Genomic DNA, 521,986 nt, shown 5'->3' with positions numbered 1-521,986 from the left:
CCTATGCAATCCTTCACTTTGCCTTCATCATCCCATGAGCGCCCATTATGCTGCACTGTGCACCTTTCCACGCCTCCCCTGCCCAGCATAAACTCCTTCAGTAGAAGGCTACAAAGGGCAACATGTTGCTAACTCCTTCCATGACCAGCACAAGCATGCTGCACATTTTTGTCTTCACAGTACCTATGCAGATCACCTTAACGTGTGGGTATAGGGAGATTCCATGCCACCAATATCAGCTAATCAGTGCATGCTTCTGCTTTAATGGGAGAAGATTGTGAAGGTTACACTAAAAGAGAGGGAAGTTATGGACAGGATAGAGATAATAGATAGAATAATAGATAGAGAAGATGTACAAAAAGATTAGCATTACTGAAAGTTGGTAGGTCATCTGATCCAGAATGCATCCTAGGTTGCTGAAAGAAGCAAAGGTAGAAATAGCGGAGGTATTGGTCACAATCCTCATAACAATCCATTGTCATCAGACAAGGAGAGGATGAATACTGGTGCAAATATGTCTGCCATGCAACTGGCATTGCAGCCGTAAGCCTGAGTGGTATCAGTCTGAGCATAATGGCCTTTGCAGTAAGAGGCTGCACTGTGGAGTTCACCTTGCATCCTTTGAGGAGCAGGTTTGCCAAATTCAGTGATGGTATTTTGATAAAGAAGCAGGAGATGGACAAGCAGGAGGCATGGCCCCAGCTCAGGGTTTGTACAACAGTTATCTTTTCTTCTTTCTTCTGGTACACAATCACAAACAAATTTGCGTAGGCCAGTCGCTCCATGCCAACTCTTTGACAAAGGCTAGATGACAACGAATTGTTATGAGGATGTGTTGCTAACACTTGTCAATTTCTGTGTCTGCACGTATGGCAGAAACGAGCAATATCAGATCAGCCATTCATTATACACCCTGCACGATTTTCCTTTCCTTAAAAAAGAATTATCCCGATTGGTCTCCCTATTATGGTGTCTTCAAATTTGATCAGTTTACAACTGTTTTTTATATCCAGGTAATTTATATATGTTAGGGGCCTAAGCACTGACCCTTGTGGCACTCCACTTAACAGTCAACATTATACCTTTAATGAATGCACTATTTCTTTTTTTTGAAAGAGTTTCCTTTCTTTCTGTTGTTATAGCTGGTCACTGGCAAGAGTCCCATCTCCTGTCATCAACATTCTTCTATTATGCTACTCAGGTTATATTGACCATGCACATTTGGAACTCCAGCTTGTTTTGAAATTCAGAGCACAACCAGGCAAATGCAGACTGTATCATCTGTCACAATGCTACTCAAAATTTCATATACATGCCTGTACATGCTTGTTGCTTTTGGAGGAAGATGGAAGTACATAGTGTGCGTGACCTAGCTGATATATAGTTTGTACCTGATGGTGCATTGTCAGTTGACCTAAGCAGTTCGACTCCTATAAGTAAGTATGAAGCTTGTTTACCCAAAACAATAACTCATCCTTTCTCTTTTCAGATGCTGATGGGCATGGCAAATATTTCCAACATTTTAATTTTGTTTTCTTTTTATCTGTAGGCAAGAATAAACTGCACTGATGCATGATCAATGGGCAGGAGACTCCACCAGATTACTGCCCAGGCGGTAAAGACAAAAATTTACCCCAATGAACTCAGGATTATTTTTGTTAGCTCCTCAAGTTACACTGGAGCCAACACAGTGACACTCCACCACCAGACCATCACTGTGGGTGGTTCTTGATGTAAGGCACACAATTAGGCATGGTAAGGGATCAGTAACTCCACACAAGATATTTTGTGCCACATTTGCAACCGAATTGGCTTGAATGCGATATGGAAAACCTACTATAACCAGCATGAGAGGAGCTAAGATAAATGTGGAAAGCCTTAAGCTTTTGCATTTAACTTACAAAATGTGTTCACTTGTATATATAGGGCAGGGGATACAGACAGGAAGGTTGTCTGTTGTACACACACACAGACACAGAACATCATTCTTAATAGGGCAGGAGAAGCCATTTCAAAATTAAATTACCCAAATGGTATAGAAACCTTTGCTTTTATTCTACTTTGCCCAATCATTGTTTTGGTCTGTTTTTGGGCCCATACTCTGTTCTACACGGACAACACATGCCCAACCAAGAGGCCAGAGACTGGCCCGAAATTGAACCTCAGGCCTCATCCCAGCTGCTCACACCTGTCTCAGGCAGCTCACCCTTCAGGTGGATTGTGTTTTGGGGAGCTTGCCTCATCGTCAGCAGCCACAGGTAAGTTCCGGAAGAGCTGGGATTGTGGGGGGTGGGGGGCTGCTGGGGGTGGGTTGCGATCTCGGCCATCAGATGTGCTGTGGAACCGGATGAACGGTCCTGCTCCTCCTGGTTCCACATTAAAAGTAAAACCTTTTTCTACATAGCTTTTTGGTGGCAACCGCTTGCTGGGGTGCAGCCATGCCAGAAAAACCTGAGTGGAGCAGACCCGGTGCCTGCTTCGCTCAGAGCAACTCAGTTACTCTGAGGGGTCCTAAAACTGGCACTAGGCCCCTCATTAGCATCGGCAGGGGGCCTAATGCCTGTTTTAGGCAGACGAACCGGATGCCTGAAAATGACGGCCAACTGTCCTGCGAAACTGGTTATTTCTGCCACCACTTTCCTCCCGGAAAATGAGCGCAATGATGACCAATCTCTACCCCTTTGAGTATCGTCCAATTTAGAAAATTCTTGAGTGCTCATCCGCAGCGAACCATTCATTACAAGAGTTACAAAGTGCATTTATCACATTTTCGTAGAGATTTGGCACTTATAAACAAAATACTGTTGTACCTTTGCGTTGCACGTTCTAAAACTGCTGACAGTTGACACAAATATCAACTGGTTTGTACTAGTTAGAAGCAGCTTCATTACTAATGGGTACCTTTAAGTAAAAAGAGTGGAAAATTATTAGTAATTAATATAGATAAATGTATGAGATACTGGATAATTTCTAGTGATTGTTATTGTTTCCATAAATAAAACTTCTTGCATGTTACTGTGAAAATAATCAATGAATAAATATCTTCCGTTTAATTCAACTCAGTAGTTTTGCAATCGATCTCACTGTTTCACTCAAATCACACTGAGGATGAAAGTTTGCAGGCAAATTTGAGCACAGGCATAGATTAAGTGATGGGCCTAGAGAGGCCCCAGAATGCAGGGGGGAGTAGGTAAACAATCTTGGATTACCTTGCAGGAGTGGTCGGATAGCTCCTTGAGAGCTCCAAAATTGGGGTTGCTATGTTCCTGAGGGGTGTTTACTGGGCATGGAGCCAGTCTGACATTCCAGCCTCAGTTGGGACGAGTGCACTTGATGCATCCTTACAGGCGTGATGCGGTCACCCTGACCAAGCTAATGACCTCATACCCACATGTTGGGATGGGGTTGGCAGCCTTCAGTTTGACAGTCATGTGCATGTGCACTGGTGGAATGAGCCCATCAGAATTTCAGTCCCACTGCCTTTATATGACAGAAAATTAAATTTATAAAACAAATAATTGCATACAACATTAAACAATTCTCATAGAAGTCAAGGCGTCATTGACGTATGAGGAGAGATTGTGTCGATTGGGCTTATACTCACTGGAGTTTAGAAGATTGAGAGGGGATCTCATCAAAACCTACAAAATTCTGTCAGGCCTGGACAGACTAGATGCAGGAAGGATGTTTCTGATGGCCGGGGAGTTCAGAACCAGGGGTCATAGTCTAAGGATAAGGGGTAAGCCATTTAGGACTGAAATGAGGAGGAATTTCTTCACCCAGAGAGTGGTGAACCTGTGGAATTCTCTTCCACAGAGGGCGGTGGAGGCCAGTTCATTAAATATATTCAAGAAAGAGTTGGATATATTTCTTAAGGCTAAAGGGATCAAGGGATATGGGGAGAAGGCAGGGACAGGGTACTGAATTTGGATGATCAGCCATGATCTCATTGAATGGCGGAGCAGGCTCGAAGGGCCGAATGGCCTACTCCTGCTCCTATCTTCTATGTTTCTATGTTTTTAAACCTAGCCATAAATTTGCCTCTTATTTTAACAACTTTGTAACTGCTTTCCTTTGCACAGGCTGACCTCTCTGTATGGTGCCTGGGGCTGGAGATGCACTCGGTTCCCTGAGGTTGCATTCTTTAGTTGTGCTTTCCTACCAATATGTCTCAGGCTGTGAGCATGCTTGATCTCAGTTTACAGCCTCTGTTTCTGGTGTGTGTTTACAGCCTGTGACAGTTTACACGTTGTAATGTCATAAAATCATCTCTTTGTCTTGTACTGAAAGAAAGAAAATTGAGAGGGTGCCCAGTTCAAATTTATTTATTTATTTCAGCAGCGGTGCTTTCAGAAATAAAAGCAGGAGTGTGCATTCTAACTTTATTACATTTCTGAAATCTCTGTTGACCAACTTTATTTTTTTAAATTTCAGTAAAGTTCCCTCTTAGCCAGCACTGCATTTAAAGAGGGGAGAGGGAGGATAGACCACAGGGCCCTCCAGTGTTGCTAGACCCCAACCCAATCCAAGTGCTGCCAGGCCCTGGCACCCTTCCCAGTGCTGACAAATTCCACACTCACTCTGCAGTTCTGTTAGGCCCCAGCCCCACATTCTCAAGTGCTGCCAGATCCCAGGGCTCCATCCGAGTGCTCCAGACTCTAGTCCCAGTGTTGTAACAGCACAAGTGCTGTCTTTTGGGCAGCTGTACTACTATGAGCTGATCTTGTGCTATAATGTGAGTTCAACTGCTTTGCATTATATTGCCACGCTTCTGATGCAGTGTATGAGCAAATGGGTACATTATTCTGGCACATAAGTGTAATGTATGTACCTTTAAGGGGGAGAACTACTTTTTACAGCTCCTGTATCCTGTAGTACCGGCAGTGACCACACCTGTATATAAACCCTGAGTGGTGCTCTGTACAGTCAGTTGCAGTTTGAACCCTCATTCAGTAAACACCTGTTTATCGTTCCCTGCAGTCTTTGTCTGATTATTGAAGGACACCACATTAAGATACCCGGATCTAACATTGGCGACGAGAAGATTCGAACCTACCTGCAACTCTACATAAGGAGGTCGAGTCCAGAAGCACGGGCATCGCAGGGGAGGCTGTCGAGAGCCAGGCTTGGCCTTCCAGCCACGGTGGTCCAGCAAAACGGGCTGGCAACAGGTACTGCGCAGACCCTTCCCGGACAGCGGCGGCTAGAGCCGACCGAGCGGCACAGGAAGGGCCGAGCAGCGTCGACGGGGGAGAGAGAGAGGGCAGAGTGCACGGGGTACAGCCGGTGTTCAAGGGCTGAGCAGCGTCAACGAGAGAGAGCAGAGCGCAGCTGGTGTTCGGGACCGAGCGGCGTCAACGGGGGAGAGAGGCGAGAGAGAGCAGAGCGCAGCCGGTGTTCAGGGGCCGAGCAGCGTCAATGGGGGACAGAGGCGCGCAGGAAAACGCGAGGCGCTGCCATTGCCACGAGGAGCGCAGAGAACGGCATTGGCAGCAGCGCAGGAGCAGCGCGCGAGGCCCACAGGGCGTCGCCATTTGCCAGGAGGACCGCTGAGAGCGGCGTTGGCAGCAGCACGGGAGACGCCATTTTAAGCCGCTGCGGGGAAGAAAGGAAAGCGCAGGAGACGCCATTTTAAGCCGCAGCGGGGAAGAAAGGAAAGCGCGGGAGACGCCATTTTAAGCCAGTCTAACCACACCCAAAAATGCCGAAGAGTGGCAGTATCACAGCGTTCGACAATGAAGTCGAAGATTGGACGACATATGTCGAACACATAGAAGTATACTGCAAGGTGAATGAAGTGCCAGATGACAAGAAAGCGCTGGTATTGTTGAATTCAATGGGTGCAAAAACGTATGGCTTACTACGAAACCTAGTAACCCCAGAGAAGCCAGTAGAAAAGGGTTTTGAAAACATAGTGTCAATCCTACAGGACCACTTAAACCCCACACCGCTGCTGATAGCAGAAAGATTTAAGTTTCACAAAAGGAACCAGCATAAAGATGAAAGTAATGCTGAGTATTTAACGGAACTGCGCAAGCTATGGAAACACTGCCAGTTTGGAACGGGACTAGCAGATACTTTAAGGGACAAGTTTGTGTGTGGGCTTCAAAGTGAAGGAACCCAGAAACGGCTTCTATCAGAAAAGGATCTTACGCTGGACAAAGCTTTCAGCATGGCAGTATCACACGAAGCAGCTGCACGGGGCGCGGCAGAGATACAATGGAGACCGCAAGAATATGGCACAAATGAAATGTCATACGGAACAGTGAAGTGCTATCGCTGCGGCAGAACAACACACGATCATAATGATTGCTGGTTCAAGGACAAAGTGTGCAGACAGTGTGGAAAAGTAGGACACATAGCAAGAGTCTGCAGGTCGGGAAACAAAACCAGCAGTAAGAAATCTCCACAGGAGAAGTACAAGAAGGTACATAAGGTGACGGAGAGTAGTTCAGACGAACAGAAGAGTGATACAGACTCCGGAAGCAAGGAGCTGGGTTGTCTGAAACTACATAATGTGATCAAAACGGAGGATCACCAAACTATCTGAGTCACGCTCAAGATAGCAGGAGTCCAAGTGAAAATGGAATTGGACACAGGACCAGCCCTAACAGTCATAAACCGAAGGGACTACAAGCGGCTATTCTCACATATACCCTTGAGAGATACAAAGATTGTCTTGAAGACGTACACGGGGCAAAAAGTCTACCCCAAAGGAAAAATAAGGGTGAATGTTATATATAACGGCAAGGAAACACCAAAAATTGACCTATATGTATTGCCAGATGGAGGACCACCGCTACTAGGACGTGAATGGATCCGGAAGATACAGCTAGATTGGCATGCCATATAAGCACTGACTGTAGATGCCAAAAAGGATGACGATGTCACACCTGGACGACTGTCAAAAATGCTAACTGACGCACAAGAAGTGTTCCAGCAGGGACTTGGAACACTAAAAGGCATAACAGCGACGATCAAAATAGAGGAAAATGCAAGCCCAAAGTTTTTTAAGGCCAGACCGGTACCTTATGCGATCCGCCCAGCCGTCGAAGCAGAGCTGGAAGGTTTGGAACGTTCAGGAGTACTGTCCAAAGTGGACTGGAGCGAGTGGGCTACACCCATCGTTCCTGTAATGAAGAGGTCGTTGAGTAATACACCTGGGGAACCAAAGAAGGTTCGCATCTGTGGGGACTTTAAGGTAACAGTGAACCCAGTCCTTCACACTGTACAATATCCGCTTCCGCGGATTGAAGATATTTTCGCCTCGCTATCTGGAAGGAAACGCTTCACTAAGATTGATCTGGCCCAGGCGTACCTGCAAATGGAGGTAGAAGAAGCCTCAAAACAGTACCTCACAATCAACACTCATAAAGGTCTCTACCAATACAACCGGCTGGTGTTCGGGGTAGCATCAGCTCCGGCTATTTGGCAAAGGGCAATGGAACAAGTCCTGCAAGGGATTCCAGGGACCCAGTGTTATTTGGACGACATCCTGGTCACGGGCGAAAATGACAGTGATCACCTTGCCAACCTGGAGCAGGTGCTCACTAGATTGAAGGAATATGGGCTCTGAGCTAATCGCCACAAATGCGAGTTTTTCCAGGAGCAGATCTCGTATTGTGGCCACGTTATTGATAAAGAGGGGTTACATAAGTCCCCTGAAAAGATTGAGGCAGTAGTCAAGGCTCCAGCACCGGAAAATGTGGCACAACTGAGGTCGTTCCTCGGGCTGGTGAACTACTACCATAAGTTCTTGCCAATTTGTCTACTGTACTACACCCACTGAACACCCTACTGCAAACGGGGGTACCATGGAAGTGGAGTGACGAATGTAAACGAGCTTTCCAGAAGAGCAAAGCATTGATCACATCGAAAGAGGTGTTGGCTCATTTCAACCCAGCACTACCAATTCGGTTGGCGTGTGATGCATCACCCTATGGCATTGGAGCGGTGCTGTCGCACAAATTCCCGGACGGCTCGGAGAGGCTAGTAGCCTTTGCGTCTCGGTCACTAACCTCAGCCGAGCGTAACTACGCCCAGATTGACAGGGAGGCCCTCAGCCTAGTGTGGGGAGTGAAAAAGTTCAATCACTATCTGCACGGGCAGAAGTTCACCTTGCTGACTGACCACCAACCACTTGTCTCCAACTTTAATCCAAAGAAGGGCGTTCCGGTGATGACTGCGCAACGGCTACAAAGATGGTCCCTTTTTCTAGGGGCGCACCAATATGATATCGAGTATAAGGGCACGAAACAGCATGGAAACGCTGATGGGCTATCACACCTGCCACTGCCTACTGCGGAGGAAGCACCAGCAGTAAATTCTGTCGAAATATTTCATTCGACTATAATTGAATGCTTGCCAGTAACTAACGCTGGTATAGAGAAGGAGACCCGAAATGACCCGACACTGTCTCGGGTATATGATTTGACGGTGAAGGGATGGCCAGCACATGGCGACTCATTGTTGCCAGCATTCTCATCCAGAAGAGAACAGCTGTCAGTATGCCAGGGGACCTTGATGTGTGGATTCCGAGTGGTAATTCCACCCAAGTTAAGGGAGAGCGTGCTCAATGAGCTTCACGAAGGTCATCTGGGAGGGGTGAAAATGAAAAGCCTTGCTAGGGCTTATGTGTGGTGGCCGGGGATCGATCAGCAAATCGAGGACCTGACAAAGAGCTGCTCAGGATGCCAGAAGGTCCAAAATGCACAACCGCATGCCCCTCTACACCCATGGGAGTGGCCCTCATCTCCATGGCAATGGGTGCACATTGATTTTGCTGGTCCATTCATGGACTCAATGTTTTTAATAGCCGTGGATGCGCACTCGAAATGGCCTGAGGTGATCAAAATGTCCTCCACCACCATGGAGAAAACTATTGCAGTCCTACGGACCATTTTTGCCAGGAACGGCTTGCCAGAGCAGATTTGCTCTGCTAACGGACCACAGTTTGTGTCTGAAGAGTTTCGAAGATTTATGAAAAGGAATGGGGTAAGGCATTACACATCCGCCCCGTATCATCCAGCCACAAATGGATTGGCTGAGAGGTTCGTACAAACCTTTAAAAAAGCAGTAAAGGCCATGTGCGATGACGACATTCCACTGCAGCATAAGGTGGACAATTTCCTGTTAGCCTACAGAAATGCGACATATGCAGTCACCAACCAGGCCCCGGCCATGATGTTCTTTAACCGAAGGTTGAGATCTCGTCTGGATTTGCTCAGACCAAATGTACGAAGAGATGTTGAGAATAAGCAATTCCAGCACATCAATGAGAAGCCGACAAGGAGCTTCAATGTAGGGCAACCAGTCTTGGCCCGCGACTACCGAACAGAGAAATGGCAACCAGGAATGATATGCACACGGCAGGGGCCACTAATGTACACAGTGGATGTTGGGGAGAACATTGTGAGATGCCATGCTGACCAGATCCTAGAGTCACAGGAACGAGTCAACCCCATGTCTCAGCCATACGTACCTGGTGAGGAACCAGACGTACAGGTTGCATCTACCTCAGAAACAATAGCATTGGAAGCTGATGAATCAACTGACGACAGGGTGTTAGAATCGCCTCCGCACCAAGAGTGAGACACTCGGGAAAGGCGTTATCCAGAAAGAATCAGGAAGCCTCCCCAAAGACTGAATTTGTAAATAGACTATTTCCAGTTAATGTTGCATGTTAAAAGTGTTAATTGTAATTAGTTTGATATTCAATTGTTAAATGAGTGTTATGGTGCTGTTAATCTAAAAGGGGAGGAATTGTAATGTATGTACCTTTAAGGGGGAGAACTACTTTTTACAGCTCCTGTATCCTGTAGTACCGGCAGTGACCACACCTGTATATAAACCCTGAGTGGTGCTCTGTACAGTCAGTTGCAGTTTGAACCCTCATTCAGTAAACACCTGTTGATCGTTCCCTGCAATCTTTGTCCGATTATTGAAGGACACCACATTAAGATACCCGGATCTAACAATAAGAACATAAGAATTAGTAGCAGGAATAGGCCATACAGCCCTTCGAGCTTGTTCATTCTTCTAAACCCCAGAGAGTATAGGCCCAATCTACTCAATCTCTCCTCAAAGGACAACCCTCTCATCCCGGCATCAATCTTGTGAAACTTTGTTGCACTGCCTCCAAGGCAAGTATGTCCTTCCTCAGATGAGGAGACCAAAACTATGCACAGTACTCCAGGTGCAGTCTCAGCAAAGCCCTGTACAATTGTAGTAAGACTTCCTTACTCTTGTACTCCAACCCCCTTGCAATAAAGGCCAACATGTCATTTGCCTTCCTAATTGCTTGCTGCACCTGGATGCTTACTTTCTGTGTTTCCTGTACGAGGACACGCAAATCTCTCTGAACACCAACATTTAATAGTTTCTCACCATTTAAAAAATATTCTGTTTTTCTATTCTTCCTACCAAAGTGAATAACCTCACATTTCCCCACATTATACTCCATCTGCCACTTTATTGCCCACTCACTTAACCTGTCTATATCCCTTTGCAGGCCCTTTGTGTCCTCGTCACAGCTTACTATCCCACCTAGCTTTGTATTGTCAGCAAACTTGGATAAATTGCACTCGGACCCTTCATCCAAGTCATTAATATAGATTGTAAATAGCTGAGGCCCAAGCACTGATCCTTGCAGCACACCACTAGTTAGAGCCAGCCAATCGGAAAATGACCCGTTTATCACTACTCTCTGTTTTCTGTCTGTTTACCAATGCTCTATCCTAATGCTAATATATTACCCCCAACCCCATGAGCCCTAATCTTACTTAGCAACCTTTTATGTGGCACCTTATCGAATGCCTTTTGGAAATAATTACAAAATGTACCATTTCAGAATCTTCTGGTCACCTTAAAGCTGGACTGCTACTGAGGGGCAGCAAGCCTAGGATGCAGCTTTGGAGGTCTTGCTGCTGAAGGTGTTGATGGAAAAACCTGGTCTTGTTTTGAAGCAGATTGAATCCAGTCTCAACTGTAACCAGATCCTGGTAGCTGGTGAGGAAGAAACTTGTTGCTTTCTAAAAGATTGCTAAGGTAAGTGTGCTCATACTTTGCCTAATTGTACAATGTATCTTAACAGCACTTCAGTGTAAGCTTAGTGGAGCATCACAGAGGGAGAATGCACAGTGCTCCAGCAACTGTTCACCTACTTTCCACATACATAGTTCTGCTATATTTTAGAACTACGGTATGGATTACTGCCATGCCAATGTGTTTGCCCTGTGGACCATGTACTATGGTAAGGAACAAACATCAATCATGCAGTTAGCTGAAATTTGCATGCTCACAGACTTACATAAGGTGGGTGAAGGCCAGAGTTCTCTTCTGCCATTGGTTGAGGCAGGTTCTCTTTTTCTCCACCTGTTCTATGGCAATGGCCCATTGCAGGGCAAAGTTGTGTAAGGCACATCAGGTTGCATTATCTTGGATACCTCGGTTGATCTATACTGCATGTCTCCTCTAACCCTAACCTTCCTCCTCCAGAACTAACAGATGGAGAGGGATGGCCAGCAGAATACCCATAGGTCCTTGTCACATTTCATGACTTTTACCTATTTGGGGTTAATGGCCCAGAAATTCGGGTCGGGGGCTTCCCGCGGGTGTAAGCCCCCAATCTGCACTTACCTTGCGCGCCAGCCGTTGAGCTGTAGGGCCCCATGGAATTCCGATCCGGGGCCTGCTCTAGCTGCCGGCGCGCAGTTAGTTCGATGCGTTCCCTGGGATCACGTGGGCCATGGGCAGCCAATCGGAGCAGGGAATGCTCCATTCATAAGATTGACAGGAAGAGCTGTCAAGACTTATAAATACTACGGCCCCAAAATAGCACTAAACATGCAAATAATTTTTTTTTTAAATCACATTTTTTACATTAAACTATAAATTACATGAAATAACTATTTTAAACAATAATTAAAATTTTTGAAAAAAATAATTTTATATTCTAACGGGGCTAAAAATAAACTTACCTTGCTTTAAAGTATTTAAAAATAATAAACCTGTGGAAAAAATATTTTAATTTTAATTAATTCGCCACTTACCTTGTAAAAAGCAGGCCTTACGCCTGCTTTTTACATTTCTAAATCCTGCAGGTTTACCCTCCCGGGAAAACCTGTAAAAAAAACGTAAGTTCGATGCGCACGCGCAGCCTCTCCCGCGCACGCGCTCGACCTCTGAACCCCTTCGTTCAGAGGAACGGAAGTGCCGGTTTCCCCCGCATGCGCAGTGCATGCAGGAAACCGGCACTTCCATCGGGCCTACGGGTGAGTACCCCGTGCGTACTCACCCGTGGAGACCCGAATTTCTGGGCCAATATACCAAGATATTGCCAACAATTTAAATTCAGTGCACAAGAGCTTAAAACCACATAACACTAAAACTATGTGGTAATGTGGATATAATCCAGTAATGGGGATGACACAAAGTAGATAACAGAATTCTGTTTCTCACATATCGTATCAGTTTGAGACAATGGAGGTAGTTAGCATATTGCAGAAAGGAAATGGGATGTAATTTTAAATTGGTATCTCGTTCAGCACACTGTGAAGTCTTAGCAGAACAGTCCATATGGATGCCATGAGGAGCTAGATTTCTGATTCAAGGTAGCAGGTTTATTGGCAGCTCAATAGCCAATCCACAACAGAAAGCTGCCTCCTTACGAGCAGCAACCCCAACTGCCCTACCCTACTCTCTTGCCAAACTTCCTGCCCAGCACACCCGATGGGGGCTAATCTGTTCAGCCTCCTTCCCGTCCCACTCACCCCACCCAGTGCTGACCCTGTGGACTCTGTCAGCGGATCGGCTATCACTGCCCCTCTCCACATCTCCCTCCAGAATGTCCGTTCACTTGTGAATAAGGCCTTTGCCATCCATAAGCTTATTGTGGATGATTGCATCAACACCTGGCTGATAGGTGATGACACCTTCCCCCTTAATGAAGCCTTCCCTCCTGGCTATACCTTCCACCACTTGCCCTGCCCAAACTGTCGCGGTGGCAGTGTGGCTCATATTACCAAATCACAGCTTGGCCTGTCCCCCTACTCCTCTGGCACCATCTTCTCCTTTGAGCATCTCACCTTGTTCCACCCCTCTCGCCTCTCAATTAAAATCCTCGTTCTCTACCGTCCTCCCAAGTACCATGACATATGAAAATAAGAAATAGGAGCAGGATTAGGCCATTTGGCCCCTCAAGCCTGCTCCGCCATTCAATAAGATCATGGCTGATCTTGTACCTCAACTCCACTTTCCTGCACTATCCTCATACCCCGTGATTCCCTTAATATCCAAAAATCTATTGATCTCTGTCTTGAATATACTCAATGACTGAGCCTCCACAGCCCTCTGGGGTAGAGAATTCCAAAGATTCACTACCCCATGAGTGAAGAAATTTCTGTTCTCAGTCCTAAATGGCCGACCCCTTATTCTGAGACTGTGACCCCTGGTTCTAGACTCCCCAGCCAGGGGAAACATCCTCCCTGCATCTACCCTGTCAAGCCCTGTAAGAATTTTGTATGTTTCAATGAGATCACCTCTCATTCTTCTAAACTCTAGAGAATATAGACCTAGTCTACTTAATCTCTCCTCATAGGACAATCCCTCCATCCCAGGAACCAGTCTGGTGAACCTTTGTTGCACTCCCTCTATGGCAAGTATATCCTTTCTTAGGTAAGAAGACCAAAACTGTACACAATACTCCAGGTGTGGTCTCGCCAGAGCCCTATATAATTGCAGTAAAGTCTTTACTCTTATACTCAAACCCTCTTGTAATAAAGGCCAACATACCATTTGCTTTCCTAATTGCTCAGCACCGAGTGACTTCTCATCCTCGGTGGTTTCAACCTCCATCTCAACTCATCATGCTATCTCTCCTCTGAGTTCACTGCCCTCCTATCCTCCTTTAATTCCTCCCGGCATATGAACCCCCCTACCCACATTTACAGCCATTCATTCGACTTTGACATCTCACATGGCCTCTCTACTCCCATCGTGTCAATCACAGATAAGGTCATCTCTGATGATTTCATTGTATCGGTCAGTCCAGATCCAAGGTCATCCCATCCTCTGTCACTGAATTACAGTACTCAGACGACGCTTGCGTCTGCGCACACTCGGAGGTCGAATTCCAAACCATCGTCAACACCTTCACCGAAGAATACGAGAGCATGGGCCTTACACTAAACATCTGTAAGACAAAGGTCCTCTATCAACCTGCCCCTGCCACACAGTACTGCCCCTCGATTATCAAAATCTGCGACAAGGCCTTGGACAACGTGGACCACTTTCCATACCTCGGGAACCTACTGTCAACAAGGGCAGACGTCGATGATGAAGTCCAACACCGCCTTCAGTGTGCCAGTGCAGCCTTCGGTCGCCTGAAGAAGAGAGTGTTTGAAGACCAGGACCTCAAACCCAGCACCAAGCTCATGGTCTACAGAGCAGTAGTGATACCTGCCCTGCTGTATGCCTCAGAGACATGGACCATGTACAGCAGGCACCTCAAAGCACTGGAGAGGTACCACCAATGCTGCCTCTGCAAGATCCTGCAAATCCATTGGCAGGATAGGCACACCAACGTCAGTGTTCTCGCTCAGGCCAACATCCCCAGCATCGAAGCTTTTACCATGCTCGATCAGCTCCGATGGACAGGTCACATCATCTGCATGCCCGATACGAGACTTCCAAAACAAGCCCTCTACTCGGAGCTCCGACAAGGCAAGAGAGCCCCAGGTGGGCAGAGGAAACGCTTCAAGGACACCCTCAAAGCCTCCTTGAAAAAATGCAACGTCCCCACCGACACCTGGGAATCCCTGGCCCAAGACTGCACAAAGTGGAGGAGAAGCATCCGGGAAGACGCTGAACTCCTGGAGTCTCTTCGCTGGGAGCAAGCGGAAGCCAAGTGCAAGGAGCGCACGTCAACCCAAGCACCCCACCCACCTGCCCCTTCAACCACCATCTGCCCCACCTGTGACAGAGACTGTAGGTCCCTCATTGGACTCATCAGCCACTTGAGAACTCATTTTTAATGAGGAAGCAAGTCATCCTCGACTGCCTAAGAAGAAGAAGAAGATTGGTTTCCACCCAGATCCCCCTTCCTCCTCCCAACTCCGCTCCCTTCTGTGTCCATCCCTGGAAAAAACATTCCCCCAAGTCACTTACAGTTACACTTTCTATAGATATGTGAAGGGAAAAAGATTGGTGAAGTCAAGCGTAGGTCCCTTGCAGTCAGAATCAGGGGAATTTATAAAGGGCAACAAAGAAATGGCAGACCAATTAAATACATACTTTGGTTCTGTCTTCACAAAGGAGGACACAAATAACCTTCCAGCGATGTCAGGCAACATAGAGTCTAATGAGAGGGAGGAATTGAATGAAATCAGTATTTGTAGGGAAATGGTGTTAGGGAAATTGACGGGATTGAAGGCCGATTAATCCCCAGGGCCTGATAATCTACATCCTAGGGTACTTAAGGAAGTGGCCCGAGAAATAGTAGATGCATTGCTGGTCATCTTCCAAAATTCTGTCGACTCTGGAACAGTTCCCATGGATTGGAGGATAGCTAATGTAACCCCACTATTTAAAAAAGGTGGTAGAGAGAAAACAGGGAATTATAGACCTGACATCAGTAGTGGGGAAAATGCTAGAGTCCATTATAAAAGTTGTAATAGCAGAGCACTTGGAAAACAGTGATAGGATCGGACAAAGTCAACATGGATTTACAAAAGGTAAATCATGCTTGACTAATCTGGAATTTTTTGAGGCTGTAACTGGTAGAATAGATAAGGGAGAACCAGTCGATGTGGTGTATTTGAACTTTCAGAAGGCTTTCGATAAGGTCCCGCATAAGAGATTAGCGTGCAAAGTTAAAGCAAATGGGATTGGGGGTAAGGTACTGTCTTGGATAGGGAACTGGTTGGCAGATAGGAAGCATTGAGTTGGAATAAACTGGTCTTTTTCCGAGAGGCAGGCAGTGACTAGTGGGGTACCGCAGGGATCGGTGCTAGGACCCCAGCTATTCACAATATATATCAATGATCTAGACGAGGGAACTAGACGTAATATTTCCAAGTTTGCAGACGACACAAAGCTGGGTGGGCATGTGTGCTGTGAGGAGGATGCAGAGAAACTCCAGTATGATTTGGACAGGTTGGGTGATTGAGCAGATGCATGGCAAATGCAGTATAATGTGGATAAATGCGAGGTTATCCACTTCGGTGGCAAAAACAGGAAGACAGATTATTATCTGAACGGCAATAGATTGGGAAAAGGGGAAGTGCAACGAGACCTGGGTGTCCTGGTGCACCAGTCGCTGAAGGTAAGCATTCAGGTGCAGCAGGCAGTTAAGAAGGCAAATGGTATGTTGGCCTTCATAGCGAGAGGTTTCGAGTACAGGAGCAAAGATGTCTTGCTGCAGTTGTACAGGGCCTTGGTGAGACCACACCTTGAGTATTGTGTGCAGTTTTGGTCGCCTTATCTGAGGAAGGATGTTCTTGCCATGGAGGGAGTGCAGCAAAGATTTACCAGACTGATACCTGGGATGGCAGGAATGACGTATGAGGAGAGATTGGGTCGATTAGGCTTACATTCACTAGAGTTTAGAAGAATGAGAGGGGATCTCATTGAAACTTATAAAATTCTAACAGGACTAGACAGACAAGATGCAGGAAGGATGTTCCTGATGGCGGGGAGTCCAGAACCAGGGGTCACAGTCTAAGGATAAGAGGTAAGCCATTTAGGACTGAGATGAGGAGGAATTTCTTCACCCAGAGAGTGGTGAACCTGTGGAATTCTCTACCACACAAGGCTCACGGTGGGCATCAGTGCTATCAACACTAAGCATTGTCAGCCCCTGTAGCTGCAGAAAATTCAGAAGAGGGCAGGAGAGAAACTGGTAGAAAAAGATAAGGGGGAAGAAATAAATAAACGAAGCCCTTGATTAAATTATTTACCCATAATAACAACCAAGATGTTAAATGCCATGACTAAAGGACTAAGGAATAATTGGAAAACCATTATGAGGTAAATGCAGAGGAATGTGGCTACGGTAAGAAAATCAATAGTTCTGCCACTGTGATTTAGCTCCTCATTAAAATATGAATATCAAAACTCATACTCATACCGCTAAGCTGTGTACAAGTCAACCAAAAGTCATTCAGTAGACTCCTCAAACTTTCAAAGGTGAAAGAGCCAGTGACAGGCTCTAGAAAATGTTATCAGAGAAAAGTGTTATCTTATTTGTCCTTTTTTATCAGATAATGTAAGAAAAGCAAATGTTATTGTTAGATCATGGCTTCATGACTTCATTCATTTTTTAACAATCATAGTTTTGATTTTTAATGGGCTTTATAGTGAGGTGGCTACATAACATTTCAAAATGGAAATTTTGTCTATAGAAGAGGTTGATGCATATCATTGCACTAATAACATTATTCCCAATTATCGCAAAAAATTAGTGTGGTAAACAGCGTTACAGAGGTGATTGTGAGCAAGAAAGTCATATAACCAAAAGGATAAACATTTTAATAAACTGAGATTTGACAAGCTGAACATGAATCGCCAATTTAAAAAGCAGGTAAATTGTCTCTAGTTACTAGACACAGTCTAAGGACTGCTCCTGTTCTCCTAAAATGTTAGCAAGGAAATTAATGACATAATGAACATGGTTGTGCACCAACTCAGGTGATAGGGAAAAATTGCACATATGGGGAGCAGCCCAGGCAGTTACAATACTGACATCACCAGACTACATTAACTATGCTGAGAATCACAAGACCCACATTTAAGTATTTCTACCACATTACACATAACTTCACCTCTCACGTACTGGTACCTTAGATCCTGGTATGATTTGACCCGTTAGTTTTTTATTACATGAAACAGACTCTCACCCTAAACTAAAGCAAAGATAGTGCTGGGGCGATTTGGAATTTTAACCTTTATTACACTGCACAGATCTCAGTTCTTAATAGTCAGTGTCTCCACTAGCTTATCAGTTTAAGAAAAGGAGTTTATATGACACAGAACAGATACTCATGCAGTCTTTGTAACTTGGTAAGCCATCATTCTGGTACAATTTGGAGAACAGTTTTTATTCTGTATAAAATTGTTTCTTAACAGTTCAGATCTCTATTTACACTATTACCAACATGTCATTTTCAGTATCAGTAATAGAGCTGATGACTGTTAAAAATTGTGACTGTATAAGCATTATTAAAAACTAAAACTGCATCACCTCCCCCCACAAATTCTACATTTGTCTGAGTCGTGATAACAATGTAAATTTTAACCTGATGATCCTTTCTTGCTATATATACAAGAGAGAGAAGATTACATTAGCTGGACAGAAGCTGTATAGGGCACAAGCCTTTTAAAATCTGAGTTTTAGCCTTGTAAAAAGAAACCCATGATACTAGAGGCAGTATAAAGATATAGTTCGTGAAAAATGGTGCAAAGCAGCAGAACAGAATCTCCTTGTGTAGCAGGTGAACCAAGGCTAATACTTGACGCAGAGAAACTAAGAACTGTCCCAAAGCAAAGGCATGGCACTGGGATGTTATGCAGACCCCCTATTCTTTATCAGGAGAATCATTCTCAGACGTTCTGACTCCTTGTTGGTTTTTGAAAACTTTTTATCTCTGTATATCACTAATTTCAGTTGTACGAGAGAGGCATTAGTAACAAGGAAGAATAGAGGGAAATATTTCTAAGTTGCCTAAGAAGGGAAGTATAGAATCCTTGCTGACCCTGGAGCTTGGAATCTGCTTTGGATAAACTTAATGTAACTATGTTGTTAGGAAATAATAAACCCAAAGCATTGAAAATGATCATGTACAGATCTACAAGGAAAGCAACATGGTCGTTGCAGTTCAGAAAGAATTTGGACATTTCTTCTTAGAACTATATCTAGCTCTATTGATGTATATGTCTAAAATATTGCAATGTATTGGGAAACTTTTTTGTAATTTACTTGTCGATCTCAAGTGATATTGCACACAGTGAGTTAAGTGCAAGTAGAGTCTTCAAGTCAAACAAGTTTAGAGGATGGGAAGATAATTTGTAATTTAACCACAGCTCACAGACATAACTCAATCCCCATTTTAAAGTCATACATCCTGCTCTTATTTTTATTATTCTATTATGTGTTCCGATGTCCACATTTATAATGGAAACTGCTTATGTAAATTTATCACAGTGTAATTGCACCCTCCTGCCATTGGTGGTGCTGCAGTGCCTCTACTGTCAGGACAGTGTAATTACAGCATGACAAATTTACATAGGTATTGCCATTATAAATGCGAACATAGGAATTTGTAATGGAAAAGTTGGCAGGAAGTACATGTGGACTTAAGTGGGGAAGAATTCATGGCCACCGGCAAATCGGGTTAACGGCCGCTGAAAATGGACGCAGCGCTACCCGAGAAAAATTTGCGCTGGGGCTAAAGGTTTTTAGCCCAGCACTAGCTTGCTGTGTAACGCCCTCCTGGTGGTGTTACTGCAGGCCTGCAAGTCGAAGTTCCCATCCTGAAGAGGCATTCCAGCTTCTAACAGCCTCTGGGAGCAAGGCTGTGGAATTCATAAGGAATTGTGGGCAATTAAAAGGGCTATGAATTAAAGGGGCAATGCCTTCAGAACTAAGAAAAATTAAAATGAATTGACAAAATGCAGTTTTCAGACCTTACTGCCTTTAAAAAATAAATTAACATTAAAAAGAAGTCCCAAATTGGAGTCTTCAGCACTTCAAGCTGAATTCTCTTCCGAAACCAGAACTAGGAGTCACAGTCTCAGGATAAGGGGTAAGCCATTTAGAACTGAGATGAGGAGGAATTTCTTCACCCAGAGAGTGGTGAACCTGTGGAATTCTCTACCACACAAGGCAGTTGAGGCCAATTCATTAAATATATTCAAGAAGGAGTTAGATATATTTCTTAAGGCTAAAGGGATCAAGGGATATGGGGAGAAAGCAGGGACAGGGTACTGAATTTGGATGATCAGCCATGATCTCATTAAATGGTGGAACAGGCTTGAGGGGCCGAATGGCCTACTCCTGCTCCTATCTTCTATGTTTCTATGTTTCTATGAAACTCAAAAAATGGGTAAGTGCTTCAGCACTAACATAAATAGCTCCAGCTTTGTGCAGGGTGTCAATACTGCAAGAGAGGTCCTCTACTCACAGGGACCAAGAGGCCCTCTGGAAAAGATGATGTGGGACTATATCACTGAGGCCACCACAGCCAGCAGTGTTACCCCCACCACCTCATGACCTCAGGCCACTGGTCAAGGTCAGTGAATGCATCTTCAAAAGCCGTCTCCTACCAACTGAATCACTAGCCTCACACACTGCTCAATGCATGATTTACCTCTCTCCTCCGCCCCCGCAATCACTCACCTACCAACAATCTGCACCAATCACGAGGCACATCTCCCATTCCTAGCTTCACCCTTGGAGGAGACGGTGCTGGCCATTATTGGCAGGGGCATGGCTGAGCCCTTGGCCAACAGTGGGGCAGAAAGGATACTAGATGCTGGTATCCTTATACGTTATCCTCCTTCTCGCATGCATCTCTTGGTTTCCCACCCTCCCCTCACTACAACTCCACCCTGTGCCTTCCTCATTGCACACATCCAAGAAATGCAGCCTGCCCAGCCAGTGGTTGGCTAAGAAGAGGGAGAAGAGAGTGAAGAAGAAACTCGATTTCACACTCCCAGTCACCAGCTCCTCAAGGTCAACCAGCAAGGTCATTTGCAGTGTCCCCCACTGAAAGTCAGCAGCCTTTCACCAGCCATGCTGCAGCCACTGGGGTAGCACTGCGTAATATCAGTAGGATAGGCAAAGGCATACACAAGACAGTCACTAAGGGAATTCATAAGCGTGAAGAGTTGATTTCCTGATGTCATATTGGATTGATAAATGTATAAAGTTGGATTGGAAAGTTTGCTTTGTGGTGGCTTTTATTTCAGCATCATGGCCAAGAGGACGCTGTGATATTCAGTAACAGAGGGAAGGTAAGGTGTGGGACAAATGTTGAAAGAGGAATTGGGGTTGTGGTCACTGGAACCGCAGGCGGATGATTCCATCCCGGATATCCCAGCCAGAAAGGGGCTGTCTGGGTTGCATCCTTCCTTCTGCTTCTTCCACTTTTGCTTCTTCCTCTTCTGTTGTTTCCTCTTCTGTGTCTTCCTCTTCCCTCTGCGAGTGGATGCTGTAAATCTGAAATGATAGCATAAAATGCTGGATCTACTCAGCAGGTCAGGCAGAATTTTGACCTGAGATGTTAACTCTGTTTCTCTCTCCACGGATGTTGCCTGACCTGCTGAATATTTGCAGCATTTATGTCTTCTCAGAGGCCTTCCTTTACCGTCCAATGCCTTGTAAGCATCCAGCAGCACTCCCTAAACACTTAATAAAACTTTTAACATCTATTGCAGCAAGCCACTAATTCAGTAAAATGAAAAAATCCCAGTCCAAAAGTTTAAATGCAAACTTACCTGAAAGATGCGTGTGTCCCTTTAAGAGGTGCTGACAGTGGCTCTGTGAATCTGCTTGCATGCTGTCTTTACCTGGTATGCTTAGGACCGAGTGCTGAACTCAGCATTAGGGTTTAAGTTTATCGTGGTGATGTTAAGTCGGCGTTGAGCGCTGACTGACATCACCACTCCGCCATTTTTCTTTGCAGGCAGTACTTCTTAACAGCAGCGCTGCTGGGCCTATGAAAATGGAGGATGCAGCGGGATCTGCCACCAGCTGGCAAAAGAGGGGTGGCCGCCCTCTTTTCGCCATTTTTTGTCGGTAATGGGTGGCGTTTGGCCCCTGAGTTTTTAGCCCAAGATTTTTAATATAGTATAAATTCGATTTTTTTTGTGCTGATCTAGGTGCTTAGGAATGGAATTTTTTTTTCCATTTTTCTCATCCAATGCTTGCACCAAACAATGCCAGGTATAACATGGGCCAGATACTCAGCAAATCTCCTACTGTGTACTCCAAACTATATTCTTTAGTCTTAGTATTAGAACAGCCTCCTTCTATTTTGCCACTGAGAATTTTTTGTTTCCCACACCAGCCACCCTAATGGCCTTTGGGACTGAAATTTTAGATTCAGTGCCAGTTTGTATTATTTGCCCACGAGATACCAGTTTGACAGTGAACAAATTAATTTCACAAAGGACCCTTACAACCAGCAAAAGGAGACGATGTCTATATTCTAGGCCAGATTCAAAGCCAAAGATAAGAAGTGAACAGACTGCCAGAGCTGGAGTTATGGGGAAGGGCAAAAACTGGGTCGTGGATCCAACACTATAGTAGAGTTTTGCCTCCTTTTGCCTTGCACCATCTCTTAATCTCTCTTAATGTCTCTTAATCTCTCCTGCCTTCCATCCTATCACAGACCTTCCCTTTTGTTCTTTCCTCCCCTCCCCCTTTCCCTGCCCCTGCACTTGTTTAAAAACCTGCTCCATCTCCAGCTTTTTCCAGTTCTGACGAAGGGTCATCGACCTGAAACGTTAACTCTGTTTCTCTCTCCACAGATGCTACCTGACCTGCTGAGTATTTCCAGCATTTTCTGTTTTTATTACTATAGTAGAGTTCATCAGCAGCCATTTATGAATTATACTACTTTGCATTATGACAAAATATGATTTACATATGCTACAGTTCAGGACTGCCAAGTGAACATGCAGATGTAATCAAGAGTGATCATTTGCAAGGCTGGTGAAAGGCTGCTGACTTTCAGTGGGGGACACTGCAAATGACCTTGCTGGTTCCGAGAATTCAGAACAGGGAGCATTGTATGGCTGAACAAGGAAAGGCTGAAGTAAGCATGCATGCAACAAAGCAAGCAAATAAAATCATCCAGGACTGGCAGTAACTTTAGCAAGCCCAAATGAGGACCATGGGAAGCTGTTCCAGACTAAGAGAATTAGTATGATACTGGACCTCCGTGCAGGCTCTGATGTCAGTCTCCAAGGATGTGTGGAAACTGACAGTTGTGACTCTTGAGTCTACACCCTCATGTAAGGTAACATCAGGGAAGCTTTTTGTTCATTAAGGCATCAATGGAGCATGTGATAGCTTCATTGGAATTTGCAACAGCTCCCCACCAAAGAAGTGGCCAAGGATGTTGGTGCCTCCTCCTCCATGGAAGCACAGACTGTGGTGGCAGTAAAAGCAGCATCCTGTATACTGGCTTTCAGACCATGGTGGCCAGGATGTAGGCTGCTCTATCTCTGAACTTTCACAAATCTGCTAGCTGCCATTAGGCCAGTATCCTGTTGATCAGTGGCAACCCAGATCCAGTGCCCAGTTGACTGATGGCAACCTGCCTGAGGCTGCCATTTTCCAGGACAGCAGCACATACCACGCATCCAACCTTTCCCCTCTGAGCACAACACCAGTGGCCCATAGGAGGTGACACCAGGCTTCCTGGGCATAAGCTACAGAGGTGCATCCAGCAGTGGCTCCCTCCAGGAGCAAGCTGTCATGAGAGGAGGGCCACCTCGGTTCCATAAGCTTTTGAATGGTTGGTGAGTATTTCTCTCTTTCTCCTTTTATACAAGCTTAAATGTTGTGTTTTATAGTTTCTAGGGTCTCTGTGGTGTAGCGGGGACAGTTGTTAAACAAGGGCCATTGAGTATCTCATTTAATTGGTGGTATTGATTTGAATTAATTTAAATTGAATTAATTTAAGGGTAAGTCATGTCAGGAGAACCCGGCCCCGTGGTATGCACCTCCTGTGCTATGTGGGAACTTAGGGACACTTCTTGTGTCGCTGACAACTATGTGCACGGGAAATGTATCCAGCTGCAGCTACTGGCAGACCGCATTGCGGCGCTGGAGCTGTGGATGGATGCATACTGGACCATTTGCGAGGCTGAGGACGTCGTGGATAGCATGTTTAACCAGTTGGTCACACCGCAGGTAAAGGTTGCAAAGGCAGAAAGGGAATGGGTGACCGCCAGGCAGAGTAATAGGTACAGGCAGGTAGTGCAGGAGTCCCCTGGGGTCATCCCCCTCTCAAACAGATATACCGCTTTGGATACTGTTGGGGGGGATGGCTTATCAGAGGAAGGCAGCAGCAGCCAACTTCCTGGCACCAGGGGTGGTTCTGCTGCACAGGACGGGAGGAAAAAGAGGGGTAGAGCTATAGTAATAGGGGAATCTATTGTAAGGGGAATAGATAGGCGTTTCTGCGGCCGCAAACGAGACTCCAGGATGGTGTGTTGCCTCCCTGGTGCAAGGGTCAAGGATGTCTCAGAGCAGCTGTAGAACATTTTGGAAGGGGAGGGTGAACAGCCAGTTGTCGTGGTGCATATAGGTACCAACGATATAGGTAAAAAAAACGTGATGAGGTCCTAAAAGCTGAATATAGGGAGTTAGGAGGTAAATTAAAAAATAGGACCTCAAAGGTAGTAATCTCAGGATTGCTACCAGTGCCACGTGCTAGTCAGAGTAGAAATAGAAGGATATTTCAGATGAATACGTGGCTAGAGGAATGGTGCGAGGGGGAGGGATTCAAACTCCTGGGACATTGGAACCGGTTCTGGGGGAGGTGGGACCAGTTCAAACCGGACGGTTTGCACCTGGGCAGAGCCGGGACCGATGTCCTAGGGGGAGTGTTTGCTAGTGCTCTGGGGGAGGGTTTAAACTAAAATGGCAGGGGGTTGGGAACCTGAGCAGGGAGACAGAGGAAAGGGAGACAAGGATAAAAGCAAAAGATAGGAAGGAGAAAAACAAAAGTGGCAGTCAGAGAAATCAACGGTTTAAATCAAACATGGCCACAATAAATAATAATTCTAATAGGTCTAAGAGCGTTAAAAAAACAAGCCTGAAGGCCTTGTGTCTTAATGCGAGGAGCATTCGTAATAAGGTGGATGAATTAGCTGCGCAAATAGAGGTAAACGAATATGATTTGATTGGGATTACGGAAACATGGCTCCAGGGTGGCCAAGGCTGGGAACTCAACATCCAGGGGTATTCAATATTCAGGAAAGATAGGCAAAAAGGAAAGGGAGGTGGGGTAGCATTGCTGGTTAAAGAAGGGATTAACACAATTGTAAGGAAGGATATTAGCTCTGATGATGTGGAATCTGTATGGGTAGAACTGAGAAATACCAAGGGGCAGAAAACGTTAGTGGGAGTGGTATATAGACCTCCAAACAGTAATGCGGTTGGGGATGGCATTAAAAGGGAAATTAGAGAAGCGTGCAATAAGGGCACAGCAGTCATCATGGGTGACTTTAATCTACATATAGATTGGGCTAACCAAATTAGTAACAATACTGTGGAGGAGGAATTCCTGGAGTGTTTACGGGATGGTTTCCTGGACCAATATGTCGAGGAACCAACCAGAGATCAGGCCATCTTAGACTGGGTATTATGTAACGAGAAAGGATTAAATAGCAATCTTGTTGTACAAGGCCCCTTGGGTCGGAACGATCATAATATGATCGAATTCTTCATTAAGATGGAGAATGAAGTAGTTGACTCAGAGACTAGGGTCCTGAATTTAAATAAAGGAAACTACGATGGTCTGAGGCGCGAGTTGGGTAGGATTGATTGGGGAATGTCACTCAAAGGGTTGATGGTGGATAGGCAATGGCAAACATTCAAAGACCGCATGGATGAACTACAGAATTTGTTCATCCCAGTTTGGCATAAAAATAAAACAAAAAAGGTGACTCAAACGTGGCTAACAAGGGAAATTAGGGATAGCATAAGGTCCAAGGAGAGGACATATAAATTGGCCAGAAAAAGCAGTAAACCTGAGGATTGGGAGCAGTTTAGGATTCAACAAAGGACAACAAAGGGATTAATTAAGAAGGGGAAAATTGAATATGAGAGTAAGCTAGCAGGGATCATAAAAACTGACTGTAAAAGCTTTTATAGATATGTGAAGAGAAAAAGTTTGTTAAGTCAAGCGTGGGTCCCTTGCAGTCAGAATCAGGGGAATTTATAATGGGGAACAAAGAAATGGCAGACCAATTAAATACATATTTTGGTTCTGTCTTCACAAAGGAGGACACAAATAACCTCCCAGAGATGTTGCGGAACATAGGGTTTGATGAAAGGGAGGAACTGAAAGAAATCAGTATTTGTAGGGAAATTGTGTTAGGGAAATTGATGGGATTGAAGGCCGATAAATCCCCAGGGCCTGATAATCTACATCCTAGGGTACTTAAGGAAGTGGCCCTAGAAATAGTAGATGCATTGCTGATCATCTTCAAACATTCGATGGAATCTGGAACAGTACCCATGGATTGGAGGATAGCTAATGTTTCCCCACTATTCAAAAAAGGCGGTATGGAGAAAACGGGGAATTACAGACTGGTAAGCCTGACATCGGTGGTGGGGAAAATGCTAGAGTCCATTATAAAAGATGTAATAGCAGAGCACTTGGAAAACAGTGACGGGATCGGAGAAAGTCAACATGGATTTACAAAAGGTAAATCATGCTTGACTAATCTACTGGAATTTTTTGAGGATGTAACTGGTAAAATAGATAAGGGAGAACCAGTGGATGTGGTGTATTTGGACTTCCAGAAGGCTTTTGATAAGGTCCCGCATAAGAGATTAGCGTGTAAAGTTAACGCACATGGGATTGGGGGCAAGGTATTGACTTGGATAGAGAACTGGTTGGCAGACAGAAAGCAAAGAGTTGGAATAAACTGGTCTTTTCCGAGTGGCAGGCAGTGTGACTGGTGGGGTACCGCAGGGATTGGTCCTTGGACCCCAGCTATTCACAATATATATTAATGATCTAGACAAGGGAACTAGATGTAATATCTCCAAATTTGCAGACGACACAAAGCTGGGTGGGCGTGTATGCTGTGAGGAGGATGCCGAGAAACTCCACGATGATTTGGACAGGTTGGGTGATTGGGCAAAAGCATGGCAGATGCAATATAACGTGGATAAATGTGAGGTTATCCACTTTGGTGGCAAAAACAGGAAAGCAGATTATTATCTGAATGGCAATAGATTGGGAGAAGGAGAAGTGCAATGAGACCTGGGTGTCCTTGTGCACCAGTCGCTGAAGGTAAGCATGCAGGTGCAGCAGGTGGTTAAGAAGGCAAATGGTATGTTGGCCTTCGTAGCGAGAGGGTTTGAGTACAGGAACAAGGATGTCTTGCTGCAGTTGTACAGGGCCTTGGTGAGACCACATCTTAAGTATTGTGTGCAGTTTTGGTCGCCTTATCTGAGGAAGGATGTTCTTGCCATGGAAGGAGTTCAGCGAAGATTCACCAGGCTGATACCTGGGATGGCAGGAATGACGTATGAGGAGAAATTAGGTCGATTGGGCTTGTACTCGCTGGAGTTTAGAAGAATGAGAGGGGATCTCATTGAAACTTATAAAATTCTGACAGGACTGGACAGACTAGATGCAGGAATGATGTTCCCGATGGTCGGGAAGTCCAGAACCAGGGGTCACAGTCTAAGGATAAGGGGTAGGCCATTTAGGACAGAAATGAGGAGGAATTTCTTCACCCAGAGAGTGGCGAACCTGTGGAATTCTCTGCCACAGAGGGCGGCGGAGGCTAGTTCATTAAATATATTCAAGAAAGAGTTGGATATATTTCTTAAAGCTAAAGGAATCCAGGGGTATGGGGAGAAAGCAGGGACCGGGTACTGAAATTGGATGATCAGCCATGATCGCATTGAATGGCGAAGCAGGCTCGAAGGGCCGAATGGCCTACTCCTGCTCCTATCTTCTGTTTTTATGTTTCTATCAGCCATCTCTCACAATATTGGCCTTCAGGTTGCAACTAGGAGAAGCAGTAGAATAGGAGAAAGTAAGACATGTTTGGACACCCAGGGAAGCACAATATCAGGAAAGGATAGATTGGCTTCTGTCCATTTTTGAGTTTGTTGTATTAGAGAATGTGCACTTATGTTGTGCTTTGTTATTCATGGATATTAGAATCATATTGTTGTGATGTCAAACTGAATTCCCCAATTTTGCAGAAAAGTGCATCAGTTATCTGATGAATGCATACTCAAACAGCACCCTGACTAATATTATACCGCTCCCCCTCCCCCCCATTTGACTGTCTGAAATGACCCAGTGTCATAAAAGTTGAGTGCGGTCATGATTTTAATAGCCATAGACAGAACTGTCCAGGTAGATGACTGTAGGTGCAGGTACTCATGCAGTAGCTGGCAATGCTCCTCTATTCCCTCTTTGGTGTGGCAAACTCATCTAATACACATTTCCTCACTAAAGTTTTCATAGATCTTTTGTTGCCTATCTGTTCATTAGGCAGGGTGGGGGGGGGGGCGGGGAGCGGCGGTAAGATATTGTTTGGTGCATTCCCCTTAAGTGCTACCTCATTCTCCTCTCCTCCATGCTCTCCAGCTCCTCCATGATAATGGCATACAAACGTATCCCCATAAAAATCCCATACCAGTCGTGAGAAGCTCTCACTGTAGGGGGTCCAAAATATCCTGATGATCTAAACATTCCCACAAGTAGTCACAAGCAAGCCCAATGTTGCCTGAGCTCAAAGCAACAAAATAAAATCACGCCAAAAAATTGTTCCCAGCTGTAGTAATTGTTACTAAAACTTTTAGCAGTCTTCAGGCTCAAAAGCTCACTTTTGCCAGTCTCAGCTGATGCTGACAACAGCAGCACCTTGTAATTATCATCTAATTTAGTCCTCGTGCATTGCGAGTATAAATACAGGAAATTCGAGGCTGCAGCGCCACTGCTCCTCATTTTAAAATATGTTAATTAGGTGTATGGGGACACAGTGGAAGGAGGGGCTAAATCGTAATTGGAAATTTGGGCGCTTCATTTTTGTAGTGGAAAATCGGTGAAAACAGCTTCTGCCACAATTTGTTGGCCAGTCTAGTGAGTTGCCTTGATTTTAGGCTTTAGAAATGCTGAAAAAGGCATGGAATATCAAGACCCTTGTGTCTACTACCTTGCCTGACAGATTATTTCAAATATTTATAGACTTATGAGCAAAATAATTCTTTCTAATATCTGTTTTAAATTTACTTTTCACTAAATTGGTGTCCTCTGTTCCTACTAGACTGACTTACTCTGAAGTAATATTCTACATGTACCTTATCTATATCATTTTATATATCTCGATGAGGTGCCCCTAACTTTTCTTTCTAGACTGTAGATTCATTCATTCTTGGGATGTGGACATCGTTGGCAGGGCTGGTATTTATTGCCTGATATTGGGTCTTCTTCTTGAACTGCAACACCCTCCTTCAATGTGTCCACAACTTCACCCCATATAAAGAGTTTGTTTTAAACTATGTTGGATTTGAATTCACCAGTACAGCTCCTGCTGTTATGTTGTATTTACCCACTGAGCCATCATGGAATGATAATCTGAGCTAAGGGCCCTCTAGCTTTATGTGGGTGTTTGAAATGAGTCACTAACCTTGCCTTAAGAAAGTATTCTTGGTCACCGAGAAGACATTCATTCAATTTTCCTCTCCCTTTAAATAATGATGGTGGATTGCCATAAAATGAAGGATTTATGACTGCCACCAGGTTAGTGGGCATTCACGTGCATCGTCACAGATGAGCCACACAATGATAGAATGGAATCTCCTGCTGTTCATGAAGACTTTGTAATTGGGCATAGGGATCCCCATGGCCATATGCATGCCACCTTAAATGCCCTGCATTTTGAGGATACCTGTTACACAGAAAAAGTACAGTACTTTTTTTATGCTGCTGACTTTTTCAAAAGAGTTGAACCTGACAAACAAGGCATCTGTCACCTGTCATGTATGGGTGCACTGCAGATTGACTAATTTGGTATATATACCTTGAGGTAGCTTGAAATGATCCAAAGCTGCTTATAAGTGCAAGGTTGTGATCACCACACCCACTGGTAGAGTGTTGTAATTGATCTTGTCTGAAAGTCCCAGGAGACAACATAACTCTATGACTGCTCCCTTCAGTTGATGAGTGTCTTGATCTATGAACACAGCTGGTTGGGTGAGAGTGGGTTAGGCTGTGCAAATGGATGTGTCTCTGATCCCGCCTCACAACCTCCCCTTTCTCCGCCAAAACAAGTAGAAAGAGAGGATTACCAAGAGCACCTTCTGAATTTCGCAACTGAAACAGTGGCTCCAAGAAATCTGGAGATTACAGGCTGGATTTTCCTCCACTATACCATATAGTGATGGAAAATAAAGGAAAGTGGGGCAGAGACCCCTAACCACATCCCTGCCTCTGCCAACACCATGGAGAATTTTCCTGTTCCTCCCTCCCCCACCAATAGAGACCTCGACTGCTGCCCCTTGACTGCCCCATTGCATTTAAATTGTGATGCAAGGCCCAAGGAACAAGTTGATTTCCCTGCCTTCCACCTCAACTACCACTGACACAAGGATCACCAGGTGAGGGCTAGTGATACACCCAAGGGCAGTGGTGGCTAGCTTAGTATTACCAATGTTGGAGGGAGAAGCCCTAATAATGACAACCACTTCCTCTAAAAATCTTTGGAGCTCTTCTTCAAATAGGGCTAAGGAATCATTTATAGCCACTTGAACAGTTAGATGGGACAGTGATTTAATGTCCCATCTGAAAAGTGGCACCTTTGATTATGCAGCACTCTACCAAGATTAAATACTGAAGTTCTAGAGTGGCTTTCACCCCATATCCTTCCAATTTAGATATGAGGGTGCTGCCCTGAGCCAAGCTGGGATGAGACTGGGGAAAGATAATAAGGATTGAAAATATGAGCTAAATAGTATTATTGCATAGAACACAACCTGAGAGAGGGACCTGGGGGAACTATTAGAACTATCAGCACATAAAACAAACAAGAACTTAGTGTACGATAGCAAAATACTGCAGATGCTGGAAATCCAAACAGAAAATGCTGGAAAAACTCAGCAGGCCAGGCAACATCCGTGGAGAGAAATTAGAGTCGACGTTTCGGGTCAAAACCCTTTATCAAAACTAAAGAGACACAGGGAATGAGCAGAACTTCTTCAAGGTAGGCATTCCTAGAAGAGGTGTGGCAGTGAACCACAAAATACCGCAGATGCTGGAAATCCGAACAGAAAATGCTGGCAAAACTCAGCAGGCCAGGCAACATCCACACCTTTGTTACATTTTTACTTATTTGTTTTATCCACACCTTTGTTTTGGTTTTTCCCTCCCCCCCCCTTTCCTTTTTTTCTCTCTCCCACATGGCAGCTGTCTCCCATTCTGCCAGCGCATTTGACACCTAATCTAGAGCCGTCTTTTGTCTACACTAGTCCAATCACCATCTCGTCTCGTTTTGAATACCTCTTAATGTCTCTTCTCTTTTGTTCTCTCCCAGCCCGGCCTCTTAATCTATTTCATTCCCTGTGCCTCTTTAGTTTTGATAAAGGGTTTTGACCCGAAACGTCGACTCTAATTTCTCTCCACGGATGTTGCCTGGCCTGCTGAGTTTTTCCAGCATTTTCTGTTGTTATTAAGAACTTAGTGTATATCGTCTGAGAGATAAATCACAAATCCCAGGAGGTGATATATGCTCATACAAAGCACTGGTCTGACCCCATCTGGAGTACTATGCACAGTTTTGATAATCATACTACAACAACAAAAACATGGATTTATATAGCACCTTTAACATAGCAAAATGGCCCAAGGCGCCTCACAGGAGCGTTATCAAACAAAATTTGACTCCAAACCACATAAGGAGATATCAGGGCAGATGACCAAAAGCTTGGTCAAAGAGGTAGATTTTAAGGAGTGTCTTAAAGGAGGAGAGAGAAGTAGAGAGGCGGAGAGGTTTAGGCAGGGAATTCCAGAGCTTAGGGCCTAGGCAGCTGAAGGCACAGCCACCAATGGGACATCCTGGCATTGGTGAGGATATACGGGATAATTTTGCAATCTTGCGTACTCAGTTTGCAGCTACACTCAAAGGAAATTCAGATCAGAAAATTGGGGCTATAATGTTGTACCCCCCATGCCCATCTCTGAAACATGCTCCTTTCAAGCATGGATTCTGTTCTGGGAGCCCAGGATTCATGGAATTGCCCCTGTAGAGAATGAGTTGAATGTCAGCTGTGGCTCAGTTGATGGCACACTTACCTCTGAGTCAGAAGGTTGTGGGTTCAAGTCCCACTCCAGAGACTTGAGCACAAAAAACTAGGCTGACACCCCAGTGTAGTACTGAGGGAGTGCTGCACTGTCGGAGGTGCATTGTTTTGGATGAGACTTTAAACCAAGGGCCCATCTGCCCTCTCAGGTGGACGTAAAAGATCCCATGGCACTTTTTTGAAGAAGAGTGGGGGAGTTATCCCTGGTATCCTGGCCAATATCTGTCCCTCAATCAACATCACTAAAAATACTGATTACCTGGTCATTATCACATGGCTGTTTGTGGGAACTTGTTGTGCACAATTTTGGCTGCTGTGTTTCCTACATTACAACAGTGTCTACACTTCAAAAGTACTTAATCGCCTGTAAATTGCTTTGGGATGTCCTGAGGTCATTAAAGGTGCTGTATAAATGCAAGTCTTTCTTTCTAACTGAAGTTATATTGATAATTAAACATTAGCTATGAGGAGAGGCTATGCAACTGGGTAAAACAAGGCTCGGGGGTATTTGAGGTACTCAAAATTCCAAGCACTGTAAATAAATGATGTTTGATATGGCCACAGACTCTAACTCAGAAGAGGGAAAGGAAACAGACATATTGTCAGTAAATGTACAGAGGCTGGTGAGTATATGGAACAATCCACCCGGGGTGGCATTGGAGGAAGATGTTGGAACTTGGATAGATATTTGAGAGAGAAAGTATCAAAGAGAGATAGAATGGTGTGTGGTATTTTTAAACTTTGGGACTGGTCAGATAGATTGAAATGGTCTCTACATTCTATGTTCCTATGTGAGACCATTTATTTCAGCTATCTCAAATGATTGCTTTAATATATGGAACAGGGCAGCACGGTGGCATAGTGGTTAGCACTATTGCCTCACAGCGCCAGGGACCCGGGTTCGAATCCGGCCTCGGGTGACTGTCTGTGTGGAGTTTGCACATTCTCCCCGTGTTTGCGTGGGTTTCCTCCGGGTGCTCCGGTTTCCTCCCACAGTCCAAAGATGTGCGGGTTAGGTTGATTGGCTATGATAAATTGACCCTTAGTGTTAGGGGGATTATATACGTGGGGTTACGGGGATAGGGTGGGATATGTGTCGGTGCAGGCTTGACGGGCCGAAATGGCCTCTATCTGCACTGTGGGGTTTCTGTGATTTCTGTGATCTCAATTTACCCAAGGAGGAATTTCTTTCTTGCAAGATAACAGCCCCAGAGAACTCAAGCCCTTTAATTTCGTACTTCCCTGATAAGATAACTGGATTTTTTTCTTGAACAAAATGAATGGGTCTTTTTTAGATTTGACCTCATGTATTGTGTCAGTTTACATGTGCACAGGCGAACTGTCACAGTCCAAATATGAGGCTAACTGTGATAGGGATGTAGCGAGTTTAGACAGCAATTGGCCAAATGAGTACATTAGGAATTGCACCTTTCGGACCGAAAGCTATAAAAACGAGTGCTGAACACAGAATAAAGTCATTTCTTACCAAGATCGTTTTAACAGGAAACCGTTGAAAATCGATTTTTCTAACGTCTTAATGAAATCAACAATTTAACTCTTTCATTGCGCCCTGCAGAAGCGGTTCTTCAAAGAAATAATTCTGAAAGATGTATCAGTCGGATTTTTGTGTAGGGTGTGCAACAAAGACCTTTAATGAGAAGTAGAAGTCAGCTACTTTAGAAACATTTGGACAGCTGTCTTTCAGCGTTGCCTTTTCTATCTTATTAACTAAGTTATTTAAGTCATTTTGCTACCTGCTGTGCCAGGACACGTTTCAGGTTTAAAAAGCTCATTCACTGTCCTGCAGTGCTGTGAACAATGCAGAATGCGCTGAATTTGCCGTGTAGGGAGAGTGGTTATTTGAAGTTGGAACGGAAGATACCGAGCCCCGGAGCAGGCTCTGTTAAACTAAACTCAGACCGCATTAATATCAGCCTCTGTACACCAGCGCCTAGTCAGAAAACATTACACAAACTTTCACTGAACAATTAATTCAAATGAGTTATTCTATTCAGGGGCAGTGACCCTTCAAAATTCATTTAAAAAACCACTCTTGTGCTGTCGCGTCATACCAAAATAGAGAAACAGAAGGGACCATGTGTTGACATATCTTACTTCACAAATCCTAATCGAACAGCCGGCCAAACAAGCACGATGTTTACTATCAAATTCAAAGCGTGAGAATACAGGAGTAAAAGGAGGGTGGGATGGGCTTAGTGTAGATTTAGCGCGTTTAAAGTCGCCAATAAAATTAGCAACAAAATAAAATCTCATGAAATGTAGAAGAACCAGATTCATTTTCACTTTCATCTACCATCCTTTATAAACAATTCAGCGAGCAGGTCACAAATTCAAACACTCGGGGGTTCGGGTTGGGGTTATTGATTCTGTACTAAGAATCAATAGAACGATGATTAAACTATGCGTGTGTACATTGCAAGTGAATGACAACAGTTTTGTCCCTTCCCCCTTTTTTAACAAACTTGATTTGCATTTTTCCAAATAAGAACTCGATGGAAAAAACCGCAAAATGATAATAGCTCGGGTTTGGTTGGTAGTTGGACTAGGCGAGAAATAAAAAGCAGATCTTTCCCTTTTCAGAACTCGGCACATTTGAGGGATTTTAAACGTGGCCTGTTGAATGTGTATTCCGATCCTTACTATTACCTCTAAACAAGTGAATGTCATTTTAACCAACCCCAAATTGGGAGACAGATTTCACTGAGTCAGCAGAAAATATAACGGCTACTTTATTATATAATAGAATGTTTCTATCTAGGTTTACATGTGGCAGAAAATTCTAACATTGGAATGTCCTTAGATCAGACTTGCCATTAAGTGGATTGACTGTATTGACTACCATTGAGTTTTATCTCAAAATAGAATCCAAACTTTTGATGCTAATAATGTGTTTTCTCGTGAGTAAAATGCAAGCTAAAGCATATTCTAATGACATTGATGGTTGCTGACCAGGCTTGTTCAGTCTTCTAATTGACTTCAGGGATAACTTTGTTTTCCCCTAAATTAATAATTTACTGCTTTCATAAGTCTGGTAATGTGGACTTTGTCAGAAGACTATCAAAAATTAACTTTGCTCTATCACACCTTTATTGTCTTAGTTTCATGTAATCTCTGCAATTACATGCGGATAGTAGTAAAGTGGATACGCATGCCAGGAAATAACTGGAGAAAGTGTCATTTGATTTACAAATCAAGATAAATTGTTAACAGAGATAATACTGCTATAATTTACCGTTTGAATTGAACGGGTATTGATAAATATATTTGCCTGACTTTCTAACACTAAATGAGCGCGTGGTCTGCAGTATTTCATGTGGGTCACCATCCATCTTACTACATTCTTTTAAAGCACATCATTTACTTCAAAGGGGCATTTTGCATAATGTACATCGTTACAAAACAGAAAGAGTTATCTTAAATTAGGAGGCATACAATGGAGTAAAAGGCTTTTATGGACCATCCAAAGTGCTTTTGCTAACTAGATCGTCAGGCTGATGAGAATGCAACCGTCGTCCCAACGCGAGTTCGCCAAAACGTTTGATGATAATTTGGGGATAATGTCGGCTACACAATTCCTGGTATCCAGATATAAATACCTCCCATGTATTTGCAACAATTTAGTTTGAAATAGAAGTACATTTTTTTTGTATCTTGATTCACATTAAACATTTTCCTATTTGAATCACTAAAACGAGTGCATTGACTTGCCCGGGTGTAACATTAATTGGCTGATTTTGAATGAACAAGTTGTTGGAAATAGGGCAGTACGAGCCCGACAACAGCGGGGTTAGTCAGACAGTAAAATATGTGGGGAATACATCGTTTAAACCGCTCCGTGTCTGGCAATTGGTCAGTGTAGTTCAACGTATCTTTTTTATGCAAGTCTTGAGCAGAATTTCAAAGACACGTTGCACCTATATGGCAAATAATTTACTTATTTTTTTTATTACTATTTGAAATCCCATTTGGCGCTATCCTTTGGTTCCCTCTTCCCGGGGCAGCAGTGGGATTAGCTGCTTTATCACCAGCCTCATAAAGAAACGCAGCTGGTTACATTTGGTCAGCCTGACACTTGCTGTGAAACCACGACAAGAATTTCATCAAGTTGGCAACAATAAAACAAAAGAGCAACAAAAGAAAGCAAAGTTTAATGGAAGTTTGAGAACTTTTTTTTTAAGTTTTAGGGTCCAGTCTGATAAGTTAAGTGATGGCTATCGGTTCTGTTGGGGGGGAGGTGGCTGGGGCATTGCTGATGATGGAGGGAGTGGGGAGGTTTGTTCTTTGTGATGGGGATGTGTCAGGAAGCTCATTGAATATGCTGATCTGCCCCTCGTGCTGTACTGCAGCGCCAAGGCTTGACCCCGGTGCTGTGCCGTACCAACACCGAGCCGCCCTGAACATGGATAACAGGCACAGCCCCCTGCAGCACCACACCGGGAAATAACAGTAAACCAATGCTACAGGTCTTGAGATAACTAGCAAATAGGTATTACAAATGACAGATTAGTAAAATAGGCACATACAGTACCAATAAACAATGCATATTACTGGCACGTATCTAACTGATCAAAACAATGTAAAATATAAACATATACTTCCCCAATTTAAATTAATTCCAGATAAAATATCGATTATCTATTTGGGGAAATAATGTAAATCAATGCCACAGCAAATGTGCAGGGAAGTGAGAGGGGAAAGAGAAAAAAGTTTGTATAAAACCTTTCCAACGTATTTCATAACCTACGTAATGTTGTAGAATTAGTCATTTTAATTCAACATTCGAAGGAAATTGAGCCAAACTTTCTCAGTTAGTAAATTGGAATGAAGTGCTCGAGATTTCTATACGTGGCCGTGCCAGTATTTTTTGTACTGACCTATTGTTTACAAGTACTGTGCTGATAACGGTTTGGGAGGGTTTGCAGACTGCTCCCTGTTGGAGCAGACGGCTCTGCGTTATGCTGCTTCCAGGGCCTCGCTGCGCAGAGCTTTAGCGCTGAGCGGTTCTAGTGCAAACGCAATGTCCCGACTTTCGAACACGCCTTTTCCCAGCTAGCATCAGGAGGAAAAAAAAGACAGATCGAGCTCTACATCAACCAGGTTCCACAACCTTTTCTTACAAAGCCAGCTTCAGCAGGAGCTGGGGAAGACTCCAGCACAGGGCTGCAGCATGGCCGGCCAGACATTCTTACTCCTTCTCCTGGTAACTTTGCTTATAGTTCAGTGCAGCTTAGAAGGTAAGAAGGTGCATAAGTTTGGCAAGTTTCTATTTTCTGTAGAAACGTTTACACCTATACTATCCTATCTATTCTAATGAACTCAATAATGTGTGTAATTTTCCGTAACACGTTATTTAGAAGAAATATATATTTGCACTGTTTTTGGAAACTCGTAACATTACTTTCTAGTATAGTTGTAGTGTTGTTTCTGGTATTTAGGAAATAATATTTCCTACTGATTTTAGAATATTCTGAAAGAAGTTATTAACCAGTAAGTGATGTTTTAAAATAAGACACTCTGTTTTTAACGGGCAATAAATCAGCCATGTCCTGCAATTTAATCAGCACTTAACTCTAACAGCTCTTTCGAATTTACATCCACTTACACTGCAAACCTATAAAATAGGATCTGAAAAACAAATGAATAAAGGAACCAGCGGAAAGTACCAGGTAAAAGTGATGCGTGTAAATGGGAATCGTATGGTTAAATTCAGCTATTCACAATAAACTGCAATCTGTTCAACAGAAGTTCACGATTTCCCTGTATCTAAAGTAGTTTTGAAAGTTTTAAAAAAAACACAAGATGTAGTACAAGATGAACCATGCATCAGGTGAAAGGTTTTACTGTATTTCCCCACAATATGACTCAGTAAACCGATATTTTCTCCATTGCACAAAGCCCCACTCAGCTACAGATTTGAAATTCTTCTTGGCGAACTTTTAGTGAGTTGTCTTGTTGCTAGGTAACATGGGTGGGCATGTGACTAGCAGACATAGAGAATCTGTTAATTGGTCTTGTGTTATTAATCTGGCTCCCAGATGCCTTTCTTTACTGTACAGTGTTGTCGGATTCATCTTTTACTTTCCTTCAACCACCGTGTGGTACAATGAGACTTCTCGTCCCTTTGTTGTCCAGGGGAGGTGTTGGAAATATTCTGAGCGCATTTTAAGTCTTGGGGACTGCTAGTACATTGCTGTGCGGTGCTCAAAGTGCTCCAACTGTAATCTCTTTCCGTGCCCAGTGTAATCTCCTTAGAGTAAATCAAGTAACTAATTATAATGCAGCTGCTCGAAAAGCAGAAATTCGGTTTCAGAATGCGCTTCTATGAAACGCTGCGTTAATATTCTTTCCTATAAGTATGCAGAATCTGTGACTAAAAGGTTAACCTGTGTGGAGCAGTAACTGTTTTAACTTTTACCTTTTAGTTTAAGGAAGAGCATTTACTGTACTTGAAAAGTACCTGCTCAAGCTTTTTGTTCCTAGGAGGGGGCATTTAATCTTTAATTGGAGTGATTATTTGTTGTCTTAAGGATTTTAAATGAATGGGTTTTAAAGCACATGCTATGAAAAAATAAGCTTTGATTCCTAACAACTGCAGTGTGTGAATTGGCCCTATTATTTACTTGGGCATCTTTAGGTAACACAGAATTAATTGCGTGGAAAACTGTCCCAGGTACGTCCTGTCCACATAAAGCAGGATTAAAAAATCCAATCTGGCCAATTACCGCCCCATCAGTCTACACTCAATCACCAGCAAAGTGATGGAAGGGGTCGTCGCCAGTGCTATCGAGTGGCACTTACTCACCAATAGCCTGCTTACTGATGCCCAGTTTGGGTTCCGCCAGGATCACTCGGCTCCAGACCTCATTACAGCCTTGGTCCAAACATGGACCAAAGAGCTGAATTCCAGCGGTGAGGTGAGAGTGACTGCCCTTGACATCAAGGCAGCATTTGACCGAGTGTGGCATCAAAGAGCCCTAGTAAAATTGAAGTAAATGGGAATCAGGGAAAACTCTCCACTGGCTGGAGTCATACCTAGCACAAAGAAAGATAGTTGTGGTTGTTGGAGGTCAGTCATCTCCGCCCTAGGACGTCGCTGCAGGAGTTCCTCAGAGCAGTGTCCTCGGCCCACCCATCTTCAGCTGCTTCATCAATGACCTTCCCTCCATCACAAGGTCATAAGTGGGGATGTTCGCTGATTATTGCACAGTGTTCAGTTCCATTTGCAACTCCTCAGATAATGAAGCAGTCCATGCCTGCATACAGCAAGACCTGGATAACATTCAGGTTTAGGCTGATAAGTGGCAAGTAACATTACATAGGATTACATAGGATATACGACACAGAAACAGGCCATTCGGCCCAACCAGTCTATGTTGGCGTTTATGCTCTACACGAGCCTCCTCCTGTCTTTCCTCATCTAAATCTATCAGCATAACCCTCTCTTCCCTTTTCACTCATATGCTTGTCTAGCCTCCCCTTAAATGCATCTATACTATTCACTTCAACCACTCCCTGTGGTAGCGAGTTCCACATTCTCACCACTCTTTGGGTAAAGAAGTTTCTTCTGAATTCCCTATTGGATTTCTTGGTTACTATCTTATATTGATGGCCTCTAGTTATGCTCTTCCCCACAAATGGAAACATTCTCTCTCTATCCACTCTATCAAAATTTGTCATAATTTTAAAGACCTCTATTAGGTCACCCCTCAGCCTTTTTTCAAGAGAAAAGGGACTCCGCCTGTTCATCTTTTCCTGATACGTATACCCTTGCATTTGTGGTATCATCTTTGTAAATCTTCCCTGCACCCTCTCCAGTGCCTCTATATCCTTTTTATAATATGGCAACCAGAACTGTACACAGTACTCTCTAAGTCTGGTCTAACCAAGGTTCGATACAGGGTTAGCATAACTTTCCTACTTTTCAATTCTATGTCTCTAGAAATAAACCCTAGTGCTTGTTTTGCTATTTTTATGACCTTGCTAACCTGTGTCGCAACTTTTAGTGATTTGTGTATTTGTACTTCGAGATCCCTTTGTTCCTCTACCCCACCTAGACTCGCACTCTCCAAGTGATAAGTGACCTCCTTATTCTTCCTACCAAAATGTAATACCTCACATTTATCTGTGTTGAACTTCATTTGCCAATTATATGCCCATTCTGCATGGTTATTAATGTCCTCCTGTAATTTGTTGCAGTCCTCCTCAGTATTGACTATTTCCTCCCCCCCCCCCCCCCCCAATTCCATGTCATCTGCAAATTTAGAAATTGTGCTTTTGATTTCAAAATCTAAATCGTTAATGTAAATTGTGAACAGCAGTGGTCCCAGCACTGATTCTTGTGGAACACCACTACCCACCTTCTGCCACTGATTAGCTACCCTTTACTCTTACTCTCTGCTTTCTGTCCTGGAAACCAGCAAACAATCCATTCTGCTACTTGTCCCCTGACTCTGCATTCTCTGACCTTGTTCATCAGTCTATTATGGGGTACCTTATCGAAAGCCTTTTGAAAATCCAGATAAATTACGTCTACTGCATTACCATTGTCTACTCTCTGTTACCTCTTCAAAAAATTCAATAAGGCTGGTCAAGCAAGACTTTCCCTTTTGAAATCCATGCTGACTTTTCATTATTATATTTTTGGTTTCTTAGATGTTCTTCTATTTTCTCCTTTAGTAGGGATTCCATTATTTTTTCCTACCACCGGCATTACGTTCGCTATCCGCCAGTCCGCTGGCACTACACCTTTTTCTAATGCATTATTAAATATGCATAGTAATGCCTCTGCTATCTCTTCCCTAATTTCTTTAAAAATGCATGAATGCTATCCATCTGGACCAGGGGTTTTATCCTCTTTGAGTTTGGTTAGTTTATTTAATATGTCCCCTTTTTTTTATTTTAAATGCACTTATCTCATTACCAATCATCTCATCCAATGTCATGTTCTATCTCCCTGGTAAATACTGAAGCAAAATAATTATTTAATATTTCTGCCATCTCTCTATCGTTACCTGTGGTATTATCCTGTCTATCCCTTAATGGCCCTATTCCCAACCCAACCTTCCTTTTTTTATTGATGTGCCTATACAATATTTTACTATTTTGTTTTATGTTCTTTGATCATTAATTTCATTGTTCCTCTTTGTCTCCCTAATTGTTTTTTTGACTTCTCTCCTAATCTTTTCGTATTCTCCCTTATTGTGCACTCCCCTGCTGTCTATGTCTATGGTTCATTCCCCATTACTATATCCAACAGCGAATCCTCCCTTGTTGGGTTCTTTGCATATTGGGTTAGAAAGGAGTCCTGTACACATTGTAGGAACTCCATTCCCTTATCCCTTTTACCTACCTTTTCTGTCCAATTAATATTGGGGTAGTTGAAATCCCGCATGATGATGATTCTATGTTTTTTACTCATTTCCCTAATTTGTCTGCATATTTCTTCCTCCATCTCCCTTCCACTATTAGGTGGTCTGTAGACTACACCTATTAGTGTGATTGATCCTTTATTATCTTTTATTTCTATCCATATGGATTCTGTTTTTGTCTTGATACCTGCGTCACTTTTTTCTACTGCCATTGTTATCCCTAATAAGTACAGTTACTCTATCTCCCCTTTTTCCCTCCCCATCTTTTCTAAATATGTTCCCTGCAATGTTTAATTCCCAGTCATGATTTTTCTGTCGCCTTTTCCTGTTTTGTTTATATTTAGGCTGGTTATGTTTCTTGTTGATCCCTCCCCCCATCTTACTAGTTTAAAGCCTTTGCCACCTCCCTATTTACCCTTTCTGCTAGGACACGGGTCCCATGCCGGTTCAGGTGGAGCCCGTCCCATCGGTACATCTCCTTCCTGTGCCAGAACTGGTGCCAGTGTCCCATGAAAAGGAACCCCTCTTTCCCACACCAGCCCTTTAGCCACGTGTTAATTCTCCTGATCTGTCTACTTCTATGCCAATTTGCACATGGCTCGGGCAATAATCCAGAGATTATTACCCTCGAGGTCCTGCTTTTTAATTTAGATCCTAACTGCTGATACTCTTTCAGCAGGACCTCCTCCCTGTTCCTACCTATGTCGTTTGTTCCAACATGGACCACGGCCACTGGATTTACCCCCCTCCCTTTCCAAGTTCCTCTCCAGCTGCCACACAAGTTCCAGGTGATGCGCCATCAATTACTCAAAAGACTGAGGTTGAGCGAGTAACAATCAGGCTTTTATTAACTAAAGAATGAAGGCCTTGTCTCGAGTGGTCGACCCGTCCAGAATACTAAGGGACTGGGAGGTAGTCACTTATATACCTGGAATAGTGGGAGGAGTCAGCCGAGGCATGTCCAGACCTGTACCTAGTGGAATACACATACACATACACATACAGACAGGTATAACAGTGGTTTACCACATTCACCCCTTGTTTAAAAATGAGTCCGGCGGGGTGAAGTGTATTTAAAAGTTCGTGTATTGGAGTCTCTCCGGAGGTCTTGTCTGCCGCTGTGATCGACGTGGCGACGGCAGGGGTGGTGGAGCTTCCGGCGTCGCGTCCCGTGTAGGCTGGGGCCCTGGAGTGTAGTCCTCGTGGGTGACAGTCCAAGGCGAGCCGGCTGCTGGGGTTGGATGTCGGGTCGTGGGGGGGGGGGGGAGGGGGAGGGTGGTAGTGGGTTACAGCGGTCCCCGAGGGTGCGAGGTCTCGTATGGAGACTGTGTCCTCCCGCCCGTCCGGGTACGCAATGTAAGCATACTGGGGGTTGGCGTGGAGGAGGTCGACCCTCTCGACCAGGGGGTCCGTTTTATTGGCCCTCGTGTGTCTTCTCAGTAGTACCGGCCCTGGGGACGTCAGCCATGGCGGTAACGATGTCCCCGATGTGGACTTCCTTGGGAAGACAAACATTTTCTCGTGAGGGGTGGCATTGGTGGCAGTGCAGAGCAGTGACCAAATCGAGTGGAGCGCATCGGGGAGCACCTCCTGCCAGCGGGAGGTCGGAAGGCCCCTAGACTTTAAGGCTAGTAGGGCGGCCTTCCAAACTGTTGCATTCTCTCTTTCCACCTGTCCGTTCCCCCGGGGGTTGTAACTGGTGGTCCTGCTTGTGGCTATACCCCTAGCGAGCAGGTACTGGCGGAGTTCGTCGCTCATAAACGATGAGCCCCGGTCGCTATGGATATAGCTGGGGAAACCGAACAGGGTGAAGAGGCTGTTCAGAGATTTAATGACCGTGGCACTGGTCATGTCCGGGCAGGGGATAGCGAACGGGAATCGGGAGTACTCGTCAATGATGTTGAGGAAGTACACATTGCGGTCGGAGGAGGGGAGAGGCCCTTTGAAATCGACGCTCAGGCGTTCGAAAGGGCGAGTGGCTTTTATCAGGTGGGCTCTGTCTGGTCTATAAAAGTGCGGTTTGCACTCAGCGCAGACTTGGCAGTTCTTGGTCATGGTCCTGACCTCCTCGATGGAGTAAGGCAGGTTGCGGGCCTTGATGAAGTGGAAGAACCTGGTGACCCCCGGGTGGCAGAGGTCATTGTGGAGGGCCCTCAGCCTATCGATCTGCGCGCTGGTGCAGGTGCCACGCGATAGGGCATCTGGGGGTTCATTGAGCTTCCCAGGCCGGTACAAGATCTCGTAATTGTAGGTGGAAAGTTCGATTCTCCACCTCAAGATCTTGTCATTTTTGATTTTGCCCCTCTGCTTGTTGTTGAACATAAAAGCAACTGAACACTGGTCAGTGAGCAAGGTAAATCGTTTTCCGGCCAGGTAGTGCCTCCAATGACGCACAGCCTCCACGATAGCCTGGGCCTCCTTCTCGACCGCGGAGTGTCTGGTTTCCGGGCCCTGGAGGGTTCGTGAGAAGAATGCCACAGGTCTCCCCGCCGGATTAAGGGTGGCGGCCAGAGCGAAGTCGGACGCATCGCTTTCCACCTGGAAGGGGATGGATTCGTCCACTGCGTGCATGGTGGCTTTGGCAATGTTTTCCTTGATACGGTGGAAGGCTAAGCGGGCCTCTGCCGTCACGGGAAAAGAGGTGGACTTGATCAGCGGACGGGCTTTGTCTGCATAGTAGGGGACCCACTGAGCGTAGTAGGAAAAAAACCCTAGGCACCTCTTCAGAGCTTTTAGGCAGTGGGAGTTCCATAAGGGGACGCGTCCGGGTCGGGACCGATGACCCCGTGTTCCACAACACCGCCAAGGATGGCGAGGCAGTCTGTGTGGAATATGCACTTCTCCTTGTTATATGTCAGGTTCAGGAGTTGGGCGGTGCGGAGGAATTTCTCGAGGTTTGCGTCATGGTCCTGCAAGTCATGGCCGCAGATGGGCACATTATCTAGGTAAGGGAAAGTGGCCTGCAGCTCGTTTTGATCGACCATCCGGTCCATCTCCCTTTGGAAGACGGAGACCCCGTTGGTAACGCCGAAGGGAACCCTAAGGAAGTGATAGAGGCGGCCGTTTGCCTCAAAAGCAGTATACTGGCGGTCTTCAGGGCTGATGGGGAGCTGGTGGTACGCTGATTTCAGGTCAATGGTCGAAAAGACGCGGTACTGCGCGATCTGGTTGACCATGTCAGCTATGCGGGGGAGTGGGTAGGCGTCCAGCAGGGTGTAGCGGTTTATTGTTTGGCTGTAGTCGATGACCAGGCGTTGTTTCTCGCCAGTCTTAACGACCACAACCTGGGCTCGCCAGGGGCTGGAGCTGCCCTCAATAATCCCCTCCTTCAGGAGCCGCTCCACTTCGGTTTTGATGAAAACCCTGTCCCCGGCACTGTATCGCCTGCTCTTTGTGGCGATGGGCTTACAGTCGGGGGTGAGGTTAGCAAACAGTGGGGGGGGAGGGGTGACTCTGAGTGTGGAGAGGTTGCATCTGGTGCGCGGCAGGCAATTTGGAGGCTGCTGGCTGCGGACTGTGAGTGGGGGGAGGGGGCCACCGTACGCCATCGTAACGCTTTTGAGGTGGCACTGGAAATCCAACCCCAGTAGAATGGCAGCGCAGAGGTCGGGCAGGACCAGGAGTTTAAAATTATTGAACACAGTCCCGTCTACTACTAGTGTCACCACGCAGTAGCCGCCAATGTCTGCTGACTGGGACTCGGAGGCCATAGAAATCCGCTGGTGCGCAGGCAGGACTGGGAGAGCGCAACGCCGCACCGTGTCGGGGTGGATGAAGCTCTCTGTGCTCCCGGAGTCAAAAAGGCAGTTTATTGCATGGCCGTTTACCTTAACGTCCATTTTGGACCGAGCTAGCTGGTGCGGTCTCGTTTGGTCCAGCGTCAGAGGCCAGCGTAGGGGTCGGTGTGTCGCTGCGGGTATCAGATGGGGGGGGGGTTGGCGGTCTGCTGCGTCCCGGCTGGTGTCCAAGATGGCGGCGTCCATGATTCCCATGTGGCTGGAGTCGTCCAAGATGGCTGCTGCTGCGGTGGTTCGCACATGGCTGGGGAGGCCCAAGATGGCGGCCCACACGCGGCGCTGTTGGGGGCCCAAGATGGCGGCTCGCACGGCCCACACGCGGCGCTGCTGGCGTTCGGGGTGGCTTTGGCCTTGCAGACGCTGGCGTAGTGTCCCTTTTTCCTGCAGCCCGAGCAGGTCGCATTCTTCGCCGGGCAGCGCGCTCTGGGGTGTTTGGCCTGGCCACAGAAGTAGCATTTCTGGCCTTGGGATACTGCTGTCTGGCTTTGGGACACTGCTGCGGTGGTTGGGCTGTGGCTGGGGTGGCACGGTGCTATGGGGCTGTCCTACCGTGTCCCAGGTTGTCGTTCCCCGCGGCGTCCACGGTGCAGAGGAGTAGGCATCCATGCCCCGGAAGGCTGCGTCCAGCGTTAGTGCGATGTCGGAGGCTTTGTCGAGGGTGAGGTCACTCTGCTCCAGCAGTCGCTGTCGGGTGTAGTTGGACCTGTGGCCCGCTACGAAGGCATCCCGGATCAGTTCCTCTGTGTACTTAGTGGGCGTTACCGCCTTACACCCACAGGCCCGGCCAAGCATGGACAGTGCTTGGAGGTATTCCTCAGTCGATTCCCCAGGTTGCTTGCGACTCCCCAGAAGGTGCCTAGCGTATACTTCGTTCACAGGGCGCGTGTACTGGGTCTTGAGGAGCTGGAGGGCGGCTGTGTACGAGGTCGCGTCCCGGATGACTGAGTACACTCGGTGGTTCACCTTGGAGATCAGGACAGACAGTTTGTCCGCATCCGTTTCGACCGCAGTGGAGGCAGTCAGGAATGTCTCGAAGCACGTGAGCAAACTTGGTGGAAGCGTCCGCTTCCCGACTGTCCAGGTCCAGGCATGCTGGTGTGAGGATCTTCTCCATTATAAAAAATTTAGTTAATAAAATTGATGCGCCATCAATTACTCAAAAGACTGAGGTTGAGTGAGTAACAATCAGGCTTTTATTAACTAAAGAATGAAGGTCTTGTCTCGAGTGGTCGACCCGTCCAGAATACTAAGGGACTGGGAGGTAGTCACTTATATACCTGGAATAGTGGGAGGAGTCAGCCGAGGCATGTCCCGACCTGTACCTAGTGGAATACACATACACATACAGACAGGTATAACAGTGGTTTACCACACCAGGCAATGACTATCTCCAACAAGCGAGAGTCTAACCACCGCCCCTTGACATTTACCAGTATTACCATTGCCGAATCCCCCACCATCAACATCCTGGGGGGTCATCATTGACCAGAAACTTAACTGGACCAGCCACATAAATAGTGTGGTAACAAGAACAGGTCAGAGGCTGGGTATTCTGTGGCGAGAGTCTCATCTCCTGACTCCCCAAAACCTTTCTACCATCTACAAAGCACAAGTCAGGAGTGGAGAATATTCTCCACTTGCCTGGATGAGTGCAGCTCCAACAACACTCAAGAAGCTCGACACCATCAGGACAAAGCAGCCCACTTGATTGTTATCCCATCCACCACCTTAAACATTCACTCCCTCCACCACCGGCGCACCATGGCTGCAGTGTGTACCATCTATAAGATGCACTGCAGCAACTCACCAAGGCTTCTTTGGCAGCACCTCCCAAACCCTTGACCTCTACCACCTAGAAGGAAAAAGGCAGCAGGCACATGGGAACACCATCACCTGCAAGTTCCCCTCGAAGTCACACACCATCCTGACTTGGAAATATATCGCAGTTCCTTCATCGTCGCTGGGTCAAAATCCTGGACCTCCCTCCGTAACAGCACTGTGGGAGTACCATCACCACATGGACTGCAGTGGTTCAAGGCGGTGGCTCACCACCACCTTCTCAAGGGCAATTAGGGATGGGCAATAAATACTGGCCTTGCCAGCGACGCTCACATCCATGAACAAATAAAAAAAAAAAGTAGAAATGTATCCCACACACAGAATAATAGATATGTTGGAGTGATTGCAAAGCAATCATAGTCATTCAGATGATATAAAAAGGGCTTTATAACTATCTCCTGGGCCCTGCAATGAGATTAAAACCTGAACATCCTCCTAGATTTCTATATTTAAAAGTTTATTGAACATACCAATTGATTTTCCTATGGTATTGCTTATGGTAAGTGAGATGATATGCTGTTTTATAATGACAGGAGTGATATATTATGTAACAACAGATATATTCTGTTGCTAATTTGGAGCTGTGCTGGCCTATCATTTTAAGACAACAAATTCTAATTGTTGTAAGTAAACACAGCTTGAGGGCAGAATTTCATTGTTGACTGGTAACAGAAGTTTGCAGACAGGAAGGCACTTTTAAATTTCTGGCTTTAGCCCAGAAAAAAACAGCATGATATTTTTTATTATACTTTTGACACATTGAAATGCAACAAGTAAATCTTTTGTGGCTTCGCTCACAGTGAGTCAGAGGAAATGTTATTTATAACAGTAGGGGCGTTATGTCATATAAGGCACAATTATTAGATCCAGTGATGTACAGTAACTGAATAAGTAAAAATTCATGCTTATTACAAGGCTTTCTGGGATTTTTGATCCATATTTCACGATTTGTCCATTTTTCTGTGAAATTCAATGGCCTTTATTATTATGTTCCTTTACCGATGTACTCAATTTTTATCTCTTACCTTTTTCAAAGCCCAGAATGCACAACAAGATGGTAGGCAAGTACTTCCAAGTTGGAGGTAGATACCTTGTGTTTAGACCACTGGGAGCGGAGAAAGTGGTGGAGTTTGGCAGCACTGCAGCGGATCTTTAGGTATTGCAACACTTCAGGTTGGTCTGGGGTTTAGAAACGTTGCAGGGTAGGTCCTGTTTTTTGGCAGGACAAGGGATACCATAGATTTGTTAGCACTTTGGGAGTGGTTCCTGGGTTTGACTGCTCTGGGCTGTGAATTTTGAGATTTGGCAGAACTAGAGTCTTGGGACTGGAGTTTGGCAACACAGGGGTCCAGGGCTTTGCAGCACTGTCCAGATGATCCAGGGAATTGGCAGCACTCCAGTGGGGGTCCTGAGGTTTTGCAGCAGTGGGTGAGGGTCTGGAATTTTAGCAGCATGGGGGATGGTACTGAGATTTGACAATACTGATGGAGTAGTCCTGGTGTTTGCTAGTACTGTAGTGGGGGTCTTGGAGTTATAGCAGCACTAGGGAAAAACTGGTTTGACAGTACTGTGAAGGGGAAAGCTGGAATTTGGCATTACTGGGGTGTGGAATGAGGGTCTGGCACACTGGGAAGAGGTTTCTTGTGTTTAGCAGCGCTGAATGTGGGTTGGAGAAAGTTGGAAAGAAGTTTGTAGGACAAGACTCCAGGGACAGTGAAGTAAACATTTTGTGATTAGTTTTCAGAAAATAGTTTGAGCTTTCAGACACTAAAAGTAAATAAACACAAGACTATTTTATTAAACATTGCTTTTGTGTCAAAAATTATTGTTTTATGATGTTTTTCTCAGGATGTCAATTTCCATAATTTTATATATAGATGATTATACCATGAACTGCAAACAGGTGGTTTTATTTCATAACTTTTTTTGCAATAGTAATTTTTATGGACTACAGCAGTTGACACCCCACATTTTGCTGACACATGACAACATCTGCACTGAAGGATTAACAATTATGATATAATTGCTGTAAATTGATGAAGTGATGATGAACAGTGGATCAACAAGAAATAGAATAGGCCACTTTTCTCTCTGATAGGATGTTTTTGGATAGCTGCTTTGGGTAGATTTTAAAAAATGGCATTTCAGGACATGCCCCACCCATTGCTTTTGTCTAAACCTGACATCCTCCGCAATATCTATTTTCAGTCTCAGCTCCTGACCATATCTTATCTATGATCATTAAGGATTCCACAAAGTAAGAAGAGCTTAATATTTCAGAGTTTCATTGACCCGGAATTTGCGGTCAGTGGTGAAGCGATGGCGATCAACGCTGACCTTGAAGAAAGCTGCCCACAAAGATCTCGTGATCTCTGGTGAAAATTTTAGGTTTCTTGACATTAAATTGATTGTAGCACTGTTAAAAGGGGAGTCCTCGCATAAAGCAGCAGTGATGTCATCAAGCTGTCTAAACAGCCAATCACATTGAAGAATGCTCACAGACAGCAAACCAGGAAATAAAAAGTACTGATTCAATTGACTTTTTAAAATGTTAGAGACTGAAATAAAGATTAGGACATACACATGGGGTTAAGGTAGAAGCTGAAATATCAGAAACAAACTTTAAAAATAACTAAATTTAAAAAAATTATTTTTAAAAACTAGTAATTTTCTGTCATAAGGAGAAATTTGTTCAGTTGCTTTGTAATATATTTGAAGAAAATATTGTTGAGGTGTCCGGACAAACTCTGCAAATTCTAAGGCTGGGATTTTGCTCCCCTCAAGGGGTCTGTGGCGGGCGACGTCCGTGGTGGGTCCCGACCCCGATGCTGGCTCCATCCCGCTCTGTGAAATGAATTTCCGTAAATAGGGCTCGTTGAGCCGACCCAGCTTGTTTCCCGGCCAATTAGAGGAAGCGGGTCTGGTGATTTCATTTGATGATGCGTCATCAGCCGGTTTCCTTAAAGGGACCATGGCCAACTTTATTTTGACATTTGTGCTGTCAGTATTCTACAGCATTGAGGTGTTGCAAACACTGACAATGACTGCACAAAGCTGCACCCAGGCTCTTCCATGACTCCCTCCATATGCTTATGGAGGGAGTCGCAGCACGTAGGGAGATTCTCTTCCCTTCTCATGGGCAGAAGATACCTCCCCAGGAGATCAACACAGCCTGGTTGCACATTGCAGAAGTTGGCACAAGCAGGGATGTGGTCAGAAGAATCTGGGTGCAGTGGCGCAAATGTTTCAATGATCTCAGTAGATCACGAGACGTTAGTACAAAGTCACACTCAACCTCATCCTGCTGTGTCTCTCATCACATCCCCATCACTCTGCCTTCCCTACCCTACACCTGCACATCCTTACTCACACCAACGTACCTTGCACCTCCACCCATCCCCCTCTCTCTATTGACATTATCACATCCCCATCTCACTAGCCACCCCTCACACTCGCCGCCCTCCTCGTGCAATCATACCAACTAACAACACACAAGGGTAGGCACTTGGGTGTTTTACGCTATTTTCACGTAAAGTTTCTGTTCATGTGGTGTCAAACATTGAAACCTTTATTTTCAACACTTCGCATTCTTGGACAGATTTGCGTGCACCTTTGCAAGTGGCTTAGTGAGTTGTAGTGAATAGTGAGACATAATGGTGCCCTCCGCAATGGTGATGTGTGTGAAAGGAATGGCTTGGGCATTGTAGGGATGCTTTATGGTGTTGGTGTGGGGTGGTGTCAACCTGGCGCATCCTGGGATGGCCAGGGTGTACAGCATCAAGTGAAGTAAATCTGGCTTTGGTGAGGCCATCCCTGGCCTCCCGGGCAGCAATGTGGTTGGGTGCTGGTGTCCTGTGCAGCATCAGGTGATTGCGGGGAAGGTTGGTGGTGTTATTGGTGCTGTTGGTATTGGGGCTGATTGTGGTCTGATTCTGAGGACTAAGGTGAGAGAGTATAAAGGGCACCCATGCTGATGGAATAGATGGCAAATGAAGTAGAGATGACAGAAGCGATCTGTTAATGGTGAGAGAGGTAGTGAGGCCATACTGCACGGAGACTTGTATAAAGAATTGCAGCATGCTGAATCTGTTGTGGAAATGCAGTGAGGAACAGCTTGTTACTGAGGGAAGATATCTCTGTAAGGTGGGAGCTTTTACTTTACATTTGAAACTGTCGGCTCAACAGCTGATTCAATGGCCGCTGAACTCCCGCCTCCGCTTGACAGACGTGGGCCCCGACCAGCGTGGACCCCATGAGTGAGCTGTCAGCTGCAAAAGGTAAGCTGAAAATTATTCTTAAGTGGCTGTAAACTACCCACTAATTACCTGAATTGGGTCGCCCACCAGTGTCGGGTCTGCTCAGCACTGACGGACTCTACATCGGGAAAGTCGCATGGGAGTGAGTTCCCGACCCACTGTCAAAAATATCAAATTTCTCACATCCCGCCTGCTGACCCCCTGGAAAATTCCGGCCTAAATCTTTCTCAAGTTTTAGCTTGGCTTAGTGGTAGCACTCTCTCCTGAATTATACGATTGTGTTCAAATCCTAATCCAGGGCCTAAGCATATAGGGGTCGGGTTTCCGCTAGTTATATCCGCGCAATCTGGGTGGAATTGGTCAAACCAGCGCAAAAGATCGGGGAATTTTAAACATAAGTAAGCCTAAAAGCACGCACGCTCATGTTTTCTGTGATATTTTATGCTGGTTCAAGATTCAATTCACCTGAATCAACCCCGCCCACAAAACTGGCCCCACCCCCAGGTCAAAATTGTGAAACTCCACTGATTGCGCTGGTTAGGGAAGACTGTTCAAATTGCGTTCATTTTCTCGGGCGCACAGGCACTCGTAGGCATGTTTTCAAAGTTTTTTCATATCAAAAAATATTTAATTTACTAAGCAATTGACTAGTGTACACCAATGAAACTAGTACTGTAAATGGTCCAGTATAGTTTTTTTTAAGTCAGGTTACTCACAGATGGCGGACTGGATACCCTTATTAAAAATGCTTATTTTTGGTGATAATCCCATTTTCAGCTGTCTTAATAAAACTGCACCAGGTTGCCACTTTTAAATACATCAAGGAATACCTTTTAATGGAAAGAAAATAAAGTAACAATTATGTTCTATTATGCTGGACGATTGCGCTGGTTCATGGAAGATTTTACATTTGTGATTATACAAATGAATTTTAGTGGAAACGTGACATGTAATCTAACCAGCGCAATTTCAAGTGCGTATTGGGCACAATTTTAGGATTGTGACCAAAACGGGTGCTCTAGCTTATAATCTAGGTTTACACTGGAGTGCTCTACTGAAGGAGTCAGAAGTGCCATCTTTCAGATGATATGTTTAACAGAGGCCTTATCTGCTTATTCAGATGAAAATAAAAGATCCCAAAAAGATCTCTTTGAAGAACAGGAAGATGTTCTGGAAAACATTCATCTCTCAACCAACATCACCAAAAATAAATTATTGGGCCATTTATTTCATTTGCTGTTGTGGCTGCCTCATTTGCCTTCAACATAACAATGACTATATCTGAAAAGTAAATCACTAGCTGTGAAGCCCTTTGTGAAATCTTGAGAACTTGAAAGGTGCTATATAAATGTAAAGTGTTTCTTTAACATTTACAGTACTGCTTGTTTATTCATATAGACCTTGAAGAATTCAAATACAGTTAACAGGCACATTAAGGCTGGACTTTTCTGTCCTTGAGGGTGTCTGGTGTGGGCGGTCGCTGCGGCAGGTCGCGACCCCGCTCCTCATTCCATTCTGCTCCTGAGATCGACTTTCCATTAATGGTGCCTATTAAGGCAGCCCTGCACGTTACCCGGCCCTATTAAATGGTGTGGGTCTAATGACATCATCGATAATGCGTTTTCAGCCGGGATATTTAAATGGGCCATGGCCACATTGCATTTGAAAGTTCATCTAGCATTGTGCAGGCACTGCACTGCACCATTGGAGTGTTGGAAAGACTAGCAAACGTGACTGCACAGAGACAGAGGGCTGCACCCAGGTTCTCAGATGGCTTCCTCCATATGCTTGTGGAGGATGTGAGAGCATGCAGGGAGGTCCTCTTCCTTTCCGATGGACTCCCCAGCAGAGGTGGTCAACAGCAGGGATTTTGTTAGGAGGACCTGTGTGCAGTGCCACAAACATTTCAATGATCTCATTAGATCAGGATAGGTAAGTGCAAAGCCATGCTCAACTTCATCCTGCTGTGCCTCTCATCACATCCCCATCACTCTGCCTTCCCAACCCTACTCAGTTGGGAGTTGGATAAGTATCGGAAGGAAAGAAATTTGCAGGGCTACAGGGAAAGGGCAGGGGAATGGGACTAGCTGAAGTGCTCTTGCAGAGAGCCGGCATGGGCTCAACGGGCTGAATGGCCTTTTTCTGTGCTGTAACCATTCTATGATTCTATGGTATCTGTTCCCATTCTTGATATGACCTATCTAACTCATCTCTTTACTGTCCCAAAGGTCCATCAAGAGCCCCACCCACTGTCCAGGAGGAAGAGGAAGACGACTCCTCAGAGGAGCCTCCAGCCTCTGAGGGTGCACCGTCACCAGACATGAGCGCACCCAGCACCAGCGCAGATATGCACACCTCGATGGGTGCCACGTGAGATAGAGTAGTGTTGTCACCTAGTGTCTCAAGACACAAGTGAGCAAGAGCAGATGGTGGAGACAGGGACAGCGGTGGAGACAGGGACAGCAGTGGAGACTCCTCGGCAGAGCATGCAGGACACTCCCAGCTCTGCTCAGTTGCATGCAGATGCTGAGCCTCTGGGGCCATCCAGAACAAGGGTAATCCTGGAGATGCAGCAAGAAGTGCAGGAAGCTCTGACAAGTTTTGCGACCGCGATGTCTGCAAATGTGCAGAGAATGGAGCAGACCATGTCCAAAATGGGTACCACCATGGCGATGGCGACTGCAGGCTCTTCCATGGAAAGGATAACCACCTGCATGGAGCAACTAATGCGCCACTCACTGGAGCACATGGTCTCTATGGTGAATAGATGGCTCTCTATGGAGAATAGATGGCAAACGCTGATAGACCTCCTGTCTAGTAGGGATGTTCACGTAGATGTGGGTCCTCATGACCCCACTGCTGTGATGCAAGGTGCTCTCCAGCTCCTTGCTAGCAGGTGGCCCATGAGAGGGATGATGGTGAGAGCGGGCGCTCCTCTCAAAGCACTCATACTTCTCCCCTGTTGCCCCACCCCCCCCAGTCAGAGCCCCAGATGACTCCTTGGATCACGATGGCCGAGTCTGCCCCTGCACAGTTGCAGGAGGAGCAGACTTTGTCGGGGCCATCACAGGCTCCAAAACCCAGAGGACATCCGCCAAATGTGTCTATGTAGTTGCAGCACGCTGCCTCTACCTCTGCTGAAGCCACAGGGGTAGCACCTCATAGAAGGATGCATAAGAGAAAGATGAAGCACAAGTAGATGCACAAGGGTAGCCACTTGGGTGTTTTAATAAATATTTGTGTAAAGTTTCCGTTACTGTGATGTGACAGATAAAATTAATTATTTCCACCACTGGACAAATTTGTGTGCAACTTTGGAAGTGGCCTAGTGAGTTGGAGTGAATGGTGAGACATAAGCTAGGGACTAAATTAAAAAGCAGAACCACAAAGGTCATAATCTCTGGATTATTACCGGAGCCACAAACAAATTGGCATAGGGTCAATAGGATCAGGGAGATGAATGCATGGCTCAAAGATTGGTGTGGGAGAAGTGAGCTTAGATTCGTGGGGCACTGGTACCAGTACTGGGGCAAAAGAGAGGTGTTCCGTTGGGATGGACTACACCTGAACCATGCTGGGACTAGAGTTCTAGCAAATCGAATAACTAGGGAGGTAGACAGGGCTTTAAACTAAATAAGGGAGGGAGGGGGGGTGGTGGAGAAACCCGGTGGAGAGAAATCTAGAATGCTAAAGAGAAAAGACAAGGAAGCAGTGCAGGAAAGTGATTGGGGTAAGGATAACCAGATTGTGTCAGGAAGGGACAGGGCGTACAAACAAAAGAGTGTACTACCAAATAGGGTCCGGGTAAGAAAAAATGGTAAGACAAATAGGGCCATAGTACAAAAAAAAATTAAGATGTTAAAAAGACAAATCTAAAGGCACTGTATCTGAATGCACGAAGCATTTGTAATAAGATAGAAGAATTAACAGCGCAAATAGATGTAAATGGATACAATATAATTGCGATTACGGAGACATGGCTGCAGGGTGACCAAGGCTGGGAGCTGAATATCCAAGGATATTCGATATTTAGGAAGGACAGGCAAAAAGGAAAAGGAGGTGGGGTGGCATTGTTAGTAAAGGATGAAATCAGCAATAGTGAGAAAGGATATTGGCTCAGAAAATCAAGATGTAGAATCAGTCTGGGTGGAGCTAAGAAGCACCAAGGGCAGAAAACATTGGTGGGAGTTGTCTATAGGCCTCCAAACAGTAGTGGTAATGTAGGGGATGGCATCAAACAGGAAATTAGAGATGCATGTAACAAGGGTACTACAGTAATCATGGGTGACTTTAATCTACATCTAGACTGGCCAAACCAAATTAGCAATAATACTGTGGAGGATGAATTCCTGGAGTGTTAACGAGATGGTTTTTTAGACCAGTACACTGAGGAGCCAACTAGGGAACAGGCTATTCCTAGATTGGGTATTGTGTAATGAGAAGGGGTTAATTAATAATCTTGTTGTGCGGGGTCCTTTAGGGAAGAGTGACCATAACCTGATAGAATTCTTCATTTAAGATGGAAAGTGAAAGAAGTCCAATCGGAAACTAGGGTCCTAAATCTAAACAAAGGAAACTATGCAGGTATGAGGAGTGAGTTGGCTATGATAGATTGGGGAGTTTCATTAAAAGGCATGATAGTGGATAATGGCTAACATTTAAGGAACAAATGCATGAATTGTAACAGTTATACATTACTTTCTGGCGCAAAAACACAAAAGGAAAAGCGGCCCAATCATGGCTAACAAAAGAAATTAAGGATAGTGTTAGATCCAAAGAGGAGTCATATAAAGTTGCCAGAAAAAGTAACAAGCCTGAGGATTGGGAGCAGCTTAGAATTCAGCAAAAAAGGACCAAGAGATTGATTAAGAGGGGAAAACTAGAGTATGAGAGTAAACTTGCAAGGAACATAAAAGCGGATTGTAAAAGCTTCTAAAAGTATGTAAAAAGAGTAGTGAAGACAAATGTAGGTCCCTTAGTCAGAAACGGGAGAATTTATAATGGGGAACAAGGAAATGGCAGAGCAATTAAACAAATACTTTGGTTCTGTCTTCACGGAAGAGGACACAAATGACTTCCCAGAAATGTTAAGGAACCAAGGGTCTAGTGAGAAGGAGGAATTAAAGGAAATTAGTATTAGTAAAAAAAATAGTGCTGGAGAAATTAATGGGACTGAAAACCGATAAATTCCCAGGGCCTCCTGATCTGCATCCCAGCGTACTAATAGGTAGCCATGGAAATAGTGGATGCATTGGTTGTCATCTTCCAAAATTCTATAGATTATGGAACAGTTCCCGCAGATTGGAGGGTGGCAAATGTAACCCCACTATTTAAAAAAGGAGGGAGAGAAAACGGGGAACTACAGACCGGTTAGCCTAACATCAGTAGTAGGGAAAATGCTAGAGTATTATAAAGGATGTGATAACAGGACACTTAGAAAATATCAATGGGATTAGACAAAGTCAACATGGATATATCAAGGGGAAATCGTGTTTGACAAACCTACTGGAGTTTTTTGAGGATGTAACTGGTAGAATAGATAAGGACGAACCAGTGGATGTGGTGTATTTGGATTTTCAGAAGGCCTTTGATAAAGTCCCACATAAGAGGTTAGTGTGCAAAATCAAAAGTACATGGGATTGGGGGTAATATACTGGCATGGATTGAAAATTGGTTAAAAGACAGGAAACAGAGAGTAGGAATAAATAGGTCTTTTTCGGGATGGCAGGCGGTGACTAGTGGGGTACCGTAGGGATCAGTGCTTGGGCCCCAGCTATTCACTATATATATCAATGATTTGGATGAGGGAACCAAATGTAATTTTTACAAGTTTGCTGACGACATGAAACTAGATGGGGTTGTGAGGAGGATGCAAAGAGGCTTCAAGGTGATTTAGACAAGTTGAGTGAGTGGGCAAATACATGGCAGATGCAGTATAACGTGGATAAATGTGAAGTTATCCACGTCAGTAGGAAAAACAGAAAGGCAGAGTATTTAAATAGTGATAGATTGGGAATTGTTGCTGTACAAAGGGACCTGGGTGTCCTTGTACACCAGTTACTGAAAGCAAACATGCAGGTGCAGCAGGCAGTTAGAAAAGCAAATGGTATGTTGGCCTTCATTGCAAGAGGATTTGAGTACAGGAGCAGGGATGTCTTGCTACAGTTATATAGGGCCTTGGTGAGACCACACCTGGAGTACTGTGTGCAGTTTTGGTCTCCTTACCCAAGAAAGGACATACTTGCCATAGAGGGAGTGCAGCAAAGGTTCACCAGACTGATTCCTGGGATGGTAGGACTGTCGTATGAGGAGAGATTGGGTCAACTAGGCCTGTATTCACTAGAGTTTAGAAGAATGAGAGGGGATCTCATTGAAACGTATAAAATTCTGACAGAGCTAGACAGACTGGATGCAGGGAGGATGTTTCCCCTGGCTGGGGGTCTAGAACGAGGGGTCACAGTCTCAGGATACAGGGTAGGATATTTAGGACTGAGATGAGGAGAAATTTCTTCACTCAGAGGGTGGTGAACCTGTGGAATTCTCTACCACAGAAGGCTGCGGAGGCCAAGTCACTGAATATATTTAAGAAGGAGTTCGATAGATTTCTAGACACAAAAGGCATCAAGGGATATGGGGAGAGAGCGGGAACATGGTACTGTATTGAGATAGAGGATCAGCCATGATCATATTGAATGGCGGAGCAGGCTCGAAGGGCTGAATGGCCTACTCCTGATCCTATTTCTCTATGTTCTATGTATAATGTTACCTGCAGCAATGGCGGTCAGTGTGAAAGGAATGGCTTGCTCATTGTAGGGATGCTTTATGGTGTTGCTGTGGGGTGGTGCAAACCTGGCGCAGCATGTGGCAGCCATATGGGTGTAATGTCTGAAGTAAATCTGGACATGATGTGGTCATCTGTAGCCTCTCTGGCAGCAATGTGCTCGGGTGCTGATGGGATCTGGACTGCAAATTCCTCCTGCTCCTCCTCCTCTGAAGAGGCTGTGTGCTCAGAACCTTGCTCCTCATGCAGCGCTAATCCTTGCTTCTGCGCTATGTTGTGCAGGGCGCAGCAGACCACGATGATTCTGGAGACCCTGGCTGGTGCGTACTGAAGGGCTCCTCCAGACCTGTCCAGGCATCTGAAATGCATTTTCAGCATGCCTATTGTCTGCTCTATGACACATCTGGTGGAAATGTGGCTTTCATTATATCTCTACTTGACCTCCTCAAGGGTGTCATGAGCCACTTTTGACACTGCTGCTCCGTCATGTTGAGGAAGCTCATCCTCTACCTGTATACCCTATGTTGAGGGTATCGCCTCCGGCGCGGTGCAGCCCTGCGCTGATGCCATCAGTCCTGTGCAGCATCAGATGGTTGAGGCGAAGGTTGGTGGTGTGCATGGTACTGCTGGTGGTGTGGGCTCATCATTCTGAGGACCAAGGTGAGACAATATAAACGGTACCCATGCTGATGTAATAGATGGCAGGTCAAGTAGAGATGACAGAAGCAATCTGTCAATGGTGTGATAGGTTCTGCCAATGAGGTGACAGTGGATCCTAACTTTGCTGAAAAGACTTGGAACCTCTAGAAAGGTAAACCTGTGCTGACAATGCACTCAACAACAGCATCTGCCTTAGGAAAGTGACCAGGTGTCAGGTGGGAGTTTTTACTGTACTTTTCATGCTGTGCACTAATGAGCTGAATCAATGGCCATTGAACTTCCGCCTCAGGTTTACAGATGTGATTCCCGAGCTGTGTGATTCCTGTGGTCATCCAGGGAAATTTGAAAGCTATTGTTCAAAAGATGATTCTGACAAGTACCTAATGATGATCTAAATTACGTCTGCCGTTTGGGTCGCTGGCAAACGCGCCCGAGGGAAAGGCATGTGGGGGCGGGATGACAGCAGGTTCCCAACTCGCTCCAAGGTATTTCAAATTTCCCTCCCGACCCACCTCCAATCGCGCCCGCATGGACCCCAGAAAATTCCGGCCTAAGATTTTGTAACAGCTTAAGTACACTTTGGTGCTAAACCTGTGATTTACTTTCTCAAAGTGGAGAACAATACAATGTAGTGCTTTGCCACGTTTTCTATGTATTTTCTACTAACTGATCCAAACAATAACGTGGCCAAAATTTTCCACCCCTTCTAGCTCACTCTCTCATTGCAACTCTGGCAGCAGTGTGGTAGAAGGGCCTGGAAATAGAGTGGGACCCAGATACTTGGTTTTGTAAGAGTTGTGGGGCTAGAAATTGGGCACCTTAGCGCCTCCGGGGGAAATATCTACTCCTGCTATATTCAGCGGGAGGTTTGCGGCGGCGCTATGGCGTTGTGTCCCGATCTCCTTTGCCCAGAGATCGTGACGTCATCGCCATGCGCATTCCCCCGGTGGTGCCCTGGACCCAAACTTTGGTTCCACCCCCTGCAGCATCACTGGGCGAAAACACCAGTAGCTGCAGGAGGCGTTCATCGGGAGGCCGGGCGCTTCGGGGGCGATACTTAAAGGCAAGGTGGTCAAGGTAAGTGAAAAGAATTCGGAAATGCTGTTTCTCAATTTTTTTCCTTGTCTTCGCCAGCGATTGATCAGCCTGGCACTCTGCTTCAGTGCATTAGGCTGATCGGGCCGGACCGCGACTGCCTTCGGGGACCAGGTAAGTTTTCCCCTTGCAGAGCCTGCAGTGAAGGAGCCTTCCAATGCGGCAGCACTACCTGGCCCCTTGTGCAGCGTTGCTCATCTACCACCCCGCCTGTTGCGCTCCAGGAAGGAAGTGGAATACTTAATTTAGTGCTCCACTTCCTAGAGCACAAAACCAAATTTTTTAAAAGTTGTAAAACATTAGCGCCTGGTGCTAATTTTTTCAACTTTTAAAAGTTAGTACTTCTGTTTGGAGACAGAATCCTATATATATTATGCATTAGATAAGATGCAAAATGTAATTTCTTACCATTTTAGAAAAGTCAAACCATGCAACCTATATTGCAGAAATGGAGCCTTTATTTAATTGAATATAACTGAGCAATAGCATACAATAAAATATAGTGGGCTCCACTTAGGATGTTTAATTATTACATAAAATGTATATTGTAGCGGTTCGTGTGCATCGCCACTAAATAATCGAGTTCGACTTCGAACTATAAATAAGTTGTTGTATTTAACCTGTTCCTGTAAATAAACAGGTAAGGTAGCAGGTAAGATGGCTGACTGTAGGAGCACCGTGGTGTAGGTCTTTCCCCAGCGGGGACGCCACGAGGACTGAGTTCGCAGTCCTGTGGAGAGCGCGATGACGTCATCGCGTTTGTGTTGTGACATCATCACGTTGTTCGCGTTTCCCGCGCTTAGGGCGTCATGTGATGCGCGTCGTTGCGTCGCTGGCCGTTGAGGCTGAAGTCGCGAGCGCGGGAGTGGGAGCTGGAGGCCAGGCTGAGCCGGTGCTTGCCGCGGGAGCGGAAGATCGCGTCGCTCCCGTCGGCCGGCCGAAGTCGCGAGGCCGGGCTGTGCCGGCGGCCGTCCTGGAAGGCCGAGTCGGGCCGGCGGCTGCCGCACGTACGTTACGTGACGTGATGTCAGCGCGTTGGGGCCCGTCTTAAAGGGGCAACGGCCCAAACAGGTAGGTTGAAGGGGCAACGGCCCAAACAGGTAAGTTATACATACAGTAAGGTAAGTTAAAGGGAATTATGTATCTCAATGTAAGGGACAACCGGTGGTACTGCCACAATATTATATTAAACTCTTAAAAATGGACAGCATGTGACGAGATCAAAATATGTGGAAAAAATGCTACAAAAACATTCCAAGCACTTTTAATTGAAATTAATTTTATAATAAACATTGAACATGTTTAGCACAATTTCAACACCTTAAAATGGATCCAGTTATAGTCCGACTGCAAAACCAACAAATGTTTGTTACCCTTGGTCTGCCTTCCGATTCTGTTGGACGGTTGGTTGATGTGATGGTCCAATGCATGGAATGTTCAAAGATCCCCAGTGTAGTCAGTGTTCACAAATTGGTGAAATTCGTCAAGGCAGCTGATAACCATTTTTTCTCTCCTCCATGCCAGGCACCGTGTACCTGTGGTGTACTGCGCCTTTGATGGGCTAGGATCGCCCAAATTTACTTCTCTGATATATTGGCATGTCATGCGCACTTCCCCCCCCCAGTGGCATATCCTCATGCTGGGTGGGAACAAGAGACGGAAACTGGCCCATCTGCAGGCTTGAGAGGCTCCTGGTTGCTGTTAGAGTTATCAGCCAGAAGGCCCCAAAGCTCATATTGAGGAGGGAAGAGGAGGACCATATATGCTGTCCCCTGCCGCCGCCACCCCCCCCTGCCTCATAACATGGGAATGCAAGCTCAAAACTAGTAATGCCTAGTGCAGGAAATCCTGGAGCAGCACAGTGGGAGAAGTGACCTGACATAAAGGGTCTCTGCTGCCTTTTCCACTTTGCACCTGGGACTGAACAGTTTTCAGGTGCAGCAAAAAGAAAAATCAGCTCTGTAAACTCTTCCAAACACTGGTGGCGGTGGCAGACAATTTTTATTCTCATTATTTTCTATCACTTCAGTAATTGTTGACTGACCTCATTAATGGCAGTCAGAGGTTCAGGGCAATCTGCTGTGTTGTTAATGTCAACCAGTTGGCTAAGTTCTTCCAATGGTGGCATCACTTTTTCCACGATGAGAGTACATTCTTCATCAGGTGAAGGCAGCTCTGACAAAATAGGTATTTATTTTGCCTTTGTACTAGTTATTTATTCTTGTAGGTTTCATCATGCCATGGCAGCCAACAGCAGGTGAATTGCACCAAAAAGATTAAAACTGTGTGGCTATTTGTTATCTTGTGCTCCCAATTCCATCAGCAGCATGTAAAATTCTAATCCTGTAGTACTGTTTCAAGTTTTTAATTGCACTTTGATCCATCAATAATGTTGTGTTTGGAGGCAGAAAAAAAATAGTTTGAAATTTGTAAAAGTAAGATGTGGAAACACTATGCAGCTGTCCAAATGGATTGCATATTCTTGATGCCTGGATCTGCCCTGATCATAGATCCTCTTTAGCCACTTGAAAATATAGCTGAATTTATTCAGGCATTGGAATTTGTTTATGTATAATTTGGATTAGATTAAGGCTGACTCAATAGAAGCAACTTGCCTCTCACTGATTGGTAAGGGGACTGCATCAGATATAAGTATATATGATAAGGTACTTGACAGGAGGCTTCTTACAAAGAATCAGGTGTATGGTCTCGGAGGAAGTGTTCTAGTACGCAGGTATAGACAGGAAATAAATTCTGGGAATTTCTTTGTGGGGTTTTCCTGATCGGCTGCTGTATCTTCGGCGGAAAATCGGCAGAAACCCCAGGTAGGCATGTAAACAGGGTTTCCACCAAACTTCTGCTGAAGTTACGATAATCAATCTGGAGAACCTCTCCACCCCCCAGGAAATTACCAATGAGAAGTTAAGCTTAATGCATGTTGCACAGATTGGAGAAAGGTTGGAAGTGTAGATCTCCAGGGGGTCATAGAATCATATGCCTAGAAATTGGGCATTGACAGAAACCTGCCGATGTCACCATGGCCTTGGGTTTATGGCCACTGAAAATGGCTGCAGCATTACCGGGCAAAAATTCGCGCTGGAGGCTGGAGATTTGTAGCACATTGCTAACTTACCGTGCAATGCCCTCCTGGTGGTGGTCGTGGAGAGAAGGCATCTGACCCGAAGTTCCCGTCTAGGAGCGGCGTTGCAGCTTCTTACAGCTCTGGGAGCGAGGCTGTGGAGTTCGCAAGGAATTGTGGGCAATTAAAAGGGCTATGAATTAAAGGGGCAATGTATTTAGAACTAAGAAATTAAAATGCGGTGAAAAAATAGTTTTCAGCCCTTATTGCCTTTCAAAAAAAAATTACCATTAAAAAGAAGTCCCGAATGAGAGTCTTAAGCACTTAAAGCTGAATTCCCTTCCAAACCTGAAAAAATGGGAAAAGTGCTTCAGCACTTACACAAATGGCTCAGCAAGCCAGGGAAGGGGCACCCAGGGTCTCGCACGCAGAACTCCAGCTTTGTGCAGGGGGTCAACACTGCAAGAGAGGTCCTCCATGTCCTCCATCCACAGGGGTCAGGAGGCCCGCCAGAAAGAAAGATGTGGGACGACATCACTGAGACTGCCACTGTCGCCCCTGCCATCTGGCTCCAGTACCCAAAGAAGCTTCATGACCTCAGACCACTGGTCAAGGTCAGTGAATGCATCTTTGAAAGCCTTCTCTTACCAACTGAATCACATACACTGCTCAATGCACGACTCCACCCGCACCCCCCCCCCCCCAGCAATCACTCATCTATCAACAATCTGCACCAATCATGAGGCGCATCTCCCATTCCTAGCCTCACCTCACTCCCTTGGAGGAGATAGTGCAGGCCATTCTTGGCAGGGGCATGGCTGGGCCCTTGGCCAGCGGTAGGGCTAAAAGGATACAAGTTGCTGGTATCCTCTTATGTTATCCTCCTTCTGGCATGCAAGTCTTGCTTTCCTGCCCTCCCCTTACCACAACTCCGCCTTTGTGCCTTCCTTATTTCACACCCAAGAAATGCAGCCTGCCCAGCCAGTGGTTGGCTAAGAAGAGGGAGAGGAGAGTAAAGAAGAAGATTGATTTGACACTCCTAGCTTCTCAAGGTTGACCTGCAAGGCCATTTGCAGTGTCCCCCACAAAGTCAGCAACCTTCCACCAGCCATGTTGCAGCCATTGGGTTAGCTCTGTGTGACATCAGTAGTTTAGGCAAAGGCACGCACAAGACAGTCACTTAAGAGAATGCATAAGGGTGATGAGTTGATTTCTTGATGTCATATTGGATGGATAGATGTATAAAGTTGGATTAGAAAGTATGCTTTGTGGTGGCTTTTATTTCAGCATCATGGCAAAGAGGACGTTGAGATGGTCAGTAACAGAGGGAAGGTAAGATGTGGGACAAATGTTGAAAGGGGAATTGGGGCTGTGGTCACTGGGACCCATCCCGGATATTCCGGCCAGAAAGGAGTTGTCTGGGTTGCATCTTTCTCTTCGGCTTCCCTCTCTTCTATTTCTTCCTCTACTGTGTCTTCCTCTTCCCTCTGCAAGCAGATGCTGTAAGTCTGAAATTACAGCATAAAATGCTGGAAATACTCAGCCGGTCAGGCAGCATCTCAACCTGAGACGTGAACTCTTGTTTCTCTCTCCATGGATGTTGCCTGACCGGCTGAATAACTGCAGCATTTTTGTCTTCGGAGAGGCCTTCCTTTACCATACGAGGCCTTGGAAGCATCCAGCAGCACTCCCTACATACTTAAAAGTTTTTTTTTTTTAAACATCTATTGCAGCAAGCGACTACTTCAATAAAATCAAAAAACCCAGTCAAAAAATGTAAATGCAAACTTAACTGAAAGAGGTCTGTGTCCCTTTAAGAGGTGCTGACAGCACCTCTGTCTGTCTGCTTGCACGCTAGGTTTACCTGGCGTGCTTAGGACCCAGCGTTGAACTCAGCGCTAGGGTCGAAGTTCGCCGTGGTGACGTTAAGTTGGCGTTTTCCCTATTTACTCTTATTAGCACTCTTGTGTCTACTTTTGTTATCGAGTATGCTTACTGTGGATATGCAGTTTTATAATAATATGGATGTTATGTCATGTAATGGACAATTTATTATCAGGACTGTGAAATCCCATTTTTATTGTATGGTATTTGGGATTTACAGAAGCATTTTGGCAGATCAAATTTGGAAACTCAGCATTTTTTCATAAAGCCATAGGCATTCAAGGTGGCAATAGTAAATAGATTGTATTACAGGGTGGGAATGGGGGAAAGTTTGGGTGCTTGGGGTGCAGGAGGTGGAAGGAGTGGTGAGTGACAGGAGGGAATGGGTATGGGCAGGGACTGTCAGGATGTGGGAGTGATGTGTGAATGTGAGGTAGTGGGAGAAAGTTGATACCAAAATGTAGAAGTGCAGTGGGTTTATGGGATGTGAGAGTAGTAGAGGTGGTTTGGGGATGTGAGTGTATTGGAAGGGAGGGAGTTGTGCTCCAATCTCTCTCTGATCCAGAACACACTGTTTCTCCTTAACCTCTCCCTTCGTTTCTCTTGCCTGATTTTTCTCTTTCCTCATCTCTCTTCTACCTGACCTTTACCTCTGCCCCAATCTTTATTTCATTTCAGTCTCTCTCTCTCTATGCCAGATCTCCTCCTTGATCACTCACTCTCACTCTCACTCTCACACTCACACTCACACTCTCACACTCACACTCACACTCTCACTCTCACTCTCACTCTCACTCTCACTCACTCTCACTCTCACTCTCACTCTCACTCTCACTCTTACTCTCACTCTCTCAATCTCTTTCTACCTTGATCCTTCTTCCTTTCTCTGCCTTGATCTCCCCTTTCTCCCAATCCCTCTGCCTATTTCCCCATCTCTCCATTATCTCTTGCTCGCTCCCTTTCTATCAACTGATCTTTATTCCTTTACACACTCTCCTCCAATTTGTTCCCTGATTGCTATTTCCCTGTTATTACTTTCTCTTTATCTCCCCAATATCTGTCCCTCTGATGATCTTTCCCTCATCCCTCCCTACCTCCCTCCTTCATCTCTCTCGCTTCTATGATCTCTTCTCCCATCTCCACACACTCCCTCCCCTGATGTATTTTTCTCTTCTGCCTTGATCTATTCTATCTCTCTCTCTCTTATATCTATATGGTTCTGAAGAGGTTAGAAAAAGTTTTATTTGTTGTGAGACAAGATGAAATAATGAGAAAATTGGCTAATTGCTTACCCCATGGGACCCCTTGCTCCCATCAAAAAGTAAATGTTTCCTCTAAATAGCTTTTTTTGGCTGACTGGGCATTGATTAAAGCAAAGGTTAAGGAAAATGTAATGTATTACAAAGCCCATGTAAGCACATTTTAAACTGAGTAAGTCAAGCCAAACATTTGCTGACTCGTAAATTGCCTGTGGCAATGCCCAAGGTAGTTTTCAGGAAGATACATATTTTTTAACAAGGTGGAATTGGGAGAAACCTCAAATATTCTCTAGTGCCACCTACTGGCCAGAGCCTGCAACTATATTATTACAGGCAATCACAGAAACCCCACAGTGCAGATAGAGGCCATTTCGGCCCATCGAGCCTGCACCGACACATATCCCACCCGATTCCCCGTAACCCCTACACCAACACACATCCCACCCTATCCCTGTAACCCCACGTATTTAATCCCCCTAACACTAAGGGTCAATTTATCATAGCCAATCAACCTAACCCGCACATCTTTGGACTGTGGGAGGAAACCGGAGCACCCGGAGAAAACCCACGCAAACACGGGGAGAATGTGCAAACTCCACACACAGTCACCCGAGGCCGGATTTGAACCCGGGTCCCTGGCGCTGTGAGGCAACAGTGCTAACCACTATGCCACCGTGCTGCCCTCAATCATTTATAAATGTTTGTTAAATGCTGACACAAAAGTGTGACAAAAAATCATTACAACAGAAAGTGCACACATACGCAAGATTTTTAATAATGTGTATAGATATTACCAGATGTATCAATCTCTGTTAAGCAATAACGACAACTTATTTTTCTACATTAAAGGCACTATATAAATGTGTTACAAGGTGCTTTGCAGTGCTGCAATCAGACCAAAATGTATACTGTGCCAAAGAAGGAGATATTAGGAGGGGTGTCCAAAAGGTTGGTGAAAGAGGTGGGTTTTAATGAGGGTCTTAAGGAGGAAAGGGAAGTGGCGAGGCAGAGAGGTTTAGGGAGGGAATTCCAGAGTGTCAGGTCAAGGTCGCTGAAGGCATGGCTGCAAATGGTGGGGGAATGGGAGGGAGGAATGCACATGAGGCCAGCGGCGGAGGAACATAGAATTTTGGGGGATTTGTAGGGATTGAGGGACGATGCTATGAAAGGATTTAAACATGAAGAAAGGTGTGAGGAACAAATAATAATGGGGAGACGCAATAGGGGCTTGAGGTAAAGGTGGAGGTCATAGTAAAGCCCAGAAGCAAGTGGAGAAATGGACTTCAGCCGAGAAGAAAGCGGATAAATAGTCACAAAAGTACATTTAGGATAATTGATGATTATTAGTGAGTTACAAGATCATGGGGATAATTTTACCTAACCCACCTGGCAGGAAATGGCTCAGCTGCCCATTTCACACCCTGCCCAATTTTATTCTCCATTCACTTCAATGCAAAGTAAAATCAATCGGGGTGTAAAATGGGTGACCGATCTGATCCCATCAGTTTCCAACCTAGTGAACCTTTGTTGTACCGCCTCTAAGGCATGTATGTCCTTTCTCAGATAAGGAGACCAAAACTGTGCACAGTACTCCAGGTGTGGTCTCACCAAAGCCCTGTACAATTGTAGTAAGACTCCAACCCCCATGCAATAAAGGCCAACATGCCATTTGCCTTCCCAATTGCCTGCTGTACCTGCATGTTAACTTTCTCTGTTTCCTGTACGAGGACACGTAAATCTCAATGAACACCAACATTTAATAGTTTCTCACCATTTAAAAAATATTCTGTTTTTCTATTCCTCCTACCAAAGTGAATAACCTCACATTTCCCCACATTATACTCCATCTGCTACCTTATTGCCCACTCACTTAACTGGTCTATATCCCTTTGCAGGCTCGTTGTCTCCTCCTCACAGCTTACACTCCCACCTAGCTTTGTGTTGTCAGCAAACTTGGATAAATTGCACTCGGTCCCTTCATTTAAGTCATTAATATAGATTGTAAATAGCTGATCTTTGCAACACCCCACTTGTTACAACCTACCAACCGGAAAATGACCCGCTTATCCCTGCTCTCTGTTTTCTGCCCATTAACCAATTCTCTGTCCATGCTAATATATTACCCCCAACCCCATGAGCCCTTCTCTTGTGTAGCAACCTTTTATGTGGCACCTTATTGAATGCTTTTTGGAAATCCAAATATACTGCATCCATTTGTGTTAATACTGTAACATCAGTGCTTGAAGTAATTATCTGCAGTGTGCAGTGGAACACTACCTACATTTGAGTAGCTTTCTTATTGAAATATTTTTTGTTTGTGTCAAAATGTATGAACTGATAACTTATGGCCTAGTACAATGCACCAGGTCAAACAAAAGTGAAATAAGTTGTGACTTTGTGAAGATTTGCTTCTATTGGATTGCCAGTGCAGCTGCCCTTGCCACCTCACTTGTGCTCCATTTTCTTTTATGTCTTGATTTAACGTACTTTGCATACAGCTCCTACAATGGATGAAATGACCTGTACAGAATTTACGAGTGATGCTTATTTTTGTTATCAATAAATATTTTCAATTTCTAAGCAGTCCTAGTATGAAGTCATCCATGGACATCTTGAACTATTTCTAATTCTTGGCACTGGTATGACTTCTAGCTGTCTTTTTTTTCAATTTGGGGGAGGAATTCTGTCTAGCATTGCAAACCTCAGTGTGGCCCAAAATAGTACAATTCTGCTTTCTCAAATCATCTCAGTTTTCCTAATAGAAGTATCAGAATAGTAACTTCACATTTTCCACAATGATACAGGAATTAAAAGATTTATCTTTGCCAAATCATAAATGTAGCAATGCTGAAACCATTTTGAAGTAATCTCCGTGTGTTAGGAAATGGTTGGCAGTGGGTCAGCCGCCTGTTTTATCACCACCACGCCTGATTTCCCTTTCCATTGAAAGGACTGGCCTGCTGCCGCCCGTTTCCTGCCCAGCAGGAACAGTTAAAACTGACCCCTTCAACTCATCCAAACCTCTGCTGCCAGTATCCTATCCCGCATTAAGTTCCTCTCCCGATCACTGCTGTCCTTGTCGATCTATATTAGCTCCTTGTCTTCCTTTGGGAAGCTGATAGTCTTTTGGAAATTAGGAAAGGTGGTCCCAAGGAATGTCATTTATTTACCTATTTTTGATTAGACCAATAACAGAACAACAACTCTACAAGTGCTCCTTCATCTGAGGAGGCACCACTAGTGTGATGATATGAACATGGGGTTCAGTCAAACTAAGAACTTGTATTGATGCTAAATCATAATATTATTAACCATATCAGTTAAACACTTTGCTGTGGCTCAGTGGGTAGCACTCTCGCCTCTGAGTCAGAAGGTTGTGGGTTCAAGTCCCACTCCAGGGACTTGAGCACATAAAGCTAGGCTGACACTCCAGTGCAGTGCTGAGGGAGTGCTGCACTGTCGGAGGTGCTGTCTTTTGAGTGAGACGTTAAACCGAGGCCCCATCTGCTCTCTCAGGTGGACGTAAGAGATCCCATGGCACTATTTTGAAGAAGAAAAGGGGAGTTATCCCCGGTGTCCTGGCCAATATTTATTCCTCAACCAACATAACAAAAACAGATTATCTGGTCATTATCACATTGCTGTTTGTGGGACCTTGCTCTGCGCAAATTGGCTGCCGCATTTCCCACATTACAACAGTGACTCCACTTCAAAAGTACTTCATTGGCTGTAAAGCGCTTTGAGACGTCTGGTGGTCGTGAAAGGCGCTATAAAAAAATACAAGTCTTTCTTCCTTTCTGTATACACTGTAGTGGCCACCGGTTGCGAAAGGTGCGTCAGTATTTACAGAAGGTTACACACACATTTAAAAAAACAGTGGTCTATACTAGTGATGACTGAAGTGTAGTTTGTTCAAATGTAAATACAAAACTAGCTACCTTCTATGGTATTTTCCACAGGGAGTGGAGATCGTGAGATACCCCTGGGATTGGTGGTCTGGAACAGTGGGAGTGAGGGTCGGCATGCACAGAGATCAGAGAGGCCCAAAAGACAGGGAGGGAAAAATCATGCCGGCAGGGCAGAGTTAGCGCAGTAGTAAAGGAGCTCCTGGAACAGAACAAGAAAGATTAAGGAACTTGCATTTATAAAGCGCCTTTCACATCCTCCGCATGTCCCAAAGCCCTTTACAGCCAAATAATTACTTTTGAAATACAATTGCTGTTGTATGTAGATTAAAGGCAATGCCAAACTGCTGAGGCTTGTGGAGATGAAAGTTAGTGAATGTGTGGTAAGATGTAATGCGTAACTATTGGTATGTTTTCTTCCATAATTCTTGAATCTTTTGTGCTTTATTATATTAGTGTTATTTGTAGGGTATGTGGTTGGATGTTACAGAAGTAACATGGTCTCCTGTAGCTTTTCCTACTGTCTTATATTTGAGTGAAACTCACTCAGAAATGCGTAACTTTTTTGTGCTAAGATATATTTAAATATGATGTGCTATATGCAAGATTTTAATTATATAGATTTATACATGTGGAATTGATAAAGATTTGTTTTCACCGTGCTCTTATGCAGAATTAGCAGCCTGACCTCAGACACTTAATGCCATTTTAAACCTTTTTGAAATTGACCTTCATAATATTGGCTTGTCAAATTAATGATAAAGTCACAGAGGTTGTGTTTTTAAGATGGGATCAATGAGAAAATAAATAACTAGGTTGTTCTATCAGCCAGTTAATGGTTACATTGAGCAGATTATGGTTATGCAAACTTCTGTTTTGCATGCTTGTGTAATAAATTGGCATATTTATAGGAGGAATTGTGTTTAAAAACTGGTCTTTCTCATCTGAGACTTTGATTCAAACAGCCCAGTATAATGAGGTAAATGTTTCCTCTTTCACTGGACTGTAAGGTGAAATGAGTTTGGATAGCCTCAAATCAGTTTTTACAGAGATGCACAAAATTGCCCTGTAATAGACATTGGACCTGATTTTTGGCTTGTGTGGGAAATGGTCGGGTTTCCCCGAATGTGGGGTTTCTGACACACAAAAAAATGTCAGCTGGCTCCACGCAATTTTCCCTCAAGTAGCCAATTAATTCCCAGCATGTGGGCAGCCTTGCTAATTGTCCAATTCGTGTCAGAAAGCCCCACAGTATGATGTCATCATTCGTGGTGCTTTCAAAGTGTCCAGCAAGCTTCTCCACCTCTGCAGGCTTCTCAACCACTCTTGCACAATGGCAGAGGAGCCTGCACCAGCTGCTGCCAGCGGCAGAGGCCGAGCTGCGGCCAAATTCAACGAGACGTCATTGCAGACCTTGGTGGATGGGGTAAGGGCCCACAGGGAGGTCCTCTACTCTCGCTCAGGGAGGAAAAGGCCTCCCAAAGAGTCCACGGCTGCCTGGATGGAGGTGGCAGCAGAGGTAAACTCTCTGGGCGTCACCTGTCGCACCTGGCTGCAGTGCAGGAAGCGCTTCCATGACCTTCACCACACAGGGAAAGCAAGTATGAAGTTTCCATCACCCTCAACCTCATCCCCATTGCCTTTCCCCAACAGCACTCTGCTTCAGCAATCTCTTCCACATCCCACTTCACAGTCACATCCATGCACCCTTACCCATTCCGTCTCTCTCTATGCTCACATTCACATAACTATTCCACCATCCAGTCTTGTAAATAGTTTTAATGCCATCATTTTCCTGTACATAAAAAATCTGGTGCCAGCTGCTGCAGTTATGGCGTCTGTCATTTGGCGAATGGGGATGTCACATAGAGGCCTTAGGGTAACTTGCAGATGACTGCAAGCTGGTCAAAGTTGTTGGAAAGTGCAGGCATGGGCCACTGTCCATGGTCAGTTAAGAAGCAGTGAGGCTGCAGTGTTTGATGTACCAGGCTACGCAAATCTGCCCAGGATGAGTGCATTCCTTGCATTCCGCCCAGCAATGTTCTCGCGCACTGGTGCCGCTGGTTGGCGGGCCTCTGCAGGATGCTCGTTTCTGTCCTCCTCCTCCTCCTCCTCCACATCATCCTCATCCGAGGCGGCTCTGTGAAGAGCCTCTTGGTCCTGCGGAATCGGCAAGCCATGACGCTGTGCCATGTTGTGAAGCACACAGCATACCACAACGATTTTGGAGACCCTGGCTGATAAGTGCTGTAGGGCTCCACCTGATCTATCGAGGCATCTGAAGCGCATCTTCAGCAATCCGATGGTTTGCTCGATAATGCATCTGGTGGTAATGTGGCTGGAGTTGTAGCGCTCCTCAGCTTCGCTGGCTGGTCTCCTCAACGGCGTCATTAGCCAAGAGTGCAGGGGATATCCCTTGTCTCCAAGTAGCCATCATTGAAGTTCATTTGGCGGACTGAATAGCGGAGGCACTGTAGACTGGCGCAGTATGAAGGAGTCATGGCAGCTGCCAGGGAACCTGGCACAAACATGCAAAATCACCACCTTGTGGTCACACACCAGCTGAACGTTAAGGGAGTGGAAGCCCTCGCGGTTGACAAAAACTCCTGGATTGCGGTGGGGTGCCCTAAGGGCCACGTGTGCAGTCAATGACGCCCTGCACCCTTGGAAAGCCTGCCAGCTGAGCGAATCCACGCGCTCGCGCCCTCACACTTGCGTGATCCCTGGTGAAATGGATGTGATTGTGCGCGATGGCAAAGAGGGCATCGGTTACCTGCGTGATGCATGTGTGTGCGGCAGCCTGAGAGATGCTGCTGATGTCTGCTGCTGATCCCTGGAAGGAGCCTGAGGCATAAAAGTTGAGTGCGGTGGTGACTTTGATGGCCACTGGCAAGTAGTGTGGACCTGTTGCTCTGGGCTCCAGGTTTTGCCGCAGCATTGCGTAGATGTCAGTCACAACCTCTCGCGAAAGTCGGAGCCGCCTCTGGCACTGCTGCTCAGTCATGTTGAGGTAGCTGACCCTGTGTCTGTACACCCTGTTTGGGGGGTATCTTCTGTGCTGACGGCCTTCCATGCGCTGACCCCTTCTGGCCTGTGCTGCCTCAGGTGGGTGAGCCGCAGCCTGCCGCTCCTGCTGGTGATGCTGTTGCTGGAGTTGCTCCAGCCTCCTCTGCTGTTGGAGATCCTCTAATGCCAGGAAGGGAAGGTACCAAAGGCCTCCCATGCTTCTGGCAGATGCCTCCGTTGAGAAGGCGCTGAGTTAGGAGGTGAGAGGGGCTTCCCAGGAGCTCTCACTGGAGAAGTGTGTGAGGCTCCAACTTTCTACAGCTGTGCCTAAGCCTTCAAAAAGTTTCCCCAAGCCTTCATCAACAAGGTCCTGCAGCCTGCAAATGCTGCCTGTTTCATTGACCTGCAGCTGCAAGCAAGCAAGCCAACTGTTTTCACGCCAGGTCTCATCAGCGGGGTTCCCCGCAGGCGTGTTTCACGTGGGGAAAGCCCCAAAATCGCAACGGCCCCTCAAAATCTAATTAAACAATGTAATAATTGGTGATTTGTGTTCCGATGGCCAGTCCCGCCAGTGGCGGGCGGGACTGAAGTGGGTCGCGGAGAAACGGCGGTCCGAAAGTCAGGCGGGGGGGGGGGGGTCGCGACCTGCTTTTTCGGCGATTTTTGGCCCCCGGCCACCTGGAAAGCCACCCGACGGCTGGCAGAAAATCGGGGCCATTAAATTGGCAATATCACTGAGGGGCCAAAAGGTGATTGGTATGGGAAATGGAAAAATGTCACACTGGTGCAGTAGGGGGTGCTCTTCCAAGACATGGGTTGACACCTATTTTTGGGACAGAGTGGAGGAAACATTTCTCTGCATTTAACAGCTATACTTAACCTGACAATAGCACAATCACAATAAATCACACGCAACAGATGTTCAAAGTAAATGGTTTCAGCAAACTTTACCATTATACTGCCTACATACTTTGTAGTTTTCCTGTTACATGTAATTAATAAATGTTATTTCAGGTGCCACCTTCCCACATTAAAATGACACTTGCACTGCAGTAATTCAAAATTGGCTCGAGCATTACTTTGTGAGAATTGTCTGTACTTTGACAACCTGTTGGACTGTGCTATTGGAGGAGGATCTGATTTGTTCTTTGAAACATGCCTAGTAGAACCTCAGAGTTACAGACCAAATGGTGTGTAACTCTAAAATGCCTGTAAGTCTGTAGCAAGAATTTAGGGAGCTAGGTAGCAGATTAAAGAGCAGGACCTCAAAGGTTGTAAACTCTGGATTACTCCCGGTGCCACGTGCTAGTGAGTATAGGAATAGGAGGATAGAGCAGATGAATGCGTGGCTAAAGAGTTGGTGCAGGAGGAAGGGCTTTAGTTTCCTGGATCACTGGGCCAGCTTCTGGGAAAGGTGGGACATGTACAAGTCGGACGGGTTGCACCTGAACCAGAGCAGGACAAATATCCTTGCGGGGAGGTTTGCTAGCACTGTTCGGGGGGGTTTAAACTAAAATGGCAGGGGGTTGGGAACCTGAGCAGGGAGACAGAGGAAAGGAAAACAGGGATAAAAGCAAAAGATAGGAAGGAGAAAAACAAAAGTGGCAGTCAGAGAAATCAACGGTTTAAATCAAACGTGGCCACAGTAAATAATAATTCTAATAGGTCTAAGAGCGTTAAAAAAACAAGCCTGAAGGCTTTGTGTCTTAATGCGAGGAGCATTCGTAATAAGGTGGATGAATTGGCTGCGCAAATAGAGGTAAACGAATATGATTTGGTTGGGATTACAGAAACATGGCTCAAGGATGGCCAAGACTGGGAACTCAACATCCAGGGGTATTCGATATTCAGGAAAGATAGGCAAAAAGGAAAGGGAGGTGGGGTAGCATTACTGGTTAAAGAAGGGATTAATACAATTGTAATGAAGGATATTAGCTCTGATGATGTGGAATCTGTATGGGTAGAATTGAGAAATACTAAGGGGAAAAAAACATTAGTGGGAGTGGTATATAGACCTCCAAACAGTAAGGTGGAGGTTGGGGATGGCATTAAAAGGGAAATTAAAGAAGCGTGCAATAAGGGCACAGCAGTCATTATGGGTGACTTTAATCTACATATAGATTGGGCTAACCAAATTAGTAACAATACTGTGGAGGAGGAATTCCTGGAGTGTTTACGGGATGGTTTCCTGGACCAATATGTCGAGGAACCAACCAGAGATCAGGCCATCTTAGACTGGGTATTATGTAACGAGAAAGGATTAATTAGCAATCTTGTTGTACGAGGCCCCTTTGGTCGGAGCGATCATAATATGATCGAATTCTTCATTAAGATGGAGAATGAAGTAGTTCACTCAGACAAGGGTCCTCAATTTAAATAAAGGAAACTACGATGGTCTGAGGAGCGAGTTGGGTAGGATTGAGTGCGGAATGGCGCTCAAAGGGTTGACTGTGGATAAGCAATGGCAAACATTCAAAGACCGAATGGATGAGCTACAGAATTTGTTCATCCCAGTTTGGCATAAAAATAAAACAAAAAAGGTGACTCAACCGTGGCTAACAAGGGAAATTAGGGATATCATAAGATCCAAGGAGAGGACATATAAATTGGCTAGAAAAAGCAATAATCCTGAGGATTGGGAGCAGTTTAGGAGTCGACAAAGGGATTAATTAAGAAAGGGAAAATAGAATATGAGAGTAAGCTCACAGGGAACATAAAAACTGACTGACTGTAAAAGCTTTTATAGATATGTGAAGAGAAAAAGATTAGTGAAGTCAAGCGTAGGTCCCTTAGTCAGAATCAGGGGAATTTATAATGGGAAACAAGGAAATGGCAGACCAACTAAATACATACTTTGGTTCTGTCTTCACAAAGGAGGACACAAATAACCTCCCAGAGATGCCGGGGAACATAGGGTCTGATGAAAGAGAGGAACTGAAAGAAATCAGTATTTGTAGGAAAATGGTGTTAGGAAAATTGATGGGACTGAAGGCCGATAAATCCCCAGGGCCTGATGGTCTACATCCCAGGGTACTTAAGGAAGTGGCCCTAGAGATAGTAGATGCATTACTGGTCATCTTCCAGAACTCGATAGACTCTGGAACGGTACCCATAGATTGGAGGGTAGCTAATGTTACCCCACTATTCAAAAAAGGTGGTAGAGAAAAAGCGGGGAATTATAGTCCGGTAAGCCTGACATCGGTAGTGGGGAAAATGCTAGAGTCTATTATAAAAGATGTTATAGCAGAGCACTTGGAAAGCAGTGACAGGATCGGACAAAGTCAACATGGATTTACAAAAGGTAAATCATGCTTGACTAATCTACTGGAATTTTTTGAGGATGTAACTGGTAAAGTAGAGAAGGGAGAACCAGTGGATGTGGTGTATTTGGACTTTCAGAAGGCTTTTCGATAAGGTCCCACATAAGAGATTAGCGTGCAAAATTAAGGCACATGGGATTGGGGGCAAGGTATTGACTTGGATAGAGAACTGGTTGGCAGACAGAAGGCAAAGAGTTGGAATAAACGGGTCATTTTCCAAGTGGCAGGCAGTGACTAGTGGGGTACCGCAAGGATCGGTCCTAGGACCCCAGCTGTTCACAATATATATTAATGATCTGGACGAGGGAATTGGATGTAATATCTCCAAATTTGCAGATGACACAAAGCTGGGCGGGAGGGTAAGCTGCGAGGAGGATGTCGGGAAACTCCAGTACGATTTGGACAGGTTGGGTGATTGGGCAGAAACATGGCTAATGCACTATAATGTGGATAAATGTGAGGTTATCCACTTTGGTGGCAAAAACAGGAAGGCAGATTATTATTTGAATGGCAATAGATTGGGAGAAGGGGAAGTGCAAAGAGACCTGGGTGTCCTTGTGCACCAGTCGCTGAAGGTAAGCATGCAGGTGCAGCAGGCGGCTAAGAAGGCAAGTGGTATGTTGGCCTTCGTAGCAAGAGGGTTCGAGTACAGGAACAAGGATGTCTTGCTGCAGTTGTACAGGGCCTTGGTGAGACCGCACCTTGAGTATTGTGTGCAGTTTTGGTCACCTTACCTGAGGAAGGACGTTCTTGCCATGGAGGGAGTGCAGCGAAGATTCACCAGGCTGATACCTGGGATGGCAGGAATGGCGTATGAGGAGAGATTGTGTCAATTGGGCTTATACTCACTGGAGTTTAGAAGATTGAGAGGGGATCTCATCGAAACCTATAAAATTCTGTCAGGTCTGGACAGACTAGATGCAGGAAGGATGTTTCTGATGGCCGGGGAGTCCAGAACCAGGGGTCATAGTCTAAGGATAAGGGGTAAGCCATTTTGGACTGAAATGAGGAGGAATTTCTTCACCCAGAGAGTGGCGAACCTGTGGAATTCTCTGCCACAGAGGGCGGTGGAGGCTAGTTCATTAAATATATTCAAGAAAGAGTTGGATATATTTCTTGAGGCTAAAGGGATCAAGGGATATGGGGAAAAGGCAGGGACAGGGTACTGAATTTGGATGATCAGCCATGATCACATTGAATGGCGGAGCAGGCTCGAAGGGCCAAATGGCCTACTCCTGCTCCTATCTTCGATGTTTCTATGTCAATATGCATTATGAAACACCATTTATTTTTTATTTTGTCTTCCCAGTTTTCTCCTTTCTCTTCTGAATGTACTAAAATTTCAAGAGTTCCATGGGTACTTGCAACCCTCTAGTGCCTCTCCCAAATGACCATTCTTTGAATGGGTATCAGCAGACCATTTTATCATGGAGGGCATCACCGCCAAAGCCTTTCCTGTTCTCCCTTGATATCCAACCATGCTCATTTTCCAGTAGGGTCACTTGATAGCAGTCAGGAATAGGAATACATGGCTGATTTTTCCCTTCCCAAAACTAAAGGTGCTGAGGCCATTTGTAACACCCTTGTTGCTACCCTGACTGAAATGAGCTAACTCAGCACAGACTAGGGATTAAACCTAGGGCCCTTTTGGTTTGTGTGGCTCAGTAAACACCACAGAGTCTCATTATCCATGAAGCTGATGACAAACAATTTAAAAGTATTTCGGTAAAACATGCTTTCAGTACTGCACATTGGCCCGCATTTTGTGGTCAGTGGCGAATGAATGGTGCTCGCCATGCATTACGCTTACCCTTGCCCACAGAATTTCTGTGGGCTTTTATACTGCGACTTGCAGTTATCAGACAGTTAAAACAGCGCAGCGGATCTGAGACCTGTGTCAACAGGGAAAGCAACTGTTTCTCCTCAACCAGTCAGATTGAAGAATCCTACTGAGACACGCAGGGCTGGATTTTCATTCAGGGGACGTGATGGAGGCGGGACTATAACTTTCGGGGTTGTTGTCCTGCCTCCATCGAGATGTGGCCAATCCACGCGATTTTAACTTGATTGACCTTGTTGAGCCCACCCAGTGGGCTCAGCAGGCCAATTAAGGGCCACCCGGCAACAGGTGACGTCACAAACTGAAATTTCATCTGTCGACGTTTTGACAGATGCAATATCAGTGTTTGAAAGCTCTTTGAAGCTGTCAAACATTGACAATCTTACTTCAACATGAATCCTTCTCCACAGACTCAGTTAGAAATCTCTCCTGCATAGAAAACTGAAGGCTGTCACTTTTGACAGTTCACAGCCATTCTGCTTTCAGTGCCGATGAGATGAGGGACTCCCGAGACCTAAAGGAAGGAAGGCTGTAAAGGTAAGAAATGGTCATTTAAACTTCTTTAATCACTTTAGACACACCAAACACACTTACCTTTGCACTCATGCACACATCACTCACCTGAACCCCTCCAAGTCCTTCAACCCGATGGCCCGTCTCCTCTAACTTGGCGTGGTTTGGAGCCGTCTGGAATCCCACACTTCAACTTTAAAAATAGGGATTAGGCTAAAAACTGCCTGTTAACTACCCGTTAACAGGCAGTTAACTGGCACTAATCCCCTTCCCGCCTCGGGTAGGCGAGTCCCAGTGCGGGGCGGGTACCCACCTCCTTTGAAACTGGCATGGAGGCGGGTTGGGGGCGGGATGGTGTCGGGACCCCGGATTTCAGGATTTTAACCACCCCCCCCCCCCCACGGCTGCAATCCCGCCTCCACAGCTCAATGAAAATCCTGCCTGCAGAGTCTAAACCAGAAAATGTAAGTTGGAATATTTAATTCCATGTAAATTCATGTACAGAAAGCAAAATAAAGAGAGGGAAAGAAAGATAGGATAAAGAGATAGAAAGAAGTAAAAAAAAAAAAAAAAAGTTTCTTTAACTTTTTAAAATCTCCAACAATAATTAAAACCTGAAGGAATGAGGCTCCATACCTGTAAAAGTAAATTTTCAGTACCAGAGAGGTTGTTTGGCAGTAATTAAGATTTATCACACCATTAAAATTCACTTACTCTTGGATGGACAAGCCCTAACTTTTTCTGGTGTGTTTAGTGGGCATCTAGTGGGTAAGTATCCTAACTTCACACCCTTCATGTATTTGAATGCCAAATCTATCGGCGAGGTACCGGTGTAACGAAGCTTCTGGAGGAGCAGGACAAATCGGACAGCAACTTCCTGATTTCCACATTTAACTGTGCCACGAGCGGACACTGGAAGTTGCTCTCCGATTTACTCTTTAATAATGGTGAGCGCTGATAGCCCCATTGTTACTCTTACTGCAAAATCCAGGCCACTATTATAAAAGCTTATGAGGAGTTGTAAAATATTCAAACATAAACCTATGCAAATTGATTTTATTGAGCACAATTAATCTGCACTCTGTAGAAGCTCTCAGTCTCTCGGGGGAAATTTGAATACGTAGTTGAAGTATGAAATTTTTTTATTGCCAAATTTTTTGCCTGTTGTAATTTTGCGCAGGATTTATAAATTAGGGATCATTTTGGGTGAAAGTTGAATTTCTAAGCCAATGGGGATAAAATTCTACCTCGGTGGAGGTGCAAAACAGCCGGTAGCGAACCAGCCACCTGTTCCGATTTTCCAAAAATTGGGCAGCATGCATAATGGGCGTCTGGTCCACTATCACTCATTTTGTGCCCCTGCTGAAGTTGAAATTTACCCTGACTTTATTATTAGTGAACTTCTGCTAAGTAGTATGATACTAATACAGATGGCAGCCTCCAGCTTCACTACTTATGTAATGCTCATTTGCGCCTGCTGCCTGGATAAATTACTATTACTGTTAATGCTAAGAATCAGTGCTACTAATAAAGTAAATACTTAAATGCAAACGAGACTCCAGGATGGTATGTTGCCTCCCTGGTGCAAGGGTCAAGGATGTCTTGGAGGGGCTGCAAGGCATTCTGGAGGGGAAGGGTGAACAGCCAGTTGTCATGGTGCATATAGGTACCAATGATCTAGGTAAAAAATGGGATGAGGTCCTAAAAGCTGAATATAGGGAGTTAGGAAGTAAATTAAAAAATAGGACCTCAAAGGTAGTAATCTCAGGCTTGCTACCAGTGCCACGTGCTAGTCAGAGTAGAAATAGAAGGATATTTCAGATGAATACGTGGCTAGAGGAATGGTGCAAGGGGGAGGGATTCAAATTCCTAGGACATTGGAACCGGTTCTGGGGGAGGTGGGACCAGTACAAACTGGACGGTTCGCACCTGGGCAGGACCGGGACCGATGTCCTAGGGGGAGTGTTTGCTGGTGCTCTGGGGGAGGGTTTAAACTAAAATGGGGTTGGGAACCTGTGCAGGGAGACAGAGGAAAGGGAAGTAAGGATAGAAGCAATAGTGGAAAGCAGAGAAATCAAGGGTGTAAATCAAAAGGGGGCCACAGTAAATAATAATTCTAAAAGGACTGTTTTTATAAAAAAACAAAAAAAAAAACAAGCTTGAAGGCTTTGTCTTAACGCGAGGAGCATTCGTAATAAGGTGGATGAATTAGCTGCGCAAATAGATGTAAACGGATATGATATAATTGGGATTACAGAGACATGGCTCCAGGGTGACCAAAGCTGGGAATTCAACATCCAGGGGTATTCAATATTTAGGAAAGATAGGCAAAAAGGAAAAGGAGGTGGGGTAGCATTGCTGGTTAAAGAGGAGATTAACACAATAGGATATTAGCTCTGATGATGTGGAATCTGTATGGGTAGAGCTGAGAAATACCAAGGGGCAGAAAACGCTAGTGGGAGTTGTATACAGACCCCTAAACAGTAATGTTGGGGATGGCATTAAGCAAGAAATTAGAGATGTGTGCAATAAGGGCACAGCAGTTATCATGGGTGACTTTACATATAGATTGGGCTAACCAAATTAGTAACAATACTGTGGAGGAGGAATTCCTAGAGTGTATACGGGATGGTTTCCTGGACCAATATGTCGAGGAACCGACCAGAGGTCAGGCCATCTTAGACTGGGTATTATGTAATGAGAGAGGATTAATTAGCAATCTTGTTGTGCGAGGCCCTTTGGGGAGGAGCGATCATAATATGATAGAATTCTTAATTAAGATGGAGAGTGAAGTAGTTGACTCTGAGACTAGGGTCCTGAATTTAAATAAAGGAAACTACGATGATATGAGGTGCGAGTTGGATAGGATGGATTGGGGAATGTTACTTAAAGAGTTGACGGTGGATATGCAATGGCAAACATTTAAAGATCGCATGGATGAACTACAGAATTTGTTCATCCCTGTCTGGCATAAAAATAAAACAAAAAAGGTGGCTCAACCATGGCTAACCAGGGAAATTAGGGATTGCATAAGATCCAAGGAGAGGACATATAAATTGGCCAGAAAAAGCAGCAAACCTGAGGATTGGGAGCAGTTTAGGATTCAGCAAAGGAGGACAAAGGGATTAATTAAGAGGGGGAAAATAGAGAATGAGAGTAAGCTTGAAGGGAACATAAAAACTGACTGTAAAAGCTTCTATAGATATGTGAAGAGAAAAAGATTGCCACCAAAGTGGATAACCTCACATTTATCCACATTATACTACATCTGCCATGCATCTGCCCAATCACCCAACCTGTCCAAATCATACTGGAGTTTCTCTGCATCCTCCTTACAGCACACACGCCCACCCAGCTATGTGTCATCTGCAAACTTGGAGATATTCCATCTAGTTCCCTCGCCTAGATCATTAATATGTATTACGATGAATAACTGGGGTCCTAGCACCGATCCCTGCGGTACCCCACTAGTTACTGCCTGCCACTCAGAAAAAGACCAGTTTATTCCAACTCGATGCTTCCTGTCTGCCAACCAGTTCTCTATCCAAGTTAGTACCTTGCCCCCAATTCCATGTGCTTTAACTTTGCACACTAATCTCTTATGCGGGACCTTATCGAAAGCCTTCTGAAAGTCCAAATACATCACATCCACTGGTTCTCCCTTATTTATTCTACCAGTTACATTTTCGAAAAATTCCAGTAGATTAGTCGAGCATGATTTACCTTTTATAAATCCATGTTGACTTTGTCCAATCCTGTCACTGCTTTCCAAGTGCTCTGCTATTACATCTTTTATAATGGACTCTAGCATCTTCCCCACTACCGATGTCAGGCTTACCGGTCTATAATTCCCCGTTTTCTCTCTACCACCTTTTTAAATAGTGGGGTTACATTAGCTACCCTCCAATCCATGGGGACTGTTCCAGAGTATAGAATTTTGGAAGATGACCAGCAATGCATCTACTGTTTCTAGGGCCACTTCCTTAAGTACCCTAGGATGTAGATTATCAGGCCCTGGGGATTTCTCGGCCTTCAATCCCGTCAATTTCCCTAACACCATTTCCCTACAAATACTGACTTAATTCAATTCCTCCCCCTCATTAGAACATAAGAACATAAGAAATAGGAGCAGGAGTAGGCCAATCGGCCCCTCGAGCCTGCTCCGCCATTCAATAAGATCATGGCTGATCGGATCCTAACCGCCAATCTCTATCACAGAACTATCTCCTGAAACTAACAGAATTAGACACACGAAATAGGAGCAGGATCAGGCTACACGGCCCCTGGGCCCGCTCCGCTACCCACAGGGCCATGACCGATCCGAACCTAGACTCATGTCCAAATTCCTGCCCGCCCCCCCCGTAACCCTTAATTCCCTTTACTTCTAGGAAACTGTCTATTTCTGTTTTAAATTTATGTAATGATGTAGCTTCTACAGCTTTTTGGGGCAGCATATTCCATGGACCTACCACCCTCTGAGTGAAGTAGTTCCTCCTCATCTCAGTTTTGAAAGAGCAGCCCCTTATTCTAAGACTATGCCCCCTAGTTCTAGTTTCACCCATCATCGGGAACATCCTCCCCGCATCCACCCGATCCAACCCCTTCACAATCTTATATGTTTCAATAAGATCGCCTCTCATTCTTCTGAACTCCAATGAGTAGAGTCCCAATCTACTCAACCTCTCCTCATATGTCCATCCCCTCATCCCCGGGATTAACCGAGTGAACCTTCTTTGTACTGACTCGAGAGCAAGTATGTCTTGTCTTAAGTATGGACACCAGAACTGTATGCAGTATTCCAGGTGCAGTCTCACCAATACCTTGTACAACTGAAGCAATACCTCCCTATTTTCATATTCTATCCCCCTAGCAATGAAAGCCAACATTCCATTGGCCTTCTTAATCACTTGCTGCACCTGCATACTAACCTTTTGAGTTTCGTGCACCAGGACCCCCAGATCCCTTTGTACTTCAGTACTTTCCAGTTTCTTGCCATTAAGATAATAACTTGCTCTATGATTTTTCCTGCCAAAGTGCATAACCTCACACTTTCCAGTATTGTATTCCATCTGCCAAATCTCTGCCCACTTACTTAGCCTGTCTATGTCCCCTTTGTGGTGTATGTGCCTTTAAGAGCCCCAGGTGTGCGTAATGCCGGTAATTGCCACTTGGCTATATAAGCCTGTGTATTGTGTATATCCTTTAGAAACCACCCCCCCCCCCCCCCCCCAGACTTGCTTAGTAAATACCTATGAACCAACTCCTGCCTTCAGTGTCTTTATCTACACACGGACACTACAGTGGTGACGAAGTGGAAACGGACTTACCTGCAATTCGGCAGCACCTCAAGGACATCGATTCTTCCAGCGTCCAGAAGACTCAAGGAAGTAAGAGAAACTGTGGTTTCACCAGCTGGCCAAGCTGGTGACAGGTACTGCGCTAATCCTTCCTGGGCGTCAGGCTGCAGCTCCAGCGGCGGGCTCTACAGCTGAGACAGGCAGCGAAATCGGAGGCAAGCAATAACGGACTGGGAGGGTGCACTCGAGAGACGGCCGGCGCGGCAAGCAGGTCAGCGTTTAGACCTCCGTCGGGAACGAGTCTCCAACAGTGAATAAACAGCGTTGTTATCGGTAGCAGCGGCGGGGAAGTGCCATATCTTTTCTGAAATGCCTAAATCTGGTAATATTGAGGCTTTTGATGGCGAAATAGAAGATTGAACCACATACGTGGAAAGAGTAGAGGTTTATTGCACTGCAAATGGAATAACAGATGGAAAAAAAAGCTTCAGTACTTCTGAACTTAATGGGCGCGAAGACATACGGGCTGTTACGAAATTTAATCACTCCAGCCAAACCAAAGGACAAGACTTTTAAAGAAATTGTTGATACCCTGCAGGAGCATTTAAACCCAACACCGCTGCTGATAGCGGAACGATTCAAGTTCTTCAAGAGAAATCAACACAAGAATGAAAGTAACGCTGATTACCTAACCGAATTAAGAAAGCTATCAAAGTACTGCCAATTCGGAGCAGGACTATCGGATTATCTTTGAGACAAATTTGTTTGCGGTCTCTTAAGTGAAGGAACACAAAAAAGACTGCTTTCTGAAAAAGATTTAACATTGGACAAAGCTTTCAGTATGGCTGTATCATACGAAGCAGCAGCAAAAGGAGCTGCAGAGATACGACAAGAGACACAGGATTTCGGCACCCATAAAATGACACAGGAGTTCGGAAGATGTTATCGCTGCGGCAGATCCACCCATAACCAGAGGGACTGCTGGTTCAAGGGCAAAGCATGCAGGCAATGTGGTAAGATTGGACACATTGCACGGGTATGCCAATCTGGACAAAATAAATCCACTGACAGAAAACAAAGAATCAATAAAGAAAAGTACAGGAAGGTACAAATGATGGCGGACAGTAGCTCCGAAGACCAGAATAGCGATAGCGACTCCGGAAACAAGAGACTAAGCTGTCTCAAATTACATAATGTACTTGCCAAAGAGGATTACCAAACCATTTGGGTTACCCTCACAATAGCAGGGTCCCCAGTTAAAATGGAGCTAGATACAGGATCAGCTCTAACCGTAATAAATCGACGAGATTACGAGAGGCTATTTTTGCATATACCTCTAAAAGACACATCCATTATCTTAAAAACATATACGGGGCAGAAAGTCTACCCCAAAGGAAAAATAAGGGTGCCTGTGGTATACAACGGCAAAGAAATACAAAAGTTGTATTTATACATTCTACAAGATGGTGGTCCACCGTTGTTGGGACGTGAATGGATAAGGAAGATACGTTTAGACTGGCACTCCATTCAGGCACTGACGGTGACCAGTAAGGAAAAAAACAATGATGACATCATACCTGAACGATTAAAAGACATCTTGGCCAACGCCAAAGAAGTGTTTCAAGAGAAACTAGGAACCTTGAAAGGCATCACCGCCTCAGTAAAAGTGGAAGATACAGCAATTCCAAAATTTTTTAAGGCAAGACCGGTGCCATACGCAATACGTCCGGCAGTCGAGGCAGAGCTGAAGAATTTGGAAAAGGCAGGCGTATTATCCAAAATAGATTGGAGCGAATGGGCAACACCCATCGTTCCAGTCATGAAAAAAACATTGCAAAATAACTCTGAGGAACAGAAAAAAATTCGCATCTGTGGGGACTTTAAGGTGACTGTAAACCCGGTCCTTCACACGGTACAGTATCCTCTTCCGAGGATAGAAGATATTTTCGCCTCACTATCCGGAGGGAAACGTTTCACAAAAATTGACTTGGCACAGGCATATCTACAGATGGAGGTTGAGGAGACCTCTAAAAAGTATCTCACAATAAACACACACAAAGGCCTGTACCAGTACAATCGACTGGTTTTTGGAATAGCATCAGCTCCAGCTATCTGGCAAAGAGCTATGGAGCAAGTCCTGCAAGGGATTCCGGGGACTCAATGCTACCTAGACGACATCCTTATAACAGGAGAAAACGACAACGAGCACCTTGCCAATTTGGAGCAGGTGCTCACTAGGCTGAAAGAACGGGGCCTACGAGCAAATCGCCCCAAGTGCGAATTTTTCCAAAGTCAGATATCATATTGTGGCCACATAATTAATAAGGAAGGGTTGCATAAGTCAGCTGAAAAAATTGAAGCAGTTATAAAAGCCCCAGCACCTGAAAATGTTTCACAATTAAAGTCATTCCTGGGATTAATAAATTACTATCATAAATTTTTACCGAACTTATCAACTATTCTACACCCTCTTAATGATCTTCTACAGACAGGAGTGATTTGGAAATGGAACGAAGACTGTAAGCGTGCCTTCCATAAATGTAAAGACTTAATCACATCCGAGAAAATTTTGGCTCATTACAACCCATCACTACCAATCAGACTGGCGTGCGATGCATCCCCTTACGGCATAGGAGCGGTATTGTCCCATAGATTCCCTGATGGCTCGGAACGGCCGATAGCTTTTGCGTCACGCTCATTGAACTCAGCTGAGCGTAACTATGCCCAGATAGACAGGGAAGCACTCAGCCTGGTATGGGGAGTGAAGAAATTCAACCATTACCTACACGGACAAAAATTTACCTTGCTGACTGACCATCAACCCCTCATCTCCATATTCAACCCTAAAAAAGGTGTCCCCATTATGACGGCACAAAGACTACAGAGGTGGTCCCTTTTTCTAGGGGCACACCAATACAACATTGAATACAAAGGGTCAAAACAGCATGGGAATGCTGACGGTTTATCACGCCTACCGTTGCCAACGATAGAAGAGGCACCTACAGTAGACCCAGTAGAGATATTCCACTCTGCCATAGTGGAATGTCTACCGGTGACAAATTCTGCCATTGAAAGGGAGACAAGAAATGACCCTACTCTCTCTCGGGTCTACGATTTAACAGTGAAGGGATGGCCAGCACATGGCGAACCACTGTTGCCAGCATTCTCGCAAAGAAGAGAATAGCTGTCAGTGTGCCGAGGAACCTTGATGTGTGGATCCAGAGTGGTGATTCCACCCAAACTCCAGGATAAAGTGCTAAAGGAGCTTCACGAGGGGCATCTGGGTGGAGTGAAAATGAAGAACCTAGCTAGGGCGTTTGTATGGTGGCCAGGTATCGATGGAGACATCGAAGACATGACCAAGAGCTGCCTAGGATGCCAGAAGGTCCAAAATGCTCCGCCACAGGCCCCTCTACATCCATGGCAGTGGCCCTCATCTCCCTGGCAAAGGGTGCACATCGACTTTGCTGGTCCATTTATGGACTCAATGTTCTTAATCGCAGTTGATGCACACTCCAAGTGGCCGGAGGTAATAAAGATGTCCACCACCACCACGGAAAAAACCATCACAGTATTAAGGACCATATTTGCCAGGAATGGGCTGCCGGAGCAGGTATGTTCTGATAATGGACCGCAATTTATGTCCGAAGAATTCAGAAAGTTCTTAAGGAACAATGGGGTAAAGCACTACACGTCCGCCCCATACCATCCCGCCACCAATGGATTGGCTGAAAGGTTTGTCCAGACCTTCAAGAAGGCCATCAAGGCCATGGGTAATGAAGACATAAAACTTCAGCACAAGGTGGATAACTTTTTATTTGCATATAGGAATGCAACGCATATGGTTACTAACCAAACTCCCGCCATGATGTTCTACAATAGAAACCTAAGATGCCGGCTGGATTTGGTCAAGCCCAACATCCGAAGGGACGTGGAGAACCGGCAGTTTCAGGGCATGAATGAAAGGCCAACTAGGGCCTTCCAGATAGGCCAACCGGTTTTGGCCCGGGACTACCGTACCGAGAAATGGCAGCCTGGAACTATCTGCACACGATTAGGACCACTGATGTATACCGTGGACATCGGAGACAGCATAATAAGGCGCCATGCTGACCAAATCATCAAGTCATCCGAAAAGGGACAACCTACACCACCACTCTATACATCTAACGATGAAGTAGAGATACCCATATCTACCTCCGATCCGGTGATACTGGAGCCCGATGAACCCGACACTGGCCTTCAAGCCGAATCAGCCTTGCCAGAAGAACCTACTACACCACCAGAAACTACTACACCCCCGAGGCGTTATCCGGACCGAGTCAGGAAGCCTCCTGAGAGACTAACTTATAATTAATTAATACAGGAATGTATATTATTTTGCATATAACATGTAATTAATAATTACTTAAAATATGATGTACTAGTTAGCTAGAAGGGGAGGAATTATGGTGTATGTGCCTTTAAGAGCCCCAGGTGTGCGTAATGCCGGTAATTGCCACTTGGGCTATATAAGCCTGTGTATTGTGTATATCCTTTAGAAACCCCCCCCCCCCCCCCCAGACTTGTTTAGTAAACACCTGTGAACCAACTCCTGTCTTCAGTGTCTTTATCTACACACGGACACTACACCCTTGCAGGTTTTTTATGTCCTCCTCACTCACTACTTTCCCTCCCATCTTAGTATCATCTGCAAACTTTGATATGTTACACTCGGTCCCCTCCTCCAAACCCTATGTTCCCCAACATCTCTGGGAGGTTATTTATGTCCTCCTTTCTGAAGACAGAACCAAAGCATGTATTTAATTGGTCAGCCATTTATTTGTTCCCCATTATAAATTCTCCTGATTCTGACTGCAAGGGACCTACGCTTGACTTCACCAATCTTTTTCTCTTCACATATCTATAGAAGCTTTTACAAGTCAGTTTTTATGTTTCCTGCAAGCTTACTCTCATACTCTATTTTCCCCCTCTTAATTAATCCCTTTGTCCTCCTCTGCTGAATCCTAAACTGCTCCCAATCCTCAAGTTTTCTGCTTTTTCTGGCCAATTTATTTGTCCTCTCCTTGGATCTTATGCAGTTCCTAATTTCCCTTGTAAGCCATGGTTGAGTCACTTTGTTTTATTTTTATGCCAAACAGGGATGAACAAATTCTGTAGTTCATCCATGCGATCTTTAAATGTTTGCCTTTGCCAATCCTATCTTCTATGTTTCTATGTAACCCTCTTGTGTTCTTCTAAGGGTGCTGCTTTCATTTTGCATTATTGCGTTCTTTCTGACATACAGAAAGAACTAATCCAAAAATATCTTGCGTAGCTCCTACGTTAATACCTGTGGGTGTTAAATTAGTGTAAATTCATCCCTGCTTTTGTGTGGCCCTCTCATTCACTGGAATGAATCCACAGTGAATTTACTGTAACTCTTGAAAGTTAAAATTCCCAAACTGATATTTTACAAACTATATAAAACATCAGAAAACTTCTGTGGAAAAAAAAATGGTGTAATTCTCTCATGATTCTAATGATTTTGTTCTGTTTTGTGCATGCCACAATTAGTTATTAGTCAGGCAGTTTTACATTGTTATAAGGCACCCTGGGAGAACAGTGATCAAACAGAGACCCACAAACTAATTGGGCTGAATTTCTACCTTTCCGTTGGGTTGGGGGTGGGGTGTGGAGTGGGTTGGTAGCCCTGGACCTATCGGCGTGTTCTGCGGTGGCTTTTTAATGAAGCCACTACAATTGAATCAGTTTTGTGGCTTTCCCGGCCATTTAATTGGAGCCGGTCCGATGACGTTACGGATGACTCGACTTCAGCTCAGCTATTTAAAGGAGCAATGCACAGATGACAGTTGAAGGTTGATAGAGGTGCAGAAGAGGTTAGTGGGGAGACAATGGATTGTTGTCAGACTTGGTTCATTGTTGGAATACAAAGTTATAAAGATTTGCCAAAAAGCTGCCCCCAGATTTAGTGAAGCCACCAGATTTAGTGAAGTCAGAGCCCACAAGGAGGTCCTCTTCCCTGGTGTTGGGAGGAAGAGGCCAGCAGCCGAGACAAAGAGGGCATGGCTGGAGATTGTGGAAGAAGGGAGCAGCAGGAGTGTGGTTACCAAGTCGTGGATCCAGTGCAGGAAGCGCTTTAATGGCCTCATGAAGTCAGGAATGGTGAGTACAATGCCACATTCAACTACATCCTGATGTGTGTGTCACTCCAATCCCCTCACTCTGCCTTCCCAAGCCTACCCCTGCACATCACTTCCTCACACCAACCTACCTTGCAGGTGCACCCATTCCTCACTGTCTATACACCGACTCACATCCCCAACTGACTATCCACCACTGACACTCACCCTCATCCTAAAGCAATCATAGAGTCATAGCAATTAACACCACAGAAGGAGGCCATTTGGCAATGTCACACCATTCCCTCATAGTCACCCTCTACAGATGTAGCCCATTTATCCCTTGCACTCATTCCATGACTCTCACTCAAAGTTCTCTTGTTTCCCTCCTTGCAGGAGAAGAGAGCACAGAACACCCAGGAGAGGCAGAGAACCGAAGGTGGCCCTCCAGTTACCACACCATTGACGTCCAGCACCACCACCTCTGCTGCAATCAGTGGAGTTGCAGAGCTGCTGCCGATAGGAGATGGAGAGAGGGTGATTTCCCAGTTACCTGGTAACAGAATTAAATATCATACAGCCACATGGCACACAACAGTCACTCATGGTGACTTGATGTCAGCAGCCAGTTAAATATGATCATGTGCATAATGGTAACTTAAAACATTATCATAACAGTTCTAATTAATGTCTTTACTCTCCCACAGGTCCATCAAGTGCCCCCCCCCCCTACTGTCCAGCCAGAGGAGGAAGATGACCCCTCAGAGGAAGCTGCCGTCTCTGAGGGTGCACCGTCACCAGAGCCATGCGCAGCCAGCACCAGCACAGATACGCACACATAGAATCATAGAAAGTTACAGCATGAAAGGAGGCCATTTCGGCCCATCGTGTCCGCGCCTGCCAACAAAGAGCTATCCAGCCTAATCCCACTTCCCAGCTCTTGGTCCGTAGCCCTGCAGGTTACAGCATCCCAAGTGCACATCCAAGTACTTTTTAAATGTGGTTAGGGTTTCTGTCTCTACCACCCTTTCAGGCAGTGAGTTCCAGACCCCGCCAACCCTCTGGGTGAAGAAATTTCCCCTCAAATTCCCGCTAAACCTTCCACCAGTTACTTTAAATCTGTGCCCCCTGGTCTTTTACCCCTCTGCTAAGGGAAATAGGTCCTTTCTATCCACTTTATCTAGGCCCCTCATAATTTTATACACCTCAATAAGGTCTCCCCTCAGCCTCCTCTGTTTCAAGGAAAACAGACCCAGCCTATCCAGTCTTTCCTCATAGCTAAGATTCTCTACTCCCGGCAACATCCTTGTAAATCTCCTTTGTACCCTGTCTAGTGCAATCACATCTTTCCTGTAATGTGGTGACCAGAACTGCACGCAGTACTCTAGCTGAGGCCTAACTAGTGTTTTATACAGTTGAAGCATAACCCCCCTGCTGTTGTATTCTATGCCACGGCTAATAAAGGCAAGCATTCCGTATGCCTTCTTAACCACCTTCTCTACCTGGCCTGCTACTTTCAGAGATCTGTGGACATGCACTCCAAGGTCCCTTTGTTCCTCTACACTACTCCGTGTCCTACCATTTAATGTGTATTCCCTTTCCTTGTTAGCCCTCCCCAAATGCATTACCTCACACTTCTCTGGATTGAATTCCATTTGCCACTGTTCTGCCCACCTGACCAATTTATTGATATCTTCCTGCAGTCTACAGCTTCCTTCTTCAGTATCAACCACACAGCCGATTTTAGTATCATCTGCAAACTTCTTAATCATGCCCACTATATTCAAGTCAAGATCATTGATATATACCACAAAAAGCAAGGGACCTTGTACTGAACCCTGCGGAACCTCACTGGAAACAGCCTTCCAGTCACAAAAGCACCCATCAACCATTACCCTCTGCTTCCTGTCTCTGAGCCAGTTTTGAATCCAACTTGACACTTTGCCCTGGATCCCATGGGCTTTTAACTTCGTGACCAGTCTGCCATGTGGAACCTTATCAAAAGCCTCGCTAAAGTCCATATACACTACATCAAATGCACTACCCTCATCTACCTCCTCAAAAAATTCAATCAAGTTTGTCAAACATGACCTTCCCTTAACAAATCCATGCTGACTATCCTTGATTAATCCGTGTCTTTCTAAATGAAGATTTATGCTGTCCTTCAGAATTATTTCCAATAACCTCGGTGGGTTCAGTGAAAGAGAGTAGTGTTGTCACTTGGTGTCTCACAGATCACAAGAGCAGATGGTGGAGACTGGAATGGCAGGTGAGAGTCCTCCATCGGAGGGCGCAGGATGCAGTGCTCAGCTGGATGCAGATGCTGAACCTCGGGGGGCCATCGACAAAGAGGATGATTCTTGAGCAGCAAAAGTGCAGGAGGCTCTGGCAGCTTTTCCAGCCGTGATGTGCGCGATTGTAGGAAGAATGGAGGAGTCCATCTCCAACATGAGCAGCACCATGTCGCAGGCGATGGCTACGATGTGCTCTTCCATGTAAAGGGTGGCCACCTGCATGGAGCATTAAATGCGCCAGTCAAATGAGTGCATGATTGCAGCCACATCTAGGGGGGATACAAACCCAGCATCTGGTGCCATATGGGTGCATAAATTGTGCCATTGAGGCTTTCCCGGGCAGCAATGTGCACCATTGCTGGTGCTATATCCACCTCCAGTTCCTCCTCTTCCTCCTCGTGTTCCACCTGCTCCTCCTTCTCCTCCTCTGAAGAGGCCGTTCGCTCTGCGCCTTGCTCCCGCTGCAGCTCCAATCCTCGCTGCTGCGCTATGTTGTGCAGTGCACAGCAAACGACGATCATTCTGGAGACCCTGGCTGGTGCATATTGAAGGTCTACTCCAGATCTTTCCAGGTATCTGAAGCGCTTGCTCTATTACACATCGGTCATCATGTGGTTTTGATTATAGCGCTCTTCAGGCTCATTGCTTGGCCTCCTCAAGGGTGTTATCAGCCACGTCTTCAGTGGATAGCCCTTGTCTCCAAGCAGCCAGCCGGTAAGTCTGTTTGGAGGTGTGAAGAGCTGAGGGAGGGTCGACTGGCGCAGGACGAAAGAGTCATGACAGCTCCCTGGGAATCTGGCACACACATGCATCATGATCTTTTTGTGGTTGCAGACGAGCTGCACATTGAGGGAGTGGAAGCCCTTCCGGTTCACGAACACTCCTGGGTGATCTGGGGGTGCACTGATGACCACGTGTGCAGTCGATGACGCCCTGCACCTGTGGGAAGCCAGCCAGAGTGGCAAAGCCGAGCGCCCACTCAGTCAGACTGGCTTCATCAGTAGCAAAGTGTACATAAGTGCCTGACTTGTGGCATAGGTCACCTGGCTGATACATTTGTGTGCGGGTGACTGTTAGATCCTGCAAATGTCTGCTGCAGATCCCTGGAAGGAGCCTGAGGGGAAGAAGTTGAGGGCGGTGGTGTGGTAAACCACCGGTCCTACTGAGAAGACACGTGAGGACCCATAAAACGGACCCCCTGGTCGAGAGGGTCGACCTCCTCCACGCCAACCCCCAGTATGCTTACATTGCATACCCGGACGGGCGGGAGGACACAGTCTCCATAAGAGACCTTGCACCCTCGGGGGCCGCAGTAACCCACTACTCACTACCACCCCCCCCACGATCCGATATCCAGCCCCAGCAGACGGCAGGCCTGGGCCCCGCGACCCGCTCGACATCTACGAGGATGACACGCCTGTGCCACAGCCTACGCAGGACTCGACGCCGGAAGCTCCACTACCCCTGCCGTCGCCACGCCGATCACAGCGGCAGACAAGACCTCCGGAGAGACTCCAATACACTAACTTTTAATACACTTCACCCCGCCGGACTCAATTTTAAACAAGGGGTGAATGTGGTAAACCACTGTTTGTATTCCACTGTGTACATGCCTGGACATGCCTCAGCTGACTCCTCCCACAAGTCCTAGTATAAAGGTGACTGCTCCCCAGCCCTTTGTATTTCTGGACCGGTCGACCACTCGAGGCAGACCTTCATTCTTTTGTTAATAAAAGCCTTTAGTTACTCTCTTAACTCTCAGTCTTTTATGAGTAATTGATAGCGCATCAGGTGGTGACTTTGACGGGCACTGGTAAGGCGTGTCCACCAGGTCCACTCGGCAGCAGAAGTTCTTCCAGCAAGCTACAAACAAGTCTGCTGCAACCTGATACAACAGCCTGAGCCTCCTGAAGCACTGCTGTTCAGTCATGTCCAGGAAGCTCATCCTCTGCCTGTATACCCTGTGTTGGGGATATTGCCTCTGGCGAAGTGCACCCCTGTGCTCATCCCCTCTTTCCTGTGGAATGGCAGGTCAGTGAGGAGAAGGCTGCTGGTGTTGCTGCTGGGGCTCATCTTGGTCCAAGGTGATACAGCATAGGCTGAACTGATGGATGCCAAGTAAAATGGAGATCAGAGACACAATCCTCCAATGTAATGAGAGTGACTTCCAATGTAGCGAGCGTGGCTTCCAAAGTTGTAGAAATCACCTGCATGCTCCTGAAAGCAAATTCTCAGCACTAATGGTATCAGCAAGAGCCTTTCCCTTAGGCAAGGAAGCGCAATGGCTGCTCAGCTCTCGCCTTGCTTTTGCAGGCGACGTTCAGGAAGCCTGTGAATTATGTGCACAACCAGTAAAAGCTCCAACATCAGGTTAAGAAGGCTGTTAATAGCCTGTTAACGAGCTCTCAAATACTTTAATTAGGTCTCCTGAGTGAGTCTGTGGCGTGCTGACTAATGTGCCGGAGTTAAAGGTGGAAGTCGGTGGGTTGAAGACGGCATCCCGACGCGCTGTCAGTTTCAGCACTTTTAACTGCCCACCCGCTCGCAAACCCGCACGTTCTTCAATGTAAAAATTCCAGCCATTATCTATCTTCCTTCCATGCTCCAATCAAGGCCCATTGGAAGCTGGAGACCTGGGATTCCCTCACTAAAAAGGGAGGGATCTGCTTCACATATTTAGTTGCAAGTGGATGTCTGACAACAGCTTGTGAAGTCCACAAAAATCTGGGTCTTCAGAAATCAGATCTTTTATATTAACGAGCACAATCAATAGTAGTACAGACCAGTGACACACATTCAATGTAAAAGTGCCTTTTGTGAACATGATTGCGGCACTGCGTACACCTGCTAATATTCTCTTCCCAGCAGCATAATTTATTTTTAAACAGCTCATGAGTGTGAGATTTCCGTGAAAGTAAGTGGGCCATTTTCCCATTGCTTGCATCATTCCCTCCCTCCCACCTGGTCAGATTTGGCATGGGTTACATACAAAATGAAAGCTCCTCCATTTGGTTTACTAATGTTACCTAACTCCCAGCTTAAGAGTTCAGCCTGCATCCGAGTCACATTACAACTTTCCACATTTCTATCCTTGTAGTCATTTTGTCTCATCAACCTGCACCCCCTTTCCTCTCCCCTTTATATCACTTTTTGACTTCTTTGCTATCCATTTCCCCTGTTAGTGCCATGCATTTACCATCTTTTATTGTCTGCTGCTCATTCAGATCAGTTAGCTAAAATAATATAGAACTGCAAAGAGAAAACAGAAATGCTGGAAATGATTACGAGTCTTCATACAAAAAAAAGGAAAACTCCGGAGACATTTTCAATGTAATAGTACATTTAATATTAGCAAATGCTTCAGATGATTTAAAGGGTTATGTCTGGTATATTAGGGACATTTAATGCAATGTATTTTTTAATTCTAGCAAATTTTCTTCTCTCTTTCCCTCATCCCACTGTCTCCGAACTAGCTTACTGTAGGTGAATCAGTTGACTTGCCCCCACAGGTGCTGCTCATGTCACTCCTAGTTTGCTTGCCAGCGACAGTTTTGATAGGCCCTTATCTCCTTCCTTTTGCCTTTCTTCCCTGTTGTGATATGGAAAATTCCTGGACAAGATAATTTAGTAACTCAAGGTAAATTAGTAACTCACTCCCCATGGAAAGCATGTGTGAATGCCAGCAGTGGCCAGGATTGAAACTTTTTCTTGGTTCTTGAGGTCTGCTGCTGGAACAATGGTATCCTCCAGTGGCCTGCTAAATGCATTGAGTGAGATCAGTGTGTTAACATGCTAGTGTTATGAGTAAGCATACTGATGTACAGATTAGCTCAGCATCAAATTCCCAAGCCTGCTCATTATATCTATTTTTACATATTGTGCATGTGCAGAATATTAAGTCTCTTATGTAGATGGTGTATAAATGCTGAAGAGCTGTTTACATAGATTGGTTTAGGATTGTTCTCCAGAGACCTGGACTTAAGGGAGAGGTACCTTTGGCTGCTGTCGGCACAGTTTGTTTCAGTGTCTCTGGGTTAGTGAGGAGAAATACTAATCAGGAATCACACTATCCAGTAACCCCTGCTAAAAAGTGCATGTATGTGGAAGTCAGATGGGGACTGGCTCAATTGTGAGGCCCTGTTGAGATTAGGCCAATTAGTATCTTATCTCTAGTCTTTCGAATAATCGGGATCGACTGCAAACCAATATGGTGGGTATATTGTGTTTAATCAGAGTTTAAGACGGAATATAACATGCTAGTTATACAGCAAAAAACATACGACGGTGACAAGCAGCTGGTACTGGTCCCGATCGGACAGACGGCTGGCGTGCGTGAACAGTTCTCTGGCTTACGGCCTCTCTTCATCTCGTCTAGAACCTCAGAGTTGGTGAGAATGGGATCACTCTCGAAAGAGCGTTCGACCAGCCCAACTTCTGCTTGGCTCTCCCCTCCACCGTCTGTGTGGACAAGCACTCGGGGTGTTACTTTTATTCTCTTTTTAGGGGTGGGCCCGAGGCCAAATTATTGACAAGACCATCTAACCTATAGAGGTTCCTCTAAAACCTCATTACCCAATGGGACATCAAGTTCTTTGTCTCAATTCTTGGATGAAAGTCCTCCCCTAAAGGAGTCTTCACAATCATTATTTATTGTTTATACGTTTTGAAGGCCTACCCATTGGAATTTCTCATCTCCCTTGTCCTTATCCTCCCTAGTTTGGAGTCAGACATGCCATTCTTGGCCATCAAATGTTCGTAACTGCTTGTTATCAGTTATTTATGTTCATGCTGTTCATGCAGCTTTAGCTATGCAAAACGAACTATTTCATTATCAGTCTATTGTACCATGAAATTAATCATTAAATTCCCAAAGATATCTTCTATTCTATTCTCATACACTGGTTAACTTACGCATTTTAAAGCAGTTTTGTTAAACAAAGTCAAAATCCTAACTTAGCATTATAATATGGTTTTAGCATTATAATATGGTTATTAGCAGTAATGGAAGAAATATAGGTGTTGGGCCTTGGTTGGTCAAATTAAAGATACATAAAACAACCTTCTTAGCACACACACAGCAGACAGCTAGCCTGGAAACAAGGTCATATGTAACTGCCACAGTGCAAAATGCTATAACATCTGCAGAGAACCAAAACATAAGCAAATTCCAAGCATCTATCTAATAATTCTAATACTAGTCTGAAGAGACTTTTTGTCTCCAGTTCTAATACAATCATGTAAACACAGCATTATTCGCGTCACAATTTTATTCGCATAACTATATACATTTTAGACACCCCTGATTTCTAACAGCCCCCATGGTAAAACAATCTGGTGACACCCATTGTCTAGGTTCACTGGACTGAGGTCCTGGAGGATTGCAACACCCATGAAATTGTATCCTAGCATGAGTCATTGCTTTCAGGAAGAGACAGAAAGAATGGGGAGAAAATTGGAAGGAAAACAGTGTAGAGGGAGCTGCGATATGGTGCTGTCCATTTGTCTGTTTGTGAACACTCACTTATCTTCATGCTGTAACATTTTATTTTCCACTGTTCCATCTGGGAATGTGACTTCTATGTGTCACTCGCCCTTTTAATTTTTTTTTAGCTTTTTACCAGTCCTGCTGAGCTTGTATGTGTAATACAGAGATTTAATTGCTATATACAGTGGGATCTGGTCTCTGCGTTTACGTCACTTAAATTGGTTCCCTTCGTTCAACAGCACAGCCGTAGGTGCACATTTTATGATGCCATTGGTTCCCCAAACATAAGGACATTTATACCATAAGAATGCAGCCAACAAAGGGATACTGTCCATCTGCCAATGGCTACACCCCTGTTATATAAATATGCCTTTTAAATAGTTCAGATTTTAACCCTGCTTTTATAAGTGTCCCTTATCAAAGGAATGTACTTTTAAAAATCAATATGGTCAAAATTGTTAACCTATTCTGTTCACACACAACTTAAAAGTAAAACATTTCTTCCTCCTTAATAACTTTTTGGATTTTTAACATTCCTTCCAAAAGCAGACATTTTTCAAAGTAACACGAGTGTGATGCTTCCAACAGGAGACAAATACTGCCAGCTCATTTTGTAGATATTCCAAATGTAAAATGCAAACAGAAAATGCTGAAAAAACACAGCAGGCCTGCCAGGATTTGAAAAGAGAAAAGGTAGGTTGACATTTGGAGTGTAGATCCTTTGTCAGAATCCTAGACCTAAAACTTTAAACTACCGTTTCTCTTTTTCAATGCTAATGAACTTGCAGCATTTTCTTCCTTTCAGATTTCCAGCATTTGCAATTTCTCACTTACTGGCATAAATTCAAGTACAATTTATGGAGAGCAGACTTTTGAAACATTTCAAAAATCCATTTGTAAAGACCATGGCATCCTCATGTGTCTGATGCTGGGAAATGTGAACTTTGTTTATAAACAGGAATTTCTGCTTTAAAAAACCCCCCAGAAAACCTCAATGAGGTAAAACTTTTAAAATCTCTGAATCTGACATTGTCTAGCCAAAAGCCTGATCTTGCCCAGTTTGCCAAAATCTATTTTGGTTGGTTTGGACCTGGGACCTGAATTTTCTAGTTAGTAGCTGTTGCCATCTGTCCAGACATTGACCTTAGTCTAAGAGTTAGACTTTCATTGGCAGCTCCAAGGAATTTATTAATCTGTTGGTGCATCATTAATGACTTTATTCACTGCTTTTCCTCAGTGGTTAACTTTTTGACATATCCTAATTGATACATAGCAAAAATTTCAGAAGTTACTTTTAATGAATTACTATTGGTTAAACAATAGCACACAAGAGAGATTTTCTACCGGTTAAAATGCAAAGATAATTACAAGCTTGTTGAACTACTTCATGGGCCAAAGCAACTTGTTTGGCAATCAACAGTGATTCTGTTTCTTTTATTTACATATGAAATGAAAAACAGCAGTTTGCACTGACAGCATAGCCAGTCTAAAGGCAGCATGCTGTCAGCAATGCTACTTGCTAATGACTAACTCAGCTTGAAGTCACCCTATGCTGCAGGGGGAAAAAAACGAATTTCTCAGCCTCTTAAACAGAAGATGGGTACTCTTTGCTGAACAAGCGCTGACGTTTGGTGGACTGCTGCTGCCGCCTCATCCATCCCAAATGCTGACATTGGCAGCTTTTTGGGCACTTTCATGCTGAATTCCTTACTGCCACATTGTTATTCCAAAGTAGCCACTGGTACTTGGATCCAATTTGGAAGCACCATTCTTATGAAAATGCCTGAGTGGTTGCTTTTGTTAGTTCATGTTAAGGGTATCATCACTTTCTCAGAGTAGGTTCTGACAGTCTGTAGCTCCCAAACATTAGTTAATTAGTGCAGATAAATGTGTATTAATGTGAATCATCACTGTGGGATGCCTCCTTTTAAAAGCACTACAGCTTATCAGCATCACACTGCATTTTTTGCTTATCATTTCTTTAGAGGTTGTCTAGCTACAGTAATGCAAGTCACAGGTGATGCAAACCTGTAGTTTAGACCAGTACATTTCAAGAATTTAGTTTTTGAAAGGCCTGCCTTTATTTATACCCCAAACAAATTGCTGTATAACCTAGCAGTGGAAAGTTGAGTGCAGAAAGTTAAAAGCTGTGTTATTGCTAGGATGCCACAAAAGTTTGTATATGTCAGCTTGGCTCATTGGTAACACATTCACTTCTGAGTCAGAAGATTGTGGGTTCAAATTCCACTCAAAGATTTGAGCACATAATCTAAGCTGATACTTCAGTGCAGTACTAAGAGAATGTTGCATGGTTGGAGGTGATGTTAAACTGAGGCCCTGTCTGTTCTGGAGCAGGGAATTCTTCCAGTGTCCTGGCCAACATTCATCCCTCAACCAATACCACCAAAAATAGATTAGCTAGTTATTTATCCCATTGTTGTTTGTGGCACCTTGCTGTGCTCAAATCATCTACTGTGTTTGCCTACAAAACAACAGTGATGATGCTTCAAAAGTAATTCATTGGCTGTAAAACACTTCAGGACATTCTGAGGATGTGAAAGACACTATATAAATACAAGTCGTTCTAAATGGTAATGCAAAGATGAAGCATTTGACACTGTAATGATGTATGGAATATGATTTTGACCTCTTTGAAACTTTATAAATGGATTGTTTATGTGAAAGTTATAGCAAACTTGCAGAGCTGCTAACATTTCTGACCCCTCCCATCATGAGTTAATCTGCCATTGTTCTACGATTACTCTGGGAATTTTTTGGTTGTGCTCAATTCCTGAAATGGTCTATGTTGAAACGCTGGGGAAACTGAACATTACAGGAGTTGCTGAATTTAAATGTTTGTGATGGTGACTTCTAAATGTAGTCCAAGTTTACCTGGGTGCATACATTTATCTGAGTATAGAAATAATATTACTTCCCACTTGCAGAGACCATTAGCTCACCAGCATCGCTCCTGCAATTTTGCAGTAAAAATGGGCTTGCTTTCTTTTTCAAACAGAGGACTGTCTGCCTCCTTGTGTTCAACTGATGTGTATATATCCCTTTTAGTGCTGACTGTTCGTAAGAGGAGATGTCTCAGCAGAATTCTTCCAGTGTAATTATGAACATAGGTTGACCTCTGACTTTTATTGCAGTGGGAAATGAGTCTGAAACTGGCTATTAGCTGAGTCGGCTTTTAGGAAGAATTGACTAACTGGAGCTTGCACAGCACGTTAACCTTTGTTTCTAAGGATCATTCCTAGATGTTGCAGCATGATAATTTACTGCAGTTGATGATTATGTCTGCCCCCCCCCCCCCCCCCCCCCAAACACTTGAATGGCTAAGTGTACATCAGAAATCCTAGATGCTTTTATTTATTTTTTTCTGGGTCAAATCTAAAGTTTCCTATCTGATTTGTAATTTTCACTGACCAGTTTTTAATATATTAAGATGTACATTGTTTATCATCTGAAGCTGTTCAGTGGATTTTAAAAATTTAGGTTTATTTTGCTGTCCAAGGAGCTTTCTCATTGTGTACACATATCTGCCTGTGGATCAAAAGTGTGCAAAGAATGCTTCAGGCTTTAGTTTTGTGTTCTCTCACTCAATCTTGGTTTTTCTTTTCTCTCTTGCTCCTCTCACATTCTCTCATTGCTCTTTAATCCTGCTTAGTCTCTAGCGAGCTTTCCAGTTAGTTCCTAGCTGGGAACTACATGGCAGAAAGCCACTATGCTCTTCATGTATGTGCAAGCTTTCACAACAGCTTCAGAACTCCTCTGGGGAAAAAAAATTAGTTGTCTATGAATTTCTGGTGACTATTTTAATGCTTGTACAAGCGCATACATAAATACGCATGTGCAGGCACATTTTTTCACTGTATTTCACTGAACTATTTTGCCTGGAAAACCTCAGGAATAGGGAGAAAAGAAGATCTAGACATTGAAGAGACATCAAGAGAAGGAATGAACATAAATTTTGATTCTTTCAGGTCCCATATCAAAATGAACAGATACTGATAAAATACCATTTGCTAGCTTTGCTAATTTAAAGAATTTATACAATGTGTAGTTGAACCATACAGACCAAGAGGTCCATGGTCCATGCTGAGTTATCTGATGTCAGCTGGGGCAACAGTAGAGGTGCTGCAGGCAACCGCCCCCCCCCCCCCCCTCACTCGGGTTTGGGAAAGAAAATTCACAGTGTTCCCGTTCCTATATAACAAACCATGTTGGAAGTCCACATGTATGGAAGTTGGTTGGGGATGGAATTGGGATTGGTTGCAATGTCTTCACGGCTGGATACCTTCCTGACAGTCATACCAAGAGTTATATGTGAATCTGGCCATGTGAACGGGCTACTGGAAGATGACGAATGCCTGTGAAACCATTTCCCACCAAGGAGTTGGTGCTTTGAAGAGAGGTAGGGGAAAATTTGGGGGAAAAAAAATCTGTTTCTATATTATGTCAGAAGATGTAATTAAAGCTGAAATTTATGAAGGTTTTTATTGTGGAAGATTTAAAAGACTGGTTAGTTCTGTAGTTTCCTGGATGCTTTCTTCGGTTTTTTTTAAAGTTTACTGGTTGATCTCGCATGGCGGTGCACACGAAGGTTCAAGACTGTATAGGAGTGGGAACATTGGCTGATTTTCCTTTCAAACTTTTTGTATTTATCTTTATGTATCTATATATTTTGATTTAATATCATTATTGATCATGATTAAATAACAAAACTTACAGCAATTTGGGAAGCAGAGAAGTCGAGTTGGTTGCTCTCCAGGTTGCTACAGCACCACCACAAGCAGGAGGGTGTAAAGTTTCCATTATAAATGCGGACATACGAATTTATAATGGGAAAAGTTGACAAAGTGGGTGCAGATGCAAGATTTTTAATGTATTAGTTATATATTCATTTCCTGGATTCTACTAAAGAAATTTGCTGACAAGCATACCATCAATTAAATGTAGTAATTTGTTTCCTGTTTCAAAGTAGCATGATTGTTCTGTGCATAGCATAGAATTAAGGGTTTGACTGTTTCTCATTATTATAATTTAACTAACTATTTTTAGTTTTTCTCAGTTTTAAAATATATTATTTTCTTTGCTCCCCCCTCTCTTTAGGCCTCTACAGGCTACATATCTTTCCCTTTCTGAGGAGATCATTGAATCATATGTGAAATCCAGTTTGGCTAAAATTGTGACTTCATAGAATAATATTATAGTACAGCATCGAAGGAGGCCATTCGTCCTATTGAGTCTGCACCAGCTCTTTCGAAGACCAATCTAGTTAGCCCCACACCCCTGCTCTTTTCCCATATCCATGTCATTTTTTCTCCAATTCCCTTTTGAAGGCTGTTGTGTATGTACCTTTAAGGGAATAACTGGTCTCAGACTGCAGTACCGGCAGTGACCACCCCTGTATAAAAGGCCCTAGCAGGCTTCTGTAGTTTCAGTTTCCAGGTTGTCTCCATTCAGTAAAGACTTGTTATAATCAACTCCTGCAGTCCATGTCTCAATTATACACGAACATAATACTGGTGACAAGTAAGAAACGAACTTACCTGCAACTCGGCAGCACCTCAGACGACATTATTGAAGGTCGAAGCCAGAAGAAAGAAAAAAAAAAATAATCCAAAGAAACTCGAAACGGGCGTCGACTGTGGGCAACCGCCCTCCAGATCATCGAATTGAAAAGTGCAGGAGAGACTGTCGAGAGCCAGGCTTGGTCCTCCAGTCTGTGGTTTCCCAGCTAATCGGGCTGGTGGCAGGTATTGCACTGATCCTTCCTGGGCTGCGGCGGGCTAGAGCTCGATCGGGTGGCTCTGCAACGGGGCCGGGCAGCGAGTCGGGAAGCAAAGGGAGAGAGAGAAGGTGGAGCACACAGGGTGCGGCCGGTGCTTCGAAGCCGGGCAGCGTTCACACCTAAGAGGGAGGGAAGTGTCCCAGAGGGTCCGCTCCACGACGGGACCGGTTCTTCAATTAACGGAGCAAATATTGAAGCGCGATAGAAAAATAAAAATACCGCGGAGAGCGGCGTTGGCAGCAGCGATCGGGGAGGCGCGAAGACCATAGGGCGTCGCCATTACAGGATAGTAAAATAAATATCAGCGGCGGGAAAGCGCGCGAGGCGCCATCTTAACTCGGCGGGGAAGAAGGAAAAGCGCGGGAGGCGCCATTTTGATCCATCGGGGACGAAGGCAAAGCGCGGGAGGCGCCATCTTAGATTTTCAAGATGCCAAAGACTGGCGATATCACTGCCTTCGATAATGCAATAGAAGACTGGACCACGTATGTGGAAAGAGTCGATGTATATTGCGAGGCAAACGAAATAGCCGATGAGAAAAAGGCATCGGTATTGCTAAATTTAATGGGTGCAAGAACGTACGGCCTATTGCGGGACCTGATTACTCCAGCCAAACCGAAGGCGAAGAGTTTTAACGAAATTGTTGCTATCCTACAGGAACACCTAAATCCTACACCGCTGCTGATAGCAGAAAGATTTAAATTCCACAGGAGAAATCGGCATAAAAATGAGAGCAATGCTGATTACCTTACGGAACTACGCAAGCTATCAAAGCACTGCCAGTTCGGAGCAGGACTGGTAGATACCTTACGGGACAAATTTGTCTGTGGACTCCTGAGTGAAGGAACCCAGAAGAGGTTACTCTCAGAGAAAGAGCTGACGCTAGATAAGGCTTTCAGCGTGGCAGTATCGTACGAAGCAGCAGCAAGGGGAGCTGCAGAAATACAACAAAAGCCACAGGAATACGGCACCCACGAAATGACACTGGGATTTGCAAAATGTTATCGCTGCGGCAGAACAAACCATGACCAGAAGGACTGCTGGTCCAAGGACAAAATATGCAGGCAATGTGGAAAGATGGGACACATTGCACGAGTTTGCAGGTCTGGGAAGAAGACCAATGACAACAAAAAGGCTACTAAGGAACCGTACAGGAAAGTACAAAAGATGACGGACAGTAGTTCCGAAGACCAGATGAGCGATAGTGAATCCGGGAACAAGAGACTAAGCTGTCTCAAACTTCACAACGTAATCACAAGAGGATCACCGAACCATTTGGGTCACCCTCACGATAGCAGGGTCCCAAGTCAAAATGGAATTGGATACAGGATCAGCTCTAACCATCATGAATCGACGAGACTACGAGCGGCTATTCTCACACATACCCTTGAGAGAGACATCCATTGTCTTGAGGACGTATACGGGGCAAAAAGTATACCCCAGAGGAAAAATAAGGGTGCCTGTCGAATACAACGGCAAGAAAATACGGAAATTGTATCTCTACATTCTGCAAGATGGTGGACCACCGTTATTGGGACGTGAATGGATCAGAAAGATAAGTTTCGACTGGCACTCCATTCAGGCACTGATGGTGGCTGGTAAAAAGGATGACGACGTCACTCCTGGACGATTGTCAACAACCTTAGCTGACGCCAAAGAGGTATTTCAACAAGAACTGGGCACTCTTAAAGGCGTAACCACCTCGATAAAAATAGAGAATGCAATTCCCAAGTTTTTCAAAGCAAGACCGGTACCATATGCAATTCGCCCAGCCGTCGAGGCAGAGCCGGAGAATCTGGAGAAGGCAGGCGTGTTATCTAAGGTAGACTGGAGCGAGTGGGTGACACCCATTGTTCCTGTCATGAAGAAAACGTTAAACAATAAGTCTGAGGAGCCAAGGAAGGTTCGCATCTGTGGGGACTTCAAGGTGACGGTGAACCCAGTCCTTCACACAGTACAATATCCTCGCCTCACTATCTGGAGGGAAGCGTTTTACAAAAATTGACCTAGTACAAGCATATTTGCAGATGGAGGTTGAAGAATCCTCTAGGAATTATCTCACGATAAACACTCACAAAGGTCTTTACCAGTATAATCGACTGGTATTCGGAGTAGCATCAGCTCCGGCGATATGGCAAAGAGCAATGGAACAAATCCTGCAAGGGATTCCGGGGACTCTGTTACTTGGACGACATCCTAGTGACAGGTGAAGATGACAGTGAACACCTTGCCAACCTAGAGCAGGTGCTCACTAGACTAAGAGAACATGGGCTACGAGCCAATCGCCCCAAGTGCGAGTTTTTTAAGAAACAGATATCGTATTGTGGCCACGTGATTGATGAAGAGGGGTTGCATAAGTCCCCTGACAAAATTGAAGCGGTAGTTAAGGCTCCAGCGCCCGAAAATGTGTCGCAACTGAGGTCATTCCTCGGATTGGTGAATTACTACCATAAGTTTTTGCCGAATTTGTCCACAATTCTGCATCCACTGAATGCCCTACTACGAACGGGAGTAGCATGGAAATGGAGCGATGAATGTAAGCGGGCCTATCAGAAGAGTAAGGACCTAATCACTTCAAGAGAAGTATTGGCTCACTACAACCCATCACTACCAATAAGACTGGCGTGTGATGCGTCTCCCTACGGCACTGGGGCGGTACTGTCACATAAATTCCTTGATGGTTCAGAGAGGCCGATAGCTTTTGCGTCACGCTCGTTAACTTCAGCCGAGCGTAACTACGCCCAGATTGACAGAGAGGCCCTCAGCCTGGTGTGGGGGGTGAAGAAGTTCAATCACTACCTGCACGGTCAGAAATTTACTCTACTAACTGATCATCAACCCCTCGTCTCCATTTTCAACCCTCAAAGGCGTACCGATAATGACGGCACAACGGCTACAGAGGTGGTCCCTTTTCCTAGGGGCTCACCAATATGACATCGAGTACAAAGGAACTAAACAGCATAGGAATGCTGATGGATTGTCACGCCTACCGTTGCCGACGGTGGAAGAAGAACTGGCAGTGGATCCAGTGGAGTTATTCCACTCGACTATAGTCGAATGTCTCCCTGTGACGAATGCAAACATAGAAAAGGAAACACGAAATGACCCGACACACTCCTGGGTCTATGATTTAACGGTGAAGAGATGGCCAGCACATGGCAAACCACTGCTGCCAGCATTCTTGCCGAGAAGAGAACGGCTGTCAGTGTGCAGAGGAACCTTGATGTGTGGATCCAGAGTAGTAATTCCACCCAAAGTGAAGGATAGAGTGCTCAATGAGCTTCATGAGGGTCATCTGGGAGGGGTAAAAATGAAGAACTTAGCCAGAGCATTTGTGTGGTGACCGGGAATCGATAGAGAAATCGAAGAGATGACCAAGAGCTGTACAGGATGCCAGAAGGTCCAAAACGCCCCACCACACGCCCCTCTACATCCATGGGAGTGGCCCTCATCTCCATGGCAAAGGGTGCACATTGATTTTGCTGGTCCCTTTATGGACTCGATGTTTTTAATTGCGGTGGATGCACATTCAAAGTGGCCAGAGGTAATAAAAATGTCCTCAACCACCACAGAAAAAACTATCACAGTCTTACGAACCATATTCACCAGGAATGGGCTGCCTGAACAGATTTGCTCCGACAATGGACCGCAGTTTGTGTCTGAAGAGTTCCGGAGGTTCTTAAAGAACAATGGTGTTAAGCATTACACATCCGCCCCATATCATCCAGCCACTAATGGATTGGCCGAGAGGTTTGTTCAAACATTCAAGAAGGCTATCAAGGCAATGTGTAATGAAGATATACCCCTACAACACAAGGTGGATAACTTTTTGTTTGCCTACCGGAATGCGACACATGCGGTTACCAACCAAACTCCAGCCATGATGTTTGTCAATCGAAGACTACGATGCCACTTGGATTTGGTTAAGCCAAACGTCAGAAGAGATGTGGAGAATAGGCAGTTTCAGAATATGAATGAAAGGTCAACCAGTTTTGGCCTCGGACTACCGCACAGAGAAATGGCAGCCAGGAACGATCTGTACATGGCAAGGACCTCTAATGTATACCGTGGACGTTGGAGAGAGCATTGTAAGAAGCCATGCTGACCAGATTCTAGAGTCACTGGAAAACGTCAATTCCACACCACGATCCGATACACCTGGCGATGAAACCGAAGTACCAATTGCATCTACCGCAGAATCGGTGATATTGGAAGCAGACGAACCAAACAACGACATTGATCCCGACTCAACCTTGCCAGAAGAACCTGGTATCCCAAAGAGGCGTTATCCAGACAGAATCAGGAAGCCTCCTCAAAGACTGAACTTATAATTGCTTAACTTCAACCAATGTATCTAGCAACCGTAATTGTAATTAGTTATTATTTAGTTGTTAAATGAATGTTATGTACTGTTTATCTAAAAGGGGAGGAATTGTTGTGTATGTACCTTTAAGGGAATAACTGGTCTCAGACTGCAGTACCGGCAGTGACCACCCCTGTATAAAAGGCCCTAGCAGGCTTCTGTAGTTTCAGTTTCCAGGTTGTCTCCATTCAGTAAAGACTTGTTATAATCAACTCCTGCAGTCCGTGTCTCAATTATACACGGACATAATAAAGGCTACTATTGAATTTGCATCCACCACACTCAAGCAGTGCATTCCAAATCCTAACCCCTTGTTGTGTAAAAAAACATTTTTCCTCATGTTGCCTCAGCTATTGGAAACAGTTTATTGTTATTTACTCTATCTAAACCCTTCATGATTTTAAACACCTCCATCAAATCTCCTCTTCTCCTTCTCTGCTCTAAGGAGAACAACCCCGCTTCTCCAGTCCATCCCTCATCCCTGGAACCATGGAACCATTCTAGTAAATCTCTTCTGTACCCTCTCCAAAGCCTTCATGTCCTTCCTAAAGTCTGGTGCCCAGAATTGGACACAATACTCCAGCTGGGGCCGAAATAGTGTTTTATAAAGGTTTAGCATAACTTCCTAGCTTTTGTACTCTAGGGCCTTGATTTTCAGTGTGCCGTGAGGCGGGCTTTTAGGCGTGCGGGGGGCTAAAATCACGAATTTGGGGGTCCCGACACCATCCCGCCCAAAACCCGCCTCCACGTAAGTTTCAAAGGAGGCGGGGACCCGCCCCGCACTGGGACCCGCCGACCCGAGGCGGGAAAGCATTAGTGCCAATTAACTGCCTGTTAACAGGCAGTTTTTAGCCTAATCCCTATTTTGAGGGATGTCGTGTGGGCTTCCCGACGGCTCCAAACCACGCCAGGTTAGAGCAGGTGGGTCATCGGGTTGAAGGACTTGGAGGGGTCGCGATGTCTGTGTTCAGGTAAGTGATGGGTGCATGAGTGCAAAGGTAAGTGTGTTTGGTGTGTCTAAAGTGTAAAGAAGTTTAAATTACCTGTGCTTACCTTAACAGCCTTTCTTCCTCTAGGTTTTGGGAGTCCATCGCTCAGCCGGCACTGAAAGCAAAATGGCTGCGAGCTGTCAAAAGTGACAGCCTTCAGCTTTCATTGCCGGTGAGAGTTCTAACTGAGTCTGCGTAGAAGGACTCAGGTTAGAAGTCAGACTGTCAGTGTTTGACAGCTTCAAACAGTTGTAAAACACTGATATTTCATCTGTCAAGATGTCTTGACAGATGAAATTTCAGTCTGTGACGTCACCTGTTGCCGGGTGGCCCTTAATTGGCCTGCTGAGCCCGCTGGGTGGGCTCAACAAGGTCAATCAAGGGAAAATCGCGTGGATTGGCCGGACGTCGATGTAGGCGGGACTAAAACCCGAAAGTTGTAGTCCTGCCTCCTTCCCGACTGCTGAATGAAAATCCAGCCCTATGCCTCTATTTATAAAGCCCAGGATCCCATATGCTTTATTAACTGCTTTGTTAACCTGCCCTGCCACCTTCAAAGATTCTTCCTACCAAAATGTATCACCTCCCACTTTTCTGCATTGAATTTCATCTGCCATGTATCTGCCCATTCCACCAGCCTGCCTATGTCCTCTAGAAGTCTATTACTATTTTCTTCACTGTTTACTACACTTCCAAGTTTCAGAGAAGGTTTACTAGACTAATACCTGGAATGGGCGGGTTGTCTTATGAGGACAGGTTGGACAGGCTAGGTTTGTATCCGCTGGAGTTTAAAAGAGTAAGAGGTGACTTGATTGAAACATATAAGATCCTGAGGGGTCTGGACAGGGTGGATGTGGAGAGGATGTTTCCTCTTGTGGGAGAATCTAGAACTAGGGGTCACTGTTTAAAAATAAGGGGCACCCATTTAAGACAGATAAGGAGAAATTTTTTCTCACAGGGTCGTGAGTCTTTGGAACTCTCTTTCTCAGAGGGTGGTGGAAGCAGGGTCTTTGAATATTTTTAAGGCAGAGGTAGATAGATTCTTGGTAAGCAAGGGGGTGAAAAGTTATCGGGGGTAGGCGGGAATGTGGAGTAATCGGATCAGCCATGATCTTATTGAATGGTGGAACAGGCTTGAAGGGCTGAGTGGCCTACTCCTGCTCCTAATTCGTATGTAAGTTTCGTGTCATCTGCAAATTTTGAAATTGTGCTCTGTACCTCCAAGTCCATGTTATTAATGTATATCAAAAACAGCAGTGGTCCTAGTATTGAACCTTGGGGAGCTCCACTGTATACCTCCCTCCAGCTTGAAAAAAAGCTATTCACCACAGCTCTGTTTTCTACCCCTTAGCCAATTTTGTATCCATGCTGCTCCTGCCCTTTTTATCCCATGGGCTTTAACTTTGCTAATGAGCCCAATATGTGGTGCTTTATCAATCGCACATATACACATCAACTGCACAGTCCTCATCCACCCTCTCTTACCTCATCAAAAACTCAATCAAGTTAGTCAAACACGATTTTCCCGTAACAAATTTTTAAAAATTCATTCATGGGATGTGGGTGTTGCTGGCAAGGCCAGCATTTATTGCCCATCCCTAATTGCCCTTGAGAAGGTGGTGGTGAGCCGCCTTCTTGAACCGCTGCAATCCGTGTGGTGTGGGTACTCCTACAATGCTGATAGTGAGTGAGTTCCAGGACTTTGACCCAGTGACGATGAAGGATCAGCGATATATTTCCAAGTCAGGATGGTGTGTGACTTGGAGGGGAACTTGCAGGTGATGGTGTTCCCCTGTGCCTGCTGCCCCTGTCCTTCTAGGTGGTAGAGGTCACGGGTTTGGGAGGTGCTGCCGAAGAAACCTTGGCAAGTTGCTGCAGTGCATCTTGTAGATGGTACACACTGTAGCCACAGTGCATCAGTGGTGGAGGGAGTGAATGTTTAAGGTGGTTGATGGGGTTCCAAATCGAGCGGGCTGCTTTGTCCTGGATGGTGTCGAGCTTCAAGTGTTGTTGGAGCTGTACTCATCCAGACAAGTGGAGAGTATTCCATCACACTCCTTACTTGTGCCTTGTAGATGGTGGAGAGGCTTTGGGGAGTCAGGAGATAAGACACTCGCCACAGAATACCCAACCTCTGACCTGCTCTTGTTGCCACAGTATTTATCCATGCTGGCACTCCTTTTTTTAGTCTGTGCTTGTCCAAGCGGCTGTTAATTTTCTCCCGGATTATTGTTTCTAAAAGCTGCCCCGCCTCCCACATTAAACTGACTGGCCTGTAAATGCCAGGTTTATCCTTCTCTCCTTTTTTGAACAAAGGTGTAACATTTGCAATCCTCCAGTCCTCTGGCACCAACCCTGTATCTAAGGAGGATTGGCAGGTTGTGGCCAGCACCTTTGCAATTTCTACCCTTACTTCTCTCAGCAACCTAGGATGCATCCCATCCAAACTGGGTGACTTATCTACTTAAGTACTGCCAGCCTTCCTAGTATCTCCTTGTTATCTATTTTTATCTCATCCAGTATCCCGTCAACCTCCTTGTTTACCATAGCTTTGGCATATCCTTGGTAAACACCGATGCAAAGTACTCATTTAGTACCTCGCAACCATGCCTTGTGCCTCAACCAATAATCTCCATTTTGGTCACTAATCGGCCCCACCGCTCCTCTAATAATCCTTTTACTGTTAATATGCCTCGAAGACTTTTGGGTTTCCTTTTATGTTAACCGCCAGTCTATTCTCATACTACAGTATCTCTTTGCCCCTCTTTTTCCCTTTTTACTTATCCTCTGTACTTTTTATATTCAGCCTGATTCTCCCTTGTATTATCAAACTGACATCTGTCGTATGACCCCTTTTTCTGCTTCATCCTACTCTCTAACTCCTTTGTGATCCAGGGAGCTCTGGCTTTGGTTGCCCTCCCTTTTCCCCCATGTGGGAATGTACTGAATTCTCAGCTTCCACTTTGTTTGTGATCCACTCTGATTGCAATTCACCCAGCTCTGTCTCCCAAGGAGATGGGTAGATGATCTGCTTTCAGATTTCTACAAATGACCTGTTGTACTGGCCAAATGTTGGCACATGGTAGCGGCTGGGCTTTTTCAAAACAAACAGTTGGATTTTTTTATGGTACAGGCCAGAACTTTCCATGTGTGCAAACTGGGTCGTAAAACATAGTACATGCAGCGTGTAATGGGGGAATGGCATAACAAAACAATTCTATTACTTTAATCCTGACCAAAAACATTGGGCCCTAATTTGCAGCCCCTATGGGCACGTACGGGTGTGTAAGGGCCACAAAAGTTCTGGGTTTTCGTGTGCAAAGGCATCCCCAGGAAAAGGGCATCCACGGGTGGAGTGTTGGGCTATTTGCCCAGTGAATGCCCCTGAAATTCTTACGTCTGGTAAAAGCAGGCATAAGGCTTGTTTTTACCAATGTAAGAGTTTGATAAAAATGTATTTTTCTTTCTTTAATCATACATTAAAAGACCTGTACAATAAGGTAAGCTTATTTTTAGTCCCTTTAAAACATTTAAATTTATTTTTCAAAAAAGAAATTTTTGTTTTTAAACATTTAATTAAATGGCATTTTAATTAATTTTAAATATGCAATGGTTTGTTTTTTTAAATTTGATGTGTAGATTTTTTTTGGGGGGTATTCCCATTCATGCTTTGGTGTCAAAAACAGGAAGGCAGATTATTATCTGAATGGCAATAGATTGGGAGAAGGGGAAGTGCAACGAGACCTGGGCGTCCTTGTGCACCAGTCGCTGAAAGTAAGCATGCAGGTACAGCAGGTGGTTAAGAAGGCAAATGGTATGTTGGCCTTCGTAGCGAGAGGGTTTGAGTACAGGAACAAGGATGTCTTGCTGCAGTTGTACAGGGCCTTGGTGAAACCACATCTTGAATATTGTGTGCAGTTTTGGTCACCTTATCTGAGGAAGGATGTTCTTGCCATGGGAGTTCAGCAAAGATTCACCAGGCTGATACCTGGGATGGCAGGAATGGCGTATGAGGAGAGATTGGGTCGATTGGGCTTGTACTCGCTGGAGTTTAGAAGAATGAGATGGGATCTCATCGAAACTTATAAAATTCTAACAGGACTAGACAGACTAGATGTTGGAAGGATGTTCCCGATGGTCGGAGAGTCCAGAACCAGGGGTCACAGTCTAAGGATAAGGGGTAAGCCATTTAGGACAGAGATGAGGAGGAATTTCTTCACCCAGAGAGTGGTGAACCTGTGGAATTCTCTGCCAAAGAAGGCAGTAGAGGCGAATTAATTAAATATATTCAAGAAGGAGTTGGATATATTTCTTAAGGCTAAAGGAATCAAGGGATATGGAGAGAAGGCAGGAACACGGTACTGAATTTGGATGATCAGCCATGATCTCATTGAATGGTGGAGCAGGCTCAAGGGGCCGAATGGCCTACTCCTGCTCCTATCTTCTATATTTCTATGCTGCGGAAGACAACATATGAAAAAGTCAAGATCGCACCACAGGTGGAAAAGCATAGAGCAAAAGACTGGGTGGCAAATTTTTGGCCAGCTGCAGACATGAATTTTTGGCCAGCTGCAATTGCCTATCAAACAAGAAGACTCTCCATTGCCAAGCCAGAGATACTTACCAGCACAATCCTTAAATAAGGGAACTTCTCAACCCTCTGATGACTATCCCATTATTCATGGTGGGGGGAAAGGTGGGAGCAGGCACCTCGTTTTGGTGGGGCTTTGGGAATGATGGCCTTTGACTTTAACCATTTGAAACTTTTTTAAGCATGTGGTTTATTTGAAGTATTGTTATTGTACAGATAGAATGGAGGGTTGATGAACTGCTGAATCCTGTACCAGGTAGCTCTTTGTTGCTTAGTTATTATGGTAATTGCCTCACCAAAAGAATTCTATTTGTGGATTCAAATTTTTCTTTTAGCACCTGTGTATCAAAGTGATCCACACTAGTCTATATCCCACCTTACCAAAAGCCCACTTGCCATTCATTTCTGACTCCTCCCAGCCTGCCCATTTCTCCAATGCTTGTTTCTGGTAGCCTTGGAGTTGCCCTCTCTTCAGAGAATAATGCATTCTTTTAAAGGACGTACAGTACAATATACCTTTCCAGGCTGTAAATTAATGGGGAAATGTTTGTTGATTTTCAGAAAATAATTAGAACATTTTGTTTTTCTGTATATTGGTTAGCTTATTGCTGGTTGTTGAATAACTTGCACATTTTCATGATCTACATTAAATTCTCCTCTTTGCCTTTGATTAAGTAGTTTAGGCAGCTACAGATAAGGTGGAGGATTATGAATATCTGTAAAGTTGCTAGGCTGCCTTTACACAATGTCTTTCCTTTGAACTTGCAATCCTGTAGTGTATTAAGTTTTTTTAAAAAAAAGCTCTTTGATATGGCAACAGTTATTCCAGCTACTTTATATTGGATTAAAACTCCCAAGTTGATTTCCTTTCCTTGAACTGCTTTGAAAACGTGTGAAGGACTAGAATTAATGTGAATGAGCATGAAACTATTTCTATGACATGGAGCACTGTGATTACAGTAGTTATATAGACTTACTAGCTGATGTCCTGGGCCGTTGCGTATGGTGTTGGAGATTTTATAAGAGTGTTATTCCAAACTGTATTCTCATGGGATACTGATTTATCATTATTGGGGTGTATTTGGGTCTGGTGGTACTGGGATGGTGGTTTCACTGTCTCCTAGAACATTAAGGGTGCTCTCCAGAGACTGGGAGCACTATGGGAAGGAGTTTTGAAGCAGGCCCCAAGATCTGGAGTCATTGAGCAAAGATTCCTTGGATCTGAGAGCATTGGAGAGGGAGGTCCGGGGGTTCTGTGGATGTCTCTGTCGCAACGATGTCAGATCAAATGCACTGCTACTGAGAACATTCTAAGTCGAATGTGTTATTTTTCTGTTGAATTGATCTGTATGACTTTAGCTGTTAGTTAAGGGTCTTTAATTCCCAAGTGCCATTACTGAAAGTCATTATATTCAAATATTTGAAGGAAATGCATACATGCCAACCTAGGGAATTGGCCAAAGTTGATCATTACCTTTTTAAAAAAAAAATAATAAAAAAAATTGGCAAGGTACTAAAATCGCTGACGACTTTAAACAGCCTGGAATATACCCTGTTAAATCATATTGTTAGATTATGGCACAGACTTCTCGTACCTTAAGTTGTAGGTATACCTATCTTTCCATCACTTGTATTGCAGGAAAAAAATGCTGAAATGGAAGTATGTTTTGCAGTAGTACTGGATTTTTAAAATATAAATATACCTTTTTTGGTGTATTTTCTAGCGGTTTGGAATCTACTTTAATTCTATCATTCAAGAAAAAATATATCCTGTAAGGGTTACAGCTCTTTAAATATAAAAATAAAGTAATTATACTGATCGTATTCAGACGTTCCGCAATAGGGTAACAAAACAAGATCATTTTCTAAGATTAAATCTACTTGGAATATTCTATTTTAAGCAATGTTTAAAAAAAATATTGATTTTTTTTTGAACACATAGCTGGTACACAGTGAGCAGAACATTCTGTAGCAATAAAGCAAGTTAAAGAAACAAGTCTGTCACTATCAACACTTCATGTGTAGAAATCTTACATCTCCATAATGTATTGTGTGTTTTAGGTTGCTACCTAATCAAAACATAAAAGACTAAATATCCTGAGTCCATACTGGCCGTGAGGTACATGGCCTGCTGCCAGAGTGTATTGGAAAACTGGGTGCAAAGAGATTCCACTGAAATTCTCAAAACAGAAGCACAAGCACAGTGATGATCAGTCTGTTAGCTTAACTGAGTCAAACCTACATGTATGTACTCTCGTGTGTACACCGCAATGGGATCAATATATGTTATAGCAGCACGTGCACATTACAATTTAAACAGAGCTGTGGCAACTGGTGATGCAGCAGCATGGAGTGCTGTACAGGAAGTTTGAATCAATCCACCTGGAGGTGTGGACAAGCGGATACAGGGGTTTGCATGTCATTTGAGCCCTTGCCTCACTGTGCCGAGCCCCTGAAAGCAGAGCAAGGAGTGACATTTTTATAATAAGCAATTGTAAAAATGTGATCATATGAAATGGTATTTACTTTTCAAACTAAGAAACTGAACCATAAATGACTGAGACTCAAGTCTGCATAAATACAAAATTAATATTCAATTTATTTTTAAATATTATGGAGATCAATTACAATAATTTAAGAACAAACAAGGTTGGTCAATTCAGATTTAAATCTTGGGAAGAACCAGGAATTTTGAGAATCTTGTGATCCATTTAACAGCTGCTCCAAGTTTTAATGCTATTGCGTGGGTGACATTGTAAGTACTCTTTTCAACATTTAAAATATATAAACAGTACCTTTTATACCAACACTTTGGTGAAAATATGCAATTTGTTTTCTTTCTAACAACATAGAGATGCTGTGCTATTTCTAGCTTGCACAGTGTGATGCAGAGAAAGATCTACTGTCTAACAGCCTTTTGGACTTGCAACACTGTCTGAGGCTGTGCATGTGAAGTCTGTGCCTGAGTGCAGGAGCCGTGCAGTCTAACATCATGTGCAGAAGAGCACAGGAAATTGAAATCTCAGTTATTTTTACCTGTAAATGCAGACGAATGAGCACTGTCTGAAACTCTGACTGTCCATGTAAACTGCGAATGGTTAATTGGTATGTTCGCTTTGTCATAAGAACATAAGAAATAGGAGCAGGGGTAGGCCATTTGGCTCTTCGAGCCTGCTCTGCCATTCAGTAAGATAATGGCTGATCTTCTACCTCATCTCCACTTTCCTGCATTATCCCCATATCCCTTGATCCCCTTAATATTCAAAAATCTATCGATCTCTGTCTTGAATATACTCAACGACTGAGCCTCCACAGCCCTCTGGGGTAGAGAATTCCAAAGATTCACCACCCTCTGAGTGAAGAAATTTCTCTTCATCTCAGTCCTAAATGGCCGACCCCTGGTTCTGGACTCCCCAGCCAGGGGAAACATGCTCCCTGCATCTACCCTGTCAAGCCCTGTAAGAATTTTGTATTTTTCAATGAATATATTTATATATATTTATATATACTCAATCTCTTCTCATAGGACAATCTTTCCCCCCCCCCCCGCCCCCCCCCCCCCCCCCAATCCAAGGAACCAGTCTGGTGAACCTTTGTTGCGCTCCCTCTATGGCAAATATATCCTTCCTTAGGTAAGGAGACCAAAACTGTACACAATGCTCCAGGTGTGGTCTTACCAGGGCCCTATATAATTGCAGTAAGATGTCTTTACTCTTATACTCAAATCCTCTTGCAATAAAGGCCAACATACCATTTGCTTTCCTAATTGCTTGCTGTACCTGCATGTTAACTTTCAGTGATTTGTGTACAAGGACACCCAGGTCCCTCTGAACACCAACATTTCCCAATCTCTCTCCATTTAAAAAATACTCTTTTTTTCTATTTTTCCTACCAAAGTGGATAACTTCACGTTTCTCCATATTATATTCCATTTGTCATAGCCTGTCTATATCCCCTTGAAGCCTCCTTGCATCTTCCTCCCAACTTACATTCCCACCCTGCTTTGTATCATCAGCAAACTTGGATATATTACATTTGGTTCCCTCATCCAAATCATTGATGTAGATTGTGAATAGCTGAGGCCCAAGCACTGATCCTTGCGGTACCCCACTGTTACAGCCTGCCAACCTGAAAATGTCCTGGTTATTCCTACTCTTTGTTTTCTGTCCATTAACCAATCCTCAATCCATGCTAGTATATTACTCCCAATCCCATGAGCCCTAATTTTGTTTAATAACCTCTTGTGTGGCACCTTATCGAATGCCTTCTGGAAATTCAAACACACCACATCCACTGGTTCCCCCTTAACTACTCTGCAAGTTACAACCTCAAAAAATTCTAACAGATTCGTCAAACACGATTTCCCTTTCATAAATCGGTGTTGACTCTGCCCAATCCTATTATTATTTTCTAAGTGCCCTGTTACCATGTCCTTAATAATAGATTATAGCATTTTCCCTACTACTGATGTCAGGTGAACTGGTCTGTAGTTCCCCGTTTTCTCTCTCCCTCCTTTCCTAAATAGTGGGGTTACATTTGCTACCTTTCAATCTGCGGGAACTGTTCTAGATTCTATGGAATTTTGGAAAATTACAACCAAATGCATCCACTATCTCTAGCTACCTCTTTCAAAACCCTAGAATGTCTTGCACTACCTTCTCTGTGCTATTATGGCATATGCAATGCAATTAAGTGACTCCCTATGTGGTGATGGAATCCTTTAATGAATTTCAGCAGACCTCTTATCAGGCAGGGACAGGCCTATTTGCTGCCTAGTCGTGATACTAAGAGGAACATTGGTGCCTACTGTACTTGTCTTTAATGGTTTGTGTTACCTGCTCACCTTTCTTGCTTTATTAAAGATAATGATCCTAAATTATAATAGGCAATTATAACAAAGCAGATTTTTTTTATACTCAAGTACAGGGTCTGCAGTAAATTCTGCTGTATTTGGCTGTCGTAATTCAGTGGCTGCTGAAGGAGAGGTTATATTCTCTACCTCAACCACTCTGTGTCAAAGCATTCCATGCTGCAACAACACCCTGCATAAAGAAATTTCTCCTATTCTCTTTCCTCACTTCATGACAGTTTTAAATTGGTGACTTCTCATCACCCTCTCCCCAACCAGAGGAAATGTTTTTTTCAATTAACACCTTTCATAGTTTTAGAAACCTCCATTACATCACCTTTTTTGCTTTCTCTATTCTAGTCAGTGGAAATAGTCCCAGTATCTCAAGTCTCCTCATAACTATAGTTTCCCATCACTGATATCATCCTGGTGATCCTATGCTGTATGTTCTCTATGGCTTTAATGCCCTTTATCTAATAGGGGGGAAAAATTCAGTTGGTAGCGCCACCCGTTAGCGCCTTAAGAGGGTGCTAAGTGGGGCGCAAAGCAACTAGCGCCCGGGCGCGGCGATATCTGCACCTCGTGAAATTGACCGGACATTTTGCGGCGGCGCTAAGCAATACCGCCACGATCTCCTGCGCCGGCAGATCGTGACGTCAGTCGAGTGCTTAGCGCCCCGGACCGGAAATTGAGTGGCGCCCCCCTGCCTTACCGCCTGCCACTAGCAACAACCGGTTGAGGAGAGCGTTATGCTGTCAGAAAGGGACAAGGGGAGTGCTATTTAAAGGCGACCACTTCCTGCCTTTTTTTGTCGGTGACATTTTTGCTCCACACATTCTGAGAAAGAGAGAGACTTCTGGAGAGATTCAACGCTGTGTGAAGGAGTTTTGGGTACTGAGCAGCACTTTGCAGGTTGGTTTTGATTTGCCCTTGTATCGATTTAGAAGAGACTATGGGGTCTGCACTCTGAGCTCTTCCCCTGGTTCTCTCCATTGTTCTTTCCAGCAGATTTGATGTACAGGTCTCTCCAGGCCGAGATTCAAGGCTGCAATGAGCAGGATGTGGATGGAGAGCAAGATCAACCTTCCCCTTTAAGATAAAAACAGAAAATGCTGGAGAAACTCAGCAGGTCAAGCAGCATCTGTGAAGAGAGAAACAGATTTAACATTTCAGTTCGATGACCATTCGTCAGAACTCCCCTTTAAGAATTGGATGGTGCCAGTGTGTCTGTGTTTCATTGCTGACTGAAATCACATGAGCTTCGCCAGCGCTCTGAGGTAGCGCCTCAGTCCCCGGCCTTAGCGCCTTAAGAGAGGTGTGTAGCGCCTGATTTAGTGCTCCAATCACCTCCAGGGGCGATAAAAGCCAAGTTTGCTGTCGGAGGCGATAATTAGCGCCAGGCGCTAAACTTTGCGCACCGCCAATAATAGCGCCCCAAACGGGGCAATACTGAATTTCTCCCCCTAGGTGTCCAAAACTGACACAGTACTTAACTGTGACCTAATAATTTGTCTTGTACAGTACAAACTTTTAAACTCTTTGCTGTGTCCTACCTTTTTGAGAAATGCCTTGCTATTTCACATTGACATATGTACTCCATGAACAGCGTTGAAATCACTGAAGATGAAATTGAAAGAGACCTAGGGGTAACAATTGGACGCTACCTTCGCGGGGGCGCTAATTTTAGCAGCCCGAAAAAGTTAGCGCCCCCCGCGGCTGATTTTCCCTGGTAGCGCCCCGAGTGGGAGAAGAGGCGCTACTGGAAGCGTCCCTCTTGGTGCGCTGCGAGGCAATATCGCAGCGCAGGGCCATGCGCTGCGGCACGTCGAGGGGAGGGGCCTGGTGCAACGCATCCCAGCGGCCAGCTGGGCCACCAGGGATCTGGAGTGCCGGCAAATGAGCCCGGCACTCGGAGTGCCGGTCTCATGGAGAGCAGCCGGCACCTCGCAGTGGGGGGGGGCTTCACGGGGGCCGGGGACAGGGGCAGGTGCTGGCAGGCAGCCAACAACAAAAATGGCCGCCCGCCACCTCCCCTTTAACTAGCGCTGTCCCAACTGCAGGTAGGCCCCCCTGACCCCAGCGGACATAGCGTCTGTTACAGCCTGGACGCGAGCGGGGCGTTGCGCATGGCGATGATGTCATTGGCGGTGGCGCAGCGCCGCTCGGTGCTAATGGTTAGCGCCGCCGCTAAACTCCCGCTGAATTTTGCGGGAGGCGTTAGTTGATTTGCGCTCGGTTAGCGGCGCTAATGGGAGGCACAAATCAACCGAATTTAGCGCGCCCCCCCCCCCCCCCCAGGAGTCTTGGTAAACTCGACGCTAAACGTGCTCAGCAAATGCAGAGCAGCAATCAACAAAGCCAATGGAATGTTGAACTATATTTTAAAAAAACAGTAGAATACAAATCAGAAGAAGTCAAGATTAAACTGTACTCTGGTCAGACTGTACCTTGAGTACTGTGCCCAATTCTAGGTATCGAGGCACAAGGGAGAATTTTAGCATTAGAGACAATGCAGAGAAGAGACACAAGACTGATCTCTAGTCAAAGATCTGAGTTGAAGCTAGATTGCAGAAGCTTGGGCTTCTCAACTTTGAAAAGAGGCATCTAAGTGGTGACTTTATAGAGGTATGTTAATGGCATGTTAAAGGTAAATCTGAAAAATTACTTTAAATTAAATTGAGATTAAGACAAGGGACTACAGGTTCAAACCAATTAAAGGTAAATTTAGGACTGATGTTAGGAAGTTCTTCACACAAAATGATTGATGCATGTAATGGATCTCTGGATGGAGTAGTAAAGGTGAAAACCCTGGAGTTATTTAAGATCCAATTAGATACTGCATCATGGAGACTTTAGGGTCTTTTTGGACGAATGAACTAAGATGGTCCAAATAACCTTCCTCCGCCAAAAATGTCTTGTCATCTTGTGATCAGAGTCCTTACTTAATTTTTTGTTTAGTTTTTATCTCTATCCATTGAACTCTATTGTTTGCTATACCTTTTCACCTTCGAGAAAAATATCGGCTTTGTACTCTATCCATCTACACAAAACAAGTTTCTTTACTTTTATTTTGCAAATAATAAATAACAATGTTGAGTTTCTGCATTTTGAGTCACTTTTGTGTAATAATGGTGAGGTGGTTTTATAACTGTATAGTTCAGAAGCCTCTAGGTCCTCATTTTATAGCAGTATCTTTAAGTAAAGATGTCAGTAATTTAGAACTTTCTATTTACCAGAGTCTTAGCACAAACCCTTTCTGTATGTGAGTTAAATCTTAAAGTGAAGCACCTCAAAGTTTCATGTGGTAAAGATAGAATTTCACTATAATCTCCACTGGAAGCTTTAATAGAACTTGTAAGATTATGAAGTTGCCCCTACCTGAAATGCTCTCGAGTATTAAATAACTTCATTAAAGCTGTTGCCCGAGTCCCTGTAAATGATTTTGGTGCAGTAGGTTACCCTGTACAGCTCAGGCATGTACGTGACTTTGTTTGGTAAAATTTCACTTTGCACAGTTTGGGTCTAAATTAAGGAAGACTGAAAGTCATGTCCAAGAAGATTAAGGCTTTAATTGAATGAAACCAAATAGTTTTGATGAAAATGGCATTCACATGATATGAAGGCTGGATGACTTGCAAAAATGTCATTGTTAAGTCAGTAGAAATGGGAGTTTTACTGGAGGCCAGCAGTATGAATTTTATCTTCTAGATATTATCTTGATCTAAATATTATTTTTACTATTTTTAATTTAAACACACAACCAAAATATATGCATCACCATGTGAGTGAAACTTTATTAATAAAAATGTTGAGCCATCATTATGATACTAATGAGTAAAATGACAATGGGAATTGGCAAATACATTCAAGAAGCAAAGGCAAATCCACTGTTTCCTTAAAATAGTAACTCCAGTTTCTTTGCCTAAATATGATGGTGACCATACTATATATTTATGTCAGAATAATTGTTCAAACCAAGATGGTGTTAGTTTTAATGAAGCTTATAATATTGATGACATTAAATACAGGATTGGTGAATTTCATTGAAAACTGAACAGACTGCAGCGGACTTATTTTTCCTTTATACTTGCAAATCGGTGGACATGTCACCAGTATTGAGCAGTGCTCTGTTAGGAATATAGCTCATTACATCTATAACTTTATACTTTCAAACAAGGGGTTCAATGGCGCTCCTCTAGTAGATCATAGCAAGGCACAGAAAAGTAGTACAGTGCATTGTAAACACTGGCCCAAAATTTCCTGGAAAGGTGCCATTTGTGACTTATGCCATACATTACCCTGTTTAATGCCCTGATCTCCTGTTGTGAACTTACTCCAGAATTTCTTGAAAAAGTAATTTGAATACACTGCAGAGAGCATAATGCCATAGCAGGGACCTCGGAAGCAGGGCTGCCAATGGTTTACTCCATCTGCATCAATTAAGCCGATCAATGTTGGCAGGGCTTGAGTCATAGAATTATGAATTTCAAATCCTTTCACTAGCTTGAACTTGATCACTTGCAGAATATTGTTTGATTTATGCACACACTCAGCTGTAGTATTCAGTTTTCAGGAATATTCTAAGCGATATTCAGGCATCCCAGGTGGATATGCTAATGTGGGGCCTAATGTCTGTTTAAGGGCCCCGCTCTGAAATTGGTCAGAAACTGAGGATACTGCCGGCTAACTAGCGGTTCTTAAAGGGAATGCTGGAGGCTGCCAACATAAAGTTAAGGTTTTTCATTTTAACTTGCCTTCGTGTGGAGCCAGAGTGGCGAAGGAGTGCTCCTTCTGGCTCCCCAGCACGACTGCGGGCCGCTGCCTACCCGTGCTCGTCCCCCTCCTGTTCGCCTCTCCGGACTCCCACCTCCTATCTGAGGGGCGCTGCTGGTGTCACAGCCAGCCCAAATTGGTTCAGTGGAAACCGGCGAGCTGCTTCAGGAGCCCCGACAGACGCCTGCAGCTCAGCGGAATTATTCAGATGAGGCCTGAGGCGCAATTTTGAATGAGTATGTCGACTATTTTGAGCCCGAAAACAAGCCTAAACTAATTTCTCCCCCACTCCTAATTTCATCAATGGCATGTGAAGACACTTCAGTGCCCTACACCGTGCAGACAATAATCACAAAACCTAACACACAATGACAATGAAGAAGTGTTTTGATGGTTATTAGCTAATATTTAAAAATATCTAAAGAGCCAAGATTTTATTTTACTTTAAAATCAATTATTTTAAACTCATCAATTTAAATATATTCACCTGCGCCATTATTTTTCAGTCTAAGTGGCTGCGTTGATAAACTGTCATAAATCCCGGAAATTTGCAATTGTCATTGACTTAACTGGGAGGCGGGAGGAGCTATGATGATCAATTTTGCATGGTTTTGGCGAGGGGACTGGAGCAGCGGTGTAAAAGTCCCAGAAATTTATGGTGCAGTGTAAATAATGGCATAATTCACATGCCATAATTTCCATGGAACTTTAATGGTATAAAACAAACCCAACACCGTAGATGAGCCATTCCAATGGCGCAAGTCTCCAGGAAATTCACTCTTTTCTCCACACAGATGTGAATTCAAATCCAGCCCAGGCAATGGAAGAAAAGTATCATCTGATTGGTGCTAAGGATCATAATTCCAATTTAGTCTGAAATATTTCTGAACAAATTTCCAATGTCTATGCTAGTCATTGTTCAAATATACTTTCAAATGTGGCACAGTTAACATTATATTTACCAGTCTCAGTCACAGACCATGCATGTAGAAGTTTGCAAATTTAAAATATACCAGTACAGGGGTGGCCTTCTGAGACTGAATTCTAGGCATATTGTTCAACTAATAATTAGGCGAACTGTGCATTCCATGTATTCCATAGCATACCTAACCTACTGCAAAGGGAGGAAACTGCTTCATTCCCTAACAATGTGCCTTGTATTGATAGCTGCACATAACTACCATGCATGAAAAATAAGAATAAAAAGTCACATTTTGAAGAATTTCTATAATTTGACTGATTGGAAATAGTTTGATAGATATTTTTTCAGAGATGAACTTCTTTCCCACTTAGCCAAGTAACTTTACAATCAAACCTTCAAAATGTTATGTATTATAGCCCAGGTATTATAGACACAAGGACCTAGACTTCCTGCTTGTGGTGAATACCCAAATGGAAAGTTGGTGGAGTGAGATTCCTGCCTGCCGAATGAGAATTTTTCAGAAAGTGTGTGAGCTTCTGACATCAGGAATGGCACTTATTGGGAGCTTACCATTGCGGGGACAAAAACTTGCTAGCTGCACAGGATTTAAAAGCCTGCAGAAGCTTAAAAGATTCAGCACAGCAAGATCAGGAATTTCCAGCAGCTCTTGAAAGGAAAAAAAGTTCAAGAGAACGGCTGAATGGGTTCATAGATGAGGTCGTGGAACTGCTTTTAACAAAAGTTAAGCAGAGGAAGGAGTGCTCATTTGGAACCCCTCGATGATCCGTAAAGAAAGCAGCACAACAACAATGGCAGGAAGTGCCCATTGCCAACTCCATTACCTTGCACAGCAGTGCAGTGCAGAAAAAGTTTAATGACCTCACCAAAACTGCCAAAGTAGGAGGAGCCAGCTGCACCTGCCAACATGCACTGAGCTAAATATTCTTGGAAGGTATGGCTGGCTTCTCTTAGATTCAGCTCCCTCTATATGTTGAAGTGCTTTACTAGCACACATCAATATCCGAGGTACTTCAGGGCACTTTACACCTCCAGCCTTTCTCTGCAAGTATGCTGTCATTTTTATGTTTCTATTTTCTATGTTTTTTACATGATTTACCTTACTGAGGAGTGATGAGATGTGTTTAATCCATGCACGTCTTACCATCCCCATTACAGTCTGCATGCTGACAGTTGGATTGGACTGTATCTCATGTCAACTGGTAGCCATTTTCACTTTTGTGCATTATTTTTAATAGAAGACAATCTATAGCACCAAAGAGAGATTGGCCACAGGTGGACTCACAAACCTATGCCTTTTCACAGTTGCTAGACCTCTGAATCTGCACCCTGTGAGGAGGAAACTTTGGAACTTTTTGAAATGGAGGCACCAAAGGAAATTAGAGTTGGGAAATCAGAGGGCAGATGCTTGCTGCAGGTTATTCACAACATTGTATGCTCCCCTTCCATCTCATGCTATTGGACTGCACTTTACCTGGCAGTAAACTAGATCATAAAGCTTCCTGTCACTCCTCCTCCTGAAAGTGACGAGTGTCTCTTTTCCTCTTCTATGCGTGCCTCATGAACTGCTAGTTCCAAAGGCGGAACAAAAAGCAAACCCATCTACATCCAGAATATGCACTATTATTCACTCTCGAGCACTAGCCCAGAGACATACATTCGGGAATTAGAGAGTAAGGCAGACGGGAATGCACAAGGTGATGCACAGAGTACAAGGGGGTAGGAAGAGCTGGGATTGGAAAATGAGGAGAAAGACATTGCTAACTGGAGGGCATAGAGATGTTGGCCCTTGGCTAAAGAATCCAAGACCCATATCATGTGGTTCTTGCTTTAAAAGTAGGATGCTTTCAGAGCATCAAGTTTATGTGCAAGTAATGTTGAAAGTCTTTGAGATTGTGCAACAGGCAGCAAGGCGATTGGAGGAGTCCACTACCTGTAACTGCGGCACAATGATGCATAGCTTCACAGCACTGCAGTCCGCACCAATTAGCAGAGGTACCTATGACAGAGGCCCTAAGGACAGCCTTAGCTTTTGCCACAGATGCTCGGACAGCTGCCATAGAGACTCTGGGTGCCAGAGTGGAGAAGGTTGTCTCTTATGGCTTCAACAGGCTTGGTGACCAGTTACAGATAACCATTTCTTAGGCCTTCACTAGATAAATTTGCTTTCCTGCTGATCAGTGGCTATGTAGAGCCAGTGTTCAGTACTAGAAGCATTGCAGGAATTTGCTCAAAATGTGGGTGTCTTGCAGGATGCCAATATCTGCAAGTCCTCATACAGCAGCACAAGTGGTCCAGCCAGCAATAGGTACATCTCAACACTCAGATACCTTAAGACAAGGACCACCTCAGTCACAAGAGGCTCACCTCCACACACTCCTGCCAGAGACTTCTCAATTTACACACTGGCATTAACCAAATCAAAAGCATAAACTCATGTTATGCTACTCCCTGGTGCAATATACTGGCGCTCTATTGTACGGTGCCACAACACTCCCATGTAATCCCCACTAAACAATAAAAGATTATATTCATTAGTATAATACCATTTAAAATAAATACCTGCTGTACATACTGTAGGTGCGTGCCACCTCAGTCAGTTGTAAAGAAATGTCCGGTTTAATTAACTAATCTCTCATCCTTGCATTACAGATTGTACAGCAGACCAGTTTCGCTGTCACAATGGCCAGTGTCTTCCTGCTGACTGGAGATGTGATGGTGTTGTTGACTGTAATGATGATTCTGATGAATTGGGCTGCCGTAAGTAAACTGGGATCTGACAAAACCTAGGGATTATTCTGCAAAACTGACTAGTATTTATTGATTGTTAAAATACTAATCAAACATTCATTATGGCTATGATGTCCAGTCCGTATTCACTTAGCATCCTAAATCTTAAAAAAGAGGGAACTACTGTATAGAATTACCCTGTAGAAAGTGTTACTTATATTCAGTATTTTGTGCTCATTGATCTAATTTAATAACTTTCAAAATATTCCAATGATGGAAATGCTTTTTATATAATTCACAAAGTCTTTTTCTTTAAGATGTTCAAATGCTTTTAAATTGTGCAGTTATTTCTGGAAATTAATTTGATGCTAGACTTTTTTCTAACAACAGTACATAATGGGCCAGAAATTCGGGTCCAAATGCGTGAGTACGGTCTGGGTACTCACGCATCTGGCCGGTGGAAATGCCGGCATTCAGCATGCACAGCGCATGCGGGGAACGCCGGCATTTCCAGTCCTCTGAACGAAGGGGTTCCGAGGCACAGCGCGTGCGACTGCACAGGCAGCGCTTGCGCAGTGAACTTCGGCGATTTCATTCATGGATTCAGTGAGGGTAAGTCCTTACAAGTTACACTTGAAAAAAGCATGTGTAAAGTTGTTCCAAGGCTGCGGAGGAAGATATATTTTATCGTGGAGCTTCTGAAAGGCAATATTTTTGTTTGGGAAAGGGAGGGAAGTTATTTTAAGAAATTTTAAGTAAGTTTTAAAGTTTAAATTTTTTTTTTTTAAACGGGTTTTCAGAATGGTAGGTAAAAGGAGCAATTGTGGCTGTGTGAATTGAATGTGAAAATGAGTGTTCTAAAATGAGTAATGTAACATTTCCAGCACTTTTAAGAAAGAAACTTTTCATCAGTAATAAGTAATTATGTATGTATGTCCGCATATATTCCTTTACGTATATGTATGTATGTTTTATATTCCTTTACTTATGTGTATGAATGTATGTTTTTAATTATGATTTTCCAATAAGTTACTTTCTCTGAAAGTCATAATTAAATAATACATTCATACACATAAGTAAAGGAATATATACATAACACGCAAAGGAATATATACAGACATACATACTTTCAGAAGCTCCACGATAAGAAATATCTTCCTCCGCAGCCTCTGGAGCAACTGCACCCATGCTTTTTTCATGTGTAAGTTGTAAGGACTTGACCTCACTGAAAGCATGAATGAAAGCGGCGAATTTTACTGCGCATGCGCTGCCTGTGCAGTCGCACGCGTTCTGCCTCTGAACCCCTTCGTTCAGAGGACAGGAAATGCCGGTTTTCCCCGCATGCGCTGTGCATGCTGAAAACCGGCATTTCCTCCGGCCAGACGCGTAAGTACCCCGACCGTACTCGCGCATTTGGAAGGGAATTACTGGGCCAACATTTTACATGTCAATAAAATGAAAAATTTAACAATTGCACGATTTGCCCCCTCGCATCTGCGACTGAGGGTCCAAGGAGGTGCATTGCGCAAGAGGTCATCGTCGTACGTATCCTCACACTGTTCCCTTTCGGGAACTGTATGAAGTGGTGGAAGGATTTATGGCCGTGATTAACGCTCATTCCGTGACCGTAACCATCTTTGAACCAGCCATTAGGGTGGTTAGTCCTATGGCGTGAGGGTTTTACGGGCACCCACAACCCATCTGAGGGGGGGGGCCACCCTCACCCACGGACGCAAGTATCCCGCTGGATGTCCACCCAGAATTTATAGTTGGAGCTCCGACTCCACTTGCCGGGACTGTCTGGAGTGGGGTTCGAAACCCTACTCCTTCTGGCCCAGCGGCGGGGATGCTTACTGCTATGCAAAAGGCCCACTCCGCACAAAAGGTGACACCCATACGTTTCCTGCGCCTTTTCCCTCCCCGTGACTGGAGCCCTATGCTGCCACTTGAAAGACCAAGCTATCATCTGCCCTTTTTGCGGCGCCTTTGACTTCTCATTACCAATGATGAGCAGGCGCTGCGCCTCCACCTCCTTGAGGAGATTGCTGAGGTCATCATCAGTTCAATTGTGAGTTCTTTTAATGCCGTGAATTGTGCTCATTCCAGCCATTTCACATTGCTAATCGGATTGGGCCTTTGGCATAGTGTTAGGATCCCCGCCGCTGGGCCAGATCAGGGTAGGGTTTCGAACCCCGCTCCAGACAGTCCCGGCAAGTGGAGTCGGAGCTCCGGCTCTAAATTCTGGGTTGACATCCAGTGGGATATTTGCGTCCGTGGGTGTGGGTGGCCCCCCCTCCTTGTATAGCTTGTGGGAGCCCGTAAAACCCTCCCGCCATAGGACTAACCGCCCTAATGGCTGGTTCAAAGATGGTTACGGTCACGGAATGAGCGTTAATCATGGCCATAAATCCTTCCACCACTTCATACAGTTCCCCAAAGGGAACAGTGTGAAGACACGTATGACGACGACATTGCTAAATAAATAAATGGAATTTAAAAAATTCTTTTAGGGCTTTTAAAAGTCTTTAAATTGCTTTAATTCTGTTTAAAACTACTTCAGATTCTTCAAAATAATGTAAACGTTTTTAAAAGTTTATAAAAGTTACCAAAATCTTCAAAAAACTACCAAAAACCTATTTAAACTGCTGCTTTGCATGTAAAAATGCTTAGCAGCTTGGCAGAAACATTGGGGGCATGTCCTGTTAAACTGAGACCTCAAGGGGCGTGTCTCAGTTGCACAGCGCGCTACAGGCTTCGCGCTGGCTGCACTCCTGGGCGGCGTGACGTCATACGCTGCCCGGGATTCTTCTTTTTCAAAATCGAATTCCAGGCGTCCTTGGAGGTCAACGGCCAGCGCGTCGGGTAAGTGCATATCGGGGCCTTGCACGCGCGGCAAGCCCCCGATCTGAATTTCTGGCCCAATAAAGCTGTTGCAAGTAATTGGTTCTAACTTGGATGTTACGGATAATGCAGCTGAAAATCTGCAGCCCTTTTAGTGCCCTCCCACCGCAAATCTGCAGCCCTTTTAGTGCCCTCCCACCGCATCTATGACGGGTCTTTTGGAAGAGCCACAAATTTGGCTAAGACTCGGTGTACCTGGGTCCTTGCCTTCCGTGGCAGTTTCTGCAGGACCTTGTTGGGGAAAGAGTTTCCATCTTCCCCAAGCAAGGTCAGCAGTGTAGGATGGGACATAGTTGGGGTAGGGAAACGCAGGCCAAAGGTTCCTGGGGCCCCACCCTGATGGGATGTAGATGGGCTCGTACACCAAGAAAGCAGGTGTAATGTCCTGAAGATCGGCGGAAGTGGGTCTCGGCCTGGATCATGCCCTGGAACTCCAAAGGTAAAAGAGTATTTTGTAGGATATTTTGGCTCCCTTACAAATGAGGCTAGGGGGCATTTTGGTCTTTTTACTGGGAGTGGACCTGGCACCACTCCCCCTGAAGTTACACACTTGGGGTTTCTTAGCCTCTGTGCCATAGTCGGTGCTTGGGACCTGCATGGATTGTGTTAATGAGATGACCCCTCAAACTTTGGTGAGGTCAAATTGGAGGTTAACAGTGGGTAGATCACGACATTTATGCTGGGTCCAAAGGCCTATGGGTTTTCAGGCCCTTGAAGATCAGGGGCCTGTATTTTCTTGCCACACTGGCCCACTGATGTGCCACAGACTGGGAATGTGGGAATTCCCAGTCCATGATTCTCTGCCCTGACCACTTAGGCTGCAAGCCTTGTTTGGGGTGGGTGGAGGTTCTGTCTTTAACAAGGCCCATGAAAATTGTTAGGGAAGACTGAAAGTTTTTGGCTTCCAGTCATTTAATCAGGAATCTGATATTTTCCTTTTTGAATGGTTATTGTTTCACTACCAACTGTCTCTCCTGTTCTCTGTTGGGGTGAAGTACAATGATCAACAACCTCCCTTTGGTACCTCGCCAAAGTTAACAAAATTTATGTGCGATTCTTTATGGCGATTGTTGTCAAGCTATTTGAATGCGGGAAGCACCACAGCCAAGCCCAGTCCTATCCTCATTTGATGTGCGTACAATGCCATTTTGGTTGCTGGATTGCAATCAGCAGGGGGACCTTGTCTGATTTCTTTTTTCTCCAGGGACATTGAGGTCAATTGCAGTGCCTCTACTGGCACCTGACTGAGATCAACTAACTTAGCATAGATTATGTTGGATCCGTGGTTCAGTGGATAAATAATTACACGGATGCAGTACATAAACAAATAACAGGTCTTTACTGGAGGAGGGCAATCTCTAGACTGGAGTACAGAGGCATGCGCACAGCTTATATACCGGTGTGGCTACTGCCGGCACTACAGTATACAGGAGCTGTAAAAAAAGTAGTTCTGACTTAAAGCACATACACTACAATTCCTCCCTTTTTAGATTAATAATACCCCCTTAATATTCAAATAACAATTACATTTTTACATGTACATTCAATAACAAAAGTCCATTTATAGATTCAGTCTTTGGGGTGGCTTCCTGACCCTTTCGGGATAGCGCCTTTCCGGAGGTTCTTGTTCTTGGTGCAGAGGCGATTCTGACCCCCTTTCATCGGGTAGTTCATCGGGTTCCATTGCTACTGGGTCTGAAGTAGATACTACCGGTATGTTGGGTTCATCCCCAGGTACTCGAGACATGGGGTTGACGCATTCCTGTGATGCTAAGATCTGATCGACGTGGCGTCTCACAATGTTCTCCCCGACATCCACTGTGTACATTAATGGCCCCTGCCTTGTACATATTGTTCCGGGTTGCCACTTCTCTGTTCGATAGTCCCGGGCCAAGACTGGTTGCCCTACATTGAAGCTCCTTGTCGGCTTCTCGTTGATGTGCTGGAATTGTTTGTCCTCCACATTTCTTTGCACATTTGGTCTGAGCAAGTCCAGATGAGATCTCAACCTTCGGTTAAAGAACATCATGGCCGGGGTCTGGTTGGTAACTGCATGTGTCGCGTTTCGGTAGGCTAATAAGAAATTGTCCATCTTATGCTGTAGTGGAATTTCCTCGTCGCACATGGCCTTTATCGCCTTCCTAAAGGTTTGTACGAACCTCTCAGCCAATCCATTGGTGGCTGGATGATACGGGGCGGATGTGTAATGCCTTACCCCATTCCTTTTCATAAATTTTTGGAACTCATCGGACACAAACTGTGGTCCATTATCAGAGCAGATCTGCTCTGGCAACCCATTTCTGACCAATATGGTCCGTAGGACTGCAATCGTTTTCTCTGTACTGGTTGAAGACATCTTTATCACCTCGGGCCACTTTGAATGAGCATCCACTGCTATTAAGAACATTGAGTCCATGAATGGCCCAGCGAAATCAATGTGCACCCATTGCCATGGAGAGGAGGGCCACTCCCATGGGTGTAGAGGGGCATGTGGTGGTGCATTTTGGACCTTCTGGCATCCTAAGCAGCTCTTAGTTAGGTCTTCGATTTGTTGATCGATTCCCGGCCACCACACATAAACCCTAGCAAGGCTTTTCATTTTCACTCCCCCCAGATGACCTTCATGTAGCTCATTTAGCACTCTCTCCCTTAACTTGGGTGGAATCACCACTCTGGATCCACACATCACTGTCCCCTGGCATACTGACAGCTGTTCTCTTCTGGATGAGAATGCTGGCAACAGTGAGTCGGCATGTGTTGGCCATCCCCTCACCGTCAATTCATATACCCGTGACAGCGTCGGATCATTGCGGGTCTCCTTCTCTATATCCGCGTTTGTTACTGGCAATCGTTCAATTATCGACGAATAAAATATCTCGATAGGGTCCACTGCTGGTGCTTCCTCCACAGTAGGCAGTGGCAGGCGCGACAGCCCATCAGCGTTCCCATGCTGTCTCGTGCCTTTATATTCTATTTCATATTGATTCGCCCCTAGAAACAGGGACCATCTTTGTAACCGCTGTGCAGTCATTACTGGCACGCCCTTCTTAGGATTAAAGATGGAGACAAGTGGTTGGTGGTCAGTCAGCAAGGTGAACTTCTGTCCATGCAGATAGTGGTTGTGGTAAACCACTGTTATTGTATCCTACTGTTATCGTTATTGCATATTGTTACCTCTGGTTGGCGCTGTGTACCAATGCATGCCTCAGCTGGCTCCGCCCACATGACCAGGTATAAAGGTGGGTGTTTCGGCAACCCACTTCCTTCTTGGAACCAGTTGGCCACGAGAGGCATGCTCTGTTCTTTAGTTAATAAAAACCTCTTCATTACTTTCCTAATTCATCGCCTTTTATGGAGTAATTGATAAGCGTATCAATTTTATTAACTAAAAGTAAAATGTCGACACCTGAACAGCAACAACAGCAGGCGTTGCTGCGAGCCCTCAGACCAGCATGCCTGGACCTCGACCCTCAAGCAGCGGGTTCATCGACCAATTTTGAACACTGGCTGAGCTGCTTTGCATCCTTCCTAGAAGCCTCCGCCGTGACATCGGAGGAGAACAAACTAAAAGTTTTGACCGCCCAGGTGAGCCCTCAAGTATATACACTCATCCGGGACGCTACTACGTACACGGCGGCCCTCGAACTACTAAAAGGGCAATACACGCGCCCAGTGAACACGATTTACGCCAGACACCTCTTGGGATCCCGCAGGCAGCAACCGGGGGAATCGGTAGAGGCATTTTTACGGGCGTTACAGACACTCTGCAGGGACTGCGACTGTAAGGAGGTAACGGCTGCGGGGCACGCGGAGGGACTTACCTGTGATGCCTTCGTTAGGGGCCTCCAGTCCGACTACTCCCGGCAGAGACTGCTCGAAAGCAAGGAGCTCGACCTGAAGTCGGCCGTAGCCCTTGCGCTCTCGTTAGATGCGGCCCACCGAAACCTCGAAGCATACTCACGTAACGGCGCCGCGCCATGGCCATCGCGACCTTGGGACATGGGACCGCCGCCCCCGGTACCAACTGCTGCAGCGACGTCCCGAAACCAACTGGGACTGCCGCCCCCGGTACCAACTGCAGCGATGCCCCGTAACCAGGCCCAAAAATGCTATTTCTGTGGCCAGTTAAAACACCCTAGAGCGCGCTGCCCGGCTAAGACCGCTACCTGCTCGGGCTGCGGGAAGAAAGGCCATTACGCCAATGCCTGCAGGGGGGAACCCGCGAACGCCAACAGCGCCGCGTGCGAACCGTGGGGGCAGCCATCTTATCCGCCATTTTGTGCACCTCCGGCCGCGTGGGGACCTGAATCATGGCCGCCGCCATTTTGTCCGCCGCACTCAACCGCCATTTCGTCTCCGGACTCGACCACCGTCTCGTCGGACGACCATATCGACTCACTAAGCCATACACTGGCCTCCGTTACGCTGGATCAAGCCCTGCCTCATCATCTGTCCAGGTCCATGATGGACATCACGGTAAACGGCCGCGACACCACTTGCCTATTTGACAGCGGGAGCACAGAGAGTTTTATTCACCCCGACACGGTACGTAGCCACTCCCTCACGGTCCTGCCAACGCGCCATCGGATTTCTATGGCGTCTAAGTCCCATTCAATGGACGTCGGCGGCTACTGTGTGGTGACCCTTTCGGTTAGGGGCACAGAATATAAAAATTTTAAACTTCTTGTCCTGCCCCGTCTTTGCGCTGCCGTGCTGCTAGGGTTGGATTTTCAGTGCCACCTTAAAAGTGTCACATTAGCATACGGTGGACCCCTCCCCCCACTCACAGTCTGCAACCAACACCTTTTAAATCGCCCGCCACACACCACTTGCAGCCTTTCCACACTCAAAGTCCCCCCCCCTCCCTTGTTCGCTAACCTCACCCGCGACTGTAAACCCATCGCTACCAAGAGCAGGCGGTACAGCGCCGGGGACAGAGCTTTTATTAGCTCTGAGGTGGAGCGGCTCCTGAAGGAGGGCATTATCGAAGGGAGCACCAGCCCCTGGCGAGCCCAGGTTGTAGTCGTTCAAACCACCGATACAGGCCGCCTGGTCATTGACTACAGCCAAACCATAAACCGGTACACTCAGCTGGACGCATACCCCCTTCCTCGCATATCTGATATGGTCAATCAGATTGCGCAATACAGAGTATTCTCCACCATCGACCTTAAGTCAGCATACCACCAGCTCCCCATCCGCCATGAGGACCGCCAGTATACTGCCTTCGAGGCGAACGGCCGCCTCTACCACTTCCTTAGGGTTCCCTTCGGCGTCACCAACGGGGTTTCGGTCTTCCAAAGGGAGATGGACCGGATGGTTGACCAGAACGCGCTGCAGGCCACCTTTCCCTACCTGGATAACGTCACCATCTGTGGCCACGACCAGCAGGACCATGACGTTAATCTAGAAAAATTCCTCCGTACGGCCCAGCGGCTGAACCTAACGTACAATAAGGAGAAATGTATGTTTCGCACCAAACGCCTTGCCATTCTCGGCTGCGTAGTGGAGAACGGAGTCATCGGGCCCGACCCCGACAGAATGCGCCCCCTTATGGAGCTCCCCCTCCCCCACTGCCAAAAAGCACTGAAGAGATGCCTGGGGTTTTTCTCTTACTATGCTCAGTGGGTGCCCCACTATGCGGACAAAGCCCGACCCCTCATCAAATCCACCTCCTTCCCCCTGACACCAGAGGCGTGTGCAGCCTTCACTCTTATCAAGAGCGATATTGCGAAGGCCACAATGCACGCAGTGGATGAGTCCATCCCCTTCCAAGTGGAGAGCGATGCATCCGACTTCGCCCTAGCTGCGACCCTTAACCAGGCGGGGAGACCCGTGGCCTTTTTCTCAAGGACCCTCCAGGGCCCCGAGATTTGACACTCCTCTGTCGAAAAGGAGGCCCAGGCTATTGTGGAAGCGGTGCGTCACTGGAGGCATTACCTGGCCGGAAAACGGTTTACCCTTCTCACTGACCAGCGTTCAGTTGCTTTTATGTTCAATAATAAGCAGAGTGGCACAATCAAGAACGACAAGATCTTGAGGTGGAGAATTGAACTCTCCACCTACAATTACGATATCTTGTACCGGCCCGGGAAACTCAATGAGCCCCCAGATGCCCTATCACGTGGTACATGCGCCAACGCGCAGGTTAATAGACTGCAGTCCCTCCACAATGACCTCTGCCACCCGGGGGTCACCAGGTTCTTCCATTTCATCAAATCCCGTAACCTGCCCTACTCCATCGAGGAGGTCAGGACCATGACCAGGAACTGCCAAATCTGTGCCGAGTGCAAACCGCATTTTTATAGGCCAGACAGAGCAAGCCTGATCAAGGCCACTCGCCCCTTCGAGCGCCTGAGCGTCAATTTTAAAGGGCCCCTCCCCTCCTCTAACCGCAACGTGTACTTCCTCAACATAATTGATGAGTACTCCCGTTTCCCGTTCGCCATCCCTTGCCCAGACATGACCAGTACCACGGTCATCAAATGTCTGAATGACCTCTTCGCCCTGTTCGGGTTCCCCAGCTATATACATAGCGACAGGGGCTCATCTTTCATGAGCTTCGAACTTCGTCAGTACCTGCTCGCGAGAGGTATTGCTATGAGCAGGACCACCAGCTACAACCCCCGGGGGAACGGCCAGGTGGAAAGAGAGAACGCGACGGTTTGGAAGGCCGTCCTCTTAGCCTTAAAATCTAAGGGCCTTCCGACCTCTCGCTGGCAGGAGGTCCTCCCTGCGGCGCTCCACTCCATCCGGTCACTGCTTTGTACTGCCACTAATGCCACCCCTCATGAGCAAATGTTCGTTTTCCCCAGGAAGTCCACATCGGGAACCTCGCTACCGACATGGCTGACTTCTCCTGGGCCCGTCCTACTGCGGAGGCACGTGAGGACCCATAAAATGGACCCCCTGGTCGAGAGGGTGAACCTCCTACACGCCAACCCCCAGTATGCCTACGTGGCGTACCCAGACAGGTGGGAGGACACGGTCTCCATACGAGACCTCGCACCCTCGGATGCCCCTGAATTACCACCGTTATCCCCCACCACTTCTCCCAACCCAACCCCTGTAGACAGCATGCCGGAGCCCCAGGACCCTTCGTTGACCACCCAGACACCAGATTCGACGTTGGATACTGCACCACCGCCGCCGCCACCACGACGATCAGGACGTCATACAAGGCCTCCTGATAGACTTACCTACACGAACTTGTAGTACACTTCACCCCGCCGGACTAAATTTTAAACAAGGGGTGAATGTGGTAAACCACTGTTATTGTATCCTACTGTTATCGTTATTGCATATTGTTACCTCTGGTTGGCGCTGTGTACCAATGCATGCCTCAGCTGGCTCCGCCCACATGACCAGGTATAAAGGTGGGTGTTTCGGCAACCCACTTCCTTCTTGGAACCAGTTGGCCACGAGAGGCATGCTCTGTTCTTTAGTTAATAAAAACCTCTTCATTACTTTCCTAATTCATCGCCTTTTATGGAGTAATTGATAAGCGTATCAATGGTTGAATTTTTTTACTCCCCATACTAGGCTGAGGGCCTCCCTGTCAATCTGGGCGTAGTTGCGCTCGGCTGAGGTTAGTGACCGAGATGCAAAGGCTACTGGCCTCTCCAAACCGTCCGGGAATTTGTGCGACAGCACCGCTCCAATGCCGTAGGGTGATGCATCACATGCCAAACGAATTGGTAGTGCTGGGTTGAAATGGGCCAACACCTCTTTTGATGTGATCAATTCTTTACACTTCTGGAAAGCTCGTCTACGTTCGTCATCCCACTTCCATGGTACCCCTGTTTGCAGTAGGGTGTTCAGCGGGTGTAATACCGTAGACAAATTTGGTAAGAACTTGTGGTAATAGTTTACCAGCCCGAGGAACGACCTCAGTTGTGACACATTTTCCGGTGCTGGAGCCTTGACTACTGCCTCTATCTTGTCAGGGGACTTATGTAACCCCTCTTCATCGATGACGTGGCCGCAATACGAGATCTGTTTCCGGAAAAACTCGCACTTGTGGCGATTAGCTCGTAGCCCATATTCCTTTAATCTGGCGAGCACCTTCTCCAAGCTAGCGAGGTGATCACCGTCATTTTCGCCCGTGACCAAGATGTCGTCCAAATAACACTGGGTCCTTGGAATCCCTTGCAGGACCCGATCCATCGCCCTTTGCCAGATAGCCGGAGCCGAGGCTACTCCAAACACCAGCCGGTTGTGTTGATAGAGACCTTTATGGGTGTTGATCGTAAGGTAATGTTTCGAAGCTTCTTCTACCTCCATTTGCAAGTACGCCTGGGCTAGATCAATTTTTGTGAAGCGTTTACCACCAGATAGCGAGGCGAAACTATCCTCAATTCGTGGAAGCGGATATTGCACCGTGCGAAGGACTGGGTTCACTGTCACCTTAAAATCCCCACAGATGCGGACCTTCTTTGGTTCCCCAGGCGTATTACTCAATGACCTCTTCATTACAGGAACGATAGGTGTAGCCCACTCGCTCCAGTCCACTTTGGACAGTACTCCTGAACGTTCCAACCCTTCCAGCTCTGCTTCAACTGCTGGTCTGATCACATAAGGCACTGGTCTGGCCTTCAGAAACTTTGGGCTTGCATTATCCTCTATTTTAATTGTTGCTGTTATTCCTTTTAGTGTTCCTAGTCCTTCCTGGAACACTTCTTTTGCGTCAGTTAGCATTTTTGACAGTCGTCCAGGTGTGATGTCATCCTTTTTGGCCTCCACCTTCAGTGCCTGTATGGCATGCCAATCTAAATGTATCTTCCGGATCCATTCACGTCCTAGCAGTGGTGGTCCTCCATTTGGCAATACATATATATCCATTTTAGGTATTTCCTGGCCTTTATGTCACTTTCACCCTTATTTTTCCTTTGGGGTAGACTTTTTGCCCCGTATACGTCTTCAAGACAATCTCTAGCTTTCAAGGGTATGCGTGAAAATAGCCGCTTGTAGTCTCTTTGATTTATGACTGTTAGAGCTGACCCTGTGTCCAATTCCATTTCCACTTGGACTCCGTCTATCTTGAGTGTAACCCAGATAGTCTGGTGATCCTCCATTTCGGTTACATTATGTAGTTTCAGACAACCCAGCTCCTTGCTTCCGGAGTCTGTGTCACTTTTCTGTTCGCCTGAACCACTGTCGATCACCTGGTGCACCTATTTGTGGAGATTTCTTACTGTTGGTTTTCTTCCCAGACCTGCAGACTCTTGCTATGTGTCCTGCTTTCCCACACTGTCTGCACACTTGGTCCTTGAACCAACAATCTTTCTGGTCATGTGTTGTTCTGCCGCAGCGATAGCACTTCCCTGTTCCATAGGTCATTTCGTTGGTGCCATATTCTTGCGGTCTCCGTTGTATCTCCGCAGCGCCCCTTGCGGCTGCTTCGTGTGATACTGCCATACTGAAAGCTTTGTCCAGCGTAAGGTCCTTTTCTGATAGAAGCCATTTCTGGGTTCCTTCACTTTGTAGCCCACACACAAACTTGTTCCTTAACGTGTCTGCTAGTCCCGCTCCAAACTGGCAGTATTTTGATAGCTTGCGCAGTTCCGTTAGGTACTCAGCATTGCTTTCGTCTTTGTGTTGGTTCCTTTTATGGAACTTAAACCGTTCTGCTATCAGCAGTGGTGTGGGGTTTAAGTGGTCCTGTAGGATTTCTACTATGCTTTCAAAATTCTTGTTTACCGGCTTCTCTGGGGTTATTAGATTTCGCAGTAACCCATAAGTTTTTGCACCCATGGAAATTAACAGAATCAGTGCTTTATTAGCATCTGGCACTTCATTCGCCCTGCAGTACACCTCAATACGTTCCACATATGTCGCCCAATCTTCGACTTCATTGCCGAACGTAGAGATACTGCCACTCTTCGGCATCCTTGGTTGTGCGTTAACTATCACCAATGGCGCCTCCCGCGCTTCTCCTTCTTCTCCGCTGGCACAAAATGGTGTCTCCCGCGCTTTCCTTCCTTCCCGCGCTCGCCCGTCTTCTCCGTTGCGGCTTCGCAAAATGGCATCTCCCGCGCTCTTCCTTCTTCTCCACGGCTCAATGGCGCCTCCCGCGCACTCCCTGCTTCTCTGCGGTTCAATGGCATCTCCCGCGCTCTCCCTGCTTCTCCGCGGCTCAATGGCGTCTCCCCTTGCTTCGCCCCGCGGACCCTGATCAGCCCGTGATCTCTGGCTGTGCTCTGCGCGTTCTTCTCTTGATATTTGTCGACGCCGCTCAGTCTAGAACCCGGCTGTTTCTTACCCTCTCTCTCTCCGGTTTGCAGTATTTTTCCTCGACGCCGCTCGGTGATCAACCCCCGGCTGCGCCCTGCTCTCTTCACCCTTCTTACCCCATCGACGCTGCCCGGCTCTCTCTCTCTGCCGTTGGTCGGCTCCAGCCGCTGCTGCTCGGGAAGGGTCTGCTCTGGACCTGTCGTCGGTCTCTTACTGCTCGTTGTGGCTGGGGAACCAAGCCCGGCTCTCCACAGCCTCCCCAGTGAAGTTGGATCTCTGCCTGACTGCTGGGCGGTTGCTCGCTGTCGTCGCCCGTGTTCCTGGACTCGACTTTTTTTTTTGTTTAATGTTGCAGGTAGATTTGCATCAACACTCGTCGCCACTGTTGGATCCGTGGTTCAGTGGATAAATAATTACACGGATGCGGTACATAAACAAATAACAGGTCTTTACTGGAGGAGGGCAATCTCTAGACTGGAGTACAGAGGCATGCGCACAGCTTATATACCGGTGTGGTTACTGCCGGTACTACAGTATACAGGAGCTGTAAAAAAGTAGTTCTGACTTAAAGCACATACACTACAGATTGCAGATCTATTACTGATCTGTATGTCTTAATTATTCACTGGATAAACTTGCTGAACCCCATTTTGAGTTTTTCAAATCACTATTTGGTGTGCTGCATGGCAGTATGGAATGTAACAACAGTTCATGGTGTAACAAGTTGCACCTTAAATTATGTGTTGCTGATTACTTTCTGTACCCCTGTTCTCAAAACATACCACTCTATTGCTGCTTTTATATTGGTATTGTTTTAATTTGGATGTTGGGAAAATGGCTAGTATAAGAATACTGCCACTGATAACTGTTTTCAGGTTATAAAGTAAGTCATTACTCTCCAGGTTATAGAACTGTACAAAATGTATGCCTCTAGATCCAGGGCTTTCTAGCAATTACTCCATAGATCTTTGAGACGGTTGTTCACTACTGTATCCCTCAACTGCAGTGGGGCTGGATTTTCTGTCCATTCATAGTCCTTGGGCAGAGAATCTAGTTCAGTACGTTAGAGATTTTGAAATATTAAAACTCTGGGTGTTGTATTTTGTAGTACTAATTTAGAAATTCCCCTTGATCTTCACTTCACCGATACTATATTTATTTGATTTCAGCTCCACCTACCTGTACAGCAGACCAGTTTCAGTGTGAGGGAAATGGGGAATGTATTTCTCAAAGTTGGGTGTGTGATGATGAAGAAGACTGTGATGATGGATCTGATGAGCATCAGCAATGTTGTAAGTCTGGGGTTTAATTTTGCCATGTTTCATGTACAGGAAATGTAGGTGTAAATTAGAAATTCATGTAAGCTTTTTAGTTAATTTAGAAGGATCTGCTTTGACCCACTTTCACCCAAGTTGTCTGACTGAAACACTCTTTCAGATCGAAGTAGATTTGAATGGTGTATCGTGTACTTTATAACTGGTCTGGGATGCCACAAAGGCCATGATTAGCTGAGTGATCCTTGCAATTTGGAGGACAGAGTATCCCCTGCAACGAGGACAGACTAGCGCAACTTTTGCTGCTAGTGCCAAGATGATCCATCCTCTGCTTTGGAGAATCCTCACTTCTTACCACGGGCATGTGCATATGGCACTCACGCACAAACACCCCCAGGTCTCTCTGTTGTTGCACTCCTTTAAAACTCCCTTTATTAACTGCTTTGTTAACCTGTCCTGCCACCTTCAAAGATTTGTGCACAAGCACTCCAAGGTCTCTCTCTTCTTGCCCCCCCTTTAAAATTGTACCATTTAGTATGTATTGTCTCTCCTTATTCCTCCTACCAAAATGTATCACCTCTCACTTTTCTGCGTTGAATTTCATCTACCATGTATCCACCCACCCTACCAGCTTGTTTATGTCCTCTTAATGTCTATTACTATCTTCATCACTGTTTATTACACTTCCAAGTTTCGTGTCATCTGCAAACTTCAAAATTGTGCCCTGTACCCCAAGTCCAAGTCATTAATGTATATCAAAAACAGCAGTGGTCCTAGTACTGAACCCTGGAGAACGCCACTGTATACAGTACCCTCCTCCAGTCATAAGAGTAAACATTATTTTAAAAAGTTTCATTTGTAATACATAAAGTGTTGTGTCGGTACCTTTCTACCTAGACACAATTTAGGACTCAGAACTCAGAGATTCAAACATGAAGTGCTTTATTCAGGAAGGAAAGGAAGTTCTGGAAAGTTCCGAACAAAGCGAGCTAAACTTAACCAAGAGAACACCCAACCATTTATCTGCTGTGACAGCGCCACCACAGGTGGGAGGAAAACACACAATACATAACATAAAGTACCCAGTTTTATGTATCTAGTATTCTGTACATCATGAATGAAGTTGTCTTGAAAAGAGAGATTAAGAACTTCATGCAGCTTTTAGGCAATTTCAATTCCTCACACAATTTTGATAGTGGATTATTGTTCATGATTGAATTCTCAGTAAGGTTACATATTACATCGAAAGTGTCTTTGAGCAAATTTTAATAGATTTCAATGAGAATGTTTACTACTTATTGTTAATTATATTGGCAATAAAATTACAGTAATATGGTTCACTGCATATTAGCACAAATACAAATGCTACAAACATGGGGCAGTTTAGGCTTAAGGTAAAAAATGTCTTTTGTTTGGAGAACAAAATTAAAATGAGACCCTTGAATTTATAAACTCAAAGAAGCTACAGAGAAAAGAAAGTTCTAACTTTCAGGGCTGAAGGACTGTTGAAATTGCTGTTCATAATGGATTATCTGTGCTCATCATGATAGCTCCAGAATGAACTCTGATCTGTCTGTTAAACACATGCCAAATATTTCCAAATACTTCCACATTGCCTTCTTTCTTCAGTGCTTGGCATTACAGACCATGATGCTGAGGTTCGGGAAGTGTGTCCAACATTGGCAATATTTTCTGTAAGAAGCGAGGAATATTAAGCAACAGGTTGCAGTTACAGCAAGAATCTGAACACATAGACAGATCAATTTAAAATATTTCAACTGTAGCTTTCCTGTTGCATTGCATTTACAGTTATCAATTAATGTCCGAAGAAAGTGATTGTTTTAACAATCTGCTTTGAAATGACTGGAGTGGCCATTTATTGCTGTAGTTTGAATTTCTGGTGCTTTCAAAGGAGGATTCATTGATATTGTAGGAAAACATTGCAAATATTTGTGGTGTGGCAGATATAGTGATTCCCAGTGCAGCACAAACTTACCTCCGTAATAATGCAGTATGACAGTAGCATTTTCAGGAATGGAACCTACCTAATATGTTCCCTTTTTAGATGAGTGTTCCTGTTAACTATAACTTAGAATTGATCTAGGAATGTAATTTTTCCAGTGACCTGCTGGCCATTTCAGATGTTTTATAAGTTATAACGATTCCCTCTGGACAGAACAAGATGGAGATGATATAGATAGGTTAAGTGAGTGGGCAAAAATTTGGCAGAGGGAGTATAATCTGAGAGAAAATGTGAGGTTATCCACTTTGGGAGGAAGAATAGAAAAGCAAAATATTATTTTAAATGGAGAGAGACTACAGAATGCTGCGGTACAGAGGGATCTGGGTGTCCTCATACATGAAACACAAAAAGTTAGCATGCAGGTACAGCAAGTAATTGGGAAGGCAAATGGAATGTTGGCCTTTATTGCAATGGGGATGGAGTATAAAAGTAGGGAAGTCTTGCTACAACTGTTGGGGAGACCACACCTAGAGTACTGCATACAGTTTTGGTCTTTTTTAAGGAGGGATATACTTGCATAGGAGGCAGTTCAGAGAAGGTTCACTAGAGAAGGTTCACTAGGTTGATTCCTGGGATGAAGGGGGTTGTCTTTTGAAGAAAAGTTGGGCCTATACTCATTGGAGTTTAGAAGGTGATCTTATTGAAACATATAGGGGGAGAAATTCGGTGGGCTGCGCCACCAGTTAGCGCCTAAAGAGGGCACTCAGTGGCTTTAGCGCCACTGGCCACGCCTCCTGCGATATTTAGCTGGGGCGCTAATGGCGGCGTTAGCCTGTTGCGCTGCGCCGCCACCAGTGACATCATCGGTGTGCGCAGCGCCCCGCTACCGCCCCGATCGCGATATTTGGCAGCAACCGCCTCTAGCGCTGCTCGCTAATCGCGCCCGGTTCACGGGGCCTACCTGTGGCGGCAGTGGCGCAAATTAAGGTGGAGGTGCGGGGCGGCTGTTTTTTTCGGCGGCCGCCTGCCAGCACCTCCGTCACTGGCCTCCTGTTCTCCCCCCGCGGCATTGTCGGCTGTTTTCCGAGAGCCCGGTACTTCTCCTGGGTGCCGGGCTCTTTTGCCGGCACTCGCGATCGCTCATCGCGCTGGTGCAGGCCCCTCCTCCTTAAGAATGGGAGGAAGGCCTGCAGTACCTTGCCGCAGCGTGTGGCGCTGTGGCACGTTGCGCTGCGATATTCAGTTTCAGCGCCCTAAGAGGGACGCGGAGCGCCTCGAGCCTCGCCCTGTGTCCCTCTTGGGGCGCTCAAGCTGAATTTCTGGCGTTCGCTGCTGCTCCGATCGCAGCGCAAAATCTGGCGCCCAGGCGAGCTTGGCGCCCCGTTTGCAGCTCAACCTGATTTCTCCCCCATAAGATTCTGAGGGGGCTTGACAGAGTAGATGCTGAGAGAATGTTTCCCCTCATGGGGGAATCTAGAACTAGGGTGGCATAGTTTCAGAATAAGGGGTCGCCCATTTAAGACGGAGATGAGGAGGAATTTCTTTTCTGAGGTCGTGATTCTTAGGAATTCTCTACCCCAGAGAGCTGTGGAGGCTGCGTCATTGAATATATTCAAGGCTGAGACAGACAGATTTTTGAACTACAGGGGAGTCGAGGGTTATGGGGAACAGGCAGAAAAGTGGACTTGAGGCCAAGATCAGATCAGCCATGATCTTATTGAATGGCGGCGCAGGCTCGAGGGGCTGAATGGCCTACTCCTGCTCCTATTTCTTATGTAACTTACTGACAATTAAGTTACTGTAATCAAACATTAAAGCAGTTATGGAAGAGAAATGATTAAATAGTTATTTGAAGTGAACTGTCCATAGCAAGATTATTCCTGAACATCCTGTTTGGCTCATGCAGACTACTTTAGATTTTAACATGCTTGCTTTTTAAATACAGACAAAAATGTGCATGGAACAGGCTCGAGGTGCTAAATGGCCTACTCCTGTTCCTATCTTCCTCTGTTCCTATGACCTCTTACCGAGGGGCTAAATGGCCTACTCCTGTTCCTATCTTCCTCTGTTCCTATGACCTCCTTCCGAGGAGCTAAATGGCCTACTCCTGTTCCTATCTTCCTCTGTTCCTATGACCTCCTACCGATGGGCTAAATGGCCTACTCCTGTTCCTATCTTCCTCTGTTCCTATGACCTCCTACCGAGGGGCTAAATGGCCTACTCCTGTTCCTATCTTCCTCTGTTCCTATGACCTCCTACCGAGGGGCTAAATGGCCTACTCCTGTTCCTATCTTCCTCTGTTCCTATGACCTCCTTCCGAGGAGCTAAATGGCCTACTCCTGTTCCTATCTTCCTCTGTTCCTATGACCTCCTTCCGAGGAGCTAAATGGCCTACTCCTGTTCCTATCTTCCTCTGTTCCTATGACCTCCTACCGATGGGCTAAATGGCCTACTCCTGTTCCTATCTTCCTCTGTTCCTATGACCTCCTACCGAGGGGCTAAATGGCCTACTCCTGTTCCTATCTTCATCTGTTCCTATGGCCTCCTACCGATGGGCTAAATGGCCTACTCCTGTTCCTATCTTCATCTGTTCCTATGGCCTCCTACCGATGGGCTAAATGGCCTACTCTTGTTCCTATCTTCCTCTGTTCCTATGACCTCCTTCCGAGGAGCTAAATGGCCTACTCCTGTTCCTATCTTCCTCTGTTTCTATGACCTCATTAAAAAAAAAATTGCATCAACAACAGCAAGAGTCACTTTCAGAATGATGGCCCGGATTTATGGTCTCCTTCTGAAAGGCCTTGCACGTTCCGAGTTTCTGCATGTGCTGCGCATGCGCAAATACCCGGAACTTGCGATCTGTCTAGATACGCCATCACAGATCATCCGAAGCGACTAGAAATTCACTTTCGCTGGCGCAGAGTTGGGCTTGCCGAACTACTGCACAGTAATTGCTCACGAAACTCTTAGCCTGGTAAAAGCCTATTTTCACTAGCATAAGGATTATTATAAATCTTAAATAAAAAATGATGCACAAACACTGGTCCAGATTAAAATGTTTAAAATTATTTTTCAAAAAATTTAATTTTTATTGTATTTGCTATAATGAAGGGACTTTTAATTAAATTTGAAAATCAGAACATTTATTTTAATTACAGTCGTCTAAATTATTTAATTATTTGGGGATTCCAGTAGGGTTTATGGGGATTCCATTCATAAATGGAATCCTCCTTTCTCATTGGAGGACCTGGCCCATGTGATCCCAGGGATGCTTCTGAACCGCCTGGGATCCATGGGCCTTTATTCCAGTCTTATTACGCTTTGGTTGAACAGTTCCATTTAATTTCCTTTCTTGCATCATACATCCAAATTCCTGATTCTAAGTGTGTCCCTGGTATTTAAAGCCTTCACCATATTGAACAAATTATTTGGATCACTTTCATCAATTCTCTCATAATCTTGAATTTCAATTAGGGCACCTCAAAGTTTCATCTTCTCCAAAAGAAAACAAGTACAGCCTCAAACAGTTTTTCCCTAAGTTAAATTCCTGATACCTGGAATCATATTTGTATGCTCCTTTTATATATTGCAATAATACCTTTCCCATAATTGGTTTACCTGAACTACACACTACACCAGATGAGGTCTGACCAGTGCCTTACATGGAATCAATACAAATGATTTTTATTTAAGTGTTGCTCCATCTATTTCCTCGGTCTTGTTACTGCAAAAGATGATGGGATAGATTTTCTCTCCATATGGTTTTTGGACGGTTGGCCGTCTGATAGTGCCGGCAGGAGGCTCAGTGTATTTTGAGGGCCGGGCCTTTTTTTAAAATTCATTGATGGGATGTGGGTGTCACTGGCTAGGCCTGCATTTAGTGCCCATCCCTAATTGCCCTTGAGAAGATGGTGGTGAGCCGCCTTCTTGAACCGCTGCAGTCCATATGGTGTAGGTACACCCACAATGCTGTTAGGAAGGGAGTTCCAGGATTTTGGCCCAGCGACAGTGAAGGAACGGCAATACAGGTCCAAGTCAGGATGGTGTGTGGCTTGGAGGGGAACTTGTAGGTGGTGATGTTCCTGTGCGTCTGCTGCCCTTGTCCTTCTAAGTGGTAGAGGTCGCGGGTTTGGAAGGTGCTGTTGAAGGAGCTTTGGCGAGTTGCTGCAGTGCATCTTGTAGATGGTACACACTGCAGCCACAGTGCGCCGGTGGTGGAGGGAGTGAATGTTGAAGGTGGTGGATGGAGTGCCAATCAAGCGGGCTGCTTTATCTTGAATGGTGTCAAGCTTCTTGAGTGTTGTTGGAGCTGCACTCATCCAGGCAAGTGGAGAGTATTCCATCACACTCCTGACTTGTGCCTTGTAGATGGTGGAAAGGCTTTGGGGAGTCAGGAGGTGAGACACTCGCTGCAGAATTCCCAGCCTCTGGCCTGCTCTTGTAGCCACAGTATTTATATGGCTGGTCCAGTTCAGTTTCTGATCAATGGTAACCCCCAGGATGTTGATAGTGGGGGATTCAGTGATGGTAATGCCATTGAATGTCCAGGGGAGATGGTTAGAGTCTCGCTTGTTGGAGATGGTCATTGCCTGGCACTTGTGTGGTGCGAATGTTACTTGCCACTTGTCAGCCCAAGTCTGAATGTTGTCCAGGTCTTGCTGCATATGGACACGAACTGCATCAGTATCTGACGAGTCTCGAATGGTGCTGAACAGTGTGCAATCATCAGCGAACATCCCCACTTCTGACTTTATGATGGAGGGAAGGTCATTGATGAAACAGCTGAAGATGGTTGGGCCTAGGACACTGTCCTGAGGAACTCCTGCAGTGATGTCATGTGATTGAGATGAATGACCTCCAACAACCACAGCCAACTTCCTTTGTGCTAGGTATGATTCCAACCAATGGAAAGTTTTCCCCTTGATTCCCATTGACTTCAGTTTTGCTAGGGCTCCTTGATGCCACACTCGATCAAATGCTGCCTTGATGTCAAGGGCAGTCACTCTCACCTCACCTCTTGAGTTCAACTCTTTTGTCCATGTTTGGACCAAGGCTGTAATGAGGTCAGGAGCTGAGTGGCCCTGGCGGAACCCAAACTGGGCGTCAGTTAGCAGGTTATTGTTGAGTAAGTGCCGCTTGATAGCACTGTCGACGACACCTTCCATCACTTTGCTGATGATTGAGCGTAGACTGATGGGACGGTAATTGGCCGGGTCGGATTTGTCCTGCTTTTTGTAGACAGGACATACTTGGGCAACTTTCCACATTGCCGGGTAGATGCCAGTGTTATAGCTGTACTGGAACAGCTTGGCTAGGGGCGCAGCTAGTTCTGGAGCACAAGTCTTCAGTACTATTTCCGGAATGTTGTCAGGGCCCATAGCCTTTGCAGTATCCAGTGTCTTCACCCGTTTCTTGACATCACGTGGAGTGAATTGAATGGGCTGAAGACTGGCATCTGTGATTCTGGGGACCTCAGGAGGAGGCCGAGATGGATCATCCACTCGGCGCTTCTGGCTGAAGATAGTTGCAAATGCTTCAGCCTTGTCTTTTGCACTCACGTGCTGGGCTCCACCATCATTGAGGATGGGGATATTTTTGGAGCCTCCTCCTCCTGTTAACTGTTTAATTGTCCAGCACCACTCACGACTGGATGTGGCAGGACTGCAGAGCTTTGATTTGATCCGATGGTTGTGAGATCGCTTAGCTCTGTCTATCGCATGTTGCTTCCGTTGTTTGGCATGCAAATAGCCCTGTGTTGTAGCCTCACCAGGTTGACACCTCATTTTTCGGTATGCCTGGTGCTGTTCCCGGCATGCTCTCCTGCACTCTTCGTTAAACCAGGGTTGATCTTCTGGCTTGATGGTAATGGTAGAGTGAGGGATATGCCGGGCCATGAGGTTACAGATTGTGGTTGAATACAATTCTGCTGCTGCTGATGGCCCACAGCGCCTCATGGATGCCCAGTTTTGAGTTGCCAGATCTGTTCAAAATCTGTCCCATTTAGCACGGTGGTAGTGCCACACAACACAGTGGAGGGTATCCTCAACATGAAGACGGGACTTTGTCTCCACAAGGACTGTGCAGTGGTCACTTCCACCAATGCTGTCATGGACAGATGCATCTGCAACAGGTAGATTGGTGAGGATGAGATCAAGTAGGTTTTTGTAGTGTATGTAACCTGTACCACCTTAAGAGGATACCTTAAGGTGATGGGCTACTTTTTGATGGCTCCTGTACATTGTAGTACCGGTGGTGACCACACCGGTATATAAACCCTGTGGAGCAAAGTGTATTCCAGTTCAGCCCTGACCCTCAATTACTAAAGACCTGTTTAATTATTTCTGTAGTCTGTGTCCAGTTATTCAGCATAACTACATTTGGAAACACAGACTCAACAGTGGCGACGAGTCTGATCTTACCTAGCGGCAGTTGCATCAAAGGAAGCTTCGCCTCTGAAACGGGCGTCGATCAAGGACAGCCACCCTCAACATCCTGCTGGGCACTGCATAGCACAGGAGGCAATCGGGAACCCGGGTTGGTTTCTGGCCACGAAGTCAAACATCAGTGAACATCCCTTCGACGACAGCGGCGGGTAAGCCCGATCGAGCGGCACGGGGGGGGAAGTCGGCCGAGTTGTCAGTAAGAGAAGGGGAGGGAAATGACGAAAAGGGCGGAGAACACGACCGCAGCCGGTGTCAGAGGCCGGACTGCAATCGGGGCAGAGACGCGCAGCAGCCAGAAAAGTGTTTATGACCACAAGGACCGCGGGAGCGGCGGGGAACAAGAGCAGCAGCGTAGGGGAAAATAAAGGACCGCTGGGAGGCGAGAACGGCAACAGCGCAGTAATCGCCATTTTGAGTCGGCGGAGGAAGAAGACAAGCGCGGGAAAAGCCGCCATTTTGAAAAAAATAAAATAAAATAATAATCATATCCGAAGGAAAGGAAACTCAACAAGGATGCCAAAAACGGGTAACATCACTGCTTTTGATAGCGATGTGGAAGATTGGGCCACTTATGTGGAACGCGTCGAAGTTTACTGTACAACGAATGAGGTACCGGAGGATAAGAAAGCACTAACCCTATTAAACTCGATGGGTGCGAAGACGTACGGGTTATTAAGGAACCTTGTAACACCAGATAAACCGGTAGGAAAGAGTTTCGCGGATATTGTTACTATCCTGCAAGAGCATTTAAACCCCACGCCGCTGCTGATAGCGGAACGATTTAAATTCTACAAAAGAATTCAACTTAAAGAGGAAAGCAACGCTGAATTCTTAATCGAACTGCGCAAGTTATCAAAGTACTGTCAGTTCGGTACAGGACTAGCAGACGCACTGAGAGATAAGTTTGTGTGTGGGCTCCTAAGGGAAGGAACCCAGAAGCGACTGCTAGAGGAAAAGGATCTTACGCTGGACAAAGCTTTCAGCATTGCAGCATCGCACGAGGCACTGCAGAGATACAGCAAAGGCCATTGGAATTCAGCACCAATGAAATGGCATTGGGCGCAGTAAAGTGCTATCATTGCGGAAGGACAACGCATGACCAGAACCAGTGCTGGTTCAAAGATAAAGAATGCAGGCAATGTGGCAAACTTGGTCACATAGCGAGAGTATGCCGGTCAGGAAAGAAGACCAGCAAAAAGTCGCCACAGGAGAAGTACAAAAAAGTACACAAGGTGACAGAGAACAGTTCGGATGAACAGAAGATGGATTCAGACTCCAGCAGTAAGGAACTGGGTTGTCTAAAAATACATAATGTGGGTAACACAGCAGACCACCAAAATATCTGGGTCATGCTTCGGATAGCAGGAGTCCAAGTGAAGATGGAATTGGACACTGGATCAGCATTGACGGTCATGAATAAGCAAGATTACAAAAGGTTATTCTCGCACATTCCCCTGAGGGATACGGAGATTGTATTGAAAACATACACTGGGTATAGTATACCCCATCGGAAAGATAAAAGTAAATGTGGTCTACAATGGTAAAGAAAGTCAGGAAATGGACTTGTATGTGTTACCTGATGGAGGTCCGCCACTACTGGGACGGGAATGGATCCGGAGAATAAATGTGGACTGGCATTCCATACAAGCACTGACTGTAGATTCCTGTAAAGAGGACAACGTCAAACCTAAACGACTGTCCAAAATATTGGACGATGCTAAGGAGGTGTTCCAACAGAGACTGGGAACACTGAAAGGAATTACGGCAAACATCAAGGTTGAAGAACATGCAAACCCAAAATTTTTCAAAGCCAGACCGGTACCTTATGCGATACGACCTGCTGTGGAAGCAGAGCTGGAAGGGCTAGAACGTTCAGGAGTACTGTCCAAGGTGGACTGGAGCGAATGGGCCACACCCATTGTTCCTGTCATGAAGCGTTCGTTGAGCAACAAGCCGGGGGAACCTGGGAAGGTTCGCATCTGTGGCGATTTCAAGATCACTGTTAATCCGGTTCTTCACACGGTGCAATATCCGCTTCCGCAGATTGAAGATATCTTCGCTTCGCTGTCTGGCGGGAAACACTTCACCAAGATAGACCTGGCGCAGGTGTACTTACAGATGGAAGTTGATGAAGCGTCACGCCAGTATCTCAGGATCAACACACATAAGGGCTTATATCGGTATAATAGACTGGTTTTTGGAGTGGCATCGGCTCCAGCGATTTGGCAAAGGGCCATGGAGCAGGTATTGCAGGGAATTCCAGGCACACAATGCTACCTGGACGACATTCTGATTACAGGAGATGATAAGGATCACCTCGCGAATTTGGAGCAGGTGCTCACCAGATTGAAAGAATATGGGCTCAGAGTTAATCGCCAGAAATGTGAGTTCTTTCAAAAGCGAATCTCGTACTGCAGCCACGTCATTGACCAGGAGGGGCTCCATAAGTCACCTGACAAGATCGAAGCTGTTGTGAAAGCTCCCGCTCCGGAAAATGTATCCCAGTTGAGGTCGTTCCTTGGGTTGGTTAACTATTACCACAAGTTTCTTCCAAATTTATCCACGGTGTTACACCCGCTGAACACACTTTTGCAAATGGGAATACCATGGAAGTGGAGCGATGATTGTAAGCGGGCTTTTCAAAAAAGCAAGGCACTGATCACCTCTAAGGAAGTGTTGGCTCACTTTAACCCAACGCTGCCTATTCGCTTAGCTTGTGATGCTTCTCCATATGGTATCGGGGCAGTGCTCTCACATAAGTTTCCAAATGGCTTGGAAAGGCCAGTCGCGTTCGCATCCAGATCATTGACCTCCGCAGAGCGCAACTATGCTCAGATAGATAGGGAGGCTCTCAGCCTCGTGTGGGGAGTTAAGAAATTTAACCATTACCTGCAAGGCCAAAAGTTTACGCTGCTGACAGATCACCAGCCGTTGGTTTCCATTTTTAACCCTAAGAAGGGTGTTCCGGTTATGACGGCGCAGAGGCTTCAGAGATGGTCCCTTTTCCTAGGGGCACATCAATATGATATCGAATTCAAAGGTACAAAGCAACATGGTAATGCTGATGGGCTGTCGCGCCTGCCACTACCTACAGCGGAAGAGGCACCGGCAGTTGACCCTGTCGAGATATTTCACTCGACCATCATCGAATGCTTACCAGTCACCAATGCGGGTATTGAGAGAGAGACCCGAAACGACCCGACACTGTCTCGGGTCTACGATTTGACAGTGAAGGGATGGCCAGCACATGGCGACCCACTGTTACCAGCATTCTCAGCCAGACGAGAACAGCTGTCCGTATGTCAAGGAACATTGATGTATGGAACAAGGGTGATTATTCCTCCTAAATTAAGGGAGAGAGTTCTGAAAGAATTGCATGAAGGTCATCTGGGGGGAGTCGAGATGAAAAGCCTTGCTAGGGCTTATGTGTGGTGGCCAGGTATCGACAAACAAATAGAGGATCTGACTAAAAGCTGCTCAGGGTGCCAAAAAGTTCAAAACGCACCTCCAATTGCACCGCTGCATCCGTGGGAATGGCCTTCAACCCCATGGCAACGTGTGCATATCGACTTTGCAGGTCCATTCATGGATTCCATGTTTTTGATAGCAGTAGACGCACATTCTAAATGGCCAGAAGTGATTAAGATGTCGACCACTACCTCGGAGAAGACGATCGCAGTTCTAAGAACCATATTTGCAAGGAATGGGTTGCCGGAACAAATATGTTCAGACAACGGACCACAGTTCATGTCAGAAGAATTCCAGAAATTCATGAAAAAGAATGGGGTGAAACACTATACATCTGCCCCATATCATCCGGCTACAAATGGGTTGGCCGAGAGATTTGTACAAACGTTCAAAAAGGCGATAAAGGCCATGAGCGAAGACCATATTCCACTACAACACAAGTTGGACAATTTCCTGATGGCATATCGAAACGCCACGCATGCAGTGACAAATCAAAGCCCTGCCATAATGTTCTATAACAGGAGGTTGCGGTCCCGGTTGGATTTGTTAAAACCCAATGTGCGTAGGGAAGTCGAAAACAAGCAATTCCAGCACGTAAATAACAAGGCCGCTCAGAGTTTCGAAATAGGACAACCAGTGTTGGCCAGGGACTATAGGAATGATAAATGGCAATCCGGAACAATTCGTGCCCGACAAGGACCCTTGATGTACACGGTAGACGTTGGAGAGAACGTAATACGACGTCATGCTGACCAACTTGTGGAATCGAGAACAAGGGTCGACCCCATGTCTACGGCAGAGACACCAGTTGAAGAAGTTATTGAGCCTGTAGCATCTACCTCAGACTCGAACGTACATGATGATGTTCAATCCATAGGAGGTCAAATGGATGAGTCACCCCAGCAACGAGAACCAGAGACCCCTGAAAGGTGTTATCCGGCCCGGATCAGGAGGCCTGCTCAGAGACTGAATCTTTGAACAGTTTTGTGTGAAAGTTGTATATATGTTATCCATGTAATGTTTAAATTGGGGTGTACACTGTTAAGCTAAAAGGGGAGGAATTGTAGTGTATGTAACCTGTACCACCTTAAGAGGATACCTTAAGGTGATGGACTACTTTTTGATGGCTCCTGTACATTGTAGTACCGGTGGTGACCACACCGGTATATAAACCCTGTGGAGCAAAGTGTATTCCAGTTCAGCCCTGACCCTCAATTACTAAAGACCTGTTTAATTATTTCTGTAGTCTGTGTCCAGTTATTCAGCATAACTACATTTGGAAACACAGACTCAACAGTTTTTCCCTCACCACCTGTCGCAGACCCAGTCTGGCAGCTATATCCTTTAGGACTCGGCCAGCTCGGTCAGTTGTGGTGCTACGAGCCACTCTTGGTGATGGACATTGAAGTCCCTCACCCAGAGGACATTTTGTGCCCTTGCTACTCTCAGTGCTTCTTCCAATTGGTGTTCAACATGGAGGAGTACTGATTCATCAGCTGAGGGAGGGCGGTAGGTGGTAATTAGCAGGAGGTTTCCTTGCCCATGTTTGACTTGATGCCATGAGACCTCATGGGGTCCTGAGTCAATGTTGAGGATTCCCATGGCTACTCCCTCCCGACTGTATACCACGGTGCCACCACCTCTGGTGGGTCTGTCCTGCCGGTGGGACAGGACATACCCAGGGATGGTGATGGTGGTGTCTGGGACATTGGTTGTAAGGTATGATTCGGTAATTATGACTATGTCAGGCTGTTGCTTGACTAGTCTGTGGGACAGCTCTCCCAATTTTGGCACAAGCCCCCAGATGTTGGTAAGGAGGACTTTGCAGGGTCGACAGGGCTGGGTTTGCTGTTGTCGTCGTTGTTTCCGGTGCCGAGGTCGATGCCGGGTGGTCCGTCCGGTTTTATTCTTATTGTTTTTCGTAGCGGTTGTTTACAACTGAGTGGCTTGCTAGGCCATTTCAGAGGGCATGAAGAGTCAACCACATTGCTGTGGGTCTGGAGTCACATGTAGGCCAGACCAGGTAAGGACACCAGATTTCCTTCCCTAAAGGACATTAGTGAACCAGATGTTTTTTTTGCAACAATCGACAATGGTATCATGGTCGCCATTACTAAGACTAACATTTAATTCCAGAATTAAATTGAATTGAATTTAAATTCCACCAGCTGCCGTGGTGGGATTTGAACCCATATCCTCAGAGCATTTGACTGAGCCTCTGGCTTACTAGTCTAGTGACATAACCACTACGCCACCGCCTCCCCTTATTAACATAGAGCCGCCCAGTTGAACACTAAAATGGTATCAGGGTCCTATTGATGTCGTAGAATCCCAAGTTAAATACCTAAATTAGCTGTGCGCTTGTCTCAGGGGGCCACCCAGGCCATCTATTCTGAAGACCCTGGAAAAATGGTGAAGGTCACAGCGCTAGTGGGAACAGGGAGGTAAGTCATTCCTCATCATTTCTGGAGTGCGACTACCCTGTTTCCATCCAGTGGGTAGCTTTTAAACCTCTCCCCATGACTGCAAGTCCAATTCTTCCTGTGCAAAGCCAAATTTTACCTAAAAGCAAAATAAAGATTTTAATTATTTATACTCCTGCCTAAATTAAGACAGAAATTAAGCCCTGGCAGAAAATAATTTGCTTGTTTTTTTATAAAGGACACATTCTGTATCCAATGCACCACTGTACACATGCTAGAAGGTAGTGATTCAAATACAGGCTACGTATTCATGTCCATGTATCGGCAGGAAATGATTTTAATTGTTTAATGTTGTGGTGCAAGCTGCTATAAATTACTCTATATAACTGACATGAACAGTATAAAGGGGAAATGATGCCTGTTGTTTACATTCCATATTCTACAGGCTTAATTTGTTTATAGATTCCAACATTCAGCCAATGATGAATGGTGTTTAAGCTCTTTGAGGATGTAAAGTTCAATTCTCGTTTTTAATCATACAATCTTTTCTTTTTTCTCTCTGTGCAGCTGCGAAGACGTGCTCTAGTCAGCAGTATACTTGCACAAATGGAGAATGCATCCCAAAAGAGTACATGTGCGACCATGTCGATGACTGCACTGACAAAATCGATGAAAGAGACTGTCGTAAGTCCTTGATTCCTTATACTGCATTTCCTTCAGCCTGTGCTCCTGTGGCATTTTAGTCAGCTTGTAAGATTAAGGGGCTCACTGATGGAAGGAATTGGCCACAATATGCTTCTTGTTATCTGAAATTTGCAGCAGATTCTTCAATGGATTAGAGCAGATATTTAAATACAGTTAAGTGATTGCAGTGACTTGCTTGGTCCTGTTAGTGCTACTAATGGCTGTCATTAAGTTGGTCAGTTGACTTGAGAGTGCTAATGGAAGAAAACCAGCTGTGGTTCTGTATTTTGAATTTATGTATTTCATTGTTGATGGCACTATTTGGTGTGATTTGACTGGGTGAATATTCCACATTTAGGTCAGTGTAAAATGCTAGATTACATCCACTTGAGTCTATGAGAAGGAGTATGATGGGCCTCTGTGTTTGGAGTCTTCAATTTTAATTTCATGCATAGCTAAATTTTAAGGTTTCCAAAGTCAAAATAAACAAAAAGCGATCATGTATAATGAACTGTAGCAGCCTGGGGTGGGAACATATCCCCCTTCTGCAATTATTCCCATTAAGCACCATGGTACCATGTACTGTACCTGGCAAAACATTCCTCTAATACAATTATGACTAGAGGTTTGATTGTCATGCCATTGTAAAGGTTAACCACATTCATTCATGTCATATGGGTATGAAATCATTTAGCTTAAATTATTGTTCTGACTTTGTAACACTGAGCTTATAGCATTGATTTTACATTAGTCACTTGGCCAAGTTCCTGTATTGTAATTGTTAACGATTACATACTGCAAAAAAATGTATTCTGGCTATTGTGCTGAAATACATTTTTATAAACAAAGTAATATCATCAGTAAGCAATCCCTGAGGCTAATATATTTATTTCTTCCCAACGAGTTGCTGTTCAACATTAAATGATGTTAGTTGAAAAATTTGAGGGTTTCAGATATTCGAGGTTTTGAAGGAAGAAAAAAAAATCCTCCAAGAAGGATTGGTTAACATAGTTATTATAAAACCATTCTTGGGAAGTCTAATATGAAGAGACAGTACACTATAAATGGCCCGATTTTGAAAAGTGTAGATGAGCAGTCCATGTGCTGTCCATGTACACAAATCCTTAAAGGTGGCACGGCAAATTAATAAGGTGGTTAAATAAGCATATGAGTTACTTGGGTTTATAAAGAAATTAATAGAATATAAAAGCAAAGCGATCAAGCTAGAACTTTATAAATCACTGGTTAGGCCTTAACTGCAGTACTGTGGACAATTCTGGGCACCACACTTAAGGAAAGATGTAAAGGCCTTAGAAACGGTACTGAGGAGGTTCACCAGGATGTCACTTCAGTTATGAGGGGAGGTTGGAAAAGTTAGGACTGTTCTCCTTAGAACAGAGAAGGTTAAGAGGTGGCCTATTAGAGGTTTTCAAGATAATGAGAGATTTTGATAGCATAGATAGAGAAAAAATATTTCCTCTGGTGAGTGGGTCAATAACCAGAGGTCATAAATTCAAAATCATTGGTAAAAGATCTAGAGGGGAGATGAGGAGAAATGTTTTCGCTGAGTTGTTGGGATCTGGAACACTCTACCTGAAAAAGTGGTGGAAGCTGATTCCATATATAATTTTAAAACAGAGTTGGGCAGGCACTTGAGACTGAGGAATTTACAGGATTACTGACATAAAGCAGGGAAGTGGGACTAAGCAGGACTGCACTTTCTAAGAGCCAGCACAGGCACGGCAGGCCGAATGGCCTCCTTCTGTGCTGTATGTTTCTATGATTCTTGCAGGTTCTATTTTGGATCCTACCTAATTATTTTGATGTTCCTACCCAAAATCTACAATCCTCCATTTCTTCCTGAATCAGGAATTAACCTGATTCTTTTTTTCAATCTTTGATTCAGTATTTACTGCTGTAACTGGCAGCCTGGACTATAAGTTGATAATTATGAGCATGAAGAAGATATTGCGTCAGTTATATTTAGGTTGTAAATATGGCCTCTTCGCTTATAATCATGTCTTCTGGTTTTCTTGTGTTAGTTTCACACCAAATACCTCTTTGTATTCACCTTATTGATTATCCTCAAGACTCAATTATTTAAACAAAACATTTGCATCCTGTCTCCCTCTGTTAATAGTTTAATAGCAGAAACTCTTGATTTACCGGCACCTAAATAACCGGAAATCTCTGTTAACTGGCAAAATGCAGGAGTAGGTTCAGGTAAGTTTTACTTCATATTAGTGGCCGTTCCTGGATCTGTGGCTGTGTAACCAGGGTTCCTGCACCTGTTGCTAAGCAACAGGGATGCTTGGTCTGTGGCTGGGGTTCCTGCACCTGTTGCTAAGTAGCAGGGAAGCCTGGATTTGTTGCTGTGCACAGAGCTCTCGTACCTTTTATTATACCTCTCTGTAATCCGGACTTTTTGATAAACCGGCACCATGCCGGTCCTGTCGGTGCCGGATAAAAAAGAGTTTCCTGTATTCTAAAACCCAGAATCCTTTTTGAAGCACTGCTTAGAATTATATCCAGTGTCTTTGTCTTTTTGTGAGTATGGTGACCAAACCAGATGCAATGCATTATTTTTAAATTGCTTGTGATTGGCATCATCTTATCCTCCTTTGAAGATATTAATAACACTTGCACAGGGGCAAGGCATGATTTGGGGAATTACATATAAAAGAAAGAGGTTGGATATGACCAAAAGGTGGGAAAAAAATCATACTTCTCCATTTCAAACATGCCATTTAAAAAACCACTGCTTTAAAAAAAAAATGCACTTAGCATAAATCATGAATCCACAACTTAATTGCTTTTAAAGAAATAACATTTTGGGAATCCAGTGGGCCCTGAATTTGTATATCAATACATTGTCTGACAGATGGGACATACTGTACATCCATGACCTTTCAACAGTTACATTTCTGATTTTGCCCAGCCTGTCAACAGGAAGTACTGAATAAATACTAGGAGCTCTCCAATATGAGAAAAAAATATTTGCAAGGTAAACCCTTCAGGTCATTTTTATACATCTCTTAACCACTTACATATACCTACCTAGAAGTAAATAATTGCGTTCTCAGCAGGAAAATAACATAAGAAATAAGACAAACAATTAGTTATTTTTAATATATTTTCACAAATATTTTAGACTGATGTCCCAAAAATGGTGCTGATACATTAGGTAAGAAAAAATGCTTAAGAAATAGAGCAGATTACAATCTGGAAAGAACATGCTTGTGAAGGGAGGAAAGTCTGGTTGAAAGTCTCTGAAATTAGCATATATTTCTTGGATTTCCCTATATGGGTAGGTAATCTTACCTATTGTATTTGGAAGGAAAAATGAAAGAAGAAATGTAGAAATTATAGCCAATTTCAGGGCACTGTGCCAGATATTCCTATCTTGATCATTATCTTGTAGGACTTTGTTGAAGATTTGTCACTGACAGATTAATATACTACAGTAGTTGCAAAATTCCTTCTACATTTTGATGTGTCTAATAGATCATTGTGAATATTATCTGAGCATGAAGTTTCTAGATTTAACAAGTTATTAAATTTGACAGTCAGACATGTTACAGAAAGTATGAAATGCAAGACAGTACAGTAGAATAAAATATTCTCCAATTAATTAAAACTACAAGACCTGGCTTTAGAATTCAGATTTTTTTTTCTTTAAATTATCTAAGAATGTATACAGTTGTACAAAATGACAAGGATCAAAGTAGTCAAACTTACTGAAGCTTGAAGAATCAGTTTTAGATTTCCAAAAGCATAAAATGATTTATTGTATTACTGTAGAAACATGACTGGAAAATGCATAAATAAGGACACTTGATCACACAAAGCAAAGCCAGTGATGAAAGTGTGGCAAACCTCAAGTGAGAAGCATGTTGCCTTAACTCTCAGTGCCTTGGATATGCCCACCACCCACTAGTTCAGCAGCCCTCTTCCTAGGTTAACCATATCCGTCATGAGCCTTTGATTGCATCAAAAAGTTGCTTTTCAATCTTCTTTCAAATGTTTCCACCTCCAAAATGGATGATAGGAACATAAGAATTGCGAGATGATAAAAGACCAAGGTTGATCTAATTTGCCATCTACCATCCTGGTAGTCGCATGAAAAAACGATAAGGGAGTTGTTGATTAATCATAGCAATTAATCTCTCTCAATTAGTCTACAACAAACCCAGACGTGTGGCAAGGAAAATCACCAATGATGAAAAGCTTTGGGAACCATAGGCCCAAAGTCACCTGTTCCTCCCAAGCATGCTGCACTTACCATATGTCATGATGGAAGCCAGGGGAAAGAATAAGTAGTTAAGTAAAAAATAGATTTAAAACTTAAATTTTAGGGGCAAAGGGTTAAGAAAAGATTGGATAGATAGAGAATGAGGACAGTGGGTAGACAAGTGAGATTTCATTTTGTATGCTATGTGTAACAAAATTGTAAATCCATGTTTTCTATTTTGTTACACATTACACACAGAGGAATCTTTCCCCAGGGGTAGATTTAAAATATATATGGGGGTGATTTTCCCCAGATAGTATAGACACTAAAGAGTTTCCAAGATGGCCAAGATGGGGTCTTGAGCTGTAACGCCTGGTTAGCCCACCTCTAGCGCAAAATGCCATCTTGGTAAAGGAGTTGAAGTGCGCGCTAGGAATGGCCTCCCCGAGGATCATTAAAGCTTGGATGACCAGTGGCTTCAAACGCTCATTTAACAGGTTGCAGGCCATTTTGCTGACTAGCACTGCAATTAATGACCTCTCCTAACAGCAACCAGCTGAACAGGAGTAAAGAAGTCGTTGGTGAGGATTTCAAGCACTACTTAAAGCCATGCTCAACTTTCAATGTTCAGAGGGAGGAGATAGCGGAAGGGCTTGCCATAATTTTCCAATCTTCCTTAGAAGCGGGGGAGGTGCCTGAGGACTGGAAAGTGGCAAATGTGACACCATTGTTCAAGAAAGGGTGTAAGGACAACCCTAGTAACTACAGGCCGGTCAGTTTAACATCAGTGGTGGGTAAAGTTTTAGAAACAATAATCAAGGAAAAAATTAATGGGCACTTGGAGAGGTTTAAGCTAATTAAGGAGAGCTAACATGGATTTGGAAAAAGGCAGATCGTGTTTGACTAATCTAATTTAATTTTTTGATGAAGGGAATGCAGTGGATGTTGTCTGCATGGATTTTAGGAAGTCGTTTGACAAAGTACCAAATATAAGGCTGGTTAACAAAATTGAGGCTCATGGAATAGGTGGGTCAGTGGCAGCTTGGATAAGGAATTGGCTTAAGGACAGAAAACAGCGAGTTGTGGTAAATGGCTGTTTTTCAGGCTGGAGGATGGTAGACAGTGGTGTTCCCCAGGGGTCAGTGCTGGGGCCACTGCTTTTTTGATATATATATAAATTACCTGGATATTGGAATACAGAGTAGAATTTCTAAATTTGCCGATGACACCAAACTTGGGGGTGTGGCAAACAGGATGATACCAATCGACTGCAACATGACATAGAAAGGCTAGCAGAATGGGCAGATAAGTGGCAGATGGAATTTAATAGAGAAGTGTGAGCAGAAGGAACAGAGAGTGGCAATATACACTTAATGGCACAGTTTTAAATAGTGTGCAGGGACAGAGGGACCTAGGATTAATGTGCATAGGTCCGTGAAGGTGGCGGGACCTATTGAGAGAGTGGTTAGCAAAGCATATGGGATCTTGGGCTTCATAAATAGAGGTATTGAGTACAAAAGTAGAGAAGTTATGCTGAACCTTTATAACGTGCTGGTTAGGCCACAGCTGGAGTATTGCGTTCAATTCTGGTCACCACACTTTAGGAAGGCTGTGAAGGCCCTTGAGCGGGTGTAGAGGAGATTTACCAGAATAGTTCTGGGGATGGGGGATCTTAGCTACAAGGACTTGTTGGAGAAGCTGGATTTGTTTTCATTAGAGCAAAGGAGGTTGAGGGGTGATTTGATAGAGGTGTACAAGATTATGACGGGTTTGGATAGGCTAGACGGGGAAAGGCTATTCCCACTAGTTGATGGTACAAGGACGAGGGGACACAGATTTAAGGTTTTGGGCAAGAGATTCAGGGGGATGTGAGGAAAATTTTTATTACGCAGCAAGTGGTTATGACCTGGAGTTCGCTGCTGATGGAAGTGGTGGAAGCGGAGACACTCGATGTTTTCAAGGGGAGACTGGATAGGCACTTGCAGGGCTACGGGAATAGAGCGGGGGAATGAGACTAACTGGATTGCTCTACAGAGAGCTGGCACGGACTCGATGGGCCAAATGGCGGCCTCCTGTGCCGTATGACTCTATGACTTGCTGCTGGAGATTGACAGACTACACTGCGTTCGATAAGGACTTTCGATATACACCGGGAGACTTTCTGGGGTACTTCGTCAAGACTTCAACACTCTATCAACATTTATTTTGCAAATTCTGTTCGAGTACTTCATCTAAGAGAGTGAATGTTGTGCTATTATACCTTATTGGAGATCTTCTAGGAGTCACCAGGAGAAAGGGAGTGTTTGGTCATGGGGATTTTGCTAGGGATCCCCCTTGGTCTGGAGAAAGAATAGGAGGAGGAGACGAGGCCATGCAGAGCAGCATCAGCTGCTGGGCGAGGAGGGTTCCAGATTCGTGGTGACTTGCTGCATGCTCCACAATCTGGTAATCATGAGAGACCAGCTGTTACCACCAGCAATTGTGTCAGAGGGGCAAGCTCAGGAGCCACAGGAGGAGGAGAATGAAGAGGGGGCGAAGGAGGTTAAGGAGGAGGAAGAGTCAGAGGAGTAAGACGAGGTGGACCGGGGGGAGCACCAAAGGGTTCCAGATAGACGGTCCACACCTGGGAGGGACGCTCACCGCCATCCAATTGAAGACCGCTTTTGAAATACGTCCTCCACCAGCAGACTTCGGAGCACTGTTGCTCCATGCCTTGCCTTCCACGGAAGTGTGTTTGTAAGATGGGATGTTACCCTGTCAAACTGTTAAATTTCTTGTGGCATTGGAGCCCTGTCCTGAGGGCAGGGCTCCTGGCTGTGACCTCCTTGCCGATCACGTGCCACATCTGCTGCATTATTTGCCTCTGGACCTCCTCCACCAGGACCTCCAGTGCCGTGTCTGAGAATCTTTGAATCCTCTCCCTTGATCCCTGAGCTGTCCTGATGTATGCCATTGTCTGTCACTCAGCGCACTCCACACCTTCAATGGGAGTGTGTGCGTGGAGGCTACGTGAAATTTGCTCCTAATCACGCTTGAAACTAAGCATGCCGGTCTCTGGTTTAGTATCTCCAGGTACGTTTAAATCATGGTAATCACCAAATAGCCCCAAAATTGCAGGCTAAAACCAGACTTCTAAACAAGTGTGTTTTATTAGCACAGCACCCACTTAGTGCCTGTTTTCATCCTTTCCCCAAAATAACCCCATAGGTTTTTTGATTATAGTTAAAGTTGTGTTTTAATTGTATGTTTTATATCAGTTCACGTTAATATCATGTAAAACTGCTACTGCTTGGTTGGACCAGAAGACAAGAATTTCCCAGGACTTGTTTGGCAGCCTAAGAGTTAAAAACACTGAGAAAACAGCAGACAACTGGTGAATCAATCTATAGGCTTATCTATTTATCCTACTTATTTGAAAAATGACTCCATGAGAGAAAAATCTTTTAAACTCATGACAAAAATGTTATACCCAAGTTTTTATTTTTCATAATCATCACTGACGAGATTTCAGAATTAATCTCTAGGCACAGTTTTGAAAGTGGTCTTCAGGTAGTATGTGGCAGCAGTGATATTTTAAAGTGGGATACATTTTTAGCATTCTTATTTACTGCTGGCACAGTGGGAACTTTTCTAAGTGCACTTTATTTGTGATATTGTGGGAGACTACAGTCTCCCGCGTAAAGAAATAGGCAACACAGCGAGCTACAAGAAATAGGTCTTTACTCCAACTCTCACAATACAGTACTGAATTCGTACAGCCCGCGAACCTGTGATGACTCACGGATTGGTCACCTGCTGGAACCTGATTGGTTTTCCTTCTCTCAGCAGCAGGCAAGTCTGAACATGCCTTATTCCTCTCAGCTTGCAACTGTCTTGCGGGGGGAGGGGAATACAGCAGTTAAAAGGGGATTATACAGGTTTATCTACATACACACAGTGTTTCCCCAATGTGGCAACGCCACAATATTTTAAATATTGTAGGATTCTCAAAAAGGACACTTTCCCCTCTTGTCATGCAGACATGAGGTACCTCAAATTGATGAAAAAAATCAAGTATAGCCATAATTCACGCACTCTAATAGCGAGTGAAAAGTAAAGCTATGTGGCATTAGTTCACACATCTGTTATTTAAAAAAAAAAAAAATTCTCGGGATGTGGGCATCGCTGACAAGGCCAGCATTTGTTAGCCTTGAAAGACCCACATAAAAGATTAGCATGGAAAATTGAGGCTCATGGGATAAAGGGGAAAGTATTGGCGTGGATAGGGAACTGGCTGTCAGATAGAAAACAGAGAGTTGGAATAAACGGCTCATTTTCTGAATGGCAGGCAGTAACAAGTGGGGTACCACAGGGATCTGTCCTGGGCCCCCAGCTGTTCACAATTTACATTAATGACCTGGATCAGGGAGTCGGATGCAGCATTTCCAAATTTGCAGACGACACTAAACTAGGAGGGGGGGTGGGCTCAGAGGAAGAGACCAGGAAGCTCCAGAGCGATTTGGACAGACTGGGCGATTGGGCGGATAAATGGCAGATGCACTATAATGTGGACAAGTGCGAAGTTATCCACCTTGGGTGCAGGAACGGGAGGGCAAATTATTATTTAAATGGCAATAGATTGGGAGAGGGGGAAGTACAGAGAGACCTGGGTGTTCTTGTACACCAGTCACTGAAGGCGAGCATGCAGGTGCAACAGGCGGTCAAGAAGGCAAACGGTATGCTGGCCTTCATAGCAAAAGGGTTAGAATACAGGAACAGGGATACCTTGCTGCAGCTGTACAGGGCACTGGTGAGACCACACCTCGAGTACTGTGTACAGTTTTGGTCGCCTCATCTGAGGAAGGATGTTCTTGCCATGGAGGGGGTGCAGCGGCGATTCACCAGGCTGATACCAGGAATGGCGGGAATGACCTATGAGGAGAGACTATGTAGTTTAGGGATGTACACACTGGAGTTTAGAAGATTGAGAGGGGACCTCATAGAAGTGTATAAAATTCTGACAGGTCTAGACAGACTGGATGCAGAAGGAATGTTTCCCTTGGCGGGTGAGAACAGAACTAGAGGACATAATTTAAGGATAAGGGCTAAACCATTTAGGACAGAGATGAGGGGGAATTTCTTCACTCAGAGAGTGGTGAACCTGTGGAACTCATTGCCACAGAGGGCAGTGTACGCCAGCTCATTAAATATATTTAAGAGGGAATTAGATATATTTCTACGGGCAAAAGGGGTTAAGGGTTACGGAGAGAAGGCGGGGACGGGATACTGAATTAAAGGATCAGCCATGATCTCATTGAATGGCGGAGCAGGCACGAAGGGCCGAATGGCCTACTCCTGCTCCTATCTTCTATGTATCTATGTATCTAAAAGATGGTGGTGATGTTAAGGTGGTGCGTGGGCTGTCAATCAAAATGGACTGCTTTATCCTGGATGGTGTCAAGCTTCTTGAGTGTTGCAGCTGCACCCATCCAGGCAAGTGGAGAGTCTTTGAGGGGTCAGGAGGTGAGCCAGTCGCTGCTGAATATCCAGAAAGATGCCATGAAGATAAAAATGTGTTGCCAGGAGCCCTTTAAGAGTTTAGAATGTTGTACAGCCACTCACTATATGCACTTTAACATAGTATAAGCAGCAAAAAACACACAATGTAATACAAGCAAAATATCTCCCAAAACTTTGCAGCATTTTACCCGAGAGCAGGCGAGTATCCCTTTAAGTACCACTGGAAATGGCTGCCTCCGACTTGTATTGCCTGTGGTTTGTGGGTAGGTTGACTTACTGGTGGTAGCAACATGGGTAAAGATGAAAATGGTGTCAAACACACTTGCACTCCGTTAAATACATGTTGATTAAATGTTTGCTCAAATTCACTTTAATTGCTGAGGATAAATGAGGTAAAAATCAGGTTATAGCAGTTATTTCCTGCCATTGGTTGAACCCATGCCCTTTCAGAAATTGCAGTACATGTGATGTGTAAATCTTTAAAAGGCTTAGAAGAGCAGACTGAGGGGGTGAGATGCACAAATAAGAGTAGGAGGATAAGTTGATAAAGCTGTAAGAAAAACATAAATGGGGCATAGAGTACAAAAGAAAGAGGTTGAGCTACACAAATATTGGTTAAGCTGCAATGCGACTATTAGATTAGAAATTGGTCTTTGTCAGTTTATCAGGTACAGAGTGGGGGCATAGGTGCTATGCACTGAATGGCCTCCATCTGTGTTGTATGATTTTATGATTTTATGTGGATGGAAAAATTCAACGGGTGAAGGCAACTGTTACATGTCAGGAAAACCTCAAGACTAAAAGAAAAATTGTATTTTGCAGAGGTCTTTAGATGTTTAGATCATTTTGAGTCTTCACCTTAGCACTAAAAAGTACATTCTTTACACAATACATGTAGATAGCATATGTATGACCTGTTACTTCAAAGCACGAGAAGTAAATTAGTAATCATTTTTTTCCCCCTTTCTTGTCTTTAGATTACCCTATTTGCACCCAAATGGAGTGTTCAAATGGAGCCTGTTACAACTCTAGCCAGCATTGTGATGGAGTGCTGAACTGCAGGGATGGAACAGATGAAAGCAATTGCAGTACGTTCTGTTTTTCTGATGTTTAGATCCTAACTGCCTGACTGTAACAAATCACCTTTTAAAGACACTGATATACAGACATACTGAAACACAGACCATGTCTGAAACAATTTAATATGTCCTCTGTAGTTCTGTTCAGCGGCAGCAAACCTAATCGGAAGAATTTCTTATCTACTCATGGAGACTAGTAAAGTAGTGATTATCACGGGGTGGATCAATGGAAATGAAAATTGGGTGGTTTCTATAATGAGTAGCTGATCCATTAGGTTAGTTTTATGCCCGGGTGTTTGGTACTCAATTTATGGAATGCAGAAGAGCTATATATCACTTCTATCATAATGGAAATCGCACGTAAATGATATACCAATGTGTTCTACATGAATTATGCTATTGTGTCATGGATTTGCAAACAAACAAATATTTGGCTTAAACAGTCTGTATTGCTGTTTATCCGCCACATGAGCAGTAGCCCTTATCTCGTGCACATTCTGTTCCCATATCCCTTTTATTATCTCTTTTAAACACCTCTCTAACCCATTTCTCAATATTGACATGGTCTCTGCTTCAACACTAACTTTGGTAGTGCATTCCACAGCCTCACAAGAAAAAAATGTAAAGATGGTTACCTAATCCAACAAAAAATGTGTTGTTGACCCCTCCTTTCAAAACATTTTTGTGAAACAATTGTGATTTTATTACTCTTCATTTACCTGACCTCCAGAGGGGGTTTGAGCTATTTTATTTGGGTGAACATTTGAATTATCCCATCTAAGAAGGTGACGGGGGGAGGGAGGGAGGGAGGTGTGTTGTTCACTGGCTTCATTACCTGAAGCTTGATAGTCACACCATAATTTGTTGGCAGTCTCCCAATGTTGTGCAGCAATGCTAAACAAAAATCTGATTTGTGTGCAAATACAAATAGCACTTGAGTTGCTAAAGATGGCAAAAAGTCAAGCCTGGAAGTAAGAATACAGTATTACAAACCATTTAGCATTTACCCCTCATAAGTACTGATGAAGTAAATTCTTGACGTGAAGATTTTCTTTTTCAGTTTTCTCTCCTCCTCTCCTAAAACTAGTGCCTCAGCGAAATGGTCATTCTTCACTTGTGATAGTGACGTTAGACAGTGTGTGTTAGTGAGTTCTTCTACTATGGATCCTGTCCTCACCTGCCAGCCTCACAAGCACACTTTCCAGCAGGGCTACTGGACAGTGTTCAAGAGTGGGAACCCAGCTGATTATTCCCATTGACAGTGCTGGATGCATAAGCCAACTGTGTCTCCCCAGTTGTTGCCCTGACTTAGACCAGCTAACTCAGCATAGACTGGGGTCCTGCCTGATCAAATGGCTCAAGACCACACTGGGTGGTGCACTTATCCATCAAGCCATAGATCATAGAACTGTATAATTTACCAACTGAAATTTTCAAAAAAGGATGTGAATGCTGTGTTTTATTTTACCCATTTCTTCTCCCCCTTTCCCTCATCTCTTTCCCAACCCTTTGCAGCTCAGAGATGTAGCAGTGCTCAGTTTCAATGTGCCAGTACAGAATGCATCCCACAGATATTTGTATGTGATCACGATGATGACTGTGGAGATGGAAGCGATGAGCAAAAATGTGGTAATGTATTCCTTTTAACTTTCTGGAACAGTAATTTAATTCTCTCATACTATTTGAAGTAAATTAGAAGTCTTCAGCACAAACCTGCTGGGTATTTGGTAAAAAGTTACTATAGGCTAATTGGATGCTCTACAATTACAGCACTCGTAAAATCTATAATTTAATTTAGTGGTGTCTCATTTTGAGAATGCAGCTTCAAATCCACCAACTAAAATATTGCGAGACTTTGGCAAACAATATTGATGGTATTGAAGCCTGATCTATGTCATGTTTTATAACTTTGTTTTAAATATAGTGATATTTGAAGAGACCCATTTGCAGGCCAGAAACATTGACCATTTTAAATATTTTTATTGTGGATTTTGTGCTTATCAAAATGAACTATCTTAGTATTGGGAAATGGAACGCTTGGAGCATTGAGCATTCCTAGGTCAAGTATAGAAAAGTTAGAATGCAAACTAATGCTTCCTTTCTCTGCCCCAGTGTTGAGTCTTAGAATAGCACCCTCTACTGCACCAGTCTGATTTTTAAAAATTTCTCTCTTGTATGGGCTTTCTGCATGAGATTGCCAATTAGTGGGCCCATGCATACGAGGAACTGGTTTAACATTTTTTTTGCTGAAAAGTTTGAACCTTTTAAAATCTCTCTATAATTAACAGGTAAGTCCCTATAAGAATGGAATTAATTAAGACTGCTGCTGTTTGTGGGATTGGGTTTGCAGCACTAACGATCCCTGGCTAAAAAAGGACATATGACCGACTTCTGGTGCTACATAACCAATCATGAGGAAATATGTGGGAGCAGGCTGGGTTGACGGTCTCTTCCCTGTCTCTCTGTCCTTGTGGGGAGGTGCCTGTCTCCACTTGGTGAGTCAGTACCTTGCAACAATACAGACTGAGAGATACAATAAATTACACTTGCAATGTATTTCAGCATATTTTTAGCCCTTAGCGCTTGCGAGTCATAATGGAGTCCAAAACTAGGGGTCACAAATATAAGATAGTCACTAATAAATCCAAGAAGGAATTCAGGAGAAATTTGTATACCAAAACAATGGTTAGAATGTGGAACTTGCTAGCCCATGGAATAGTTGAGATGAATAGCATAGATGCATTTAAGGGGAAGCTAGATAAGTACATGAGGGAGAAAGGAATATCAGGATATGATAGGGTGAGATGAAGTAAGGTGGGAGGAGGCTTGTGTGGAGCATAAACACCAGCATAAAACCTGTTGGGCCAAATGGCCTGTTTCTGTGCTGTAAATTCTATGTAGTTTTATGTATGCAAGGAATGGAAATATATAAATCAGTCAATGTAAATGTAAATTTGTAGGTCAGTTGAGTTGGGGACCTTGAATTGGGGCATATGTTTATGGTTAGGTTATTTTTAGTTGAAACACAGATGAGCAAAAAGTTATGAGAATAACATTCATAAAATTCTGTTTTGATTTCAAAATAAATTCTAAAACTCTGAAAGGACAATATTTTAACATTTGAGATATGATAACTTCTAATAGTGTGGTGATAATCTCTTGTGTTTCGCAGTTTATCCAACCTGCAAAGGAGATTATTTTACCTGCCCCAGTGGCCATTGCATTCATCAGAATTGGCTCTGCGATGGAGATGATGACTGTGGAGATAATGCTGATGAAAGAGGATGTGGTAAGAATGTGGGCAGTCAGTGAGTATATTAAAGTTTAAATGAGTGAGATTAGTAAACTGTTGAATGAGGATTACAGAATTTAACAATCGTGTACTCAACCGTGAATCACAGATGGAGCAATGTTCGTAGTACTAGCACAATGAATTATCTTTCAGTTGTTGCTTTTATTGAACCCATAGAAAATAACACACAATCAGGAGGAATCTTTGCTGTCAATGATATAGTTTTCAGGGTTGTAGTTTTGAAAATTCTAACACGTGAAAGAGAAATTAAAACACGCAATGCTGGAACTGGAAACACTCAGCAGGTCAGGCAGCATCTGTGGAGAGAGAAACAGAGTTAAAGTTTCAGGTTGATGACCTTTCATCAGAACTGCGCACTCCCTTTCGCTGTTACCCTCAACCAGTTTCCGCCATCCCTACCCTACCTATTTGCTTCCTTCAAATATGTTTTATTTACTTCTGAAATTCAATTAAAATAATAATTAGAATGAGGAAAGACTTATCACAGTGTCATGTGCAGGGGTGACAGGTACTGTAGATATTTATAATGGCCCATAATTTGCAGTCAGCGGCGAAGCAAAGGCGTTTGTCGCTGGCCCCAAAGAAAGCTGCCCACAAAGATCTCGCGATCTCTGTGGTAAGAAGTTTGCCTTTTTCGATGCACAATTGAGATCAGTGTAGTGTAGTGGGAATTCCATAGTGTGAGCTGCTGTAATGTCAACAAGCTATCTGAAGCAGCCAATCACAATGCAGAATTCTCACACAGGGAATCAGGAAGTGAAGAAGCTCCTTTTATTCTGACTTTTTAAAAATGTTAGAGAGCAAAACAAAGATTGGAGCTCTCACATGGGGAAAAGATAAACCTGAAATAAATATGAAAAAACTTTAAAAAAATATATGTTTTTGTAAGTTTCTTAAAAATTGTAATTTTTATTATAATGGAAAAATTTGACACTCCACAAAATTAAAATTAGTTTTTCAGGGCCATAATGTTTGTTTAGCAGTCAATACGCTGTTAAAACCCCAGTTACACCTAATCCAACAAGGTCTAACTTTTAATGGGGTATTTAACAGCGACATTTACTGATTTCCATGATTACACTGATTGCCAGATATGGGGGTGGTGGGGGGGGGGTGGGGAGAGGATGGAGCGCTACAGCGCAGCCACTGTTGGAGCAGTGAATGACTGACCGCAACTTCAGGATTTCCACATTAGGGTGCGCTGAATCCTGAAGTTGCGGTCAGTTTCAAAGGGGTAATAACAGCAAATGCTGTTTGTTCACTGTTATAACCCACCACAAATTCCAGGCGATTGAGTTTTCAATGAAACACATGCCCCACATACTCGAGACAATACCAAGTGCAGTTTTTAAGTCAAGTGAGTTTAGATGGGATAATTGGAGGAGAGAGGGAGTGGGGAGCAAGAGGGAAGAGGAAGCAATGAATAGGGGGAGAGTATAAATTAGGTGGGGAGGAGGGTGAGGGGAGGGAGGGGTGGAAGGGGCGGTAGAGGGGGATGGGGGAGTTGGCAGGACAAAGAGGGAGGAGGATAAGGAGCAGGGTGGAGTGAGTGGGCAGAAGGAGGAGAAAGGAATGGAGGGAGGAAGGGTTAGAAAGAGAAGAGTAGGAGGTAGAGGGGGGTAGGACATGGTTGAGTATAATGTGGTGGGAGATTAAAGGAGTAGCTGAAATATGATGATAAACCTTAAAATTAGGATGAAAACTGACCAAGAGAAATTCCAAGACGGTGTACTAAGGTGAATTAAACCTCCAGAGGGACTCATTGAGCATGTTTATAGTCTGGGCACGAAGTCACACAGGGACCAATTTGCGTAATAACATGATGACAGGTTTAAATCAGCAAAACCCATTATGAATGTGGACATAGGAATTTATAATGGGAAAAAGTTGATACAAAATGTGTGACAAAAATCTGACAACAGGAAGCCAAATGATACAGACAGGAAATGCAAACAGATATACGATTTCTAATAAAATATAGATAAATTGGCCTGGAAAATTTGAGCATGATGGTGGCAGCTATGCCAGGATCACCTTGCTGTGGAACTGTACCACTGATCCTGCTGAAATTCGTAGGTTCAGGATGTGAGGACTGCAGAAGCGGGCCTTCAGCAATATAGGGACATGTGCGATGCTTCCTCCACCAAAGATCCTGGAATGCTGATGATAGCTGGACAGCTGGGAGTAGGGGCTGGGCTCCCTCTCCAGGGAGCATCTGGGTTCCTGAGTGGACCCCTCACAAAGGGGCCACTTCAACCCGCCCCCCCCGCAGTGCTTTTTGGGCTCCTCTCAAGCCCCAACCCCAACCCTTCCCTGGACCCCAGTTAAGCCCCATTTCCACCAGGCCCAGGAGTCAAGCACACCTGCTGAGACCAAGCGAACCTGTGCCAAATTGTATGCCGGGTTCCAACTGGGACGTGAGAACTCCTGACTTTGAGGATTCCTTGACCTCAACCCTGACCTCCATATATCAATGACCTTGTGAGGTGAGCAGAGTGCCATCAGGGAAAGTCGTAATTCAGGAAATCTGCAGGAACAGCTGCATTTTTTCAGTGCCATTATGTATAGATAGAACAGAAACATTTAAAATGAATGAAACTGCAATTTCAGCAGATTGTACTGACAATTGATAAAGCAAATTAATTGAATGTTGTATGCATATTGGCCAAATAAATGTATCCACATATCCCTGTATTTCCCATGTGGGGATATACTATGGTAATATCATTATTTTCACTGCATTTGAGTTTGTTTTTCAGGCTTTGCCTAACGTGCGCAATGATATTTTCAGGTAGTTCACAGGTTTGATTAAAGCAATGCATGTTTCATGCTGTGCTCCTACAAACTTTAAAAATACGTTTCTGTTTTCATTTTCTGACCAGAAAGGAGGGAACAGGAGGACTGCTCACCAGGAGAATGGACTTGTCCGAGCTCTCGGCGCTGTATCCCTGTCCACAAACTATGTGATCAGATCCCGGACTGTTCCTTTGGTGAAGATGAAACAAACACCACAGCAAGCAACAACTGCAGTGAGTAGTCTGAAGATGTGGGGGAGGAAATTTTTGTCCTTACTCTCTGGGCAGTAGTCTGGCAGACCAGACTGCCCGCCCGTTGTAGAGCCCATCTGACTTTCTTTCCATAGAGATCAATGGAATGAAAATCAGGCAAGTTCTACAATGGGCGGGTGATCCATTCCGTCAGATTACTGCCCAGGTGGTTATCTGACAAAGACAAAGAGCTTTTGCCCTTGCTACTCTACTGACTACAGATACTACTACAGATTGCTACTCTGATTATTACTACTGATCCAGTGAGGGGCCTAGAACCCTCTATTTTTATATCTTAATTTCAAAGGGAGGTCTCCACACAATCAACCAGAGTGACACGTGCTAGAAGGTCTTGCCCCCCCCCCCCCCCCCCCCCCATCGGTCAATCAAACCTGATAAATGTGGAGTCCTGTGCCTATCATTAAGTCACTGAGGCATGGCTTTACCTCTAGCATGGCAGACTCTGTCTACAATTTTATGGCATTTCCCCATCAATCTTGCTTTAGTTTTTTCACAAAAATGGGGAGATATAACATCTTTATATTCCATTAGGTGTTACCTAAGCAGTTTGAGTCAGGGATGATGGCTTCTCATACTAGTAGGGGATGTCCATAGTATCAACAGCCTTTTCTGAGGTCATCACTTAGGACCTTTTATGGTTTTAATTGCTTTATGGCCTTTAGTTTAGAAGATTTTTATGGCCAAATTATCTGGAAATTTCCATGGCCAAAAGCCTGGGTGATGATTTAATTTAGCTCCACTTTACAGCCATTTCTCAGCATTCAGTTCCACTACAGACATCTATTTTGTATGGACACATTTTAAGCTAAACTCTAATTTAAAGAAAAGAAAGACTTGCTTTTATATAGCGCCTTTCATGACCACCGGATGTCCCAAAGCATTTTATAGCCAATGAAGTACTTTTTGAAGTGTAATCACTGTTGTAATTAGACAAATTTAAGGCAATTCCTCTATGAATCTCATAGGCACCCTTTGGGCAATTTACAGGGTATTGATCCTATAACTCAAAGGTAAAATCTCTGTCCATGAGCAATTAACCAAGGTTCCAGTTTGTGTTGAGATAGATGATCACTGCTGGAACAGTGGCGGAGAGCTACAATTGGCTGCAGTTCTGGGTTAGGGAGGGATAGATCAGTGGAGCTTCTGCTCCTAACTGTTGTAGAGTGAACTCTCCTGAAATGCCAGTGAAGACATCATTGATTTTGGTTGTGTTGTCCTCCACAATTGGATAGCCTGCCAATACTCACTCATCTGGGTGAGCTACCAAAGGGTGACTGCTGCTTGTGGAGCTATACTCCAGTAAGTAATGCCTTGAAGAGAAGAGGGGCAGGGAGGAAATTGGAGAGACAATGAGAAAAAATGATTTTAATACTGATTGCCTAATGTCTGATAAAATTTTCTGGCCAAAAATATTCTGCTCATTATTACTTTAATACTAAAATGGCGAGGTATAGAATAAATCCATTGTTCAAAGTTGGCTCTCACATTGGCACATTTTGTGTGGTATTTTCTTCTAGATATTAATCCTTAGTCCATGAGAAATCTAGCAGGTACTGATGCAAAGGAGTATTCAATTCTCTGTCAGTACAAAGAAGTAGTCACCAGTGTTAAGAGAATTTCAGTTTTCAAAATAAAAACAAGACGACACAAGGTTACAACTAGTTTTATTTCAATTCCTAAAATGTTGCAGGAAGACATAAGGAAATCAAACCAGCTGATGTATATTGTTACCAAAGTGCTTTTATTGTATTGTTGAAAGTATCCCCTAAATCCTATTATGTATTTATTTTCTTTTAGGTGTAATTAACTGTGCTGCTTTAAGCTGTGAATATCGCTGTCATGCTTCCCCAACTGGTGGGGTCTGCTATTGCCCATTAGGATTTGTAGTGAGCACTGATGGTCGTTCCTGTGTTGGTGAGTGCTGCAAGTATTTCAGGAAATCTATTTTTTTTGTTGCTACAATAGAAGTGAGGATGCAGGGAAAATTTTTTTTTTTTTAAATTATACAGGGTTTGAAACCTGTGAGCCGACCATCTGATGTAAATGGTAGTGACCTCCGATGCATATCTTGCAGGATCAGGAGGTAGTCACTTTATTAACGTGAACTGGGCGGGTGCCCACACCACATGGAGCATATTTTGGGGTCCATGAGTGGGTGAAGTCTGCAAAATGCGGCTGAAGGAGCTAAATACAGGGTGGGGGGAGTGTGAAAGAAGTGCTACATGGCCCATCAGTCCCTTTTATAGTTGGCTAAAAAAACAGGCAAAGTTTTTACATTTTTGGGAGGTTCATGTGGCTCCCATATTAGCCAGATGGCGGTCTGATATGCTGGCTCTTACTCGGCATTCAGCCCTCTGCTCTTCTCCCAGGACAGGGCCAAGGAAACTCCCAGCCTGGAAATCCCCTCCCTGGCACGCTCTCTGTTACATCACTGTCCTTGTTTGGAGTGGCACGGCCTCGCGGAACCTGCCGGGAGGACTAGGACTCGGTAATCCAGGTCCTGGCCTAATTCGTGATCCTCCCACTGTACTCCCACCACACTTGCGATGGAAGTGCCCCAGAAGAGCCACAAATATTCGGTACCACAGCATTTGTAAAAGTTCAATCATTCTCTGTTTTCTCTTGATTTAGACTTTAATGAATGTAATGTTTGGGGAGCCTGTGACCAGCTGTGTGAAGATCGAGTTGGAAGCCATGCATGTTCCTGTGTGCAGGGCTATGTCCTAGAGCACCACAAGCACTGTCGAGCAAATGCCTCCTGTAAGTTTTGAGCGCCCAGCTTCTTATTTATTCTCTTATTCAGGACTTGTTCCTTTAGGTGTCAATCAGAACGTCATCTTTCACAGCCAATGAAGTACTTTTGTAGTGTAGGGAAATGCAGTAATTTGCACACAGCAAGGTCCCACAAATAACATTGATATAAAAGCCTAGGTAATCTGTTTTAGTGGTGTTGGTTGAGGGATAAATGATGGCCAGGACTCCGGGAGAATTCCCCTGTTCTTCTTCGAATAGTGCCATGAGATCTTTTTAGTCCGAGACTGGGTCAGATGTATTGTCCGAAAGATGGCATCTCTGAAAGTGCAGCACTCCCTCAGTACTGCACTGTAGTGTCAGCATAGATTAAGTGCTCAAGTCTTTGGAATGAACGGACATAATGCTCCATAAGTCTCACCTTATGGGGGTGTCCTTATATGATGTCTTGTTGCATGGCATCAGCACTCTGCAGTCTACCGTGGAGCGTGTAATCAAATCCAGGAATGCTGTAGCCGAGCTCTCAAAAAAGGTACGAATGTTACCAGCCTTTGCAGTTTTGATGGAAGCTCAAACGGTTGCCATCCAGATTCTGGAATCTGACATTTGCTCTACCTTGGAGAGATATGTGGACCATGTAGATAGGGGCTTCCTAGGTGTCATTCATCTCCTACAGTCTGCTATCCGATCAGTGTCAAAACTGGCACAGACTGGCATAATCCTTTAGCAGTGATCACAGACCAGCTGAACATTATAGAGTGAGCGCCCGTTCTATTACCGAAGGCTGCTGGCTCATCCTCTGGTGCCTTGATGGCTACACGAGTGCAGTCAATAACCTCATGCACATAAGAGAAGCCAGCCATCTTTATTCTGTACCTGACTTGATGGAAACACTGGATACCAAAGGGGAAAATATAAATTTTTATAAAGTATGTAAGCCATAAGAGCAATGCTCCAGTGCTTTAAAATAACCATGTGAAACTGGTGATAAAGTGAAAGGCCCGGAATTTGTGGTGGGTAATAACAGCAAACTAATAGCCTTCACTGTCATTACCCCTCTGAAACTGACCGCACTTCAGGATGGAGCGCATGTGCATCTAGACGCGGAAATCCTGACATTGCGGCCAGTCATTCACTGCCCCGACATTGGCTGCGCTGTGGGCCCACCCCATAGCTGGCAATCAATGTAATCAGTGAAACTGAAGAAAACTTGGGCTTTTCCGCGGTAACGTCGCTGTTAAATACCCCATTAAAAGTTAGACCTTGTTGGATTAGGTGTAACTGGGGTTTTAACAGCGTATTGACTGCTAAACAAACGTTATAGCCCTGAAAAACGCATTTAAATTTTGTGCAGTGTCAAATTTTTCCATTATGATAAAAAATTACAATTTTTAAGAAACTTTCAAAAAAAATTTTTTTAATGTTTTTTCATATTTATTTCAGGTATACCTTATCCCCATGTGAGAGACCCAATCTTTGTTTTGCTCTTTGTAGCATTTTTAAAAAGTCCTAATAAAAGCAACTTTGTCACTTCTTGGTTCCCTGTCTGAGAATCCTGCGTGGTGATTGGCTACTTAAGACAGCTTGTTAACGTCACACTAGGGATTCTACACTGATCTCACTTACGCGTCAAAAAAGGCAAACTTCTCACCACAGAGATCGGGAGATCTTTGTGGGTAGCTTTTTTCAGAGCCAGTGACAAATGTGCCTTTGTTTCGCCGCTGACCGCAAATTCCGGGCCATAACCTAGAAATCACATCCTAGAATATGTTGTGCATTTTTTCATATTCATATAGCTTTGGTTGTTAGCATGGGTTTTATTTTGTTTTTGTGTTGGCAGCAAATCATACTATTCCTGACTATCAGTTTGCTCAATGTTGTTGTTTTATATGATGGGAAAAGCTTATAACGGGATGTCTAGTTTGGTTATCCAGTCGATGGCCTCCTGAGATGCCGAGTGAAGAGATGAACTGCCTCCCGCAACAGATCTTAGTGGGCGGGTTGATGTGATGTGTTCCATGGTCTGAGACTCATGGCCACAATCGCAATTCGGGTCGTTCCTCATCTCCCACTTGTGGAACAGATGGTCGCATTGTCCATGCCCTGTGCGGATTGGCTTTAGCACTGTCTTCGAGGGAGGTCAAAGCCAGGGACCTCTGCTGTTGGGTCAGTGATGAGGTGTTAGTTCTTTATGTTGCATGCGTCCCACAATTCTGTCCAGTGGGTCGATATAAACTGCATGTATACTGGCCACTGTTTCCCAGAATGGCCGGCGTGATTTTAAGCGCTTTCGTGGTGGGTTTTTCAAGTGTTTGTGAATGGGAAGGTCGATGTTGCTCATGACTTTTTCCAACTCACAGAGCATCATGGTGTTGCGGCGAATGGCAGGTGGAGCAATGTGGGACAGCACTGGGTGGGAGCCACTCAGTTGGAGTGGACTTGACCTTCCCTGACACCGTCCTCATGCTGGTGTTTAGCTGCACGTCCACAATCTTTGTGTGGCGGCTGCAGGATCATGAGGCAGAACAGTATTCTGCAGCAGAGTAGATGAGGATCACTGTTGCAGTGCGAAGTGTTCTGGATGTGCTCGCCCATGACGTTCCAGCGAGTTTCCGGACCAGGTTCACCCTGGTTTTTACTTTTTAGCCGGTGTTGGTGAGATGAGGCTGATGGGTGAGAGTTCTGTCCAGGGTGATGCCCAGGTGGGGTTCATGGGTAAGTTGTCTTCCACAGAATGAACGTCCCAGTTCTTTCCCGGTGACGTTGTTGTTCAGATGGAACACTGACACAACAGTTTTCCCTGGACTGGGGCAGAGGCACCAGGTCTGGAGGTAGCATTCCAGTAGGTCCAGCTCACTTGTTTAACAAAATCTGCAGATGATTATATGGAAATGCCAAGTTTAAATATGAAGAGCTGCCATACAAAAATGTAAAATCCATATTTACGAAAATGCAGTTCTTGGAGCCTTCCAATATGGAATACTCTGAGGTTATTCGATTAGCTGTAAAAACACAATCAAAAATGGAAAAATAGGAAAAGAAAATGAATTATAAAATGCTTGGAAGCCCTCTGTATTGAACTTAAGCCAACTGCTTCAAATGAATCAAAACAACAGTATTTTCTGGAATAACATCATTTTTGTAGTGTTTTTCCCATTGAACTAAAATAAAACAATACAGCCTGTGTACAGTTAAGTAGGTTCTTCTTAAAAGTTGACATATTGCAGTATGTGTGTTATGACTAAAAAAGATAAGCATGCATTTCTAAAACTTTGATTATCATAGGTGAAAAATATTTGAGGCACTGCAAATGCAGTGTACATTACTTAATGTAAAATTATTGCCTGCCTTTCAGCTGGAATTCCATCCATTATCTTCTCAAATGGTCGTGATTTACTGATTGGTGATGTTCATGGAAGGAATGTACGGATTCTTGTGCAGTCTCGCAATCGTGGCATTGCTGTTGGTGTGGATTTCCATTGCTATCTGGGCATGATCTTTTGGACAGATACCATTCAGAATAAGGTAGGCAACATTCCCAAAACTAGGCACTGAATCAATAAACTGGGAAAGATGAACTTGTGTTGAAAGCTCTTTAACACCATGCGTATTGTGTTTCTAAGTTCTGATTTCCCACAGGTATTTTACTGCTGATAACCTGTTGCTAATCTGGTAACGCTTGCATTATTAAACTTTCTATATTCCAAATATACTGTATTGTTTTACATACAAGTTAGTCAGGTGATGGTGAGTTCTTCTGGACAATTGCAAAGCACTAAAAAATTTAAACCTACATAAGGGCAACTGTCCTTACCATCCTTACTCCCCAACGCAACCCCTTACTCACCTTCCTGCCAATAAGGTAGTGAACCCCCCACCCCTCATCCCCCCTCCCACCCTGCCCCATCCACAGCATGCAGATTTGTTCAATTCTCAGCCATAGAGCAAGAAGATGAAGGCCCCGATTTTCGGGCAGCTGTCGGGTGGCTTTTCATGCGGCCGTGGTCCGAAAATCGCGGAAAAAGCGGGTCGGGACCACCCCCCCACCGCCTGATTCCCCGCCCCGTCCGACTTTCGGACCGCCGTTTCCACGCGCCCCGCTTCAGTCCCGCCCGCCGCTGGCGGGACTGCTCGTCGGAGCACTAATCACCAATGATCACCTTGTTAAGGACGATTTTCCCGTGCCGTTGTGACTTTGGGGCTTTCCCCACCTGAAACCCGCCTGCGGGGAACCCCGCCGATGAGAGCTGGCGTGAAAACAGCTGGCTTGCTTGCAGCAGCAGGTCGCTGAGGGCTGAAGAGATTTAAAGAGGCAGCATTTGCAGGCTGCAGGACCTTGTTGATCAAGGCTTGGGGGAACTATTTGAAGCCTTAGGAGCAGCTGCAGAAAGTTGGAGCCTCTCACACTTCTTCAGTGTGAGCTCCTGAGAAGCCCTTCTCACCACCCTAACTCAGGACCTCCTTGTGATGAAATATGTCATTCATCAGACTCTGTAGTTAACTACATATATTGCATTGCCTGCTCCGGTGCTTTACCTTGTATTGTGTATAGTGCACCGCCCCCTTTGTGTGTCGGCTCCGCCCATACCTGGCCCTACTTAAGACAAGCCCAGGCTTGTCTTGCAGCAGAACAGCAGCAAGCTAGATGAAGACACAGGCATCTTTTCTTTGCTAATAAAAGCCTTGTTTTATTCAGTTAACTTTGAGTCTTGAAGTCATTGAGGCGCATCAATTTTATTAGCAAACTTTTAACGATGGATCAACTTTTGAAACCGGAACGCTTGGATTTGGACCCGCATGCTTCGGATGCATCGGCACGGTTTGGACACTGGTTCCAGTGCTTGGAATTCTTTATGGCCAACTCCGAAGCCATCACAGCCTCTAAAGCCACTGGAGATGTGAAACTCGGGATCCTGCAGAATCGGGTAAGCCACCGGGTTTTTCCACTCATCCAAGACGCCGCCACCTACCTGGATGCCTGCAACATTCTAAAGGCCCACTATCAGCGGCCTACCAATGAGGTGTACGCCAGGCACCTGCTTGCTACCTGCACACAGCGACCCGGAGAGTCGCTAGAGGACTTTCTAGTCACCCTAAAAGTGCTTGGCAAAGACTGCAAATGCAAAGACGTGAAAGCCACGGTATACACAGATGAGCTTATTTGGGATGCCTTTATCGCAGGCCTTAGCTCTAATTACATCCGGCAGAGACTGCTAGAGAAAACGGGCCTAGATCTGAAACAGGCTGTGGACACAGCGCGATCGCTGGATGTGGCTCAGAAGAACTCTGACTCCTACTCGTCAGGCCGCGCGGCCCACGCCGCCTCTGCTTCCCCGCCCGGTAGCCCAACACCGTCGGGGCCCTGCTCTCCCCCTAGAAGCCCTATGACCGCCGCGACGCATCGGGGCCCCAAATGCTACTTCTGCGGGCAGCCGAAGCACACCAGGAACCTGTGCCCGGCGAAAGGCACCACCTGCTGTAAGTGCGGTAAGAAGGGGCACGTTGGGAAGGTGTGCAGAGGGAACCCCGCAGGCAAAACCGCCACCGCCGTGTGCGCGCCGTGGGAGCGGCCATCTTGGACGCCATCTTGTCCGACCTCGTGGGGTCCGCCATCTCGCGAGCAGACATCGTGGACGCCATCTTACCCGGCCTCGTGTGGCCCACCATCCTGTCCCGATCAGGGCCCTACAGTGGCGTCGATCACAGTGGACCAGTCCAGACCGCACCCACTATCCAAATCGATGGTGGACATCGAGGTAAACGGGTGCAAGGTTAAATGTTTAATTGACAGCGGGAGCATGGAGAGCTTCATTCACCCTGATCTGGTACAACGACTCTCTCTAACTATAGTCCCTACTCAGGGTAGGATCTCTATGGCCGACAAAACCCAGATATCGACTATTGCGGGTTACTGCGCGGTACGATTGTCCGTTAAAGGCACAGTATATAATAATTTTAAACTGTTAATTATGAAGGATTTATGTGTGAGCGTGCTCTTGGGCCTGGATTTTCAGTGCCACCACCAAAGCATCACGCTCAATTTCGGTGGGACCCAGCCGCCCCTCAGTGTGCGGTCTGGCTACCCTGAAGGTAAAGCCGCCTTCGCTATTCGTGAACCTTACCCCTAACTGCCGGCCAATAGTGACCAAAAGCAGGAGGTACAGCTGGGAGGACAGGCGGTTTATCGTGACCGAGGTAGACAGGCTCCTGAGGGAGCGCATTATTGAACGCAGCAACAGCCCGTGGCGCGCCCAAGTGGTGGTGGTGAGGGGTAGCGAGAAGAAGCGGATGGTGATTGACTATAGTCAAACAGTCAACATCTATACCCAACTAGACGCCTACCCGCTACCCCGCATATCCGAGATGGTGAACCAAATCACCCAATACTGGGTGTTCTCCACCATCGACCTCAAGTCAGCGTATCACCAGCTCCCTATCAGACCAGAGGACCGTTCGTACACCGCCTTCGAGGCAAACGGACGCCTCTACCATTTCCTCAGAGTCCCCTTTGGGGTGACGAATGGGGTCTCGGTCTTTCAGAGGGAGATGGACCGCATGGTCGATGACCACCACTTGCAGGCAACCTTCCCCTATCTCGACAACGTCACCATCTGCGGCCACAACCAACAGGACCACGACTCAAACCTCGCGAGGTTTCTGAAAACCGCACAAAAACTCAACCTCACCTACAACGAGGACAAGTGCGTTTTCAACACCACGCGCCTCTGCATACTAGGCAGCGTGGTGGAGAATGGGGAAATCGGACCAGACCCCAACCGATTGCGCCCCCTACGGAGCTGCCCCTGCCCAACACTCCCAAAGCCCTGAAAAGGTGCCTGGGGTTATTCTCGTATTATGCCCAATGGGTCCCCAACTACTCCGATAAAGCCCGCCCCCTCTTGAAAGCATCCTCTTTCCCGCTCTCTGCTGAGGCCCATGCTGCCTTCAAAAGCATTAAGCAGGATATTGAGCGGGCCACGCTACAGGCAGTGGACGAGAACATTCCCTTTCAAGTGGAAAGTGATGCGTCTGACTTTGCCCTGGCGGCCACCCTCAACCAGGCGGGGCGGCCCGTAGCTTTCTTCTCGAGGGCCCTCCAGGGGCCCGAGATCAGACACTCCTCCGTGGAAAAGGAGGCCCAAGCCATCGTGGAGGCAGTGCGCTACTGGCGGCACTACCTAGCCGGCAAACGCTTCACCCTACTTACCGACCAGCGGTCGGTAGCGTTTATGTTCAATAATAAACAGAGGGGGAAGATTAAAAATGATAAGATTCTTAGGTGGCGGATCGAGCTCTCCACCTTCGATTATGACATCATATACCGGCCGGGGGCACTTAACGAATCCCCCGACGCCCTCTCACGAGGGATGTGTGCCAACGCCACCGGGGTTCGGCTACAGACCCTCCATAACGACCTCTGCCACCCAGGGGTCACACGGCTGTTCCACTTCATAAAGTCCCGCAACTTACCCTACTCGATTGAGGAAGTTCGGTCCCTGACCAGGAACTGCCGCACTTGCGCTGAGTGCAAGCCTCAGTTCTACCGCCCTGATAGAGCCCACCTAATCAAAGCCACACGGCCCTTCGAGCGGCTTAGCTTAGATTTCAAGGGCCCCCTCCCGTCCGTCGACCGCAATGTTTACTTCCTGAACATTGTGGACGAATACTCCCGTTTCCCATTCGCCTTCCCCTGCCCAGACATGACCAGCGCCACGGTCATTAAATGCCTCAACTGCCTGTTCGGTATGCCAAGCTATATCCACACGGATAGGGGGGCGTCCTTCATGAGTGAAGAGCTACGCCAGTACATGCTGTCCAAGGGGATTGCCACGAGCCGTACCACCAGCTACAACCCCCGGGGTAACGGTCAGGTGGAGCGAGAGAACGGGACAGTATGGAGGGCAGTCACCCTAACTCTAAGAACCAAGGGCCTCCCTATCTCCCACTGGCAGGAAGTCCTCCCAGATGTGCTCCACTCAATACGGTCACTATTGTGTACCGCCACTAATGCCACGCCTCATGAGCTAATGTTTGTGTTTCCCCGGAAATCCACCTCAGGCGTATCCATACCGTCATGGCTCTCCACCCCAGGTCCGGTACTTTTGCGGAAGCATGTGAGGGGCCACAAGACGGACCCTCTCGTGGAGCCAGTGCACCTGCTCCACGCCAACCCACAATATGCGTATGTCCGGCACGCCGACGGACGGGAGGACACTGTGTCCATAAAAGACCTCGCCCCAGCCGGTAACAACGACGACAACGACTACAACAACAACAACAACCACAGCAACTATTACCCACCCACTCCACCCACTATTCTTTCATCACCCCCGGAAGAACACCAGCCAACGGTACCCCCACCACCTACTCCTTCAACAACCCCGGTGGCGCCCCCGGCAGAGACCCAGGAGACCACACGGGACACCCAGCCGGCACCCGCGGAACCGCAACCGTTACGTCGGTCACAGAGGACTATCACACCCCCAGACAGACTAAATCTGTAGAAGGGGTGAATGTGATGAAATATGTCATTCATCAGACTCTAGTTAACTACATATATTGTATTGCCTGCTCAGGTGCTTTACCTTGTATTGTGTATAGTGCACCGCCCCCTTTGTGTGTCGGCTCTGCCCGTGCCTGGCCCTACTTAAGACAAGCCCAGGCTTGTCTTGCAGCAGAACAGCAGCATGCTAGGTGAAGACACAGGCATCTTTTCTTTGCTAATAAAAGCCTTGTTTTATTCAGTTAACTTTGAGTCTTGAAGTCATTGAGGTGCATCACTCCTCAACCGAGGCACCTGCTAGAAGCATGGGCGGCCTTTGGCACCTTCCCTTCCTGGCATTAGAGGATCTCCAACAGCAGAGGTGGCAGCAGCAGAACCAGTAACAGCAGGATGATCACCAGGAGCACCAGGCTGCTGCTCACTCACCTGAAGCTGCACAGGGCAGAAGGGGCCAGCGCTTGGAAGAGGCTTGAGAGCACCTTGCTGCGCTTTAGGGGGCCAGTGGGACCCGTTTCTGCACTGGCAGTCCTACTCAGAAGGACTTCCATGAAGATCTGGTTTCTCTGTTCAACAGATGGCCAACGCTCCTCAAGAGATGTCATTCTCTTATGAGCACTCACCATGTTTTCCGTATGCTGGCGAGTTATCTCCTCCATGCAGGTTGCCAACCTTTCCATGGTGCTGCGTTCATGCACCAATGACTCCACAAAGGCTCTGCTCATGGTCGCTATGGACTCCTCCATTCGCTCCACACTCGCAGCGACCCTGGAGACAAAACCTGCCAGAGACTCCTGCATCTGTGCACGGAGATCCATCACCTCTTCTCTTGCGGATGGACCCAGAGGCAGAGGGCCGAGATGCAGCGCAGCTGAGCTGAGCTGGCAGAGCCCTGCGCCCTCCGACGAGGACTCTCCACTGCTGTCCCTGTCTCCAGAATCTGCTGAGGCTCACTTGTCAGCTGTGAAACACCAGGTGACAACACTACTCTATGTCCTGAAGGTCCCCCCGAGGTGTGAGTGTCTGCGCTGGTGCTGGGTGCGCTTACTTCTGCTGACGCTGCACCCTCAGAGGTTGGAGCTTTCTCTGAGGAGTCTGGCTGCACAGCCTCTTCCTCCTCCACAGTGAGGACGGGGGCTCTGGATGGTACTGTGGGGGAGTAAAGGAAGGAGTTACAGATGTATTGCCAAGGTTCCTCTGGTGACTCCCAGCGAGTTGGCATCTGCTGACACCTGCATCCATGCAGCATTGGTCTCAGTGGGAGGCCTCTTCCTCCCTGACCTAGGGAAGAGGACCTCCCTGTGGGCCCTAACCCCATCCAATAATGCCTGCAGTGAAGCCTCGTCGAATTTGAAGGCAGCTCGGGGTCTAGCACTGTCCACAGCTGCTGCAGGCTCCTCTGCCATCCTGTATGGTTCATTTGGAAGCCTTCAGAGGATGCAGTGCTTGCCATGGACCTTGAAAGCACCACGAATGATGACATCATACTGTGGGGATTTCTGACTCGATTTAGACAATTAGCAAGGCTTCCCACATGCTGGGAATTAATTGGCCAATTGAGGGAAAATTGCGTGGGGCTGGCTGACACTTTTTTATGTGTGTCAGAAACCCCACATTCGGGGAAATCTGACCATTCCCCACACAAGCTGAAAATCGGGGCCGAATTCTTTACACAACACCCCCTTTGACGAACAAGTGGCCAAAGCAACTGTGGGACATTTAGCAATCAGGGGAAGAGATCCACTGGCTGTAGTAGGAGTGTGAAAGCACCAAGAGACACGACCCTCTTCCTGTGGGCACACAGTTCACATATCCCTCAATCCAAGTCCCCGGTAGCCAAAGGAGCATGGGACCAACTGATGAAAGGCACCTCAGTACATTTATAACCCCCCATTACCCAAACCCAGTACCCAACGAGCCTCTCCAATCTGACTGCTCAGTCTAAACTCCTACCAAGGAATGACTGAGTAGTAGCACCCAAACATACAGAACTGTATAAGACTCCTCAATATATGCATCTATAAGTATTATGTAATCTGTAATGTAACTTATGTTCTGTATTGTCCCCTGATATTAAACAGCGTGCAAAGTTTGTACAACTTAATCAAAACAATTCTAGACTATTGAAAATGTTCTCGGAACCATTTTACTTACCTTTCTTGTTTTATCAGCTATTCTCTGTAGATCTCAGTGGCTCTAGAATCCAACAGGTTTTAAATGTTTCCATTGACACTCCTGAAAACCTAGCTGTGGACTGGGTGAACAATAAGTTGTATGTGGTGGAGACCAGTATTAACCGAATTGAAGTTGTTGACCTGGATGGAAGTAACCGTATAACACTCATTGCAGAAAACCTGGGGAGCCCTCGAGGCATTGCTGTTGACCCCACTGTAGGGTAAGAGCTGAAATAATTATTAGGCTGGATTCTGGCTTTGAGTTCTGAACCAATTTGTTGTTTACAAAGTGGTCTGTTGAAACTGAATTGTACTGAATGTTAAAATCCCTATTCCAAATGAAAGCGGTGCTCATATAAATCTACAGCCTACAAGGTTGAAGGGGTTAATTTTAACCTAACTCGACTGGTAGAAAATTGATGGGATTGATTGGCTGTCCATTTTACACCCCATTTAATTTTACTTTCTATTGAAGTCAATGGAAAGTAAAATCGGGCGGAGTGTAAAATGAGCGGCCGATCTGATTCCATCAGTTTCCCACCGGGTGGGTTAGGTTAGAAATATCCCCAAAATGTCAAAGTTGTTACCCAAAGAAGACTGCATAACGTAGAAATTTACAGATATTTAAGTCATAAACGTAAGCATCCTAATTAGTGCACAAGACATTGCATTTTCTTGTGCACCAAATAAACCCGCTGACTAGCACCTATGGTGTCAGTTGTCAACCTTGGCTCAGTGGCAGCTCTCTTGCCTCTGAGTCGCAATGTTGTGGGTTCAATCCCCCACTCCAGGGATTTGAGCACATGATATAGGTTGATACTTCAGTGCAATACTGAGGAAGAGCTGCACTGTCAGAGGTGCCATCTTTCCGATGCCACGTTGTTATAAGCTCGCATTTCCAGCAAGTTTCGGCGCAAAAACTTTAAGCTGATGGGTGCAGGAAAAAGCTGATGTCTACACATGTATTTCCAGGAGGAGTTTACAGAATGTGATCAGGAGCAGAAACCCTGACTGACTTTACCCCAGCACTGCCCCATCACAGGGCACAGGTGATGTCATGCTATAGCAGGTCTACTCCCCTCTTCTAGCAGGACTCCTTCCAAAATGATTCAAATGACCACAGCCCTGGAAAACCAGACAGAGTTAGGAGCACATCCATGTATGAGTGGCTGGTGAACTCTGCAGGCAGATTTCCACTAGCATAATGACTGAATGGAAAATCTAGATCTCACTTTTCAAAGAAGACCTTGGGAATTATTGGTCACATCAATATAGGAAAAATTCAGATATTTATTGTAAAAAAAAACTAATGTGTTTGTGGAAGTAAAGCTGATAAATTCCAAGGCAACATGGATCTTAAAGAAAGGTGGTGCCATAACAAATTTACTGGATTCAGTCATTCAGTAGATTTGATGGATTAAGTTCTGTGTTGACTTTCAGAAAGCATTTAATAGGGTTATTTTGGGACATTTGTGATCAGAGTAAGTTAATGGGATCAAGGATGAAGTTACAAATTGGGCAATTGATATACCTATCAATTCCTCCAATAAAAGGCGAAGAGTTACGAAGGTGACTAAAGGTTTTTATTGACTAAATAACAGCCCACTCTCGTGGGTGATCCGATCCAAGCAGGAGGAATACCAGCCAGTCGCTCACCTTTATACCTGGCCTGGTGGGTGGAGCCAAGGCGGAGTCGGCAGTGGTCATCCCAGGTATAGCAGTGTGGCAAGAGGCGACCTCGTACCGTGATACAATAGTGGTCAGTGATACAGTTATAACGAACAGTGGTGAACAGTGCTAACGATAGTGAACGTGGTTTACCACATTCACCCCTTGTTTAGAATTAAGTCCGGCGGGGTGAAGTGTACTACCAATTCTGGTAGGTCAGTCTGTCCGGAGGCTTCGTAAGCCTCTCCGATCGCCGCAGCGGTGGTGTTGCCTTATCCGGTGCTGGTGCCTTATCCGGTGTTGATGCTGGTGTTTGCGTGGTCGGCGAGGGCTCGTGGGGTTCCGGCATGCCGTCTACCTGGACTGAGGTTGGGGGGGGTGGTGGCGGTGTTTCCGGATCGGCTGAGGGTGCGAGGTCTCGTAGGGAGACAGTGTCCTCCCGCCCGTCTGGGTACGCCACGTAGGCGTACTGGGGGTTGGCGTGCAGGAGGTTCACCCTCTCGACCAGGGGGTCCGTTTTATGGGTCCTCACGTGTTTCCGCAGCCAGACCGGCCCCGGGGCGGTCAGCCAGGTTGGTAGAGTGGTTCCCGTAGTCGACTTCCTGGGGAAAACGAACATTCGTTCATGGGGGGTGGTGTTAGTGGCCGTGCAAAGTAATGACCGGATGGAGTGCAGCGCTGTCGGGAGGACTTCTTGCCAGCGGGAGGTTGGGAGGCCCTTAGACTTTAAGGCTAAGAGGACGGCCTTCCATACCGTCGCGTTCTCTCTTTCCACCTGACCGTTACCTCTGGGGTTGTAGCTGGTGGTCCTGCTTGCTGCAATACCTCTCTCTAGGAGGAATTGCCGGAGTTCCTCGCTCATGAAGGAGGAGCCCCGGTCGCTGTGTATATAGTTCGGGAACCCGAACAAGGCGAAGAGGGCATTCAGGCACTTAATGACCGTGCTACTGGTCATGTCGGGGCAGGGGAAGGCAAAGGGGAAACGGGAGTACTCATCAACGATGTTGAGGAAGTACACATTACGGTCAGAGGACGGGAGGGGCCCCTTAAAGTCGATGCTCAGGCGCTCGAAGGGGCGGGTGGCCTTGATCAGGCTTGCTCGGTCCGGCCTATAGAAGTGCGGTTTGCACTCCGCACAGGTCTGGCAGTTCCTGGTCATGGTCCTGACCTCCTCGATGGAGTAGGTCAGGTTGCGGGCCTTAATGAAATGGTAGAGTCTGGTGACTCCGGGGTGGCAGAGCTGGTCGTGGAGGGTCTGAAGCCTATCGATATGCGCGCTGGCGCATGTCATTCGTGAAAGGGCATCAGGGGATTCGTTCAGCTTGCCTGGCCGGTACAAGATCTCATAATCGTAGGTGGAGAGCTCGATTCTCCATCTCAAAATCTTGTCATTCTTGATTTTGCCCTTCAGCTTGTTATTAAACATGAAAGCCACCGAACGCTGGTCGGTGAGGAGGGTAAATCGTTTGCCTGCCAGGTAGTGCCTCCAGCGCCGTACTGCCTCCACGATCGCCTGGGCCTCTTTCTCGACCGACGAATGTCGGATCTCGGGGCCCTGTAGGGTCCTTGAGAAGAAGGCCACTGGCCTCCCCTCCTGGTTTAGGGTGGCGGCTAAGGCGAAGTCGGAGGCGTCGCTCTCCACCTGAAAGGGGATGGACTCGTCCACTGCGTGCATCGTGGCCTTGGCTATGTCTCCCTTAATGAGGGAGAAGGCCGCGCACGCCTCCTCCGTGAGGGGGAAGGAAGTGGCTTTCAGGAGGGGTCTGGCTTTGTCCGCGTAATTGGGTACCCATTGGGCATAGTAGGCGAAAAGCCCCAGGGTTCTCCTAAGTGCTTTAGGGCAGTGGGGGAGGGGTAGCTCCATGAGGGGGCGCATTCTTTCTGGGTCGGGGCCGATGATTCCGTTCTCCACTACGCAGCCGAGGATGGCAAGGCGCGTGGTGTTAAACACGCATTTCTCCTTATTGTAGGTGAGGTTCAGCCGTTGGGCCGTACGGAGGAATTTCTCCAGATTCGCGTCATGTTCCTGCTGGTCGCGGCCGCAGATAGTGACGTTATCTAGGTAGGGGAATGTAGCCTGCAGTTCGTTCTGGTCAACCATCTGGTCCATCTCCCTTTGGAAGACCGAGACCCCATTAGTGACACCGAAGGGGACCCTAAGGAAGTGGTATAGGCGCCCATTCGCCTCGAAGGCGGTATACTGGCGGTCCTCAGGGTGGATAGGGAGTTGGTGGTAGGCCGACTTCAGGTCGATGGTCGAGAATACTTTATACTGTGCAATCTGATTGACCATGTCAGATATGCGGGGGAGGGGGTATGCGTCCAGCTGGGTATATCTGTTTATGGTCTGGCTGTAGTCGATGACCAGGCGGTTTTTATCGCCGGTCTTTACGACTACGACCTGGGCACGCCAGGGGCTGCTGCTCCCCTCGATAATGCCCTCTTTCAGGAGGCGCCGCACCTCAGAGCTAATGAAGGCTCTGTCCCCGGCGCTATACCGCCTGCTTTTGGTAGCGACGGGTTTGCAGTCAGGGGTAAGGTTAGCAAACAGAGAGGGTGGCGGGACCTTGAGGGTGGAGAGGCTGCAGGTGTTACGCGGTGGGCGGTTTAACGTTTGCTGGTTGTTGACTGTGAGTGGGGGGAGGGGTCCACCGTATGCTAGGGTTACGCTTTGGAGGTGGGATTGGAAGTCCAGCCCTAGTAGGACGGCAGCGCAGAGATGGGGGAGGACGAGGAGTTTAAAGTTTTTATACTCCGTGCCCTTAACCGACAGGGTCACGACACAGTAGCCGCTGATGTCCGTGGCGTGGGACCTCGATGCCATCGAGATTCGGCTGCGCGTTGGTAGGACAGAGAGGGAGTAGTGGCTCACCGTGTCTGGGTGGATGAAGCTCTCCGTGCTTCCGCTGTCGAACAGGCAGGTCGTGGCGTGGCCGTTCACTTTGATGTCCATCATTGACTTGGACAGATGGTGCGGGCGGGCTTGGTCCAGGGTGACGGAAGCTAGTGTGTAGCTGAGCGAGTCGTTGTCATCTGCGGGCGAGGCGGTCGGGCGTGGTGAGTAAAATGGCGTCTCCCACGAGGTAGGGCCCCATGAGGCACTATTGGGGTCGGTTGCCTTAATCAAAGATGGCCGCCCCCATGACTCATGTGTGGGGATGCTGGCCTCAGTTGCCCTAAACAAAGATGGCCGCCCCCATGACTCATGTGTGGGGATGCTGGCCTCAGTTGCCCTAAACGAAGATGGCCGCCCCCATAGTTCGCATGCGGCACTGCTGGCCTCTGAGGATCCGCTCCTGCAGGCCTTGGAGAAGTGGCCTTTCTTCAGGCAGGTTCTACATATGGAGTTCTTGGCTGGGCAGCGCGACCTCGGGTGCTTCTCCTGGCCACAAAAAAAACAGCCGGCGGCCCGATCGCGGATGCCCGATGTCGGGGCCGGTGCCGGGGGTGGCGGGGCCGGTCGGGTCCGGGACGCCGACGCAGAGGTAGGTCCCGGGGGCGGCGCTGGGAAGGGTGCTGTGGTAGGGGTCGGGCCCGAGTCCCAGGGTCGCGAGCAGTACCTGGTGAATGCTTCCTGATCTTGGTGGGCCACTTCCAGGGAGATAGCGAGGGCTTCAGCTTTTTCCATGCTGAGGTCTTTAGCTTCCAGCAGTCTTTGCCGTGAGTACTCGGACCGTAGGCCTTTCAGGAATGCGTCGCGGATATTATCTTCAGTATTTTCGGCTGCCGACACCGATTTAAAGTCACAGTTCCTGGCGAGTGCATATAGCGCCTGTGAGAATTCGGCTACTGATTCTCCTGGCTGTTGCGGCCGTGATCTTAGGAGGTGCCTAGCGTACATGTAGTTTACCGGGGTCCGGTACTTCTGTTTCAGCAGGTTGATGGCGGTCTCGTAGGTAGTCATGTCCTCGATGAGAGTGTATACTCTCGGGCTCAGTTGTGCCTGCAGGACACTTAGTTTGGATGCCTGAGGGACGCTGGATTCTCTCAGGTATGATTCGAAGCAGACCAGCCAGTGTTTAAAGTCTGCGGCTGAGTTTGCTGCTCGTGGGTTCAGGTCCAGGTACGGCGGTCTGAGGGCTCGCAGCCAAGCTGGCTGGTGTGGCTGTGCTCCTGGGAGCTGCGCTGGTGGCTCCTCCGCCGGTTGTGACTCGTTGTCGGACATCATTAAATTTAGTCAATAAAATTGATATACCTATCAATTCCTCCAATAAAAGGCGAAGAGTTACGAAGGTGACTAAAGGTTTTTATTGACTAAATAACAGCCCACTCTCGTGGGTGATCCGATCCAAGCAGGAGGAATACCAGCCAGTCGCTCACCTTTATACCTGGCCTGGTGGGTGGAGCCAAGGCGGAGTCGGCAGTGGTCATCCCAGGTATAGCAGTGTGGCAAGAGGCGACCTCGTACCGTGATACAATAGTGGTCAGTGATACAGTTATAACGAACAGTGGTGAACAGTGCTAACGATAGTGAACGTGGTTTACCACAGCAATAAATTGGGAATAGGAAACTGAAGGGTATTTATTGATAGTGACATTGGTCACAGCTTTTCAATATGACCCACAAAGTCCACTCAGCGATTGGTCTGAGGATCTCTGCTATTCATAATAATTATTACTGATTTTGGTGAGCGTACCGGCACCTCTGTGTAGCATTGTGAGTACAGAATACCTAGTTTTGTTACTGTTCAGTCATACCACTATCTGGGGGTCGGGGGAAGAAAAGGTGGTTAAGCACCATGCACACACTTTCAAATGCATAAAGTGTGATCATTGGGAAGCCAAAATGTTTTGCACATGCACTAAAGGAGCACATACATGACGGTGAGCTGGAGGGGTTGGATATCTTTTCTTTTCTCCTACTCTAGGTTCTTAGAAGTTTTTGAAAAATAGATTTCCATTGCTTGAAATAATCCCCTCTCAAACCTGGCTTTCTAAGATTAGAGTGATCCATTCCCCTAAAAAGGTAGTAGAGTCACATCCCAACAGTATGGCAACATAATCCTCTTGGCTAATAGCAGGAGAGTTGAGGCAAAACTTCTATATGGGAGATGTCTACATTTAGTTTATCCTCCATCTAATTAAAAGCCTGAAATAGAGCATCTCCCAGTGTATGAACTGCCACAACTTATAGATACAAGTACCCAAATTCTTGTTAATTATATCAGGTTATCATGTCATATATTTACATAGATTTATATAGAAAGCACAGCACAGAAACAGGCCATTCGGCCCAACTGGTCCATGCTTCACACGAGCCTCCTCCCACCCTACTTCATCTAACCCAATCAGCATACCCATTTATTCTTTTCTTCCTCATGTACTTATCTAGCTTCCCCTTAAATGCATCTATGCCTCAACTACTCCTTGTGGTAGCGAGTTCCACATTCTCACCACTCTTAGTAAAGAAGTTTCTTCTGAATTCCCTATTGGATTTATTAGTGACTGTCTTATATTTATGACCCCTAGTTTTAGACTCCCCCACGGTGGAAACATCTTCTCTGTGCCTACCCTATCAAACCCATTCATAATCTTAATGACCTTTATTAGATCACTATTCTATTGAAAAGAAAGTCAAGTTTGCACAGTTCTTTGAGCCTCCCTCACCACTCACTGCAATGGACTCTTTCTAAGTTCCTCACTGCTTGTTCAGATGTCCGGCCTCACTGCTGGTTGCTCACAGTTTCTTGCTGCTTATCTGGATCTTCTCCACTCACTCAGGCACACACCTTTGCTATTGCAGCAGAAGCATGGATCTAGGGAAAGTGAGGAAAGGTATGGCTTGTTCAGCCCCATGCCATAATCCACAGGTTCCTTGGTCCAATTCTCAGTGATAAAAATACCAGCAGTTAAACCGGCTCACATGTGATTTGAGAAGTCAGAAGTCCCGATCAAGGAGCTGGATCTGTCCATTTACAATTTGGAAGGAAGCACCATTTGGGAAAAAAAATTATTCTTGGGATGTGGGCATCACTGTCTTAATTATGTAGCTTTGTGAAGTGTGTAAAATTTATACAGATAATACTCGTGAGGATTGCCAGCAGTTTATAATAATTCTGTTTTGCATTGCTTTTTACTGTATGGTCTTTAACAACAGAAAATGCAATATTTATTTAATATTTTCTTTTATTAGTCCTTGCGATGTGGGTGACATTTTTTGCCCATCCTTAGTTGGCCTGAGAAGATCGTGGTAGGCCTAATTGAGAGGTCTAACAGGCAATAATTATAAATTCTAAATAGAAATATTGCATTACATTAGACCAATGGGCATGTAAATCCTCATTCATTGTGCGGAGTGTAGAAGACTTTGAATTGTTGTGCCTGATGGCTCTCCATTATAACTAATGGATCAAACTATCAATTTCTGCCCAGCTATTTATTCTTCTCTGACTGGAATGATATTTCTGGGGTACCTAAACTGGAACGTGCCTTTATGGATGGAACCCGTCGTTTGGAACTAGTCAGGACAAAGCTAGGTTGGCCTGCTGGAATAACACTGGACATCATTACAAAAAGACTTTATTGGGTGGACAGTCGCTACGACTACATTGAAACTGTAACATATGATGGACTTGAAAGGTAAATGCATGAAAAACAATCTGTTGACTGATTTTAAAAAAAAAAATCCAACTATTCAGAAATATCTTGAAGAGCTGTTGTTTATCCTAAGGATCAGCTTTTTATAGGGAAAAATTATTTTATATACAATAAAGTGGGGATGATTGCGAGAATATACAGAGTATTTTGCATTATTGATGTATGTTTGGGGTTTATCGTGTTCCAAGCCTCCTACTATCACTGTTGTATGTTCTGTACTACTGGAACTGAAGTGATTAAATAAATTAAAAATACTCTGCTACACCACAATCGCTGCTATTTTTACATAACTCAAACAACAACTGTTTCAGACTTTCTCTTATCATGAAAATAGTTGGTGAAGAGTCTTCAAGGTTATGAAATTTGGCAGTTACCATCCACAAAAATTAATTAAAAATAGCACCACGCTTAAAATATAGGAACTTCAAAGGTTGCAAATTTTGAGAGAAACTGCTGGGTTTCACTTTTGATGTATCCAGTAGTGATGAGTTGAGTAAATTGCCTCTATTTCACTTATTTAAAAAAAAGATATAGAAGGATGAGCAAACAGTTCTGATTTGACCAGCCTTTTTAGGCATAAGTTTTTTGATGTCCTTTGTAGACTATAGCCAATAACATTTTTAAAGTGTGGTACTACTTTGTAATAATTGAACCAGATTTTCTGATACTGGAAAAATTTCTATGATAGACTAAAACTCAACAACAACTTGCATTTATATGTAGCTCTCATGTAAATGAGCATCTAAGAGATCTTTAAAAGGGAAAGGAGAAATTTGGGAAGAGGGAGGTAGTGATTGAATGCATGATCAGAGAGATTGCATGATCAGGAAGTAGCAATTCAAAATGGTTTTGGGCAAGAATTCTAAAAGGCAGGACATTGTGACTAAATAATTGGCCTTCAGTGGTGGAGCGGAATTAGTAGGAAGCAAGTGACCATTAGGAGACAGGAGTGGAGCATGCAGGGGCAGGTGTGTATGGCTGGAGAAGATCACTCATATAGGATGGAGAGAGGTCATGAATGGATTTGAAATCGAGGACAATTATTTTGAAATCTATTTTCTGGGTGCGGGAAGAAAGTGGAATTTCGGTAATACAGGGAGTAATGGTGTGTGGACCTTTGTGCAGGAGAGAACACGGGTTACTGAGTTCTGGATTGCCTAGGAAGCAGAGCATTTGAGAAAGCAAGGTGATAAAGGTTAGAAAGGTGATAAAGGTAAGCAGCAGTAAGGAATAGGTGTAGGAGTAAGCAGGTAATAGCCGAGAGATATAATAAGGCAGACTTAGTGATGGATCAGACAAGGAATAAAAACCTTATCCAGGACTTGATATCATCCAGACAGAACAACAACTTGCATTTATATAGCGCCTTTAACGTCCCAAGGTGCTTCACAGGAGCGTTGTCAAGCAAAATTTGATACTGAGTCATATAAGGAGGTATTAATACAAGTGACCAAAAGCTTGGTCAAAGGGATAAGTTTTAAGGTAGAGCGGCGGAGAAGTTTATGGAGGGAATTCCAGAGTTTAGGGCCTAGGCAGCTGAAGGCACAGCCGCCAATGGTCAGGCAAAGGGAGTTGGGGATGCACAAGAGACCAGAATTGGAGGAGCACAGATCTCGGAGGGTTGGAGGAGGTTACAGAGATAGGGAAGGGTGCGGCCATGGAAGGATTTGAAAATGAGGATGAGAATTTTAAAATTGAGAAGTATAAGAACAGTAGCTGAGTTGATTGTAGCAGTATAGAGGTAGGATTGAGTGTTGTCGATGTACACATGAAACATAACCCTAGGATTGGGGATGATGTTGCCAATGTACAGCATGTAAATGATGACTAGGAGGGGACCAAGGCTGGAGCCCTGGAACACACCAGAGGTGACTGTGCAAGCATATGAGAAGATGTGGTGAATATTTTGGAACAGATAAGAATGGAACCACAAGACAGCAATGCTGTAGCAGTAAACGGAAAAGAAGAGTTAGTGGAGGAGAATAGTGCTAAAGACTATTGCGAAGACAAGGAGGGACAACAAGTCACAGCTATAGTCACATTAGGATGTTATTTATCATAGAATCATAGATTATTTATATCTTGTACCAAGGCAATCTTGCTATGGGTTGGTTGGAAATCCGTTTGGAACAGGTCAAACAGGGACTGGCAACAACGTGTTCAAGGATCTTGAACAGAGAGAGGTGGTTATAAATAATGTATTACAGTAGTTGGAGAAAATAGTTGGAACAAGGATGGGCTTCATAAGGAAGGGATGATGACAACAGTTTTGGAAAGAGTGGGGTTAGTGCCAGAGGAAAGAGAGAGCTTCACAAGTTAGCAAGCATGGGACCAAGAAGAGAAGCTTGGGTATTCAGGAGCTGAATTGGGAGGGGATTGATAGCAAATAGTGGGCATCATGGAGTAGATGAGTTTGAAGAGGGCTGGAAGGGAGTTGGGAGAAGTGAGGGGCATGGGAGAGGAGGGGATGGAGGAAGCAGTGGCAACTGGGTTGATGATCTTGAGTTTGGAAGTAAAAAAATATATGAAGTCCTCATAATTAGTATCATGCTGTTAAACCCATCTGAGAAGCTTTAATGTGCCACTGATGATAAACTTTGTTTAACATTAGTGGCAAACTTAATCTGTGCTTTATCAGCTATGCATCATTTTTTGCTTGACTGTTTTGAGGGGTAATAGAAAATTTACATTGATAGCTAAGAGCAAAGTGAAGGAGGCCCATTCTATGCACTACAATCTGCTTTAAAGTGAACACTAATCTAGTGGGGAAAATTCCAATGTTCCAATTTACTTTTCAAATGTGAAGTGGAACAACACTGTTATTTACTCACTCATAATGAAAATAGTGTTCATATTACCTTTCCTGATCCATCAAGAGCAGTGGAGTCCATCACACATATTAATACATATCCAGTCCCAAGGTTTTTTTGGTTGGGCAGGAGGAGGGATGTTAGTGTGCTGGGGAATGGAAAACTCTTCCATTTTTGGCACTTCAAACTCTCCTTGCAGACTGATTCTTTTAATTGCACGCTTTAATAGTTTTCACTTCCTGTACTGGACCCAGTCTTGGAATCGCAAAGTTGGTTTCAAGACCCATCCTGCATTTAAAGATGTAAGAAGTCACACAACACCAGGTTATAGTCCAACAGTTTTATTTGAAATCACAAGCTTTCGGAGCGCTGCTCCTTCGTCAGGTGAAGTGGAGAGATGCATAAAGACACAGCTTATATAGTCAGAGAATAATCTTTCTAACTGCCATTTGTCGCACCATTTAAAGATGAAAGAGTACAGCATCTCTTTGGGCAGATAGGCTCTGAACAACTGTCATGAGCACAGCAATTGCAAACTCTGCTGATTGCTTAATGTTATTGAACATGAATTTGTTGTCTTCACCATTTCTGAAACTGCTGGCCAGTATTACTCAGTCCACTGACTCCTGATACAGTGAATTTGTTTTTCCACAGTGAAAGGCTTCCACTGTGTGTGGTTAACAAATTCACTGCTGAGACTTGCATTCTTTAACCAATGCAGTGTAGACTGAACCTTTTTACCACTGTATGCCAAAACTACATCTGACTTATTTACCTGCTATTTCCTGCCCGAAATTAGAATAAAAAACAACTTCATACTTATCCATCATTGATACAATTGTATTTAAGTCAATACCTTTCAAAGCAATTTGTTAGTAAGTCCCAAGTTTTGGTGCTTGTATAGCTGCTCTGTTGCATGTAGCCAAACAAACACAGAACCTTTCCCTTGGTGGGTGGGGGATGGAAGAGAGGAGGGTATCTGTGCACTTGGAATGAAATCCTTTTCCATGTTTTGCACCAAGAGTTGGCAACATTAAACTCTTCCTAGATATAGAGAAAACTCTTTCAAATTTTCTCTCCACCCCCTTAACAGCAAAAGCAGTGTCAATTTTTCATTTACTCTCCTCATAGTCTCGCCTAGTGAGGTTGGCAATTTGGTTCCCATTTGTGCTGAATTTTGGGCAATTTGGTGCTATGGATCTGTGCACATTCAAATTGCGTTGAGACTGGCCAGATTAATTTCACATAAGATGTTTGGACTTGTCAAAGAGAAGGCTTCATTCCTATCCGTTGGGATTTGAACCCAGTTCCAAGAGGTGTCGGGCAATATGCCACCCAACTCCTTTATTTGTATTGATCCCATTTAGCCTGATTCCACTACAGTCACATCCTTACGAGCTTGAATTTAGTTCCAATGTAACAATTGTATGTTTGACAGGAGACATTGTTTTCAAATGCAGATGTCTAGCAGAGTTTTTCCATGTTGTATAACATCTTTGCCCGGATCTTACACAGAAAAACTGTTGTTAGTGGAGGTGCTGCGGTTCCCCATCCTTATGGAATAACTAGTTTTGAAGATAAATTGTTCTATACTGACTGGACCAAGATGGCGGTTATGAGATCCAATAAGTCTACAGAAAACAACCCACAGATTGTCTATCAATCTTCACTGAGACCATATGGAGTGACAGTTTATCATGCATTCAGGCAGCCATTTGGTAAGTTTGGTTAAATTACTAGTTGATTTTCGTACTTCACTGCATGAATGAAAGTGACATAATAATTTGTGATGCAAAAACTTAAATACAACTTTAAGTACTGATAGCAAAGAATGAGTTTCAGATTAATTTCACTTTTGGAGCTTCAGTATGGTATATATACCAAATTACCACACAAAATGTAACTGTTATGTACTTTGTATGGATAATTTTGGGGGTTATTTTTGTCTTTGGCATCTCGTACCTTCTACAGAATAACCTGCTGCTGATAATTGTGCTACGAAGAACTCAATCTATTTCTAATGAAATTAAAACATACTTAATTTCCAAATAAGAAGGCACTCTTTCTTTTCCTTTGCTACAAAAAGCATTGTATTATGAGTAGCTCCACCTCTTCTTCCTCGTTTAAGACGCTCCTTAAAATCTACTTCTTTGACCAAGCTTTTCATCACCTGTTCTAATGTCTCCTTCTTTGGCTCGGTGCCAGTTTTTGTCTCATTATGCTCCTGTGAAGCACCTTGGGATCTTTTGCCACATTAAAGGTGCTGTAGAAAGGCACGTCGTTGTTGTAGCTAGATCAGTTTAGGTGGGACTTGTGAGCACCAGTTAGTTTTAAAGATCTCTTGTTTTCCCACCTATGCAGAGAATCATAGAACCTTACAGCACAGAAGGAGGACATTCGGCCCATCATGCCTGTGCTGGTACTAATTTAGCCCCACACCCCAGCTTTTTCCCCATAATCCTGCAAATGAGTCCTCTTCAAGTACATGTTCAATTGCCTTTTGAAAGTTCCAATCTAATCTGATTCCACCACGCTTTCAAGTAGTGCATTCCAGAACCGTCTGTGTGAAGAAATGTCTCCTCATTTCCCCTCTAGTGCTTGTGCCAATTATTTTAAATCTATGTCCTCTGGTTACCAACCCACTTGCCAGAGGAAAGAGTTTCCTCCCTTCTTGCAAAATTATGAGGGGATTTGATAGAGCATGTCTCTATTATGTCTACCCTTAACCTTCTTTGCTCTATGGAGAACAGTCTCAGCTTCTCCAATCTCTCCACATAACTGAACTCCCTCAGCTCAGGTATCATCCTGGTAAACCTCCTCTGTACCCTCTCCAGGGCCTTGACATCCTTCATTATAGTGTGTTGTACACAATACTCCAGCTGAGGCTTAACCAGAGATTTGTAAAGGTTTAGCATGATTTCCTTGTTTTTGTATTCATGCCCCTATTTACAAAGCCAGGTATCCCATACGCTTCCTTAACGGCCTTATCAGCTTGCCCTGCCACCTCCAAAGATGAGCACTCCCAGGTCCCTTTGCTCATGCACCCCCTCAAAATAGTACCATTTAGATTATACTGCCCCATGTTGTTTCTCCCAAAGTGCATTTCTTCACACGTATCCACATTAAATTGTATCTGCCATGTGACTGCCCATACACCAGTCTGTTTATGTCCTCCTGAAGTCTGCTACTATTATGCTCATTATTTACTACGTTGCTAAGTTTTGTATCATCCGCCAACTTCAAAATTGTACTTCCTAAAACCAAGCCCAGGTCATTTATAAGAAAAGCATGCATGTTTTCCCAGCCTGTGTGGAAAAAGTAGAAATCATTCTCAACTACAGCTTGCATTCATAACTAACTGAAAAACATAAGCTAAATCTTTTAAACAAACTACACATATTTGATTGTTATATTTGTGGACTGTCATTTGGAACGTGATAGCTTTAGAATGCTGCCGTTTTCAAATCAAATATGATTGGTGCTTACGATAGGTTTAATAAAGATCAAAAGTTACCCAACTGTCAACCACGTTTTTGGTAATTCATCAGTCTTGCTAATCCATGGTTTTTAGGAAGCATTTGTATATTTTCATTATATTTTTGACTTCACTTACTACTTTTAAGCTGGCAATAATTGCTTTTATAAATGTCAGGACTTTCTGTCAGGTGATAATAGTTCTATGTTACATACAAACATATGAAAAAGTGATAGTAAAAGACCAGCTGTCCCATTCAGCCATGTTACAACTAGGCAACATGACTCCCAATATTGATAAAGTACTAGTTAACTCCATACTGTATATTACAGTTTCCACAATGTAATGTGTCCAGCACAACATTTCTTTAAAAGAAAATTCCTGTGTTTAAATCTGACATTTCTTTTGTTTTGTATGTGCTGATTTTAGTGAGGAATCCATGTGGCAGTAATAATGGTGGATGTGAGCAAATATGCATCCTCAGCCATGGAACAGACAATAACGGCCTGGGCTTCCGATGCAGGTGCAGGCTGGGTTTTGATCTTTACCATGATGGGAAACATTGCTATGGTATGAGAATGGTCTTAAAAAATTCTTTAACTTTTTTAAGATGTGTAAGGATTATCTCCAGAAATTTCCATTGAGATACTCTACAACCTCCTTTCATTGTTTATCTACATGTACCTTCATTAACCTCCCAGTACCTTAGTAGTTTAGTATGACCTCAACAATGAATTAAGTGGTAGGGAATATCATGGCCTGAATAAAGCACAACACAAAGCAACTCTGTGAGCTAGACAGTGTATCACATAGAAAACTGCTATGAACAAAGAACAGTAGGGAAAGAAAGAATAAACTTTCACAACCTCCGGTATTGACATGTGGTCATTGTTGCAATGCAGGGAAACGGGGCAGCCAACTTGCGCACACCAAGGAGTTAAATGACCAATCAAACTGTTTCAGTGATGCTGGTTTAGGGATAAATGTTGGCTAGGACACCAGGAGAACTTTCCTGCTCTTCTTTGAATATTGCCATGGGATCTTTTATGTCCACCTGAGAGGACAGACGGGGCCTCTATTTAACGTCTATCTCCAAGACTCGCTCAGTACTGCACTGAAATGTCAGCCTAGATTATGCGCTCAAGTCTCTGGAGTGGGACTTGAACCTTCAACCTTCTAACTCAGAGGTGAGAGTGCTACCACTGAGCCAAGGCTGGACAGGTGAAGAGGTGTATATTTTTTCAGATCTGTCAGACAGTTTTAAAAAAATTGGCTAGTGTACTTAATCTTACTATTCCTATATATTATCTGTTTTTTTCATGGGGGGAAAAAACCTATTTGTGTTGAAAGCAGTATAATTAGAAAATATCAAATGATATTTTTTATTCTATTCACTTCTTTTTCATGTTAATGATATATAATGCAGAATTTGTACTGTTTGTATACTTGTAGAACAATAGGTTACTGGCAATACAGTGACATTTCTGATTAGCTTGACCTAGATATTCAAGGCTGGCTTTTAAGGAGGAAGGCGGGTTGGGGGCAGTGGGGGGGGGGGTCTCCAAGGCGGTCGGGAAACATGGGAGGCCAGTTTTCCTGCAGGTCCTGTTGAATTTAACGGCAGGGCCTGATTTGCATGTGAGGCCTTGGTTTCCCACCCGCAGGCAGCCAGATTGAGAGGCTGTCTGCGGGCGGGTAGGCCTGCGGTACTAGGCCTCATGGAGGAGGGAGGGAGGGAGAATTCGGGCCGGGCCATTAAAAGGATCGGGTGGGGGGTGGTGTTGAGCAGAGGATTGGGGGCAGGGGGAGAGAGGATCGGGGCTGGATGATCTGAGGGGATGAAGGGAAGATCGTGGCCGGCCACTGGAGGATTATCTCCCCCGCTGTGTAATTAAATGATTTCCATCTTGATGTTTCTAAAAATGTAAAGAATGGGATATAAAAAAAGAAAGACTTGCACTTATATAGCCTTTCACAACCTTAGGATGTACCAAAATGCTTTACAGTCAATGAAGTACTTTTGAAGTGCAGTCACTGTTGTAATGTAGGAAACACAGCATCCAATTTGCGCACAGCAAGCTTCCACAAACAGCAATGCGATAACGACCAGATAAGTTTTTTTTAGTGATGTTGAGTGAGTGATAAATATTGGCCAGGACATCGGGGATAACTCCCCTGCTCTTCTTTGATCTAGTGCCATGGGATCTTTTACGCCCACCTGAGAGAGTAGACGGGGCCTTGGTTTAACGTCTCATCTGAAAGACAGCACCTTCAACAGTGCAGCACTCCCTCAGTACTGCACTGTACTGTCAGCCTAGATTTTTGTGCTCAAGCCTCTGGAGTGGGGCTTGAACCCACAACCTTCTGACTCCGAGGCGAGAGTACTATCTCCTGAGCCATGGCTCATGAGGGTAAATCTAATGCTCCCACATTCCCAGCGAGAAAGCTATACTTGACAAGAGCATAGATTGGAGATAGGGCTAGAACACTGTAGCCCCAATTATCCGACCCACCTCTCCCTTTGAAGGCGTCTTGCCACGGATCAACGAATTTACCCACTGGTTTATAAGTTAAACTTTACTCCTCATCCCCCTCTCCTCCCCATTACCCCTCTCCTCCACCTTTTTCTTCTTTCCTTTTCCCCTTGCTCTTAACCCACCCCCTCTCTTTCTTCCCAATCGTTTTCCATGTGCCCTTCCTCTCCTCTCTTCTCTCTTGCTCTTCCCCTCTCCACCCTACTCCCTTCCCTTCACCCTTTCCCCTCCCATTTGTCTCCTCCATTCCTCCACCTTGGTCTAGTTAACCCTCTGCTCTGTAACCCTGCTTGATCTGAATATAGCACTTGGTCTTGTCTCCCTGTGTCAAATTGAAGAATGTTTTGAACATTTTATGTTCTGTCTTCTGCAGCTGTGACCCAGTTCCTACTATTTTCATCCCAGCTGGCTGTGCGTGGAATCCCTTTCAATATCTCCACTCAGGAAGATATCATCCTGCCTGTGACAGCGAGCCCCTCTTACTTTGTAGGGCTTGATTTTGATGCCACACAGCAGACGATCTTTTTCTCTGATACAAGGACGGACATGATTTATAAACAGAAAATTGATGGAACAGGTAATGATCAAATCAATGTAAATAATCAACTTTTCACATCTTTTTCATTTTTTTAATGGAAAGAATGTGGGTTCTGCTTCTTAAAACACGATGTGGAAGCCTCACTACCTTTTAACATTTTATAAGATAGGCACCATATAAATATTGTACGTATCTTTATAAATGCTGTAAGATTTCTCCTCAAAATTACATACAATGCATATATAAAATGAATATAATAAGCATATCAGTGTTAATTTTATAATGTACTGTAAATATGAAAAATATTACAAGATTAGATTATCCATGATTTTGTTTTACATGTGTTTAACTTCCACTTGCGTCATATCTGCCTCGTTAGATCCTTTTTTATTCTGCCATACCTATAAATAATCTCATTGGTTCCTTACTATCCTTTTAAAGTTGTAATTAAGGATACTCTCACAGCTTGAAGTGAAATTCCCACAATTTTAAAGGAGCTAAATCTGCCCAATTTTGCCAGCAAAGGAGTAAACATTTGTTTTGGCGTCTTTGCTTCAACAAATCGCTGTGGTGTACTTGCCAGCTGTGATGTACTTGCCTATGTACTATAGCTGGGGACTGAGTTTAGAGTGATTAATTTGAGAATTTGACCTGCGGACTTGCACTTTGATGAGCAGATATTTTTTCCCTTCCCCCACTCCAGCATGTGTATTAGGGGGAAGTAATTGTTAAGAATAGGCATAGGGAATGGAGACTGGGCGGTGCACTCTCTGTTCACCTCTGGGACCTGGATTTGAATTTGTTTGTCTCACTCTTTCTCTCTCAATGTCTCTTGCTCCCACTCTCATTCTTTCTCTCACTATATCCCAGCTAAGAGCATGCAAACAGAATTCTGTATCTACGAGTGAGAAAATTTGAGTATTAAAATCAATAATGCTTAGTTTTCTGACTGATGTGTAGGCCGGGAAGTCCTAGTTGCCAATAGAGTGGATGGAGTAGAAGATCTGGCTTTTGATTGGATTTCAAGGAATCTCTATTGGACTGATGCACGCTATAGCAGCATTTCTGTCCTGCGACTGGCTGATAAATCCAGGAGAGCAATTGTTGAGAACTTGAACAATCCTAGATCTATTGTTGTGCATCCATTGATGGGGTAAATAAAAAATTCAGTATTCATCGTTTTCTTCCTGTTAAATACCTTGGATGGAATTTTGAGTAACTTTCATAGATTTAATAGGAGCTTCACCTGGCTATAATCGTTAAGTGTTCAACTTACCACTGTTGCATCTACCTACAGATATATCTTCTGGACAGACTGGTACAGACCTGCAAAAATCATGAGAGCCTGGGGTGATGGGTCGCATGCAATGCCAATAGTCAATACAACACTAGGCTGGCCAAATGGCCTTGCCATTGACTGGAGGTAAGCCAAGCTGATAATTCAAAAGGCTATTTTTATAGCTGTCCGAGTCATAAGGGTATGTTTTCCTCCATTTGCTAATGGTGCACAAATAGTTAGTTTGAACTTGGGCTTTATTTTTGTGATGACTTTTTGCTGGCGTTAGCAAATTAACATGAACATGAACATTGACATGAAAATAAATGATCATCGTTTCTTTGATAAGACATTATTAAGCCCAATAGAGTAGCAGGATATAAGTTTCTACATCATGATTTCTGATTTCAACCAAGACATTTAGGGGATAATCAGTGGAGGTGAAGCACTTCTTCATAGGTGGGAAGGAGAAAATGTATCATTAGTCACTTTCTACCCTCTTGCTCATCTGATCATGGCTGGTCCAACAGCACTATAAAAAGGGATCTTGGGAGGTTGTCTGCCCGTCATTTTAACTAGGGATGGTATTTCTAACATGACCAGGAGACCCAGGATAAAATTTCTATTTTGGAAAAGAAATCGGAGAAGGCTTCATTTTTCTGTAATAATGAAATAAAATTGAGTTTGAAATGACTCTGAATTGTTTGAATTTTAAAAAGTGCTTTCTTTGGCTGGTGGTTGAATAAAAACAAGCGTTCTCGTGGATTTTGTTAAAACAGGAATTCAATCCCGACTGCTCGAAAGAGAAGTCAAAAACAAAAAGTGATTGTTTATCACCTTTTAGTGAATGTATAAGTAAAAGTTGTTTTGGTTACTCTGCAATACATATTCAATTCTGGTTAAATTATAGCTACAGAATGCTGAATAAATTTGCACGTAACCTGTTCGCAGCCATCCTATTACCCACAGCGTCAGGTCCCATATGCAGCTAGTTATTTTCTGGACTTTGGTATTATTGTCTGTAGTCCCAGTTCTTGTGCAGGTCTCATGTCTATTTGAGACAGTCAGCAGTGAAGCAGATTATTTTAACACTGAATTTATTTTTTAAATCTCTGTTGGGCATGTTTTGAATTCAGTGCATCATTTTACAGTTATTTAGTCTCCATTTGAACTGAATCAAAGATTTCTGCTTTTCTAGTTCTCTACGTCTCTATTGGGTGGATGCCTTTTTTGATAAAATTGAGCACAGTTCCTTTAGTGGCTTAGACAGACAGACTCTCAATCGAATTAGCCAAATGTCACACCCTTTTGGTCTTACAGTGTTTGGTGGTAAGTTACTATCCTGTAAAATATTAAAGTCATTAGACTTTCTGTAAAAAAAAGAAAAAAATATATATTTATTTTTGTGAAAATATGTTTTAAGATTTTCTCTATATGGTTGTGTTCAGAACAAAACTAGTTTGGTCTTAATCCTTTCCTTGATTGGCTTTTCTCTGTAGATTATGCATACTTTACTGACTGGAGGCTGAATGGAATTGTCCGTGTGCGGAAAACAGATGGCGGTGGGATGTCTATTATCAGAAGAGGCATCAATAACATTATGCATGTAAAATCATTTGATGCTTCTGTCCAGACTGGTATGTACAAATATGCAAATTATACACTTTTTAAAAATATCTGAGGAAATCTATTTAACTAACAATTCAAATTTGGAATTATGGACAAGGTAATACTAAACAAAGGAATCTTCCCCAGAACATACAGGGCCTAACACATTGTGGATCCTACTCCACCAGCGTAAGTGTGGTGGAGCAGAAGCCCCATTTGCCCAAGCATGAAGGTGTAGACCCCATCCCAAATTGTGCCCCACCCTGGTCTTTCCCGGACTGAAACAAAATGAGCAGTAATAGTCTTCAGCTGCATAAGGAGCCATTCTGCTTCCAGAAGGAAAGTAATTGATGCCCGCTGGGATTGATTACCTTGCTCTGGGTATGGTCTGCAACCTTTCAAAAGACCTTAACAGGAACACCGCCACACCTCAGCTGGTTAAAGTTCCCATCAGCCTTTATAATGGCCTTTTGGGTGGAATTCTCGGTGTAGTCTGGAAACACCCAAGACATGCACCCTTGACATAGATGGTGTGAATTCTGCCCACACTTCTGGTACTGGAAAATGGAAGACAGAAGAAATGGGGTAGAATCCTGGTAAAACTGGGTTCTGCCCAAAAGTTTGGCCATAGCTGGGCAATCAGCTGGCCCTCCGTCCTTGGGCCCAACTGGAATTTTGGGTCTGTAGATTGGATAGAGAGGAAAGTACTCCTGTTAAGTTTAGTGAAAAGTTTGTTATAAATGCCAAACCTTTTTTTTGGAGGAATTTTGCTCCCAATATTATTTAGTAACTTCCATTTGACTTAATATTGGGAAACTTTTATTTTAATGAATGCTCATATTAATGAAGCAATTTCTCGGGCCTTGTGTTGAAGTCCTAGTATCTTCCACATCTATCTAATAGACATTTTGTTTTTTTACAATATAGGATCCAACTACTGTAACAAGCCAACAAACCCTAATGGGGACTGTAGTCATTTTTGCTTCCCAATAACCAATTTTCAGAGAGTCTGTGGCTGCCCCTATGGAATGAAACTTGACTCCAACAATGTTAACTGCATTGAAGATCCATCAAGTGAACCACCTACACAACAGTGTGCCTTCTTTTCTTTCACCTGTGCCAATGGAAAATGTGTGCCAAATTATAATCGCTGTGATGGAGTTAATAACTGCCATGATAATAGTGATGAAGTGAACTGTGGAACTTTAAGTACGTACTGTTGAAATTTACATATATTGCAGCCAATGTGTCAGTACAATTGAGGAGTTGAGTGCACTCATTTAATTTGTTTAAAAGGTCTTAATTTCTCTAGTTGCATAAGATCAAATTTACCTTTCAGCACATCTAATTAATGCATTCTTGGGCTAAGAAATAAAAGATTATGAAATTTTACAGAATGAGATTAATTGTCCTCAGTTTTCAGAATACTTCTCTTTGTCACATTAATTAAATTTCTATTTTACGTACTGATTTCAATTCTTTATGACCCATTACATTTAATTAATACATCCTGAATGATACTTGCAGTGTTCTGATTGGGACACTAGCAGACTTTGAACCCTAGTGATACCTTGTAACAGTAAAGCCCATCATAAAATTAGTAGATATGTTAGTGTTTTAACTTACTTTTTCCCTATGTGGAATAGAACTGGAAAAAAAGTTTGCCTTCCAGAAAGTAAACCAATTCTTGTGTTTAGATTCCTCATCAAAACCCTGCATGACGTTTTAACTGGCATTCCCGGTGTTTTATGAACAGGCTATTGAATATAGCCAAATCACAAATATATAAATCATTTTGATAGCTTTTTAAGACAAAACTTCCATAATGTAAATTTTGGGACTATAGAAGAGAGAAACTCGCATTTATATAGCGCCTTTCACAGCCTCATGACGTCCCAAAGCACTTTACAGACAATTTAGTAATTTTGAAGTGTAGTTGCTGTTGTAATGTAGGAAATATGGCAGCCAACTTGCACAAAGCAAGGTTCCAAAAACAGCAATGTGATAATGACCTGATAATTTGTTTTTAGTAATGTTGGTTGAGTGATAAATATAATGCTTTTTACGTCCACTTGAGAGGGCCTTAGTTTAATGTCTCATCTGAAAAACGGCACCTTCGGCAGCACTCTGTACTCCCTCAGTACTGCACTGGAGTGTCAGCTCAAGTCTCTGTGGTGGGACTTCAACCCACAACCTTTTGACTCAGAGGCAAGAGTGCTACCAACTGAGCTACGACTGACACCGATTTATACACAAGAGAATGAGTAAGGCTAATATGGAGGCATTGGGTGAAGTCTTATGCGGGAACGTAATTGATTTAATAGCCATTTGGCAGCATTTTTTAAAATAATAAACTGCTATATTTTCAATGTACAGCACTGAAAGTGATCTTGACAACAGTGCAATTTAAAATGATTTCTGATTTTATCTTGTATGCAATTACATTATCTCACCGCTTACAGATTTCGATACATGTACGTTAGTTTCAGGTCTGAAATATTTCCATATCAGTCCAATTTCACTATTGAAAAGTATAGTTTAATGTCCATAAAATACAAGATTAAATATTCTGACATAAGTCATGCAACATGGGTCTTGTTGACATGTGTATACTTAGTGAAATATTTCCATGTACTGTACAGCGTCCATTAGAAATCAATATGCCTGGTGTTTCAATGGGTAAGACATGGAAGTCTTTCATATGTATTTAATATGTACTATTAATTTGATCTAAGCTGTTACAATTTGCTGAATTTTTACCTTTTGAGACAAGCCAGCTTAGCATCTGATGTGTGTTACCTGTGAATAGGAACTATTAATAATTTACCCACTTAAGCAAAGTAAGGCATTGATACATTTCTATGCACCTTTCATAAAAACTTATATTCTTGTCTTATGTCTATACACCTAGATACCACATGCTCTTCAACTGCCTTTACATGTTCTAACCACCAATGCATTCCAAATTACTGGAGGTGTGACGGACAAGATGACTGCTCAGATGCGAGTGATGAACGGGGATGCCCAACCCGTGGCCCCAGAACCTGTGCTGCAAACTATTTTACCTGCACCAATTACCAGTGTATCCCGAAGAGATGGGTATGTGACACAGACAATGATTGTGGAGATGGCTCAGATGAGCTTAACTGCAGTAAGTATTACATTTTTTTCTGTGAGGTGTACTTTGTAAGTTTAAATGGTATAGGATGGACTATTTGGAATGAAGTAACCTATTGATCTGTTGTGATCTGGTATGATTTTACGACTATTTATTTTAATAGTTGATGGAATTATAGGTTTCTGCCAGACGCTTGTGACATTGTTGTGGTGCAGTGGTAGAAGAAATTCAGGGCCAACATTTGTATCAACACTTTCGCCAAATGGACAATTTAAAAAATGCAAATATTTTTGTTTAAAATTAAATAACGTAACTTTTTCTTAATTTGTGTAGTTTTTACTAAGAAATGAGAATAAATTATGTTCTTATTTCATAAATCGGTGCACTGTAAGATATAATTCCATATGAACTATTAGTGTAAAGTACTTAATATCAGTGGGTAGGCTGCATACTATTAGCTATTATGCCAATTCATTCTAATGTTTTGACCGGTGGGGGCATATTAATCTCTCCAAAATGTGTTTATTTTCTGCACTTGAAAAATGTATAGGCTCTTCATATGATCAAGGCTAGGGAAAGTAAAACACACCTAGTTAATATTATATGCGTATTTTTAAAATATATAAATGTAACTTTTTTGAAACACCAGTCATACCGAGGATGAAATTTCATGTCAGAAATGTTTCCAATAGTGGAATGACATCTAGAAATGACTGCCGCATGTGTTGATATGTTTGTTCATTGCAGAAGAAAGTTATAAATTTGCAGTGCTTGGTGAAGCACTATTGAAAAAACATTAATTAAGCTCATTAACATGGGGGGCTAATTTAAGCAGGCTATTTTGCAGTATCCACATATTTATAGGGCCTGCAGATCTATTGGTTTTAAGTCCAGTGCAGAGCTGACACCAAGGAAGTAAACCCAGCAGCACAGTCTATTGGTTGCTTTCATGATTCTTTTTAGATGAGGAGATGGATGAATCAAATATTTAGTAAGATTTGGAGGTGGATTTTAATCTTATCCTCCCAGAAGCCGGTTGGTGGGTAGGTATAAAAGAGCAGGTTACTTACCTGCTCAGATCGCGACCATTTCCAACTGTTTGCAGGGTTTGCAGGTGGATGAGGTGGCTGCCTAAACCAGGCGGGAACCTCCTAAATGTTTGGAAATTGGGGTCCTATTATCCTGGGAAAGCATAACATAAGGATGCTTGCCCCAGTCAACAACAGATGCATCCATTTTGGCTTCTTTTTCCTGATCCAGATTTTCCAACCCAACAATTCCATTGCAGCTTCTTCTCACAGTGTCAACATTTTAATCTCCTGTGGCTAAACAGCCACAGTCATGTGAGCCAATTTATAAATGCTCTTTTTTGACAGCATGGAACCTTTCACTCCTATGGGTGGTGGCCATGGTGTTGAACTGACTCAGGATATTTCCTCGGGTCTGCTTTCTTGTATGTGGATTGGGGGATGTTCACCAGAGGCAAATACCGCTGCTGTTCTAACCAGTAGATTTCACACAATAAAATTCACTGCTAAATCAGTAAAATGCACGTTTCTGGTTGATGTTTCCACCCTGATGGTTCTTCTCACCACAACTGCATTTTACTAGGGTCAAGAAATTTATTACCTGCTTGTCAAGGTGGTAAGCTGTGATAATCACTGCTCTATTATGACTGGTTCAAAACTATATGGCAAATAGTGGCAGTACAGGGATGTGGATAACAACAACAACTTGTATTTTATATAGCACCTTTAATGTAGTAAAGCATCTCAAGGCACTGCACAGGAGTATTATAAGACAAAAAAATTGACATCGAGCTACTTAAGGAAAAATTAGGGCAGGTGACCAAAAGCTTGATCAAAGAGGTAGGTTTTAAGGAGCGTCTTAAAGGAGGAAAGAGAGGTAGCGAGGTGGAGAGGTTTAGGCAGAGAATTCCAGAGCTTAGGGCCTAGGCAACAGAAGGCACGCCCACCAATGGTTGAGCGATTAGGATAGGAAACTTCAACACTCCCATCTGTTGGTACGTTCCAAATGCTAGCTGACTAATAAGCCCATCAGAGGTCCAAATTTCCTACATGTGAAATTTCACTCCCATTAAGATTTGCGTGATGTGAAAATGTTTCCCACTTCAGTGGGACAAAATATGCACATGAATAGAAAAGGTGAAGTTCCAGCAGATAATGGCTCTTCACAGAGTTCTCATCCTTGTACTTTGCTGAACTCTGTAACGTTGTAGTTGCCACCAAGTTTAGGAAAAGCAACTTCTGAGGTAAAATTGGACTATGCCAGTACGGGCTCATAGTGAATTGTCAGTCCATTTTACACTGTGCCCAATTTTTTTTTCATTGAAATAAACGATAAAGAAAATCAGTTTTGTGCTACTGCTGTAGACCAATTTCACCCTCCACAATTTTAATAATTGTAGTTATCTTTTTCCCATTATATTTTTATTTGGGCAAGTTATAGGAGTGCTATCACCCAAGCATGGATCACTGCTTTCAGAAGAATAGTGAGGGGGAAACTAATCTGATTTGGTGCACATACCAAAATAGATATAATCGTTATAATTCTATGACCAAGGATTGGGATTGTTAGCTGTAATTAAAATGAATCCATATCTAACTGCAATTCATTAGCCTAGAAATTCGGCCATGTAGCACCCATTTTTGGGGCACTAGACGGCCTCCTAAGCCTCCAATATGGCAGGCAGGAAGCTGGCGTACATTTCTGACCGGAAATGCGCCACCAGCAATATTGGATAAGGTAGATGCATTTGCGGCAGGAGAGCACGTCGGGAACATTTTAGGTATAGAATTATTTTATTTTAATTGGGGTCCTGCACATCTTACAGGACCTGTTTCCAATTTTCGAATGCCCCAACGCTTCACTCTCCACATGCTGAACTCGCACAGCTAAGCACAGGAAGGCCTCCATACATACCTGAATGTGGACCCAGGAGGAGCAGGAGTGCTGCTCCCAACCCCCTATTAAAGGAACTCGGTCCGCTGCCGGTACCCCTCCCCTGCAGATCCGCTGCCACTACTGCAACCCCACCCCACTACGATCGCCGCCGCTAACCCCCCGGGCTACTGATCTCCCCAATCACCAATTATTCCTTCTCCCTTCCCCCCCCCCCCCCCGAGGCCCACAATCTCTGTCCCAAGGCACAATCTTAAGCATGGTGATGGGTTTCCATGCATGTCAGACACTAAACTGACCAAAATGGCTTTGCATGGTGTATTTTAAACAGAAGGATTTATTGTTCATTGTGCCTTGCACTTTAAGTAATGTAGAGATAGTACTTTGTACATTATTACTGCTTTGGTATTACTGGTGATCTTTCACATGGAAAAGAAACATAATCCAGATAATGCAGATTTTGTGATTTGTTCTTTCAAACTCATGAAAGAACAACTCGGACTCTCCTCCATTAACCAGTGTGATATATGAATTCTAGCGATCTCAGTCAGTAATTTCCTTGTATTTGGGAGTTAAATAGGTGTGTAAAGTAGGATTGAACATCTACAAGTCTCAACAGCAGCTACATAAAATGCTACTGTAAGTATAAATTTAAGTTTTTTTTTCTGATTTCTCTTTTTTTCTTAAAAATAAAGATTTCACAAGTACCTGCCAACCTGAACAATTCTTGTGCCCAGAACATCGGTGCATTGACCCAGCTTACGTTTGTGATGGTGATGAAGACTGCCTGGATGGATTGGATGAACAGGGCTGTGGTGAGTGTAGAAAAATGGTAACGGCCACAATCAGAGGCAGTTTATCGCAAACATTTTGAATAATACGCTATGGTTCAGATTCCTAAACTAGAATTAATTTCTTTACAGTGTATAACTGCACTTCCTATGAGTTTAAATGTGCAAGAGGAGGGCAGTGCATCAGCAATTTCTACCACTGTGATGGCGTTTTTGATTGCAGTGATCAATCTGATGAGGCGGGATGCCGTATGTATATCAATATAGAGCTGATCGAAGGTTGATTTTCTCTGTAACTCTGTTCCCTTGCTGCTTTGTTTTGGTTTGAAATTGTTCTTGGTGTTCCTGAAGTTTAGGGAGACAAAGGCCAGGAACACCCCCCTCCCCACCACATTTACATTGCAACGCAGGGCCTGCATCAGTTGCATGCACCAACTTATGATCCAGTGCATGTCCAGTTTCTTTCTCTAACCTCTGAATTTGGTCTTGGGGGCCAGTGTCAATAATTTATTGCTATCTTATCTTTCCTGGATTTTACCCTAGCCATTTTATATGATAAACATCACTTTAGTGACCTTGCCCAATAAACAGTAATTGGTTTGTCAAAGTATTAATTGACACAAAGGATTGCTTTATATAACCCCTGACAAAACTTGGATTGCAATATTGTAAGCTTTTGTTTTTCTTTTTGTAGCCACTCGACCACCAGGTATGTGCCACCAAAATGAATTCCAGTGTCAAGATGATGGCGCTTGTATACCATCAAATTGGGAATGTGATGGCCATGCAGACTGTACTGATGGATCAGATGAACATCTTGGCTGTTCACCAAAGAACTGTTCTGCCAGCTATTTCCGGTGTGATAATGGAAACTGTGTCTTCAGAGGCTGGCTGTGTGATGGTGATAATGACTGTAGGGACATGAGTGATGAAAGAGACTGCCCAACACAGCCATTTCAATGTCCCAGTAACCAGTGGCAGTGCCCAGGTCTTAGCATCTGTCTGAATTTGGATAAGGTTTGCGACCGTACTACAGACTGCCCAAATGGTGCAGATGAATCTCCACTCTGCAGTAAGTAAATTACTTTTAATATTTCCCATATTCTTTATAATGAACATAAAGTGTATATGTGGGACAAAATTAAAATGTCTGTAGTGAAGGGTGGAAGAAAGGAGCAGATACTATGACCTGCAATTGATACTACTATTATTGTACTACAACAATTTACATTTATATAGAGCCTTTAATGTAGCAAACTGCCCCAAGGTGCTTCACAGAAACATATTCAGAAAAAAAATGGCCACTGAGCCAAAGGAGAGTGTAGCATTGGTGACCAAAAGCATGGTCAAAGAGGTGGGTTTTAAGGAGGGTCTTAAAGGAGGAGAGCAAGTTGGAGAGGTTTAGGGTGGGAATTCCAGACTGTGGGACTTAAGAGCTCAAGGCGCAGTTGCCGATGGTGTGGCGAAGGAAAGGTGGAGATGCCCACGAAGCCAGAGTTGGAAGAACAAAGAGTTTGGAGGAAACAGATTTTAACTTGGTGCAGCGGGGTGGGTGGAGGAAAGAACAAAAGGGACGGTCTGTGATAGGGTGGAAGGCAGAAGTGGTTAAATGCTACAAATGGGAATGGCAGAATCATCAACAGCTGGAAAAAATAGGGGCAGAGGTTATGGCCTGAAATTGTTTAACTCGATGTTGAGTCCAGAAGGCCCAACCAGTCCCCATCCACCATCACCTGGCTGAACTTGTTCTCACATTGAACAACTTCTCCTTTGACTCCACTCACTTCCTCCAAATTAAAGGTGTTGCTATGGGAACCCACATGGGCCCTAGCTATGCCTGCCTTTTCGTGAGATATGTGGAACATTCTTTGTTCCTGTCCTACTCGGGTCCCTTCCCTCACCTCTTTTTTCGGTACATTGATGACTGTATTGGTGCCATTTCCTGCTCTCGCCCTGAACTAGAAAATTTGATTCACTTTGCTTCCAATTTCCACCCTTCCCTCACCTTCACATGGTCCATCTCTGACTCTTCCCTTCCCTTCCTCGACTTCTCTGTCTCTATTTCTGGGGATAGGCTATCGACAAACATCCAATGACTCCCACAGCTACCTGGACTACACTTCCTCCCACCCCGCTTCCTGTAAGGACTCTATTCCATTCTTCCAGTTTCTCCGTCTCCGCTGCATCTGTTCTGACGATGCCACCTTCCATACTAGTGCTTCCGATAAGTCTTCCTTTTCCTCAACCGAGGATTCCCCTCTACTGTGGTTGACATGGCCCTTGACTGTGTCCATTCCCCACACTTCTGCTCTCTCCCCTTCCCCTCTCTCCCAGAACCACAATAAGGTTCCCCTTGTCCTCACCTTCACCCCACCAGCATCCACATTCAATGGATCATCCTCCGTCATTTCCGCCGCCTCCAGCGTGATCCCACCACCAAACACATCTTCCCCTCCCCTCCCCTTTCAGCATCCCGAAGGGGCCGCTCCCTCTGCGACACCCTGGTCCACTCCTCTTACCACCCCCAACACCCCTTCCCCTTCCAATGGCACCTTCCCATGCAAGCCCAGGAGATGCAACACCTGCCCTTTTTCCTCCTCCCTTACCACTGTCCAGGGCCTCAAACACTTCTTCCAGGTGAAACAGCGATTTACTTGTTGTACTTGTAATTTAGTATACTGTATTCACTGCTAACGTTGCGGTCTCCTCTACATTGGGGAGACCAAATGCAGATTGGGTAACCGCTTTGCGGAACACCTCCGTTCAGTCCGTAAGGGTGACCCCGAGCTTCCGGTCGTCTGTCACTTTAATTCTCCGCTCCACTCCCACTCTGACCTCTCTCTCCTCGGCCTCTTACACTATTCCAATGAAGCTCAACGTAAGCTCGAGGAACAACACCTCATCTTTCGATTAGGACTTTACAGCCTTCTGGACTCAACATTGAGTTCAACAATTTCAGACCATAATCTCTGCCCTTATTTTTTCAGACGGCAGCTGTTGATGATTCTGCCATTCCCATTTGCAGCATTTAACCACTCCTGCCTTCTACCCTATCACAGACTGTCCCTTTTGTTCTTTCCTCGCCTCTGCACCTGGATAAAATCTTTTACTCTCTAACTTTTTCCAGTTCTGATGAAAGGCCACAGACCTGAAACGTTAACTCTGTTTCTCTCTCCACAGATACTGCCTGACCTGCTGAGTATTTCCAGCATTTTCTGTTTTTATTTCAGATTCCAGTATCCATAGTATTTTGCTGTTGTAAAAGAGTTTGGAGGGGTGGGGGGGGGGGCCGCTGGTTGTAGGTCTGGGGAGGTTACAGCGTTATGGAGGGGTAAGGCTAGGAGAGGATTTAAACATGAGGATGACTTTTTTAAATTTGTGGCATTGCAGGACTGGGAGTCAATGTAGGTCAGCAGTACTAGCACTATGCTAACATAATACATCCTGTAGATTGTATTTCATTTTCGGCACCACTTCCAATTTTGTAACCGGGATAGAAAAATATTTAAACATGAGATCCTTGAATTACTCATGAAACTTTTGTCAGTAAATATATATTTTATGTATAATGCAAAGTAAACCTTAGTTGATTATACGAGAGAATGCGACTGTGTAATTATTGCTCTACATGTTTTAAAAAGATGACACACCGAGAAGAGCGAAGAAGTCTGCCATTTTTTAATTAAAAAAGTTCAGAAGATGTTCAAGTTTCTTGAGCAGAGGTCTATTTTTGTAGTGAGCAATCTACCTGTTGCACTGATCGCCACAGTTTGCTTTGAAATTCTGGCTCTTTGATTTGGCAGGAAGCCAGCAGAGTAGAATGAGGGTCGGCATTGTACCCAAGCTTAAACATTCCTGAAATTGACCTTTGCTATAAAACTTGAATGCATTCATAGTGAATGGCATTAGGAGAACTGCTTTTTAAAAAATAAACATCTGAACCTAGAATTTACTGTTCTCAACATCAGCAGATGAGCGCTTAATGTGTTTGTACCTCATTCCCATTCACTATTTTAAAGGTAGTATTAATCCCTTTTATTTTGAATGGGGTCACCTGATGGCTGTGAGTAAATGCATGGTTTGACACAGCTATGCAGATCAGAAGCTCCAAATTTCAGTCACTAATCTGTGTTGTAAGCTAACACATCATGGAGGGCACTATAATTTGCTTCAAAATCTGGGCTATGAGAAAAAAATGTCACCCTGTCTGTGTCTCCTGATTATCTTGCAACCTCCTGCAGATACCCATGGATGAGCTATTAGTGGACTGCCACAAGTGGAAAGATGCACTTTATCTTCTGGATAGGGACACAGTCCAATTGATCTTTCCTAATGACTGAATCCTAAATTACAATATTGACCACATGGACACGTGCAGATTGGCTTTAATTACTGCTTTTATAGCCTCCCCCCTCACTTCAACCGACTTTGAGCTCATTATATACCTGAGCTTTTACTGCTCTTGACGAGTATAAATTGTAATTTAAGAACTTAAGAAATAGGAGCAGGAGTAGGCCAATCAGCCCCTCGAGCCTGCTCCGCCATTCAATAAGATCATGGCTGATCTGATCCTAACCGTCAATCCACTATCACAGAACCATCTCCTGAATCTAACAGAATTAGACACACGAAATAGGAGCAGGATCAGGCTACATGGCCCCTGGGCCCGCTCCGCTACCCACAGGGCCATGACCGATCCGAACCTAGACTCATGTCCAAATTCCTGCCCGCTCCCCATAACCCTTTATTCCCTTTACTTCTAGGAAACTGTCTATAAATTTATGTAATGATGTAGCTTCTACAGCTTTTTGGGGCAGCATATTCCATGGACCTACCACCCTCTGAGTGAAGTAGTTCCTCCTCATCTCAGTTTTGAAAGAGCAGCCCCTTATTCTAAGACTATGCCCCCTAGTTCTAGTTTCACCCATCATCGGGAACATCCTCCCCGCATCCACCCGATCCAACCCCTTCACAATCTTATATGTTTCAATAAGATCGCCTCTCATTCTTCTGAACTCCAATGAGTAGAGTCCCAATCTACTCAACCTCTCCTCATATGTCCATCCCCTCATCCCCGGGATTAACCGAGTGAACCTTCTTTGTACTGACTCGAGAGCAAGTATGTCTTGTCTTAAGTATGGACACCAGAACTGTATGCAGTATTCCAGGTGCGGTCTCACCAATACCTTGTACAACTGAAGCAATACCTCCCTATTTTTATATTCTATCCCCCTAGCAATGAAAGCCAACATTCCATTGGCCTTCTTAATCACTTGCTGCACCTGCATCCTAACCTTTTGAGTTTCGTGCACCAGGACCCCCAGACCCCTTTGTACCTCAGTACTTTCCAGCTTCTTGCCATTAAGATAATAACTTGCTCTACGATTTTTCCTGCCAAAGTGCATAACCTCACACTTTCCAGCATTGTATTCCATCTGCCAAATCTCTGCCCACTTACTTAGCCTGTCTATGTCCCCTTGCAGGTTTTTTATGTCCTCACTCACTACTTTCCCTCCCATCTTAGTATCATCTGCAAACTTTGATATGTTACACTCGGTCCCCTCCTCCAAATCGTTAATATAGATTGTAAAGAGTTGGGGACCCAGCACTGACCCCTGTGGAACACCACTAGTTACTGATTGCCAGTCCGAGAATGAACCATTTATCCCAACTCTCTGCTTTCTGTTAGATAGCCAATCCTCTATCCATGCTAGAATATTATCCCCAATCCCGTGATTTTTTATCTTAAGCAATAATCTTTTGTGTGGCACCTTGTCAAATGCCTTTTGGAAGTCTAAATACACTACGTCCACTGGTTCCCCTTTATCCACCCTATATGTTACTTCCTCAAAGAACTCCAGCAAATTTGTCAAACATGACTTCCCCTTCATAAAACCATGCTGACTTTGTCCTATTAAATTATGATTATCCAAATGTCCTGTTACTGTCTCCTTAATAATGGACTCCAAAATTTTACCTACCACAGATGTTAGGCTATAGTTTCCAGCCTTCTGTCTACTGCCCTTTTTAAATAAGGGCGTTACATTAGCAGTTTTCCAGTCTGCCGGGACCTTTGCTGATTCCAGGGAGTTTTGGAAAATTATTACCAATGCATCCACAATCCCTACCGCCACTTCCCTCAAGACCCTAGGATGTAAGCCATCAGGTCCAGGTGATTTATCTGCCTTGAGTCCCATTATTTTACCGAGTACCACTTCCTTAGTGATTTTGATCGTGTTTAGCTCCTCCCCCCCCCCCCCCCCCCATAGCCCCCTGTTTGTCCAGTGTTGGGATATTCTTAGTGTCTTCTACTGTAAAGACTGTAAATATTTAAGACTGATATATCCCCAATTTTCTCTGATTAAGATGGCAACAGCAGTTCTTAATTATAGTAATCATACTTTTGGGTTCAATATTACAAGTCATGATGGTTTCTCAGTGTTGTACAGGTAATTTGTAAATGAGTACTCTGGGAATAAATTACATATTTACATTTCATAATATATGTTCTTGAAGACAGCTTAATTTTAAAATCAGTTGCTTACTTTGATTTTATTGCCTCAGTTGACAGACATCGACATCTCTCTTAATGTTCAGAGACCAGTTATTCAAACTTGCCCATTTTTCGTACCTACATATTACAGTTATAAATTCCATTAATCACACTGAATTTTAGAGTGTTAACTGAAACTAATTAGGGAATGGAAATTGCTCTGACCTCTGAGCTGCACTGTCTTGATTGCATTTTTAGACCAAAGGCACAGCTAAATATGGAAGATACAAACAGCCTGTGTGCAGATGATAGTTATTTGAATGTACTAGTTAACGGCCTGTATTGTCTCATGAGGCAGAAGCTCCATTCTGTCGTTCTATGAGTATCCAGTGTGACAGTCATCAACTGTCAAAAGAAAATTATAAAATTTCTGCTGATACTATATGAACATAAGAACATAAGAAATAGGAGCAGGAGTAGGCCAATCGGCCCCTTGAGCCTGCTCCACCATTCAATAAGATCATGGCTGATCTGATCCTAACCTCAAATCTACTATCACTCTCCATCTCACCCAAACCCATGTGATCTCCCGGGAGAGGCGAAAAACCAGATTAAAAACCCAATGGCCAATTTGGGAGAAAAAATCTGGGAAATTCCTCTCCGACCCATCTAGGCGATCGAAACTCGTCCAGGAGATCACTCTGTCCCTATATTTTCTACAGTACTTACCTTCTGTAAAGGCGATCTCCACCCCAGCCAGGAACAGGAATAAAACCATCTCCTGAAATCTAACACAGAATTAGAACACAAGAAGTAGGAGCAGAACCAGGCTACATGGCCCCTGGGCCCGCTCCACTACCCACAGGGCCATGACCATTCCGAACCTAGACTCATGTCCAATTTCCTGCCCGCTCCCCGTAACCCTTAATTCCCTTTACTTCACATTACCTCTCCTCAAATTGGTTTTGTGGAGTTTAAGTCTTGCAAGATGTATTTGGAAGATCATCCTGTCCCTTTTAATGAGCTAAAAAAGGAAAAATTAACTTTGAGGGGCTATTTGTTTTACATGCAGGTCATACTAAACATTTGATTGAAATATGATGTAGAAATGTGGAGACTTTTTCTAAAATAAAGATTTAAAAATATTGTCCTAAAATTATTTATGCTTTTGTTTTACGACAAAAACTAGATACAGAGAGCTGCAATGAAAATAATGCAGGTTGCACACATGAATGCATCCAGGGGCCCTTTGGTGCACAGTGCACTTGCCCAAGTGGCCATCAGCTTACAAATGATTCCAAGACCTGTGAAGATATTGATGAATGTAATCCACCGGGCATTTGTAGCCAGATATGTTACAATGAAAGAGGCTCTTTCAGGTGCACCTGTGATGAAGGTTATACTTTAGAAGTTGATGAGAGGACCTGCAAAGCTTCAGGTAAAGCTTGTCATATTTTCCTGTGTTCGACTGAAATGCATTTTATCAGACCAATTGCAGTATTGTAACACAAATATACTATGGGCTGGATTTTCATTTAGGAGGCGGGACTACAACTTTAGGGGTTGTAGTTCCGCCTCCATCGAGTTGTGGCCAACCCACGCGATTTTCACTTGATTGACCTTGTTGAGCCCGCCCAGCGGGCTCAGCAGGCCAATTAAGTGTCACCCGGCAACAGGTGATGTCACAGATTGACATTTCATCTGTCGAGCTTTTGACAGATGAAATATCAGCGTTCGACAGCTGTTTGAAGCTGTCAAACACTGACAATCTGTACTCCAAGTTAATTCCTTACTCTCAGGATGATTTAGAGATCTCTCCGGAACAGAAAGCTGAATGCTGCCATTTTTGACAGATCGCGGCCATTCTGCTTTCTGTGCTGGTGAGATGAGGGACTCTCGAGACCTGAAGGAAGGAAGGCTGTAAAGGTAAGTAAATGTAAGTAAAACTTCTTTAAACACTTTACACACACCAAACACACTTACCTCTGCACTCATGCACCCATCACTCACCTGAACACCGGACATCTCGACCCCTCCAAGCCCTTCATCCCGACGGCCCTCCTCGCTAACTTGGCATGGTTTGGAGCCGTCGGGAATCCTACACTTCACCAATAAAAATAGGGATTAGGCTAAAAACTGCCTGTTAACTACCTGTTAACAGGCAGTTAATTGGCACTAATCCCCTTCCCGCCTCGGGGAGGCGGGTCCCAGCGCGGGTCGGGTACCCGCCTCCTTTGAAACTGGCATGGAGGCAGATTGGGGGTGGGATGGGTTCGTGCCCCCCGATTTCAAGATTTTAACCCCCCACACGCCTCCACGGCTCAATGAAAATCCTGCCCTATGTGTCTGCAGTATTTACAGTGTAATCTAAACAATTGAATAGTGTGGTTGCTGGAACTGATAGCAATCCAGGAGCATCAGATGTGTGGAAACTAGTATATCTGGTGGCAGGGTGTGGACATCATTTCTATAGAAAGTAAGGATGTCGTTTTTGCCCATAGAATGTAGATTGTTCACCATTATAATATTGCTATAGGCCGTGAATTCAAAGGTTCTGTGTTGGAATAGAGGACAGTCATTAAGCACATAATGATGGACAAGTACTTTAATGAACTTAAAACTTCAGAACGAACCTATGCATTTCTACACAGTAGCCATTACTAGTGAATTCCTGTGGTAATGCTTCTGCAATTTAAATTAAGTTGTTAGAATGCAAGACTGTGTCCAGGATTAGTGCCCATTTGCCAGCCAAGCAGTATCTACTAATCTGTTAAGGGGTATATGATTCTCTCCTACTTTTTATTGATGCCACTACTGACCAGACAAAAAAATGCCTTTAGTAGGGACCTAATATTGAACACTTTGCAAATTATCTTTTCTGCTTTATCTCTTTCTAGCCAGTCAATCCTCTAAGCTAAATGTAGACAGGAATCCACAATCAATTTCATAAAATTTATATTTGCTTTATTTTTGGTCTCCAATTTCAAACTTTTTTTTTTTCTTTTCAATTTACTCCAGTAGAGGGAATAGCACCTTGCCCTAGTCTGCTATGTGGCCAGTCTTTCTCCCTGCTTGTATGCATGAGCATCTATAGTAGGAAGTATAATTAACTAGGGGATGGAAGAGTGAGCACTTGATCTAGTTTCATCAAGGTTGTAAACTGGCTTAACAAGACTTGGGCCCAGAAAATCTGTGGGTGGAGCATTTTTGGATAAGTATTGAGATGTACCTGCCCCAGACCTCTGCCACTGACCCTGCCATAGTTCATAAGGTAAGGGAAAAGTCCCTTCATTTAGATGGCATTGGTGGGCAGCAGTGCCACTTGGGGCACATCTAGAGCACTCGCTATTTTTTCAATACTGGAATTGACGGTAGTGGGCAGGCAGGGGCAGGTATGGTGGGTGTCTGCCAGAACAGTTGCAGATTTTCAGCCCCTTAATTTTTATTTCTTTGAATGTGAGGCTTAGCCCATGAGTGCTGGTGTAAACCAGACCCACCTTAGGTGGGTCTTGCTGGTACTGATGGAAACATACACAAAGTATACCCAGTTTAACTGGAGCAATGCCACTAATCCATCATCAGCATTTTCATGTACTGAGCCTGGATTATAGCTGCGGGTCTTGGTATAATTGAGACATTATATTCTGATTGGATATTTTTGGACGGCTCAAGTCTAGGCTCAGTTATGATGGGCTAGAACCAGTTCAGATCAACATAATGTTGTAATATGGTGATAGCCACTTAGCATCTTGATAGCCAGATGCAACTCTTCTGTTGCTTGGGGGTGGCTCTTAGTACATTTAAAAACAAGTTATTCATTTTTATGGGATGTGGGCATTGCTGGCAAGGCCAGCATTTATTGCCCATCCCTAATTGCTCTTGAGAAGGTGATGGTGAGCCGCTTTCTTGAACCGCTGCAGTCTGTGTGGTGAAGGTACTCCCACAGTGCTGCTAGGGAGGAGGGAGTTCCAGGATTTTGACCCAGCGACGATGAAGGATCGGCGATATACTTCTAAGTTAGGATGATGTGTGACTTGAAGGGGAGCTTGGAGGTGGTGGTGTTCCCATGAGTCTGCTGCCCTTGTCCTTCTAGGTGGAAGAGGTCGTGGGTTTGACAGGTGCTGTTGAAGAAACCTTGGCGAGTTGCTGCAGTGCATCTTATAGATGGTACATTACGCCGGTGGTGGAGTGAGTGAATGTTTAAGGTGGTAGAGGGGGTGACAATCAAGCGGGCTGCTTTGTCCTGGATGGTGTTGAGCTTCTGGAGTGCTGTGGGAGCTGCACTCATCCAGGCAAGTATTCCATCACACTCCTTACTTGTGCTTTGTAGATGGTAGAAAGGCTTTGGGGAGTCAGGAGGTGAGACACTCGCTGCAGAATACCTAGCCTCTGACCTGCTCTTGATGCCACAGTATTTGTGTGGCTGGTCCAGTTAAGTTTCTGGTCAATGGTGACCACCCAGGATGTTGATGGTGGGGGATTTGGCGATAGTAATACCATTGAATGTCAAGGGGCGGTGTTTAGACACTTGCTTGTTGGAGATAGTCATTGCCTGGCACTTCTGTGGCGCGAATGTTACCTGCCACTTATCAGCCCAAGCCTGAACGTCATCCAGATTCTGCATGCTACAGATTCAGTCATGATGTGAGAGATATGGGATGCCATTGGAATCTACATAATTCCTTCCATTCTAGGTTGCCTGAATAGTGCATGTTTATATTGCCATTAATACAACTAGTTGATTTTTGGCCCTGGGTGTCAAGCAAGTGGTTTTGCTGTACACTCTACTCCTGAGGTGGATCAGCCCAGAGCCAATGGATGGGTAGAAGTTACATTAATGGCATGGGCAAACACCTCTGGCATGTTGTTGGGGTCTGTAGCAAAGAAGAGGATGTTGTTGGCTGGAGTGGGAATCATCCTTCAGTGTTTGTGGAGCTGGGAATTGGAACCAATGGTTGTGAGGGAGGTGGGGAAGAGTGCAGTTCAGATTTCAGACAGGTGATTGACAAAAAAAGGTCACGGGTTACAGTGGTGAGTTTGGTTTTAGGATTCTTAAATGGTATGCTTGAGCTGATTGTGGTTGCAGTGGAGTGTTACAGTGTACTATGTTTTTTGCAGTTTTTTGTTTGTATACAATTTCTTTTTCAGGCTCCTGAGCTTAAACCAGTTGACCAAACCTGTTTTAATATTCATGTGCAATGTATTTTAACATCCTTGTTTGCCATTTTGTTTTCTTTCCCAAACCATGGTTTGGAGAGCGATTCTGTGAAATAAAACTGCTTGGCTAGTAGCCTGTGTGTACAGTTCAATTTGCTATTCCTCTAGCAGTGATGTTATTAGTGTAACTCCTAGTTTTCAGTGAGCTCTTTTTGCTTTGTGAAGTCAATACAGTTGACATTATATTGATTTTCTATCTAGATTCAACGAATGTTCAGTTAATGGTGGCAAGTCGAGGTCAGGTAGTTTCTGACAACATTAGTGCTTGGCCAAATGTCATTCAGAGTGTGATCCGAGATGGGAGAAATATTGTTGCAATTGATTTTGATTCTGAAACTGGTCGGATTTATTGGTCGGATGTAACTCAGGACAAAGTTTGGAGTGCTTTTCAAAATGGAACAGACCGAAAAATTGTACGTATGTTTCTTTGTTTTCTAGTAGATAAAAGCAATTGCATGAAATAGAGTTTATTGCTGTAATGGTAATATAGTTCCTAGGCCAATGCAGTACAATGGAGCTAAGACTGGGAAGAAGATATATTCATTGTTAGCTGTTTACAAAGATTTGGACAGATGATCAAGTTCGAAAATGCCATTTCAGGAACTAAAATTATATGAGAGATTTCTTTTCTAGCTATGGAATTTTAAAACTTTTCTGGGAAGTATGTCTTCAGCACTAAAAACATAAAGGGGGAAAAATTTGGTTGCGCCCTCTTCGGGGCGGTAACTTCACCTGGGTGAAGTGGTAGCGCACCAAGCAGGAGGCGGGGTGCTACTGGAAGCACTCCCCCCCCCCCCCCCCCCCTCCTTTCTGGGGCACCACCATTCAATATCATGGCGCTACGTGCAACAGCGCCACACGTGTCGGCACGCAGTGCCGCAGTATTACAGGCCTCCCTCCCCTGATTAAAGGGGAGGGGCCTAGTCCAGCGCACGGGGGGGGGGGTGCCCTGTTGGACCAGGGAGTGGGGTGCCAAGAAAACAGCCTGGCACTCGAGATCCGGGCTAACCGATTGCAGCCGGCACTCCGCATGAAGAAGTGGAAGGGGCAAGTGCTGGCAGGCAGCCCCAAAAAATTGTCCGCCTGCCCTTTCATTTGCGCCACCGCGGCCGCAAAAACACCCCCTGCCCCTGTTGGACATGATGTCTGGCGGTAGGTCAGGGGGCGCGGCCGGAGTGCGAGCAGGATGCTGCGCACGGCGATGATGTCATTGGCAGAGGCGCAGTGCCACGGGGCGCTACCGGCTACCGCTGCCGCTAACCTCCCACTGAATTACATTGGAGGCATTAACAGCATGCGCCCAGGCGCTAGGGACTTTGCGGGAGGCGCAAAGCAACCCAATTTTTCCCCAAAAATGTCGATTACTTTTTTCTATAGGATATACCATTCTGCATTATCACTGATGCTTCAACCTCTTTGCCAACAGATATTTGATAGTGGAGTGACTGTCACAGAAAATATAGCTGTGGACTGGATAGGCCGCAATCTGTACTGGGCAGACTACATTCTTCAAACAATTGAGGTTTCAAAACTGGATGGCAGCCACAGAACTGTGCTACTTAGTGATAATATAACTAACCCCAGAGGATTGGTGTTGGATCCCAGAAATGAGTAAGACAAAAAAAGAAGAGCAATGCATTTATTTATGTGCATGTATGTTAGGGATGAAGGGCTGTATGTGGAAAAGAGCTTTAATAGACACTATACTGTATATGGGTATTTTGTAATGAAAACTTTCAAGTTCAGGAGAGCATTCAGGCACCAAATCACTCCCCATACATTCTACAATGTTTAGTTAACAGGAAGAATAAAGGAATTGTTTGGAGGTATTCTAATAAAGGCTGCAGTTATACTACACCACTGTTTGGAGGTCAGTAGCTTCAGTATGAAGAGTAGCTGGTAAAAACTGCAGTTATACTTTGGGATGTGACTTGCACTATACCCATCTTTTCTTCAAGCATGTGCAGAGTGTCAGTCACCTGGCAGCTATTTTTTAATGTGAGGTGTAGGTGGCAATGTCTGCTTTCTAATAGTATAAATAGATTCATGTATTAAAGTGGTCAGGATATCCAGCAGTCTGCCCAAGCACTTTTCAAACCTGGCTTCATACTGGACTGTGGTTATACTGCACCCAGTGTGAAGCCCAACTAGTGTGAGACAGTCTTCTGGAAAGGAATCTTGCACCACTTGGCTTTGATGTGTTTAGGAGTCTTGACCTGACCACTGAATGTGGCAGTGGCATCTGAAACTAGTTCTCATTAATGTGACTGTGAAAGACTGGATACATCAGTGGTTGCATTTCATTACAATTACAATTCAGATGGGCAAAATTAGGATTGTTTTATGTATGGAAACTGATTTTAGTGCACTTTTGAAATGTACATTGACTCATTTGGAAATTGAAGTGACTGTAAAACAGAAAGTTGTTGCCACAGTTTAATTTCCTCTGTACATCAACTTAATTATTTTGTGAGTGTCAATGTGGCAGTCGTTTTGAATTTAAACAGATAAGATAAAAATGTATTTTCTTTAAACAGTCTTTAAAATCAATGAAAAATGAATGGGATTTAGGACATGATAGTTATTACCATGATGTGTACTTTGGGAGGTTTTATTGTTCTGCTTTACCGTAAACCAAAATAATCACCAATATGATGAGCCCCTCCCCCATCATATTCACATCTTTCCAATGTGCCCCCTAAGCTTCACTGCCTCCTGAAATGCACGGCCCATTCAAATTTTTGCGCGTGCGCGGTATCTAATGTAAAAGCCGGTGAACGGCCTGCATGGGACCTCTCAGACCACTGTGGCTGCGCACACACCTTAGCGGGAACTCTGCTTGTACCTCTTGTTCAGAGTTGTCTAAATGGAAAGTTGCTGTAACTAGTAGAAAAGCACTATGAGGCACTAAGGTAACTGTATAGATAATGGACTGGGATGCTGTGTGGCGGTAAGCTATCCTGTCTCATATGATAGGAAGGAAAAGCAGATATAGGTCCAATTGTCTTTATTTGAATAATGCTACCACTCAGTCACAAAGGCCTTAATATTAGATGTTTAAACTCTGTAATCCAGATTGTCTCACCCTACTGTCTAGAAGAGGTTGTGTGACAATGAGAAGCTATCAAGATAAAAATCAGGTTTAATAACTGCTGATGGTCCTGGGGAAGGTGAGGGGCGAATAAATCCATCTTTTGATTTTACTTTGTAGTACTCATCTAATGTTCTGGACAGACTGGGGAAGGAACCCACGAATTGAAAAAGCCAGTATGGATGGCACGTTGCGAACTGTCCTAATAAGTAACAAGATCTTCTGGCCCAATGGTTTAAGTATTGATTATCCAACTAAACTACTTTACTTTGCTGATGCGTATTTGGATTATATTGAATACTGTGACTACAATGGAAACAACAGGAGACAAGTTTTGGCAAGTGACTTGGTAAGTAAATCAAGTACTATTTGTCTGTTACTTAGCAAAAGTTTGTCTATAGAATGTATATGTTTAACATAAAGCACTCAGTAACTACACGTTATGTTGTAGGTCCTGCAACACCCACATGCCATAACCATTTTTGAGGATTTTGTGTATTGGACTGATCGGCAATCTAACCGTGTTATTAGAGTGAATAAGTGGCATGGAAAGAATCAGACTGTGATGATCAATAATATCATTCAGCCACTAGGAATTGCTGCTGTTCATTCTGTAAGGCAACCACCTGGTAGGTCAAAAATCATATTAATACTTTATCTAATAAAGGACCTCTCAAATTCTGAATGGCATGATCATGTCACGTCATGGAAATTAGTGGCATTTTAGGACAATGCAGCTTGTGTTTTACACTTAACATGTAGATGTCCAGGTAAACAGACTCAAAGTACAGCAGCCCCCATATAAACCATATCTGCTTACAATTTCTACCAATACAAAACAACACGTAAATACCTTCTCTCTGGCAACTTCCAACTCCACTGTAACCTGCTGTGTGTGACTCCTAAGGTGAGCCTTCTAGAGATGATTTAGTAGAGTTTCAAAAATTAAAGGAAATTCCAGATCACCTCATCATATGATGATGCTAATATTCTCTCCATTTCTGCCTTTTGTACCAGATTACTGTCATAAAATGCATATATTTTTCTCAGTGCTATTTTTGCCCTAATCTTAATACAGACAGTAAGTGATGTAAGAAAACTCACTAAGCACTTGGTTGAGTATAAAACAAGGCTTTAATCAACTGTTTCACAACCATGAGATTCTAGTTACATCACTAGTTCCTGGTTACAAAAACGTCCTGGGCAAGCTGGGCCCACGCCCGAGTATTTATACTCCCTGGACGGCGCCACCAGCTGGCCGCCCAGTGTTATTTCATGAGTCATTTCTTCATGAATGATAAGATTCATGACATTAAGTATATTAAACAGAGACAGTCAAATTCCAGTTGTAAATCTTACTGACATCTGGATATTTATATGTTTTGTCTCCTAGCTTGGAATCCATGTTTGTCTAATCCCTGCAGCCACTTGTGCCTGCTTTCTGCATCGGCACCCAGATTCTACTCCTGTGTCTGCCCCTCGGGCTGGAAACTGATGGCGGATTTGGAACACTGTGAAAAAGGTAGGATGCAATTACTATCTACCTCTTTCCAGAAAATACAATAATACAGTAATGACTGTCATATCTAGTTATGTGATATAGAGGCAACAACAAAAACTTCTGAACCATATGATAAAGAATCATTCCAAGGCATGCACGGTCAGGAAGAAAAAGGCAAAGACTTTCACGTGGAGAGATTTTTGTATCTGAAGTTATCAAGGAATGGGAAAGACCATGGTAGATAATCCAGCAGTCTTCCCCATTAATTGAATCTCCACATACAAATGAATACAGCAAGGTAGTATAGAAATTCCTACAGTATTGGCTTTCTATTTTGGAGGCTATTTAGGAGGCACAGCAGATTTGTTCCATCTGCTTCCTGTCGTACAGCTTCAGGTTTCTTTGAGCCTGCACTAACCCTGGCAGGGGCTATTGTTCTGGTCCTTATGAATACAACAAATTGGATGTGCCTAAATAGTCCCTATTGATAAAATTGGATATTGAAATGGCTTCAGAGCTTATCTCTGTGCCTTTTGCAATAAGCCTCTAACTTTAAGTGCTCAGTAGTTCAATTGCCTGTTGGACCGAATGGTTCCTACATAAAATTGTGTGTTCTCAGATCATTTCAACTCTGCTAGAGTTTATGAAAAGCTCAAATTTCACTTTGACTTGCACTGTTGCTCTCACATTATATCGACACACTGCTAGAATGCAAGAAGTCATACAGTACATTGAAATAATTATAATTTCTAAGTCTGTTCACTTTTACAGTTGTATTATGCAGTATTTTTCTTCTTCTGGGAATTATTTCCAATCCCTTATGACCCATTCATTAGGAAAAGGTTATGTGAAGAGATGATAAAAGATCTTTTTATTCCTTTAATTATCTGCAGTTTCATTGCTACTCCAATTATATCTTTGGGGAGTACTGCACAAAACAGCAAATATCGAAGATTTATTTGCTGCTGAAAGATTTGGAATGACTGCTTAATTGATATGTTTGCTCCTCGGTAGCAGTTTAGTGATAACTTAATCCCTGTTGAAAATGTAAACGACTTGCTGCCAGCAATGATTTTCAGCAGGAAGTTTTTTCTTGGCTTACCTAAAGCTTTAGTACAGCTGTGTCAGATACAAATTCCATTCGCAACTCCTCAGATAATGAAGCTGTTCATGCCCACATGCAACAAGACCTGGACAGCATTCAGGCTTGGGCTGATGAGTGGCAAGTAATATTTGTGCCCCACAGGTGACAGGCAATGACTATCTCCAACAAGCGAGAGTCTAAACACCGCCCCTTGACATTCAATGGCGTTACCATCGCCGGATCCCCCACCATCAACATCCTGGGGGACACCATTCACCACAAACTTAATTGGACCAGCCACATAAGTACTGTGGCTACAAGAGTAGGTCAGAGTGAAGGGATAATTACTAGTCCTAGCTCCTTTAGGGCTACCCCGGATCAGGCGTATTCCTCAGACGTTCACTTTCAACTAAAATTTGAGGTAGCCGAATCCTAAAGACGCTTAATTGGGTCTAAAGGTCCGGACCATCTCTTCCTAAAGGAAAGGAACAACCTGAAAATGTTACCGTCCTCCAGATAGCACTTTTAATAAGTTTAACTAGACTGTAACATTCCGGATATTATGAGGGTCCGGAAAACTCCCCCAAAATTCTACAACTCCTCACCAAAGAGTGTACAGAGATTGAGTTCGCAAGTTTTTGATACAGAAGTCTTATGTGAGACAATTCTAAAAATATATAGATTTATTAAAGAACCGACATGTAATTTACAGTTGCTGAGTCAATCGCAACATTAACAGTTCCAAAAAGAGAGAGCTTACAATCCTATTATCAGAGAACCTTCTTAACTTTCCTACAGTCTTAAAGTTCTATTCAGGATATCTACCAAAATCAAATACCTTTGATCCCCGAGGTACAAAGAGTTGGAGACTTACAGAGCTGCCTCTGAAGCCGAGAATCACTTTGCCCCTTTAAAGCGAGTCTACTATCCCATTTGAGAGTTCAATATTTATACCCCTATCCAGTGGTATTTCCTTTAAAGTTTTCTGCTGATGTAAGCTAATTATCTCTAGTCATTTTTCTGCTGACCCCTGCAATTCTTAGTCACCTCAGCTGGTAGCATTACAGAATTATGGCCTAGAAATTCAGTGGGCTGCGCCACCCGATAGCGCCTTAAGAGGGCACTTAGTGGGTTGGCCACCACTGCCCACGCCTCCCGCTAAATTTAGCGGTATGCTAATGGCAGCGCTAGCCGTTAGCACTGCGCCGCTACCGATGACCTCATCGGTGTGCGCAGCGCCCCGCTACCGCCCCGATCGCGAAATTTAGTAGCGCCCCCTGCTTTAACGCCGGTCGCAATTTGCGACCGGTTCAGGGGGGCCTACCTGTGGCGGTAGAGGCGCTGAGGTGCGGGGTGGCCATATTTTTTGCTGGCCGCCTGCCAGCACCTCTCCGCGCCACCATCCCCGGCCTCCTGAGCCGCCACCACCCCCCCCCCCCCCGCGGAGAGCCGGCTGTTTCCCAAGAGCCCGGCACTTCTCCTCGGTGCCGGGCTCTTTTGCCGGCACTCGCGATCATTGCCCGCGCTGCAGCAGGCCCCTCCCCTTTAAGAAGGGGAGGAAGGCCTGCAGTACCACAGCGCGCCGTGCCGCAGCGTGTGGTGTTGCGGCACGTTGCGCTGCGATCTTCAGCTGCAGCGCCCCAAGAGGGATGCGGGGCACCTCGAATAGTGCCGCGCTTCCCTCTGGAGCGCTCAAAGTGAATTTGTGGTGGGCGGCCGCGACTACTTCCGGGGCGGTACTTCCGGCGCCCTGGCGAGGCTGGCGCCCCAAACGGGGCGTCACTGAATTTCTAGGCCTATGTCTCTCTAGGTGTTCTAAGTTTACCATAAAACAATGTTACGGCAGGTGTGTTTTTTACTTGATATTTTTACGAAGGCAGATGTTTCTTACTTTTATGTGCTTCTTTACGAAGTGTAAATTAGAACACCTTGTCCAGGGTGAACCATTGTTTCATTCCGAAAGGTTCAGCTTGCTAGAGCCTTTAACCTTCTGTTTCAATAGCGTTATTGATTCAGTGTCAACAACTATCTTATCTCTATAGCCAGAATGCTTTCACAGCTTTTTCATCGTCAGGTTTCTAGATTTCCAAACCCAGTTTGTCATGTTTTAATAAGGCCAGAATTCTTTCATAGAATGGTGTATTTTTCCGAATAGGTTATATGGCTTATTCCTTCACAAGAGGCTGGGTATTCTGTGGTGAGTGTCTCACCTCCTGACTCCCTAAAGCCTTTCCACCATCTACAAGGCACAAGTAAGGAGTGTGATGGAATACTCTCCACTTGCCTGGGTGAGTGCAGCTCCAACAACACTCAAGAAGCACAACGCCATCCAGGACAAAGCAGCCCGCTTGATTGGCACCCCATCCACCACCTTAAACATTCACTCCCTCCACCGCCGGCACACTGTGGCTACAAAATGCACTGCAGCAACTCACCAAGGCTTCGTCGACAGCACCTCTCAAACCCGCAACCTCTACCACCTAGAAGGACAAGGCAGCAGATGCATGGGAACACCATCACCTCCGGATTCCCTCCCAGCCACACACCATTCTGACTTGGAAATATATCGCCATTCTGCATTTAGGGATGGGCAATAAATGCTGAATTTGCCACCGACGCCCACATTCCATGAATTAATTTTTAAAAAGTATACAAACACACAAAATCTTAAGTACTGTTAAGGATATGTTTCACATACTGTGTCTGTTATCTGATATCTGATTAAAACTCAGGTTGGTAAACATTTCGTAAAGGCCGAGGTAGCCTGTAGTATGGGAGGCAATATACAATGAAAGTGTTTTCTGACTGAAGGTTTCATTCTCATTAGGTTGCCACTTGTCTGGTTGTGGACCAGGAAGCCCAGTTTTTGAGTGAACTATCCACAAATTTCTAAAAGGTCATGGTCACATTTCCTGTGATGACCCTATACTACCATTTGAATTTGAAAAAGATGATATTTGCACTTTTCATGATTCAAGAAACTCAGCATTCAGGAATATTTGACATTACAAAAAAGTGTGCAGCTAAGTGGGGTTAGGTGCTTTGTCATAATTTTAATGGTGGTAGGAGGATGCATTTTGGAGTCGTCTGGAGGAGGCACGAAAGTGAAGGACGGTATTTTTAAAGAAGCCAGTTCAGAACAGATTTGTCCGTATGCGTTCAAAAATGTTAGTAACAATATCAGGATATGATCATCCTCTTTCCTTTTCCTGCCCTCCCCCTGGCCAAGTTTATGGTGATGGATGATTTAATGTTTTTGCAGCTTTTGTCCCAAACACATTCTTTTTTTTGACTGAATTAGTCATTATAGACCTGTGATTTCAGCAATTTGTGGATTTCATTGAAGCTGACTTTGTCTAACTGTGAGCAAGGCTTTATTTTTCTAACTCCATTATGACCAATAAATAATATGAATGTAGCAGTGCAGGGCTGGAAAACACTATTGCATCCATCAGGCGGGTCCCAGTTTGTTTTAGCACAGGTGGATTGCATCAGGAAAGCCCCTCTGCTGTAGCATCTCTTCTGGTAGAAGCTCAGGTTTTTGTAAGATTTTGAAATTTACCCAAAAATTTAAACCTATCTTCTTTCATCATTCCCAGTTGAACAACCTTTCCTAATTGTAGTGAGAAACAACGTCATCTTTGGCATTTCCCTAAACCCCGATGACCAAACTAGTGATGCCATGGTTCCTGTAGTTGGAGTCCAGAATGGCTATGATGTTGACTTTGATGAAGAAGAGGTGCTATATTGGGTAGAACATCCAGTAAGTACAAATAGTTCTCTTGAGATTGTATTCTTGACTGAGGTAGAAGTAAACTGTACAATTGGAAAGTGATGACAAATGAGTGCTATTTAACACGTTGCTTGCACTACTGGCCTGAATTTGTTTCATATGTGCTATGCACTTTGTGTCTGAGTGAGCTGAGGCTAAATCAACAACCATTAACCTAGGATGCTTCAGTAAAATTGCCATTATCACTTCATTTACCTCCTTAAGTTGACAGAAACAGTAGCTCATCAAAGCTGGTTCTCCCAATGTCCTTATCATTCACTATTAAATTATATATCCATATAAAAATATGAATTATCAAGGAAAAATCCAAGGTAATGGTGAGAGTGCTTTTTAAAAAAAAATCATGTTTGAACAGATTTAATGCTTGCACAAACATAAATTGTGGCAATCCATAATTTAAATTGTGTCCAGAAGGCTTCCTGTAGTAATTTGACTGCCCCTCTACTTTCTTGAATTCTTTTTGTTCTCAAAGCAGTGTTTAGTGCAGTATATAAGTAAAAATGTGTTGCAAGCAAGGCACTGTCATACTTTGTAAATAAATAACAGAATACTGTGTTGATACTGTACTACTTGCTGTTTTTTATAATTTAGATTGTAAAATTGTTATTTTACAGTGGCATAGGGAATTAATTTGCACTTTTGTGTGGGTGTTTTACGGTGCTGTTTAGTATTAGTTTCTTGGCCTTGTGCAGCTTTTGTGTGCATCAGTTGTTACAAATTCATTCTGACCTGGGTATATGTTCCCTTTTGTGGCTGTGGTTACGGTAAACTATTCTACTGCTTACTTGTAGGATTAGCTTATCAATATGTCTATTTAGATTTTTGTTCTTTTCTACTGGCCCTGTGTCTTTTCTGTTTGGTTGATCTGCTCTGCAGTACTGCGGTGACGTTTACTGTTTTCTGTAGTCTATGCTGGTCCATTTACATCTTCATCTCTGCCATAATGTGAGCAGAACCATATTGATGATAACTGAGTGGGATTCAGGTGAAGGGAATAAGTTGCTCTGCTTGAGTTGATTTTTTTCCAGAGGATCTACTTTGATATGCAGCTATCGTGCCCTGATTTTGAGTGGTGGTAGATACTGCCCAGTAATCGTACTTGCAGTTGGGTAATAATAGGCCCTCACCTCCCTCGGTTCTGTGCGGAAGTTATCATTTTTCCAGTTAGATCCTGGTTTTTGTGCCACTTCAAAGAAATCTGATTATGCTTATTTAAGCTTCTCTGAATGTGGATTGAGGAATGATTACTGTAGGTAGCTGGAAGAGGCATAGCAACTCTGAACATGCGTCGTTTGGAGGATGTTGACTGTATCTAGCAATCCTGCTTAGAAATCCTTCTTTATGTTGTGGGAATCGGTTTCAACAAAGGTTAGCCTTGATATAACGATTCTGTGAGCCTAAGAAGTGAGGACTGATGTATGCATGAAGGGCTGATCAACCTATTTCCCAGCTTTGCACAATGTTGAATTTATATCGGTGTTTCTGTTCGAAAAATTGCTGGTTGTGGAATAGATATAGAAGGGCTCTTCCTCCTTCTGTAATACTTAGGATTAGAATAGTCTTCTCCTGGCAACAACAAATAATACAAGTGAAGGAAAAAAACTCTATCTGAAAACAGTCCCAAACTATTGCCAGGTAGACGGGTTGAATTCTTGGAGAACCAGACACATCAGCTGTTAAGTGCATGAGGGAAGGAGTTTGCTAATACTGGCTTATTTGTTGGACCTAGTGAACTGTTTCTAAGTACTTAGGAGGATTTAAGGATTTCCTTCTTTCCGAGTATGCCTGGTATCACACTAGTAAGTAACGGATTTGAAAGTGTGGAAGAAACAATCATTATTTTCCCCCCCCTGCTTCTAAGACTGTGAGGATTTTCCTTACTGTGCTCTGTTTTTAGGGTGAAATTCACCGCGTGAATTCAGACGGAACCAATAGGACTATGTTTGCTCCGGCTTCCATCATCGGCTCCCCTATGGGTTTGGCTTTTGATTGGATCTCTATGAACCTTTACTATACCAACTTTGGCCAACAGTCCATTGAGGTCAGTGTACTTACGGGAATTTCAATTCAATCAGTGCTCACATAGAAAAAACATTTGGCATAGTGAAGCAGTAAAATATGAAGTATTTACAGAAGCAGAAAACTCTGGATTTCTATCATATTTATGATAAAAACAAATTTTTTGTTCATGAAATGTAACTTTGTTCTGATCTACATATTATGATGCAAGTTGGCTTACTATATTACTTTATGTAGATAAAAAACATTTTACCAATTAGTGGGCCCTGATGCGCCTATTGGACTCCTGCCGGAATTAGAGCTTCCTTTTCTCTGTGACATTTATAACCATTTATTTAAAAATTGACCTTTTTTCACCAATGTGACACTGGGAGATTTAATACTTCTATTTAGTATTTTAAAATGATTGCCCTGATTTTGTGCTCACAACAACATCTGTGAAAGATGACTGGCTGCCTAGACAAATCTAGCTCACAGCACACTAAGCTGACTGGAAGCAATTTGGTAAGGTTGGGTAAATTAAATAATTAACAGAAGCACCCATCAGAGCCTTGGCCTTCTACCAATAGCTAGTCTAATGGGGGATGTGGAAAGTCTGGCTAGCAGGTCAAATTTAAAGGAAATTAGCCACTTAAAGCTTAGTGGCTGCATAAGGGGGCAAATATTGTAAAGGATCCAAATAGATTTTAATTTTTTGTCAGCCTTTTCCAAGGCTGGGGGGAAGGGGTGGAACAGAAATATGTGTCAAGCAAAAATGAAATGAAACACAATATGGAGACACAAAACTAAGTCTTTAAGCAAGTAATGGAGTAGCACAGCACTTGATCCCTAGTTTGATGGCATGAGGTGGGTGTGAAGAGAGTTGGCCTGTTTGGCATTCCAGGGAAGTCTTTCTGTAGGATAGCAGTGAAGAGGTGGCGCCAAGCTGTACAGTCTACTGTGCCATAGTAGGGCACCATCCTTGATGCTCTGCACTTTTGAGAACCCTGGCACCTGGGAAAAGCTCTGTGCCCTGTTGATCTGATGGTTCCTTTCCACAGGGAAAGTGATGAATACATTGCCTGTGACAAACAATCTAGGAGTCCCATTTGAACCATCAAAGGAATTCTCATTTTGTCCACTTTGGTTGCTGCAAGGGAAATAGCAGCTGGTTGTAAGAAGCGTAAGTGGCAATGCAAAATATTCAGGCCTGAACAGCTGCAAAACTGCAGGCACCAATAAATATTGCAGATAAAGCAAGATAATAAGTTTTTAAAAAAATGAATATTTTAATCAGTTTAAAAATTATACTTTCAAGAAGCCAAGGTGGTGATTTTGCCAATGGGGGTGCGTTTGAGGCGGGACTGCTGCTTGTCGGGTTTTAGTCCCACCTGCATCGACTTGTGGCCAACCCATGCTATTTTCCCTTGATTAACCTTGTTAAGCCCGCCCAGCGGGCTTAGCAGGCCAATTAAGGGGAAGCCGGTTACAGAGAACGTCAATGTATGACGTTTCATCTTTCAATTTTTGACAGATGAATTGTCATCGTTTGACAGCTTTGAGAAGCTGTCAAACGCTGACATTCTCTGCTGTTTGGTGAGTTCTTGTACTCAAGGCTCACCAAACCTGTTTTGTGAGCAGAAAACAGATGGCTGTTGCATCGGAGAATGCAGCAGCCATCTGTCATTTCTGCCATTGAAATGCCGGAGCCTCCGCATCCCCAACAATTGAAGCCTGCAGGAAGAAACAAAGGTAAGGAAACTTTTTCTATCACTTTTCACTCACCTCACATACTTACCTCTCCACACTTGCACCCATCACTCACCTTCACAAAGCACTTTTGGACCCCTCCGACCCCCGCAGACCCACTCCTCGCCTCGCTGACCCTGGCGGGGTTTCCCGACGTCGGGAAGCCCGCACCTATGATGGAAAAATGGGGATAATCCCCTTCCTGCCTCCAGGAGACGGGACCTGGCACGGGTTGGGTACCCGCCTCTTGGGAAGATGCCACGGAGGCGGGTTGGGGGTGGGATGGGTACCCGCCCCCAGATTCTGCCATTTTCCCGACATACTCGCCTCCCCAGGGTTGGCAAAATCTCCCCCCAACACTCTCAGGCTAGGCCATCGACATACTGCTGTCCGCATTTCACGTGCAAACAGTGCTGCTAGTGAAAAGCTGCAAGATCAAGACTGGGACCTACAGGAAACTTTGTGTTATCCAGGGGCTAAATGTCCGGCAAGCTCGAGCCACCGGCAAAAATCAGGAGCCGTTTTGTTAGGTTTTTTTTTCTTCTCGTGGCTTTTTTTTCCCAACAGTCAGGCTCTGCAAAGTCTCTGTAGCTTAGCAACAGCTTCAGAGAGACGCTTCCAAGGTACGGGCCGACTGTTTAGAAGCTGTTGCTAAGCAACAGTGTTTGTTGTCAGATACGGAGATGAAAAGCTCCGTATGCTTCAACATTAACGCTGGTGTGTCCGGCAGATTTGAGGGAACGGCAACAGCTCGGTCCCGTCGGTGCCGGATAGCACAAAGTTTCCTGTATATAACTAAAATCTGAATATTTAATGAGGCTTGCACTGGTGACTACTGCAGCCTCTCTTTTTGCTGCAAAAGAAGATTCTGTGCTGCACATTATATGTAATAATGAGTTGTGGGCAGCTAACTGACTGATTTGGCAAGTTACTGTTGATAGCTTGGAAAGAGCTTCCTTTCTCCCTCATTATCTAGCTTTCTCTTAAATGCATCTAGTGAGTTCCACATTCTAACCATTCTCTGGGTAAAGAAGTTTCTCCTGAATCTCCTATTGAATTTATTAGCGACTATCTTGTATTTATAGCCCCTAGTTTTAGTCTCCCCCACAAGTGGAAACACCACCTTTATGTCTACCCTATAAAACCCTTTCATAATCTTAAAGACCCCTGTTGTGCGATTTCTTTCTGTCCCAAAGCAGATGGAGACGAGCGCGTACTGGTTCCAAGTGATCTTTATTCAAGCATGTGCAGGGAGAGGCCCTCTCAGTCTGAGCTGAGACATAGAAACATAGAAGATAGGTGCAGGAGTAGGCCATTCGGCCCCTCTAACCTGCTCCACCATTCAATGCAATCACAGAATCACAGAAACCCCACAGTGCAGATAGAGGCCATTTCGGCCCATCGAGCCTGCACCGACACATATCCCACCCGATCCCCGTAACCCCTACACCAACACATATCCCACCCTATCTCCGTAACCCCACACATTTTAATCCCCCTAACACTAAGGGTCAATTTATCATAGCCAATCAACCTAACCTGCACATCTTTGGACTGTGGGAGGAAACCGGAGCACCCGGAGGAAACCCACGCAAACACGGGGAGAATGTGCAAACTCCACACAGACAGTCACCCGAGGCCGGATTCGAACCCGGGTCCCTGGCGCTGTGAGGCAACAGTGCTAACCACTATGCCACCGTGCTGTCATGGCTGATCATCCAAATTCAGCACCCTGTCCCTGCTTTCTCCCAATATCCCTTGATCCCCTTAGCCTTAAGAAATATATCTAACTCCTTCTTGAATATATTTAATGAATTGGCTTCAACTGTCTTCTGTGGTAGAGAATTCCACAGGTTCACCACTCTGGGTGAAAAAATTCCTCCTCATCTCAGTCCTAAATGGCTTACCCCTTATCCTTAGACTGTGACCCCTGGTTCTGGACTCCCCCGCCATCAGGAACAGCCTTCCTGCATCTAGTCTGTCTAGTCCTGTTAGAATTTTATAAGTTTCAATGAGATCCCCTCTCATCCTTCTAAACTCTAGCGAATATAAGCCTAATCGACCCAATCTCTCTTCATGCGTCATTCCTGCCATCCCAGGTATCAGCCTGGTGAATCTTCGCTGCATTCCTTCCATGGCAAGAACATCCTTCCTCAGATAAGGCGACCAAAACTGCACACAATACTCAAGGTGTGGTCTCACCAAGGCCCTGTACAACTGCAGCAAGACATCCTTGTTCCTGTACTCGAACCCTCTTGCTACGAAGGCCAACATACCATTTGCCTTCTTAACCGCCTGCTGCACCTGCATGCTTACCTTCAGCGACTGGTGCACAAGAACACCCAGGTCTCTTTGCACTTCCCCTTCTCCCAATCTATTGCCATTCAAATAATAATCTGCCTTCCTGTTTTTGCCACCAAAGTGGATAACCTCACATTTATCCACATTATAGTGCATTTGCCATGTTTCTGCCCGGGAGTCTAATTTTTACATTTGAGCAGTTGGCTTATATACAATCTTACATCTTGTTTCCTTCACATCTTCGGGACTTGGCCAATTAATTGTCCAAGTCACGTACGCTTAATCACATCGCCACAAAACACATCGGCCCCGATTTTCTGCCAGCCGTCGGGCGGCTTTTCAGGCGGGCGGGGGCCGAAAATCACCGAAATAATAGGGGGTTGCGACCCCCCCCCCCGCCTGATTCCCCGCCCCCGTCCAACTTTCAGATCGCCGTTTCTCCGTGGGACTGGCCGTCGGGACATTAATCAGCAATTATTGGCATGTTTAATGCCATTTTAGGGTGCCCTTGCGATTTTCAGGGGTTCCTCACGCTAAACACGCCTGCGGGGAACCCCGCTGATGAAACCTGGCGTGAAGCTTGCCGGCTTGCTTGCTCTCAGCTGCAGGTCATTCAGGAAAGCTGCGATTTAAAGGGACAGCATTTGTATGTTGAAGGACCTTGTTGTTGCAGGCTTGGGGCTACTTCTTCAAGGCTTAGGCACAGCTGTGGAAGGTTGGAGCCTCACACACTTCTCCAATGCGATCTCCTGGGAAGCCCCCCTCGCCACCTTCACTCAGCGCTTCCTCAGTGGAGGCATCTACCAGAAGCATGGGACGCCTTTTCTTCCTTCCCTTCTTGCCATTAGAGGATCTCCAGCAGCAGAGGTGGCAGCAGCAGAACCAGGAACAGCAGGATGAGCACCAGGAGCACCAGGCTGCTGCTCACTCACCTGAAGCTGCACAGACCAGAAGGAGCCAGCGCTTGGACATGGCTTGAGAGCACCTTGCTGCGCTTTAGGGGGCCATGGGGACCCGTATCTGCACTGGCAGTCCTACTCAGAAGGACTTCCATGAAGGTCTGGTTTCTCTGTTCAATAGATGGCCAACGCTCCTCAAGAGATGTCATTCTCTTATGAGCACTCACCATGTTTTCCGTACCCTGGCGAGTTATCTCCTCCATGGAGGTTGCCAACCTTTCCATGGTGATGCGTTCCTGCACCAATGACTCCACAAAGACTCTGCTCATGGTCGCTATGGACTCCTCCATTCGCTCCGCACTCGCAGCGACCCTGGAGACAAAACCTGCCCGAGACTCCTGCATCTGTGCATGGAGTTCCATCACCTCTTCTCTTGCGGATGGACCCAGAGGCAGAGGGTCGACATGCAGCACAGCTGAGCTGAGCTGGCAGAGTCCTGTGCCCTCTGACGAGGACTCTCCACTGCTGTCCCTGTCTCCAGAATCTGCTGAGGCTCACTTGTGAGCTGTGAAACACCAGGTGACAACACTACTCTATGTCCCGAAGGTACCCCCAAAGTGCGAGTGTCTGCGCTGGTGCTGGGTGCTCTTACTTCTGCTGACGCTGCGCCCTCAGAGGTTGGAGCTTCCTCTGAGGAGTCTGGCTGCACAGCCTCTTCCTCCTCCACAGTGAGGACGGGGGCTCTGGATGGTCCTGTGGGGGAGTAGAGGAAGGAGTTAGAGATGTGATGCCAAGGTTACATGCACATTCGAGTTGACATCTGCTGACACCTTCATCCATGCAGCCTTGGTCTCAGTGGGAGGCCTCTTCCTCCCTGACCTAGGGAAGAGGACCTCCCTGTGGGCCCTAACCCCATCCAGTAATGCCTGCAGTGAAGTTTCGTCGAATTTGGAGGCAGCTCGGGGTCTGGCACTGGCCACAGCTGCTGCAGGCTCCTCTGCCATCCTGTATGGTTCGTTTGGAAGCCAACAGAGGAAGCAATGCTTGCTGTGGACCTTGAAAGCACCACAAATGATGACATCATACTGTGGGGCTTCCTGACTGGAAATGGACAATTAGCAAGGCTGCCCACACACTGGAAATTAATTGGCCACTTGAGGGAAAATTGCGTGCAGCTGGCTGACCCATTTTTTTGTGTCAGAACCCCACATTCGGGGAATCCGACCATTTCCCACACAATCCACAAAATCGGGCCCATCTTGTTTATCTCATTTGCTTTGTTTCCACATCTGCCATTGTTCTACTCTTTATCTCTTATCCAATTTTGTACACTTAACCACATCTTCGCAAATCACATTGGCAGCCCATTGTTCAATGCATGGCCTCTTCGCCTTCTTTCACTCCCCCAATCATCGTGTATTATGCTTTTTCCAACTGTCCGCAACTGTCTTTGTTCTGCCAGACTTCTCCTTTATTACATCAGCCAGCTAGTCAGTTAAGCCGCTAATCTAACTGTTAACCCCTTCACCTCTATTAGATCATCCCTCAGCCTTACCTTTTATAGAGACTATCACTGAGGCTCTGAGCCACCAGCAGAGTCTCGCAAATCAGTGCTTATGCTAAATATTTTTGTCCAAGCGCAACACCATGGAAGATCAACTTGTGTTTTAATAAAAACATTTAAAAGATTTTTTAGCAAATGCTGGTATGGCAAACTCCAAGTTGGCAGCATGCTATTTTTTTTTAATTTGAGACAAATCCATGTTCACTCCTTCCCCTCCTCCCCCCTTCTCAACGTCGCAGTTGACTACCTGATATTGCTCCCATTCACCAAAACTCAAGTGATGCTACTAAAGGGGATGCCTATGCATTTATTGCACTATACTGCATTAGCTCTACAGAATCTGGAACAAACACTGTTGTAATAATGCCACAAAATCTAAACGTACATTGATTTAAATTGCATTTTATTCAAATATCCTGTGTTTTGCAGCCCTTTCATTGATATTCATATGTGGTATTGAAGTGTAGTCCATGTTGAATTAAAATTGTTATGAATGAGAAACTTTGTTCAGTAAGACCATTGTGAACTCTTCTAGCAGGATCTCTTGCATGTTTTATGATGAGGTTTTAAAAATATGAACACAGCTATGTTTAATAGTTATTATTTGAGTTGTCATGGGACCTGTTGTGTGTAAGAATGTTATTCAATATTTTTCACACATTAGCCTTGTGACACAAAAGCTGTTTCCTCTGTTGATTTCTTGTATGCATTTGCATCCTTTTAGGTAGTAAAAGTGCACGGTGATGTTAAGTACAGAAAAACATTACTAACTAACAATGGACAAAGGACTGGTGTTGGGACACCCATAGGCATCGCGGTAGATCCAGCAAGAGGGTGAGTGGAACATTAAAGTAGATTTATTTATTTTATAAATTAAAACACGCCCATTGTAAAATTGAAGAAAGAAAAAAAAAATGGTTTCTCATTTGTGTGGAGCTAAATATTGTGCATGTTAAAATGTGACATTATCCTACTTGATTCTAAAAAAGCTTAAGAGCTTAAAAGTCTGAAATGAGAAATGATCATCTAGCCTGTTAACGAGCATCCATGTAGTGGCCTAACTCTCCCATTACAACATAGTCCAGTCTGTTGTATGTAATAGTGTACTGGACTGATAACTGGATATATTCACTTCTCTCACATCATATAAATGTACTTAACTCTATGTAAATACGTACTTGTTCCAAATATAGAATCCCATTGTGTCAAATCATTTGCCAATCACTCCCATTGGATAGAATTTCAATGTGCCAAACTACTTACCTATTAGGCCACTTATTAAAAAGCGCCTGATGCAGATGGAACAATAAAATGCATACTTTTTATCTCTGTAATCCCCTTCAGCCCCACAACCCCCCGAGATATCTGCGCTCCTCTAATTCTGCCCTCTTCAGCATCCCTGCTTTTAATTGCTCAACCTTTGGTGGTCGCGCTTCTGTTGCCTAGGCCCTAAGCTCTGGAATTCCCTGCCTAAACCTCTCTACCCCTCTACCTCTCTTTCCTCCAAGATGCTCCTTAAAACCTACCTCTTTGACCAAGCTTTTGGTCACCTGCCCTAATTTATCCTTATGTAGATCGGTGTCAAATTTGTTGTCTTAAAATACCCCTGTGCAGCGCCTTGGGACGTTTTACTACGTTAAAGGCGCTACATAAATACAAATTGTTGTTGTTAAAATGTCTCTGATTATTCACCTTTTCATTGCTCAGCACACAGAATATTCTCAGTTCAGCACCCATCTTTACATACTTACAACTTATAAATCATACTTCATACAATCAGTAGCTTTCATTTGGATTCAGTTACAAAGTGAATGATTAAAAGGGTTTTGTTAAAATATAACAAATCTTTTATTTTGAAAGTAGCCAATATAGATCCTGATCCAAACAAGACAAGGAAGATTTTAGTCTCCGTTTCAGGGAGGAAGAGGGTGATAGCAGACTTAAAATCATGGCACCGCAAATACCAAGCCATTCCCACTGAAGTCCAGACTGCCGTGATTCTGGAGTGGGTTGGGAAACAGGCGAAAGCCTACTTAAATATGCTGTATGTCCCTCCTGGCCCTACAATAATCTTCCCGCTTGCTGCTGATCCCTCCACGCCTCACCCCAGGATTATCCCTACACCCACCACCGCGCACGCCCCCCCCACCCCACGCCTTTAAGGTCCGACTTCCGGCTTGGGTCTGTAAAGTAGAGCAGAAATTAAATTGATTACAATTTGTGAGAGACTGTTGTCACCACTGCAGAATTGTGTCGCATAATTCACAGGAAGGTGAATTATTGTGACTATTTTATGGTTCTAAAGCAAATTTAGAAGGAATTACAAGCCTATTGTGTTAAAGTTTTCACAATCACTACTACTTTTGCAAAAGTAAAATATAAATCCACATGGCTGCATATCAGTACAATACATTGAAGCACCAATGTTTGTCGCCACTTAGTGATACTGGTTCAGTTCCCTCATTCTGCAAGATCTGATTGCAGGTACTAAGTCAAGGCCCGTTGCCTGTGGCTGGGGTGAGAGAGAGATAGAGTCATCACATATGGGTTGCTTGGCCTCTTGAGCACAGATGGTATGCAGACTGGCGATACATAGTGTTAGGACATTCAGTTCCATGTGACCTTCATAATCTTGAAATATACTGTGATCACTAAAACAAAGGAATATCAATAGCAGAACAAATGCTAATGCTTTAGTATGCTAGTGCACAGCATGCATGAGCATGCGCACACAAATTACCTTTGAAATTATAAATTTATATTGAATTATTTCCAACCAAAAATAAGACATTTATAGTAACAGCTAGATTATAGCACATTGCCAGATTTATCTCCCTCCTAAAAAATGACCTCCAGCCATACCTATGGCACTGGTGAGTTGACACAATGAAGATGTTCCATTATTATATTTTTGCCGTCATACACTGATTACTTTATGCTTTTAGAGTATCTGAATTTCTATTTCAGGAAGTTGTACTGGACTGACCAAGGTACAGACAGTGGGATCCCGGCAAAGATTGCTAGTGCCAATATGGATGGCTCTAATGCTAGAGTCCTCTTCACTGATAACCTGGATCATGTAGAGTTTATTACTATTGATATCAAGGAACGAAAGCTGTACTGGGCTGTGTCTAGTACTGGTGTGGTATGTATTTTTTTTGTTACGAAAGGCACATATTCAAAATAATGAACATTTTGCGTCTGAAATTCCACGGGGATCTCCCAGTTTCCCACCGTACCTTCATTAGGAGATCAGTGGAAACCCAGAGAAATGGCATAAACAGCCATTTTTAGCTCTTTATGCTGTTTCTCTGGTGGTTTCACCAGAGAATGCCACTGTATTTCCAGGCATTTACTGTATCTTGATTTCATCAATTTTGGGAGGGGAAAGAAATTTAGAAGTTTTAAGGAGATGAACGAATTTAACTATGTTTGTTTGTAGCTGAAATGTGTACATTTTATTTCATCATATACAATGACTCATCAAAGATTTAATTTAATTTCTGCATCAGTGTTCACTGGACAAAGACATTCTATAATGATTAGAAGGTGTGCATTATCACTCACATTAATGGATGACTTAAGCAGCCAACTGTCCTAATTTCTTATGTGACTTGGTGTCAAATTTTGTTTGATGATGCTCCTGCGAAGTGCCATGGGACATTTTACTACATTAAAGAATTAGATTAAAGAGTAGTTCAATTAAAATAAAGAATAGCTCAGAAATAGGAGGGATCCGACAAAGGGGAAATGCAAGGCAGACTAGGATGGGTTTGGAGTGCATGTGCATAAATGAATGGAGTATAGTAAATAAGGTTGGTGAGCTGCAGGCAAAAATTGCCACATGGGATTATGATATAGTGGTAATAATGGAGAACTGGCTCAAACAAGTGGAGAATTGGGAACATAATATTCCTGGCTACAAGGTATTCAGGAAAGATTTGGAAGGAAAAAAAGGAGGGTGGCATTTTTGATCTATTACAGCACTGAAAAGGGATGATGTACTTAATGGTTCAAAGACAGAATCTATGAGGTTAGAATTGAGGAATAATAGAGGAGCTATTACGCTGACTATTGGCCACCAAATACAGGAAACTTTCTGGTATCCGACACTGATGGGACCGAGTTGGTGCCGTCCCATCAAAACTGCCGTATAAACCAGCGCTAATGTTAAAACATACGGAGCTTTTCAGCTCCGTGTGAATCAACAAACCCTGTTGCTTAGCAACAGCTTCAAAACAGTCGGCCACAGCTTAAAAGCGTCTCTGTAGCTAAGCAACAGCTTCAGCTAGACCTTGCAGAGCCTGACTGGGGGGAAAAAAAGCAACGAGAAGTAAAAAAACTTACAGGAAACGGCTCCTGAATTTTGCCGGTAGATAGAGCTTTCCGGACATTTAACCTCCGGTTAAACAAAAGTTTCCTGTAGTGGGAAGGAGAGAGAGAAGCAAATTTGAGAAAGGAGGCAAGAACTGTAGAGTAATGATAATGGGGTACTTCAATTATCCTTATATAGACTGAGAAAATAACAGTGTTAAGGGCAAAGAGGGGAGGAATTCATAAAATGTGTACAAGAGAACTTTCTTGATCAACAACAACAACTTGCATTTATAGTGTAGTAAAACATCCCAAGGCACTTCACAGGAGCGTTATCAAACAAAATTTGACACCGAGCCAGGTAAAGAGATATTAGGACAGATGCTTGGTCAAAGAGATTAGTTTTAAGGTGCATCTTAAAGGAGGACAGAGAGGTGGAGAGGTTTTAGGAGAGAATTCCAGAGCTTGGGGCCTAGGCAGTTGAAGGCATGGCCACCAATGGAGTGGTTAGAATCAGGAATGTGCAAGAGGCCTGATTTGGAGGAGCACAGAGATCTCGGAGGGTTGTAGGCAATATTCTCTTTAAGCTGTGCGGCTGCACAGCTATCTGAATCTCCCGTGCAGGCTGCTTGCCTGCTTTACAATAGAAAAAACTGCGCATGCGCGGGAATTTGAATGGGCCGTGCAGCCTGTTAAAGGGGCCGCGCACCGGAAAAAAAAGTTAAAGGGAACATTGGTTGTAGGGCTCGAGGAGGTTACAGAGATGGGGAGGGGCGAGGCCATGGAGAGGTTTGAGAAATGGCGAATGGAGGGATCAGTATGTTTCCAGCCCAACGAGGAAGGAAGCCGTGCTGGATCTGGTTCTGAGGAATGAAATGGGGCATGTAGAACATGTTTCAGTGGGGGAGCATTGGGAAACAGTAATCGCAATATCATTAGGCTTAGAGTAACTGTGGAAAAGGACAAAGAACAATCAAATGTGAAAATACTCAATTGGAGGAGAGATAATTTCATGAGTTGAAAGGGGATCTGGCCCAGGTGGAATGGAATCAAAGATTGTCAGGTAAAACAGTAAATGAACAATGAGAGGCCTTCAAAGATGAGAGTGTTCTACAGACTAGGTACAGTCTAAACACATTCCCATGAGGGCAAAAGGAAAGGCATCCAAAGCTAGAACTCCCTGGATGACTAAAGATATAGGGCCGGAATTTGCCAATATTATCCCTTTGAAACTGACTGCAACTTCAGGATGTAGCGCATGCGCATCTAAACATAAGAACATAAGAAGTAGGAGTAGGCCATACGGCCCCTCGGGCCTGCTCCGCCATTCAATAGGATCATGGCTCATCCGAACCTAGACTCATGTCCACTTCCCTGCCCGCTCCCCGTAACCCCTAATTCCCTTATTAGCTAGGAAACTGTCTATCTCCATTTTAAATTTATTTAATGTCGCAGCTTCCACAGCTCTCTGAGGTAGCAAATTCCATAGATTTACTACCCTCTGAGTGAAGAAGTTTCCCCTCAACTCAGTTTTGAAACGGCAGCCCCTTATTCTAAGATTATGCCCCCTAGTTATAGTCTCACCCATCAGTGGAAACATCCTCACTGCATCCACCCGATCAAGCCCCCTCACAATCTTATATGTTTCGGTAAGATCGCCTCTCATTCTTCTGAATTCCAATGAGTAGAGGCCCAACCTACTCAACCTTTCCTCATAAGTCAACCCCCCTCATCTCCGGAATTAACCGACTGAACCTTCTCTGAACTGCCTCGAGTGCAAGTATATCTTTTCTTAAATATGGAAACCAAAACTGCATGCAATATTCCAGGTGTGGCCTCACCAGTACCCTGTATAACTGAAGCAAGACTTCCCTGCTTTTATACTCCATCCCCCTTGCAATAAAAGCCAAGATTCCATTGGCCTTCCTGATCACCTGCTGTACCTGCATACTAACCTTCTGTGTTTCATGTACCAGGACCCCCAGATCCCTTTGTACTGTAGCACTTTGCAATTTCTCTCCATTTAGATAATAACTTGCTCTTTGATTTTTTCTGCCAAAGTGCATAACCTCACACTTTCCAACATTATATTCCATCTGCCAAATTTCTGCCCCCTCATCTAGCCTGTCTATGTCCTTTTGCAGGTTTTTTATGTCCTCCTCGCTCACTGCTTTCCCTCCCATCTTTGTATCGTCCGCAAACTTGGATATGTTGCACTTGGTCCCCTCCTCCAAATCGTTAATATAGATTGTAAAGAGTTGGGGTCCCAGCACTGACCCCTGCGGAACACCACTAGCTACTGATTGCCAACCCGAGAATGAACCAGTTATCCCAACTCTCTGTTTTCTGTTAGATAGCCAATCTTCCACCCATGCCAGTATATTACCCCCAATCCCGTGATTTTTTATCTTGTGCAGTAATCTTTTGTGTGGCACCTTGTCAAATGCCTTTTGGAAGTCCAAATACACCACATCCACTGGTTCCCCTTTATCCACCCTGTTTGTTACATCCTCAAAGAATTCGAGCAAATTTGTCAAACAGGACTTCCCCTTCATAAAACCATGTTGACTCTGTCCGATTAAATTATGCTTATCCAAATGTCCTGTTACTGCTTCCTTAATAATGGACTCCAACATTTTACCAACCACAGATGTTAAGCTAACTGGTCTATAGTTTCCAGCCTTTTGTCTACTTCCCTTTTTAAATAAGGGCGTTACATTAGCAGTTTTCCAATCTGCTGGGACCTTCCCTGAATCCAGGGAGTTTTGGAAAATTACCACCAAAGCATCCGCAATCCCTACCGCTACTTCTCTCAAGACCCTAGGATGTAAGCCATCAGGTCCAGGGGATTTATCCGCCTTAAGTCCCTTTATCTTATCGAGTACCATCTCCTTAGTGATTTTAATCGTGTTTAGCTCCTCCCCCCCTATAGCCCCCTGTTTGTCCAGTGTTGGGATATTTTTAGTGTCCTCTACTGTAAAGACTGATACAAAATATTTGTTCAGCGTTTTTGCCATCTCCATGTTCCCCACTATTAATTTCCTGGTCTCGTCCTCTAAGGGACCAACATTCACTTTAGCCACTCTTTTTCTTTTTATATAACTGTAGAAACTCTTGCTATCTGTTTTTATATTTTTTGCTAGTTTACTTTCATAATCTATCTTCCCTTTCTTAATTAATCTTTTAGTTATTCTTTGCTGGCTTTTAAATGCTTCCCAATCTTCTATCCTCCCACTAGATTTGGCTACTTTATATGCCCTTGTTTTCAGTCGGATACTATCCTTTATTACTTTACTTAGCCACGGATGGCTGTCTTTTCTTTTACGCCCCTTTTTCCTCAGTGGAATATATTTTTCTTGAAAGTTGTGAAATATCTCCTTGAATGTACACCACTGCTCATGTACCGTCTTACACCTTAATCTATTTTCCCAGTCCATTTTAGTCAACTCTGCTCTCATACCTTCATAGTCTCCTTTTTTTAAGCATAGTACACTGGTTTGATATCCAACTCTCTCACCTTCCAACTGAATTTGGAATTCAACCATGTTATGGTCACTCATTCCAAGGGGATCCTTTACTATGACATTTTTTATTAATCCTGTCTCATTATACAGGACCAGATCTAAGATTGCCTGCCCCCTGGTTGGTTGAGTAACATATTGCTCAAGGAGCCCGTCCCTAATGCACTCTATGAACTCTTCCTCAAGGCTGCCCTGCCCAATTTGATTTGTCCAGTCAATATGAAAGTTAAAATCCCCCATGATTATAGCTGTTCCCTTATTACAATCCCCAACTATTTCCTGATTTATACTCCGACCAATAGAGTTGCAACTGATAGGAGGCCTATAGACTACGCCCACTAGTGACTTTTTCCCCTTATTATTCCTTATCTCCACCCAAACCGTTTCATTATCCTGATCCTTTGACCCAATATCATTTCTCACTATTGCAGTGATTCCATCCTTTATTAACATGGCCACCCCACCTCCCTTTCCTTCCTGTCTGTCCTTCCTAATAGTCAAATACCCCTGGATGTTTAGTTCCCAGTCATGGTCACCCTGCAGCCATGTCTCCATAATGGCCACCCGATCATACCCATGTGTAGTTATTTGTACCGTCAACTCATCTATTTTGTTACGAATGCTGCGTGCATTCAGATAAAGAACTTTTAAATATGCTTTGTGACAATTTATTCTTGCTTTTACCCCCTTTACTATACTTTTATCTTTATATATACTGTCCCTTCCTGACACGCTCTGGTTTATAATGCCCCCCACTGCTACCTTGCTCTATTGCCTTCTCCGCTGACATTTTTATTTTTCGCTCTCTTGAAACCTCCCCCCCACTAATTAGTTTAAGCCCTCTCTACAGCCCTAGTTATTCGATTCGCCAGGATTCTAGTCCCAGCACTGGCCAAGTGAAGTCCATCCCAACGGAACAGCTCTCTCCTGTCCCAGTACTGGTGCCAGTGTCCCAAGAAACAAAACCCATTTCTCCCACACCAGTCTTTGAACCACGCATTTAACTCTCTGATTTTATTTACCCTAGCCAAATTTGCTCGTGGCTCAGGCAGTAATCCAGAGATTATTACCCTTGTGGTTCTGCTTTTTAATTTGGCCCCTAGCTGCTCATACTCCCTCAGCAGAACCTCTTTCCTTGTCCTATCTATGTCGTTGGTACCAACATGGACCACGACAACATGGAAATCCTGAAGTTACAGTCAGTCATTCACTACGTCGACACTGGCTGCGCTGTGGATGCCCCCCGCCACCCCCCCCCCCCCCGGCAAGATCTCTGTTGGCAGCTTTCTTCAGGGCATGCGGACTGCAAATTCTGAAACAGAAAAAGAAGTCTTATGATAAATGTCAGGCTCATAATACAATAGAAAACCAAGCTGAATAGAGAAAGTACAGAGGAGAACTGAAAATAAAAAAGGAAATAAGAGGGACAAAGAGAATGTATGAGAAAAGGTTAGCGGGTAACATAAAAGGGAACCCAAAAGTCTTTTATAAACATAGCAACGCCCACATCCCAGGAAAGAATAAAATAAAATTGCAAAAGGTAGTCAAAGGAAGGGTAAGGCCGATTAGGGACCAAAAAGAAAATCTTCTTGTGGAGGCACAGGGCATGGCTGAGGTATTAAATGAGTACTTTGCATCTATCTTCACTAAAGAAGAGGATGCTGCCACTGTCGAGGAGGAGGCAGTAGAGAAATTGGATAGGATAAAAATAGATAAAGAGGCTTTACCTAAAAGGTTGGCAGCGCCCAAAATAGAAAGTCACCCAATCCAGATGGGATGCTTCCAAGGTTACTGGGGGAAATAAGGGTGGAGATAGCGGTGGCTCTGCCCACAATATTCCAAGCTTCCTTAGATATTGATGCTGTACCAGAGGACTGGAGGGTTGCAAATGTTATATCCCTGTTCAATAAAGGGGAGAGGTATATACCCAGCAACAACAGGCCAGTCAGCCTACCATCAGTGGTGGGGAAACTTTGAGACAATAATTCGAGACAAAATAAATTGTCACTTGGAAACAACCGTGCTGGTTGTTAATGAATGACAACCAGGACGGATTTGTTAAACGAAAATTGTGTTCTACTAACCTGATTGAGTTCTTTGAGGAAGTAACGGAAAGGGTTGGCGAAGGTGGTGTGGTTGATGTTGTGTATATGGACTTTCAAAAGGTGTTTCAAAAAGTACCACATAATAGACTTGTTAGCAAAATTGAAGCCCATGGGTTTAAAGGGGCAGTGGCTGTGTGGATACGAAATTGACTGAGACAGAAAGCAAAGAGTGAATGGTTTTTCAGACTGGAGTGAAGTATACAGTGGTGTCCTTCGGGCGGTATTAGGACCACTGCCCTTACCTGGACTTGGATACACGGGATAATTTCTAAGCAGCGAGTTGTTAGCATAGTTGTTCTATGCAGCTACTGACAGACCGCATTGCAGCGCTGGAGCTGTGAATGGATACATACTGGAGCATTCGCGATGCTGAGCAGATCGTGGATAGCACGTTTAGGGAGTTGGTCACACCGCAGGTAAAGGCTGCACAGGCAGGAAGGGAATGGGTGACCACCAGGCAGAGCAGATATATTTCTTAAGGCTAAAGGGATCAAGGGATATGGGGAGAAAGCAGGGACAGTGTAGTGTATGTACTTTGCAGAAGGAACTATATTCTGCAGCCCCTGTATACTGCAATACCAGTAGTGACCACCCCTGTATATAAGCCTGTGTAGTAACTTTTGCATAGTAGTTCCAGGTTGTCTCCACTCAGTAAAGACCTGTTATAACCAACTCCTGCAGTCCGTGTCTCAATTACACACGGACATAATACTGGCGACGAGCAGCTCCGAACTTACCTACAGTCTGCACCACCTCATGGGGATCCATCCCTGAAGCGAAGTTATCAGAGGTCGAGGCCAGAAGGAAGAAAAAAAAAAATCAAATGAACAGAAGAAACGGGCGTCGACTGTGGGCATCCGCCTCTGATTCATCGGAGTTGAAGATTTGCAGGAGAGGCTGTCGAGAGCGGGGCTTGGTTATCCTGTCGATGGTGTTTCAGCTAATCGGGCTGGTGGCAGGTAGTACACTGATCCTTCCTGGGCTGCGGCGGTCTAGAGCTCGATCGGGTGGCTTTTCAATGGGGCCGAGCAGCGTTGTCGGGAAGAGGAGAGAGAGAGAGAGAGGGTGGAGCACACAGGGCGCGGCCGGTGCTACGAAGCCGGGCAACGTACAGACCCGAGAAGAGGGAGGCAAGTGTCCCACAGGGTTGATCCGACGACGGGGAAATAATAAAAAAATTAGAAGCGCAGAAAGCCGCGAGGAGCTGCAGTTTGCTACGGGAACCGCGGAGAGCGGCGTTAGCAGCAGCGCAGGGGGAAGTGCGCGAAGACCATAGGGCGTCGCCATCAAGGCAGAAAACGCCAGCAACAGCGCTAGCAGCAGCGGAGAAGACAAAGCGCGGGAGGCGCCATCTTAATCCAGCGGGGAAGAAGGCAAAGCACGGGAGGCGCCATTTTGTTAAATCGGGGAAGAAGGCAAAGCGCGGGAGGCGCCATCTTAGATTCCAAGATGCCGAAGACTGGCAATATCACTGCCTTCGATAATGCAATAGAAGACTGGACCACGTATGTGGAAAGAGTCGAGGTATATTGCGAGGCAAACGAAGTAGCCGATGAGAAAAAGGCATCGGTACTACTACACTTAATGGGCGCAAGAACGTACAGCCTATTGCGGAACCTGATTACTCTAGCCAAACCGAAGGCGAAGAGTTTTAACGAAATTGTTGATATCCTACAGGAACACCTAAATCCTACACCGCTGCTGATAGCAGAAAGATTTAAATTCCACAGGAGAAATCAGCATAAAAATGAGAGCAATGCTGATTACCTTATGGAACTACACAAGCTATCAAAGCACTGCCAGTTCAGAGCAGGACTGGCAGATACCCTACGGGACAAATTTGTCTGTGGACTCCTGAGTGAAGGAACCCAGAAGAGGTTACTCTCAGAGAAAGAGCTGACGCTAGATAAGGCTTTCAGCGTGGCAGTATCGTACGAAGCAGCAGCAAGGGGAGCTGCGGAAATACAGCAAAAGCCATAGGAATACAGCACCCACGAAATGACACGGGGATTTGAAAAATGTTATCGCTGCGGCAGAACAACCCATGACCAGAAGGACTGCTGGTCCAAGGACAAAATATGCAGGCAATGCGGAAAGATGGGACACATTGCATGAGTTTGCAGGTCTGGGAAGAAGACTAACGACAACAAAAAGGCTACTAAGGAACAGTACAGTAAAGTACAAAAGATGACGGACAGTAGTTCCGAAGACCAGATGAGCGATAGTGAATCCGGGAACAAGAGACTAAGCTGTCTCAAACTTCACAACGTAATCACAAAAGAGGATCACCGAACCATTTGGGTCACCCTCACGATAGCAGGGTCCCAAGTCAAAATGGAATTGGATGCAGGATCAGCTCTGACCGTCATGAATCGACGAGACTACGAGCGGCTATTCTCACACATACCCTTGAAAGAGACATCCATTGTCTTGAAGACGTATACGGGGCAAAAAGTAGACCCCAGAGGAAAAATAAGGGTGCCTGTCGAATACAACGGCAAGGAAATACAGAAATTGTATCTGTACATACTGCAAGATGGTGGACCACCGTTATTGGGATGTGAATGGATCAGAAAGATAAGTTTAGACTGGCACTCCATTCAGGCACTGACGGTGGCTGGTAAAAAGGATGACGACGTCACTCCTGGACGATTGTTAACAATCTTAGCTAACGCCAAAGAGGTATTTCAACAAGAACTGGGAACTCTTAAAGGCGTAACCGCCTCGATAAAAATAGAAGAGAATGCAATTCCCAAGTTTTTCAAAGCAAGACCAGTACCATATGCAATTCGCCCAGCCGTCGAGGAGAATGCAGGCGTGTTATCTAAGGTAGACTGGAGCGAGTGGGCGACACCCATCGTTCCTGTCATGAAGAAAACGTTAAACAATAAGTCTGAGGAGCCAAGGAAGGTTCGCATCTGTGGGAACTTCAAGGTGACGGTGAACCCAGTCCTTCACACAGTACAATATCCTCTCCCGAGGATAGAAGATATTTTCGCCTCACTATCTGGAGGGAAGCGTTTTACAAAAATTGACCGAGCACAAGCATATTTGCAGATGGAGGTTGAAGAATCCTCTAGGAAGTATCTCACGATAAACACTCACAAAGGTCTTTACCAGTATCATCGACTGGTATTCGGAGTAGCATCAGCTCCGGCGATGTGGCAAAGAGCGATGGAACAAGTCCTGCAAGGGATTCCGGGGACTCAGTGTTACTTGGACGACATCCTAGTGACAGGTAAAGATAACAGTGAACACCTTGCCAACCTAGAGCAGGTGCTCACTAGACTAAGAGAACAGGGGCTACGAGCCAATCGCCCCAACTGCGAGTTTTTTAAGAAACAGATATCGTATTGTGGCCACGTGATTGATGGAGGGGTTACATAAGTCCCCTGACAAAATTGAAGCGGTAGTTAAGGCTCCAGCGCCTGAAAATGTGTCGCAACTGAGGTCATTCCTCGGATTGGTGAATTACTACCATAAGTTTTTGCCGAATTTGTCCACAATCCTGCACCCACTGAACGCCCTACTACAAACTGGAGTAACATGGAAATGGAGCGATGAATGTAAGCGGGCCTTTCAGAAGAGTAAGGACCTAATCACTTCAAGAGAAGTATTGGCTCACTACAACCCATCACTACCGATAAGACTGGCGTGTGATGCGTCTCCCTACAGCATTGGAGCGGTACTGTCACATAAATTCCATGATGGTTCAGAGAGGCCGATAGCTTTTGTGTCACGCTCGTTAACTTCAGCCGAGCGTAACTACGCCCAGATTGACAGAGAGGCCCTCAGCCTGGTGTGGGGGGTGAAGAAGTTCAATCACTACCTGCACGGTCAGAAATCTACTCTACAAACTGATCATCAACCTCTTGTCTCCATTTTCAACCCTCAGAAGGGCGTACCGATAATGACAGCACAACGGCTACAGAGGTGGTCCCTTTTCCTCGGGGCACACCAATATGACATCGAGTACAAAGGAACTAAACAGCATGGGAATGCTGATGGATTGTCGTGCCTACCGTTGCCGACGTTGGAAGAAGCACCTGCAGTGGATCCAGTGGAGATATTCCACTCGACCATAGTCGAATGTCTCCCTGTGACGAATGCAAACATAGAAAAGGAAACACGAAATGACCCGACACTCTCCTGGGTCTATGATTTAACGGTGAAGGGATGGCCAGCACATGGCGAACCACTGCTGCCAGCATTCTCGCCGAGAAGAGAACAGCTGTCCGTGTGCAGAGGAACCTTGATGTGTGGATCCAGAGTAGCAATTCCACCCAAATTGAAGGATAGAGTGCTCAATGAGCTTCATGAGGGTCATCTGGGAGGGTTAAAAATTAAGAACTTAGCCAGAGCGTTTGTGTGGTGGCCGGGAATCGATAGAGAAATCGAAGAGATGACCAAGAGCTGTACAGGATGCCAGAAGGTCCAAAACGCCCCACCACAAGCCCCTCTACATCCATGGGAGTGGCCCTCATCTCCATGGCAAAGGGTGCACATTGATTTTGCTGGTCCCTTTATGGACTCTGTTTTTAATTGCGGTGGATGCACATTCAAAGTGGCCAGAGGTAATAAAAATGTCCTCAACCACCACAGAAAAAACTATCACAGTCTTACGAACCATATTTGCCAGAAATGGGCTGCCTGAACAGATTTGCTCCGACAATGGACCACAGTTTGTGTCTGAAGAGTTCCGGAGGTTCTTAAAGAACAATGGTGTTAAGCATTACACATCCGCCCCATATCATCCAGCCACCAATGGATTGGCTGAGAGGTTCGTTCAAACATTCAAGAAGGCTATCAAGGCAATGTGTAATGAAGACATACCCTACAACACAAGGTGGACAACTTCTTGTTTGCCTACCGGAATGCGACACATGCGGTTACCAACCAAACTCCAGCCATGATGGTCTTCAATCGAAGACTACGATGCCGCTTGGATTTGGTTAAGCCAAACATCAGAAGAGATGTGGAGAACAGGCAGTTTCAGAATATGAATGAAAGGCCGACCAGGAGTTTTAAGATAGGTCAACCAGTTTTGGCCCGGGACTACCGCACAGAGAAATGGCAGCCAGGAACGATCTGTACACGGCAAGGACCTCTAATGTATACCGTGGACGTTGGAGAGAGCATTGTAAGACGCCATGCTGACCAGATTCTAGAGTCACTGGAAAACGTCAATTCCACACCACGATCCGATACACCTGGTGATGAAACCGAAGTACCAATTGCATCTACCTCAGAATCGGTGACATTGGAAGCAGACGAACCAAATAACGACGTTGATCCCGAATCAACTTTGCCAGAAGAACCTGATACCCCAAAGAGGCGTTATCCAGACAGAATCAGGAAGCCTCCTCAAAGACTGAACTTAAAATTGCTTAACTTCAACTAATGTATCTAGCAACTGTAATTGTAAATATGTTATTTAATTATTAATCGAATGTTATGTACTGTTTAGCTAAAAGGGGAGGAATTGTAGTGTATGTACTTTGCAGAAAGAACTATATTCTGCAGCCCCTGTATACTGCAATACCAGTAGTGACCACCCCTGTATATAAGCCTGTGTAGTAACTTTTGCATAGTAGTTCCAGGTTGTCTCCACTCAGTGAAGACCTGTTATACCCAACTCCTGCAGTCCGTGTCTCAATTACACACGGACATAATAGACAGGGTACTGAATTTGGATGATCAGCCATGATCTCATTAAATGGCAGAGCAGGCTCGAGGGGCCAAATGGCCTACTCCTGCTCCTATCTTCATGTTTCTATAGTAGTAGGCGCAGGCAGGTAGTGCAGGGGTCCCCTGTGGCCATCCCCCTTTCAAACAGATATACCACTTTGGATATTGTTGAGGGGGATGGCTTATCGGGGAAAGGCAGCAGCAGCCAACTTCCTGGCACCATGGGTGGTCCTGCTGCACAGGATGGGAGGGAAAAAAGCGGGAGAGCTATAGTGATAGGGGATTCTATTGCAAGGGGAATAGATAGGCGTTTCTGCGGCCACAAACGAGACTCCCGGATGGTATGTTGCCTCCATGGTGCAAGGGTCAAGGATATCTCGGACCGGCTGCAGGGCATTCTGGAGGGGGAGGGTGAATGGCCAGTTGTTGTGGTGCGTATAGGTACCAACGATATAGGTAAAAAAACGGGATGAGGTCCTAAAAGCTGAATATAGGGAGTTAGGAGATAAATTAAAAAATAAGTCCTCAAAGGTAGTAATCTCAGGATTGCTACCAGTGCCACGTGCTAGTCAGTAGAAATAGAAGGATATTTCAAAGGAATGGTGCAAGGGGGAGGGATTCAAATTCCTGGGACATTGGAACTGGTTCTGGGGGAGGTGGGACCAGTACAAACTGGGCGGGACCGGAACTGATGTCCTAGGGGGAGTGTTTGCTAGTGCTGTTGGGGAGGGTTTAAACTAAAATGGCAGGGGGTTGGGAACCTGTGCAGGGAGACAGAGGAAAGGGAAGCAAGCATAGAAACAAAAGACAGGAAGGAGAAAAGCAAAAGTGGAAGGCAGAGAAATCAAGGGTGTAAATCAAACAGGGCAACAGTAAATAAAAATCTAAAAGGACCAAGAGTGTTAAAAAATCAAGCCTGAAGGCTTTGTGTCTTAATGCAAGGAGCATTCATAATAAGGTGGATGAATTAGCTGCGCAAATAGATGTAATCGGATATGATATAATTGGGATTACGGAGATATGGCTCCAGGATGACCAAGTCTAGGAATTCAGCATCCAGGGGTATTCAATATTCAGGAAGGACAGGAAAAAAGGAAAGGGAGGTGGGGTAGCATTGCTGGTTAAAGAGGAGATTAACACAATAGTAAGGAAGGATATTAGATCTGATGATGTGGAATCTGTATGGGCAGAGCTGAGAAATACATTAGTGGGAGTTGTATACAGACCCCCAAACAGTAATGCTGAGGTTGGGGATGGCATTAAACGGGAAATTAGAGACGCGTGCAATAAGGGCACAGCAGTTATCATGGGTGACTTTAATCTACATAGAGATTGGGCTAACCAAATTAGTAACAATACTGTGGAGGAGGAATTCCTAGAGTGTATACTGGATGGTTTCCTGGACCAATATGTCGAGGGACCAGCTAGAGATCAGGCCATCTTAGACTGGGTATTATGTAATGAGAAAGGATTAATTAGCAATCTTGTTGTGTGAGGCCCCTTGGGGAGGAGCGATCATAATATAATAGAATTCTTCATTAAGATGGAGAGTGAAGGAGTTGACTCAGAGACTAGGGTCTTGAATTTAAATAAAGGAAACTACGAAGGTATGAGGCACGAGTTGGCTAGGATGGATTGGGGAATGTTACTTAAAGGGTTGACGATGGATAGGCAATGGCAAACATTTAAAGATCGCATGGATGAACTACAGAATTTGTTCATCCCTGTTTGGCATAAAAATAAAACAAAAAAGGTGACTCAACCGTGGCTAACAAGGGAAATTAGGGATAGCATAAGATCCAAGGAGAGGACATATAATTTGGCCAGAAAAAGCAGCAAACCTGAGGATTGGGAGCAGTTTAGGATTCAGCAAAGGAGGACAAAGGGATTAATTAAGAGGGGGGAAATAGATTGAGAGTAAGCTTGCAGGGAACATAAAAACTGATTGTAAAAGCTTCTATAGATATGTGAAGATAAATAGATTGGTGAAGTCAAGCATAGGTCCCTTGCAGTCAGAATCAGGGGAATTTATAATGGGGAACAAAGAAATGGCTGACCAATTAAATACATACTTTGGTTCTGTCTTCACAAAGGAGGACACAAATAACCTCCCAGAGATGTCGGGGAACATAGAGTCTAATGCGAGGGAGGAATTGAATGAAATCAGCATTTGTAGGGAAATGGTGTTAGGGAAATTGACGGGATTGAAGGCCGATAAATCCCCAGGGCCTGATAACCTTCATCCTAGGGTACTTCAGGAAGTGGCCCTAGAAATAGTAGATTCATTGCTGGTCATCTTCTACAATTCTATAGACTCTGGAACAGTTCCCATGGATTGGAGGATAGCTAATGTAACCCCACTATTTAAAAAAGGTGGTAGAGAGAAAACGGGGAATTATAGACCGATAAGTCTGACATCAGTAGTGGGGAAAATGCTAGAGTCCATTATAAAAGATGTAATAGCAGAGCACTTGGAAAACAGTGACAGGATCGGACAAAGTCAAAATGGATTTACAAAAGGTAAATCATGCTCGACTAATCTACTGGAATTTTTTGAGGATGTAACTGGTAGAATAGATAAGGGAGAACCAGTGGATGTGGTGTATTTGGACTTTCAGAAGGCTTTCGATAAGGTCCCGCATAAGAGATTACCATGCAAAGTTAAAGCTCACGGGATTCGGGGTAAGGTACTGTCTTGGATAGAGAACTGGTTGGCAGACAGGAAGCAAATAATTGGAATAAACGGGTCTTTTTCTGAGTGGCAGGCAGTGATTAGTGGGGTACCGCAGGGATCGGTGCTCGGACCCCAGCTAGTCACAATATATATAAATGATCTAGACGAGAGAACTAGATGTAATATCTCCAAGTTTGCAGAGAACAGAAAGCTGGATGGGCGTGTGTGCTGTGAAGAGGATGCAGAGAAACTCCAGTATGATTTGGACAGGTTGGGTGATTGGGTAGGTGCATAGCAAATGCAGTATAATGTGGATAAATGCGAGGTTATCCACTTTGGTGGCAAAAACAGGAAGACAGATTATTATCTGAACGGCAATAGATTGGGAGAAGGGGAAGTGCAACGAGACCTGGGTGTCCTTGTGCACCAGTCGCTGAAGGTAAGCATGCAGGTGCAGCAGGCGGTTAAGAAGGCAAATGATATGTTGGCCTTCATAGTGAGAGGTTTTGAGTACAGGAGCAAGGATGTCTTGCTGCAGTTGTACAGGGCCTTGGTGAGACCACACCTTGAGTGCAGTTTTGGTCACTTTATCTGAGGAAGGATGTTCTTGCCATGGAGAGAGTGCAGCGAAGATTCACCAGACTGATACCTGGGATGGCAGGAATGACATATGAGGAGAGATTGGGTCGATTAGGCTTATATTCGCTAGAGTTTAGAAGAATGAGAGGGGATCTCATTGAAACTTATAAAATTCTAACAGGACTAGACAGACTAGATGCAGGAAGGATGTTCCCGATTGCGGGGGAGTCCAGAACCAGGGGTCACAGTCTAATGATAAGGGGTAAGCCATTTAGGACTGAGATGAGGAGGAATTTCTTCACCCAGAGAGTGGTGAACCTGTGGAATTCTCTACCACAAAAGGCAGTTGAGACCAATTCATTAATATATTCAAGAAGGAGTTAGATATATTTCTTAAGGCTAATGGGATCAAGGGATATGGGGAGAAAGCAGGGACCGGGTACTGAATTTGGATGATTAGCCATGAGATTAAATGGCAGAACAGGCTCAAGGAGCCGAATGGCCTACTCCTATCTTCTATGTTTCTATGATCTGGAATGCACTGCCTGAAAGCATGATGGAAGCAGATTCAATAGTAACTTTCAAAAGGGAATTGGATAAATATTTCAAGGGGAGAAATTTGCAGGGGAATGGGACTAATTGGGTAGCTCTTTCAAAGAGCCAGCACAGGCACAATGGGCCAAATGGCCTCCTTCTGTGCTGTATCATTTTATGAAAGCTATATAAATGCAAGTTGTTGTTGATTCAGGTTAAATCTTTGTGCTCTTTTTCAGTTACAGCTGGCCTCATGGTTACTTTGATTTTCCCCTCCGTGTATATCAGGGAAACCTTGAAACATTGCTAATACTGTAGCAATTTCTAGAAACTCTTTTGCCTTATATAGAAAACATGGGTCCATTGGTAAAACAGGAAAAGCAAAGCTACTGTTATTTTTCAAAATACATTTAAAAAAAAAATAATGGGATGTGGGCGTCGCTGGCAAGGCCAGCATTTATTGCTCATCCCTACTTGCCCTTGAGAAGGTGTTGGTGAGCTGCATTCTTAAACCGCTGCAGTCCGTGTGGTGAAGGTACTCCCACAGTGCTGTTAGGTAGGGAGTTCCAGGATTTTGACCCAGCGACGATGAAGGATCGGCGATATACTTCTAAGTCAGGATGGTGTGTGACTTGGAGGTGGTGTGTTCCCCATGCCCCTACTGCCCTTGTCCTTCTAGGTGGAAGAGGTCGCGGGTTTGGGAGGTGCTGCTGAAGAAACCTTGGCGAGTTGCTGCAGTGCATCTTGTAGATGGTACACACTGCAGCCACGGTACGCCGGTGGTGGAGGGAGTGAATGTTTAAGGTGGCGAATGGGGTGCCAATCAAGCGGGCTGCTTTGTCCTGGATGGGTTTGATCTTTAGCTGTCTATTGGCCTATAAATAATTTATCTATGATTTATGAAAGCAAAAAGAAATGTCTGTCAATCTCATGTTTTGCAGTGTTGGTTCAAAGCTTGTGTTCAAAGGAGAGGGCTATTATCTATAATATATTAAGTGTTATTTAAGCACATACTTCCTGTCAAGTAACACTTAATTGCTTCTTCGTGACATGTTATTCCTGTCGCACCTTTGTCATCTTCTGTCACATTTTATCACTTTTGCTTACCTCTGAGATCTCCCAGCTGCATCTCCAACATAGGTGGCATTATGATGCCATTCTCCACAGTGCCACCCATCTCTTGGAGCTCCTAGAATTGAGCTTCTGGTCCAATGCTCCATGCCCTTCATATGCTGCTACTTCTCACCTATCTGCTTCCCCTTCCTCTTGCTGACTTGTTGGATGAGCAGAAATTTCCTCCAACTAAATATTGGGAAGACCAAAGCCATTGTCTTCGGTCCCCGCCACAAACTCCGTTCCCTAGCATCTATCTGAGGCTGAACCAGACTGTTCGCAACCTTGGTGTCATATTTGACCCTGAAATGAGCTTCTGACCACATATCCACACCATACCCAAGACCGCCTATTTCCACCTCTGTAACATCGCCCGTCTCCACCCCTGCCTCAGCTCATCTACCACTGAAACCCTCATCCATACTTTTGTTACTTCTAGACTTGACTATTCTAATGCACTCCTGGCTGGCCTCCCACGTTCTACCCGATGTAAACTTGAGGTCATCCAATACTCAGCTGCCCATGTCCTAATTCACACCAAGTCCCATTCACCCATCATTCTGTGCTCGCTGACCTACATTGGCTCCTGGTTAAGCAATGCCTCGATTTTAAAATTCTCCTCCTTGTCATTAAGTCCCTCCATGGCCTCGCCTCTCCCTACCTCTAAACTCCTCCAGCCCCACAGCAACCCCCCCCCCCCCCCCGAGATATCTGCACTCCTCTAATTCTGGTCTCTTGAGCATCCCTGATTTTAATCGCTCAACCATTGGTGGCCGTGCCTTCAGCTACCTAGGCCCTAAGTTCTGGAATTCCCTCCCTAAACCTCTCCGCCTCTCTACCTCTCTTTCCTCCTTTAAGACGCTCCATAAAACCTACTTCTTTGACCAAGCTTTTGGTCACCTGCCCTAATTTCTCCTTATGTAACTCGGTGTCAAATTTTGTTTTATAAAACTCCTGTGAAGCGCCTTGGGATGTTTTACTATGTTAAAGGTGCTATATAAATAAAAGTTGTTGTTGACTGTATCACAACCCCTCTGTGCTGCATTACCTGTCCTGACCCCACAACTGACTCGAACTCTGAGATCTTGCCCTTGGCAGTGGCAAAAACTACATTCCCAACTTTTATTGGGGAATTGGCTTAAAGTTCTTCAAGTGCTTTTGGTGCTTTTAAAATTAATAAATAGACTTTAAAGGTGCTGAAAACAAATGAAAATAGTTTAAGACAATGTCCATCAGTGGCTGGGATTGTGGCTTTTGCACCGTGGTTGAGTGCACTGCGACTTGCAGCTTGAGGCTGGGTTGGGCATGTATGTGGTGATATCTTAAAAGGGTCTACCCTGCAGTGACCTGTAAAAATCTATTATTTAAATTTAATACATAATTTGAAATAATGCAGGTTTCTACAGGTTTCCCTACCACTGCTTTTCCTGCTACTTTTCTGCTGCAACCAGGCCCCACTGCCCTGAGCACCTATACCTTTCTCCTTCCTCTTCTCCCACTTGCCATCTCCTGCTGCCTCTTGCCTATTTTATCCTCCCCATGCTGAGCATCCATGCCTTTCCACCTTCTGCTGATTTGGCACCGAGAAAACCCTCATCATTGTGTTTGTTAGTGGCATCCTGAAACCCACCTCCCAATGCTCCCACATCCAGCCACGCCCCCCCACCTCATCATCCCACAGACCGCCACCACCTCATCACCCCACAGACTGCCACCATCAACCCAGTGCTCCCATATCCAACATCTGCCTGTGTTGCTAAGAACTTATTGTTGTTTGTCTCTTCAGTGTAACTTTGATGATTTTTTGACCTCTGTTTGCACTGGTGATTGATTATTTAGAGCCATTACCATAGAGGTAGTATTATAAATAATGCTCATTCATGAAGTACAATTATTGTAATTCATGTGTAACTACTGATTTTATATTCAAATAGATTGAACGAGGAGATCTACATGGTTTAAACCGAGTGACTATGGTCAGCCACCTTTCTCATCCATGGGGATTAGCCATATACGAGAACTTCCTTTACTACACGGATTCTGATTATGAGGTCATTGAGCGTGTGGACAAGACAACTGGTGAAAATGCGGTTGTAATGAGGAATAATATCGCAGGGCTGAAGTGCCTCAAAGTTCTCTTCCGAGACGGTGAGTACTACCTGTAATTAGCTGAGTATTAAAAACATTTCCTGTACACGACAAGAGTGAGAAATGTAAAGTATGCAAAACTGAGCTGTTCTAATAGTTTGATTTCTACAGTTACTTTAACTAAAACTCAATTATTAATATCTTAATATGAATCAAACATAGTTGTGTATATTCAGCTCAATGGACAAACAAAAACATGCATTTATATAGTCCTCAGGAAGTACCAATGATTTACTTTTGATGTACAGTCAGTTTATGCAACACATTACGCACATCATATATCATCGGATTAATGTGGTACTTGCAATTACTCGCATGTTGTGGGCTGTGTAGATTCATTAGCAGATGAGTTAAAACCTTTTACACAGCGAGTTGTTGTGATCTGGAATGCACTGCCTGAAAGGGTGGTGGAAACGGATTCAATAATGACTTTCAAAAGGGAATTGGATAAATACTTGAAAAGGAAAAAAACATGCAGGGCTGGGGGGAAAAAACAGGAGACTAATTGGAATGTAAGCTGCGAGGAGGACGCAAAGGGGCTGCAAAGGGATAGAGACTGGTTAAGTGAATGGGTAGGAAGGTGGCAGATGGAATATAATATGGGGAAGTGTGACATTATCCACTTTGGTAGGAAGAATGGAAAAGCAGAATATTTTTTAAAAGGTGAGAGGTTAGTAAATGTTGGTGTTCAGAGGGATTTGGGGTTCCATGTACATGAATCACAGAAAGTTAACATGCAAGCACAGTAATCAATTAGGAAGGCAAGTGGTATGTTAGTCTTTATTGCAAGGGGGGTTGGAGTATAGAGTAAGGAAGACTTGCTGCAATTATTTGGGCTTTGGTGAGACTGCACCTGGAGTACTGTGCCCAGTTTTGGTCTCCTTACCTAAGGAAGGATATGCTTGCCTTGGAGGGGGTGCAACAAGAGTTCACGAGATTGATTCCTGGGATGAGAGGGTTGTCCTATGAGAAAAGATTGAATAGAATGGGCCTATATTCTCTGGAGTTTAGAAGAATGAGAGGTGATCTCATTGAAACGCATAAAATTCTTAGAGGGCTTGACGGTAGAATCTGAGAGGCTGTTTCCCCTGGCTGAAGAGTCTAGAATTAAGGGTCATAGTCTCAGGATAAGGGGTCGGCCATTTAGGACTGAGATGAGGAGAAATTTCTTCACAGGATTGTGAATCTTTGGAATTCTCTACCCCAGAGGGCTGTGGAGGCTCCGGATTATATTGATTATATTCAAAACCGAGATTGTTAGATTTTTGGGCACTAAGGGAATCGAGCGATATGGGGATAGGGCGGGAAAGTGGAGTTGATTTAGAAGTTCAGCCATGATCTTATTGAATGGTGGAGCAGGCTCAATGGGCTGTATGGCCTACTCCAGCTCCTATTTCTTATGTTCTTATAGTGCTTTCAAAGAGCTGGGCACAGGCATGATGGGCCGAATGGCCTCCTCCTGTAAGATTCTATGCTTCTATCTATTTATTCTGAATCGAGGGACATCAGCTCAAATTGATTTTTCTATTACTTGTTGCTAATTCTCTGACATAATGCGATTACATGTAATTTACAAATATTCAATGATCTCTTATCAGATATTTGTGCTGTTTTAGGTTTATTCAACAGTTCCCGGTTACAGAAATACAGCTTTAAATTTACATACCATCATGTAAATGGGAAACTAGCTTCCTGTCTTAAATCTGTATTGAAGTTTTGGTGCAAAAGGAAAATATTGCGGATGCTGGAAATCTGAAATAAGAACAGAAAATGCTGGAAATACTCAGCAGGTCAGGCAGCGTCTGTGGAAAGAGAAACAGAGTTAACGTTTCAGGTCGATGACCTTTTCGCTACACAGCTGCTGCCTGACCTGCTGAGTATTTCCAGCATTTTCTGTTTTTATTTGAAGTTTTGGTGATTAGGATATTGGGTGGGATTATTGAGACCAACGTTGGATATTATTAAAAATTATTAAATCTGCATGTTCCGGTGGTGGAAGATTTAAATTTTATTGTAGTTGGTCATTTCTTAAAACTTTAAAACTTTTGCTACCTTTTCAACCAACTCCTTCAGCAGTCTCATGTACATAGTCTGAAAGAGGGCATTGTGCAATTGTATGGTGCCATTAATTGGTGAGGCAGAATTAAGTCATGGCTGATAGACATCTTTAAAATTACAATCCGAGTCTTGCATGGGAATTTTTCTTATGAACTGCCTATTGAAAATAACCTGGCATTGAGTAATGTACTAAATCATAAAAGGTTGGATGTAATGAGACAGTAGCCTAATCTTTGGCTTTAGATTGTTATAAACTGCTGACAGCTTACATGTCATTTAAGTGCCTTGATTTGATTGATGTGTTAGAATTTGCCCGTTTTTCGATGCTCCTTACGTATGTGGCCTTTCGTTGGTATGTATCGACTAGCAATTACTGTTGGTGATATCAGTGGACGAACGCTTGGCATGTTTGCATGATATTCTTATGTCCTCTATTTTGAGGTAAATGGCGTTTCCGTTAAAGTACCTTAGAGTACTGCCATAGGAACATGTTAAGCATTTGTTTCCAGTTTCCTGGCCCCAATCGTCTCCTTTTCACTATGGACGTCCAATCCCTCTACACCTCCATCCCCCACCAGGATGGCCTGAGGGCGCTCCACTTCTTCCTTGAACAGAGGCCCAACCAGTCCCCATCCACCACCAACCTCCTCCGCCTGGCTGAACTTGTTCTCACATTGAACAACTTCTCCTCTGACTCCACTCACTTCCTCCAAATTAAAGGAGTTGCTATGGGAACCCGCATGGGCCCTAGCTATGCCTGCCTTTTCATGGGCTATGTGGAACATTCTTTGTTCCAGTCCTACTCAGGCCCCCTCCCTCACCTCTTTTTCCGGTACATTGATGACTGTATCGGTGCCGTCTCCTGCTCTCGCCCTGAACTTGATAAGTTCATTCACTTTACTTCCAATTTCCACCTTTCCCTCACCTTCACATGGTCCATCTCCAACTCTTCTCTTCCCTTCCTTGACTTCTCCGTCTCCATTTCTGGCGATTGGCTTTCGATAAACATCCACTACAAGCCCACTGACTCCCACAGCTACCTGGACTACACATCCTCCCACCCCGCTTCCTGTAAGGACTCTATTCCATTCTTCCAGTTTCTCCGTCTCTGCCGCATCTGTTCTGACGATGCCACCTTCCATACCAGTGCTTCCGACATGTCTTCCTTTTTCCTCAACCGAGGATTCCACTCTACTATGGTTGACACGGCCCTTGACCGTGTCCGTTCCATTTCCCGCACTTCTGCTCTCACCCCTTCCCCTCCCTCCCAGAACCATGATAGGGTTCCCCTTGTCCTCACCTTTCACCCCACCAGCCTCCACATTCAACGGATCATCCTCCGCCATTTCCGCCACCTCCAACGTGATCCCACCACCAAACGCTTCTTCCTCTCGCCTCCTCTTTCAGCATTCCGAAGGGACCACTCCCTCCGTGACACCCTGGTCCACTCCTCAATCACCCCTAACAGCCCTTCCCCTTCGCCTGGCACCTTCCCGTGTAAGCGCAGGAGATGCAACACATGCCCTTTTACCTCCTCCCTTCCCACTGTCCAGGGCCCCAAACACTCCTTCCAGGTGAAACAGCGATTTACTTGTACTTGCAATTTAGTATACTGTATTCGCTGCTCACGATGTGGTCTCCTCTATACTGGGCGACTAAACGCAGATTGGGTGACCGCTTTGCGGAACACCTCCGTTCAGTTCGTAAGGGTGACCCCGAGCTTCCGGTCGCCTCTCACTTTAATTCACCGCTTCACTCCCACTCTGACCTCTCTGTCCTCAGCCTATTACATTGTTCTAATGAAGCTCAACGTAAGCTCGAGGAACAGCACCTCATCTTTCGATTGGGCACTTTGCAGCCTGCCGGACTCAACATTGAGTTCAATAATTTCAAACTATAACCCCTGCCCCCATTTTTCATGCTGTATGATTTTGCCATTCCCATTTGCAACATTTTATCTTTCCTGCCTCTCACAAAAGCACAGTATGTTCCTTCAATTCCTTCCTCCCCTTCTGTCCCTGCACCTGCTTAATATCTGTTTCATATCCAGCTTTTTCCAGTTCTGATGAAGGGTCCCAGACCTGAAACATTAACTCTGTTTCTCTCTCCACGGATGCTGCCTGGCTTGCTGAGTTTTTCCAGCGTTTTCTGTTGTTATTTCAGATTTCCAGCATCCGCAGTATTTTGCTATTATATTAAGCATTTGTCTGCTATACTTGCATTAATTGTAGAGGGCTTTAAGCTTAGAAATGTAATTCTGAAGTAGATTGGGCTGTAATTTGCAGCCCCTATGGGTGCGTAAGGCTTTTACCAGCGTAAAAGTTTTAAAAAACAGAAAAATAAAATGTTATCAATTTATACATTTAAAAACTTGTTAAATCAGGTAAGTTTATTTTTAGCCCCTTTAAAACAAGTACATTTATTTTTCAAAAAATGTAATGCTTGTTTTAAATATTTAATTAAATGCCATTTTAATTAATTTTAAATCTGTGATGGGTTTCTTAAAATGTATTTGATGTCTTGGTGTATTTTTTGGGGTATTCCCATTCATGCTTATGGGGTTTCTGTACATACGGAATCCCGATCAGCATGAATGGGGATCCCCCTCTGTCATTCGTTGGTCTGGCCCTCGTGATCCCTGGGGCACTCGTGAACTGCCTGCGCCCCTGAGATGCGTGGGCCTCTACCCGGGGAGTCCCAGGACCATGAATCTCTGCACCTCCCGGACCACCAGGTAGGCGTGGATTTTATTTGTGGATCGGAGGCATTTCCCCGCGGGAAGCCTCTGACTGCAAATTCAGGGCCATTATTTTGTAGAGTTTCTTGTTGAAACATGAACATCATCATTTTTAGGAATAGAAGTTGTGCACCACCAAGTGGATGTCTGATGTCATTACATGATAAAAAATCATTGTTTCAAAATAAAACAGCAAAAGCTTTGAGGTAGAAATTCTGGTTGGGAGTGGGGGTTTTGGAACTGGCGCAATCTCAACAGAGGTTTGGGCCAGAACCCAGATTCACCAGGTTTCTGCCCCTTGCATCTTCTCCACCATATTACATTTAGTTAGGGGGAGGGGAGGGGCTTCTTGGGGCCACCCCCACTATATCCCTAACTAACTTTGGGGGTATGTCTGCAACTGTTCTTGGGCTGTCTGGTGACTTCTGCCTAGGTTACTGCTGATAGATCCCCTTGTGGATCAAGAATGCCTCAAGAAGGAAGAGAACCAGACTGGCTCTCTGCTCCCTGAGAGGCATCTTTCACAAATATTTCTGATACGGAGTGACTGCTGCCAACGAACCGGAAGCTGTGCAGAAGCATTCTGCGCATAAATGTCAGGTCCCAAATTTGAAAAAGTAACATTCACCACAACAGACAGAGGAGCTGAAGTGATAAGCACACTCGGCAAGAGTACAATAAAACTCTCTCAAACTGACAACATCCTAATATCACCTTCGAGTCACATTTTGTCGTTAAATTGTACTGGAAGTTTTAGCAGTTCATTCTGATGAATTAATCACACCGCTGCCACTCTCTCTCTCTCTCTCTTCTCGCGTTCCTTCTCCGCCCTCCCTCTCGTTTTCCTCCCCAGTCTCTTTGTCTAACGCTCCTCTATCTATCTCTCTGCATTGTCTCTACTTTCTTTCACATTGATCCATTTCCCAGCCGATTAAATCCCAACATCCTGCACCTGCATTTTATTCACCAGCCGTGTGTTCAAACCACAACAGACGAAAGAGCTGATAGCGATAAACACACTCTGCGAGAATACAATAAAACTCTCAAGCTGACAAAATCCTAATATCACCTTCAAGTCACATTACAGACCTCACAATACATGACATTTCCACCCCTCACCTTTCACTAATCTGTGGGAAGTTCGGCAAGAACAAACAAAAAAAACCATTGGAACTACGCATGCGTAACTACTTTGTCATTGGCAGCAGTCGCGTCCTTTCTGATATTTTTCTTTGGCCCTTTCTGGGCCTTGAGTGCCCTCTGTTAGAGCAGCAGGCTGCAACTCTGACTTCCACTTTCTCAGTGGGACGTGCACTTCTGTTGCACGATAAAAAAAATTATATTCGTATATGGGATGTGGGCGTCGCTGGCAAGGACAGCATTTATTGCCCATCCCTAGTTGCCCTTGAGAAGGTGGTGGTAAGCCGCCGCCTTGAACTGCTGCAGTCCGTGTGGTGAAGGTACTCCCACAGTGCTGTTAGGGAGGGAGTTCCAGGATTTTGACCCAGCGACGATGAAGGATCGGCGATATACTTCCAAGTCAGGATGGTGTGTGACTTGGAGGGGAACTAGGAAACATAGAAGATAGGAGTAGGCCATTTGGCCCCTCGAGCCTGCTCCGCCATTTAATGAGATCATGGCTGATCATCCAAATTCAGTACCCTGTCCCTGTTTTCTCCCCATATCCCTTGATCCCTTTAGCCTTAAGAAATATATCTAACTCCTTCTTGAATATATTTAATGAATTGGTCTCAACTAGAGAATTCCACAGGTTCACCACTCTCTGGGTGAAGAAATTCCTCCTCATCTCTGTCCTAAATGGCTTACCCCTTATCTTTAGACTGTGACCCCTGGTTCTGGACTCCCCCGCCATTGGGAACGTCCTTCTTGAATCTAGTCCTGTTAGAATTTTATAAATTCCAATGAGATCCCCTCTCATTCTTCTAAACTCCAGCGAATATAAGCCCAATCGACCCAATCTTTCCTCATACATCATTCTTGCCATCCCAGGTATCAGTCTGGTGAATCTTCGCTGCACTCGCTCCATGACAAGAACATCCTTCCTCAGATAAGGCGACCAAAACTGCACACAATACTCAAGGTGTGGTCTCACCGAGGCCCTGTACAACTGCAGCAAGACATCCTTGCTCCTGTACTCAAATCCTCTCACTATGAAGGCCAACATACCATTTGCCTTCTTAACCGCCTGCTGCACCTGCATGCTTACCTTCAGCGACTGGTGCAAAAGGACACCCAGGTCTCGTTGCACTTCCACTTTTCCCAATCTATTGCCGTTCAGATAATAATCTGTCTTCCTGTTTTTGCCACCAAAGTGGATAACCTCGCATTTATCCACATTATACTGCATCTGCCATGCATCTGCCCAATCACCCAACCTGTCCAAATCATACTGGAGTTTCTCGGCATCCTCCTCACAGCACACACGCCCACCCAGCTTTGCGTCGTCTGCAAACTTGGAGATATTACATCTAGTTCCCTCGTCTAGAACATTAATATATATTGTGAATAGCTGGGGTCCTGCACCGATCCCTGCGGTACCCCACTCGTCACTGCCTGCCACTCGGAAAAAGACCCGTTTATTCCAACTCTTTGCTTCCTGTCTGCCAACCAGTTCTCTATCCAAGTCAGAACCTTACCCTCAATCCCTTGTGCTTTAACTTTACACGCTAATCTCTTATGCGGGACCTATCAAAAGCCTTCTGAAAGTCCAAATACACCACATCCACTGGTTTCCCCTTATCTATTCTACCAGTTACATCCTCAAAAAATTCCAGTAGATTAGTCAAGCATGATTTACCTTTTGTAAAACCATTTTGACTTTGTCCGATCCGGTCACTGTTTTCCAAGTGCTCTGCTATTACATCTTTTATAATGGACTCTAGCATTTTCTCCACTACCGATGTCAGGCTTACTGGTCTATAATTTACCGTTTTCTCTCTACCACCTTTTTTAAATAGTGGGGTTACATTAGCTACCCTCCAGTCCATGGGAACTGTGCCAGAGTCTATAGAATTTTGGAAGATGACCAGCAATGCATCTACTATTTCTAGGGCCACTTCCTTAATACCCTGCGATGTAGATTATCAGGCCTTAGGGATTTATCGGCCATTAATCCCGTCAATTTCCCTAACACCATTTCCCTACAAATACTGATTTCATTCAGTTCCTCCCTTTCATTAGACCCTATGTTCCCTGACATCTCTGGGAGGTTATTTGTGTCCTCCTTTGTGAAGACAGAACCAAAGTATGTATTTAATTGGTCAGCCATTTCTTTGTTCCCCATGATAAATTCCCCTGATTCTGACTGCAAGGGACCTACGCTTGATTTCACCAATCTTTTTCTCTTCACATATATATATATATAGAAGATTTTACAGTCAGTTTTTATGTTCCCTTCAAGCTTACTCTTATACTCTATTTTCCCCCTCTTAATTAATCCTTTTGTCCTCCTTTGCTGAATCCTAAACTGCTCCCAATCCTCAGGTTTGCTGCTTTTTCTGGCCAATTTATATGTCCTCTCCTTGGATCTTAAGCTATCCCTAATTTCCCTTGTTAGCCACGGTTGCGCCACCTTTTTTGTTTTATTTTTATGCCAGACAGGGATGAACAAATTCTGTAGTTCATCCATGCGATCTTTAAATGTTTGCCATTGCCTATCCACCGTCGACCCTTTAAGTAATGTTCCCCAATCCATCCTAGCCAACTCGTGCCTCATACCATCATAGTTTCTTTTATTTAAATTCAGGACCTTAGTTTGAGTCAACTACTTCACTCTCCATCTTAATGAAGAATTCTATCATATTATGATCGCTCCTGCCCAAGGGGCCTCGCACAACAAGATTGCTAATTAATCCTATATGTAGATTAAAGTCACCCATGATAACTGCTGTGCCCTTATTGCACGCGTCTCTAATTTCCTGTTTTATGCCATCCCCAACCTCAGCATTACAGTTTGGGGGTCTGTATACAACTCCCACTAACATTTTCTGCCCCATGGAATTTCTCATCTCTACCCATACAGATTCCACATCATCAGAGCTAATATCCTTCCTTCCTATTGTGTTAATCTCCTCTTTAACCAGCAATGCTACCCCACCTCCTTTTCCTTTTTTCCTGTCCTTCCTGAATATTGAATACCCCGGATGTTGAATTCCCAGCCTTGGTCACCCTGGAGCCATGTCTCTGTAATCCCAATTATATCATATCCGTTTACACCTATTTGCTCACATTATGAATGCTCCTCGCATTAAGACACAAAGCCTTCAGGCTTGTTTTTTTAGCACACTCATTCCTTTTAGAATTATTATTTACTGTGGCCCTCTTTGATTTACACACTTGATTTCTCTGCCTTCCACTTTTGCTATTCTCCTTCCTGTCTTTTGCTTCTATCCTTGCTTCCCTTTCCTCTGTCTCCCTGCACAGGTTCCCAACCCCCTGCCATTTTAGTTTATACCCTCCCCAACAACACTAGCAAACACTCCCCCTAGGACATTGGTCCCAGTCCTGCCCAGGTGCAAACCGTCCAGTTTGTACTGGTCCCACCTCCCCCAGACCTGGTTCCAATATCCCAGGTATTTGAATCCCTCCCCCTTGCACCATTCCTCTAGCCACGTATTCATGTGAAATATCCTTCTATTTCTACTCTGACTAGCACGTGGCACTGGTAGCAATCCTGAGATTACTACCTTTTGAGTTCCTATTTTTTAATTTACCTCCTAACTCCCTATATTCAGCTTTTAGGACCTCATCCCATTTTTTACCTATATCTTTGATACCTATATGCACCACGACAGCTGGCTGTTCACCCTCCCCCTCCAGAATGCCCTGCAGCTGCTCCGAGACATCCTTGACCCTTGCACCAGGGAGGTGGTGGTGTTCCCATGCGCCTGCTGCCCTTGTCCTTCTAGTTGTGAGAGAGAGGGAGGAGAGAGAGAGAGAGGGAGGAGAGAGAGAGAGAGAGAGAGGGGGAGGAGAGAGAGAGAGAGAGGGAGGAGAGAGGGGGGAGGAGAGAGAGAGAGAGAGGGGGGAGGAGAGGGGGGAGGAGAGGGGGGGGGAGAGAGGGGGAGGAGAGAGAGAGGGGGAGGAGAGAGAGAGGGGAGGAGAGAGAGAGGGGGAGAGAGAGAGAGAGGGGGGAGGGGAGAGAGAGAGAGGGGGGAGGAGAGAGAGAGAGGGAAAGGGGGGAGGAGAGAGAGAGGGGGAGGAGGAGAGAGAGAGAGAGAGAGGGGGGAGGAGGAGAGAGAGAGAGAGGGGGGAGGAGAGCGAGAGGGGGGAGGAGAGAGAGAGAGAGAGAGAGAGGGGGGAAGGAGAGAGAGAGAGAGAGGGGGGAAGGAGAGAGAGAGAGGGGGGAAGGAGAGAGAGAGAGGGGGGAGGAGAGAGAGAGGGGGGAGGAGAGAGAGAGGGGGGAGGAGAGAGAGAGGGGGGGAGGAGAGAGAGAGGGGGGGAGAGAGAGAGGGGGGAGGAGAGAGAGAGAGAGGGGGGAGGAGAGAGAGAGAGAGAGGGGAGGAGAGAGAGAGGGGGGAGGAGAGAGAGAGAGGGGGAGAGAGAGAGAGAGGGGGAGGAGAGAGAGAGAGCGGGGAGGAGAGAGAGAGGGGGGAGGAGAGAGAGAGAGAGGGGGGAGGAGAGAGAGAGAGGGGGGAGGAGAGAGAGAGGGGGAGGAGAGAGAGAGAGGGGGGGAGGAGAGAGAGAGAGGGGGGGAGGAGAGAGAGAGAGGGGGGGGAGGAGAGAGAGAGAGGGAGGGGGAGGAGAGAGAGAGAGGGAGGGGGAGGAGAGAGAGAGAGGGAGAGGGGGGAGGAGAGAGAGAGAGGGAGAGGGGGGAGGAGAGAGAGAGAGAGAGAGAGAGAGGGGAGGAGAAAGAGAGAGAGGGGGAGGAGAGAGAGAGAGAGGGGAGGGGAGCGAGAGAGAGGGAGGGGAGAGAGAGAGGGAGGAGGAGAGAGAGAGGGGGGAGGGAGGAGAGCGAGAGAGAGCGGGGAGGAGAGAGAGAGGGGAGGAGAGGCGAGAGAGAGAGAGGGGGAGGAGAGAGAGGGGGAGCAGGAGAGAGAGAGAGAGAGGGGAGGAGAGAGAGAGAGGGAGGAGGAGAGAGAGAGAGAGAGGGAGAGGAGAGAGAGGGAGGAGGAGAGAGGAGGAGAGGAGAGAGAGGGAGGAGGGTCGGAGAGAGGAGAGCGGGAGGGAGGAGAGAGGGGCGGGAGGAGAGACGAGAGTTGGGGGAGGGTGAGGGAGAGAGCTCGTTCTTGGGAGATGAGAGTGGGTTCTCCTCTTTGTTGTTCTGTCTCTGGTTTCGCTTTGCCTGGTTGCTGCCGAAGTAGCCTTGGCGATGCTGCAGTGCATCTTGTGGATGGTACATACTGCAGCCACGGTACGCCGGTGTTGGAGTGAGTGAATGTTTAAGGTGGTGGATGGGTTGCCAGTCAAGTGGGCTGCTTTGCCCTGGATGGAGTCGAGCTTCTTGAGTGTTCTTGGAGCTGCACTCATCCAGGCAAGTGGAGGATATTCCATCACACCCCTGACTTGTGCCTTGTAGATGGTGGAAAGGCTTTGGGGAGTCGGGAGGTGAGACACTCGCCGCAGAATACCCAGCCTCTGACCTGCTCTTGTTGCCACAGTATTTATGTGGCTGGCCCAGTTAAGTTTCTGGTTAATGGTGACCCCCAGGATGTTGATGGTGGGGGATTCGGTGATGGTAATACTGTTGAATGTCAAGGGGAGGTGGTTAGACTCTTGCTTGTTGGAGATAGTCATTGCCTGGCACTTCTGTGGTGCGAACGTTACCTGCCACTTATCAGCGCAAGCCTGAATGTCGTACAGGTCTTGTTGCATGCGGGCATGGACTGCTTCATTATCTGAGCAGTTGTGAATGGTGCTGAACACTGTGCAGTCATCAGCGAACATCCCCATTTCTGACCTTATGTTGGAGGGAAGGTCATTGATGAAGCAGCTGAAGATGGTTGGGCCTAGTACACTGCCCTGAGCAACTCCTGCAGCGATGTCCTGGGGCTGTGATGGTTGACCTTGAACCACCACAACCATCTTCCTTTGTGCAAGGTATGATTCCAGCCAGTGGAGCGTTTCCCCCCCCCCGATTCCCATTGACTTCAGTTTTACTAGGTCTCCTTGATAGCACACTCTGTCAAATGCGGCATGAACACCCACATGCGTGAGTATCCAAGCCAAATATTTAAATTAGCCCATCTCTGGGATTTTGGATAGAGTCAATGGCAGGCCAAAGTAGTGGGTTAAAGGCCTATCTGACTGCACTTCCATCCTCTTAAAAAGATGTGCAGAATTTGCAGACTTTTGTTTTTGTGCTTGGGTGCCCTAATGTAAAGCCATGCTTTACCAGTTAAAATTAATTTTAGTGTAAGTGTAGGCATTGAGCAAAGTTATAGGGGGGGAAATTCAGTATCGCCCCGTTTGGGGCGCCATTATCGGCCATGCGCAAAGTTTAGTGCCTGGCGCTAATTACCGCCTCCGACAGCAAACTTGGCTTTTATCGCCCCTGGAGGTGATTGGAGCGCTAAATCAGGCGCTTCACACCTGTCTTAAGGCGCAAAGGCCGAGGAGTGAGGCGCTACCTCAACGCTGGCGAAGCAAGGAAGGGCAAATCAAAATAAACCTGCAAAGTGCTACTCAGTACTCAAAACTCCTTCACACAGCGTTGAATCTCTCCAGAAGTCAGTCTCTCTCTCTCTCTCTCTCTCTCTCTCTCAGAATGCGTGGTGCAAAAATGTCACCGACAAGAAAAGGCAGGAAGCGGTCGCCTTTAAATAGCACTCCCCTAGTCCCTTTCTGACAGCATAACGCTCCCCTCAACCTGTCGTTGCTAGCGGCAGGCGGTAAGGCAGGGGGCACCACTCAATTTCCGGTCCGGGCCGCTAACGGGACGTTGCGCACTCGACTGACATCACAATCTGCCGGCGCAGGAGATCGTGGCGGTAGTGTGATAAAATATTCCATTCATCACTCATCAGTATTTCTCTGCCTGTGACTGTGGTTGGTTTCAGTTTCATTTCCATTGTATTGTACTGTGTGTAGGGCTCCGCCCATACCTGGCTCCTATGTAAGCTGGCCCAGCCTGCAGCACATCCAGTACGGCAGACCTCTGGATGGAAGATACATTCTCCTCTGTGTGTTACCTTCTAAGTCAATAAAAGCCTTGTTTTGTTTCGCTAACATCGAGTCTCGGATTTATTGAGGCACATCAGGTAGTGTTTAGCGCCGCTGCAAAATGTCTAGTTAATTTCGCGAGCGGCGCAAACGTCGCTGCGCCCGGGCGCTAGTTGCTTCGCGCCCCATTAGCGCCCTCTTAAGGCGCTAATGGGAGGCGCAAACAACTGAATTTTTCCCCCATACTAACCGGTAAACTTAGCTCTGATAGCCTATTCCATGCCAGAGTGAACCTTGTGGAAAATCAAAGAGAAGTGGCTGTCTTGTCAGTTCTCTACAAGAGTATGACTGGAGTCGTGCCAGAGTTGCTAGAGCTTAAGCTGTATTTCCAGATTTGTGCCAGAAATGTTAGCTATTGCAGCTCCACGTTAATAGTCACAGAACTTCAGCAGTGAAGCCCCACACAGTAATCGCCTTGTTGTCACCTGGAACTCTGTTCATTGTACACAGGAATATAATTGCACAGTAAGCATTACTTGCTAAACCAGGACTGCTGAAACATACTATGAGAAATTTGTGGCTTGGCCATTGGGACCCATCCAATTTCTTCTAACTTTCAGCATCAACCAGAATTAAATTCATGAGACTTCTGGCTTCGTCCTGTTATTACACCACCCATAATGAAGAAAAAAAAATCTAAGGGGGAGAAATTCGGTATAGCCCCGTTTGGGGCGCTAATACTTTAAAAGTTGAAGAATTAGCACCAGACGCTAATCGTTCTCACCTCCCTCGAAATTCAGTTTTAGCACTCCAAGAGGGCAGTGGAGCGCTAAATCAAGCGCTAACCACTTCTCTTAGGGCGCTAAAGTCCGAGAGCGGGGCGTTAGCAGCAGAGCACTAAACAATTTTGAACACATTGTAAACGGCACTCTTTCATCAGAGGCTGCTTCCCTCGCTTAAAGGGAAGGGCCAATGATGCGACACAAGCTAGTTGTTATCGGTTCTGTTTTGCAAGGTGACCTGGGCGACTGCCATTACAGCCCCAAACACACACTCAAAGTGGAGGGCTTGGATATCTTGCACCAATGAAACATTAAAAACTTTGCGCAGGCACCAGACTGGTGCAAAGGTTGCACTAACTGAAAAGCATTCCCTTTAATTACCGCTCCCGAAGCGGCCAGCCGAGGACTACTTTATCGCACTGGACACCAATTACCTTATAAGAAAATACGAAATCTACGCGTATAAAGTGTTTATAGCTCAAGCAGAAAAATGAGAAATGCTTATTGCAAAAGGTAAAATATTTCTTTCAGGTGAGATCTGTGTCAATCTGATGATAAGATGAACTGGTATAGAAGTTGCTCCTTATAATAGGTGTAAAAATGAGTTCAGAGTTGTGATTTATACAGCAGGTTCTATGGTAATACTGGATTGCCAAAGCAAGACTTAAAATATTTTTTAAAATCTCTTTGAAAAGCATTGATTGTATCAATCTTTATGTTTCACAGATTAATTGGTAATCAGTTATTTGTTGGCTGTGGGAGGTTATCATGTGCAAATTAGTTGCCTATATAACAGTGACTATGCTTCAAAAGTAATTCATTGGTTATGAAGCTTTGGGACACCCTGATAAAGTGTTACATAAATGCAAGTTTGTTCTACCTTCATGTATTTTGTTTTCAATGTCTCTTAGAGTCAGCTGGTTCCTCCAATGGCTGTAGCAACAATGTTGGAGCATGCGAACAACTCTGCCTGCCCAGACCCTATGGAGCATACACTTGTGCTTGTACTACAGGCTACCGCATGAACCTAGACAACAAGACCTGCTCATCTTTTGACTCATTTGTGATTGTGTCCCAGCTGACTGTTATCCGAGGTTTCAACCTGGATAAGAATGACCATTCAGAAGCCATGGTACCTGTGGGTGGCTTTGGTAAGTATCCTAATTTTCGATAGTAAAATGGGCTGTGAATAGAAATTTCACACTAAGTACATCACAGAAACATTTTCTAGTAGAAATTCCTAATTATCCAATAAAAGAAGTTCTGTCATGCTTTACAAACTATATTAAAATAGTTTTACTGTGACCCACACCCTGCCAAAACAATATAAGAAAATGTTTTAAGGACAGGTGGTACTTCATTATACCATGACAAATCTACCCTGGATGTGCTTTACTTGTGTGTTACACTATACTTTATTAAAGGCTAATTAGTAACAGCAAGTCTTCATTAATATCATTTATGTAAAGGAATTCTACCAAACACTTGAATAAATATAGTAAAAAAACAACTGAGGTGTAATGAATTCCACATTGGAAAATTGGGGAAGGTGGTGGCAAAAATTACAAGGATATCCCCTCATTTCTCAGAGAAATTGCAGGATATATACTGGTATTCTGTCGCTTAATTTAATTGTTGAATTGTTTTAAAATTGTTTATGAATTTCCTACCTCCATTCTGAGTTTATGGAGCCACTCTACTTCCTCTCCTCTCCCCTAGTTCACAGTGACATTTTACTCCCTCTTTCTCCCTCATTCATGTTGACACTTTTCTCCTACTTTCCCAGTTCTTGCTGGCACTCTTCTCCACTTCCCCTTCTGCAGTTCATGCTGGCAACTCCCCTTCCTCCAGCTCATGCTGGCAACTCTCCTTCCTCCAGTTCATGCTGGCAACTCTTCTTCCAGTTCATGCTGGCAACTCTTCCTCCTCCAGTTCATGCTGGCAACTCTTCCTCCTCCAGTTCATGCTGGCAACTCTTCCTCCTCCAGTTCATGCTGGCAACTCTTCCTCCTCCAGTTCATGCTGGCAACTCTTCCTCCTCCAGTTCATGCTGGCAACTCTTCTTCCTCTAGTTCATGCTGGCAACTCTTCCTCCAGTTCATGCTGGCAACTCTTCCTCCTCCAGTTCATGGAGGCAACTCTTCCTCCTCCAGTTCATGCTGGCAACTCTTCCTCCTCCAGTTCATGCTGGCAACCCTTCCTCCTCCAGTTCATGCTGGCAACTCTTCTTCCTCCAGTTCATGCTGGCAACTCTTCCTCCAGTTCATGCTGGCAACTCTTCCTCCTCCAGTTCATGCTGGCAACTCTTCCTCCAGTTCATGCTGGCAACTCTTCCTCCTCCAGTTCATGCTGGCAACTCTTCCTCCTCCAGTTCATGCTGGCAACTCTTCCTCCTCCAGTTCATGCTGGCAACTCTTCCTCCTCCAGTTCATGCTGGCAACTCTTCCTCCTCCAGTTCATGCTGGCAACTCTTCCTCCTCCAGTTCATGCTGGCAACTCTTCCTCCTCCAGTTCATGCTGGCAACTCTTCCTCCTCCAGTTCATGCTGGCAACTCTTCCTCCTCCAGTTCATGCTGGCAACTCGTCTTCCTCCAGTTCATGCTGGCAACTCTTCTTCCTCCAGTTCACGCTGGCATCTCTTCTTCCTCCAGTTCACGCTGGCAACTCTTCTTCTTCCAGTTCACGCTGGCAACTTTTCCTCCTCCAGTTCATGCTGGCAACTCTTCTTCCTCCAGTTCATGCTGGCAATTCGTCTTCCTCCAGTTCATGCTGGCATCTCTTCTTCCTCCAGTTCATGCTGGCAAATCTTCCTCCCCCAGTTCATGCTGGCAACTCTTCTTCCTCCAGTTCACGCTGGCATCTCTTCTTCCTCCAGTTCATGCTGGCAACTCTTCCTCCAGTTCATGCTGGCAACTCTTCCTCCTCCAGTTCATGCTGGCAACTCTTCTTCCTCCAGTTCATGCTGGCAACTCTTCCTCCTCCAGTTCATGCTGGCAACTCTTCCTCCTCCAGTTCATGCTGGCAACTCTTCCTCCTCCAGTTCATGCTGGCAACTCTTCCTCCTCCAGTTCATGCTGGCAACTCTTCCTCCTCCAGTTCGTGCTGGCAACTCTTCCTCCTCCAGTTCATGCTGGCAACTCTTCCTCCTCCAGTTCATGCTGGCAACTCTTCCTCCTCCAGTTCATGCTGGCAACTCTTCCTCCTCCAGTTCATGCTGGCAACTCTTCTTGCTCCCTTTCCCCCCCCCCATTCCTCCTATTCTCACTAGTTCACACTGGCGCTCTTCTTTCTCTCCCACTCACCATTCACGCCGGCACTTGTTTCCTTCCCTGGTTCACATTGGAACGCTTCTTCTCCCTCCTGTAGTTTATGCTGTCACTGTTCACCCCAGTTAATGGAGCCAGTCTTCCATGCTTCACCTTTTACCACAGCTCCTGCATCCTATCGGATGCTGCTGCTGCTTGGGGAGATTAAACACTGCCGCATGCTGTGTGTGGGAATTAATCATCTCTCAAAAATATCACGATCAGGTATTCCTGCCTGCAGCACGCACCAATGTTCGATTCTCTGGAGCAGCATCGAGAAAAGTGGTAAGATGTGAGTAACATTTGACCACAACAGTTTTATTGTAAAATTAATGATATGAACTACTGAACCTCAGATTCATTACTTTAACTATAGTTTGTGTAAATTTGACACATTTTATGAGTGTGAAACCAAATCTGGGTGCAGTTAACAACTACAAATATATGAATGTATAATCCGAAGGCACGCGCAGTTGATGTCATTTTAACCTGAAATTGTGCAATTTAGTATTTAACATAAAAAAAATCCTCATTAAATTCCCATAAAGGATTTAATATTAAATGGATACTAACCACAATCTGCTTGAAAACTATTAACAAAATGTCCATAATTCTATGGCATTTACAGCTGATGGGTATTTTACATGTTTAAATATTAAGTAATTTCAGAATATTTGGGTTGGATATCCACCTCGCAACTCATTCCAAAAATGTTTTCATATTGTTAGTTTCTATTCAGAAATACAGAATATTCTTATTTTAAAAACCAGGAATGGTGTACTTAGAGGAAGTTTTTTTTGTTTCCCTTTAGGTCGCTTTGTCCTGCATGTAGATGTGCACATATCTTCAGGGTTTATTTACTGGTGTGACTTCAGTACCATAGCTTCAAGGAATGCTATCCGGAGAATTAAACCTGATGGATCTTCCTTCCAAAACATTGTAGTTTCAGGAATTGGTCAGAATGGTATTCGAGGAATTGCAGTGGATTGGGTGGCAGGTCAGGGCCGATCAAGTTTATATCTTCCAAGTTTATAGTAATCACCTTCAATTTCTGTGTGTTGTATTAAGGAAAATATATTTACTAAAGGAGAATGAGGATTTAATGATTAGTTTATTACAAACCGTAATCTCATACAGCATCATAGCGCCTTTGAAATTGCAAGTTCGAGATTTCCGCATATGCGCTAAATCCCAAACTTGCGATCTGTCCAGTTCTGACTGCGCATCGGCTTTGCTGCACGTTTCACCTACCCATTCAAATCAATTTCCCACTGACTGCACATCAATTACCCTGAAAATATTCACGTCTGGTGCAAAAAGGCACAGGAGCCTGTTGCACAGTGTAAGGGGAGGGGGATGAGAAAATTGTATTAGTTTATTCTACAGTGAGGCACTGGTTCATGTCTGAGCGGATACAAACTTGGAAAGAAACTTTAATTTGTTTGAGTTTGAAACAGGGCCTCTTTGCTGCCTAAAAGCCTTTTGTAGTTTTGGTTTAATTATTTCCCAATTTCTATTTAGATTGGATTTAATTCACTTTCATGATTTCCTCATGTTGATCAGATATTTAAACTCTCGATTTTAGATTATTTAAATTAATCAAAAGTTAATTAGTCTAATAGAGGAGACTAATTATAGGTTTGTGTATTATAATCTTGGTTTGTGTAATAAATACGATTGCAATGATCAGAATGTATTAATAAAATAGCATTTCTAGCTGCTAAATTATTTTAAATGAGTTGTGGGCAAATCAGCAATCTCCGCTGTTTCCTGATGGGCTCAGAGTCAGGAAGTGAAAGGAGCACCGCCCCACGTGATCCCAGGTTTGCATACGCACAACGGTGCACCCCTGGAATCTGTGGGCCACTATGCTGTGCACAACTCTGCAGCATTTGAAAGCAACTTCAAGAAAGGGGGTTCACACGAGGTAAGTGCGGATTTCATTCAGATGACGGTGGCGTACTCCTTGGCTACGCCGCCGTCCACGATTTCAGGGCCATTATGTCACTCCTTTAAATACAGAAGAAAATAACTTAGATAACTGCCAAATAAGAGAGATCAAAAACCTGTTGATACATACTACAGGAAACTTTGTGATATCCGGCACCGACGGGACCGGCGTGTTGCCGATCTATCAAAACTGCCGGACATACAAAGTTAATGTTGAAGCATACAGAGGTTTTCATCTCCGTATCTGACAACAAACACTGTTGCTTAGCAACAGCTTCTAAAGAGTTGGCTGCAGCTGCAAGCATCTCTAGCTGAAGCTGTTGCTATAGCTACAGATCTTGCAGTGCCTGACTGGGGAAAAAAAAAGAACGAGAACTAAAAAAACTTATAGAAAACGGCTCCTGATTTTTGCCGTTGGATCGAGTATTCCGGACATACAACCTCCGGATAAACCAAAGTTTCCTGTAGTAGTTTGGTAAGGCTTTTTCTAAAGTGATAACACACTAATTTCTATCTTTTGATTAATAACAAAGTCCAGAGCCACACTAAATGGATGAAACCCTGAATAAAACTACTTCATAACATTTCTGTATAAAATCCCTCTAAATGATTGGAAGTTGGTAAACATCTGTGTAGTTATAATCGGCTCAAGCTTCCCTTTTGTAGTTTATGATCTCTAGATCAAATTACTAGATTCTGTGCTCACAGGTAATTAATTTTTTCTTATTTCTTTAGATAATGGCAGTCCTAAAATTGCAAGATACCAGTTATGCAATTTGTTTCAGAATTCAGATTTTGGATTTGAATTTTGCATTTTAGATCAAACTTTTATAAGAAGACAAGTTCCTTTACCACCCTGTATTTCTAGAAACTGGCATCCATATAAACTGAAAATTCCTATGTCACCATCAGTGCAAAAGTGGCAGTGGAATTGATCTGATCCCAAGCATACTGAAACCGGGAGGCGTGAGACCACCGCTAGCAGATAGTCTCACGGTACATGGGTTTCGCATTTGGTGTGCTTGGTATGAAACATTTTAAAAGTCCCCCAGCAGTCAATTTTTACTTTTGGGAGAAAAGTTCTTTTAACACTAAAAATTAGTCGTCTGGAGAGTGAAGCTCTGTGCATGCAGTGTGACTCAGGTCTGCTGACTCTGCATCATACTCTTCTGAACAGGAATTTTAGCTTAACAACAGTCTTAATTACCTGTTACTTTTGCCCTCAGTGACATATACCTAATTTTCTTCATTACAAGTACCTTCTTCAGCTGGGCATTAATCATCTAAATGTAGCCTCTGCTATATTTCACAAAGCAAGGAAAAAATAAACTTGTACATATTGTAAAAGTAACTAAAATGATCAGGGATGAATATAAGCACTCACTGGTTTTATCTTGTATGTGGACTTGTAGTTGCACCACCCTGATAAATATACTGGACCCCAAACTGATTCAATACCATATACAAGTCTGCAATTCAACCCTAACCATATATAGGTTATATTATAGAACCAGCTGTTTATCCTTTGAAAGGAATGATATTTGTTTTTTTTATGTAATACAGGCAACCTCTATTTCACAAATGCTTTCCTAACTGAAACTTACATTGAAATTCTTCGCTTGAACACCACCTTTCGTCGAGTTCTCATCAAAACCACAGTGGATCTGCCTAGACACATTGTAGTAAATCCAAAGCTCCGATATATCTTCTGGGCTGACTACGGGCAGAATCCCAAAATTGAACGTGCTTTCCTTGATGGCTCCAACAGAACTGTCTTGGTGGATGATGGTATTGTCATGCCACGAGGTCTGACTGTTGACTACACAAATGACTACATCTACTGGATTGATGACTCCCTCGACCTGATTGCTAGGATCTCACCTGATGGTGATGAACATGAAATAATTCGCTATGGTAGCCGCTATCCAACTCCATTTGGAATCACCATCTTTGAAAACAGTATGATTTGGGTGGACAGAAACATGAAGAAGGTTTTACGTGCAAGTAAAGAACCTAGAAATGTGGACCAACCTTCTGTTATCCGAGACAACTTGAACTTGTTAAGGGATGTGGTTATGTTTGATAAAAAGATTCAACCAACATCACCCCAGCAAGTTAACAATAATCCCTGTTTGGAGCTTAATGGAGAATGTACGCAATTTTGTTTTGCATTGCCTGATTTTGAAGTGCCAAAATGTGGATGTGCCCATGGCAGATTGGATGCTGATGGCAAACAGTGCACGATCGTCACTAATGATTATTTGATCTATGCAACAGAAGACTCCATTCGTAGTCTTCACCTGGATAATACTGACCACACGCTGCCCTTCTCTGCAGTAAATATATGGCGGACTGCGGTGGCACTTGACTATGACAGCAGTGACAACAGAATTTATTTCTCACAAAGCTTTGGCCCAGGACGCAGCAAAATCAGCTACATCAATCTTGATGAAACTTCTGCTTCTCCTACGCAGGTGGTGACAGGTAAATACAACAATCACTTTACAGACAGTAATATAACTATTAGTTAGACCACACTTAAATTGAATACAAGATCCCAAGAACCAGCAGATCCCATGGTAGATAAAAGTTCCTGAACTCTCTGTTCCTTTGACTCTGGCCGCCTGTGCATCGCCCCTCCCTTTGCCCTACCATTGGTGGCTGTGCCTTTAGCTGTCTAGGCCCCATACTCTGGAATTCTTTCCCTAAACCCTTCCATCTTTCCACTTCTCTCTCCTTTGCTCACCCCTCCTAATGTACCCATCTATGGCTCATTGTCCATTTTTTTAAATTTGTTAATGCCTCCGTAAATCACTTTGGGACATTTATTTACATTAATGGCACTATATAAATGTAAGTTGTTATTTCGGTGCCATGCATGGGTCCAATGTAGAATTCAGAATTGTTAACAATCATGTTATCAGACTGTTATAGTTACAGCAGATAATGGACAAGCCATTATTGTAAATATTTTAAATTCAATAAAAAATTGATCTTGCTATCACAACAAGAACAACATCAATATTACTGATTCTAAAATGGAGCCTTATAACTAATTTGATTAACTGTTATCACTGGTGTTCATTGTGTGAATTTTAAAGCTAGAATTAGTGGCCTAATGAATTCTACCCTGAAATATAGGGTAGAACATATGTGGCTTAATTAGCTCAGGATTCCCTATTCCAGCATTGGATCATTTTATTTAGCTATTAGAATTGCTTGTTATTACTTAAGAAATTTAAAGCAGGTTCTAGGAATGCACGACTTGAACCCAGGTTAATGCTGGTTACTAGACAAGCAAAACACACTTTTTTACTTTGATACATCAGTGACTGCATATTTTAAACTATTACATAATACATATAAATATTTGTTCCGAGGCTTGGGTGCTCCTGATGGAATTGCCTATGACTGGATTAACAAGAGGATTTATTATAGTGATTATTTGAATCAGACAATCAACTCCATAAGGGTGGATGGCAGTAATCGCACAATCATCGCGAATGTTCCGAGGCCAAGAGCTATCGTACTGGATCCTTGCAGAGGGTAAGCTTGATCAAACTGTAGATTAAAACTGAAGACTTTATTATTCTGTTCCTGTCACAAGCTATCTTGATATCTTTTTACCTTTTGATACCTATTGAAATTAATTCTAAGTAAGTTCTAATGGCTTTTATCCAGCAACCAAGTGCAAATATCATATTGGACAGACAAACCAAGAGCAGAGCAGGAGCCAATCTAGGTGTACAACATGTACAGGGTCGAGTGGGAGGACTTAGAGCAGCCAGACTAGGAATGACCAGATTTCTGGCTATTGCGAAAGTTCATTATGGTGAGAAAGGAAAGTCAGATAATGCTGCTGTCATGTCCTGCTTTTTAGGAATTCAGTGAAATGGTGGGCTGGCTATTTTAGATTAATAATATTTATGGTGAAAAAGGTGAGCAAAATCATGTTCATTCAGTTTTATTAACTGCTACAAATAGGTATAAGGGGCCAGTGATGCTCCTGTTTGCGAATATGAACTGTAACTTCTGGATGACTAATTAGAATGTCAGTCTTATATGAAGAAATAATGATGGTGATTTTTGTCACACTTCACCTAAAAGCAGGATGATAGCAAGACCAAAATCGTGTATGAAACGGAACTGCTGACTTTACCGCCGGCTATCTGCCTGTTCCAGATTTTGGGTTGACTTCGATTTAAGTAGCCAGAGTTCCCACTAGAAACTGAAAGGGGGGGCCTAATCAATATATGCAAATTGAGGTCGAAGGACCTGGTCAAAACCCCAATGCCATTTTTGTCTCTGCCCGTGTTGCTACTGCTAGTTCCTCAACCTGCCCACAAACCATGAGCGGTACAAGTCAGGAGGCGGCCATTTATGGTGATATTTAAAGGGATCCTCAGGTACTATTGGGTAAAACGCAGAAAAGTGATCACACTTGGGAGACATTTTGCTTGTATTAGTGGGTTTTGGCTATTTAGATCACTTCAAGGTGCTTGTTGTGGCTGTAGAACCGTTGAAACCTTTAAAAGGCTTCTGGTGATGCACTTTTATCTTAAGAGTTCATCTGGCAATTCGCTGACGAGAGGAGGAGCAGCAGGAGGATGGGCAAACAGAGCTGCAGCTGTACGATAAGCAAATAGAAGGAGGTCTGCTTGCAGGAATCATTACACTCCAAACACAGTTTATTGGTTAAGGACAACATACCAGCAGTTCTTTGCTGAATAGTGCATAAGAAGGCTGCACTTTTTCAAGGGGCACGCCACAGAGTTGTCACCTCCTGCAACAAGACCTGCAACCAACTACCACACTTAGCACATTGTTGCCTGTTGCCGTCAAGGTCACTGCAGCCCTGGACTTCTTCCCCTCTAGCTCCTTCCAGGCTACCACAGGAGATATCAGTAACATGGATTTTAGCAAAGCTTTTGACAAGGTCCCACATGGCAGACTGGACAGAAAAGTAAAAGCCCATGGGATCCAAGGGAAAGTGGCAGGTTGGATCCAAAATTGGCTCAGTGGCAGGAAGCAAAGGGCAATGGTCGACGGGTGTTTTTGTGACTGGAAGGCTGTTTCCAGTGGGGTTCTGCAGGGCTTAGTACTAGGTCCTTGCTTTTTCTGGTGTATATCAATGATTTAGACTTCATTGTAGGGGACATGATTAAGAAGTTTGCAGATGATACAAAAATTGGCCATGTGGTTGATAGTGAGGAAGAACGCTGTACACTGCAGGAAGATATCAATGGACTGGTCAGGTGGGCAGAAAAGTGGCAAATGGAATTCAATCCGGAGAAGTGTGAGGTAATGTATTTGGGAAGGGTTAACAAGGCAAGGGAATATACAATAAATGGTAAGATACTGAGAAGCGTAAAGGAACAGAGGAATCTTGGAGTGCATGTCCAGAGATCCCTGAAGGTAGCAGGATAGGTAGATAAGGTGGTTAAGAAGGCATACGGATTACTTTTCTTTATTAGCCGAGGCATAGAATATAAGCGCAGGGAGGTTATGCTTGAACTGTATAAAAAACTAGTTAGACAACAGCTAGAGTACTGTATACAGTTCTGGGCACCACATTACAGGAAAGCTGTGATTGTACTAGAGAGGGTACAGAGGAGATTTAGGAGGATGTTGCCAGGACTGGAGAATTTTAGCTATGAGGAAATAATGGATAGGCTGATGTTTTCTTTGAAACAGAGGAGGCTGAGGGGAGATTTAATTGAGGTGTATAAAATTATGAGAGGCCTACATAGAGTGAATAGGAAGGACCTATTTTCCTTGGCAGGAGGGCCAATAGCCAGCGTGCATAGATTTAGAGGATTAGAGGGGAGGTAAGGAGAACTTTTTTCACCCAGAGGGTGGTGGGGGTCTGGAATTCACTGCCTGAAAGGGTGATAGAGGCAGAAACCCTCATTGCATTTAAAAAGTACTTGGATATGCACTTGAAGTGCCTACGGGGCTACAGACCAAGAGCTGGAAAGTGGGATTAGGGTGGATAGCTCTTTTTCAGCTGGCACAGACATGATAGGCCGAATGGTCTCCTCCTGTGTAGTAAGTTTCTATGAATCTGTGTCAGTCTGACGTTCATGCTTGTATTAAGCAGGTGACTGATGGCATGTTTTTCATTACTTTCCCCATGGACATCTAGAAGCAACAGGATAGGGCTTTGGGGCTTGCACAGATTACAGCATTCCCAAGTCCAGTATATCATTGCCTGCACCTATATCGCCCTGCAGTCTCCTTCACATGACCCCATTGTTGCCATGAATAACAAAAGCTTCCATTCCGTTAATGTACAATTTGTGTGATCACAAGCAGCCCTTCATACAAATCTGCAGCCACTTTCCTGGGAGCTGTCATAATGCTTTTATATTACAGCAATCCTCTATTTCCCCACTCTTTGCCCCTGCACGTGAGAGGCTGGTTGCTTGGGGACAAAGGCTACCCTCTGCATTCTTGGTTCATGACTCCTCTTGAGAACCCATGATCCATACAGACCTGTGTTACAATCAGATCCATGGGTCAAATAGAGCTGTAATCAAGCAGACCCTTGAAGTCCTCAAATTATTCTGCTGACTAGACTGGTCTGGTGGCTTCCTGCAATAAAGCCCACAAAGAGTGACCCGTACGATGCAGAATAACTTTGCTGTGCAACAGAGACAACAAATGCAGCTGCCATTGGATGAGGACCTTCAGCATGATGAGGGAGAGGACACAGTTGACATAGAGGATAGTGAGGAATTAACCATCTTTAGCCAGAAGTGCCGAGTGGATGATCTATCTCGGCCTCTTCCTGAGGTCTCCACCATCACAGAAGCCAGTCTTCAGCCCAATTCGATTCACTCCACATGATATCAAGAAACGGCTGAGCGCACTGGATACAGCAAAGGCCATGGGCCCTGACAACATCCCAGCTGTTGCGCTGAAGTCTTGTGCTCCAGAACTAGCTGCGCCTCTAGCCAGCTGTTACAGTACAGCTACAACACTGACATCTACTCGACAATGTGGAAAATTGCTCAAGTATGTCCTGTCCACAAAAAACAGGACAAATCCAATCCAGCCAATTACAGCCTCATCCGTCTACTCTCAATCATCAGCAAAGTGATGGAAGGTGTCAGCAACAGTGCTGTCAAGCGCCACTTACTCATTAATAATCTGCTCACCGATGCTCCAGACCTCATTACAACCTTGGTCTAAACATGAACAAAAGAGCTGAATTTCAGAGGTGAGGTGAGCGTGACTGCCCTTGACATCAAGGCAGCATTTGACAGAGTGTGGCATCAAGGAGCCCTAGTAAAATTAAAGTCAATGAGAATCGGGAGGAAACTCTCCACTGGCTGGAGTCATACTTGGCACAAAGGAAGATGGTTGTGGTTATTGGAGGCCAATCATCTTAGCCCCAGGACATCGTTGCAGGAGTTCCTCAGGGCAGTGTTCTAGGCCCATCCATCTTCTGCTGCTTCATCAATGATCTTCCCTCCATCATAAGGTCAGAAGTGGGGATGTTCACTGATGATTGCACAGTATTCAGTTCCATTTGCTGCAACTCAGATAATGGAGTAGTCCATACCCCCGTGCACCAAGACCTGGACGACATTCAGGCTTGGGCTGATAAGTGACGAGTAACATTTGCGCCGCACAAGTGCCAGGCAATGACTTTCTCCAACAAGAGAGAGTCTAACCACCACCCCTTGACATTCAACGGCATTACCATCATCGAATCCCCCACCATCAACATCCTGGGAGTCACCATTGACCAGAAACTTAACTGGACCAGCCACATAAATACTGTGGCTATAAGAGCAGGTCAGAGGCTGGGTATTCTGTGGTGAGTGACTCACTTCTTGACTCCCCAAAGCCTTTCCACCATCTATATGGTACAAGTCTGGAGTGTGATGGAATACTCTCTACTTGCCTGAATGAGTGCAGCTCCAACAACACTCAAGAAGCTCAACACCATCCAGGACAAAGCGGCCTGCTGGTTGGCACCCCATCCACCACCGTAAACATTCACCCCCTCCACCACCGGCGCACCGTGGTTGCAGTGTGTACCATCTACAAGATGCACTGCAGCAAGTTACCAAGGCTTCTGCTACAGCACCTCCCAAACCCACGACATCTACCGCCTAGAAAGATGAGGGCAGCAGGCGCATGGGATTACCATCACCTCCAAGTACCCCTCCAAGTCGCGCACCATCTTGACTTGGAAATATATCGCAGTTCCTTCATAGTCGCTGGATTAAAATCCTGGGACTCCCTCCCCAACAGCACTTTTGAAGTACCTTCACCACATGGACTGCAGTGGTTCAAGCAGGCAGCTCATCACCACCTTTTCGAGGGCAATTCGGGATGGGCATTAAATGCTGGCCTTGCCAGCGACATCCTCCTCCCATGAACAAATTTTAAAACAATGTGGGAGAACTCCAACAATTGCCTGTAGAACTCTTCGGCAGCAGCTTACTGAAGAACGCAGCAGCAGAATGATCTCTGTTTCCCTGCTTTAAGTCATCTCCAACACCTGTCCCAATCTTTCCACCCTCAAATAAATGGCATATGCCCAAAGACCAACATTGAATGTCATGTTAACTAACATTGCAGGGTCGCCAGCTACTGCAGAACACTCATTGCACACAAAGATATCAAATAAGATTATTATTTTACAGCCTTAAACAAATGCCTGACACTGTCACCCTGGTGTGAGCCCCTCGTGCCTTTCTTAAGTGCTCTCTTACCTACACTCATGCTCCTATGAGCTGCTACCCCAGTGACTGCAGCATGGGAGGTGGAAAGCTACTGTGGCTTGATCAAAGGCTCTTGAGATGCTCGCAGTTGGTAACCCCTAGGTGGTGAGAGTCCAGATGTGCTGTTACCCTGAGAGAGGGTAACACATTCCAATCCCGTTGCACGACTGACCCTACATTCCCACTGATCTGCAGGAGAGCAGACCACAGGAGATCTGGGATGTAACTGAAGTCACTATCCATTTGGTCTCCAGCCTGACCAGGGCAGAGGGGATAGTGGGGCCCAGAGCCTGCACGGCCTTAGTATTAGCATCCCTGAGAAATGCTTTTACTGGTGGTACAGACGCCTGCAGGGTGGGCTCAGATGCGACGTCCACTGAGGTGACCACACGCTCCATGGTTGATCGCACTGTGTTGGTGCCATGTGCCAGAACCCCACACATGTTGGTCGTGGACTCCTCCACACACTCTGATATATAGCAGAAATTCGCTGGCAGGCAGTCCAATGCATTGAGCAATTGCTGGTGCACTTAAAAAGAAAATTGCTCTAACAACTGGGCCCCTGAAGTCTGCACCTCTGTCCTCTTCATGAAATCTAGGACTCAAGCTTGTCTTCCAGTGAGCTGTTTCCTGTGCTGCCCTTTCTACTTGCACTTGCTCCTGCTTACTTGTGCTTGGTGAATCACCAAAAGCAGACCTCTCTAACTCGCTCTCTGTACCACGCGGGTAGCTGATTTCTGTGCTGGTGCTTGGAAAGGTGAGGGCACTCAATCTGCGCACTGCAAGGTCCGAGTCATCTGATGTACCTTCAAAGAGGGGAGAAAGACCAGGGTTAGAACATGATGGCAAGGATAAACAGTAGCAGATGAGTGGCAACACAATGGATTGCCAGATTGTCATGCTGTGATTGTGAGAGAGAGAGTTCAATAGAAAGAAAAAAGGAAGGGAAAATGCCCAAACTTCCAGCTATGTCTGGCCTCCAGTCTGGTCATCTTCACTGCTGCTTGTCCTTTCTCTGCCAATGATGTTGATGGCAGCCTTTTCCATTGGTGTCAGTGTCTGCAGTGTAGAGGCAAGATCTCCTCTTGGTCTTGTACTTTCCCTTCATTTGTGCCAGCTTTTCCTGCAAGAGAGTGGAAGTGCTTTAGACTACCCTGTCGAAGGGTTTTCAAGTAACTAAGGGTTGTCTGAGGCAGCTTACCATAGTGTGCATAATGAGAGAATGAAGCAGCAAGTGTAGCCAAGAGGATGAAGTAGTTGTGAGGACAGCAGCAGATTTTGAATGTGCAGAAGGAGGTGCAGTGAAGTGTCCTGTCATGATTGGAGGGGAAAAATGGGAAGGGGAATACTGGTCTAAGGTAAAGCGGCGCAGAGCAATGCAGAGAGCAAGAGAAATGTGAACGTATGTCTTACTTTGGCAATCGTGGTGAGGCCATTAAAATGTTTTCCTGCACTGCAGCCAGGCCCTTGGAACAATGCTTGATGCATTTACTCACTCTGTCGCCTCTCTCCATTCAGGATTTTTTCAAGGCAAAATTGGGAGCTTAAAGTTAGTACATTGTAGAGGAAATTTTCCTGGGCTTGTGCACTGGATCACCTGGGTGCAGTGAATATCACATAATCGGCTGGGTCGGAGTACATGCCTGTAAAGGAACTTGCCCGATTTTCCTCCATTAATTTAAATAAAAGAAAATTGAGCAGATTCCTTTCAGGTGTAAGCTCCAAGCAACCCAGTTTGTTGACTCATGCTGCACCCAGGCAAACCATTGCACTTGGGCCCAGGTCCAGGCCCAGGCAAATCTCCCTTGTGTCTTTTATATTGTATTAAAATGGCAGTATACTCAAGGTACAGAACATTTGTGATCACCTTGATTGATTATATGTTTCTCTAACAGGTATGTGTATTGGACTGATTGGGGAGCTAATCCTAAGATAGAACGAGCAACACTAGGAGGAAGCTTTCGTATGCCAATTATAAATACCAGCCTAGTATGGCCAAATGGACTGACAATGGACTATGAAGATCGGAAACTCTACTGGGCTGATGCTTCTCTGTATGTTTATAATTATGTTTATTCCTTTCCTTCCATTTAATGTTTCTTATATCCTTATTTACAAGTTATTCAGATTTAATTTTAAGTTTTTTGTGCTCATATTAACATTGTGAATTGTAACACTCCACCATTTCAAGCACCTAGTATTAACATCAGGTCAGGTACAGCATCAGTTAGCTCATTCTGCTACTCTGCTCCAACATTGTGCTTTTACTGCAACCACAGAAGAGCACCATTCACTGCAACAGTGTAAAATTTCAATTTCCATTTGCCGCAACACCCATCTTTGTGATCACTCTAAGTGAGATTGTCAATTTAAGAATATATATTTCTAGAGTGAGAGTAAGCCACTTGAACCACCAAACCAGGAGGACATTAATTGCTTCCATGTTGTCCCTCGGACCACTGTGCATAATGTGTTGTGCCCTATATAAACTGAAAAGGAATTTGTTTTCTAATGTCCAGCTAGTATGTCACCACCAATACACAACCATGGAGAAGAATGCCCACATCCCTGGGAGCTCTTGTGATGCTTTCAATTTAAGGTAATGATCTGTACCACCCTTATTTGAAGGAGAGGGTGAATGGTTTCTGGGGGATTCCCCTACCCAGATTCTGCCCTCCCACCTTCCCTCCTGCAAGACCTTCCCAAACACCTATCCTGCGACTTAACTTCTTGCAGGTGAGCCGTCCTTTGGTGGTGGCTGACTGCCTCCCACTCCCGTCTTCGGGCCAGCTGCAGCTTTCAGGTGAGCAGCTGACTGGCAGCACACAGATGAGGCTGAGAGTTAAAATAGCCAGGGCCTTAAATCTGGGTCCACGAGTGCATTTTATACTCGCCCTTTCCCATGCCCACCTGAAACTCGCTGGGAGTTAAAATCGACCCATGGATGTTGGACAAGTAACCTGACATTACAAAGGCAGTGAAGGTGTCAAGGCAGGTAATGGATAGGTGGGTGCTATCAGCATACATATGCAAGCTGATCCTATGTCTGCGAATGATGTCGCCAAGGGGTAGCAAGTAGATGGCAAATAGGAGGAGCTAAAGATAGATCCTTGGGGACTTCGGAGGTAATAGTGTGGATGCAAGAATATAAGCCATTGCTTGAGATGCGCTGACGATTGGTTAGGTAATTTTGCAGTATTACTTTGAGTTACAACAAATACAGTCAAACAAATTTTTAAAAAATCACCTTTCCATTGTGTAATTATTTATGATCGTAACTCTGTGCTTTGTTTTTGCACTTCAGTGGTTACATATTTTCAAATTTGTCTCCAATGGTTTCCGTGCGTTTACTACTCTAAGCGGCCCACAGTGTATGAGAGTTATTTGAAAATGTTAGTTTTAAATAATCAATATTTTCTGCAACATTCAATGATATTCTATTTCAGACGGAAGATTGAACGCAGTAGTCTTACAGGTACAGACCGTGAGGTGATTGTTAGCACTGCAATTTACCCATTTGCAGTGACCCTCTATGATGAGTATCTCTACTGGACAGACTGGAACACGAGAAGCATCTACCGGGTCAATAAGCTTGATGGGTCAGACCAGACTGTGATGATACAAAACCTTCCACATCGTCCAATGGATATCCACATCATGTCTGACAAGAAGCAGGAACAATGTAGTAATCCATGCGATCGATTTAATGGAGGCTGCAGTCACATCTGTACTACAGGTACTGACTATTCCTACCTAAAGCATTTGAATAATAGGCTATAAAGTGACATAAGATTAATCTCTTTCAATTCTACATTCAAACCTTCCCTTGAGAACACAACTTATGCAAACAGGAACATAGGAAGATCAGGACTGAAGTAGGTCATTCAGCTTCTCGAGCCTGTTCCACCAATCAATTAGATCATGGCTGATCTGTACCTCAACCTCATTTACCTGCTTTTGCTCCATATCCTTTGATTCCCTTACCTAACAAAAATCTATTAATCTCTGTAGTGTATGTACCTTTAAGAGGAACTATGTTTTTGAAGCCCCTGTATACTGTAGTACCAGTAGTGACCACTCGGGTATATAAGCCTGTGTAGCGTCTTGTGTTGTTAGTTCACCTCCAGACTTTGTTCAGTAAACACTTGTTAAATCAACTTCTGCATTCCGTGTCTCCATTAACACACGGATCTAACAGTGGCGACGAGTTAGAAACGAACTTACCTGCAATTCGGCAGCACCTCAAGGGGATCGATTCCTCAGACGAAGGTCGAAGCCAGGAGCAAGAAAAAAAAAATAACTCGAAGAAACTCGAAAACGAGGGCCAGGCTTGGTCTCCAATCTGTGGTTTCCCCAGCTAAACGGGCTGGTGGCAGGTAGTGCACTGATCCTTCCTGGGCTGCGGCGGGCTAGAACTCGATCGGGTGGCTCTGCAACGGGGCCGGGCAGCGAGTCGGGAAGCAGAGGCAAAGAGAGAGAGAGGGTGGAGCACTCGGGGCAGCCGGTGCTGCGAAGCAGGTCGGCGTTCGGACCGAGCAGAGGGAGGGGAAAGTCCCAGAGGGTCCGCTCCACGACGGGAACGGTTCTCCAATTACGGAGAGAATATTGAAGCGATATATAAAAAAAATAGAAATACCGCGAAAAGCTGCAGGTCGCAACGAGAACCGCGGAGAACAGCGTTGGCAGCAGCGGAAGCGCGGGAGGCGCCATCTTAACTCGGGGAAGAAAGAAAAGCGCGGGAAGCGCCATTTTAGATTTTCAAGATGCCGAAGACTGGCAATATTACTGCTTTCGATAGTGATATAGAAGATTGGACCACATATGTGGAAAGAGTGGAGGCGAATGAAGTAGCGGATGATAAAAAGGCATCGGTACTTCTAAATCTGATGGGCGCAAGGACATACGGGCTGTTACGAAACTTGATCACTCCAGCCAAACCGATTGACAAGAATTTTAAGGAGATTGTTGATACCCTACAGGAGCACTTAAACCCAACACCGCTGCTGATAGCGGAACGATTCAAATTCTTCAGGAGGAATCAGCACAAGAATGAAAGTAACGCTGATTACCTCACCGAGTTACGAAAGCTGTCAAAGCACTGCCAATTCGGGGCAGGACTGGCAGATTCTCTACGAGACAAATTCGTCTGCGGTCTCCTAAGCGAAGGAACACAGAAAAGACTACTTTCTGAGAAAGATTTGACACTGGACAAGGCTTTCAGTGTGGCTGTATCATACGAAGCAGCCGCAAGAGGAGCTGCAGAGATACAGCAAAAGCCACAGGACTTCGGCACCCATGAAATGACACGGGGTTTCGAGAGATGTTATCGCTGCGGCAGATCCACCCATGACCAGAAGGACTGCTGGTTCAAGGACAAAGCATGCAGGCAATGCGGAAAGATGGGACACATTGCACGTGTATGCAGATCTGGAAAGAAATCCGCTGACAGTAAAAAGGTCAATAAGGAAAAGTACAGAAAGGTACAAATGATGAAGGTCAGTAGCTCCGAAGACCAGAAGAGCGATAGCGACTCCTGAAACAAGAGACTAAGCTGTCTCAAATTACATAATGTAATTGCCAAAGAAGATTACCAGACCATTTGGGTTACCCTCACGATAGCAGGGTCCCCAGTCAAAATGGAGCTAGATACAGGATCAGCTCTGACCGTCATGAGTCGACGGGATTACGAGCGGCTATTTCCGCATATACCTTTGAAAGACACATCCATTGTCTTGAAGACATATACGGGGCAGAAAGTATACCCCAGAGGGAAAATAAGGGTGCCTGTTGTATACAACGGCAAGGAAATACAGAAGTTGTATTTATACGTTCTGCAAGATGGTGGTCCACTGTTGTTGGGACGTGAATGGATCAGAAAGATACGTTTAGACTGGCACTCCATTCAGGCACTGATGGTGACCAGTAAGAAAAAAAACGATGATGACGTCATACCTGGACGATTAAAAGAAATCTTGGCTAACGCCAAAGAAGTGTTTCAACAGGAACGAGGAACCCTGAAAAGCGCCACCGCCTCAATAAAAGCGGAAGATGCATCAATTCCCAAGTTTTTTAAGGCAAGGCCGGTGCCATACGCAATTCGTCCAGCCGTCGAGGCAGAGCTGGAGAATTTGGAAAAATCAGGCGTGTTATCCAAGGTAGATTGGAGCGAGTGGGCAACACCCATCGTCCCAGTCATGAAGAAAACGTTGAATAATGATAAATCTGAAGAACAAAGAAAAGTTTGCATCTGTGGCCGGAGGGAAACGTTTCACCAAAATTGACTTAGCACAGGCATACCTACAGATGGAGGTTGAGGAGGCCTCTAAAAAGTATCTCACGATAAACACACACAAAGGCCTGTACCAGTACAATCGACTGGTTTTCGGAGTGGCATCAGCTCCGACTATCTGGCAAAGAGCTATGGAGCAAGTCCTGCAAGGGATTCCGGGGACTCAATGCTACCTAGACGACATCCTTGTAACAGGAGAAAACGACAACGAGCACCTTGCCAATTTGGAGCAGGTGCTCACTAGGCTGAGAGAACGGGGCCTACGAGCAAATCGCCCCAAGTGCGAATTTTTCCAGAATCAAATATCATATTGTGGCCATGTCATTAACGAAGAAGGGTTGCATAAGTCACCTGAAAAAATTGACGCGGTCGTAAAGGCCCCAGCGCCTGAAAAAGTCTCACAATTAAGGTCGTTCCTGGGATTAGTAAATTACTATCATAAATTTTTACCAAACTTGTCGACGATTCTGCACCCGCTTAACGCACTGCTACAAACGGGAGTAGTTTGGAAATGGAGCGAAGACTGTAAACGTGCCTTCCATAAATGCAAAGGCTTGATCACGTCCAGGGAAGTGTTGGCTCATTACAACCCATCACTGCCAATCAGACTGGCGTGCGATGCATCCCCTTACGGCGTGGGAGTGGTATTATCACATAGATTCCCTGATGGCTTGGAGCGGCCAATAGCTTTTGCATCACGCTCATTGAACTCAGCTGAGCATAACTATGCCCAAATCGACAGGGAGGCACTCAGCCTGGTGTGGGAGGTGAAGAAATTCAACCATTACCTACACGGACAAAAATTTACCTTGTTGACTGACCATCAACCCCTCGTCTCCATATTCAACCCTAAAAAGGGCATTCCCATCATGACAGCACAAAGGCTACAGAGGTGGTCCCTTTTCCTCGGGGCACACCAATATGACATAGAATACAAAGGAACAAAACAGCATGGGAATGCTGACGGGTTATTGCGCCTACCATTGCCAACGGTGGAAGAGGCGCCTACAGTGGACCCAGTGGAGATATTCCACTCGATCATAGTGGAATGTCTACCGGTGACAAATTCTACCATTGAAAAGGAAACGCGAAATGACCCGACTCTCTCACGAGTCTACGATTTAACGGTGAAGGGATGGCCAGCACATGGCGAACCACTGTTGCCAGCATTCTCGCAAAGAAGAGAACAGCTGTCAGTGTGCCGAGGAACCTTGATGCGTGGATCCAGAGTGGTGATTCCACCCAAACTCCAGGATAAAGTGCTAAAGGAGCTTCACGAGGGGCATCTGGGTGGAGTGAAAATGAAGAACTTAGCCAGAGCGTTTGTGTGGTGGCCAGGTATCGATGGAGACATCGAAGAAATGACCAAGAGCTGTCTAGGATGCCAGAAGGTCCAAAACGCCCCACCACAAGCCCCTCTACATCCATGGGAGTGGCCCTAATCTCCATGGCAAAGGGTACATATTGACTTTGCTGGTCCATTTATGGACTCAATGTTCTTAATCGCGGTGGATGCACACTCCAAGTGGCCGGAGGTAATAAAGATGTCCTCCACCACCACGGAAAAAACCATCACAGTATTAAGGACCACATTCGCCAGGAATGGGCTGCCTGAACAGATCTGTTCTGATAATGGACTGCAATTTGTATCCGAAGAATTCAGGAAGTTCTTAAAAAAACAATGGGGTTAAGCACTACACGTCCGCCCCATACCATCCCGCCACCAATGGATTGGCTGAAAGGTTTGTCCAGACCTTCAAGAAGGCCATAAAGGCCATGGGTAATGAAGACATAAATCTACAACATAAGGTAGATAACGTCTTGTTTGCGTACAGGAATGCAACACGTGGTTACAAACCAAACCCCCGCCATGATGTTTTTCAATAGAAGACTAAGATGCCAGCTGGATTTGGTCAAGCCAAACGTCAGAAGGGACGTAGAAAACTGGCAATTTCAAAGCATGAATGAAAGGCCAACTAGAACCTTCCAGATAGGTCAACCAGTTTTGGTTCGGGACTACCGTACCGAGAAATGGCAGCCTGGAACTATTTGCACACGACTAGGACCACTGATGTATACCGTGGACATTGGAGAAAGCATAATAAGGCGCCATGCTGACCAGATCATAGAGTCATCCGAAAAAGGACAACCTACACCACAACTCTATACGCCTAGTGATGAAGCAGAGATACCCATAGTATCTACCTCCAATCCGGTGATACTGGAACCAGATGAACCCGACACTGGCATTGAAGCCGAATCGACCTTGCCAAAAGAACCTACTACACCACCGAGGCATTATCCGGACCGAGTCAGGAAGCCTCCAGAGAGACTGAATTTGTAATTGATTAACTTCAGCAAATGTGTATATTATTGTTCTTGTAAAAATGTTATTTAATGATTACTTAAAATGTTATGTACTATTTATCTAAAAGGGGAGGAATTGTAGTGTATGTACCTTTAAGAGGAACTATGTTTTTGAAGCCCCTGTATACTGTAGTACCAGTAGTGACCACTCGAGTATATAAGCCTGTGTAGCGTCTTGTGTTGTTAGTTCACCTCCAGACTTTGTTCAGTAAACACTTGTTAAATCAACTTCTGCATTCCGTGTCTCCATTAACACACGGATCTAACAATCTCAGTCTTGAAAGTTTCAATCGCTGCAGTATCCTTTTGGGGGAGAAAGTTCCAAATTTCCACTACCCTCTGTGGGGAAAAAATGCTTCCTGATTTGACCCCTAAATGGCTTAGCTGTAATAAGATTATGCTCCCTTTTTCTGGATTTCCCCACTAGAGGAAATAATTTTTCTGTATCTACCCCATAAAATACCTTTTTTAACAATTTTGCTTAAATCACACGTAAGAACTTGGAAATATATGAAGAAAATATGCTGATTTTATTCTGGAAGCTACAGATAGAATGTAATGCTGCAAGACAGGCAGATTGTTTTTAACAAGTTTGCTTCAGGACACTGTTCTTGAGAAAAGCACACCTAGATCAGACACCACAAAAAAAAGTACACAATACTTCATAGACCCAATGGCCCTTAATTTTCACTGATTCTCTGTTGTCTTTCCTTTTCTATTATAATATTTTTTTTGATATACATTTGTTCCAGTTTTGGTTTCAGTTCATAACTCATTCATATCTCCTCACCTTCTGAGGTGGACAATATACAGTATGTGGGTATTAGATGTGTTTCTGGAGAGAAGGGATTCATGAATTGCAAATTAGTCCAGCAATTTGAAACAAAAATAGAGGGATGTAGACTGAGATTTTCCTTTTCAGTGGCTATGCAGCCATAAGTGTGGCAGACTCATGGAATCTGTAATTAGGAGCCAGTTCTGTGGGAAATGACAAGGGAAGCCCACCTAGCTTGTCTTTTGCTGTCGATGTACTAAAATCCTGTGCTGTCAACTTGCCATTTCTCCTTTGAACATGCATCTGGATATATAGTCCAGCTATCTTTGAGTATCATGCATTTAGAAAATTACATGTGAGAGAAGGAGGTATAGTAACCATTTAAACTGCTTTGATAGTTTGAGTTCCTTAGCATTGTGGTCTTTTCCCAGTCATATTTGTAACATGGAAATAGTAGATTTGTTTGTTGCTTGTTTGCTAACTGAGTACAAGTACTGTGCTGCAAATTACTTTTGTATTGTAATTGTACTTTAGGGCCCCAAGGTGCAGAATGCCAGTGCCCTGCTCATGGAAACTGGCGCCTGGTTAATAACAATAAGGATTGTGTTTCATCCGATACTGCCACATGTGGCACCGGCTACTTTACCTGTTTGAACGGCCGTTGTATCCCAGAGAGGTGGAAATGTGATACTGACAATGATTGTGGAGATCAGAGTGATGAAACAGAGCGAGTATGTGGTACGTTCCTTATTACTATCTGCAAAATCTATCTTGGTATAAATATCATGATGTGTAGCAAACCTGAGGAAGATGGAGGCATCAGAAGGAATTAGATTTCAGTCTCCAGTGATATACAATGGAAATGGAACTCGTATAAATACCTTCTCTGTTGAAATGACAAGTAGCAAATGGACTATTGAATAACATAATTTTAGTTCATAAAGGGTAAGGGTAATATTACTTTAGCTGGAGGCTGCTGTTACAACCTGAGCCAGTTTTAGCACTCTTACAAAAATTTGCAGTTATTGTTGAGTTATGGTGGCTCTCCAATTGCTTCCTTTCTCCCTTTCCCAACAGTTGCATGGTTAAGGTGAGAAACTCACTACGTGGGTACAAATCTGCAAGTTACCACTGCATAGTACAACTCACTGAAGCTCTGCCATAATTGTCATGCTCTAAAGTCCAGTACAGGTAGACTACCCTTTATCCGAACTTCCGAAAACCGAAACCCTCTAAAAACCGAAGGTTTTTTCGTTCAGCGTAAGTCGTGCGCACGACATGACCAGAGTGGCGCACGACTTACGCTGAGCAGGGCAGAGGGTCACTGAGTTCCCTCCTGGGTAGGAGATTGCAGGCCGAGCTGGGCAGTGTGAAGGAGGTATACCGGGAGAGTGAACCCAACAATACAGCGGCCCGTCCGATAGCTGCAGCGGCCTGTCCGATATTCTTTTCTCCCCGACCCCCCGCCGACCCCCCACCCTTTCGGATAAGGGATAGTGTATCCTTTATCCGCACTTCCGAAAACCGAAATCCTCTGAAAACTGAAAGTGTTTTCGTTCAGCGTAAGTCGTACGCACGACGCCGACCCCCACCGCCGCCGACCCCGACCCCCGACCCCCACCCCCGACAAATTTCCCAGTCTTATAAAATACCTTCCGAAATCCGAAATTTTCCGAAAACTGAAACACGGCTGGTCCTGAGGTTTTCGGATAAAGGATAGTCTACCTGTATTTTAAAAGCTACCTAGTACATATTTAGTGGCAGAAAATAGTATTGTGTGAAATGTTTTGCTTTCACTGATCATTTTAATTCATGTAACTTACTAAGGCTGCGGATTGATCCTATGCAAAGTTTTAAAAGTTCCCACAGACCAATTATAAAAAAATAGCACCATGTTGAAGTTGCACTGCAGCCGCTCCAAACTGCAGTGTGAGACAGCCTCCTGAAGGGGGGCTCACACTGTTTGGCTTTAGTGCACTTAGGAATTAAATTGGGTCCTGAAGCTACGATTCTGCTGTCTGAATAAAGGAGCCAGTTTTAGAAACACATGCACATTGCTTCTCTGCAATTTGAAATGCAGAGTGTTGAATCTAAAAGCGCCCTTAGATAGCTGTCCTGCAGAGACTATCTGCCCTTCCAGCTGAAGTGGGACGTGATAAACCAAGAGATCAGCACAAAGCAAAAGCTGAAAAGTATAAGGATGAAAAACGCTGAAATAAATATTTTTTATTCTGTCTTTCATGCAGTCCACATGGGAAAAAATGCACATAGAGGTATCTGTTCTGTGGTTTTCTAATAAATATATGTTCATTTATTTACATTTGCCCATTATTTATGAATAATGCTGTAGATATTTATTTTTCTTTAATTTAAACAAAAATCTATAATAACGTCTATTGTGGGTGGACTCTAGAATGATGTCATGAGTTAAGCTTCCCACAGGGTCAGCTTGGTTCAGTTAGTAGCACTCTGGCCTCTGGTTGTGGGATTAAGCTCTCCTCCAGGACTTGAGCACATAATCTAGACTGACACTTCAGTCCAGTGCTGAGGGAGTGCTGCATTGTTGGAAATCCTGTCTTTTGCGTGAGAAATTTTAATCCAAGGCCCCGCCAGTCTCTGCAGGTGGATGTAACAGATCCCATAACACTTTGAAGAATAGCAGGGGTTTCTCGGAGTGCCCTGGCCAATGTTCCTCCCTCAACCAACACCACCAAAAACACAGATTAACTGGTCATTCATCTTGTGAGTACTGTGACTGAAATGCAAAAGAAGGAGAAGAAATCCAATTGCAAATTTCAAATGTGATTCATAGCCATTCAGATTCCTAGCTAGTAACTGGTAAACTATATCTCAAACTATATCTCAGGTTATCAAATGTAAAAAAAAAGAAACTATAAAACCAAAAAAATAAACCATCTTATTTTATTTTACATGCAGCCTATTTGGCAGTGTTTGTATATGTGGAAGGTAACTCTATTTTTATTATTGTGTAAGAGGGATTTGTCACAGCATAATTTTTTTGTATCAAATGGTTTACTTTTGATATCTCTGCTCTTGTCACAGTTTTCCACACCTGCCCACCAACTGCTTTCACTTGTGGGAACGGCCGGTGCACGCCATATAGGTATCGCTGTGACCATTACAATGACTGTGGAGACAACAGTGACGAGGCTGGCTGCTTGTTCCGTACTTGTGATCCCAATTCTGAATTCTCCTGTAATAATGGAAGATGTATCGGCAGTAGTTACGTCTGCAATGGGGTGAACGACTGCCATGATAATGGAACGTCAGATGAGAGGAACTGCCGTAAGTACAATGCAGCCATTCAGCTTTTCTGGAGAGAAGCAGTGTGCTCAAATAGTCATTGATGCAGCAGACAGCATTCAAGAGTTCATAATTCACTTACTGGACTCTCTCAAAAGGATGCTGTGTCCTAGAAGTAAGGATTTGTTGTTTAAAAAGAGTGAAATGCTCACACACGTTGTAGAAAGTAATCCTTGATCTCATTGAATGGTGCAACAGGCTCGAGGGGCTAAATGGCCTGCTCCTGATCCTATGTTCCTATAGTGAAATATCATCTGCATTGGCCTTTCTTTTATCAATAATTCAAAATCAGTTTTTGTGCCAAATTTAAAAAAAATTATCTTGTAGATTGAATTAAACAACATAAATAACACAGCAAAATGTGAATTTATTGCTAAACAAATTTGAATTATCCAATATTTGAATTAAGTAATTTTGAATTAAGAGGAGTAGACTGTAATAAATGCCGTCTTGTACCACACCAGTTTTATATTGTCCTATTGTAGGAGATTGGAGAAATATTTGATCATTTTCTTTAGGATGTGTTTGGTGGCATTGATATGGCTGCTGTTGAAAGTACAAGAGTGAAAGTATTAAAATCAACTCGAACCAAGATGTCTACTATTTATCTAGCTATATCTTATGACTACACAAACTTGCCAACCATGAACCTTACTTCCTGTTGTTGTTCTTTTTGAGTAATGATTTTTATGTCTAAATCTATAATGGAAACTCCCGATGTAAACATTTCTAATGCGCAAACAGTACATCAACATATCAACTTTCACTGTCACGTTTTGTTGATGAACCAACTGAATCACTTAAAACGATTTGAGAAGAAAAAACTTTTTACCTTTTTCTTCCCCCTCTAACTAAAATTTGTTCTATCAAATTAAGGTTTTAAAAATTCAAAAAATCCAAATGACAAGATTGAATTTGTCTATTGCATTATACTTAGGGGAATTTTATCATGAGTGAGCATGTGGAATTGGGTGCGGGTGGGGCAAGTTGGGCAAAATTCACTTCTGGGTTTAATGGAGGTGGGACAAGGGGTGGGTAGCCAACCCGCTCCCAAGAGGCAGGTTGGCAATTTAAATATTTTAATGAGGCTCATAGCCTCTGATTTAACCTGCTTTGCAGGTTTTACAGTGGGCAGCTGAGTTTCCCAGCATGTGAGGTGAGATGGTAAGTGTCTTCACAGCAGGAGTGCTACTTCCTGTCCGCTCACGCTCTCCCACCCACCATTAGATCCTCACTCCTGCATACAAAGGCTCCCGGGATCAGAAACCCCTCGGGATCGGGGATCGGATGCCCCCTCAGGATTGGAGCAACCCCCCCCCCCCCCCCCGGGTCGTGGATTGGACCTACCTGGTCCTGCGGCCTGCTCCTGAGTGCTCCCCGTCCGACTAGATGCCAAACCTGTCAATCAGGCTGACTTCCGGGCGGGGAACCTGTCTGTGCCAAAAGACGCATGCTGTGGTGTTAAACCTCTCCAGCATGCGGGGAAACCCAGACATCCAAATCTCCCTCCCCGGCCCCTGCTTACACAACCAGCCCCTGTTAATATCTAGGCCATTGTGTCCTTTAATTGAATTCATTAAAGTTTTTGCTTGAAGGCTTCACCCCCTCCCAAAAGCCTCCGTATTGGACTTTAAAATATTCCCCAGAGCAATGACTGTTATCTGAAGGCAGTTCCTGCAGTCTCAGCATGTGGAGTGTGCACAATTTGCCAGAATGCACTACAGTACTGTAGTAACTTTTATCTACAACAACAACCTGCATTTATATCTAACCAAATAATACAATGCCCCTTAGTCTCTAATAAAATATATTTGGTTGTTTTTCAACTTAATTTGAAGAAAAGCTAGAGGGCATATTTTAAAAGCTTTATTCAGGTTAAGTTTATAATTTTTTTAAACAGTGACGGTGTGCGTTTATATATTGTATGTGAGAGAGGAAGAAATCATGGCAGACCGTATAAGTTACACACCTTTTGTAGCCTTAGTTGTTTGAATTAGAAATATACCATTAACTTTAGAAAGATTAAGCTATGACAGTGAGATACAGACAAAATGGCCAAGTTTCGTCTTCTTTATAGTGCTTGGGGAACGCTCACCATTTTCTATTTATCTTATTCCCAGTCTTTCAGGAGATGATTGATTTAAAAAAAAAAAATGAATCCATTATTTTCTTCTATAGCTAGCCTACCTCTTTGTCCTCTCAGTCTTTTGCTGCTACTCCGTGTCTAAGAAAACAGTCACAATTAATGCCACTTTTTACCACTCTCTTGCTATATCCCTATGAGACATTTATCCTTCCTGACCTTCTAAACTCAACTCCAGACCTCCTTGTACCTACTGTTTCTTGATTTGAGCTGCCACATTCCTCCAGCCGTATTATCTGTATGTGGGGACCCCACCTGTGGGACCTAAATCTGCCCCTGTGGAGGCCAGTATGCTTCCACTCACTTGGCGTACTTAGGTGTTGGAGGCCCACTCTCCAAGTTGCCTCTACCACATCCCCCACTTCCCATCCCCTAGCCCTGAACCCACATCTCTCTCTAGCTTCTCTCCCATCTCCCTCTATGCCCTCTTCGTGCTCAGCTCATACATGAGACCTACCTTCTGCTCTCTTTACCCCATTCCCACTAAACTACTTACAACCCAACTTCACCTCCTGCTAGCTGATATTGCAAATGGATCCCTCCCCATGGCTACTGGCTCCTCCCTTTCAAAACTGCCATTATCACCTGTCTTCAAAAACTCACCCTCAATCCTTCTGTCCTTGCAAAGTACCACACTAACTTCCACCTTTCTTTCCTCTCCAAAATCCTGAATGTGTTGTCAGCTCCCAAATCCATGCCCACCTTTCTCGCAACTCCCTGTTTAAATCTCTCCAATAAGGTTTCCGTTCACTACAGCACCAAAATTGCCCTAAACAGACACAAGTGACATTCTCCGTGACTATGACCGTGGTGAATTATACCTCCTTGAACCTCTTTGCAGCTTTTGACATGGTCGATCACACTATCCGCCTCCAACACCACCTCCAGCTCGGTGGGACTACCATTGCTTTGTGCCATCTCTTACTTATCCAATCATTGCCAGAGCATATACAGGAATGGCTTCTCTTCCCACCCCTGCACCGTTATCTCTAGAGACCCCCAAGGATCTATCCTTAGCCGCTCTTCCTTCTCATCTACATGCTGTCCCTTGGCATGGGGGTCAATGTCCATATGTGTCCTGATAACACCCAGCACTACTGCTGCAATACCTGCATCTTCTGTTGAAACTCTCATCCATGTCTTTGTCACCTTCAGACTGCACCATTTTCGTGCCCTCCTCGGCAGCATCCCACTCTTCACCTTCTGTAAATTTCAGCTCATCCAAAACTCTGCTGCCTGCATTCTATCCTACATTTTGTCCCTCTGTTGAAATTACAGGCCCAAAGTTATCAGAAGTAAATGTACAACTGTCCGAGTTTGGGCAATTCGACACAGCTCAACCCACAATGTTAAACCCATTCAATTCCATTCTGATTCATAGCACTTTTAATTGAATTGATATTCTGACTAAAACCAAGCAGCTTTGATCCTGTAGCCAAGACAACACTTGTGGGTAAATTTTATGAGGCTCTGTTCTCAATACAGCACTCCTAATTTTCTATCTGCTTAGTACTTTAACACCATCCATTTGCTTTCATTTCTGACTTGATATAATGGAACATTTGGAAACTATACTGGGGTAATTGTCACATCACTGAATATAATAGTCTTTATATAAAAAAAAAGGTTTACATTATACCCAGTTTTCCAATCCATGCTGGGAATGGAGTCTCACAATATTTACCCTCAGCTGCCATGTTGAAGCTTTGAGAAGTCACAGCTTCTATTGTGGAAGCTTGGTTGCTATTTAAATCTATAGGTTAAACCAAAGACAAAAATAATCAGTTTTGGCACAGATTTGTCAGATGGCATTAACACTGCACAAGGTTCACAATATCATGTGAAACATCTTGTACCACACTCCAGCCTTTGTGTTATTCTGTGTACAATGTTTTAAAAAATATTTCACTGAATTACTTTTTTCCCATCACTTGCCTGTAGCTGATCGGACCTGCCAGCCTGGCTATGCAAAATGTCGAACAACCAACATCTGTATTCCTCGCACTTACCTCTGTGACGGAGATAACGATTGTGGGGATATGAGTGATGAGAGCTCCACCCACTGTGGTATGTACTCGATATCTTCAGATACTGTAGTTATACACAGCGTATTTTCTGCTTGGACTGTTGGCTCATACCCTGCAGTGTGACCCTTTGATGAACTAACATTTTGGGTAACTTGTTTAAAAACTGTATTCATTGTGTAAAACATTAAAATGATAAACTGAATATTACATCTAATATCTAATTAATACCATGCTAATAGAAAGTGCATAATTAGTAGTGGTTTGATTAAATGCAAATTTTTGAATCATTTAGATGCAAAAAGCTACTTTTTTTATGAGACTAAAGTGCTGGGTCTTGTGTCTATTTAGCACTATCAATTTAATTTTCAACGCACAAATTGTAACAGGATAAAGAACATACTGCAGGACAGAATGCGGTCTTCAATAAAATAAAAGTGTACATTGATTAAAAACTCAAATGTTAGTACAGTATAAACATAATGCAAATGCTTTCTGTTTACATTCAATCTAATCTTTGGCCAGGTTTTAAGGGATTGCAAGACAGTTGTATAAAGCAGAGTTCATTTGCTACAACACACAAGGCATCATAGGGTAATTGCACAAGGGTATCAATCTTTACACATATGGTTATACTTGCTTTTTGCCCTCTATACCATGCAAAACAAAGGGCACTGCATTGGCAATTCATATCTTACAAAATGTGGCACATATCTAACAGATTATGAGATTGAGAGAGGTGTTCAAAATCATGAAGGGTTTTGATAAGGTAATCAGGAAAAACTATTTGCACTGTTTGGTGAGTCAGAGAGCAAAGTTTAGATCACCGACAGAACAAAGGGGAAGTTTGGAAAAATAATTTTACGCAGATGATTTTAGGACATAGAATGCCCTACCAGAAACTGTGGCATAAGTAGAGTCCATTATAGACCGTATGAAAGTAATTGGAAAATATTTAGGAAAAAAATTAAATGGGTATAAGGGAATGGGACTAAACAGACAATTATTTCAGAGAGCAGACACGGGTACAATTAGGCATAATGGCTTCCTACTGTGTGGTAAAATACTATGATTTTGTAGATTTGCATTCTTGGGTATGCTGCCTGACATTCTGCTAGTATTACAAATGATTGCTGTAAGTGAAGCAACAGCAAGCTGAAAAAATAACATGCCATTATCATTCCTGTTCCCCAACAAATATTTTTACAAAGCTGAGATCACACCACTTCCAAGTGTCAGTTAAATAGGTTTCACCAGAGGTAGTGACCTGACTTTCTATTTCTCATTACCAATTACCAATATACCCATCAGATTTTCTGCATCTTTTTCCCTCAGTAGCCAGCAGCATGGCGACTTTGGGAATCTCTCTACAAACCCTCATTTGTTGACCGATTAAAATAAGGAACGTATTAAGTAAAATTTTCTTCCTAATTGCATGTGACAGTCACCTATTAAGGTTCTGTTTTGCTGATGCAAATTTTAGCTTTTTGGTTGACTTTTAGCCACTGGAACTTGTTCAGAGAATGAGTTCCGCTGCTCATCTGGACGCTGTATCCCAGCACACTGGTACTGTGATAGTGGAATGGATTGTGCTGATGGGTCTGATGAACCAACTACTTGTAGTAAGTATGATTTATAATTAAATACTGTTAACTAACTGACATACTTGATTTCGTACCTTGCATTTATTTTCCCTTAATAACTTTTGCAAGAAACATCCACGAAGAACAATTAGGGATATATGTGTATGGCTGTGCCTTTTGGACTGGAACACATGGAAATATCCTGTTAATAAGGAGAGGCATTCAACAACTTTTCTATGGGGAATAACTTGGAGGCACTCTTTCTGCACACCACCCTATTTCATTTAACTTGAACTAACTTAGAAAATGTTCACAATACATTTTAATGTCTAATTTATTGTGACTCCAAAGACTTTGTACTTTTACATTTTACTGTATTGTCTGCTATGTTATGTTTATAGTTCCCACAGAGCGCACTTGTTCAGCACAACAGTTCAAGTGCGATGATGGCAGATGTATCCCCTCAACCTGGATCTGTGATGGTGACAATGACTGTGGGGATATGAGTGATGAAGATCAAAGACATAGCTGTGGTAAGTGTCACCAACAGAGTAATTGCACTCCATTACTATACACCTCATTAACAAACTCTCTTTCTGTTTGTTCTTTATAGATGTGATGAAATATGTCATTCATCAGACTCTGTATTTAACTACATATATTGTATTGCCTGCTCCTGTGTTCTTACCTTGTATTGTATATAGTGCACCGCCCCCTTTCTCCCCATTGGGTGTGTCGGCTCCGCCCATACCTGGCCCTACTTAAGACAAGCCCAGGCTTGTCTTGCAGCAGAACAGCAGAATGCTAGGTGAAGACACAGGCATCTTTCTTTGCTAATAAAAGCCTAGTTTTATCCAGTTAACTTTGAGCCTTGGAGTTATTGAGGCGCATCAATAGATAAGCAATAAATCATTATTTTTGGTGAAATAATAAACCAACAAATTAAATTTCTCACAAATTACATATATCCAGAATAGTTGAGAGGGAATATTTCATCGACCCTATATTTTATATTGCAGGCGGATCTTGGGAGCGCGACCTAAGCACGTTGCTCTCCCACATTTATACCCTAATACTGCAGCCGATCTCCCTGTAAACCACTTCCAAGGTACCTCACCACCAACAACAAATGCAAAGAGCTTGTGGACTTCTTTGTCACTAAGATTGAGACTATCCATTCAGCGGGCTCTGCTGCATTCACCTTGCCCAACATGCTAAACCTTCCCCTAGGCTTCCTCTGCTCTAGCCCTGATCCTGCATAGTTCTCTAGTTTCTCTCCTACCTCCTCACGAGCCCTTTCAGAGCTCATCTTGTCCATGAGACCCTGCTGCCCCCTTGACCCCATTCCCACTAAACTGCTGACCACCCAACTTACTTTCCTGACCCCCATGCTAACTGACATTGTAAATTATTCCCTCTTTGCAAGTATTCCCCCTTTCCCTTTCAAAACACCCGCCACCACCCCTCTCCTCAAAAAACCCACTCTCAACCCCTCCATCCCTGCACACTACCAGTTTATGTCCAATCTGCCTTTCCACTCCAAAATCATTGAATATGTTGTTGCATCTCAAATCCGTGCCACTTTTCCTGAAACTCTTCAATCAGGTTTCCGCCCTGCCACAGCACTGAAATCACCCTAATCAAAGTCACAAATGACTAGACTGCGGTGCATTTTCTCTCTTCATCTGCCTCGTCTGAATACTGTGCCTTTGACACAGTCAACCTCAGCATCCTCCTCTGCTTCTCCGTTGTCCTGCTTAATGAGACTGCTCTTGCCTGGTTTCATTCTTACCCATCTGATCATAGCCAGAACATCTTCAGCATTGACTTCTCTTCCCACCCCTGTAAAGTTACTTCTGGAGTTCCCCAAAGATCTATCCTGGCCCCCTCTTAGTCATATACATGCTTATTGGAGACGTCATCCGATGACATGGGGTCAACTTCCACATGTACACTGACACCTAGCTCTACCTCTCTCAACTCCTCTATGCTATCAGACTGTTTGTCCAACATCCAGTCTTGGATGAGGTGCAATTTCTGCCAGTTAAACATTGGGAAGACTGAAGCCACTATCTTCAGCCCCTGTCACAAACACTGCACTCTTGCTACTGATTCCATCCCCCTCCCTGGCCACTCAAAGCGAATCTGACTGTTTGCAATCTCAGCGTTCTATTCAACCCTGAGCTGAGCTTCCAACCACATAGTCTATCCATCACAAAGACCGCCTGCTACCACCTCCGTACATCGCCGGGCCTTTGCCCCTGGCTCAGGCCATCTGCTACTGAAACTCTTATCCATGCTTTTATCCCGAGATGAGCTTCCAACCACATATCTGCACCATCACTAAGACCGCCCATTTCCAACTCCGTAACACCACCCATCACCACCCCTGCCTCAGCTCATCTGCTGCTGAAACCCTCATCCAGGCCTTTGTTACCTCTAGATTTGACTATTCCAATGCACTCCTGGCCGGCCTTCCACATTCTACCCTTCATAAAAGAGGTCATCCAAAACACTGCTTTCCATGTCCTAACTCGCACCAAGTCCTGTTCACCCCTGTGCTCGTTGAACTACATTAGCTCCCGGTTAAGCAATGCCTCGATTTTAAAATGTTCATCCTTGTTTTCAAATCCCTCCATGGCCTCGCCGCTCCCTATCTATGTAATCTCCTCCAGCCCTACAACACTCCGAGATATCTGCGCTCCTTCAATTCTGGCCTCTTGAGCATCCATGATTTTAATCGCAGCACCGTTGACGCCGCTCCTTCAGCTGCCAAGGCCTGAAGCTCTGGAATTCCCTTCCTAAACCTCTCTGCTTCTCTACCTCATTTTCATCCTTAAAGATGCTCCTTAAAACCTACCTCTTTGACCAAGCTTTTGGGCATCTGCCCTCATTTCTCCTTAAGTGGCTTGGTGTCAAATTGTGTTTGATAATCGCTCCTGTAAAGTGTCTTGGAACGTTTGAGTACGTTAAAGGCGCTATATAAATACAAGTTGTTGTTGTTTTGTCACCTCCAGACTTGACTGTTCCGATGCTCTCTGGCTGGCCTTCCATCCTGCACTCCGCTCTCCTTCCTCCGACTCTGGCCTCTTTTCCTTCCATCCCTCCTCCTTTCTCCCCCCCTTTGGTGGCCGTGCCTTCAGTCAACTAGGCCTTGGAATTCACTCCCTAAACTTCTCCATTTCTCCACCTCCCTCTTCTCCTGTGAGATCCTCCTTAAAACCCAGCTCTTTGACCAAGCTTTTGTCACACTCCTAATATCTCCTTCTTTGGCTCGACATCCATTTTTACCTAATTACTCCTCTAAAGTGCCTTGAGATGTTTTTCTACATTAAAGGCACTATATAAATGCAAGTTGTTGCAGGTTCTATTATTTTGTGCATGCACAGACTGGCTATGACTGGCCAGTGTGCATGCGCAAAGCATTGGCTTCATAACGTCACTACAGGGATTGATCGTGCATACATACATGATGACGTCACCACTGGGATGCTGCTGTTATGTTTATTTGCTCCGAGAAGACTGGTGGTATTTGGGAAGACCTAATCCAAAATCATACTTCTGAGGCACCAATCTTTGAGTTGCCACTTGCTGCACAAGGCTACTTGTCACCAGCTGGTGGCAGAAGAACAATATAAAGCAACTTCTTATATTAACAGAATTTCCAGTTTTAGTTGTGTATGAGGGCTCATGGCCTAGAAATTGGATCACGCTTCGCCCATTTTACAGGTGTGCAAATAGGGGGCCTACCACCTGTTTCAGGCCCCCTTTGCTAAATTCAATTGCGACTTAGTTTTTTCAGACGCATAGCAGCCGAACCAGCGGTCTTTAAAGGGAACGCTGGAGACTGCGACCAGAAAGTTCAGTTTCAGATGAGCCAGGAGAAGCAGGAGTGCACATTAAATCTACAGGACACAGCTGGCCATCGCTCACCACCCCCCTGCCCCCTCCTGATTGCCTTCCCCTCCCCCAGACTTTCCTAAGGGCAACGGCCAGCTTGCTGGTCCCTGGGACGGGCGAGCTGTCTCTGGGGCTGTGACTGCCACCCGCAGATTGCATAAGCAAACAAGGCAGGCGGAACACACTGCAGTGGTCCTGCCACCAGCCTTATTAGGTACGTGCAGGATGCGCCGCACTGGGATTGCACCTTAATATGGACACAATCCAATTTCCTGCCACCAGCCTTATTAGGTACGTGCAGGATGTGCCGCACTGGGATTGCACCTTAATATGGACATAATCCAATTTCTAAGTTTCAATATTTGGTATCTGAAACTCTTGCAGTACCATGTTAAGTTTGCTGATTAAATAAAAGCTCATTGAACATCTCATTAATCTCGACGTGTTTTGTTTCAGCAAACCGTAGCTGCACTGCTACAGAATTTACATGTGTAAACAGCCATCCTCCACAGAGAAGGTGCATCCCTTGGACATGGGTCTGTGATGGAGATTCTGACTGTTCTGATGCTTTAGATGAGCATCAGAATTGCACAAGGAGATCCTGTTCTGTGACAGAATTCACATGTGACAATGGCCTATGCGTTAGGAGTTCATACAGGTTTGTTGCTGTCAAAGAACCTTTGTGTTTTTCTCTTTAGTGCTGTGTAATTTCTCTGAGAAGGTTTTGGGGAACCAAAGTATTTCAAAATATAATGGAATGAAGAAATGGTTGCCAATGTCCTGAAAATCCCTCCAAACGGTATCTTTTTTTTTTACAAAGTTGATGAATTGTGGCACAAAGGTTATTCAAGACCATTAGGTCACGGGCTTTTATTTTCATTTTATTTGTCATTTCTTTATTAGATTGCTTTGTTTACCCACTGGTAGATCAAAGGCGAGGCTTGCCATAAAAGAATAGATTCTGTTGGAGTGATTTATGGTACTGCAGTAATATGAATTTCCTAATCCTACTTCCTCTGAAGTGTTTATACAGTTAAAGAAACCCTGTGCGCCAACAGAGGGGATTAGTGGCAGGATTAGCAGGATAAGATTAAGCCCTGTATTTCCTTTCCTTTTTTTGGGCCTTTTGTTTTGCATTTGTAATTGTTCCACAGTTTCATTGTGCCAATTCCATCTCTCAGAAATAGTATGGATGCAAAGTAATCACCCCTTCCAGAAAGCAAGTAACAGGTTGCTGCTCAAGCAGCTGTGCTGGCAGAATACTGAACTCCCAGCCAAGAAGGATGGGACTTTGGATTCTAGACTTGACTGCTCTTGCTACTAGCCTGCCCTCAGTAGGCTTGTTCTTCCAAATGTCAGCCAGATTGCAAACGCATGCATACATGCTAAATACTGTACTCTTATTTCATGACTAAATGAAAGTTTTGCAGTGTCATTGTCCTTTCCATTTACCAGTACTTGGAAAAGCTTCTTATTTAGCTATGAAATGGTGGTGTGCAGTTATTGAATGCAGCCTTCATCCTCTAATTATATTATTGGAAAAAGTATATAATAATATGAAAGCAACTGCCCAGGTTTGGAAAGGATTGGGGATAATGTGGAAATATTAATTAAGCAATTTTGAGAGTGGGTGGTTAAAACACAGTCCACCCTCACAGCATGGTCTGTGGGCACTAATATTTTGTGTAACAGGCTAAACAGATCATTTTGAATTGTGACACAATTCAGACTTTTCAGATTGTTATTTCTCTTTTAAAATAGTACTCACATATACAAAGGAGTGATTCAATAGATGCATCCCCAATGCAACTTTGTAGCTTGTAGCTTGAATTTCCACAATCAGTTGCAGTTAGGGGAAAATCTTTAAAGATGATTTGTTCATAGTGCTTATTTGCAGTGGAGTTATTGATGATCAATCACTTTCTCAAGAAAGTCCAGTGATTTGTACCCTTTTTTTTGGAGGTCTTTTGTTTTGATAGCGATACATATATGGATGCTTCAGTGGTTTAGTAATGGTACATTTTTAATTCCCCAATGATCTAATGCAAATCATCTCCGCTCAAGTATTAGTCTTATTTATGCCTACTTTGGATCAACACCAATTCTGCTTTGGGTAATTTGAATTTGAACACTAATCCTGAGTGTGTACCTTAGTGAGTGTCCAACAACTTGTGTAACCAATGTAACCAAACTGGGAGCACAGATTCAGTAGTGTTATGTCAATTAAGAGCATAAGAATTTTTAGGAACAAGAAATAACCATTAGTCCAAACAAGCCTTTCTGGCAGCTCTCAACCCCACCTATTCATCATCTCATTGCATTCCTCAGTCCTTTCTATCTTCAGATCAAACTGCCGTTTGAACTATAAATGCTGTTTATTTCAGTGGCATTCTTTGGTAGATAATTATTCTTATGCTTTATTAAAAATACTCTTTCTGCGTTCCCTTTTAACTTCCTCATTTTTAAGATGTTCCCTGGTATTTGGACCGCACACCACACCAAACAATTTGCCTGGATCAGCTTTGCCAGTCCTTTACATAATCCTAAAAACTTCAATTAGATCAACACGATGATTTTTTCCCCCAAAGAGAAAGTCCAACTTGCTTAACCTTTCCTCATAACTTCAATTCCTGATGCCTGAAATCATCTGGTTTCTTTACCCTTTCAAAGATAGTACTATTCTGAGGGGGAGGGTGAACAGCCAGAGGTCGTGGTCCATATCGGTATCAATGACACAGGTAGAAAGAGGGATGAGAAAGGAGGTGCAGGCAGATTTTAGGGAGCTCAAAGAGATTAAAAGGCAGGACCTCAAAGGTAGTAATCTTTGAATTACTCCCAATGTCATGAGCTATTGAGTATAGAAATAGGAGAATAGAGCAGATGAATGCGTGGCTGGAGAGATGGTGCAGGAGGGAGGGCTTTAGATTCCTGGGACATTGGGACCGGTTCTGGGGGAGGTGGGACCTGTACAGGCCGGACGGGTTGCACCTCAATAGAGCTGGGACCAATGTCCTCGCGGGGGCGGGGTGCTGTTGGGGAGGGTTTAAACTCATTTGGCTGGGGGATGGGCACCAGGATGTAGCATTAGAAAGGAGAAACAAGGTGCACAAAGGTTTGGGAGAGAGGGATAGCACTAGAGTAAGAAATAGTACCATATTAGGTGGGGTCAGACTAAGAGAATACAAGAAGGTCCAAGTTAGGTTTACAGTGCATGTGTGAATACACGAAGCATAGTAAACAAGGTTGGTGAGCTGCAGGCGCAAATAGCCACATGGGAATATGATGATGTGGCAATAACGGAGACCTTGCTCTCAAAAGGGCAGGATTGGGTACTAAATATTCCTGGCTAAAAGGTGTTTAGGAAAGATAGGGAAGCAAAGAAAGGAGGTTGTGTGGCAGTATTGATTTAAGGAGAATATTACAATGCTGGAAAGAGAGGATGTCCTGGAAGGGTCAAGAACAGAATCTATTTGGTTAGAGTTGAGAAACAATAGAGGTGCCATTACACTACTAGGTGTATTCTATAGGCCACCAACTAGTGGGAAGGATATAGAGGAGCAAATTTGCAGGGAAATTACAGAGAGGTGCAAGAACTATAGCGTAGTGATAATGGGGGACTTCAACTATCCTAATATAGACTGGGATAGTAATAGTGTAAAGGACAGAGAAGGGGAAGAATTTCTGAAGTGTGTTCAGGAGAACTTTCTTGATCAGTACGTTTCCGGCCCAATGAGGAAGGAGGCATTGCTGGATCTGGTTCTGGGGAATGAGGTGGGTCAAGTAGAGCAAGTGTCAGGAGGGGAACATTTAGGGAACAGTGATCACAGTATCATAAGGTTTAGACTAGCTATAGAAAAGGACAGGGAGCAATCTAGAGTAAAAATACTTAATTGGAGGAAGGCTAATTTCAGTGGGTTGAGAACAGAGGCAAAACTGTAATCAAACAATGGGCTGCCTTTAAAGAGGAGATGGCTCAGGTACAGTCGAGGTACATTCCCACGAGGGGGAAAGGTAGGGCAACCAAAGCCAGAGCTCCCTGGATGATGAAAGAGATAGAGAGTAAGATGAAGCAGAAAAAGGGCGCGTATGATAGATGTCAGGTTGAGAATACAAGTGAGAACCAGGCTGAATATAGAAAGTTCAGAGGGGAAGTGAAAAAGGAAATAAGAGGGGCAAAGAGAGAGTATGAGAATAGATTAGCAGCTAACATAAAAGGGAATCCAAAAGTCTTCTATAGGCATATAAATAGTAAACGGGTAGTAAGAGGAGGGGTGGGGTTAATTAGGGACCAAAATGGAGACCTATACATGGAGGCAGAGGGCATGGCTGAGGTACTAAATGAATACTTTGCATCTGTCTTTACCAAGGGAGAAGATGCTGCCAAAGTCATAGTGAAAGAGGAGTTAGTTGAGATACTGGATGGAATAAAAATTGATAAAGAGGAGGTACTAGAAAGGCTGGCTGCACTTAAAGTAGATAAGTCACCAGGACTGGATGGGGTGCATCCTAGGATGCTGAGGGAAGTAAAGGTGGAAATTGCAGAGGTACTGGCCATAATCTTTCAATCCTCCTTGGATACAGGGTTGGTGCCAGAGGACTGGAGAATTGCAAATGTTACACCCTTGTTCAAAAAAGGATGCAACGATAAACCCAGCAACTACAGGCCAGTCAGTTTAACCTCGGTAGTGGGGGAGCTTTTAGAAACGATCATCCGGAACAAAATTAACAGTCACTTGGATAAGTGTGGATTAATTAGGGAAAGCCAGCATGGATTTGTTAAAGGCAAATCGTGTTTAACTAACTTGATAGAGTTTTTTGATGAGGTAACAGAGGGTTGATGAGGGCAATGTGGTTGATGTGGTGTACATGGACTTCCAAAAGGCCTTTGATAAAGTGCCACATAATAGGCTTGCCAGCAAATTTAAAGTATATGGAATAAAAGGGACAGTGGCAGCATGGATACAAAATTGGCTAAGTGACAGGAAACAGTGAGTAATGGTGAACGGTTGTTTTTCGGATTGGAGGAAGGTATATAGTGGTGTTCCCCAGGGATTGGTACTAGGACCACAGCTTTTCTTGATATATATTAATGACTTAGACTGGGATGTACAGGGCACAATTTCAAACTTTGCAGATGATACAAAACTTGGAAGTAGAGTGAGGAGGATAGTGATAGACTTCAAGAGGACAGACAGGCTGGTGGAATGGGCAGACACGTGACAGATGAAATTTAACGCAGAAAAGTGCAAAGTGATACATTTTGGTAGGAAGAACGAGGAGCGGCAATATAAACTGAAGGGTACAATTCTAAAGGGGGTGCATGATCAGAGAGACTTGGGGGTATATCGTTGAAGGTGGCAGGGCAGGTTGAGAAACTGGTTAAAAAGGCATACGGGATCCTGGGCTTCATAAATAGAGGCATAGAGTACAAAAGCAAGGAAGTTATGATGAACCTTTATAAAATACTTGTTCGGCCTCAACTGGAGTATCGTGTCCAATTCTGGGCACCGCACTTTAGGAAGGATGTGAAGGCCTTAGCGAGTGTGCAGAAAAGATTTACAAGAATGGTTCCAGGGATGAGGGACTTCAGTTACATGGATAGACTGGAGAAGCTGGGGTTGTTCTCCTTAGAGCAGAGAAGGTTGAGAGGAGATTTGATAAATGTGCTCAAAATCATGAGGGGGCTAGATAGAGAGAAACTGTTCCCATGGCAGAATAGTCGAGAACCAGAGGACACAGATTTAAGGTGATTGGCAGAACCAAAGGCAACATGAAGAAAAACTTTTTTATGCAGTGAGTGGTTCGGATCTGGAATGCAGTGCCTGAAAGGGTGGTGGAGGCAGATTCAATCATGGCTTTCAAAAGAGAATTGGATAAGTACCTGAAGGAAAAAAATTTGCAGGGCTATGGGGAAAGCGCGGGGGAGTGGGACTGGCTGAAGTGCTCTTGCAGAGAGCCGGCATAGGCTCAACGAGCCAAGTGGCCTCTTTCTGTACTGTAACCATTCTATGATCTTCTTCTTAGGCAGTCCCTCAGAACCGAAGATGACTTGCTTCCACGTTAAAAATGAGTTCTCAGGTGACTGATGAGTCCAATGCGGGACCTACAGTCTCTGTCACAGGTGGGGCGGGTGGGTGGGGTGCTTGGGTTGACGTGCGCTCCTTCCGCTGCTTGCTCTTGGCTTCTGCTTACTCCCGGCGAAGAGACTCGAGGTGTTCGGCGCCTTCCCGGATGCTTCTCCTCCACTTTGTACGGTCTTGGGCCAAGGATTCCCAGGTCATAGAGTCATAGAGTTTTACAGCGCAGAAAGAGGCCCTTCGGCCCATCGTGTCTGCGCCGTCCATCAATCCCTGTCCAGTCTAATCCCATTTTCCAGCATTTGGTCCATAGCCTTGTATGCAATGGCATTTCAAGTGCCCATCCAAATGCTTCTTGAATGTTGTGAGGGTTCCTGCCTCTACCACCCTTTCAGGCAGTGAGTTCCAGCTTCCAACCACCCTCTGGGTGAAAAAGTTCCTCCTCAAATCCCCTCTAAATCTCCTGCCCCTTACCCTGAATCTATGCCCCCTTGTTATTGACCCCCCTACTAAGGGGAAAAGTTCCTCTTTATCTACCCTATCTATGCCCCTCATCATTTTGTACACCTCAATCAGGTCCCCCCTCAGCCTCCTTTGCTCCAAGGAAAACAACCCCAGCCTGTTTAGTCTTTCTTCATAGCTGAGGCGCTCCATCCCAGGTAACATCCTGGTGAATCTTCTCTGCACCCTCTCCAAAGCAATCACATCCTTCCTATAGTGAGGCGACCAGAACTGCACACAGTACTCCAGCTGTGGCCTCACCAGCGTTTTGTACAGCTCCATCATAACCTCCCTGCTCTTATATTCTATGCCTCTGCTAATGAAGGCAAGTATCCCATATGCCTTTTTAACCACCTTATCTACCTGTTCCGCTGCCTTCAGGGATCTATGTACATGTACACCAAGGTCCCTCTGACCCTCTGTACTTCCTAGGGTCCTACCACTCATTGTGTATTCCCTTGCCTTATTTGTTCACCCAAAATGCATCACCTCGCACTTTTCCGGGTTAAATTCCATTTGCCACCTTTCCGCCCATCTGACCAACCCGTTAATATCGTCCTGTAGCCTGAGGCTTTCCTCCTCGCAATTTACCACCCCACCAATTTTTGTGTCATCCGCGAACTTACTGATCATACCCTTTACATTCTCATCCAAATCATTAATGTAGATCACAAACAGCAAGGGACCCAGCACCGATCCCTGAGGTACCCCACTGGACACAGGCTTCCAGTCACAAAAGCAACCTTTGACCATCACCCTCTGCCTCCTACCACTCAGCCAGTTTAGGATCCAACGCGCCAAGGCCCCCTGGATCCCATGGGCTCTTACCTTCTTGACCAGTCTCCTATGCGGGACTTTGTCAAAAGCTTTACTGAAGTCCATGTAAACCACATCCACAGCATTTCCCTCATCCACACACCTAGTCACCCCCTCGAAAAATTCAATCAGATTGGTCAGACATGATTTACCCTTGACAAAGCCATGCTGACTATCCCCGATTAATCCTTGCCTCTCCAAGTGGAGACTAATTTTGTCCCTCAGAATTTTTTCCAATAATTTCCCTACCACAGATGTTAGGCTCACTGGCCTGTAATTCCCTGGTTTATCCCTGCTACCCTTCTTGAATAATGGTACTACGTTAGCTGTTCTCCAGTCCTCTGGTACCTCCCCTGTGGCCAGAGAGGTTCTGAAAATTTGTGTCAGAGCCCCTGCAATCTCCTCCTTTGCCTCACACAACAGCCTGGGATACATCTCGTCCGGGCCTGGGGATTTATCCACTTTTTGGCCTGCTAAAACCGCTAGTACCTCCTCCCTCTCGATGCTAATATGTTCAAGTATGTCACAGTCCCCTTGCCCGACTTCTATGTCTACATCGTCTTTCTCCATAGTGAACACAGAGGCAAAAAATTCATTTAAAACCCCACCTACTTCATCTGGCTCTACACACAGCTTGCCACTTTGGTCCCTAATGGGCCCTACCCTTTCCCTGGTTATCCTCTTGCCCTTAAGATGTTTTATAAGTATATTAGGATTTTCCTTTATTTTGCTCGCCAGTGTTATTTCATGGCCCCTCCTCGCCCTCCTAATTTCCTTTTTAAGTATGCCCCTGCACCTTTTATACTCCTCTAGGGCTTCCTCCGTCATTTGTCTTTTGTAACTGCCAAAAGCCCCCCTTTTTTTCCTAATGCATTTTTGTATATCCCTTGTCATCCAAGGTTCCCTTTGCTTGTTGGTCCCACCCTTGACCTTTACAGGAACATGTTGGTGTTGTACTCTCTCTATTTCCCTTCTGAAAGCCTCCCACTGTTTTGATGTGGATTTTCCTATAAGTAGCTGCTCCCAGTCCACTTTGGCCAGATCCTGCCTTATCTTATTAAAATCGGCCTTCCCCCAATTTAGAACCCTTATTTCCGGGCCGTCTTTGTCTTTTTCCATGACCACCTTAAATCTCACCGAATTATGGTCACTATCGCCAAAATGCTCTCCTACAGACACTTCCACCACCTGCCCGGCTACATTCCCTAGAATTAGGTCCAGTACCGCCCCCTCTCTTGTAGGACTTTCTACATGTTGGCTCAAAAAGCTCTCCTGGATGCACTTTAAGAATTCTGCACCCTCTAAGCCTTTCACACTCTGACTATCCCAATTTATATTGGGGAAGTTGAAATCCCCCACTATTATTACCCTATTATTTTCACACTTTTCTGAGATTTGCCTACATATCTGTTCCTCTATCTCCCCCTGACTGTTTGGGGGCCTATAGTACACTCCCAGCAAAGTGCTTGCCCCCTTTTTGTTTTTAACTTCTACCCATATGGCCTCATTAGAGGAACCCGCTAATATATCATCCCTCCTTACAGCAGTAATTGACTCCTTAATTAATATTGCAACACCCCCTCCCCTTTTACACCCCCCTCTGTCTCGCCTGAAGATTCTATACCCCGGAATATTCAGCTGCCAGTCCTGACCCTCCCTCAACCATGTCTCCGTGATAGCAACAATATCGTACTCCCATGTGTTCAACAACAACTTCAGTTCATCCACCTTATTTGCAAGACTCCGTGCATTAAAATAAATGCCTTCCAGCCCTGCCATATTCCCTTTTGCCTTCACATCTTTGCTCTGCCTTCCCTGCTGACTTGTTTTTTCCTCCGTATTTGGCTGTACATCACCCCCTACTATAGCTCCACTCTGTATCCCATCCCCCTGCCGAGTTAGTTTAAACCCCCCCCAGCAGTGCTAGCAAACCTCCCCGCAAGGATATTGGTTCCCCTCTGGTTCAGGTGTAAACCGTCCGACTTGTACAAGTCCCACCTGTCCCAGAAGCAGACCCAGTGATCCAGGAAACGAAAGCCCTCCCTCCTGCACCATCCCTTTAGCCACGCATTCATCTGTTCTATCCTCCCATTCCTATACTCACTAGCACGTGGCACCGGGAGTAATCCAGAGATTACAACCTTTGAGGCCCTGCTCCTTAATCTTGCCCCTAGCTCCCTAAATTCTTGCTGCAGGACCTCATCCCTCTTTTTACCTATGTCGTTGGTACCAATGTGGACCACGACCACTGGCTGTTCACCCTCCCCCTCCAGAATGCCCTGCAGCCGCTCAGTGACATCCTTGACCCTGGCACCAGGGAGGCAACAAACCATCCTGGATTCACGTCTACGGCCACAGAAACGCCTATCTGTTCCCCTTACTATAGAATCCCCTACCACTATTGCTCTCCCACTCTTTTTCCCCCCTTCCCGGGCAGCAGGAGCACCCCCAGTGCCAGGAAGTTGGCTGCTGCTGCCTTCCCCTGGTGAGTCATCCCCCTCAACAGTATCCAAAGCGGTATACTTGTTTGAAAGGGGGATGTCCGCAGGGGTTCCCTGCACTACCTGCCTGCCTTTGTTGCTCCGCCTGATGGTCACCCCCTGTGCTGCCCTACCCTGAGGCGTGAACAACTCGCTAAACGTGCTATCCACGAGCCTCTCAGCATCGCGCATGCTCCAAAATTCATCCACCCGCAGCTCGAGCGCCGCAATGCGGTCTACAAGTAGCTGCAGCTGGATGCATTTCCCGCACACATGGTCGTCAGGGACACTGGCAGCATCCCTGACTTCCCACATGGAGCAAGAGGAGCAGAACACGGGTCTGAGCTCTCCTGCCATGACTTACTCCTTTAATTAATTTAAAAATTTATTCAATACCCCAGTTACAGGTATACTCTAGGGCGCTTTATTTACCAACTATCCCCACTACACCACAGAAATTTAACACCACAGAATTTAAGCTTGTATTGAAAAAAGAGAAATACTCACCAACCTACCTGCTCCCTGGTGACGTCACACACTGATTACTTTTTACCTCTCTCCCCGCTGCTGAGTTGGTAAGCCTCGCTGCTCTCCAGTTTTTATACCGGGCTCCTCACCCCCCAGGCTCCGTGCTCCGACTGCTCTCGGGCCTCGCTGCTCTCCGGTTTTTATACCGGGCTCCTCACCTCCCAGGCTCCATGCTCCGACTGCTCTCGGGCCTCACTGCTCTCCGGTTTTTATACCGGGCTCCTCACCTCCCAGGCTCCGTGCTCCGACTGCTCTCGGGCCTCGCTGCTCTCCGGTTTTTATACCGGGCTCCTCACCTCCCAGGCTCCGTGCTCCGACTGCTCTCGGGCCTCGCTGCTCTCCGGTTTTTATACCGGGCTCCTCACCTCCCAGGCTCCGTGCTCCGACTGCTCTCGGGCCTCGCTGCTCTCCGGTTTTTATACCGGCTCCTCACCTCCCAGGCTCCGTGCTCCGACTGCTCTCGGGCCTCGCTGCTCTCCGGTTTTTATACCGGCTCCTCACCTCCCAGGCTCCGTGCTCCGACTGCTCTCGGGCCTCGCTGCTCTCCGGTTTTTATACCGGGCTCCTCACCTCCCAGGCTCCGTGCTCCGACTGCTCTCGGGCCTCGCTGCTCTCCGGTTTTTATACCGGGCTCCTCACCTCCCAGGCTCCGTGCTCCGACTGCTCTCGGGCCTCGCTGCTCTCCGGTGGGGATGTTGCACATTTTCAAGGAGGCTTTGAGGGTGTCCTTGAAGCATTTCCTCTGCCCACCTGGGGCTCTCTTGCCGTGTCAGAGCTCCGAGTAGAGCGCTTGTTTTGGGAGTCTCGTATCGGGCATGCGGATGATGTGACCCATCCATCGGAGCTGATCGAGCGTGGTCAAAGCTTCGATGCTGGGGATGTTGGCCTGAGCGAGAACACTGACGTTGGTGCGCCTATCCTGCCAATGGATTTGCAGGATCTTGCGGAGGCAGCGTTGGTGGTACCTCTCCAGTGCTTTGAGGTGCCTGCTGTACATGGTCCATGACCAGAACTAAGCAATGCATTCCAGGTGGGATCTGACCAATGCCTTGTATAAGAAAATATAACCTCACTTGACTTGACTCTATCCTTTTACTAATGAAATTCAATGCCTTGTGTGTCTGTTGGGCTGCAGCAAAATTGAGTGTTACAGATGAGGTTCAAAGGAGGGTGGAGTATGAATGCACACATTCAATGATGCACTTGCTGACTCTGACCAAAAATAATTCAGCAGCATCATTATAGTTATGACATTTTCAATATTCAATGTCTGACTTTGACCACAGATGTGACCGACGTAATGACTGTGGCGATGGTAGTGATGAACGAAGATGTACGTACCAGCCTTGTGCCCAGCACCAGTTTACATGTCAGAATGGCCGCTGCATTTCACAGTTATGGGTCTGTGATGGTGATAACGACTGTGGAGACAGATCTGATGAGATGGAACACCGATGTCTCACCTCTGAGCCAACATGCCCTCCACATCATTTCAAATGTGACAATGGAGGTTGTATTGAAAGTGGCAAGGTGTGCAACCAAGTGGATGATTGTTCTGATAATAGCGATGAGAAAACATGTGGTATGTATTCAATTTTAAGAACTTTTTTTGATTTGTGAACCTGCTGCTCATCAGCATGAAGGATGAGTCTGGAATTGTCCAAGTGGTGAAAGGGCTGTAGGGTAACCAACTGTATCACCCAATGTATTTTGTAAAAAGAAATAGTAGCATATACAAAATACAAACAGCTTTCACATTTTGTCACATCTATCTATAATAATAAGATTGAGTCAACTGAAAGTACTGTTGACTCTTTTAGGGTGTAATTACATACCAGCTTTAGTGTCATAGCAAAGTGTCTTCCACTGCACTGCAGTGCTGAAGTTGATGTGTCCTCTAGGCTGAGGCCAGTCATTTCAGTGGATTGGACTGGAGCTGATGAAGTGAAGCACCTAAACTTGGGAATGTTTCACTCTCAGATGGTACGCTGCACTATAATTGTCTGTTGAAATTGCCCCTTTTAGCTTTTTTCTTACCAATTTTCTCCACTTCTCTCCCCTCCTCTCCTTGCTAGGGTATGATGCCACATCATGCCATAGGTGCTGCTCACACATTCACGTGGTCACGCTTCATGTGTGAAGTGTCTGTGGGCTATCCTACCTTGGCTGACATCATAACCAAGCCTCATCCTATCCTTGCCCAATGTACACATTTCTAGCAGAAGGCTGCTAGATATTGATCAGAAACTGAAAGCTTGGCTGATTTTTCTTTCCATACCTCAGGACAATTACTCCAATTAGAACACCCTAGTCCCAAGCCCACCCTAGCTAAGATCAGCTAGTTCAGTATTGACTAGCGCTTGAATCTGAAAGCTTCTTGGTCTCTACAGCTAAGCCATGTGAGCCATTATTTTATTTTAAGATGTTTTAAATATTTTTCCTTTTCCCTGGAGCTGGCCAGATGAACTGCAATGGACTTTTCCAATCCTGTACATTCCTTTGTTCCTAGTCTCTTCTAGGGTTGCCAAATCTGGTGGGACATATTCTTCGAGGTTTTATCACATGACCTCTTGCCTCTGACTGCCCCGCCCAGTCAAACAGCCTTTTTCCTCAACTCCAATATTTTTATAACTAATAAACAAAAGTGTTCAAAGAAAATGAAAAAATCCCCATCAGACTTAAAATCGGAGCTTTTGTGTAATCTACTTCATTTTTAGGTGAAAATTTAATTTAATACCAAGAAAGAATAATTCATTTTATCCACTTTTTGATTATTAGATTTGTTTGAGTTTAATTTTGGAGTAAATTATAGTACTACATCTCTTTCCCAAGTATGTTGGCAATTTTACAAATCTACATGGGATGTATGGCACAGACAGGCCATTTGGCGTCCATGCCGGCGTTTATGCTCCACGTGAACCTCCTCCTGTCTTTCCTCATCTAACTCTATCAACATAACCCTCTAGTCCCTTCTCCCTCATATGCTTGTCTAGCCTCCCCTTAAATGCATCTATACTATTCGCTTCAACCAGTCCCTGTGGTAGCGAGTTCCACATTCTCGCCTCTCTCTGGGTAAACAAATTTCTTCTGAATTCCCTACAAAAGATCAGGCTATATGTGCACAGCTGAAGTACAATACTAGACAGTTTGCTGGGAACAACTTGCACACCAGTACAACATATGTTGGGTAACAATATAAGAAGAGATGGCTACCAAGAATTGAAACACTGCAAGCATCTTGTCTTTGTGTTGGCTGATTGGAAGAGGGGTTAGAAAAGAGAGAAAAAGTCTATGAGAAAGAAGGCTGACTAAAAAGCGAGAGAGGAAGAGGCAGACAGACAAAAATGGAGAACCCACATGTCCATGAAGGGGCAAAATGTAACAGAGAAAGGGGAACAAAGCATTTATAGTGTCTTACCACATCTCTCGGAACATTCCAAAGCATTTCACATAGAATAAATTACTGAAATGTTGTTATATTGGTGAATGTAGTAGTCAATTTTCTCTCAAAGTCCCACAAACAGGAAAATATACTACATATCAAAACAATACAGACCAGAAATGTGGTATTTTACAGCACAGCCATCCATCCCACTGTGCCAGTACCATCTCGCTGAAAGAGTAATCCACTTAGTCTCATTCCCTGCCCTTTTCCCATTTACAAATATTTATCCACTTCCATCTAAAAAGCTATTATGGATTCTGCTTCCTTCAATGTGTCCTAACAACCTTCTGTGTGGGGAAAAATAAATTCCTCCTAACCTCTTCCTTTTTTTTGGTGATGATCTTAAACTTATGCCCTCTGGATATCTACTCACCAAGCAGTGGACATAGTTTTTCCTGATTTATCTATCTAGCCCCCCCATAAATGTGAACACTTTTACCAGAATTCCTTTTAACCATCTTTCTTCAAATGAAAAGAACATCCGTTTCTCTCGTCTCTCCTCATAACTAAAGTAACATTTACCTTTGAATTTCATTTGCTCCTCTGTTTCATAAGAACAGTAAATACTGTAATAAGCCATTTGGCCTGTGACTCGTGACATGGTTAATTTTGCCTTTTCTTATATTATGTTGCGACAGGTGTTGACGAATGCAGTGATCCTGCACTGAATCACTGTACACACAGCTGCACCAACACATTGACCAGTTTCTTCTGCTCTTGTCACCCTGGCTACCATCTCATGGATGATGGACAGACTTGTGAGGACCTTGATGAATGCAATGTAACACCAAGTGTTTGCAGCCAGATTTGTGAAAACACAGAGGGTTCCTATATCTGCAAATGTGCCCCAGGACATCTTCGGGAACCTGATGGAAAAAGTTGTCGCCAAAACAGCAATATTACCCCTTATCTCCTCTTCAGTAATCGGTACTACATACGTAATCTCTCTGTTGATGGGGTATTTTACACTCTTGTTCAACAAGGGTTCATCAATGTGGTGGCATTGGACTTTGACAGAGTCGAGCAAAGGTTGTACTGGATTGACTTGGGCCGAAGAATTATTGAGCGAATGTTCCTGAATGGGACCAAAAAGGAGACTGTCATTAACCATGACCTACCAGGTGCAGAGGGCCTGGCTGTTGACTGGGTTGGAAGGTAAAGTAACACTACTTGGAGGTCTATGCTTTTTATTATTTTCAAACTACTGCACAATAAAATCAGAACTAGTAATAATTCATTTTAATTTAATCCAGACTTTTAGGGATTAAAGCATTTGTCATTTGCCCAATGTCTGGAGTAAATAAAGATTATCAATTACATTTTGTTGTCTCTCTCTCTCTATCTCAAATGAATATGACCGGCACTATTCAGTTTAAGATTGCTTCATCAGAACAAAATTTCATTAAAATTAGATATTACTTTTTAGATTCCATGGTGAGTGAAGCCACTGCTGGTTGTGAAGTTGTTTTATTACTAGACATTGCTTCAGCTTTCTCAGAGATGGATTGCTGAGTAGGTGCAACCTTTGTAATACCTGTCTGAAGGAACAGATTTATGTTTGGAAATTTTTAGATATTCTTGGGGAAAGTGCTTAAAGGAGAAAGATTCAATGGAATTCAACCCAAGATAAATAAAACAGTAAAGAAAATCTAAATATTTGAAGGTGACATAGAGGTAGTAGTTACCATTAATAGTGAGGCCCGAGTGCTGGATGCTGCAGGCTCCCATTTTGTTCTGACCGAGAGTGGGTTGAAGCCACCAAACGTGATCTGTACATTGCTGGCTTACATGAAACTTATAGAAACATAGAAGATGGGAGCAGGAGTAGGCCATTCGGCCCCTCAAGCCTGCTCCGCCATTCAATGCGATCATGGCTGATCATCCAAATTCAGTACCCTGTCCCTGCTTTCTCCCCATATCCCTTGATCCCCTTAGCCTTAAGAAATATATCTAACTCCTTCTTGAATATATTTAATGAGTTGGCCTCAACTGTCTTCTGTGGTAGAGAATTCCACAGGTTCACCACACTCTGGGTGAAAAAATTCCTCCTCATCTCAGTCCTGAATGGCTTACCCCTTATCCTTAGACTGTGACCCCTGGTTCTGGAGTCCCCTGCCATCGGGAACAGCCTTCCTGCATCTAGTCTGTCTAGTCCTGTTAGAATTTTATAAGTTTCAATGTGATCCCCTCTCATTCTTCTAAACTCTAGCGAATATAAGCCTAATCGACCCAATCTCTCTTCATATGTCATTCCTGCCATCCCAGGTATCAGTCTGGTGAATCTTCGCTGCACTCCCTCCATGGCAAGAACATCCTTCCTCAGAAAAGGTGACTAAAACTGCACACAATACTCAAGATGTGGTCTCACCAAGGCCCTGTACAACTGCAGCAAGACATCCTTGCTCCTGTAATCGAATCCTCTCACTATGAAGGCCAGCATACCATTTGCCTTCTTAACCGTCTGCTGCACCTGCATGCTTACCTTCAGCGACTGGTGCACAAGGACACCCAGGTCTCGTTGCACTTCCCCTTTTCCCAATCTATTGCCGTTCAGATAATAATCTGCCTTCCTGTTTTTGCCACCAAAGTGGATAACCTCGCATTTATCCACATTACACTGCATCTGCCATGCATCTGCCCAATCGCCCAACCTGTCCAAATCGTACTGGAGTTTCTCTGCATCCTCCTCACAGCACACATGCCCACCCAGCTTTGTGTCATCTGCAAACTTGGAGATATTACATCTAGTTCCCTTGTCTAGATCATTAATATATATTGTGAATAACTGGGGTCCTAGCACCGATCCCTGCGGTACCCTACTAGTCACTGCCTTCCACTCGGAAAAAGACCTGTTTATTCCAACTCTTTGCTTCCTGTCTGCCAACCAGTTTTCTGTCCAAGTCAGTACCTTACCCCCAATCCCAGGTGCTTTAACTTTGCACGCTAGTCTCTTATGCGGGACCTTATCGAAAGCCTTCTGAAAGTCCAACTATACCACATCCACTGGTTCTCCCTTATCTACTCTACCAGTTACATCCTCAAAAAATTCCAGTAGATTAGTCAAGCACGATTTACCTTTTGTAAATCCATGCTGACTTTGTCCGATCCTGCCATTGTTTTCCAAGTGCTCTGCTATTACATCTTTTACAATGGACTCTAGCATTTTCCCCACTATCAATGTCAGGCTTACCAGTCTATAATTCCCCATTTTTTCCTCTACCACCTTTTTTAAATAGTGGGGTTACATAAGCTACCCTCCAATCCATGGGAACTGTTCCAGAGTCTATAGAATTTTGGAAGATGACCAGCAATAATGCATCTACTATTTCTAGGGCCACTTCCTTAGTACCCTAGGATGTAGATTATCAGGCCCTGGGGATTTATCGGCCTTTAATCCCGTCAATTTCCCTAACACCATTTCCCTACAAATACTGATTTCATTCAGTTCCTCCCTCTCATTAGCCCCTATGTTCCCCGGCATCTCTGGGAGGTTATTTGTGTCCTCCTTTGTAAAGACAGAACCAAAGTATGTATTTAATTGGTCTGCCATGTCTTTGTTCCCCATTATAAATTCCCCTGATTCTGACTGCAAGGGACCTACGCTTGACTTTACCAATCTTTTTCTCTTCACATATGTATAGAAGCTTTTACAGTCAGTTTTTATGTTCCCTGAAAGCTTACTCTCATACTCTATTTCCCCCCTCTTAATTAATCCCTTTGTCCTCCTTTACTGAATCCTAAACTGCTCCCAATCCTCAGGTTTGCTGCTTTTTCTGGCCAATTTATATGTCCTCTCCTTGGATCTTATTCTATCCCTAATTTCCCTTGTTAGCTAATGTTGAGTCACCTTTTTTGTTTTATTTTTATGCCAAACAGGGATGAACAAATTCTGTACTTCATCCATGTGATCTTTAAATGTTTGCCATTGCCTATTCCCCGTCAACCCTTTAAGTAACATTCCCCAATCTATCCCAGCCAACTTGCGCCTCATACCATCGTAGTTTCCTTTATTTAAATTCAGTACCCAAGTCTCTGAATCAACTACTTCACTCTCCATCTTAATGAAGAATTCTATCATCTTATGTTCGCTCCTTCCCAAGGGGCCTCGCACAACAAGATTGCTAATTAATCCTTTCCCATTACATAATACCCAGTCTAAGATGGCCTGATCTCTAGTTGGTTCCTCGACATATTGGTCCAGGAAACCATCCCGTATACACTCCAGGAATTCCTCTTCCACAGTATTGTTACTAATTTGGTTAGCCCAATCTAGATGTAAATTAAAGTCACCCATGATAACTACTGTGCCCTTATTGCATGCATCTCTAATTTCCCGTTTAATGCCAAACCCAACCTCAGCATTGCTGTTTGGGGGTCTGTATACAACTCCCACTAACGTTTTCTGTCCCTTGGTATTTCTCAGCTCTACCCATACAGATTCCACATCATCAGAGCTAATATCCTTCCTTACTATTGTGTTAATCTCTTTAACCAGCAATGCTACCCCACCGCCTTTTCCTTTTTGCCTGTCCTTTCTGAATATTGAATACCCCTGGATGTTGAATTCCCAGCCTTGGTCACCTTGGAGCCATGTCTCTGTAATCCCAATTATATCATATCCGTTTACATCTATTTGTGCAGCTAATTCATCCACCTTATTACGAATGCTCCTCGCATTAAGACACAAAGCCTTGAGGCTTGGTTTTTTTAACACTCTTAGACCTTTTAGAATTATTGTTTACTGCGGTTATGTTTGATTTACACCCTTGATTTCTCTGACTGCCACTTTTGCTTTTCTCCTTCCTGTCATTTGCTTCTATCCTTGCTTCCGTTTCCTCTGTCGCCCTGCACAGGTTCCCAACCCCCTGCCATTTTAGTTTAAACCCTCCCCAACAGCACTAGCAAACGCTCCCCCTAGGACATCGATCCCGGTCCTGCCCAGGTGCACACTGTCCAGTTTGTACTGGTCCCACCTCCCCCAGAATTGGTTCCAATATCCCAGGAATTTGAATCCATCCCCCTTGCACCATTCCTCTAGCCACGTATTCATCTGAAATATCCTTCTATTTCTACTCTGACTAGCACGTGGCACTGGTAGCAATCCTGAGATTACTACCTTTTTGAGGTCCTATTTTTTAATTTACCTCCTAACTCCCTATATTCAGCTTTTTGGACCTCATCCCGGTTTGTACCTATATGCACCACGACAACTGGCTGTTCACCCTCCCCCTCCAGAATGCCCTGCAGCCACTCTGAGACATCCTTGACCCTTGCACCAGGGTGGCAACATACCATCCTGGAGTCTCGTTTGCGGCCGCAGAAATGCCTAGCTATTCCCCTTACAATAGAATCCCCTATCACTATAGCTCTCCTGCTCTTTTTCCTCCCGTCCCATGCAGCAGAACCACCCAGGTGCCAGGAAGTTGGTTGCTGCTGCCTTCCCGCGATAAGCCATCCTCCCCAACAGTATCCAAAGTGGTATATCTGTTTGAGAGGGGGATGGCCACAGGGGATCCCTGCACTACCTGCCTGCGCCTACTACTCTGACTGGCGGTCACCCATTCCCTTCCTGCCTGTGCAGCCTTTACCTGCGGTGTGACTAACTGATTAAACGTGATATCCATGATGTCCTCAGCATCGCGAATGCTCCAGTATGTATACATTCGCAGCCCCAGTGCCGCAATGCAGTCTGCCAGTAGCTGCAGCTGGATACACTTCCCGCACACATGGTCGTCAGGGACACAGGAAGTGTTCCTGATTTCCCACATAGTGCAGGAGGAGCATGCCACGGGGCCGAGCTGTCCTGCCATGACTTACCCTTTAATTAATTTAAATTAAATCAATACCACCAATTATACTACAATTAAATGATATACTCAAGGGCCCTTGTTTCCTAGCACTTCCCGCTACACAACAGAGACCTTAGAAACTATAACCACAAAATTAAGACCTTCTAAACTTTATAAACTATGAACCTTAACTGTCAAACTATGGAGTAGTGTAAGTACTCACCCAATCAGCTGCTTCCTCCTGCCCGCGTCACGTTCTGAATCGTGACGTGGCTCTGGAACGCAGCCACTGGTATGCGAGATTGGTAAGCCTGTGTAAAAAAAAAAAAGAGCCCACGAAAGTGAGTTTAAAAACTCACTGAACCTCCGCTCTCACCGCTCCCGACAATGAAACTTCTGATCTTGGTGAAGGTCCACAGCTAGAAATAAAAAGATAAATTCAACTGATTCTGGACTCCTATGAGTGAATCATGGTTGTAGGGAGCACAAATTGGAGATAGGGCTACCGTCATGTCTGTTTTCTTGCCCTTGTTCCTTTTGAGTGTGGCTTTCCAGTTAGAGCATGGGATCACTGAATTTACCCTAACATTCCAAACATGGCCTGGAAGCGGCTGTGAATTCACAAAAGCATGCCGGCACAATTATTTTAGAATCATGACGAAGAATTTAACACGGTTGCAGTGTTTCCACCAATACAATGCACTCTTAATTAAGTGAAACATTTCTTTAAGCATTACCTGCTTGTAGGTATCGGTGGGTGTATCCAAGCAGTGGAATGAGTGAACCAGCAGAGATTTGATTTGGTCCTTTCTTCTCCTGTATTTTGTAACTAAGCTGGATATTTATTTTCCTACTTTTGTTTAAAGGAGGACTTGTCCTTGCCTTGGAGGGAGTTGAAATATTGTTAGCGATGGTATTGATTTTTGGTGGGGTGTAGTAGGGATAGTCAAGATTATGGTCAATGGGCTTGGCCAAAAGCAGATTAAGTTGCACCATGCCCACCCTCTTACATTTTTAATTTTCAAAAAGATGTTTCTTGTATAATCTAGATAATTACCTGCTGTTGTGCAAGGTCAGTCTCTCAGCATTACATACTAATTCATTATCATAGGATCATACAGCACCGGAGGCCATTTGGCCCATTGTGGCTGTGCTGGCTCTCTGAAAGAGCTACCAATAAGTCCCACTCCCCTGCTCTTTCCCCATAACCCTGCAATTTCTTTCCTTTTTAAGTATATATCCAAACTTACTATACATGGACTACTGTTGGCAAAGACTGAATAATTTCTTTTGTGTGAGTTATTTGAGTCTTTTTATTTTTTAGGAAACTGTACTGGCTTGATCATTTTAAAAATTGCCTTAATGTTGCTGAACTTGATGGAAGGTTCCGTAAAAAGCTGGCTGACCACTGTGTGGATACAGGCAATATCTACTGCTTTGAGAACCCGCGAGCTATTGCTGTTTATCCTAAATATGGGTAAGAGGACCTTAAATTATTTACCAGGTTTATAAGAAAAACACCAAAAACACCTATAGAGTTGCTTTAGGTGCAATCAGCAATTCGGACACAACTTGCGCCCAATATTGTGTTCGTTTTGAAAAGTGTTTCCCCCCCTAACCCCCCACCCCGGTTTCTGCTCAAACTTATTTGCATATTGCTGATCGCAAAATCTGCCATGAACCAGCGCAATTGGGCACCGTTTTAAAACGTAATTTTTTTTTTTTTTAATGTTTTGCTGTAAAAAGAATTCCTTGATATATATATTTAAGAGTGGTAACTTGGCAAAGTTTGATTAATACAGCTAAAAATGGGTTTATCACAAAACATAAGCATTTTAAATCAGTGTCAATCCACCACCTGTGAGTAACCTGATTTTTAAATGACTGAAAGTGACTTTTTAAAAATATACAAAACTATTTTCCAGTTAGATTGGAGTACAGTAATCAGTTTCTTAGTAAATGTTAAAAAAAAAAGTTCATTCAAAACCTTTCAAAATGTACCTATTAGTATCCTTGCACCCAGAAAATCCAGCTTAATTTTTGGAGCTTCCTCAAAGGCCTACAAACGAGCGGATTAGCGGAAACTCCCTATGGTGATTAATTCACCCTGGGGGCATAGCCACTTTTGTGGACGGGGCCTGCTCCAAGTGCAATGTTTTTAAAACTAGCGCAAAAGATCGCGGAAACACGAGTTGCGCTGAATGCAATATGTGCTTAAAATTCCACGATCTTTGGCACTGGTTACGCCAATATCGGCCAAATTGCGCCGAGAAAACAAGCTCAATCGAGCGGAAACTCCAGGCCCTAATGTATAAGAAGGAAAGTTTTTTTTTAATGTAATTGCCATCCTGAAGCAAACTTTTCTCTTTTGGTGATGCACCTAACATTATGTAAACATGCCAGACAGGCTTCATTGCTGCAACTGTAAATTGAGTAAATACTGCATTTTTGATGTAGGTGTTAGTGATGAATGTGACCAATCAAAATGACTTGACATATACTGAGCCCATCTTCCTGCTGTGAATTTATGAACCATGCATTGAAATGGCCTTCACAAATTGAGAATGGAGTCTTTCACTGTTACAAGATTTAAAAAAGCTCCCTGATCAGATTCCAACTTGATGATCAACAGCCTTTATTTGTAACAGAAAATGTTCTTATGTAACAATGTTATTGAGCTGATTGAAATTCTGTCATGCTGCACACAGCAATTTGACAAAATAGAATTTGACCTGTTAGAGACTTTAATATCATTTATATATTTCAGTTTTTAAAACTTTTTGCAGATATATTTTCTGGACTGACTGGGGTTATCAAGCATACATTGGTCGCATGGGCATGGATGGTAAAAACAAATCCGCCATTATTACCACAAAATTGGAATGGCCCAATGGATTGACCATTGACTACACAAACGATAAACTCTATTGGACTGATGCTCACCTGAATTACATTGAGTAAGCACTTCTAAAGTTTTGAATAATGAAATGCAAGCCATTTTGTCTAATTCCAGTTTTATTGCATAAAGTGTTAGTTGCTATAGGTACAATAGAGCACATTTTATAATCAAAAACAATGGCCCAGATTTTCCGGCAATGGCAAGTTGGATGATGTAGACTGTAAATTGTGCCGTCTATCATGCCAATCTTACCATTGATAACTTACTCCATATTTTCCTGCCTTTCTAATTAGAATACGTCACAGCAAGCAAAGTGGCAAAGCCAATGGATAATATACTGATCCTGTCACTAATACTGTGATTTATCTCTGAATTAAACAGCAATGTTACAGAAATGTATTCTTTTCCAAAACACAATATAACATTAGACTAAAATACATAAACTAAGGTAATTTATTTATCGTGCTGGTTTTAAAATGCTCTGCCATATTCTGTGCACATGATCCAGCTCCTAAGATCAAGCAGTTGGTGGTCTATGATTTTCGATAGAAGCTATCACTTCATTGATAGCTCACTGGGCTGTCAAAAGCTGCTGAACTCTTCCAGCTCTACAGCACCAACAGCTCTTTACCCAAAAACTCCTCTTTTATCTAGTTAACTGTCAATGAAGTCCTGTGTTTGATTAGATGTTTGAGGTGAAAATACAATGATGCAAGTTCCCAGGAAAATCTGAGCCTATATTGAATTATTAATCATGGAATATATTTTCATTGTAATACCCTTGTATTTTTTTTACTAGTTGTATTTAATTTCCCTTCAGTAAAGCCCCACAGCTGTCTTTTTCTCCTGAAAGACCAGGATAGTGTCAGCCACATGCTTCTCCACATTTGCTGCTAATTTACATCTGTATAAACCAATTCTGTCTACTAATTTAGATAAAAATCTTCAAAACTTTCATGGAGAGGAATTGAGTTTGAATGATAATCAAGACTGGATTTGAACTTGAGCTCTGGAAGTCCAGTGCTCAGATACAAGCTTGTATTTGATATTGTGACCTCACTATGGAAGCATAAATGGCTATTGTGTTTTGTAGATTTTCCAACCTGGATGGAAACCATCGGCACACAGTATTTGATGGAACTCTAAGCCACCCGTTTGCCATTAGCCTGTTTGAGGATACAATATATTGGACTGATTGGAATACAAAATCAGTGGAGAAAGCAAATAAATACACTGGGGAAGGCAGGGTGTTGCTGGTGAATACCACCCACAGGCCTTTTGATATCCATGTATACCATCCATACAGACAGCCAATAGGTAAGTGTATAATCTGTGAAACTGACATAAAATACAACATTTCTTATCTCATGTTATCTGTGTTGTACTGCAACTCAAATTTTAGAATGAGTTTTATGTTGAACATTAATTTCTTAATATCCATTAGACTTTATTTATCTTTTGGAACATTTAGATACTTAAGATGCATGTTATATTGGTATTGCTCCTTCTGGTGACACTTTTCCCAATGCAGGAAACTTTGTGTTATCCGGAGGCTAAATGTCCGGCAAGCTCGAGCCACCGTCAAAAATCAGGAGCCGTTTCGTTAGTTTTTTCTCAACAGTCAAGCTCTGCAAGGTCTCGCTGAAGCTGTTGCTAAGCTACAGAGATGCTACAGAGAGTACGGTTGACTATTTAGAAGCTTAACAGGGTTTGTTGCCAGATACGGAGCTCAAAATCTCTGTATGTTTCAACATTAGCGCTGGTTTGTCCGGCAGTTTTGAGGGAACGGCAACAGCTCGGTCCCGTCGGTGCCGGATAGCACAAAGTTTCCTGTATTTTCTATTTTGCCCACACATGCTGGTGCTGTAGATATGAAATAGGATACTATCCTGGACTGAACTTGTATAGCTCACAATAAAATGGTGAATAGCAGTGAAAAGAGATTCCTGAACAGGGAATCTGTTTTTCCTTCCAAGTGAATGAAATGGTTTGGATGATTCTTGTATTGCTGTCAGTGACGCACACTAGCCGACACTGCAGATGCTGTTGATTGATTGGTTTAAGCAGATGTCAATTTCAATACAGTTGCACATCAGGTAATCCTTATAGATACAAATGGAAGTGTTCTTCTGTAAAACTGCATTATTTCTCAGTAAAACCCTCTCTTCTAACAGCTGCCCCTATTATATCCTTTGTCTAGAGTCATATGTTGTTAAGCTTCTTCCTGTAGCACGATCAAGCAAAATGACAGTCCACAGCAAACATGAGGGACAGATGAATCGCATCAATAAAGCTCCAAAAGGAAAACTGAAAATCTGCTTTTTTAAATTTAAACAAAAAAGCTCACGGCTTAGAGTTATGGAAGCTATTCACGTTTGCTCTTGTTTGTTATGTAGCCTTGTACCACAGTTCCAGCCATTGTGTATTCTCTGTACAATGCTGCTTCCTTATAAGTGCATTGAAATATATATCTGTGTACTAACAGTTACTTTTACGCCCCTCCTCTTTCCAGCAAACAATCCCTGTGGTACTAATAATGGTGGCTGCTCCCATCTGTGTCTGATAGCAGCAGGTGGCCAAGGCTATGCATGTGAATGTCCGGATCACTTCCTGAGGCAGTTTGGGAGCATCACTCACTGTCTCCCCATGTGCACAAGTACACAGTACAGATGTCTAGACAATGAAAGGTACACTAACTAATGCTGCATTTTAATTGATTTTTACATCATAAGCTCATATTTAAATATGATTGTTTCCAGTGTTTTCTGTTTGTGTTTTAGATTTCCAGCTTTTGCAGTTTTGTTGCTTTTTATTTAATTATGATTTTATTTTTAATATAAGGGTAACTACTGTATTGACTTTTTGAGTGAATGGCAATAAAGTCAAACTCAGCTTCCATTTGGTTATTGTACTGTATGATACATAGCTTAAGGCTATGAAGCTATTTATGTGTATTCGTTTGATGAGATTCTCATCCCAGCAGTATAGGAAGACTGCAGTTGACTGCAGACTCCTCTTCTGACGATAACATACCATTATGTATGTCAATTAATTCAGCAAAATACTTCTACACTCCTGCAGTATATGAATATCTTTTTAGCAATCTCATCTAATATATTTTGTGAGAAAGAAATGAAGGATGTTAACAGCTTATGTTTTCAATGAGTTTACAAATCGTATCTAAGCTTGTAACTCCACAGAACAGATGTGTACTGTAGAAGCTTTGTATGTCAGGACTGCATATTGGGAATTCGGATGTGGAGGTCAGCGAGCTCGGCAGGATTTTTTGTCAATTCATTTTATTTTATGCACACAGGTGCGAAAGGCTCTGGACCAGAAGCAGGACTTTACAAGATCTACCCTCTTATGATATTTTTCCAACATTCTTATTGTGTGAAGTTATGTTTGCAAATATTGAGTTTATAGTATTTTTCATCACAGTACTTCTGTTGAATGTATTGCGCACATATATAAAGACTATAATTTTGTTGTTTTGTCTGCCATAGGTGTGTTCCAATCTGGTGGAAATGTGATGGACAGAGAGATTGCAGGGATGGATCAGATGAACCTACCACCTGCCCAACCCGCTACTGTAGAATTGGACAGTTTCAGTGCAATGATGGCAACTGCACCAGCTCCAGCTTCTTGTGTAATGGTTATCAGGATTGTGCAGATGGATCTGATGAAGACATTGTGCTTTGTAGTAAGTATTTCTTATTGTTAATTGAACATAGTAGACGATATCAAAGTGTCAGCATGACTTCTAGGCTGGCAGCTCTTAATGAGCTCCTCTCCTTTGTAACTCAATCTGTGGCAATCCATTGCTATATTTTGTCCCTTCCACTTCAATCTCCTCTCCTCCACTGCTTAAGGTCCCCTCCCCCCTATTAATGGAAGCATTTTAGTCCAAACTTGAGTTCAAGCTACAAATTTAAAGCTACCTGAAAAAGAGCAGTTTACCCTGGAATTTATTGTTCCTGGTTCTTGGGTTTCACTCCCACTGCTCCTTTCTCCTCTTCTGGTATACTGGATCCATTGTTGTGCATGCTAACACTGAGGCCACTACTCCCCTCCACTGGACTCCTGGATCAACCTCTGCTGGCTCATGGTTAACTCTCCACACCTCCTTCGCTTTCTGTTTTTCACTGGAGAACCTCCAGTAGTGTGCCCACTGATACTCTGCCCCTCAAATACCCTTTGGACTCACTCACCCTCCACAAGTCTCCAAATCTGGACATTGGTTGATTGATGGTCCAAGCTGACTCCACCCTATCTACAAGTCAACTTCATCGCACCACCAGGATCTCGGACCTTAACTTTGGAATCCCTTGTACTGTCTCTTCTGTTTACAAGCAGGATATTCCTCCTAATAACGGTCATGCTTGTGTAACCTGAATTCCTTCTGTGCTCATTCGTATGCACATTTTGGCTGCTGCTCCAGACCCAAACCCATTACTTCTATCTCTTTATTTCTTCTTTTGACCCTTCTTGGGCCCGTCTCTCATGCCTCCTCTCCTTTCTGTCACCTAGTCATACCACCTTTCATTTCTCCCCTCTCGGGTACTTTGCCTCCCAATTCCTACCACAACCCATCACCTCTGCACTTTTGCAGCAGTTCCAGGGTTGAATCCCCCTTGGATAAGCTGACAGCTACTACCTCAGCAACCTCTGAAGGGCCCATCGAGGGACCATCACTGGCTCATTACGAGCAGCAACCTCAAATGGCCCACCCTCCTCTCACCAACTTCCTCCTTCCTGTCCCGCTCACCCCACCAGTCATTGCCCCCCCTTGGACTCTTGCCAATGGATCAACTATCATCGGGTCTCTCCATATTTCCCTGCAGAATGTACATTTGCTTGTTCTGGCCCCACAAGGATACCTTGGGACTGCCCAGCCTCGGGCTCTTCCCCCTTCCACCACCCCCCCCCCCCCCCCCCAGCACCACCAGCAGTGACATCATTCCCACTGGATTCGGATGGAAGTCAGAGTCCGAAGTCCGAACATAGAAATGAGGTCTGGGAATTAAAATCTCCCGGGCTTTATGCTCCGGGGGTGCTGGTGGGCTCACCACCCACTTCGGCTCCCGCACCCCCAATTCCTGCTTGAAGGAAAAATCGGCCCTCAAGTATCAGATATTGAATTGAAATATAACTGTATCCATAAATCCAGTGGTACTTAATATTTGTTTTATAGTCAGTCACCAATGTGAGAGCTACCAGTGGCAGTGCACGAACAAGCACTGTATTCCTGAAGCCTGGCAATGTGATGGGGAGAACGACTGCGCAGATAACTCTGATGAAGACCCTGCTTACTGCACTTCTAGAACCTGTCATCCAGGCCAATTTAAATGTAATAATGGCCACTGCATCCCACAGTCCTGGAAATGTGATGTAGATGATGATTGTGGTGATTATTCTGATGAGCCCTACAACGAATGCCGTGAGTACATTTGAAGGAAAATGTTCCTGAAAGCAATTGGGCTTTAACATTTAAGTTGTTTTTGATTACTTATATTACCTCTACTTTATTCTCTTTCACTGACTTTCTACCTGCAACTATGATCCTTTGTCAGGCGGCTGTGATCAGTGGACTTCCCCATGCTCAGTGTTAATGCTGCTCTATTGCAGCTGGTGAGAGGTGGATTTAATTGTTGGAGAACAAAACCATCTGCTGAATTATGGTGAAACATTTCCCCCCCAAAGGGTAATAGAGTTGTAGTAGGGCATTGAAGTGAACAGTTCAACAAGCAATTAGATGTGTTTTCTACAACAACAAAAAAGTGTTGCTAGAGAGAAATGGATGAAGGGTATGGTGAGAAGGTGGGGCTGAGATTGATCAAAAAGAAATGGTCTTTTTGTTCCTAAAAAAAAAACTTGTTATTCTCTATTGCACAAGAATATGCAATTTGTTCACAAGTAATATTACTGGCAACAACAACTTTATATTGTAAAAATATATCTGTCAATGTGAGTAAGTCGATTACATATGATAGGTATATGATATTTAAAATATATCTAGTGTGTATCTTAGCTGATGGGGAGGTTACCTGTTAGCATTTATGACTGTGAAATAATCTTCTTAGGCAGAACCGAGGATGACTTGCTTCCACATTAAAAATGAGTTCGCAGGTGACTGATTAGTCCAATGCGGGACCTACAGTCTCTGTCACAGGTGGGGCAGACGATGGTTGAAGGGGGCGGGTGGGTGGGGTGCTTGGGTTGACGTGCGTTCCCTGCGCTTGGCTTCCGCTTGCTCCCGGCGAAGAGACTCGAAGTGTTCGGTGCCTTCCCGGATGCTTCTCCTCCACTTTGTGCGGTCTTGGGCCAGGGATTCCCAGGTGTCGGTGGGGATATTGCACTTTTTCAAGGAGGCTTTGAGGGTGTCCTTGAAGCGTTTCCTCTGCCCATCTGGGGCTCTTTTGCTGTGTCGGAGCTCCGAGTAGAGTGCTTGTTTTGGGAGTCTCGTATCGGGCATGTGGACAATGTGACCTGTCCATCGGAGCTGATTGAGCGTGGTCAAAGCTTCGATGCTGGGGATGTTGGCCTGAGCAAGAACACTGACATTGGTGCGTCTATCCTGCCAATGGATTTGCAGGATCTTGCGGAGGCAGCGTTGGTGGTACCTCTCCAGTGCTTTGAGGTGCCTGCTGTTCATGGTCCATGTGATTTGTGACTGTTTTATGACAACACCATAGGATCAATTTTAACCCTGGGCGGGTGGCTGGTGATGCGATTGCATTGCTCACCTAATATCCATTTTGAGGGCTAGGTCTCATTTACATTTGATTGGGGTGGATGGAAAATCCAGCGGCTCCTCCACAAAGTTGAGCCAGAAGTTTCATCTGCTGGGTGAGGTGGGGAGGCAATTGCAAGGAGGGAGGGAGCAGATGGCCGTGATGAATGCTCCTCCTGGTCTCAGAAAAATCTTTTAAATAAAAACAGAAACTTACCAGGTCTTGGAGAGGCCTGCAGTGGTCCCTTTAAGAACAGCTGGCTAGGCTGCTCAATGCCTGGTACCAATGGGTGTAGATGCAGTGCAGGCTCCACCCATTTGTACCTTAAAATTAGGGACTTATGTATACATATTAGCGGGTCCTGATTAACATATTAGAATTAGGCTGCTACCGGAAACAGGCGGGCACCAGGTCTACCCATTCAAAAACCCCAGGTAAATGGCGGCAGGCAGGAATGGAGCAGGAACAGGGCAGTAAGTGTATCCCAATTAATTTTGGGGCATCACCTTCCCATTTCCGCCAGGTAGAGCGAGTTAAAATTAACCCCGTAAATATTCACAAGACTGACGGTGGTAGCGTGTGATCAGTCAGTTGTAATAACTTGTCTCTTCTCATACTGATAATTTCTTATTTCAGATGGGGCTGACTACTCCTGTGATAACCACACCGAGTTTGCCTGTAAAACAAACTACCGTTGTATTCCTAAGTGGGCTGTATGCAATGGCAATGATGACTGCCGGGACAACAGTGATGAGCAAAACTGTGGTATGTAAGGAAAAATGGGACACCCTTGCAACTTACAACATCAAACCCCTTCAATTAATAACTTTTGAAGTGCTATGTCTGTTGTTACATTGGTGAAGGTGGCAGCCATCCTGTACCAAAAATGTCTCGCAAACATCAGTGAGGTGAATGACCATTTATTCTGTTTTTATAGAATCATAGAATGGTTACAGCACGGAAGAAGGTCATTTGGCCTGTCGAGCTCGTGCCAACTGTCAGCTAATCCCACTCCCCTGCCCTTTCCCCATAGCCCCGCAAATTTTTCCTTCAGATACTTGTCCAACTTCCTTTTGAAAGATAAGATTGAGTCTGCCTCCACCACCCTTGCAGGCAGTGCATTCCAGATCTTAACCACTTGTAGTGATCAATAACATGTCATTCTGTGGTGGACACTAGGTGGAGCAGTAGAGCTGCATATAGCTGTATGTATAAGACTACACTACCCAGCTATACATTATATTAAGACTACATTACCCATGAGGCTAGGCTACCCACAAGGCAGCAGTCAAGATGGAAGCCTCTACAAGATGCTGTACAAGTCCACATGTGCTTAATAAAAGTAGCTAGCAAAAGCTAGCTGTGTTCATAATAAGAATGTCTATTTATTAATGAACATAACATGGTACCAGGGTAGTGAAGATCTGCTGAAAATTGTGAAAAGCGATATGAAGAATTTGAAGCCACCAGAGCGTTTGAATCTCACAGAAAAAATCGACTACAATTGGCAGACTTTTAAACAGCAATTCAAACTCTACATTGCAGCCATCGGATTCGGTACGAAGCCAGACGCAAGGAAGATAGCATTGCTGCTTATGGTTGCAGGCCCACAGGCGATAGAGGTATTTAATACATTTGTATTTAATCCAGTGGAGAACAGAGAAAAATTAGAAAATGTGCTAAAAACAATTGATGCACATTGTTCTCCCAAAAAGAATGAGACCTATGAAAGATACATCTTCTGTTCTTGGACACAGCAGCAAAATGAGACTTTTGATAGCTTTATAACTGATCTGAAACTGAAAGCACAGACATGTAATTTCTCTGAGCTCAAAGCATCCATGATTTGTGACCAGATTGTGTTTGGTATTCATGATAAAAAAGTCAGGGAACGTCTGTTGAGAGAAACCGAACTAAATTTGGAAAATGCGGTGAAAATGTGCCAAGCCAGCGAGCTAGCTCGAAAGCACGCGCAGACTTTCAGTGAAATCAATAATGATGCGATTGTAATGAGTGATAATGCTGCTGTCGGTGCTGTGTCCTACAAGGGGAAGAAACGTGGGCAGAACAGAAATTAAAAGCAATCGGAGGATGAAATTTTTAATTGTAAACGCTGTGGTTACAAACACCAGTTAAGACAATGCCCAGCGTTTGGAAAAATGTGCACAAAGTGTAATGGAAAGAATCACTTTGCCAAACAATGCTTTTCAAAAGTAAAAATGACGAAAGGGCAATGAGTTAATGTGATTGAGGACACTGATTTAAGTGAGACATTTTTTGTAGGAATGGTGTCATGTGACGATATCAAAAAAGATACAGAAAATGTGCAGCCCTCAGAAATAGACAATGCTGAACATAAAGTTAATGCAGTAAAAGAGGACAAATGGATGATCCCACTGCAGATAAATGGAACATTAGTTACATTGAAACTGGACACCAGGGCAAAAGCAAACTTAATCAGTATGAGTGACATTAACAATATGAAAGAAAAGCCCAAAATACAGAAAAAGTCAGTACTACTGAAGGACTATAATGGACAGAAAATAGATAGCTTAGGTGTATGCAGACTTAAAGTGACAGTCAAAGACAAAGACAAAGTGCATCATCTCATGTTTTCTGTTGTGGCTGAAAGGCTTGATTCACTACTGGGTGACAAAGCTTGTGAGGACTTAGAACTGGTCAAAAGAGTCTACCGTATAAACTGTGCCATAAGCAGACCAGATGACTCGGTGGATTCTGTAGTGAATAATTTCCAGGATGTGTTCAAAGGATTTGGAGTTCTACCATTCACTTACAAGATCCAGCTAAAGCAGGATGCTCAGCCAGTGGTACATGCTCCATGAAGAGTTCCAGCACCCCTGCATGACCGGCTCAAGAATGAACTGGACAGAATGACCACACTAGGAGTCATCAGGAAAGTCGAAGAGCCAACAGACTGGGTTAACTCCATGGTATGTGTAAAGAAAAAGAACAATGATCTAAGAATATGCATGGATCCAAAGGACTTAAATGCAAACATAAAACGTGAACACTATCAGATTCCCAAGCGAGAAGAAATCACCAGTGAAATGTCAGGTGCCAGATACTTTACAAAGCTCGATGCCTCACAAGGATTTTGGCAACTAAAACTGGATGAAGCAGAGAGCCCATCAAGGATGAAAAGGCCAAAGGGTATCCATGTCTTCAAAAAGCCTAGTTTCTCCAAGAAGAAAGAAAAAGACCTTAAGGTCAAAGAGAAGCCAAAGGAAGAAAAGCACAAAGAGGAAAAACACAAGGAGAAAAAGTCCAAAGATATAACCGCAGCAGATGTTGTTAAGCAGTGGAAAGAGAAAAAGAAAAAGAAGAAGCCTGCACCAGAGCAGGACGCAGTTCCGGTGGATACTCCTTCTTCCCTCGGGCCAATCTTTGGTGTTCCATTAGCCGAGGCTGCTGAGAGGACTATGCTGTATGATGGGATCCAGCTGCCAGCAGTTTTTCGAGAGTGCATTGACTACATTGAGAGTTATGGCATGAAGAGTGAAGGAAACACTGAAACCCTCTCCAAGCAAAGATCGCAAGGAGACCTCGATCTATACAAGAGCAGATTGATGACAATGCCGCAACTGCATCTTGTCATTCACCGCCAGAACAATCTCATGAAGACACATCAGACTTACCCGTGTTGAGAAGATCCACACGTGAAGTAAAAGAGCCTGATAGACTTAAGCTTTGAGTACAATGTAAAGCTTTGAAAATGTGTTGACTGTTTTGAAAATGTTTCTGTTTATAGAGCACTAACAAAAGTGTTACTGATATTATCTTTATTGTTTTCTTGAAAGTTGATTGATATTGATTTTGTTAAACCTCAAAGAAAGGGGGATGTAGTGATCAATAGCATGTCATTTTGTGGTGGACACTAGGTGGAGCAGTAGAGCTGCATATAGCTGTATGTATAAGACTACACTACCCAGCTATACATTATATTAAGACTACATTACCCATGAGGCTAGGCTACCCACAAGGCAGCAGTCAAGATGGAAGCCTCTACAAGATGCTGTACAAGTCCACATGTGCTCAATAAAAGTAGCTAGCAAAAGCTAGCTGTGTTCATAATAAGAATGTCTATTTATTAATGAACATAACACCACTCATTATGTTAAAAAGCTTTCTCTTACGTCGCCTTTGCTTCTTTTGCCAATCACCTTAAATTTGTGTCCTCTGATTCTCGACCTTTCTGCCAGTGGGAACAGTTTCTCTCTCTCTGCTCTGCCCAGACCCCTCATGATTTTGAACGCCTCTATCAAATCTCCTCTCAATCTTCTCTGCTCCAAGGAGAACAACCCCAGTTTCTCCAGTCTATCAACGTAACTGAAGTCCCTCATTCCTGGAATCATTCGCGTAAATCTTTTCTGCACCTTCTCGAAGGCCTTCACATCCTTCCTAAAGTGTGGCACCCAGAATTGGACACAATACTCCAGTTGGGGCCGATCCAATGTTTTATACAGGTTCTTCATCATTTCCAAACTTTTTTGGTGGTATTGGTTTTGGAGAAATATTGGCAGGACTCTTAGAATAATGCCCTGAGATTTTTAATATCTTTGTGAATAGGCAGATAAGATCTCAGTGCTGGAGGTGGCAACCATTAGATGTTAAACTATCAGCTCTGCACTGGAGCCTAGGTTATGTGTTGAAGACATGAGCCCTGGAAATGCTTGAGCCTGCAATCCGGCACTAATGCCAGGATTGCGCATGCTGGGATCTTCTTTCACTGGCACTGCAGACTCTCTGGGATGAAGTTCCCTAATTAGCTGTCAATGGTGGGCGCCCACACCATTAGGGGCACAACTTGGGCGGCCACCATATAAAACATGCCAGAAGGTGTCCAGGACGGGGAGGGGGATAGGATATTGGAGCATCCACCAGAAACAGCTTTCTCGCTGTGTTCTGCACTTTAAAAATTAACATTTACATTTATTCTGGAATTCCCACAAAATAGTTTCAATTTTCAGTGAACACAACGTATTTTGTGTGTTCCTGTTTTTTTTCTTGAAAGCATCTGGAAAAGATTTTAATGCATACAATTTAAAAATAATAAAATGCAGGGTGAGACAATGGCACTGCACATTGGAACAGCAACTTATAGTGCCGAGGGATGGTGTGATGGAATTTGGGCCTTTGAGTTCCTGATCCTGTGTGGGAGCTGCTGAATATCTGCCTGGGATAGGGGAGAAAGAAAATGAGAGGTTCTTCCCAATTGGGCTCCTTCAGGATGAAAGTTGATCATTGGTGTAGTCTGGCAGCAGATTGCCCATTCTCTTCGGGGCCCTGGAAAAGTTAACATTACATCAGGCTTTCTGTTTTTATCATCTGTATGTTTCCAGCCAGTGCATTTTCCTCAATTACCTCTGGTCCATTCAATACTTGGAACTTTGAATTTTCATTCCAGAATGGCAGAGTTCCTGTAGAGCATCTAGATAATTAAGGGGATTGTTTGTGGTGATTTGGACCTACCTGCTAGTTTGGAAAGTGCTTGTGGTGGTATTATCAACTGCTACATACATCACTTTGTAACTTTCAAAACAGTTTTTCCCTCATCTCGTTTTGCCCCCTGAGCCAGATGGAATAGATCACTATGTATTTTCTTTTAATTTTGTTCTTCATCTGAAGCATAACTACCAGTCACCATGGAGATTATGAAATTTCGTGTTGGGCTTCAGCTTGAGGCTTCCATGAGTCCTGGAACTTGGACCTGTGATGATCATAGACAGCTAATATCAGGCCTGCTGGGTCCTTAATTTTTGTTCTTTAGTGATTTGCCTGACTGCTTGCCCTTTGTCTACAGGGCAAAGAAGTAACATTGTTCCATACAATCGCAAAGAACAATTTAGTACCAGTATAAATCTGTTAGATCATAGTCTTTTATTGCTAAGTATGGTCGGGCTCTAGAATCCGCAGTAATGCATTATATATAGGACCTGTGACAGAGGACCAAGGATTGCACTATAGTTAAGTTTAACATTGTTGGAATACTCCATTTCTGCCACAAGAGGAAGCTCTAACACAATATAAAATTGTCTTGTATATTTTTACTTTAGGACCCCTGATTCACAGAATCACAGAAACCCCACAGTGCAGATAGAGGCCATTTCGGCCCATCGAGCCTGCACCGACACATATCCCACCCAATCCCTGTAACCCCTACACCAACACATATCCCACCCTATCCCCGTAACCCCACGTATTTAATCCCCCTAACACTAAGGGTCAATTTATCATAGCCAATCAACCTAACCCGCACATCTTTCTGGTCATGTCTTGCTATATCTAGCAAAAAATGTTGCATTTTTATTAAAGTACCATTAGCTCTGTAAGGGAATTCTCAGGCTTTTTAGATGTTAACTCTGGTACCAAGTGCTAAATTTCTGCTATAGTAGCAGCAGGTGCTAATAATCACCAGTGCTTTTCTGATGTAAATCAATTATATGACAAGAAACCACTGAATTTCAAAAATATTTGACCATTAGAGCCCACATAGAACATAATTGCTTGTGGGTAACTGAAGGTCAGGTCAGTTGCTGAATGTCATTTGAATTCCTTTGTTCTCACAGGTTCTAAATATAGTGTGTGTGTGTATATATATCAAGTTTCTGCTCAGACTCATTTGCATATCATTGAATGTAAAATCTTCCATGAACAGGAATTGAGGGCAAATTATTGACCTGGTTAGGAAATTGGCTGAGCGGCAGGAGACGGGCAGTAGGGATAATGGGTAGGTTCTCCAATTGGCAGGATGTGACTAGTGGCGTCCCACAGGGATCTGTGTTGGAGCCTCAACTATTCACAGTACAGTATTTATTAACGACTTGGATGATGACACAAAGTCATATATCCAAATTTGCCGATGACACAAAGATAGGGGCATTGTCGGCAGTTTAGATGAAAGCATATAATTACAAAGGGATATCGACAGATTAAGTGAATGAGCAAAACTCTGGCAAATGGATTTCAATGTAGGCAAATGTGAGGTCATCCACTTTGGACCTAAAAAGGATAGAACAGGGTACTTTCTAAATGGTGAAAAGCTAAAAACAGTGGAGGTCCAAAGAGACTTGGGGGGTCCAGGTACATAGATGATTAAAATGTCATGAACAGGTACAGAAAATAATTAAAAAGGCTAATGGAATGCTGGCATTTATATCTAGAGGACTGGAATACAAGGGGGTAGAAGTTATGCTGCAGCTATACAAAACCCTGGTTAGACCACACCTGGAGTACTGGGCACCGCACCTTAGGAAGGATATATTGGCCTTGGAGGGAGTGCAGGGTAGGTTTACCAGAATGATACCTGGATTCCAAGGGTTAAATTAAGAGGAGAGATTACACAAACTAGGGTTGCATTCCCTGGAATTTAGAAGGTTAAGGGGTGATCTGATCGAAGTTTTCAAGATATTAAAGGGAACAGATCGGTAGATAGAGAGAAACTATTTCTGCTGGTTGGGAATTCTAGGACTAGGAAGCATAGTCTAAAAATTAGAGCCAAACCTTTCAGGAGTGAAATTAGGAAACACTTCTACACACAAAGGCTGGTACAAGTTTGGAACTCTCTTCCGCAAACGGCAATTGATGCTAGATCAATTGTTAATTTTAAATTGGAGATTGATAGCTTTTTGTTAACAAAAGGTATTAAGGGATATAGAGTTAGGTCGCAGATCAGCCATGATCTCATTGAATGGTGGAACAGGCTCGAGGAGCTGAATGGCCTACTCCTGTTCCTATGTTCTTAACTAGTGCCATCGGGCAGCATTTTAGAATGTAATTTAAAAAAAAATTGCATTAAAAAATATTCCTCGATATATTTAAGTGTGTTAACCTGGTGCACTTTTATTAATACAGTTGAAAATGGGTTTATCACAAAAAATAAGCATTTTTAATCAGTCTAATCCACCACCTGCGAGTAACCTGATTTTAAATAACTGCAAATGACTAAAAAACTATATTGAATCATTTACTAGTTTCATTAGTGTACAGTAGTCAGTTTTTTAGTAAATTAAATATTTTTTAATATTTAAAAGCTGCCTATTAGTGCCCTTGTGCCTAAATAAAACAGTTACATTTAAAGAGCCTCTTCGAAGGCTCGTAAACGGGTGCAATCCATTTGCCTGGATGAGTGCAGCTCCAACAATACTCAAGAAGCTCGACACCATCCATGACAAAGCAGCCTGCTTGATTGGCACCCCATCCACCACCTTAAACATTCACTCCCTCCACCACCGGCGTACCGTGGCTGCAGTGTGTACCATCTACAAGATGCACTGCAGCAACTCGCCAAGGTTTCCTCAGCAGCACCTCCCAAACCCGACCTCTTCCACCTAGAAGGACAAGGGGCGCATGGGAACACCACCACCTTCAAGTTCCCCTCCAAGCACACACCATCCTGACTTGGAAGTATATCGCCGATCCTTCATCGTCACTGGATCAAAATCCTGGAACTCCCTCCTTAACAGCACTGTGGGAGTACCTTCACCACACGAACTGCAGCAGTTCAAGAAGGCGACTCACCACCACCTTCTCGAGGGCAACTAGGGATGGGCAATAAATGCTGGCCTTGCCAATGACGCCCACATCCCATGAATGAATAAAAAAAAAATTAGCGGAAACTCGCCATACTCATTAATTCGATCTGGGGGCAGGGCCAGCTTCCAGCACAATGGCCCATATTTTCCGACTCCCACAGGTGGGTACGAGGTGTGTACACACCCGTAGGGGCCTCGCAAGTGCAGGTTTCAGACATGCGAATCCTCTTGACAGATCCTCCGCCTGCCCTGGAGAAGGGCCTCTACAGGTGGAGAGTTCCACTTTCTGCACAACCTCCGCCCGCTGAAAACCTTAAAAAAATCTTATGCCTGGTAAAAGCAGGAAGCTTCCGATCGGAAAATCCGGGTCAATGTTTTTTAAGCCAGTGCAAATGATTGTGGAAACTTGATACACACTGGACGTAATTTACACTTGAAGTTCCTCGATCTTTTATGCTGGTTTGGCAATTTTGGGCGAATCGCGCTTGAATAAAACAGCGCTACTTAGTGGAAGCTCCAGGCCATTACACCCCAAGGGTAGTTGAAGTAATTGAGTCCTAAAATTTGTATTTTCTGTGTTAATTTTTACAGAGGCTCTTACTTGCAATCCCATGGGTGATTTCCGATGTGACAATCATCGGTGTATCCCACTCCGCTGGAAGTGTGATGGAGAAAATGACTGTGGAGACGATTCTGATGAGCACAACTGCAGTATGTAATAACATCTGATACATAATTACATAAATTATATGAAATATACAGCACAGAACAGAAACAGGCCATTCAGCCCAACCAGTCCATGCCGATGTTTATGCTGCACTTGAGCCTCCTCCCATCTTTCCTCATCTAACTCCTCATCAGTATCCGATTTGATCTATTCCCTTCTCCCTCATATGCTTATCTAGCTTCTAAACTATTTGCCTCAACTACTCCCTGTGGTAGCAAGTTCCACATTCTCACCACTCTCTGGGTAAAGAAGTTTCTTCTGAATTCCCTATTTGATTTCTTGGTGACTATCTTATATTGATGGCCTCTAGTTATGCTCTTCCCCACAGGTGGAAACACTCCCTCTGTCTACTCTATCAAAACCTTTCATAATTTTAAAGACCTCTATTTTCTCCTTTAGCAGTGATTGCATTATTTTTCTTACTGTGAAACTGACTGGTCTCTAAGTTCCCTGGATACAATACAAATTGATTCCATTCAACCTTTCCATTGTTCTTCATGTTCTTTTGGTCTGTTTACTTACCAACCACTCAAGCTGTGATGCTTTGAAGCAATCAGTAGTTTGCTGTAAATGCTTTGGTTCTGTGGCATGTGCAGTACTTGTACAGTGACCAACATGGTCAACTCTCCTGAACTGAATTTGTTATTGCAAAGTAGCAGTCCATCATGTACCTGTGTACTGAATTTCAAAAATAGCAGTGTAGTAAGTTAGCACAGAGAAATGAAAAGAAAATGATTGATTACTGGCACAGAGTAGTGAAAGCTCACCATGCAGACGGGAATTCAAAGTGACCCAGTATTGAAAAGAGTCAAGTAATCCGAGTATCCTTTAGCTTTCTTGTAGTGATGGATAAAATGCTGCTGCTACTGATGTTTCTGAATGTGAAAAATGATGTATAATTGCAATGCAGAAAATAATTTAAGCTAGATAGCTGGTCCTTTAACCCAAACTGGATGTGAGTCTGAATCTAGCATTAAATAATATACTGGCTGTTGGATTTATCCAGAAGATGGATAGCTTATGTAATCATCAAGATCCATTAGTATTTTCTAACTCCCACAGTAATATGTATTGTTTGACAAACTAAACTATATTCTTAGATGACGTAACATTGTTGGGAGAAAGGTTAATTTGTGACTTCACTAATCAGTTTAATAGAGCTGTTTTATTTCAGGCCCTCGTGAGTGCACCGAAAGTGAATTCCGCTGCGCCAATCTCCGCTGTATTCCTGGACGCTGGGTGTGTGACCATGATAATGACTGTGAGGATAACTCGGATGAACGCGACTGTGGTATGATCAGAATTAGTGAATCTAGAAGAAAGAAGTGTGTATTCTTGTATCTATTGCAAGAGAAGAAAAGTTCTTTAGCACAATACACTAGAAATTGTTAATGCCTCGAAGAAAAATTCTGGGAAAACTAACAATGAACACATGCAAAGGAGATGAATGAAAGCTAGTTTCATCTGTTAAAATGCATATAAACATGACAGGTGGAAGATTTTCTGATTGTCTTGCAGAGGAGGGCTTGCGATAGCCAAAGTAGTCATGGTCAGTACCATTGCATTTTCTGAACTAGCAGTAAATGGCCTATTAAATATGTTATTGTTTACCAATGGTATTCATATACTATTACACCTAAAATGAGTAAAATCATCAGAACACAGGGGAAGAAGAGGATTCGAACAGTAACCTAATTGCTTTGAATTCACATGGTTGGCATCCTGCCCCTGAGAACACAATTCTAACAATTTTTTATTACAGCTTCCATCGCTGAATTAGTTCTTAATGCCAGTAAATCAGAGCTTTTAATATGTTGCGCCTCCAACTGACATGTTAGCCCCACATGAACAGTAAGTCATTTGTGCTTGATAGGCAGGGCCTCGATACCCCATCATGTGGGGGGAACAAGACTAGGGACAGTATTCTAGATGTAGCCAGACCTTATATAAGATAACTTTTAGTCTTGTATTTAATTGACCTAGTTATGCATCTTAACGCCTGATTTGCTATTGTGACCGCCTCACAATACTTGTCATGGAGCTTCAATGACTCATGAAGTATAACCCCTAGCTCCTATTCCCATCCAGTTGCCTCGAGCATGCAACCCTTCATGGTGCATAAATGCTTGGAACTGCTCCTACCTAAATGCAGCACACTGTATTTGTCTACTTCAAAAAACATCTGTTAATCATAGTCCCATTTCCCCATTCTATACAGATCTGCCTGCATCCCATCTCTCTCATCAAACTTATAGATCATTCCCCCAATGCCCGCCCACAGACCATTCTTAAAGATGGTGAAGAGCAAAGGCCCTAACATTGATCCCTGCAGGCCTCCACTAGTGACCAGCCCCAGGACACAACATGGTTAAGCAGCCTTTGATGTGAAACCTTTAACAGCTTTTTGAAAATCCAGACACACTGGCCCAAACCTCCTTGTGCCTGGTGCGGGTGTAGGCTGCATTTACAGGATTCCATCTCATTTGGACCAGACTTTTAAATCCTGATTGGGGAAGCCATTGGCAGATCTTCTGCCTACCAACTCCCTTCCCTCCTCGCCCCTCCACCCCAAGGTCAGCTAAAGGGTTTCTTTTAATCTTTTTGGCCCATTTGGGCCTCCAGAGGACTCTGGCCTGCCTTACGAGGGCAGATCATCATAGAAATACATAGAAGCTACAACATGGAAACAGCCCAACTGCCTCTACCAATCACTGTGATGTTTACTTTTCATGTGAACAAATTGTACCAATCACATTTACACAGTGTTCCCATATCCCTACAACCTCTTTTTCTTCATCCACCTATCTAATCTAATCTTCAGTATTGACAGGGGAATTTTAACCCTTTCTGCATTGAAGCATCAGCAGGAAAAGAGCGAGAGAGCAGTTAAAATAGAGTGGCTCCACTTCCTGCTCTGTTCATGCTGATGCCACGTTTTAACACCATTGATTTTAGCAGATGATGAAGCTCCCACCTGACTCTGGCGGGAGCCTCGTTAATGAATGCAAATCAGGGTTCCATGATGTATATAGGACCCCAATTGCATTAGGACACCCGTCACTGGAAGTTATCAAGGCCCGCTAAGATAAGTTTAAAAAAAAACTGAGCAAGGCCAGGAAGAGCAGGAGTGCTCCAGCAGACCCACAAGGAAAGTGTGGGCCTCTGCTGCCTCGATGACCTTGGGACGTCCCACAGCACTTTACATTTAATGAGGTACTTTTGAAGTGTAGTGACTGTTGTAATGTACTCGTATGTTTTTTTTTTACAGAGCTGCTAACTTGCCTGCCTGGTTACTTTGAGTGTTCTAGTGGTCATTGCATCACAGAACAGTTCAGGTGTGATGGAAATGCTGACTGTGCAGATTACTCAGATGAAAGCACCTGCCGTAAGTCTTTCTAAAACACATGCTTATGTAAAATGTAGATATAAAAAGAAAGCTACTGTACAATGCAGTAAAAGCAGAAATAGTTGGAAATACACAGCAGGTAAATTAACAACTGAAAGAGAAGGTAACACTTCAGTCAAGACTCCATCAGAATTTGTATAGACAGATCCTTTATAGAGCAACAAAAAGAGGGTAGGGGAGAACTGATGGAGATCAGGAATATTGATATGGTTTCAGAAGAGGCAATAAATGAGTTTAATAGCTTTAACATTTATTTCCTTCATTGAAAAATGTATAAGGTTATATATTATACAAAGGTCAATAGGTCAGATATGTGAAAAGGCATTAGAAAGACAGAGGGGGTTAAACTGTCTCTGATCACGAACTGGTTAATACATTCAAGTAAAATTCTGTTGTTCACTATATTAATGCAGGCGTTAGCCTATTTAGTCAGTTTGGATGACTGTTAAATATTGCACTAGCAGAAGAAGTAACCCAAAGTTTAATTAAATGTGATTCAAAAATAGAAAGGCAAGGTGTGCAATGAGAGTCCAGAAGGAGAGCGGGGATACAGTGAAGGTCTGAAGTTATTGAAGTCAGTATTCAGACCAGAGGGCTGAAGAAAGCCCAGCAAAATGAGCTATTGTTACTGAAGTTTGCTTTGAGCTTCTTTGGAGCAGTGCAGGAGGGTGGAGGTAGGAAGGTTAGAGTGAGTTATAGACCATGTGGGTAAAATTGAGTCCTTTTGCCCAACTCCAGCTGTTTACCTGTAAAACTATACCTTAATTAATACATATAAACTGTACCTTGATATATTCTTTGTGGTAGCAAGTTCCACTTTCTAACCACTCTTTGGGTAAATAACTTTCTCCTGATATCCGTATTGGATTTATTAGTGACTATCTTACATTTATGGCCCCTAGTTCTCGTCTCCCGCACAAGTGGAAATGGCTTCTCTCTGTCTACCCTATCAAACCCTTTCATAATCTTAAAGACCTCTATCAGGTCACCTCTCGGTCTTCTCTTTTCTAGAGAAAAGAGCCCAGCCTGTTCAATCTTGATAGGAATAATCTCTCAATTCTGGTATCATCCTAGTAAATCTTTTTTGCACCTTGTCCAGTGCCTATGTATCCTTTTTCGAAAACAGAGACCAGAACTGTTCACAGTGCTCCAAGTGTGGTCTAACTAAGGTGCTACACAAGTTTAACATAACTGCTCTGCTTTTCAATTCTATCCTTTTTGAAATGAATCCCAGTGTTTTGTTTGCTTTTTTATGGCCTTATTAACCTGCGTCATTACTTTTAGTGATTTGTGTATCTGTACCCCCAGATCCCTCTGCTCCTCTATACAATTTAAACACTTGTCCAAGGAGTATGTGTCCTCCTTATTCTTCCTACCAAAATGTATATCTATATTGAAGTTAATTTGCCAATTACACACCCATTCTGCAAGTTTATTAATGTCTTCCTGTGTTTTGTCGCAGTCCTCCTCTGTATTAACTATATCTCCCAATTTGGTGACGTCTGCAAATTTTTAATTATACTTCCTAGAATTGTGATACACAATTAACTTGGACACCCACACCCTGGCCAAAACTGCATCAATAACCTGGCTTCCCCAATGGATCAGCATATTTATCCAGTGAGTAGCTGATACATACAGGCCAGAACGGTCCCAGGTTTGCTCCCTAACCTGCCGTAGATTAGGTGGAAGAAAATTTGCAATCCAGTGACTCCTGCTAAAAATGCATGTGTATGGATGTTGGGTGAGGACAGAAGAAGGATTCTCTTCCAGATTGAATAGTTTGCTGATGCCCAAGACTGCAGGAGTCAATGCCTTCAGGAGCAGAGAAGGGGAGAAAATTGGTGGAAAATGAAAGGAGGAATGAAACCAGGATCAATAAAACATTATTAGTGACTGTAAATAGCAGACATTTTGTAACCCCGCACCACTAGTGAGATAACTTTGGAACAACTGGTATTCTTAGTATATAGTTGTGTATTTCAACTTTCCATTAATAGAAATGTATCTTCCCAACTGTTAATTTTTGTCCTCCACCTATATAGCAACTCGCTATCCCAATGGAACCTACTGCCCACCCTTCCTGTTCGAGTGCAACAATCATGTCTGTGTCCAGCCATACTGGAAGTGTGATGGAGACAATGACTGTGGGGATGGATCTGATGAAGAACTCCACCATTGCTGTAAGCCATTTCAATTAACTTTTAAAAACTTATAAAAATGAAGTTATCTTTCATTACAAGTTGTAACATATTTTGATAAAACAAAACACATCAAGGCACTGGACCTCCTCCAGCTGGCATTGTCATACCTGAATTATCTATAATTCTGGACAGTTGACTAGGTGGTGTAGGGAGTACTAGGTGATACAGCCCTTACAACTCTGTGACCTCACTGCAGATAAATGAGAGAAACATTTCCTCTGCTGTCTGTAAGGCCCTATGTGAAATAAGCTTGGGCAGTTTCAGTCCAGTATCTAGTGGCCATGGACTCACAGCAAAAACATTTAATTCAGCACCAAACTAGCAGTCTCACTCAAGAGGCCACAAGCAAGGTAGTATGAGAATTTTGAAAATATCTCCCTGGTGCAGCGGGGATGCCCTTCTAAGATTTTTGCTGTAGTAAATTGTTAGGGCATAATATAGGAAGCTTTACTCTGCATCCGACTATGGTATATCTGAACTGAGTGTTTAATATTGACACTGAGTATTTGAAATGGAAAATGCTGGGCGGGCAAGGGGAAGGGAGGGATATGGCAGAGGCAGCTAAATGGATGGTTTTAATGTTGGTGATAAAGAAGTCCATGAGTTGCTCGTACTTGTTGTTGGCGGGGAGAATGGAGGGACAAGGGAGAGGGGTTTAAGGAGACTGCTGGTAGTGGAGAAAAGAAGCTGGGGGTTATCTTAGCATTCTGGAGTAGTGAGCATTTTTGGCAGAAGAAGGCAAGGCCCGATAGTTCTCTATGTTGTTGAGCCAAATTTGGCAATGAATAGCTAAACTAGTTGTGCACCATATGCGTTCAAGTCTGTGCCCCTTGGACTTAAGGGAGAGAAGTTAGGGGCCGTACCAGGGGAACAACTAGGATGGGAGAGGGGAAGGGTTTCACTGGTTTAATAGATTAGGGTATGTCAGAAAAGTAAGATTTATGTTTGCCTCTGCAATTTCCCTATATCACATTCTTACTGGTTTTCATCCGAGTGCTTCATGGAGGTACTGTATGAAGGAGAGTCAATCTCCACACAACTGAGAAGCTGTCTCACGAGTGCCATTGATTGAGGCTTGTTTGAAGTTTATTTTCCCAATTTCCTTAGAAAGCCAATGCTTTGCTGCTTACCTTTTTACAGATGTTTACTTTGTGTGCAAAAATGACTCAGGCCTCAGAAATTTTATTTTTTTATCTATAATAGAATCATAGAAAGTTACAGCACAGAAGAAGGCCATTCGGCCCATCGTGCTTGTGCTGGCTCTTTGAAAGAGCAGTTGTGCTTAGTCCCACACCCCTGCTGTTTGTCAGTAACCCTGTAAGTATAGAATCATAGAAGCTTACAGCACAGAATATTATAAACACTATTTCATCACTAATAGACAAGTGAGGATTTGAGGTTATCCAATCTGGGGAACACTAGAGCTGAGGTATTTTCAACAAATGTCAAAACTTTCAAAACGTTCTTTTCCAGTGGACATCCCGTGTGACTCTCCTTTCCGTTTCCGCTGTGACAATAATCGCTGTGTGTACATACATGAGTTATGCAATGAAGTAAATGACTGTGGAGATGGAAGTGATGAAAAGGAAGAACACTGTAAGTCTGTGTTCACAGTTATGCATCTCCTTCACTTCAGTGACCTACACAAAGCAACCATTTTACACATGCACACCCAGAACAATGCCAGTTAATGAAAAATTTGTTTCACAATTAGGTAAACCACCTACGCCTCACCCTTGCACAACCGAGGAATACAAATGTGGGAATGGAAACTGCATTCCTGTGCTCCATGTGTGTGATAATTATGCTCACTGTGCTGACCAATCCGATGAGTTAGGCTGCAGTAAGTATGCAGATGTGTAGCTTGTATAACTGTTTCTATTACGTGTAATATGCAACAAAAGAAACCTGTAGGTGGAGGTGATAATACTAAAATATACAGCAAATGTTTATATGATGCTGATCCCTCATGACAGTAAAGCTTAGCTAAGCTACGCATAACTAACTTATACATGACACATACAATACTAGATGGCAGACAGTTAGATACAAGGTAATAACTGTATGAGTGGGTTCTGCTGACCTTTATAAGCAGCAAGTGCCAATGGATTGAATGAATACCTTACTGTGTCAGATAGTCCTTGTTCACAATACATACCTTTTACTATCTTCAGGTAGTTTTTGATTCAAGTTGCAGCTTCAGATTAGTGCCTCTCACTGTGAAATCTATTGAAAATGACAGACATGAAGAGTAGTAAAGATAAAAGTGACACTGGACCTGAAAGTATACAGTAGCATAAATTTGGTAGCAATATGGAGGAAAAATTATAACATGTATATGTGGAATACTGAGTGGTCCACAATGAATTACAGAGTACAATGTGGTTCATAGTTTGTGTCATTCAGACGCATACAGATCAAAAAAAACAACCAGGAACCCATATGTGTCTGTGATTCATTTCCTAGTCAGCTATTTTCTACAATATATATTTATTTTCTGCCCTTATTAACACCATGAAAAATGCCTTGTGGACTGTACAGGTGAGGCCACCGGTAACAAACAACAGCGAGTGAGGATCCTTTACTGTCTGTGGTGATAATGTGCGACTTACAAGAATGTCATCTTCAAAAACAATTTTGGGCCTTAAATTCCTGGGATGGGGAAACATTAGATTCACAACAATTAACTGTTAACACCAGTGGAGTTGATTCACAGTGACTGCAGCCTCGAATTTTACCAAATCCTTAGATGATCAGCTAGACTTTCACACAACAGGTCCTTGGCCAGTCAAACTTAATAAAATTTATCACCTCTTAATAAAATCTCCGATTAATGTTTAAGGAGTACTTTCAGTTGTTCTACTACCACTTTTGTGTTGATTCAAAGCAATTTCACCTTTCATCAATTAAAATCAGTAGTATAACTCAGTTATCTGATTTCCTGGTGTATTTTGCCTTGAGAAGTGAGACCAGACTAGTGAGCTGTGCTACACCCAGTTTTACTGCACCCAGTGCAAAGCCACATGAGTAACTTCACACTCATGTGGCTTTGTGCTGGGTTGAAAGCGAGTGTGGGCGCTCCCACCTCTGTTCTTAAAACATAAAAGAAAGGTGGCTGGATAGCAGAGATATGCATGTGCATATGAGCATGCAGACACAAGCTCTTCCCTGGCTGAACTCAGTGCTACAATCCAGCAAGGTGCAGCCGCAATATAATTTCAGTCTAGGAGTAGTAGCTGTAGTATAACAGTTGCCTTAGTTACAATGACAGTACTCTGATATAATATAAGACCCTATAGAGTTATCTGTACGCTAACTCCTATTTGATACTAATCGTGATTAGCACTATGCTCTCAGCTATGTGTGTTGGGTAAAATGAAACCGTCCTAGTGTGCTCAGTTTGCAACAGATGAGTCTCAGTGCATTTTAGTCAGGCCACTGGAGAGTCCAGAATTAGAGTCACACCAAATCTTTTTGCTTGTTCTTTCCAACAAAGCTAATACATATTTTGTCACAGGCTGATGTGTTGAAGTAAGTTATAATGAGGGATAAATGCATTTTACGACTATTAATTAAAAGTATCCTGTTCTTTCCTTAGACCATGGTACAGAACGATCTTGTGCAGAAAACCTCTGTGAGCACAATTGTACAGATCTGAAGGATGGAGGTTTCATCTGCTTTTGTAGGCCTGGGTACAAAGCAAGGGAGGACGATGGGAACGCCTGTGATGGTAAATCCCTAATCTGGGTATTCTATATTTTACCAGCTTATTGGTAAATTTCAGGAGTTACCTTGAAGAGGTGGTCTCAAACCAGGAAGATTGGTACTGGCTGGTGCAAAGACCTGTGAAAACGGTTGAGCTTTGAAACTGTTCCTCTGTTCACATTTTGATTCTCTTGTGTGGTATTATTAAACATTGAAAATCATTCCGGCAGCAGGAGGCCAGAAAACATCATTCAGCATATGTTTGAGTACATATGTGGAGTCCTGCCTACCCCAACTTCACAGGCAACAACAACTTGCATTTATATAATACCTTTAATGTAGAAAAACATCCCAAAGTTGTTCACAGAAGGGGAATCAGTGTAAAAATTGACGCCGAGTCAAGGAATGTGATCTTCGGAGGGGCGAATAAAAGCTTGGTCAAAGCGGTTGATTTTAAGGCGGGTCTTATAGGAGTTGAGGTAGGCGGAGAGGTTTAGGGTGGGAATTCCAGCACATAGGGACTAGATGACAGAAGGTATGGCCCTCAATGGTCGGACAAAGAGAGTGGGGAATGCACAATGGGCCAGAATGGGAGGAATGCAGAGTTCTCGGACGGTTTTAGAGCTGGAGAAGGTTACATAGATAGGGAGGGCTGAGGCCATGAAAATATTTAAACATAAGGATTAGCATGCTAAATTTGGGATGTTGGTGGACCAGTAGCCAATGTAGCACAGGGGTTATGAATGAATGGAACTTGATGTGGGATAGGATATGGGCAGCAGAGTTTTGGATGAGCTGTTGTTAGATGGTCTTTATGATGGAGAGGATATGTCAAATAGGACATCAAGGTTGCGAACAGTCTGGTTCAGCTTGAGACAATGGTAGGGGGATGGAATCGATAGCAAGAGTATGGAGTTTGTGGTGGGGGCCAATGTTTAACTGGAGGTAATTGCGGCATATCCAGGACTGGATGCCAGACAAGCAGACTGCTGACACAGGCAGTGGAGGGATCAAGAGAGGTGGTGGAGAGGCAGACTTGGCTGTTATCAGCATGCATGTGGATCCTGACCCCATGTCTTCAGATGACGTTACAATAGTTTGATGTGTGAAACCCTTAAAAGATAACTATGTGGCAAGACTTCCAAGTTGCAGCTTCAATGTGTGCTGTACTGAAATATGGGTATGCAGTGAAAATCTTTAAGGTTGTATGAGCTTGGCATAGATGAGCAGTAAATGTGCAACAGGTTGGTGGGTAACATTTTGTGGTATGCAGTCTTGTGTCATCTGGTAAAGCGGGTTAATTTTACCTTGCCAGTTTCCTTAAGGTCTCCCAAATCTGTTCATGGTTTTTGCATTCTGCATGACTGCCACTTTCTGCCAGACATGGTGCTCTGCTGTCTTGTGGGAAAGGTGTCCTGGACGGCCAAACAAGACAGCTGCCTCACACCCACCTCGTGCAACAGCAGATCTACTTCACCAGGTATCAAATATGGGGTTGGGGACTCTAGCAGTTGCCCTACAGACTCAGTTTTATGCCTCGATGTTGTATTTACCTCCAATTATTTTTGATCTGCCCCTTACTGTTCCTTTTCACTTTCAGTGAAAAGTGATTAGAATGATTTTAAAATGAGGCTCTAGATTGTTAGGACAGTGTTACAGAACTAAAGTTGTTGTCACTGGAGAAGAGCTGATTGAGAGGAGACTTGAGTCCGTTTTTAAAATGCTATGAGGCATGAGAATGAAGGTGTAAGTTGTATACCTTATCCTTTCAGTGTTTGATCACACAGGTTGCTTCAAATTTAACCTCTGCATTTAAACATGTTCTTACTACATTTTGTTTCTTATTATTCAGATGTCAATGAGTGTGAGATCTTCGGCACCTGTCCTCACATTTGCAAAAATAGCAAAGGTAGCTATGAGTGTTTCTGTGCTGAAGGATTTCGATCCGTTGTGGAGGAGCACGGCACTCAGTGTGCTGCAACTGGTAACTGCATTCTTTAAGTATTCATTTTATATTCTCGCTTACTACCAGATCAATGAAAGAACAATTGCAACATTAATCAGATCTGCCTCACTATTGACAAGTATTGAATGTCATGAAGTTGTTGTATTTATGCGGTAGATATGTACTAAACTCGCCACAGATATTTAGGATTAGTAATTACAAGTGAAAGTACCCATTTAATGACATGATAAGTGTTAATGACTGTCAATCAACCCCTCTGGCACCAAAATTTAACTATTATAAGCGTGGAGTCACATTTCTTCAGGTTGGGAATTGTTTTAGGAGATTTTAAAAAAGTTTCCTTAATTTTCCTTTGACTTTTTTCTCCTTCTCTTAATCCAATGTTTCTTGCCCCCTCTATTTCTCTTTCTGTATCTGATTTAACATTGGGGCTAAATTCAAGTGCATGCGCTAAATCCCGAACTTGTAATCTGTCAAGTTTCGACTGCACAAATGCTTCACTGCACGTTTCACCTCCTTATAAAAATGAACGTGTTGGCGAAAAGTTGGGCTAATTACTGTGAATTAATTGCCCTGAAAATGTTTACGTCTGGTGCAAACAGGCGTAGGAAGCCTGTTGCACAGCGTAAAGGGTGGGGGGGGGGGGGGAAATTGTATTAATGTTGAGCTAGGTTTATGTTACAGCCCATAACAATGAAGCATTGGTTTGTGTCTGAGCTGATACAAACCTTGAAAGAGACTTTCATTTGTCAAGTTTGAAAACAGGGCCTTTTTATGTCACCATCTTTGCTGCTCAAAAGCCTTTGTAGTTTTGATTTAATTATTTCCCAACTTCTATTTAGATAGTGTCAGCTGTAGCTCAGTAGGTAGCACTCTCGCCTCTGAGTCGGAAGGTTGTGGGTTCAAATCCCATTCCAGAGACTAGAGCACAAAAAATCTAGGCTGACACTCCAGAGCAGTACTGAGGGAGTGCTGCACTGTCAGAGGTGCTGTCTTTCAGATGAGACATTAAAACGAGACCCCGTCTGCTTTATCAGGTGGACGTAAAAGATCTCTTGGCACTATTTCGAAGAAGAGCAGGGGAGTTATCCCCGGTGTCCTGGCCAATATTTATCCCTCAATTAACATCACTAAAACAGATTATCTGGTCATTAGCACATTTCTGTTTGCGGGAGCTTGCTGTGCCACATTTCCTACATTGCAACAGTGACTACACTTCAAAAAAAAAAGTATTTCATTAGCTGTAAAGCACTTTGGGACATTCAGTGGTCATGAAAGGCGCTATATAAATGTAAGTCTTTCTTTCTAGGATTTAATTAACTTTCATGATTTCCTCATGTTATCAGACATTTAAACTCTCAATTTTAGATTATTTAAATTAATCAAAAGTTAGTTAGTCTAATCGAGAAGAAACTAATTCAGTAGGACTATATCTATATAAGACTGTGATTATAGGTTTATGCTGCCAGAACTAAAGGGCCAATGTTAATTCAGCTGCATGCTTTGTATAAAAAGCATCCTAATCGAGTTTTATAGTTTCAGTAAAAAGTATCTCAAGACTTTTCAGTGTTTGATCGAATTTTATTAATGTTGAAATCTTAGCATTTCTGGCAGCTAAATTATTTAAAATGTGTTGTGGACAAATCAGCAATCTCCTCTGTTTCCTGATTGGCTAAAAGTCAGGACATGAAAGACACTGTTCCACGTGATCCCAGGTACGCTTACGCACAACGGTGCGCTCCTGGGCTCCGTGGGGCACTGCGCTGCGCACAACTCTGCAGCGTTTGAAAGCAACTTCTCGAAGGGGGGTTCGCACAAGGTAAGTGCAGATTTTGTTCGGATTTCAGCGGTGTACGCCTTAGCTACGCCGCCGGCCGCAAATTCAGAGCCAACGAATTCACCCTCTTTAATTCACCATCCATCTCGTTCCTTCTGCTGTTTATTTCACAATCCTTAAATCTCATTGGTTAAGGAGGTTCTGATCACAAGGCATTTGCCATATAATGTGACTGTGAATAAACAACAGGTTAAGCAATAACTCAGAATTAGAAAAAAGTTCTAGAATTCAGTATCTTCAGTAATCCCCCACATAGGCCTTAACTTTCTTATTAATCAAAACAATAATACAATAGATTTTTAAAAACCCTGAGAAACCAAGATGAATGGCCAGGATCATAGTACAGAACAACACCAAGGCTGTAAAGAGTAAAAGAGATGACAAGATAAATCAATAACTAATGATTAGGTGACACCAAGGGTTGTAGGAGCTTGAGGAATGAACGACTGAGAGATAAGGGGGGTTATTTTGGTATTCTTTGCATCACTCCTGTGCCCGAAAATGAGCACAAATATAATGGGCTGCAAAATTAGACAAAATTCAGCTCTGTCTTGTTTCTGCCTCACTCAGATTTCCATTTGGGTCTGCAGTGGGCATTGGAAGTTCCCATCCAAAGCAGGCAGGAACTTAATTTCTGTATTACAATGTCGTGCGAAAAGCCCCACTCCACTTTCTGGCTGACCGCTGTGCTGAACTCCAAACAGGAAACCTGATGTCCAGAGACGTCAGGAGTTGACCTTCAAGTACAGATTTCAAAGATTGTATTTTGTTTTGTTTTATTTTGATTTGTTTTATCCCGCTGGCACTTAGATTTGTGCCAGTTGTTCTTAATGCTTTATTTCTCCTCTGCTCCCTTTACTGGCACCAATCAGGCTGAATGTGTTTGAAAGAAGAGAAAGACATATGGAAGGATGGCAGACAGGTCAGCCTGCCCAAGCGGTGATTCTTGCCCTAACATCGGCACCCTGCACACCCACATCTGCAGACAACATGCTGTTGAAAGGGTCACAGTGATGATGTTATGACAGAACTATTAATAATTCCTCCTGTACAATTTCAGGGAATCCTCCTATCTTGCTTTTGCCGGATAGTGTACGAATTCGGCGATACAGCATGTCATCTGAACGATACACAGATTACATTGAGAACGAGGAGGACATCAAAGCTGTTGATTATATCTGGGATTCAGACGATCCGGACCTCAGTATGTAAACAGTGTTAAAATTAGGTTCGAAGAATTCACCTACTTCAGGTGATGGTTTGCAATGATTAAAAATTGTGGATGGTAGTTTTTGATATCCACATAAATGCCAGAATTTTCCCATTTAAAAAAAACAGGCGGGTTTGGAGCGTGGGAGCAGTTAAGTTGTTCCCGACCTGATCCCACCTCCAACCTGCCCACTTCTGGATTTGTGACCAACCCGCTCCCAGGGGGCGTTACCTCAATTTAAACATAGTGAGGCTGGAAGCCTCTCTTTTCCACATCATTTTGTTTTTGACTGCCTGTGGACGGGTTTCACACAATTCGTGAAACCCGGCAGTTAAACAGAGGCAGGGACTGCTGCATCCAAAAGGTAAGTGGCTTCATACCTACCTCCTGGATCCAGGGTCCTGACCATACACCCCCCCCCCGCAGTCAGAGAACCCCCCCCCCCCCCCGCAAAAGGCCTCTGATGGCCTTTCCGCCCCTCCTCCACCCCCAAGCCTCCTCCCCCCCCACAGTCAGAGAACCCCCCCCCCCCCAAACAAGGCCTCTGATGGCCTCCCCCTCCCCTCCCCCCCCCAATGATGACAATGAGGTCGGTGCCGATCCTCCCCCCCCCCCCCCCCCCCCCGATCCCTGGCCCAGGTAAAGTTGAATATTACATTTTTTTATGATTTTCTCGGAAACCTTGGGCCTCCCCTGCCCCAAACTTTTCTCCCAATCGTGATCCCCTCTGACCACTCACCTTAGTACCAGGGACCGTTCTTGTGGGGGCATACTGTTATGCGAAATCCTGTGCTTCCCACTGGCCTGGTAGTGATTCCCACAGGGTTCGGGCTAGAATTGTTCCTCCAACATGGTAATGAGGCTCGGAGGTAAAATAGCCTGAGCCTCACATCGGCACCATACTGGGGGCTTCTTGCTCGGCCCGGCCCTGCAATCCACACTTATGCCCCAAGTTAAAATTGGGATTAAAAGCTTTGCTCTAGGTAGACCAAAGTACTGGGGATGAGAATTTGATGATATACCATGTGGTATACCATATATATGTGGTATACAATATACCATATTGCTTTAAAATAATTTTCCACTTTAGGATTTAACTTTTTTTAGAAAGCACACTAGTTGACTTTTTAAAAAAAAAATTGGAACTGAGTGTCAGCAGCTGACCCCTTAATTGGGGTTTTCATAAATATGTCCCAGACTTGCCAAAGACTTGACATTTCACATGTTTGCAGTTACTTAAACTTGATGACCCGGAATTTGCGGTCAGCTGTGAAACAAAGGTGATCTCTGTGGCGAGAACTTTGCATTTTTCGACGTTCAAGTGATTAAAGCGCTCTGTAGTGGGAATTCCCTAGTGTGATGCTGCTGTGACATCGACAAGCTGTCTAAGCAGCCAATCACTTTGCAGAATTCTCACAGACGGGGGACCCGGAAATGAGAAGCTGCTTTTATCCGGACATTTTAAAGATGTTACAGAGAGCAAAACAAAGATTGGGACTCTCACTTGGGGATAAGGTAGGTAAATAATCATGAACAAACTTTAAAGAAAATTACATTTTTAAAAAAGCTTCCTTCATAATGGAAAAGTTTGACACTCCACAAAATTTAAATTAATTTTTCAGGGCCATAATGGTTGTTTAGCAGTCAATACGCTGTTAAAACCTCAGTTACACCTAATCCAGCAAGGCCTAACATTAAATGGGGTATTTAACAATGATATTACCGCAGAAAAGTCCAATTTTCCTCAGTTTCACTGATTTCACTAATTGCCGGCTATGGGGGTGTGGGGGGTCACAGGGCAGCCAATGTCGGAGTGATTTTAGTTCACCGTTATTACCCACCACAAATTCCGGCCTATTGTGTTAAACTTTCAGTTACAAATTTTTAATTATTAGTGATTTCAACTATTTTGTGTATTATCTGCTTTCTGTGTTTTGTTGTGGGAATTTGATTCTCAAATCTGATTGATTCCTGCTAGGTTTGTGATATTAGTCATGTGGTTAGCAAGAATCAATCAAAAAAGAAGATTGGAACACTAGCAAATCATACAGATAAAAGAAGTGTTTTGTTAATTGACATTTTACAACCTGCTGATGGTGCTGCTGAGCTTCAGGCCCTGGTATTGCACTCCAAGGGGGAAAAATTGGGTGGCACCCCTTTTGGGACACTCATTTTAGCACCCCGAAAAAGTTAGCGCCCCTCCAGCGTAAATTCAGTAATAGCGCCCCAAGCAGGAGGTGGGGCGCTACTGGAAGCACGCCACCTCTTTCTTGGGGCGCTACTATTGAAGTTCGCAGTGCTACATGCAACAGCGCCATGCACGGCGACACGTAGCACCATGTCATTGCAGGCCTCCTCTCCTGATTAAAGGGGAGGGGCCTAGTACTGCACACACCGGGGCCCTGCTGGACCACCGGGGAGCGGGGTGCCACGAAAACAGCCCGGCACTCGAGGAGTGCCAGGCTGAGCGATCACGGCCGGCACCCTGCATAAAAGAGGGAAAGGGGACAGGTGCTGGCAGTCGGCCAAAATAAAAATGCCCGCCTGACACCTGCCCTTTTAAGTAGTGCCGCTGCCGCTACAAAAACACCCCCTAATCCTGTTGGACATATTGGATAGGTCAGGGGGCACAAGGGAAGTTTGCGGCCAGAGCGCAAGCGAGGCGCTGCGCACAGCAATGATGTCTTCGCCGGCGGTACAGCGCTACCGCTGCCGTTAACCTTCCGCTGATTTTCGCGGGTGGTGCTAGCCGCTCCACGCCCGGGTGCTAGGGGATTTGTGCCCTGTTAGCGCCCCTCCAGGGGCGCCAACGAGAGGCGCAAACCAACCCAATTTCCCCCCCCCTCGTGTTAAATCATTTGAATTTCCATCTATTTGTTTGCTTTATCCTTTATTTCAGAAATTAAAAAAGACAAAAATAGCAAAACTTATATAGAATTATTTAAATAATAAACCAGCATGGAGATTTTCTTCAGCACCTGTTATTTGTGACATAACCTGTCACCTCAATCTGCTCATCACAGTTGCAGTGAGTTTCATTAGATCTGCACCTGGTCACTGACTGAAGAACTCATCATCTGGGATGATCAATTTGTAGCAGTGCATTTTTTACTTACCTTCCCAAAACACAGAGTGACTGGAGTGCACCAAATATTGAATACAGTTCAGGGTAGAAGCAGATCACTTACTTAATCCCATACATTTACAAGACACTATAAGTAACCAAAGCCGCCTCCTTTCTGCAGGTGTTGTGTACTGGACTGTCCTAGGACATGGCCCAGACTTCGGCGCTATAAAACGAGCATTTCTCGCTACATTTGATGACAATGGAAACAATCCAACTACAGCAGTGGACTTGAATCTGAAATATATAGTGACACCCGATGGCATTGCCGTGGACTGGGTTGGAAAGTAAGGAACAAAAATATGAAGCTCTAAACAGGATATTGTTTGTAGTTTAGTTTTAATAATTAGGATTGTTTTGGAAAATGTAATTTTTCATTATCATTAGACCTCTTTGAATTGGCTTCATGCTTCCCACTGAAGTCCTTGGCCTAGATCGAGAAACAGATTTTCTATTTTCTAACCCCTCTTCCCCAATCTGGTGCACGTTCAGGGTAATTTAGAGCCTAACTTCCACCTCTTTGCCAATTTTTGGCCCTGCTTCCCCTCTCAGCATATCGGAAGCATTGCAGGGTGGACTGAGACAGCCTACATGCCTCTCCTTTTGCTCGCACCAGGATCTCCAAACAGGTGGAAATCCCATATTGTCTCACTTCACTTCACGGCACTATTAGAATTTAGGGACCCAAGTGCTTAAGCAACAATATTTTTAAAGTGAAGGAACACCCTGTGTTCAACTTTTGCGGCATATACTCCTTTATAACAGGTATTCTTTGAGCTCTCCCTCTACTGCTATATCCTTCCAGACTTCAAGATGCACCCTTAGATGTTGTGAATGCAGTAATGCCAACCCTACCATCTCATAAATCATGAGACAAACTCTTAAAAATCATGAGATTTGGTAAGAAATCATGAGTTGGTATTTTTTGGTTTATTAACCTTATTAGTGGCTTTGTTTAATCTCTAACAGGTCACAGCTCTTTACAAAAATTATTGTACTGCATCTGAAAATCCTTTACAAAAAAATCCTACCCATTATCACCACCCTTCGCGAGTTGGGGTAAATTTTCATTAAAAATAGCTTATCTCGGGATTAATGCAAGAGTTGGCATTACTGGTGAAGCATTACCAAATGGAGCGGGGAGAGTGGCACCATGTCCAGTGTGCACTGGGGTATGGAGGTATCACTGAATTGTTTTGGCACAAGTCCATGACCAATGAACCCCAGGCAACGGGTTCCCAATCTCACCCATAGGGCAAGTACTGGACGGGGAGAGAGAGAGAGACCGAGACAGAGAGAGAGATAAACAGAGACTGAGATAGATACAGAGAGCGACAGACAGTCAGGGAGAGCGACAGTCAGGGAGATTGGAACCCCTTCCCCCATCCCTGGCCCAATCTGGGCTGTGAGAGGGTAGTTCTAGTTCACTAAAGTAGATTATTGACCCTCTGCGATGGTGGAAAATGGGTGACAGTGAGTCAGCAGCCTGTTTTACATCTCTCCCATTGACTTCAATGTAAATAAAAATGGGGCGAGATGGGGGTCGGTTGGATTCAAATCTGAAGCTGTTTCTGGTGCAGCAGCAGCGCGGCGCAGTTCAAAATCCTCCATTTGCTCCAGAGTGACTTGATACCCACCCCACACCTCAATAGCCCCCCCACACTACCTAACCTACCCCACACCCCGATACCCACCTCAAACTGATCATTAGTCCCGGTTGCTCCCTTCACCTTTCAGCCCCAGGGCCCACTTTCCACCCCTCAGTCAATCCCCGATCATCTATTTACCTTCGATGACAGGTTCAGCTCCAGTCCAGAGGCTGAAGTCACATTCACGTTCTCATCGAGCACCTCCGGGGTGAAGATGCTCAGCAGGTACCCTGACTCTGGGCCCAGTGCAGGCCAACAGCGGGCTGGCAGAGCACAGCAGTGACTCGCAGCTGGAACTTGAACCCGTGCCCCGTCTGGCAGCTCCTTTCATCATCATCGCTGCTGCACAAGTGGGTCCTAATCCGGCCACCGGCGCTGACATGATCCGAGGCCTTTCAGGAGGAGGGGCCGGGGGGGGTCCGAGTGCGTCTCGCGCCTTTAAGGGTTTTAAAGTGAATAAAAATCCAGGCCCGCTCTACCGGCGGCAGTTTCAAGGCCACCCCCCCACCTGACTTTCAAAATCGCAGGATGCATGTGCAGCTTGGAAGAGGCTGAAGTCACTGAATATGGCGTTATGTCATTAAACTGGAACTGCGCAGGCGCGAGAAATTCTAAAGGGAAATTGGCTTTTTACAGTAAGATCGCAAGATGGGGCAATTTTTAATTAAAAATTGCATGTCTCACGATTAATTCGCAAGAGTTGGCATTACTGCGAATGTTCTACTGGTTTACAAATAACCTTGAGAAAGACTTCTACAAACCAAGAATTGGCCAGGGAGGTTGTTGCCACTCCTAGTTAGATAGAGGCTCAGAGCTCCAGACTGTAGAAGAGTCTCTGCAGCAGTAGTACGAGCTGAGACATCCTGTGCGCAGGCACTGCTCTGCCAGCCTGATGATGGGCACTCGGATGGTGCTTGGGTCTACGTCGGCAAGGATCTTTGCACTGCCCAACTCCTTCATTCCATCTCTGAGGCTCTCCAGTTTTTCTCCCAAAGAGTTGAAGGTAACCTTAACTACTTCTTGCACCCACATTCACGCCAACCTAGAAAACTAGCAAAATCGGACCAGCAGCTTTGAAAATGTTGACCTACCGGCCAAAAAGCTGACAACTCAAAAATACTCAATGTAAAACTTTGAATGTGAAAACAAATAGTTACACAAGCTTTGTTATTTAAGCTATAGCTAACCAACGTTCTTTCACTTGTATTGGAGCAAAAAAAAATTGCATGAAAACCTGAAGAGGAAAATCCAAATAGTGAAGGCACAAAATTTGGTGATTCATGTAGTGTATGTGCCTTTAAGAGCCCCATGTGTACTGTAATGCCGGTAATGGCCACTCGGGCTATATAAGCCTGTATATTGTGTTGTATCAGTTAGTTCCCCTCCAGACTTTGTTTAGTAAACACCTGTGAAACCAACTCCTGTCTTCAGTGTCTCTATCAACACACGGACACAACAGTGGCGACTAATTGGAAACGGACTTACCTGCAATTCGGCAGCACCTCAAAGACATCGATTCCTCTGGCGTCCAAAGTTGAAAAGAAATCAAGAAAAAGAAAAAGCTGTGGTTTCACCAGCTAGCCAAGCTGGTGGCAGGTACTGCAATAATCCTTCCTGGGCGTCGGGCTGGGGCTCCAGCGGCTGGCTCTGCAGCTAGGCCAAGCAGCGAAAGCGGAGGCAAGCAGTAACAGACGAGGAGGGAGCACTCGGGAGACGGCCAGCGCTGCAAGCAGGTCGGCGTTCAGACCTAGAGAGAGAGTCCGGCAGGAACGAGTCTCCAACTGTAAATAAATAAATAAAAAGAACGGAAACTGCGGGAAACAGCGTTGTCATCGGCAGCAGCGGCGGGGAAGCGCCATATCTTTTCTGCAGAAAAGAAAGAAAAGCGCGGGAAGCGCCATTTTTTTTCTAGGATGCCTAAGTCTGGCAATATTGATGCTTTTGATAACAAGATAGAGGATTGGACCACATGTGGAAAGAGTGGAGGTATATTGCACCACAAATGGAATAGAAGATGAAAAAAAAGCTTCAGTACTTCTAAATCTAATGGGCGCAAAGACATACAAGCTGTTACGAAACTTAATCACTCTAGCCGAACCGATGGACAAGAATTTTAAGGAGATTGTTGATACCCTACACTGCCAATTCGGGGCAGGACTGGCAGATTCTCTACGAGACAAATTTGTCTGCGGTCTCCTAAGTGAAGGAACACAAAAAAGGCTACTTTCTGAGAAAGATTTGACACCGGACAAGGCTTTCAGTGCAAGAGGAGCTGCAGAGATACAGCAAAAGCCACAGGACTTCGGCACCCATGAAATGACACGGGGTTTCGAGAGATGTTATCGCTGCGGCAGATCCACCCATGACCAGAGGGACTGCTGGTTCAAGGACAAAGCATGCAGGCAATGCGGAAAGATGGGACACATTACACGTGTATGCCGATCTGGAAACAAAAAATCCACTAACAGAAAAAAAATCAATAAGGAAAAGCACAGAAAGGTACAAATGATGACGGACAGTAGCTCCGAAGACCAGAAGAGCGATAGCGACTCCGGAAACAAGAGACTAAGCTCTCTCAAATTACATAATGTAATTGCCAAAGAAGATTACCAGACCATTTGGGTTACCCTCACAATAGCAGGGTCCCCAGTTAAAATGGAGCTAGATACAGGATCAGCTCTGACCGTCATAAATCGACGGGATTACGAGCGGCTATTTCCGCATATACCTTTAAAAGACACATCCATTATCTTGAAAACATATACGGGGCAGAAAGTATACCCCAAAGGAAAAATAAGGGTGCCCGTTGTATACAACGGCAAGGAAATACAGAAGTTGTATTTATACGTTCTACAAGATGGTGGTCCACCACTGTTGGGACGTGAATGGATCAGAAAAATACGTTTAGACTGGCACTCCATTCAGGCACTGACAGTGACCAGTAAGGAAAAAAATGATGATGACGTCATACCTGAACGATTAAAAGACATCTTGGCCAACGCCAAGGAAGTGTTTCAAGAGAAACTAGGAACCTTGAAAGGCATCACCGCCTCAATAAAAGTGGAAGATGCGGCAATACCCAAGTTTTTTAAGGCAAGACCGGTGCCATACGCAATTCGTCCAGCAGTCGAGGCAGAGCTGGAGAATTTGGAAAAGGCAGGCGTATTATCCAAAATAGATTGGAGCGAGTGGGCAACACCCATCGTCCCGGTCATGAAGAAAACGTTGAATAATGATAAATCTGAAGAACAGAGAAAAATTCGCATCTGTGGAGACTTCAAGGTGACTGTAAACCCGGTCCGTCACACGGTACAGTATCCTCTTCCGAGGATAGAAGATAATTTCGCCTCACTATCCGGAGGGAAACGTTTCACCAAAATTGACTTGGCACAGGCATATCTACAGATGGAGGTTGAAGAGGCCTCTAAAAAGTATCTCACGATAAATACACACAAAGGCCTGTACCAGTACAATCGACTGGTTTTCGGAGTAGCATCTGCTCCAGCTATCTGGCAAAGAGCTATGGAGCAAGTCCTCCAAGGGATTCCGGGGCCTCAATGCTACCTAGACGACATCCTTGTAACAGGAGAAAACGACAATGAGCACCTTGCCAATTTGGAGCAGGTGCTCACTAGGCTGAGAGAACGGGGCCTACGAGCAAATCGCCCCAAGTGCGAATTTTTCCAGAATCAAATATCATATTGTGGCCACCTAATTACTAAGGAAGGGTTGCATAAGTCACCTGAAAAAATTGAAGCGGTCATAAAAGCCCCAGCACCTGAAAATGTTTCACAATTAAGGTCGTTCCTGGGATTAATAAATTACTATCATAAATTTTTACCGAACTTATCAACTCTTCAACACCCTCTTAATGAACTGCTACAAACAGGAGTAATTTGGAAATGGAGCGAAGACTGTAAACGTGCCTTCCATAAATGCGAAAACTTAATCACGTCCAAAGAAGTTTTGGCTCATTACAACCCATCACTGCCAATCAGACTGGCATGCGATGCATCCCCTTACGGCGTAGGAGCAGTATTATCGCATAAATTCCCTGATGGCTCGGAACGGCCAATAGCTTTTGCGTCATGCTCATTGAACTCAGCTGAGCGTAACTATGCCCAAATCGACAGGGAAGCACTCAGCCTGGTATGGGGAGTGAAGAAATTCAACCATTACCTACACGGACAAAAATTTACCTTGTTGACGACCATCAACCACTCATCTCCATATTCAACCCTAAAAAGGGTGTTCCCATTATGACAGCGCAAAGGCTACAGAGGTGGTCCCTTTTTCTAGGGGCACACCAATACAACATAGAATACAAAGGATCAAAACAGCATGGGAATGCTGACGGGTTATCGCGCCTACCGTTGCCAACGGTAGAAGAAGCACCTACCGTAGACCCAGTGGAGATTTTCCACTCTACCATAGTCGAATGTCTACCAGTAACAAATTCTGCCATTGAAAGGGAAACTAGAAATGACCCGACTCTCTCACGAGTCTACGATTTAACAGTGAAGGGATGGCCAGCACATGGCGAACCACTGTTGCCAGCATTCTCGCAAAGAAGAGAACAGCTGTCAGTGTGCCGAGGAACCTTGATGTGTGGATCCAGAGTGGTGATTCCACCCAAACTCCAGGATAAAGTTCTAAAGGAGCTTCACGAGGGGCATCTGGGTGGAGTGAAAATGAAGAACCTAGCCAGGGCGTTTGTATGGTGGCCAGGTATCGATGGAGACATCGAAGAAATGACCAAGAGCTGCCTAGGATGCCAGAAGGTCCAAAACGCTCCACCACAAGCCCCTCTACATCCATGGGAGTGGCCCTCATCCCCCTGGCAAAGGGTACACATCGACTTTGCTGGTCCATTTATGGACTCAATGTTCTTAATCGCGGTTGATGCACACTCCAAGTGGCCGGAGGTAATAAAGATGTCCTCCACCACCACGGAAAAAACCATCACAGTATTAAGGACCATATTTGCCAGGAATGGGCTGCCGGAACAGATCTGTTCTGATAATGGACCGCAATTTGTGTCCGAAGAATTCAGGAAGTTCTTAAAAAAACAATGGGGTTAAGCACTACACGTCCGCCCCATACCATCCCGCCACCAATGGATTGGCTGAAAGGTTTGTCCAGACCTTCAAGAAGGCCATAAAGGCCATGGGTAATGAAGACATAAAACTTCAGCACAAGGTGGATAACTTCTTGTTCGCATACAGGAATGCAACACATATGGTTACCAACCAAACTCCCGCCATGATGTTCTTCAATAGAAACCTAAGATGCCGGCTGGATTTGATCAAGCCCAACATCAGAAGGGACGTGGAGAACCGGCAGTTTCAAGGCATGAATGAAAGGCCAACTAGAACCTTCCAGATAGGTGAACAAGTTTTGGCCCGGGACTACCGTACCGAGAAATGGCAGCCTGGAACTATCTGCACACGACTAGGACCGCTGATGTATACCGTAGACATCGGAGAAAGCATAATAAGGCGCCATGCTGACCAAATCATAGAGTCATCCGAAAAGGGACAACCTACACCACAACTCTATACGCCTAATGATGAAGTAGAGATACCCATATCTACCTCTGATCCGGTGATACTGGAACCCGATGAACCCGACACTGGCATTCAAGCCGAATCAGCCTTGCCAAAAGAACCTACTACACCACCAGAAACTACTACACCACCGAGGCGTTATCCGGACCGAGTCAGGAAGCCTCCAGAGAGACTGACTTATAATTAATTAACTGCCGCAATGTGTAGATTATTTTTCTTGTAACATGTAATTAATGATTACTTAAAATATTATGTACTGGTTGGCTAAAAGGGGAGGAATTGTAGTGTATGTGCCTTTAAGAGCCCCATGTGTACTGTAATGCCGGTAATGGCCACTCGGGCTACATAAGCCTGTATATTGTGTTGTATCAGTTAGTTCCCCTCCAGACTTTGTTTAGTAAACACCTGTGAAACCAACTCCTGTCTTCAGTGTCTCTATCAACACACGGACACAACAATTCATTTCTAGGGGCATTCTGGAGAGAATTTTTTAATTTTTGACATTAATAATCATTATCAATTTTAACCATGTTATATTTCACTTGATTGATTTAACTGTAAAAAACCCAAAGTGACATTTGGATTTTCAACAGAAAAATCAGTCCATTACTTCTCCAAAAGCTACCTCAGCAGTCACAGTCCCACATTCACCCCGCACCATTAAACCCCCCGCCCCTTACAAGACCATGGGAGATCCCAGAATTAGTGAGGACACAGTGCAACTAGATTCCTTCCAGTTACGGTGCATTCCGCCAGAGGTATGACGGAAGTCTGGTGGAGCCCCTGAGGAAATTCGGGACCACTGTGTTTGTGCAGTTGAGATTGTAGGTAGTGCTGTGTGACAGGGACTGTAGGGGAAACTGTGTTTGAGTGGATGCACAAGGCTCTTTCATTCCCAGGCCGTTGGGCTACTGTCTTTTCTGTGTGAGCACGGGGGAAATGTAAGCAACAGCATAAATGCTGCAATGAACTGACAATCAGAGCAATATTACTAACGTAGGGGGGCTGCATGAAATCTGAAGGCTACTTTCAGCTAACATTCTTGTATCGTACACAAATGTTACGCAAACAGAGACCTCTTTGTGGCAGGTGACTCCCCTCTTCCTCGCATCGGGTAAATTCTACAGACCATTCAGTCCAACTAATTCAGTTCTTTTTCTTCTGTTGCTGAAAGTTAAATGTTCCATAGTTCTTTTAGAACATGTGATACAATCGTCAGCTAAGACACTTCATTCATGTTAGTTCAGGCCTGTGTTCTGTTTACACACCACAGTGCATTATTGTTTTCAGACAAGTAGTCTAGATTGGATCAAAGATCCCATCTTCTTCTCCTCCTCCTCTTCTTCTTAGGCAGTCCCTTGGAACCGAGGATGACTTACTTCCACATTAAAAATGAGTTCTCAGGTGACTGATGAGTCCAATGCGGGACCTATAGTCTCTGTCACAGGTGGGGCAGACGGTGGTTGAAGGGGCAGGTGGGTGGGGTGCTTGGGTTGACGTGCGCTCCTTGCGCTTGGCTTCCGCTTGCTCCCGGCGAAGAGACTCGAGGTGTTCGGCGCCTTCCCGGATGCTTCTCCTCCACTTTGTGCGGTCTTGGGCCAGGGATTCCCAGGTGTCTGGGGATGTTGCACTTTTTCAAGGTGTCATAAGATCCCATAAGTTATTGCCCACAGGCACTGCTGTTCAAACTCGTCTATGATGAGAAATGAACAAGATGGTAGACTGCCTACCTTCAGCACAGTCTTTCTCATTGTTCCTGTATGAAATTTATCCTCTACACAGTCTTTCTCTCCTGCCTTGCTATCTCTCTATGACTTGGAATACTTAGAATGTTATTTCAAGAGTTACTTCTTCAATATATGACTAGAGTTTATTCTGTAGTTGCCAGTGGTAGAAAAACTGAGGAGGGATTCGGTTAAATCTGTTTTGCAACACAGGAGCAAGGTAAGGTTACCAGACCCTTGGGCTACAATGAGCAAAAGGGCATTGTTCCATCAATTTTTCTCATTAACCGTGGACCTGAAGCCTAATTTATGTGGAGGATAAATTCCATAGAATCAATAAGGAAAACAGTGCTGAAGGGAGGGTAATACATTTTGCTGTGCTAACTTTCATTTCATTGCTATTCTAAATATAATAAATGGTTAACAGTTGGAAAAGATGTTAAAACATATTCAACAAACTCCTGTCTAACTGGTCCAAGGCAGAATGCTGAGACATGTTTGATCATGTAAATTTCATTTGTTTTTAAAGGCATATTTATTGGACTGATGCCAGCACAAACAGAATTGAGGTGGCAAAGCTAGATGGCAGGTACAGGAAATGGCTGATTTCCTCCCAACTCGACCAACCAGCTGCTATTTCTGTAAATCCTAAGCTTGGGTAAGTAAATTGTCAAAACAGTCAGTTTCACAGCCAAATTGCATACATATTTTAGATTTAAATATTTAATATTCCTTACTGACATCAGTAATTTATTTTTTGTGAAAATGCTGTCTTTCTGAAAAATTTTAAAAATTAACTTGAAATGGTGAAGGGGTTAGTTTAAACTTTACCCACTTATTTCTTACAAGCAGTTTTAATTCCAGCTTAGATGTCCAATTTAGCTCAGTTGGTATTACTCTCCCCTGAGTCAGAAGGTTGTGGGTTTAAGCCCCACTTCTGGACTTAAGCACATAAATAAGGTTAACACTTTAGTGCAGTACTGACGGAGTGCTGAATTACTGGAGGTGCCATCTTTGGATGAGACATTAAACCGAGGCCCAATCTGCCTATTCAGATGAATGCCACTATTTGAAGAGCAGCAGGCCGTTCTCCATGCCAACATTCTTCCTACAGTCAAAGAATAAATTAATTGGTTCGTGATCTCATTTGCTGTTTGTAGGATCTTGCTATGTGTAAATCAGTTGCAGTATTTAACCAACATAGCAAGTGATTATTTTAGAAAAGTAATTCATTGACTACAAAGTGCTTTGGGATGTGCTGAGGACATGAATTAGGTGCTATATAAATGAAAGTTATTTCTTGGAAATAGAATGATTTAAAACCCTTTCACAGGTAGGATACTAATGCATTTTAGTTAAACAGATGTAAAAATAAAAATATATTCCTCCCCTCCCTTAACACACTTGGCCTTATCTTGCTCTGGATTTCCTAATGTGTTTATGCGTATAGTGAATGCGACATAATATGAATTAGGGTCACAATCTACCCTTTCACTGCTGAGTTACAGCAGATGTAATACAGATTGGCGATTTGTATACTTCAGCTCTGATAAGTGGGCAAAAAATACAGACAAGCCTTACATTTGGAGCTAAACTACAAATTGTTGATTACAAAAAGAATTATACATAGTAGCACATTAAATCAGCAGATAAAGCTAGCAAGACATTACTTAATTTTCATCAGTTCATTAAATTATTTTGAGTCCAGCATAATTGAGATTCTTAGGACTAGAAATTCGGAGGTTTAGCCCTGGCCGTTAAGGCCCGTTTTGAAAGAAAAATGGTGGCCACCTCGCTTCCGACAGGTCCTGCAGCGGCCGCCATTTTGGGCAGGTCAGCAGTGCTGCCAGTGCCTGCACTCGCAGCAGATATTTAGATTAAGCAGATCATGACGTCAGTGAGTGTGGAACACTCACTTGACACCCAATCTGCCATTTCCGCATTTGCCGCTCCACTTACCGGCCTGTATTAATCATGACCAGCTGACCAAGTGTTCACTAGCAGGAAGGAGCCTCCAGCAGCATTATTTAAAGAGATCACCAGCAACAACTGGCAGCTGACATGGTTTTTCAGTTTGACTGGCTCTATGTAACTTTCTATTACTCTTGCAGCTTTCTAAACTTGTTTAAAGTTCCTGATGTGACAGGGAGTGTTGGTGCAAGTGGAGTACGCCTTCATTCTCATTTAAAGGCTTCTGCTCACAACATTTACTCATAGTCATGGGAATTCTATTTGCAGTCCCCCTCGCGCTCGAGTATCTTCGGGAGAGGGAGCGGTGGCAGCGAAGAAGAGGAAAAGATGCGCACAGAGGGGGGGGGAGCAGGAGGGCCAGGTGGGCTCTCAGCAGGAGGACTTGCCCACCTAGAGTCTTCTGAGAGCACTTCTCTTACACTGCTCCTCACTTAAGTGGAGGTATTAGGGGTCTCTGCTTCACCAAGGAGGTGGTCACTGAACCCTGCCACCTCCTGCAACCAGACCTGCAGCCTCAGAGCACGGCGAACACGACTCTCCCAGTAGCCTTCAAGGTCACTGTGGCCCTCAATTCCTTCGCCAGCAGATCCTTCCAGTCTGCAGCAGAAGACATAGCTAGCATCTCTCATTTCACCGTCCATCGCTGCATCCGGGCGATTATGGAGGCTCTCTACACCAGGAGAAGGGACTACATTGTCTTCTCTCTGAACAGAGAGAAGCAGGAGGAGTGTGCATGTGGCTTTGCCAGAATAGCGGGCTTCCCCATGGCACAGGGCGCCATCGACTGCACCCACTTGGCTTTGCGAGCACCGCACACTAATCCTGAGATGTTCTGTACCTGCCAAGTCTACCACTCACTTAACGTGCAGTTGTTGTGGGACCACGCCAACAGCATCATGATGGTCAATGCCCGGTATCCTGGCAGCAGTCACGATGACTTCATCCTGTGTCAGCCGGGGGTGCCAGCAATCTTCCAGTCATCATGTCACACCCAAGGATGGCTGCTTGGAGACCAGGGCTATCTGCTCTACACCTGCCTGATGACACCCCTCCGCAAGCCCACCACTCCTGCCACCAGGAACATCACCGAGCATACAATAAGGCTGCTGAAGCAATGGTTCCACTGCCTTGACCGCTTGGGAGGAGCCCTCCAGTACTCGCCGGAGCGGGTGTTCCATGTCCTGGTGGTCTGCTGCATGCTTCACAACTTGGCCATGATGAGGGCCCAGCCCTTGCCACCAGGGATTGCAGGACCACCTCAGGAGGAGGAGGAAGAGGATGAGGAGGAAGGGAGGAGGCAAGCAGCAGATCTCCATTCCGGGCAGGCTGTCCGTGAAGGCCTCCTCAGACTCCGATTCCAGTGAATGAACCCCAGATCCCCATTGCTCACTACATCTGATCATACCATCCCTTTGTCACGGAACATCACCGCATCCTCCTGGGCACAAAACTGAAATGAGAGCCACCATAAAACAAACATTCCAAACAAAATTAAATAAATTTATCACAATTCAATCAACATTACAATATGAACTAATCATTCTTGCGCAATCCCTTGGTGCCTGTCATTCGTGTTCCTTTGCCTATTCTAGTGCTCCTACCAAATGCTCCCCCAGTGGCTTCAGCATGGCTGCTGGAAAGCTCCTGAGTTTCTGTGGGAGAGACTACAGATGGCCTTGCAGGACAACCTAGACCAGCTGTGGATCTAGAAGGCCCGGTTGTAGACTGCATCACCTCGGTATGGGCGGCAGCAGTCTGGGCTGGCTGGCTCACAGGCAGCGGCAAGAGCAATGGCAGAGTGGCAGTGGTGGTACTAGGAATGCTGTCATCCTGCGAGAGGACAGCAGGCTCTTGCTCAACAAACCCACTGCCACTCCCCCAGGGTGGTGGCTCAGCATTCCTAGCAATCTGTTGGAGGACAGATTGCTGGCCTGCTGCGAAACCCTGCAAGCCCCTTTCGACACTCGTAAATCCAACCACGATGGCAGCAGTCTGATCTTGGGTGGCAGCAAGCTGAACCTGCAGGAGAGCAGTCTGCACTTCCACTGCAGCACTGAGATGTTGAGTCATTGTTGCCTGTGCTACAATGGAAGCCGCAACATCGCCCATCACACACAGCATCATGGCTGGGTTGACGAGGTCTCTCCTCGAGTTGTCCATCATTTCCATCCTGGAAATCATGGGCTCCAAGCTCTGCGCAAAGCCCCATCTAATGTTGCAGCTGGACTCCTCCATGCTTCTTGAAATTGACGAGGCTTTCTGGCAGGCTTGCCATTGCACCAAGCATTTTGGTGTGCATGGCCATCGCCCTTCTTCTGAAGGCCACCCCATCAAGGTCATCATCTGAGTCCTGTGCAGCAGAACTTGTGCATGAACTCGCCCTCCGGGGAGCTCGGCCCTGAGCTACCCTTTCCCTCTGGTCGTGCTGCAACCCACTCATGCCCGGTGCCTCACCCTGTGCAGATCTCGCATCTATACTACCCTCTACATTACGAGCAGTGCCTGTTTCTGAGCTGGTGTCTGCGAGTATCAGATGCAGTGACGGTGTGCCGCCACTGCCACCTTCTCCTTCACTCTCCTCCACTGCATGAGGGACAGGCTGGCCTGCTGACAGTTCTTGGGTATCTGAAAGCAGAAAGGCACAAGGCTCAGGTTGTGGTGAGGGGAGGGGAGGGTGGAAAGCAAGATATCCGTGCATGCACCATCAGCAGCTTGTAAGTGAGAAGAGATTGTGGGATGAGGGGGAAGTGGGATGCGAGAAGAAGGATTAGGAATGATCATATCGTCATTGTCAGCAAGGGCTTCAACTTCTCCCGTTGCCTCGGTCACTGCCCCTCCAATGATGTCGAGCATGGACTCCTCCAGTTGGCCGAGGGTCAGTACAGCAGCCTGGCTGGGCTGCCTCCCATCTGCCATTGTACCCAGCGGTTATGAGCCACCTTTGCCCGCAAGAGAAAGGGAAGTTTGTCAATGATTGTGGTGCAGTGTGTTTGGATGATGTGCCTGCCAGTCATTTCAGGAAAACCATAGGAAGCAATAGCATCAATTATTTAAATCATTTTGATATCTTGAATATTTTAGTTTCCCAAATAATTATTAAGTTTAATTAAGTTTTTCATCAACTTTGCAGAACTTTGGGACGCAAATCTGTGGCCATGTCAATGTATTCTTGCCATACTTTAGTGGAGGTGTGCCATGAGAGCCAGAATTTAGACTGGGACCTGGATATGCCAGATCTTGGCCTTACATAGATACATAGATACATAGATACATAGAAGATAGGAGCAGGAGTAGGCCATTCGGCCCTTCGAGCCTGCTCCGCCATTCAATGAGATCATGGCTGATCATCCAAATTCAGTACCCGGTCCCTGCCTTCTCCCCATATCCCTTGATCCCTTTAGCCTTAAGAAATATATCCAACTCTTTCTTGAATATACTTAATGAACTGGCCTCCACCGCCCTCTGTGGCAGAGAATTCCACCTCATTTCAGTCCTAAATGGCTTACCCCTTATCCTTAGACTATGACCCCTGGTTCTGGACTCCCCGGCCATCAGAAACATCCTTCCTGCATCTAGTCTGTCCAGGCCTGACAGAATTTTATAAGTTTCGATGAGATCCCCTCTCAATCTTCTAAACTCCAGTGAGTATAAGCCCAATCGACCCAATCTCTCCTCATACGTCATTCCTGCCATCCCAGGTATCAGCCTGGTGAATCTTCGCTGCACTCCTTCCATGGCAAGAACGTCCTTCCTCAGGTAAGGCGACCAAAACTGCACACAATACTCAAGGTGTGGTCTCACCAAGGCCCTGTACAACTGTAGCAAGACATCCTTGTTCTTGTACTCGAACCCTCTTGCTACAAAGGCCAACATACCATTTGCCTTCTTAACCGCCTGCTGCACCTGCATGCTTACCTTCAGCGACTGGTGCACAAGAACACCCAGGTCTCTTTGCACTTCCCCTTCTCCCAAACTATTACCATTCAAATAATAATCTGCCTTCCTGTTTTTGCCACCAAAGTGGATAACCTCACATTTATCCACATTATAGTGCATTTGCCATGTTTCTGCCCAATCACCCAACCTGTCCAAATCGTGCTGGAGTTTCACGACACCCTCCTCACAGCATACCCTCCCCCCCAGCTTTGTGTCGTCTGCAAATTTGGAGATATTACATCCAATTCCCTCGTCCAGATCATTAATATATATTGTGAACAGCTGGGGTCCTAGGACCGATCCTTGCGGTACCCCACTAGTCACTGCCTGCCACTCGGAAAACGACCCGTTTATTCCAACTCTTTGCTTTCTGTCCGCCAACCAGTTCTCTATCCAAGTCAATACCTTGCCCCCAATCCCATGTGCCTTAATTTTGCACGCTAATCTCTTATGCGGGACCTTATCGAAAGCCTTCTGAAAGTCCAAATACACCACATCCACTGGTTCTCCCTTATCTATTTTACCAGTTACTTCCTCAAAAAATTCCAGTAGATTAGTCAAGCATGATTTACCTTTTGTAAATCCATGTTGACTTTGTCCGATCCAGTCACTGCTTTCCAAGTGCTCTGCTATTACATCTTTTATAATGGACTCTAGCATTTTCCCCACTACCGATGTCAAGCTTACCGGCCTATAATTCCCCGCCTTTTCTCTACCACCTTTTTTGAATAGTGGGGTAACATTAGCTACCCGCCAATCCATGGGTACCGTTCCAGAGTCTATCGAGTTCTGGAAGATGACCAGCAATGCATCTACTATTTCTGGGGCCACTTCCTTAAGTACCCTGGGATGTAGATTATCAGGCCCTGGGGATTTATCGGCCTTCAGTCCCATCAATTTTCCTAACACCATTTCCCTACAAATACTGATTTCTTTCAGTTCCACCCTTTCATCAGACCCTATGTTCCCCGGCATCTCTGGGAGCTTATTTGTGTCCTCCTTTGTGAAGACAGAACCAAAATATGTATTTAGTTGGTCTGCCATTTCTTTGTTCCCCAATATAAATTCCCCCGATTCTGACTGCAAGGGACCTACGCTTGACTTCACCAATCTTTTTCTCTTCACATATCTATAAAAGCTTTTACAGTCAGTTTTTATGTTCTCTGCAAGCTTACTCTCATATTCTATTTTCCCTTTCTTAATTAATCCCTTTGTCCTCCTTTGTTGAATCCTAAACTGCTCCCAATCCTCAGGGTTATTGCTTTTTCTGGCCAATTTATATGCCCTCTCCTTGGACCTTATGCTATCCTTAATTTCCCTCGTTAGCCACGGTTGGGTCACCTTTTTTGTTTTATTTTTATGCCAAACTGGGATGAACAAATTCTGTAGTTCATCCATTCAGTCTTTGAATGTTTGCCATTGCCTATCCACCGTCAACCCTTTGAGTGACATTCCCCAATCAATCCTACCCAACTCGCTCCTCAGACCATCATAGTTTCCTTTATTTAAATTGAGGACCCTAGTCACCGAGTCAACTACTTCATTCTCCATCTTAATGAAGAATTCGATCATATTATGATCGCTCCGACCCAAGGGGCCTCTTACAACAAGATTGCTAATTAATCCTTTCTCGTTACATAATACCCAGTCTAAGATGGCCTGATCTCTGGTTGGTTCCTCGACATATTGGTCCAGGAAACCATCCCATAAACACTCCAGGAATTCCTCCTCCACAGTATTGTTACTCATTTGGTTGGCCCAATCTATATGTAGATTAAAGTCACCCATGATGACTGCTGTGCCCTTATTGCACGCTTCTTTAATTTCTCTTTGAATGCCATCCCCAACCTCCGCCTTACTGTTTGGAGGTCTATAAACCACTCCCACTAATGTTTTTTTCCCCTTAGTATTTCTCAGTTCTACCCATACAGATTCCACCTCATCAGAGCTAATATCCTTCATTACAATTGTGTTACTCCCTTCTTTAACCAGTAATGCTACCCCACCTCCCTTTCCTTTTTGCCTATCTTTCCTGAATATCGAATACCCCTGGATGTTGAGTTCCCAGTCCTGGCCTTCCTTGAGCAACGTTTCCGTAATCCCAACCAAATCGTATTTGTTTACTTCTATTTGCGCAGCCAATTCATCCACCTTATTACAAATGCTCCTTGCATTAAGACACAAAGCCTTCAGGCTTGTTTTTTTAACGCTCTTAGACCTATTAGAATTATTATTTACTGTGGCCATGTTTGATTTAAACCGTTGGTTTCTCTGACTGCCACTTTTGTTTTTCTCCTTCCTATCTTTTGCTTTTATCCTTGTTTCCCTTTCCTCTGTCTCCCTGCTCAGGTTCCCAACCCCCTGCCATTTTAGTTTAAACCCTCCCCCACAGCACTAGCAAAAACTCCCCCTAGGACATTGGTTCCAGCCCTGCCCAGGTGCAGACCGTCCGGTTTGAACTGGTCCCACCTCCCCCAGAACCGGTTCCAATGTCCGGTTAATTTGGGGATTCTGGGATAGACTGTTGGGGGAAGAGCCTCTGCCCACCCCAAAGGCCATTGGCATAAGGGGGGCAGGGGCAAGGACTCCCTGCATTGGGAGTACCCATGTCTCCAGCCCTCTGAGGGACCCAGTGTAGGGACAGTGGGTTAAGAAGAGATATACCAGGCTACCAAAGGATGGAAGTAGGGCTCACATGGGTATCCAGGTCAGGATCGTGGCCTGGACACCTGAAGAGAGATTTTTTTTTGAAAACTAATTCAATATGGGCTGCTGGGGGCACAGTGAAGTTTCTTCCAAGGGGGGCCTTGCACCCCTCTCCTTGTAACTGGCAACCTGCACTGCAGTGTGTAGCCTGTGGGGTAAGATGGGTGGCCTAAATGTGCCCCAGTAGCGTAGGCTCCTGCCAGTGGTATTAGAATTAAAAGACCTCTCCCTGATGCTGCAAGCTTTGGCAGGCTCTATGATGGAGGTCCTTGGAAAGTGTATTCGGCACTTATGCCATGTACCATCTGCTCTCCAGAATATTGGCCCCTTTTACTTTCTAAATAATGCATTTATTTGCAGAATAAAACTACCCATATTAAAATAGAAAATTCTAACTCTGCCAACAGAACTTCAATGTATTTTAATTCTTCAAAGAATACAGCAAACCATTTACATGTGCTGCCTTTAACCTTTATTTCAGGCTGTTCTACTGGACAGACTGGGGCAGATATCCCAAGATAGAGTGTGCCTGGATGGATGGACAGCACCGGCAGGTGCTGGTTAACAGTGGCCTGGGCTGGCCTACAGGCCTTACTGTAGATTATCTTAATGGTGACAGAATCTACTGGAGTGACTCCAAAGAGAATCTCATAGAGTCCATGAAGTTTGATGGCACGGAAAGAATGCTGGTTATTAATGGAGGTGAGACTTATGCAGAGGCTTTTTACGGGTTTAACAATTATATATCAACAGTAATGTTAGGACTGCGAGCCTCAAAGTAATTAATTACATCTGACCCAACTAGATCAGCTATTTTGTAATATGTAGCATTTAAAATTTAAACATATTTCTCCAAGTTAGGCTTGAAATAATTTAAGCATATTTTATCATGTGGTAGGTCCTTAATGTGGATCAATAGTCCTTTCAATACTGCAGGAATACTTATGTATAAGTAAAAAAAAAAAAAACTTTTTTCAGTAAAGAATATTATACTGTAAATAATATTTTTATATTATATTTCTATAGTTCTATAAGAGTGCGTAAGTAGGCTGCGTTGAGCCTGCATATGTCAGGCTACTCCCAGGACCAGAACACGAACCAGCCTTGAATGTCTACTGTAATATGGCCCCGCCTTTCTCTGACCCTCAGTAGGAGTCCAGAAAAGGAGACCAGATTCAAAAGAAATTTGTCCTGTCAATATCAGCAGGCGAACTTAATCTTTTGAGACTGGACCGTTCTTCAGTTCACCTGGAATGAAACAGACACCAAAGGCAGCTCTGCTCAGTGCCACATGACTAGAATATTACAATGCACAGTAGAATCAAAGCCTCTGGCATTTCAAGGACAATTTCTACAGCAAGTTCATCCAAATTCTGTAACAAGAAAATGTTGTCTGGAGTAGGTCTTGCAGGTTTGCAGGACATTGCAAAATACTGTAATAATTTTAACATACCTCTCCATATTGTAAATATTTTAAAACAGCCGCTCCAAATTATATTTTTGCAAGAAAATATTGTGTAAAAGAATGCACTTTGTTTAAAAAAAATTATACTGTTTAAATTCAGTTAAGTATTCAGCTGCTTTGCTGCTTGCCCGAAAACATTTAGCTGTTTCACCTGACTCTCTACCTAACCTGGTAAGGCAGAGAGGCGGTCTAACTGGTAGCCAGCTAAATTGGGGACTTTTTTGTTTGTGCTGGTACTTTAGAAGTATGATGAACGAGCCTAAGCATTAAAGTGTAAATTTTGCATGGCCCCACACTGCTGATGAGGCCTTGCATGCAGCCAGCAGATTTCAGAAAACGGCGACACCTCGGTCGCCCAGCAGAAGGCCCCAGTATACATGGTGATGGAGCTGGAATGGGTAGTAAATTCACCACATTAATTCACTATTTTAATTCCATTTCTGCCAGGTGGGCCGAGTTTAAAAATAGTCCGTATGACACCATTCCTGCAGTGGGACTCCGATAATGAGTGGTGTTACCACTCCAAACCAACCCTGAATATATAATGAGGGCCTTGCCTCCCCCAGCCACCACCCCGCCCCCAGAAAACTCCAGCAGGTTAACAGTAGAGTCACCAGGATGGAGGGAAGTAACTCTCCCCCTCCACTGCTAACCAACTCACCTGAGGGAAATCCAGCCAGATATCTCTAACCAGTAGCCATATTGTTATCCAACTCAAACTGGACAGCAAGGGTGAGAAAATGGATCAACAGGCGCAATGATGATCAATTTCGGGGACCAACGTTCTGCACCTCAAAGACGCCTGAAAGATGTCTGACTCCATATTGGATCGGGACATTTTTCAGGTGTCTGTGGCGGTCATCTAAAACAGGTGTTAGGTGCTTTACGTAAGTAAATGAGCGGCCTAATGCCTACTTTAACCACCCAATCCCCGCCCCTCCCCTACCCCCGCCTTATCAAGTTGGATTGTGATGAGCCAGAATTCTTCAGCGGTCGCTACAGCCTAAGCAGCAACCACCACTAAAAGATAAGTTTCAAAAAATTGTTCCTGTGAAGCCATGAGGAACAGGAGTCCCCCTTCCCACGACTCCTCAGTACTCGCAAATGGTCTTTCATTTTCAGGAGTGCTAACAATTTATTTTAAATGAACTTTGTCTAAACAAAGTTAACACGTTGTTCTTGTTTTGTTTCACCAGACCTAGGTAACCCTTTCAGTCTGGATGTTTTTGAAAGCCACTTGTACTGGACATCGAAGGAGAGTGGTGAAGTATGGAAACAAGATAAATTTGGAAATGGACACAAGGTTAAGATCATGACTGTAAACCCATGGCTAACTCAAGCTCGAATTTATCAGGAGAATCGTTACAATCACTCAGGTACAATCTTCTATCCTAGGTTTTATCTAAAATTACACAGATAAATATTCCCCCACTGCAGGTCCACAAGTATAGTATTCAACATATAATTATTATTTTTTTCTAAAGGTGTCGCTGGCTGGCTTAAAAGTATTATTATAAACTACATAAGTTAAAACATTGAGATCTCATGGGTACAATGGGTTAGGACACTACCTTTTCATTACCTGATCCAGACTGATGGAATAAAAATCTTCTTTTCACTAATAGTTGTAGAGTTTCTAGGCTGTTAAAATTCAATAGGTGTAAATGGATATTTTCAACCCAATTCCTAGGAATTGCAGCTCCATAGCATGACATTTCCCATAATGCCCCACTAATTGGCCATGAGGATGTCACTTCTCCAGTATTGAATGCTTTTCTGAGACTGGGTTAAAACATATAGTTAGTCAAAGTATAAGAAAGCTTCATATAAGCTACTCTATATACTAAAAATAGTTTTCAGATATTGGCCTAGAAGCTAGTCCCTACCAGCAAACCAGTCGAGGGCTGAAAATTTAATGATGATTGAAGCTCAGCTAAACCCACATATTGAATGGTGTCTGCATTCTGTTGGCAGACAGTAAGAGGGGAATTTTAACCCCAAAAAACAGGTGTTTTGGGGTCGGATGGGAAGTTAGTGTTAAAAATCTGAATCACGACCCCAACCTGCCCACGGAGGTGGAACAGTGGGCATGCAGCCAACCCGCTCCCAGGAGGCGGGTTGCCCGTTTAAATATTATAATGAGGCTGGCGTGCCTCAGATTAAGCCACCATTTAAAATTTAACACTGGCAGGTCGGGTTTTGCAGGTCTCGTGAATCCCGCCAGCTAATGGAAGGCAAGGACCGCTGGATCCAGAAGGTAATTGCCTTTACACTTACCTCCTGGATCCAGCGTCCCTGCTTAACACCCCCCCCACCCCCATATTGGAGACACCCCCCATGAGGCCTCCAATTACCCCCCCCCCCCCCCCCCCCGCAGGCCTCCAATCCCCTGTTCCAGGCCTCTGATCTCAATCCTGGCCTCTCCCAATCGATGAGCCCCGGGCTCCCAATGCTCCTCTGGCCTCCCGATCAGCCCTCTGGGGCACCCACTGCCCCCCACACAATGAGCCCCCAGCCCCCCCCCCCCCCCAATGCTCCTCCGGCCCCCACTCGATAAGCCCCCAGCCTCCTGATGCTCCACCGTCCCCCACACAATGAGCCCCCGGCCCCCCCCCCCCCCAATGCCCCTCCAGGTCCCCGATGAGCCCCTGGCCACCCGATGCTCCTCTGGCCCCCACGTGATGATCCCCCCCGGCCCCCCAATGCTCCTTCGAGTCCCCGATGAGCCCCCGGCCCCCACGCGATCCCTGCAGCCTAGTGTCGCAGGCCTACCCGCCACAGCCAACCAGCCTCTCCATCTGGCTGACTTCAGGTGGGAAACAAAGGTTTCAAATGCAAATCAAGCCCTGCCGTTAAATTCAGAAGGGCCTGTGGGAAACCGCTTCTGAGCCCCCACCGCTCCCAACCTGCCAAAGGATTAAAATTCCGGGCTAAGTATTTGTGTGAATTTTTTTTTGGCACAGGTCACTTCTTTTCATATAATGGCTTAGTATCAGTAGGGCAGAATCTCAGAGCATATTATAGAATAATTTAACATCCTCTGTATAATATCAAATGACTCACTAATTTAGCTTCATTGCTTCTATTCACACATAATTTAGGAATAATGCTTGAGGAGCATTTGTATTCAGTTTAATAGTCCCAACACATGGTAGACGGATGAGATACTTCTTTAACACTCTCCTTCCCAACTCAAGCCTTCATGAATTATGAGTCATCCAAAACACCATAGTCCATATCCTCTCCTGCACAAACCCCATCATCCAAGCTTCACTGGATCGCCATGCTTCACTGGATCTCCATGCTCCAATGAGTTGACCTCAAAATTCTTGCCCTTCCTTTCAATTCCTTCATGGCATTGCCCCTCCCTACCCTATTGATCTCCTGCAGCCTCAAGTGCATCCTGCACTCCTGACACGAGGCTACTTTTTGTTCCCTGCTTCCTCTATTCCACCATTGATGGGTGTTTGGTCAGCCATGAGGCTCCTGTCATTTAGATCTCTCTCCCAGTTCATTCTGTCTTATCAGTTCACATGCTCTGCTTTCAGACTTCCTTACAACCCTTCTCTTTGACTGTGCCTTCAACACCCCCACCCAAATTCTTTCTGCTTTCCCCTTTCATTTGTGCATGATGTCCACTATTTTCCTCTCAATGTAACGTGCTTTGAGACATCTGGCATGTGAAGACTGCTATAAAAATGCAGTTATTATTTTGTTATCTTGAATTACACATATTATTAAAAACTTTGGAATCCAGTTTTTATTTTTATTTTCCATCCTCATTTCAGTGCCTAATCCTTGTAAGGGTGTCTGTAGTCATCTGTGTTTGCTGAGGCCAGGAGGGTACACTTGTGCTTGTCCTCAGGGTAGTCAATTCCGAGAGAGGAGTCTTACTGAGTGTGATGCAGGTATGTGCATTTAATCAATCAAGTTACTTAGAACGCAAAAACTTTTAAGAACAGCAAAAAACCATTGGGCTCTACAAGCCTTTCCTTTTCTCATAAATCAACCTAACCAAACCGTTTGCTTACTTATTGTTCAATCCCTTCTCTCTACATAAATGTATTCAGGTAACTCTCGAACCAATTTAAACTGTTCACGTTAGTGGCTTTTGCTGATTCCACAAGTCTATTACCTTTTATGTAAAAAGAGTTCTGCCCTTCCCTTCTTTCTCTTTCACTTGCCAGTTTTTAACTTGTACCTCCTGGTATTTGAACCCTTCATTGCAGTCAACAATTTACCTGGATCAGTTTTGTTCATAATCTTTATAATCATGAAAACTGTAATTAGGTTACCTCTCTCAAGTCTCTTCCTTTCCAAAGCAAACCCAACTTTCCTCAATTTTTCCTCATAACTTATATTTCTAATACCCAAAATTATCCTTATTGCTCACCTCTGTACCCTCTGAAGGAATAGCTTGTTGGTAGTAACTTAGATATGACCATATAATTTAGAGCAAAGAACTGTATCAGAAGACAAATATTTACAGTAAAGTTTTATTTAATTTGCCTCAATGCCATCCATTTCTGTTTGCCTTTTATGGTGCTTAAAAATATCTAAATATTTTTGTGTAGTGTCTTAATCTGCAAAGAACAATCCAGTGGGTATACCTGATTATATTATCAGTGAGAATAAACCCATCAGTAAGAGAGCACTCTGTTGCTTCTCTGGAATTCAGAGCCTATGGCCCAAAAAACCTGCAGCCCTTCCGTCGTAGTCCTGCCATAACTTCAACGAAAGTCTACTCGGTCAGGACCCTGATACACCCTGTCTTGGCCTTCAGTCAGTTGGCCAGTGGGAGGGCTGAACCTCCACCTGCCAGAAATATGGCGATGAGGATTTCCCTACATCAGGAGTTCTCACTTTCAGGCCCTTAGTGGAACCTGTTGTAGCATCATGAAGATCCATCTGGTCAGATCAGATCACCTAGGGGGGCCAGGCCAGGGATTATGGCTTGGGTCCCCTGAAAATTTGAGATGCAAATTTGATGTGGAGATTTTTTTAAAGGAGGCAACAACCTCAACTTTCCAGGACCCTCTACAGACCAGGCATTTTTTAGCTGGCTTCTTCAGTTGAGTGGACGCACTAGATGTGCCCTTATTGGTGTGGGTACCTGCTATTGACCGGCTAATGTGGAAACCTCCCCCTGACCTTGGAAAGTCCACAGCAATCTGACAGTCATGGTCACTTTTACTAGTTTTTCAGTTCTAGATATTTTTAAAACTGAATTCAAATTCTTAAACTGCCATGGTGGTATTTCATTTAAAATCCTAAACAAAATGTTTTCATCAACATCAATAATTTGAGATCAAATTAGTGAGCATTTAGAGATGCCTAGGATAATGAAGAGCAGCTTGCATGGATTTGTTAAAGGCAAGTCATGGTTGACAAATTTTAAAGAATTTTTTGACTGAAAAGGGAAAGCTGTAAATGAAGGGGAAGAAAATTTCACAGCTATTGCAGCATACGCCTGCTGTAACTCCGATGCAACTTTGCTGGAATGGCCGGGATCTGGATATGCTGGGTCCCAACCTAGCGCTGAGGAATCCAGTATGGATTTGTGGGCACATATTCTCAGCCTGCCCCTTACAAGACCATCATTGTAATAGGGTATGGGGTTGAGGACTCCCTACATCAGGGACTCCCTTCTCCTAGGCCTTTGCTTGGAACATCTGGGGATCCAGACTAGGATCCCTAAAGATTGAGTTCACAATTTTTTTAATGGCCCTCCTTCATAAGGGGGCAACTAAACGTAGTTTCCATGGGGTACCCGTACAATCCCTCTGGCTGAGATACCTACTTGGATATGATATCGAAATGTGTGACATCACAAAAATGGGGGGTTTGGCAAACAGTGAAAATAACTGCAAAAGACCTCAGGAGGACATAGATTGGTGGCATTCTACACCAACCCATTCTAGTTTTGAAATGCGTTCACAGGAAGCTATTGCTTACCTCACCTTTTGGGTCTATCACTGACCAGCCAGTTTCATTTGCTTCCATATGGCAGTTTCCTCGCTAAAGTTTGTAACCTTGCTTATTTTTTTGTCTCTGCAGCCATTGAGTTGGAGCAAACAATGCCACCCGCCTGCAAGTGCAGGAATGCAGGAATTTGTTATTTTGAAGCAAACACTACAAAGTGCACGTAAGTTGAAAGCTGTGAAATCCAAGGTAGGATGGTATTGTTTATACTTGGGCTGTTTGCTGCATTGCATGCTCGAATCCACAGATTTTTCATATTTAGATTTCCTGCTTTGCGAAGTATGTTAAATTTATTGTACCCTCATGTATTTCTCATGAGGATGCTGTGTCTTGCTTGAGTTTTTAAAAATTCCTTATATATTTAAGATTAGGAAATTAAGATTGATTTTCTAATTGGGTGCCTCCAGGGTGCCACCAACCTGCCTCCCCTGATTTTCTGTCCATTAATTTAAATAGGCAGAAAATCAAAAGTCTGCCAGCCTGCAGTGTTCTGACCAGCACTCCCTGCCTGGTGCTCATCTCTGGGAACGCCTGATTGTAGAATCAACTCTTTATCACCACCACCTTAAATTTTTATGTGATGGATTTTTGGTGATGGGTTCACCGGATTAGAAATTCTGCCAATAATGTCAAATTAAGAAATGCAGCAACATTAAAGGGGCAAATGTAAGAAGTCACACAACACCAGGTTATAGTCCAACAGCTTTATTTGAAATCACAAGCTTTCGGAGCGCTGCTCCTTCTTCAGGTGAAGTGGAGAAATGCATAAAGACACAGCTTATATAGTCAGAGAATCATGTCAGATGTTTACAGGTAACCATCTGTACAACCATCATACATACAACCAGTATGCTCAAGCTGTCAGGAGATGCATCAACGCCAGATTCATCAGCCGCACTCACAAGACAGTCCAGAATGTCACCCGAGCACAACGCAACGCCATCCACGCTCTCAAGACCAACCGCAACATCGTCATCAAACCAGCAGACAAAGGAGGTGCCATCGTCATACAGAACAGAACGGACTATTGCAAAGAAGTATACCGACAACTGGACAACCAGGAACACTACAGACAGTTACCCGCAGATCCGACCAAAGAACACACCCGCCAACTCAACAGACTGATCAAAACCTTCGATCCAGACCTTCAAAGCATCCTACATGCTCTCATCCCACGTACTCCCTGCGTGGGAGACTTCTACTGCCTCCCAAAGATACACAAAGCCAACACACCTGGACGTCCTATCGCATCAGGCAATGGAACCCTGTGTGAGAACCTCTCTGGATATGTCGAGGGCATCCTGAAACCCATCGTACAGGGAACCCCCAGCTTCTGTCGCGACACTACAGACTTCTTACAGAAGCTCAGCACCCACGGACCAGTTGAACCAGGAACACTCCTCGCCACGATGGACGTCTCGGCACTCTACACCAGTATCCCCCACGATGACGGCATCGCTGCGACAGCCTCAGTACTCAACACCAACAACAGCCAATCTCCAGACGCCATCCTACAACTCATCCGCTTCATCCTTGACCACAATGTCTTCACCTTCGACAACCAGTTCTTTACCCAAACACACGGAACAGCCACGGGGACCAAATTCGCACCCCAATACGCAAACATCTTCATGCACAAGTTCGAGCAAGACTTCTTCGCTGCACAGGATCTCCAACCAACGCTATACACCAGATACATCGACGACATTTTCTTCCTATGGACCCACGGCGAAGGATCACTGAAAAGCCTACACGATAACATCAACAAGTTCCATCCCACCATCAAACTCACCATGGACTACTCCTCAGAATCAGTCTCATTCCTGGACACACGAATCTCCATCAAAGACGGACACCTCAGCACTTCACTCTACCGCAAGCCCACGGACAACCTCACGATGCTTCACTTCTCCAGCTTCCACCCTAACCACGTTAAAGAAGCCATCCCCTATGGACAAGCCCTACGAATACACAGGATCTGCTCAGACGAGGAGGAACGCGATGGACACCTACAGACACTGAAAGACGCCCTTGTAAGAACGGGATATGACGCTCGACTCGTCGATCGACAGTTCCGACGGGCCACAGCGAAAAATCGCATAGACCTCCTCAGAAGACAAACACAGGACACAACCAACAGAGTACCCTTCATCGTCCAGTACTTCCCCGGAGCGGAGAAACTACGCCATGTTCTTCGCAGCCTTCAACATGTCATCGATGACGACGAACACCTCGCTAAGGCCATCCCCACGCCTCCACTACTCGCTTTCAAACAGCCGCCTAACCTCAAACAGACCATCGTTCGCAGCAAATTACCCAGCTTTCAGGAGAACAGCGACCACGACACCACACAACCCTGCCACAGCAACCTCTGCAAGACATGTCAGATCATCAACACAGATACCATCATCACACGTGAGGACACCACCCACCAGGTACATGGTACATACTCATGTGACTCGGCCAATGTTGTCTACCTCATACGTTGCAGGAAAGGATGCCCCGGAGCATGGTACATCGGCAAGACCATGCAGACACTGCGACAACGGATGAACGGACACCGCGCAACAATCACCAGGCAGGAGTGTTCCCTCCCAGTCGGGGAACACTTCAGCAGTCAAGGACATTCAGCCTCCGATCTTCGGGTAAGCATTCTCCAAGGTGGCCTTCGAGACACACGACAACGCAAAATCGTCGAGCAGAAACTGATAGCCAAGTTCCGCACCCATGAGGACGGCCTCAACCGAGATCTTGGGTTCATGTCACGCTACATGTAACCCCACCTGATGCAGGGTCATCCAGACTCGAGTCGACATTGGCTTGTTCTCTCTACACAGATGCGGCCGGACCTGCTGTGATTTCCAGCCAAAAAAAATGTTTTTTGTCTTTTTTTGTTTTTCATACAGACCCCAGCATCTGCAATATTTGACCCCTTGTGACCCCACCTCATTGTTCTTTGATGTAATGTTTCCCTGACTGACCTGTTTGGACACCATTCACACCTTTGACTGCTGTGATTATCTCTCTGCCGAGGTGTGATAAATGGCAGTTGGAAAGGTTACCTGTAAACATCTGACATGATTCTCTGACTATATAAGCTGTGTCTTTATGCATTTCTCCACTTCACCTGAAGAAGGAGCAGCGCTCCGAAAGCTTGTGATTTCAAATAAAGCTGTTGGACTATAACCTGGTGTTGTGTGACTTCTTACATTTGTCCACCCCAGTCCAACTCCGGCATCTCCACACCATTAAAGGGGCAATATACCTTTTTAATTTTGTAGCACACATGTTTATTGTGTCTCATCTTTTAGCTTTCTTTTCTATCCCAAGTGGTCTTTGCCATTCCTTGGTTGAGTTCCAAGTACCATCCCCAACTACTTAAAGGGGATGCATTTCTTTTCCATGCCCTCCCCCCTTTCATTTTTGGATACAAGGGGCTGGATTTTAAGGAGGAAGGTGGGTTGCGGGTGAGGGTTTCTCCAAGGCGGGCGGGAAACCCGGGAGGCTGGGTTTCCCACAGGCCTTGCCGACTTTAACAGCAGGGCCTGATTTGCATGCAAGTCCACGGTTTCCCGCCCGCAGCCAGCCAGATTGAGAGGCTGGCTGGCTGCGGGAGGGTAGGCCTGCGGCACTAGGCCACTGAGAGGGAGGGATGACATGGGGGCTGGCCAGAGAAGCACGGGGGGGGGGGGGGCACGGTGGAGTCTGAAAACGATTGCAGGCCAGGCTAGCCGGAGGAGCATGGTGGGGGTGGGGGGCAGTTTTCAGACGATCGCAGGCCAGGAGGAGCAAGGGAGAGGGGAATCTTTGGACGATCGTGGGCCCCAGGAGGTAGGTATAAAGGCACTTACCTCCTGAATCCAGCTGTCCCCACCTTGCTGTAACTGCTGGGTTTCACAAATTGTGTAAAACCCGTCCACATGCAGTTAAAAACAAAATGGAGGTTAAAAAAGAGGCTCCAGCCTCATACAATATTTAAATTGGCATCCCGTCCCCAGGGAGCGGGTTGGTCACCCGCCCCCTACCTGCCTCCGTTAAAACCGGAAGTAGGCAGGATCAGGTCGGGAATCCTATTTTTAACAATTTAACTACCCCCAAGCTCCAAACTCACTTTTTTTTTTAGGTTAATATTCCCCCCATGATGACTGTCCTTCCCTTCTATTTTGGTTGCTTGATAATGATAATAAATAATGTGGGTATGAAAAACAACCTTTAACCCAGAGAGTGGTGAACCTGTGGGATTCCCTACCACAGAAGGCAGTTGAGGCCAATTCATTAAATATATTCAAGAAGGAATTAGATATATTTCTTAAGGCTAAAGGGATCAAGGGGAGAAGGCAGGGACAGGGTACTGAGTGTTGATGATCAGCCATGATCTCATTGAATGGCGGAGCAGGCTCGAGGGGCCGAATGGCCTGCTCCTATCTTCTATGTTTCTATCTATGTTTAATGATACTGTACTCCCATAGTCGAAATCATTGTGAAAAGCAATAGAAGAATAATTTAGGAAAGCTTCAATAATTATCTACAGGGAGCTGTTCAGGAATGTTTTTCCTTCTCTGCTTTTCCTGAAGCTAAAGTCTGTGAGGGCTTTCATTATAACCATCAGTAAAACAGCCAGTCCTGTTTCCTCGCACAAAATAACAAAATACTGATGGAGTCTCTCAGTCAAACAGGAAAGGTCCATTGTACTTTATTTTTGTCTTAGGTTACAAAGAACCAACTTTGTTCCGGTTCCTACAATTAGTATATGAAAATATAAAGGAAACAGGAGCAATGGCTCCAGAGGCCGGGCCCGGACACCCTCTGGTACTTTGACCAAGAGGTCATTCTTTTTGACTGAGGTTGGCAACACAACTAAGTCCAAACTTATCCTTCCCCAACATCCAAACACATTCCAGCAGAGGCCACTGGACACTGATTGGGAGTGGGAACCCTGGCTGAATTGAGCACACAATGCATTTTCTCTTTGAAACACAACCTTCCTGGGAGAGCTTCTCCATCAATATTTTTCATGAACAATATCCATGTTTTTTTAATATTTTTAAAGCTTTATTTTTTGGTAATTTTTTATTTAACGTATTAATCAGTTGGACTAAATCGTTCTCCTCAGAACAAACTAAATATAAATAAATAAAATAGAATCCTTTTTTATCTCCAGATTAGGAGATCAATGGTAAGCTTTATAATTCCTGACAGTGTTCTTGGCTCAGTGGTAGCACCCTTGCCTCTGAGTCAAAAGGTCATGGGGTCAAGCCCCACTCCAGAGACTTGAGCACATAATCCAGGCCGACACTTCACTGCACTGTCAGAGATGCTGTCTTTCAGATGAGATGTTAAATCAGGGTCCCGTCTACCCTCATGAAAGATCCCATTGCACTATTTGAAGAAACACTGATTTCCTGGCCAATATTTATCCCTCAACTAACCTCACTAAAACAGATTGGCCTAGAAATTCGGTTGGTAGCGCCAGCGATTGGCGCCTAAAGAGCCCGAGAATTGGGCGTTACCCAATTTTCGGGCGGGCGCAGTGAATATAGCGCCACCTCCCATATTGAGTATCCTTTTAGCACCGGCGCTAACTCTTTTCGCTCGCCCGCGGGCGCAGGCAGATCATGACGTCATTTCAGTGCAACGCCTTTTTGGCGCCCCGGACCGGATATTCGGTGGCGCCCGCAACCTTTTCGCCTGGCGCTATTAGTGACAGTTGGATGGAGCGTTCCCAGGCCCTTCTCGGACTCGGGGGGCGCTATTTAAAGGGGACAGCACTAGTATAAAAGCTGCAGCCATTTGGGCTGGCCATTCTGATCATTGCTGGAGAGAGTTGCTGACCTTCTGTTGGACAGTAATTTTCTCATTGAGCCTTCGGAGGCACTGGCACTGGCAGCTTGAGGGCCCGGCTCCCGAGCTGGTGATGCAGCATCTGAAAGCAGGGAGGTGGAAGCGTGGCTTTAGCAAAAGGACAGCTTGGCAGCAAGGGATGCCAGATTGCGGCAAGGCTATGACATGGGTCCACAGTGAGAAAGCATGCTGGCGGGGGGAACAAGTGGAAGGAGGCAGTTGTAAAAGGTGAGAACCTTACCATCGCTGTCGACAATGGGGTCGGCAGCTGCAGTGGTTACAGGACCACTCAGACGTCCTCCAAGAATCTGGTGGACTCTCTCCTCGAGATCCGTGAGAGTGACCACTTGTGGAGGTCCTCCACCGGTGCGAAGCTGGTCTTTGCCAATCCTCGCCAGCTTGGACTGCAGGGGAAAGGAGGGGAAGTTATGTTACATGATGCCCTGAGTGATCATCTCATGCCCCCCATGGTGGAAGAGCCCTTACATGATGCCCTGAGTGATTATCTCATGCCCCCCATGGTGCAAGAGCCCTTACATGATGCCTTGAGTCAAATGTGCATGTGTGCCCCCAGAAAGGGCCATGGGTGCTTGCTGGCAGATGGCCAATGGGGCACAGCCCACCCTGTAGCCATAAAGTCAGGTGCAAATGAAGGGATGCAGAAGTTTGCAGAAACAACACTCACCCTCACGACCCGAGTGAGGTCGTTGAATTTCTTTCTGCGTTGGACAGGGCTCCTGGTCACCATGCTGCTGGAGTTGACCCTCTGGCATACATCCCTCCAAGCTCGTCGGTAGTCCTTATGATTCGGCCTCGTGCCATTGTTTGGGAAGACAACATCTTGCCGGTGCTCCACTGCGGCCACCAATTGCTCCAGAGCCTCATTGGTGAAGCGCTCTGCTCTCTGTCTCACCTTCTCCATCTGGTCCAAGTTTTTAGCGCCAGAGAAGGGCCTTCACCGATTCTGAGGCCTGCAAGGCGAAGAGTGTGGATGCTGAAGCTGACTGACCCACCCCTTTAAGAGCTGGCCGGCGCCTGGAAGTCTCGTGGTTATCAGTAATTGAGAGCACCTGCGCTGCGCCCGTCCACTCCGATATTGGGTTGCGCCGGAAGTTTAGCGCCTTAGGAGTCCCGTGTAACGCCTGAATTCGCGCCTCAGTCCCCTTTCGGGGCGATGCAACCCAATTTCGCGCCAGGTGGCGATAAGTTTCGTCTGGCTATAAACTTTGCGCAGCGCCAGTTCTAACGCCTCAAGCGGGGCTATACCCAATTTCTAGGCCATTATCTGTTAATTTATCTCACCGCTGTCTGTGGGACCTTGCTATCACGTTTCCCTACATTACAACAGTGATTACACGTTAAAAATACTTCATTAGCTGTGAAGTGTTTGGACGTCCTGAGGTTGTGAAAGGTGCTACATGAATTCAATTTTTTTCTTTAGAGGAATCAATGTTTATTATTTTTGAAGACTGACTCCTGTGCAAATCTTAAATTGTTCTCAGGTTTGTGTTAATCATTAGCTATATCTTTTCTCTCCAGTTCCCTACTATCTTTCCTCTACAGATTTCCCTGTTCTCTAAGATAGTTTGTGCTTTAAATGAGCTGTTCATGAGAACCGAGGCTAGAAATTAATGGTCCGGAATTTGCGGTCATAGGCATACCTCCGGACTACGCCTCCGACCCGATTTAAAAAAAAAAAAAAAAAAAAAAAAAAAAAAAATCCGCACGCTCCTTCAGGCTCCCGGGCTTTGGCAACTTCGGGTCCTGGGCCTGCAGGCATACGCCTGCATAAAGGCCCACGGATCCCAGAGACGCAGGCGGTTTGAAAGCGTCCCTGGGATCACGTGGACCAGGTCCTCCAATCTAGAAGGAGGATTCCTAATATGCTTATTGGGATTCCGTTTATGAATCCCCAAATAATTAAATAATTTATACAACTGGAATAAAAATAAATGTTCCCATTTTCCAATTTAAATAAAAGTCCCTTCAATGAAGCATTTACAATAAAAATGTAATTTTTTGAAAAATAATTGTAATCATTTTAATCCGGGCCAAAATTTACATCATCTAATTTTAAATGTTTGTGCATGATTTTTTAATTAATTTTTAGTTTAAGATTTACAGTATATTAACCCATATGCTGGTGAAAGCAGGCCCTGCGCCTGCTTTTACCAGGCTTAAGGGTTTCATGGGCATTTGCTGGCCAGTAGTTGGGCAGATAGCCCAACTGTGCGCCAACTAAAGTGATTTTTGAGGTGGTGCGGTAGATCTGCCAAGGCAAACCTTGACAGATCGCAAGTTCTGGGTTTTTGCGCATGCCCAGCGCTTGCGGAAACCCAGAACTTGTGGGGCCTTTTACAAGGCTTACGTACTGCAAAATCCAGGCCAATATGATTAATAAACAGCAAGCCTATTGATAAATTATTGTTAGAATAAAAAAATTAGACTTATTAATTGAGCAGAGTGCAGTTGAAAATAAAGAGATTAAGGGGGAAAAATTCAGTTGGTTGCGCCTCCCGTTAGTGCCTTAAGAGGGTGCCAAGTGGGGTGCAAAGCAACTAACGCCCGGGCACGGAGATATCTGCACCTCTCGCGAAATTGACCGTGTAGGAATCTCTGCACTCCTAGCAAAGAATCTATGAACTCACTGGAAGTTAACAAACTGAGTTTAATGTATTAAAACTTTACAAAACAAGAAAATGCAGGAGAAGCTCTAAACGGGTCTTTTCTCTATCACTCCACACGAGGACTGGCTGGCCACGCCCTCTACCTCTGACGTCATGACGTCATCACGTTTCCCGCCGTTGGGGACGTCACATGACCCACGTGATGACGTCATCGCGTCAGATCGCGATTTTGTCGATCTAGCTCTGTTTAACCAGAGCCAACATTGAAAGGTAATAAACATGATTAAAGGCAATTATACAAATCACTGTGAGAGTTTCTTAGTGGCTTTGCCACAACCGGACATTTTGCGGTGACGCTAAACAATACCGCCCGTTCTCCTACGCACACAAATCTTGACATCGTTCGAGAGTGCAACGCCCTTGTGACGCCCCGGAACGGAAATTGAGTGGCACCTCCCTCCTTTCCGCCTGGCGCACCCAACGACAGGTTGACTAGAACGCTTCCCAGTCGCTGTGGGGCTGGGGGGACGCTATTTAAAGGGGGCCTCTTCCTGGCTTTTGTGTGGTAGCCATTTTTGTACCATTTGTTCTGAGAGAGAGAGAGAAAGAGAGACTTCTGCATTGAGGCAACGCTGTCTGAGGTAGTTTTGGCTTCTGACCATAACTTTGCAGGTTATTTGGTTTTTGATTTCATAACTTTGATTGCCAAGATACTATGGGGGCTGCAATGGATGGGAGCGTCATCCTTCTCCATCACATTCGGAGGGCACAGAGACGCAGAGAGAGAGTGGCAATCGTGGCCAGATGGAGGAGGGCCAACAGGCCTCTGTACAGGAGACCTTACCCTCCCAGGGTTTTTCGTCAACAGTTCTCCTACAATTAATATGTCTGAGGAGCAGTGTTTGCGAAGGCTGCGCTTCAGCAAGGAGGTGGTCACTGAGCTCTGCCACCTGCTTCAGCCAGATCTGCAGCCTCAACTGAGGAGCAGGACGTCTCTGTCGGTGGCAGTGAAGGTGACAGTGGCTCTCAACTTCTATGCCACCGGCTCATTTCAATCAGCTACTGGGGACATCGGCAATATCTCCCAGTTCGCGGTGCATTGCTGCATCCGTCAGGTCACACATGCCCTCTTTAAAAGGAGACGAGAGTACATCTCCTTCCCCATTGTTGTGTCTGTGTATAATAAGACACAGACTGCAGGAGAAACGGTACAACAGGTGTTTACTCAACGTGGTTCACAGTGGAACTGATCTGTACAGATTACTACTCAGTGCTATATACAGGTGTGGTCACTGCCGGTACTGCAGTATACATGAGCTGTAAAAGATAGTTCCCCTTAAAGGTATATACATTACAATTCCTCCCCTTTTAGATTAACAGTACCATAACACTCATTTAACAATTAAATATCAAACTAATTACAATTAACACTTTTAACAGGCAACATTAGCTGAAAATAGTCTATTTATATATTCAGCCTTTGGGGAGGCTTCCTGATCCTTTCTGGATAGCGCCTTTCCCGAGTGTCTTGCTCTTGGTGCGGAGGCGATTCTGGCCCCCTGTCGTCGGTTGGTTCATCAGCTTCCGATGCTACTGTTTCTGGGGTAGACGTGACCTGTACGTCGGGTTCATCACCAGGTACGTATGGGCGAGGCATGGGGTTGACTTGTTCCTGTGACTCTAGGATCTGGTCAGCATGGCGTCTCACGATGCTCTCCCCAACGTCCACTGTGTACATTAGTGGGCCCTGCCGTGTGCATATTGTTCCTGGCTGCCATTTTTCTGTTTGGTAGTCGCGGGCCAAGACTGGTTGCCCTACATTGAAGCTCCTTGTTGGCTTCTCATGGATGTGCTGGAATTGCTTACTCTCAACATCTCTTTGTACATTTGGTCTGAGCAAATCCAGGCGAGATCTTAACCTTCGGTTAAAGAACATCATGGCTGGGGCCTGGTTGGTGACTGCATGTGTCACATTCCGGTAGGCGAACAGGAAATTGTCCACCTTGTGCTGCAGCGGAATGTTGTCATTGTACATAGCCTTTATTGCCTTCTTAAAGGTTTGTACGAACCTCTCAGCCAATCCATTTGTGGCTGGATGATACGGGGCGGATGTGTAATGCCTTACTCCATTCTTTTTCAAGAACCTCCGGAACTCTTCGGACACAAACTGTGGTCCGTTGTCGGAGCAAATCTGTTCTGGCAAGCCATTCCTGGCAAAAATGGTCCGTAGGACTGCAACAGTTTTCTCCGTGGTGGTGGAGGACATTTTGATGACCTCAGGCCATTTCGAGTGCGCATCCACGGCTATTAAAAACATTGAGTCCATGAATGGACCAGCAAAATCAATATGCACCTGTTGCCATGGAGATGAGGGCCACTCCCATGGTTGCAGAGGGGCCTGTGGTGGTGCATTTTGGACTTTCTGGCATCCTGAGCAGCTCTTGGTCAGGTCCTCGATTTGTTTATCGATTCCCGGCCACCACACATAAGCCCTGGCTAGGCTTTTCATTTTTACCCCTCCCAGATGACCCTCATGAAGCTCATTGAGCACTCTATCCCTTAACTTGGATGGAATTACCACTCGGGATCCACACATCAAGGTCCCCCGGCACACTGACAGCTGCTCTCTCCTTGTCGAGAATGCTGGCAACAGTGAGTCGCCATGTGCTGGCCATCCCTTCACCGTCAAATCATATACCCGAGACAGTGTCGGATCATTTCGGGTTTCCTTTTCGATACAAGCGTTAGTTACCGGTAAGTATTCAACTATAGTCGAATGGAATATTTCGACAGGATCCACTGCTGGTGCTTCCTCCGCAGTAGGCAGTGGCAGGCGTGATAGCCCATCAGCATTTCCATGCTGTTTCGTGCCCTTATATTCAATCTCATAGTGGTGCGCCCCTAGAAAAAGTGACCATCTTTGTAGTCGTTGCGCAGTCATCACCGGAACGCCCTTCTTCGGATTAAAAATGGAGACAAGAGGCTGGTGATCAGTCAGCAAGGTGAATTTCTGCCTGTGCAGATAGTGATTGAACTTTTTCACTCCCCACACTAGGCTGAGGGCCTCCCTGTCAATCTGGGTGTAGTTACGCTCGGCTGAGGTTAGTGATCGTGACGCAAAGGCTATTGGCCTCTCTGAGCCGTCCGAGAATTTGTGCGACAGCACCGCTCCAATGCTGTAGGGTGACGCATCACATGCCAACCGAATTGGTAATGCTGGGTTGTAATGGGCCAATACCTCTTTCGATGTGATTAGTGTTTTGCTCTTCAGGAAAGCTCGTCTACATTCGTCACTCCACTTCCATGGCACCCCAGTTTGCAGTAGGGTGTCCAGTGGGTGTAGTATTGTAGACAAATTTGGCAAGAACTTATGGTAGTAGTTTACCAGCCCGAGGAACGACCTCAGTAGTGACACATTTTCCGGTGCTGGAGCCTTGACTACTGCCTCAATCTTCTCTGGGGACTTATGTAACCCCTCTTTATCGATAACGTGGCCACAATACGAGATCTGTTTTCTAAAAAACTCGCATTTGGAGCGGTTAGCTCGGAGCCCATATTCCTGGAATCTAGTGAGCACCTGCTCCATGTTGGCAAGGTGATCACTGTCATTTTCGCCCGTGACCAGGATGTCGTCCAAATAACACTGGGTCCCTGGGATCCCTTGCAGGACTTGTTCCATTGCCCTCTGCCAAATAGCCGGAGCTGATGCTACCCCGAATACCAGCCGGTTGTATTGGTAGAGACCTTTATGGGTGTTGATTGTGAGGTATTTTTTTGATGCTTCTTCTACCTCCATTTGCAGATACGCCTGGGCCAGATCAATCTTAGTGAAGCGTTTCCCTTCAGATAGCGAGGCGAAAATATCTTCAATCCGCGGAAGTGGATATTGTGCGGTGTGAAGGACCGGGTTCACTGTTACCTTAAAGTCCCCACAGATGCAAACCTTCCTTGGTTCCCCAGGCGTGCTGCTCAACGACTTTTTCATCACAGGGACGATGGGTGTAGCCCACTCGCTCCAGTCTACCTTGGACAGTACACCTGAACGTTCCAGACTCTCCAGCTCTGCTTCGACGGCTGGGCGGATCGCATAAGGTACCGGTCTGGCCTTAAAAAATTTTGGGCTTGCGTTTTCTTCAATTTTAATCGTTGCTGTCATGCCTTTTAGTGTTCCGAGTCCTTGCTGGAACACTTCTTTCGCGTCAGTTAGGATCTTTGACAGTCGCCCAGGTGTGACATCGTCATCCTTTTTGTCAGCCACAGTCAGTGCCTGTATGGAATGCCAATCCAGTTGTATTTTCCGGATCCATTCACGTCCCAGTAATGGTGGTCCTCCACCTTGCAATACATACAGGTCTAGTTTTGGTGTTTCCTTACCGTTATATATAACGGTCACCCTTATTTTTCCTTTGGGGTAGACTTTTTGCCCTGTGTACGTCTTCAAGACAATTTTTGTGTCTCTCAAGGGTATGTGTGAGAATAGCCGCTCGTAGTCCCGTCGGTTTATGACTGTTAGGGCTGATCCTGTGTCCAATTCCATCTTTACCTGGACTCCTGCTATCTTGAGAGTGACCCAAATGGTTCGGTGATCCTCCGTTGTGATTACATTATGTAGTTTCAGACAACTCAGTTCCCTGCTTTCGGAGTCGTTATCACTCTTTTGTTCGTCTGAACTATTCTCCGTCATCTTATGTACCTTCTTGTACTTTCCTTTGGTAGGTTTCCTATTGCTGGTTTTCTTTCCCGACCTGCAGACTCGTGCTATGTGTCTTACTTTTCCACACTGTCTGCACACTTGTCTTTGAACCAGCAATCATTCTGGTCGTGTGTTGTTCTGCCGTAGCGATAGCACTTCTCTGTTCTGTATGACATTTCGTTTGTGCCATATTCTTGCGGTCTCTGTTGTATCTCTGCAGCGCCCTGTGCTGCTGCTTCATATGATACCGCAATGCTGAAAGCCTTTTTCAGCGTAAGGTCCTTTTCAGATAAAAGCCATTTCTGGGTTCCTTCACTTTGAAGCCCACACACAAACTTGTCCCTTAAGGTATCTGCCAGTCCCGCTCCAAACTGGCAGTGTTTCGATAGTTTGCGCAGTTCTGTTAAATACTCAGCATTGCTTTCATCCTTATGCTGGTTCCGTTTGTGAAACTGGAATCTTTCTGCTATCAGCAGCGGTGTGGGGTTTAAATGTCCCTATAGTATCGTTACTATGTCTTCAAAACTCTTTTCCATTGGCTTCGTTGGGGTTACTAGGTTTTGTAATAAACCATACGTCTTTGCACCCATTAAATTTAACAATACCGACGCTTTCTTGTCCTCTGACACCTCATTTGCCTTGCAGTACACCTCTATTCGTTCGACATATGTAGTCCAATCTTCGACTTCATTGTCAAATGCGGTGATACTGCCACTCTTCGGCATTTTGGGTGTGGTTTAAAATGGCGTCTCCCGCGCTTTCCTTCCTCCCCCGCTGCTGCCAACGCTGCTCCCGGCGGTTCTCGTGGCAATGGCGGCGCCCTGTAGGTTTCGCGCGCTTCTCCTGCGCTGCTGCCAACGCCGCTCTCGGCGGTCCTCGTGGCAATGGCGGCGCCACGCGGGTTTCTGCGCGTCTCTCTCTCCCTCTCTTCGATGCTGCTCGGCCCCTGAACACCGGCTGCACCCTGTGCGCTCTGCCCTCTCTCTCTCCCCCGTCGACGCCGCTCGGCCCTTTGCTGTGCCGCTCGTTCGGGCTCTAGCCCGCCGCTGTCCGGGAAGGGTCTGCGCACTACCTGTTGCCAGCCCGTTTTGCTGGACCACCTCGACTGGAAAGCCAAGCCTGGCTCTAGACAGCCTCCCCCGCAATTCTCGAGTCTCTGCTGGATGACTGGGCGGTTGCCCGTGGTCGACGCCCGAGTCTCTGGCCTTGACCTCCAATCCACTGATCTCCAGGAATGAATCCCCGGGAGGTGATGCAGAGTTGCAGGTAGGTTCGAACTTGCCTCGTCGCCAATGTTGTGTCTGTGTATAATAAGACACAGACTGCAGGAGAAACGGTACAACAGGTGTTTACTCAACGTGGCTCACAGTGGAACTGATCTGTACAGATTACTACTCAGTGCTATATACAGGTGTGGTCACTGCCGGTACTGCAGTATACATGAGCTGTAAAAGATAGTTCCCCTTAAAGGTATATACATTACACCCATGACCCCGGACAAGCAGCAAGAACGCGCAACGGGCTTTGCGATGATAGCGGGTTTCCCCATGGTGCAGGGAGCCATTGACTGCACGCATGTGGCTTTGCATGCGCCGCAAGAGAATGCCGAGGATTTCCGCAACCGAAAGGGCTTCCATTCCTTAAATGTTCAGTTGGCCTGTGACCACAGACAGCTGATACTCGCTGTCAATGCCCACTTTCCTGGCAGCAGCCACGATGCCTTCATCCTGCGCCGGACTTTTGTGGCAGACCTTTCCAGGCACCGCATCACCCAGGAGGTTGGCTTCTCGGGGACAAAGGATATCCTCTGTGCACCTGGCTGATGACACCGCTCCGTACGCCCAACACCCCTGCTGAGCTGCAATACAACGAGAGCCATCAAGCTACCAGGAACATCGTTGAGCACACAATCGGTGTGCTCAAGCAACGGTTCCGCTGTCTGGACCATTCTGGAGGAGCCCTTCAGTACTCGCATGAGCGAGTCTCCCACTTTGTTGTTGTGTGCTGCATAACCTTGCAATCCTCAGGACCCAGCCAATGCCACCAGGCATTGGAGCACCAGCAGAGGAGGAAGATGAGGAGGATGATCATCAGCAGCACCAAGACGGGAGAGAGGCACACAATGTACAAAGTGGGAGGGCCGTCCGTCAAAGGCTCATAGCAAGTCGCTTCTAGGCCCCTTCTGAGGAAATGGCTTCTGCCATTCAAACAACTTGAATGAAACCATCCCGCAACCCCTATGCCAGTCAAGGCAACAATGATTGCAAAGACCAAACATGTACATTTTGAATACAGAAACTTATTTATTTTACAAACTGTGTGTGTCTCATTTCCGCAGGACAAACTAATAGAAAGAAACACAAAAAAAAGTCATTAACATAACTGGCTCTCTCAACCTGGAGACAATGTCCAAAACAATTACAAAAATTTGACCACCAACCTCGGCCTTTAATAAAACAATGAAAAACATTTTGTCACACCTCCTACTTTTTGCCCTTCGAGGGTGATCTCCTTCCCTTGCAAAATTCCCCCCTTCCCACCCTGCAGCTCCTCCATAATGGGACCCCAGTGGCTGGAGCAAGGCTGGTGGAAGGCTGCTGATTGTCACAACCTGAGACTGCAGATGCCCTTGAAGGACGGCCTTGAGAGAGGACAGCAACTCCCTGCTCGACCGACACACTGGCACTCCCACGTGGGGGCAGCACTTTAGCATCCGGAGCAATCTGATGGAGCACAGATTGCTGGCCTGCTGCGGTGTGGAGAGCGCCCCGGGGAAATGTGCCCGATCCAGCGAGGGTGGCAGCAGTCAGTGCTCGCGTGGCCTCAAACTGCGTCTGCATGAGATCAGCCACTGACTGCATTGCAGCACTAAGCATTTGCGTGGCAGCCGCCTGTGCTACACCGAAGTGCTCCACACTCCTTGCCAGTGATTCAATGGATTCGGGCACCCTTGCCACTGCAGCCATGAGCTCAGTGTGCCTGTGCTCCGCCTGGGTGCTCATTTCAGCGAGGACCCACTCCTCCTCTGCGTCCAGTGCAGCAGGACTCGATGGCATACTCTCCCTCCGGGGAGAAGGCCCCCGAGCTTCCCTACCCCCATCGCGTTGCTGCAGCCCACTGGGTCCTGGAGCTTCACCCTCATCAGACCATTCCCCCCTACTCCCCCTCCAGGGAAGGCATGTTCCCAGTGTGGGCATGGGCTTCCTCGGGAGAGGGTGGCACTGATGCTCCGGCTTCCTCTTTCTCCTCGCCTTCAGCTTCACTCCCACTGGCAGCTTGAGAGCCCGTCTCCTCACCTGGTGAATCACCATCTGAAAGCAGGGAGGTACAAGAGTGGCTTTAGCATGAGGACAGGGTGGCAGCAAGGGAGGCATGAGTGCAGCGATTTAGTAATTTGGATTGAAAGTGTCAAAGGCTGGTGTTGTGAGGAACAAGTGGAAGGAGAGAGGACAAAAAGATGATGACCTTACCATTGCTGTCCAGAACGGGGTCGGCGTCTCCAGTGGCGACGGGACCAATCACCCGGCTTGTCACAATCCTCTGGACGCGCACCTCAAGATCGCTGAGGGGTTGCAGCTGAGGCCGCCCTCCACCAGTCCGTTGCTGCTGTCTCCTATTATGAGACAGCTTGGCCTGCAAGAAACATGACGGCGTCTGAGTAAATATACAGCCATGGTCTTGCCTGAAATGCCTGCCATAGTTGAATAGCCCTTACTGTATGCAGCCATGGTCTTGCCTGAAATGCCTCCCATAGTTGAATAGCCCTTACTGTATGCAGCCATGGTCTTGCCTGATGTGCCTCCCATAGTTGAATAGCCCTTACTGTATGCAGCCATGGTCTTGCCTGAAATGCCTGCCATAGTTGAATAGCCCTTACTGTATGCAAAGTGTGGAATATGCGTGTATGTTTGATGAAAGGGCCATAGGTGTTGGGTGAGTGTTGGGCATTGGGGCTTTTAAGACCCTCTGGCCATAAAGTGAGGTTGAGATGGAGGGATGGAGAGGTTTTGAAAAAAAGGCACTCACCCTGACGACCCGAGTGAGGTCGTTGAACTTTTTCCTACATTGGAGATGGGTCCTAGGCACCATGCTCCTTGAGGAGATGCTCTGAGCCACCTCCCCCCCCACACTCTTCTGTACTCACGTGGCAAAGGCCCTCTGCCACTCTCTGGGTACAGAATGGATCTTCTGCGCTCCACCATGTCAACCAGAGCCTCCAAGGCCCACTTGCTGAAGCGCTGTGCTCATTCCCTGGCCCCCTCCATAGTCCTTGGCTGCAAGGTTTAGCCACAGATCTGCCCAGGCCGAGATGCAAGGCTCCAATGAGCAGGGTGTGGCTGCAGAGCAAGATCGGCCCTCCCCTTTAAGAACTGACCGGCGCCAGTGTGTCTGTGTTCCATCGCTAACTGACAGCACCTGTGCTGCGCCCGTCCTCTGAGGTAGCGCCTCGGTCCCCGGCCTTAGCGCCTTAAGAGAGGTGTGTAGCGCCTGATTTAGCGCTCCAATCACCTCCAGGGGCGATAAAAGCCAAGTTTGCTGTCGGAGGCGATAATTAGTGCCAGGCACTAAACTCTGCGCACCGCCAATAATGGCGCCCCAAATGGGGCGATACCAAATTTTCCCCCCTAATAGTCATACAATTATTAAACTCCTGCTGCTGGTTCATTAACATCAGAAACCTTGTATGTGAGATGATTGGTTGATCATGTGTGCCAGAGATTCTGTGTAAAATAAATTTCTCAAGTTAGTGTTTAGACAAATTGCTTGGTTTGATATGCAACTAATGTTGAAGCTACAGTCTGTGGAAAGTTAATTATCTAACTGGCCAGAGCGAGATTGGCAAAATATTTCAACTGTCAGGAAATAAAAGTTTGAAATGTTACACTTTATGTTTCCTGCAGATGTCCGTATGGATATACGGGAAGCTACTGTCAGTTTGGAAGATCCCAGGGACTACCCCATTCAACAGGTACTTTTAAAAAGTTGAGAATCAATTAATTAAAAAGTTCAGTAGCACAATGCAACTACTCTGGCTTTTCACTATTGTGACCACAGGTCTTTGCGATTACTTTGATCTCCCAGCAATATAACTGATGATTCTCATGCGTTTCAGTTAGCTATTAAAGGGAATTTAATCATTGAGGATGGAAGGTTTTTGCTCTTTGTTATTTGTTGTGAAATTAAAAATGTATTTATGATTTCACTGCAAATAGTGAACAAAGGGCGTCTTTCCCCTTGAACAACAATACAACCTCTTATCTATATATATAAAGCGGCTCTTCTGTCTGTCTGTCCCGATGTCTGTCCGTTCTCTATACGTTTGAAAGTTACAGAGCGTACCGACGTGCGCGTCGCCTCAAAAGAAAGCTTGCGATTCCGGACCGGTCATAGGCGTATTTACGTTTCGGCCGGACAAAAATCCCGCCCGCGGTATCCGAAAAACGTTCAGCGTTCCGCTCATTAGCGACCGTGTGACGTCGAGGTCGACCAATCGGACGGCGGGTTCCTGGTGCGTGCCATCCTACAGTTGAGTGTCGAGTGACTCGACGATTGACCAATCCTACGCTTCGGTGACCTGACCGGTCGACCAATCGGTGCGTGTGTGGGCGGGCCTTATCCTTCTGAACCGAGGTGAGTGGCTGCCATCTTGATTTTTCACGATTTTTTTCCCCCACACTTTCTGTGTGTTAGGGAACTAAGGTAAATATTTTAATGATGTGTTAGGGAATTAAATAACAATTTATTTGTGTTTTAAATTGTGTTTAGCAAATGCGTACGCGGTGGGCGGGGCAGTTGGCTCCTCGTTCGAGACCAGGCCTGCGTCCGACCCGAGGGGCCACTTAGTTAACCGGCAGCCGAGCCCTGCCTCCTATTCACATCTACCGTCCTTCTTGCATGGGCCTACCGAGCGACTCCTACTCCCTCCTCCTCTTTTGCTGCTCTCTATTTATTTAATCGGCGAAAGATGAGTTTAAAAAAAAAAAGAAGAGGCCGCCAGTTGCGCGGCCGCCTTGACGACGGCACGCATTCGCACGGGCCCCGTTACCCCGGCAACGGGGCACGCCGGCGGTCTTGAAACCACGCATGCGCACGGCCCGCCACCCCGTGACATGAGTTTAAAAAAAATGAAGAGGCCGCCAGTTGCGCAGCCGCCTTGACGCCGGCACGCATGCGCATGGCCCCCGTGACGCCAGCACACAGCCTCGGGAGATCGCGGGGGGGGGGGGGCGAGCCTCGGGAAATCGCGGGGGGGGGAGAGCCTCGGGAAATCGCGGGGGGGGGGGGAGAGCCTCGGGAAATCGCGGGGGGGGGGGGGAGAGCCTCGGGAAATCGTGGAGAGCCTCGGGAAATCGCGGGGGGGGGGAGAGCCTCGGGAAATCGTGGAGGGGGGGAGAGCCTCGGGAAATCGCGGGGTGGGGGGGAGAGCCTCGGGAAATCGCGGGGGGTGGGGGGGAGAGCCTCGGGAAATCGCGGGGGGGGGGGAGAGCCTCGGGAAATCGCGGGGGGGGGAGAGCTTCTCTGTTCCCCCCCCCCCCAGTCTCTCTCTGTTCCCCCCCCCCGTCTCTCTCTGTTCCCCCCCCCCAGTCTCTCTCTGTTCCCCCCCCCAGTCTCTCTCTGTTTCCCCCCCCCAGTCTCTCTCTGTTCCCCCCCCCCCAGTCTCTCTCTGTTCCCCCCCCCCAGTCTCTCTCTGCCGCCCCCCCACCCCCCAGTCGCTCTCTCTCTCTCTCTTCCAACAACAACATGCCCTCGAAAAAGCCTCGGCAACGCCGGGCTCACCCCAGCTAGTATACTATAAAGAGAAGCATTGGGATTTGTCAGAAGTTACTTGCTGTCATATTTTATACAATGTGTAGATCACAGAGGTCTTGTGGGCAGACATTTTGTGTAAAAACCTCCCCTTGAAGTAACATAATTAACTTAAAGGAACAGCTAGGTCTCCTACAAGTGTTTCCACCATTTTGACATACTGGTCTACTGTTTAATGTGCATTGATGTTGACAGTTATGAAATTATTTCTATAAATATTTGCTTATCTACAATTCTCAACAGAAAAGAATAATCTGTGAGTGTAATCTGTGAGTGGCTGAAATGGAAATAAGTGGAGAAATAAAATGTCATAAAAAGGTTTAGTTATTAATATCCAATGTAACTGAGTAAGTTTAATTCTTAATTATTGGGTAGTGTCAGATATCCATACTTAAAATAGTCTAAAGAAGAATGGCACAATCTGATCTTTAAGTGGCTGCCTCCTAATCATGTTTGATGGTCATGTAATGTGAAGGATCTTGTGGAATTTTTATATTTCATTTTGTTTGTGTTGCAGCAACGGCAGTCTTATTGACCGTTATTATCATCCTAGTTCTGGGAGCACTAGCTGTAGGAGCATTCCTGAATTACAGACGCACAGGCTCAATCCTGCCACCTTTCCCTAAGCTTTCAAGGTAACAACTCTTTTACAGTTCTCTATGAATTTACTAAAGCCAAGCAGGTTACACAACAGCAGGAATATCGACCACATGCAAGGTTATGTTACTATTGAATAGCAAATTCCATAATTCACTGGATGCAAGAGGCAAATGTGACACCATTGTTCAAGAAAGGGTGTAAGGACAATCCTAGTAACTGCAGGCCGGTCAGTTTAACATCAGTGGTGGGTAAAGTTTTAGAAACTATAATCAAGGAAATAATTAATGGGCACTTGGAGAGGTTTAAGCTAATTAAGGAGGGCCAACACGGATTTGTAAAAGGCAGATGCGAGTTGTGGTAAATGGCTGTTTTTCAGACTGCAGGATGGTAGACAGTGGTGTTCCCCAAGGCTCAGTGCTGGGCCACTGCTTTTTTTGATATATATAAATGACCTGGATATTGGAATACAGAGTAGAATTTCTAAATTTGCTGATGACACCAAACTTGGGGGTGTGACAAACAGGATGATACCAATCGACTGCAACAGGACATAGAAAGGCTAGCAGACAAGTGGCAGATGGAATTTAATAAAGAAGTGTGAGGTGATGCATTTTGGCAGAAGGAACAGGGAGAGGCAATACACACTTAATGGCACAGTTTTAAAGAGTGTGCAGGGACAGAGGGACCTGGGAGTTAATGTGCATAGGTCCCTGAAGGTGGCAGGACATATTGAGAGAGTGGTTAACAAAGTATATGGGATCTTGGGCTTCGTAAATAGTGGTATTGAGTACAAAAGTAGAGAAGTTATGCTGAACCTTTATAAAGCACTGGTTAGGCCACAACTGGAGTACTGCATCCAGTTCTGGTCACCACATTTTAGGAAGGATGTGAAGGCCCTTGAGAGGGTGCAGAGGAGATTTACCAGAATGTTCCGGGGATGGGGGAATCTTAGCTACAAGGACAGGTTGGAGGAGCTGGATTTGTTTTCATTAGAGCAAAGGAGGTTGAGGGATGATTTGATAGAGGTGTACAAGATTATGACGTGTTTGGATAGACGAGACGGGGAAAGGCTGTTCCCACTAGTTGATGGTACAAGGACTAGGGGACACAGATTTAAGGTATTGGGCAAGAGATACAGGGGGGGATGTGAGGGAAAACCTTTTTACACAGTGAGTGGCGAGAACCTGGAATTTGCTGCCGATGGAAGTGGTGGAAGCGGAGACACTCAGGCCTAGAAATTCAGTTGGGCGCGCCAGCCGTTAGCGCCTTAGGAGGAGTAGATCTCGAGCGCTAGGCGCTTAGCGCCCGGGCGCAGCGCGCTCTGCGCCTCGCCCCAACTTCAATAGACATTTAGCGCCGGCGCAAAGTCTTAGCGCGCGCCCTGCTGCGCGCGCAGATCATGACGTCATTTCGTCGTGCAACGCCCTTTGTGCGCCCGGAACCGGAACTTCACTCGCGCCGCCCCATTGTGCGCCGGGCGGCCCTAACGACTGTGAAGTGGAACGGTACACAGCTGAGGCGGGCCGCGGGGAGCGCAAATTAAAGGGCACTCCTGCAGTAGAAAAGGCAGCCGTTTTGCAACACTTTGTGAGAGACAAAGATGATGATGCAGGAGGAGGAGGAGGAGTTGTTGTTGTTGTTGTGCCGGTACCACATAACAAACTGATGGAGAGAAGCCCTCCCCAACAACACAAATAGAACCAAATCCACCCTCCCCCTTTAAGAGCTCACCGGAGCCAGAGTGTCTGCCGTCAATCAGCAGCTCGCCGCACCTGCCCTGCGCCCACCTTCCGGTGTTAGCGCCCGGGCCGCCGGCTTAGCGCCTAAAGAGAGCCGTGCATCGCCAGTTTTAGCGCTCGAGCAAACTCTTAGGGCGAAGCTAATGAATATCGGGGAAATGGCCTCGAATTTGCGCCGCGCGCAAACTTTAGCGGCCGCCCGACTTTACGGCCCCAAAAGTGGCTATAATGAATTTCTAGGCCTCAATGTTTTCAAGGGGAGATTGGATAGGCACTTGAGGGAAATAAACTTGCAGGGCTATTGGGGATAGAGCAGGGGAATGGGACAAACTGGATTGCTCTACAGAGAGCCAGCATGGACTCGATGGGCCGAATGGCCACCTCCTGTGGCCTCATGACTCTATGACATATCTAATCGTTCTTTATTAGCCTTTGAGTAAAAGCTTCAACTGTTGAGATTATCAAATGCATTTATTACAAGTACATGTGCATCTTTTTCATGCCTTTTTTGTAACAATAATACTTTTTTCTCCTTCAATCAACAAACATAGATGCATACAAACTTGATTCACTGCTTAAAACTTATGGACCAAAACACATTCGAAGCACATGAGGTGGAGGGGGCGGGGTGGGGGGTATTCTCTGAGGGTCCGGGCATTATCAGTATTATTCAGCACATTTTTTCTGCCTTGTCAATTTTTTTCCTGAGTAAAATTATTGGATGAGATTCATTTGCTTATGTTGTAACTGTTAGTCATTAGTCACATAAAGGATATTGTGGTTATCAGATGCTAAATTAGATATTATACCACAAGTTAACCAAATCTCATAATCAACAAGCCACAAGGTCTCTCTTATTTTGGTTCCTTTGTTCAGGTACCCGAGCAGTGCAAAAACTTAATAACTGTACATTCAGTTTACACCATTGAATTTGATATTTTTAGAACTATTTTTAAAATGATTTTTAGACCCCCGTTCACAGGCAAGGGCACTGGTCTAAATTTAAGTTCTGCAGTTATACTAAACTACTGATCTGTGCTATAAGTGTGCTGGAAGTGCAGATGGTAAGAGTTACACTCTCCCACTCTGTGTACACATGCAAACACAAATATGCAAAGCTTCACTGCTCCTGTGGGTATTTTTTAATGCTCTTTCTCATATCATTACAAGACTTGAAGATGAGTTCATAAAGTGGCTAGGAAATCCGACAGCTAAGAAATACTTTTTTATCCTGGCTTCACAGCAGACTAAAGTTATATTCCACCTGGTACAAACAGTTGAGATGGCTTCACAAAGGGAGTTCACACATCTATATGGGAGTCAAAGTTAGACTGCTGCTTTCACAACAGTGTGCACCTAAGCCCACATCTACCTGAAAGTGACACTATAACTGTAATTTACATGTATACTGACAGAAAGTTATGCAGAACTCGAGCATAGCACAAACGGTGCTTTAACTTTCAAGAAGAAATTATTGTTGTACAGTACTTGACACAAATATACCTGTGTTTTTTTCCCCTGGATCCCAAAGGAGCAATACGAACTTTCCATTGCCTAGAGCATATGTTCACTTCCATACCACAATACTACAAAGTAATGACTGAATTTTTGTTTCTCCCTAAAGCTTAAGCAATCTTATCAAACCCAATGGGAATGGAGTGACATTTAGATCTGGAGTGGATACTGAAGTAGACAATGGAGCTTCTGCCATAGACATAGATTCTGCTATTGATGGAGCGATGCAGATGGTAAGATGAAAATAACAATTTATTATTAAAGCCCTGGGTTGTAACTGTTTATGGCGTATTGAGTGTTTCACACTTGTGCTTAGTGCCTTTATTAAATCTGAATCAACACTCTTTTTGCAACAGAATGAAAACTTTGTATCAGAGGCAGGAAAGCAACCAGTTACTTTTGAAAATCCCATGTTCGGAACGAAGGGAAATGTTTCCAGTGAGCCTCCTGCAGTCCAGCAATCAGCGGTAAAAGTAACGGGGCTATTGAAAAAATAAACTCACCATATCTTAAACAACTGTATTTAGAACAGTTAGTTTCTTGAATTAAATTTGATTTGGTTGGTGGCAATGGTTCTGTACTAAAACTTTAGTAAACACTAGTGTAATTAACACTACCTAATTCAGAATTGCCAAGCTCCTTGTTACCTATACATATAGTTCTAAGAAGATGCACTTTAAGATTTCTTACAAGACTTTCTTTATAGTGGAAGAAATGTATTGACCTAAACTATAATGCACTGTATGATACGTTTTAGGAACATAGGAACAGGAGTAGGCCATTCAGTTAGATCATGGCTGATCTGTACATCAACTCCATTTACCTGCCTTGGTTGTATATCCCTTAATACCCTTACCTAACAAAAAATCTATCAATCTCAGTTTTGAAATTTTTAATTGATCTATACTCAACAGTTTTTTGGGGAGAGAGTTCTAGATTCCCTTTGTGTGAAGAAGTGCTTCCTGACATCACCCCTGAACGACCTGTTATAGAATTATATATGCTTGTGCAATAAACAAGTGAGCAGAAAAGGGTTTTTTTCTTCTATCCTTGTTCTGGACTCCCCCGCCAGAGGAAATAGTTTCTCTCTATCAACCCTCTCAACTCCTTTAATTATCTTAATCACCTCAATTAGATCACCCCTCAGTCTTCTATACTCACGGGAATACAAGCTTAGTCTATGCAACCTTTTCTTTTATAATTTAACACTTTTAGCCCCGGTATCATTCTAGCGAATCTGCACTGCACCCCCTCCAAGGCCAATATATCCTTCTGAGGTGTGGTGCCCAGAACGGAAAGCAGTACTCCAGATGCTGTCTAACAATTACTTTGTACAATTGTAGCATGACTTCCACCCCTTTGTATTTTCTATGCTCAGTATCTGGTTAACCCAGTGTGTGGGAGCTAAAGGCCCAGTTATCTGATTGGATTAGCCATATTCAGTTAGATATTACATTTTTTTCAGGCTATTTAATGGGATACTTAATATTTAAACTGTCATGTGAAATCTTAGATTTAGGTTAAACATTTTTTTAAGATAATGCATTTGATTTTTTTTTAACACTGTTTCTGATTGGTCCAGGTTATGGTGGCAGTTGGTGGTGAAACAAATGGCAGCAGTTTTGACAATCCCAGCTATACGTCCATGCCTCCTTTCGTGGACAAACCTATTTCAACTAGATCACAAACTCAGGTAAAAGCAATGGTGAATTTGTATAGTTTTCTTTTACGCAGTAATTTTAGAAGTTCTAATGTATGCATGAGAGAGAGAGAGAGAGAGAGGAGAGCCCTTCTCTCAGTAACTGCAACTCTTACATTTTGGGACACCTCAACCCACTTAGAATTATATAGTCATAGAAATTTCTGCACAGAAGGAAGGCATTTGGCCCATCATGCCTGTGCTGATGCAGGCTCCACATTGGAGTATCAACTCCAATCCCATTCCCTGCTCTTTCCCTATATCCTATGATACATTTATTCTTCAATTCCTGTTTCAGACGTGGGCCCTGGACACACCTTTTTCTGCCTTCACCAATAATGTGGGCGGGCGCACTTCCGGTGTGTAATGAGTGCATGTGCACCGCCCGCCATATTGGATGCTTAGGCACCCGTTTTGTCTGAAACAGGCGCATGCCATTAAATTTCTAGTTCAGTATTTTTTTTGAACATAGCTCCAGCAATGTGCAAGTTCTGATGTTGACATTAATGTCATTTTGTCCTTTCAGGGATCAAAGTGGAATTTTTTCAAACGAAAACCCAAACCAGGCACAAATTTTGAAAACCCTGTGTATGCAGAGGTAGCTGTTCTTTCATATTCTTAACAGTGAATATTGCTTTGTTATTTTGTAATACTTTGGATCACTTAGTTTAAAAAAAGTGTAAGAAACAAAGTCGTCAATATATTAACCATTATTCTTGATACTCCACACTGTTTTAAAATTAAAGAACAAAACAGGCGTGTTTGAATATTAATATCTAGTGCACAATTGTTGGAAAGTAAGTTGTGGTAATGTTTAAACATGGATAAAGCAGTGTTGAAAATGAACATCTTGTATAATCAAGCCAGTACATTTTTTTTAAGTACATCTTTTTATAAAGGAGTTAATTATGGAATAGTTGCTCCTATATTTTTTGTTGTATTTTAACACTTTGGCCAATTCTGTGGTGGAAAAATTGGAATGTGATCCCTCTCTAGCAGTACACAGTCCACAGAATCAGGAGAATAAGCATCAGTGCACTCTGCTCTGAACTTCCAATTCCATAGGAGAATTTTCTTTTTAAGATTGGAAGGCAGTGCTTTGTGCCTGCATGAACATCTTTACACACTACAAATTAATGTACATTGGTCCCACTCTGGATTCCCCATTATTTTTGCTCCACAGCCCTGAATTTGCTGAGCACCTATATAAAATGGGCACTGGGAGGCCTACACGCTGTTTGTTGAAGAACTCCACCATTTAAGGCAAGGTTTCCAAATTAGCGTGGGTGCATTCTGGCTGCGGTTTCTGGCAAATTACTGAATTTTGAACATTAGCGCTCGTGAGGAGGGCAAAGAGGCAGGTGCACTGGCACGGCAGGTGCTTGACACACACCTGCAGGCAGCTCAGGAACTATATCATACGATCCAAGCACAACGAATTGGGCATGTCAGAAGAGCCCTGCCTTTGCCATCTGCACTTCAGCGGGAAAGCAATGATGAAGTTGTACCAAAAGATGAAGACATTGTTTAATTTAATTGAATTGACTAGTCTGTAATGTCCTATATTGATAATGTAGAAAGCAATCCAATAATGGATATTCTTAAAGGAGATTTTACTTACGGTAGTTTACTTAATAGATTTTGTGTAATAAAGTTATAATGCATGGGTGCTTTCTTTCTACTTCCTAGAGCCAGAAACAGCAACAGGCAAATAATCCACTTGGAGAAGCCTCTGCCACTTCTCATACTTTTGGATTACCTCCAAGTAAGTCATCATCAAAAAAAGATGAGCCTTCAACATATAGTCCTACAGAGAATACTTTCAAAGATACAGCTACTCTTGTCAAAGAGGATTCAAATGCATAATTCAATACTTAACTGGAGAAAAAGAGACAGACTTTCCTATGATATATTATATTTTTATATACAGCCAGCATATTTGGATATGTCAGAAATATTTAGGTATAAGAAACCTTTTAAAGATAATTAGTATGAGCCAATAGCTGTTATAAGAGGTGGTCTGTCTGTTCCTTTGCCTTCAGCAATATTTTATGCCAACTTTTATCTTTTTTTTGTCTGTGAAGACTTTTTAATCCAGAGGTACTTTATGTATTTCTTTGCACTGGACTTATGTAAAAGTATGAGATATGTAATGCTATAAATATGTTGTACATTTGTAAATTTTTAAGAAATTATGTCAATAATGTTGCCAAGGGTAAAGCTGATTTATATTGAAGGTTGCAATCTGTGGAAACCTGAAGATTGAGGTGAGACTACTGATTTTAATTTTAAAAAGGTAATTCTAAATGTGAAAACTACTGATCTTGCTGTGTGAAGGAATTCTTCACCAACATATTTTGATAAAAAAACAAAATGGCAGAATACATATCTAATATAAAGTATGTACACTGGAGTTTTTGCATTTCAATTATTTGTATACAGTGAAACCTGTATTAAATGGTCACTCAAACTAAGCAGTACCAACTGCTAATCACAGAAAGCTGGATGGGTAATCTAGGTACTCTCCACGCCAGGAAAGCAAAAAAGTCCAATCCATTATCTGGAATTCAGAATGAAATGTTCATAAGAATTTTCTGTTGCAGAATTGTTTCATGCTGTTAATTCTGATGAAAGTTTCTTCTGAAATGTAAACAATTTCATTTTGTCCCTTTTTTTTTTAATTAGTTGTAATTCAGCAGCCTGTTGCAATGATGGGAGTAGGACCCAACAGTTTAAGGGAAAGCACTCTAGAACACTAATGTGTCATGTACAAAAATGGTAACTACAGAACTTATGGTAGAAGCCTGGTAAAATACATAATCTGAAGACAATAAAGTCATCTATTAGGCTAAACAATGACAGCAGTTGCTTCACAGCTCCTTTTTATTAGAGAAGATATAGGAACAGATTTTTTTTAAAGTATCTGTCATTGAGGAAACGATTCCATGTGCCATCCATTTAAAAAAATAATAATAATTTACCTTATTGCAGCAGGGATAGAGAATTATATTCACTGACTTAGATTGAACCCTGGTTCCTGCCGATCAAAGCTTGAAACCAGAGAGGAAGGGCAGTTTGTTCCTAGCTCCATGTCTTTAAAAAAAAAGTATATGTGGAGTGAGCGAAACATCTGTGGAAAAGATATAATTCTGACCATGAAAGCTTTCAAAGGAACCAAACGAAATTAGTTTATTCTGCTCCAGTCACGAATGTGAGCAAAAACGTCAGCTTTGCCCATCTTATACCCTTGGTAATTTTTCTGCTCTCTTTAACTACTGGAGCAAACAGACTCTTGATAAAAGTGGTCTGGGATTGTCAGGTATTTCTTTAATTACAATTGACTGCAAGTGAAAAGAAAATGCAATTAAACTAAAGGAAAATAGAACTAATGGGAAATGTAGCAGTGGATGCAGGTGACTTAATACAGATTCCACTGTAAATATATACCTCACGTGATCAACTCTAAAATGATTAGGGCCAGATGTGATCTCATATCCTATCCTTCATGCTTCAAGGAATGATTGGGATGACCGTTCATCTTGGCTTACTTCACACTGAAGTACAATTCCAACTGGCATTGTCCTGTAAATGGCCTAGACTAGCTGCCTAAATTTATTAGTTAAAGGCCTGCACATCTACTCAATATTGATTGTACTTAATGTGATTATAGTTATATATTTACATCATAAGAAATTGGAGCTTTTAGAATCCTTTGTCTGTTAATTTTGATGGATGTATTCTAATTAGGGTGGAAGTTATATTGTACTTTGATCAGAAAAAATATTTGTCACTGGAAAAAATCTACTGCTGAGCAAATCTAATAAATGTTGTTATTTTATCATACTTTATCGTTTAATGCTTTTTATAAAGGGAAATTTTGGGGGGAAATCCTTTGAAACACATCTCCTTGGGAGAAATTCTCTGTTAATTATTTTCATGAATGGTGCTTGCTAAGATAATTACCTGGTGGAATAGCTTCTATTCACACCGTATCGCCAGAGGCCATAGAGCAGATGATCAACCTGGGTGTCGACATTTAATGTTGCTTTTCAAACTGCCATACGAAAAGAAGATGAACAATATTTTTGTCAATATTTCCACAAGGATATTCTTCTGTAACAATTTCTTGCTGGAACAAATTCTTCGTCCGAATAATTAGAATGCTATATATTTCCAGTGAATCATTCAGATTACGAGATCAAAAGTGAGCTTTAGAAATCCTGACAAGTAATTGGTTCTTTAGATGAATCATAGTAATGTTTATTATTTTTGAAGTCTGATTACATATGAATCTTAGTTTATTGTCAGCCTTGTGCTAACTAAGCATTTAACCACTAACTATGTCACAGGTTGAATCTTAGTTGTGTCTCTTTATATCTAACCAATTAGCAACCTCATTCAATTTGATAGTTTATTTGTCAAAAGTGTGCAACACAAGTTTGCCAATAAAACTTATGGGTATTTAGATTTTCATGTCAAAAGGAAATGGAGGGCTTTGCAGCCAAACCTAATGCTGTCCGCACCATGCAATGCCCAGACTCATCAGGGGAACTGATCAATCTCGGCAGGGATGGAAAACTGGTGGTAGTGGATCGACCACCCATTCCCTGTCTGATTTTAAATGGTGTACCTTTGCCACTAATTCCATCCCCCTTCGCAGCCACTAGTTATCTGATATTAATGTTATATCTAGTGTCTGTCAGTATAATGTACAATTCTATTATAGTAATTATACATCAACTATGTTCCTGGCTTTTGATTTTCTCAGACTATATGCAGGGGTAGGTAACAACAAACACAGCATGTAGTCTGCTATAAATGATGGTGCATAGGAGATAGGGATCCAGAAAAACTTAGCATCCCATCCAGCGCTATAACGTGTCCGTGGATACTTGGCTGTCAGAGCATGGTCCATGCAGCTAGTGACTTTCTCAAGGTCAGTAGAACACAGCGAGAGCATTGAAAACCGCTGCACTTTAATGTCTGGAATAGAAAACAAGCACTCGCAGGTTATACTGGAAGAGTTCACAGCTGATTGAATAGGATGATAGTATTTTGTGAATAAGAATTGCACTTTGTTGCAATTGAAGTTTCAGCTTTAACGGTGAGTTAGCAAATAAAGCAACCTACATTAACACATTGAAAACAAAACTATGCATTTAAAATACTAAAGTACTAAAATGATCAAATAACAGATCAGTCACAACAGGACACTTCTGTAAATAGGGATCTTGATTCATGTATTAAGAACAAATCAGTTATTAATAAACATACTTACATTTATCAAAATACTTTGGCCCGTAGTGATCCCTGGTCTCAGGAGTGAGTCGCTCCCAAAGCTGTAGAAGATCTTTCTCAATGAGTTTTAAGTTTGTAGTTTCTGTCTTAAAGAAACCTGGTTCAATAATGCTGACTTTCATTCCAAAATGCTGCATATCCCTCCTAGACAGAAAATCACAGAGTTTAGTTTGATTTACTCTTCCAAAGGTATTAGCAAATGCTGTGGCAAAGCATGTTAAGCTGGAAGAGGAAGCAGGACAGGCAAAATAACTCTCTCCAAGAATACTCTAACCCTATTTTGCTCCTTTTCTTATGGCTATTTATGATTTTAACATTGATCAAATAGCTAAGTGTCACGTTCTCAGAAGGTGCATTCATACTTTAAGTTTATCATCATTGGGAAGCCCAAACTGCTTCGCACAATATGAAAATTGGACTCTAAATCTAATGTGAAAGACAAACTGACTGAAACAGAGTCATACTTCCTACTCCAGAGAGTCTCATTGCTTTGTTTCAGTGTCCAGTTAAGCCCTGACACTGGATTCTAGCTGCAGTCACACTGAACCACAACGGTTGCAATGTAAATGCACCCTGAGGAAATTTTCGCTCTGAAGAAAATGATTTAAAATCTTTATTTCTTTTTGGAGTAACTGAGGTTCAGTATTGTCACTAAAGCAATGACAATACTCCTTGGGTACTGTGTGTGCCTGCATGACCTGAGTACCTGTAAGCTAGAGAGTTAATGTTTCAGGTCGATGACCCTTCGTCAGAACTGGGAAAAAGCTGGAGATGGAACAGGTTTTTAAGCAAGTGCAGGGGCAGGGAAAGGGGGGAGGGGAGGAAAGAACAAAAGGGAAGGTCTGTCACAGAGATTTGCTGTTTCCTAGAATGTAGTTAAAGTAAGTGCACTCACACTTTGCCTAATTTTACAATCTCGCTTTACAATGCATCTTAAGAGCACTTCGTTATAAGCTTAGTGGTGGAAAATGCACAGTCCTACAACAACTGTACATCTACTTTACAAATATGCAGACATGCCATATTTTTTAGGGCACTCTGTATTGCTGTCATGCCAATGTGTTTGCCGTGTGGCAAGCTACAAATACCACGCACATGGACAATACAAGGAACTTGCATGCTACATATTCAGGGACTCACATAAGAAGCATGCTGGGCTGGGCACTTAGATGATGAATTCTCTCAGATTCTTCATTCTAAAATATGCCCCTTTTTTCTATCTACTTGCAGCAGAAGGTTGAATGTATCAGTGCCACATACAGACAAGGGATTCAGCTATTCTAAGACCTTTGACTCCTTATGAAGAGAAGGTATTGTAGAGTCTGGGCATCGAGGCAATAAAGGGACTGGGAGGACTGAGGACTCTCCAAGCTCATGGCTGGTACCATCTTGATTTTCAATCCACAGAACCCCCTACTTATTTACTCCCTTGCAACATTGCGGCAGGACACAATAGAATGTATTGCCATGTAAGATCTATATCAAGGAGTGTCTTACAGTCAGAGTTCTAAAATATATCCTTCCTTTGATACTCTAGGCACCCAAGAGGGCCAGGTGCCAAGGTAATCTCATTCCTGGATTTAGCATCTGAAAGCATCCTGTATCACTGGTTCTTAAAGTGTAAGCATCAGTACAAATACATCTGGGATGTTCACTTAGTGAGGTGCAGAAGGTAACAGCTAGTGAATTACTGAGCACAAGTGAGGTGCAAGTAGAAGTGGCAGTGGAAAAACCATGAAACTGCTGACTGGAGAACCAGGTCAAGGGCTCCTTCAAATGCTGAGCCCAGGGACTTGGACCTCACAAGACCTGCCAATAAATGCAGTTTGCTAGCTTGCCATAAGCATTTAATAGTGCTATATAAGAATGTACCAAGCAATCTGCACAGCATAGCAGTGACGGTGGAAAAGTCCATAGCTCGCAATGTACACTTCTATGTGGCTGCTTGACCAAGCTATAGACTGTAGTGTCCGCGCATCAATAACACACGGACTGCAGGAGAACGGTAATAAGAGGTGTTTACTGAACAGAGGGTATGCTGGAACTCAAAGTACAGAAGCCTGCTACTGCTTTATATACAGGTGTGGTCACTGCCGGTACTACAGTATAAAAGCAGTTCTCTCTTAAAGGTACATACACAACAATTCCTCCCCTTTTAGATAAACAGTACATAACATTCATTTAACAATTGAATAATAACTAATTACAATTACACTTTTCTTTGTACTATATACATCAGCTGAAAGTAATCATTTATAAATTCAGTCTTTGAGGAGGCTTCCTGATCCTGTCTGGATAGCGCCTTTCTTGAGTATCCTGTTCTTGTGGCGGAGTCGATTCTGGCTCATTGTCATTGGTTGGTTCGTCAGCTTCCAATACCACTGATTCTGAGGTAGACGCAATCTGTACTTCGGGTTCATCACCAGGTGCGCATGCTCGTGGTATGGGTTTGACTTGTTCCTGTGACTCTAGAATCTGGTCAGCATGGTGTCTCACAATGCTCTCTCCAACGTCCACTGTGTACATTAGTGGTCCCTGCCATGTGCATATCGTTGCTGGCTGCCATTTTTCTGTTCGGTAGTCGCGGGCCAAGACTGGTTGCCCTATCTTGAAGCTCCTGGTTGGCTTTTCATTGATGTGCTGGAATTGCTTATTCTCAACATCTCGTCTTATGTTTGGTTTGAGCAAGTCCAGGCGACATCTTAACCCGCGGTTAAAGAACATCATGGCTGGAGCTTGGTTGGTGACTGCATGTGTCGCATTTCGGTAAGCAAACAAGAAATTATCCACCTTGTGTTGCAGTGGTATGTTGTCATTATACATCGCCTTTATTGCTTTTTTAAAGGTTTGAACAAACCTCTCGGCCAATCCATTTGTGGCTGGATGATATGGGGCGGATGTGTAATGCTTTATCCCATTATTCCTCAAAAACCTCCGGAAATCCTCGGACACAAACTGTGGTCCATTGTCGGAGCAAATCTGTTCTGGCAAGCCATTCCTGGCGAAGATGGTCCGTAGGACTGCAATAGTTTTCTCCGTGGTGGTGGAGGACATTTTGATGACCTCTGGCCATTTCGAATGTGTATCCATGGCGATTAAAAACATTGAGTCCATAAATGGACCAGCAAAATCAATGTGTACCCGTTGCCATGGAGATGAGGGCCACTCCCATGGGTGTAGTGGGGCCTGTGGTGGAGCGTTTTGGACTTTCTGGCATCCTGTGCCTCTCTTGGTCATTTCCTCGATTTCTTTATCGATTCCCGGCCACCACACAAACGCCCTGGCTAGGATCTTCATTTTTGCCCCTCCCAGATGACCCTCGTGAAGCTCATTGAGTACTCTTTCTCTCAACTTGGGTGGAATTACCACTCGGGATCCACACATCAAGGTTCCCCGGCACACTGACAGCTGTTCTCTCCTTGGCGAGAATGCTGGCAACAGTGAGTCGCCATGTGCTGGCCATCCCTTCACTGTCAAATCATAGACCCGAGAGAGTGTCGGGTGATTTCGGGTTTCCTTCTCTATACTTGAGTTTGTAACAGGTAGACATTCGACTATGGTTGAATGGAATATCTCAACAGGGTCCACTGCAGGTGCTTCCCCCACCGTAGGCAGCGGCAGGCGCAACAGCCCATCGGCGTTTCCATGCTGTTTCATGCCCTTATACTCTATGTCGTATTGATGTGCCCCTAGAAAAAGGGACCATCTTTGCAGCCGTTGCGCCGTCATCACCAGAACGCCCTTCTTTGGGTTAAAAATGGAGACAAGGGGCTGGTGATCAGTCAGTAAGGTGAATTTCTGCCCGTGCAGATAGTGATTGAACTTCTTCACCCCCCACACCAGGCTGAGGGCCTCCCTGTCAATCTGGGCATAGTTACGCTCGGCTGAGGTTAACGAGCGTGACGCAAAGGCTATTGGCCTCTCTGAACCGTCAAGGAATTTGTGCGACAGCACCGCTCCAATGCCGTAGGGAGACGCATCACATGCCAACCGAATCGGTAGTGATGGATTGTAGTGGGCCAATACTTCTTTTGAAGTGATTAGGCATTTACATTTCTGAAAGGCACGCTTACACTCATCACTCCATTTCCATGCTACTCCAGTTTGCAGCAGGGCGTTCAGCGGGTGCAGAATTGTAGACAAATTTGGCAAGAACTTATGGTAGTAGTTCACCAACCCGAGGAACGACCTCCGTTGTGACACATTTTCCGGTGTTGGAGCCTTGACTACTGCCTCAATCTTGTCTGGGGACTTATGTAACCCCTCTTCATCAATCACGTGGCCACAATACGAGATTTGTTTCCTGAAAAACTCGCATTTGGGGCGGTTGGCTCGTAGCCCATATTCTTGTAATCTAGTGAGCACCTGCTCCAGGTTGGCAAGGTGTTCACTGTCATTTCCGCCCGTAACCAGGATGTCGTCCAAATAACACTGGGTCCCCGAGATCCCTTGCAGGACTTGTTCCATCGCCCTCTGCCAAATAGCCGGAGCTGATGCTACCCCGAATACCAGTCGGTTGTACTGGTAAAGACCTTTGTGAGTGTTTATCGTGAGGTATTTTCTAGATGATTCATCTACCTCCATTTGTAGATACGCTTGGGCCAGATCAATCTTCGTAAAGCATTTCCCTCCAGATAGTGAGGCGAAAATATCTTCTATCCGCGGAAGTGGATATTGTACTGTGTGAAGGACTGGGTTCACAGTTACCTTGAAGTCCCCACAGATGCGAACCTTCTTCGGCTCCCCAGGCGTGCTGCTCAATGATTTCTTCATTACAGGAACGATGGGTGTGGCCCACTCGCTCCAGTCCACCTTGGACAGCACACCCGAACGCTCCAGACTCTCCAGCTCTGCTTCAACGGCTGGGCGGATCGCATACGGTACCGGTCTGGCCTTAAAAAATTTTGGGTTTGCGTTATCTTCAATTTTTATCATTGCTGTTACGCCTTTTAGAGTCCCAAGTCCTTGCTGGAACACCTCTTTCGCGTCAGTTAGAATTTTTGACAGTCGTCCCGGTGTGGCGCCGTCATCTTTTTTGTCAGCCACAGTTAGCGCCTGAATGGAATGCCAATCCAATTGTATTTTTCGGATCCATTCACGTCCCAATAATGGTGGTCCTCCATCTTGTAGTATATATAGATACAGTTCCTGTGTTTCCTTGCCGTTGTATTTAACGGGCACCCTTATTTTTCCTCTGGGGTAGACTTTTTGCCCCGTATATGTCTTCAAGAGAATGGACGTATCCTTCAAGGGAATGTGTGAGAATAGCCGCTCGTAGTCTCGTCGAATCATGACTGTTAGGGCTGATCCTGTGTCCAATTCCATCTTTACTTGGGACCCTGCTATCATGAGGGTGACCCAAATGGTTCGGTGATCCTCCTTTGCGATCACGTTGTGTAACTTTAGACAACTTAGTCTCCTGCTCCCGGAGTCATTATCACTCTTCTGGTCTTCTGAACTACTGTCCGTCATCTTTTTTATTTTCTTGTACTTTTCCTTAGTAGTTCTTTTAGTGTTGGTTTTCTTTCCCGACCTGCAGACTTGTGCTATGTGTCCCATTTTTCCACATTGCCTGCATACTTTGTCCTTAGCCCAGCAATCCTTCTGGTCATGGGTTGTCCTGCCGCAGCGATAGCACTTTTCTGCTCCATATGCCATTTCATTGGTGCTATATTCTTGCGGTTTCTGTTGTATTTCCGCAGCTCCCTGTGCTGTTGCTTCGTCGGATACTGCAACACTGAAAGCCTTTTCTAGCGTAAGGTCCTTTTCCGAAAGTAGTCGTTTCTGGGTTCCTTCACTCTGGAGCCCGCAGACAAACTTATCCCTTAAGGTATCTGCCAGTCCTGCTCCGAACTGGCAGTGTTTCGATAACTTGCGTAGTTCCTTAAGATAGTCAGCATTACTCTCGTCTTTGTGCTGGTTTCGTTTATGGAACTTGAATCTTTCTGCTATCAGCAGCGGTGTAGGGTTTAGATGTTCCTGTAAGATATTGACAATCTCTTCAAAATTTTTCTCCACTGGTTTAGCTGGGGTAATTAAATTTCGCAATAGGCCGTACGTTCTCGCGCCCATCAAATTTAATAATACCGACGCCTTCTTTTCAGTGGCCACCTCATTTGCCTTGCAGTACACTTCAATTCTTTCCACATACATGGTCCAGTCTTCTATTTCGTTATCGAAAACAGTGATGCTGCCACTCTTCGGCATCTTGGGTGGTTTAAAATGGCGCCTTCCGCGCTTTTCCTTCTTCTCCAATGGATTACAATGGCGCCTCCCGCGCTTTTCCTTCTTCCTCCTGCTGCCAATGCTGCTCCTAGCGTTCTAACAGGTAATGGCGGCGCCCCGCGGCTTTCTGCGTGTCTCTTTTCCTTCCCTTTTTTTCCAATGCTGCCAGACACTTGAGCACCGGCCGCGCCCTGTGCGCTCCACCCTCTCTCTTTTTCTTCCCGATGACGCTGCTCGGCCCCCTTACAGAGCTGCTCGATCGAGCTCTAGCCCGCAGCAGTCCGGGAAGGGTCAGCGCACTACCTGCTACCAGCCCGATTTGCTGGGACACCTTGACTGGAGAACCAGGCCCAGCACTCCACAGCTTCCCCTGCAATTCTCTGAACTCCGATGGATCACTGGGCAGTTGCCCACGGTCGACGCCCGTTGCTCTGGCTTCGACCTCCAAGAAGCTTCTTTTCAGGGATGGATCCCCGTGAGGTGATGCAGTGCTGCAGGTGAGTTCGAACCTGCTCGTCGCCACTGTAGTGTCCGCGCATCAATAACACACGGACTGCAGGAGAACGGTAATAAGAGGTGTTTACTGAACAGAGGGTATGCTGGAACTGAAAGTACAGAAGCCTGCTACTGCTTTATATACAGGTGTGGTCACTGCCGGTACTACAGTATAAAAGCAGTTCTCTCTTAAAGGTACATACACAACATAGACCACAAAAGAGAATCTGGCCACTCCAAGGAACTCCATAGTAGAGTCCTTTTAGCCAAGGTTCAAAGCTGAAACATAGTTTCTATAACAGTTGCTCTGATTGGGGCTCTAGAGATCTTGGGCTTTAAACTGCATTGGTCTGTCCTGTCTGGATTCACCAGGTTTTGGAATCCGATTGAGACAGCTATAATTTAGGACTTCAGTAACTTTATTGCTGTCCAGGGGTCTGTTTACATGCAGTTCTCTGGGCATACTGAGGGAGTGACCAGCAGCAGGACCTAGCACGGATAATGGAGATATCTCTCAGGATGATGCCACATCTACACCACTAGTAATCCCACTCAAATTACTTTAATTGTCACCAAAAAACATATAGGTCTCGACTGCTACCCTAGCACTACCTGTGGTGCCTGTAGTTGCAGGGCCATCTACTAACCAAGCACAGGGAGGTCCTGAACCACCTTCATCCCTAGAGGCAGACTCTGACATACAGCAGCTAAACATTTCACATCCTCCTCCCATTGGGGCTATGTGGTTAAGAAGTAGAAGCCATACATCATACACTGCCATAAAGGGGAAGCACCAGGGTAAAACACCATACATGGTTAGGGTTAATACAATTTGGGTTAATGTGCTCTAACGAGTCAGTACAGTTCATTTGGGATGAGGCACAATAAGCTAGTTGTGAAAAAATGCAATACACCTGGAATTTCCACAGGGGTTCTCCAGTAGAAGATCAGCAAAACTCCCGGAGAAACAGCATAAATGCCTAAAAACACCCATTTACGCCATTTCCCCAGGGTTTCCGCCAATCTTCTGCCAAAGTTACGGGATTGGGAGCACCCTGTGGAAATTCACGGTCATGGTGCTCATTAGTCTTCACATTAGGCTGAGGGCAATGGTGGAGATCCTGTTTTTTGGTTGGGAATTGTGCACATTGTCATAGGACAGTCCAAAAAATTCTTCTAAAAGGAAAATAAATAGTTGCTTGAAAAAGAGGGTAATTAAAGGGCATGGTGTACTAACAGAAGAGTGTGATTAGGCTAGTTGGCTCATATGGAGAAGAACACCTTTTATGCCTCCACTGATCCTCATCATCCTCCTCCAGAAGCTGTAGACAGAGAGGGGTACCCAGGACATACCCATAAGTCTTATTTAGGCACAGCACAATTACAGTTCGCTTGGCAAGCATATAGATAGGAGTCGGGATGCAACTTTAAACCGGTCTGAATAGCTTTAGTAGCTAAAGCAAACAAAAAAGCGAAGCGGGCAAATCATGGGGTCAATATACTGCTACTTGCTACAACTACCATGCAAAAGAGCCCCCTTTAATAAAGAGCATTAGCATGGCTGAAGGGGAAAACCACCATTTTATACAGGCACTGAACAACTGCAACACTGTTTGAGAACTGAGAATGTATTATGAGGCCGTGAATTAATTTAAATACTAATTGGATAGTTCTGCCAAAGACCCAGCAAAGGCACGATGAGCTGAATGTGCTGTATCATTCTATGATTCTAAACGAAATTAATATAAAACAGGCCTTGAACCTCAGTGTACCAACTATTGCATTATTGGTCACGTTTCAGAGACATGGACCATGTACTGCAGGCGCCTCAAAGCACTGAAGAGGTACCACCAACGCTACCTCCGCAAGATCCTGCAAATCCATTGGCAGGATAGGTGCACCAACGTCAGTGTTCTAGCTCAGGCCAACATCCCCAGCATCGAAGCTTTGACCACGCTCGATCAGTTCTAATGGACGTGCCACATCATCCGCGTGCCCGATATGAGACTCCCAAAACAAGCGCTCTACTTGGAGCTCCGACATGGCAAGAGAGCCCCAGGTGGGCAGAGGAAACGCTTCAAGGACATCCTCAAAGCCTCCTTGGAAAAAGTGCAACATCCCCACTGACAGCTGGGAATCCCTGGCCCAAGACCGCACAAAGTGGAGAAGCATCCGGGAAGGCACCGAACAGCTCGAGTCTCTTCGCTGGGAGCAAGCGGAAGCCAAGCGCAAACAGCGGAAGGCGCGCACGTCAACCCAAGCACCCCATCCACCCGCCCCTTCAACCACCGTCTGCCCCACCTGTGTCAGAGACTGTAGGTCCCGCATTGGACTCATCAGTCGCCTGAGAACTAATTTTTAACATGGAAGCAAGTCATCCTCGGTTCCGAGGGACTGCCTAAGAAGAAAAAAAAAATATTGGTCACAAGACTGCACTATGGAATAAAAGAATTATGGAGCAGGCCTTTGTCACCTTTCATTGGTGACTAAAAGTTGATGCGCCTCAATAACTTCAAGGCTCAAAGTTAACTGGATAAAACAAGGCTTTTATTAGCAAAGAAAGATGCCTGTGTCTTCACCTAGCATTCTGCTGTTCTGCTGCAAGACAAGCCTGGGCTTGTCTTAAGTAGGGCCAGGTATGGGCGGAGCCGACACACCCAATGGGGAGAAAGGGGGCGGTGCACTATATACAATACAAGGTGAAGACACAGGAGCAGGCAATACAATATATGTAGTTAAATACAGAGTCTGATGAATGACATATTTCATCACATTCACCCCTTCTACAGATTTAGTCTGTCCGGGGGTGTGATAGTCCTCTGCGACCGACGTAACGGTTGCGGTGCCGCGGGTGCCGGCTGGGTGTCCCGGGTGACCTCCTGGGTCTCTGCCGGGGGCGCCACCGGGGTTGTTGAAGGAGTAGGTGGTGGGGGTACCGTTGGCTGGTGTTCTTCCGGGGGTGATGAAAGAATAGTGGGTGGAGTGGGTGGGTAATAGTTGTTGTGGTTGTTGTCGTTGTTGCTGTTGTTGTTGTAGTCGTTGTTGCTGTTGTTACCGGCTGGGGCGAGGTCTTTTATGGACACAGTGTCCTCCCGTCCGTCGGCGTGCCGGACATATGCATATTGTGGGTTGGCGTGGAGCAGGTGCACTGGCTCCACGAGAGGGTCCGTCTTGTGGCCCCTCACATGCTTCCGCAAAAGTACCGGACCTGGGGTGGAGAGCCATGACGGTATGGATACGCCTGAGGTGGATTTCTGGGGAAACACAAACATTAGCTCATGAGGCGTGGCATTAGTGGCGGTACACAATAGTGACCGTATTGAGTGGAGCACATCTGGGAGGACTTCCTGCCAGCGGGAGATAGGGAGGCCCTTGGTCCTTAGAGTTAGGGTGACTGCCCTCCATACTGTCCCGTTCTCTCGCTCCACCTGACCGTTACCCTGGGGGTTGTAGCTGGTGGTACGGCTCGTGGCAATCCCCTTGGACAGCATGTACTGGTGTAGCTCTTCACTCATGAAGGATGCCCCCCTATCCGTGTGGATATAGCTTGGCATACCGAACAGGCAGAACAGGCTGTTGAGGCATTTAATGACCGTGGCGCTGGTCATGTCTGGGCAGGGGAAGGCGAATGGGAAACGGGAGTATTCGTCCACAATGTTCAGGAAGTAAACATTGCGGTCGACGGACGGGAGGGGGCCCTTGAAATCTAAGCTAAGCCGCTCAAAGGGCCGTGTAGCTTTGATTAGGTGGGCTCTATCAGGGCGGTAGAACCGAGGCTTGCACTCAGCGCAAGTGCGGCAGTTCCTGGTCAGAGACCGAACTTCCTCAATCGAGTAGGGTAAGTTGCGGGACTTTATGAAGTGGAACAGCCGTGTGACCCCTGGGTGGCAGAGGTCGTTGTGGAGGGTCTGTAGCCGATCCCCGGTGGCGTTGGCACACATCCCTCATGAGAGGGCGTCGGGGGATTCGTTAAGGGCCCCCGGCCGGTATATGATATCGTACTCGAAGGTGGAGAGCTCGATCCGCCACCTAAGAATCTTATCATTTTTAATCTTCCCCCTCTGTTTATTATTGAACATAAATGCTACCGACCGCTGGTCGGTAAGTAGGGTGAAGCGTTTGCCGGCTAGGTAGTGCCGCCAGTGGCGCACTGCCTCCACGATGGCTTGGGCCTCCTTTTCCATGGAGGAGTGTCTGATCTCGGGCCCCTGGAGGGTCCTCGAGAAGAAAGCTACGGGCCGCCCCGCCTGGTTGAGGGTGGCCGCCAAGGCAAAGTCAGACGCATCACTTTCCACTTGAAAGGGAGTGTTCTCGTCCACTGCCTGTAGCGTGGCCCGCTCAATATCCTGCTTAATGCTTTTGAAGGCAGCATGGGCCTCAGCAGAGAGCGGGAAAGAGGATGCTTTCAAGAGGGGGCGGGCTTTATCGGAGTAGTTAGGGACCCATTGGGCATAATACGAGAATAACCCCAGGCACCTTTTCAGGGCTTTGGGAGTGTTGGGCAGGGGCAGCTCCCGTAGGTGGCGCAATCGGTCGGGGTCTCATCCGAATTCCCCATTCTCCACCACGCTGCCTAGTATGCAGAGGCGCGTGGTGTTGAAAACGCACTTGTCCTCGTTGTAAGTGAGGTTGAGTTTTTGTGCGGTTTTCAGAAACCTCGCGAGGTTTGAGTCGTGGTCCTGTTGGTTGTGGCCGCAGATGGTGACGTTGTCGAGATAGGGGAAGGTTGCCTGCAAGTGGTGGTCATCGACCATGCGGTCCATCTCCCTCTGAAAGACCGAGACCCCATTCGTCACCCCAAAGGGGACTCTGAGGAACTGGTAGAGGCGTCCGTTTGCCTCGAAGGCGGTGTACGAACGGTCCTCTGGTCTGATAGGGAGCTGGTTGTACGCTGACTTGAGGTCGATAGTGGAGAACACCCGGTATTGGGCAATTTGGTTCACCATCTCGGATATGCGGGGTAGCGGGTAGGCGTCTAGTTGGGTATAGATGTTGACTGTTTGACTATAGTCAATCACCATCTGCTTCTTCTCGCTACCCCTCACCACCACCACTTGGGCGCGCCACGGGCTGTTGCTGCGTTCAATAATGCGCTCCCTCAGGAGCCTGTCCACCTCGGTCGCGATAAACCGCCTGTCCTCCCAGCTGTACCTCCTGCTTTTGGTCACTATTGGCCGGCAGTTAGGGGTAAGGTTCGCAAATAGCGAAGGCGGCTTTACCTTCAGGGTAGCCAGACCGCACACTGTGAGGGGCGGCTGGGTCCCACCGAAATTGAGTGTGATGCTTTGGTGGTGGCACTGAAAATCCAGGCCCAAGATCACGCTCACACATAAATCCTTCATAATTAACAGTTTAAAATTATTATATACAGTGCCTTTAACGGACAATCGTACCGCGCAGTAACCCGCAATAGTCGATATCTGGGTTTTGTCGGCCATAGAGATCGTGCCCTGCGTAGGGACTATAGTTAGAGAGAGTCGTTGTACCAGACCAGGGTGAATGAAGCTCTCCGTGCTCCCGCTGTCAATTAAACATTTAACCTTGCACCCGTTTACCTCGATGTCCACCATCGATTTGGATAGTGGGTGCGGTCTGGACTGGTCCACTGTGATCGACGCCACTGTAGGGCCCTGATCGGGACAAGATGGTGGGCCACACGATGCCGGGTAAGATGGCGTCCACGATGTCTGCTCGCGAGATGGCGGACCCCATGAGGTCGGACAAGATGGCGTCCAAGATGGCCGCTCCCACGGCGCGCACGCGGCGGTGGCGGGTTTGCCTGCGGGGTTCCCTCTGCACACCTTCCCAAAGTGCCCCTTCTTACCGCACTTACAGCAGGTGGTGCCTTTCGCCGGGCACAGGTTCCTGGTGTGCTTCGGCTGCCCGCAGAAGTAGCATTTGGGGCCCCGATGCGTCGCGGCGGTCGTAGGGCTTCTGGGGGGAGAGCAGGGCCCCGACGGTGTTGGGCTACCGGGCGGGGAAGCAGAGGCGGCGTGGGCCGCGCGGCCTGAAGAGTAGGAGTCAGAGTTCTTCTGAGCCACATCCAGCGATCGCGCTGTGTCCACAGCCTGTGTCAGATCTAGGCTCATGTTTTCTCTAGCAGTCTCTGCCGGATGTAATTAGAGGTAAGGCCTGTGATAAAGGCATCCCGAATAAGCTGGTCTGTGTATACCGTGGTTTTCACGTCTTTGCATTTGCAGTCTTTGCCAAGCACTTTTAGGGTGACTAGAAAGTCCTCTAGCGACTCTCCGGGTCGCTGTGTGCAGGTAGCAAGCAGATGCCTGGCGTACACCTCGTTGGTAGGCCACTGATAGTGGGCCTTTAGAATGTTGCAGGCATCCAGGTAGGTGGCGGCGTCTTGGATGAGTGGAAAAACCCGGTGGCTTACCCGATTCTGCAGGATCCCGCGTTTCACATCTCTGGTGGCTTTAGAGGCTGTGACGGCTTCGGAGTTGGCCATAAAAAATTCCAAGCACTGGAACCAGTGTCCAAACCGTGCCGATGCATCTGAAGCATGCGGGTCCAAATCCAAGCGTTCCGGTTTCAAAAGTTGATCCATCGTTGAAAGTTTGCTAATAAAATTGATGCACCTCAATAACTTCAAGGCTCAAAGTTAACTGGATAAAACAAGGCTTTTATTAGCAAAGAAAGATGCCTGTGTCTTCACCTAGCAGTCTGCTGTTCTGCAAGACAAGCCTGGGCTTGTCTTAAGTAGGGCCAGGTATGGGCGGAGCCGACACACCCAATGGGGAGAAAGGGGGCGGTGCACTATATACAATACAAGGTGAAGACACAGGAGCAGGCAATACAATATATGTAGTTAAATACAGAGTCTGATGAATGACATTTCATCACAAAAGTCACAATCCAACAGAAAAGATCATCTCCAGAATGAAACCCCTCTGTTGCAGGAAGGTTTAAAAATGTCTCACTCAAAGTTTACCCTCTATAGCTATACATTTAAACAGAGTACTGCTGTTTGGCTTACTTGCAATGTACTTTATCTAATCTAACCAAATAACAGTCATTGTATGTAAAGTAAAAACAAATATTTTAATGCTGTCATTTATAATTTGCTTGCCTGACAGCTTACTTGGTACTTACCTTAAACTGTCTGAAAAAGACTCCACTCCATATTTCGATAAACAGTAGCCACCACCAGCAAATGAAATACGGCCCATAACACTAGCAACATTCACAATCCTTCCCTTTGCCTTCTTCACCAGTGGCAGGAAATGAAGAGTGACATTAATAAGTCCGAGTAGATTAACATCCAAAACTCTGTTAAAATCTTCCAATGTCAGCCATTCTGTGGGTGCTATTGGAGTTGCTCTTCCAGCATTGTTCACTAAACCCCATAGACCTGCAGGTTGGATAAACAATGTTCAATGATTTTGGATTGTCTTTGGAGGTACACATCATTAATTCACATAGAAATAGACAAAGGTGATGAGCACAACTTTTTCTTATTAGATAATGTTCCTGTGAAATGCCTTTACTATGTTAAAGGCCCTATATAAATGCAAGTTGTTGTTGTAGATGCTAAAAGATTTTTTTTTATTCGTTGATGGGATGTGGGTGTCGCTGGCAAAGCCAGCATTTATTGCCCGTCCCTAATTGCCCTTGAGTGGCTCGCTCGGCCATTTCAGAGGGCAGTTAAGAGTCAACCACATTGCTGTGGGTCTGGAGTCACATACAGGCCAGACCAGGTAAGGATGGCAGATTTCCTTCCCTAAAGGACATTAGTGAACCAGATGGGTTTTTACAACAATCCGATAGTTGCCTTTTATTCCAGATTTATTTAATTAATTGAATTTAAATTCTCCAGCTGCTGTAGGTGGGATTTGAACTATTGTTTCTGGATTACTAGTCCAGGCCTCTGGATTACTAGTCCAGTAACATAACCACTAAGCTATAGTTCTCTTAAGCTATGGGACGTCTCAAAAATAAATACAGTGACTATATTGCAAAAATAATTTGTTGGCTGTGAAGCACTTTGGGAGGTTGTGAAAGGTGCTATATAAATGCAGGTTCTTTCTTTAAATGAGATCGAATCATAGAAATTACAGATTAGAAGTAGGCCATTTGGCCCATCATGCTTGTTCCAGTGCAAACCCCTTAACTACAGATTTCTACTGTAATCCCATTTCCCTGCCCTCTCCCTGTATTTTTTTATATTCTTCCTTTTCAAATATTTATCCAATTACCTTTTAAATAATGTTATAGGCTTAACCACAACAGCTGCTTATGGTAAAGTATTCGATAGTCCCTGAAAACGGGTATGGGGATCGCGATGTGCGATTAACCCATGCCCGTTCAAAGTAATGAAGGCAGCACGCAAACTTTAAATGATAGTAAGGTGTAGCCCAACACAAAACGTGCTGCTGAGTGGCTGCCCGCTCAGCAGGGGGCCCAAGTTCGTGCAAGGCTAGCACCATCTTCTTAGGCAGTCCCTTGGAACTGAGGATGACTTGCTTCCACACTAAAAATTAGTTCTCAGGTGACGGATGAGTCCAATGCGGGACCTACAGTCTCTGTCACAGGTGGGGCAGACGGTGGTTGAAGGGGCGGGTGGGTGGGGTGCTTGGGTTGACGTGCGCTCCTTCCGCTGCCTGCGCTTGGCATCCGCTTGCTCCCAGCGAAGAGACTCGAGGTGTTCGGCGCCTTCCACTTTGTGCGGTCTTGGGCCAGGGATTCCCAGGTGTCAGTGGGGATGTTGCACTTTTTCAAGGAGGCTTTGAGGGTATCCTTGAAGCATTTCCTCTACCCACCTGGGGCTCTCTTGCTGTGCCGGAGCTCCGAGTAGAGCACTTGATTTGGGAGTCTCGTATCGGGCATCTGGACGATGTGGCCCATCTATCGGAGCTGATCGAGCGTGGTCAAAGCTTCGATGCTGGGGATGTTGGTCTGAGTGAGAACACTGACATTGGTGCACCTATCCTGCCAATGGATTTGCAGGATCTTGCAGAGGTTGGTGGTACCTCTCCGGTGCTTTGAGGTGCCTGCTGTACATGGTCCATGTCTCTGAAGCATACAGCAGGGCGGGTATCACTGCTGCTTTGTAGACCATGAGCTTAGTGCCGGGTTTGAGGTCCTGGTCTTCAAACACTCTCTTCCTCAGGCGACCGAAGGCTGCACTGGCACACTGAAGGCGGTGTTGGACTTCGTCATCGATGTCTGCCCTTGTTGACAGTAGGCTCCCGAGGTATGGAAAGTGGTCCGCGTTGTCCAAGGCCTCGTCATGGATTTTGATAATCGGGGAGCAGTATTGTGTGGCGGGGGCAGGTTGGTAGAGGACCTTTGTCTTACGGATGTTTAGTGCAAGGCCTATGCTCTCGTACGCTTCGGTGAAGGTGTTGATGATGATTTGGAGTTCGACCTCAGAGTGTGCGCAGACGCAAGTGTCGTCTGCATACTATAATTCGACGACGGGATGGGACGACTTTGGATCTGGACTGAAGGTGTTGGAGGTTGAATAGTTTCCCATTTGTCCTGTAGATTAACTCCACTCCAGCGGGAAGCTTACTGAGGGTGAGATGGAGCATTACAGCCAGGAAGATCGAGAAGAGCGTTTGTGCGATGACACAGCCTTGCTTGACCCTGGTCCATACGTGAATTGGGTCTGTGGTGGATCCGTTAGCCAGGATCATGGCTTGCATGTCGTCGTGAAGCAGGTGGATGATGGTGACAAACTTTTGAGGGCAGCCAAATTTGAGGAGGACACCCCATAATCCCTTACAGTTGACGGTGTCGAAGGCCTTTGTGAGGTCAAAGTAGGCCATGTACTGTGGTTGATGCTGTTCCCTGCATTTCTCTTGTAGTTGACGCGCAGTGAAGATCATGTCCATTGTGCCCCTTAGTGGGCAGAATCCGCATTGCGACTCTGGGAGGAGCTCTTCAGCCACTGGGAGAAGGCGTTTGAGGAGGATTCTTGCAATGAGTTTCCCTGTGGCAGACAGCAGGGAGACTCCGGTGTAATTACCACAATTGGACTTGTCACCTTTCTTGAAGATGGTGAGATCCCCTGGCATGCTCTCCTTCCAAATAAGAGAACTGAGCTCATGTATTCGCGCCAGTAGTTTTAGCGCCTAAGCCAGAATTCCATCTACCCCTGAGGCCTTGTTGTTCTTCAGTTGTCGGATGGCCTTTTCAACCACATGCCGGGCTGGGGTTGTGCTGAGGTGGTGGCGGGTAGCATGCTGCGGGATGGAGTTGAGGACACTCGCGTCAAAGACAGAATCTCAGTTAAGGAGATCTTTGAAGTGCTCCTTCCAGCGGGCACTGACTGCCTCTCTGTCCTTGATGAGTACCTTTCCGTTCTTGGCCCACAGTGGGATAGGACCTTGAGTGCTTGGGCCGTAGGTGGTCTTGACTGCGCTAAAGAATCCACGCATGTCATGGTTGTTAGCTAGCTGCTGAATCTACTGCACATTCTCCACCCACCGTCTTCTTCAGGTCGCGAGTTTTTTGTTGGACTTCAGGCATCTATACAGCTGCTTTCTTGCTCTTGAGTTCTGTTGCTGTTTCCAGATCAAGAATGCCTTGCGCTTGCAGCTTATTAGCTCCTGGATCTCCTGGTCATTCTCGTCGAACCAGTCTTGGTGATTCTTGGTCGAGTGATCGAGCGTCTCTTCACAGGTGCTGATTATGGAGACCTTGAGTGCAGACCAGGTGTTGTGGACACTCTGTCTCTGAATCACTGGGAGTTATCGGGTTGGTTGTGAGGCGCAGGCTGTATAGGGCTTTCTTAGCAGGGTCTTTGAGTGCTCCAGCGTTGATTTTCCTGCGGCATTGTTTCTGTTGCCACTGCTGTTTTGGGGCTATGTTGATGGAGATGACAGAGCGGATTAGGCGGTGGTCTGTCCAGCAGTCAGCTCCTGTCATGGCACGAGTGATGCAGATGTCCTTGTGGTCCCTGCTCGGACGATGACGTCGTCCAGCAGATGCCAGTGCTTGGAGCGAGGGTGTTGCCATGAAGCCTTGTACTTGTCTCTCTGACGGAACAAGGTGCTGGTTATGACAAGGCCATGTTCTAAGCATTTCATCAGGAGGAGGGTACCGTTGGAGTTGGCTTTCCCTACCCCCTCTCTGCCGATCACACCTCCCCAGAGGTCTGTGTCCTTTCCAACTCTGGCGTTGAAGTCGCCAAGGAGAATCAGCTTGTTGCCCATTGGGACTCGGGACAGGGATTGTTCGAGGCTGGAGTAGAATTCCTCTTTGGTCTCGTCTGTGGCTTCCATTGTTGGGGCGTACGCACTGATGACCGTAGCGCACTGGTTCCGGGCTAGGGTGAGCCGTAGAGTCATGAGGCGTTCGTTTATTCCACAAGGGGGGGTCTCTGAGACGTTCAATTAGCTCATTTTTTATGGCGAAGCCTACCCCATGGAGGCGGCATTCTTCTTCAGGATTGCCTTTCCAGAAGAAGGTGTAACCACTGCCTTACTCCTTGAGCTGGTCTCCCCCTGCCCACCGGGTCTCGCTTAGGGCGGCGATGTCTATGTCAAAACGTCTGAGCTCCCGGGCAATGATAGCTGTACGGCATTCCAGTCTGTCGCTGTTGGGGTTGTCCATGAGGGTCCTGACATTCGAGGTCCCAAACTTCATTTTAAAGGGTGGAAGATGCCTGTGCATGAATTCTTTTAATGTGGGGTGGCCTTTGCACACCAGCTACCACACGGGCTTGACAGAGCAAGGTCTTGTTCCAATGGCAAGGGGATCCAAGACGATTGGAGACCAGGCTCTGCGACATCGGCCTAGCACACACACACAAACATACTCCTGCTGTCCTCCTCCCTTCTTTCCACAGGTCCACTCTGCCTGGGTTTCATAGGCTGCAGTGTGGTCCTCCCGACCTCGCTGCTGGTCCATGCTGCGCCACTCCTGAGCCTCGACCTCGCTGCTGGGCTCGTCCTCGCTCCTGGGCCTCGTCCTTGCCCTGGGCCTCGTTCTTGCTCCTGGGCCTCGACCTCGCTCCTGGGTCCCGACCTTGCTCCTGGGCCCTGTCCTCGCTCCTGCTAGCACCAATTGAAGCTAGCCTACACTTTGTAAAGCCAGCCTGCACCTCTTAAAGGGGAGGTGCAATTTGACGACACCAGGTGCTGGAAGTAATTGTAGAAGGGAGCTTCACCTGGGAAACATACAGGAATGGCACAGCAGGCCAGAGAAAGGGCTCCAAGGTTATCAGGCGCATCACTGGAGGCCCTAGTATAGGAGGTGGAGAGGAGGAGAGAAGTCCTGCTTCCACAGGGGGGTCAGGAGGCCCTCTAGACAGACACTGTAAAGGCAGTGAGAGCAGATAGTCATGGAGATCAATGTCAACAATGTTGCCTTGAGGACCTGGATGCAGTGCCGTAAGAAGTTCAATGATCTTACACGAGTGGTCAAGGTCAGTGAATGCATCTTCAAATGCCATATCCCACAAACTGCACAACTAGCCTCATACACTGCTCAATGCACCATACCCCCATTACTCACCTCTATCAATCACGACTCACACCTCACATTCATATGCTCCATCTCACCCTCACACACTTACCACAGCTGCTCACCCCCTCGGCTGGTCGCCGTATGCCTGGTGGCAAGGGCTGTGCCCTCATGATGGTGAGGATGCGGAGCATGCAGCAGACCACGACGAATCTTGAGACGCACTCTGATGAGTACTGCAGGGCTCCTCCAGAGCAGTCCAGGCAGCGGAAGGTTTGTTTAAGGACACCATTGTTCTGCTCTATCAGATTCCATGTGGCAGCATAACTTTTGTTATATGCATGCTGTCCACGTGTGCGTGGGTTGCGCAGCGGATTCATGAGCCAGGTGGTCAGCGGATAGCCCATGTCGCCCAGTAGCCACCCTCTGATTTGCCATGGTGGCTCAAAGACTGATGGCACAGTGGACTGCCGCAGAATGAAGGCATCATGACTGCTGCCAGGATACCGAGCATTGACTTGCATGATGCGTTGAGTATGGTCGCACACCAGCTGGATATTGAGGGAGTGGAATCCCTTCCAGTTGCGGTACATCTCCAAATTGAGATGTGTGTGTGCAGTCAATGGCAGTGGTTCAAGAAGGCGACTCACCACCACCTTCTCAAGGGCAATTAGGGATGGGCAATAAATGTTGGCCTTGCCAGCGACCCCCACATCCCATAAAACGAATACAAAAAACCCTGCACCATGGGGAAGCCTGCTATCCTGGCGAAACACCGTGGTCGCTCCGCTGGCTTTTCTCTGGCTTGAGAGAATGAAATATATTCAGCTCTTTTTGCATACAGAGCCTTACTCACTGCCCTTATACAAGAGTCGACAGCGAACTGGGAGATGTTACAGATGTTGCCTGCTCCAGCCTGGAAGGAGCCTGACGCAAAGAAGTTCAAGGCCACGGTCACCTTTACAACCAGTGGCAGTGGTGTCCTTGCCCTGTACTAAGGCTGCAGGTCTGCCTGCAGCAGGTGGCAGATTTCAGTGAGCAACTCCTTAGTAAAATGGAGACATCGCATGCACTGTTCCTCGCTGAGCTTGAGGTAAATATGGGGTGGGTTTGGCCTCCTGCTGAGAGGCCTTCTCCCCCTCCTTCTCCTGCCTCTTCTAGCAGCTTGTCCTGCTCTGTGTCACCTCTGCTCATTCTCCCTGTCATGCTGCAGGCCAAGGGGGATACAAACTACTGCACCCATGTCTGGGAGCAACTGGTCTGAGGAGACCCCTTGCAAGTCAGTACCAAGTCCTTGAACACATGCCATAACACTCTTTGGAGACTTTAGGCAACTTTTAAGAAGTTTAGAAAGCACCAAACACTTCTACAAACTCAGCAACAGCTAGTAGAATTCAATCAGCAACTAACCTGTAAGTAAGGAATGATCCCTTTAAATAATACTTGTGGGTTGTTCATCCTGCTGCTGAACACATGTTCAGCTGTGCGAGGTTAAGAGAGGGCATTAGCTCCAGCACTGAGGTCGAAAATGGCAGTACTAGTGTCAAATCAGCATTCATTACATGCTGATTGACATCACAATCTGTGTACTCTGCATACAGGGGTACAGTAGCATAGTGGTTATGTTACTGGACTAGTAATCTAGAGGCCTGGACTAATGATCCAGAGACACGAGTTCAATGGGGAATTTTAATTCAGTTAATTAAATAAATCTACAATAAAAAGCTAGTATCAGTAATGGTGACCATGAAACAATCGGATTGTCGTAAAAACCCATCTGGTTCACTAATGTCCTTTAGGGAAGGAAATCTGCCGTCCTTACCCGGTCTGGCCTGTATATGACTCCTGACCTACAGCAACGTGGTTGACTCTTAACTGCCCTCTGAAATGGCCCAGCAAGCCACTCAGTTGTAACAAACCGCTACGAAAAGCAATAAGAATAATAAAACTGGATGGACCACCCAGCATCGACCTCGGCTACGGACACGAAAAAGGCACAACCAGCCAAATCGAATCTGTAAAGTCCTCCTCACTAACATCTGGAGACTTGTACCAAAATTGGCAGAGCAACAGCCTGACATAGTCATACTCCCAGAATCATATTTTTCAGCCAACGTCCCAGACTCCTCCATCACCATCCCTGGGTATGTCCTGTCCCACCGGCCGGACAGACCCACCAGAGGTGGTGGCACAGTGGTATACAGTCAGCAGGGAGTGACCCTGGGACATTGATTCTGGACCCCATGAAGTTTCATGGCATCAGGTCAAGCATAGGCAAGGAAACCTCCTGCTGATTACCACCTACCGCCCTCCCTCGGCTGATGAATCAGTACTCCTCCATGTTGAACACTACTTGGAAGAAGCACTGAGAGTAGCAAGGGCACAGAATGTACTCTGGGTGGGGGACTTCAATGTCCATCACCAAGAGTGGCTCGGTAGCACCACTACTGACCGAGCTGGCCGAGGCCTGAAGGACATAGCTGCCAGTCTGGGCCTGCGGCAGGTGGTGAGAGAACCAACACGAGGGAAAAACCTACTTGACTTCATCCTCACCAATCTAACTGTCACAGAAGCATTTGTCCATGACAGTATTGGTAGGAGTGATCACCGCACAGTTCTTGTGGAGACAAAGTCCCATCTTCACACTGAGAGCACCCTCCATCGTGTTGTGTGGCACTACCACTGCTAAATGGGATAGATTCAGAACAGATCTAGCAGCCCAAAACTGGGCACCCATGCGGCGCTATGGACCATCAGCAGCAGCAAAATTGTATTCAACCACAATCTGTAACCTCATGGTCCGGCATATCCCTCACGCTACCATTACCATCAAGCCAGGGGACGAACCCTGGTTCAATGGGGAGTGTAGAAGAGAATGCCGGGAGCAGCACCAGGCATACCTAAAAATGAAGTGCCAACCTGGTGAAGCTACAACACAGGACTGCATACATGCTAAACAGCAGAAACAGCATGATATAGACAGAGCTAGGCGATCCCACAACCAACGGACCAGATCAAAGCTCTGCAGTCCTGCCACATCCAGTCGTGAATGGTGGTGAAATTTAAACAACTGTGTGGGGGAGACTTCATGAACATCCCCATCCTCAAGAGCTAAGAAATAATAGAGGTGCCCACTACTAGGTGTATTCTGTAGACCACCAAAATAGTGGGAAAGATATGGAGGAGCAAATTTGCAGAGAAATTACAGAGAGGTTAAGGGCAAAGAAGGGGAAGAATTTCTGCAGTGTGTTCAGGAGAACTTTCTTGATCAGTATGTTTCCGGCCCGACGAGGATCTGGTTCTGGGGAATGAGGTAGGTCAAGTGGAGCAAATGTCAGTAGGTGACCATTTAGGGAACATAGGGTTAGTATCATAAGGTTTAGATTAGCTATGAAAAAGGACAGGGAGCAATCTAGAGTAAAAATGTTTAACAGGGGGAAGGTCAATTTCAGTGGGATGAGAACAGATCTGGCCCGGGTAAATTGAAATCCAAGATTGGCAGGCAAAACTGTAATGGAACAATGGGCTGCCTTTAAAGAGGAAACAGTTCAGGTACAGTTGAGGTACATTCCCACTAAAGGGGAAAGGCAGGGTTACTATAGTCAGGGCTCCCTAGATGACGAAAGAGATAGAGAATATGGTGAAGCAGAAAAAGAGCGCGTATGACAGTTGTCAGGTTGCAAATACTTCTGAGAATCAGGCTATATATAGAAAGGTCAGAGGAGAAGTGAATAAAGAAAATAAGAGGGGCAAAGCGAGGGTGTGAGAATAGAATGGCAGCCAACATAAAAGGTAATCAAAAATCTTCTATAGGCATTGTAATGTACATACCTTTAAGGGGGGAACTACTTTTTACAGCTCATGTATACTGTAGTAGCGGCAGTAACCACACCTGTATATAGCACTGAGTAGTAATCTGTACAGTTCAGTTCCAGAGTGAGCCACGTTGCGTAAACACCTGTTGTACCGTTCTCCTGCAGCCTGTGTCTTACTACTGACGGACTCAACATTGGCGACGAGGCAAATTCGATCCTACCTGCAACTCTGCATCACCTCCCAGGGATTCATTCCTGGAGACCAGTAGATTGGAGGTCAAGGCCAGAGACACGGGCATCGACCACGGGCAACCGCCCAGTCATCCAGCAGAGACTCGAGAATTGCGGGGGAGGCTGTTGAGAGCCAGGCTTGGCTTTCCAGTTGCGGTGGTCCAGCGAAACAGGCTAGCAGCAGGTAGTGCGCAGACCCTTCCCGGACAGCGGCGGGCTAGAGCCCGACCGAGTGGCACAGCAAAGGGCCGAGCAGCGTCGACGGGAGAGAGAGAGAGAGAGAGAGAGAGAGGGCAGAGCGCACAGGGTGCAGCCGGTGTTCAGGGGCCGAGCAGCATCGAGGAGAGGGAGAGAGACGTGCAGAAACCCGCGAGGCACCGCCATTGCCACGAGGACCACCGAGAGCGGCGTTGGCAGCAGCGCAGGAGAAGCGCGCGAAACCTACAGGGCGCTGCCATTGCCACGAGGACCGCCGAGAGCGGCGTTGGCAGCAGCGGGGGAGGAAGGAAAGCGCGGGAGATGCCATTTTAAGCCATTTTAAACCACACCCAAAATGCCGAAGAGTGGCAGTATCACCGCATTTGACAATGAAGTCGAAGATTGGACTACATATGTCGAACGAATAGAGGTATACTGCAAGGCAAATGAGGTGTCAGATGACAAGAAAGCGCCGGTATTGTTAAATTTAATGGGTGCAAAGACGTGTGGCTTATTACGAAACCTAGTAACCCCAGCGAAGCCAGTGGAAAAGAGTTTTGGAGACATAGTGACGATACTACAGGAACATTTAAACCCCACACCGCTGCTGATAGCAGAAAGATTCAAGTTTCACAAACGGAACCAGCATAAGGATGAAAGCAATGCTGAATATTTAACAGAACTGCGCAAACTATCGAAACACTGCCAGTTTGGAACGGGACTGGCAGATACCTTAAGGGACAAGTTTGTGTGTGGGCGTCAAAGTGAAGGAACCCAGAAATGGCTTTTATCTGAAAAGGACCTTACGCTGGACAAGGCTTTCAGCATTGCGGTATCATATGAAGCAGCAGCACGGGGCGCTGCAGAGATACAACAGAGACCGCAAGAATATGGCATATACGAAATGTCATACAGAACAGAGAAGTGTTATCGCTGCGGCAGAACAACACACGACCACAATGATTGCTGGTTCAAAGACAAAGTGTGCAGACAGTGTGGAAAAGTAGGACACATAGCACGAGTCTGCATGTCGGGAAAGAAAACCAGCAATAAGAAATCTCCAAAAGAAAAGTACAAGAAGGTACATAAGGTGACGGAGAATAGTTCAGACGAACAAAAGAGTGATAACGACTCCGAAAGCAGGGAACTGAGTTGTCTGAAACTACATAATGTGATCACAACGGAGGATCACCGAACCATTTGGGTCACTCTCAAGATAGCAGGAGTCCAGGTAAAAATGGAATTGGACACAGGATCAGCCCTAACAGTCATAAACCGACGGGACTACGAGCGGCTATTCTCACACATACCCTTGAGAGACACAAAAATTATTTTGAAGATGTACACGGGGCAAAAAGTCTACCCCAAAGGAAAAATAAGGGTGACCGTTATATATAACGGTAAGGAAACACCAAAACTAGACCTGTATGTATTGCAAGATGGAGGACCACCATTACTGGGACGTGAATGGATCCGGAAAATACAGCTGGATTGGCATTCCATGCAAGCACTGACTGGGCTGCCAAAAAGGATGACGACGTCACACCTGGGCGACTGTCAAAGATCCTAACCGACACGCAAGAAGTGTTCCAGCAAGGACTCGGAACACTAAAAGGCATGACAGCAACAATTAAAATCGAAGAAAACGCAAGCCCAAATTTTTTTAAGGCCAGACCGGTACCTTATGCGATCCGCCCAGCTGTCGAAGCAGAGCTGGAGAGTTTGGAACGTTCAGGAGTACTGTCCAAGGTAGACTGGAGCGAGTGGGCTACACCCATCGTCCCTGTGATGAAAAAGTCATTGAGCAGCACGCCTGGGGAACCAAGGAAGGATCGCATCCGTGGGGACTTTAAGGTAACAGTGAACCCAGCCCTTCACACTGTGCAATATCCACTTCCGCGGATTGAAGATATTTTCGCCTCGCTATCTGGAGGGAAACGCTTCACTAAGATTGATCTGGCCCAGGCGTATCTGCAAATGGAGGTAGAAGAAGCATCAAAAAAAATAGCTCACAATCAACACCCATAAAGGTCTCTACCAATACAACCGGCTGGTATTCGGGGTAGCATCAGCTCCGGCTATTTGGCAAAGGGCAATGGAACAAGTCCTGCAAGGGATCCCAGGGACCCAGTGTTATTTGGATGACATCCTGGTCACGGGCGAAAATGACAGTGATCACCTCGCCAACCTGGAGCAGGTGCTCACTAGATTGAAGGAATATGGGCTCCGAGCTAACCGCCCCAAATGCGAGTTTTTTAAAAAACAGATCTCGTATTGTGGCCACGTTATCGATAAAGAGGGGTTACATAAGTCCCCAGAAAAGATTGAGGCAGTAGTCAAGGCTCCAGCACCGGAAAACGTGTCACAATTGAGGTCGTTCCTCGGGCTGGTAAACTACTACCATAAGTTCTTGCCAAATTTGTCTACAATACTACACCCACTGAACACCCTACTGCAAACTGGAGTGCCATGGAAGTGGAGTGACGAATGTAAACGAGCTTTCCAGAAGAACAAAACACTAATCACATCAAAAGAGGTGTTGGCCCATTTCAACCCAACACTACCAATTCGGCTGGCGTGTGATGCGTCACCCTACGGCATTGGAGCGGTGCTGTCGCACAAATTCTCAGACGGCTCAGAGAGGCCAATAGACTTTGCGTCACGATCACTAACCTCAGCCGAGCGTAACTACACCCAGATTGACAGGGAGGCACTCAGCCTAGTATGGGGAGTGAAAAAGTTCAATCACTATCTGCACGGGCAGAAATTCACCTTGCTGACTGACCACCAGCCTCTTGCCTCCATTTTTAATCCGAAGAAGGGCGTTCCGGTGATGACTGCGCAACGACTACAAAGATGGTCACTCTTTCTAGGGGTGCACCACTATGAGATTGAATGTAAGGGCACGAAACAGCATGGAAATGCTGATGGGCTATCACGCCTGCCACTGCCTACTGCAGAGGAAGCACCAGCAGTGGATCCTGTCGAAATATTTCATTCGACTATAGTTGAATACCTACCGGTAACTAATGCTCGTATAGAAAAGGAGACCCGAAATGACCCAACACTGTCTCGGGCATATGATTTGACGGTGAAGGGATGGCCAGCACATGGCGACTCACTGTTGCCAGCATTCTCGACAAGAAGAGAACAGCTGTCAGTGTGCCAGGTGGACCTTGATGTGTGGATCCCGAGTGGTAATTCCACCCAAGTTAAGGGATAGAGTGCTCAATGAGTTTCATGAGGGTCATCTGGGAGGGGTAAAAATGAAAAGCCTTGCTAGGGCTTATGTGTGGTGGCCGGGAATCGATAAACAAATCGAGGACCTGACCAAGAGCTGCTCAGGATGCCAGAAAGTCCAAAATGCACCACCACATGCCCATCTACACCCATGGCAACGGGTGCATATTGATTTTGCTGGTCCATTCATGGACACAATGTTTTTAATAGCCGTGGATGCGCACTCAAAATGGCCTGAGGTCATCAAAATGTCCTCCACCACCACGGAGAAAGCTATTGCAGTCCTACGGACCATTTTTGCCAGGAACGGCTTGCCAGAACAGATTTGCTCCGATAACGGACCACAGTTTGTGTCCGAAGAGTTCCGGAGGTTTATGAAGAAGAATGGGGTAAGGCATTACACATCCGCCCCGTATCATCCAGCCACAAATGGATTGGCTGAGAGGTTCGTACAAACCTTTAAGAAGGCAATAAAGGCTATGCACAATGACAACATTCCGCTGCAGCATAAGGTGGACAATTTCCTGTTCGCCTACCGGAATGCGACACATGCAGTCACGAACCAGGCCCCGGCCATGATGTTCTTTAACCGAAGGTTAAGATCTCGCCTGGATTTGCTCAGACCAAACGTATGAAGAGATGTTGAGAGTAAGCAATTCCAGCACATCCATGAGAAGCCAACAAGGAGCTTCAATGTAGGGCAACCAGTCTTGGCCCGCGACTACCGAACAGAAAAATGGCAGCCAGGAACGATATGCACACGGCAGGGCCCACTAATGTACACAGTGGACGTTGGGGAGAACATCGTGAGACGCCATGCTGACCAGATCCTAGAGTCACAGGAACAAGTCAACCCCATGCCTCGGCCATACGTACCTGGTGAGGAACCCGACGTACAGTTCGCATCTACCCCAGAAACAGTAGCATCGGAAGCTGATGACCCAACCGACGACAGGGTGCCAGAATCGCCTCCGCACCAAGAGCGAGACACTCGGGAAAGGCACTATCCAGAAAGGATCAGAAAGCCTCCCCAAAGACTGAATATATAAATGGACTATTTTCAGCTAACGTTGTATGTTAAAAGTGTTAATTGTAATTAGTTTGATATTTAATTGTTAAATGAGTGTTATGGTACTGTTAATCTAAAAGGGGAGGAATTGTAATGTATATACCTTTAAGGGGGGAACTACTTTTTACAGCTCATGTATACTGTAGTAGCGGCAGTGACCACACCTGTATATAGCACTGAGTAGTAATCTGTACAGTTCAGTTCCAGAGTGAGCCACGTTGAGTAAACACCTGTTGTACCGTTCTCCTGCAGTCTGTGTCTTACTACTGACGGACACAACAGGCATATCAATAGTAAAAGGGTAGTAATAGGAGGGGTGGGGCTGATTATTTCTTCTCTGAAGGTCGTAAATCTGTGGAATTCTCTGCCCCAGAGAGCTGTGGAGGCTGGGTCATTAAATACATTTAAGGTGGAGATAGACAAATTTTTGCAAGATAAGGGAGTGAAGAGTTATGGGGAGCGGGTGGGGAAGTGGCTTTGAGCCCAAGATCAGCCATGATCTTATTGAATGGCGGAGCAGGCTCGTGGGGCCAAGTGGCCTATTCCTGCTCCTATTTCTCATGTTCTTATGTTCTTATTAGTGACCAAAAAGGAGACTTACACATGGAGGTAGAGGGGATGGCTGAGGTACTAAATGAGTACTTTGCATCTGTCTTCACCAAGGAAGAGGATATTGCCATAGACAAAGTAAAGGAGGAGGTAGTGGCGACATTTGATAGGATAAAAATTGATAAAGAGGAGGTATTAGAAAGATTGGCTGTACTTAAAGTAGTTAAGTTATCAGGAGAGGATGGGATGCATCCTAGGATGCTGAGGGAATTGAGGGAGGAACACGCGAAAGTACTGGCCTTAATATCCCAAGCCTTCTTAGATACGGGTGTGCTGCCAGAGGACTGGAGAATTGCAAATGTTACACCCTTGTTCATAAAAGGGTGTAAAGATAAACCCAGCAACTACAGGCCAGTCAGTTTGACCTCGGTAGTGGGGAAGCTTTTAGAAACAGTAATCGGGGACAAAATTAACAATCACTTGGACAGTGCGGATTAATTAAGGAAAGCCAGCACGGATTTATTAAAGGCAAATCATGCTTAACTAACTTGATTGAGTTCTTTGATAAGGTAACAGAGAGGGTTGATGAGGGTAATGCAGTTGATGTAGTGTACATGGATTTCTAAAAGGCATTCAACAAAGTGCCACATAATAGACTCGCCAGCAAAGTTGAAGCCCATGGAATAAAAGGCACAGTGGCAGCATGGATATGAAATTGGCTAAGTGATAGGAAACAGAGAGTAGTGGTGAATGGTTGTTTATGTGACTGGAAGAAGGTACTCAGTGGTGTTCCCCAGGGGTTGGTACTAGGACCACTGCTTTTCTTGATATATATTAATAACTCAGACTTGGGTGTACAGGGCACAATTTCAAAATTTGCAGATGATACAAAACTTGGAAGTATAGTGAACTGTGAGGAGGAAAGTAATAGACTTCAGTAAGACATAGGCTGGTGAAATGGGCGGACACGTGGCAGATGAAATTTAACGCAGAAAAGTGTGAAGTGATACATTTTGGTAGAAAGAATGAGGAGAGGACATAAAAACTAAATGGTACAATCCTGAAGGGGGTGCACGAACAATGAGACCTGGGGGTATGTGTGCACAAATCATTGAAAGTGGCAGGGCAGGTTGAGGAAGCAGTTAAAAAGGCTTATGGGATCCTGGGCTTCATAAATAGAGGTAGAGTACAAAAGTGTGGAAATTATGATGAACCTGTATAAAACACTGATTCAGCCCCAACTGGAGTACTGTGTCCAATTCTGGGCACCACACTTTAGAAAGGATGTGAAGACCTTAGAGAGGGTGCAGAAAATATTTACGAGCATGATTCCAGGAATGAGGGACTTCAGTTACGTTGATAGACTGGAGAAGCTGGGGTTGTTTTCCTTGGAGCAGAGAAGATCGAGAGGAGATTTGATAGAGGTGTTCAAAATCATGAGGGGTCTGGACATAGTAAATAGAGGGAAACTGTTCCCATTGGCAGAAGGGTCAAGAACCAGAGGACACAGATTTAAGGTGATTGGAAAAAGAACCAAAGGCGACGTAAGAAAAAACTTTTTACGCAGTGAGTGGTTAGGATCTGGAATGCACTGCCTGAAAGGGTGGTGGAGGCAGGCTCAATCACGGCTTTCAAAAGGGAGTTGGATCAGTATCTGAAGGAAAAGAAATTTGCAGGGCTACGGGGAAAGGGTGGTGGAGTGGGATTAGCTGAATTGTTCTTGCAGAGAGCTGGCATGGCTCGGTGAGCCAAGTGGCCTCCTTCTGTGCTGTAACCATTCTATGATGCTATGATTCGACGACTGTGGAAACTTGCCCAGGTATGTGATGTTCACAAAAAGCAGGACAATTCTAATCCGGCCCATTTTCCACTCCATCAATCTACTCTCAAGCATCAGTAAAGCGTTGGGAGGTGTCATCGACAGTGCTATCAAGTGGCACTTACTCACCAATAACCTGCTTACCGATGCTCAGTTTGGGTTCCGCCAGGACCACTCGGCTCCAGACCTCATTACAGCCTTGGTCCAAACATGGACAAAAGAGCTGAATTCCAGAGGTGAGGTGAGAGTGACTGCCCTTGACATCAAGGCAGTATTTGACCAAGTGTGGCATCAAGGAGCTCTAGTAAAATTGAAGTCAATGGGATTAAGGGGGAAAACTCTCCACTGGCTGGAGTCATACCTAGCACAAAGGAAGATGTGGTTGTTGGAGGCCAATCATCTCAGCCCCAGGTCATAGCTGTAAGAACTACTCAGGGCAGTGTCCTAGGCCCAACCATCTTCAGCTGCTTCATCAATGACCTTCCCTTCATCATAATGTCAAAAATGGGCACGTTTGCTGATTATTGCACAGTATTCAGTTCCATTTGCAACTCCTCAGATAATGAAGCAGTCCATGCCCGCATGCAGCAAAACCTAGATGACATTCCGGCTTGGGCTGATAAGTGGCAGGTAACATTCGTGCCACACAAATGCCAGGCAATGACGATCTCCAACAAACGAAAGTCTAACCACTGCCTCTTGACCTTCAATGGCATTACTGTTGTTGAAGCCTCCATCGTCAACATCTTGGGGGTCACCATTGACCAGAAACTTAACTGGACCAACCACATAAATACTGTGGCAACAAGAGCAGGTCAGAGACTGGGTATTCTGTGGCAAGTGACTCACCTGCTGACTCCCCAAAGCCTTTCCACCATCTACAAGGCACAAGTAAGGAGTGTAATGAAATACTCTCCATTTGCCTGGATGAGTGCAGCTCCAACAACACTCAAGAAACTCAACACCATCCAAGACAAAGCAGCCCGCATGATTAGCCCCCCCATCCACCACCTTAAACATTCACTCACTCCAACACCGGCGTACCGTGGCTGCAGCGTGTACCATCTACAAGATGCACTGCAGCAACTCTCCAAGGCTTCTTCGACAACATCTCCCGAACCTGCGACCTTTACCGACTCTAGAAGGACAAGGGCAGCAGGTGCATGGGAACACCGTCACCTCCAAATTCCCCTCCAAGTCACACACCATCCTGACCTGGAAGTATATCGTCGTTCCTTCATCGTCGCTGGGTCAAAATCCTGGAACTCCCTCCTGAACAGCACTGTGGGAGCACCTTCACCACACGGACAGCAGCGGTTCAAGAAGGCAGCTCACCACCACCTTCTCGAGGGCAATAAATGCGGGCCTTGCCAGCGACACCCACATCCCATGAATGAATAAATAAACTTCCGGCGCATGCTCCCAGCACCGACGCTAACACCTTCACCAAAATGGCCTCTGGCAGGCCCGCACCAGAAGTGTGCGCATGCTGCTCGGATGCCATTTTTGACCCAAATCGACAGCCGTAGTGCCAAACGCAACTGAATGTTTTAATAACCCACTGTGAAAAAACATTTCTTCTAACTTCGCTTTTCATTATTCCACTGATAATCTTTGCGATTTTGCTCCTCTATTAATGATTCACCAATGAATAGAAACATCCTTTCACTACTTACTCTCTCGAAGCCTTTCATAATTTTGAAAATCTCTATTAGATCCTACCTTGCCCTTCTCTGTTCTCATTAAAAAGCCGCTTTTTAGACTTTCTTCAGAACTGTATCTCAGTTCTGGGATCATTCCAGTAAATCTTTGTTGTGCCTTTTCCATAGCACTAATGACCTGAATTTTAATTTGGAGCTGGGTAGGGGGCTGGAAAGCGGTCAGGAAACCCAGAAGAATGGGATTGTTGGAGGGGGGGTCGGGGGTCGGATTGTTGGAGGTGGGGTCAGGGTGTGTGGATCGTTGGAGGGGGGTCGGGGGGCTGTGGATCGTTGGAGGGGGGTCAGATCATTGGAGGGGGGTCGGGGGTCGGATCATTGGAGGGGGGGGTCGGATCGATGGAGGGGGCTCGGGGTTTGGATCGTTGGAGGGGGGTCGGATCATTGGAGGGGGTTGGGGGTCAGATCATTGGAGGGGGGTCAGGGGTCGGATCATTGGAGGGGGGGTCGGGGGTCGGATCATTGGAGGGGTGTTCGGGGGTCGGATCGTTGGAGGGGGGTTCGGAGGTCGGATCGTTGGAGGGGGGTCGGGGGTCAGATCGTTGGGGGGGGTCGGGGGTCGAATCGTTGGAGGGGGTGTCGGGGGTCAGATCATTGGAGGGGGGGTCGGGGGTCAAATCGTTGGAGGGGTTGCCGAGGCAGGAATGCTGGATCCAGCAGACTTCCTTTAGCTGGCGGGTTCCCTGAGGCCCGGGAAACCCGGCCAGCCAGAGTTAAATTTAAAATGGAGCTTCCAAATGAGGCACAGAGCCTCATTCACAGGAAATCACAGGAACCCCACAGTGCAGATAGAGGCCATTTCGGCCCATCGAGCCTGCACCGACACATATCCCACCCTATCCCTGTAACCCCACGTATTTAATCCCCCTAACACTAAGGGTCAATTTATCATAGCCAATCAACCTAACCCACACATCTTTGGACTGTGGGAGGAAAACGGAGCACCCGGAGGAAACCCACGCAAACACGGGGAGAATGTGCAAACTCCACACAGACAGTCACCCGAGGCCGGATTCGAACCCGGGTCCCAGGTGCTGTGAGGCAACAGTGCTAACCACTATGCCACTGTGCTGCCGTGCTGCTGGATCCAGCATTCCTGCCTCGGCAACCCCTCCAACGATTTGACCACCGACCCCCCCTCCAATGATCTGACCCCCGACCCCCCCCCTCCAATGATCTGACCCCCGACACCTCCTCCAACGATTCGACCCCCGACCCCCCCAACGATCTGACCCCCGAACCCCCCTCCAACGATCCAACCCCCGACCCCCCTCCAACGATCCAACCCCCGACCCCCCTCCAATGACCTGACCCCCTCCAATGATCCGACCCCCGACCCCCCCTCCAATGATCCGACCCCCGACCCCCCTCCAATGATCTGACCCCCAACCCCCTCCAATGATCCGACCCCCGACCCCCTCCAACGATCCAACCCCCGAGCCCCCTCCATCGATCCGACCCCCCCTCAATGATCCGACCCCCGACCCCCCTCCAATGATCCGACCCCCCTCCAACGATCCACAGCCCCCCGACCCCCCTCCAACAATCCACACACCCTGACCCCACCTCCAACAATCCGACCCCCGACCCCCCCTCCAACAATCCCATTCTTCTGGGTTTCCTGACCGCTTTCCAGCCCCCCACCCGCTCCCTACCCAGCTCCAAATTAAAATTCAGGTCATTAGTGCTATGGAAAAGGCACAACAAAGATTTACTGGAATGATCCCAGAACTGAGATACAGTTCTGAAGAAAGTCTAAAAAGCGGCTTTTTAATGAGAACAGAGAAGGGCAAGGTAGGATCTAATAGAGATTTTCAAAATTATGAAAGGCTTCGAGAGAGTAAGTAGTGAAAGGATGTTTCTATTCATTGGTGAATCATTAATAGAGGAGCAAAATCGCAAAGATTATCAGTGGAATAATGAAAAGCGAAGTTAGAAGAAATGTTTTTTCACAGTGGGTTATTAAAACATTCAGTTGCGTTTGGCACTACGGCTGTCGATTTGGGTCAAAAATGGCATCCGAGCAGCATGCGCACACTTCTGGTGCGGGCCTGCCAGAGGCCATTTTGGTGAAGGTGTTAGCGTCGGTGCTGGGAGCATGCGCCGGAAGTTTATTTATTCATTCATGGGATGTGGGTGTCGCTGGCAAGGCCCGCATTTATTGCCCTCGAGAAGGTGGTGGTGAGCTGCCTTCTTGAACCGCTGCTGTCCGAGTGGTGAAGGTGCTCCCACAGTGCTGTTCAGGAGGGAGTTCCAGGATTTTGACCCAGCGACGATGAAGGAACGACGATATACTTCCAGGTCAGGATGGTGTGTGACTTGGAGGGGAATTTGGAGGTGACGGTGTTCCCATGCACCTGCTGCCCTTGTCCTTCTTATAATAGTTAAAATGCCAACCTGTCTCCTGCGAGTGGGTTGGCTGCCTGCCCCTGTCCTGTCTCCGTTAAAACTGGAAGTGGGCAGGCTGGAGGTGGGTTGTGGCCAGGATTCAGATCTGTAACTCTTTAAGCTCCCACCCGACCCCAACCCACCTGTTTTTTGGGGTTAAAATTCCTCCCATGGGTAGAATTTTCATGAGGGTTCCAAGATTCGATTAGATTATCAAAGAGTGAAATAGCACAGAAGGAGGCCATTCAGCCAATCTTGCCTGTGCCAGCTGTTTGAAAGAGCTATCCAATTAATTCCACTCTCCTGCCCTTTCCCCATAGCCCTGCAAACTCACCCCCCTTCAAGTATTGATGCAATTCCCTTTTGAAAGTTATTATTGAAACTGCTTCCACCACCCTTTCAGGCAGCGCATTCCAGATCATAATTTGTTGCGTAAACTTTTTTTCCGCTCATGTCGCGTATGGTTCTTTTGCCAATTACCTTAAATCTGTGTCCTCTGGTTACTGACCCTTCTGCCACTGGAAACAGTTTCTCCTTATTTACTCAATCAAAACATTTCAAGATTTTGAACACCTCTATTAAATCTCCCCTTAACTTTCTCTGCTCTAAGAACAACCTCAGTTTCTCCAGACTCTCCACATAACTGAAGTCCCGCATTCCTGGTACCATTCGAGTAAATCTCTTCTGCACCCTCTCTAAGGCCTTGGACACATTAGCCCAAAATTTGCTGTCAAAATAACGGTGAGCCTCATCGTTATTTTTGTGCAAATGTCACAGGAGCTTCAGGCGGGGCAGATGCGCGATTAAACGCAGATATCAAAAAGTTGCTGTTGGATAAGTATCTGAAGGAAAGACATTTTCAGGGTTACGGGGAAATGGCAGGGGAGCGGGACTAGCTGAGGTGCTCTTGCAGAGAGCTGGCATAGGCTCGACGGGCCGAATAGCCTCCTTCCGTGCTGTAACCATTCTATGATTCTAGGATTGTATGAGATGCATTGCTCTGCCATTGGCTTTGTGAAAACAGCAGCTCATTGTCTGGCTCCCCATTCAAATGCATTGAGTGGCGTGAAGTTCCTGTGTTTCTGTGGTAGATACGAACTACATCGAGTTATATCGAGTCTACAGCACAGGCAGACGCCATTCGGCCCAACAGGTTCATGCCGGTGTGAATGCTTAACTCGAGCCTCCTCCCATCCCTCTTTATCTAACCCTATCAGCATATCCTTCTATTTCTTTCTCCCTCGTGTGCTTATCTAGCTTCCCCTTAAATGCATCTATGCTATTCGCCTCAACTACTTCTTGTATTAGTGTGTTCCACAGTCTTACCACTTTTTGGGTAAAGAAGTTTCTCCGGAATTCCCTATTGGATTTATTAGTGACTATCTTATATTTATGGCCTTTAGTTTTGGTCTCCCCACAAGTGGAAACATTTCTCTATGTCTACCCTATCAAACCCTTTCATTATTTTAAAGATTTCTCTCAGGTCACCCCTCAGCCTTCTCTTTTCTAGAAAAAACAGCCCCAGTCTGTTTAGTCTTTCCTGATAGTTATAACCTCTCGGTTCTGGCATCATCCTTGTGAATCTTTTTTTGCACCTTCTCCAATGCCTCTATATCCTTTTAAAAGTATGGAGACCAGAACTGTGCATAGTACTCCAAGTGTGGTCTAACCAAGGTTCGATACAAACTTAACATGGCTTCACTGCTTTTCAATTCCGTACCTCTAGAAATGAATCCCTGTGCTTGCTTTGCCTTTTTTAATGGTCTTATTAACCTGCGTCGCTACTTTTAGTGATTTGTGTGTCTGATTATGGTCACTATTTCCCAAGTATTATTTTATCTTCCTGTTGTTTACTTGTCCTGCTTCATTACCCAGAACCATTGCATCCTCCCTTACAAACTGATTAAAGCAGTCCTGAATGTATTCCAAAAAACCCTCAGCATTTTGATCACCATGTGAATGCAACAAAACAAATCTTGTAATACTGGAAGCACAAAGGAGTTGTTCTGGTGCTCATCAGAATGTAGGCATACTTCTTCAGTGGAATAAACATGGTATTCAACAAATTCGGATGCAATATCCTATTTATTCAATGTGTGTGGTAAGAGACTTGCAGGCTGATGTAAGAAAAAGGAGGCTTACCATCAAGTAACTTTAAAGTAAGCTTTAAGTAACTTATAAACACACTATATACAAGAGAGGTCTTTACCATGCCTCTGGTAGAAGCCTCTTACAATACTGAACAGACCAGTATTTATACCAGTCCAACAGGAAGTGACACATGACAGGAAGTGAGGTATGTACACAGTTCATAGTTCATAGTTCACAGTTCACAGTTCACAGGAAGTGATGACATAACTTCCCGGAAGTTATTATTTTTTATCACATTCTTCCCTCCTGCAGGTTTAGGAGGCTGTGGTCTACCTTTTGGTCCGCAGCCGCCGAACAAGGAAGAGTCGCACCCGTTTGGATTCCCGTCGTAGAGGGTCGCTGGTCCGCTTACATGCGGTTGGCCATTGGCCAGAGTCCGTGTGGCCTGGATTGCCCTGTGAAGGGTCGGGGAGATCATGGCTTCGAGTACGAGCCCCAATAGGTTCAAAGTCAGACTGCCTCTGTTCAGAGGGAGGTGCAGAGCTGGTCTGTGGCAGACCAGTACTTTCATGCGTGGTACTGGGAGGGTCGCAACCTTGAGCACGGGGTTCTACCGGCACCAAGCTAGTTGGTGTCCGATCAGGATCCTGGAGAGGGGTACCCGATAGGTCCCAAGAGTTTCCTGGTGAAATGCCATCACCCGATGTCCCACTAGGTCCTGGTGGGCAGGGAGCCAGATCCCGCAATGATACGGTAGATTCTCGGCCGTCGGAATATCGTATGTTTGCATAGGTGGGGTTGGCATCGGTTAGTTCGACCTCGTCTACAAGAGGGTCATTTTTAGACGTCCGAACGTATCTTCGGAGTAATACAGGTCCAGGAGTAGTTAGCCATGACGGGAGTGATGTCCCATGAGATGAGCGACGCTGGAATCCAAAGAACCGCTCATGAGGTGTAGTATTTGTGGCTGTAGAAAGCAGGGACCGTATAGAGTGCAATGCATCCGGAAGCACTGTTTCCCATTGCTGGTCTGGTAGGCCCCGAGATCTTAAAGCGAGACGTACGGAATTCCAGATGATACCGTTATACCTCTCTACCTGCCCATTTCCGATGGGATGGTATGGTGTTGTTTTGCTTGTAGCAATTCCCCGTTCTGAGAGGTAGTCCTTGAGTTCCCTCGACATAAAGGATGGACCCCGATCTGAGTGAATATAAGCCGGCATGCCACAGAGAGAAAATACCTGCTCAAGGCAGCAGATTACGGTGGACGCCAGCATATTGGAGCAGGGGAAGGCAAACGGAAAACGTGAATATTCGTCGATCATGGCGAGCAAATATGTGTTCCGAGTTGAAGAGGGCACTGGGCCCTTAAAATCGATGCTAAGTCGTTGCATCGGTTGGGTTGCATGTATGAGTATACCATCTGAGGGGCGGAAGAACTGAGGTTTTAATTCCACACAAAGCCGGCATTCTGAGCATATTTTCTTTACATCTCCAGTGGAAAAAGGGAGATTCCGTGATCGTACGAAATGTAGCATGCGCGTAACGCCAGGATGGCACAAACCATTGTGGACATCCATGAGGGTGGAGGATGACATAGTGGAGCAGAATGCCCGTGTGAGGGTGTCCGGGGCCACATTCTCCTTGCCAGGCCGATAGAGAATGGTATAACCAAAAGAGGCCAGTTCCATCCTCCAAAGTTGTATTTTATTATTCTTAATTTTGGTTCGTTTTCGATTATCGAGCATGAAGGCGACTGATCGTTGGTCCGTGATCAATGTAAAGTGCTGGCGAGCTAGAAAATGGTTCCACTTCCGTACTGCCTCTATGATGGCTGTGGCTTCTTTCTCAACCGGAGGATAATGTAGCTCGGCACCTTGTAAGGTCCTGGACATAAATGCTACAGGACGACCTTCCTGATTCAGAGTAGCCGAGATCGCCACCTCCGAGGCATCACATTCAACCACGAAAGGGAGATTCTCATCAATGGAGTGAAGAGCCGCTTTCTCCAACTGTTTTTTGAGAAGGTTAAAGGCTGCAACAGCCGCTGTTCCCAGTGGAAATGATCTAGCATGCAGCAAGGGTTGGATTTTGTCCGAAAAATGAGGAATCCATTTAGCGTAGTATGCAAACAGACCGAGAGCCCGACGTAAAGAAGCCGGATTCTTAGGTGACGGGAGCTCTTGGAGCGGGCGAAGTCTTTCTGGGTCTGGCTTAATGATACCATTGCCTACGCAGTAGCCAAGGATGTTGATGGTCGGTTGCGACTCAACAGATTTGGATTCATTCAGGGTCAAATTACGGCGATGGAGGGCATCCCGAAATTTTTGGAGGTTGGAGTCGTGTTCCTGTTGATCGTGACCTGCAATGGTAATGTTATCAAGATAGGGAAAAGTGTCCCTTAGGTTTTCCTGCTTAACCAGGCCATCCATTGCCCGTTGAAAGACAGCCACTCCATTAGTAACCCCGAATGGGAGGCGACGAAATTGGTACAGCCGTCCATTAGCCTCAAAGGCTGTGTACTGCTTATCTGAGACCTTCAAGGGTAACTGATGATAGGCACTTTTTAAATCGTAAGTTGAGAACACTTTGTATTCGGCCAGTTTATTAACCATATCATCAATGCGTGGCAATGGGTAGGCGTCCAAGTCGGTATATTGATTGATGGTTTGCGAATAATCGATGCATAGTCGCTGTTTGTGAGGTTTTAGAGGGTTCTTGACAATGACGACTTGAGCCCGCCAGGGCGACGAACATGGTTCAATGATATCCTCTGCTAGAAGTCGAGAGATTTCAGCCGCAATAAAAGATTGGTCTTCCTGATTAAAGCGCCGCGATTTCGTTATTATCGGTTGGCATTGAGGCGGAATACTGGCAAATAATGAGGGTTCATCAAGTGAAGCTGCTGATAATGCACAAAATGGTAATTTAGACGGTATATTAGAAATAGTAAGTCCGGGTTTGGATCCACCAAACTCAATGGTGAGTTTCTTATGCTGTTTTTGGAAGTCCAGCCCTAAGAGGAGATCACTACATAAGTCCTTGAGCACCGAAAGTCGGGTGGAGGGATACATACGACCATGAAGTGTCATATCAACAACACAAAAGCCGGAGATTCTGGTATTAAGTGATGACTGGGCCATCGCAATTGCCTGGTCCGATGGGAAGACATGTAGTTTCAATTTCGCAACAATCTGTTCCTTAATGAAACTATCAGTACTTCCTGAGTCAATTAAGGCATCTAAGGTATGCCCTTTAATTGAAATTTTTGTGGCAGCATGAGACAGGTTCTGTGGGCAAGCAGCTGTAATTGGTGTCGTTGCACAGAGAGTGGCTAAAACTCTCGGTGTGCTTCTTCGGGAGAGAGCTCGAGAGGAAGCTTGATAGGTCCTAGCTGGAGCATCTTGATAGGCCCTAATTGGGGCAGTTCGGTAGGCCTTAGCTGGATTGGCCCTCGTAGAGGCCCTTGATAGGCAAACTTTAGCAAAGTGTCCTTTTTTCCCGCAATAACTGCAGATTGCATTGCGAGCAGGGCAGGTTTTCCTAGGGTGAAAAGCATCTCCACAAAAGAAGCATTCCTTCCTAGATTGCCAAGAGGCTGCTAAAGTGGGGTCGTCCTCCTCTTCTTCATCAGAATTATCAGAATTAGATTCCCCCATGATAGGGTTCACCTGAGACCGCTTGAATTGTCTGGTTGCAGCTACAGCAGCAGATCGAGATCTGGGCAGCTGATAGAGGTCTGCATTTCTCTTTGCCAAATCCAGTGAACAAGCTAGGTCAAAAGCTTTTTGTAGCTCAAGTGTTTTACTTTCTAGTAGACGCTGGCGTATAAATGGAGAGGCAATCCCGCAGATGAAAGCATCACGAATCATTTCTTGGCGGTACAGCTCAGCTGAGGCCGCCTGAAAGTTACAATCTACGCTGAGCCTGCGAAGTTCTTGCAGGAATTCGTCAATTGATTCCCCTGGCCCTTGTCGGGCTGTGGCCAGTAGATGTCTAGCATAGACCTCATTTGGGGTCTTGGCATACAGTTTCTTAAGTGCCCGAATCACCTCATCGTAATTATCCCATTCATCAACATATTCGAACACTTTTGGGGTCACATAATTGATAAGTATCTTCAATCTAGCAGGAGCATCCGCTTCACATTCATCCAGAAAATTCTCAAAAGTACGGTACCAATGCTTCCATACCCTGCCAGCTGCTGGTGCATTCGGGTCCAAGTCCAGACGAATAGGTCTAAGGATTTTCTCCATGATGGGTGGTTCCCTGGATCCTTAATTCCGAGTTTGTCCGAAGGTCTAGTATTCGTGAGTGTAAATACTAAGTTACTTAAATTGATGTAAGAAAAAGGAGGCTTACCATCAAGTAACTTTAAAGTAAGCTTTAAGTAACTTATAAACACACTATATACAAGAGAGGTCTTTACCATGCCTCTGGTAGAAGCCTCTTACAATACTGAACAGACCAGTATTTATACCAGTCCAACAGGAAGTGACACATGACAGGAAGTGAGGTATGTACACAGTTCATAGTTCATAGTTCACAGGAAGTGATGACATAACTTCCCGGAAGTTATTATTTTTATCACACAGGCAACAAGAAGACTATAAACTAGCCGTTATGAGTATTCCTGTTGCATGTTGCCAAGTACAAAACAAGAGCATTTCAAAATGCCTTGGAGGATTACTCCTTGTTTTGCATAATATCCGTTGCTACTTCTCTATAATAGACAGTGTTTGCATGCTTGTAAATTGGAACCTGGCCTTAGTAAAGAGGCTCTCTTGGTTCTATATTATTTATGTAGTGCTTCTTTTGTTTCTGGAGGATGGGGAGAGTCAGCTGTGTGGGTTCAGTGGGTCTCTCTTTACTGTACAGTTGACCCTCCAGAATGCTAGTGGTGGACCTTTCAAGGGAGCTGTCATAGTTGCAACTATTCTTTGCAAGCACAGTTCAAAAACAAAAGCTGTGCTTTCCATTAGGTTGTTACCATGGTCACCTGCAATACACATAACTTATTGATATGCCAAAATAAGACAAGGTGAGGGAAAGTTCAAAAATATTTTTTTCTTTTACTTTTCTTGATGTACCAGTGTGCCAATAATAACCGCTGCTAGTGGTATTAAGAGCTGCTAAATTTATAACAGATTACTTCTGTCTAGCTTCATTACCAAGAGTGATATTTGAATCCTCAATGAAATTCTGAAATTGTTGCAGTTTTAGGCTGTTTTCTCCAAGCTTGGTGGTCCCACCTCCATGCCACACTCAGTATTCTTTGACTCAGAGTTGTATGATTTTCTTCATTCATGCAATAAAAATTATAATCAAGATTTTCATATACAAATCAATTTATATCATTATTCGGTTTCTTTTTGTTTTTTTATTTAAGGGGACTTTTTTTTAAATTACACCTTTAATTTTTGGAGGACTTTCAGCCAGCAAGGTAGCTGGTGACTTTCAGTGACATGCAAGCAGTACCAAAAGTGATGGCAGTCTGCAAGATGGTCTCATCGATTAAAAGTGGAGGCCAGGAGTTGCAAGGGAGGGAGGTGGAAGAATCAAATGCCTTCACTTATTATGGGAAAATGTAGAAATGAGACTGTCATGAATGCAAGGTGAAGCCACTACTGCGAAAGGCATCCTGGGTGGGTTTGGAGCGTGGGGGCAGTAAAAGTGTTCAAAATGGGATTCCCGACCTGATCCCGCCTCCAACTCACCCACTTCCAGTTTTGCCGGAGGTGGGCACCCAACCCGCTCCCAGGGGATGTTACCTCAATTGTACCTTAAATATTGTAATGAGGCTGGAAGCCTCTATTTTCCCCTCCATTTTGAATTTAATTGCCTGGGAACAGGTTTCACACAATTCGTGAAACCTGGCAGTTAAGCTGTGGTGGGGACTGCTGCATCCAGGAGGTAAGTGACTTTACATCTACCTTATGGATCCAGGGTCCCTACCATACCCACCCCACGAGGCCTCCGATCATATTCCCAGGTAACACTCCACCCCCAGGCCTACCCCCCCCAACGATGATGATGAGGCCGGTCACGATCCTCCGGTACCCCTGCTGATCCCCCCACAAGGCCTCCGATCCCTAGCCAACCTCCTCCCCCCGCGATCCCCCCACCCATGATCTTCGACCACCCCGCATCGCCTGCTGATCCCCGATTCCCTGCTGATCCTGCAACCCGCCCTCCGCCGATCCATTGTCCCCCCCTCCCGAATGCCAACCCCCTCTCGATAGCCGACCCCTTCCCGATTCCCGATTGCCGACCCCCCGCCAATCCTCAACCCCTCTCCCGTGATCCCTCCCCCGGACTGACCCCTCGGAACTGAGGCCTACCCGCCCGCAGCCAGCCAGCCTCTCAAGCTGGCTGGCTGCGGGCGCGAAACCGAGGCCTCACATTCAAATTAGGCCCTGCTAGTAAAGTCGGCAAGGCCTGCGGGAAACCAGGCCTCCCGGGTTTCCCACCCGCCTCGGACACCCCCCGCCCCCAACCTGCCTCCCCGAAGAAAATTCCGGCCATTGAGATTCCCCCCGTGATGAATTCCAAATTTTGGCCAGACTATCCGGAGGAAGCCTCAAGCAAAGGCCAGTTCCTCATCGGCAGCAAAAGAATTAAAACCAGTGGCTGGTTCACATGTTCACTGTTGACCTACTAGAGACATATTGATAGAAATTTGGAAATCTGGTCATCTGCCTGGTCTCTCACCCATATGTGATATGTAGCTTGCATTCCTATATGAGGGGAAGAAATAACTTTAAAAATATTTACTTCTGTTAAAAGGAGAGTGACTTCTGTAAAGTATGTGAATAAAAACATAAGAAAATACAGAATTAGAAAAGGTGACAGCCCATCAAGCCTGCTCCATCAGAGACTATGGGGGAAAAATTCGATATTGACCATTTTGAGGCGTTAACATCGGCCGAGCGCAAAATTTAGCGCCCGGCACAAATTATCATTGGCGACCGCAAAATTAGTCTCCAGCGCCCCTGGAGGTGATTGGAGCACTAAGTCAAGCGCTACACACCTCTTAGGGCGCTAACATCAGGGAACGGGGCGCTACCTCAGAGCGCTACTCAAGTCGTCATTTACCTACTACGCCGAAGGGCAGTGCTGTTCCCAGGCATTGCCAGGAGGCCATTGTCCCGGGAGTTCACAAGGGTGTGGAGGGAGGTGGCCCATTACGTCTCATCCAGAAGCCTGGTCCAAAGGACTCACACCCAGTGCCACAAGAAGTTCAAAGACCTCACTCGGGTGGTCAGGGTGAGTAGATGCTTGAAATACCTCTACATCCCACCATCTCAACCTCACTCTGTGCACAGACAATATAAACTGCCAAATCCCCAACACTCACCCAACAACTATGCCCATCTACTGTAAGCATCAGCGCAGGCCCCAAGGATTTTTTTTTGTATCGGACATTTTGTATGATTGTGACTGCTGATTGACCAGCAGCCTGTTTGGAGAAGATGGGAGGGGCCCAGGTGTTCATGATGGACAGGAGATTCCAGCCAGGCCTACAAACTGATTACGGGAGAATGTCTGAGCAGACAGAGTTCTCTGGGAAACTACTTAACCCAGGATCGGGTGAGAAGTGCGGCCCATCATCTATCATTAACACCAGCACCTAGATGGGATAGCCCCGAAAGGCGGGAAACCAGACAAAGAAGGGTGATTAAAAAGACATCACTGCACTACACAGACCTTAATGAACTTTTAGGGTATAAGAGAAGACAGCTTTGGCCATTCTCGCTCTCTCTCACTTGCTCTCGCCTTCGCGTGCCCTCATCTCTGAACCAAGAACCGAGCACTCCGTCTGAGACAGAGAGAAGAAACCACCACGAGTGACAAGAGCCTCGCCTTACTCTTCGACTGTAGGAACAAACCTCGAAACTGGGACGTGGATACTGCATCAGCAAAATGGAACCAGGAGACACGCTCTACACAGGGAAGCAGCGAGCAAGAAAACGGACAATCGGGGTGAGCATTGTCCAAGCCCACGCATCCTTATGACCACCGGTACTGTGTGAGGGGTGTTGTGTGTCCCAACCAATCCAGAGGGGTGTAGTGGGGAGGTTCTGTGTGTATTATATAGTGTATGTTCTGGGGTTTGTGGGACAAGTCCATGTTATACTCTGCATAGCAACACAGTGTGATTTTAGGTGTCTTAATACGAGATAGGGGCCTGTTCGACGGGCCAAGTTGTATTGTTGTACTGTTTGTTTTACGCCACCAGGCATTTTACATACTGGGGGCGGGGGTGTGTGTTAACCTTATTAAACACCGTACGGTTGAGTCCGAAAAGCTTGTCTGTGTCCCAATCCTGTTCACCGTAATTCCTGTCGTCTAGAACTAAGCAGGAGGGGTAATTCGAACCACCAAGGCAAACCACCTACACTACTAAAAGACATCTCACACCTTTATTAACGGCTATTCAACTATGATAGGCACACCTGCCAAACACATGGCTGCACGCTCACTCACACGCTGTCCTTTTTCTTGCAGGCCAAGCTTTCTCATAATAGGAGGGAGCAACAACGCATGGGAGGAGGTCAGGCGGAGCTGCGCCCCCTCACACAGCTGGAGGAGCGAGTGCACAGAATCATTGCGAGCCATGCCGTGGGCACTGTCTCAGTCGGGGAGGTCGACCCCCTTGGGGACAGCAACGGTATGTTCATCATCTCTCTCTCCTCTCTCATACCGCTTCCCCCTCGCAACACGAGCATTTCCCACTTTCCATCTAAGTATACTGTCTCCATTCCTTGCTCCCTTCCTGCCCCCCTCCCCTCACGTTAAAGCCACTCTAGTGCCTTCCTGCTTTCAGATAGTGAGCAACCATCTGAACAGCCTGTCCCTCAGCCTCCCAGTGGCAATGACGCGGGAGAGGAGGAGGAACACCAAGCCAGAGCCTCACCGCCTGTGTCTCCCGAGGACGACACATCGGATACTGGGGCCACATGGTCACTGGAGGGGAGCAGAGGATTAGGCTCTGATGTGGGTGAAGCTCCAGGACCCAGCAGACTGCAGCAACGTCATTGGGAAAGGGAAGCTCGGGGGCCATCTTCCCGGAGGGTGAGTGCGCGCACGGGTTCTGCTGCATAGGACTTGGATGAGGACCTCGATATCATGGCGATGAACACACAGGCGATGAGCATGCACACTGAGCTCATGGGTGCAGTGGCAAGGGTGCCCGAGAGCATGGATGCACTGGCTAGGAGCAAGGAGGAGATACCGCCAGCACAGCTGTCATTTGTGCGCAAACCCTCGAGTAGCATCTATTGCAGCACAGGCTGAGGCAACGCAATGGCTTAGTGCTGCAATCGAATCATTGGTTGGTGCCATCCAATCTCAGACTGCTCTGACGCAGTCTCAGATTGATGCTATGCAAGCGCTGACTGCTGCCATCATAGCTGGAGCGATCACTGTCCACTGGGGAGCTGACGATGCCGCAGCAGGCCAGCAATCTGTGCTCGAGCAGTTTGCTCTGGATGCTGTGGTTCTGCCCCGGGGGAGTGGCAGTGTGAGTCGAACAAGAAGGTGCTGTCCTCTCTCAGGATGACAGCATTACTGATCCCACCACTGCCACTCTGCCACTGCACTTGCCACAGCCAGTAACCCAGCCAGCCCAGACTGCTGCCGCCCATGCAGAGTTGGTGCAGTCTGCAGCCGGGCCCTCCAGGCCCAGAGCTGGTCGAGGGCATCCTGCAAGGCCATCTGCAGTCTCTGGATCCAACATTCAGCAGCCTTCCACCAGCCTTGCTGCAGCCACTGGGGCCACATTACGGAGGAGCAGTAGGGTTGGGAGGGGGGAGGTGTGAAGGGGAGGGAGATCATTGAAGAAGGCCGACTAACTAAAATTTTTCGACCAAATGGGGGGAGTGTTTGTACCAAAGTTGGATGTGTTTGTAAATGTTGTGTATGTAATATGTATGCTACTTTAACCCTATGGCCAGGGCAGCACTACTTTGTAGGGCGTAGTGATACCGTAGTACCACTCCTGGCCATAGGGGTATAAATAGTACTGCGGGTACTGATCTCCCCTCAGTTCCCGCCTGTGGGTATGAAGTAAAGACCTAAGTTAAACCCTTCCAAGCTGTCTCTTCCTTTTTGTATCAAGTATATGCGCATACTTTACACTGGCGACTAGGAACGTTCGAACTCACCAGTACAAGGTGCAACAAAGGATCGGTAGCAGTACGGGGAGAGAAGCTTCTTACCAGCCTGCAGAGTCCAGCGTCGACCGAAGGAGGCCACCCAGTTCAGGAGGAGCGGCAGCAACGGAGCGAGAGAGAGAGGTTCCAGCGAAGGCTGCGGCAGCTGAGAGAAGAGGCTGAACGGGCGTTCCAGCCACGGGGCAAAAGTCCACCCAGGGTCAGGTAAACTGCAATCCTTCCTGGGGAACTCGAGCTGCAAGGGCCAGAAGGGCAGGCGATCTGGGGAACAAACGGAGCCACGAGGACTAGCGGGCCACGAGAGGGGAAGGTCGTTGTAATAGCGGCGGTGGCAATAACGGGAGCTGCAAGAAAAAAAAAAAAAAAAATAACGAACCTGGAGAGACGTCGTTGACAGCAGAGGGAGAAAAGGCGGGAAAAGCGCCATCTAGTGGACAAAGGGGAAAGTTTTTCTCTTCAGCAGTTAAAATGAACAGCGCCATCTAGTGGACAAAAGGGGGAAAGTTTTTCTCTTAGAAAAAAAATAACAGCGCCATCTAGTGCAAAAAGGCGGGAAAACCTCTTCAGTAGTTTTAAAAATGGCTAAAGAAGCTCGGTTGTCAGAATTTGTTGCCGACATAGAAGATTGGGACGCATATGTAGAAAGGCATGAGCTTTATTGCATAGTAAACAAGGTGAAAGATGACGAAAAGGCAGCAACCTTATTAAATTCTATGGGGGCAAAAACATACGGTCTGCTGAGGAATCTTCTTACTCCAGAAAAGCCAGCAGACAAAACGTATGCCCAAATTGTTGATACGTTAAAGGAACATTTAAACCCTAAGCCACCATTTATAGCGGAAAGGTACCGCTTTTACAGACGCCACCAAAGGAATGATGAGTCGCAGGCAGCCTATTTAGCTGAGCTCAGACGGTTGTCCAAACATTGCCAGTTTGGAGCCTTTTTGGCGGAAGCGATCAGAGACAGATTTGTCTGTGGCATGTTAAATGAGAGTACACGAAAACGGTTGCTGGCCAAGAAACAGCTCAGCCTAGATCAGGCGATAGAAATAGCATTGGCACATGAAGCAGCAGCACAGGGTGCTGCCCAAATACGACAAAATACAACCGGCTATGACACCCATGAGGTGACATTTCACAAAGGTAAATGCTACCGTTGTGGCAAAACCACCCACGACCAAAGTAATTGTTGGTTTCGTGATAAAATATGCCGGCAGTGTGGGAAAAAGGGGCATATAGCGAAAGTTTGTCGGTCGGGTACGAAACCCAATAGTGGGGGCAATCCGAGCAGTACCAAGGCAAGGACAAAAATACATAAGATATCTGACAGTAGCTCAGACGAGTCACAGGAAGGCACAAAAGCAGAGCCTAAAGGTCTGGGATGTCTCAAGTTATATGGTGTAGACAAAACGGAGGACCACAGCACAATGTGGGTTAAAATGAAGGTAGCAGGCGTCGAAGTTAATATGGAGCTGGACACGGGTTCAGCCCTATCAGTAATTAATGAACAAGATTATAACAGGCTGTTCAAACGCATTCCCTTAAAGGATACCGAAATCAAATTAAAAACATATACGGGACAAAAAGTTTACCCGAAGGGAAAAATGCAAGTAACAGTTAAATACAATGGCAGAAAAGTGCCAGGACTTTATTTATACGTCCTACCAAACGGCGGACCACCACTTTTGGGTAGGGAATGGATAAGAAAAATCCATTTCGACTGGAAGTCGATACACGAGATAAAAGTAGAGACCACCAAGGATGATGCAACCATTACAAGCAGGCTGTCGAAAATATTGGCAAAAACGCCAGAGGTGTTCCAACAAGGGCTGGGGACCTTAAAGGACATTAGAGCAAAAATAACTATTGCTCAAGACGCAAACCCCAAGTTTTGTAAGGCCAGACCGGTGCCTTACGCCATCCGGCCAGCTGTGGAAGCAGAACTGGATGCCTTAGAGAGTGCAGGTGTCCTTACAAAGATTGAGTGGAGCGAGTGGGCCACGCCCATCGTCCCAGTTATAAAGAAATCTGCAAATAACACGCCGGGGGAACCAAAGAAGGTTCGCATTTGCGGGGATTTTAAAATAACTATTAACCCAGTCCTGCACACGGTACAGTATCCGCTGCCGCGGATAGAGGACATATTCGCATCGTTAGCTGGGGGTAGACACTTTACGAAGATTGACCTTTGTCAAGCTTATTTACAGATGGAGGTGGAGCAGGACTCGAAAAAGCTCCTAACGATTAACACCCACAAGGGATTGTACCAGTACAATCGCCTGGTATTTGGTGTGGCGTCCGCCCCAGCCATATGGCAGAGGACCATGGAACAGGTCCTACAGGGCATTCCAGGAACGCAGTGCTACCTGGATGACATCCTGGTGACAGGACAAACGGATAACGACCACCTCGCTAACCTGGAGCGAGTACTTCTGCGGTTGCAACAATACGGACTCAGGGCGAACAAGCAGAAATGTGAGTTTTTCCAGGAACGTATCTCATACTGTGGTCACATTATAGATAAGGAAGGCCTGCATAAGTCCCCAGAAAAGATCGAGGCAGTAGTGAAGGCCCCGCCCCCTGAGAATGTATCTCAGTTACGATCATTCTTAGGCCTTATAAACTATTACCATAAGTTCCTCCCGAACTTATCGTCCATTTTACATCCACTAAATTCATTGCTGCAAAAGGGAGTCTCCTGGAATTGGGACGAAGCGTGTGAGGCTGCTTTTAAAAAGGGTAAACAACTCATTACATCAAAGGAAGTGCTCGCACACTTTGACCCAAAAATGCCAATGAGGTTGGCATGTGACGCCTCCCCGTATGGTATAGGGGCAGTGTTGTCACACAAATTTCCCAATGGGACGGAGAGGCCAATAGCATTTGCCTCAAGGTCGTTAACTACAGCCGAAAGAAACTATGCGCAAATCGACAGGGAGGCCCTCAGTCTGGTGTGGGGTGTAAAAAAAATTCCACCACTATCTACATGGACAACGTTTCACACTACTGACGGATCATCAACCGTTGGTGTCCATATTTAATCCAACAAAAGGGGTGCCCCTGATGACGGCCCAAAGGCTACAGAGATGGTCACTGTTCTTAGGAGCACACCAGTACCTTATCGAATATAAGGGTACCAAACAGCATGGCAATGCGGATGGCCTGTCGCGGCTACCATTGCCTGCAGAGATCGAAGAGATAGTACAGGACCCCGTGGAAATATATCATACGGCGGTTATGGAACACTTGCCCATCACCAGCCAATGTATCGAGCGGGAAACACGGAACGACCCGACACTGGCAAGGGTTTACGAATTGACCGTGAAAGGCTGGCCGGCGCAGGGTGACGCATCATTGCCGGCGTTTTCGGCAAGGAAGGACCAGTTGTCCGTATGCCGGGGCACATTGATGTGCGGAGCCAGGGTGGTGGTCCCTCAAAAATTACAACATAAAGTGTTGCGGGACTTACACGAAGGTCATCTGGGGGGTGTCAAAATGAAAAGCCTCGCCAGAGCCTACGTCTGGTGGCCCGGCATTGACAGGGACATCGAGGAAGTAGCAAAAGCATGCCAAGGGTGCCAGATGGTACAGAACGTACCACCCCAAGCCCCACTACATCCGTGGGAGTGGCCCTCAACGCCGTGGCAAAGGATCCACGTGGACTTCGCTGGGCCCTTCATGGATGCGATGTTCCTTATTGTAGTGGACGCCCACTCAAAATGGCCGGAGGTCATAAAGATGTCATCAACGACAGCCGAAAAGACGGTCGCAGCCTTAAGGACCATTTTTGCCCGAAATGGGGTGCCCGAGCAAGTCTGTTCGGACAATGGGCCACAATTTGTGGCAGAAGAATTTCAAGCATTCCTAAAAAGGAATGGAGTGCGACATTATACGTCCGCACCATATCATCCGTCTACAAATGGGCTGGCAGAGCGCTTTGTACAGACTTTTAAAAAGGCCATCAAGGCGATGGGGGAGGAAAGGTTGCCACTACAACACAAGGTGGACAATTTCCTATTCGCGTACCGTAATGCTGCACATACGGTGACCAACCAGGCCCCCGCCGTCATGTTCTTTAATAGAAGGTTAAGGTCTCGCCTCGAATTGCTCAGACCAAACATCCGGAGAGATGTGGAAAACCGAGTATTTCGTAGGGCTCCTGACAGACAGACACGGAGCTTCGAGGTGGGGCAGCAAGTGTTGGCCCGTGATTATAGAAATGAAAAGTGGCGGTCTGGTACGATAAAGGCCCGCCAGGGACCTTTGATGTACACAGTGGAGACAGGGGACGGCATAATCAGACGACATGCTGATCAACTTGTGGAGTCCAGAAACCCAACTGATTCACTACCTCAAACGTCTCAGCACATTGTTCCAGCGGAATCACGGCCCAGCTCGTCGCTACAGAAGTCTCAGGATGGCGAGGAGTTCAGCACTCCAGTGAGCTCCACGGCACAGGATGTGCCATCAGACACCGACGACTCCAGCGATGAAGTGGTGACGGAAGTACCGCCGCCTACACCGAGACCGACTAGAGAAAGACATTATCCTAGTCGAGACAGGAGGCCTCCTCAGAGACTGAATCTATAACATGTTTCTTTTTATATATATATAGGTAGACAACTCTGATGTAAATATGTTATGTATGTTGTGTTACCAAATGTTATTAGCCCTAGTTATGGTGCATCTGTTGACTTAATTGCACGGGTACGTTTTAATTAAAAGGGGAGGAATGTTGTGTATGTAATATGTATGCTACTTTAACCCTATGGCCAGGGCAGCACTACTTTGTAGGGCGTAGTGATACCGTAGTACCACTCCTGGCCATAGGGGTATAAATAGTACTGCGGGTACTGATCTCCCCTCAGTTCCCACCTGTGGGTATGAAGTAAAGACCTAAGTTAAACCCTTCCAAGCTGTCTCTTCCTTTTTGTATCAAGTATATGCGCATACTTTACAGTAAATATATTGTTCACTTTGTTAAGACTTATTTTGATGTGCTAAGAACTAGTTGTGTTTGTTAATAAATTGTTGTGTTTGTTTGTTATTTGTTGTGCTTAATAAGACACAGTTGTTCAGAATAATAAAATTTTTTATTTAAACGTTAAGAATTTCCTCATGTTTCTCATTGGAGCTTTGCCCGGTAATAGGAGCTGTGGGATGGCTGTAATGATGTGCTTGTTGATCCCAAAAGCCATCTGCTCTCTCATTCATTGGAAGCGCTGTGTTATGAGGCATTCACGAAGAGCCCTTGCAGAAGCAACATTGAGCACCTCCCTCCCACGTTGTTGCTGCTCCGCCCCCTCCTCCTCCGCCTCCTCCTCCTCTCCCTCTTCCTCCTCCTCCTGAGGTGGTCCACCAATCCCTGGTGACAATGGCTGGGTCCTCAGAATGGCGAGGTTGTGAAGCATGCAGCAACAATGAAAATCGATACTCGATCAGGGAAGTACTGCAGGACTCCTCCAGAGTGGTCAAGACACCGGAACCGTTGCTTCAGCAGGCCAATCGTCTGTTCAATGAGGCTCCTAGCGGGGCTATGGCTCTCATTGTATGCGAGCTCAGCAGGAGTGTTGGGGTTACGGAGCGGTGTCATCAGCCAGGTGCAGAGTGGATAACCCTTGTCCCCGAGGAGCCAACCACAAGGTTGACGCGGTGGTTGGAAGAGGTCTGGTACACCGGTCTGGCACAGGATGAAAGCATCGTGGCTGCTGCCAGGATAGCGGGCATTGACGGCGAGGATGCGCTGTCTGTGATCGCACACCAACTGCACGTTCAGAGAGTGGTAGCCTTTGCAGTTGCGGAAAACCTCTGCATTTTCATGAGGTGCCTGCAATGCCAGCTGCGTGCAGTCAATGGCATCCTGAACCATGGGGAAGCCCGCTATCCTAACGAAGCCACATGCGCGTTCACGCTGCTTGTCTCGGGTCATGGGGAATGAGATGTACTCCTCCTTTTGTAGAGAGCATTTGTGACTTCCCGAATGCAGCAATGAACAGCGAACTGGGAGATGTTCGCAATATCCCCTGTTGAAGCCTGGAAGGAGCCGTTGGTGTAGAAATTAAGAGCGACTGTCACCTTCACTGCCACCGACAGAGACATCCTGGTCCTGAGCTGAGGCTGGAGCTCTGGTTGCAGGAGATGGCAGAGCTCTGTGACCACCTCTTTGCTGAAGTGGAGCCTTCTATAACACTGCTCCTCAGACAAATGAATGTATGAGAATTGCTCCCAGAATACCCTGGGAGGGCAAGGTATCCTGTGCAGAACCCTGTTGGCCCTCCTCCCTCTGGCCACGTTTTCCACTCTCTCTCTCCGCCTCTGCTGCCTCCGATGGTGAAGCTGGAGGATGAGGCCCTGTGCCAGTACAGCCCCCATTAACTCTTCGAAATGTGATAGTAATAAAGGTTATAGAAATGGAAATCTGAAAACTCTTGCTGACGATGAAAACTCCTTCAAGTAGGAAACCGTTAAATGTCTCCAGATGCCTCTCTCCTTCTCTCAACCTGCGTATGCAGAATTGATTGCCAACAGGAAAAAACAGGAAGCGCACGCCTTTAAATAGCGCTCCCCCAGCTCCCAGCCGACTGTAAACCGACCCCCTCTGCCTGTCGTTCCTAGCAGCAGTTGCTGAGGCAGGGGGCGAGAATCAATTTCCGGTCTGGGGCACTACCGGGGCAATACGCACTTGGATGACGTGACGATCTCCGGGCGTAGGAGATCGTGGTGGTAATGTTTAGTGCCACCGCAAATTGTCAGGTCAATTTCGTGGGCGGCGCTAAAATTGCTGCGCACGGGCAGTAAGTCGGTAGCGCCCTGTTAGCGCTCCTGGAGGCGTTAACAGGCGGAGCTAACTGTTATGCATTGGGTGTTCTCCTCCCACCTGCAGTGGCGCTGTCACAGCAGATAAATGGTTGGGGTTGTTCTCTTGGTTAAGTTTAATTCTCTTTGTTCGGTCCTCTCCAGAACCTTTTTGAATAAAGCACTTCATGTTTGAATCTCTGAGTTCTGAGTTCTAAATTGTGTCTAGGTAGAAAGGTACAGACACAACAAAGTGGCGACGAGGATTGGATGAATCTGCGTTGTGGGAACTTTCTTGTTTTCGACTACAAAACACTCAGAACAGAGATTGCAGCATCACATTAACGTTACGGGTGCAGTGAGTAAACAGAAAATAAAATTTGAAACGTGAGATGTCTACTATATTAGGAAACATCGGTGATTTTGATGAAAATGTGGAGCAATGGAGCACTTATATGGAACGTTTTGACTATTTTGTTTTGGTGAATGCGGTGGCAAACGAAAAGGTCGTGCCTACCTTTTTGAGTATAATGGGGGCAAAGGCATTCAATTTACTTCACAGCCTTGTACAGCCAGATAAGCCAGGAACTAAAACATATAAACAACTAGTGGAAATTCTTGGAGCACATTTTTCACCAAAACCTCTGGTTATTGCTGAGAGATTTAGATTTCACAAATGGAATCAAGAGGAGGGGGAATCAGTGACGATGTTTATTGCTGCTTTAAAAATGTCAGAACACTGCAAGTTCAAGGAGGTGCTGAATGACACCATTAGAGACAGACTTGTGTGTGGTCTGCAAAGTGCAGCCACACAGAAGCACCTTCTTACTGAGGACAACCTTACTCTTGAAAAGGCCATTGAAGTTAGTGTCTCCATAGAGATGGTGGAAAAGGAGGCTCACCAGTTGAGTTCAACAAGGAGAGTTCACAAGGTGTCGTCTGAGCCTAAAGGTGCGCGGAACGGCACATGTTACCGTTGTGGGAAAACGGGCCATCACGCTAATGACTGCTGGTGTACGGAGCTGGAATGCCGAAATTGTGGCAAAAAAGGTCACATTGAACGTGCCTGTAGAGGTAAAAAAAAGAACAGACAGAGCTGGGAAGCATGAAAGCAAAATGTCTATTTCGACAAGAGAAGAAAAAGAGTGTTCATTCAGTGCAGTATGATGGAACAAGCAAAACAGAGGGGAGCGACAACTCTGAGGAGGAAGAGGTGCACATACTGACGGTTGCAGGTGGTCCAAATGGCTACTGGGTGTCGCCACTGGTGGAGGGACAATCAGTGCGGATGGAGGTGGACACAGGCGCGGCTGTGTCCCTTGTTTCAGACACTGTCTACAACAAAATGCTAAAGCATCTTACCCTTCAGCCAACAAACATTGTGCTAAAGACGTATACCAGCGAACCTGTGGCCATGAGAGGCGCCATTGAGGTGACAGTTAAATTGAACGGACAGACTGCGAAACTGCCACTATATGTGGTAAAGGGAAATTACCCATCTCTACTGGGACGTGTGTGGCTAGAGAAAATCACGCTGGACTGGCCTGCAGTCCGCATGATGTCAAAAGGGGAGTCAGGTCTGACTGCAGTTTTAAACAAACATGCAGAACTCTTCAATGGTGAACTTGGGAGCATGAAAAAGATCAGCGTGAGACTGGACATTAAACCTGACAGCAAGCCGAAGTTTCACAAAGCCCGACCTGTACCCTATGCAATTAGGCCAAAAGTTGAGGCTAACTTGGAGGCCTTAGTCGAGAATGGAGTCCTGGAGCCTGTGAGCATGAACAAATGGGCCACACCCATTGTCCCTGTCCTGAAAAAGGATGGATCTGTTCGAATCTGCGGGGATTTTAAAGTGACTATTAACCCGGTGCTGTCTGCGGAACAGTACCCTCTTCCCCTCATTGATGATCTTTTTACGGGCCTGGCCGGAGGGCAAAAGTTCAGCAAAATAGACTTATGCCAGGCTTATCTACAAATGCATGTCGATGACAAATCAAAGGAGCTGCAGACAATTGTGACACACAAGGGGCTATACAGGTACTGCCGCCTTCCGTTTGGAATTACGTCGGCCCCTGCTCTATTCCAAAGGGCAATGGATCAGATTTTGAGTGGACTGCCAGGTGTCCAGTGCTACCTGGACGACATCCTTGTCACTGGGACAAATGAGGAGGATCATCTTCTGAACTTGGATGCAACACTACAGCGACTGAAAGAGTACGGACTCAGAGTTCGTAAAGACAAATATGAATTCTTTCAGTCTTCAGTCGAGTACCTGGGGCATGTGATTGACGCTACTGGCCTGCATAAGGCGCCGTCAAAGGTCAAGGCGATCGTGGAGGCCCCAGCACCCCAGAATGTGAGCCAGTTATGTTCATTTCTGGGGCTACTTAACTACTATGGGAAGTTTATTCCAGACTTAGCAACATTGCTGAAGCCGTTACATCAGTTGCTATGTCAAGGCAAAACATGGAAATGGACTGAACTGTGCAACGAAGATTTCGCCCAAGCAAAGAAAGCATTGCTGAAGTCGGAGGTCCTGACACACTTCGACCCAAAGCTACCCGTGCAGCTAGCATGTGATGCATCACCATATGGTGTGGAAGCAGTCATATCCCACATCATGCCTTCTGGGGAAGAGAAACCTATCGCCTTCGCATCGCGCACCTTGAACAAGGCCGAGAGTAACTATGCGCAGATTGAGCGCGAGGCCTTGGGAATCGGTTTTGGAATTCGAAAATTTCATCAGTACCTGTTTGGGAGAAGGTTCACACTCCTGACGGACCACCGTCCATTGACTTCAATCTTCGGACCCCACACCGGAATTCCATCTCTTGCTGCAAGCAGGATGCAAAGGTGGGCTTTACTGTTGTCAGGACACACATACGACATCAAATATCGCAAATCAGACTTGCACGGCAACGCAGATGGTCTCTCGAGGCTGCCCTTGCCTGTTACTCCCCAGAGCCTCGTCAGATAGACATCTTCTACTTTAGACAAGTGGAGGGAGCACCTGTCACTGCAGTTCAGGTGTGAAGGTACACCCGCAATGATCCAGTCCTGTCTGAGGTAATGGACGATGTCATTCGAGGGAGAGCTATAGGAGATTCTCCTAATTTGAAACCTTACGTTTCAAAAAGAAATGAGCTCTCCATCCAGGCAGGTTGTCTTCTTTGGGGACGCCGTGTCATCATTCCGCCACCTCTGAGGGAACCTATACTGCAACAACTTCATACAGGCCACAGTGGGATGGTTCGGATGAAGGAAATGGCAAGAAGCTACTTCTGGTGGCCAGGTCTCGATGGAAATATTGAGGAGAAAGCCAAAACATGTTCCCCATGTCAAAGGGTCCAAAATATTCCACAGCTGGCAAACCTACACCCCTGGGATTGACCTGAAGAAGTGTGGCAGCGAGTACATGTGGACTTCACCGGTCCTTTCGAAGAGAAGATGTTTATGGTGGTTGTGGACACTCATAGCAAGTGGCCGGAGGTCGCTGTGATGAGGTCTACCACGGCAGAGAAAACAATTGAGAAACTTGGTGAGATGTTCAGCAGTTATGGCTCACCGGAACAACTCGTAAGTGACAACGGTCCACAATTTGTATCACAGGAGTTTGCAACCTTCCTGCATGTGAATGCTGTCCAACACATCAGGTCTGCGCCCTATCATCCCTCTACTAACGGCCTGGCAGAAAGGTTCGTGCAAACTTTGAAGCATGCCTTGAAGGCATCGCAAGGTCAGGGCTCAATCCACCAACATCTGAACAGCTTCCTGTTGTCCTACAGGAACGAGCCGCACGCCACAACCAAAACATCCCCTGCTTCACTCATGATGAAGAGGTAGTTGCGGACAAGTTTTGACTTACTCAAACCTCCAAGGGCAGAGCAGGTTGTCCATCGTCAACAACAAGCTCAAGTTGAAAAGAGAGAGAAAAGAGCCAAGGAGAGACGGTTTCATCCTGGAGAGCACGTCCTAGCTCGAAACTACAACACTGGACCGAAATGGGTTCTTGCTACGGTGATCGCGCAGACGGGCCCTGTATCTTACACGGTTGAGACTGCCGAGGACGTCGTCTGGAGAAGACACACAGATCAACTGTTGCTAGGAGCAGAGACAGCCACAGAGGCTCCAACGGCTGGTTGGCCTGAACTGTTTCCGGATGATACCGCAAACCAGCATCCTTTGCCACAGTGCTCTTCTCCAACACAGGAAGTCAAAGAGACTGTTCCACCTGTGCAAACTCCTGACTTTCGACTGACACAGGCACCTTCTCTATCTAGGCCTGTATCAATGCCTACTGCTGTGGAAGCCAGCGATGACTGCCGGTATCCTGTCAGAGAGCGGCGGCCTCCAAGATGCTTGGATCTGTAGGCTTAGTGACTTATCCACAAGACTGGGGCAGAATAAACCCCAGGGTAAAGTCAGGGTTTGAGGCAGTCTACCTCTACCCTTGGTTAGTTGAGTGCACTGAAAGTAACTTACCTGTTGAGGAATAATGTGGACCTTTCATTTAAGAGGGGAGGAATATGTTATGTATTGGGTGTTCTCCTCCCACCTGCGGTGGCGCTGTCACAGCAGATAAATGGTTGGGGTTGTTCTCTTGGTTAAGTTTAGTTCTCTTTGTTCGGTCCTCTCCAGAACCTTCTTTTTGAATAAAGCACTTCATGTTTGAATCTCTGAGTTCTGAGTCCTAAATTGTGTCTAGGTAGAAAGGTACAGACACAACACTAACCAACCGAATTTTTCCCCCTATGTATGTTTTTTGTTTCATGAATTTCTCTCCCACACCTCTTTTTAATCCTCTACTTTAGGGAATACTAAATTCCTTCTCCAATACCAGTGAAAATAATTGCCAATTGATCCTAAATTTATTTAATTCTGCCTCATCTATAGAGTTCATTATTTTGAAGACCAACTTACTTCATTTCTTTTTTCAGTCTTCTTCAGCAGAACTAAATTTAATCACTAGAACATTGCTTTATAACTTAGTTCCTAGTTAAAATTCTCTGAACCTTTTCTAATGGATCTATATAATTTTTGAGGTAAGGTGACCAAAATTTGTTGCGTAGGCAACTATGGCAGCCATTTTAAATACATTGAAATGCCATATACAAGAATGAGATGAATGGGCAGGAGATTTTTATCTGCAAAGCAAAAATTCCTGATGAGAGTTCAACTTTAAAGCAACATTGTCATTCTTGTCAAATTACTTGCAGGTCACTTTAACAGGTTTGCAGGATGACCTGATTGGTCATATGACGATCATCACCAGTTACTTCTCCATTGAGATAAAATCTTATTAAAAATATAAGATGTACATGGAAACCCATCATGAAAATGTGTGCTGCTCAGGCCAGTCTGGCAGAATTGGAGCAGGCTGTGTTTATTCCAGGAGTTAGCTTTACCTGAAAGTTTTAGCAGAGCACTACAACAACAACTTGTATTTATATAGTGCCTTTAACCTAGTAAAATGTCCCAAGGCGCTTCACAGGAGTAATATAAGACAAAAATTTGACACCAAGCCACGTAATAAATTAGGGCAGATGCCCAAAAGCTTGGTCAAAGAGGTAGGTTTTAAGGAGTGTCTTAAAGGAGGAAAGAGAGGTAGAGAGGCGGAGAGGTTTAGGGAGGGAGTTCCAGAGCTTAGGCAGCTGAAGGCACAGCCACTGATGGTTGAGCTAATATAATCAAGGATGCTCAAGAGGGCAGAATTAGAGGAGCGCAGATATCTCGGGGGGTTGTGGGGTTGAAGGATATTACAGAGATGGGGAGGGGCAAGGCAATGGAGGGATTTGAAAATAAGGATGAGAATTTTGAAATCGAGACGCTGCTTAACCGGGAGCCAATGTAGGTCAGCGAGCACAGGGGTGATGGGTGAACAGGACTTGGTGCGGGTTAGGACACGGGCAGCAGAGTTTTGGATGACCTCAAGTTTACCTAGGGTAGAATGTGGGAGGCCAGCCAGGAGTGCATTGGAATAGTCAAGTCTAGAGGTAACAAAGGCATGGATGAGGGTTTTAGCAGCAGCTGAGCTGAGGTGGGACAGAGACGGGCAATGTTACGGAGGTGGAAATAGGCGGTCTTATTTATGCCATGGATATGTGATCGGAAGCTCATTTCAGGTTCAAATATGATACCAAGTTGCGAACAGTCTGGTTCAGCCTCAGACAGATGCTAGGGAAAGGGATGGAGTTGGTGACTAGGGAACGGAGTTTGTGGAGGGGCCCGAAGGCAATGGCTTCGGTCTTCCCAATATTTAATTGGAGAAAATTTCTGCTCATCCAGTACTGGATGTTAGACAACAGTGTGTCAATTTAGAGACAGTGGAAGGGTCGAGAGAAATGGTGGTGAGGTAGAGCTGGGTGTCGTCAGCATACATGTGGAAACTGACACCATGTTTTCGGATGATGTCGCCAAGTGGCAGCATGTTGATGAAAAATAGGAGGGGGCCAAGGATAGATCCTTGGGGGACCCAGGAGGTAACGATGCGGGAGTGGGAAGAGAAGCCATTGCAGGTGATTTTCTGGCTATGATTAGATAGATAAGAATGGAACCAGGCGAGTGCAGTCCCACCCAGCTGGACGATGGTGAAGAGGTGTTGGAGAAGGATGGAGTGGTCAACCGTGTCAAAGGCTGCAGACAGGTCATGAAGGATGAGGAGGGATAGTTTACCTTTGTCACAGTCACATAAGATGTCATTTGTGACTTTGATGAGAGCCGTTTCAGTACTGTGGCAGGGGTGGAAACCTGATTGGAGAGATTCAAACATGGAGTTCCAGGAAAGATGGGCACGGATTTGGGAGGCAACAACACGTTCGAGGACTTTGGAGAGGAAAGGGAGGTTGGAGATGGGGTGGTAGTTTGCAAGGACGGAGGGATCAAGGGTTGTTTTTTTGAGGAGAGGGGTGATGACAGCAGATTTGAAGGAGAGGGGGACAGTACCTGAGGAGAGTGAACCATTAACTAAGGCCCGTATATTCCGATGCCTACGGGTGTGTACGAGCTGTGTACACACCCGTAGGGACATCGGAAATGCCGGTTTTATTAAATCCATGAATCTTAAGGTATGGTGTTCTTCAATAAATAGACGGAGACTGCAGATCAACAATCAACAGGTGTTTACTGGATGAGGGTAGTCTAAAAACTAACAGTACAGATGCCTGCTCAGGGCTTATATACAGGTGTGGTCACTGCTGGTACTACAGTATACAGGAGCTGTAAAAGTAGTTCTCTCTTAAAGGTACATACACTACAATTCCTCCCCTTTTAGATTAACAGTACCATAACATTCAAATAACAGTTAACACTTTTAACATGCACATTAACTGAAATAGTCCATTTATAGATTCAGTCTTTGGGGCGGCTTCCTGATCCTTTCTGGATAGCGCCTTTCCTGAGTGTCTTGTTCTTGGTGCGGAGGCGATTCTGGCCCCCTGTCGTCGGTTAGTTCATCAGTTTCCGATGCTACTGTTTCTGGGGTAGATGCTACCGGTATGTCGGGTTCATCACCAGGTACGCGAGACATGGGGTTGACTCGTTCCTGTGACGCTAGGATTTGGTCAACATGGCGTCTCACAATGTTCTCCCCGACATCCACTGTGTACATTAGTGGCCCCTGCCGTGTGCATATCGTTCCGGGTTGCCATTTCTCTGTTCGGTAGTCACGGGCCAAGACTGGTTGTTCTACATTGAAGCTCCTTGTCGGCTTCTCATTGATGTGCTGGAATTGCTTATTCTCAACATTTCTTCGCACATTTGGTCTGAGCAAATCCAGACGAGATCTCAAACTTCGGTTAAAGAACATCATGGCCGGGGTCTGGTTGGTAACTGCATGTGTCGTATTTCTGTAGGCTAACAGGAAATTGTCCACCTTATGCTGCAGTGGAATGTCATCATCGCACATGGCCCTTACTGCATTTTTAAAGGTTTGTACGAACCTCTCAGCCAATCCATTTGTGGCTGGATGATACGGGGCGGATGTGTAATGCCTTACCTCATTCCTTCTCATAAATTTCCAAAACTCTTCGGACACAAACTGTGGTCCGTTATCAGAGCAAATCTGCTCTGGCAAGCCGTTCCTGGCAAATATGGTCCGTAGGACTGCAATCGTTTTCTCCGTAGTGGTGGAGGACATTTTGATCACCTCAGGCCATTTCGAGTGTGCATCCACTGCTATTAAGAACATTGAGTCCATGAATGGACCAGCAAAATCAATATGCACCCGTTGCCATGGAGAGGAGGGCCACTCCCATGGGTGTAGAGGGGCATGTGGTGGTGCATTTTGGACCTTCTGGCATCCTGAGCAGCTCTTTGTTAGGTCCTCGATTTGTTGATCGATTCCCGGCCACCACACATAAGCCCTAGCAAGGCTGTTCATTTTCACCCCTCCCAGATGGCCTTCGTGAAGCTCATTGAGCACTCTCTCCCTTAACTTGGGTGGAATTACCACTCGGGATCCACACATCACTGTCCCCTGGCATACTGACAGCTGTTCTCTTCTGGATGACAATGCTGGCAACAGTGAGTCGCCATTTGTTGGCCATCCCTTCACCGTCAAATCATATACCCGAGACAGTGTCGGATCATTTCGGGTCTCCTTCTCTATATCCGCGTTAGTTACTGGCAAGCGTTCAATTATCGACGAATAAAATATTTCGACAGGGTCCACTGCTGGTGCTTCCTCCGCAGTAGGCAGTGGCAGGCGTGATAGCCCATCAGTGTTTCCATGCTGTTTCGTGCCCTTATATTCTATTTCATATTGGTTCACCCCTAGAAAAAGGGACCATCTTTGTAGCCGTTGCGCAGTCATCACCGGAACGCCCTTCTTTGGATTAAAGATGGAGACAAGTGGTTGGTGGTCAGTCAGCAAGGTGAACTTCTGCCCGTGCAGATAGTGGTTGAACTTATTTACTCCCCATACTAGGCTGAGGGCCTCCCTGTCAATCTGGCCGTAGTTGCGCTCGGCTGAGGTTAGTGACCGAGACGCAAAGGCTACTGGCCTCTCCAACCCGTCTGGGAATTTGTGCGACAGCACCGCTCCAATACCATAGGGTGATGCATCACACGCCAACCGAATTGGTAGTGCTGGGTTGAAATGGACCAACACCTCTTTTGATGTGATCAATTCTTTGCACTTCTGGAAAGCTCGTTTACATTCGTCATTCCACTTCCATGGTACCCCCGTTTGCAGTAGGGTATTCAGTGGGTGTAATACTGTAGACAAATTTGGTAAGAACTTATGGTAGTAGTTCACCAGCCCGAGGAACGACCTCAGTTGTGACACATTTTCCGGTGCTGGAGCCTTGACTACTGCCTCAATCTTCTCAGGGGACTTATGTAACCCCTCTTCATCAATAACGTGGCCACAATATGAGTTCTGCTTCTGGAAAAACTCGCATTTGTGGCGATTAGCTCGTAGCCCATATTCCTTCAATCTAGTGAGAACCTGCTCCAGGTTGGCGAGGTGATCACTGTCATTTTTGCCCGTGACCAGGATGTCGTCCAAATAACACTGGGTCCCTGGAATCCCTTGCAGGACTTGGTCCATTGCCCTTTGCCAAATAGCCGGAGCCGATGCTACCCCGAACACCAGCCGGTTGTATTGGTAGAAACCTTTCTGAGTGTTGATCATGAGGTATTGTTTCGAGGCTTCTTCTACCTCCATTTGCAGGTACGCCTGGGCCAGATCAATCTTAGTGAAGCGTTTTCCTCCAGATAGCGAGGCGAAAATATCTTCAAACCGCAGAAGCGGATATTGTACCGTGTGAAGGACTGGGTTACTGTCACCTTAAAGTCCCCACAGATGCAAACCTTCTGCGGTTCCCCAGGCGTATTACTCAATGACCTCTTCATTACAGGAACGATGGGTGTAGCCCACTCGCTCCAGTCCACTTTGGACAGTACTCCTGAACATTCCAAACCTTCCAGCTCTGCTTCGACGGCTGGGCGGATCGCATAAGGCACCGGTCTGGCCTTAAAAAACTTTGGGCTTGCATTATCCTCTATTTTAATCATCGCTGTTATGCCTTTTAGTGTTCCGAGTCCCTCCTGGAACATTTCTTGTGCGCCAGTTAGCATTTTTGACAGTCGTCCAGGTGTGACATCGTCATCCTTTTTGGCCTCTACCATCAGTGCCTGTATGGAATGCCAATCTAATTGTATCTTCCGGATCCATTCACGTCCTAGTAGTGGTGGTCCTCCATCTGGCAATACATATAGGTCCATTTTTGGTATTTCCTGGCCGTTGTATATCACGTTCACCCTTATTTTTCCTTTGGGGTAGACTTTTTGCCCCGTGTACGTCTTCAAGACAATCTCTGTAGCTCTCAAGGGTATATGTGAGAATAGCCACTTGTAGACCCTTCGGTTTATGACTGTTAGGGCTGATCCTGTGTCCAATTCCATTTCACTTGGACTCCGTCTATCTTGAGCGTGACCCAGATAGTCTGGTGATCCTCCATTTTGATTACATTATGTAGTTTCAGACAACCCAGCTCCTTGCTTCCGGAGTCTGTATCACTTTTCTGTTCGTCTGAACTACTCTCCGTCACCTTATGTACCTTTTTGTACTTCTCTTGTGGAGATTACTTGCTGCTGGTTTTCTTCCCCGACCTGCAGACTCTTGCTATGTGTCCTGCTTTTCCACACTGTCTGCACACTTGGTCCTTGAACCAACAATCCTTCTGGTCGTGTGTTGTTCTGCCGCAGCGATAACACTTCCCTGCTCCATATGACATTTCATTGGTGCCATATTCTTGCAGTCTCCGTTGTATCTCTGCAGCGCCCCATGCGGCTGCTTCGTGTGATACTGCCATGCTGAAAGCCTTGTCCAGCGTAAGATCCTTTTCTGATAGAAGCCGTTTCTGGGTTCCTTCACTTTGAAGCCCACACACAAACTTGTCCCTTAATGTATCTGCTAGACCCATTCCAAACTGGCAGTGTTTCGATAGCTTGCGCAGTTCCGTTAAATACTCAGCATTACTTTCGTCTTTATGCTGGTTCCTTTTGTGAAACTTAAATCTTTCTGCTATCAGCAGCGGTGTGGGGTTTAAGTGGTCCTGTAGGATTTCCACTATGTTTTTGAAATCCTTATCCACTGGCTTCTCTGGGGTTATTAGGTTTCGCAGTAAGCCATACGTTTTTGCACCCATGGAATTCAACAAAACCAGTGCTTTCCTGGCATCTGGCACTTCATTCGCCTTGCAGTACACCTCAATGCGTTCCACATATGTCGCCCAATCTTCGACTTCATTGTCGAACGCTGTGACACTGCCACTCTTCGGCATCCCTGGGTGTGGTTAGACTGGCTAAAATGGCGTCTCCCGCGCTCTCCCTTCTTCTCCGCTGGCTCAAAATGGCGTCTCCCGCGCTTCCCTTTCTTCCCGCGCTCACCCTTCTTCTCCGCTGCGGCTTCAAAAATAGCGTCTCCCGTGCTCTCCCTTCTTCGCGGCTCAAATGGCGTCTCCCGCGCTTCCTTTCTTCCCCCGCGGACGCTGCTCAGCCCTTGAGCCTTGGCTGCGCTCTGTGCGTTTTCCTGTGCGCCTCTCTCGTTGCCGCCGCTCGGTCCTGAACCCCGGCTGTGCTTTACCCTCTCTCTCTTTTTGTTTTCCGTCGACGCCGCTTGGTCTTCAACCCCCGGCTGCGCCCTGTGCGCTTTTCCCTCTCTCTTACCCCGTCGACGCTGCTTGGCCTTTTCTGTGCCGTCGGTCGGCTCCAGCCGCCGCTGTCCGGGAAGGGTCTGCGCTGTACCTGTTGCCAGCCTGTTGCTGGATCGTCGTGGCTGGAGAACCAAGCCCAGCTCTCAACAGCCTCCCCTGCGATGCTCACTCTCTGCCGGATGACTGGGCGGTTGCTCGTGGTCGACGCCAGTGCTTCTGGCCTCGACTTTCTTCCACTGTCCTCCAGGAGCGAATCCTTGGGAGGAAATGCAGAGTTGCAGGTAGGTTTGGATCGACCTCGTCGCCACTATTAAATCCGTGAATCTTAAGGTATGGTGTTCTTCAATAAATTGACGGAGACTGCAGATCAACAATCAACAGGTGTTTACTGGATGAGGGTAGTCTAAAAACTAACAGTACAGATGCCTGCTCAGGGCTTATATACAGGTGTGGTCACTGCCGGTACTACAGTATACAGGAGCTGTAAAAGTAGTTCTCTCTTAAAGGTACATACACTACAGGTTTCAGGCATGCGAAGCGCATGTGCTGAAAACCAGCATTTCCAATTTGTCAAGAATGCTCTTGACAGATCGGACGCCTGCCCTGGAGAAGGGCCTCTGCGGGGGGAGAGTTCCGCTTTCTGGAGAACCTCCACTCACAGAAAACCCTTAGAAATCTTACGCCTCGTAAGGCCTGCTTTTACCAGCATAAAAGTTGAAAAAAGTAAAAAAACATTTTTTTCACTCATTTATAATTTGAAAATACTTTTATAAAAGTTAAGTTTATTTTTAGCCCTGTAAAAAACTTTAATTATTTTTTTCAAAAAATTTAATTTTTGTTTAAAATATTTAATTTATTGTAATTTTAACTCATTTTAAAAACGTGATGGTTTTTAAAAAAAAATTATTTAAAGTTTTACTGTGTTTTTGGGGTGATCTCCATTCAAAAATTTGACAGGTCTATCTGTCAAAAGTATGACGGGAGATTCCCTTCTCCTATTGGCTGGCCTGGCCCACGTGATCCCAGGGATGCTTGCGAACTGCATGCGCCTCTGGGATACGTGGGCCCTGCGCATTTCGACTGTGGAGAGGCCCACGAGCGGAAGTGTACGGACCTCGGGAGCCCTCAGGTAAGTTCATAGATTTTTTTCCGATAGGAGGCATCCACACGGAGGAAGCCTCTTATCGGAAATGACGGGCCAATGTCAGCTAACATGGGAGCCAGAAAAAGAAGTTGGGTGGTCAGCAGTTTAGTGGGAATAGGGTAGAGGGAGCAGGAAGTGGGTCTCATGGACAAGATGAGGGTGGAGAGGTCAAGAGGGGAGATCGGAGAGAAACTGAAGATGTGAGTTCAGGCTAGGGCAGGGGTGAACCTTAGAGGAAGTTGGGCCAGATGGGCTAGGGGAAGGAAGGGAAGTGGCAGAGGCAGCTCATAGAGTCATAGTCATAGAGTTATACAGCACAGAAAGAGGCCCATCGTGTCCGCGCTGGCCATCAGGCCCTGTCTAATCTAATCCCATTTTCCAGCATTTGGTCCGTAGCCTTGTATGCTATGGCATTTCAAGTGCTCATCCAAATGCTTCTTGAATGTTGTGAGGGTTCCTGCCTCTACCACCCTTTCAGGCAGTGAGTTCCAGATTCCAACCACCCTCTGGGTGAAAAAGTTTTTCCTCAAATCCCCTCTAAACCTCCTGCCCCTTACCTTGAATCTATGCCCCCTTGTTATTGACCCCTCTACTAAGGGGAAAAGCTCCTTTCTATCCACCCTATCTATGCCCCTCATAATTTTGTATACCTCAATCAGGTCCCCCCTCAGCCTTCTCTGCTCCAAGGAAAACAACCCCAGCCTGTCCAGTCTTTCTTCATAGCTGAAGCGCTCCAGCCCAGGTAACATACTGGTAAATCTCCAAAGCAATCACATCGTTCCTATAGTGTGGCGACCAGAACTGCACACAGTACTCCAGCTGTGGCCTTACCAGCGTTTTGTACAGCTCCATCATAACCTCCCTGCTCTTATATTCTATGCCTCGGCTAATGAAGGCAAGTATCCCATATGCCTTTTTAACCACCTTATCCACCTGTTCTGCTGCCTTCAGGGATCTATGTACATGCACACCAAGGTCCCTCTGATCCTCTGTCTTTCCTAGGGTCTTACCATTCATTGTGTATTCCCTTGCCTTGTTAGTCCGTCCAAAATGCATCACCTCACACTTTTCAGGGTTAAATTCCATTTGCCACTGTTCCGCCCATCTGACCAACCCATCTATATCGTCCTGTAGCCTGAGGCTTCCCGCCTCGCTATTTACCACCCCACCAATTTTTGTGTCATCTGCAAACTTACTGATCATACCTTTTACATTCACATCCAAATCATTAATGTAGACCACAAACAGCAAGGGACCCAGCACCGATCCCTGCTGTACCCCACTGGACACAGGCTTCCAGTCACAAAAACAACCTTCCACCATCACCCTCTGCCTTCTGCCACTAAGCCAGTTTTGGATCCAATGTGCCAAGGCACCCTGGATCCCATGGGCTCTTACCTTCCTGACCAGTCTCCTATGCGGGACTTTATCAAAAGCCTTACTGAAATCCATGTAAACCACATCCACTGCACTACCCTCATCCACACACCTAGTCACCCCCTCGAAAAATTCAATCAAATTGGTCAGACATGATCTTCCCTTGACAAAGCCATGCTGGCTATCCCTAATTAATCCCTGCCTCTCCAAGTGGAGACTAATTCTGTCCCTCAGAATTTTTTCCAATAATTTCCCTACCACTGATGTTAGGCTCACTGGCCTGTAATTCCCTGGTTTATCCCTACTACCCTTCTTGAATAATGGTACTACGTTAGCTGTTCTCCAGTCCTCTGGCACATCCCCTGTGGCCAGAGAGGTGCTGATCGGATGGTTTCATTCTTAGAGACAAAGAAGTCCATGAGCTCCTTGCACTTGTTGTTAGAGGTGAGTGTGGAGGAAACTGGGGAGCGGGGTTTAATAAGACGGTTAACAGTAGAAAATAGTAGCCGGGGGTTATCTTTGCATTCCAGGGTGATCCTGGAATAGTGAGCAGTTTTGACAGACAAGAGTAGGACCCGATAATGCTTTATGTGGTTCAGCCAGATCTGGCGGTGAATGGCTAAACCAGTTGTCCACCATATCCATTGAAGTCTGCGTCCCTTGGACTTGAGGGAGCGAAGGTGTGGGCCGTACCAGGGGGAATGGACGGGGTGACAGAGAGTAATAGTTTTAATAGGGACTAGGGCATCAAAGTTGGTGGTGAGGATGTGGTTGAGCAGATCGGTAGCTGCAGAAATGTTGTGGTGAATGGAGGGCCAAAGGCTGGACAGTTGGGATTTCATAAGTGCAGTTGTAAGAGACTTTTTCCAGGGGTGGACACAGAAGGAAGTAGGGTTGGGTGGGGGAAGGGGATGTGGGTGGAAAACAATACAAAGAAGTGGTCAGTAATGGCCTTATTTTCAATTGACAAGGTGGGAGTAGTGAGGACACAAGAGATGGCAAGGTCAAGGGGGTGGCCGTGAATATGGGTTGGGGAGTTTACATGGAGGGAGCTATTAAGGGAGGATAGGAGGGTAGTGAACTCAGAGGAGAGAGAGTATGATGAATTGAGATGGAGGTTGAAATCACCGAGGATGAGAAGTCGCTCGGTGCACAGGCTGAGGGAGGAAAGCAGTGAGGATATCTCAGTGATAACATTTTTATGGTACTTGGGTGGGCAGTAGAGAACGAGAATTTTAAATGAGAGGTGAGAGGGGTGGAACAAGGTGAGATGCTCAAAGGAGGAGAAAGTGCCAGAGGAGTAAGGGGACACAACAAGGTGTGATTTGGTGATGAGAGCCACACTGCCACCACGGTGGTCTGGGTGGGGCAAGTGGTGGAAGGTATAGCCAGGTGGGGAGGCTTCATTTAAGGGTAAGGTGTTATCACCCCTCAGCCAAGTTTCCGTCAGGGCCATGATGTCGATGCAATCATCCAGGATAAGCTTATGGATGGCAAGGGCCTTGTTCACAAGTGAACGGACATTCTGCAGGGAGATGCGGAAAGGGTCGGTGCCAGCATTCACAGGGTCAGCGCTTGGAGGGGTGAGTTGGACGGGGAGGAGATTGGCATGATTAGCCCCCCAAAGGCGCGCTGGACGAAAAGGTCGGTGAGAGAGTAGAATGGGACAGTTGGGGTTGCTACTCGTGAGGAGACAGCAACAAGTGCCATGGTGGGTCCTTCGGAGGCTGCCAAGCGAGACACAGAGGGAAGCTGTAGGCTTATATCTAAGAGGGATTCAATCCTGGGACGGTGACAGGAGAGTAGGAAGGTCGAAGAGTAATGAAAGAGTTGGGTAGGGATTTGATGGGCAGAGAATCCAAGAGAGGAAAGATGAAGGGCGGCATGACAACAGGAGAGCACGGTCAGGGAGGGATAGAGAGAAAAGTAAAAGGGGGGTGTTAGATCCGTGGTTCAGCGGATAAATAATTACACGGATGCTGTACATAAACAAATAACAGGTCTTTACTGGAGGAGGGTAATCTTTAGACTGGGGTACAGAGGCATGCGCACAGCTTATATACCGGTGTGGTCACTGCCGGTACTACAGTATACAGGAGCTGTAAAATGTAGTTCTGACTTAAAGCACATACACTACAATTCCTCCCTTTTTAGATTAATAATACCCCCTTAATATTCAAATAACAATTACATTTTTACATGTACATTCAATAACAAAAGTCCATTTATAGATTCAGTCTTTGGGGCGGCTTCCTGACCCTTTCGGGATAGCGCCTTTCTGGAGGTTCTTGTTCTTGGTGCAGAGGCGATTCTGACCCCTTTTCATCGGGTAGTTCATCGGGTTCCACTGCTACTGGGTCTGAAGTAGGTGCTACCGGTATGTCGGGTTCATCCCCAGGTACTCGAGACATGGGGTTGACGCCTTCCTGTGACGCTAAGATCTGATCGACGTGACGTCTCACAATGTTCTCCCCGACATCTACTGTGTACATTAATGGCCCCTGCCTTGTACATATCGTTCCGGGTTGCCACTTCTCTGTTCGATAGTCACGGGCCAAGACTGGTTGCCCTACATTGAAGCTCCTTGTCGGCTTCTCGTTGATGTGCTGGAATTGTTTGTCCTCAACATTTCTTCGCACATTTGGTCTGAGCAAGTCCAGATGAGATCTCAACCTTCAGTTAAAGAACATCATGGCCGGGGTCTGGTTGGTAACTGCATGTGTCGCGTTTCGGTAGGTTAATAAGAAATTGTCCATCTTATGCTGTAGTGGAATTTCTTCGTCGCACATGGCCTTTATCGCCTTCTTAAAGGTTTGTACGAACCTCTCAGCCAATCCATTGGTGGCTGGATGATACGGGGCGGATGTGTAATGCCTTACCCCATTCCTTTTCATGAATTTTTGGAACTCGTCGGATACAAACTGTGGTCCATTATCAGAGCAGATCTGCTCTGGCAAACCGTTCCTGGCAAATATGGTCCGTAGGACTGCAATCGTTTTCTCTGTAGTGGTTGAAGACATCTTGATCACCTCAGGCCACTTTGAATGAGCATCCACTGCTATTAAGAACATTGAGTCCATAAATGGACCAGCGAAATCAATGTGCACCCGTTGCCATGGAGAGGAGGGCCACTCCCATGGGTGTAGAGGGGCATGTGGTGGTGCATTTTGGACCTTCTGGCATCCTAAGCAGCTCTTAGTTAGGTCTTCGATTTGTTGATCGATTCCCGGCCACCACACATAAGCCCTAGCAAGGCTTTTCATTTTCACTCCCCCCAGATGACCTTCATGTAGCTCCTTTAGCACTCTCTCCCTTAACTTGGGTGGAATCACCACTCTGGATCCACACATCACTGTCCCCTGGCATACTGACAGCTGTTCTCTTCTGGATGAGAATGCTGGCAACAGTGAGTCGCCATGTGTTGGCCATCCCCTCACCGTCAATTCATAAACCCGTGACAGCGTCGGATCATTGCGGGTCTCCTTCTCTATATCCGCGTTTGTTACTGGCAATCGTTCAATTATCGACGAATAAAATATCTCGATAGGGTCCACTGCTGGTGCTTCCTCCACCGTAGGCAGTGGCAGGCGCGATAGCCCATCAGCGTTCCCATGCTGTTTCGTGCCTTTATATTCTATTTCATATTGATTCGCCCCTAGAAACAGGGACCATCTTTGTAACTGCTGTGCAGTCATTACCGGCACGCCCTTCTTAGGATTAAAGATGGAGACAAGTGGTTGGTGGTCAGTCAGCAAGGTGAACTTCTGCCCATGCAGATAATGGTTGAATTTTTTTACTCCCCATACTAGGCTGAGGACCTCCCTGTCAATCTGGGCGTAGTTGCGCTCAGCTGAGGTTAGTGGCCGAGACGCAAAGGCTACTGGCCTCTCCAACCCGTCTGGGAATTTGTGCGACAGCACCGCTCCAATGCCGTAGGGTGATGCATCACATGCCAAACGAATTGGTAGTGCTGGGTTGAAATGGGCCAACACCTCTTTTGATGCAATCAATTCTTTACACTTCTGGAAAGCTCCTCTACGTTCGTCATCCCACTTCCATGGTACCCCTGTTTGCAGTAGGGTGTTCAGCGAGTGTAATACCGTAGACAAATTTGGTAAGAACTTGTGGTAATAGTTTACCAGCCCGAGGAACGACCTCAGTTGTGACACATTTTCCGGTGCTGGAGCCTTGACTACTGCCTCTATCTTGTCAAGGGACTTATGTAACCCCTCTTCATCGATGACGTGGCCGCAATACGAGATCTGTTTCTGGAAAAACTCGCACTTGTGGCGATTAGCTCGTAGCCCATACTCCTTTAATCTGGCGAGCACCTTCTCCAAGTTAGCGAGGTGATCATCGTCATTTTCGCCCGTGACCAAGATGTCGTCCAAATAACACTGGGTCCCTGGAATCCCTTGCAGGACCTGATCCATCGCCCTTTGCCAGATAGCCGGAGCCGAGGCTACTCCAAACACCAGCCGGTTGTATTGATGGAGACCTTTATGAGTGTTGATCGTAAGGTAATGTTTCGAAGCTTCTTCTACCTCCATTTGCAAGTACGCCTGGGCTAGATCAATTTTGGTGAAGAGTTTACCACCAGATAGCGAGGCGAAAATATCCTCAATTCGTGGAAGCGGATATTGCACTGTGTGAAGGACTGGGTTCACTGTCACCTTAAAATCCCCACAGATGCGGACCTTCTTTGGTTCCCCAGGCGTATTACTCAACGACCTCTTCATTACAGGAACGATGGGTGTAGCCCACTCACTCCAGTCCACTTTGGACAGTACTCCTGAACGTTCCAACCCTTCCAACTCTGCTTCAACCGCTGGTCTGATCGCATAAGGCACTGGTCTGGCCTTCAGAAACTTTGGGCTTGCATTTTCCTCTATTTTAATTGTTGCTTTTATTCCTTTTAGTGTTCCTAGTCCCTCCTGGAGCACTTCTTTTTTGTCAGTTAGCATTTTTGACAGTCGTCCAGGTGTGACGTCGTCATCCTTTTTGGCCTCAACCTTCAGTGCCTGTATGGAATGCCAATCTAATTGTATCTTCCGGATCCATTCACGTGCTAGCAGTGGTGGTCCTCCATTTGGCAATACATATATATCCATTTTAGGTATTTCCTGGCCTTTATATGTCACTTTCACCCTTATTTTTCCTTTGGGGTAGACTTTTTGCCCCGTATATGTCTTCAAGACGATCTCTGTAGCTTTCAAGGGTATGTGTGAAAATAGCCGCTTGTAGTCTCTTTGATTTATGACTGTTAGAGCTGACCCTGTGTCCAATTCCATTTCCACTTGGACTCCGTCTATCTTGAGTGTAACCCAGATAGTCTGGTGATCCTCCATTTCAGTTACATTATGTAGTTTCAGACAACCCAGCTCCTTGCTTCCAGAGTCTGTGTCACTTTTCTGTTCATCTGAACCACTGTCCATCACCTGGTGTACCTTTTTGTACTTCTCCTGTGGAGATTTCTTACTGTTGGTTTTCTTCCCAGACCTGCAGACTCTTGCTATGTGTCCTGCTTTCCCACACTGTCTGCACACTTGGTCCTTGAACCAACAATCTTTCTGGTCATGTGTTGTTCTGCCGCAGCGATAGCACTTCCCTGTTCCATAGGTCATTTCGTTGGTGCCATATTCTTGCGGTCTCCGTTGTATCTCTGCAGCGCCCCTTGTGGCTGCTTCGTGTGATACTGCCATACTGAAAGCTTTGTCCAGCGTAAAGTGCTTTTCTGATAGAAGCTGTTTCTGGGTTCCTTCACTTTGTAGCCCACACACAAACTTGTCCCTTAACGTGTCTGCTAGTCCCGCTCCAAACTGGCAGTATTTCGATAGCTTGCGCAGTTCCGATAGGTACTCAGCATTGCTTTCGTCTTTGTGTTGGTTCCTTTTATGGAACTTAAACCGTTCTGCTATCAGCAGCGGTGTGGGGGTTTAAGTGGTCCTGTAGGATTTCTACTATGCTTTCAAAATTCTTGTTTACCGGCTTCTCTGGGGTTATTAGATTTTGCAGTAACCCATAAGTTTTTGCACCCATGGAATTTAACAGAACCAGTGCTTTATTAGCATCTGGCACTTCATTCGCCCTGCAGTACACCTCAATACGTTCCACATATGTCACCCAATCTTCGACTTCATTGTCGAACGTAGAGATACTGCCACTCTTCGGCATCCTTGGTTGTGCGTTAACTATCACCAATGGCGCCTCCCGCGCTTCCCCTTCTTCTCCGCTGGCACAAAATGGCGTCTCCCGCGCTTTCCTTCCTTCCCGCGCTCGCCCGTCTTCTCCGCTGCGGCTTCGCAAAATGGTGCCTCCCGCGCTCTCCCTGCTTCTCCGTGGCTCAATGGTGCCTCCCGCGCTCTCCCTGCTTCTCCGCGGCTCAATGGCGTCTCCCGCGCACTCCCTGCTTCTCCGCGGCTCAATGGTGTCTCCCCTTGCTTCGCCCCGCGGACCCTGATCAGCCCGTGATCCCTGGCTGTGCTCTGCGCGTTCTTCTCTTGATATTTTTCGATGCCGCTCAGTCTAGAACCCGGCTGTTTCTTACCCTCTCTCTGTCCGGTTTGCAGTATTTTTCCTCGATGCCGCTCGGTGATCAACCCCCGGCTGCGCCCTGCTCTCTTCACCCCCTTTCTTACCCCGTCGACGCTGCTCGGCTCTCTTTCTCTGCCGTCGGTCGGCTCCAGCCACCGCTGCTCGGGAAGGGTCTGCTCTGGACCTTTCGTCGGTCTCTTACTGCTCATTGTGGCTGGGGAACCAAGCCCGGCTCTCCACAGCCTCCCCAGTGAAGTTGGATCTCTGCCTGACTGCTGGGTGGTTGCTCGCGGTCGACGCCCATGTTCCTGGACTCGACTATTTTTTATTTATTTTTTTGTTTTGTTTTATGTTGCAGGTAGATTCGCATCGACACTCGTCGCCACTGTTAGATCCGTGGTTCAGTGGATAAATAATTACACGGATGCTGTACATAAACAAATAACAGGTCTTTACTGGAGGAGGGTAATCTCTTGACTGGGGTACAGATGCATGCGCACAGCTTATAGAGTTTTTACAGCACAGAAAGAGGCCCTTCGGCCCATCGTGTCTGCGCCGCCCATCCATCCCTGTCCAGTCTAATCCCATTTTCCAGCATTTGGTCCATAGCCTTGTATGCAATGGCATTTCAAGTGCTCATCCAAATGCTTCTTGAATGTTGTGAGGGTTCCTGCCTCTACCACCCTTTCAGGCATTGAGTTCCACATTCCAACCACCCTCTGGGTGAAGAAGTTCCTCCTCAAATCCCCTCTAAATCTCCTGCCCCTTACCCTGAATCTATGCCCCCTTGTTATTGACCCCCCTACTAAGGGGAAAAGTTCCTCTTTATCTACCCTATCTATGCCCCTCATCATTTTGTATACCTCAATCAGGTCCCCCCTCAGCCTTCTTTGCTCCAAGGAAAACAACCCCAGCCTGTCCAGCCTCTCTTCATAGCTGAGGCGCTCCATCCCAGGTAACATCCTGGTGAATCTTCTCTGCACCCTCTCCAAAGCAATCACATCCTTCCTATAGTGAGGCGACCAGAACTGCACACAGTACTCCAGCTGTGGCCTCACCAGCGTTTTGTACAGCTCCATCATAACCTCCCTGCTCTTATATTCTATGCCTCGGCTAATGAAGGCAAGTAACCCATATGCCTTTTTAACCACCTTATCTACCTGTTCCGCTGCCTTCAGGGATCTATGTACATGTACACCAAGGTCCCTCTGACCCTCTGTACTTCCTAGGGTCCTACCACTCATTGTGTATTCCCTTGCCTTATTTGTCCGTCCAAAATGCATCACCTCGCACTTTTCAGGGTTAAATTCCATTTGCCACTTTTCCACCCATCTGACCAACCCGTTTATATCGTCCTGTAGCCTGAGGCTTTCCTCCTCGCAATTTACCACCCCACCAATTTTCGTGTCATCTGCGAACTTACTGATCATACCTTCTACATAAATGATTTGGATGAGAATGTAAATCACAAACAACAAGGGACCCAGCACCGATCCCTGAGGTACCCCACTGGACACAGGCTTCCAGTCACAAAAGCAACCTTCGACCATCACCCTCTGCCTCCTGCCACTCAGCCAGTTTAGGATCCAACGCGCCAAGGCACCCTGGATCCCATGGGCTCTTACCTTCTTGACCAGTCTCCTATGCGGGACTTTGTCAAAAGCTTTACTGAAGTCCATGTAAACCACATCCACAGCATTTCCCTCATCCACCCCCTCGAAAAATTCAATCAGATTTGTCAGACATGATTTACCCTTGACAAAGCCATGCTGACTATCCCCGATTAATCCTTGCCTCTCCAAGTGGAGACTAAGTTTGTCCCTCAAAATTTTTTCCAATAATTTCCCTACCACAGATGTTAGGCTCACTGGCCTGTAATTCCCTGGTTTATCCCTGCTACCCTTCTTGAATAATGGTACTACATTAGCTGTTCTCCAGTCCTCTGGTACATCCCCTGTGGCCAGAGAGGTTCTGAAAATTTGTGTCAGAGCCCCTGCAATCTCCTCCTTTGCCTCCCACAGCAGCCTGGGATACATCTCGTCCGGGCCTGGGGATTTATCCACTTTTTGGCCTGCTAAAACCGCTAGCACCTCCTCCCTCTTGATGCTAATATGTTCAAGTATGTCACAGTCCCCTTGCCCGATTTCTATGTCTGCATCGTCTTTCTCCATAGTGAGCACAGATGCAAAAAATTCATTTAAAACCCCGCCTACCTCATCTGGCTCTACACACAGATTGCCACTTTGGTCCCTAATGGGCCCTACCCTTTCCCTGGTTATCCTCTTGCCCTTAATATACTTATAAAACATCTTAGGATTTTCCTTTATTTTGCTCGCCAGTGTTATTTCATGGCCCCTCCTCGCCCTCCTAATTTCTTTTTTAAGTACGCCCCTGCACTTTTTATACTCCTCTAGGGCTTCTTCCGTCTTTAGTCTTTTGTAACTGCCAAAAGCCCCCCTTTTATTCCTAATGCATTTTTGTATATCCCTTGTCATCCAAGGTTCCCTTTGCTTGTTGGTCCCACCCTTGACCTTTACAGGAACATGTTGGTGTTGTACTCTCTCTATTTCCCTTCTGAAAGTCTCCCACTGTTTTGATGTGGATTTTCCTTATATACCGGTGTGGTCACTGCCGGTACTACAGTATACAGGAGCTGCAAAAAGTAGTTCTGACTTAAAGCACATACACTACAGGGGGAGAAAAAAGTGGAAATAGAAGTTGACGGGTCGAGTCCGGAGCGGCAGCGAAAATGCGCATGTGATTGGACACAGAGAAAAACTCAAGTTACATAGGCCTGGTTATGTAGCAATTATAGGGATGCATATTTCCTGGTAGTAGCAGGGAATAGGTTGGTGACAATAATAGGGAGTCCAGAGTTAAAGTCGGAGGTCCTGTAGAGGGAAAAAGTTGATATAGGTAGGATGGAGTCGGCGTGGAGCATCGACAAACTGTTGTCCAAGTTCGGAGAAAGGTGTAGCAGACGAGTGAAGTCCAGAAGCTATTTGAAGGGTGGAGAATTGAAGGATGGAGGTTATTGCCGTGGTAATGAGAATTGGTTGAGGTGCAGGAAGTTGACGCGAAGTTGGAGGTCACCGTAGATCAGAAGCAGCGGAGAAAATGTAAAACCACAAGCCAGCAACTAACAAAGCAGAAAATCCAGTTGAACGAGTCACCCAACTCATCAGAGACACAACCAACTAGCAGAAACCGACAAAGCTGAAACACTAGTCGACCGAGTCACCCAGTCAGCAGAGAAACAGCCACAGTGGGGAAGATAATTGTTTAGCAGCAAATTTTTGACACAGCAAATTAGTCTTACTACCTGCCCCATAAATGGAAATTCTGCTACTCAGTAAGTATATGAGTTTCAAAAAGAATAAAGAATACCTACAGAAAAAAATCACTGTGTCCACTGTTAACTGAAGTATTGGGAACAAAGATAACTTTTAGTCTGTCTGTCTTACCTTGGTCTCCAACCTCTGCCTCTACAAACTCCACTGCATTCTGAATGTTATCTTGGCTGGTCACATTGAGCCGGACTGTCTTTAGTTTGGATGAACAGTCTATCTGTAGTTCCTCTGCTCCATTTGCTGTGAAACATGCAGCAATTACATGAAACCCTTGTTTGTCAAGCTGCTTTGCCAGCAAGTTTCCAAAGCCGGTGTCACATCCAGTAATGAAGACATATTTCTCCTTGAGATTTTTGAGTCGCAAGTTGTCTCTAATTAACCAGCAAAGGAAGAAGATGACGACGATTCCCAGGGTAGCTGTCTGTACTGGAGCTGTATGAAACAGCTAACAGAAGCACATGAATTAGTTTAAAATATCCTGTGAAGATATATTCATTGTACAGAGGTGTATGAAGTAGTCATGGTATAGTTAGCCCATGGATGATTAATTTATTTGAGAAATAAATAAATAAATTAATTAAATACAACAAAACGCTACTTGAGATCTAGCAACGTGGGTTGCCAATAGTGCAAATTTAGCTGTTGGATAACTTGGAGTCTAGTTATGCATCATAGTAAAGGAAGGTTTCTGATTCCATTCCTGACTGAATTAATTCCTATCAAATATCACTGTGAATCCACAGAAGTAAGTCCCCACTGCAAAAAAAAATCAAAAACATTTAAAATGCAACGTGTTTGGGCTTTGCTACACATTCATGCCATGACCACAGCAACATGTGCGAATTACAGGAACTAATGTTTTAACTTTGACCTATTGTACTTATGGCATTATGGTCCTGAATTTAAATAAAGGAAATGACGATGGTATGAGGCGCGAGTTGGCTAAGTTGGATTGGGGAACGTTACTTAAAGGGTTGATGGTGGATAGGCAATGGCAAACATTTAAAGACCGAATGGATGAACTACAGAATTTGTTCATCCCTGTTTGGCATAAAAATAAAACAAAAAAGGTGACTCAACCGTGGCTAACAAGGGAAATTAGGGATAGCATAAGATCCAAGGAGAGGACATATAAATTGGCCAGAAAAAGCAGCAAACCTGAGGATTGGGAGCAGTTTAGGATTCAGCAAAGGGGGACAAAGGGATTAATTAAGAAGGGGAAAATAGAGTATGAGAGTAAGCTTGCAGGGAACATAAAAACTGACTGTAAAAGCTTCTATAGATATGTGAAGAGAAAAAGATTGGTGAAGTCAAGCATAGGTCCCTTGCAGTCAGAATCAGGGGAATTTATAATGGGGAACAAAGAAATGGCAGACCAATTAAATACATACTTTGGTTCTGTCTTCAGAAAGGAGGACACAAATAACCTCCCAGAGATGTCGGGGAACATGGGGTCTAATGAAAGGGAGGAACTGAATGAAATCAGTATTTGTAGGGAAATGGTGTTAGGGAAATTGACGGGATTGAAGGCCGATAAATCCCCAGGGTCTGATAATCTACATCATAGGGTACTTAAGGAAGTGGCCCTAGAAATAGTAGATACATTGCTGGTCATCTTCCAAAATTCTATAGACTCTGGAACAGTTCCCATGGTTTGGAGGGTAGCTAATGTAACCCCACTATTCAAAAAAGATGGTAGAGAGAAAACGGGGAATTATAGATTGGTAAGCCTGACATCAGTAGTGGGGAAAATGCTGGAGTCCATTATAAAAGATGTAATAGCAGAGCACTTGGAAAACAGTGACAGGATCAGACAAAGTCAACATGGATTTACAAAAGGTAAATCGTGCTTGACTAATCTACTGGAATTTTTTGAGGATGTAACTGGTAGAATAGATAAGGGAGAACCAGTGTATGTGGTGTATTTGGACTTTCAGAAGGCTTTCGATAAGGTCCCGCATAAGAGGTTAGTGTGTAAAGTTAAAGCACACGGGATTGGGGGTAAGGTACTGACTTGGATAGAGAATTGGTTGGCAGAGTTGGAATAAACGGGTCTTTTTCCGAGTGGCTGGCAGTGACTAGTGGGGTACCGCAGGGATCAGTGCTAGGACCCCAGCTATTCACAATATATATTAATGATCTAGACGAGGGAACTAGATGTAATATCTCCAAGTTTGCAGACGACACAAAGCTGGGTGGGCGTGTGTGCTGTGAGGAGGATGCTGAGAAACTCCAGTATGATTTGGACAGGTTGGGTGATTGGGCAGATGCATGGCAGATGCAGTATAATGTGGATAAATGTGAGGTTATCCACTTTGGTGGCAAAAACAGGAAGGCAGATTATTATCTGAACGGCAATAGATTGGGAGAAGGGGAAGTGCAATGAGACCTGGGTGTCCTTGTGCACTAGTCGCTGAAGGTAAGCATGCAGGTGCAGCAGGTGGTTAAGAAGGCAAATGATATGTTGGCTTTCATAGCGAGAGGATTCGAGTACAGGAGCAAGGATGTCTTGCTGCAGTTGTACAGGGCCTTGGTGAGACTGTGTGCAGTTTTGGTCGCCTTATCTGAGGAAGGATGTTCTTGCCATGGAGGGAGTGCAGCGAAGATTCACCAGACTGATACCTGGGATGGCAGGAATGACTTATGAGGAGAGATTGGGTCGATTGGGCTTATATTTGCTGGAGTTTAGAAGAATGAGAGGGAATCTCATTGAAATTTATAAAATTCTAACAGGACTAGACAGACTAGATGCAGGAAGGGTGTTCCCAATGGCGGGGGAGTCCAGAACCAGGGGTCACAGTCTAAAGATAAGGGGTAAGCCATTTAGGACAGAGATGAGGAGGAATTTCTTCACCCAGAGAGTGGTGAACATATGGAATTCTCTACCACAAAAGGCAGTAGAGGCCAATTCATTAAATATATTCAAGAAGGAGTTAGATATATTTCTTAAGACTAAAGGGATCAAGGGATATGGGGAGAAAGCAGGGACAGGGTACTGAATTTGGATGATCAGCCATGATCTCATTAAATGGCAGAGCAGGCTCGAGGGGCCGAATGGCATACTCCTGCTCCTATCTTCTTTGTTTCTATGTTTCTATGTTATTACTCATGAGGTATACAGTATGGTCATTGTAGAATATTTTCCATATGTGGCTGGGTCCGCCATTCACTAATTTTTACCTTCACTATTACACTGTATCATTATAATTTTATTTTATTGTGCGGTTATTTATTAGATGTCATTTTCAGGATTTAGAAACCATTTGAAGCCAAAATTGGTGGCAGGGTTTTGAATAACTGAACAGCAATCTTAACTTTCAATTGTACTAAGATTGTATTATTAAAAATAAATCTGTTCAGGATATTCTCCTTGTGAATTCAGCATTGTAACTAGAAGAATGCATTAAAATATATAACATTGTTATGCCCGGCTACCTGAAAATGCCTTCAAATATTCATCTTATTGAAATTTATCTCCTTTATTTATTATAATAGAGCTTTTTTGTCTACATTTTTGCCTCGACAAAAGGTTCATAATAAGTAGCTTTATTCTAATTTCACTGTTCACAAAAAGCTGCTTTAAACATTATGATGGTACTCCTTCACATTACTTTTGAACTCCAATAAATTCTGAACAGCATTTCTTGTACCCAAATGAATTCTTCACAGTTGCCAGGATGTGCAACATTAAGAGACTAACCTGTAGGATATTTTCAAAAACATCTTCTACTTTGGTAGATGCCTAACAATAAAACAAGACCACATTAAGTTCAATATATGTTACAAAAGAGGGGGTGAAAGTCAACTTTGGTGGGAGCAAAACAGGCAGTAGCGAATTGGCCACTACTGCAAGAGAATACAACTTGCCTGATTCTCCTTTCCATTGACTTCAGAACATCCAGAATTTTTTTTTATTTTCAGTCAATTTGAAGAAGACATTTTGACCTAAAAGTATTGTTTGTTAATTTGAAGATATGCTGTTAAAAGTATTAATTAGATGAACTGCGAGATCACACAGATAATGTCATAAGCGTATAAGTGAAACACCCCACTGATGTACATGTTTTTAGGTCTTAACTGAAGTAAGTCATGATTGAAGTGAGCCCAGTAGTGTGCCTATAGGCTGCGATGTACTGATATTTATTCTATGCTTTTAGAAGGATTTTATATTTTAAACAGTAAATGTATGAATTTTCTGTTACAGTATTTTGCCAGTATCTGTATTGCCTTGGAAATTCCAGTCTGAGAATTTGCTTTCCCATTGATCTCCAATTGTCTTAGTGACTGCCAGAACACCACACATGGGTAGAAATGTTACACTGATATTTGCACAGGCATATAATTGACTTGTCATAAGCAGTATCAGTCTCAGAACTCTTAAGCTGCTTGTTTCAGGTCATCCTACTCATATGTAAGAGATTGCAGTTTGCTGCTAATGAGGTCTTCACATTGCCAAGTAAACAAGTGAGAAATATAATACTTTCTTAAAATACTTTAACACCTTAAGAGTAGATTCCTGTCTGCCATTCATCTCTGATATTAACATACTTCCTATACCTTTTTGTGGTAAGTATACTCTAAAATAATTAATCACACATTTAAAAAAAAAGTAACACGTCATAAAGTATACACAATTCTTTGAAGAAAATATATTAACAGTGCAGTTTGATATCTGTTATTGGCTCATAATGAGCTAATGACAGATTCATAAATGACCAAAATAAACTTGAGAATAATCAACCTATAAAATACAAAGATAAGCAGCACATACTGTTATGTAGGATGGCAACTGTTACTTACATTATTATGAGCAAATATTTCTTCCATTGGAAAAAAAATCAATATGTTGTGGGATGGTGTGCGTTACTGCTTTGCCAGACTGGTGCTTGTTAGATTCAACACACAACTGTCTCCAGTGTAAATATGCCTCGGCTCTTCAATAGGATCATCACTGCTGAGCTTCTTATGTAAATGTTAGATGCGTCCTCAGCAATCCCCTGACATGTTAGAAGTGCTCTTTTTGGTGATCCTGTTATTCACATGCTTCTGCAGGTGCTCGATGTGCCAAAATCCTAATATTTAAGCTCTTGGTTTTTGGGGGCCTTGGAGGTACAGATCCCTCCAAGGCCTTGCACCACTCTACCTCAGCAAAATCCTCCAGCCCTATGTCCCAGTATTCGCTCTCCACTTTTTCAACTCTGGCCTACTGTCATTATCTCTCTTCGCTCTATTATTGGTGGCAGACTCCAATCACCATGGCCCTGTATTCAACAACAACAACAACATCAACTTGCATTTATATAGCACTTTTATGTAGTAAAACATCCCAAGGCACTTCATAGGAGTGATTATCAAACAAAATTTGACACCGAGCCACATAAGGAGATATTAGAACAGATGACCAAAAGCTTGGTCGAAGAGGCAGGTTTTAAGGAGTGTCTTAAAGGAGGAGAGAGAGGTCAAGAACCAGAGAGGTTTAAGGAGGGAATTCCAGAGCTTAGGGGCTAGGCAGCCAATTGTGGAGGGATTAAAATGGGGGATGCTGTGCAAAATAAATGATTGTGACTAACTTATTTTCTGCTCAGAGGCAATATTGTTAAATCCCATCAGACGATGTTCAGTATAAAGCTGCACAACACTGTTCAGTGGGGCAGAAAAAATTGAGTCCAACAGGGAATTACCCTTCGCCCCCTATCGATTAACTTGGGGTGGTAGTTGTTTTTTTTTAATGAACATTTATAATTTGATTGGGAAAATGTTGCTATTCAGGAAATCAAATTGAAGCCAGAAACAGAAAAACATGTGAATCTTGAGTCTTGTAGTGGCAAATGGAGGGAGAGTAGGATTAATTGAAGATTTATAACAGATTATGAACAAATCACTGCTAAGATGCACTATTTAAGATAGGCACTAAATATAATAAAAAGTGTACAATGCTATGTTTGCACTTTAGAAAAGCTAATTATAGAAAGCAAGTTCAACAAAGTGAACATTGCCTGAGAGTAGTAGTTCAATAATACGTACAGTGTAAAAGATAGGAAGGGGTGATTTCAAAACAATAAGATCTGCTATTTGATGAACTCTTGTTAATTCTGACTAAAAGGAAGCATATCAATTGTCACATAATACTAAATATATGATCGCTCTACATGTATCAGTGCATCCCTTACCTGCCTTTTATTCTGGTTTGAAACTCTTGGATAAAGACAGCTGGGGCAGAGAGATTTTGGGATTGATTTTAATCCCGAGTGGGTTTTGAGCAGGTGGGCAAGTCCGAAATGCACTCGATGGGTTAAGTTTGAGGCTTGGTGTATTATAACTCATTAGCCGCCCACCCAAAATGGACGGTCACAGGTGATCATCTTGGGAGAGAGGAAGGACAGAATTACAGACCCTTTGGGAGGGGAAAAGGCAGAAAGAAACTAGTTCCCTCAAAGGGTCTTTTTCCTTTTCCTTCCACCAGACAACAAGGCCTCTTTCCTTCTGCCGAGGTGGTGCAGTCTACAGCCGGGCCATCCAGGCCAGAGCTGCTCGAGGTCTTCCTGCAAAGCCATCTGCAGTGTTCCCCATAGAAAGACAGCAGCCTTCCATCAGCCACACTGCAGCCACTGGGGTAGCATTGCGTAGGAGCACTAGAATAGGCAAAGGAACACGAAAGGCACGAAGGGAATGCACAGGGGTGATTAGTTGACTTTATAATATAATATTGGAATTAATCATTTATAAATTATCTTTGGAATGTCATAGAATCATAGAATGATTACAGCACAGAAGGAGGCCATTTGGCCTGTCAAGCCCATGCCGGCTCTCTGCAAGAGCACTTCAGCTAGTCCCACTCCACCGCCCTTTCCCCGTAGCTCTGCAAAAAAATTTCCTTCAGATAGTTATCCAACACCCTTTTGAAAGCCGTGATTGAGTCTGCCTCCACCACCCTTTCAGGCAGTGCATTTCAGACCACTCGCTGAGTAAAAAAGTTTTTCCTTATGTCACCTTTGGTTCTTCTGCCAATCACCTTAAATCTGTCTCCTCTGGTTCTCAACCCTTCTGCCAATGGGAACAGTTTCTCTCTATCTAGGCTCTCCAGATCCCTCATGATTTTGAACACCTCTATCAAATCTCCTCTCAATCTTCTCTGCTCTAAGGAGAACAATCCCAGCTTCTCCAGTCTATCCACGTAACTGAAGTCCCACAACCTTAGAATCATTCTTGTAAATCTTTTCTGCACCCTCTCTAAGGCCTTCACATCCTTCCGAAAGTGCGCTGCCCAGAATTGGACACAATACTCCAGTTGAGGCCAAACCAGTGATTTATACAGGTTCATCATCATTTCCATGTTTTTGTACTCTATACCTCTATTCATGAAGCCCAGGATCCCGTAAGCTTTTTTAACTGCTTTCTCAACCTGCCCTGCCACATTCAACAATTTGTGCACATATACCCCTAGTTCTCTCTGTTCAGGCACCCACTTTAGGATTGTACCCTTTAGTTTATATTTCCTCTCTTCATTCTTTCTACAAAAACGTATCACTTCGCACTTTTCTGCATTAAATTTCATCTGCCACGTGTCTGCCCATTCCACCAGCCTGTCAATGTCCTCTTGAAGTCTATCGCTATCCTCCTCACTGTTCACTATATTTCCAAATGTTGTCTGTTTTGTGGAGTCATTGGCGCATGAACGCATCACCACGGAAAGGATGGCTACCTCCGTGGTAAGGCTGGCTACCGTAGAGGAGAGGATGGCTACGGCCATGGAGGAGCTTAGTCGCCAGGGTATGGAAAACATGGTCATTGTTCAGAATAGAATGACATCTCTTGAGGAGCGATGGGCATCTATTGAACAGAGAAACCAGACCTTCATGGAAGTCCTTCTGAGTAGGACTGCCATTGCAGATACGGGTCCAAATGGCCCCCCTGATATGCAGCAAGGTGCTCTCCAGCCACTTGCAGGCACTGAGGGGGACCTGACCCATGAGAGGGAGGTTGGTGGCAGACCTCAAGGAAGTGGGGGCTCCTCTCCAAGCACTCACACTTCCATGCCACTGCAGAGACCTCGGTCAGAGTGAGATAGACGTCTCAACCCCTGCACAGCTGTAGGAGCAGCAGACTGTTGACAAGCCCTCACAGGCTCGCAACCCCAGAGGACGCCCGCCAAAGGTGTTGAGACAGGAGCAGCAGGAAAGTGAGCAAGGGGTCTCCACATCTGCTGAAGCCACAGGGGAGGCACCACGTACGAGCACGCATAAGAGGAAAATTCTGCACAAATAGTCACAAGGGTAGTCACTTGGGTGCAATTTTGTGTTTATTGTAAAAATGCCATCACGTCGTTATTGAACATAAAAATTCTGATGGCAAATGTTGCAGTTGTGGCGTCTGTCATTTCGCTATTGGGACTTCCACATTGAGGCCTTAGGAATACTTGCAACTGCCAGTATGGTGGTCAGAGTGCTAGGAATCCTCTGGTTCTTGGCCATTGTCAAAGCTCTAGTAAGAAGCAGCGAGGCAAAAGTGTTTGATTGACTAGGCTAAGCAAATCTGGCCCAGATGAGTGCGTTCCTTGCATCCCGGGCAGCAATGTTCCCGCGTAATACTACCGCTGGTTGATAGGCCTCTGCAGGATGTTCGTTTTCACACTCCTCCTCCTCCTCCTCCTCATCTGAGGAGGATATGTGAGGAGCCACTTGGTCCTCAAGAATCTGCAAACCACGACGATTCTGGAGACCCCGGCTGCTGAGTACTGTAGGGCTCCACCTGATCTATCCAGGCATCTGAAGCGCATCGTCATCAAACCGATGGTTTGCTCGATAATGGATCTGGTGGAAATGTGGCTAGAGTTGTAGTGCTCCTCAGCTTCGTTGGCTGGCCTCCTCAATGGTGTCATTAGCCATGTCCTCAGGGGATAGCCCTTGTCTCCAAGTAGCCATCCGTTAAGTTGGTCTGGCGGACTGAATAGCAGAGGCACATTAGACTGGCGCAGTATGAAGGAGTCATGGCAACTGCCAGGGTACATGGCACAAACATGCAAAATTTCCTTCTTGTGGTCACACACCAGCTGAATGTTGAGGGAGTGGAAGCCCTTGCGGTTGACAAAAATACCTGGATTGCCACATGTGTGCAATCAACAACGCTCTGCACCCTTTGAAAGCCTGCCAGATTAGCTAATCCAACCGCTCATGCCGTGACACTTGCTTGATCCTTGGTGAAATAGAAGTGATTGTGCGCAAGGGCAAAGAGGGCATCGGTTACCTGCATGATGCAAGTGTGTGCAGCTGCCTGGGAGATGCCACTGATGTCTGCTGCTGATCCCTGGAATGAGCCTGAGGCAAAAATGTTGAGTGCGGTGGTGACTTTGATGGCCACTGGTAATGCTTGTCCACCTGGTCCTCTGGGCAGCAGGTCTTGCTGTAGCATTGCGCGGATGTCAGTCATTACCTCTCGCGAAAGTCAGAGCCACCTTTGGCACTGCTGCTCAGACATGTTGAGGTAGCTGACCCTGCGTCTGTAGACCCTGTTTGGGGGGTATCTCCTGCGCGGACGGGCTTCCAGGTGCTGGCCCCTTCTGGCCTGTGCAGCTTCAGGTGGGTGAGTCTTATGTTCATTAATAAATAGACATTCTTATTATGAACACAGCTAGCTTTTGCTAGACTTTTTATTGAGCACATGTGGACTAGGTACTGTATCTGTAGAGGCTTCCATCTTGACTGCTGCCTTGTGGGTAGCCTAGTGCCTCATGGGTAATATAGTCTTAATATACATACAGCTGGGTAGTGTAGTCTTATATATATACAGCTCTACACAGCTCTACGGCTCCACCTAGTGTCCACTATAGAATGACATGTTATTGATCATTACATCCCCCTTTCTTTGAGGTTTAACAAAATCAATATCAATCAACTTTCAAGAAAACAATAAAGATAATATCAGTAACACTTTTGTTAGTGCTCTATAAACAGAAACATTTTCAAAACAGTCAACACATTTTCAAAGCTTTACATTGTACTCAAAGATTAATTCTATCAGGCTTTTTTACTTCACGTGTGGATCTTCTCAACACGGGTAAGTCTGATGTGTCTTCATGAGATTGTTCTGGCAGTGAATGACAAGATGCAGTTGCGGCATTGTCATCAATCTGCTCTTGTATAGATCGAGGTCTCCTTGCGATCTTTACTTGGAGAGGGTTTCAGTGTTTCCTTCACTCTTCATGCCATAACTCTCAATGTAATCAATGCACTCTCGAAAAACTGCTGGCAGCTGGATCCCATCATACAGCATAGTCCTCTCAGCAGCCTCGGCTAATGGAACACCAAAGATTGGCCTGAGGGAAGAAGGAGTATCCACCGGAACTGCTTCCTGCTCTGGTGCTGGCTTCTTCTTTTTCTTTTTCTCTTTCCACTGCTTAACAACATCTGCTGCGGTTATATCTTTGGACTTTTTCTCCTTGTGTTTTTTCTCTTTGTGCTTTTCTTCCTTTGGCTTCTCTTTGACCTTAAAGTCTTTTTCTTTCTTCTTGGAGAAACTAGGCTTTTTGAAGACATGGATACCCTTTGGCCTTTTCATCCTTGATGGGCTCTCTGCTTCATCACCTGAGTCATCTGGTCTGCTTATGGCACAGTTTATACGGTAGACTTTCTTGACCAGGTCTAAGTCTTCACAAGATTTGTCACCTAGTATCGAATCAAGTCTTTCAGCCACAACAGAAAACATGAGATGATGCACTTTGTCTTTGACTGTCACTTTAAGTCTGCATACACCTAAGTCTATTTTCTGTCCATTATAGTTCTTCAGTAGTACTGACTTTTTTTGTATTTTGGGCTTTTCTTTCATATTGTTAATGTCACTCATACTGATTAAGTTTGCTTTTGCCCCAGTGTCTAGTTTCAAGGTAACTAATGCTCCATTTACCTGCAGTGGGATCATCCATTTGTCCTCTTTTACTGCATTAACTTTATGTTCAGCATTGTCCATTTCTGAGGGCTGCACATTTTCTGTATCCTTTTTGATATTGTCACATGACACCATTCCTACAAAAAATGTCTCACTTAAATCAGTGTCCTCAATTACATTAACTCGTTGCCCTTTCTTAGTTTTTACTTTTGAAAAGCATTGTTTGGCAAAGTGATTCTTTCCATTACACTTTGTGCACATTTTTCCAAACGCTGGGCATTGTCTTAACTGGTGTTTGTAACCACAGCATTTACAATTAAAAATTTCATCCTCCGATTGCTTTTCTTTTCTGTTCTGCCCACGTTTCTTCGCCTTGTAGGACACAGCACCGACAGCAGCATTATCACTCATTACAATCGCATCATTATTGATTTCACTGAAAGTCTTCGCGTGCTTTCGAGCTAGCTCGCTGGCTTGGCATATTTTCACTGCATTTTCCAAATTTAGTTCGGTTTCTCTCAACAGACGTTCCCTGACTTTTTTATCATGAATACCAAACACAATCTGGTCACAAATCATGGATGATTTCAGCTCAGAGAAATTACATGTCTGTGCTTTCAGTTTCAGATCAGTTATAAAGCTATCAAAAGTCTCATTTTGTTGCTGTGTCCGAGAACGGAAGATGTATCTTTCATACGTCTCATTCTTTTTGGGAGAGCAATGTGCATCAAATTTTTTTAGCACATCTTCTAATTTTTCTCTGTTCTCCTCTGGATTAAATACAAATGTATTAAATACCTCTATTGCCTGTGGGCCTGCAACCGTAAGCAGCAACGCTATCTTCCTTGCGTCTTGCTTCATACCGAATCCGATGGCAGCAATGTAGAGTTCGAATTGTTGTTTAAAAATCCGCCAATTGTAGTCGACATTTCCCTCGAGATTCAAACGCTCTGGTGGCTTCAAATTCTCCATGTTGCTTTTCACAATTTTTTAGCAGATATTTACAACTCCTGGTATCCTGGTACCATATTATGTTCATTAATAAATAGACATTCTTATTATGAACACAGCTAGCTTTTGCTAGACTTTTTATTGAGCACATGTGGACTAGGTACTGCATCTGTAGAGGCTTCCATCTTGACTGCTGCCTTGTGGGTAGCCTAGTGCCTCATGGGTAATGTAGTCTTAATATACATACAGCTGGGTAGTGTAGTCTTATATATATACAGCTCTACACAGCTCTACGGCTCCACTTAGTGTCCACTATAGAATGACATGTTATTGATCATTACAGGTGAGCAGCAGCCTGGCACTCCTGCTGCTGCTGTTGCTGGTACTGCTGTTGTTCCTGGTTCTGCTGCTGCTGTTGCTGGTGCTGCTGTTGTTCCTGGTTCTGCTGCTGCCGCGGCTGCTGCTCGAGCTCCTCTAATGCCCAGATGGGAATGAAAAATATGGCTCCCATGACTCTGGTATATGCCTCCGTTGAGGAAGCGCTGAGTGAAGGTGGCGAGAGGGGTTTCCCAGGAGGTCACACTGGAGATGGGAGAAGGCTCCAACCTTCCACAGGTGTGGTTAAGCCTTCTAAATGTTGCCCCAGTCCTGAGACCACTAAGTCCTGCCACCTGCAAATCTTGGCTGATCAAATCGCCTCTTTAATGGTTGACCTGCAGTTGATAGTCAGCAATCCAATAGTGCTCCCACCAAGTTTCACATTTGTGTTTCCCACCAGGCGTGTTTCACGTGGGAAAAGGGTTAAATTCACAAGGCTCTTTCAAAATAGGATTATAGAGGCCATTTAGTGGTTGTTAAGGGCCTTAATGACCAGTCCTGCCTGTTGGATGCAGGACGGAGTCGGGACCATCAGACATGACTGAGTTAAAATTGCTCGGAGTTGGGAACCAGGCCGGGGGGGGGGGGGGGGTCCGCCCGCCAGTTTTTGCGATTTTAACCCCCCGCACGCCTCCAAGCCCGCCTCCACGGCTCAATGAAAATCGAGGCCATTGTATCTGTGCCGGCTGAAAAAGAGCTATGCAGCCTAATCCCACTTTCCAGCTCTTGGTCCATAGCATTGTAGGTTATGGCACTTCAAGTGCATATCCAAGTACTTTTTAAATGTGATGAGGGTTTCTGCATCTACCACCCTTTCAGTCAGTGAGTTCCAGACCCCCAGCACCTTCTGGGTGTAAAAAGGTCCCCTCAACTCCCCTCTAATCCTTCTACCAATTACTTTAAATCTATGCCCCCTAATTATTGACCTCTCTGCTAGAGGAAATAAGTCCTTCCCATCCACTTTATCTAGACCCCTCATAATTTTATTCACCTCAATCAAGTCTCCCCTCAAACTCCTCTGTTTCAACGAAAACAACCTCAGCCTATCCAATATTTCCTCATAGCTAAAATTCTCCAGTTCTGGCAACATCCTCGTAAATCTCCTCTGTACTCTCTCTAGTGCAATCACATCTTACCTGTAATGTGGTGACCAGAACTGTACATAGTACTCTAGCTCTGGCCTAACTAGTGTTTTATACAGTTCTAGCATTATCTCCCTGCTCTTATATTCTATGCCTTGGCTAATAAAGGGAAGTATCCTGTATGCCTTCTTAACCACCTTATCTACCTGTCCTGCTACCTTCAGGGATCTGTGGACATGCACTCCAAGGTCCCTCTGTTCCTCTACACTTCTCAGTATTCTACCATTTATTGTATATTCCCTTGCCTAGTTAGCCCTCCCCAAATGCATTACCTCACACTTTTCCAGATTGAATTCCATTTGCCACTTTTCTGCTCACCTGACCAGTCCAGTAATACCTTCCTGCAGCCTACAGCTTTCTTCCTCACTATCAACCACATGGCCAATTTTTGTATCATCTGCAAACTTCATAATCATGCCCCCTACATTGAAGTCTAAATCATTGATATATACCACAAAAAGCAAGGGACCTAGTACTGAGCCCTGTGGAAACCACAGTTTGACGTGGTGGCTGGAAGATTGCTGGCACACCAGACTGGTGCAGGATTAAGGCATCATGACTGCTGCCAGGATACCAGGCATTCACCATCATGAAGTGCTAGCTGTGGTCACACACCAACTGCACATTAAGCGAGTGGTAGCCTTTGCGGTTGCGGTACATCTCAGGACTGATATGCGACGCCCACAAAGCCAGCTTTGGGGAAGCACAATATCTTGGCAAAGCCACATCCACGCTCCCCCTGCTTCTCTCTGTTTAGAGAGAAGACAATGAAATCCCCTCTCCTAGAGTACAGAGCCTCTGTGACCTCCCGGATGCAGCAATGGACGGTGAACTGGGAGCTGTTAGCTATGTCTCCTGCTCCAGACTGGAAGAACATAAGAACATAAGACGTAGGAGCAGGAGTAGGTCATTTGGCCCCTCGAGCCTGCTCTGCCATTCAATAAGATCATGGCTGATCTGATCTTGGCCTCAACTCCACTTCCCTGCCTGCTCCCCATAACCCTTCACTCCCTTACCATTCAAAAATCTGTCTACCGCCACCTTAAATATATTCAATGACCCAGCCTCCACCGCTCTCTGGGGAAGAGAATTCCAAAGATTCACGAACCTCTGAGAGAAGAAATTCCTCCTAATTTCCGTTTTAAATGGGTGCCCCCTTATTCTGAAATTATGTCCCCTAGTTCTAGATTTCCCAATGAGGGGAAACATCCTCTCTGCATCTACCCTGTTCAGAATCTTATATGTTTCAATAAGATCCACTCTCATTCTTCTAAACTCCAATGAGTATAGGCCCAACCTGCTCAATCTTTCTTCATAAGACAACCCCTTCATCTCCAGAATCAACCTCGTGAACCTTCTCTGAATTGCTTCCAATGCAAATATATCCTTCCTTAAATAAGGAGACCAAAACTGTATGCAGTACTCCAGGTGTGGTCTCACCAACACCCCGTACAGTTGTAACAGGACTTCCCTACTTTTATACATAGAAACATAGAAGATAGGAGCAGGAGTAGGCCATTCGGCCCCTCGAGCCTGCTCCGCCATTTAATGAGATCATGGCTGATCATCCAAATTCAGTACCCTGTCCCTGCTTTCTCCCCATATTCCTTTAACCTTAAGAAATATATCTAACTCCTTCTTGAATATATTTAATGAATTGGCCTCAACTGCCTTCTGTGATAGAGAATTCCACAGGTTCACCACTCTCTGGGTGAAGAAATTCCTCCTCATCTCAATCCTAAATGGCTTACCCTCCACTCCCTTTACAATAAAGGCCAATATTTCATTTGCCTTCCTAATTACTTGCTGTACCTGCATGCTAACTTTTTGTGATTCATGTACAAGGACCCCCAGATCCCTCTGTACCTCAACATTTTCTAATCTCTCCCCATTTAAATAATAATTTGCGTTTTATTTTTCCTACCAAAGTGGATAACTTCGCATTTTCCCACATTATGCTCCATCTGCCAGATTTTTGCCCACTCACTTAACCTATCTATATCCCTTTGGAGATCCTTTGCGTCCTCCACACAATTTGCTTTCCCACCTATCTTTATATCATCAGCAAATTTGGCTACATTACACTCGGTCCCTTCATCCAAGTCATTAATATAGATTGTAAATAGTTGAGGCCCCAGCACTGATCCCTGCGGAACCCCACTAGTTACAGTTTGCCAACCTGAAAATGACCCATTTATCCTGACTCTCTGTTTTCTGTTAGTTAGCCAATCCTCTATCCATGCTAATATATTACCCCCAACCCCGTGAGCTCTTTTCTTGTGCAGTAACCTTTTATGTGGCATCCTTATCAAATGCCTTCTGGAAATCCAAATACATGACATCTACTGGTTCCCCTTTATCCACCCTGCTCATTACATCCTCGAAGAACTCCAGCAAATTTGCCAAACATGATTTCCCTTTCATAAAACCATGCTGACTCTGCCTGACTATATTATGATTTTCTAAATGTCCTGCTACCATTTCCGAAAGCTTGTGATTTCAAATAAAGCTGTTGGACTATAACCTGGTGTTGTGTGATTTCTTACATTTTCCCAATGACAGATGTTAGGCTAACTGGTCTATAGTTGCCTGCTTTCTGTCTCCCTCCTTTCTTAAATAGGGGCATTACATTTGCGGTTTTCCAGTCCACTGGGACCTCTCCAGAATCCAGGGAATTTTGGTGGATTACAACCAACGCATCCACTATCTCTGCAGCCACCTCTTTTAAGACCCTAGGATGCAGGCCATCGGGTTCAGGGGACTTGTTCACCTTTAGTCGCATTAGTTTGCCTAGTACTTTT

At 45.1% G+C, this 521,986-nt stretch overlaps 2 protein-coding genes across 3 annotated transcripts; one reads left to right on the top strand and one right to left on the bottom strand.

Moving 5' to 3' along the window:
• Nucleotides 1–36,988: 36,988 nt before the first annotated feature.
• Nucleotides 36,989–427,082, top strand: lrp2a (low density lipoprotein receptor-related protein 2a). Of its 2 annotated transcripts, XM_085986488.1 has the most exons (79): nt 36,990–37,317; nt 126,838–126,945; nt 141,219–141,341; nt 156,188–156,304; nt 167,012–167,122; nt 168,629–168,742; nt 170,286–170,402; nt 173,309–173,455; nt 175,292–175,408; nt 176,126–176,254; nt 179,601–179,770; nt 186,917–187,140; nt 194,960–195,166; nt 199,510–199,712; nt 201,899–202,039; nt 204,377–204,580; nt 205,502–205,694; nt 205,839–205,964; nt 207,016–207,146; nt 207,317–207,454; nt 208,353–208,634; nt 210,337–210,576; nt 214,161–214,280; nt 214,389–214,505; nt 214,951–215,328; nt 221,939–222,187; nt 226,168–226,379; nt 227,393–227,577; nt 229,178–229,406; nt 229,509–229,686; nt 230,451–230,579; nt 235,242–235,405; nt 237,333–237,476; nt 244,671–244,780; nt 246,914–247,091; nt 266,409–266,622; nt 281,232–281,471; nt 284,437–284,622; nt 287,139–288,059; nt 288,956–289,121; nt 296,209–296,367; nt 297,760–298,049; nt 304,279–304,482; nt 306,808–307,050; nt 311,153–311,278; nt 312,738–312,857; nt 313,220–313,351; nt 317,175–317,376; nt 328,407–328,702; nt 331,204–331,720; nt 337,679–337,831; nt 339,141–339,311; nt 340,347–340,570; nt 341,766–341,940; nt 342,760–342,956; nt 344,448–344,693; nt 346,624–346,752; nt 355,131–355,250; nt 356,441–356,557; nt 358,535–358,651; nt 360,718–360,855; nt 362,350–362,472; nt 362,591–362,719; nt 364,475–364,606; nt 366,434–366,565; nt 369,445–369,588; nt 372,840–373,005; nt 382,188–382,316; nt 390,753–390,973; nt 392,933–393,112; nt 395,525–395,644; nt 397,794–397,881; nt 415,781–415,848; nt 418,204–418,321; nt 421,650–421,773; nt 421,897–422,007; nt 423,123–423,233; nt 423,766–423,837; nt 424,929–427,082. In XM_085986488.1, the coding sequence occupies exons 1-79, from the start codon at nt 37,251–37,253 to the stop codon at nt 425,103–425,105; spliced, it is 13,950 nt and encodes a 4,649-aa protein (XP_085842614.1). In that variant the 5' UTR covers nt 36,990–37,250; the 3' UTR covers nt 425,106–427,082. The 2 variants fall into 2 exon arrangements, with proteins under 2 accessions (XP_085842615.1, XP_085842614.1); XM_085986489.1 differs by lacking the exon at nt 395,525–395,644 and having other exon boundaries at nt 36,989–37,317.
• An 82-nt stretch (nt 427,083–427,164) lies between these two features.
• Nucleotides 427,165–511,018, bottom strand: LOC147120485 (retinol dehydrogenase 7-like). The gene is made up of 6 exons (XM_085986491.1): nt 510,634–511,018; nt 509,534–509,575; nt 505,948–506,278; nt 442,362–442,620; nt 428,518–428,681; nt 427,165–428,222 (listed from the first exon to the last, which is right to left on the bottom strand). Exons 1-6 carry the CDS (start codon nt 510,658–510,660, stop codon nt 427,969–427,971), a joined length of 1,077 nt encoding a protein of 358 aa, XP_085842617.1. The 5' UTR covers nt 510,661–511,018; the 3' UTR covers nt 427,165–427,968.
• Between the last annotated feature and the right edge of the window lie 10,968 nt (nt 511,019–521,986).

This window comes from Somniosus microcephalus, chromosome 4, assembly GCF_052327205.1.
Source record: "Somniosus microcephalus isolate GS21.2 chromosome 4, FLI_Smic_1.0, whole genome shotgun sequence".
Classification (NCBI taxonomy): domain Eukaryota; kingdom Metazoa; phylum Chordata; class Chondrichthyes; order Squaliformes; family Somniosidae; genus Somniosus; species Somniosus microcephalus.
Note: the sequence above shows the minus strand (reverse complement) of the source record. Positions and strands in the feature narration are given on the sequence as shown.

Coding starts and splice junctions, on each gene's coding strand:
- LOC147120485 (XM_085986491.1), bottom strand. CDS start 510,660: ATGGAAGAAATATTTGCTCATAATAAT. Junction 442,621..505,947: donor GGCAGAGGTTGGAGACCAAG/GTAAGACAGACA, acceptor TCCAACCTGCAG/GTCTATGGGGTTTAGTGAAC. Junction 428,223..428,517: donor GCCAAAGTATTTTGATAAAT/GTAAGTATGTTT, acceptor TTTCTATTCCAG/ACATTAAAGTGCAGCGGTTT.
- lrp2a (XM_085986488.1), top strand. CDS start 37,251: ATGGCCGGCCAGACATTCTTACTCCTTCTCCTGGTAACTTTGCTTATA. Junction 205,965..207,015: donor GGCCTTGCCATTGACTGGAG/GTAAGCCAAGCT, acceptor CTGCTTTTCTAG/TTCTCTACGTCTCTATTGGG. Junction 208,635..210,336: donor AGTGAACTGTGGAACTTTAA/GTACGTACTGTT, acceptor CTATACACCTAG/ATACCACATGCTCTTCAACT.